The sequence below is a fragment of the Canis aureus genome, chromosome 13 (assembly GCF_053574225.1).
Source record: "Canis aureus isolate CA01 chromosome 13, VMU_Caureus_v.1.0, whole genome shotgun sequence".
In the NCBI taxonomy this organism is placed as follows: domain Eukaryota; kingdom Metazoa; phylum Chordata; class Mammalia; order Carnivora; family Canidae; genus Canis; species Canis aureus.
Genome location: NC_135623.1, coordinates 9,888,793 through 10,430,423, shown reverse-complemented (window position 1 = coordinate 10,430,423; position 541,631 = coordinate 9,888,793). Strand labels below are relative to the sequence as shown.

Here is a 541,631-nt window from a genome sequence, read left to right as displayed (position 1 = left end):
TAATGTAAATAGTTTGCATATCTATGTGTCTATCTCTATCTATCTGTCCCTGTGTGCATATATGTATATAGTGTCTATAGCTTTGAATTCCTTCCTCTATGTTTTTCCAAGCTCTTCATTGGCCAGCATGTTGGGTCTGAATTTGCCTCACAGTTCTATTAGCTATTAAGTCCACAGTTACTGCCTTCCTTTTTTTTTTTTTTTTTTTTTTTTTAAGATTTGATTGATTCGGGCAGCCCCGGTGGCGCAGCGGTTTAGCGCCGCCTGCAGCCCAGGGTTTGATCCTGGGGACCCTGGATCGAGTCCCACATCGTCGGGCTCTCTGCATGGAGTCTGCTTCTCCCTCTGCCTGTGCCTCTGCCTCTCTCTCTCTGTGTGTGTCTCTATGAATAAATAAATAAAATCATTTAAAAAAAGATTTGATTGATTCATTGGTTGACTGATTTGAGAGAGAGACAGAGAAAGGGAGAGAGGGAGGAACAGAGGGAGAAAGTAAAGCAGGCTCCATCCTGAGTACAGAGCCCATGGTGGGGCTCCATCCCAGGATCCTGAGATCATGATCTCTGCTGAAAACAAAAGTCAGATGCTTGACCCATTGAGCCACCCAGACGCCCATACAGTTATTGCCTTAATTAATCCCCTAAATCTTGTATCTCTACTGAAACTCCTCAAAGCAAACAAAGAAGTCTGATCAAACTGTGTACTTGCTGCTTCTTGGTGGTAAACTCTTGAAATTCAAGCTCCTAGATTTCCTCTTGGATTCTGCCAAAATTCTCTAAGCAATTTCTGCAATTTACTCTGCCTATATTCTTTAAGGCAGCATAATCTTGTTTTCAGACTCCCTGTAGACTCCTCTCTCCTGATCATAGACATGTGGTCTTCCAGGGAAACAGGATGAGAGTATAACGCAAGACAGGTTAGTCAATGTTTTCCCTAAGATTTTTCAAAGCAAATTTGGGAGGAAAATGCTCTTTTCCTTTCTGGAGGAAAAAAAATGTGACCATGTGAGTCTGGAATGGCTGGCAGCCACAGATCTACTACCTTCATGGTGAAGTCAGATTTATCTTCCATAGCAATTTTATCATGTATTAATAAAATTTTCTGACAGCTTGTTGATATACAATTGACATAACAAAGCCCACTCCATTTTTTAAATATTTTATTTATTTATTTGAGAGAGAGAGAGAGAGCACAAGCAGAGGGAGCAGCAGAGGGAGAGGCAGAAGCAGACTCCCCACTAAGCAGGGACCCGACAACAATGTGGGGCTCTATCCCAGGACCCTAGGATCGTGACCTGAGTTGAAGGCAGCCGCTTAACCAACTGACCAGCCAGGCTCTCCTAATTTTTTTTTTTTTTTTTAATGTAAGCTCTACGCCCAACATGAGGCTTAAACTTACAGCCCTGAGGTACATGGTCTACTGTTTGAACCAGCTGGGAAACCCCAGTCAAATTATTCATTATACAATAAGTAATATTCACTTTTTTTCCATACTCAAAGGTTCTGGGGATTAGGAAATGGGTATCTTTGGGGGGCATTACTTAGCCTACCACATAGGTTAATAATGGGACATGCCTTGTAGGGCTGTTGTAAGGATTAACTGCATTAATTCACATAAAACTTGTACATACATAGCTCTCAATTAATATTGACTGTTGTTTTTATTATTATTTATTTCTGTAATATACCTTATTGTTTTTCTAGCCATCTCATACCTTCTTATTTTGAGGAGTGGTTCCATTTGTTGGTCTCAGTGGGAGAGAGAAGAGTAACTTGTGTTATAAAAATATGAGGGAAGACAAGTATTCACCTTCCGTATCTTCTACCATATAGGTCATGGGCAATAGCCAAGGTTTGGCCAATAGATGCTCATGCCTGGGACAATGGAGTCTTGTAAAGACTCAATTTGAGATTTTTTTTTTTTTAAGATTTTATTTATTTATTCAGGAGAGACACAGAGGCAGAGACACAGGCGGAGGGAGAAGCAGGCTCCCTGTGGGGAGCCTGATATGGGACTCGATCCCAGGACCACAGGACCAGGACATGAGCCGAAGGCAGACACTCAACCACTGAGCCACCCAGGTGCCCTCAATTTGAGATTATTAAAGACTGCAGCAATGATGTCAAGATTCTGGAAGCAACCAATGTCCAGTGGTGAGAGAAATGGTCAATGCTGTCCAGCCTTTTTAAAGCTAGACTATTGGCTTTCTGTTCCTTTTCCCAGGCTGCTTCTCCAGTTTTCCCTTCTTATCTATAAGCTATATAATATCCTTCTGATAAATTCATTTTCTTCCCGAGTTAGCCATTTTTGGCACCTACTGTTGCAATGGACAACCCTGATTAATATCTAGTGGAATTCTCGCGTTCTGCTGTTTGTGACAATTAACCACGGTTATTAGACTTCCTGACAATACACCCTGTGAAGGTGAGACACTGAAGATTTGACTAGAACAATTTCATGAAGTCAAAAAATGTAAGAGATCATTGATTATTTTACCTACAGCAAGACAAGGAAAATTTTGGTTTACATTTCCCAGATCAGAGCAATTTTTTTTTCTAAAGATTTTATTTATGTATTCATGAGAGACACACGGAGAGAGGCAGAGACACAGGCAGAGGGAGAAGCAGGCTCCATGCTGGGAGCCTAATGTGGGATCAGTCTGGGATCTGGGATCAGTCTGGGAGTCTGGGATCACGCTCTGAGCGAAGGCAGACTGCTGAGCCACCCAGGCGTCCCCCCAACTTTTTTTTTTTTTTTAAGAGATCAGAGCAAATTTTAAAATTCAGAATCATCATGAAACGTGGCAGGAAAATCTTCTGCTTGTATCCAGCACTCTGGAACTGTTCAACACCTGGTTCAAAAACATACTAATTTTTCAAAAAGATTTTATTTATTTATTTTTGTTTGTTTGTTTGACAGAGAGAGGACAAGCAGGGGGAGCTCTACAGCTAATGGGAGAAGTAGGCTTCCTGCTGAGCAGGGAGCCCCAGCAACATTGTAGGGCTCAATTCCAGGATCCTGGGATTAAGATTCAAGCTGAAGGCAGACACTTAACCAACTGAGCCAACCAGGCACCCCCAAAACATACTAATTTTTAATAAGTGCTCCAAACACAACTGGATACCCACATGCAAAAAAATGAAGTTGGACCTCTAGTTCACACTATCCACAAAAATGAACTCAAAATAGATCATAGACTTAAGTATAAGAACTAAAATTATAAAACTCCTTGAAGAAAAATAGGAGTAAAATCTTTGTGACCTCGGGGTAAGCAGTGATTTCCTAGATGTGATATCGAAAGTACAACTGACGAAAGAAAAAAAACAGGTAAGTTGGGCTACCTCAAAATTTAAGTGTTTGTGTTGTACACAATACCACCAAAAAAGCAAAATGAGAGAAAATCTTTCTTTTTTTTTAAGATTTTATTTATTTACTCATGAAACAGAGAGAGAGGCAGAGACACAGGCATAGGGAGAAGCAGGGAGCCTGATACAGGACTCAATCCTGAGTCCCCAGGATCACGCCCTGGGCCAAAGGCGACACTAAACCGCTGTGCCACCCAGGCTGTCCGAGAGAAAATACTTATAAAAGGGGAGGAAAATATTTGCAAAATCACATATCTGATAAGGGACTTGTCCAGAATACATAAAGAACTCTTAGAACTCAATAATTAAAAAGACTTAAAGCGGGCAGCCCTGGTGGCACAGCAGTTTAGCACTGCCTGCAGCCCAGGGTGTGATCCTGGAGACCCGGGATCGAGTCCCACATTGGGCTCCCTGCATGGAGCTTGCTCCTCCCTCTGCCTGTGTCTCTGCCTCTCTCTCTCGCTCTGTGTCTCTCATGAATAAATAAAATAAAATCATTAAAAAATACAAAAATAAAAAGACATAAAGCTCAATCAAAAGTTGAGCAAAGAATTTGAATGGGTATTTCTCCCAAGAATATACACAAATGACCGATAAGCACATGAAAATATGTTCAACATCATGCATCACTGGTCATTAGAGAAATACAAATCAAAACCACAATGACATACCCACATGATGTTATCCTGACCTCTAGGGAGGGAAAAGAGGAAAGGACATGGGAAGGACATTGAGTTCAATCAATGATTGGTGGTCAACCAATGGCTCATGATTTAATCAATCGTGCTTATATAACAAAGCTCCAGGAAAAACTCTGGACTCTGAAGCTTGGTAGAGCTTCCTGGCTAGCAAACATTGATGTGCCAGGAGCTGATATGCCTTGATTTTGCAGGTAGAGGGCATGGAAACTCTGCATTTGAGGCCCTCCCAACTTCTGTGGCTCTTTGGCTTGTCCCGACTGGTATTATCTATGATAAAACTATAATTGTAAGTATAGAACTTTCCTGAATTATGTGAGTCATTCTACCAAAATTTCAAACCAGATGGGGGTGTGGGAACCCTCAACTTTGTAGCCAGTTGGCATAAGTGGGAGTGGCCTGGGGATGGCTGAAGTTTGGGTGGCTTCTGAAGTCAAGGCAGTTTTGTTGGGGATCATGCCTTTTAACTGTGAGTTTGTGCTAACTCCTGGTGGTCAGCCCCAGAGTTTTATTCTAGTGCACTAGTCGGTGTCAGAGTATCACCTTATTCGGCACAAGATGTAACTAAATTAAGGTTATCTGAGCCACCTGTATTATCCAGGTGAACCCTAAATTCAATCACATGTATCCTTGTAAGAGGGAGGCAGAGGGAGATTTGCCACAGGCAGAAGAAGGAAAGGGAACGTGGCCAGAGAAGCAGAGAGTAGGATGATGTAGCCACAGCTGAGAAATACTGGCAAACACCAGCAGCTGGACGAGGCGATGAACAGATTCTATCCTGGGGTATTTGGAAAGAGAAGAGCCCGGCCAATATCTTGATTCCGGATTTTGGCCCAGTGAAACTGATTTCAGACATCTGAGCTCTAGATTTATGTGAGAGTGAATTCCTGTTGTCTTAAGCCACCAAGTTTGTGGCAATTTGTTACAACAGCCATAGGAAGCCAATGTATCTCACATACAGATAGAGTCGAGGCCTAGTGGGGCACGTGGGTGGCTAAGTCGGTTAGGTGTCTGCCTTGGGCTCAGGTCATGATCTCGGAGCTCCCTGTTCAGCGTAGGGTCTGCTTCTCCCTCTCGCTCTGCCCCTCTCAGCCCTACTCCTGCTCACTCGCTCACTCTCAAATAAATAAATAAAACCTTTTTTTTTAATTTTATTTATTCATGAGATGCAGAGAGAGAGAGAGGCAGAGACACAGGCAGAGGGAGAAGCAGGCTCCATGCAGGGAGCCTGACGTGGGACTTGATCCTGGGTCTCCAGGATCAGGCCCTGGGCCAAAGGCAGGCACTAAACCACTGAGCCACCCAGGGATCCCTAAGTAAAACCTTTAAAAAAAAAAATTTGAGGCCTAGAAATTTGCCCCAAATCCTGCAACAAAGACAAATTCACATGCAGGCTATCTGGCTCCACAGCATATACTCCCAGTCGCTAGGCTGTCCTGCAACCAAAAGGAAGAAGGTTCTCACCGGTCACCACCTTGCTGTGGTTGCCACATTCACTTCTTCACTACTCCAGAGGTCTGCTCCTTGCCACCCCCCTCCTGGTGTTGGTGCCTTCATCTTTTAGGCCAAAGGAAACAAAAGCATCCCCAACTTACCACAGGAAATAGGAATTTGGTGTTCAGAACCACAGATAAGAGGCACAAGAACAGGGGCACCCGGTGGCTCAGTCAGTTGCGTGTCCAACTCTTGATATCAGCTCAGGTCTTGATTTCACGGTCATGAGTTCAAGTCCCGTGTTGGGCTTCACACTGGGCATGGAGCCTACTTAAAAAAAAAAAAAAAAAAGAAAAGGCACATGAAAGCATCCTGGGCTGTATATTCAGGCTTTGTGCAACTGAACCCTGGCTCTTTGCCATTTAGAATACTGTGCCAGCTCTAGTGCACAGACCCAACTCCAGGGGTCACCCCCTCCCCCCCATCCATAGGAGGCCATCTATTGCTTCCTACCCGAGTTGCTCCTCCATTCTCTGGACACAGTTCATCTCAGTCCTTGCCCCTGCTACTTCCTGCTGCTTCTACTGATGGCTCCTGTCCCTGTTCTCCTGTTTCCTGCTTGGTTTCTTCTTTATTCTAGATGCTGCTGCTACCTTATTGCTTCTGCTTAGAGCTTTTTCCTTCTGTGTCTCAACTACCGTTTCATGCATAGTCAGATGCCTCGAAAAGGGATATGGTGAGGTTGGTCAAGGACTATCTGATCTAGTGTCCTTATTGGTCAGAGCTCTTTCCAGGTCACTTTTTAATGATTCAATATATTTACTATATTTATAATGATTCTTGATTTTTGGCCCAGTGAAGCTGATTTCTGACATCTGACTTCTTAATATTCAATATATTCAAAAACAATTATGTAATGGTTTTTAATTTTTAAGTGTTGATATTTGCAATATGCTGGAAATCCTATCCTTTGCAATACTTAGCTTAGAATGAAAAAAATTATTATTTTTTTTAAAGATGTTATTTCTTTATTTGAGAGAGAGACAGAGAGAGCACAAGCAGGGTTAGGGGCAGAGGGATAGAGACAAGCAGACTCCCCGCTGAGTGCAGAGCCTCGATCCCAGAACCCTGAGATCACAACCTAATCCAAAGCCAGACACTTAACTGATTGAGCCACCCAGGCACCCAAGAATGAAAAAATTTAAATAACAACTAAATCTTATGCACAAGAGCACACACAATTTTTCAAAATTGTTTTAGAGGATATGTAAGCAAAACATGGTGGTTCAATGCCCAGGCTCCTTATCGGAGTCTCACAGCAAATGATGGGAAGAAAGTTCGTGGGTTGAAAAATAAAGGCAAGGTAGCTGAGTACAAGTGCCCCCATCGAAAGATACTTTCTGACTTTGTTTATTTATTTATTTATTTATTTATTTATTTATTTATTTATTTATATTTATTTTTTTATTTTTTTACTTTCTGACTTTAGTAACAGGAGCTGCACTTAGCACTGGATATGCATTCTCTCAGCTAATTCTGGTAATTCACCTGTGATTAGGTTCATTTCACAGGTGAGCAAGCCGGGTTCACAGAGACAGTGACAGGCCTAGGCTTCCACACGGAGGGCAATAACTGGGCTCGAATTTGAACCCATGTCTCCCCAGTCCCCAGATCTGTGTGGGTTTTTTTTTTTTTCTTTTCTTTAGTTTAGTTTAGTTTTTTTTTTTTTTTTTTTTCCAGATCTGTGTTTTAACCACCTCATTCTGCTATTTGCCAGAGAGAAGAGGCCTCTGCTACATCTCAGCTCTACAAGCAGCAGCCAGCGGCAGGGGTAGGCAGAGCCACCCAGCAGAGAGGAGACTCGGGGTCATCCTAGAAAGGGATGGCAAGGAGACCCAAAGCATTGCTGATACAGGCTCTGCATCTCAGCGAAGAAGCCGGGGTGTCCTCTGGTGCTCTAAGAAAAGTCACTACTCATGTCACATTGCGAGTTAGGAAGGGTGGCCTCTGCTGTCCTGTCCTGTCTTGGGGGGTGGGAGCAAACAGTTGCTACCAGATGATTAATCCCCCTTTGTTCCACGCTCCTTTGACACTCGTGGTATTTAGCTGTATCTCTTTTTTTCTCCCTGTTATTTGTCATCCTCTACCAACTTTCTATTTACTTCCCCTCAGAAATAACCCAATACAGGGGCTAAGTTCATGGTCTCTGAACCCAAACTTTTTGGATCCTGGTCCTATTCTTTACTAGATGTGTGATCTTCGAGGAATTACATAAATTCTCCATATCTTGATTTCCTTCTTAAAATCCTACCATGTAAATTTGCATACTTCCGATCCATTCTTTTTAATAGCTGCATTAAAGGTACCATGCTTTCTTCAACCTCTGCTTGAATGATGAACATGCACTTTAATCTCAGTTGTTTGGCCACTGTGAACAATGGGGCAATAAACATCCTTGTAGATAGAGTCCTGTGCTTTTCTTTTATAGGATGTCTACCCAGAAGTGAGATTTGTAGATAAAAAGGCATGTTTTTATTTTTAATAGGTGTTGCTGGAGTGCTTTCCATAAGGCTATACCAGGAGCGCCTGGTACTCCAGGATCGTGCCCTGGGCCAAAGGCAGGCACTAAACCGCTGAGCCACCCAGGGATCCCCTAAATCTTTATTTTAAAATACATAAATGTTAACCCTCTTTTCACTCTGTAGCATGTCCCCCACCCCAAATTTTTTCATTATTCGTTTAAAAGTCTTTATTTAGGGACACCTGGGTGGCTCAGTGGTTGAGCATCTGTCTTTGGCTCAGGGTGCGACCGTGGAGTCCCAGGATTGAGTCCCACATCAGGCTCTCTGCGTGGAGCCTGCTTCTCCCTCTGCCTGTGTCTCTGCCTCTCTCTCTCTCTCTCTCTGTCTCTCATGAATAAATAAATAAAATATTATTAAAAATAAAATAAAAGGCTTTATTTAGGGACACCTGGGTGGCTCGGTGATTGAATGTCTGCCTTTGGCTCAGGTCCTGATCCCGGGGTCCTGGAATCCAGTCCCACATCAGGCTCTTTGCAAGGAGCCTGCTTCTCCCTCTGCTTATGTCTCTGCCTGTGTCTCTCATGAATAAATAAATTTAATATTTTTTTTAAAAAAAGCTTTATTTAGGAGCAACCTTCTCAGGTCCCCTCCTTCTTTGGGAGCTTTGTACTATCACTCAATAAAACTTACTAGTGCTCAATAAACTTTGTTTTTCTGCCCACCAAAAAAAAAAAAAAAAGACATCATTTAGTCAAGTAGTTACTACCTTTTTTTTAAAGTAAGCTCTATACCCAACATGGGGCTTGAACTCATGACCAGAGATCAAGTGTTGCATGATTTGCACACTGAAACAGCCTGGCATCTCCTACCTTTCTTTTCTAACAGCTGAGTTTGCTGCCTTGGTCTACCTCATACCTAAACTGTACATATGGTCTCTTGCATTTTCTTTCTTTCTTTCTTTTAATGCATTTTGCATTAGGGACACCTGGGTGGCTCAACGGTTTAGTGCTGTCTTCAGCCCGGGGTGTGGTCCTGGAGACCTGGGATCGAGTCCCACATTGGGCTCCCTGCATGGAGCCTGCTTCTCCCACTGCCTGTGTCTCTGCCTCTCTCTCTCTCTGCGTGTCTCTCATGAATAAATAAAATCTTTAAAAAATAAAAAATAAAAATAAATAAATAAATAAATAAATAATATATACAGAAAAGGGGTGCCTACATGGCTCAGTTGGTTAAGCGTCTGACTCTGGATTTCAGCTCAGGTCATGATCTCAGGGTGGTGAGATTGACCCCTGCATTGGGCTCCACGCTGGGCATGGGGCCTGCTTAAGATTCTCTGTCTCTTTCTCCCTCTTTAAAAGAAATTCAAAAATAAAATATGTGCAAAGTTAAAATAGTTGCTTTTTAAAAAATGTTTTTCTCTTTAAATTATGTGACATATCCAAATTTTACTAAAATGTTTTGAGCATCTGCACTGTATACAGGTACTTTGCCAGGGAAGATATCTTTTTTTTTCCTCAGTTTTATTGATGTATGTGGCTGGCAAAAAAAAAATTTGTATATTTAGGTTATACAACACAATTTTTTAAATGTATAAGATGAGGGGCACCTGGGTGGCTTAGTTAGTTAAGCATCTAACTCTTGACTTCAGCTCAGGTCATGATCTCAGGGTCCTGAGATTGAGCTTGTGCTCAGCAGGGAGTCTGGGTCAGATTCTCCCTCTGCCTCTGCCCCTCCCTCCACTTGTGCTTCTGCCCTCTCTCTTTCTCTCAAAATAAACAAATAAAATCTTTTTTAAAAAAAGTGATGGTATATGTATAGATTTTGAAATGAGTATCACCAAAGTAATTACCACACCCATCACTTCAAGAGAACCTGGGTGGCTCAGTGGGTTAAGCCTAGGTTATGATCTCTGAGTCCTGGGATGGAGCCCTGCATGGGGCTCCCTGATAGCTGGGGAGTCTGCTTCTCCCTCTCCTTCCTCCTGCTTGTGCACTTGTGTGCACTCACTTGCTCTCTCTCACTCACTCACTGTCTCTGAAATAAATAATAAATAAAATCTTTAAGAAAAAAGTTAAGAAACACATCCATCACTTTACATAGTCACCACTGTATGTAGTGAGAACACTTAAAATCTGCTCTTTTAGCAAACTTCAAGTATATTAACGATAAACACCATGTTGCAATACATTAGATCCCCTCCTACATTTTCTTCTAAGGTTTTCATGTTTATTTTTTACATCGTACATGTAATTGTAAATATTTAAGCCATATATTGACATTGTGTAAGATAGGGGACAAATTATTTTCTTCCAGGGACCCTTGGGTGGCTCAGTCGGTTAGGCCTCCAACTCTTGATTTCAAATTGAGGTCATGATCTCAGGGTCGTGAGACTGAGCCCCATGTCGGGCTGTGCACTGGGTGTGGAGCCTTCTTGGGGTTCTCTCTCTCCCTCTTCTTGTTCCTCCCCACATGTAGTCTCTCTTAAAAAAAATTCCTTTCCGGCAGCCCCGGTGGCACAGCGGTTTAGCACCGCCTGCAGCCCAGGGTGTGATCCTAGAGACCCGGGATTGAGTCCCACATCGGGCTGCCTGCATGGAGCCTGCTTCTCCCTCTGCCTGTGTCTCTGCCCCCCACCCCCGAATAAATCAATAAATCTTTTTAAAAAAATTCCTTTCTTCCATATACAGAACCAGTTCAACAACATCTTTTACTAAAGAAACCATGTTTTCCCCTGTGACAAATGATACCATTGTCACATGCTGAACTGTCTAATACACTAAGATCTACTTTTAGATTTTTCTATTATTTTCCACTGAACTAGTCCTATGCCAACATTACGTTACTTTGATTACACCAGTTTTATGAATATTCTGACATCTGGTTAAGCAAGTGGCCCCCCCTTCACTATACTTAATTTTATGCTTTCTTTGGTTATTGTAAGGCATACATTCTTCCATGTGGATTTAAGATTATTTTACCAATACAATCCAATGTATTTCAAAAGACCTGCCTGTCAGAATTTTAACTAGAATTTCATTAAATATAAATAATTTAAAAATATTTTTTGTTTTTATTTTTATTTATTTATTTTTATTTTTTTGTTTTTATAACATTGTTACCCCAGAACAAATAACTTCCTTTTTGTCTAGCTCCAATTTTATGTTGTTCAATAAGATTTCACCATGTTCTTCGTATATGGCCCGTGATTTTATTCAATTTATTCATCTCTTTTTTGTTGTTCTTCAACTTATTTTTAAGTGTTTCAACTTATTTTTAAGTGTTTTTTTCATTATGACAAAACACATAACATGAAATTTACCACCTTAACTGATATAACACTGTATATTAATTATACTGGAATTTCAAAAATCAAACATTAAGAAACAAAAATTGTCATCTTAACCATTTTTTAAGTTTATTTATTTTTGTAATCTCTTCTTTATTTACTTTTGTAATCTCCCCACATGGGGCTCAAACTTATGATCTTGAGATCAAGAGTCACACACCCAGCCTCAACTTCACCATTTTTAAGTGCGTGGTTCAGTTTCATTAAGTTCATCTACAGGGCTGTGCAGCCATCACCACCATCCACTCCATAACATTTTCATCTTCCAAAACTGAAACTCTATACCTATTAAACAATAACTCCCCAATCTCTCCTCCCCTCCACCTCTGGCAACCACCTTTATACCTACTGTCTTTATGACCTTGACTATTCTAAGTACCTCACAAAAGTGGACTTATACAGTATTTGTCTTTCTATAACTGGTTTATTTCACTTAGCATAATATCCTCAAAGTTCATCCATGTTGTAACATATTGTAGAAATTCCTTCCTTTTCTAAAAAAATTTTTTCTTGAATTTTTTATTTTTTACTTTTTAAGAATTTCCTTGCTTTTTAAGGCTGAAAATATTTCACTGCTTGTATATACCACATTTGGCTTATCCATTCATTGGTCAGTGGACACTTGAGTTGCTTCCATGTTTTGGCTATTGTGAATAATGCTGCTACAAACATGGGTGTATAAATATCTCTTCTTTATTCTAAATAAATAAAATCTTTGAACATCTTTAAACAGGCTTCCTGTTTTTGGGGTGCCTGCGTGGCTCACTCAGTTGTGTCTGCTTTCAGCTCAGGTCATGATCAGAGGGTTCTGGGATTGAGCCCCGCGAGTCAGGCTCCCTGCTCAGTGGGGAGCCTACTTCCCCTCTCTTATTCTCCCTGTTTGTACTCTCTCATTATTTCTCTTTGTCAAACAAATGAATAAAATCTTTAAAAAAAAAAAAAAAGACCCTGTTTTCAACTCTTTGAATATACTCAAAAGTGGAATTGCTGGATCATATGGTAATTCCATGTTTAACTTTGTGACAACTACCATACTATTTTCTTCAGTGGCTACCTTATTTTACATTCTTATCAACAGCGCACAAGAGTTCCAATTTCTCTACATCCTTGCCAACTTTTGATATTTTCTATTTTTCTTATTAGCTGTCCTAATGGGTGTGAGGTGGTATCCCTTATAGTTTTGATTTGCATTTCCTTAATGATTAATGATGTTGAGCATCTTTTCATGTGATTATTGGCCATTCATATATCTTTTTTGGAGAAATGTCTATGCCAATCATTTGTCTTTTTTTTAATATTTTATTTATGTATTTGAAAGAGAGAGAGAGAGAGAGAGCATGAGTAGAAAAGAGGGGCAGAGGGAGAAGGAGAAGCAGACACTCTGCTGAGCAGGGAGCCTGACTCAGGGCTCAATCCCAGGACTCTGGGATCATGACCAGAGTCGAAGACAGATGCCCAACCAAATGAGCCACAGATGCCGTCCCTTTGCCCATTTTTGAATCAGGTTTTTGTTCTTGTTGAGTTTTAGAAATTCTCTATGCATTCTGGATATTAATCTCTTATCAGATGTATGATTTGCAAATATTTTCTCCCCTTTCGTGAGTTGCTTTTTTACTCTGTGGATAGTGTTTTTTGATGCGCAAACTTTTAAAATTTTCATGTAGTTCTTTTCTTTTGTTATCAGTGCCTTTGGTGTCATATCTAAGAAGTCATTGCCAAATTCAAGGTTATGAAGTTTTTGTTCTATATTTTCTTCTAAGAATTTTATTATTTTATGTCTTACATTTAGGTCATGAATCCATTTTGAGTTAATTTTTATAAATGGTGTTAGGTAAAGGCCCACTCTTTAGTATCCATATGCTAAAAGTGGGCAGGCATATGGATACCCACTTTTCCCAGTACCATTTGATGAAAAGATTATTCTTGCGGGACACCTGGGTGGCTCAGCAGTTGAGTGTCTGTCTGCCTTTGGCTCAGGGCAAGTTCCCCGAGTCCCAGGATCAAGTCCCACATCAGGCTTCCTGCATAGAGCCTGCTTCTCCCTCTGCCTGTGTCTCTGCCTCTCTGTGTGTCTCTCATGAATAAATAAATAAAATATTTTATAAAAAAGATTATTCTTTCCTTCTTGAATGGTCTTGGCACCCTTTTCAAAAATCATTTTTTTAAATAATTTTTATTCATTTATTCATGAGAGACACAGAGACAGGCAGAGGGAGAAGCTTTATGCCAATACCATACTGAGCTGATTACTGTAACTTTGTAGGAATATAAGTAATGCAGTAATATAAGTAGAAGTATAAGTCTTCCAGTTTTGTTCTTTTTTTAAAAAGATTTATTTATTTTCAGGAGAGAGAGACAGAGAATGAAAGCACGAGTGGGAGGGGCAGAGAGAGAGACAGAAACCCAAGCTGATTCCATGTCAAACATAGAGCCCAACACAGGGCTTGGTCCCACAACCCAGAGTTCACAACCTGAGCCCAGACAAAGAATTGGATGCTCAAAAACCACCATCAGGAGCCCTTGTTCTTTTAAAGATTGTTTTGTGTGTTTTTTTTTTTTTAAGATTTTATTTATTTATTCATGAGAGACACAGATAGAAAGGCAGAGACACAGGCAGAGGGAGAAGCAGGCTCCCTGCAGGGAGCCCGATGTGGGACTCAATCCCAGGTCTCTAGGATCATGCCCTGGGCCAAAGGCAGCGATAAACCGCTGAGCCACCCAGGCTGCCCTGTTTTGGTTTTTGGAGTCCCCTTAGAGTCCATCTGAATTTTAGGATGGGTGTTTCTTTTTTTGTTTTTTTTTTAAGATTTTATTTATTTATTTATTTATTTATTTATTTATTTATTTATTTATGAGAGACACACAGAGAGAGGCAGAAACATAGGCAGAAGGAGAAGCAGGGAGCCTGCTGCAGGACTCAACCCCAGGGTCCCGGGATCATGACCTGAGCCAAAAGCAGATGTTCAACCACTGACCTATCCAGGTGCCTTTAGGATGGGTTTTTCTATCTCAGCCAAAGAATGTTATTGGGATTTTGATAGAATTACATTTAAATTGTAGATTGTTTTGGGGTAGTATTGGTATTTTAACAATATTAAGTCTTCTAGTCTATGAACATGGAACATGTTTCCATGTATTTATGTCTTCCTTAATTTCTTTCAGCAATGTTTTGTGTAATTTGCATTGCACAAATCTTTCACCTCTTTGATTAATTCCTACTATTTTTTAAAAGATTTTTTAAAGAATAAATATTTATTTATTTGAGAGAGAGAGAATTCAGGTGTGGGGGGGAGGGACAGAGGGAAAGAGAGAGAGACTCTCAAGCAGATTCCGCACTGAACTTGGAGCTCAACATTGGGCTCAATCTCATGACCCTGAGATCATGACCTGAGCCAAAATCAAGAGTAGGGCACTTAACTAACTGAGTCACCAGGTGCCCCAATCCCTAATTATTTTATTTTTCAATGCTATGTAAATGGAATTGTTTTTGTAATTTCCTTTTCAGAAACTTCACTGTCCATGTATAAATGATTTTGTGTGTTGACTTTGTATCCTGCTATTTAGCTAAATTCATTTATTTGTTCTAACATCTTTTTTTGTAGGGTCTTTAGGTTGTTCTACATATAAGATCATATCATCAGCAAACAGAAATAATTTTATCTCTTCTTTTTCATTTTGAATGCCTTTCATTTAATTTATTTTTCTTATCTAATTGTGTTGGCTAGAACTTCTGGTACTATGTTGAACAGAGGTGGTAAAAGTGAGCATCCTTGCCTGATGCTTGATCTTGGAGGAAAAAAAATTTTTTTTAAAGATTTTATTTATTTATCCATGAGAGACAGAGAGAGAGAGAGAGAGGCAGAGACAGAAGCAGGCTCCCTGCTGGGAGCCCAATATGGGACTCCATCTGGCGACCCCTGATCATGCCCTGAGCCAAAAGCAGAGGCTCAACCACTGAGCCACCCAGGCATCCCATGAAAGAAAAATTTTATTCTTCTACTATTGGGTATGACATTTGCTGTGGGTTTGTCATATGTTCTTTTTAATATGTTGAGGTAATTTCCTTCTAATTTTGTTGAGAGTTGTTATCAGGAAAGGATGCTGAATTTTGTCAATGCTCTTCCTGCATCATTTGAGATGGTCATTTGGGTTTTTTGTTTCATTTTTTTGCTGTGGTGTATTACATTAACCAATTTTCATATGTTGAACCATCCTTGCATTCCACTTGCTCATGGGTCCTTTTATTTTTTTTTTTTTATTTTATTTTTTTTTATTTATTTATGATAGTCACAGAGAGAGAGAGAGAGGCAGAGACACAGGCAGAGGGAGAAGCAGGCTCCATGCACCGGGAGCCTGATGTGGGATTCGATCCTAGGTCTCCAGGATCGCGCCCTGGGCCAAAGGCAGGCGCCAAACCGCTGCGCCACCCAGGGATCCCGCTCATGGGTCCTTTTAATATGCTGCTGAATTCTGTTTGCTAGTGTTTCGCTGAGAATTTTTGCATCAATGTTCCTAAGAGATTTGGTGTGTTCCTAGATATTTTATAATGCTGAAAATAAAATTTTTCTTTCTTTCTTTTTTTTAAAAGATTTTATTGGGCAGCCTGGGGGGCTCAGCGGTTTAGTGCAGGCTTCGGCCCAGGGCATGATCCTGGAGACCCAGGATCGAGTCCCATGTCGGGCTCCCTGCATGGAGCCGGCTGCTCCCTCTGCCTGTGTCTCTGCCTCTGCCTCTCTCTCTCTCTCTCTCTGTGTCTCTCATGAATAAATAAATAAAATCTTTGAACATCTTTAAAAAAAAGATTTTATTTATTTATTCATGAGAGACACAGAGAGAGAGAGAGGCAGAGACATAGGCAGAGGGAGAAGCAGGATCCCTGCAGAGAACCTGATGTGGGACTCCATCCTAGGACTCCGGGATCAAACCCTGAGCCAAAGGCAGACACTCAACTGCTGAGCCACCCAGGTGTCCCAAGAAAAATTTTTTTCCATTTTCATTTGTAGTTGTTCACCTTCCTTTTTAAAAGATTTTATTTTCGGGATCCCTGGGTGGCGCAGCGGTTTGGCGCCTGCCTTTGGCCCAGGGCACGATCCTGGGGACCCGGGATCGAATCCCACGTCGGGCTCCTGGTACATGGAGCCTGCTTCTCCCTCTGCCTGTGTCTCTGCCTCTCTCTCTCTCTCTCTGTGACTATCATAAATAAATAAATAACTATTAAAAAAAAAAAAAAGATTTTATTTTCAAGTGATATCTACATACAACGTGGGGCTTGAACCCACAACCCTGACATCCAGAGTTACGCTCTACCCAACTGAGACTGCCAGGTTCCCCATGCAGCTGTTTACCTTAAGTACAGGAAAAAATTATTGCTTTTTTAAAAAATATTTTTATTTTAGAGAGAGATAACAAGAGCAAGCACAAGCAAGGGCAAAGGGCAGAGGGAGAGGGGGGAGAGAGAATCTTAAGACTCCATGCTTAGCATGAAACCCAATGTGGGACTTGATCTCATGACCCTGAAATCATGACTGAGCCAAAATCAAGAGTTAGACACCCCCACACTATTGTGTTTTTAAAAAATATTTACCTTGGGGTGCCTATGTGACTCAGTCGATGTCCAGCTCTTGATTTTGGCTCTGGTCATGATCTCAGGGATGTGAGCTCGAGCCCCTGTCAGTCTCTGGGCTGACAGCGGAGCCTGCTTGGGATTTTCTCTTTGTCTGCTCCTCCCCCCACTACACCACCCCCACTCATACTTACTTTCTGTCTCTCCAAAAATAAAATAGGGACTCCTGGGTGGCTCAGTGGTTGAGCATCTGCCTGTGGCACAGGTCGTGATCCTGGGATTGGGTCCTGTGTTGGGCTCCCTGCAGGAAGCCTGCTTCTCCCTCTGCCTATGTCTATTCCTCTCTCTGTCTCTCATGAATAAATAAAATCTTAAAAAAAATAAATTAAAATTTAAAAATATATTTATATTGTAGCCACCTGCCTTATCAAATTTTCTTAATTCTAGTAGTTTTTTTTGTCATTTTTGATATCAGCACAATTAGTATTTCATCTTTTTTAATGTTTATACAATGTCTTATCTTGTTTTAATCCCTATGATAGTAACTCCAAGGCAATATTTAATAACATCGGTCTTAAAAAAATAATAACATTGGTCTTTGTGGTCATCTCTGTCTAGTTTTAATCAAAATAGTTTGAGAATTTCACCATTTGGAATGCTACTGTCTATTGGTTAAACAGTATTTTTCATGTTTAAGTCATTTCTCTCCATTTCTTAATGTTAAATATTTTTTCTTTTCATCATTTATTTTCATTAATGTGGTTCTTATGTATTTTAGAGATCTTGAATTTGCCTGTGGCCTTAAATGACAAGGCAAGCTTGCTTTTGGCATATGATTAGAGAAAACTGTACATTCTTATTAAGAATGGCTATTGAATTTTATTAAGACCCTTTTCAGCATCTACTGATATGATCTTAAGGCTTTTCTTCTTTGATTCATGAAGTTTATGAATTATATTTCCTGATATTCTAATCGCCCTTATATGTTTGAAATAACCCAGTTAGGTCACAGTGTGTTACTTTTGTGTATTGAATTTAACTTGAAATATTTTATTTGGAATTTTTGCCTCTATTCATTAAAGGTGAGCAATAGTTCTTTTGGAACTATCTTTTTTTTTTTTTTTCTTTTGGAACTATCTTTATCAGACTTTGGTTTTAAAATTATGTCAGCTTTGGGATCCCTAGGTGGTGCAGCGGTTTGGCGCCTGCCTTTGGCCCAGGGCGCAATCCTGGAGACCCGGGATCGAATCCCACATCGGGCTCCCGGTGCATGGAGCCTGCTTCTCCCTCTGCCTGTGTCTCTGCCTCTCTCTCTCTCTCTGTGACTATCATGAATAAGTAAATAAAAAAAAAATTATGTCAGCTTCATAAAATGCATTGAGGAGTTTCCTAAATTTTGGTTGGACTAGTAGGTGAAATACCAGTGGAATCATGTGTACTTTAAAGGTTTAATAAAACTGAATTGGAAAACCATCAGGGGGATCCCTGGGTGGCGCAGCAGTTTGGCGCCTGCCTTTGGCCCTGGGCGGGATCCTGGAGACCCGGGATCGAATCCCACGTCGGGCTTCTGGTGCATGGAGCCTGCTTCTCCCTCTGCCTGTGTCTCTGCCTCTCTCTCTCTCTCTGTGTATGACTATCTTAAATAAATAAAAATTAAAAATAAAATAAAAGTAATCTCTACACCCAATGTTGGGCTCGAACTCATGACCTCATGACCCCAGGATTAAGAGTTGGACATTCTATTGACTGAGCCAGTCAGGCACCCCCTCTATCACCTTTTTATTATGTATTTCTAATTTCATTGGATTATAATTAAAGTGTGTTTTATAAACTTGCTTTTGAAAAAAATGCATTAATGTTTTCTTTGTGACACAAGTAAATGGTCTAATTTTGTAAATGATTCATGTGCATATAAAAAAAGGATATTCTCCATTCAATGGATATTAGGATCCATAAATGACTATTAAATCAAATTTGTTTAGGGGTGCCTGGGTGTCTCAGTCGGTCAAGCATCTGACTTTGGCTCTGGTCATGATTTCAGGCTTCTGGAATCAAGTCCTATGTTGGGCTCCCTGCTCAGTGGGGAGTCTACATCCCTCTGACTCTCCCCCGGCTTAAGCTCTTTCTCTCTCAAATAAATAAAATCTTTTTAAAAAATGAAAATTGTTTATTCAATTATTCAGTTCCTTTATGTTCTTGTCTATTATTCATACTATATCTGTTTATTCATAATATGGTTGTATTTCTATCAAGTTCTCTTTGCCTTTCTAATAGTTTTTTATTTTATTTTATTTTTTTAGGTGGGCTCTATGCCCAACATGGGCTTTGAACTCATGACCCAGAGACCAAGACCTGCATGCTCTACCAACTGAGCCAGCTAGTTACCCTCTAGTAGTTTGTGCTTTATATAATTAGCCGCCATGTTGTTTAATTTATAATTACTAAAAATTATTAAATTATGGTTTTTATTGTTATATCACATTATCCCACTGAATGCTTTTTCTTTAGACTCCTCCTGATATTAACATTGCTACTTCTGCCTTCTCCTTACTTAGCATTTGCTGGATTTGCCTTCCCCATTCCTTATTTTCATCTTTTATTACTGCATTTTTCTTTTCAAGATTTATTTATTTATTTGAGAGCGAGAAAAACAAAGAGAGAAAGTGTGCATGGAGGGGGTGGTGAGGAGCAGAGGGAGAGGGAGACTCTCCAGCAGACTCCACCTTGAGCACAGAGCCCTACTCAGGCCCCATCTCATGACCCTGAGATTACCACCTGAGCTGAAACCACAAGTCAGCTGCTTAATCAACCCCGCACCCAGGGGCCCCTATATCACTGCATTTTGTTTTCTTTCTTTATTTTTTAAGATTTTATTTATTTATTCATGAAAGACAGAGAGAGGCAGAGACACAGGCAGAGGGAGAAGCAGGCTCCCCACGGGGAGCCTGATGTGGGATTTGATCCCAGGACCTCAGGATAACAATCTGAGCCCAAAGCAGACGCTCAACCGCTGAGACCCCTGGCACCCCTGTCACTGCATTTTTAAATCTGATTCTTATATGCAGTACAGAGTTGGGTGCATTTTTAACTCAATCCGACAATCTTTCAGTGGAAGTTCTGTTTATTTACAATTATGGCAATTGATACCACTCAGTTCTGTCAATTGATATTATGTTTTTTATTTATTTTACTTTGCTGATTCCTTTGTTTTTATCAAATTACCATGTTACCCCTTTTTCCTTTTCTTGTTAATCTTTGAGTTCTATCATACTTTCCCATTGTATTTATGATTTCTTTTCCTTTCCCTAAGTTTATTATTGAACACAAATTTTTCTACTGTCATATAAAAAAATACCAACTATTTGCCTTTCTTCCCTCAACTCTTCCATCTCTTCCCCTAACTTAAAATGTGATATTTTAGAATACTTTTACTTTCCCATTCTCCACTCACATGAAACCTTTGGATGGATTTTACCACTTCTCTTCTGACTCCCCCCAATTCCTGGGTCTTGCTCAGATAATTTGATACTCTTTGTTTCAGGCTACTAGAATTTTCTGGGATGGCTGGCTGGTTCAGTTGGTAGAGCATGTAACTCTTTATTTTGGGAGTTTGAGCCCCACCTTGAATGTGGAGATTACTTAAGAATTTTAACAATTAAAAGAAAAAGAGGGATGCCTGGGTGGTTCAGTGGTTGAGCGTCTGCCTTTGGCTCAGGTCATGATCCTGGAGTCCTCGGATTGGGTCCCATATTGGGCTCCCCACAGGGAGCCTGCTTCTCCCTCTGCCTGTGTCTCTGCCTCTCTCTGTGTGTCTCTCATATATAAATAAAGATTAAAAAAAAGAAAAAGAAAAAGAAAAAGAAAAAGAACTCCCTTTGCAGTATGTTTCTTCAATCTCAAGATTTTTTAGCCTAAAAGAAAAAAAAAGATTTTTTAGCCTTTATATTATATAGTTGCCAATCGTTTATTAATATCTAATGGATAAATATTATATCTTTCCAGGTAGTCTATTAGTACCCAATGTTTAGACTATTCAAAAATTAATATATGTGTATATATATATATATATATATATATATACACACATTGAGAAAAATGGCTAAGAGGCTAAGAAGGGTGCCTAGCTGGCTTTGTCTGTGGAGCATGCAATGCTTGATCTTGGGGTTATAAGTTTGAGCCTCATGGTACATATAGAGATTACTTAAAATTAAAACATTTTGGGTGCCTGGGTGGTATAGTTGGTTGAGGGTCTTCCTTCAGCTCCGGTCCTGCCCCAGGGTCCCTGGGCTTCATTCTCAGTGGGGAGCTCGTACATATAGAGATTACTTAAAATTAAAACATTTTGGGTGCCTGGGTGGTATAGTTGGTTGAGGGTCTTCCTTCAGCTCCGGTCCTGCCCCAGGGTCCCTGGGCTTCATTCTCAGTGGGGAGCTTGCTTCTCCCTCTCCCTCTGCCGCTTCCCCTTCTTGTGCTTGCTGTCTCCCTCTCTCTCCCTGTGAATAAATAAAACCTTAAAAATAAAATAAAATATATTTTAAAATGGCTAAGAATTCCTAGCCTAGACCATCCCAGCTGCCTCTACTATAACTTCAATTACCATTTCTACACTAATGACTCTAGGTTTTTCTCCAGCCAGACTTGTAAATTCCAGACCCACATATTTTTTTTTAAAGATTTTATTTATTTATTCATAGAGACACACACATAGAGAGAGAGAGGCAGAGACACAGGCAGAGGGAGAAGCAGGCTCCATGCAGGGAGCCCGATGTGGGACTCGATCCCGGGTCTCCAGGATCACACCCCGGGCTGCAGGCGGCGCTAAACCGCCGTACCACCGGGGCTGCCAGACCCACAGATTTACACACACACTCCCCACTTGAGAATCTCACATGACCCTTTAAAGGGACCTCTAACTCAACATCTACAAAACTATGCATATCTTTCTCCCCAGTCTGATCCTTACCTGATAAAAATGTTCTGGGAAAATGACACTGGGAAAAAGGCATATCTGAGTTCTTAATCTCTCCCACCTCCAGGCCTAATCTTCACCAAGTTCTGTTCATTTTATCTTTTGTTTGTTTTTTTAAACTTTATTATTTTTTAAAGTTAACATCTTTTTTAGTAACCTCTACACCCAACCTGGTACTTGAACTCACATTCCCAAGATCGAGTCACATGCTCTTCTGACTGAGCCAGCCAGGCGCCTCTGTCCACTTTATCTTCCAAACTTTGCTCATGTCAGTCTGCTTCTCTCCATAGCTTGGAGATCATTGGTGACTTTACCTGTTTTAGTGGAATGGGAGGGGCAGAAATTAGACTGATGTGGGTTAATGCTTGGTGAGTAGGAAGCATGTAAAGGAGACAGCAAATATAGACAACTCCTTTGAAAACTGTAGGCAAAAAAAAAAAAAAAAGGAAAAAAAGAAAAAAGATTCTCTTAAGAAAAAAAAAAGAAAGACAAAGGTAAAAAAGTTCTTGCCAGCCAACAGGGGACTAAGTCATCAGGCTCTTACCTTTCTCATCAGTTTTTTTTTCTCTCCTGACTCTGCATTTGTGCTTTGTACCACAGCCACTTGAGACTTCCTTTGATTCTTCAAACACATTGTGGTCTTTTTTTTTTTTTTTTTTTTTATAACAAATACTGGATGCTGTCCCCTCAGATTGAGATGTTCCCAACCTGTCTTTGCTCAGTTAACACCGAACTCAAATGTCACTTCTTCAGGAGGTCTTCACTGCTCTCCCAGATCGGTTAAGATGTCTGTTGTACTCTCTCATCATCTTCTGCCCTTTTCCATACAGTCCTTGTCACAGTTTGTGATTATATATTTGTTGTTGTGATGATTTGATTAATGTCTGCCATCTCTAACACACTGGAAGCTCTAGGGGGACGGGGACCATGTCTCTCTTCATACCATAGTAGCTTCAACCGTGATAGCAGAGTGCCTGGTAGTGAGTAATGTGTGTATATGCGTGTGCGTGTGTATGGTCAACTGTCGATATGCAAAGCAATGCACACCTGTACTGTGGTAATCCCATAAGGAGACACCACAGAGTGGTGTGCAGCCTATCTGCTTTCCTCAAGGATATCTCGCTGGTTGGGCCACTGTCAACTGCAACTTATAATATAGGATATATCACCTACTTGTTTGGTTTCTGAATCATCTGAATCCACCCTCATTCAGCAATGTGGACTACCAACTTTCAGGGAGAGAAAGAACAACCTCAAAATAATTACCATTTATTCATTCGACCAATATTTATCCTATGCCTACCCCCACTGTAGTCAAGCATTGTGCTGGGATGGGGAAACACAGATGAATGAAGACTGGTTATTATTCTCAAGGAACTTATAGTTTTGATGCACAGTCAAATATGTAAACAAATTATAACTTCCTGTTTTAAAACACTATTACAAGGCACACTCAAGGTTTTAAGGGGTCATAGAGGGATCCCTGGGTGGCGCAGCGGTTTAGCGCCTGCCTTTGGCCCAGGGCGCGATCCTGGAGACCCGGGATCGAATCCCACGTCAGGCTCCTGGTGCATGGAGCCTGCTTCTCCCTCTGCCTATGTCTCTGCCTCTCTCTCTCTCTCTCTCTCTCTGTGACTACCATAAATAAATAAAAAATATTAATAAAAAAAAAAAGTTTAAAAAAAAAAAAAAAAAAAGGGGTCATAGAGAAGAGACTGATTATCTAAGCACTTAGCAAAACCCTAGCTAGAAAAAAATGCTGTTAATGATGACCCAGGGGACACACTTTTCAAACATTCTAAGCTCTAACTTTGGACCACTTTAGACCACAGAAACAATTTACACATTAGACAAGCCCCTTAAAAAACAGTCATCACTAGGTTGCTTTTATGTTCTTGGCTTTTATTGGGCATAACAAGACTTATCTATATGGATTTTGCTTTTGCATTTGTTGTTCAAATCTTCTTCATTGCTTTGTTACATCCTTCACTGGTTCCTTTTTTTTTTTTTTAAAGATTTTATTTATTTATTCATGAGAGACAGAGAGAGAGAGAGAGAGAGAGAGAGAGAGGGGCAGAGGCATAGGCAGAGGGAGAAGCAGGCTCCATGCATGGAGCCTGATGTGAGGACTCCATCCCAGGACTCCAGGATCACACCCTGAGCAAAAAGCAGGCACTGAGCCACCCAGTTGTCCCCATTCACTGGTTCCTAATAAAGTCATGTGAGCAACTACCTTTAGAATTAGAATTTTTAGCTATGAAAAAAAAAAAAGTATGGTCTGTCTCCTCTGTTGCAGTAATTCCTTTTAGATATCACATACGATGTTTTCATTTTTGCCCTGGCAGCCAGGAAGCTCAGAACTGTTTCAGATTCAGTCACAAGCATATTTAACTTTAGGGTAATTGTGATCTCTTCTTTAGTTTGGCTCTAATATTCTATTTCTAGTTTTCTAGCCCATCATAAACCTTCCTATGTCCTTGTGAAAAAGAAACGGAACAAAATAAACTCGACGTCTGGTATGTTCAGTCATCTTAGAGTTGTTTCTGCTATTTGTCAAAGATAAATACAAAAAAAAAAAAAAAAAAGAAAGAAAGAAAGAAAAAAACTTGACCTGTGTTTGGATCTTTAGAAGAGCTGGAGAAACTGGGGGAGATCCAGACAAGGCCAATAGAAAAAAGATAAAGAATGGGACTGAGGTAGTATGACCACAATTTTCAACTCAACTTTTGGGGTACTTTGGCCTGGCATATGGTGTATTAGAACAAAGTATCCGAAACTTGAACTGTGCTGGGAAACCCCAGAGCTACGTCGAAGCCAAAAGATCCCAGGAGAAATGGCCATTATTCAACGTATGTGAGCAGTTGTAGAAAGGTTTTAACCTTCTTTGGAACCCAGATTCCTTGGTGATCATTTGAAAGCGTTTGACCTGCTTCCCAGGAATCCGCAGAGTGGACCTCCTGTTATCTATGCCTCTTTCCAGAATTTATCAAAAAGCATTTCTCCTTCCTTCCTTCCTTCCTTCCTTCCTTCCTTCCTTCCTTCCTTCCTTCCTTCCTTTCCTTCCTTCCTTCCTTCCTTCCTTCCTTCCTTCCTTCCTTCCTTCCTTCCTTCCTTCCTTCCTTCCTTCTTTCTTTCAAAAAGCATTTCACAGCTGTCACGGCTGCGAAGAATTCTCATAGACCCGAAGATGCACTGAGCTGCCAGGTCGGATGCGGAGACCGGCAAATCGGTTGCCAGCTTAAGTTCTTAACACTCTGACACCATTCCAGGATGCTTTAAGCCGGGTGTGTGTGTGTGTGTGTGTGTGTGTAACTATTTTGAGGAGCAGACCCCTTTGATGAGTTGCCGGAGATCTGGACCATCCGTCCCCAGATGCACCCTCACAATTCTGCACGCAGTTCCACGCGCTTGGGGGACCCCCCTCAAAGTCCATTCTCAGATCTCAGGTTCTGCTTAAGCGCAGACTTCCGCGGACTCGGGAAGGCCCTGGAAGACCCTCAGGAACGCCCCTCTCTTCCACCTCGGGGACGAGAGCGGCCTAGATAGAAGGAGCCTTAACGGACCCCAAGGCACGACCCCTGCACCCGCGCCCGCGCCCTCGCCAGCCGGGCCTCTCGGGGCGCCCCCTCCCCCACGCCCCTGCCGCGCAGGTGCGAGGCACGCGGGGGCCTCCCCGACGCGGCGGCGCGAGGAGCTGGGGGCACGCGGGGCGGCGGGGGTGGGGGAGGATGGGACCCCGGGAGGGGCGGAGGCGGGGGTGGGGGCCTTCCCGCGGTTGCTTGGCGACCGAGCTCTCCGCCCAGACCGTTCCAATTCCTCAGCGGGGGCGGGGGAGGCACCGCGGGCCGGAGCGCGGCTGCCGGGCTGCCCAGCGCGGGCCTCTTCCGGCTTCTCCCCCTCCGCCGGGCGGTGGTCGGGGCCCGTGACGTCACAGGGGGCGGGGCCAGCGCGGCTGCCGGGTGCTGGCGGCGCCATTGGAGCCGGCTTGGCTCGCCAGCCCCGCTGAGGAGCCGGAGGTTGGGCCGCGGCTGCCTCCTCGTCTGCTCCCGGTCCCCGGCCCGGCGGCGGCATGGCGTGCGGGGCGACGTTGAAGCGGCCCATGGAGTTCGAGGCGGCGCTGCTGAGCCCCGGTTCCCCGAAGCGGCGGCGCTGCGCCCCCCTGCCGGGCCCCACTCCGGGCCTCAGGCCCCCGGACGCCGAGCCGCCGCCGCTGCTCCAGACGCAGCCCCCGCCGCCGGCTCTGCCGCAGCCCGCCCCGCCCGGCAGCGAGCGGCGCCTTCCGACCCCGGGTAACCTGCGCTGCGGGCTTGGCAGGAAGCCAGGCACGGGCATGGGGGTGGGGGTGGGGGTGGGGGTGGGGTGGGTGGGGGTGGGGCGGCTCTGGGCGCCGGGCTCCTTCACCCACAGACCCCTTCTCTAGCGCCGAGAAACGGGAACTGGGGTGCGCCGGGCCTGGACGCTTCCGGGGATGGGAGACATCCGGGGGGGCGGGGGGGCGGCCCAGTGTCGGTTTTCCGTCTTCCCGGAGCTGTGGAGACCCGCGGGGCGGGCAGCGAGGGCGAGCTGGGAGCACCCCTGGGCGCTCGGGGCCCCTGCTGCCTCCGCGGCCCGGGCCTGCACGGGGCCGCCCGGCAGACCCAGTGGGCCGTGCAAAATGGGATTCTACTCACGAACCCGGCCTGCAGGGTGGGGGCTGGCGGCGGCGGCGTCCTGGGAAGGGGCCTGAGCGCGCGCCCATCGCCGATCGCCGTTCGGCGGCGCGGCCGCGAGACCTGATTTCCCCGAGTCTTCAGGGACCGCAGGCCGTCGCAGAAGTCTCCTCTCAATCTATTTCCAAGGGGCTGGCTGGCGTTTTTTTTTTTTTTTTTTTTTTTTTTTTTATTGTATGGCTATTGTCTTGCCACCATATATGGCTCGGAACGGGCAGGTCGTTAGCCAGAATGTATTTGAGAATCCTTCCAACAGACGCACACATTCCGGAAGCAGGAATTCAGCTCTCGGTCGCAGGGACGCTTTCAAGAAGGATCACACACGTTGGTCGAGGAAAGGGGAGAGCTAGTGTGACTGCAAAGTTAGGGCGGAACTCCCCCCCCCACCACCACCACCACCATTGTGCAGGAACGGAGGGGGAAAGTGCCGCAGCGTTCATAGGTGGCGGGTTTTAAAGGGCTTCTGGAAATGGGGGAGGGTCCTCAAAAAGGGGCCTCTGCCAAGTTGTTCCATTTCTTTGTGTTTTTCTATTGCTTCAGCCTGAGGATTGCCTCAAAATCGTTCTTTCCTCAACCCTTTTCCAGTTACCTGTGTCTTTGGGGTTTATTCTCCTTTTTTCCTCTGCATATCCATAATGCAGGTTTCTGGCCCTCCTCCTCTCCCAGGGAGATTCCTGCAGTTGCCAGCCAAGCTCCCCCAGACACTGAATCTTTGTCATGTTCACCTCTTCTTTTATCCTGGCCTTCAAAGGATTTATCGGCTATGACCATATGTCTTACTTTAGTCTTTTGCACATTTTTTCCCCCCAGCTATGCTTTTGCTGCTCTTTTTTTCTCCAGATCCACCTGGGTGTGCTTGTTATCCTTGCCTTCTTCCATCATGATGTTTTCCTCTTGTATTTGCTAATCCAAATACAGTCATTTCTAAGCAAGTCTTCCATCCATTACCTGACTTAACCCTTCCTCACAAGGAACTCTGTTCTACTTTAAATTCCCTGATCACCACTTGATGTTGCAAAGCCTTATGTACTGAATGAGATAATGTTTGCAGAGGTTTTTTTTTTTTGTGTGTGTGTGTGTAAAGAGCCCTTGAAAAGCAGGGGTCAGGGGCACTGAGGTGGCCCAGTCGGTTAAGCATCCAGGTCTTCATCCCATGGTCCTGGGTTCAAGCCCCACGTTGGGCTCCACACTAAGCACGGAGCCTACCTAGAAAAAAGAAAAGAGAAGCAGGGAACAAAAATACCCACTTGAAGCGATAATTTTTCTTCTGTTCCTACAGATTCCAAGGATAGTCATAATAATCTTTCTGGATCTCTTCTGCAAAATAGAATTAATACTTATCCTATCTATCTTGATGGACTTTATGCATATGTTTTGTTTCTTTAGGACTACCCTGTAGACTAATTCTGTTGTAGTTCACATTACAGCAAATGTGTAATAAATGATTGTTGAATGTATTTGGAACCCTCAGTATTGTGGAGTGCAGAAATGGGAATTGCTGGTTTTTTTATCTTAAATTTTATTTTTTGCATAGATCATGCAAACTACTTTCTTGGTTGATAGCTACATTTTAAGCAGAGGAAAACTGCTTGAGCAAAGGCCTGAAAACCCACAAAATTAACGAAGGATAACGTAATATAACTGGGCTGTAGTGGGAGGTAGAACTGGAAACAATTTAGGGCCAAAACTTGGAAGGCATGGAATGCCATGTTGAAGAGTTTGGATTTTGGTCTGTAGCAGCTAGGGACCATTGTAGAATTTTGAGGATAGGCTTAGTCTGATATAACCCAGAAGTACAATCCCAAGTAATCATCTGCTGTTAAAAAGAAATTTGCGCTGCTTCTTTTTTTTTTTTTTTTTTTTTTGGTAAGTGGCCTTCTTGGAGAGAGAAATCAAATCTACTTCCTTATTTTTCTCCTGAGCATGCCATATTTAGATTCTTGGGCTTGCTAGTCCTTTAACTAGCCTTAAAGTTCTATCTTTCCATTTGTTCACTTCACCATACAGGAGGAGGCAGTTAGAGGTTTATCAAAGACCTTCTGTTCTCATGAGCATTGTCCTCATACTTGTCCTTTCTTGTTTCAAGTCTTTGCAGTTCCTGACATCCTTGTATTGAATCTGGCAAGTAGATGCTTGGAGAATACTACATTTTAAAGATGAAGCAAAGACTTCATAAATTCGGGGATCTTAAAATATGAACTTCCTAGCATTTTTAAGGAAAGGCTTTGCTAATCCTACATTGTTGGTGTGTTTAAGCTGGGTATTAGCAGATTTAGTTATGTGTGGAGATACTTTTGAGTTTGTGTCGATTCCTGGGCTGTGTGTACTGTCCCTTGTTTTCAAAACTTAACATTTTTAGGGGATCCCTGGGTGGCTCAGCGGTTTAGCACCTGCCTTTGGCCCAGGGTGCGATCTTGGAGTCCCGGGATCGAGTCCCACGTCAGGCTTCCGGCGTGGAGCCTGCTTCTCCCTCCTCCTGTGTCTCTGCCTCTCTCTCTCTCTCTCCCTCTATCATAAAACAAACAAACAAACAAAAAACCTTAACATTTTTATTGAAGAAGTAGGCTAAAGATCCTGAATGACTTTCCAAGGTCATAGGAGGAAGCAAAATGGCATTATTTACAGTTAAAGCCATTAAAAAAAAAAAGATATGTATACTATGGCAAAGTACACATTAAAATAATGTGAATGGGGGTGGCGATACGATTTTCTGGGTTTTGTTTTTGATAAAGGAGGCTTTATTATCTGGAAAGTGGATACATATTCTACCACAAAAATGAAAACCTTGAAAACCACATCCTTTCAGACTCTGTGTTGTCTCTAGGAATGTACTTGAGAGTGAATTTGTGTGTCCTGGACTCCCTTCAATAGCGTTAGCAAATTTGGTTTATGATTACTTTGACTCAGAGAAGTAATCTGAGTCCTATCAAGTATAGCCTCTCGGCAGGATCAGAAAGTTCTTTTCTATGCCCTGATCATCAGTTCCAGGAAATGAATCTCCAGTCTCCCCATGGTCAGTGTCCAGGAGGTGACCATATCGTGATTTCTGCTGTCCTCTACCCTAAAGATCTTGAGTCCCAAATGAGACAAGACCTTTATTTTTAGAAAGCCTCGGGTGGTCAGAAAATTACCCCAATACACTAGTTTGTGCAATTGTGCAGCTTAACATAGATCAAAAATAGCTTCCTATTAGGTGAAGGATGTGTTTTTTGTTTTGCTGTAAATTGTGCTAGTAAATGAAGACCAGATATGCAGTTTGCTTTAGGATTGTCACAGCAAAACAAGCAAGGGGAATTATCTGGAGGGTTTATATGCTAAAATAGCTGCTCTTTCATGTATTGTTGAAATAGTAGTAAGGGCACAGTGGGGTTTATAGGAGGAGTGCTTTACTCAGTGTAAGCATTTTTCTTGCTAATATCAATAACATGGGGGATGGGACAAGAAGTTTGAAGACATGACACAATAAAGTGAATGCTCAAATGTGTTTCTTTTTTTATTAGAACAAATCTTTCAGAACATAAAACAAGAATATAGTCGTTATCAGAGGTGGAGACATTTAGAAGTTGTTCTTAATCAGAGTGAAGCTTGTACTTCAGAAAGTCAGCCTCATTCCTCAGCACTCACAGCACCTAGTTCTCCAGGTAAGCAAGCATTAGTGTGGACAGACCAACCATTTAAGAGTTTCTAAATGGTACACTTATTGTGAAGAACCCTGGGTGTTATATGTAAGTGATGAGTCACTAAATTCTATGCTTGAAACTAATATTATACTGTACGTTACCTAACTGGAATTTAAATAAAAATTTGAAAAGGTTTCTGAATGGTTCTTTAAAATGATGGTTTCCTAATCCAGAATGGATTTCATCTAAAGTAATAAAATAGGTAAAATATACGCATTGTATTGCTATTCACAAATACTTTTGGAACCATAGAGTCATGAAATTGGGAAAAAACCTTAGGTTGCTTTGATTTGGCTTCCATGCACCCAGTATAGAAGTACCCTCTGTAACTAATATCTTAGCCATTATATTAGCCACATGTGGCTATTTAATTAAAATTTAATAAAATTTAACATTTAGTTTCTTGGATGCAGTAGCCAAATTTCAAGTGCTTGGTAGCCACATGTAGTTCTTGTATTAGCACAGCTATGGGACAGTTCCATCATTGCACACATTTGTGTGACAGCAGTGCTCTGTAACATTGACAGGTGGTCAGAGAGGATGTGCTCAAAAATAGAATCTCAGGGTTGGAGAGAATCTTCATGGTCACATAGTTCAGCCACCAGTCTTGCCTGCCATATCCCTGCAAATAGTCAAGAGGCCAGTGCACAAACATCTCCATTGGTGGAGAACTCTGTCCTTTATCAGTAAAGAACTTTATTTCCTCACAAAATATTCTACTTTTTAATAGTTCTGAGAGTTAAAAATTACCTTGATTAAAAATTATTGCCTTACAGAACACAGATTGTGTTGGCCAGGAGCTAGGGAGATAAGAGAATGGGGGAAAACTGCTAAATAGTAAGGGGTGTTACTTTGGAGTGGTGGAAGTATTTTGAAATTAGATAAATGTGGTGGTGCAAAATTGTGAGTATACTAAATTATACCTAATTGTTCACTTTAAAATGATTCATTTTATATGAATTTCACCTGAAATAATTAAAAAATTTTTTGACTCAAAGGTCTTGGCTCTAGGAATAGCACCCTTTAATTGTTCTTTTGTGTTCATCAGTGATAGACCTTTTAGTGGTGTTAGCAAGTCTCTCCTTAATATTATTTTTTTTTTTTTCCTTAATATTCTTTTGAGATTTTAGTATTAGAATTTTGAAGTAATAGAATATGATACGGGTACAAAGAAAAAATACATGATGACTAGGTAGAACTTTTGGTCAAGTTCATTTTTAAAGAAATTTTGTTTTGGGGCGCCTGGGTGGCTCAGTGGTTGAGCATCAGCCTTTGGCTCAGGGCGTGATCCCAGGACCCTGGGATGAGTCCCACATCCGGCTCCCCGCAGGGACCCTGCTTCTCCCTCTGCCTCTCTCTCTGTCTCTCTCATGAATAACTAAAATTCTTTAAAGAAAAAAAAGAAGAAGAAAATATGGCTAGGCCCTAACCTAGAATTAAATCAGAATGTGTATCATGGTTTTTGAATTCTACAGATAATTATGATGCACCTCAGTTAAACATAGGTTTACATAATCACCAAGGATTTGGGTAATTCTCTAAATCTACTTTCTCTAATCCAGAGTAGAGGCTTTATTTACTTTTTGTTCTTGTTCTTTACCAAATGAGTATTGAGTATGGGTTCACATTGTTATGGCATCAGAACTGTTTTTCTGTATGCAGTTCAGCTAGCACACCTGGATACACATTGTTTCTACTTCTCAATTTACCTTTTGGCCTGACTTTGTAAAATTAATGGCAGAAGTTCAGAGAATTTTGTGAAATATTCCTTGTAGAGTTGTGAAAAATGCTATTTTTCTGAGCAGTTTTTGTATCCTAGGACTGTTTGCATAAAGTTATTAACTCTGAACCTTAGAACTATAATGTATTATTTAAACTGAATTTGTCTTGGGGTGTGTGGTTGGCTCAGTAGGTAGAAACATGTGATTCTTAATCTCGGGGTTGTGAGTTTGAGTCCCACATTGGGTGTGGAGATTACTTAAAATCTTTAAAAAACAAACAAACAACTAGATTTGTCTTTTGGCCAGGTTCCTCCTGGATGAAGAAGGACCAGCCCACCTTTACCCTCCGACAAGTTGGAATAATATGTGAGCGTCTCTTAAAAGACTATGAAGATAAAATTCGGGAGGAGTATGAGCAAATCCTCAATACCAAACTAGCAGGTAGGCTGAGGCAGTGGCTGTGCCATTGATAATAGGGTTTGGTAGATAATAAGGTTCAGTCAGATGGTGACTTAGAAAAAGAGGAGGACTTCAGAGGAGGACATCGTGCAAGAAGGTTTAATGAGTTGTGAATAGTAAGTTACTCTCTGGTGATTCTAAACATTTTATTTATACATTATATGGAAGGACTTTTCATTTACATTTCTGAAACCAGATAAACCAAGCTTTTCTTCTGAGACTTTTCCATATGAATGAAGGCAGTGAGCAGTTAATTTGGGCTAACGAGTATATTCAACATGATCAGACTTCCTGATCGTAGTCACTTTTTGGATGTACGAAGTCCAGCATTCTGTGATTTGGAGATCATTAGTTTGGAAAGCATAGCTCAGGTTGGAACAAAGAGAGTTGACACAAGTAGAGCCTTTTGTGAAAGGAAGAGACCTGGACAGGAATAGATAGTAGTACCCATTTAGTGAAAGTAGACAATGTTGTGATCAGAGAGAGGGGTTTTAGGCAACAAGTTCCTGCAACGGTATTATTTTCTAATGTGGTGATCCATACCACATGATTCCTCAAATTGATAGAAAGTCTGTTCTAAATTGAGAACTATGGGCAGCCCCGGTGGTGCAGCGGTTTAGTGCTGCCTGCAGCCCGGGGCGTGATCGAGACCCAGGAGACCCTGCCTCGAGTCCCACATCAGGCTCTCTGCATGGAGCCTGCTTCTCCCTCTGCCTGTGTCTCTGCCTCTCTCTCTCTCTCTCTCTCTCTCTCTCTGTGTCTCTCTCATGAATAAATAAAATCTTAAAAAAAAATAAATTGAGAACTATTGGTTTAACTACAGTTAAATGGGTTTCTTTATAGTCGAACTTCTTTGATCCTTTAATATACTAATAGTGTGTATTAAAACAAGAAGCTCCAGTATACCATTTCCTCTATCCTGGCTCCACCCTAAAGTTGTTCTCTTGGCTCTAAGTCACTTCTCTGTTCATGGATGTCAGACTACCTTATATCTTTTGTACTGAGTTTCTCTTTAGAAGTTATTAGTTCTGTGGAACTGTTTATAATTAGGGAGTATGAAATTTTCTCCACTTTCTAGCCATCCCACTCTTTTACTCAGTGTGTCTGTTGAGATTTATAGCAAGGATAGCAATGCAGAAAAGATCTTCAAGCTTTCATGTCCTATAGAGTTCCTAAAATTTGTTGGCTTGTAGTACTGAGCAAGTCAACCCTTAGTAGGGGATGAAATAACAGCAGGGCGAGATTAGGAAAATATAATATTATAGATGATCAGTGACCAATCTAGGAGCCAGGGATTTGGCTCTGGGATCTAAGAGGAAGTAACAGATCTCAGAGCGGCTGTTATAAGGAGGGTCTGAGAGTGGATCATTTAAACTGGAAAACTAGATGTGATCCTGACACTTGATTCTTGAAAAACCAGGGGAGAATTCTGGGGATAGTATATACTGTCTTTCCCCTTACAGAACAATATGAATCTTTTGTGAAATTCACACATGATCAGATTATGCGACGATATGGGACAAGGCCAACAAGCTGTAAGTATTGCCAAGTTTTTCTTTGAATTTTCCAACTTCCAAGAGCAAGATGTTGACACTGAATACTTTGTCTCCTGAGAGCAAAAAACCCCTGTGAAGTAATGTTAGTAATAGCTAACATTAAAAAAAAAAGCATGCCCAGCATCGTGCTAAGCCTTTTAAATCCTCATGAAATTTATTTAATCTATAATAACCCTATGAGGGAGGAAGTATCGTTGGACCCATTTTACAGGTAAGGATAGTGCTTAAGGAGATTAAGTAATTTGTCCAGCTCATAAAGCTAGTGGTTCAACCAGGACTGAAACCTAAATAGTTTGACTGCAGTACCAGTTTGTTACATGGCTTTTCCTCCAGGAAAGTAGTTTCAATTATTTACGAAAGTTAGTTCCTTAGGGTAGGTTATCAAGTGTGTGGTCAGATTTCTTAATTCTAGACATCTTGGAACTACCAGTTACTCAAAGCATAAAATAATAAATAGCTGTTTAAACTGAAGCGGAGTCAAGTTTCTTAAATTCTGGGAAACCTAAGACATTTTAAGTGTTGACTTACATTCTCCACATTTATCACATTTCCCAATGGTTAATATTTTTAAAAAGCATGGCACTGTATTTTTAGTAAACTCTTATTTTTTTTTCTTAATTTATAGACGTGTCCTGAAGCTTTCTTGCATATCTGGGTACCAGGTTTGACCTCAAGAGATGGCTGCTGTACACTTTTTGCAACTGGTTTGATATCACATTTCAGCTCCAACTTTGCATCCTGAGAACACTTAAACGTTTCTGCAGGTCCATTTTATACAACTTGAAAGACCTTAAAACTTTCTGGTTGCCACAAGCATATCTTTCTTTTCTGCTCATCCAATAAACAGCTGTGCCCTACTGTGATAGATTTTCCAAACAAAAATACCTGGAGCAGCAGTTTAGTAAAATATGCCCTCAGTGGCACTCAACAAATGGAGTTTCCCCAAGCACAGTTCTGTAAGAAGTGTGTGTGAGAGTGTGTGTATATGTGTGTGTGTGTGTATTTTAAGTTATTATTTGTATTGTGCAAATTTTTTTGATCTTGGGGATTCTGGCTGTGAATTTGATGCACGACAATTATGGTTAAAAACATTCGCTTGGTCTACAGAAGATCATTAATGTTTTGTGACCATATAAGTTGTAACGGTGGATTGTTTTATGTGTAGGTATTATTGTTAAATACAGGGACTGTTTCCAGGCACAGAATATGAATCATAAGTTAGGATGGACATTAGATGTGATTATGATGACATAGCAAAGGTCTGTGGTCCTAGGTCTACAAATGCGTGGTGAGGAATTAGGACAAACTGGAGACGGGCCGTTTGACACATGGACTGCCTAGCCGTGTTGAAAAATACTTTGACTCCAAGCCTTAAAATACCCACGTGGAGTCTGTGCTCACCTCATTCACACAGAGAGCTCCCTGGACACTGAACCTCTAAAAAGAAAAAGTCTGCCCTGGAGCAGGAGCATCAGGGTTTGCTTGGGAGCACAACATAGGTGAGCAAGGGGTGGGGCCAGCCCCTGGTGGCACTGCTACTTGTGAGGAGCCACTTCGCCTTTGTATCGGTTATTAAAAACAGAATTTGGATCCTTTGGTCAGGCTCCCCCAAATTCTTTTTAAAAAGTGACCATGTTCAACTGCTTGAGCTTTGTTTTGGCAACCCCCTGCCCAAAGTTGCTTACAGACTGTTCCTCACCTTGTTTCCAAGGCTGTGGAACAGAAAGTAGCCTCTGTTTTGAGGAGGTGGAAGTTTAAGTATACATTTATTTTTTACTGTGACTTGTTCAGGACCACATTTTACAAAATGCCTTGTTTCCTTTATTATTGTTTCTGGAAAGGAAAGTTCTATTAAAATTGTTTTAGTTTGAATATAGAATAGTTTTATTAATTAGGGCTTATTTTGAAAAATTCTGAGTTTAATTCAAATGTATGCCAGTACCTTCCAAAGTAAGGTAATATTCAGAGACAGTTCTGATCAGATGGCTTAGAGAAATTTTGGAATATTCATATTCGAAGATTCCTTATTAATGAATGTCTTTGACTTAAATCTAACCAAAAACTGCAACATTATTCTTTGTACATTTTCATTATATAGTGTTAACAAGCTTAGTTGCAAACAAATAAAATACTTAAGCTATTTGTTTACCTTGCCTTCTTAATACTGTGATAATGTTTATTTATTCAAATAATTTATGTGAGGCTGCTATAACCATTTCCCTAGCAAAACATTACACTTAAGATTTATAGACTTTAAAAAGCCCATCAGTGATCTTTGATCTTTAAATAATTAAAGAATTATTTTACTTCATATTTGAAGGGCAGATTGTTTCATCTCTTCTTTTTCCAGGGTAGTCACTTGTTCCTGGAAGGAGGAGCATAGCAGTGGCTGTCATGGGAGTGGCCTTAGAGTGAGATAGGCACACCAAAACAAGGGAAGGGCAGCTGTGGGGGCCATCATGAGTCCTGAAGGATGGATCAGGAATGGGCAATGCTGCTGTACTGACATCTTGTTACAGAATAGAATCAGTGTGATGTGGGGCAAGTGTCAACCCCATTCCTACTAAATGGCTTCTGGCTGGGAGGTAGAGTAGGTTTCTATAAGGAAAATAATAGACACTCTCACTGCACCTGGTGGTGTTAGGCTATTACGATATGGTTGCCCTTTGGGGCCATAGAGTAAGTAAGACCATACCACCGGTGGCTGGGTTTTGGAATCTCCTCAAAAGGGACTAGAGATGTTTGTTTAGTGTTTTATCTAGAGAAGAGACCGTTCTTAGGACAGAAAATAGGGACCTGTAATGTAGGCCTTAGACTAGCAAAAGGAGTTTTTCCCTGGACCTTGATTCCTAGAGCTTGAACTTAGGGGCATTCCCGGGGTAGGGAAGTGTCTTTGTCCCATGGAGGTAGGTCAATGCCCAGGGAAGAAGTCAACCTACGGAGACCTATAAGAATAGGCCAGGACCTGGGGTCTTAGAACAGCCACATCTACTGACCTAGTTAAAATTTTTTTGTTTTAATAATATTTGTTTGTTATCCTCTTTTGGTAAAATCTTAAGCTTAAGGAGAATGAAAGGAGTGGGTGTTCAAGCTTAGGTCAGAGATAGATGAAGTTCCTGAGGCAGATAATTGTTAAGAGCTCCCCAAGGAGAAGAACATCAGGGAATACAAGAATTTGAGCCAACCTCTCACACGTGGTGAATCTTCTCTGCCTGCCAGGGAGGTTGGGTTGGCTGCGTAGTAGTTAAAGGAACGGCCTTTGGATGTGTGTAGCCCTAGAGTTTCGTTTGCTACGTGAGCCTTGCCAAGCTACTGAAACTTGTGAGCCATAGTTTTCTTGTCTGTAAAATGAGAGTTAATTGTATGTACATCACTGGGTTTTGTTTTCAAATGCGAGATTAAGTTCAATAGCCCATGTAAAGAAAGCACAGCCTGGGACACGAGATATGCATTTGACACTTACATGGGGGAGGGGGGGGTTCTTTACAGTGGTCCTCATTAGATCTGAAAGCCAAACATTCCTTTCTGCAGCAGCAATTCTCAACTTTCCAGTCTGAATAGCCCTTTGTTAACATCAGAATCTCACATCCTCTAATTAGAATTTGTACTTTTCAAGTGTTTGACTAAGAAAACAATAAAAGATGAATGACCGATGAATTCAGTAATGCCTTTCAGTGAATCTGTATTTTGTTATTCACCCTAGCAGGGGTCAGCAAACTAAGGCCTGGTTTTGTAAATAAAGTTATATTCAAACACTGCCACACCTGTTTGTTTGCATCTGTGGCTGGTTTCACAATCTGCAGCTCCAGAAACAGGTAGTATGGGCCATGGAATTGAAGATAACTGGCCCTTCGCACAAAAGTTTGTGAGCCCTTGGCACTGTAGCATTGATACACATTTGAAAAACTCACAGGCAAACTTGGTGCATCATGGATTGGTGGACAAATACCTTTAATTTGTCATTTCTGGGGGAGTTACACCTCAGGTTGTGGCATGATTAAAAAAAAAAAAAATCCTGTGCTTAGAAATGAAAACTGACTGTCAAAGTGAGTATCTTACAGAAAAAGCCAATGAAGTTTTCAAAGCAAGGATTCTCAAGGATGGGGACAGGAAACATGCTTGGGCAGGGGGAGGGGGTGGTTAGTATGAGTTTTATTTTTGGCATATTTAATTTTGAAATTTTAGATACAAAAGTGGGTGTTAAGAATTTCATGTTATTAGAAGATCGGTTTTTTTGTTTTGTTTTTTGAAAATCATTTGTTAAGTATTACTTTTTAAGGAACAGTGTGACTTCAGTGCTGCTGGGGTGATTGTTTCCTTGAAAATGGCTTCAGAGGTGCTATAGTCCACAGCTACAGTTAAACTGGACCTTGAATAATTTTGATACCTGAAGGAAGAAGCAAGTTTACCTACGGAAAAATCTCCACCTACTTACCCCAAATGATACCTTGAAACAGCACTTCATTATGAAGATTACCTAAATTTGCCTAAAATTTAAGCACCTGAAGTCTGGGTCTCTACTGATTGTTGCTTATAGTGTCTTGTCTCTTTATGTGCCAGGTTACTGTGAGCTGGATACTATATTTGAGCAATTGTAGGAATAAACAGGACAAGGATGAGGCATCTACCCTTAGAAAGAATTCTGGTTTCCTGTGCTGGAGATGCTACTACACCTTAGCTCAGATTGAAGGCTGGAGGTACTCTAGATCTAGATGGCACACAACCAGGTCCATGTGAAAACTGGTTTACTTGTGTTTCACTCTTATCTTGAAAGTGTAATACTTTGGAATCTCAGCTTAAAGAGTTTGTGATGGGGGTTTCCACCTTCAGCTGGCCTTAGATTTTGATTTTTGTCCCGCTCAGTCTGTGAGACTTCTGGAAAATGCACTGCAGGCATCCAGGGACTTCCAGACTGGCAAATAAATGCCTTAACAATGCAGCTTTCAGTTTGAGGTTCTCTGGGTTCCCAAACTTTGGCTCAGTAATTCCTTATCCTTTTTATGCTTTTTTTTTTAATTTTTAAATTTTTATTTATGATAGTCACAGAGAGAGAGAGAGAGAGAGAGGCAGAGACATACGCAGAGGGAGAAGCAGGCTCCGTGCACCGGGAGCCCGATGTGGGACTCGATCCCGGGTCTCCAGGATCGCGCCCTGGGCCAAAGGCAGGCGCCAAACTGCTGCGCCACCCAGGGATCCCTTTTTTATGCTTTTAAGAAAATAATTTTTCAACTGCTTTTTAGTTGACCTTAGTAATAGGCTGATCCACACTTCCTCATGCTCTATTTCTAGAAGTTCAAATCCTATGTGTTTCTGGTCTCATCAGAGAGCTTTGGTGAAGATGCTTAACCTGGCTTGGTACCCAACATGCCTCAATGTTAGTGGGAGACACGTAGGGAAAGACATGTTTATATTGGATTTGAGTATTTTCCCAATCATTCAGCAAATGTTACTGGTGTCTTCTGAGTTCTTTATTGTGGAGGGAAGAAGGTATTTGAGTTTTTAAAGCCTGACAAGCTTGTTTTATTTTTTAAAGATTTATTATTTTAGAGAGAGCGGGGGTGGCGGGCAAAGGGAGACAGGCTCTAGCCGACTCCCCAAGCAGCATGGAGCACAACACAGGGCTGGATCTCATGACCCTGAGATCATGAACCAGGCTGGAATCAAGAGTCAGAGGTTTAACCAACTGAGCCACCCAAGCGTCCCTAGCCTGACAAATTTTGTAAGTAGCCCTAGTCTGTCTTACACCCTCAGTACCTGACTTGGAACTAACATACATAAATATACTTAGGCATTGGGATCTTGACCCCTGAGATGGGGGCTCAGTCTAGTGAGGAACACAAACAGGTGAGGTAAAAGTTGCTGAGTGTTGTGTGAATGGTACAGATAATGGTCTAAGGAACAGATGGTACTTAGCAGTGGTGTTCCAGGAAGTTTTCATTTGGGGAGGCAGAGTTGGAGCAAAGTTTCAAAAGGATGAATAAGGTTCAGGCAAAAGTAGGAATTGGCGAGGCATCTGGGTGGCTCAGCAGGGTAAGTGTCTGCCTTCTGCTCAGGTCATGATCCCAGGGTCGTGGGATGGAGCCCTGAGTTGGGAAACCCTGCTCAGCAGGGAGTCTGTTTCTCCCTCCCTCAGCCCTTTCCCCTGCTCATGCTCGCTTTCTCTCAAAAATCTTTAAAAAAAAAAAGGAATTGGGGCTTGAAATGAGCAAAGGCAGGGAGGTGGAAAGTCATGGTGGTGTGTAGGGAGGACATTCTTGTTTGGCCAGAGTAGGAAATCTTGTAGATCCTGGGAAAGAGGGCCTGAAGCTAGGTAGCAGAGGCTAGATAATGAAGGGTTTTGGCTACTAGGCATTTAGCTATTAATCTGTGGGAATCTGGAGAGTTTTGGGGAAACGAATTCAGGGGTAAATACAAGAGATAAGGGCAAATACCACACCATAGAACAGATTGACCAGTTAAAGAGCCTCTTTTTTGTCTCATCAGAGATAACCAAGGCCTGTACTTTGGGAAGGATGATTAAACATGGCTCTGGCTTTGCCTGGCTAAGAAGATGCTTAAAGGATCTCTGGTCTCCTTTTCCCTCTTTACACAGACACACTTTGAAAGATCCTTTTTGTTTTGGCTTGTCTTTGCCCTTCACTTAACTAATCTAGCCCAGTTCCGCTGCTGCTGCTGCTGAGTTTTATTTGCATAGATTCTCTTTACCTGCTCTTAAAAGCACTGGTTAGTTCTTGAATGAATTACTGAGAGATTTTCCTTAAACTGTCCTCACTGCCAACTCTGTGTCATTTTTATTTTTTTTATTTTTTTTTTTCTGTGTCATTTTTAATGGTGCTCTTGCTGTTCCTCTGCGTGGAATTAAAGCTCTTCTCACTTGACAACTGTCTGCTCAAGTGGCTCTTGTCCTCCCTTGCTCTCCCTGCTCCCTCCCTAACAGGTAAGAGTTACCTGTTCATCTGATACATATTAATTGAGCACCTACTGTTTGCCAAGTACTGTTCTGAACACTAGCAGTGTATCACTGAACTGGACAAAGTTCTTGCTCATATACTTCCATTCTTATGAGGCAAGACAGGCAATCTAGCAAAACAAGTTAATCCAAGATTTAAAGGTGTTAAAAGAAAATGGTAATGAGAGTAACTAGATGCCTAAATTGGACTGTAAGGAAGACCTTTCTGAGGCATACTCTTACGCAGTTCCTTGTCTTGATATAAAGTTATATAATGCATTTATGTGTCTACATCACTCTTCCACTATACTGAGCAATTAGTAGCACCTTGAGCTATTCTCTATTCTTTTTTTTTTTTTTAAGATTTAAAAGAAAACGTAGGGATGCCTACCTGGGTGGTTCAGTGGTTGAGTGTCTGTCTACCTTTGCCTCAGGGCGTGATCCCCGGGGTCCTGGGATTGAGTCCCACATCAGGCTCCCCGCGGGGAGCTTGCCAACCCCCTGCCTATGTTTTTGCCTCTCTCTGTATGTTTCTCGTGAATAAGTAAAATCTTTAAAATAAAACTTTAAAGTCTCTACACCTAACGTGGGGCTCAAACTCACAACCCTCAGCTGAAGAGTCCATGATCCGTCCACTGAGAAAGCCAGGCCCCCCTCTATTCTTGCCTCTTAAATGAGTAAATAAATGAATTATGTGGTTACTCCCTTTTTCCGTCAGTGCACTACCTGAAACTCTTTTCCCTTAACTCTCAGATCAAATTATTTATTTTTTTAGATTATTTACTTATTTATAATAGCACAAGCAGGGGGAGTGGCAGGGAGAGGGAGAAGCAGGCTCCTCACTGAGCAGGGAGCTTGATCCCAGGACCTGGGGATCGTGACCTGAACCAAAGGCAGATGCCCCACCCTCTGAGCCTCGCAGGTGGCCCTCAGATCTGATAATTTTAACCTTCTGCAGGTTGTCTCTCTGCAGCCAGGTTAAGAGAACTGCACTCCTTATCCTAGAAAAACTCAGTCTGTGGGCAGAAATATGAAAAAACTTGCTCTGGTAAGTGTTCTGTGCATCTGGATAGAGAGATGAGGGTGTTTCCTGGGGAAGGCTACACAGCTGCCCTGGCAGATTCCCTGCAGGTAGTTTAATCACCTGACCTGTTCTCAGAAAGGCTGACTCACTAATACAGCTGTATTGGTCTATAAAACCAGACTCCACTGTGTTTTTTTCAATTTTAGGTAGGTTCTGTGCCCAACGTGGGGCCTGACCTCATGACCCTGAGATGGAGTTCCATGCCCTACTGAGCCAGCCAGGCGTCCCTCCAGTGTGTTAATTTATGAGTGCAGCAGCCTACCCCATTGGCTTTAACAGTGTGTTTTTGTCATATAATCATACCACTTGGGAAGCCTTATTAAAGTCAGAAGGAGGGGAGTTAATAATAGGGATGGAATGTTTACCAACATCAGGTTACCCCTGCCACAGTGAAGCAGGCACAGCCTTCCCACCTCAATTATGCTTCTTTAGTTCCTGATTCTTCTGCATCTTCAACTTGGTATCTCCTCCACCCCAGTCAGCACATTCTTCTTTAAATGATCACTGTAGGGATCCCTGGGTGGCTCAGCGGTTTAGCCCCTGCCTTGGGGTCCTAGGATCAAGCCTGCTTGTCCCTCTGCCTGTGTCTCTGCCTCTCTAGGATTCTCATGAATAAAAATCCTTTAAAAAAAAATGATCACTGTAGTCTCCAGTATATTCCAGGCATTGGTGCCTTTTTTTTTTTTTTTTAGTTTATTTTTTACAGTCCTCTACATCCAACGTGGGGCTGGAACTCAGGGCCCCCATGCTCCACGATGGAGCCTGCCAGGTGCTTTGGCCTTAGTCTCCATTACTTTAGGATCACTTTGCTTACTGGCTTTTTTTGGTATTCATCCTGTAGCTGGAGGCTTGAGGGGTGAGTCTTCCCTGGATGTGTTAGGGCCCTCAGGCCACCCACAGGTGTGCTCAGGTCTGCAGCAGTGGCAGCAGACGCAGGCCTGAAGATCCCCTGTGCGAAGCCATCTGGGTGGGCCTACCGGTCAGAAGGGTTAAGGCTTTTCTCAGGTTACAGCTGAGTCAGGTGTGTAAAGAGGAGGGCACCCTGGAGGTCAAGGACGGAAGTCCCGCGTGGGGAGACCGGCGGGGTCCTCTGCGAGGCCTGTGGCCACAGTCTGCGGTCACCGGGCCGTCCCCGCGCGGGACCTGGGGGCCGGGCTCTGCCGCCGCACAGCCGCAGTCCACTCGGTCTCCGCGCCTCGCTTCCCGGACACCGCATGGCAGCGCCGCCTCGCTTCTGCGTATAAAGTTCTTCCAGGTCCCTGTAAAAACCACACTTCCCAGAGGCAGAGAATCCGCGCGGAAAGGCAAAGGTTAGGGAAACGAAGGGCGTGGGAGGGCCGCGGCCACTGCCACCCAAGGTCGGGGGGCACGTCACTTGTCACGTGAAGCGCAAACGTCCGAGCGGGAGCGCGTGCTCACCATAGCAACGGCGCAGACTCAGTTCTGGAGTGGGAATTCTGGGAGTTGTAGTTTTCCAGGATTCTCGGTAGAGGAGGACCCGCCCCCGACACCCTTGTGCACCGTGTGGACACGGGGGTGTCTGCGCTGTCAAGCGGAGGGGGCCGGCGTGTCAACAGTTAACAGCATCTATAACAGAAGGCTACAGGGCTGGCGGGACTTCAAGAAAGGCCTAGGAGGGGATCCCTGGATGGCTCAGCGGTTTGGCGCCTGCCTTTGGCCCAGGGTGCGATCCTGGGGTCATGGGATCGAGTCCCACGTCGGGCTCCCGGCATGGAGCCTGCTTCTCCCTCCTCCTGTGTCTCTGCCTCTCTCTCTCTCTCTCTCTCTCTATATATATATATATATATATAGATATATACATATAGATATATATATATATCTGTATCTATCATGAATAAATAAATAAATCTTTTAAAAAAATCAGTTAAAAAAAAAAAGGCCTAGGAAAATGCCTGAGGAATTTTGGGAAGCTTTCACCAGAAAACGCTCCATAAATGGTCTGCACGGATTAGGTATCCGCCTGGGAGACAGTAGGAAGGTGGCAGCAGGCAGGTTGGGGCCATTCCAGGCAGAAGCAGCTGCTCCTACAAAGTTTGAAAGAGCAGTTCTAGATGGCCGAGAACACATGGAGGCTGAGTAAGCAATTATATCCAAAGATTTAGAAATGGGAAGAAATCAGATCATGAGGAGTCTTGAATGCCAAACCCAAGAATTTGAACCTTTTCTTGAATAGGAGAGCTTTACACAACCCTAGCAGTATGAATCACCCAGTCCTTTGTGTTGTCCCTTGTTTTGTTCATCTTTCTGTTTTATCACTTGCTCCGGCTTTTTGTGTCTTACTCCCAAGAGCTCAACAAGGGCCACGGCACATAAGAGCTCAGGAAGTGTTTTGGGTTCTTTTAGTTTGCTTTTTTAGGAAGTGTTTTTTTTTTTTTTTTTTTTTTTAAGATTTTACTTATTCATGAGAGAGAGAGAGAGGCAGAGACACAGGCAGAGGGAGAAGCAGGCTCCATGCTGGGAGCCCGACACGGACTCGATCCCGGGGCTCCAGGATCAGGCCCTGGGCTGAAGGCGGCGCTAAACCACTGAGCCACCCAGGAATACACTTCTCCCAGGAAGTGTATTTTTGAATGATCAGTTTTGAGTTTTAGAAAAGCAACTGGCAGCAATAGAGTAAGAAGGGAGGAAAGCTGGATATAAAAAGCCATCAAAGGAAATTGCTTTCCTTACCTTCAGATTCCATCCTCTATCCAAAGTTTAAAATCTGGCTCATCAACATCCATTTCCAATGTGGATTTTGTTTGGCCAGCACTTAATTTTTTTAAAAATTTTTATTTATTTATATAGTTAGAGAGAGAGAGAGGCAGAGGCATAGGCAGAGGGAGAAGCAGGCTCCATGCACTGGGAGCCCGATGTGGGATTCGATCCCGGGTCTCCAGGATCGCGCCCTGGGGCAAAGGCAGGCACTAAACCGCTGTGCCACCCAGGGATCCTGGCCAGCACTTAAAAAAAAATTAGTTACCCTGCTTTTTAAAAGTGGTAGGTTTCACATTTAAACAATAACAAAAGATTTCTGGCTTCTCTTGAAGAGCTTGGAAGATTTGACGATTTGGGGGCCCTGATCTCCATAGCTGTAGGATGGAGCTGAATAGCTGCTGCCACCTTCAGACAGGGCATACCCCCTGTACTTTGTCACATACCACACCACTCCTTCCATCAGTCAAACTGAGGCCAAATACCAATTGCTATTTATTATGGTGCTTGTTTTTATTTCCTCATAGTGAACTGTTTGGCCTTGGAGACATTTGAGTCACCCATCTTTGTACTGATCTATCCTGCCTGGTACCTGAGGAGTGATACAATTAAATCAGTATTTTAGAAACATTACTCAGTGAAAAACAGGTTGAAGTGAGGAGCTGCGGAGGCAGAAAGAAAAAATAAATAAATTAGAAACCTGTTAAAGGGATATTTGAGAGAACTTGGCCAGTAATTAAAAGATTGGAGGGCAGCCCGGTGGCTTAGCGGTTTAGTGCTGCCTTTAGCCCAGGGCCTGATCCTGGAGACCTGGGACCGAGTCCCACGTCAGGCTCCCTGCATGGAGCCTGCTTCTCACTCTGCCTCTCTGTCTCTCTCTGTGTCTCTCATGAATAAATAAATAAAATATTTAAAAAAATAAAAAAGATTGGATGATGGGCAGCCTGGGTGGCTCATTGGTTTAGTGTCGCCTTCAGTCCAGGGCCTGATCCTGGAGTCCTGAGATTGAGTCCCATGTCGGGTTCCCTGCATGGAGCCTGCTTCTCCCTCTCCCTGTGTCTCTGCCTCTCTCTCTGTGTCTCTCATGAATAAATTAAATCTTAAAAAAAAAAGATTGGATGAAAGATGAAAAGGCAAAATACAACATTCCTGCCTGAATGACTGGGAAGATGATATTACCAATTTAAACAAGAAAGTGGAAGATGTGGAAAAGGTTGGCAATCATTATCTTGCTACCCCTATTTTACAGGCAAGGGCCATTAATTACTAATTCCATAATCTTCCAGTATTCTGTTTGACATGCATTAGGTGTTTAGGAAATTCTATCTGAATTGAAACTCTGATCTCAGTTGGGAGGTTTCTGACGGGCTGCAGGGAACAGCAGGAGAATTAGAATGTTTAAAAGAAACCAGTTAAGTTGTGGGATCTTAGGAATTCTCTCCAGGGTGGGTGATCCTAGGGCTTGGAGGCAGTTCACCTGTTCTGGGGAAAAAATTACGCAAAAGTCCTGAAGCAGAGCAAGAATTTGACCATAGAAATGTTGATGGGGTGGAAACCATGTCACTCCAGGGGAAAGGGGGGAAAATCAGAGACTGGCTGGCAGGACTTTTCCAAGAATACAATGGAACAGCAAACTTTTGAGTGGAGGATTAAGCAGAGGATTTTGGACAATGAGGCTTGGAAGGCCTGACTTCTCTAAACGTTTCTGACAGCACACCTTCCCCCCCCCCCCCCCGCCCCATTATTTTGTTTTCTTTAAAGATTTATTTGACAGAGAGAGCGCCAGGGAGCAACAACAAGCAGGGCAGGAGGCAGAGGGAGAAGCAGGCCCCCCACGGAGTAGGAAGCCCAATGCCACCCAGGCGCCCCAGAGAACACATCTTTTTTTTTTATTTAAAGATTTTATTTGGGATCCCTGGGTGGCGCAGCGGTTTAGCGCCTGCCTTTGGCCCAGGGCGTGATCCTGGTAGACCCAGGATCGAATCCCACGTCGGGCTTCCGGTGCTTGGAGCCTGCTTCTCCCTCTGCCTATGTCTCTGCCTCTCTCTCTCTCTCTCTGTGACTATCATAAAAAAATAAAAAAAATTTTTTTTTAAAAATAAAGATTTTATTTATTTATGACACAGACACAGGAAGAGGGAGCAGGCTCCATGCAGGGAGCCCGACGTGGGACTCGATCCCAAGTCTCCAGGATCACGCCCTGGGCTGAAGGCGGCGCTAAACCGCTGAGCCACCAGGGCTGCTCATAGAACACATCTTTTATTTTTTTATTTTTATTTTTTAAATTAATTAATTTATTTATGATAGTCACACAGAGAGAGAGAGAGAGAGAGAGGCAGAGACATAGGCAGAGGGAGAAGCAGGCTCCATGCACCGGGAGCCCGACGTGGGATTCGATCCCGCGTCTCCAGGATCGCGCCCTGGGCCAAAGGCAGGCGCCAAACCGCTGCGCCACCCAGGGATCCCTAGAACACATCTTTTAAAGGACAATAAACTTTCAGTCCAAACCCCAAGTTAAGTCTTATTTTCTGTAAGTTACTTATAGGTACAACTGCAGTAATGTTAATGTACTTTGTAAACATTTACACCAAAAAATAGACATTAAAGGGACACCTGGCTGCCTCAGTCAGGGGAGCATTGCGACTCTTGATCTCCAGGTCTTGAGTTCGAGTCCCATGTTGGGTGCAGAATTTTTACTTAATAAAAAAATTTTTTTAATATAAGTTTAAAAAGATTAGACTAAAAATACAAGTATTTGAGTACTTTGTTCCCTCACATCCAGTGTATACCGCATACGCCACTTCCGAGGCCCTGCTGTAGCCAAGGGGAGCCCCCTGGATGTCCTGATGACTCTCTCGAATCTGCAAATCCTAGAAGCTGAGGGCAGCCCGGGTGGCTCCAACCGCCTTCGGCCCAGGGCATGACCCTGGAGACCTGGGATCCAATCCCACGTCGGGCTCCCTGCAGGGAGCCTGACTCTCTCTGTGTGTTCTCATGAAAAAATAAAATCTTAAAACAACAACAACAACAACAACAACAAAAAAAACCCTAGAAGCTGAGATATGCAGAGAACTGATTGCCTTGGAGAGCTTTCCACGTGCCAGGAACCTCCTCGGGGTTTCACACTTAAGTCATTTAACCCCCAAAGTAATGCGACGCTGTAGGTACCTACGACGGGAGAACCGAGGCCCACTGCGGTTAAGACGCTTTGTCAGGTCGCACGGAGGTGGCGCAGCCCGAGTGTCACGCCCCCAGCGGAGGTCCACGGCCAGGACCCCCACGGGCCGACGCGGAGGTGGTGAAGGCACCACTTTTTCTCTCCATGGCCTGAGCCAAGCCCCTCACCAAGCCGAGCCGCCGTGACAGCGAGGGGCACAAGGCAAAGAAGCAGCAGGAAACCCACCGAGGCCCCCAACGCAACCGTCAGCTCATCACGAATCGGTTCCAGCTCAGCCGCGCAGGCGCAGACCGAAGGGCTTGGTTTCTATGGTTTCCGGGCGCGACGGCGGGCTTCGCTGTCGCGCTGCAAGCGTCGCGCTGTTGGGCGTCCTTTGCGGCAGGCCTCGGCGCCGCTCATAGAGCCTCCGGGAGCGGCGGCCGGCGAGGCGACAAGGGCACCGCGGCGCGACGGTAGGTCGGGGCTGCGTGTGTCCGCGGGCGGCTTAGCCTGCGGAGCTCCCCTCTGAGATTCCTTTAACGAGTTTCTTCTACCTTCCCCGGGCGTCCGTTCTTCCAGGCCCGAGCTCTGAGCAGGGTTCCTGCGCCCCCGGGCCCCTGCGTCACTGAAGCCTGGAGCGCGCGCCTCCCTCGGCTCCTTGTGCCGGACTCATGCTTCGGCCTTCTGTTTCTTTTTTCTTTCTTTCTTTTTCTTTTTTGGCCTTCTGTTTCTTAATCTGAGGTTCACCCACCTCATCCTGGCTTCCGAGGCCCGGAGTGGTTGCGGCCCCGCCCGCTTCCGGCTTCTCCAGGTCTTGATCCCGGCATGCACTCTGCTCCGCGGCTACGTCTAGGTGCTCGGTGCCCCCACCCCCGCCCCCGAACCCAGGACCTCCGGCTGGAGCTCGCTGCCCACCGACCTTCCCTTGGCAGGCTCAGCCCGTCCGTCCGTCTGTCTGTCTGTCTTTATTTATTTAGTTAGTTTTCTTATTTTATTTATTTTTTATTTTTTCCAGCCCGTCTTTAAAAGGCATTTTTAAGCCTCCTGCGCCGAGTTGGTGCTTACCCTTTCGAGCTCTTACCCTTTTTTTTTTTTTAAGATTTTATTTATTTATTCATTAGAGATACACAGAGAGAGAGGCAGAGACACAGGCAGAGGGAGAAGCAAGTTCCATGCAGAGAGCCCGATGTGGGGACTCGATCCAGGGTCTCCAGGATCACACCCTGGGCTGCAGGCGGCGCTAAACCGCTGAGCCACCGGGGCTGCCCGAGCTCTTACCCTCTAGTCCTCTTGTCCGTTGGGTCCCCAGTTCCTTGTGTGTCTGTCTCCATTTCTAGTGCTTAACGTTGAAGCTGCTGCTTCCCCTCCCCCTACACACACACACACACACCATTCCAGTGCCTGTTATTATTCAGTAAACGAAGGAATCTGTAGAAAATATAAAAATTAAGTTCACGTGTAAATCTGCCCACTCGTACATGACTTTATTGACCTTTTTTTGTGCTTTCCGGTCTTCTTTTGCAATTTTTCTTTGACACTGGAGACCCTTTTTCTCATTTAATATTAAAGTGTACATCTGGGGCAGCCCCGGTGGCACAGCGGTTTAGCGCCGCCTGCAGCCCAGGGCGTGATCCTGGAGACCCTGGATCGAGTCCCACCTCAGGCTCTCTGTATGATGCCTGCTTCTCCCTCTGCCTGTGTCTCTGCCTCTCTCTCTCTCTCTCTCTCTGTCTATGAATAAATAAATAAAATCTTAAAGTGTACATCTGTATTATCTGTTTTTCCTAACGTCTAACGTATTCTCCTAGGCAGGTACCGGATTTAACTATCCGTATCCCTATTTTTGCACACTTAAGTTGTTTGAGATTCTTTTTGGGGGGGTTCTCCCTCCCCCCTCCCCAACAATTACTGAGCCCCTACCTGGTCCCTACCCTCGCAGCACTCATTGTTCAATAAGGGAGACATTCAGGTTAATAAACCATTACAGAGGCGTGCAGAGTACTCCTGTGGGAAGTTGAGATGCTGTGTGAACACAGGACGGACACGAGATTTAGGATGACATCGCAGAGGTGTCATCTGAGTTCATATGGATAGAGAAATGTAAAGAAATGTTTTTGTGCTTTTTTTTTTTTTCCTTTTCAGTTACTTCTTCAGATCTGTGTCAAAGAATTGGAATTACAAAAAAAAAAAAAAAGAATTGGAATTACTGAGTCAAAACATAAACGCTGACTTTTTATTAAGATGACCTTATAAAAAAATGACCTTATCAATACAGAGACAATTTGGGGGGGGGTGCTAAAAACACGAATGTTGTTCATCTACCATAAACTGGAGGCACCCGTGAAATGAAAAAAATTAATGAGAATATATTGGGAGATAGCATAAACTGTCTTTCTAGAGGGATACTTTTAATTAACTATCCCATTTTTCTTAGGAATTTTCTCATTTGGTTGCACTTTTATGGCATTATTTCTTTTTCTATCTTCCATTTCAGCCATGCCTTTCTTTGATGTGCAGAAAAGGCTGGGCCTAAACTTAGATCATTGGATGACAATCCAAAGTGCTGAACAGCCTCACAAGATTCCAAGTCGATGCCATGCTTTTGAAAAAGAATGGATAGAATGTGCGCATGGAATCGGTGCTACTCGTGCAGAGAAAGAGTGCAAGATAGAATTTGATGATTTCGTAGAATGTCTGCTTCGGCAGAAAACGGTGAGGAGTGATGGATACGGGAGCTGAATTATTTCCTTGCTTCACTGGGGCTGCTTTTAAGTGTTTTTAGTTGGTCATTGGCAATGGCTTGCTCAGTGCGAATTGGCCAAAGGTTGGTAGTGAAACACTTTCTCTACATAGGTAGCATGTCAAGGAAGTTAAGTGCCTTCGGATCTGAGGAGGGTCTCTTATTCCTCAGTGTTCCTCCTCATCTTCTGACCGATTTTCCTTGGCGTTGTACCCTGCTACAGCCACCGGAGTAGGAATTGCATGTGTGTGCATTCCCGTTTTTGCAGTAGGCTAAAAGCAGAAGTTACCAACCAGCTTTGGATATTTGTCTTCGAACATTTCTGAGTGAAAGTGTTTCAAATTCATTGAACCCTCATTTGAGAAGAGATTAAAACCCTGCATACTTTTACACTGAACTTGATATAACAATCTGGGTTAATTTCTACTCTGGGGAAGATAGAGGTGTTAATGAGATTGCTTTAGGTGAGCCTGACGAAAGAGGCAGGGGAAAAAGGATATTAATAGCATAATATCTACCTCTTTAAGAGTTGAATGAGTTACATAACATATAGGGCTCTATTCTCCCTTAGAGAAGAAATCTTTGGGTATGGGCTGTTATTCTGCCTATTTCTCTGCTCCAGATATAACAAATAGAAGTGTTTTCTTTTTTTCTTAAGATTTTATTTATTGATTTGAGATAGAGAGAGTGAGAGAGAGAAAGCACAAGCAAGGGGGCACAGGGAGTAGGATAAGCAAGCTCCCCACTGAGCTGGGTGCCCGGTGTGGAGTTTGATCTCAGGATCCGGGGATCCTGACCTGAGCCAAAGGCAGATGCCTAATCACCTGGGCCACCCAAGTGACCCTAGAAATGTTTTTATTCCTTCCAACTCCTTGGAGTTCAAGAAGGCAATTTAGATTTTAGTTAAATTTGGGATCCCTGGGTGGCGCAGCTGTTTGGCGCCTGCCTTTGGCCCAGGGCGCGATCCTGGAGACCCGGGATCGAATCCCACATCGGGCTCCCGGTGCATGGAGCCTGCTTCTCCCTCTGCCTGTGTCTCTGCCTCTCTCTCTCTCTCTCTCTCTCTCTCTGTAACTATCATAAATAAAAAAAATAAAAAATAAAAAATTAGATTTTAGTTAAATTTATCACAGTTATTTGTATCAAAAATTTTTAATTCCTTATCTTTTAACATCTGCTATTGGCATTTGGGTAAAGTGAAGCCAGACTTGGAAGGAATTAGGGGATATGATCTATGCAGGAATATCAATCATTAAGTGGGTGATATATTAGTATTACTGAGGGACATTGAGTGGGTCATGGTTAGCCACCTACCAGCTATTAAGTTCACAGTATGTCCCAACTTCTCTTCCTGTGGACCCTAGTTACTCATTGCTCAGATTAAGACTACTCTTCATGGAAAATTTACACCAAAGGGAGGCAGTGTGGTGAGGTGGAAAGAACATTGGATTGGGAGTTAGCAGCGCTGATTTTGTTGTTGTTCTTTTAAGATTTTATTTTAAAATAATCTGCACCCAACATGGGGCTTGAACCCACAACCTGGAGATCAAGAGCCACACGCTCCACCAACTGAGCCAGCCAGGTGCCTCTGGGAGAGCTGGGTTTTGTTTTGTTTAAAGATTTTATTTATTCATTTGTGACAGACACAGAGAGAGAGAGAGGCACAGGCAGAGGGAGGAGCAGGCTCCATGCAGGAAGCCTAACGTGGGACTCCATCCCAGGTCTCCAGGATCATACCCTGGGCTGAAGGCAGCGCTAAACTGCTGAGCCACCCGGGTTGCCTGAGAGCTGGGTTTTGACGATGGTTCTCCCACCACTGGTTTTGTGACTTTGGGCAACTCACTTCCTTTTTTTTTTTTTTTTCCTCACTTCCTTTTTTTGTCTCGATTTCTTTACCTGGAGATACTAAAGAGTTGCTCTCAGGTCACTTCCTCAGCCTGTGAATTTGTAAATAGGTCCATTACTGTTTTAGGGGTCACCCTGAATGACCAGATACTAATGCCTAGGCGAAGAAGCTAGTGAATCAGGGAATTAGAATTAAGCACTGTTCTTTTTTTTTTTTTTTTTTAATTTTTATTTATTTATGATAGTCACACATACAGAGAGAGAGAGAGAGGCAGAGACATAGGCAGAAGGAGAAGCAGGCTCCATGCACCAGGAGCCCGACGTGGGATTCGATCCCGGGTCTCCAGGATTGCGCCCTGGGCCAAAGGCAGGCGCTAAACCGTTGCGCCACCCAGGGATCCCGAATTAAGCACTGTTCTAAGTTCATAGCTTGTAATAGTGGATTTATTTCACACAATAACCCTGGGAGATGCTTTACTGGAATTTTTCCACTATGTAATTAAAAACTTGGAGCAAGACAAAAAAAATCAAGGCCATTGCCTAAGGTCATATTGTAGTGAGCAGGGGAACTGGGACTTGAACCTGACCATACTACCATCTTCAGAGCCTGTGCTTCTGTCTACAATGCTAAGAGGTGATTTGTTAGACCTCAGAGAAAGGTTTGACATTATGTGTTAGTGATAGCTCAATCATGACTAGTCCTGTGTTGGAGATTCTTTATTTTGGGGGTGGGGTGGGGGGAGAGATTCTTTAATAGAGAAATGTTTAAGGATGCAATATTTTATGTTACCTATAATGAAATTTTTAAAATGCGATCTTTTTAAAATGGCTAACGTTATTTATTATTTAGGACACCTAGAGTTTTTTTCTCCTGAAGTTATATCCTGACTGATTCTTTAAGGTTAATGGAATCTTTAAATATACTAACTCTTGGGATCCCTGGGTGGCGCAGCGGTTTGGCGCCTGCCTTTGGCCCAGGGCGCGATCCTGGAGACCCGGGATCGAATCCCACGTTGGGCTCCCGGTGCATGGAGCCTGCTTCTCCCTCTGCCTGTGTCTCTGCCTCTCTCTCTCTTTCTCTGTGTGTGTGTGACTATCATAAATAAATAAAAATTAAAAAAAAAAAAAAAGAATATACAGTAAGAAAACTGCAAAAAAAAAAAAAAAAAAAACCCTGCCCTAATAGAGCTTATATTTGGGTAAAAGGGTGTCAAAAATAACAACTTTTTTTTAAAAAGTGTTCTGTGTTGATAAGTGCAGCAGGGAAGATAAAGATAGAAAGCATGCATGTAGGAGCTGAATGGATGCTCTTTTTTTTTTTAAGATTTACTTGTTTGTTTGTTTGTTTGTTTGTTTATTAATGAGAGACAGAGAGAGAGGCAGAGACACAGGCAGAGGGGGAAGCAAGCTCCATGCAGGGAGCCCGATGCGGGACTCAATCCCGGGTCTCCAGGATCAGGCCCTGGGCTGAAGGCAGTGCCAAACCATGGAGCCACCCGGGCTGTCCTGGATGCTCTTTTAAATAGGGTTGTTGGAGAAGAACTCAGCAACAAGGAGACGTTTGAGCAGAGACTTAAAGTGGGCCATGTGGATTCGAGGGAAGAATGTTCTGGTTAGAGGAAGGAGCAAGTGCAAAGGTCCCTGCAGTGAAGCAGAGAGAATGAGAGAAAGTATTAAGACATAGATAGAATCAGAAGGAAAAAAAAAGACATGAAGTCAGAGGTAGGCCTAGTAAGTTGTTGTAAGGAAGGATTCAGCTTTTTTTCTCGGTAAAATGGGAAGGCATTGGGCTTTGGGCAGAGGAATAATGCAGTTAGGATCGAGGGTGTGTGTGTTTTTTTTCTGTGTTGCAGAATCCCGGTGAATGACAGCTTTCCTGCAATCTTGTATGGTGTGGCTTTTGTTGGTTGGGCACCAGCCAGTGTCCTACCTGAGAGGCAGAAGCAGAGCTCAGGGCCCAGTAGTGACAGGTAGCCAAGCACATATCAGGGCTTGGTTTCTGTGGTAAAGAGAACGTCATGTTAAAAAACAAAAAGAGAGAGAGAGAGAACGTCATGTTAGCTCTTTCTTCCTTCTTCATACCCAGTGATCAGTCACCAGCAGCAGTGCCAACTTTACATGGAGAGGTCAGGATGTATCAGCCATGAGATGATCTCATCTTTTAATATTTTAGATACTAGATTATTAAAGACAAGTGTGCACAGGTATGCCTCTAAAAGGTTTTTGATCTATGTTTTGTTCATGTTTATGCAAACACCTGTAATCCTGTATATAACAGGAACGTTCTAGTTACTATTTTTGAAGGAGATATTATTATATGTACTAGGAATTTGTTAAGAGCTTGGGAAGTGATTTCAAGTTGCTTTTTTAAAGGAAGATTTCATCTCAGGCCGTCTAGGATGGAAAGCTTCCATAGTTTAAAAATGAAACCAATTTTCGTTCTGTTTCTCTAGCCCTCCAGTTTCTGGTACATATTTTCCCTAGTTTAAATACTTCTCTCCTTTGACAGATGAAGCGTCTGAGTGACATCAGGAGGCAGCGGGATAAGCTAATAAAGGAAGGGAAGTACACACCTCCACCTCACCACTTGGGAAAGGAGGATCCCAGGCCCTGAGCATAGCTGCTGCTGATGGCTGGACGCTGGTTTTCATGTTCTCTCCTCCCTGCCCCGGAAAGTTCATTTACTGAAAACTTCTGTGAAAAGTGTCTAAAAATAAAGGATTGCTCTATCCTGTTTATCCTCTTTTCTCTTGGATCATACTTCTCTATAAAGAGATTGCAACCTATTTTTTAAATTTGGAAAAATGGCTTTACCGATGCCTTAAAAATTAGCATGTAGGTAATAATAAGCAGCATTTAATGACATTTACTATGTATAAAGTACTTTAAACATGTTAAGTTATTTAAGAAGTTGCAATATTCTTTACTGCTTTCATTCTGGTTTATATTCCATAAAATACAGACTTGGGCTGGGAGGGAGAGGCAGTAGAGAGAGAGGTTATGTTTACTGTAAGGTCTGTGAACATTAAGGCTAAGAAAATAGCAAGTTCAGATAGCTTAATTTTGTTTTTATTTAATTAATTTTCAGATAATTTTGAAGAAGCAATACCATTGGTTCAATTTGCTATCTTACATGTGGCATATTAGTACTTCTCTTGACATATTTAGAAATGGTGGGGGGGGATTGTTGTTTTAAGATTATATTTACTTTTTGGGAAGAGAACACAAGTGGTGGGGCAGAGGGGCGGGACAAGCAGACTCACCACTGAGCAGGGAGCCCGATGCAGGGCCCAATCCCAGGTGCCCCTACATTTGTTTGTTTTTAAGATTTTATTTGACAGCACAAGCAGGAGGAGCGGCAGGGAGAGGGTGAAGCAGGCTCCCCAGTGAGCAAGGAGCCCAATTCAGAGCTCGATCCCAGGACCCAGGAATTATGACCTGAGCTGAAGGCAGATGCTTAATTGAGCCTACCCAGGCGCTCCTAGAAATGGTTTTTAAAAGAAAGGGAAATAGGGAAGAAGGGAGGTTTGAACCTTAAAAATTAATATGTGTTGAGAATAGAATTAAGATCTCCGATATCTTTTAGAATTTTCCTAACTTTTATTTTGGTAAAATACACATAACACAAAGTTTACCATCTTAACCACTTTTTTTTTTTTTCATCTTAACCCCTTCTAAGTATACAGTTCATTGATACTAAATATATTCACATTGTACAACCATTACCACCATCCATATGGAGAACACTTTTCATCTTGCAAAACTGAAGCTCTTTAGTTCTACCTACTACTCCTCCTTTCCCCACAGCCCCTGTCAACCACTATTCTGCTTTCTTGGATTTTGGTTATTCTGCTTCACATAAGTGTATTCATACTATTTGTCTTTTTGTGGCTGGTTTATTTCACTTAGCATACTATTTTCAGGGGTCACCATGTAGCATATTGCAGACTATCTTTCCTTTTGAAGTCTGAATAATATTCCATTGTGTGTATACCACATTTTGTTTACCTGTTTATCCGTTGGTGAACATGTCAGTTGCTTCCATGTTTTAGCTTTTGTGAAGAATGCTGCTGTGAATATGGGTGTATAGATAATCTCTTTAAGACCCTGTTTTCAGTTGGTTTTAATATATACCCAGGAGTGGAATTGCTAGATTATAAGGTAATTACATTTTTAATAGTTGGAGGAACTACCATACTATTTTCCATAGTGGCTGCATCATTTTTTACATTCCCACCAACAGCACACAAGTGTTCTAGTCTCTCCATATCTTTGCCAACACTTGTTATTTTCTGGGGGGAGGGGGTGGGGGCGGGGGGGTTGTTGTTGTTAGTAGCTATCTAGTAGATAAGAGGTGGTATCTCATTGTAGGTTTTTAAATTTTTTATTTAATTATTTGAGAGAGAGATAGCACATGGTAGGCGGGGAGCAGAAAGAGAAGCAGACTCCCCACCGACCAGGAAGCCCAACTCACGGCTCCAGGACCTTGGGATCATGACCTGAGCCAAAGGCAGATACTTAACTGAGCCACCCAGAAGCCCCCTCATTGTAGTTTTGATTTTGCATTTCTGTAGTGATTAGCAATGCTGCATCTTTTCATGTGCTTATTGGTCATTTCTGTATCTTCTTTGGATAAATATTCAGGTCTTTTGCCCATTTTTTAATTGAGTTATTTTTTTGTTGCTGAGTTTTTGGAGTTCTCTTATATTTGGGATATTGATTATCAGATACATGATTTGCAAATATTTTCATTTTGGAAGTTGTCTTTTTACTCTGCCGATGATGTCTTTTGATGCACCAAATTTTAAATATTTCATCAAATCCAATTTGTTTTTCTTGCCTTTGATGTCCTATCCAAGTAATCATTTCAAATCCAGCATTGTGAAACTTTTCCCCTGTGTTTTCTTTTAAATTTTATAGTTTCAGGTCCTGGATCCATTTTGAGTTAATTTTTGTATATCTTGTTACATAAATAAAGGTCTGACTTCATTCTTTTGCATGTAGATATCCAGATTTTCCAGCATTTGTTGACTCTTTTCCTTGGTGAGTGGTCTTGAAACCCTTCTCAGAAGGCATTTGGTTATGTATGCAAGGGTTTATTTCTGGATTCAGCTCAGTACTGTCCATATTATCTGTCTTTCTGCCGCTTCCACACAGTTATGATTACTGTAGCCTTAATATGTTTTAAAATCAGGAAGTGGGAATCTTCCAGTTTTGTTCTTGTTTTTCAGGATTGTTTTGGCTCCTCGGGGTCCCTTGAGATTCTGTATGAGTTGTAGGATGGGTTTTTCTATTTTGCAAAAAATACTGGGATTTTGATAGGAATTGTATTAAATCTGTAGCTTGTAATATTGACAGCAACAATAAATCTTTGAATCTATGAGCATAGGATGTCTTTCTGTGTATTTAGGTCTTTTTTAGTTTCTTTCAGCTGTGTTATGTAATTTTCATTGTACAAGTCTTTTACCTCCTGGTAAAGTTAATTCCTAAATTTGGTGAGTTTTGTTTAATACATGCAGCTGCCAACTTAAAAAGTTTTAGGGCAGCCCGGGTGGCTCAGCAGTTTAGTGCCTGCCTTCGGCCCAGGGCGTGATCCTGGAGACCTGGGATTGAGTCCCACATTGGGCTCCCTGCATGGAGCCTGCTTCTCCCTCTCCCTGTGTCTCTGCCCCTCTCTCTCTCATGAATAAATAGATAAAAAAGAAAATTAAAAAAATATTTTTAAGTTTATTTATATTTTAATAATCTCTACACCTAAAGTGGGTTTTGAACTAATAACCTGGAGATCAAGAGTCGCATGCTCTACCAGTTGAACCAGCCAGGTACCCCTGGGTTATATTTTTTGTTTTTAATGCTACTTTAAGTGGAATTGGTATTGTGATTTCCTTTTTGTATTGTTCTTTATTAGTCTTGCAGCATTTTGAGTTAAAAATACCAGCTGAGGGGCAACCCCGGGTGGCTCCACGGTTTAGCGCTGCCTTCAGCCCAGAGCATGATCCTGGAGACCCGGAATCAAGTCTCACATCGGGCTACCCACATGGAGCCTGCTTCTCCCTCTGCCTGTGTCTCTGCCTCTCTCTCCCTGTGTGTGTGTCTCATGAATAAATAAATAAAATCTTAAAAAAAAATACCAGCTGAATATAAGAGTCTCCTCAAAAGAGAAAGTAACATTGCATTGTAGTCTCAAAATTGGAAGGAAGGGATTTGGCACTTGAGCAAGATCCTGCTTATTCTTTGTTATAGGGCAAATCTTTATCCAAGCAGCATTTTGTTAAACTACTCACTAAAAAATAAATAAATAAACAAACAAACAAACAAACTACTCACTAATCAGTCACAATGGAGAAACAAGGTGGAGTCCTTCTAGCAAAGTCCCCTGCGGTGCGTGTCCTATGTCAGATTGTTTAACTGTGCTCTGTGCTCATGAGCTTTTCTGAAATTTTTAAGTCCAAAGTGGGATTCCCATGTATATATAATTTTGGAAAATCAGACGTCAAATGGAAATGCTGGAGAGTAAAGCACAATATTAATCAAGGCTTAATGTAGGTACATGCCCTTTCATTCAAGATCTCTTCATTCCTGAGCTCTTGGTTGTAGAATGAGAGAAGACCAAATTCCATTCGATTGTATTTACCTGAAGGTAAAAAAAGAGTGACAGAGAACACTTAATTCTGTTGGAAAGCATTGCCTTCATGTCTTTACAGAATATCAAAAGCCTTCATTTCTATCAGATACCCACAAATAGCTCTGGAACAAGCAACCTTGCCTTTTGCCTCTGTATGTTTAGTCAATTCTTTCCCTGTATTGCTTTTTTGAGAACTTTAAATTTTTTTTAATGGACTTGAAAGCAAGGAGCAAGCTCCAATATCCCCGTTCTTTAAGCGGTTTGAATAAGAACAAATAGGACTGTATGATTTCTTTTTTTAATTAAGATTTTATTTATTAGCAAGCATGAGGGTGGGGAGGGGTAGAGGGAGATAGACAAGCCGACTCCCTGCTGAGGGGGTAGGCGGGATGCAGGGTTCAACCCCAGGACCCTGAGATCATGACCTGAGTCAAAGTCTGGTGCGTAAGTGGTCAAGCCACCCAGCCGCCCCAAGACTATTGGCCAACTTTGTTGGCCAAACCCAACCCAGAACTGGGTTTGGGAGGAAGGAGGGATAAAGCTGTTAGGTTCTTTGCAATTGATAATTAAACAGGACAAGTTACTTACTCTCTCTAAACACCATTATTTGTTGCCCTTAAGTCCCTTCTTTCCCTACACTCTGTTAAATGGGACTCATAACCCCTTTGGCCTGTGCTTTTTGACCCTGACTGTTGAACTCTGTACACAAGGGAAAACACTGAGAGCTTTGGTGACTATGTTTTTTATTTAATTTTTTTTGAATAGGTAATTGATGTGGTTCAAAATTCAAAAGGTATAAAAAGATAATGAAAAATCTTCCCTGGGGACACCTGGGTGGCTCTGCACTTGGTCTGCCTTTGGCTCAGGTTGTGATCCCAGGGTCCTGGGATCAAGTCCCACATCAGGGTCCCTGCAAGGAGCCTACTTCTCTCTCTGCCTGTGTCTCTGCCTCTCTGTGTGTCTCTCATGAATAAATAATTAAAATCTTAGGGATCCCTGGGTGGCGCAGCGGTTTAGCGCCTGCCTTTGGCCCAGGGCGCAATCCTGGAGACCCGGGATCGAATCCCGCATCGGGCTCCTGGTGCATGGAGCCTGCTTCTCCCTCTGCCTATGTCTCTGCCTCTCTCTCTCTCTCTCTCTCTCTCTGTGTGACTATCATAAATAAATAAAAATTAAATAAATAAATCTTAAAAAAAAGTGGGGGGGATCTCTGGGTGGCTTAGCAGTTTGGCGCCTGCCTTTGGCCCAGGGTGTGATCCTGGAGTCCCGGAATTGAGTCCTGCGTCGGGCTTCCGGCATGGAGCCTGCTTCTCCCTCTGCCTGTGTCTCCGCCTCTCTCTCTCTATCATGAATAAATAAATCTTTAAAAAAAAAAAAAAAAAAAAAAAACCTTCCCCAGACATACAGTACCCCTACCCAGAGGCAACCATATTTTGAGTATCCTAGAGATACTCTGTGCCTGTACATGCATACACTCGCTTCCTTTGCCCTTTTTAAAACAAATGGTAGCATATTATGCACGTAATTTCCACATTTTACTTTCTTCTCTTAACTGTACTTTCAAGAATCTTCCAAATCAAGCACATGGCCCAATTGGAGCCAATGAATGAGGCTTGCTTGGAATTATAGAAAGGAATGATGTTTCCTCTGGATTTAGTGCAGGGGAGGTTTAAGTGCTATAGGTGCTGTAGAAATGTTTTATTCTTGATTAAGCAACCATGTTACTAACAAATATAAAAGTATATATTGAACAGATGAAGGGTGCCTGGGTGGCTCAGCTGTTGAGCCTCTGCCTTCAGCTCAGGGTGTGATCCCGGAGTCCTGGGATCAAGTCCCACATCAGGCCTCCTGCATGGAGCCTGCTTCTCTCTCTGCCTCTATCCATGCCCCTCTTTCTCTGTCTCTCATGGATGAATAAATAAAATCTTAAAAAAAAAAAAAAAAAAGATGAAGAGGAACAGCCAATTAGAAAAACTGGTAACAAGAGCTTCCACATCAAGTCTTTTATAAAATTTGCCCTGCCCTTGGACTTTGAAGTTCTATGAGCCAATAAATTTCCTTTTCCCTAAACCAATGCCAGTTGGATTTTTGTCACTTGCAATTAAAAAAAGGCCCCACCAAAGGTAAAGTACATCAAAGTTACCTCATTTTACATCTTAGGAAACAGGTTTAGAAGAGTGAAGTAACTTAGCTGGTATCAAACATCTAAGTGTTAAAAGTAGGATTTGTGTCTAAAACTAGACTTCCACCTCTAAATAACCTTGATAGTCTTTTGCTAATATGATAAGAAAAATCTGGACAAAATAATTAATAGTTTTCCATGGTGCTAATAAAAAATGGTATATGCAGGAAATCTTGAACTGAACTCCAGAAAAATATCTAGGTAACAGAATTGATCAGCTTCCCATCTCAGGGCGGGGGGTTGGGCTCCCTAGGGAGAGGGAGGGTAGGGAGGTAGGGAGGCCTGTAGGGAGATACTGCAGGGTTAAGGGGAAATTAGCTGGGTCTGAGATGACTGTTGGGAAGGGGAAGACAGGTGGGAATCTAGAAGAACCTCCAAAGTGCCTGGTTCGACAATTCTGCTTTCACTCCTGCTGCTGTCCCCTGCATGTAAACACTGCACATTCTTGGGGGTGATTACGTTCTGGGACCAACCGTGTCAGAGTTGGCTCCAAAGGTGAACCAAGAATATCTAGAAGTGCAGCCAACTCAGATTCTTCCGAGTTCAAATTCTGACAAGATCAAAAAGACAACATCTAGGAAGATTTGGAGTTGGGTTAATCACAGATGAAATCAATTTAATTAAGCCACAATTCAGTCCTAATGCTACTCTAAGATGAATCTGAAGGATGAGTCCTTCTGATGGTTAGAGAACAGTTTCTACAAAACAAGTATTTTATTTATTCTTAATCTGTTTATTTTTTATTTTTAAAAAGATTTTATTTATTCATGAAAGAGAGAGAGAGAGGCAGAGACACAGGCAGAGGGAGAAGCAGGCTCCATGCAGGGAGCCCAATGTGTGACCCAATCCTGGACCCCAGGATCACACCCTGGGTCCACATCAGGAGCTAAACTGCTGAGCCACCCAGGGTTCCCCCTGTTTATTTTTTTTTATTGTTTCTTATACTTTCTTCTTTTTTTAAAAAAATTTTTATACATAAGAGACACAAAGAGAAAGGCAGAGACATAAGCAGAGGGAAAAGCAAGCTCCCTAGTGGGAGCCCGATGCGGGACTCGATCCCAGGACCCCAGGATCACAAACAGAGCTGAAGGCAGACACTCAACCACTGAGCCATCCAAGCTCTACTTTATTCTTTTATATACTGTATCTGAAATACACTATCAAATTGTAAGACATGCAAATTAAGTGAGTAAATGTGATCTGTAATCAAGGAGAAAAAGTGACAGAACTATTATAAATAAATTTTACGGGGTGCCAAGGTGGTTGGGTCCGTTGGGTGTCTGCTTTTGGCTCAGGTCATGATCCCAGTGTCCTGGGATTGACCCTCGCATCAGGCTCCCTGCTTGATGGGCAGCTTACTTCTCCCTCTCTACCGCATGTGCTCTCTCATGCTCTCTTCCTCTCAAATAAATATTTTAAAATAAAGTTTTATTATAAACAAATGAATATTATAGAACTGAAAAACACAATGAAGTAAATGCATTGAATGGATTTAGCAGATTGGATGCTATAAAAGAAAGAATCAGTGGATGTGAATACAGATCAGTAAAAACTGAAAGAGAAGTATCAGTTACCCATGTAATAATATGAAGCAGTCTACATATATTTGGAGTTTCAAAAGGGCAGGAGAGAATATTGCCTATGACATTCGAAAACAATCTAAAAATGTAATTAAGAGAACAATTCCACTTAACAATAGTATTGAAAAGAATAAAACACTTAGGAATAAATTTCGCAAAAGTGTAAAACTTTTAAAACTTAAAAACATTAGTGAACGAAAAGAAAGAAAATCTATAAAATGGAAAGACATCATGTTCATGGATCAGAACATACCATTGTGAGAATGGAAATACTCCCCGATTGATCTACAAATTTAACATAATCCCTGTCAGAATTCCAGCTAGCTTCTTTGTAGAAATTGACAAACTGATCTTAAAATTCATATGGAATTATAAGGAAGGGGATCCCTGGGTGGCTCAGCAGTTTAGCGCCTGGCTTCAGCCCAGGGTGTGATCCTGGAGACCCAGGATCGAGTCCCGCATCGGGCTCCCTGCATGGAGCCTGCTTCTCCCTCTGCCTGTGTCTCTGCCTTTCTCTCTCTGTGTGTCTCTCATGAATAAATAAATAAAATCTTAAAAAGAAAAAAAAAGGAATTATAAGGAAGCCAGAATAGACAAAGCAGCCATGAAAAGGAAGAACAAAGAGGAAGGCTCTCACCTACTAGTTTCAAAATTACTACAAAGCAATAGTAATCAAGATAGTGCGCTACTGGCATAAAGGTAAACGTATAGATAAGTGGAACAGAATTGAGAGTCCAGAAATAAACCCATATATCTATTGGTCAATTGATTTTTGACAATTTTTGACATTGGATAAAATTACATTTCCACAAGTCCAAGAAGATCAGCCAGTAATAGGACTATTTGAAAGAATAAAATCAACACATTTGAGAAGATAATAACAGAAGCCAGAGACTCTACTACTTTTATTATTATTTTTTTCTACTACTTTTATCACTCACAATATTCAACATATGGGAGACCTGTATACTGTAAGCAGGAAATGTGGCCCACAGTAAAGGGAAAAAGCAGTCAACAGAAACAGACCCGAAGATGATTCAGAACTTCAGTTACCAGACAAGAACTTAAAAGCACCTGTTAAAAATATGTTCATGGGGCACCTGGATGGCCCAGTGGGGTAAGGGGCTGACTCTTGATTTCAGAGTCCATGATCCACGATCCATGATCATGAGCTCCATGTTCAGCAGGGAGTCTGCTTTAGATTCTCTCCTCTCTGTCTCCTTCAGCCCCTCTCCCTCTTTCTCTCTCTGTCTCTCTCAAGTGAATAAATCTTAAGGCATCCCTGGGTGGCGCAGTGGTTTGACGCCTGCCTTTGGCCCAGGGCGCGATCCTGGAGACCTGGGATCGAATCCCACGTTGGGCTCCCAGTGCATGGAGCCTGCTTCTCCCTCTGCCTGTGTCTCTGCCTCTCTCTCTCTGTGTGACTATCATAAATAAATAAAAATTTAAAAAAAAATATGTTCATGTATATAATACATGAAGAGGTAGGGAATCTTAGAAGAGAAATGAAAACATGGAAGAAAGCAAATGAAATTTTAGAACTGAAAATTATCATATCTAAAATGAAAAATGTGGGCAGCCTGGGTGACTCAGTGGTTTAGCGCCGCCTTCAGCCCAGGGTCTGATCCTGGAGACCCGGGATCGAGTCCCACGTCATGCTACCTGCATGGAGCCTGCTTCTCCCTCTGCCTGTGTCTGTGCCTCTCTCTCTCTATGTCTCTCATGAATAAATAAATAAAATCTTACAAAATAATAATAAAATAAAATGAAAAATGCACTAGGGGTGCCTGGGTCGTTCATTTGGTTGAGCAACTGACTCTCGATTTCAGCTCAGTCACCATCTCAGGATCATGAGATCAAGCTGTGTGCTCGATGGGGCTCTGTGCTCAGTATGGAATCTGCTTGAGGTTGTCTCCCTCTCCTCTCCCCTCCCCCTCTTCTTTCTCAATGGATAAATTTTTTAACTCTTTAGTATATGTGCTGCCGAAGTGAGCACTTTTTAAAATCTTTAAAAAAATGAAAACTTCACTAGATGGGCTTAACAACAAATCAGAGACACAAGGAGAAAGGTTCAGTGACACTGAAGATCAGTCAAAGAGGTTTAATACAGAGAAAGAACAAAAAAAGCCAATAGAAGGAATCTCAAAAGTGGGTTACATGAAAGAAGTCAGACACAGGAGACTATATATACTATATGATTCCATTTACAGGGATTTCAGGAACAAAGTAATCACTGGTAATAGAAAACAAGGCAGTAATTGCCTAAGAGGGGCAATTGGATGGGGCTGGAATGGGAGTGGACATGAGAACTTTTGAGGGTGGCAGAAAGGTTCTTTATCTTGATTGTAGTGGTGATTACATGGATGTACACAGTCATCAGAACTTATAAAACTATACACTTAAGAGCTATGTATTTTACTGTATGTACAGGATTAACCTAAAATAAGGCAAGAAAACAGGAACAGAAGCAAAAAAACCCAGGTGAAATAGATAGGAAACAAGTAGCAAAGTGGTGTATTTAAACCACACCAAAAAGTTAAAAAATAAATAAATAAAAAATAAACCCCACCAGATTAATACTTAAGAAATGGTACATACATGAGTAAATGTAAAAGGTAGCTTTTCTACTTCTCTTAATATCTTTGAAAACTATAAAATGATGAGAAAAATTAAAGATAACTGGTAGGCTGCTTCTAAATGACTCCCAGTGATCACCATCCCCTGATACTCATGTCCTATGTAATCCCCATTTATGGTGTGTAAGACTTTTTTCTAACGGATAGAATATGTTAAAAGTGAAAGGATGTCACTTCTGAGATTAGGTTACAAAAGACTTATTTCCACCTTGCTGGCTCGCTCTCTCCCTCCCTCACTCTCCTCATGAAGAAGCAGGATGCCTTGGACTTTGACCCCTACCCCCATCACCCACCCAATAGCAGCGAGGTAACCCCTCGTCCATGCAGAGGAGGATTTTGGAGATGAGAAAACTGATGAGAAATGTCCCTTAAAACCTATATGTGAAAAAAAACAAACAAACAACCAAACCTATATATGAGGTCCTAGGCCACCCTAGCATGACCCAAAGGTCAAAATGAATATCATTTGTATGGCAAACATTTGGGAATTGAATTGCAGTGTGGAATGTATGCAGGTTTTCAGATGGGTCTCTGGTAGCACACAAAGGAAGCAGACCGGAATAGCACTGCAAGCACTCTGACAACTAAATTGTCTTTGGAATGACAGCTCTCAAAACTAAGCCAGCACCTGGGCACTAAACTAGTGTGACTGCTAGCTAAAAAAGATTTAAGTAGGATCCAGAGTCTCATAGCCTAATACCCAAAATGTCCAGGTTTCAATAGAAAATCATTCATCATGCCAAGAACTAGGAACTTGAATGAGAAAACAGAACCAACAGATGCCAACACAAAGATAATTCAGATGTTGGCATTGTCTGACAAAGATTTTAAAGCAGTCATCACAAAAATACTTCAGCGAGCAATTACAATCTTGAAACCAAAATCTCAGCAAGTAGAAAAATATATAAAAGAACCAATCTGAAATTATTGAGCTGAAAGTCACTGGATGGGCTCAGTATCCCAATGACAGAAGAATCAGTGACTTTGCCAGTAGTACAGTTCTAGAAGAAAAAGTAAGAGAGTGTATATATATATGATCTTAGGTTGGCAGAGATACCTCACAAAGAACACAGAAGTTACTAACCATTAAGAAACATTGGGCAGCCCGGGTGGCTCTCAGACACAGAGAGAGAGAGAGAGAGAGGCAGAGACACAGGCAGAGGGAGAAGCAGGCTCCATGCAGGGAGCCCGATGTGGGACTCGATCCTGGGACTCTGGGATCATGCCCTGAGCCACCCAGGCATCCTCCAATTTTTTTTTTTTTAATGGCAAAAGACTTGAATACATATTTCCAAAAGGAAGATGTATTCCTCCCCTCCCCTCCCCTCCCCTCCCCTCCCCTCCCCTCCCCTCCCCTCCCGTCCCGTCCCCTCTCCTCTCCTTTCCTTTCCTCTCTAAAGAGCATGTGTGGGCATGAGGGGAAGGGCAGAGGGAGAGCATCTTCAAGCAGACTCCCCCATGAGCATGGAGCCCGTCCATGGGGCTCAATCTCATGACCCATGAGATCAGGACCTGAGCTTAGCCAAGAGTCAGACACTCGCTGACTGAGCCATGTAGGTGCTCCTATTTTGCAGTTTCTTAAAGTTAAATATACATTGATCACATATGACCAAGAAGTTTCACTCTGAGATGTTTTCTCAAGATAAGTGAAAATGCACATTTAATCCAGGTTGTATTGAATGTTCATAGCAACTTTATTCAAAATAAAGTTTTTTCAAAAAAAAAAACCAAATGGCCATCAGTATAATGATTTTTTCAATTTTTATTTATTTATGATAGTCACACACAGAGAGAGAGAGAGAGAGGCAGAGACATATGCAGAGGGAGAAGCAGGCTCCACGCACCGGGAGCCCAATGTGGGATTTGATCCCGGGTCTCCAGGATCGCGCCCTGGACCAAAGGCAGGCGCCAAACCGCTGCGCCACCCAGGGATCCCGCCATCAGTATAATAAACAAATTGTGGCATATCCATATAATGAAATACTTCCCAGCAATAACAACGAATAAACTAGAAACATGCAAGCACTTGGACAAAACCTAAAGTCTTTATGTTGAGTGAGAGAAGCCAGACACAGTGTACAGTGTATGATTCCACTTACACAAAATTCTGAAAAAGACAAATGGAACCCGAATATAGGGGACATATCAGTGGTTGTGGGGAGGGAAGCGGGATGGGGGCTGACTGGGAACCAGCACAAGAAAACTTTTTGGGGTAATGGGATGGTCCATATTTTGATGGTGGTGATAAGTCACATGAGTGTTTCCAAACTAGAACTATACACTTTAAAATGTGTGCATTTTATGTATAAATTTTATCTCCATTAAGAAAAAAAAGTTCTGGTTTATTTAACTCCAAAGCTCACATTCTTGAAAGATATTGAATCTACATCCATCTCTGTATTCTCTGGTCAGAGCATTACGATTTATCAATGAAAATAAAAAGGAAAAAAAAGAAAAAGAAAAAAAGAAAAAATAAATTCCGTGGAGGGGCTTACATTTTAACTATAATTCAAGGCACAATAAAATAAATATAACTGGAGGGAAACTTTAAAAGACTGAAGAGGAGCTTGTTTCTGGATTATCTCCGACTGAGCTCTATCACCTGCGTAAGTCACTAAGCCTATCTGAGTCACTGTTTCCTGAAATGAAGATTAGACCAGTTCTGTTTTCTTCCAGGGCTCAAGTTCACTGATCCAAGAACTTCCGACTAATTTAGTGCAGGTTGCGGCGAGATCTTGGAAGGTGGGGCAGGATTTCCACTAGCAAACTTGTGAGCATGGCAGTGCAGGTAGTGTCACGTGGGCAAAGGTGTGATAGTTGGAAAGCACTGCCCTGCTCAGGGAAGAGAAAGTGCCCCATCTTCAGAGTGAAGGTTGGGGATGTATTGGGGAGTCGAGGCGGGGAAAACCTGAAAAGGTAGGTGAGGCCAGACTGGGGCCATGACTGCCAGGCTAGGAATCTCACCCAGCAGTACAGGATTCCAGAAGCATCTGGGAAAGGGGACAGCAGAAGGAAAGCAACTAGGCTCTGAATCTAGTCCTTCCCTACATGTCCGTCCCTTTCCTTGGTGCTTATGTGCAGTAAAAAAGGTCCCAGACCCTAAAGATGTCGCAGTCTTACTCAGCATCGCTGCTGTATTTGACCTACCTCCTAAATATTCTCCTAGGTCACGTGAAGGAGAACTCGAGACCGAAGCTTTGAAAAGGAATTTATTTATTTATTTATTTTTTAATTTTTATTTATTTATGATAGTCACAGAGAGAGAGAGAGAGGCAGAGACACAGACAGAGGGAGAAGCAGGCTCCATGCACCGGGAGCCCGACGTGGGATTCGATCCCGGGTCTCCAGGATCGCGCCCTGGGCCAAAGGCAGGCGCTAAACTGCTGCGCCACCCAGGGATCCCTGAAAAGGAATTTAGAACAGCTTTTCCTAGTGTGTGCTGTGCAACGGTACTTCTTTTTTTAAGATTTCATTTATTTATTCATGAGAGACACGGAGAAGCAGAGACACAGGCAGAGGGAGAAGCAGGCTCCCTGCGGGGAGCCCGAGGTGAGACTCGATCTCAGGACCCCGGGATCACGCCCTGGGCCGAAGGCAGCGGCTCAACCACTGAGCCACCCAAGTGCCCCTGCAACAGTACTGTATGCGATGGCAGTATGAACTCTTTGGGGCACTTGGAAAAGGTCAGTACAATTCAGTAAAGCTGAGTAAACCAGTTGTTGTTATTATTATTTTTTGGTTGTTGTTATTTTTAACTGCAGAACTTAGAACTTTTACTATGCTAATAGAATGTGTGAATCAGGGGATCCCTGGGAGGCTCAGTGGTTTAACGCCTGCCTTCAGCCCAGGGCGTGACCCTGGAGACCCGGGATCAAGTCCCACATCAGGTCCCTGCATGGAGCCTACTTCTCCCTCTGCCTGTGTCTCTGCTTCTCTCTCTGTCTTTCGTGAATAAATAAAATCTTAAAAAAAATAAAAAAAAAAGAATGTGTGAATCGCCAAGGAAACGATAGACTATGCAATGTTACCCAACTGTGTTTGGTGCAAGAACCCACTTCGGATGAAGCATTGCACGGGCCTAGTGTCCTACAGTACCCAGTTTGGAAAATGAAGGATTGGAAGTTTCTTATCCGGAAGGATAGAGAAGAAACTGGAACTGGACAACCGACTTTCATTTACCGGACATTATTTTTATTCAAGGCGTGACATTAGATGTGAGACCAAGTACAAGATCCTGTGTTGGGCCTTGAGGAAGAGTCCAGGATGAGAGAACATGGTCCCTACCCTCTTGGAGCTCACAGCACAGTGAGAGAGCAAATATGGATACAAGTCGTTCAGTGTAGAAAGTACTTGCTCGGTTCCATGGCGTATAATGCTCTTTTTCTTTTCTTTCTTTTTTTTTTTTAAGAATTTATTTATTTGAGAGAGAGAGTGAGAGTGAGCTCAAGCTGGGAGGAGAAGATCGAGAAGCAGGCTCCCCGTGAGCAAGGTGCCCAGTGCAGGGTTCAATCCCTGGATCCTGGGACCACACCTGAGCTGAAAGCAGAAGCTTAACTGGCTGAGCCACCCAGGTGCCCTGCCACAAGGCATATGCACATCCTGTGTGAGCCCAGGGAGGGGAGAAGGCCTTGCTGGCATGGCAGTAGATGTTGTGGGGTCGGGGCACCGGGATGCCACTGTGCCAGTCATGTTGACCCTCGAAGAACTAATAGGATTTAGACATGGAGATGCTCCACACATGCCAGAGGGTACTCGAGCTAAAGCCTCGAGGTATTTCAGAGCAACCACGCTCAGAATCTCTGGGTTCAAGCCATGGTTTTCCAGCAGAAGGGGAGAAGGGATCATCAGGTGGCCCAGTGTCTCCTGAAGCAGAGGTCTTCATCGTGAAATAGCTTCGGTGGAGTGTTCTGGTGCAACCAAGGAATGTTTAAGAACCACAGGCCCCCCCCCCCCCCAAAAAAAAGAACCACAGGGCCCAAATGTGGAGTAGCCAATGGGGAGCAAAGAGAGACCTGACAGAATAGATGAGATTGATGCGGGAAACAAGGACAGAAGAAAAATTATTAAATTGCCTTACTGGGCAGCCTGGGTGGCTCAATGGTTTAGCACCACCTTCAGCCCGGGGCCTGATCCTAGAGACCCGGGATCGAGTCCCATGTCGGGCTCCCCGCATGGAGCCTGCTTCTCCCTCTGCCTGGGTCTCTGCCTCTCTCTGTCTCTCCTGAATAAATAAATAAAATCTTTAAAAAATAATAATAATAAATTGCCTTACTGTCTAGAGCCCAGTGACAAAGCCTTGAACCAGGCAGCGTGACGTTCCTCTAGAGACTCCACCGCCTCCATGTTAATCCTTTGCTAAGGCCACAAGGCAGTCTTAGCCCGACCCCCAGGAGCTGTGAGTCTACTTTAATATATGAAAATTCCCTTGGAAACTTCCTTTGTCTCTACCCTGCAAGACACCTGTTGGCGATCATCCCCCAAGCATACGACCCACCGAAGTACATCTGAAGGGTCCTGGGAGAAGGTTTTATTAAACAGTGATAAGTGACCCTGTACCAACAATAGCCAGGCCCTCAAGGTCCTCAGAGACTTACCCTGTTCCTAACCCCCTCCCAGCTCGAAAGTATGTAAGAGGCCACTCCTCATGACCCCGGTGCAGCTCTTTCTGCCCACAGGTCATATCCCTGTACTTTGATAAAACCACCTTTTTTGCACCAAAGACGTCTCAAGAATTCTTTCTGGGCTGTTGGCTTCCAACCCTCACGTCCTTCCTACATCAAGATGAGCCATGAACATGAGTGCGGGAGTTTAGTGATACCACCGGGGAGCCCCAGTAGGCTCAGGAGCAAAGGAGTGACATGACCGGAGCTTCAGGGGACTGACCAGGTGGCCTCTGGGAGGGCAAGGAAGGCTAGAGCTCTGGATGTAGGAGCACGTGTTGGCCCGCCATCTCTGGCTTGGAGGAAGCAGGGGGAGTCGTGGCGACTGCGGAAGAGCACCGACCTGGCCTAGAGTGGGGGTAAGCACGCAGAGGAGGGGACGGGGGAGGCACGCCTGCAGGTAAAGCCCCTGCACCCCATGTGAGGGTGGCCCTGAGGTCCCTGCCTGGCGTCCGTCCCACTGTCCATCCCAGGCACCTGCAGGACTCACTTGATTCCAGTGACCATTCAGAGCGACAGTGGCACCTGTCATGTGCAGGCCATAAAGACAGCGGAAATGACGCAGGCCGTGGGTACTTATTATTAATCTACATAAAATTTAGAGGTGCCTGTCTGCCAGCCCTGGCTGGGCGGCCTGGGCTTTTTCTTCTCCTCCTCCTCTCGCTCATTATTACATGGCCAGCCCTCCTGAAAGGTCTCTTTGAGTTGAGTTTCCTCCCTGGTGGCACCAGTGCTTTTGCTTCCCGATGGGACAGAGGGCTGGGCCTGTGGCTCTGGCCAAGGAGAGTGATGCTGTCCCCGGCTGAACACATCCTTGTTGGCAACCCGGGTGGTTTCACGTTTGATCTTCCAAAGACTGACCACGTCAGGGAACCAGGGCTCCTCAGGGAGCTCATGCCCGCCGTCAGTTGTTGGGTTTTGCTTTTTTTTTTTAATTTTTAAAAAAGATTTACTTATTTATTTATTATAGACAGAGAGAGAGAGGCAGAGACACAGGAGGAGGGAGAAGCAGGCTCCACTCAATCCCGGGACCCCAGGATCGCGCCCTGGGCCAAAGGCAGGTCCTAAACCGCTGAGCCACCCAGGGGTTTTGCTTTGTCCAAATAGAGCAAAGAGGTTGTTGCTCCTCATTTCCCAGCTCTGCCGGAAGCAGTGGTGGCTGTTCCTGCGCACCGATGGCCCCTGACGTGATGCTCTGGGGACAAGGAGGGGTGAGCATGCAGGCACAGATCGGCGGCTCCCTCTTGGTTTTTCTCTCTCAGGAAGAAGCCAAGTGCACTGGATTGAAGAGAGTAAGCGGCTCATGGGACCTCGCGTCTCCGAAAGGAGTCAGTGGAATCAACAATTTGAAAAATCTCTTCCCTGAGCCCGATTCTGCCCCTCAGCTGCGCTGATAAGTTTGGACACTGACATCACAGAGCAGACCAGGTGAACAGAACCACTTGTTTGAATCTGTGATGAGAAATGGATCGTTTCTAGGCCTTTCCTTGGGCCCGCTGACACTCCCGGGGTCATCAGTCTGGCTGGAGCTCTTCCAACACAACATTCTTTGCCGTTTGAGAGCACAAAGCTGCCTCCCCTCGGGGCTTTACTCTGCAGCCACCAAGAATCCAAGGCTTTTGCTGACCTACGTGTTCCTGTGGCCCAACTGGCTCACTGGGTCGCGCTTCCGCAAGGATGGGCTGGGAGCTCAGCCTGGGTCAGGTCATGATTAGGAGCTGTCAAGAGGAAGCATGAGCTAGCTGTTTCCTGAGATGAGAGAGGAGAATTTCTTTTCTTTTTCTTTCTGTTTTTTCTAAATTAATTAACTATTATTATTATTATTATTTATTTTTTTTTTTTTTACTGTAACTGCTTAGAACAGTCTGTGCTAGAGCAGAGGGTTTTGTTTTGTGCTGGGAGAGAGAGAACATTTCCACGATGATAAAGCAGCATCCTTTAAGGATCCCACCAGTGGGATCCCCGGGTGGCTCAGCGGTTGGGCCCCCACCTTCAGCCCAGGGCGAGATCCTGGGTTCCGGGATCGGGTCCCACATGGGGCTCCCTGCGTGGAGCCTGCTTCTCCCTCTGCCTTTCTGCTTCTCTCTCTCTCTCTCTCTCTCTCTCTCTGTGTCTCTCATGAATGAATAAATAAAACCTTAAAAAAAAAAAAAAAAAAGGATCCCGCCAGTGGCTCGTTTTCTGTCTGGTGTCCCATCCAGTCTCTGTTGTGGCCAACACTTCCTGGAGATCAAACACAAGTTCTTATACGGAGGCAGCAAGTTCACTCCTACTGTAAAGTGAGAACCAGCGATACAACCCTTTCATAGGTATAAATACATTCCCTGGGAGAGGGCAGGCCCTGTGGCAAAGTCATCACGGCCACCCACTTGGCAGTGATGTCCAGCTCCAGCCGATTGTTACCAAGCAGAAGTGCAGGCCAAGATGACTTGTCTTCTAGTGGTTCGTGAGAAACCAGAAGCCTACTTTTTTTTTTTTTTTTAAGATTTTATTTAATTATTCATAGAGACAAAGAGAGAGAAAGAGGCAGAGGGAGAAGCAGGCTCCATGCAGGGAGCCCGACGTGGGACTCGATCCTGGATCTCCATGTTCAGGGCCTGGGCTGAAGGCGGCGCTAAAGCACTGAGCCACCCAGGCTGCCCAGAAGTCTACATTTTTATGAGAAATGTGTGATTTCTAAATGTTGGTCTTTTTTTTTTTTTTAAGGTTTTATTTATTTATTCAGAGAGACAGAGAGACAGAGAGAGAGGCAGAGACACAGCAGAGGGAGAAGCAGGCTCTGTGCAGGGAGCCTGATGTGGGACTCGATCCCGGGTCTCCAGGATCACACCCCAGGCTGCAGGCGGCGCTAAACCGCTGCGCCACGGGGGCTGCCCTAAATGTTGGTCTTAATTTTATTAAAGGATGTCGAACAACTTCCACTTCTGGAACGATGGAACAGACATACTTTTCCGTATTCCTCCTGCAAAGTCTAGCGAAACAGCCGGGATTAGGTTAAGGATCTTGAGATACAGTCATCCTGGATTATTTCACTGGGCCCTAAACCCAACCACACGTGTCCTGGTAAGAGATAGAAGAGAAGACACAGACTTACTGGTGAAGGCCATGTGAAGATAGAGATGGACACTGGGCTTATGCAGCCGCAAGCCAGGGAATGGGGGAAGCCGGAAGACACTGGAAGACGCAAGGGAGGACCCTCCTTTCAAGTTTTAGGATTGTGAGCATGGCCCTGCTGACACCCGGATTTAGGACTTAGAGCCTCCGGTAGGAGAGGATGAATTTCTGTCATTAGAAGCCACCACCAAGCTCTTGCTAATTTATTATCACAGCACAAGGAAATAAATATACCAGGGCATACTGTGCATCCCTGAGAGGGACCAAACCCGATACAGCTTAGATGAATCTCAAGCTGAGTGAAAAAAAGCCATCTCAAAAGGTCACATGCTGGATAATTCCATTTAATGTAACATTACTGAAAAAACAAAATTGTAGAGATGGAAGGACGCCTGGGTGGCTCAGTGGTTGAGTGTCTCTGCCTTTGGCCCAGGGCGTGACCCTGGGGTCCCAGGATTGAGTCCTGCATCAGTCTCCCTGCCTGGAGCCTGCTCCTCCCTCTGCCTGTGTCTCTGCCTCTCTCTCCCTGTGTCTTGTAAATAAATAAATAAAATCTTTAAACAAACGAATAACACAATTGTAGAGATGGAAAAGAGGTTGCTAGCTGCCAGAGGTTAGGGATGGTGGGGCAGGGGGGAGCATGACTGTAAATGGGCCACTCCAGGGAGATCTCTGTGACGATGGAACACACTGTATCTCGATTGTGGCGGTGGTTACATGAATCTAAAAGTGACAAAATGACACAGCTGTCAGGGGGCCTGGGTGGGTCAGTCGGTTAAGCGTCTGACTTGTGGTTTCTGCTCAGATTGTGATCTCAGGGGTCATCAGATCACGCCCCGCATGGGGCTCCGCACCAAGAGGGAGTCTGCTTGAGATGGTCTCCCTCTGCCCCTGCCCCCCCTCGCGTGCACACCCCCGCTCTCAAATAAATAAATCCATCTTTTAAAAAAATGACAAAGAGCTATTTACTTAGATTACCTGTTCACATTCTACAAATGTAAATGTCCTGCTCCTGATGCTGTACTACAGTCGCATGAGATGTAACTGCGGGGGGGGGGGGGGACTGAGCCAAGGGTGCGTGGAGCTTTTCTGCGCTATCGTTGCAACTTCCTGTGAATATATAATTCTCTCAAAATGAAAGATTCTGGGACCCCTGGCTGGCTCGGTGAGAGCACCATACAACTCTTGACCTCACGGTTGTGAGTTTGAGCCCCACACTGGATAGAGAGGTCACTGAAATAAACTGAAAAACAAAGGAAAAGTTTTTATTTTCAGTTAAATAGCATGAGGGAACTTTGGGGGGGATGGTCGTGTTCTACAGGCTTTGTTTGCGGTGGTGACATAGGTGGATAGAGTTCTCCAAACTTACCGAACCATTCCCTGGAGATGGCCGCATGTCACTGCATGTAGACTATACCCCGATAAAGCATCTTAGGTCCAACAATGACAGCGAAAGAGGGGGCGTCAACAAACTACGCCAGCTTTCAGCCTGAGTTTTTCTAGGCCAAATGTTGGACTATTTCATCTTTTGCCACCCAGTGCCTTCCAGATAACGTGTGTTAGTGAGCACCTGAGTACCAGGGTGGCACTGCGTCCCCAACCTCTGACAGGGCCTGTTTACCCTGTGTTGGCGAAGAGATAGAGACCCTGGGGCTTCCAGCCTAGTGGAATCACATGGATCCGCCCTTGCTTACAGGAGCCACTCTCTCCCAGTCCACGGAGCACGCGCATGGAGCCGGCCAGCCGCAGGTGATGCTCCCGCCACCCTGGACCGTAAATACTCAGGACATCCGAGAAGCAAGTCTAGAGGGAGGCGATTCTTCTTTCTATGCTTTGAATCGTGATTTCTCTTTCTAGATCCCTCTTGTCTACTAGACTGCGAGTTGGAAGGCAGAGACCTTTCTCCGTTGTTCTCTCTCCTTACGTTGAATTCAGCAGCCACTGAAGAATCCTTTGCCGTTGATGAATTGTAATATCATTTGTTCAGGGAAATACCCAGCTATGCGTGACACGCACGGGAACAAATTTGAAAGTGGACCTAGGGATCCCTGGGTGGCGCAGCGGTTTAGCGCCTGCCTTTGGCCCAGGGCGCGATCCTGGAGACCCGGGATCGAGTCCCACGTTGGCCTTCCGGTGCATGGAGCCTGCTTCTCCCTCTGCCTATGTCTCTGCCTCTCTCTCTGTGACTATCATAAATAAATAAAAATTAAAAAAAAAATAAATAAATAAATCTTAAAAAAAAAAAAAAAAGAAAGTGGACCTATTTTCTTTGCCCAAGACAGAAGGTAAAATACTTAACAGGGAAGCCTTTCCCATCCCAGGCGCCCCAATAGCTGTGTCATTTTGTCACTTTTTTTTTTTTTTACGATTTTATTTATTTATTCATGAGAGACACACAGAGAGAGAAAGAGAGAGGCAGAGACACAGGCAGAGAGAGAAGCAGGCTCCATGCAGGGAGCCCGATGGAGGACACGATCCTGGGTCTCCAGGATCATGCCCTGGGCTGAAGGTAGTGCTAAACCGCTGAGCCATCTGGGATGCCCCTATTTTGTCACTTTTAGATTCATCCCAGATCAGATCAGTGTAGCATCGAAAGAAGCCAAAGACCACTTTTAGGAATAAAGCTTAAAGAAATAGCACATGTAAATAAAAATGCACGCAGACGAATATTCATTGCATCATATTGGGATTTAACAAATTGAAAAAAAAACCCAAATAGTCAAAATGCAATAGATTATTGCATACCCCAAACGTCATACTAAACAGCCTTAAAGAAATGAGAGGCAGGGGCAGCCCGGGGGACTCAGCGGTTTAGCGCTGCCTTCAGCCCAGGGCCTGACCCTGGAGACCCGGGACCGAGTCCCACGTCGGGCTCCCTGCATGGAGCCTGCTTCTCCCTCTGCCTGTGTCTCTTCCCTCCCTCTCTCTCTCTCTCTCTCTCTCTCTCACACATGAATAAATAAATAAAAATAAAATCTTTAAAAAAATAAGGAAATGAGAGGCAGACTATGAAAAAGTTATATATTAAAAATAAAATTCAGGGGCGCCTGGATGGCTCTATCAGTTAAGCCACCAACCCTTAGTTTTGGCTCAGGTCATGATCTCAGGGTCATGAGATTGAGCCACAAGTTGGACTCTGTGCTCAATGCAGAGTCTGCTTGAGATTCTCTTTCCCTTTCCCTCTGCCCACCCCCCATCTCCCTCTCTCTCTAAAAACTAAATAAATAAATCTTTGGGGCACTTGAGTGGCTCAGTCAGTTGAGAATCGGAACTTTGGGTTTTGGCTCAGGTCACGATCTTGGGGTCATGAGATCAAACTGGAGTTGGGCTCTGTGCTCAGCAGGGAGCCTGCCTGGGGAGTTCTCTCCCACTGCCCCACCCCTCCCCCTCTCAAATGAATGAATAAATCTTTAAAAATAAAATGCAAAGCATCTGGGTGCCTGGCTGGCTTGATCGGTGGAGCAAGCAACTCTTGATCTCAGGGTGGTGAGTTTGAGTTCTGTGTTGGGTGTAGAGATTACTTAAAAATAAAATCTTTAGGGGATCCCTGGGTGGCTCAGCGGTTTGGCACCTACCTTTGGCCCAGGGCGTGATCCCGGGGTCCTGGCATTGAGCCCCACGTCGGGCTCCCTGCATGGAGCCTGCTTCTCCCTCTGCCTGTGTCTCTGCCTCTCTCTGTGTGTGTGTCTCTCATGAATAAAGAAATAGATCTTTAAAAAATGAAATTATATAAATATATATGAATTTAAGGAAAACCCTGGAAGTACATAATAGCACTAATTGCTTTTGGAATCTGAGATTAGAGACAGATTTTTATTTTTATTTTTTTTTAAGGTTTAAGGTTTAAGATCACGGTAGATGCCCAACCGCTGAGCCACCCAGGTGCCCCTGTAGTAGGTTTTTAAGAAAAGCCCTCTTAGATCCATGAAAACATACGAATTCTCACTCCTCTTAAGAGCAGTGTGAGTAAGGAGGGCGTGTGATCCAACAGCACTGGGTGCTGCACGCAACTGATGAATTACTACGCCCTGCATCTGAGACTAATGATGTACGATATGTTGGCTAATTGAATCTAAATTAAAAAAAGAGCAGCGCGAGCTGACACGGCACTGGCATTTCATTTTTCACCTGTCAGACTATCAAGGATAAAACATTTCAGTGATATTGTTTTGGCCGGAACGCAATAAGCAGATCTCAGACACTTCTGGAAGGAGTTTACATGGCTGCAACCTCAGGGGTGGGCAGCTTGAAATATCTATGAAAATTATAAGTACACACACCTTTCGACTCAGGGATTTCACCTCTAGAAATCCGTATTTCAGGTATGACATATGCATGAGCCTTGACACTTCCACCGTCTTGCAGCATTGTTTGTAACGGCAAAAGATTCGAAATCACCTAAAAGCCCCTCATTATGGTGCCAGTGAAATTAATGTTAATACATCCATATAGTGAAATTACACACAGTCGTTTATAAAGAATAAAGCATCTTTTTAAAAAAATATTTATTCATTCATGAGAGATACAGAGAAAGGGGCAGAGACACAGGCAGAGGGAGAAGCACGCTCCCTGCGGGGAGCCCGATGCGGAACTCGAACCCAGGACCCCAGGATCACGACCTGAGCCAAAGGCAGATGCTCAACCACTGAGCCACCCAGTGTCCTGAATAAAGCAGCTTTTTATGTGCTTTCCTCCGAATTGATTCTTGTGGCCGAGAAATGCAACGTCTCAATCGGTTTAGGCTGAATTTACAAGATCCCACTGAGTGGGTCAGGGAGTCCCGGACCTGTGACTTTCCTGTAACCAAGCTGCACCTTGGCCAGTTCCAGGCCCTTGCTCCCTGCTTTGCACTGCTTTGTACTCTTGCCTGATTTCATTTCTGGGTGGGTTTTAACCAGCCCTCTCAGCGGCTAGAGTTCATTCATTCATTCAGTAAATATTTATTGCACATTTTTTAAAAAAGATTTTATTTATTTGCTCATGAGAGACACAGAGAGAGAGGCAGAGACACAGGCCGAGGGAGATGCAGGCTCCCCGCGGGGAGCCCGATGGGGGACTTCATCCCAGGACCCCGGGATCACACCGCAAGCCATAGGCAGATGCTCAACCCTGAGCCACCCAGGCGTCCCTTGCACATTATTTTCCGCCCGATACTGTTCTGGGGGCCGGGCTGGGCTGGGCTGGAGCTGGGGGAGATGCAGCAGGGAGCGAACAGGCACCAGTCGTCGCCTTCATAGAACTTACATTCTCTGGCTCTCCTGGAACCAGTCTCCCCGTAGCTGAGCCCCACTCTCTGCTGCTGTCGTCCGCAGCCCATCGCCCAAATGGGAACAGATCTGCAAAGCATCAGCTCTGACACCTGACAGTGTGGCACCGAAGAACGAGGCCAGTATTTAGAGCTCACTGACTTAGGACAAATCTCTTTTTTTTTTTTTTTTTTAAGATTTTATTTATTTATTCATAGACACAGAGAGAGAGAGGCAGAGGGAGAAGCAGGCTCTATGCAGGGAGCCCGAAGAGGGGCTCGATCCCGGGTCTCCAGGATCACACCCCAGGCTGCAGGTGGTGCTAAACCGCTGCACCACCGGGGCTGCCCCCCCCCCCTTTTTTTTAAGATTTTATTTAGGACAAATCTTCCCTCCGGCGCTGTACTGGCTACGAGACCTCGCTGAAGATGCTTCTCCATCCTGAGCCCCAGTTTCCTCATCTGTAAAATGGGATGCTGGCATCACATGGCTTGTAGCCTGGTAAGGACCGATGCACTGTTACCCGGGAAGCAAGGAGCAGAAGCGTCAACACGGAGGGGTTTGCACGTGGCACATGTGTGAGTTTCGGGTGTCAGAGCCCGGAGGCTCGTGCTCAGCTGGGGAGGTAGCTAGACTGAGGCAGCATCCAGGAGCTGGGACAAGAAAATGGAAGAGAGGGGGCACCCGGGTGGTTCAGAGGTTGAGCATCTGCCTTTGGCTCAGGGCGTGACCCCGGGGTCCTGGGATTGAGTCCCGCCTCGGGCTCCCTGCAGGGATCCTGCTTCTGGCTCTGCCTGTGTCTCTGCCTCTGTGTCTCTCATGAATGAATAAATAAAATCGAAAGAAAGAAAGAAAAGAAAGAAAAGAAAGAAAGAAAGAAAGAAAGAAAGAAAGAAAGAAAGAAAGAAAGAAAAGAAAGAAAAGAAAGAAAGAAAGAAAGAAAGAAAGAAAGAAAGAAAGAAGAGAAAGAAAGAGAGAGAGAAAGAAAGAAAGAGAGAAAGAAAGAAAAAGAAAAAAGAAAAAATAGATAAATAAAAGAGAATGGAAGAGAGTAAAGGACAGGAGGCTCTGAGCAGCGGTCCCTAGCCAGAGCACAGGAGCTCAGGGCAGAAGTGGCAGGTGGTGGCAGCCCTGCCAAGGTCCTCTCTGGTCTGGGGGTCTGTGAGGGACGAGCAAAGGGAAGAGAGGGCAGCAGGACGGAGGTGGCCTGCAGGTCCTGCAGTGCAGGGGCAAAGGCACAGACGCCCAGGAAGGCTGGGGCCCGGGCAGCCGAGGCAGCCGCCACCAAGTCCCCGGACCTACCGACACCCCCGTGGCCTCCCCCAGTACAGCAGGCCCCTCTGCCCTTCGGGAGCCCCACACCCTCCGCGACTGTCCTCCCCAGCCTCTCCCTCTCTACTCCTCCTTTCACATCGGTTTTCAGGCCTGCCCAAATCTTTCCTTGCTTAAACCCAAGTGAACAAACTCCAGGTTGTTTAGGTGACCCCCCCCCCCCGCCAGCATTTCTCCTTCCCTTCACGGCCGACTCTCCATCTCCTTCCTTCCTTCCTTCCTTCCTTCCTTCCTTCCTTCCTTCCTTCCTCCCTCCCTCCCTCCCTCCCTCTTTCTTTTCTTTTCTTTTCTTTTCTTTTCTTTTCTTTTCTTTTCTTTCTTTCTTTCTTTCTTTCTTTCTTTCTTTCTTTCTTTCTTTCATTTTTTTAAAGATTTTATTTATTTATTCATGAGAGACACAGAGAAGAGAGAGATGCAGAGACACAGGCAGAGGGAGAAGCAGGCTCCATCGGGACTTGATCCTGGGACCCCAGGATCAGGCCCTGGGCTGAAGGCAGCGCTAAACCACTGAGCCACCCGGGCTGCCCTCCATCTCCTTTTCAGCTCTCTCCGGCCTGGGCCCTACCCTCGGCCTGGCCCTACCCTCGGCCTAGCCCCTACCCTCTGCCTGGCCCTACCCTCTGCCTGGCCCTACCCTTGGCCTGGGCCCTACCCTTGGCCTGGCCCCTACCCTCGGCCTGGGCCCTACTCTTGGAGGCCCACGGAGCATATTCACGCCCACCCCTGGCAACAGGGGAAGACGTGCTGTGCATCGTGGTACAGGCCCTCTTTGTCTCTGGGCCTCTGGTCTGCAAGTAGGAAACTGGAGAGAGAGAGAGCGAGCGAGCTGGCTTTCCTGTGCAGCAGAAGCGGGATTCAAGGCCCCACGCTGCTTCCCCTATAATTAGAAACAGTATAATGATAAGGAACATGTGCCCTGCATTTCATGTCACAAAGGGACCGCACATGTTCCCTGCTCAGAGCGCTTCAGTGGTTTCCTGATCCCACTTAGAATAATTCCAGACTGCTTGGGCCCGGGTCCCCCGGGTCTAGCTCCCGCCAGCCTCATCAGCATCCCGCCCACTCTCCCTCGCTCCTTCCCATGCCTGCTGGCTCTCCTCAAACACACGAACTTATTCCTGCCTCAGCACTCTTGCACTTGCTGCTTCCTTTGCCTGAAACGTTCCTCCCTCTACATCGCCCAATTTGGAAACGACCAGCCACATGTGGCTGCTCCAAATTGAGACGTGCTGTGACTGTAAAACGCACATGGGATTTTTGAGGACCTAGTTCACAAAAAAAGATGTTTAGGGGCGCCTGGGTGGCTCAGATGCTTAAGCATCTGCCTTCGGCTCAGGGATCACAACCTGATCTGAAGGCAGACGCTCAACCACTGAGCCACCCAGGCACCCAGAAATCAGGAAGTTATGCTTGGCACCTCTTCCCCCCCGCCACCTCACATTTAATTCATCCTTAAGTCCTGTTGCAGCCCCTCCCTTTTTAAGTAAACCCTACCCCCAATGTGGGGCTCAAGCTCATGACCCCAAGATCAAGAATCCGATGCTCTGACCCAGCCACACACCCCTGTTGATGTACTTTTATTTATTTATTTATTTTATAAAGATTTTATTTTAAGGTAATCTCTACACCCAATGTGGGGTTCGAACTCACAACCTCAAGATCAAGACTCACACGCTCCAGTGACTGAGCCAGCCAGGTGCCCCTATTGATGCCCTTTTAAAGGTCTTTGTTTGGGTGGCTCAGTTGATTAAATGTCTGTCTTCGGCTCAGGTCATGATTCTGGGGTGCTGGGATAGAGTCCCACGTTGGGCTTTCTGCTCAGCAGGGAGTCTGCTTCTCCCTCTACCCCTCCTCCCTGCTCACGCTCTCTCTCTAGTAAATAAATAAAATCTTTATATACATATAAAGAAAACGGTCTTTGATTCTATGCAATTCTCTCCATCTTCACTATTGTCACTCTTGTCTAGTCTTGTCAGGACAAGTTTAAATGTCTTTTCATTGGCACCCGTCAGTAGCTTTCTCACACTCAATTTACAAGTTTTCTTCTAGTCTATTCTCCTCCTAGCACCCAGAATTTTTTTTTTTTTAACACCTATTGGACTAAGTCCCTGCCCTGTTGGAAATGTTAGAATGGCTATCATCAAAAAAAAAAAAAAAAAAAGAGAGAGAGAGAGAGAGAGAGAGAGATAACAAGTGTTGGTGTGGATGTGGGGAAAAGGAAACCCTTGTGCACTGTTGGTGATGATGTAAATGGGTGCAGCCACTGTGGATAAAAGTATAGAGGTTTCTTAAAATATTAAAAATAGAATTACCGTATGATGCAGCAATCCCACTTCTGGATATATATCCAACAGAAATGAAAACAGAATCTCAGGGTACCTGGGTGGCTCAGCCAGTTAAGTGTCTGCCTTTGGCTCAGGTCATGATCTCAGGGTCCTGGGATTGAGCCCCACATCAGGCTCCCTGCTTAGCAGGGAGCCTGCTTCACCCTCTCCCCCTACTTGTGCTCTCTGTCAGATAAAGAAAATCTAAAAAAAAAAAAAAAAAGAAGAAAGAGAACAGAATCTCAAAGAGGTATCTGCACCCCTATGTTCATTGCACATTATTCACAGTAGCCAAGATATGGAAATAACCTAAGTGTCCACCAACAGATGAATGGATAAAGAAGATGTGGTATATATGTGCAACAGAATATTATTCAGCCATGTGAAAGAAGGAAGTCCTGCCATTTGAACAACATGGATGGATCTTGAGGGCATTTTGTTAAGTGAAACATGACAGAGAAAGACCAAGACTGCGTGGTATCATTTATATATGGAATTAAAAAAAAAAAAAAGTCAAAGTTACAGAAACAGAGAGTAGAAAAGTGGTTGCCAGGGGCTGGAGGGTAGGAGATACAAGGGGGAAAAAAAGTGTCCAACCTTTCAGCTCTAAGATGAATAAAGCCTGAAAAGCTAATGTAATATATGGTGACTATATTTTTTTAAAATATTTTTTATTTATTCATGAGAGAGAGAGGCAGAGACACAGGCAGAGGGAGAAGCAGGCTCCATGCAGGGAGCCCGACGTGGGACTCCATCCTGGGTCTCCAGGATCACGCCCTGAGCCAAAGGCAGGCACCAAACAGCTGAGCCACTCAGGGATCCCATATATGGTGACTATAGTTGATAAATTATATTATATACTGAAATTTACTAAGAGTAGAACTTAAATGTTCTCACCCGCCCCCCAAAATTGTGTGTTTGTGTGTGTGATGATGGATGTATTAATTCACTAGATGGTGGGAATTTTTCCACGTGGATGTGATAACCAAATCATTGTGATGTACACTTTAAATATGTTACAATTTTATTGTCAATTATACCTTAATAAAGCTAAAAAAAAAAAAAAAACACACCCAAACAACTCAACCCTCCAATGACTTCACATGGAACTTGAGAGAATCTAAAATCCAATATTCTCTGTAATTTCTCCTAACTACTTCTCAAGCCTTATTTTGGAACAACTGACCCCCTAGTGCTCTTCATACCAATTATTCTGAACTTCTTTCAATTTCTTGAGCATTAGATACTCTCCCTCCACTTCAGGTCTTTGTACATACTGATCTCTCTGCTGGTAAGTCTCTTCCTCTGCTGTTCTCACTTCAATGATCCACTCAGTCAAGCTCATTCATTCAGCAAGTGTCTATGCAAGCTACCATGTGCCAGGCACTGTAGGGATACAGCAGTGAACAGCACAGACAGCGTCCTCACTCTCCTGGAGCATGCTGGTGGGGGGACAGAAGAGAAACAGGTAGGATGCCTGGGTGGCTCAGTGGTTGAACATCTGCCTTTGGCTCAGGGCGTGATCCTGGGATTCTGGGATCAGGTCCCACATCAACCTCCCTGCAGGGAGCCTCTCCCTCTGCCTATGTCTCTGCCTCTCTGTGTGTCTCTCATGAATAAATAAATAAAATCTTAAAAAACAAAAGAAAGAAAGAAGTAAACAAATAGGCAAGATAATGACAAAGTGATAACTGTTACAAAGTAAATAAAAATGTTTAAAGGAGGTGGTTACTTTAGATGGGTAGTCAAAAAAGGCTTTTTTTAGAGGGTGAATTTTTTTCTAAATATTTTATTTATTGGGATCCCTGGGTGGCGCAGTGGTCTGGCGCCTGCCTTTGGCCCAGGGCGCGATCCTGGAGACCCGGGATCGAATCCCATGTCGGGCTCCCAGTGCATGGAGCCTGCTTCTCCCTCTGCCTGTGTCTCTGCCTCTCTCTCTCTCTGTATGACTATCGTAGATTAAAAAAAAAATCAAAAAAAATATTTTATTTATTCATGAGAGACACACAGAGAGAGGCAGAGACACAGGCAGAGGGAGAAGCAGGCTCCCTGAGAAGAACCCGATGTGGGACTCAATCCCAGGGCCCTGGGATCATGATCTGAGCTGAAGGCAGACTCTCAACTACTGAGGCACCCAGGCGTCCCTTTGAGGGTATTTTAAGCTGAGTCCTGGACAATGAAAAGGACACCAAGTATTCAACATTTTAGTTTTTTTTTTTTTTTTTTTTAATTTTAAGTAGGCCTACTCCATGCCCCACATGGGTCTTGAACTCATGACCCCAAGATCAAGAGTCCCTTGTTCTACCCACTGAGCCAGCCAGGTGTCCCAATCATGTAACATTTTAGAGAAGGGAATTCCAGGCAGCTTGGCAAAGCCCTAAGATGAGAATGAGATTAGCTTGTTAGAGCAACAGGAAGAAGGTCCGATATATTGGAATCCAGTGAGCCAGGGGTCTTGAGATGAGGTCTAAGCCAGGGCCAGATCATTATGGACCTTTATAAGGAGTTTATATTTTATTCTAAGTGCAGGTTGCAACTGCACTGTGGGGGGTGACATGACATGATTTATGGTTAAAAAGGCTCACTCTAGGCTGCTTCAAGGATTGAAGTGGGTGGGAGCAAGAGCGGAAACTGGAAGATCATTCAGAAGGCGAGTGCAGTTGTCCAGTGAATGACGGATGAAGGTGGTCACAGATGGAGGAAGTGGATGCGTTCAGCATACATTCTGGAGGTGGCTTGTCAGCTCTTCCTGATGTGGAAGACAATGAGAGAAAAATCAAGGGAAACTCCTAGATCTTTGACTTGAGTATGTGGGTAGGTAGTGGGGCCATTTTTCTGCGATGGCAGAGATGGGGAGGAGCAGTGTTGCGGCTGGTAGGGGCGGATATCAAGAGCTCCATATGGGACACTGTGAGCTTGAGATGTCTATCAGATATCCAGGGTGGGGGGATGTCAAGGAGGCAGTTGGATATGAATCTGGGGCTGGGAGGAGATACAGATGGGATACAAATGTGGATGTCGTCAGTGTCTGGTTGTGAGGAATCACCTCATGAATGGTGGGAGGGAATGTTCTAGGCAGAGCTTAGAAATCTTCATAGTCCCTCTTAGTTTGGGGATCCTGTGCTCTTTCCTCTGGATAGCTTTACTTCACACCTTCCATTGGACACCTGTCTGATTCCAAAGGGTCCAGAGGAATCGGTGGGATAGAGGATAATAGTGGAAGAAAAGGCCAGTAGGGAAGATGTAGATAGGCGACCCGAAGAGTTTCCATTTAAGCAAAGACCTAGAAAGACAAGGATGGAAGTTCTGGTAAAATTATCCGGCCTCAAGTTTCCAGGAAGTGTCCTGTGGTGTGCTTCGTCCCAGGGTGCCCTGTACTTGCCCCATCTCCACACCATCAGCTGAAGCATAATTGCCCTTTTGCTTGTCTGTCCCCCCACCCAGACTGTGAGCAGCATGAGAACAGGGGCTATGCCTGTGTGATTTGGTTCTGAACCAGCAGCACAGCACAAAGCTGGGTGCTTGGCACTGATTCCACGCTTAATTAGTATTTGCTGAATGGATAGATTTGAGAGTGAGTGTCATTCTCCTGATGTGGCTGCAAAGCTAGGGGCCTGAGCCACAGTCTGAGGCCAAGTTCAGGACTCCAAATAGTCCTAGGGAATAAGTTGTTTTGGTGCCCCTGCAAGGAGAGAACTCTGCCCAGGTGTCTGGGTGTGGGGTTCCCTACTTCCAAGGCCACCGATTTCTGTGGGGGGATTAGCAGAGGCCTTCAGTTGGCGAAATGGGGGACAGTTGAGAGAGCACTTCCCAGCCCCAGAGGACATTGTAGAAGGGAAATATTCCTAAGTGCCCCTTCTACCATCCTGCAAATCCTCAAGGACAAAGACCTGATCAGATTCCCTTCCGTGTTCCCAACACGTCGCAGAACTGTCCCCAGCACATAGTATTCCTCAATAAAAGATTGCTGAAATGAATCGAAGCCCAGTAGCCCAAGGTTACTGGCCAGCTGCCAGCTGCAGAAAGCTTGGCAAATCTTACCAGCAGCTCAATCCCAGGGTAGCACTGCTGGAGCTAGAGCCCCGGGGAGACACAGCTGACTGTCCTAGGTCCTAAGTCCAGAAGCCTCTGGAAGCTCCACCTTCTCACGGCCCACAGCATGAATAATTCAGGGCAGGATTGGTGGTCAGATTTGGGAAGGACAATGAGGTTGAGAAGAGGCAAAGCTTCCGATGCTCTCCAGTCAGAGAGGCCGGGACTGCAGGCTTCCCGGGTGGTTAGACGGCCCTGCCTCACGAGCTCTCCGCAGCTGGGCCTGTCTGTGTAGCGCCAAGCTGCAGGACACAGGTCCCAGCAGACACTCAGAGTCATACCCAGCCACCGGCACTCTGGCTACATCTTCCGCTTGGCACCCATGGTTCCCCTCTCACCCCAGAGGGGTTTTTGCACTTCTGCTTCTGCCTCAGGGTTTCTCGGCCCATCCCCACAGGAACTCTGGAACTGGGCTGCAGAATTCTCCAGGGCTGAGGCCTCTGCAGGGTCCTGGGGAGAGATGTCCCACACAGGAGCCTGCACCGCCGGCCCAGCTATGCTATAGGTTGGTTACCTTTGGGGACCTCCTGACCTTTCTCTGGAAGCCTCAAAGGTACCTGTGGTCCAACGGTTAAGAACCCTTGGCTGAATCAGAGGACTTTGGTTCTTTGCCTTGGCTTCAGACAGTAGAGAGCAGTGGTTACAGCGTGAGATTTTGGAGACAGGCCTGGGCTCTAACCCAACCCCAACACAGCTTGCTTTGTGGGCATCATCAAGTCGTTTAACCTCTCAAAGTCTCTGTTTCCTTATCCTGAAATGAGAATAAAAATACCTACGTGCAGCATACTGGGGAGGATTTAACAAGATCATATACACAAAATGCTTGGGGCATTGCCTAGCACTTAGTGGAAACTTGGTACTGGTGGTTCCTTTCCTTTATTTAACATAAGAATGCATGCAAACAGAGATCTAGAAGGTTTCGGTGGGTAGAAATCCCCCCTTCCCATCCCCACTATCCCTTCTCGAGATCAGAGCCTCACTACCCTTTGCTGGGACTATTGCAAGAGTCTTCGGCATAACCATCCACGCCCATCTTGTGCCTGTCCTTGGGTCACTGTCATTCTGCTTTCCTTCCTTTCTTGGCTGCTCATAACCATTTGATTTAGACCAAAATTTCTTGGCTTGAAGTTGAAGGGTCTGTACATTGATCCCACCCACATTTTCCTAACCTTTAAAGTGAAAAAGAACCCAGGATGTGGAGTCTGAGGACACGGATTCCAGTCCTGAATTGGCTACTTTCTTCCTAGATGACTGAGTGAATTATCTAGTCTCAGCTTTTCTACATCCAGAAATTAAAGATCATCATACTGCCTCGAGGGGGGCAGTGTGATTTCTATCCTCTATCTTTACTGTTACGTCAGTGGAGTCCATGGGCAGGGACCAGGTGCATCTTGCTTATCACTGTATTCTTAGCACGGAGCCCAGGGCCTGGCACATGCTAGATGGTCACACATGTTTGTTGAAAGAATGAGTGAACAGGATCGTGAGGACTGGCTACGGCATGACCCGGGGAAAGCACCTTGCTGGTTCTTGCTAGTCTTTGCATGGTCCCCCCAGGGGCACACCCAAATCGTAGTGTCGCTATTGGGATTACTAGTGAGTGGAGTGACTTGGGGCAGGTGCCCTCCCGTCTCCGAAGACAGCCGCTTATCTGTACTCTGACGGCACTGAAGGCATTTCTTATTTTCTGTATTACTAGGCGGAGCATGCAGAAGCAGCTCAATAAACGTTTTCTCAGTAGATGAATGAAGCCTCTTCCGGGGCTCTGAACGGGGCTGGTGCTCCCGGGGCCTGGATCCCCTCTGCCCTTTACCCCGTGGGGAAGATGGGCCTCCTCCCGGGCCCTCCTACATGCAGATCCAGGAGCCCAGCGGGGGTGCGCACGGCTTGGGCGCTCTCCGGCAGCGGGAGCGGAGGCCCCAGGAGCAGGGAGAGAATGTGGGTTTGGGGGAAGCGGGCAAAGGCGGGGCAGGCAGGGGAAGGGGCCCATCGAGCACCGGGTCCGGGCTGAGAGGCAGCCGGGCAGCCTGGGACGGCGACCCGGGGACCGGCGGTGAGGAGCTTCACGCGGGGCGGCGGGCGGCGGGCGGCGGGCGGGCCGGGGTCAGCGAGCGGCCGCTGGGGCCCGGGGCGCAGGGGCGCGGGAGCAGCGGGGGGAGGAGTTGGCCCGGGGACCCCGCGGCCGCACCCCAGGCGTTGGTGGGGAGGGAGCGGGCGGGGGGGAGGCCCCGGGCAGGGCGCGGGGCGCGGGGCGCGGGGCCGCGGCGGGAGGAGTTGGCCCGGGGACCCCGCGGCCGCACCCCAGGCGTTGGTGGGGAGGGAGCGGGGGGGGGGGAGGCCCCGGGCAGGGCGCGGGGCGCGGGGCGCAGGGCGCGGGGCCGCGGCCGGGCAGGAGCGCGCGGGGAGCGAAGGCGGCGGCCGCGGGTGGGGTGCGGGGCGGGGGGAGCGCGCAGCGGGGGGCGGGGGGCGGCGTCGGCGCCGGGGGTGGGGGAGCGGGTTGGGCGGCTGCGCCGGCTCCGCTTCAGCCGCTGCCGCTAGGGCGCGGGGGGCGGGGGGCTCGGCGCCGCGAGCTCGGCCATTGTGGGAGCCGCTCCCCTCGGCTCGCCGCGCTCCAGCCCCGGGCGCGCCCCGCCGCCTTCGCCTTCGCGCTGCCGCCGGCCGCGTCCCGGCTCCGGCTCCCAGGGTAAGGCGCGGCCGCGGGCGGGCTGACAGCGCGGGCATCGCGGCCGCCGGGCCTCGCACCTGCAGCCCCCGGGCCCGGGCGGGGTCGCCGAGCGCGCGGGGGGCGCCGCCCGGGCCCGGGGGAGGCGTGCTCTCCGGGAGGAGGGGGGCCGAGCCCTCGGGGCCGGGCCCGGCAGCTGCGGGCGGGGCCGGGGGGCCGCGGAGGGCGCTGCCGGCCCGGGTCTCCGCCGCCGGCCCCCGCGGTCGCGCATCCGCATGGCGCGGCCCCGCTCTTTGTCAGCCGCGCGCGGCGGGCACGCGGACCCACCCGGGGCTCGGGCTCGGGCTCGGGCTCGGGCTCCGGCTCGGGCTGGGGCTCGGGCTCGGGGCGCGCCCCTCCCCCGCGGCGGGCGGCGGGCGGCGGGCGGCGGGCGGCGGGCGGCGGCGGCGGGCGGGGGGCGCGTGGGCCTCGGGGGCGGGGCGGCCGCGGGCGCCGGCGGTGACTCGGGTGCCCGAGGGCGGGGGCGGGCGCCCGGAGGTCACGCAGGTGCGGGCGGGGCGCGCGGGGCGGGGGAGGGACGGTCGCGGGGAGCGGGGCCGGGACGCGCCGGCCTTTGTAGTAAATGGGCGTCTCGGGCAGGGACGCGGTTCGGGCGTGAAGCAGGTGGCCCGGGAGGAGGGGCGTTTTCCGGGCGGGGCCGACGCCGGGGGAGGAAGCGCGGCCCGAACCTCCCCCCACCTGGCGGTAAGAGGTGGGGGTGGGGGGGCGCGGGGGGCGCGCTGGGATGAAAGGCGAGGCTGCGCCCGCACCGGGGACCTTTCCTCTGCCTTCTGTGGCCGGTCCCGGCTGTCGTTCCCTGGGAACAGGGCCCCGCAGGCTCCTGGCACAGGAGGTGCCCTGGCGGCCCGTTCTGTCTGCTCCAGGCTGCTCGGAGGCTTCCCGCAACCGTTTGATGTTTCTTTTGTTATCTCTTCACATTCTGTGCTTCTGGTGGGAATCTGCCCATGGCCCGGGAGCCTGTCCCTGGCTCTTGCTGCCTCCAGGCCGAGGTTCCCAGGTTCGGGGAGGAGCAGTGCCCAGAGAGCCATGGGGTCCAGGCATTTGGGCCACCCCAGGGGCTCCGCGCAGCCCTGTGTGCAGGCATTCCCCCTACGGGAGAGTCGGCAGTCTGCTGCCCACCTGGCCCCCAGAGCCAGAGTGAGAGCTGATTAGCTGAGCAGGATTTGGGGCCTGCAGGGAGGCTGGCAGCTGAAGGCATGCACCATCCAGGCCCTGGTGAGGCCGGCGGGGTGGTGGGCCACATGTAGCAGATGGTTCTGGGAAGTGAGCTGGGCCTGGCGAGGGCTGGCTGCCCAGTCTGGCTGGTGGTGGAGTCCAGCAGGCCCCAGAGTGGTTGTGTTTTCATTCAGATCTCTCCATTAGCCGAACTGACTTTCCGTACCACCCTCCCCACCCCGTGCTGTGCCACTTATTTCCACAACAGCCCCTGGAATAAGCAAATAAACCTTTTATCTCGTGCCTATTGTATGCCCTGTGTGGGGCCAGCCAGTTTTGTACCTGCATTTCACTATGTTCTTGAGACATCGTCGCAGGTGAGATATTAGGTCCATGTTGCAGATGAGGAAACAGAGCCCCAGAGAGGCGAAATGACTTGCCCCAGAGCACACCAGTTGTAAAGTGGCCAGACCAGAGTTTATACGCGGGCTGGTCTACTTGGAGCACTTTTCCTAATAGACTGGCTGGAGATGGAATGGGAGAAATGTAAAATTTCTGTCTATTCTAGCTCATGCTTTGTTTCGTGCCTGATAGTGAGATCGTGTTTTGGCTTTTTGAAGATACTTCCCATCTGCTGCCCCATTATATCCTTACAGCATTCCTGGGAGGTGGGTCGCACAGGAATATAATAAATGCTGTTTATTAAGTGCTTATGGGACACTGCGCACTGTTCAGCGCTTTCCCGGCAGGATCTCATTCGTGCCTTGCAAACAACCCTGTGAGGTAGAGGTGCCGTCGTCATTCCCATTCTATAGGTGAGGATGCTGAGGATCAGAGTTCAAATGGCTTCCCCAGGGGAGAACTTGAATCCATGTCCTCCAATTTGTGGGACTTGAAAGCTTCAAATGTAGCAACTAACAAGAATAGTAGTTACTAGTAATAGGAGCTTTCACAGAGCATTTGCAGCTTTACTTATTTTAAAGATTTTATCTATTTTGAGAGAGACAGTTTGGAGGGGGAGGGGCACAGGGAGAGGGAGAGAGAACCTCCAGCAGATTTTCTGCTGAGTGCAGAGCCCCAATGGGGGGGCGGGGTGCAAGACACCACGACCCTGGGATCATGACCTGAGCCAAAACCAAGAGTCAATGAACTGCACCACTTAGGCGCCCTGAGAGTTTTCAGATTTATAAACACCTTCACGTAGGTTGCCTCATGGTATTTCTCTTAAGCACCGTGAATTGGTTTTGCTGTGTATTCTCATCACCCCATTTCCCAGATGAAGAAACTGAGATTCAGAGAGGTGAAGAGGTCAAGTCAGTGGCAGAACTAGGCCTAGCACCTGCTTCCCAAGTCCCTGTGTACCTTATGCGACCCCTTCGTCGGTTCACCTGCACTCCTCTCTCCTACAGATCACCTGTCCCTGGGCTCCCAGGCCCTCCCACCGCAGCTCCTGCCTGGGCAATGTCTTCCTCTGACGAAGAAACGCTCAGCGAGCGGTCCTGCCGGAGTGAGCGGTCCTGCCGGAGCGAGCGATCGTACAGGAGCGAGAGGTCAGGGAGCCTGTCCCCATGTCCCCCAGGGGACACCTTACCCTGGAACCTGCCGCTACATGAGCAGAAAAAGCGGAAGAGCCAGGACTCGGTGCTGGACCCTGCTGAGCGGGCCGTGGTCAGAGTTGCCGGTAAGAGAGGCCCGAGTGAGTGGTGGTGGGAGGCGAGGGGACAGTGGGCCAGTGTCCCCCAGCTGGCGGCCAGTAGTGGAGGGGTCCTGCTGGTGGCGGGGGGGCTCTGACAAGCCAGCTGGAATACAGTTTGGTATTATTACTGTTGGAAAGATGATGGAATAACGTTAAGGGAAAGCCAGAGGGAGTAGCATCTGCCTCTCGTCATCCCTGTGAGCTAGCAGGGGACCTGTTTCCATTTTTGCACCTTCTCTGTCTTGCCCCCACGCCATTGCCTTCATGGCTTACGTGCCATTCTTGAATCTGACTTTTTTCGCTTACTCTTATATCCAAACGATTTTCCACATTACACCTTAGGCTTTCGAATTACCATTTATAAAGGCTGTGTTAACATTTCAGGATTTTAAAAATCCTACTCGTTTTCTAGCGCCCTCCCCTTTTCGTTTCATCATGATAGATGGTGCTGCAGAGAACATCTTTATGATTAATAACACTTGACTTCTGTCGAGTTATTTCCTTGGAATAGGTCCTTGGAGAGGGCAGTTTCACTCACATAGCTTTCTGAAAATGTGGTGCGCGCATACCCTTCCTGCTGTCGAGGCCTGGGGTCGCCCACTCCCGTGGGAGTTGCCCGCTTCAGCTTTGCCAGTGGTTCGGAGCGCGGCCTAGGCAGTCAGAGGTGAGACAGGGGAGGTGCTGGAGGGAGGCCCTGCCCTGAATGGCTCTTGTCCTGTGTGAGAGCCTCTTTCCTCGGCTCAGGCTGCTTCCCCTTGCAGAGCTGCCTTGAGGAGGAGATGAGATGCGTAGGTCAAGCTCTCAGCGGAGGGCGGTGTTGCGAAGCTCTCCTTCCAGAGCTGCCTGGGTGGGTTGTGCTCAGCGTCCCTGCAACCTCCGAGCCAGAGTGCAGAGGCAAAGCCAGACAAAGCCGTGCTGGCAGCTTAGTTCGGTGACATCACCGGCCTTCTTTCCATCACCAAGGCCTGTCCTGCTCCCTCTTTTGAGTCTCTCGACCCCCTGCCCGCCTCTGCTTTGCCGCTTCGTACCTGGACCCTCCAGCCTGCCTCTGGCACTTCTCCTCCTCCAGTCTCGCCCCACCTCCATGCGACTCATGAGTATTTTGCTCCAAAATGCGAACCTGATCCTGTTTTTACTTTGGCTCTTCCTTGCCTGTGGAATGGGGCCCCTGGAATCAGGCCCCTCCTGAGGCTTCACCTTCTGTTATCTCTGCCTCTAAGCACCTTGCCATTCTGAGCTGTACCTTGAACCCCAGAGGTGTGCGGCTTGCAGGCTCAGACCTCCGTGCTTTAGCTTTCTTCTGTGCAAGGCACTGGGAAAGTACCTCCTCATCTGCCCCCCCCCCCGGCCCCCCGAGGGGTACGCAGAGCTCCCTCCTCTGCCCTCGCTCTGCTCCCGTGTTCATACTTTTCCCTCCCCTGCGTTCCCTTGTAGAGCATGGCACTTACCTCCTCAGGGAACCTGTCCCTCCCTCAGGACTGTCAGCAAGGCCTGACCGCCTCTTGCTTATGGTTTTGCCCCTAGCTACTTGCAGGGGCCTTGTGCATGTTGGAGATCAATCAGCCCTGAATGACTGAATGAATGCAGGGAGCGTTTAGAGGAGAATAGGTGACAGATTGTGCTCCAGGGACAGGCAGTGGGCTGGAGTGGAGTGCTAGGTAGGGAGAGGGTTATGTGCACTCAGGTCAGGATGGAGGGGTTTTAGCAAAGGGTCACCTTCCAAGGAGGAGACCTGGAAGGCAGGTTGGAGACCTTGCACTCCTGTGAGTGATAGGAAGCTTTTGGACAAAGGTCTTCAGTCCTTCTCAAGACCTTTGGTCTTGTCGCCTTAGCCAGTCCATGGAGTTTCACAGCTGTCTCTAGGATGCTGGAAGGGCTTTGCTTGTCTCCAGCCTGGAGGGGCCCCGACCAAGGGGTCTCAGGACCCACAAAGCTCTCGTTCTCCTGAAGGCAGCCTCCTCCTCCTTCCTTATGCCCTCTCGTCCCATCTGCCACCACATGTCCCTTTGTGATGATTTCCCCTTCCATTCTGCTCTCAGGGGTCCCACAGGATGATTTGCCTACCGTTTAACATTCCCAATCTAGACCAGAAGTGGAGTGGACTTGAGGGGGCTTCAGACCCAGGCAGAGTGCCTGAAGATGCTGCTGGGTCAACCAAGCAGAGGGTTGGCGGGCGCTGGGTTGTGTTTCCAGCATCCATGCTGATCTTCTGCACCTCTTGATGCTGCCAAATGACAGTCTTGAGGAGGGGGCTGGGCCGGTGAGGCTGAAAATGTGGAGACTGTCATGGTTAAAAATAACTTGTGTGCTGCAGTTAGGCGTGTTTCGTTAGCAGGAGAGGAGCGAGGCAGCAGAGAAGAGGCGGGACTGCTGTTTCAGGGCCTGGCTGAAAACTCGCTGTGATTTTGGAACGTGGCGGGGGCTCTTCCAGGGTTATTTAAAAGGCAGCCCGACTTCTTCGGGACTGCTTCCTGTGAGGTGCAGGAAGGGCACGCCTGGGAGGCCCCCCCCCCCCTCCGGGTGCTCTGAAGCTCTCTGAAGTTACAGCTCTCATGCTGGGAGGAAGTGAAGTCAGTCTTGCACTGGAAGCCAGCGGTGGCCCATGCAGTTTTCTCCTCCCAGGGGTCTGGGTGGGAAGCCACGCGGCGGTGTCTGAATCAGTCTCACCAAACACAGAGACCTCCCTCCTTTCCTGGCCCCATTCAGTGTCCTGGGCTTCAGAAGCCTGATGGGGGCCCCTGCTGGCCACACGTGTCACACTGGAGAGGCCTGTGAGGGCTGAGAAATCTGCTGATCTTATTCTACAAAGTCAAAACAGGTCCTAGGGGTTCCACACAGGCCGAAACCCGATTCTTCCCAGCCGCATCTTTCCCGCCAGTTTCTCTCTCTTCTTTGCCAGCCCTATTCTCAACTCTTTAAGCCTGGCCACTTTACAGGAACAATAGTCCATTAGCAAGAAAGCCTGTTTCTGTGGATCAGTGTTTTGGTTTGCATAGGATTTCCCTAGCTGAGTTAGGGAGGATGCGTGTTCGGAACTGAGCCCTCCCCCCCCCCCCCCCCAAAAAAAAAGGAGCTGAGGCTCAGAGGATTTGGACACCTGGCCTGCAGTCAGACCCAGGTAGCTACAGATCCTCTGACTCTGGGAAACACCGCTACTGCCATTTCCTTAGGCAACGTGTGGCAACCAGGCCAAGCCGAATCTTCTGCAGGTGATAATAATAAAAAGATGAGTTGGTGGTCTCCAGACTCACCTGAGAGCCCTTCTGGTCACTTCTGGGAGAGGCCTCAAGGTCCGGGCCTATAAAAAGGCAGAGACAAAGATCTCTGAAACTTTGCCTCTTTGAAGACCTCTGGCTCTCTGTTGTGGGTGAACAGCAATCATGATACCCTTCCTCGTCGTTGGGGGGACAACAAGGAATGGGAGGGACTGGGGAAGGTATTCTAGCAAGAGCACAAGCCCACAGGAGAGGACAGAAGGGGCTTGTGGGGAGCACCCCTCCCTGGTGGGGGGCGACTATGGGTGCAGGGCAGTGTCACACTGTCTCGCACCATACGATTCTAGGGGGCACCATTCATGCTTTTCATCATTGTGGATTTGTATATTTATTATGACAAGTTTCCTGCAGATGGCAGTAAAGTGTCTGGAAGAAGGGGCTGGGCTGGGTGCGGGAGGAATTCACCGTCCACTTATCAGTCCACTTATCAGTCGGGTATTCATCCCTCTAACATCACATCATCAGGGCCCTCCCTGTTCTTGGCATTCACATGCCAAGATGGCTGAGGATGTGGGCCCTTCTTCACGGAGCTCGGTGTGGTTGAAAGGATAGTGGGGAAAAAATAATTACATTCCTGTGTACGCTGGGAAAGAGGGAAGCATGGGACCCAGGGCATCCACTGGACTTGTTCCTGGGGGCCCACCAGCAGGTACTGGTGAAATCATCATCCCCAACATCTCCTCCCATGTGGCCTCCCCCAGGAAGCCTTCCCTGATCCCTCCACTCAGCAATTGTATCTCCCCCCAGCCCTTGTTTCAGTTGACCTCATATTAAAGTTCATTGTTGGGGGATCCCTGGGTGGCTCAGCGGTTTGGCACCTGCCTTTGGCCCAGGGTGCGATTCTGGAGTCCCGGGATGGAGTCCCGCGTCGGGCTCCCGGCATGGAGCCTGCTTCTCCCTCTGCCTGTGTCTCTGCCTCTCTCTTTCTCTCTATGTCTATCATGAATAAATAAATACAATCTTTAAAAAAAAAAAAAAGTTCATTGCTTCTGCCACCAGAACTGGAGTTGGCTATAGTCAGGAGTACCATCTTACCCTTCCTGGTGTTGCCCCAAGATCTCACTCTGAGATCTTCTAGATGCTTCTATGATTCTTCTAGAATCCAGAAGCCCAGTGAGGGCCACAAAATGCATGCAGCTCCAGTGCTGGTGTCCGCCCCGCTTTCAGAGCCTTTGCTCAGCTGCTGGAAGCTCTCAAGGGCTTACCTTTGGGGAGACAGCCTTTGAGAGCACATGCCTGGTCAGAGGAAGGTGCCTGCTTCTCTGCACCCATGTGTCTGGGATGGAAGCTCTGAGAAGGCGCCTGTTTGTTCATTCATTGGTTCATTCAGTAAAAAAATGAATTTAGCCCCATCTAGGTGCCAGGCACTGTGGAGAGACAAGTTGGCCTGGAGTCAGAAAACTTGGCAAATGACTTCGGTGCTTAGAGCCTCAGTTTCCTTATCTGTAAAAGGGAGATGATGGTATCTGTTTTGAGTGGTCATTGAATGAGCGTTGGAATGTGTTAGACAAACATGGGTTAAAATGCCCATTACTGCACGTAACGTGTCATTCCTTGTTCCTTCTCTGGGCCACTAGAAGAGGCAATGGAGTCTCTAGGAATGTGAGCAAGGAGGAGCTCCAGGCCTCTTACTTCTGTCCCTTTCTTTTGTTCCCACTAGGGCTTTGTCAGAGGGAAGATGGAGATGGTTTTTTTATTTCTGGCCAAGCTACGGTGAGAAGAAGGGAATGCAGGTGGGAAAGGGAGCCCTAAAAACCGTTCCACTAGGAACCCTTACTCCAGAGCCACCAGCCTTGCTCACCCCAGGCTCTTTGAACGTTGCACCTAAAGAGGCTCCTCTTCCTTCCTAGCTTCTCTACTTCTTCCTGGCCGTATCCTCAGAAGTCCCTGCTCCTGTCCTGGAGCTTGGTTTCAATAGCAGGAGAGATGATCAGGAGAGTCCCCTGAAAGTGGGGCAGAATGAATTGTAGCTACACACGCCCAGCTCAGCCCCAGCTCTTTGAAAGTGAATCTGGGTCACAGTAGCTGCAGGGGTGGAAAGTGACCACGTGGGCAGAATTTTTGTGCAGGCAGCAGAAAAGACAGCCCGGCTGTCTTTTCTCTGAGGCTCAGGGTCTTTGGGGGACCCCAGCTGGTGAAGGAAGGTGGTTGCCACATTGCAAGGTGTGGGCTTTGTGCTGTTGGTTTCCCATCATGCTTTTCTCATGACTTCCCAGGTGACATGGAGACAGGTTTAGAATGGCAGTCTGACTCATGCCTTTCTGTTCTGGAGCTGCCACAGACTGGGGTTAGGAATGCGGAAGAAGGACTGGCTCATGTGGGGGCTGCGGAAGGCTGTCATTTCTCAGTCCCACGGGGTTTGAGATGACATGCCACCAGAGGAGCTGACTGTGCAGCAGCGTCTAGGACTGTGCTTATCTTTTGCTCCGGCAGGTTTCCCCCGGGGAAGGTCTGTGAACATATATGGGGGTGAGTGTTAATAACCCACCATCACCAACGTGCTCTCCCCAGTTTGGCCAGTTGCTGCGGCTAGGGCCTGCCGTGATTTGGCCCCGGGTCTGCCTGTTGCCACCTGTCAGGTAGAAGTAGGCCAGCTTCCCGGCTCTGCCTTGGCGCTCCTGCAGGAGCAGCCTGGTGCACCTGGCTGCAATCTCTGCTTGGATTTAGGATGCTGCCGCAGAGAAGGGCTGGAAGCCCCTGTAACTCAAAACCTGATGACAAGTGGAAGTTTGTGTCCTCAGCCCTGTCCCAACCCTACCCAAGAAAATCCTTGCCTTGTATCCAGGGGAAGGTTCAGCCTGGAGCCCCAGTGGGTGTGTCCCTGGCCAGGCCTTTCCCTCTGCATTCCCTCCTTACTCATTTCCTCCTGTGCTCACTCTCCCATTCATTCACTCAAGGGCATGGGCTTTGGGAGCCAGCCGGAGTCCCAGTTCCAGTTCCATCACTTGCCAGTTGGGTGAGCCTGGGAAGTTACTAACCTCACCAAGCCTCACTTTCTCACAGTTAAAATGGGGGAGCGAGAGTGCCACCACAGAGTCTCGAGGGGTGGATTAAATGAGATAGTGGGAGTGAGGTGCTTGGCCCGATGCCTGCTTTGTAATCAGCGCTAGATACGCATTAACTATTCTCATGCATATCATACACTTGTTCACTAATTCATGAATGCGTCGATTCATTCCTTTGCTTATTCATTGATCACTCTTCCTCGTTTACCACATATTTCCAGAGCTGCTTTCTGCTACGCACTGACTGGGCTTCAGAACCCAGCTTTCTCCCTTGCAAGGCAGCCAGCATGCAGCCTCTAGCTGTGCACATCATCGCAAGCCAGAGTTATCTGGAGGTTCTGAGAGGGAAGGCCTTCCTCCGACTTCTGCCCCTGCTGATAGCTTAGTGCTATGATAACATTTGATCTGGGACTTGGAAAAGGAATAGGACTTAGCCAGGACAACGTGAAGAGAAAGGGCACGTCCCTGTTGTTTCTTTCTATTCCAGCTCTCCTCTCTTTGGCCTCAGTAGAAAGGAAGGAAGGGAAATGAAGAGAGAACAGCCAGTAGGAGTTGGGAATTAAAGAATTCAGAGGGTGATTTGGGGATTTGAACTCTGGACTCAGTCCAGGAGCCCCTGAGAACTGATGCCAGCTGGGATCCCCCTAGGAAATAATAGTTGTAAGAGCTACTGCGTATTGAGGCCTAGATGTGCACCAGGCATTTTACATATATCATTCGATCCTCCCAGAACCCTGGGAACTAGTTGCTGTTCTCCCTGTTTTATAGAAGAGAGAGGCTACAGAACTTGTCTGAGGTTGTGCGGTAAGCAAGGAGTGGAGCTGGGATTCAGCATTGCTGGAATGTGTGTGGCACACCCTGGTACACCACAGGTGCCGTGTGTCCTTTGGAGTTCATGGCCGTGGTTCAGGCTGGCCTGCCTCCAGACTCCCTGCGTTCTTCAGAAACAGTTCAAACTTATATTAAAGCTGTGGAAATAGTATAATGAACCCCCATCACCCAGATTCAAGAATGATCGATTTATGGCCAATCTTATTTCATTCATGCACCTCACTCCTGCCTCCCTGACTCCTGACACAGAGATGGAAGTTCCAGGAATCACATACTCTCACCTCCTATAGTAAATATAGTGATTTATCTGCTCAGTAGCCTTATCTGAGCCGGAATCGTCCCACTCCATCCATTTCTTTTTTTTTTTTTTAATTTATTTTTTACTGGTATTCAATTTACTAACATACAGAATAAACCCCAGTGCCCGTCACCCATTCACTCCCACCCCCCGCCCTCCTCCCCTTCTACCACCCCTAGTTCGTTTCCCAGAGTTAGCAGTCTTTACGTTCTGTCTCCCTTTCTGATATTTCCCACACATTTCTTCTCCCTTCCCTTATATTCCCTTTCACTATTATTTATATTCCCCAAATGAATGAGAACATATAATGTTTGTCCTTCTCCAATTGACTTACTTCACTCAGCCCATCCATTTCCCAGAGGCATCAGCAGAATCCCAGAGGATTCTGACCTCCCAGGGCCAGGGTCTTAGGGGTAGTGTGTCCCTTCCAGAGTTGCTTCTCTGCTCCTCTGGCCCTTCCAGCTGGAGGTTCATGCCCTACTCCTAGAACATACACAGTTAGGCGAAAGCATACCTGGTTCTCTGTTTGGAAATTTGATTTTTTGTGGATGGTGTCTGTCTGTTTTGCCTAAAACCCTTCAAGCCTATGGATCCTGGGTTTGAATCAGGACTCTGCTGGTGTAATTAAGGAAGGACCCTGACGGGATCCCTGGGTGGTGCAGTGGTTTGGCGCCTGCCTTTGGCCCAGGGTGCGATCCTGGAGCACGTTGGGCTCCCGGTGCATGGAGCCTGCTTCTCCCTCTGCCTGTGTCTCTGTCTCTCTCTCTCTCTCTCTCTGTGTGACTATCATAAATAAATAAAAATTAAAAAAAAAAAGGAAGGACCCTGACAGTGGATTTCGAGGATTCATCAGTCTTAAGAGACTGAGCTTGAGATGTGATAGGATTGAAGTCTTTAAAATCATAAAGGGGAGGAATTCTGGCCTCGTGAGAGGGGCCTGTGCCCCCCAGACTGCCCTGATGCTGGCGAGCTGTTCCATGTGAGCAGCCACCACTCTTTAGGGCCTCTCTGGGATATATGCTCACTTTCCAGGCTGCCCATCACTGGCCCGTTAGAGGTAGTATTGGGTGGGGAGATGTGCTGTCAAATGGAGGCATTGGCCACAGCTCCTAATTTGGGGAACCTCCTAATCCCCGCCCCCCACAAAGTGCAGAGTGCCTACAGCCCTGTTTCATAGGAACCAGAGGCCCTACGCAGGATGAGCGGGAAGGAAGGTTGGGTGTGGTTGATCAAGTGTGGCTACCATTCCTGTTTCCTTCAAGAGAGAAAATAAAATAGTCATAGTCCCAGAAAGCCCGGGAGACAGCAGAGGGACCAATAGCTTTTCTAGCTACTGTTGACACGTTCCGAATGCCAGGGTTGTGCTTAGCAGCTCATGTGCTTTATTTGACCTCATCGTTAAAACAACTTTCGGAGGCAGATGTGCTGCAGTAGTTGGAACCAGAAACCCGGAGAGTCCCGGAACTTGGTCAAGGTCTCCTAGCCAGGAAGGGGCCAGGCGGGGGATGGCACTAGCTCTGCCTCGGGCCGCCCACTGCCTCCCCCATTACAAGGAAGGGTAGTTTAATAATAGCTAACATCTGTGCAGCACTTCAAGGTTCACAGAGTGCCTTAACTCCCATTATGTCCACGGAGCCTGGGGAAGCCCCGGGCGGGGGAGGCATTCCACGCCCCTTCGGGACAGCTGCCTATCAGAGGTCCGGCTTCCCCCAGGAAGGACTGGAAATTCTTTGGCATTGGCTCCAGCAAGCCAGGGGAGAAGGCCTGGGGAGAGGCTGAGGTGGAGAGACTTGGCCAGTTGCTATGGTAACCCAGATGGCTGAGTAACCATTTTGAGGGTTGCTATGGTGACGGGCCGCCTGTGGCAGGGATCTTGTCTTCCTGGGTGGCTGGCACCATCCAGACCTCTGAAATGAGTGACGTTGCACCTTCTGAACAGAAGAGGGCAGCAGGATGGTGGGCAAAGCCTTCCCACCCCAGAGCTGAGTGGGGGAACTGGAGGGGAAGCTTAGTTGGGTTTTGGCTGGTGATGGAAAGGCTGGTGGGGCTGGGCCTGGAGGCAGGTGTCCTGAGACTAGAACTGGGCGATTTTCTTCCAAGATCTACCTGAAGGATAGGGCATGGGGCAGCTCCTTCGCTGTCTGACTCCACCTACTACTGGGGAATGCAGAAGGCACAGGGGACAGCTTACCCCTGCAAGGAAGAACTGCACGCGTGCACACACACGCGCACACACTTGCTACTAGCAGAGAATTTATTTATACAGCATCCATCAACACATGTAAAATAATGCAGTAGGAGCCAAGCTGAAGAAGTGCTGGGAGTAAACCTTTTAGAGGTTGGACGAGAGCACTAGCCGAAGGAGAAATACTTTTCCACTTTCCTCTTTCTTCTCTGCACCTGAAGCCCTTGGCCACAGAGTGGACACTGAATTGGATTCTCATTGTCTTGAATCACAGCTCCAGCCCACATCCCCACCCGCGGATGTCTTCAACTGAGGCATCTATGTCTTCCGCAAATATTTCTGCAACGTCTACTAGGTGCAAAGCACTGTGTTGGGTCCTATAATGGGGGAGGATGAAAGAGGTGTGTCTACCTCAAGGAACTTCTGAACCAGGACATTAAGGAGGCAGTGATGCAGACACCCATAATGCATGTGGCCGGAGCCCTAGGAATGAGAGAGAGAAAATGTGGCTGGGGTTTTGAGAAGAGTCTCTTCTACCTAGGTTGATTAAAAATGACTCTGTGTCGTTTTGGGTGAGCTTTTGAGATGGGTGGGATTTCATTAGGTGACATTGAGGAGTGGGGGACATTCCAGGCAAAGGCTCAGAGCTTGATTATAGGGGAAGACGCTGCACACGAGGGGATCTTGGGAGATTGGCTCGTAAAGGAAAGTAGATGTCAAAATATGGAGGACTTTGAATGCCAGGCACAGGTGAGGGATACTGTGAGAGACAAGCATATTTTCTTCTTAAATACTCTAGGGCAGCCCTGGTGGCTCAGCGGTTTAGCACCACCTTCAGCCCAGGGCGTGATCCTGGAGACCCGGATTGAGTCCCACATCGGGCTCCCTGCATGGAGCCTGCTTCTCCCTCTGCCTGTGTCTCTGCCTCTCTCTCTCTCCTCTCTGTGCTTCTCATAAATAAGTAAATTCTTTCAAAAAATTAAAAAATAGTACTCTAGCCTTCTAGCTAGTCAGAAGCCACAGGCAGCTGAGTGTTTTAGGATCATCTGGTTTGCTCATTCATCCGCTTAATCAAAATTTTATTGATTTATTTAAAGATTTTATTTTTTTTTAAAGATTTTATTTATTGATTGATGAGAGACACAGAGAGAGAAAGAGGCAGAGACACAGGCAGAGGGAGAAGCAGGCTCCATGCAGGGAGCCCGATGTGGGACTCAATCCCGGGTCTCCAGGATCACGCCCCTGGCTGAAGGTGGTGCTAAACCTCTGAGTCACCAGGGCTGCCCTAAAGATTTTATTTATTTATTCATGAGACACATACACACACACACACACACACACACACACACACACACACAGGTAGAGAGACAGGCAGAGGGAGAAGCAGGCTCCATTCAGGGAGCCCAACATGGGACTCGATCCTGGGTCTCCAGGATCACGCCCTAGGCTGAAGGCAAGCACTAAACTGCTGAGCCACCCGGGGTGCCCTTAGTCAAAATTTTAAAGATTTTATTTGAGAGAGAGAGAGAGAGAGAGAGAGAGAGAACAGGGGGAGGGGTAGTAGGAGAGGGAGAAGCAGACTCCCTGCTGAGCAGGGAGTCTATGTGGCACTGGATCCCAGGTCCCTGGGGTCATAACCTGAGCGCAAGGCAGCCGCTTAACCAACTGAGCCACCTAGGCACCCTTAATCAAAATTTTAAACAAATACTTAACTGAATGCCCTGCACGCTTGCCAGGTCATTTGCTAGGTGCAGGTCCTGTGGTGAAGGAGGCAGACAACAGCCCCAGTCCTCAGGGAGCTAATGGTTTAGTAAGGATGAAAGCCATGGAACTGATAGCTTCAAGTGTGATGGATATTACCAAGGGGAGTAGAGGGGGAGGGAGGATCTACTAATCCCGGAGATCAAGGCAGGCTTCTCTGCAGGAGTTTCAGCAGAGGTGTGAGTAGGTATGAGCCAGACCCAAAGAGGAGCGCAGTGAAGGGGGGAACAGGTGGGAAGGCCAGGAGGCGAGAGAGAGCACAGGTTTGAGAGGCTGAAAGAAGTTGAAAGTGGCTGGACCTTAGGGAGGGGGCACTTGAGGCGTCAGTAGGGGAGGACACTAAGGAAAAATGAGGCTTTATTTACGCGTATTACCCTCTGCCCCCACTAGATGTCCTCCTGAGTACATCCTGCCTCCTTGGCTTCCCCATTGCAGCCTCCTTAGAAATGCAACAGCAGTCTTGCCATGAGAAGCAAAAGGAAAATCATAGTCCAAAAGGAGAAAGCCTCAGAGCTGTCCTGATTGTGTGGTCTGGCTATAAATTTAGACCATTGCTTGGAAAAACCCAGAAACCTCCCCTTCATAGTCTTCCTTCTTCCCATCCCCCCACCCTCCGGCAGCTGCTTTGTTTTCTCTATCCTTCTAAAATTTTCTCTGTATAAAACAGAAACATCAGCCAAACATGTGGACTTCCCCTTTTCCATTCATTAGAAGAATTCATTACTTCAAAATCTCATGGGAGCATTTAAATGCAAATCTTGTCAAGAAAGCTACTTGAGTCTGAGAAGCCCTCCAGCCACAACCCAAACCAGAACTTTCCTCCTTGATTACCATGTTTCTTAATAGGAATCCCAACCTTTTGCCCTCACCCCCCAAAGTCCCCCAAACCTTCAACAAAGTCTGATTCCCAGAACAGATTCTCTTTCCCTTGGTGCCCTTGTCTTGCTTTACTTTTGGCAAGCCTCGGTCACAGTTCTTGAGGAACCTGCTTACAAAGTGGCACACGTAGCAGTTCCAGGAGGGGATGCAGGGACTTTTCTATTTACTGTAATGAAAACGAGGCAGATGTCTGGTGGTGAGGGTGGAGGTGTGTATGTGTGTATTTGTGTCTGGGCCTTCTTTGCCCTACTGGGATAAAATAATATAGGAAATGCAGATGACTCAGCACGGAGACAGTCAAGGTCCCCAGAGTTAGCATTTCTATATTCTCTGCTGTTTACAAAAAATGTGCTTATGCCATCAATCTTCAACTCCTTCCCCCTGCATTTTTTTCCACTACGTCTTTTATTTGTAAAATAATAAACCTCAAGCTTTATTCTTCTTAAATTGAGCTCACAAGCAGCTGACACCAAAATGTGGTGGACTAGCTTTTTTTCCGAAGCACAAAGGATTAAACTGGAAGGAAAAGAGCCTTTGTCCAAAGACCCTCTCTGTCTGCCCTCTTTTAGGCCCTTCCCTATATGATTTCCACGCCTAGAACTTGGGCAGGCCAGCAGAACTTGATGGATGATGGGAGATATGATTAAGGATTTGCTCACCCTGATTTTTTGATCATGGTAGGATGGAAACAACCAGTGCATGCCTGTTAGTGAAAAACATCATTTCTTCTTATCATTACTGTGCTGAGCATTGAACAAGCGCTTGGCTTGGCACTACCTTGCCCCAGGGGGAAGAAGCTCCTCTTTAAAAATCTTGAGAAGAGGAACTGAAATGGAAACCCAAATCCCAATTTTGCCTGCTCAGTGTCCCATGAACTCTCTCTCTTTTTTTTTTTTTAACTTGCTAATACGCTGCTATTGTGAGATCAGCCAGCTTAACTTTTTTAAACCACATCCACTGAAAAAAAATCAAGTGAACAGACTTGATGAGGCCTCTGGAGGATCGTGACCGGGTGAGGGAAAAGGGGGGGGGGGCGGCAAAAAGATCACCCGCATTTACCTGAGCTGTCCCTTCCCAGCCCGGGGCCCCAGTGCGGGTCTGTGCACCGTGAAGGGACACAGGGATGAGTGAATGGAGGGTCAGATGATCCTGGGAACTCCCTTCTCTCCACGGTCCCAAGTAAATCCCCACCCATATTCCCCGTTTCCTCCCCTCACTTTCCTATGCCCTGACAGACAGTCCTGGGCTTCCTTTTATTCCTCCCTGACTCGTTCGGGCTCCAGGATCTTTTCCTTTGTTCCAGGTCCTAACAGGTCCCCACGGTCCCCCTCGCCGACCGAAGTGTGTCCGTCGGGAGGGCTGTCCCGGCGCCACGACCCCGCGGGGTCTGCCCGCGCCCCCCGACGCCCCCCGTCTGCGGCCTCCCCTCCCCTCCCCTCCCCCGCGGCGCCCGGGATCCCGTTTCCGCCCCTCCCCCCGTCGTCGCTCGGCCTCCGGCTCCTCATCCTTGGCCTGGTTTACTTCGCGGTGCTCGGCGTGCCCTCCCGTCTCAAGTTCAGTGTCTTCCGTTTCTGGAAGAGCCTTTGTCTCGGGGGCTGCCGTGTGGCCCCCCCGCCGTCCGCGGCCGCCCGGGGTCTCGCCCCGGGTCTCGCCCGGCGCTCTCAGGGCCGTCGGCTGCCGCCCTTGCCCGGCGGGGCTCTGGGCCTCCTCCCGCGGCGGCGCAGGCCCGCTCGGTCCTCCAGCGGCGGGGGGGGGGGGCTCCCTCCTTTGTCCCGGGGGCGGGTGCAGGTCAGCGCCGCGGGGTCCCCCCCCCGCCCCGCGGCCCGCCCCACCCCGCCCCCCGCCGCCCGCAGCCCGCCGGGACCCGCGTGGGCCGCCCGGGCGGCGGGAGAGGGGCGGGAGCGGGCCGGGCCCTGCGCTCCTGACAGGAGGAGCCGCCGCCGCCGCCGCCGGGGCGGGCCGAGGGAGGAGCGGAGCGAGGGGTGGGGAGGCGGAAACGCGAGCCGGGACCGGCGGAGCGCGAGCGGCCGGGTGCGGCGGGCTGAGGAGCGGAGCGCCACTGCCAGGCCGGGCGAGGGCGAGGCGGGCGGACCGCCGACAGCCGACAGCAGGGCCGCCGCCGCCGAGCCGCACAAAGGGCCGACGCTGGGGCCGCCTCAGCCGCCGCCTCAGCCGCCGCCTCAGCCGCCGCCTCAGCCGCCGCCTCAGCCTCAGCCTCAGCGCGCGGCCCGCAGCCGGCGCCCGCCGAGGCCCGCGGAGAGCGCGGCGCGGGCGGCCATGGCCGGGTACGTGCCGGGTCAGCAGCCGGCCAACCGCAGCCAGGAGAAGGAGTTCGTGCAGGCGTACGAGGATGTGCTGGAGCGCTACAAAGGTGCGGCGGGGCCGGGGCTCGCGGGGCGGGGGCGGGGGCGGGGGCGGGGGCGGCCGGGCTCGGGCTCGGGCTCGGGCTCGGGCTCGCCCCCGCCCCGGACCTGCTGTGGCGCGGGCCGCCTTGTTGCGGAGTGGAGATAAGCCCGCGGAGACGGCGCTCTCCCCGGCGCTGGCCACACCGGCCGCCCCATTATGTGAGGGGCGCGAGCCCGGCGCTGCCGCGGGAGCCCCGGCGCGGCGGGGAGCTGCCGGGAGGAGGAGGAGGAGGAGGAGGAGGAGGAGGAGGAGGAGTCGCGCGCCTGGAGCCTCCCCGTCCGCCCCGGGCGCCCGGCTCCCCTCGCCCCCCTTTGTCTCCCCGGGTCTCCGCGCCGTCGCGGGGCGCCCGGGGTCCGGTGAGCGGGCGCCTCTGCGGGAGAGGCCTGCTGGCTTCGCGCCGGTGAGGCGGGGGGGCGGGGAGGCTCGCGGGGGTTGCAGCCCCGCGCGTCCGCGAGAAAGTTTTGACAGGCGGAGGGGCTGCGGCCTGCGGCGCCCCCGCGTGTCCCCGGCGCCCGACGTGCCCTGCGCGCGCGCTGGGGGCGCCCCCCGCCCCCCGCCCCCCACCCCGCTCTGGTCTCGAACGTCCAGCGCCGGGCTTTTGCTTTGTGTGGCAGTCGTGCCGTCCGGACCGGGCGACGTCCCCCGGCGACTCCACGGGCAGCCGTGTGACTGGGCCTCCAGCTGCTCTTCCTCGGGAGGCGAAACTTCGGCCCTTCCGACCGAGCCCTGCGTGCTTGTTTACGACCCAGTGAAGGGAAACTAATGCAGGAGCTGTAAACGCTCCCTCTTTTTCTTCTCTTGTGGCACTAGAGCGCTGCCCGGGAATGCCGCAGAAAAGGGGGAGAGACAGATGAAAGGTTAAAAGGGGACCTGCTGAGGAGGTCCGCTTGTTCCCTTCTGCACCAGCTCCTGTAAGCCGTCCAGGTTTCCCTGCCCGCAGCAAGTGTTCTTGTCACCCCCCCCCCTCCCCCGCCGCGGTCTTTCTTTTAAGAAATGTGGTTCGTTTCAGAGCACAAAGAGGTTGGACTGTGCTGCTGTGAACTTCTTTGAAAACCTGCTGCTAAAGGAGTGGTTGGTTCCCTCAAGGCCCCTTGCGGGCTTCTGAGCAACTCTGCACTCTTTAGAGGGAGGGTGGTACTCTGGGCCTGTCTTGGGCTGTGACAGCTTCAAAAACTAGCAGAATTATAACACAAGTTAGGTGAAGAAATCTCAGCGCCTCACTGGATCGTGTTGCTGGTGGCCTCCAGCTGAAAGGAAGTTGGACTCCTAGCAAATGAAACGCGGAAAGAAGGGGGGATGGGGAGTAGGGCTGGTTCCAGGGGAGGCCTCCTGTGCTCAGCCCCTCTCTCGCTGGCTCACTTAGTTTGGTTTCCTCTGAAAGACTTTGATCAGGTGTATAGGAATTTGATCCTTTCCAGGCACAGATCTCTTTCTTGAGGGGAGGAATGAGTGGAAAATGGTTGGCCAGAATAAATCAGGTTGAGCTGTTCTTGAGTTGCTGTGCAGGCTGCTCTAGGATAGGTGCAGAAGAATTTCTCTTTCCTCCACTGCATCAGTCTTACGGAAGTCAGGGTAGATTAGCATCCAGGCCTTTGTTACTTCGCTGTATGGAATTCTTGCATTTTTCCAGACTTAGAAATCCTCTGACTGCCTTTATAGGAGAACTTTTTGCCTAAGCTGGGATCAAGAGAGAGACCAGGGGTGTAGTTTGTGAGAACAAAGACAGGAATTAGTTTTGGAGAGACTTGGGGAAATAGATATTGATGATGTTCAGATGCTAGCTAGGTCTCATTGGTAGGCCACCAGATTACTTGGATCTTTCTCTCTCCGCTGCTGTTGATTTGTAGTCACCTCGTTCTACAAATGAAACAGGATTTTTGTATTCAGAAGGAGAGCTAAAGTTTTCAGCTGAATCAGCTGTCCCTGGAAAGGGGCAGAGGCTAGAAGGGAAGTGATGCATTTGCATTGTGAAGGGTGTAGAACAGTATGTATTGCAGCTGTATTAGGAATGGTTGTCAGGCATGGATTTTCCATAATTGTGCCTGGCAACCATTTCCCTGTGTGTTGGTAGTGAGCATGGTTTTGGCAGGATTAGATGATTCAGCATGGACATAAACACTCTCTCATTTCCTAAATATCCCAAAGGCTTTTTCAGAGCCTGACTTTCCAGCAAACAGGAGGTATTAGATAATAACTTTCTATCCTAATATTTCAGAGTGGATAGCAACCAGTAGAGCCAGACCACGTTTTTATTCTTTTAATCCTCCAACAAACAATTATTAAATAGCTATTACAAGTAACACAGTGTTAGGCACTGGAGATGCCAGAATAATGAATGAGATCTGGTTCCTGCCCTTGGTTATTCACATCTAGCAAAGGAAAAGGCATACCCGAACAAGTAATTATGATACGGTACGTGCTAGAACAGAGGTTATGTATAAAGGTATGTATAAAGAGATATGTATGAAGGAATGCTGTGGAAGCAAGAGGAAGGATGAGTATTTCCATTTGTGGTTCATTAGGAGATTTGACAAAGGAGGTGACCCTTGAGTGGACCTTTGGGATGAATGGAATTTTAGTCAGGTGGAGGTGGATGAGGAAGAGAGAAGACAGAAATAAATACCGCATGCAAAGGTTTGAAGGTAAAAGTGAATGGAGGGGTTTGAGGAACAGAATGTGAGTAGTTGGATATGGCTAAAGGGCCAGAGTTTTTTGGGAGCAGATGATCCTGTAGAGGACCCAGAGTCCAACTTACGGCTTTGTTCCACGGGCAGCTGGGGCGTCATTGAACGTTTAAAAAAGAAGCAACAACGACTATGTCAATTTTATTAATTCATCATAGAGGACATACCTGTCCTTTATCATGGCATAGTTGGAATACTTACATTGCTGTCTGGGGCACCCTTTTCCCTGTACCAGAATGATTATGAAGCTAGTAATCAGATGGTTTGCTTGGTATACATAGAAACAAAAGAGACGTGCATTGTTTTCAGGAATATTTCACCCAGATGATTCTGGCCAGTTGCAAAGTTTTCCTTTCAGTAGATTGAGGTCCTTGAGAACACCAAAGCAAACTGGGTCAGAGAGGCAGGAGAACCCGGATCTGATTCTTTTCCTGGGGTAGGCACAAACTCCACGGAAGTAGCAAGGCACACACAGGCATAGTTTTAGGTTTTAGAGAAGAAGTGTAAAAGGAAATACAATCTGGGCTCCTGGTAGTGGGTTAAGCAGAAGGGTAATATGTAAGTTGGTTTGTGTGGAATTAGACTTTGGTTTTTCACAAAGCCCTGAGGACTAAAGGGTCTTTACATTCCAGGCTCACCTAGGAGTGAAAAACATTCACATTTCAACGTTGGTAACATGAATTATCTGGTCCTTAAAAACCAGAGAGTTCTCACTAGGTGCCATGGGTTATGTGAACCTAGTTAGGACCGATTTTTGTTTATCATATCACGAAAAGAATTTAAAGAACTTACTGTGCAGAGAAGAGTGAAGAGTCTGCATATTACTTAACATTCAAAACTAGCAAGGCAACACAATATAGTAGAGATGAGGTTTTGGATTTCTTTAGTCTTGTGCTCCAGTCCTAGTTGTGCCATTTAACATCTCCTTTGGGTTAAAATGGGGATGGTAATACAAACTCCTGGGGATTCATGAGAACCCAACCCAAAAGAGCTACTGGCACATATTACGCCACTCATGTTTAGAAAGACTTCTATGTAGATAATACTTTATTTTTTACAAGGTAGTTTCATATTTATTATCTTATTTGATCTTTATACTATTTTGTAAGGAAGGTAATATATACATGGATAAAATTTAGGCATAGAGACTTAAATTATTGTCCAAGAGCCAGGATCCCAGATTTCTATATGAAATTTTCACATTGTATCACAGGAAGAAGTTTTAAAATCAGAGCAGTAGGGCAGCCCGGGTGGCTCAGCGGTTTAGCGCTGCCTTCAGCCCAGGGTGTGGTCCTGGAGACCTGGGATCCGAGTCCCATGTCAGGCTCCCTGCATGGAGCCTGCTTCTCCCTCTGCCTGTGTCTGTGCCTCTCTCTCTCTCTCTCTCTCTCTCTCTGTGTGTGTGATGCTCATGAATAAATAAGTTAAATCTTAAAAAAATAAATAAAATCAGAGCAGTAACTTGGGTTAAACTAGATGATTGTGAAAATACCTTAATTGTTAATATCATTGTTAGTTTTTAGCCTCTGAACTATACTCCCAACCCTTATGTGGCATACATTTCCAGATCTCTGAACTGTGGAAAATTTCTTTTCCTTTCATTTTATTATGGTATGTAAATTGTTTTGATATTTAAATCTTTTTTTTTTTTTTTTTTAATAGGCCCCACAGTGAGCCTGGAGCCCAAATTGGGGCTTGAACTCATGATCCTGAGACCAAGACCTGAGTGGAGATCAAGAGTCAGACTCTTAACCTGACTGAGCCACCCAGGTGCCACCCACCCCCCTCATATTTTTTTTAAAGTAATCTGTATACCCAAGGTGGGGCTCGAACTCAGGACCCTGAGATCAAGAGTCATGTGCTCCATCAGTTGAGCCAGCAAAGCACCTCCACTTTGAAATTTTTATGCAAAAAACAATGTAATGCAGGGCAGCCCGGGTGGCTCAGCGGTTTGGCACTGCCTTCGGCCCAGGGCCTGATCCTGGAGTCCCAGGATCGAGTCCCGCATCGGCCTCCCTGTGTGGAGCCTGCTTCTCCCTCTGCCTGTGTCTCTATGCTCTGTCTCTCTCTCTGTCTCTCGTGAATAAATAAATAAAATCTTTAAAAAACAACAACAACAATGTAATGCAAAGTGATAAAGTTTTGTTAGCACAGTGGTTAGAAAATACAGGCTGAGGCTTCAGTATTGTTTAGTTAAACAAACTAGGTGACTTTCTGAAGCAACCTCTTGGTTAAATGTAAACTCAGTTTTTAGGGTTTTTTTAGAACATAGCCCTTGGATTGGAGTGGATCGCTTCTAGACAGAGCAATAGAATGATTGCTGCTTCTGGACGTGAACACTGTTAATTCAGAAAATGAGTCAAGTCCGTCTTCTGGGAAATCACAAACTTTGGCCACATTCATACTGTTGAAATCATAAAATGTGTGCATGTGCTAACAGTGCTTATGGGAGCTGCTGCTTTCATCTTGGGCTTGCTTGGCAAGTGACATAATACGCGCCAGGGAAATGCATCAGCTGAGGCCTTATTATCCTGGTATTTCTCAGTGCCGATTTCAGGTTTTAGAGATGATGGTAGAAAGAAAGCTGTTTAGATTGCACATTCTAAGATAAAAGGTCACAAGTAAACAATGGGTTGCAAAATGAATTTGTAGCATTTTCCTCAGTGGTCTAGAAAACACCTAGGCCCTCTTTTTACTAAATAAGGTTGGCCATTTTACCTTCTGATAATTATATGTTGAGCCATGTTGTGATGAGGTTATATGGTATGCTAAAGCCTGCTTTTGCTCTTCATGGCTTTTTGTTTTTGTTTTTGTTTTTTTTTTTTTAATTTTTATTTATTTATGATAGTCACAGAGAGAGAGAGAGAGAGGCAGAGACACAGGCAGAGGGAGAAGCAGGCTCCCTGCACCGGGAGCCTGATGTGGGATTCGATCCCGGGTCTCCAGGATCGCGCCCTGGGCCAAAGGCAGGCGCCAAACCGCTGCGCCACCCAGGGATCCCGGCTTTTTGTTTTTTTAAGATTTTATTTATCCATTTATTTTAGAGAGAGAGAACTCACCAGAGGAGGGAGAGGGAGAAGGAGAGTATCCCAAGCAGACTACAGCTACATGCATAGTGTGGAGCCCGTCATGGGGCTGGATCCCATAACCCTGAGGTCATGACCTGAGCTGAAATCAAGGGTCAGCCACTCAACTGACTAAACCACCCAGGCACCCCACTCTTCATGTTTTTTTTTTTTTTTAATTTTTATTTATTTATGATAGGCACAGAGAGAGAAAGAGAGAGAGGCAGAGACATAGGCAGAGGGAGAAGCAGGCTCCATGCACCGGAAGCCCGATGTGGGATTCGATCCCGGGTCTCCAGGATCGCGCCCTGGGCCAAAGGCAGGCGCCAAACCGCTGCGCCACCCAGGGATCCCTCTTCATGGTTTTGATTGGAGTTTAAACCTCTGTTGTCTTGCTTCTACCAGGGACATTTGCTTATTTCTGGCCTGGAGGATCCCTTTCAGGCCTATTGGCTTGGTGCATAGTATCTAAGAATGTTTACTTCCACTTTTTTGGGATTACTACTTTTTTCCCTAAGGTTTGTTTGTTTGTTTATTTATTTATGAGAGAGAGAATGAATGAGTGGGATGGCCAGAGGGAGAAGGAAAGAGAAAATTTCCAGCAGACTCCACGCTGAGCATGGAGCCCAGCTTGGGGGCTTGATCTCATGACCCTGACTGAGATCATGACCTGAGCTGAAACCAAGAGTTGGATGCTCAATCAGGTGCCCCATTTTTGGTTACTTATTGTTTTTCCTTCCAGAACTTCTTAGTTCCTGGAATAAATTACAGTGAATCACTGATTCTTTGTCTCCAGCTTTTAGGGCCTTCCATTATTTGAAGGATACCTAACTGTATCAACTGTTACTGTCCCACACAGTTCTCTGCTGCATTTGGGCAGGTCTCAGTATTCCTTCCCCTTAGGTCTTTACATCTGCTCCTGTGCCTTTATGTTTTCTCTTCCTGGAATACCCTCTGTCTTTCTCTCTGATTATTCAAATATTATCTCTTTTTAAAAAAATTAAAACTAAGCATGGGACTTGTGTGTTCTGTGCAGCTTTCTCCCCTTACTCTTTCAGAAATTAACCTCTCTTTCCTTATTCTTTTTTTCTTTAAAGATTTTATTTATATGAGAGAGAGAACAAGTAGGGAGGAGGGGCAGAGGGAGAGAGAGAGAAGCAGACTCCCCACTGAGTAGGGACCCTGACGCAGGGCTTGATCCCAGGAACCAGAGATCATGGCTTGAGCCAAAGGCAGATGCTTAACTGACTGAGCCACCCAGGCACTCCTCTCCTTCCTTATTCTTACAGTGTCTACCTGACAGTCTCTTACCTCTCTTCTGTTTTGTATTATTTTTGCATTGTCTTATGTCTGTTAGAATTGTTTCCCTAATGAAGTTTTTTTTTTTTTTAATTTTTATTTATTTATGATAGTCACAGAGAGAGAGAGGCAGAGACATAGGCAGAGGGAGAAGCAGGCTCCATGCACCGAGAGCCCGATGTGGGATTCGATCCCGGGTCTCCAGGATCGCGCCCTGGGCCAAAGGCAGGCGCTAAACCGCTGCGCCACCCAGGGATCCCCCCTAATGAAGTTTTATGTGCTTACAGCATAGGGACTTTTTATACTTTTGTATGTGGTTGATTGGCAGGGAGTTTCTTTCAAGAGGGAAGAGGCAATCATATGAGCACTTTCAAGTTGTATTTTAAAATAATTTTCGGGACACCTGGGTGGCTCAGCGGTTAAGCGTCTGCCTTTGGCTCCAGGGCATGATCCTGGAGTCCCGGGATGGAGTCCCACATCGGGCTCCCTGCATGCATAGAGCCTGCTTCCTCTGCTTGTGTCTCTGCCTTGCTCTCTCTCTCTGTGTCTCCCATGAATAAGTAAATAAAATCTTTAATAAAAAACTAAGATGATTTTCTTTTCAAATTATAAAAGTAATATGTTTAATGTGGAAAATTGTAAAAAAAAAAAAGTACAGGAAAGTATATAGAATTTTAGATAATCCACTTTCCTTAGTTGTGTATGTGTATAAGGAGAGGGTGGAGAGGCAGCCCGACCAGCAGATAGATGTGCTCTGCCCGGGGCAGAATGCAGTGGTCAAGGATAGGCCCTTTTTGGTCATCTGGAGATCTGATGCCCTCAGCTCGCTCTGCTTCCATAAATCTATGCAACAGTGTTACGTCTATTCTCATTGGGCACAAGCATTTGTTTTTCTCTGTTCAGAATTTGCTTTCTTCTGCAAAAACCATGTGTCAGTCATCTAGGATGTGCCAGTGATTGGGAATGATTTGGATTGTTGCCTAGGACAAGTTAATTAACTGGTCAGTCAGTATCTTTATTTTGGGCAAGGGTTTTGCCAGCTGTACTACTGGATTCCCTCTTACCATAGCGAATTTCAATTGTGAAGTTTGTTCAGAAAGGTAAACACAATTCCTTTGTGTTGGTGAAAAGAACTTGAGCGTGCTTGAAGTGTCTTGGAGCGCAGATGGTTTCAACCCGCAGGAGCATGTTGGATTGAGACATATAGGAAAGGGTTTTTTTTTTTTTTTTGGCTCTCCTTTTTAGTCAACAACAGTAAATAAGCTCACATTGTACACTGCATATGCTAGTATATATAAACAGTGTGTTGGGGAAAGTGATAGTGGGGAGTTGGGGGGGGCACTGAAAAACATTAGAAGAGTGATATGAGGATTAGGGGTGGAGGGAGAGAAGATCCTGAATGTTAATATGAGGAACCATTAGGAAATGGACAGGATTAATGTGGTGGCTGTATAAATGATGGATGAAAATGGAGCTTTAGTCTCTAGGAGGCCACTGTTGTAATTGTATCACGAGGTTAGATTAAAGGATTTTAAAGAGGAGAGGTGTATATTTGAGAGACATTTTGGGCAGGTACAGGGGCTTTAGATACTAACATTGATAACTCTTTTTGTAGAAGATTTACTCTTGAGAAAAAGAATGAACTACCCCTTATGTCAGGGCTGTTGCCCTGCTTTGTTGTAAAACAAAGCCCTGTTTGTTCTTGTATAAAAATCTTCTTTTAAAGATTTTACTCCATTCTGAACTTGTTAGATAGAGCTGGGCATTTGGACCTGTGACTCAAAGTTGTGTTTTTGAGTCTTATTTGTTATTTTATTTTTTTAACTTTTTAAAAAATATTTTATTTAAAAAGTATTTTATTTATTCATGAGAGAGAGAGAGAGAGAGAGAGAGAGGCAGAGATACAAGCAGAGGGAGAAGCAGGTTTCCCACAAGGAGCCTGATATGGGACTCGATCCCAGATCCTGGGACAACCCTTGAGCTGAAGGCAGATGCCCAACCACTGAGCCACCTAGGTGTCCCATGAGTCTTATTTTTTAAAGGTTTATGTATTTATTTGAGAGAGAGAGAGTATGTGTGTGTGACTGAGGGGAGGGAGGGAAGGAGGGAGGGAGGGGGAGAGAGAGAGGGAGAGAGAGAGAGAAAATCCTCAAGCAGATTCCCCGCTGAGTGTGGAGTCCGTCTTGGGCCTTGATCCCATGACCCTGAGAACAGGACCTGAGCTGAAATCAAGAGTGGGATGCTTAACCGACTGAGCTACCCAGGCACCCTTGAGCTTCTCATTTGAATTAACAATGTTGAGTGCCCCAGAACACCTAATTCTACTCATTCTCTGGACAGCCTTCATTGTATATTTCCAGGAATACCTTCCAAGAATTCCCTAAGAAATCCTCTGAAATCCCTTCTAAAATCTGCAGTTATATCTTGAATGGCTAATCTCCTAGGGTGTCAGGGGGCTTGGAGGATCCATTGATTCATTTAATAAACATTTATCGAATGTGTTCTCTGAACCAGGCAGTAGGCAAAGTGCTCAAGTAACAAAGATACTGTCCTTGCATCTCTATGATCTTACGGTTTAATGGGGAAAACATATTGGTACTGACAGTTACAATCCATTGTAGGGAGTGCTTTCATAGAGATAGATGCTGGCGCTGTGGAAGTGGAGTAGCCATTACGGCCAGGGTGGAAAAGGGTCAGGGAAGGCATCCAGGAGGGAATGACTGACCTGTCACCTAAAGATTTGGGATTTTGGGCCAAAAGTTCAGGTAAAGGGCATTCAGGGAAGCATGAACAGAAGCAAGTGGATGAGAGCTTGAGGAGAGGAAATAAGTGGTATTAATAAGGTCGGAATGTAGGATGTGAGGGAAGAAGTGGATGGGTTTACAGTGTTGAGCAGCTTTATGTGTCATACTGGACTTGATCCTATGGGCTTTTGGGTGCCGTTGAAGGATTTGGGGCAGGGAAGAAAGACTATGATTGGATTTATGTTTTAGAAATATTTTCCCCCTGGCAGCAGTGTGAAGAAGGATTGCAGAGGGGGCAAGACCAGTGACAGATCAGTTAGGAGGCCGTTACAATAATTTAGGCAGGGAGTGATTAGAGTTTTAGGTGTGGAAGTACTAATACAGCCAAGTGGGCAAATCAAGAAACCAGGTTAAGGGGTAAAATCCACGTGTTTTTGATGACTAATTGAATGCCGGTATGAGAGGAGAGGGAAGCACCTAGGATGACTTGCAGGTTTCTGGCTGGGGGTTCTGTGTGGGTGGGTGATGATATCATTAACTAAAAGAGAGGGAATGTAAGAGGAGGAAGGTTATTTGTGGTGGCTTAGTGGCAGTGCTGGTGCAGGGGAAGATACTGAGTTATTTTGGTTGTATTGAAGTCAAGGTTTCTTTGGGATGCTGGGCAGAGGTGTCCAGCAGGTAGGTGGCTGTATAGAGTATGGCCCTCAGGAGATCTATGGATGAGGCACTTGTCAGCTTTTGGAATCACAGGAGTGGATACAAAGAGATTGCTGGGAGTGTGTGTACTGGAAGAAGTTTGAGACAGAAACTGGGGAACTCCAAGGGGAGAGGGGTGGTTTGGGAGCAGAGGATCCCCTGAAGGAAACTGTCCACCAAAAAGGAGTGCCTAAAGATGTAGGAGGGAGAGAAGCGAGTTCAAGAAGGAGGCTGTATTGCACAGTGTCAGATTATGAAGAGGTCAAGCAAGATAAGAACTTGAGGCTCTAGAATATAAAGATCACCTCGACTGGAGCATTTCTAGTGGAGTTTTGGGAAGTGCAGTCCTGAAGGCAGTGGGTTGGGAAATGAATAAGTGCAGAAGTGGAGTCAGTGAGTTTTGAAACCTGGACTTAGAAGACACAGAGGGGAGGAAGGCATTTGAAAGAGGGGGATGTTGGGTGGAGGGAGTTTTGTTTGTTTTTTTTTTTTAAGATTTTATTTATTTATTCATGAGACACACACACACACACACACACACACACACACAGAGAGAGAGAGAGAGAGAGAGAGAGAGAGGGAGGGAGAGAAGACAGCCAGAGACACAGGCAGAGGGAGAAGCAGGCTCCATGCAGGGAGCCCAACGCGGGACTCGATCCTGGGTCTCCAGGACCACACCCTGGGCTGAACGCGGCGCTAAACCTCTGAGCCACTGGCCTGCCCGAGTTTTGTTTATTTTGTAACGTAGGAGAGATGTAAACATGTTTAAGTGCTGTTTGCCGGGCAGCCCAGATGGCTCAGTGGTTGAGCGCTGCCTTCAGCCCAGGGCCTGATCCTGGAGACTCAGGATCGAGTCCCACGTCAGGCTCCCTGCATGCAGCCTTCTTCTCTCTCTGCCTGTCTCTACCTCTGTGTGTGTGTGTCTCTCATGAATAAATACATAAAATATTTTAAAAAAATGCTGTTTGGAAAGAGTCAGTAGAGAAAGATCTATAATAAAATTCCAGGGAGAGAATAATCCATGGGAGAATGGGTTCTGGAGTAAGAAGAGGAATGTGTCTGATGAAAAAGATTAGAAGGAAGGAAGGCAAGAATGTAGGTGGTTGGCTACAGGTGTAGGAACTTGAGGGAATTTTTCCTGATGGCTTTTACTCTGTCTTTGAAGTAGGGGGTGAAGTTATCTGCTAAGTGTAGGGGCTCTGTGTGTGTGCACGCACATGTGTCTGCACTTGCACGCATGTGCACATTCTTTCTCTCTAGCTGCAGAGGGAAGTGACCCGGGTATAGATAGAGACAGACTGCAGGATTTATCCGGGATCAGTTTTCCTGCAAAGGTTTTTTTTTTTTTTTTTTATGATTTTATTTATTTATTCATGAGAGACACAGAGAAAGGCAGAGACACAGGCAGAGGGAGAAGCAGGCTTCCTGCAGGGAGCCCGACATGGGACCCAATCTCTGGATTCCAGGATCATGCCCTGGGCCGAATGCAGATGTTCAACCGCTGAGCCACCCAGGCATCCCTCCAGCATAGGTTTGATGGAAGAATAAGTGGTACTTGTGGAATTAAGAATCCTTCCCCCCCAAAATGTAACATCTGCTTGATTATTCATTGCATTGCTCTCTGGCTGGCTTGTGTTTTGTTCCCCCAGCAAAATTGTAAACTCTTTCAGGGCAGGAACCAAATATGTAACTCTTGCATTCCTTTCTATCATTTAGTAAAATGTAGGGCAGAAATTGTTTCTTACTTTTTTCTTTTTTTAAAGATTTTATTTATTCATGAGAGATACACAGAAGCAGAGACACAGGCAGCGGGAGAAGCAGGTTCCCTCCAGGGAGCCCGATGGGGGACTCCATCCTAGGACCCCAGGACCAAGACCTGAGCCAAAGGCAGACGCTCAGCCACTGAGCCACCCAGGTGCCCCCATTCTTACATATTTTATTTCATCTGGCTTTTGTGGCCAGGGGCATCTTGACTCTTGACATAGAACCTTTTCTCACCTGTGGTCTTTAATCCTCATCTTACTATCTGATATGGAGAGTGCCAGACTCATTGGTGAGAGAAGGGAGCTTCATGATAGGCTTGGGCATAAATCTCACAGGCTAGCTTCACTTACTCTCCCAGAATAGTTGAGCCTCGAAACATTTGTGCTTTCCATGAAGGCTGCGGGATTAGTATTCCCTAGTCTATTTGGACTGGACTTGTGAAGACCAGGGTTCTTTGTAAGACTAGACAGAGTGGCTATTGTCTCCACAATATGCAGCCTCCTCCTTGTTTATTTTGGCAGGCAGGCAGTAAACGTGATGTATTTGTTCTCATGACTCAGAGTCCTCCCTGCCTTACCTTAACAGGTTCAGTATAATCACTACCTTTCAGATGGCGATAGTGTCCAACAGCATTTATCTGACCTTTATATCTGAAAAGAGTATTGGTTACCCTTTCCTTTGTCCTCTGCTTGCTTGGGTCCTTCCCTTTAGTCTAGGAAGGAGGATGTTTCCTAGTGTGTTAGGTTCAGCTCAGAAGTGGCTGAGGTCTTCTCCCTTTTGGCATACAGTCCATCCTTTGGTTGTTAACTGGCATGTTCCCCACAGCGTAGCTTGTTTTCTGCTCCTTGTTTCGTAAATTTGGACTGGGTATTGGATAAACTTGACATGAGTCACTCCAGGGAGTGGAAGGTGTGTCTCCACTAATTTGGAGAATCTTTGATCTTGTTTCAGTCTCTGGTTTGGCTTATCAGGTACAATTTCTCTCTGTGTCCTGCAAGGGGTGTGTGTGTACACTTGCGTCACCTGCCTCTGGTTTCATATATTGCAGTGAGCGGCCTACTCCAGGGGATGCTACTCTGCATGTGTGGATTCCCTCTACTGTCCTTGTCATCGCTGGCAGCAAAAATGCCTCTAAGAGCCTCTTTGAATGTAGTAGAGTGTCTAGCACTGAATAAATAGAGTTCATAAACCCTCTGTTCTGTAGTTTACAGTATACAATAAACATTGCAAATGACACAAGACAATAAGGAACGTGTAAGTAGTTTCATAAATAATGGAAGGCCACTCCTCCTTCAGCTATCATTTTCACACTAGAAGATATCCCAAAAAGAGACCTAATCCTGAGGGAAATGGGACCAACGGAGACAAGGTCATCTTCTGTTCTGACTCGGATGGCAGAGGAGCTGCCCTCTGTGGCTCCTTGGTACCAGGCACTTTTTCTATAATGTCCTTTCTTGTCATGCAGGACTTTATTGCTCTGTTATCTTTCTCTACAGCTAGAACAGGATCCTAACAGGGCCCTCACTCTCTAGCGACTGAAGTGGTAGGCAGGAGAACATCCAGAAGACTTGGGCCCTCTGCTACAATTATCTTTGTGTTATGAGGAAGTTCACCCCAGACTTACCTGCAAACACCCTCTAGCTCACAAATGAGCCATGAGCCCTGGGGTCAAGGTTGGGTTTGAAAGAAGCTGGTCTGGCTTGGTGTGGGACACCTCTACAGGGCAAGAATGTAGGACCCATCCCAGCCTCTGTTGGCTAGTTTCCCAAATGGAAAACTGAGACCAGAGTGGTTTAGTTGAGGTTTTTGAGGTTCTAACATCTCTCAGAGGACTGGCTCATTGTTTTTATTATTGTTATTGTTAATTCATATAATAACAGTATTCATATAATACTGCCTTTAAAAAAAGGATTTATTTATATTGGCGGGGTGGGGGGGGGAGAGAAAGAGCGAGGGAGCATGTGCACCTGGTGGGGGGTTGTGCAGAGGGAGAGAAGCATACTGTGCTTAGTGTGGAGCTGGTCACGGGACTCGATCCCATGACCTGGAGATCATTACCTGAGCTGAAATCAAGAATTGGATGCTCAACTGCCTGAGCCACCCAGGCACCCCAATACTGCCTTTTTAAGGAAGAATGGGGAACTCTCCGGGGCTGCAATTTCCCTCCACCCTCATTGTGGGAGAGAGGGAGCATTAGATTTTCATCTCTTAGGCTTCCTCTCTGATCATCCTTCGGGTAGCTTTTGGGAAGGGGTGAGGGGGCGGAGGCCCCAGCATAAATATGTTGTTGAGGAGGGATAAGAGGCAGTATCCAAATAGCTGTAGCACAGGTGTATGTTAGCTAGAGAAGATAGGTGTGGGGGCAGGATTCAGGGGGCTGGTAAAGGCAGAAAATATTTGGTGCCATCATTAGTTGCTTCTCTTTGCCTTTGCCTACATATGTTGTCTCAGAACAGAGCCAGAACTCCTGCATGATTTTGCTCTTCCTCCTCCTCCTTTTCTTGATTCTCTTTTTCTGACTTGTAAAGATGTATAACACCTTCAATAATAGACTTGTGAGAATATCCAAAGTTAAATGAAAGTCTCAGTAAATTGAAAAGCTAAGTGGTGATTTGATTCTGGTCTTTAAGTAAAACAAGTATTTTTCTTGCAAATCGTCATAAACCAAAAACTACCTGGTAGCTTTTCTTATTGTGTTTTTTGTTACTTAACTGTTTGTGTAGATTTGTCCGAACTCCCCAGCCTTATTGTTATCTTGTTGAAAGGATAGGTTATATTGAATGAGATGCATGTCATGAATTGAACCACTTGGCAAATGGTGGTAGTTGTTTTAATTTTTCGTATTTTCGGCAACTTCAAGCACCCTTCATGATGGGTTTTTCCGTGTGATTGTCCTACAGACATCTCAAACTTGCTGTGTCCAAAATGGGTGCCATCCTTGCCTCCAGACCTGCTTCTCTTCCAGTGTCCCCCATCTCCATGAATGCCTTCCCCACCCATCCATTCTTTCCTGCCAGAGACCTGGGCTTTTTTTTTTTTTTTTTTTTTAAGATTTTATTTATTCATGAGAGACAGAGAGAGAGAGGCAGAGACACAGGCAGAAGGAGAAGCAGGCTCCATGCAGAGAGCCTGACATGGGACTTGATCTCGGGACTCCGGAGTCACACCCTGGGCCAAAGGCATATGCTCAGCAGCTGAGCCACCCAGGCATCCTGAGACCTGGGCTTTGTGTATTCCTCCTCTCTCTCCCCCGTGCTGTCCAGGCAGCCAATCTTTTAGCAGGTCCTGTGGATTCATCTCCTCTATCTCTCTCCTCTGTCATCTCCTACAGCCTCATTGCTAAGGCCTGAGCTCAGGGCCTTATTACTGCTGTGATTCCTCCTAACAGCTTAACTCTACTTCCCCATCAATCTTTCTTTCACACTCCTACCAGAAAAACCCCACCAGACTTCAGAAGTATAAAACTGATCATGGGGATTCCTGGGTGGCTCAGCGGTTTCGCGCCTGCCTTTGGCCCAGGGCGCGATCCTGGAGTCCTGGGATCAAGTCCTGTGTCGGGCTCCCGGCGTGGGGCCTGCTTCTCCCTCTGCCTGTGTCTCTGCCTCTCTCTCTCTCTCTCTCTCTCTCTCTGTGTCTATCATAAATAAATAAAAAATAAATCTTAAAAAAAAAATAAAACTGATCATGCCTGGTGGTGCGAGTAAAAGAAGATAGGAGTGGGGTAGTATTAAGGGGGCTAATATAGACAACATATTTGTTGCTCTCATGGAGCTGCTTTCCTTTGCCTTTTGTCACATATATATATTGTCTAAGCAGACTTGGATCCCCTGCATTCATTTCTTCCTTCTCCTTTTCTTGGGTACATTTCATATTCTGATTTGTAAAGATGTATTCTGCTTGAAACCCCTACAAGAAAGACCAAGACTTAGCAAAAAGTTAAATCCCTGCTTGCTTCTCTAACTTCATTTTCCTTGCATTTTTTTTTTTTCCTTGCATTTTTTTTAAATTTTTTATTTTATTTTATTTTATTTATGATAGGCACACAGTGAGAGAGAGAGAGAGGCAGAGACACAGGCAGAGGGAGAAGCAGGCTCCATGCACTGGGAGCCCGACATGGGATTCAATCCCCGATCTCCAGGATCGCTCCCTGGGCCAAAGGCAGGCGCTAAACCGCTGTGCCACCCAGGGATCCCTTCCTTGCATTTTTCACTGTGTCAGGAAGAAGCTCTGTTCAGCTGCCTTAGCCTGCCAGGCTGGAGAATGTCCCTGTGTGTCTGTGTTTTCCCCCTTGCCTGAAATTCCTCTTTCACCTGTTAACCTTACCTGCTGGTAAATTCGACTTTACCCTTTTTTTTTTTTTTTAAAGATTTTATTTATTTATTCATGAGAAACACACACAGAGAGAGAGAGAGAGCGAGAGGCAGAGACACAGGCAGAGGGAGAAGCAGGTTCCATGCCGGGAGCCCAACGTGGGACTCGATCCCGGGTCTCCAGGATCATGCCCTGGGCTGAAGGAGGCGTAAACCACTGAGCCACCCAGACTGCCCTTGACTTTACCCCCCCTTTTTTTTTTCTTTTTTTTTTTTTCAACTTTACCCTTAAACACAGTTCAGACATTTGTTTTTGGGAAGCCTTTCTTTACCCTTTCTTCCCATGTGGTTAATCTCTCCTCCCTGCCTTAGTCCTCTGATAATGCATATCACAGTGGATTGTGGTTTGGTTGGTCTTATGATTATCTCCTCTACACACTTTAAGCTCTGGTCCTGAGCCTTAGCACAGAGCCTGGCATATAGAGGTTCTGGAGAAGTGTTTGGTGAGTGAAGACTCTGCACAGATTTTTTACAAATATTCACTGCATGAAATCAGCCTAAATAATAAATAAGAGGCTATCGCACTGGTTACTAGTAGAAAACATTCCAGGGATTCCTGTTATTGGGGTAATAATAATAATAATAATATAATTGATGATGATAATAATAATAATAATAATAATAATAATAATATTAGATTGTGAGAATGGCATGCCAGTTTTGCTCTGGAGGAATTTCAAGAAGGAAATAGAGCGGTCTCCTGGATGGTTTAATTCTTCATTTGGGGGACGCCTGGGTGGCTCAGCTGTTGAGCGGCTGCCTTCGGCTCAGGGTGTGATCCCAGGATCTGGGATTGAGTCCCATGTTGGGTTCCCTGTGTGGAGCCTGCTTCTCCCTCTTCCTGTGTCTCTGCCTCTCTATGTCTCTCGTGAATAAATAAATCTTTTTAAAAAATAATTCTTCACTTGATAGAGATAGGAAACTGAGCCAGTTGCTCTTCTGAGGACCCTTTTAGATCCCTGGCTCTCTGTCTTCTGAATGTGTGGTCAGCTTACGTCTAGGGTACAGTATGAGATGCTTCTGTGCTGAGTGCTTTGTGTATGCTAAATATATAATCTATCCCTTTTAAGAGTTGAAGGCCAGTGTGTTACAGTGGATGGAGAATTCCACCCTGCAGAATATAATACCATTCCCTTACATGATCTTCCAAGTTCCATCTCCTGAAGTTTTAGAACTATGTATGCCCCTAACCTCTATTTCTCAAACTTCCTTTCCCTTTTGGAATGTTACAATTCTACTTCACCTTACTCCCAGAACTCCTCCTTACCATCTAACATATTCTTTTTTTTTTTTTTTTCATCTAACATATTCTACTTTATTGTCTGAGTCTTCCTCTCTACTAGAATGCAGCCTCCTTTTGCAAGTAGAGATTTTTATTTGCTTATTAACTCTTGTGTTCCCAGCACCCAGAAGAATGTCTGGCATGTAGTAGATAATCAAGAAATATTTGTTGAGTGAATGAACTGGAAATGATCCACTCAGCTCACCCTTCTTATTCCTTGTAGGGGAATGAAATGAGGCATGGAAAGGGTCAATAACTGGGTCAAGGTTATATAACTAGTTAGTGCTAACCCCAGATCTCACTAGGTAAGTTGTGTTTTTTTTTTTTCATGAAATCATGCTTAATCATAGTTCCTTCATGTGATTTGATACTGACGTGCATTATGGACTTAACTGTATATCCCTATGACCAGAGTTCGAGGAACAAACTAATATGGACCAAGCCCTTCCTAAATGCTAGGTGCTTGATCTCATTTAATCATCACAAATAACATCTTACGATGGTCCAAAAACATTGGAAGATTTTACAGATGAGGAAACTAGAGCTTAAGGAACCGAAATAAGTTCCCCGGGGGTCACATACCTAGTAAGTGACTGAACTGGGTTTTGAACTCTGGCCTGATAAACTCCACTTGGCAACAGGCCCTTTTACCTTAAGGTGTTAAAAGTTTTTTGGATTTGTGGTCTGAGTTGCTTTAAGATTTTCAGGTCAGACTACTCTTGAAAATGGTCGGATTTGAACCGCTCAAGTAGAATTGCAGAAGAGAACCCCATGTAATAGTGAGGTTGTGGTATAGGAAGGAGTCTGTAGGGGTCTTGAGTAAAACCCCCACGACAGTCCCATGTTGTGGGTAGTGCTAAATACCTCTACTCAGTTATATCACATATAATTCAAGTTCAGGCTTCCTTTTTAACTCAGGCATCCAGAACCACTGTAGGAAGATGGTTATGTCACACTCTTGTGCAGTGCAGCCACTTCTGAGTGTGTTTAGTAGTGCTCTTATGCCCCCAGAGCACAAACACAGTATCTAAAATGTAGGACAGGTAAAGCATGAGAGGAGTGAACCCAATTGAAACTAGCTGTTTCTGTGGTAAGTAGGCAGACCGTAATTACCTGTGTTGCTCAGAGACCTGATCTGAGAGTGGGGGTGGGAAGAGGTCACACCCATTCTTTAGAGAAATGATGGGAGTAAATAACTTAGTTTCCATTTTACTCCAGAAGTGTTCGCTCACCATTCAGAGTGACAGTGGTGGGTGTGGACTTTTGAGTTAGCACCTTGTCACCCCAATCATCTAAGCATAAGGTTAACATTTTTCCTCCCCATTGGAAAGGTCCCCTTGGAAACACAGCCATTCATTTTTATCTCCCTGTTAGCTTCCTCTCAGGTAGCTTTGTGTAGCTTGCCTTAGGAAGAAGAGTAGGGACTGAGAGCCCATAGGGGAAAGGAAGGGATTGCCAAGGTGGCAGAGAAACAAAAGACTTAATTAGGAGGCTTCTCTGTCCTTTGGGCCTTGGGTCCTTTCATGAGCTGATTGCTGAGATGGTGGAGACCCTGGAGAAGGAGAGATTGTAATGGGTTGCAGAATAGTGTGGAGCTCGGTGGTGATGTGAGGACCATGATGTGAAGACTCTTAATTCCTCTTAATTCTGTAGGGCTGTTGGGAAAAGTAAATGAAATATTGGTGCATTTTGCAATTGATAGTGCCTTAGATTCAATGAAATTTAGTAAAGTCTGTAACATACCAGATACTGAGCCTGGCACAAAATAAAAAATAAATGTTATAACTAATAATTAAGTTAGGCAAATTTGCAGGAGTAAAGAGCCTCTCTTTTCTCTCTGAGTGTATTTGCAATTTTATGAAAGTATGGTCAGTGTGTGTATATTCTCTGGTGTTTTGCTTAGCATTATGTAATAATAATAGTTGCAGCAGCAGCAGTTAACAAATACAGCTCTTATTAATATGCCAGGCACTATTTTAAGTACTATAAAGTACTTATAAATTCATTCAGTCCATGTGAGTTATGTATTATCATCTTTATTTGCAGATCAGAAAACAGAACAAAGAGGTTGAGTTGCCCAAGATCACACAGCCAGTAAATTGCAGAGCTAAGATGTGAATTGAGGCAGTCTGATTCTAGCATCCATGCTCTCTATTTTCATGTACTGCTACAGTCATCAAATTTATGTGGTGTAATGGAAATCAGAAGACTTGGAGGTTGGTTACCTGACTCTGCCACTAGCTTCTTTGTGACCTTTCTCAAGTCACTTTACTTCTCTGGGCCCATTTCTGTACTGTAAAAATGGGAGAATTAGACAGGATTTATAAGGTCTCTTCATTGATTCATTTAGCACATAGTTATTAAAATAGAAAGTTTGGTAGAAAATCATATCTAGGGAATTGGTTCAAAGGTACTTGTTCAAGCAGGTTGGTATATTTAAGAACAGGGGGTTTGAATCTTGGCTCATCTACTATGGTGTTGGGCAACTTAACCTTTCAGACATCAATTTCTTCATTAGTAATGGGGAGAATAGTCCATACCTTGCAGGGATTGTGAAGTTCGAATAAGATAATGTAGGTCAGCACCTAGCATATGTGAGGCACACAGTGGGTAATCAATATACGTGAGTTCTCTTTCCTTCTTTCTGTTCATCCAGGGATGACTAGGGAAGCAGATATACCAGATTCAAACAAAGTAAGAGTCTCTTGGTCCTAATGTACTTTTTTCCATAATGATATTCTCACTGTTGGGAGATGAGAAATAGTAGAGAAAGAAGTGTACATATAGCCAGGTCCTGTCATTTTACAATAACCCACATTTTGATTTTTAAAAAAGATTTATTTATTTATTTGAGAGAGCACGAGCACACACACGTGAGCAGGGGCAGAGGGAGAGGGAGAAGGAGAGAAGTAGACTCCTGGCTGAGTGTGGAGTCTGACTCAGGGTAGATCTCATGACCCTGAGATCATGACCTAAGCTGAAAAATTGAGATGCTGCACCAACTGAGCCACCCAAGTGCCTCACACACGCTTTGATTTTAATTTAATATTCCTTTAAAAAATAGTTTATAATAGGATAAATACTAATTTAAAAATATTATATATTAATTTTCTGGGACTGCCATGACAAGGTATCACAAACTGGGTGGCTTAAACAACAAAAATGTATTGTCTTACAGTTCTGGAGGCCAGCAGTCTGATATCAAGGTGTCAGCAGGGTTAATTCCTTCTGAGGACTTTGAGGAAGAATCTGTTCAGTCCTCTCTCCTAGATTCTGGTAGCTTCAGAAGTTCCTTAGCTAGTAGATGGCATTTTCTCTCTCTGTTTTCATGTCATTTGTATTTCTCTGTGTCCAAATTTCCCCTTTTCTAAAACACCTGTATGATACTGGGTTGGAGTCCGTCCTAATGACCTCATTTGAGCTTGATCATTTGTAAAGGCCCTATTTCCAGATAAAGTCACATTCATAGGTACTGGGGATTAGGACTTCAACATCTCTTTGCGGGACACAATTCAACCTATAACAGAAGGTTTAGCCACTTTCTAACCTAGAGAGAGGAGCATATATGAAATTAGCTTTTGTGGGTCTCTTAAGACTTATTACTAAGATTCTATCAGTAGAGACACAGGAAGAACTCAGGTTTAACCCTGCTCCTGCTAATTCTGCTCTCAGGTTTTGGCTGCATTTAGGAAAGAGCTGAGTTGGACCTGGCTTTGTAGCTTCAATGGGTGATGTTTCACTTTTATGAGCTGAATGGATTAATAATAGTAATAGCAATAATAATAAGTGGCTCAGTTGGTTAAGTGTCTGCCTTGGCTCAGGTCATGAGCTCAGGGTCCTGGGATCAAGCCTCATGTCTGGCTCCCTGCTCAGCGGAGAGTCTGCTTCTCCCTCTCCTTCTGTTCTTCCTTCCCGCAACGCCCCCACTCCTGCTCCGCTTGTGCTCTCTCTCTCAAATAAATAAATCTTAAAAAAAGAAATAATAGTAATAATAATTGTTCCCATTAGTTGAGTTTTTACTGTGTGCCGGGGGCTGTGTAAGCACTTTATATACATTAGCCCGTTTAATTTGCAAAACGGCCCCATGAAGTAGATATTACTATCGTTTTTTTACAGAAGGGGAAAGTGGGGCTCAGCCAGTGAAATAACTTGCCCAAGGTAACACCTAGAAAACGATAGAGCAGGCATTTAAATCTAGCTCTTTGGGGACTACAGAGCTCCAGCTCTTAACCAGATCTTACAGTTTGTCTTCATTTCCTTGAATAGAACTGTCTGGCCCCAGTCTCCTTCTTTTCTCTAAAAACTCCTGGTTCTGGAAGCATGCCTACTGAAGGGGTCAGGAAAGTGACCTTTACTTGCATTCTTGTGAGTCTTATTGTTTGCGAGGGGAAGGGGGAGTGTGACATCAGCTTGCACTTTTTACCTAGTAGTTTAAGACTTGTCCAGGGGCCCTGGGCAGGTGAGCAGCCTTGCTAGTTAACTTTAAAACAAATACCATCCGAAGACAAACACAATTTGACTATGTTTATCGAACTCTGTATTATTAGTACAGAATTACACGTGCTCATTGTAACACATTTAAGCAGTACAAAGGAAAATGCAAAAGTTCTATTTTCTCATCTTGCTCTCTGCTTTGTCCCACTGGTTGGGGTAACCAGTGTTCAAGGTTTAGTCCGTATTCTCCTGGCTTTTCCCTGACCAGGCTTATTCTGGAACTGCTGCCTGCTTTTTCTCTTTTGTATTGCTCACGTCTCTTGTCTCACAGCCTTACCTCTTATTTATGTTTATTGTCATAAATCTGGCTTACTTTTGGGCCTCTGTTTGGTACTTAGGATTTATGCCATGGCCAGAGCCAACCCCTCTTCCAAAGAGCCTTTCCCCCGTCTCTCCCAGTGAAATCTACTTCTTTGTGGAGCTCAGCTCCAGTCCTGTCTTTCTCATTAATCCTTTGTAAACCATGCTAACATGAGTTTGCTCATTCTGCTTCTGAATTCCTAGCACAAACTTAAGACTGCTTATTTGCCTGTTGACAGTGTAATGCTGTGTATCGTCACTGGTATTTTATTATTTGCATTTTAACTTCTCACATATTTGCCCAATTAGATGTGCTCCTGGGCTCACAGATTATGATTTGTTCTCTCTGTTCCTCATTTTGCCTTGCACAGTGGCCTGCATTTAGCAAGTATTCACCAAAAGTTGATGCGATTAGATTTTCTTAATACTTAACACCCTTTTAAAGATTGGGTGCTCAGAGCCGGATGGCTGAGGGAACACTTAACTGATGACATCATCTTGCCTGCCTGTCAGGATGGGGCGTGTGCCACCGAGAGGAGTGACCAGGAGTGTCAGCAGATGAAATACTTGTGCAACAGGTTCTATTTCCTCCTCTAATGAATGGGATTAAGACTCCATAGTGGGGAAAAGAGATAGTAAGTGTAGGTAGGAGGAGGGCTGACAAGGGGATGGAAGGGAGGATGCTACATCATTAGACAGGGATGTGGCTTTATTAAAAATATAAATAAAAGGATGGTGTAATGCAGAGAGAAACTTCTTGGAACCAGTAGGCTGATTAGACAAACCAGCTTCTCTGGTGCAAACCAGTTATTAATTGCCATTTATTTTCTTTGCAATAAAACTGTACCACCCAGCTACTTGCTTTCTCATTAGGATGAGTCTGGAGAAAGGGCTTACTTTAGGATTAGGAAATCCAAGAGAGATGCAGGGTAGTCAGAGCAGGTTAAGAGATAGCAATATTCCTTTCTCTTACTTGTCCTATCAGCCCTATGCTTTACTGGTTTCCAGGATCCCCTTGCATTTGCTAGTAGGGTTTGCTACTGGAGTGGTGAAAGCCCTCTTGTTTCCACCCCTACCACTTCCTTTAGCCCTATCTTGTTTTCCTCCTTCACTTGATGCCCTCCTACCACACATGCTAGATTAGTCCTTTCCCATCTCTGAGGCCCAGGTGTGCAGGGGACTACCCTGCCATGAGCTGTCTAGACCTCAAATGTAATTTGTCTATCCTCTACTCTTCTGCCTTCTCCAAATAGTAGGAAGGTAGAGAAAAGGAAATGGAATGTGATTGTGTAAAGTCTGGTTTAGAGGGTAGAATGTTTTGATTGCTGGGTTTAGGGGTTGTGGGGTCTCCTAATATGAAGATCTATTCTCTTGTTTTTTTTTTTTTTTTTTTTATCTATTCTCTTGTTAATGGAAAGGCTTCACTCCATTCTTCATTCTTTTACTCTGAGTAATGTGGACCCAGAGACAGATTTATATTGAAGGGTTGCTACTGTCCCCAAATGGGAAAAGATCACTCTTTGACTTGACTTTTTTTTTTTCCTGTTATAGAATATAGCATTATCATAAGATAAGAATTAATGATTTTGGACAGACTATGACTATAGGCAAGACACTAATAATACATTTGTAATGATTGAGTTTTGGGATTTTTTTTTTTTAAGATTTTATTTATGTATTCATGAGATGCACTTTTCCTTCTGTCCAGCAGCAAAAAAGAAGAAGTTTGTGGAGATGTGCTTTTAGTTGGCATTTTAAAGACAGGCAGAGACATAGGCAGAGGGAGAAGCAGGCTCCATGCAGGGAGCCCCATGTGGGATTCGATCCCGGGACTCCAGGATCACACCCTGAGCTGAAGTCAGATGCTTAACCGCTGAGCCGCCCAGGTGTCCCATAGTTTTGGGTTTTAAAAACATCATTTTAAAGTACATTGTTTTAGGTTAGATGCCACCCTGCTTTCTTTGGGGTGATTTAGCTGCAGACTAATCTAGAGGGAATAACAATGCTAAATGACTTTGTACATTAATGAACATTGTGATGTTACTTGAGACTTGGTGGGGAGAGTTTTGGTCCACGGGAATAATGTGGGCTGTGGTGTCTACTTCTTTCTCTCCCTTCAGATAAATCCTCCCACGTGTCCCATTCTCTGGCTCTGGGAGGGATGCATGAGGTGGTGGGGGGAGATTTAATACACTCATCACATTGTTCAGGTCCTTTCCTGGGTGCGGTTCTGCAGAGCTTCCTCCAAGAGCTGACTCAAGAGTTCTCTTCCATTGTGATGGTGTTCTTGTTTTTACATGTTGTACCAATTTATAGCCTTGGCATCTCAGTTGGCATCATTTGGAGGTGTTAAGTTGGGAATGAGGAAAGTAGAAGTATTTTCAGAAGTTTCTTGAGAGAAAGGTAAAGGTCCCTTTCAGTGTCACTCCAAGTCTCCCTAGATGCTGTGGCTCGAGAGCTAAAGAAATAAAAGCATATACTCTTCTTTTTTGTTGTTAGCAATTCCTCTGAATAAGTTACTTGTTTGTCTTTCTGTCCTCTGTGAAACTGAGTATCTTGAAAGCTGGGATGGACTCTTACTCATCTTTGTGTCCCTAGTGTTTAACACAGTGCCCAACTTGAAGTGCTTATAAATGTATGTTGATTTGAATAGTGGAGGGAAGCTTTAAATGCATTGACTACAGGCAGATGCATGCCTGGCATATTGAGTTGGGAGACATTAGTAGAGAGTGGAGATGGATAAAGAAAAGAATTTTTGTGGATAGGACACATTGCCTAAGAATTTCTTGAGAAATACGTGTTTTGCAGTTTTTCTTATGTGAGAAAGCATTTAGAAGTTGTGTTAGTTCATCTGACTAGCTGATGACCTTGAGCAAGGCTTCTAGTCACTGTGACCTTTGTAGCAGGGACTATAAAGATACCTACTTGCCTTTGCCTCTCAATGGAGGGATTCAGCAAAGGGAGGGGCCCAGGATGAGATTGGGAGTGGGGAAAGAAAGCTTTGAGGCCCTTCTGGCCAGGCACGGTAGAAATACAAAGTTGTTATGATTATTGCTGTTGGCAAACAAGAAAGTCTCAGCCTCTTGTCTGGTGTGTATCAACCTCAGATTGAGTGGGTGCAGACTTGAATGTTGGGGTCACCTGTGGCTGTTGGCAAATGCCCCTGTGGTTTCTCAGAGTCCTGTGCAAGCATTACTTTCTGGCTCTTTTCCTTCTGTCCAGCAGCAAAAAGAGGAAGTTTGTGGAGATGTGCTTTTAGTTGGCATTTGAGCATGAGGTGCCTTCATTTTCCACATATAACTAGTAAATATCTAAACTGGTAAAGATCTATATAAGAAGATAGGTCAGGGTTGGACATTCTTACGTAGGGAGTGACTGAAGCCTGAAGGGAGCTAGGATTTGCACAACCTCCTGCCTTGAGAAGGGAGCAGTTGCTTCTCTGAGAAGACACTTGGGTCCTGATCAGCTGATTTCCTGTCTCTACAGGGATGTGATTCCTACCCCTTCCTTCTGGAAGAATGGATATTTTCTCATTTCCTGTTTGATAGCGTATTTTCTGAGTACCAGGAGACACTGGCTGACTACAAATCAGTTGGGGGGTGGGGTGGGAGGGTGGCTGCTTTTGTTTTCAGCAGAGTGGCTTTTGTTTGAGGAATTCAAAGCATATACACGAACCCAAGCTTCCTTGTCCCCTTGGGGGAGACACATGCCTTAAAGGGTTTGTTTTGAACCCCTTTCCCACCTGACCTGTGGTGGTGGAGCCTCATCTCTCACTTGGCTCAGAAAAGCTTGGTCCCTCATGCAGACCTCGCTATAGATTCCACTCTCTTCACATCCCCTGGTCAGCCCTTTTGGTGCCTGGGTCTACCGGGGAGCCACTGTTAGCCTCTGGTGGAAGTGACTCCACCCTTGGAGTGGAAGCTGGCAGGATGTGCCTTTGAGTCCTGACTGTCACGGGCTGGCCGGGACTCTGGCTCTCCAGATTTCCTGTCATCTGTCCTTAGGAGCCGACCCTCTAGCTTCCTTTCTGGCCGGGTGGGAGCTGGTTGTTAACAAGCAGCGCCACCTGTGGACCCGCACAGCAATTTCTGTGTTCCTAAGTGAGAGCTGCCTGTAGGTCCAGACTGGCTTGTTCCTGATCCATCTGGAGTGAGAGCAGAGGACTAGAAGACTGGGGATGAAGGCATCACGATCTACTTTGCTTGTAGGGGAGCTCTGCTTAGTGTTGGGGGAGGTGGAGTTCAATTTGCAACATACTAATTCTTAGATTTTTTTCTTTTTCTTTCTTTCTTTTTTTTTTTTTTTTTGGACCTTGGAGAAGTCCTTAGAAATTCTTACAAAATAGGACATTGCTTGGTAGGTTATAAGAAATGTCATTTTTAGGTTCTGTGGTAACACAAACAGCTTTTTCTAGTTTACCAGGGTTTTACATGGCTGGGTAATTGGTACGTTTAAAGTTCTTGGAGATCATTGGAGGTAGAACAACCTTATAAATAGAATCAGCAAGCATGTGCCTGACTTTTTTTTTTTTTAATAAATTTTTATTTATTTATGATAGTCACACACAGAGAGAGAGAGGCAGAGACACAGGCAGAGGGAGAAGCAGGCTCCATGCACCGGGAGCCCGACGTGGGATTCGATCCCGGGTCTTCAGGATCGGGCCCTGGGCCAAAGGCAGGTGCCAAACCGCTGGCGCCACCCAGGGATCCCCATGTGCCTGACTTTTAACAGTAAATTCTTCCTTTTGTTGTGGACCGTGTGCCCTTTCTCCTTGCTCCAGGGACTTTCTGGTTTGGGACTATTTTACAGTATCAGATAAATTTCTCCTTTAGGGTGGAAAGCAGCATCTTTCAGTGGAAGGGTAGTGTAGGTGTTAGAATTGTGGTTCTGCTACATACTAGCTCTGTGACCTTGGTCAGTCACTTAACTGCTCTGAGCTGTGCCTTTTCTATTTAATTAGCAGATGTTGATGATAGTAACTACCTTGCAGGGTTTTTGCAAAGGTTAAATGAATGAATGCATATGAAGCTCATTGGTTGGTACATAGTGGGTATGTATTTGGAATTTTTAGTAGAGTCGTGATAACAATTATTTTTAAAATAGTGGTAAAGTGTACATAACATAAAATTTACCTCTTTAACCATTTTTTAAATAGATGTATCTATTTGAGAGACAGAGTGGGGAGGGTGGCAGAGAGAGATGGGGAGGGAGTCCCAACTGGACTCCTTGCTAAGCACAGAGCCGGACTCGGGGCTCCATCTCATGACCCTGAGATCACGACCTGAGCCAAAACCAAGAGTCAGTCACCTAACAGAGTGAGCCACCCAGGTGGCCCCTCTTTAGCCATTTTTAAGTGTACAGTTCAGTGGCATTAAGTACGTTCAGACTGTTGTGCAGCCATTACTACCATCCATCTCCAGGACTTTGTCTTCCGAACTTAAATTCTATACCCTTTAAACAGTAACTCCTCATTCCCCCTACCCTCCAGCCCCTGGCAACCATCCTTCTACTTTCTGTCTGTATGAATTTGAATACTCTAGGTACTTCATATAAGTGGAATTGTATATTATTTGTCCTCTTGTGACTGACTTATTTCAGTTAGCATAATATCTTCAAGGTTCATCTATATTATAGTGTCAGAATTTTATTCCTTTTTTTAAAAAAAATTTTTATTTATTTATGCATGAGAGACAGAGAGAGAGAGAGGCAGAGACACAGAGGGAGAAGCAGCTTCATGCAGGGAGCCCAACATGGGACTCAATCCTGGGTTCCCAGGATCCCACCCTGGGCTGAAGGTGGTGCTAAACCGCTGAGCCACTGGGGCTGCCCAATTTTATTCCTTTTTAAGGCTGAATAATCCTTTGTACATACCACATTTTGTTCATTCATTCATCCATTGATGGACATTTGAGTTGTTAGCAATGTGATTATTTTTAATATTAATATTGTTGGGGGGCATCTGGGCATATGCCTTCAGCTCAGGTCATGATCTCCAGGTCCTGGGATTGATTCCCAATCCCGGGATCGATACCTGTGTTGGGCTCCCTGCTCAGCAGGGAGTCTGCTTCTCCCTCTCCCTTTGCCCCTGTGTGTGCATGCTCTTGCTCTTTCTCTCTCTGTCTCTCCCTTTCAAATAAATAAAATCTCAAAAAAAAAATATTGTTGGATAGATTCTCTACAGTTAGAAGTCCAAAGCTGGGGGGAAGAGGATGAAGTAAAGGAAGATAATCATTGTTTTTGTGTTGACTTCATCTCTCTGGGTTTTGGTTACAGGACCTATTTTTTTTTTTTTTTTAAAGATTTTATTTATTTATTCATGATAGTCACACAGAGAGAGACAGAGAGGCAGAGACACAGGCAGAGGGCTCCATGCACCGGGAGCCCGACGTGGGATTCGATCCCAGGTCTCCAGGATCGTGCCCCGGGCCAAAGGCAGGCGCCAAACCGCTGCGCCACCCAGGGATCCCTACAGGACCTATTTTGATAGGAGTCTGATGGATGATGGAACCCCATTTTGATAGGGGCTTGACATGATGGACCCACTGGAGCCCGTACGGAGGGTCCAAGCATGGTAGAAACCCAGGGGAGAAAGTTCCTAGTCTAATTTTTCCCAAGGATAGAGTACTTTGCAGCGCCTGTGACTTACCAGCCTTGCCTGCCTCCCTCCCTCCTTGCTCTTACTATGAATGCTATTCTTGCTGTTGGAACATATCTTAGACTTAGTTTGCATTGTTGTTGTTTTTAAAGATTTTCTTTTTTTTTTTTGTTTTAATTTTTATTTATTTATGATAGTCACACACAGAGACAGAGAGAGAGAGAGGCAGAGACACAGGCAGAGGGAGAAGCAGGCTCCATGCACCAGGAGCCCGACGTGGGATTCGATTCCGGGTCTCCAGGGTCGCGCCCTGGGCCAAAGGCAGGCGCTAAACCGCTGCGCCACCCAGGGATCCCCAAGATTTTCTTTTTAAGTAATCTCTATACCCAACTTGGGGCTTGAACTTACAACCCCAAGATCAAGAGTCACGTTCTTTTTTTTTTTTTTTTTTTTAAAGATTTTTATTTATTTATTAGAGACAGAGAGAGAGAGGCAGAGACTCAGGCAGAGGGAGAAGCAGGCTCCATGCAGGGAGCCTGATGTGGGACTTGATCCTGGGTCTCCAGGATCATGCCCTGGGCTGAAGGCGGCGCTAAACCACTAAGCCACCGGGGCTGCCCAGGAGTCACATGTTCTACCCACTGAGCCAGCCAGGCACCCGAGACTCTTAGTTTGTCTTACACAGGTCAGGGGCTGAGAGGAATTGCTGTACCATGGGTGTGATGAGCTCAATGAACGACTAGCTGTATCCAGCCTGGCTTGCCAGGGTGCAGGTTACAGGATATACACACATGTGTGTGGGTACACAGGTATATATGCACATGACTATCCACACACATACTGTTCTTGACAGTTGATACAACATAGAAGCTACATGTTCTCCTCTGGCTTCCCCTCAACCCAGCCCACCACCAGAATATACACATTGGCAACAGGGAGTTCCCAGGATGATGGGAGAGATTTTCTAGGGGATCGAGGCATAAAAAACCATAGCAGGAAGGTCTTGATAGTTTGGACAGGCACTTGAGGTTTCTAACAAAATTCTGAAGAGTGTTTGCGCCATACCAGGCCTGGGTTAGACCTCTACAAGTCCAAGAGCCCAGGCTTCTGTATTCTGTGCTTATGCTGAACGCAGGGGATGGAGGTTGAGGTTGAGAGGGAGAGACAGCCCCCTCTAAACTCCTGGATAGCTATAATGTGTACTCTTCTGTTTGCTTATAGGGGTAACGTGTGGTTCGTAATGATTTGTCTCCAGTCCTCTCTCTCTATGTGTAAGAGGACTGGAGTGTCATTGGGGTTTTTTGCTCGGCTGTATCATGGATACAGGGAAACACCCCCCTCCAAAGTTGGCCTACCTTCATATTTCCTCTTTCCAACCTCCAATGCCTAGAGACCAGTTATCTTTCAAAAGCTATTCAGGGTGATTTTATGTTGTCCACATAATATATTAATTCTATATTAAGTTAATAAAGATTACATTTAGTGTTATTCAGTATGGTTGTATAAACATACATGACTAAGGAATTACATTTGTGCTTTGTGAAGGCCACTACAGGAGAGGATCTAAAAATGAAATACAAAAATAATCTGTTTTAGAGAAACATAGGTTAAATACAAAGGACAGTAGGGGGCACTTGTATGACAGTGGAGTAGACATGCCCAAGACTCTTCAGTTTGATTTATTTTATTTTATTTTTTATTTATTTTTTATTTTTTTTCTCTTTTTCTTTTTTTTCTCCTCTTTTTTTTTTCAGTTTGATTTTTGAGCTTTAACATGTTTCTTGGAAAGTTAATGTTTTTCCCTTATGCAGTTTTCTTTTTTTTTTCCTTATGCAGTTTTCTTTATGCAAAACTGACAGTTGGATTTTAAACATAAAAATATTTGGCATATTCAACAAGTTCTGTTTGCTCTGTCGACTAAAAATGGACTTTCTTCAAATTTGTTAAATTTGGGACGCCCGGGTGGCTCAGTGGTTTGGCGTCCGCCTTCAGCCCAGGGTGTGATCCTGGAAACCTGGGATCGAGTCCCACATCGGGCTCCCTGCATGGAGCCTGCTTCTCCCTCTGCCTGTGTCTCTGCCTCTCTCTTTGTATCTCTCATTAATAAATAAAATCTTAAAAAAAATTTTTTGTTAAATTTATTTTCTTACTTTCAGGTGCTCTTTGGCAAGCAGAAATTACCAGATTAAACATTATTTCATTTAACAATATCAACATAAAAAGCTTTAAAAATTTGTCTGAAACAATCTATTAGAAGCTTCAATTTCTGTTGTCGGCACATTCTTACTACTCTATGTGTTAGCCGTCACTCAAGGATCTTATTCAAATAGTTTCTTGTACAAAAACAAAGAGTGATAACAAAGAAAAAAAAACGAACGTACTTCATATTGTGTGTGCCTAGAGGTACCAACAAACACTTGAAAAATGCCTAAGAGGTTTGAACCCTTTCCACTTGCATTTTGTAGCTGATGTTAAACGAACATAGCTTTCTCTTATTTGAATAATATTGTCAAAAGGTTCTAAAGGCCAAAACAATTAGTTGTGAGCGATCCCTCTCCCGAATTCCCTGTGAGCAACTTTGATGAGGAATAACAGTATCATTTTCAAATTGGCCTGTGCACAAACTGCATAATTATAGGTATTCCGTTTTCCATACATATGATATAGTTGGCTCTTAACCCATGAAAATGGAGGAGGGCGTGCTGAATACTTTAGACTCACAGATAAATCCTAAAACTAATTTTAACCAATTGTTCTATCATTACTGCTACTGGAATTACCAAAGATGTTTATAGGGGGAACAAATGAACAGATTTTCCCTGCCTTTGTTTATTCTTTACCTACTTTTTAAATGTTCTCACTCATTATTCTTTACGTTACAGCAAAATGAACTAGTGCCCTTCCTATATGTGCCCTGTGTTTTCCTGTTTCTGTGCCTTTGCTTAGGCTGTTTCCTCTGCCTGGATTTTATTTTCAGTTCTACATCTTATTTGTCCTTCCACATCCATCTCAAGCATCACTGGTTTTGGTGCAACATTTTCCTAATCCCTTCAGGTAGAAGTCCTATCATCTTTCTGACCTTACATAATATTATTGAAAGAAATTCACTTAAAAGGAATAGTAATCACAACTGACAACTGACATTCCTACGACCTTTTACAAAATGCTATTCATGCATATTAGCTCTTTTGAGCTTCGTGTACAGTTTTTGCCTTCTGCTTTACAGCTGAGGAAACTGAGGCTCAAGGAGGCTAAGTGACTTACCTGGGGTCACACACAGCTGGAACTGAATATAAATCTTATGACCTCAAACCCCATGTTCTTTCTACCAAACAATGCTATCTTATGATTCTTATCTCTTGCTTCTGTGTGTTACAGTTATTTATCTGGCGCACTACTTTGTGCTGTTCTTGTTCTCTGTGACCCTTATATCCCATAGCACAGAGTATTGCGTATAATAAGCCATCAGTAAACATTTGAAAGGCTGATGATAAGTCAGGGAGATGTAAGTGAATACATTTATGTAGCACAGATGCGTAATACATATTTGTAGGATTTAATTGTAAAATGGATCAAAGACCTTAGTATAAGCACTTATATGACATTTACTAAGTGCCAGATACTTTTATAAATATTTTGCATGATATTAACTCAGTTAATTCTCTGAACAACTACATGAGATAGGTACTGTTTCATTTGCATTTTATACTCGATGAAACTGAGCGACAGGAGAGCTAAGTGACTGCCCAAGGCCATACAGTTAAGAAGCAGAGAGTTGGGTTTCATGGTGACAGGTGTTCGGGCCCCAGAATCCCCCTGCACTCCTAATTGTTATGCCATTATCAGTTGTTAAGAATATTTTTACACTATTATGTTCCTTATGAACTCCTTTCTGTCTCAGGTGTGGCACAACTAGAAAAAAGCAGAAGCAGCATAGTTTGTGAATGTAGTGTAGAGCAGTGGTTCCATCAGAATCACCTGGAGGGCTTGTTCAAACAGACTGCTGGGCCCCACCCCCAGTTTCTGATTTCAGTAAGTCTGGGGCGAGGCTTGAGAATTTCTAACATGTTCCCAGGAGATGCTGCTGCTGCTGCTGCTGGTCTGGGACTACTTGCATAGAGTATGAGTTAAGAGCATGGACTCTGGAGCTAAGCTACTAGGGTTTGAATCTCAGCCCTGCCATTTACTGTGAGCCTGGGCAAGTTCTTAAGCCTTTCTGTGCTTCAGTCCTCATCTAGAAAGTGATCATATTGTTAGCACCTACATCATAGAATTCTTCGGAGATTGAATGAAATGATACATGATGGTTATTGGCTCACACTAAATATGCAGTGTTAACTACAGTAATAGTAGTAAGAGTTTACAGTCTAGTTACAAAGACTAGACTCAAATTGAATAAATAAAAAATAGTGTGAGATTAGATTATTAGTTCATGTGGTTCCTTTTTTTTTTTTTTAATGATTTTATTTATTTATTTATTCATGACAAACACACACAGAGAGAGGCAGAGACACAGGCAGAGGGAGAAGCAGGCTCCATGCAGGGAGCCTTACGTGGGACTTGATCCTGGGTTTCCAGGATCACACTCTGGGCTGAAGGCAGACGCTAAACCACTGGGCCACCGGGGCTGCCTAGTTCATGTGGTTCTGACCCTAAAGTCCTTTAGAGATGAAGTATGTGTATGTTGGGGGTGGGAGAAGCAGTGAGGGGTCAGGAGGAGGAGAGGTACATGAGATGAGATAATAGAAAGTTCTGTAATCAAAATTTGTAAAGATCGGGGTTATCAGTGGTTTTGGTTTTAAAACCAGAGAATTGAAGGAATTGAGAGAGAAAAAGGAAGCAGGAAAGAAGAAGAGAGAAAGAGGGGGAAGAGAAGGGGATGGGGGACAAGTGAGAGATGCTGGCACTATGTTTGCCAGAGATAACCCAACTCCTTTTCTCATTCCTCTTTCATAGCACTGGTAGCTGGGTTGATGGTGACTTTCCTGGCAGTTTGCTCTTTGTGGGGAACAATGGCTAAGGAAGTGGTTTGCTACTGACTTCTGAAGCTGGGCTATGCAGCCTTGATCCTCCACAGCTGATTCACATACTTTTGATTCTTGCTGAGAAAGGCAGTTGTTAGGTTTGGAAGTTTTCAGATTCCAGAGCCAGCTGGACAGCTAACCCTCTGGTAGCTATTTCCCAAACTACCAGCCCTTTGTCGCCTCATTTCCCTGGGCCCCTTCTTTTTGACTTTGAAGCAGTATCCTATATTTAGTAAGCTAGCCAGTTAGAGCTTTGAGGGGGATGTCTCTCCCGCCTTAGAATTCTGGCTGGATGGAGTATTTGGACCCAGGAACATGATGTGTCCTGTTAAAAAAACTTTAACCTCATCTTCATCATCAGCCACGTTCAAAGGTCAGCGTACAGTGCTAAGAATGTACCTCTAGCTCATGGGCAAGGAACAGTGTTTATTTTTGGGTGTCCTGAAGAAAATATTTGGTAAAGGAGTGGGGAGAAGTTCAGATAGCTCCATTTATGGTTGAGCAATGCTTGGCATTCTACAGAAGGGACCATATGGACGGTGGGGAAGAGTTTAGCATTCTGATTGTTCACCTCTTGCTCCCTCCATTCAGGGACGATTAGGGACACCTCATTAGCCATTGGAGTGGGACAAGTATTTCTTGGACTCACATGAACCTCAGCCCCATGTCTCGGGCATCTTCTGCTCTCCCAGCCTGCTGAATCACCACGTAGGAATGGCAGGAGGCAGGTTGCTGCCCGGAACACCTGGAGCGCTCTCCGCGTGATGCACTGTTGACTGCTCTTGGTCTCCGAGACACAGCTTGGGCCTCTCCAGGCCTGTTGGAGTGATAGGCTGGGTCTTAGCCCCCCCTCCAGCTTGTTCCACAAGGCGCTGACCTACTTTTCAGAGACAATTAAGTGTCTGTGAGCAAAAGAAGGCGGTGACCCAAGTGAAGGTGAACCAGAGCTGCATTAAACAAACATTTGCAGTTACTTTTTTTGTCTCACACAGCAGGGTCCATCTCAGTACAAATGGAACGGACCAGCCAGGCTGATATGGGGGCCAAATTCCAGATGCTTATCCAGATAGCCACCCTCGAAATCTCAATCCATCCATCAGTGAGCTTTAATATAAGAAATCACCTTCTGTGATCATTGACCCCTTTGTCTTTGGGTGAGAGGAGAAGGTTTGGAAGGAAGCTGGGGCTCTTAGAGTGAATCAGCGTTGTAAGCCAGCAGCCTTTTTGGTGGCAATGTCCTGGCTCACCCTTTGAGAGGATTCGAGTCTTTTTTCTAGGCTGGGCTAAGAGCCTGCATGGGAGCCTAGACGTTTAGGAAAGGAGTGAGTAGCTTGTGTAGGTTTTCCTGTCCTGTGAGACAAGGGTTAGATTCAGGCTTTACAGTGAGACGGTGTGAACTCTTTCCCACTTCAGTCCTAGATGTCACCTACCTTGTTTAGCAAAGCCCAGTCAGTCCTGCCTCTCTGTTGAATATGCTTACGCCTGTTATCCTTTAGCACTGGAAGGATCTGGTGCCCTGAGAAGGGCTGTGACTCCTGTCCTATATCTGCTGGCTCCAGGACCCTCGGGAATTTACTAAGTCAGCAATTAGGCAGTTTCTTCAACTTTTATTTTTAGCAACTCCACACACGTGACAACTTCCATAATCTCCCAGTCAATAGAAAGAAGTTATTGATAATGCACCCAGAGATCCAGATCAGATCTTCAAGTACAGGAAAGAAGAAGTTTAGGAGGACTCAGTCCTGCTATTCTCTTGTTGGAACTCTGCCTGATAGCCTTTGAGATGAAAGCCTGTCTGAAGATCTGGGTTACATCTCAGAGCATGGGTCGGAAGTCAGCATGGCATCAATGTGGATTGTGTGAATGGCTAAATGTCTAGGGGAAGAGGATTTGAGGTGACCTGAAATTGCTCCCCTCCTCCTAGAAGTCCCAGAGTCTGGTCACAAGCTCACATCTTCAGCTTCTGTTCCTTTATGCCCCTGAAACCTGGTCTCTCAGCCTCTGAATGGTGTCATTCCTTCCCCACCTCTATCCTATATGACAACACCTGTCCTGGCATTCCAAGTCTCTGGCTGCCACACCTTACTTTCCATTCCCCAAAGCTGGACCCAGGTTCATTTTCTCCATTGAGCTACCGAGTTCTGCTGCATAGCATTGTGCTGACTGAGCCTTTACAGATTTATATGCTCCAGCCGCAGTTTGACTCTGTGCCCGGCCTTGAAGCCTTTCTCTTCTCTCCTGGCTGACTCCTGCTCATTGCCCCTATAGCAGCTATCCCAAACTTTCCCATCTCCTCAGACTTGCTGCTCCACCCCTACCTGATAACTCTCAATAAGTCCTGCAGCCTTGCACCCACCATGGCTCTGCCTCTCAGCGCACCTGTGATCTTCCTGTCCTCACCGTGTACAACCTGGGTCAGAGGCAGGTCTCTGGGCATGCACATGGTTTGTATTCCCAGTCTCTCTCCACCTAGTGACTTTTTTTTTTTAGTGACTCTTTATAAATATGTTTAGATTTCCTCCATCCTAGGACAGAAATTCTTTTAAGCTGGTCTCTTCTTTGTCGTCTTTTTCTGCCCCCTCTCCCCCTTTTAAACCACTAGTCATCTTGACCCCTGTAGCCTGGCTGTGGTGACCACCATCCCAAGTGAAGCTGCCATCACTTGTAGTAACCTACTTGCAAAGTTCCCGAATCTCCTTCATTTCTCATGCTCTTTGACCTTGTCACAGCATTTGACCCTCTTTGGATCTCTTTTCCCTCCCACTCTGCCCTCTTCCTGGATGAGTTTACCTACTTTGGTGATTTCATTTATGAATGTTGTCTATGTGTATGGTGATGACTCTCACAGCAGAATCTCTAAGGACTTTTCCCTGGATTCCAACCTTGTATTTCCAAGTAGCTATGGTCCTTTTCTACTTCAGAGTTTGCAGAAATTCTATATAATATATCTGAAACCAAGCTCATCATCATCCCCCTTCTTCCCCTGACCAGCCAAACCCATTTTTCTTCTAGTGTCCCCCATCCCCAATACCAGTATCACTCTCTGCCTATTTGCCCAAGCTAGGAACTTTGGATTTGTTTTTTATTGTCTTCATTCTCCATATCTGATTGGACACTAAGTTCTGTTTGTTCTAGTTCAGAAACATCTCAACATCCATCCTTTCTCATCCATCCATCCTGGCAGGACCCACTGCCCTGTTTTAGATCCTCATGATCGTTGGCTTACTGCCATTGACTTTTGCAGGGTCCATAGTCATTGAACACCTAAAAATTTTTTTCGATACATTTTACAAAAGTACTCTCCATGGAAGTTGTACCACATGGTTGAGTTTTACATTATATCTCTTGTTGAAAATTCCAATGCTCACTGCTTTCTATTCCTTCAGAGGGTGAAGTTCAGATCTCTTAGAATGGATTTGATTCTCAGTTTTATCCCTTATTTATGCACTTTCCTATACTTTGGATGTTCTTTTTACTCCATCTGCTCACAACGTCCTTTCCTATTGTAAAGCAATCTTTCATGGCAGCTCAAAACTAACTAGCTGTTGGTGATGTTCCAGATTATTTCCCCTTGCCCCAACCAGGAAAAATGGAATTTATCACCTCATCTGAGTTCTCATGGTACTTTATACATCCCTTTGTAATAGTACTTATCTTACTTTATAGTTATCTGTTGAATCGTCTGGCTCCTTTACACCCTGAGTTTAATGAGGGCAGACTATACCTTTTTCATCTTTGTTTCTTTGGTGCCATGCGCTTGATCGAGTTGTTGAGTCATGTATACAGAGTCTGCTGTCTCCACATTTTGGAAGTCTGAAAGAGCAAAGATGCTGGTGGGTATTAGTTGTGGTAGGATCTCCTGTCCTCTTTTTATTTCACAAAGTATATGTGTTTACTATGTGGAATTATAAAATAATGAAAACTGTAAAACTAGAGTCACCTAGGGGTGCTTGGCTGGTCAGTCGGTAGAGCATGGGACTCTACAATCTCAAAATCTACAATTTACAATCTCAGGGTTGTAAATTTGAGTCCCTTGTTGGGTGTAGAGATTAATTAAAAATAATTTTAAAAAAAAGGTTTATCAGAGAGAGAGAGAGAGCATGAACAGAGGGAGAGGGAGAAGCAGATCCTCACTGAGCAGGAAGCCTGATGTGGGACTTGATCCTCAGACACTGGGATCATGACCTGAGCTGAAGGCAAATGGCCAACTAACTGACTGAGCCCTCCAGGCTCCCCTTAAAAATAAAATCTTAAAAAAAAGTTGAAGTCACCTAAAATCTCATCACTTGGATAACCACTATAAACATTTTGCTGTATTTTCTTTCAGATATTTCTTCTATGAATATATATACATGTAAATATATATTTTGCAAAATTATACTATTACTTGTTTTGTTTATGGTAAAAGTCAGTGTCAAGAAATACGTACCCAGGGCAGCCCCGGTGGCGCAGCGGTTTAGCGCCGCCTGCAGCCCAGGGCCTGATCCTGGAGACCTAGGATCGAGTCCCACGTCAGGCTCCTGCACGGAGCCTGCTTCTCCCTCCTCCAGTGTCTCTGCCTCTCTCTCTCTCTCTATGTCTATCATAAATAAATAAATATATCTTAAAAAAAAAAAAAAAGAAATACGTACCCATATGATAATTTATACTGTTGTCAATATTGCATTGCATGCGCATTGCCCTCCGAAGAAGTTGTACCATGTAGTTGAGTTTTTACACTTCCTTGAGATTTTTTCCCCTGTGGTTGTTTTTTTTGTTGTTGTTATTGAAGGTTTTACGTATTAGAATTATTTAATTAAGGCTGTGTTTTAGGAAGACTGATTTTGCACCATATGCAACATGGATTGGGTGAGAAATCCCTTCTTTGGAGGCCATTTTAGCAATTCTGGTGTGATATTACTAGGATTAGGTGGGAGAAGTGACTGTTGCGTAAAGGAGATGATGGGGGGTGGGGGACGGGGAGAACTGATAAGGACTTGATAGTGGGCCAGCTAGGTAAAGGGTGCCATTACCTGAAGTGGGAAATTAAAAGGAGGTATCAATTTGGGGAAGGAAGCTGTGGATTCCTTTTTAATAACTTGGGTTCTAGCTGTTGTGGCATGCTCAGATGGAAATGGCCCGCAGGCAATTGGCATGGCACAACAGCAGTCAGGAGAGGCAGGGCTCAGTCATCTCATTCTGCTACTTAAACCCCTCCATAATAACCTTTCCAGCATCCTCTTCCAGCTGCCTCCTCAGATCTAAGCCAGACAAGACTGTCTTCCTGGAGGGCCTCCCCTCATTGTGTCTGTCTTGTGGAATCTTACCCATTGTTTGCGACCCACCTCAGAGTCCTCCAGGAAACCTTTGATCACCCACACTGGAAATTAGTTCCTCATTTCTTAAATGCTAATGGTCATTTTTTTCCCCCTGTATCTTTTATATTGTATTTTAACCTCCCATTTGTACATGTGCATTATTTTCTTCCAAAAGATTGGAAGCTCCTCGATGTTGAGGACTGTGTCATATACTCCATTTTATCTTCCACATTATTGCTGGCACATAAGTATCCAAAAATAGTTGGTGATTTACGGAGTAAATAGAACCCACTTTAATATATTATTAATGAATTGGATTATTGTTCTCTACCTAACACCTAATAAAGTGCTAACACTATTTTATGTGCATTTTCCTACTTATTTTTCTTAAATAGGCAGATATGGGAAGTGAAGTGGAAAACAAGAGGTGTGAAATGTTTCCCCTTTCACAGCCATGTTCTTTGTTTCCTCCAAGATTCTTAAGTGTGGTATATATCCTTGCCCACTAGCTTCCAACCCCCTCCGGTCTCCCAAAATTGCAGTTGCCAAGGTCATTAATCACCTCCTAATTGCCAAATCCAATGGGAATTTTCCAGCCCTGATCTCCTGTGACCTTCTCATGTATTTGACTATGAAACACTCCGTCCTCCTTGAAAGGTTCTCCTTCCCAAACTTACTGTGACCATATCCTCTCCTGATTTCCTCCTTCATTTACAGATTTATCTTCTTTTAAATAAAGGTGCTTTCTAGGGTTTTGTCTTTGTCCCTGTATATCATTTTCTTGAGTGATCTTATTCATACCCTTAGATTCAACTGCTGGGTCAGAGCTCTCTCCTGAGCTGCGTCCATTGATCTCTGGGTATTGGAGGATTTCTTTTACATACCTTGCAGGCACCTTTTACTCAGCTCGTTCCACACTGAACCCTTCATCTTCACCCTGGCAAGCCTGCTTCTTTCTCTCCTGTCTTCTACCCAGTCACATTGAGTGAGATACTTGGGGAATCATTTGAGAATCTTCTCTCATTTGGTCCATCAGCTTACATCCACCCTACCTCAAATATGGCAGTGCTCAAATGCTGTATAATTCGACTGCGGATTACACATTCCTTCCTTTCTTTGCATCCCCAATGCTACTTTTTTGTTATGATTCTATTATTTCTCAGTATATAACTGGGATAGTGTTCTAACTGGTTCCCCTCCATTCTGTCTTGCTCCCCTTCCTTGCACAGCTGCTAGAATACACTTTCTGAAATTAAAATCTAATTATAAAAAAGTCACCCCTAAGCATAAATGCTTTCAGTGACTTCCAAAGACTTCATTGTCTTCAGAGTGAAATATGGTTTCTTTAGCATGGCATGCCAAGCTTTCATGTCCTGCCATCATTCTTCCAGGGAACAGAGTACCCTACACTGTAGCCATGTCAAACTATTTTAAGTTCCTTTACTGCATTGTGTTCTCTTGTGTTTTCTACTTTGCTTTTTCCCTCCACAGCACTCCTACCCCCATCAATCCAGTTCTTTCTGGCCCCGAAGGCGCAGTAGCACCTCCTTTGGAAAGCCTTCCCAAGGCTTCCATGTGCTGCTTTGCTTCTGTGCACCTTTACCAGCGTCGGCTGCACTGTATTGCATGTTGGTACACTTGGCTCATCTCACTGTTGAGAGGAGAGGCTCTGAGCTCCTCACCTCCATCCTTGCTGCTATACAAATTTGGCACAGGGCAGGCTTGTTGGATGTATGAATGATTTAGTGAGGAGGTATGTGGTCAGTGGCAGTGCTGGCATTAGGACTTAGAATCTCTGGTTCTTGGCTTATAGGCTTTTCATTTACTTTTTGACTAGGTTGTTCATATAATGGACTATTTAAAAAGGTGCGAAAAGATGTACAGTAAACTCTTTCTTCCACTCCAGCCAACCTTTCCACCTCCTTGAAGACAATGAATATTATCAGTTTTTTGTACCTTTCAGAGATGATACGCACACTTATTTATTCAACAAATAACTGTTGAGCATGCACTACGTGCCAGGTACTAAGCTAGGCTCTGGGGATGAATAGTGAAGAAAGCAGATAAAAATCCTTGACTTTCTGGAACCTAATTTTTTTTAAAAATTTAATTTATTTATTTGAGAAAGAGAGCAAGAGAGAGAGCGCAAGCATGAACAGGGAGAGGAGTAGACTCCTCACTGAGCAGGGAGCCTGATGTGGGAGTCTGGGATGGTCACCCGAGCCGAAGGCAGATGCTTAACCCACTGAGCCATCCAGGCACCCCTGGAACCTAAATTCTATATATTTTTATTCCCTCCTTTGTAAAAAAAAAAAAAAAAAAAAAAAAGAGAGGGAGAGAGAGAGAGAGAGAGAGAGGATAACATAAACTCTGTTTGACCTTACTTTGTTTTACTTACTATATATTAAATGAAGATTAATCCATTTTAGCTCATAAAGACCTCTTTCTTTTCCTGCTTATTATTCCATTATATGGATATACTATCATTTATTTAGCCAGTTCCCTACTGATGGATGATCTTTTGTTATTATAAAATGCTGCAAAAACCTGTTGTGTATTTGTCATTTTGCATGTGTATATAGGACATATATAAGTGTGCAGTTGCTGGGTAGTTTGATCCATGACTTTAATTTTCTTATTATGAATATTTCAAGCATGTAGACAAATCTAGAAAACACTATAGCAGATACATATGTACCCACTACTCCTTAAACAGTTGTTGACATCCTTACTGAGGGTCTGTCTGCCTATTAGGTACTTATAGCACCTCTTTAGCATCGTGATGTTGTCCCACTGAATATTATCTCAGACTTAAGATACTAAGTTTCTTAGAACTCATACCTTGCCATCCTGGAGTCATCACTATACAGTCTATCTTGGACTGTTTTTTTTTTGTTTTTTTTTGTTTTTGTTTGTTTGTTTTGTTTTTGGTAATGTAACCTCATTTTTAGGAAAAGAAAGCTTCAAAGGAAAATTCCATTATGCTATTTTTAGTGTCTAGCATTTGAGTTTCAAAAATGTTTATTTTGCCTCCTTCCTCTGCTCAAAAGCAACACAGGCCACTCCTGTTGTCTTGGAGACTTGTTTTAGTTGCTGTGGAGGAGCTCAGGTGAATTGAGCTGGTAAGCACTCCCTCTCCCCGCTCTGGGTTTGTCAGAATAACTAAATGTGGTTCTCTTTAGTGGGCGCCTTTAGCTGATATGGAGGTGCAGCTGCGTCCTCTTGAGTCCTGATGGGTTTAGTGAGAGAAGCTCTTCTGGAGCAAGAGGAAGCTGTTGATCTCTATTACACATGGATGCCTGTAGCTGTGTCAGGGTGCTTTTGTTGAAATAAATGTCCTTCCCTCCCATCTCTCTGCTGGAGGTCCATAACCTTGTTCCAGTAGTAGGTGACTCTGGTCTCTGGCCGTTTTCTTAGGTCCCCAGAATGCCCAGGGAAGCTTTTAGGTTATGATGTTATAAACATAGCAGGGAACTTTAGTCTCAGGTAGAACTAGAATCAGAGATCATGGCAGGTACAGATTGACCTTAAGGGCAGGTATTTTTGCCTTCCCTCCCAATTTTCACCTTGTTTGGTCTTGAAGTATTATAAAACCAATGTAGGGAGGAGAGAACTCCTAGGTTTCACCCATTTTTCCATGGACCATACAGCCAGAAAGAAAAGGATCAAGGAGAGAGAACTGATTTGAGAGCACGTGGCCTAAAACACAAGGCTTTTTAAAGCTTATTGCCAGGCCCCAGAGCATAAATCTGGTCCACACAAAGTAACTTTCCAAGCCTGGGGTGAGCACAGAGTGGGCACAGCTCCTTGGACCTTTGCTGCCAGGCCCACGCTTAGTTCCCTTTAAAGCCTCCCTTGGTCTTGCCATTTTAGTTCTGTCCTTCTAAGCATGAAGTCTGACTTGCTTTGTCTTCTATTCCTCAGCCCTGCAGAGGCAACTCTGGCCCTTGGGACAACTCTTTTCTTCAGATGGCAAACTCATTTTCTCTCTAGCAGACCAGAAGGACGAGGTGTAATTCAACCCCTTTCTCCATCAGACACTGCTGCCAGGGGGAGACAATGGAGAAAGTGATCTTTGTTGTTTCCTGAATAGGACCATGAACCTGGCACCTGCTTTTGTTACTGGCTTCTTAAGTCACTGGAGACATTTTTACTGTCCTCCTGGGTCAGCAGCTGCTTTGGAGTAACAGTAGCAACTGGCCTCAGAGAAAATGGATGTATTTATATGAGGAGAGTTACCTTTCATGTCCCTAAACCTCTTGTTAGGGCTAGTCTAGGGAGTGAACAGTTGGAAGTCAGCTGTGCCTTCAGTTGAACCACCTATGACCCTCACCTTCTCTGAATCTGAACAGATTGATTCCTTTTTTGTCCTGTTCTGTATCTTGTTAGACTGAGTTCTATGTTCCTAGTACCTAGGTTAGTGCCTCGTGTGTGTGGAGTTTGCAACAAATGTATGTATGGGTGAAGTCCTTAAACTGGCTCTCTAGGTTTAGCTTACCACACCCTGACATGGGGGTGCCTGGGGGAGAAGGTCTTTTATTTTTGTTTTATTTTTTAAAGATTATATTTATATAGAGAGAGGGGGCTGAGGGAGAAGGAGAAGCCGGCTGAGCTGGGAGCTCGACTTTGGGCTCAATCCCAAGACTCTGACCTGAGCTGAAGGCAGATGCTCAACTGACTGAGCCACTGGGGGCCCCAGGACCTTTGTTTTTCGAGGAAAGATTGCTTCAAAGGAATTATGGAAATTATTGATTTGTAGTAGGGTTTGGGGGGACTGTGTGAACTCCCACGCTGGATCTTTTCTCTCTTCATCAGCCTAGAACTTTCTCCTCAATTGTAATGCTCAACTGGCAGACTTGTTCTCCTATTTTAGGGTTTATATCCTGGGCCTGACTCAGGCCTTCATTCCACCTAGGTTCTGGTGACTCAGGGGAACCCACTCAGGGGCAGGGCAGGTATTCCTTTTTAACTGTCATCCTGTCATTATAGAGTGGGGAGCCCTAAGGACTACATCTATGCCCTGTCGTCTGCATTTCCTCGTCTGTCTGCATTCAGTCAAGTTCCACATCACTCGGAGGTGTCTGTGCCTTTGTATGGGCTGTTGGAGACAGCAGGGCTTTCTCCCTCTGTCAGCAGCTGGCCAGAGGGTGCCTATTGGACTGCCAGATCCTGAGCCTTTCACATTGTTCATCTTTGTCTGGAACATAGGGGAGCATCTCTCCTGCCCCCTGAGCTTTCACCTCACCGTTCGTCATGTGGGACCTATGAAGATGAAAGATGAACAGCCCCGCAAAGCATAGAGAGGTATTGGGCTAAAGTGCTTTGAAATGCTCTAATTTTGACGAAAGGTCCCTAGTCTGCAAGAATACAACTGGAGTGGAGACTGCCGTCCTCCCCTACTCTTTCCCCAAAAGCCTTAAGTCTTACGAAGCCTTCACTTCGTAATTCCAAACATCCTTGTTTTTGTTTAATTTTTATCTGATAAAATGTCATTAAACAATTTCAATGGTGAAACACACAGAGGAAATGACAAACTAGCATGTGTTGTCTTTTAAATGCACTTAGTTCGAGTGGCTATTTTAAAAGTCAGTTTTTCCTGCCGTTAGATTCCTGTTGTCTGGGCTGCTTTGCTCCTTCAGGTGGGAGGAGTCTCTGAATAGGATGTTATGGTGGCGTTAAAGCAAGAGGACCCAGCTCTGCCCTGGCTAATTGATCTTTCTTTTACATTCTTATATTCATATTGCACTATTAATTGCTTCCAGATCATGACACAGAACGGATCTTAGAGATCTGTGGTTCATTGACCCCTCTCCACTTGTAAACAGAAGTTTGTATGTAGGTGATTTATGTGCCAAGGGAAAGTATCCTTGGTTTTCATCAGATTCTCATTGGAGTTTGTACCTAAAAAGAAAAGAGTAACTAACATTTTATAGGAATTTGGGGGCTCCTGCTCACATAGCTAATTTGTGGTAAAGTTGGATCTTGATATAGACTCTGGAATCCAGGTATTTTGATTCTGCAACTCTGCAACGCAAATTCTTTGCACTGTACTCTATTATTCATTCTCTTCCTGGAATAATAAGTGGAATAATGCCAGGAAACAGACACACATGATCTGAACTGATGTTTAATGTTTGCCTTTCTCTGTCCACAGCCTTATTTCACAGATAAGGAATCCAAGGACCTGGTCTTTTGGCCTAGGTGACATCAAAGATACAGTGATTCTTACAGTAATAGGTCATAGAATCTGTTTATTTATTTATTTTTTACTGTTTTCCACTGTCTAACTTATGGTCTTCAAGCAGAAGTCCCTTTTAACCATTGAATCTTGCCTATGAAATTGTTCTTTTGAAAAAAGGAAACATGTATTGTGTCCCCCTTGACTCCTATAAATACTCAGGTCTGCACACAGTGGTTGGCTACCTTGTTAGCACTGACTAGTAGCATCAGAAGGCACAAAACCTTGGGTTGGATATTTTTATTATTTAAAAATGTTCCCCTCTCTATTATCTTAGCAGCTGTTAGTATTACTTAGCCTGATCTTTTCAAGTGGGCACAGTCTCTTTTTTCTTTGTTTTCACAGTGCTACTTATACAGTTTCTTTACTTGCATTCAACCTGCATAATTAGGAGTTTTTGTGGAACATTATGTTGGACATGCTGTGAGTTCTACCCGAATCACTGAATGGCAGCCTGCGTGGCAGGTTGCTTGGAAAACCTTCAGGACTGGGAGAGGGGTGTCTCTCTTATGAGGAGTTGTTCTGTAGAGTCTGATTCGGTTGGTTGCCTGTGGGTTTCTAGGATTCCAAGGCTTTTATGATAAGATGAGCCAGAGCACCAAAGTACAGTTCTTAGGCAGATTGCTTAGCTTATTTTCTCATATACAATTTAAAATGTACAGACACCTGGGTGGCTCAGTGGTTGGTTGCCTCCCTTCAGCCCAGGGCATGACCCTGGAGTCCCAGGATTAAGTCCTACATCGGGCTCCCTGCATGGAGCCTGCTTCTCCCTCTGCCTGTGTCTCTGCCTCTCTGTGTCTTTCATGAATAAATAAATAAAATCTTTAAAAAATAATAAAAATAAAATGTACAATTATCTTTATAAAGATATTTTGTTTTATTTATTTTAAAAAATACTTTATTTATTAGAGAGAGAGAGAGTGAGGGGGAGAGAGCACAGGCTTAGGGGAGTAGCAGAGGGAGGGGGAGAAGCAGGCTCCCCGGCAAGCATGGAACCCAATGCAGGGCTCAGTCCCAGGACCCTGAGACCATGACCCAAGCTGAAGACATACCCTTAACTGACTAAGCCACCCAGGCACCCTTTATAAAGACATTTTAGAAGATAAGTATAATGATGCAGATGAACTACTTTTTATTTTTATTTTTACTTTTTTTAAAAAAAGGATTATTTATTAGAGAGAAAGAGCACACATGTTAGTGTGTGCAAGTTGAGAGAGGGATAGGGAGAGGGAGAGAATCTTAAGCAGACTCCCCATTTAGCATGTAGCCCACGTGGGGCTTGATCTCATGACCCTGAGATCAAGACCTGAGCAGAAATTAAGAGGCAGCTGCTGAACTGCTTGAGCCATCCAGGCACTGTGCAGATGGACCACTTTGAGTTTCTTACAATGAGATGCTGTAGAAAATTCAGAGGTTTTTTTTCCTCCTCTTATTATATAAGCTGTGTAGCTTATTGTATGAGCCTATGATTATTGGGCAGGGGTCATTTTTTTGAGGCTAATGGAGTAGGAGGAAATTTGCAGTACCTTCTAACATCATTAAAGCAAACCAAAGAGATGCCTGGGTGGCTCAGTGGTGGAGCGTCTGCCTTTGGCTCAGGTCATGATCCTGGGGTCCTGGGAAAGTGTCCCACATCGGGCTCCCTGCATGGAGCCTGCTTCTCCCTCTGCCTGTGTCTCTGCCTCTCTATGTCTTTCATAAATAAATAAAATCTGAAAAAAAAAAATAAAGCAAACCAGAAACAAGTCAGCTGAGTAGAATAGTGCCCTGGAGGGGGAAACATGAGGGGGTGTCAGAACTGCATTTTCCCCCTAGTTATCTATGGAGAAGGCCCTGCCTCCCAGAATTGTGCGTTTAGCACTTAGGGAGTGGGCTTCACAGTTTCTGCTTCTGCCTTGGACTGTGTTGATCAGCAGTGTCTCGCCTGTGTGTGGCTGTGTTCCATTCTGTCAACAGGCCTGCTATAAGCAGAGCGCAGCCTCGGTTTTTTATTTTGTAAAACCTGCTCCATTGCTGTGTGATATTTGCCCAAGAGCTTCCGTTGTAGTGACATTCTTGTGGTGAGTGTGGCCCTTTAAAGGTTTCATTCTCAAATGTTAGATGAACCCCTAACTGGTGTCTTGAAAAACATTAAAGCCCCTGTCCCTAGAGTTTACACCAGAGGAGCGGTAATCCCAGTGGAGCCTGGGCTGGAGTCTAGAGAGAAGGTGGCAGATGAGGTGACAGATGATAGGCAGGGGCCTGTTGTGGTCTCCTGCCTCATTTTCACACAAAGGAGGGGCTGTCCTGTCCTGGGGAGGTATTTCCGCTTGCTGCGACAAATGAGGGAGCGCAGAGTCTGTCATGAAAATAGGCTTCTCTGGTGACGTCACTTGTAAATGTGGTCAAAGTCCAGTTCTTGGGGGCTAGGAGGCTAGAAGGCTGTGGTGGAGATCAGCCGATTGGAACGCTCTCACTTCTCAGCTGTCACTGTGCCATGCTGCCTACTTCTAGCCACTGAACCAACACAGCTGGGCAGGGGCATGAATGCCTACAAGTACCAGAAGTTCCTGGAGGGACTCAACAACCTTAGAGGTATGATGGGGCTTCTGGCTCCCTGCTTTTACCCTGGCTGAATTCGCCAGCACTTCTGTGTTGGTGTCATGTGGGGTCTTTACTTTCCATCAGTTGCCGAGGGGCTCGGAAAGAGCCCTCTTACTCCCAGCCGGCCATATGTTTGGGTGTGTTTAGGCAATGACATAGCAGGGCTAGCATTGTAAATGTGATTGTGAGTGAGTGGGAGGGGATCCTCTCAGCTGCTTCAACAGCGGTCTGTTCTCTTGCTTGAATGGGCAGTGAAGACATGTGTCCTGCTCTCCTGAGTGGAGGAGAGCTCAGGGCACTCCTGGGGCAGTGTGGGTGGAGGGCTTTTGCCATTGGGTGCTGCAGCCTCACCTAGGTGTAGCTTTTTCTTGGGCCAGGTTTTTCAGTGCCTGTGTCTACAGTGAGTCAGAGTCCCACCTGGAGAGAACAGGGAATCGGGAGTGGTTGGGGGGTGGGGGAAGGAGGAATGCAGGTGGACAGGCCAGGAAAGCCATATAAAGGGTAAGTCAGTGACTTTAAAGGAGGTAACTTTTTAATAAAATCGTATTTAAAGGGAATAGTGTCTGCTTTACATTGTTGGCTAACTGTTCACTGAACACAGATGATAAAAATGCAGACCTCTTTGGCTCTTAAGGAGAAAGGTGAATGACATCTTGCTTCTAATTTTCTAATTAATAGGTGGTTTTATTTCCGTCTGCTTAGAAAGGTGCCTAAGCCCTCCCTCTTTCATCAGCAGTCTGGATTCTGGATCCAGAGCAACCATGGTGGGGGGGGGGGGGTAGGGGCAGAGAGGTAGGGGAGATAGAGAAAGGAACAGAGTAAGTGGGTTTCTTCAGGGAGGAGAGAATGGGGGTACTCCTTGGATTCCCATCCTGCAGGATCTGTTGATATTTTCCTTTCTTCCATTATCTGTTGAAGAACTGTTTTCAAGAGAGTGTCTACATGGAGAGCTTTGTATGCTCTAAAGGGATATGCAACTCCGGGTACTGTTCTAGTAATTTTTACCTTCTCTTCCCTTTTGTCTCCCCTCACACCACATAAATATATTTTTTTCCCAGGACTCCTGGCTCCCATTTACTTTTGGGGCTCTGTAAGCTCATTGGGCATCAGGCAGGTCTTAGCAAGAATGAGTCACAGTAACTTGTTTCCCTGTCAAAGTAAGTTTTGAGAGGGCAGAAGGAGTCTGGACTTCTTCATCCAGACTCAGGGGGAGAGGTATGAGATGTGGGACAGAACCAGTGGAGCTTCTCAGCAGCTCTTCCAGTTCTTGGGCTTTATTGGGGCCTGGGTGAAGGGAGATACAGGAATGTAGCCTTGTGCCATAGAAGGAGCCCCCTTTTCACTTGACGGGATGAGCACTGGGTGTTATTCTGTATGTTGGCAAATTGAACACCAATAAAAAATAAATTTATTATTTAAAAAAAAAAAGAAGAGCCCCCTTTTCTTGCCGTATTTCCTGTCTTAGAGGGATCCTTCTATATTTCTGGGCATGATGCCCACCCAGCAGCAGGAGCCCTTTCCCTCCTCTGTTTACAAAACTCATGGAAGGATTATCAGGCTTAATTAGCTTGCATGTTCCTTCAGTAGAAGAAGAGGTTTAGAGTAGGAAGCCCAGGCCTCTCCTTAGACACTGAGCTCCTTAGTATAGATTTATTCTCTATTATCCTTGGCACTATCCTTCTGATAAAAGGCCAGAGCTTCCTGAAGATGGGCAGGTGGTAGATGGAAACTACAGATTTACTTATCTATAGAGTTGGAGAATATAACTTTTCTTTTTGGTTCTTCTTTGTGTCAGGGGTTTAGATGAGCAGTTAAACCACATGAGGATGGCCGTGGCCTAAGTGAATCAAGTTTAGCAGTGACCTAAGTAGATTACTGAGGCTTTCAAGAGACCACACCACACATAATCCTGTCCTCTGCTACGTGTGCTTCAGGACCAAGTGCAGATATGACTGGTAGGGGCACTTCTTGTTTTCCTCCCATAAAACATGCATGGAGGAAGGAGTCCTTTTTCACTTCCTAAGTAGGGGGGAGGTCACCTTGGTCCCCACTTTCTTCTAACTCTTCTGACTTCCTCAGTGGGGCCAATGGAACAAATAGGTCTTGAATTGATCCTTTCAGGGGTATAGCGGTTAGAAATTGCACCCTAGCAAGGGTTATTTCTGCTTTTGAAAGGGGTTATAGTAAAACCAGCTTGGCAATCATTTATTTTGTTAACCTACCTATAAAGTTTTTCGCTCCCTCCCTCCTTTGCTGTCTTTTCTGGGAAGGAGTGAGTAACAGTGCTAGGAATGAACCAGTAACAGACGAGGTACACCTCTCACGGGGGTGTGTCCTGTGTGGGGCTGAAATCAGAGAAGAAAAAAGACCACAGTTGCAGTGGGAGCTCACACTCTACTCTTCCCACCCCAGACACTGGGGTTATTTTGGTTCTACACTTACTGCTGTGGGCATTAAACAAGAGGATATATATACTGCTTGGTGTCTGGAATGTTGCCAGAATTCACCAGATGTTAGTTCTATCTCTTCTCTCCCCTGTCCCTCCCAGAGACTTTGAATCATGGTGAGTTCTCATTATTGCTTTAGTCCAGGATGAGCTGGGTCAAGCCACACTCTAGCTGGGGAGTTGTAGCTCTAGTCCCCCATCCACATGGTTGGCTCCTGGTCTTACTTGATCTCACTGTAGGACAGTTATGATGGTTGAGAGGGAAGATAATAGCACTAGTGATAATAGTAATGAAAGGAAGCACTCAGCAAATGTTAGTTGGGAACAAGGTCCTGTTCTAAGCACTTTACATGTATTAATCCATATAGCTCTTTAAATACTCCCATGACATAGGTAGTTTACTTTGGAAAACCCAAGGCTTGGCTGGTCTGAGAACATCTGTCCTGCTAAGGATTTCCAAGATGGCTATATTGTGTTGCTGTCCTGTACTGGGGACCATGTGCTGTGTAGGAGAATACCCACAACTGCCCATGTTGGAGCACCTTATTCCCTGTGGGAGAGCAGAGTATGGTGCTTTGAAGTGAAGACAAGAGATCTTTTTTATTTTCTTTCCCTACACTAGCCTCTTTGAGCTGTGTCCTGTTTCCAAATCCTATCTTCATTTGTATCCACTGTGTAATAGTTTTTACAGCATAAAATGTGTAAGATACAGCAGTCTATCTTGTTCATTCACCCAGAGAAAGCATCTGATTTAATCTTCCTTCTTTTCCAGAACCTGAATCTTTTTCAGGTGGGAGAGGTACCTGGAAAGAGGGCACGTAGCTGTTTTGGTTTGGTCTTTATATTAATTTCTGGAATGTTGTCATTGGCCCCCCAACCCTGGGCGGCCAGGCAGACGGTTAGATACAAACCAGTGCCTTTGTCAAACTGTCCTGTGGGCTGAGTGTCACCCTCTGTGTCCTCTGATTATAGTGAATAACTACTTCCCTTTTCCTTTTCACCTGTACCTTTGTGATTCCAGAGGAGCTGATAGAAGGAGGTCCTGGGCTCCCCTTTTTGTTTAGTTGCTTACTTTGCTTTTCTTGACATGGTTCAGCTTATAGCCATTCTTCCCATCTAGCATTGAAGGGAGCCCCGTGGGAGAACAGAGACATTGTAGAAGTCCTTAAAGTTCTGGCCCCCAATTTCCTGTGACTCTTTGGTGCTCTGATACCAGTATTGGAATACAGTGTATCCTATTGCTGAGGCTTCTGGGCTTTAATTTCTACTTCTCAGGCCTGTCAAAACCCATAGTCTTTGAGTGATTTCTGCCCAGATGGACCTCTCCTGTGGGTATAACAGGTTCAAATATTGGCCCAAGTCCTGCTCTTTGGCAGAGTCCAGGCCTGTGCTGTGGATGGGTAATTGAGGATTAATTAGGGAGGCAGAGAGGTAGTTGAAGTTGAATGATGAGAAAGTGGTTCTCTGGTCTTTGCTAAAAAAAATTTTGTTAAGTCTGTGAGATAATGACTGATTTTTAAAAACCAGTATACCGGGCAGCCCCAGTGGAGCAGCGGTTTAGTGCCACCTGTGGCCCGGGGCGTGATCCTGGAGACCCGGGATTGAGTCAGGCTCCCTGCATGGAGCCCACTTCTCCCTCTGCCTGTGTCTCTGACTCTCTCTCTCTCTGTCTCTCTCTCTCATTCTGTGTATCTCTATGAATAAATAAATTTAAAAAACCTTAAAAAAAAAAACAACCAGTATACCCACACACTTTCATCTTTCTCTTCCTTTGTATATACTGTCCTGGTGCCTTTGCCTGAAATACCATTGTCCTTCTTTCTGTCACTCTCTCTCTGGATTTTATTTATTGTTTTTTGTTAGAGAACAGGAGGAACAGAGAGAGGGACAAGCAGACCCCACGCTGAGCGCTGAACCGGATGGGAACTCGATCCCAGGACCCCAGAATCATGACCATAGCTGAAACCAAGAAGCGGAGGTTTAACCACCCCTCAGGCGTCCTGTCCTCTTTATAAACCAAACTTCCACTCACCTTTCAGTGCTCAGCCCAACCTCGCTTTCTCCCATAGTTTCCTTTTCTTTCCTTGCTGCCTCTCTCTTTCTTTTTCTTCCTTTGCATTTTGAGATAGAATTCTTTTTTCTTCGTCTGTGTTGCCATAGCACTTTCAATATACTTATTTTAGAGCATGCTTATATTTATAGATATTAACTAGTTATATTATTAAATATGTTATGTGTTAATTATTAAACATTTGTTTTTCCTCCTAGTCTTTATTTCTTGGGCAAGTTTGCTGTAACTTCTGTAAGCCTCAATATGCTCACCTGTAAATGGGGATGATAATACAATTTATCTCACAAAATGTTGTGAGGATTAAATGCAATAGTACGAGTCACATCTGGCATAGAGTTAAAGGGAAGTCTAACAGTTGCTAAAGGTGGGAACTATGACTTCCTTCTTGCATCTGTAACCGCCCAGCACATGTTAAGCATAAAAAATATTTGAAGAATTTAACTAAACTCATGTATATGTCCAAATGTCCTTCAGTAGTCACCATAGGGGGTTCTAAAAAAGCCACCCTGACATTGGTGCCTGTTGCATATTCATAAAACCCTTGTGGTTTTTCTTTTCACCAACAGACTTAATGACTTCCATGGGAAACTATAGTCATTTTATTGTCCTACTTAATTTTTGGTCAGAAAATGATACTATCTAAAATGTAGACTGTTTTGAAACATTGAATCCAATCTCAAAGAATAAAAATGGATGGCTCTTGAAAACATTGGGAAGATGGTATTGCTAGTCTGCAGGCAGTTCCACATGAGGAGTTCCTGGTACGTTTTGGGCAATGGCAACATTGAACAAGTGAACAAAGTGATGACTGACAAGGTGCACACCCAGTTTGGGTTCTTAATGCTGAGGTGTTTTTAAGTCACCTTTCTTGTTATCTTTCTTATAGCTTTATTTTGGACATCCACTTAGTTGGCCAGCCTGGAAGACTGTCCTTTATTGCCATGTCTGGGCAAGCAGGAGAAGTCCTTACACCCCGACACTTACCCTTCAGAGATTGGCCTTTTTGGGGGGAATTTTTTCTCTCTTCAATGCGGCTAATAAAGAATCTTAGAAAAAAAAACTTAGATTTTTTTTCCCTCTGCCATTAAATAGATGCATAATTTTAGCCTTGCAGAAAGCATAGAAAAATAAAACCCCCAAATCACGAAAATCCTACAATTCACATATTACTGTGTTCATATCTTATTGTTTCCATTTAATCTTTTTATACCTTTATATATATAACTTTGTGCTTTCATATATTTGTTAATTATTATGATGTAGTTCTCTTTCCCGCTGTTTATTATTTTGTGAGCATTTTTGATGCCTTTATCCATTTGTCTACAACATTTCTTCTTCTTTTTTTAAAGATTTTATTCATTTATTTGAGAGAGAGAGAGAGAGAGAGAGAGCACAAGTTGGGGGCGAGAGGGAGAAGTAGGGAGCCCAGTGCGGGACCAAGATCATGTCCTGAGCTGAAGGCAGACACTCAACCAACTGAGCCACCCAGGTGTTCCTGTCTACAACATTTCTTAACAGCTATATGGGATTTCCTCAAATGGAAGGATCATTTACTTAACATTTCCCAGTTGTGGGGCATGTACATTTCTGCAGTTTGCTGATCAACAATTTTAATTTTTTTCTGCTAGGATATGGTAATAATTATCCTCATACATAAAGTTTTCTGTGTGTTTCTGATTATCTTTTTAGGATAGAGCTCTAGAAGTGGAATTACTGGTCTTAAAATATATAATTTAAAGCTCTGGGTGTTGAATTTTAACTTTATTGCACTTTTAAAAGCTGCTGAAGTTACCTGTAACCCTTTGAATACCCCTCTGATAGCTCTGGGCCCTTTAACCTCTGAGGATAGCTGTGTCTTCAGGCTTAGTGACCAGCTGTTTCAGATATTTTACCATGCAGTTAATTGCACCATGGGACAGGTGCCAAGTGTCTCTTTCACTTAGTCAGCAGCTTGCACATGTCATCATTTCATCACTGCATTGTTTTATTCTGAAACTTTACTTGTAGCAACTCCAGGTATTTAAATGGCTTCATTGATCCTCCCAACCCTAGTACCTTTTCCACTTGTACTAAGAGATCCATCAGTGTTGATCAGCAAGCTGCAGTACCATGAATGACCTAATCATTGCTGTATAGAGATTCTGCACTGGAACCCCAGATTGGTCTGAGGTTGAGATTCTCTTTTTTCTTGCTGTTACTGAGCTAGAGTTTAGCTAGTACATCAGGCCAGCTTAACCTGATAAAATTGGTTGACAAACTACTATGTCCTTCTCCTTGCTTGTGGTAGGTGACTGCCTCTGGAAGAACTGGAGCTGGTCCTGTGTTTGTTTATTTTTATTTATTTATTTATTTATTTATTTATTTATTTATTTACTTACTTATTTAAAATATTTTATTTATTTATTTGACAGTGAGAGAAGGCACACAAACAGAGGGAGCAGGAGTGGGAGAAGCAGGCTCCCTGCTAAGCAGGGACTTGGGACTCTATCATAGGAGGCAGATGCTTAACCGTCTCAGCCACCCAGGCACCCCAGTGCTGTGTTTAAAATAAACATATTGCAGTGAAGTGCAGATTGGCTTCTGTTACTTGGGACTGACAGCCTTAGGGTAGAATTATAGACTTGATGAGAGTACAGTTTTGTTGCTGACTTGGAGTTGACATCCTGGAGCCGACATTGTGGGTTTTCTAGCTGATGATACACTGGGGTGTTTGGAAATTAGCTTGAGGACTGAGAGAAGGAAGGCACATGTGTGCGACTTTGTGTGCAGGTGGTGGGGAGGTCAGTAAAATTGCCTGTCTCTACAGCAGCCTGGATAGTGGAAAATGGCTTGAGTCACCCACAGGATTGCATCCTTCACAGTGAGAATTGTCTGCTCCTCCCATTCCCAAGGCCCTTAAGCAAACCTATCACAATGGGGTGATTCTCTGTAGCCAAGGAATCTGGGAATCTGCGTGTTTCTGGGGTGAGGCCTGTCAACATCTTTTACAGCACTAGGCACCTATTTAAACCTTTGATAAATCCTGTAGTTTTTAGATGCATGGCAGTTTTTGTACTGTTAAAGTATATCCCTTCCTTAATTGTGTGTGTGCACTGCATGTGTATTTAACTTTTTAAAAAAAATATTTTAATACTTTTAAGTAATCTGTATATCCAGTTTAGGGTTCAGACTCACAACCCGGAGATGAAGAGTTGTGTGCTCCACTGACTGCCAGGCAGATGCCCCTATATTTAGCTTTTTTTTTTTTTTTTTAAGATTTTATTTATTTATTCATAATAGACACACACACGCAGAGAGAGAGAGAGGCAGAGACACAGGCAGAGGGAGAAGCAGGCTCCGTGCAGGGAGCCTGACCTGGGACTCGATCCCGGGTCTCCAGAATCACGCCCTGGGCCGAAGGCAGGCCCGAAACCACTGAGCCACCCAGGGATCCTATATTTAGCTTTAAAAATAATTTTTATTTATTTTTTATTTTTTTATTTTTTTTAATATGTTATTTATTTATTCATGAGAGACACACAGAGAGAGAGCGAGGCAGAGACACAGGTAGAAGGAAAAGGAGGCTCCATGCAGAAGCCTGATGTGGGACTCGATCCCGGGACTCCAGGATCATGCCTTGGACCGAAGACGGGTGCTAAACCGCTGAGCCACCCAGGGATCCCCAAATAATTTTTATTTTTATGTGAGTATAGTTGACACATAATGTTAGTCTCAGGTGTACAATTTAGTGATTTGACAGATTTACACATTATGCTATGTTTACCACAAGTACAGCTACCATCAAAAATATGATCGCTGCTTCACGAATTTGCGAGTCATCCTTGTGCAGAGCTCATGCTAATTTTCTCTTGTGTTGTTCCGATTTTAGTATATGTGCTGCCCAAGTGAGCACCTTAATTGTATTTTTTTAAGACTTACTGCGTGTCACTGGCCTGGAGAGGGTTATCAATACAAGTTCACATTGGGTTTGCCTTCTATTGCCACTGGTTTTTAAAAGTAATTAATTAATTATATTTTATTTATTTATTCATGAGAGACACAGAGAGAGGCAGAGACATAGGCAGAGGGAGAAGCAGGTTCCCTGCGGGGAGCCTGCTGACTGGATCCCAGGACTCCCGGGTCATGCCCTGAGCCAAAGCAGATGCTCAACCACTGAGCCACCCAGGCGTCCCTATTGCCACGGTTTTTTTTTTTTTTTTTTTTTTAACTTTTATTTATTCATGATAGGCACACAGTGAGAGAGAGAGGCAGAGACACAGGCAGAGGGAGAAGCAGGCTCCATGCACCGGGAGCCCGACGTGGGATTCGATCCAGGATCGCGCCCTGGGCCAAAGGCAGGCGCCAAACCGCTGCGCCACCCAGGGATCCCGCCACTGGTTTTAAATGCATGGAGAATATGGGGTTCAATGGCATTATGATTAGTATTCTGGACTTTTCAAACGTGTGGGGTAGTTCTGTGTTTTTTGTTACAACAGGAGATGAGCGTTACACTATGCCTCTGTCTCAGTGACCCTATATGCTAACAAAGTATAAATTATTTTTCTCCCATCCTTGGTTTTGTGGAGTTTTTTTATTTTTATTTATTTATTTATTTATTTTTTTAGTCTTTTTTTAAAATTTTTTTTCTTTTATTTATTATTTATGATAGTCACAGAGAGAGAGAGAGAGAGAGAGAGGCAGAGACATAGGCAGAGGGAGAAGCAGGCTCCAAGCACTGGGAGCCCGATGTGGGATTCGATCCCGGGTCTCCAGGATCGCACCCTGGGCCAAAGGCAGGCGCCAAACCGCTGCGTCACCCAGGGATCCCTGTGGAGTTTTTTTAGAGTAGATATCAGTATTGAAAGGTTACGACTGGGCAGCCTGGGTGGCTCAGGGGTTTAGCACCGCCTTCAGCCTAGGGCAGGATCCTGGGGACTCTGGATCGAGTCCCATGTCAGGCTCCCTGCATGGAGCCTGCTTCTGTCTCTGCCTGTGTCTCTGCCTCTCTCGCTCTCTGTTTCTCATGAATAAATAAATAAAATCTTAAAAAAAGAAAAAGAAAAAAGATAGGTTACGACTCTTGTCTATACCATTCTGCCACAGTTTCTTTTGGCTATTTTTTCTGGAGAAACACCAGGCTGGTAGCCTAATCATATATATTTTACATTATAACAACTGTGAGGATGGTCTCTCTGAATGAATACCAGTTGCTAAACAGAATGTTTTGCTCATTGTGGAGTGGTAGGAACCTTTTAGACTCCTTGGTTTGATATATCTTGAAATCCTTTGATTTGGAAGATCACTTTTTATAATTTGTTATCAACTAACTAGTTTGCTCCCTGATAATGTGCCATGCTTCCTGTCTCTTTCTCTAGGAGTCCCCATCTTCCCCCCTCCCTCCCTCCCTCCCTCCCTCCCTTCCTTTCTTCCTTCTCTAAAGATTTTATTTAAGTAGTCTCTACACCCAGTGTGGGGCTTGAACTCACAACCCCAAGATGAAGAGTTGCCTGCTTCACTGACTGAACCAGCCAGGGGTCTCCCCCACTTCCTTCCTTTCATTGAGAACCTTCGGTATGCCAGACCCTGTACAAGCCACTGAGGGCTTGCCAGTCCTATGCATAGTCTAGTGGGGATATAGTTACCTATCTGCCTGTCAGGTGCTACCTGTAGAGATATGAACAAAGTGCTGTGAGAGCAGAGGTGAAGTGATTACTAGGGGCAGCACAGTGGGTGATGGGGAAGACTTGACAGTGGAATTGGCATTTGAGCTGAACCTTGAGATTAGCAAGGTAATAGTTTAGCAGTTTGCCAGTTCAGAAGGGAGAAGTAGTATTCTGGAAAGACAACAGATGTGCAGAGGAATAGACTCATGGATGTTTCTGTTTCCTCTGGGGAAGAATGAGAAGTGTTATAAATTAGAAAGCTGGGGAGAATGGGCAGTTGTTTAGGGTGAGAGATGAGGCTGGAATTGAAAGTTGAGTCTGTGTTCGTAAAGGGGTAAGGAATAACATAGGCAGAAGAAGGCTCTAGATATTTTCAAGGCAGAGAAATGATATAAACAATCCAGAGCTTTTTGAGAGAAGTATAACAATGGCAGCAGTGTGACAGGTCATTTATAGGAAAGTAGGGCTGTAGCTGAAGTGGAGCTGTACGTACCTGATTTTAGTTTGTCTAGGATGAGAGAAGAGAGCAGGCACATGAAATTCTTCTAAAAGCAGGTTTGGTTTTAGAAGCAAACATCAGATATTGAACTATAGTTTGAGTGGAGATCCACTTCTCCCACAGCTCAAGTTAAACCTGTTGCACAACAGTCTGTGTTTGGGTCGGTATTTCCTGGGATTGGTCAGGCGCTGCACTTCACGATGAGGCCCATGGAGTATCCTGGAGACCAGCTGCCCCAGGTGCCTGCCAGTGAGAAGAGGGAGAGAAGAAGCTCATTTAGTTCTAGGTTGGGCTTCTGGTTCTTTGAAATTCTCTGTGCTGTACTACCTGGCCCATCTTTACAGAGATCGACTTGAAGTGTGGACTTCCTTCTGTGTTGGGAGGAGGGTTGGCATTTGACACTGTTGATGACTTCGCTGCCTATTTATTTTTTTTGATTTATTTTTAAAGATTTATTTATTTATTTATGATAGACACAGAGAGAGAGAGAAAGAGGCAGAGACACAGGCAGAGGGAGAAGCAGGCTCCACGCCAGGAGCCCGACGCGGGACTCCATCCCAGAACTCCAGGATCACGCCCTGGGCCAAAGGCAGGCGCCAAACTGCTGAGCCACCCAGTGATCCCCTTTGCTGCCTATTTAAAATGTTCTCTTCTGTTATTTTCAATGAGGGCATTTCTTCGTTTTCCTTTACCCAGACTGCTGTTTGTGTGCTTTTGCTGGGTCTTTTCTTTTTTCTAACACTGTACCTCTGGCAGTTTCCTAAGGGATGAGGCAATGTGGTGAAGTTGGAGGAACATGGGCTTTGGATCTAGGCTAGTTTGGGTTAAAATCCAAGTTTCTACATTTACCAGCTGCGTGACTTGGGGCAGGTTACTCACTTTCTCTGCGCTTTCATTTTCTCATCTGTAAAATGGGGATAATAATATGTCCCACATGAAATGATGAGGATTAAATGGAGTGGCTTATGTAAAACTCCCAAAACAGTGCTGACACATAAACACACGATACAGACATAGCTGGCATTATTATGCTGCTCCTGACCTCTTTTTTCTTCTAGCCAGTTCTTTTGACTTCTGCTTTACTTTGAAATTGCAAACTCCCCCGTCTGTCTTCTGCTACTTAAAAATTTCCCAGTGTTTTCAGGTGTTACTATTTTTTATTGTGATACAAAAACGTAAAGTACCAAATCTACCCTCTTAGCAAATTTTAGATATACAGCACAGTATTGTTAGCTGTGTGCACATTTATTTGTTGTACAGTAGATCTCTGGAACTTTTTCATCTTGCGTGACTGAAACTCTATACTGGTTGAACAGCAACTCCCCCCACCGGCAACCACCACTTTACTTTCTGCTTCCATGAGTTTAATTGCTTTAAATACCTCATATAAGTGGAATCATGCAGTCTCAGCCCTTTTATGTCTAACTTATTTCACTTAGTCTAATGTCCTCAGGTTCACCTATGTTGTAGCACATGACAGGATTTCCTTTCTTAAAGGCTGAATAATATTCCATTGTATGTATAAAAAACCCTCAATTTTTTGGTCTATTTTTCAGCTGCCTGCAGAACATCTATACTTGGATATCGCCTCTAGCTCAGTGTTTTCAAAACCAAGCCTAGGCTTGGCTTTTCTCCTTGATTCCCCATTTTTGACAGTTGTGTTCACATTCTTCCAGTGTCCGAGATCAGAAACCCTGGAGACATCTCTGGCTTCTCTCCCTTCATCAACCTCCATTTTTAGTCTGTCATCAAGTCCTTTTGTTTCTTCAGAATTTCTCTTAAATTTGCCTTTTCCTCCCCACTCCGTTTGCCACGACTCTGGTCCAGTCACTCATTACCTTATGCCTGAATCACTACCACCGCCTCATATTTTGTTTCCTGTGCTTTCTGTTACCAAAAGTAGGACAGACCCTATTTAAAAAGTAATTTAAAATTATTTTTTAAATTATTTTTAAAAAGTCTAAGTAATCTCTACACCCAACATGGAGTTCGAGCCCATGACCCCAGGATCAAGAATCGCACACCCCTCCGACCAAGCCAGCCAGATGCCCCATGACAGACTGTTGTGTTCTGACCCCCTCCAACTCTTCCAGGCTCATCTCATGTAATATCCTAGAACACACTTCCCAGCAGCAGACAGACTCATCTCCTCCTAGTACCTCGAATTGCCCCATTTACTCTTTCCTGTTGCTGTGTCTTTGGCAGTTCTCTTTACCCGGGACACCCTTGTTCTTTATACTTCACTGAAACCTATCCATCTCTTCCATCCTCACTTCAGGCCTTTCTTCTCCCTGTGGACTTCTCAGATTATCATTGTTCACACTGATGTATCACTTTCCTACACTGTAGTTTTGTCTTCCTGTCAAAATTGTATGCTTTTTGAGAGGACCATTCTGTAGATATTCTAGCTCTGTGAACTCTCATGGTACTTAGTCCAAACCTAGCTAGGTTTAAGTGCTCATTGCTGAATGCTTACAAGGCATGGTGACCAAAGGCGAATCATTCATTCCTTCATTTGACAAATAGGTATGAGCACCCACTGTGTGTGCTGTGCTGGGCACTGGGATCTAGCAATAAACTGCACAGCGAGGAGACTAGTTATCTTGTACACAAGCACACAGAATATTGGTTGGTGGAGTGGATTTGAGGAAACCAGGTCAGGCTCTAAGTGAGGACAAATGACAAGACTTTTGTAAAATAGGCATAAATGAAACAATAATTTATTTAGTATCCCCAGATGTTATTAAAGATATACCAGAGAACAGGGGCAAGTCTCTTCCCTTTTAAAGAGCTTATGTTCTAACATTTAAAGGCATTTTAAAAATGAACGCTTAATGTTGAGGGAAGCCCATCTATAGGAAGTCAGCAGTGAAGGAGTTAATATGCTTGTAGGGCTCTGGGCTTTGTTGAAACAGATGGTTTCTCTGCCCTAGGGAGTGTTTTTAAGGGGGATTAGAGGACTGGGCTGTGGAGGGCCTGAGACCTCTCTCCCTCACACTGTAACACACACACCTGCTGTTCTGGTGCCTGGTGAGCAATGTAACTTGTCCCCCACTTGGTCCGTACTTATTTGCAGGCTTGCAAGTGTGGCTTTGGGGCTGGCTATATGCTCCTGGCTTTCTTATTTTCCTTTCTCAATTTTTATTTATTGTCCAGTATCGGTGAAGTCCCATTTTATTTTAACAGATGTTGGGAATTGTTCGTGTCTCCTTTTACATAATTGTTTTTTTTTTTTTTTTAAAGATTTATTTATTCAGAGAGAGCGCGAGAGAGGCAGAGACACAGGCAGAGGGAGAAGCAGGCATCATACAGAGAGCCCGATGTGGGACTCGATCCAGGGTCTCCAGGATCACACCCCGGGCTGCAGGCGGCGCTAAACCGCTGCGCCACCAGGGCTGCCCTCCTTTTACATAATTGTAATCCTGGCCTATATATGTGTTGTTGATGTGGGTTTTTAGTTGTTGTTTTTTTCCAATCCAAGTTTTGCTTTGTTTTGTTTTTGTGATAAAATACCATTAAAATTACCATTATAACTATTAAAACAATTTTTTTTCTATTTATTCATTTGAGAGAGAGAATGAGCAAGAGCAGAAATGGGAGGAGTGGGGAAAGGCAGAGAAGCATACTCTGAGCAGAGAGCCTGACCCAGGGCTCTATCTCAGGACCCTGGATAATGATCTGAGCTGAAGGCAGATGCCTAACTGACTAAGCTACCCAGGCACCCCTTATTGTAACTGTTTTAAAATGTACAGTTCAGGGGTGCCTGGGTGGCTCAGTCAGCTAAGCATCTGACTCTTGATCTCAGCTCAGGCCTCCATCTCACAGTCTTGGGAAAGAAAAGAAAGAAAGAGTACAGTTCATAGACATTACATACGTCTGCAGGGTTGTGCAACCATCAGGATTGTCTAGCCTCCAGAACCTTTTCATGACTCCAAATGGAAACCCTGTACCCATTAAGCAGTCACTCCCCACCTCCTCCCCTCCCTCAGTCCCTGGCAACCACTGATCTGCTTGCTTTCTTTCTTTCTTTCTTTCTTTCTTTCTTTCTTTCTTTCTTTCTTTCTTTTTCTTTCTTTTCTTTCAAGATTTTATTTATTTACTCATGAGAGACATACAGAGAGAGGCAGAGGCAGGCAGAGCGAGAAGGGGACTTGATCCGGGGTCTCCAGGATCACACCCCCGGTTGAAGGCGGGGCTAAACCGCTGGGCCACCAGGACTGGCCTGAATTTTCAAACTTATTTGCATACAGTTTTCTATTTTCTCCTGTAGTTTGTTTTTATTTTTTTTAATTTTTATTTATTTATGATAGTCACAGAGAGAGAGAGAGAGAGAGAGGCAGAGACACAGGCAGAAGGAGAAGCAGGCTCCATGCACCGGGAGCCCGACGTGGGATTCGATCCCGGGTCTCCAGGATCGCACCCTGGGCCAAAGGCAGGAACTAAACCACTGCGCCACCCAGGGATCCCTGGCAACCACTGGTCTGCTTTCTGACTTGCCTATTCTGGATCTTTCTTATAAATGTGGCGTTCTGTGTCTGGCTTTTTTTCACTTAACGTATACATATATATTTTCATGCCTTTTCCTGGTAACATTGTAAAGATTTTTTTTTTTTTTTTTTTTAGTATTTCCCTATAGTCATTATAAGTTAAGTTATAAAGTTGATAATGGCCTCACTTAGCCATCTCTTAATTGTTGAATGCTTGAATTGTCTCCCAAGTTGTTGCTGTATAAAAACTGCTGCAAGGGACATCTCCCTGACTATGCCCTGCCATCTTTGAGAGGACTCTATGTTGCACCCCAGCTGCAGAGGAACCATTGTCCTTGATTAGGATAGTGTGGCCTGTTATCCAACTCTGTGGGAGAACAGTCAAGTAATGAATTTTATATTGAAGGGAGCATTATACTTTGTAACAGAAGAGCTTGATCACCACCAAGGAATGGCAGGGAAAAGAAAGATTTTTTTTTTCTTCCTACTGTCTAGAATTTTCTGACACTGTCTCCACCCTCTTGGGTGTAGGAAGGAACTGATTATAGCAGTTATAGCAGTTGAAGATGAAATGTTTTATTCATTTATTCATTCAACAAAAATTTGTGTGCCTGCTATATGCCAGACATTTGAAACTTGCCAGTGGGTTGAGCCTAGCTGAGAGGACCTTTTACTCCACCTGCCTTTGATACTGCATGGAAGCAAAATGAGGACCTGCTTCCTGGGTAATCAAGAGGATTCAGAATCGTAAACCACATGGGTCCTTATTACCTCATGGTTTAACACCTCAAGGATTGGTGGATTATAGATAGAAGAAAACACCTTAATTTAGGCTGTTCATTCCCCGGGATTTCAAAGCCAGGTTGAAACTCCTCATACCTGGCTACTCTTGTTTCCTGCTGTGACAGAGACTCAGCTGCTAGGAGGTATGCCATTTGTGCCTGTGTCTTCATAGCGGTTTTGTTCATAATATCATGAGTAAGGTAACAAGGGGAGGGTGCTGTTGACTGGGAGGGTATAAAGGCTTTAGGTACTTTTATTATCATAATGCTACCGTGCTCATGCTGTGGATGCAAGTTGGAAGTATCACAGACTCAGAGTTTAGCCCAGATAGATCTGGAGTCAATGCTGCCAGGACCTTCCTGTCTTCTGGCGGACAGTCTCCCCTCCTTTTTTTCCTTATCAACCTATTTTTAAAAATAGTGTTAATTTCTCATTTCCCTGCTGGGCAAATAATGACCACTTAAGGCCATTCAGAGCCACACTATGCCTCTAAAACCCAGTGCCGAGTGGAGAAAACACTTGAAACAATCACCAGATCTTCACAGTTTACTTAAGAAAGTGCTAAAACTCTGCACTGTTGATTTGGGGTGAGAAGCATGGAGGCTAATGAGAGCACCCGGAGTTAGGCCTCATCTCTGCCTGCTTCCACTACTACTTGTTGGTTTCCTTACACTGTCAGAATTTGACCTTTACGTGTCTGTATCTTCAGATGTATTTTACATCTTCAGATGTATTTTTCTGCCTCCTGTACTGTGGAACACTCCCCTCTCAGAATGGGAGTAGGGGAGAGAGGGCTTAGACCATCAGGAGTAGTAGGATCTCTGCTCTGGTCTCTCCCTGGACCCTGGAGTTAACTGAATCGGCCTGGAGTTACTGAGGGGCCGTGTGTTTGTGTTTCAGTGGGCTGGCTTTACTGACCGAGACACAAAAGCCTAGAGCACAAGCCATTCCCACAAGCCTAACATTTTCATATTTCTTTCTCTGCCAAAGAATCTTTGGTTAGGGTTAAGAATAACTAGTCTGTCTGTGGAAATACCAAGGCCTTTTGTTTGCCAGAAGAAAAGGGCTTTTGATGAAGGCCTTCTTCTCATTTTTTTCCTTTCCTTAAGCTGTTGTGGGAAGACTTCAGAGCCTGTGAAGGTACTGTGTTTGAGGGGCTTGGGGGAAGGAACCATAGCTAAATAGAACTAGGCGAGGCTTAATCAGGTTTTACCATCCATTTTGCAGAGCTGGAAAAAAAAAGGAAACAACAAAATTTGTCCAATTTTTGGTGATTGTTTTTGCTAGCCTTTCTTTCATCCTGTCTTTTCGGAAATGCATCTAAAATAGTAGTTCCCCAAGGACCTACACTGCTGATGACCCTTGAATCGCATGCTGTCACTTGGTGTGACTACAGGCAAGTTACTTCACCTTCCTCTTTAAGCCAGAATTTCTCAGCTATTACAGAAGATTATAATGGTGCCATTTTTATAGAATGGTAATGTGAATCGAGCAAGATAATTTTGTTAAAAAGTACTTAGAATAGTGCCTGGCACAAAGTAAGTGTTCAGGAAATATTGACTGCTAGTTCTGTAAATATTGCTATTACTGCCTGTTTACTATAAATGCTGGGTTTAGCTTTATTTTCCTGATTTCAAATATTGCTTTCTAATGGTGTCAGACTTTTGTCCTTTTAGAATAAAAAAGAGATAGACCTTCCCATTGGGCATGATCTTTTTATCAATCATAGGCAAAGGGAAAGATTTATTCTCTCTGTGGATACATCTTGGAGGTTCAGTGTCTCCATAGTTGGATATCAGCAAGGATTCCATTTCATTTTGGGGAACTTCTATTAGTACTGTTTGGCAAAAACAGTTCTTATTTGTGGAGTGGGTGTGGGTCATGACTATAGGAGGTCATCTGCTTTCTAGGTCTTTGTCTGAGGGTAGTGAGATTTCTTGTGCTCTAGGAGAGCCTGAACTGAGCTATAGAGAAGAAGCCCTTGGTCTTCCAAATACACAGTAGTGAGAGAAGCAGGAAAAGGAAATTCAGTAAGGAAGGGGTCATCCTCAGGGCTGGTCTGGCCCTAGTGACTCTAGCACCAGGTCTGGAGAGTGTCATTAATGGTGCCTCTGAGCAAGTGCCCTGTCACTGCATCTCTCTGACCATCGATAAGAGACCTGCTGAACCACCCGCCCCAAGCAAGCCTCTGGGCTGTTTCATGCACTTGCCACCTCCTTACCCAAGTTGCTGGGGCTTAGGAGTGACACACAAATATAAGTCAGTTTTTTCTTTCTTGGCCTTTTCTGTATTGTCTTTAGCTTTTGAAGGATTTCCATGTCTCTCCTGTCTTCCCCTCAAGGCCAAGTCTCATCTTACATCTTGTAGGAGGCTAGATCCTAAAGTCAGCCATAAAATGAAAATCCCAAATAATCAAAATTATCTTGGAAAAATACCTTAAGTGACCCATAAATCAAAGTGTATATTGGGCAGCCTGGATGGCTCAGCGGTTTAGTGCCGCCTTCAGCCCGGGGCCTGATCCTAGAGACCCAGGATCAAGTCCCATGTCAGGCTCCCTGCATGGAGCCTGCTTCTCCCTCTGCCTGTGTCTTTGCCTCCCTCCCTCCCTCCGTCCCTCCCTCTCTCTCTCTCCGTGTGTGTCTCTCATGAATAAATAAATAAATTAAAAAAAAATAAAAGCCCCCCAAAACAAAGAAACCAAAGTGTATAAACACGGCTTTGTATGTATACCAGGACAGAGTTAGAACACCATATGAAGTAGTTGGTTTGTAAGTAGGGGGCATTTCATATGAAAAAATAAGTATTCTCAAGCACTAGAATCATATTCAGTATTCTAGGTGCCCTCAGTGTGAGAGGCACATGGGAACCGAGACTTGCTGACGTCTCAGATCCCCGTTCTCTCTCACGTTCACCCTGGTGCATAACCTTACCTTGGTGTCAGACGTTGCTGAGTGGAGGCATGAGCAGACCTCTGTGTGTGTTTAAGTTATTTCTCTCTCTGGTCAAGTCTGTACAGTTAAATGTAAGTGCGTTGTGGTTCTACATTTGCATTTTGGTTCTATCTTTTTTTGCTTTCTGTTTTTCTTATTTCTTCTGTTTTTTATGTCCTTATTTTCTTCTCCTAAACCCATTTTATAGCTCTCAGCAATTTTTCTCTTGTCCAGAATGCTGATTCATATGTTTGCCTTTTGCATTTCTTAATTATTTTCAGTGTTCAAGATTCTTTAAACAGGGCTAGGAGAGAGCAAATGGCTGGGGGTCGGAGGACACCCCTAAGAGTCTTCATTTAAATTCTGTAGTCACAGATTCCACTTTCTTCCTCTTGGGGGCCTCCACTAACTTATGATTCTTATCCCTTGCATAGAAAGCCTTTTCTTTCCTTCATTTTCTTCCTTTTTAAGGCTATTTTTCCGTAGGAAATTCCTGCTTAGGTTAGGCCTTTTAGAACTGAATTCTTGTTTTACCTACTAGGCATCACTGGTTTAGCTCTAGAGGTTTAGTTGGTTCTGGAATCAATCCCAAATTTATATATCATAAAAAAATAGATGAGGAAGACCCACCCAGAGAGGTCAAAGGACACTTTGCTCAAGTCACAGAGCTGGTTTTTGACAAGATGAAACCATGACCCGGTTTCTCTGAATCACATTGCTTGCTGTCGAAGTCTTAGAGAGGAGCAGTCCTTTGAAAGACCCTTTAACTGTTTTTACCTCCAGCCTTTTGGGGACTTATGACTTTGTTTAATTTTATTTTGGTTCCTTCCCTTAACAAGAATGCCAGACAGTGTGAACTTCAAGAGGGTTAAAATGAGTTCTGTTTCAAAGACGTATTTGAGAATTATGTGGCATCTTTTGAGATAGGCTAGAAACTTGGAGCCTGGATGGCTCAGCGGTTGAGCGTCTGCCTTTGGCTCAGGGCATGATCCTTGAGTCCCGCGTCGGGTTTCCTGCATGGAGCCTGCTTTTGCCTGTGTCTCTGCCTCTCTCTCTCTTTCTGTGTCTCTCATGAATACATAAAATCTTAAAAAGGAAAAAAAAAAAAACTTGGAGCTATGTTACGATTTCCAGGACTGGGAGTTACTGTCATTGGCCTAGAGATTTGAGGGCAGGGAGATTGATGACCATAGTAGAGTTTGTATATGGCACCACTTGGAACCCCAAAGGATAGTTGAAGTCAACAAACATTTGTTCAATTCCATTCTTTGCAAGGTTTAGAACTAGGTGTTGAATATACAAGCATAGTCATGGCTTTCAGGGGGCTCAGACAGTCCCCTGGTTCAACTTGAGGAAAGATGGTAGTGTGTATATTTGGAGAGATACCTCAGCAAGGATGTAATTTCTTTTGTCCTGATTTGGTCACAGAACTGGAGAAGATACAGTTTCTGTTCATTTGGACCTTGGAAAAATCCTAAAACACAAGGCACTGAATGCTAGGTTGGTCTCAAATAGGTTGAAGTGGGGTTTCCCTAGGGTCTCAAGGGTCAGTGGTAATTACTCAGTGAAAAGGTCAGTTGGAGAAGAATGGAGTTCTTTATACCCCTTTCTTCCTTTTTTTTTTTTTTTTAAAATTTTTATTTATTTATTTATTTATGATAGTCACAGAGAGAGAGAGAGAGAGAGGCAGAGACACAGGCAGAGGGAGAAGCAGGCTCCATGCACCAGGAGCCTGATGTGGGATTCGATCCCGGGTCTCCAGGATCGCGCCCTGGGCCAAAGGCAGGCGCCAAACCGCTGCGCCACCCAGGGATCCCCCCTTTCTTCCTTTTCTTCCTAATGTTCTTCCTTCTGGGAATTACTACTGATAAGCAGTGAAGTTAGGTAAGTTCTCATTCTTAAAAATTTTTTAAATGTTTCTTTTGAGAATTGAGGGGCTATCAGAAATAAGTAACTGATAAGAAAAATTTGTGGGGATGCCTGGGTGGCTCAGTGGTTAAGCATCTGCCTTTGGCTCAGGGTGTGATCTCGGGGTCCTGGGATCAAGCCCCACAACGGGCTCCCTGCATGGAACCTGCTTCTCCCTCTGCATGTGTCTTTGCCTCTCTCTCAGTGTCTCTCATGAATGAATAAATAAAATCTTAAAAAAAAAAAAAGATTTGTGAAAGATAGTCCCTGCTGTATATAAATCAAACAGTTATCAGGCATAGGGGAAGTCTATGTAGTCAGTACTTTCAGACATAGAGGCAGAAGGAGCTTATGGATGGGAGGGCCCTGCAGTTGTTCTGGTCACCTAGAATGAAAAACAGAAAAATTAAAATAAAATAAAAAAAAAATAAAATAAATAAAATAAAATAAAATAAAATAAAATAAAATAAAATAAAATAATAAAATAAATTTTTTTTGGGGGGCGGGGGAAACAACTTAGAACTTTCCAATAAAACAAAAACTTCAACAACCATGATTGACCTGTAGAGCCTCACAGGGTTTCTTATATGGGACTTTTCTAGATTGATAGCTAATGTACAAAGGACTATACCAGGCCCTGCTATCATCATTTTACTGTGCAAGGAGGGTACATCAGAGAAGGGTCCAGAAACCAGTCCACATGCCATTCATAACATTTTTTAAAGGATTATTTATTTATTCATAGAGACACACACACACACCAGAGAGAGAGAGAGGCAGAGACACAGGCAGAAGGAGAAGCAGGCTCTATGCAGAGAGCCTGACATGAGACTCTATCCTGGGTCTCCAGGATCACGCCCTGGGCTGCAGGCGGCACTAAACTGCTGCACCACCGGGGCTGCCCTATTCATAACATTTTTATTGCTGAGGGGGGATGGTGGTAGTGGTGGTGGTGGTCGGAACATTTGTGGGTGTAGAGCAAGGAAGGACTGCAAATCAACCCCATGCCCAGTTTGTTTGTTTCTTTTTTTAAGATTTTATTTATTCATGAGAGACACACAGAGAGAGGCAGAGACACAGGCAGAGGGTGAAATAGTTTTCCCATGGGGAGCCTGATGCAGAAGCAGACGCTCAACCACTGAGCCACCCAGACGTCCCCCATGACCAGTTTCTAATTGGTGTTGGTGATAATAACCTTTCAGAGAATCTGCTCCATAAGGTGACTTTGTGGAAGCCTCTCAGTTTTGCTCTGAGCCCTGTTTACTTTGCTATCTCTACCAGCAGCTGTAATGAATGGGAGAGTCTTGGCCTTCTCAAGTGCCCTTAGGCTGTTCCCAGTGACCCTCAAGTCTTAAGAATCATTTGGGTGAGAATAATGCTGAAATCCTGTAGCTATTTGGCTCAGAAGAAAAGCTGCACTGCCATGGTGATAAAGCTCCTAGTTGAATAAGGAAAATGCCAATTTCCAAGAATCTGGGTGGTAGTAATTTTAATCAAGTTGAGAAATGGGATCACTGAGAAGGGGATTTCCGCAGTATCTAGGCTGTTGGGGAAACAGTTATTCCCCACTGTCTTCTTTTTACAAATTTCGGGAGAGGAACATGAGGCCTCAAGGCTGTGTCCCTATCTTCAGTATGACAAGCAGTCCACAGAGGCCTGCCAGTATTCTGCATTATAGTTACACTGTAGTTTTTCCTTTTAAAAATACATTATATACTGAACATAATCTTACTGCCTCTTACTTGCTGCATATGCATTAACATCCTTCTTGAAAACTGCAAATACAAGAAATATAAAAATACATACTTTATAAGCCCTGGCTTTTGGGGAAGCCAACTTGGAAGTTCCCTTGTTTTTTTTTTTTTTTTCCCCAATCCAATTCCTTGGGAGGGATGGTAAGAACGTCTCTCTCTTTTCCTCTCTCTGTTTCACCCAAATGGGACAAATTGTTACTGGATTCAACAACATTCTTTCCCAAATGATTCTTCAGGCATGAGGGTCATTGAAATTTATTTTTAAATTCATCATCTTGGGTTGAAGGAAAGCAGTTGTCTTTACTGAATTCCCTTGTGGGCTTTCAGCTGCCCAGACACCCCCACATCTTTACTAGGCACATTCCAGCAGTCTTGAAGCCCTGGCCCTGAGGAGTGAAATTCTGGTCTGGCGTCTCACTCCTGGAATCCTATCGTGAGCCGTAGCCATGCGTGGATTAGGTGTCAGATCAAAAAGCTGAAGGAACAGGTGGCCTGTGAGCTTAATATAAAACTTCCGGCTTGGAAAAGTGGTTTTGGAGCCTCATGCTTACTGAAAGTTTCCTTCTGCTTTCTTGTTAGCTTTAGCCCTCTTTTGATGGTCTCCTTAGCTCCCTCCAGAGTATTCTAGAAGCGTGCTGGAAGCCATCAGAATATAAGTAGTTAAACTGCAGTGAACTTGGAGAATGATTAAACAGTGATTAAGTGATATTTTAACTTCTGTTTACAGAGAAGAAATGAAAATCATTAGTAAAACAAAGTTTGTAGTTTTGACTGAAATCATCTTATCTTTCTTGGCCAGGGCTGCCTGCACTTTTTCAGTTTCATTTTTAGCTACAAGGTGAACTCCCCACACACTTTACTGATGCCCATTTTTGTTTTTGGTTGTGTTTCTCTCTTTGTCCCTGTCCTCAGCCCCCTTTCTTCCCACCATCACCTCTGCTTCTCTCTCCCTCTTTCATGCTGCTTTATTGGTCTCAGAAAGCCAGGTCCACTCAGCACAGAGTGGGACTTGGCTGCTCCTCTGTGTCTTCTGTTCCTTGGAGGCCTTGGGATGAAGCAGGATAGGAGATTTGGAATATTTAGAAAACCACTGGACAGGTGGAAGAATCACCAGATAAAGAATTATAGGTGCCTGGGTTTGAGTCCCAGCTCTGCTGTTTATTAGCTGTATGATCTTAGACAAGTTACTTAATCTCTGCAAGTCTCAGTTTCCTCTTCTGTAAAATGGGGGTGATAATTCCTACTTGAAAGAGTAGGATTTAGAGAGGATTAGAGTTGTGCATGTAAAGATCATTGCCAGGCACACCCAAGAGGCATTTAATTATGTTTGAAAGCAGGAGCTTTGCTGAGTGATTGAAGAGGTCAGGGTTGATGGTAGCTAGTGGACTGCCGTTGGTTAGCTTTTTGCCTACTTAACTACATAATGTTAATTGTATAGTTCATATATTATTACATAAAGTTATACTATTCCTTGCCTTTATTTACTTTAGTAAATATAGTGGCGACCCAAAGGAGGGCTAAGTGGGCCTTTAGTGTCCCCCTGTCGCCATTCCCTCCCACTCCTGTCATCATCTCCCCTTACCCCAGCCACTCTAAATAAATATAAGTGCAAATTGATTGATTGTTATATAAATACAGCATTAGGAGTTCCTATGATCGTGTTCCCTCTTCCAACCCAATTGCTACATACAAGTCTGTTTTATTAAAAATGTCTGGTTCCCTACTGTGGTACTGATGCAAAGACTTATTTCTCCCAGAAATGATTTGTCGCTGATTTATATAAAAGAAGATGTAAAATAATTTCTGAACATTTTATTTTGTCTTATTTGAGGCATTTGTAGTAGAGAAATGGGTCATGGTTATTCTACCCTTTGTGCTTTACTAAAGTGGAATGAGCCAAGGCCAGTGGGTCCTCGCAGATCACGGGGCCTTTGCTATTCCTCTCAGCCCTAGTTAAGCTTGGCTGAGTCTCTAGGTCTTAGCAGCTGTTTTGGAAACTTGATAAAAAGCATAATGTGTTGGCAATATGAGAGATACTTTGTGGCTTTTTAATTAGTATCTTTTAGCATATTGTTTCTTTTGAGGGGGCCTTAATATCGAGTATCTCCAGGGTGCTCAGTATTTTTTTTTTTTGAGATTTTATTTATTTATTTATTTATTTATTTATTTATTTATTTATTTATTTATTTATTTATTTATTTATTTATTTGAGGTGAGGGTCGGGGGAGCAACAGAGGGAAAGGGGCAAGCAGAGCCCAGTGTGAGGCCTGATCTTAAAACCCTGAGATCAGGACCTGAGCCAAAATCAAGAGTTGGATGCTTAACAGCCTGAGGCACTCAGGCTCCCCAGTGTGCTAAGTATTTGATAGAGCATACGGAAATTTAAATATTTATGTCTCAAAGTATCAGAAAACAGTGGCTCAGATTGCATCTTACCTTATATGTTCATGACTGTAAAAATTAATATTGTTAGGATGACAGTACCCTCCAGTTGATCTACAGATTCAATGTGGTCCCCACTACAATCGCCACCTTTTTTTTTTTTAACATTTTGTTGCAGAAATTGACAAGTTGACCCTAAAATTCATATGGAAATGCAAGGGATCTATAGTAGTCAAAATAATCTTAAAAAGGAAGACTCACATTCCCAATTTGAAAACTTATTAACAAGCTACAGCAATCAAGACAGTGTGGTTCTAGCATAAGAATAGATATGTAGGGCAGCCCTGGTGGCTCAGTGGTTTAGGGCCTGATCCTGGAGATTTGGGATCGAGTCCCGCATCGGGCTCCCTGCATGGAGTCTGCTTCTCCCTCTGCCTGTGTCTCTGCCTCTCTCTCTGTGTCTCTAATAAGTAAATAAAATCTTAAAAAAAAAAAAAAAGAATAGATATGTAGATTGATGGAATAGAATTGAAAGTCCAAAATTAAACCCCTGCATTTATGATCAAATGATTTTTTAAAAGATTTTATTTATTTATTCGTGAGAGACAGAGAGAGGCGGAGATATAGAGATATAGAGAGGGAGAAGCAGGCTCCCCACGGGGAGCCCGATGTGGGACTCGATCTCAGGACCTCAGGAGCACACCCTGAGCCAAAGGCAGACGCTCAACCACTGAGCCACCCAGGCGTCCCTGATCAAATAATTTTTGACAAAGATACCAAGACAATTCGATGTAGAAGGGATGATCTTTTCAACAAATTATACTGGGGAACAACCAGATATCCAGATGCAAAAGAATGAAGTTAGACTCCTACCTGACACTATATGCAAAAGTTCAAAATGACTCACAGACCTGTGTGTAAGAGCTAAAACTCTTAGAATGTTTAGGAATAAATTTTGGCGACCTTGGATTAAGCAATGGTTTCTTGAATATGACACCAAAAGCGTAAGCAACAAAAGAAAAGAAAAAATAGGTAAATTGAACTTGATCAAAATTAAAAACTTTAGTGCTTCAAAGGACACTATTTAAAAAGTGAAGAAACACACCACAGAATGGGAGAAAATATTTACAAGTCATATATTTAATAAGAGACTTCAATGAATCTTTATATTTTAAATATAATAGTAAAAAGACAACTCAGTCAAAAATGGGCAAAAGATTTGAATAGGCATTTTTCCAGAGAAGATACACAAATGACTAATAAGCACATGAAGAGATGCTCAACATCATTAGTCATTAAGGAAATGCAAATCAAAATCATTATGAGAATACCTTTTCATACCTACTAGAATGGCTACTGTAATAGGAAAGATATGGTGAGGATGTGGAGAAATTGGGACCATCATGCCTTGCTGTTGGGAATGTAAAATGGTGCAGCTGCTTCAGAAAATAACTTAGTGGTTCCTTAAAAAGTTAAGGAGACCCAGCAATTCCACTAAGCATATATCTAAGAGAAACAAATATGTATGTCCACATAAAACTTGTACACAATTGCTCATAGCAGCATTATCCATAATAGCTCAGAAGTGGAGACAACCCAAATATCTGTCAACTGATGAGTGGATAAACAAAATGTGTCATATCCATACAATGGAATATTATTCAGCAGTTGAAAGGAATGAAGTACTAATTGATGCTAAGATGGATCGGATTAAAAAACATGCTAAGTGAAAGAAGGCTGTTAAAAAAGACCACATATGGTATGATTCCATTGTACACAATAGGCAAGTCCACAGAGACAATAAGTAGATTAGTGGTTGCTGGAGCTAGGAGAGGGTGGAATGGGACATGACTGATAATGGATATAGGGTTTCTTTGGGGGCGGGTAATGAAATGTTTTAAAATTACATAGTGGTGATGGTGAATATATTAACATCTATTGGATTGTTCACTTGAAAAGGGTGAATTGTATGGTGTGTGAACTAAATTCAATAAAACTGTTATAAAAAATTGAGGGTGATTTTGTATGTGTGAATAGCATTTTGTTGATTTGTGCTCGTCCCCTTCTTGCCACTGTGAATCTTAAAGTTAGAGCATCACTGTCTTGAGCACTGGGCAGGTTACCATTGCCCTCAAAGCCTCAAGATGAGAAATTAAGGTTTGCGATCACTTCGTGCAGGAGAAAAGTTGACGACAGGCACACTGTTTGAGGAACGAAACCTTTTAAGGGGAATGCCCTGAGGTTGAGTTGAAGGCGTTTCGAGTTTTAAGTGTGACTCTGTCCTTCCCGAGTTCTTATTTATCTTCCCAACTTCAATCACACACACCACATAGATAGTTTACGTTTTGGATCGCAGGCCTCTTTCCAGCTCCACCAAGAACCTCACTTTCATTTCTTAGATTTTTCCTCCAGGCTTTTGATCTTGGTCTGAACAGGCTTTCCTTGGAGGTGTAGAGACAGCAGCTGGAGGAGCCACTGGGGGGCGCCCTGCCCTCAGAGGACGGACAAAAAGGAATAACTTGCCAGGAAGAGGCTTAGGCCTGTGTCGGCAGGAAGAGATGACTCATTTTTCATCAAAGGCATTTCAAAGAAAATATAATGACAGGATGATGTCAGAGGAGCAGGTGGAGACAGGAACCTTGATTGAGGCTGGAGGGAGGGGTTGAATAGAACGGTTGCCTGGGCAGTCAGAACGATGGACTGGCAGAGATCACAAGAAACATCACCTGTTTTGTAGTTCCTTTCTCATGAGCTTTGGTGTAGTTCCTTTCTCATGAGTGCTGTTCATGTGCCTTTAGAGCATGTGGTCAAGTCTCTGCCTGTCTTGGGTGTACTGTGTTCATATCTGGATGAGACATCTCATGACACGCAGTGTGCTGTGTTCCTGCACCCTGTACATTAACTCTATGGCTGGCAGGGTCTATGTCTTGGAATTGAACTGCACATGCTCATGGCAGCTGGAAGTGTGGCATTTCCCTTGATATATTAGATACAGGAACTTGCCTAGATATCAGAAGGTCAAATCTCAGGGACTTTACTTTATTGCCAAAAGTACTCTGGTTCCCTCCAGTGTTTTTGTTTTGTTTTGTTTTGTTTCAGTTCCTTTCAGTGTTTGGCAAGAGCTGGATCTTTGCTCTAACCTCAGATAAATTTCTTTTTCCCCCCCTTTGAATTAGAGGCCCTCTGTGGTGTGTATGGATGAAGCTGATAAATGGGGAAACCTTACAGTCAGGAAAAAGGATAGTAAGTTTTGGTATCCCTTCATATTTCAAATCACTAAAGTTGGTTAGGTATTCAGGCTTCTATTTGTTTTATTTTATTAATTAACTAATTTATTTTTAGTAATCTCTCCACCCAACATGGGGCTTGAACTCATGACCCCCAAGATCAAGAGTCATATGTTTCACATACCCTTGCAACCCCTGCTGAGTGAACCAGGCACCCCCAGGCTTCCATTTATATTAAGATTGGAAGAGAGTGCTGGTCACTATTATTCTTTAACACTTTCCAGAGTCTGTATGATTATGAATTTGGAGGCTAAATTAGTTTTCCAAAAGTTAAAAGGATATTTATTGCTTGTATTCTGTGTCAGGATTCAGGTCTCCCAAGAAGTATCTGGGGAGAAATGGCTTAGCAATATCAATTGCTGTTTTTGTGCTTTATGAATCATTTATCTGAAAGTGGCTTGGAGGACTTCTTGGACAGAAGATATTGCCTCTCTTTAAGATATATCATAAACAAGAAAAAAAAGCCCCCCCCCCCAAAAAAAAAACCAAACCCAAATACAAAAAAACCTCAGAATTGGAAGAGAGGGAGGAAAGCTTACTATTTGGTGCTGACAATGGGCTGTTTTTGGATAATTACTACCACGTCTATTGTGGACTAAAGCTGATCTTCCGGTGAGAAGGACATGAATCAGAAGGGGCTGAATCATACCACATTTTTTAGGGAAGGGTACTGGGCTTCCCTGGACCCTATATGACAATATTCCTCCTCCCTATAACTCTCCATGAAATGACAAATCATTAGAAGAGACCTTTAGCCTGAAGTGCCAGAGGACCCAAGGGAAAATTTCTCTAGCATGGGTTCGATTTGGGAGCTCCATGAGAGTAATCTGTGATGAGCCTGTTTCAGAGAGCCTGACTCTGAATTAGAGGAGTCTGAGCAGAAGCAGCAGTCTTGACCTGGACATGTTTTCTGTACCTGCTCATGATGTATACAGATCTTCTTTCCCTTTGGTTATGAGCTAAAGTTATGACCTTTGGTTATGACCTTTAATCATAAGGTTGAACAGTGATAAGGGAGAAGTATTCTAACATACCAGTTAACTAGAATATTTATTCTAGTTAAACATAGGAAGGGAATCTATGTGGGGGCTGGGATTCCAAACATCTTTTTTATTTATTTATTTTTTAAGTGGGAGAGGAGGACTTTTAGGGCTCATTGTCCCCTATAGAATAAAATCCAAACTCATTTTGTCATTTAAGGCCTTCCATAATCCAGCTCAACTTTCTATAAAATTATTTTTATCAAAATTATATTTATTCTTTTAAAAAATATTTATATTTATTGAGAAAGAGAGAGAGTGTGCGCATGAGCACAAGCTGAGGGGAGGGGCCGAGGGAGAGGGAGAAGCAGATTCCTCACTGAATAGGGAGCCCAACTGCAGGGCTTGATCCCAGGGCCCAGAGATCATGACCTGAGCAAAAGCAGACATTTAACTGACTGGGCCACCCAAGTGCTCCAAAATTATTTTATTTTTGTTCTTGTTTTAAAAGGTCAAATGTTACAATGAGGTTTATAAAAAAATAACCTCTCCCTCCCCACTTCTGAGACATGCTTCCAAGTCATTTAACTATTTTTTAGTATTTTCCACTACATTTCTTTCTTTTTTTTTTTTTTTTTTTAAAGTAGACTCCAGCCCAACATGGGGCTTGAACTCACAACCCCAAGGTCAAGAGTTGTGTTCTCTATTGACTGAACCAGCCAGGTGCCCCTCTACTACTTTTCTTAAATATACTCATGTACTAATGCTTCTTGATTTTTCATTTTTAGACATTATCTGTTGATGACCTACCATTGAAAATTTGGATTTACTTCTTTCATCTCTGCCCTCCTCCCTCTTCCCCCTTTTCCCATTGTCACACATCACTACCATTGTGGGGTATTCTGTATTTAAGATTATTATGACTATATAAATATTTGCTTAAAGGTGAGCCATATAGTATTCTGTAATTACATTTCATTTCTTGATGGACTTTTTTCTTCATGGAATTAGTAATTGACTTATTTTATTATTTGTTTACTATTCTGTGGCCCTATCTTCATGCTCTTCCATGGAAAGCTCTTAGTATATTGTAAACATATCAAATAATCTCTCTCTTATTTATTTATTTATTTTGGATCAAATAATCTTTTAGTTCAATATTTTCTTTGGAGATATCCCCCAGGAGCTTTCTTTTCTCTAATTATGTTCTCCAACTCAGGCCTTTAGTAAAGTTGTCATCCTGAGACTTTCCTTCACCATCACACTAGGAAATTCCTTTAACTCTCTCCTGTGTTCGATCCTATGTTTCTTGGATCTCATGCTGCCATTTTTCTTGGTTCACTCCATCCAAGGATTGGGATTTATCTTAGAGTAGCTTCCGGAGAAAAAGATATATGAGAGGTAAATAGTTTCGAGACTTTGCTTACCTGAAAATGTCTTTATCTGAAAGTTAATTTTAATTTCTCTTTGAGTAAGAGTTTGAGTATAGACTTCCAGGTTGCAAATGACGTTCCATCAGAATTTTGAAGGCATTACTCCTGCCTGCCAGTGTTGCTGTTGAGAAGTCCAGTGCCATTCTGTTTTCTGACTTCTGTTTGTGACCTGTTGTTGTTTTGACAGCTATTAGGGTTTTATTTTTAACTCTAGTGTTCTAAAATATCATGATGATGTACATTTGTGAGGATCTTTTTAAATTTGCTGATTTGAGTTCTCTGTGGGTCTTTTTCATTTGAAAACACATCTTGCATTTATTAGTTCTTTGATAATTTCCTCCCTTGCATTTTCTCTTTCTGATTCTTCTGTTGGATTTTGGGCTAATTTGATGACCTCACTGAATTCCTCCCCCCCAATATTTTCTTTTTCTTTTTGTTCTAATTTATGGTAAAAACCCTCAATGATATCTTTCAACTCTTTCTTGCAATGGTTTATTTTTGCTATTGTATTTTTATTTCTAAGCATGTAAGAGATTTTCTGAGTGTTCTTTTATAATACTAGTTCTTGTTTTATGGCAATGTTGCCTTTTAGTGCTGAGGATATTAGTTACAGTGCCCCCAACCCCCTCAATGTTTTCCTTTGCTTCCAACATTGTCTCTGTTTCAAGCTCCTTTTGTTCATTTTAGTCTGTTTTTCATGTTCAAGACTCTTAAAATGTCCACTTTTCTTGGTGATCTTCATAATGTAAGACTTAACCCTTTAAAAAGCTGAATGGAAGCCTAAAAAAGCTGATCAGTGGTGTACTCTTAACAATAACCAGGTAGGGGAAGGTCTTTTTCTCCACAGAGGAATTGGCTAGTCTGCTACGGGGGCCTCGTAATCCTGGCTGCCAGAACTCTAGGGTTGCCAGTCAGCATAGGAGTCTCGGTGGAAAGGCTTGTTCATTATGTCAAATTTCACTTGATCCCCCTATTTTTAGTGAGGCACACTTCTGACCTCATGCGGGCCTGAAGACTTCAACCGGTCTTATTTGCACCCTCACCCCGCAGCTTCCTTCTGCTCCCCTCAAGCCTTCAGAGGCCCGCAGTACATCCAGTTCCCCAGCCTTTCTGGAGCCCTGCAGCACAGATTACCTGGTTTCTTACTGTTCCCCACTCTTCACAGGCACTTAGCAGAAACAGTAAGCTGAAATTGAAGTTAGTGACCATTGATCTGTCCACTCTGCTATTTTTCAAACTTTTGTTGATGTTTTTTGTTCTCCTTTTCTGTGGGTTTGTGCCATTTTTATTCCTTCACTGTCATTTTCCTGAGGTCTCAAAGAATGAACATAAATATTCATGTTAAGTCTGCCACCTATAACCTGAAGTTGGCAGAAGTGAATCTTCCCAACTTCTCACTTGCTCACTCTCTCCCAAATACACAAACCCTGTACTCTAGCTTTGCTTATATTTTCTTGTTTCTGTTTTCTTGCTCAGGCCATCTTTCCTCCTGGAATGTCTGCTCTTCTCATTTCAGACTGTTGACATCCTACTCATTCTCTTAGAGCAAGTTTATGTACCTCAATACATGGAAGCCTTTTTTAAAAAAACATTTCTCCTACTGGAAATGACCATTCCATTGACTGAACTTCTAGATTTCTTGTGTACCAAATTCTTGTGGTCTTACCACCCTCATGACACAGCATACTGCCTTATGCTATAATTATTTATACACATACCACTTCCCCAGTTAGATTGTAAGGTTTTAAAGTGTATTGTAAGACTGCTTTGTAATTTGTTGTTGTTGTTGTTGTTGTTGTCATGGGTAACAACATAGAACCTAGGCAACTAAATATTTCACAAAACCACAGTAGTTTAGGGCTAGAAAAGAATATAGAGCTCTAGAATGTCAGCTCATTTTATGAATGAATAAACAGATCCAGTGTGATTAAGTGATCCTACAGTCATATGATAAACTAGGAACAGAACTGGAACTGTCACCTCCTTCTCTAGTTCTTGAACTGCTAAATGTAGTGATAAAATCTGATATGTGCTTAATCACATATTCTCATTAATCCAGGATTAACCAAAGGGCACTTTCTGTTTCATTCTTCTTGAACATTTTTGTACATAATCTTTTTGGTCTTAGTAATTAGGAAATTTTGTCATAGGTAATTTTTTTTCTTCTTTTCTTTCTTTGTTTTGTTTTTTCGATAAATTAGGCTCTTCATTTATAGGTTTAATAAAAAAAACTGAGCTGGCTAATAGTTTTATTCCAAAGTATCAGGGACCCATGGATTATAGGTAAGAGAAAAACACAAGCAACTGTACTGAAAGTGCCTTGATTACAAGGAAATCTTCAAAAATCAGTGATATTATGCATTTGGGGTGATTCTTTTTCATTTACCAATAGAGTGCAGACCCAATTTGAATTAGTCCTAGTTAATTGGAGTTTTGCTGTTTGGTAATTCATAAGGATTATTGCTTCAAAGTTATCTTTAAGTTGTGTCGAAAATTATCTAGTTCTTGACAGGCACTTCCAGAATGTTTCAGATAAACTTCAGAAATTTAAATGCTCCAGGAATATCTACTGGAGAAAGTTAAACTACGACTATTGGGACGCCTGGGTGGCTCAGCCGATGAGCGATGAGCTGAGCTAAGAGCGTCTGCTTTGGCTTAAGGGGTGATCCGGGATCTGGGGATTGAGTCCCACATTGGGCTCCCTGTGGGGAGCCTGCTTCTCCCTCTGTCTGTGTCTCTGTCTCTCTGTGACTCTGATGAGTAAATAAAGTCTTAAAAAGAAAAAACTATAATGACTATTGTCTGTTTAAGGTTTGTTGAATATCAGCTGTGCCAGTCACTGATTAATCAAAAACGTAATACCATCCTTTTCCTTATCACCCTCCTTTGGGAACTTGAGGGTAGATGGGCAGGTATTTATACCTTTCTTTGAGATTCAGTTTTCATTAGGGTTTTGCCTTATGAATGAGGCTGATGATTGTAGACAGTTCGATACTGAGTCTGGCTTGTAATCTCCACTGAGCAAGCTATTGCTAGACAGTCTGTGGTGATGAACCATAACCAACCTCTAGGCTAGATTGGGCTCTGCCTAATATCCACGACTTTTGGTTTTATCCAAAATAGAATCTGTTGTTCTCAGATTTGAGAGAGTAAGGGTTTATTGTTCTCATTGGTGTTTCTGCCTTTGACTGTTTCTGCATTGCCACCTGGCTGCCATTAGAGGGAATTCACTGTAGCTTTGAGTCCCTGCAGAGGGCTGAGTGGAACTATCCCGGTCTCCTGGATGGAGTGTGTGTTCTCTTCCCTTAAAACTGTTACCCATATTTCCTTTTATGACTTGTTAAGTCAGAGGCAGCTGGGAGGATGCATTGGGGAAACATTACTCACTGGGCACACATAGTGGCCCTGACTGCTGGTAGGGAGTCTGGGCTGAGCTGAGAGTGAGTCAGTTTTGGAAATGGAAAAATGGTAGGGTAGTGGGGGGTAGGGATTGTATGCCAGTGACTGCTTCTTCACTGCCTGTTCTTTCCTCTATTTAAGAACTCATCACATGGGGCGCCTGGGTGGCTCATTCGGTTAAGCTCCTGCCTCTTGCTCAAGTTGTGACCCGAGATCCTGGGATTGAGCCTCACGTAGGGCACTATGTTCAGCGGAGAGCCTACTTCTACCTTTCCCTCTGCCTACTGCTCCCCCTTTCCCCCTGCTTGTTCTCTCTCTCTCTCTCAGTCAAATAAATAAAATCTTAAAAAAAAAATCTCACAAAGCTCTGAATACTGGGGACCTAGTTGGCGCAGCCAGTAAGCCAACCAACTTTGAGGTGAGAATGTTTTCATGGAAGGAGTGAACTGACTGGACCTAGCATCTCTGCCTTTTATGTCGTGTGTGTGGGTTTTGAAGCAAGCTTGAGCTTGTGTAATGAAAATGCTATGTTTGTGAATTTCACACACAGAATAAAAGCAGTCACAGAATCTCTTGGTCTTGGTTATAAAATTCAGTCTTCTGTGTCCATCTTTGTCCAGTAGGGGTCACTGGGGGTTTAAGCTTTAAATGAGAGAAGCTGCCACTAATCTTATGATAGACCAATCAGATTCCTCATCTTAAAAAAAAAAAAAAAGATTCCTTGTCTTTATTGTGACCCCTTTGTATATTGAGCACTTTTTTTTAATATTAGAGCAGAAATAAAAAATGTGAACTTTTTTTTTTTTTAAGATTTTATTTATTTATTCATGAGAGACACAGAGAAAGAGAGAGGCAGAGACACAGGCAGAGGGAGAAGCAGGCTCCATGCAGGGAGCCCGACTTGGTACTCCATCCCAGGACTCCAGGATCCCTCCCGGGACTGCAGGATCACGCCCTGGACTGAAGGTGGTGCTAAACTGCTGAGCCACATCCTAAAAATGTGAACTTGTATTAAGAATTTTGTGGATCCAATGACAACTGGATTTAAGATTTCCAGGGGCAGGGATCCCTGGGTGGCGCAGCGGTTTGGCGCCTGCCTTCGGCCCAGGGCGCGATCCTGGAGACCCGGGATCGAATCCCACGTCGGGCTCCCAGTGCATGGAGCCTGTTTCTCTCTCTGCCTGTGTCTCTGCCTCTCTCTCTCTCTCTCTGTGACTATCATAAATAAATAAAAATTAAAAAAAAAAAATTAGGGATCCCTGGGTGGCGCAGCGGTTTGGCGCCTGCCTTTGGCCCAGGGCGCGATCCTGGAGACCCGGGATCGAATCCCACATCGGGCTCCCGGTGCATGGAGCCTGCTTCTCCCTCTGCCTGTGTCTCTGCCTCTCTCTCTCTCTGTGACTATCATAAATAAATAAAAAAAATTAAAAAAAAAAAAATTAAAAAAAAAAAGATTTCCAGGGGCAATCCCAAGCTATAAAGAAAGAAATGGATGCCTATGGGGGGCCCTCTGTTAGGAATAGTCTCTGGTAATATTTGTAGTCAAAGAGTGCAAGGTAAAGCAATTTTTTTTTTTTTATAAAGCTGTAACTACTTGAAGATTCCACGATGGAAAGGAACTGAAAGGGATATGAAATATTCTTTTAATTTTTTTTAATTGCAGTACAGTTAGCATACAGTATTATATCAGTGTCAGGTGTACACCGATCATTTTAAGATGTCTAATTTTGAACATGAAAATAATACAAATTTACAAAATTAGAAAAATAAAAAATCCAATAAAAAGAAAGAAAAATATCTATCTATTGAGTATTTGAAGAACAGATTATTTCAAGCACTTAGGTGAAGCAAGAAACCAAGACTGAGGTGGAATTGGTTTTATAAATAAGACTGGAAAGAGACTTTTCAAAAAAATCAAAGGAGACTGGGGAAGAAAACTATTTATTAAGCATCTGGTGTGTACCTACCTACAACCCTGAGAAACGGGTACATTTATACACATTGTACACTTTAGGAAACTGAAGTTCAGTTTAGAAGATCAGGCCTGGTGATCTGATTCTCCTGAGAGAGAGAAGGCCTGGTGTTAGATTCTCCTGAGAAAAACCAAAATGATTCTTGTGTTGTGGATTAGGGTTCAGAGCAGGCTCTGGGGGTCCGCAGGTATAAAACTGACAAATCTTTGTCTTCAGGTGTTAAGTTTTCCCTCTTTATCATTTAGGGCTACTGCTAGGATCTAGAAAACAATCTCGCAGAGATCTAAAATTAGCTGTGTGTGTGCAAAGCTTGGTTTCCATGGATAAGTAGTTTAAGTTGGTCTCACTTACCTACCTCTTATCATCGTTGTCTGGACTCTTCTTCTGAGTCTTGAATATAACTAGCAATTATCATTCTCAAGCCTGCCTGTTTACCTTATTCTTATTGTTGAAGTCCTCACCCTTTGTCAGCCACATGCCCATTCTGCCCTCTTGCGTTCCAAGGTGTTTCTGAGAAACTAAAGTGGATCACATATTTCTTAGCCAGACCACACTAAAAGATGTTTGCCATTGAAACCATTTTTATTTGGGAAAGCATTTTAAAAATGTGTTTAGGCTGGATAGGAGTCAGATGCTAACTCTCCATCATGAATTCACTTGGAATGAGGGATATTTCTGGATAAAAATAACAATCCTTAGCAAAATTCAAGAGCAATCTCCATGGACAGAGCTTCTTTCCCTTGAATTGTCTCCATTTATTTAAGATACTGGCTACCAGAGTTTCCTGGAAAAAACTTAATAGTTAGATCTCATTATTACTTTGTGGGGGGAAATAATCAGATTCTTGAAGAGAGATTATTTACAATAATAATATGGATTTTAAGATGGACTAAATATTTTTGTCCTTTCCCTTTTTGAAGCAATGCCTTTGAAACCTTATTTGATTTATTCATTGAGTTGGCAGCTTAGAGCTGTTAAATACCACACATTTTACGTTGACTTACCTCTTAGCATTGGCCACTGAAGTTGTCTCGATACCCTGCTGGGGTATAAAAGCTTGAGTAGAGTAACAATAACAACAATAGCTAACATTAATGAGATAATTTTTAATGCTTTAAAAAAAAAAGTCAATAGTGAATGCTATCTGGTGGGCCAGATAGTGCATGTGTTTTCTCCCTTTATCCCCACTGTAACACCACGAAGAGGTGATTTTATTATTTCCATCTTACAGATGAGAAACTGAGAATGAAAAAGATTAAGTAATTCACTCAAAGACACACAGCTAGAAACTGTGAAGTCAGAATTTGAATCTAGGTTTGGCTAACAGAATGTGTTAAGTTGAGAACTCTGGGCAGAGAAAGAGGCACTTGGGTTCTAAGAATGGGTTTTCTAGGAGCACCTGGCTGGCTCGGTCATTCGAGCATGTGCCTCTTGACCTGTTGTAAGTTTCAGTCCCACATCGGCTGTAGACATTACTTAAAATAAAAATCTTTAAAAATGGTGATCCATCGTCTTCTGTCCTCCGTTTTTAAAAAAGATTTATTTATTTGAGAGAGAGAGAGAGAGAGAGAGAGTGAGAGGGGCAGACCAGGAGAGAATGAATCTCAAGCAGACTCCCTGTTGAGCACAGAGCTGGATGATGTTTGAACCCCGACCAACAACGTGAGACCCACAACCTAGAGATCACGACCTCCCCAAAACAAGAGTCAGATGTTCAATTGACTGCATCCCCTGGGTGCCCTTTCTGTTCTCCATTTAAAAAATAAAATACAGAGTGTTCTAGATGTTCTTGTGAAATTTCTGGATCAGTAAATCAATTTTTTGCCAGCTTTAAGAAAAAGCAAAATTTCTACTGTGTTCTTGGAGTCATTTTTTCCCTAAAACTCCCAAGTGGATTTAGAATTCTGGTGTTAAAAGTGGTTCAGCTTCTTTGTTAGTGTGTGTTATCTGCTGGGTCATCTAGAGGAGAATAGTGAGTTATTCCTGCTGTAAGATGGATAGTTTTCCAGGCATTTGCTCTCTCTAGTATGTTTTTGCAGTCAAATAGATGCATTCCCAAGTAATACTTATGTTTTGTGACTCTTCATGGTTTATGGGACCTTGTTTAGTTCTTTTCAGTGTATTCCATCCACCCTTATACCCTTGGCTCTCACAGTGCTCTTTTGGACTCTTCTTGTTCATTAATTAATTAATTCACTCATTACACAAATAGTTGTTTAGGGATGAGCTTTCATATAGGAGAGCAGAATTCATCTAGCTTCAAAAACTTGAGGGAGAAAGTAAAAATAAGCACACAAATAAAGTATAATATAATCTCAAGAGAGGGAGACGTTTACTTCTAACTGGGATGGAGGGAGTCACCAGGGAAAATTCTGTGGAATTGGTTTTAAGCTGGTCCATACAAATGGGATTTTGACTTGAGGGAATGAGAAGGAAATACATTCTAGAGTAAATGAGGAAAATATTGTAAAGCCGGAGATTTTTGGATTTAATTTGCTGACAGTGGGGAATTGAACGTTTATTTTTTTATTTTTATAATTTTTATTTATTTATGATAGTCACACAGAGAGAGAGAGAGGCAGAGACACAGGCAGAGGGAGAAGCAGGCTCCATGCACCGGGAGCCCGACGTGGGATTCAATCCCGGGTCTCCAGGATCGCGCCCTGGGCCAAAGGCAGGTGCCAAACTGCTGCGCCACCCAGGGATCCCGGAATTGAAAGTTTTAGAATAAAATTACAAATGGATATTTATTAAGCATTTAAGATGTACTGGTCATTACGCATGTGTCAGGGAAATTAAACTCACAGTGAATGTGGACAGGATTGGCATGTTGGAGACTGGGATTAGGCAAGTTAGAGAGATTATCAATTTATTAAGGTTTTGTGCAGTCTGCATAGTATTCAGAGGTCTTTGTGGTCAGATGTGGTTTGTATGCTGCTGCTCCAAATAATAATAATAGCCAATAATTATTTAGCACAGGTTGTTTGCCAGGCATTATCTAAGCACCATAAATATATTAACTCATTTAATACTCACTACAGCTCTATGAGACGGTTATTATTAGTAGTGTCATTTTACAGATGAGGAAATTGAGGCTGTATGAGGTTAATTAAATAATTTGCCCAAAAGTGCTAATGTGACATAAACATAGTAAAGTCTGGATTTGAACTTAAGTGATGTGACTTTAGACTGAGCTTGTAATTACCATGCTACTATAAAGCTCATGGAATCTAGGTTACTGAGCAAGAAATTTGGGAGAGTTTTCTAACATTACTATTTTCAGGGACACTTGGGTATGTAGAATATTCTTTGTAGGTATTTCTGGGCCTTTGTGTATTGATTGTTGTCAAAATCCCATATTGCTAGACATTAGAGCCAGTAGTCACAGTGTCTCCTGATTAGCTCCTGTGAAACACAAGCCCTTCTGCCTACTGGACTCATGGAAGGAGACAAATGACCAGAGCTCAGGGCCAGGCTTTGATGCCTGGATCCTGCCATTTTCAGAAGCCTGGGGTTTCCAGTGCTATTAGTCATATGCTAGTCTCTGATTTTTTTTTTTTTTTTTTTTAAGGAGAGAGAGAGAGAGAAGGTGTGTGCTCCTGCAAGTGGAGGTGGTCGGGAGGTAGAGGGAGAAGGAGAGAGAGAACTTTAAGTAGGTTCCACAACCCTGAGATCATGACCTGAGCTGAAATCAGGAGTTGGATGTTTAACCAACTGAGCCACCCAGGCACCCCCAGTCTCTACCAAATTTTTAATCTGAGGTATATTTGTTGTTTGAAAAATGCCTCCTCTTTGTAAGCATTGTTTTCCCAGATTTCAGTCTTTTAAATGAGTTTTAGTCCATATCTGCTCAAGTTAAGAGGCTTGTCCACAAGCTTTATTTTATTTTATTATTTTATTTTATTTTATTTATTTTATTTATTTTATTTTATTTTATTTTATTTTATTTTATTTTATTTTATTTTATTTTATTTATTTATTTTTATTTATTTTATGAGAGACAGAGGGGCAGAGACACAGGCAGAGGGAGAACCTGGCTCCATGCAGGGAGCCTGACGTGGGACTCGATCTCGGGTCTCCAGGATCACACCCTGGGCTGAAAGCGGCACTAAACCACTGAGCCACCCAGGCTGCCCTGTCCACAAGCTTTTTGAGACCAGGTATAACTCCATGGCAGTGTGAGTAACAGTTGTGGCGCCCCTTTTCACAGGCTTCCTTTCATCTCAGTTGCAAATGTTAGTGATTCTGAGGTGTTGCCTTGTTTTGAGATTTCTTGTGGGTAATGGTTGTGGGTGACCATCCTAAATTCTCATGAGTGAAGTAACCCTAAAGAGAGGCAGATCTAAAATCTTAATGAAGTTTAGAGTCTTGCTTTTTACAGGGCTTCTTTGGTGGTTTGGGGCCCTGCCTAATGGCTGTATGGAAGGGATATCCTGGGGGGTGCTAAATATGACTTTAAATGGCTCATTCTTTGTATAATAAATGATCTCTAAAAAAACCCCAAGTCACTCCCTCCTGCCAGCCTCTAACCACTTCCTATAAATGACAGCACACAGATCCATTTTAGTTTTGTTAAGTGAAAAATTCATTTTGTTTTCACAAAGGCAGTCCTTCTTTCTCCCTGTAGACAAACGTACATACACACAAAGGCTGGAAACATGTAGAAAAATGGTGTATCCAAGGTATAGGGTGCCATCTTATGAAGAGCAAATGGCTTTGGATACCTTTCATTGTCTTCTCTAATAATAACAGTAGGTTCAGAATGTGTCTTGACATTCGAGTGCTTTGGATTTTTTATCTAGGTATTTTTGAATGGCACAAGCATGATATGTGATTTTCTAATTAAGATAGTTTTGCAATGGCTTCTGGTAGTAGAATAAGGTAGAGAAGTGGCTTTTACTTTAGGAAATGAAAACATGGTAAAGATATTTATAAGACTGCAAAAAGACAGTTGTACAATGGTGATATAGGCAGCACTGTGCTGTTCTGTGTTGAAGTTCTTTCCTTAGAGCAGGGTGGGGCTGTGTACAAAGCCTTGTAGAGAGGAAGTATCCCAGACATATACATATCTAAGTTTAAGTTGATGTACTTAGTTTGCCAGAACATTTTAGTAAAGGAAGACAGTGTGATAAAATACATTGGTTTAAAATCAGGCAGATAAAAGTTCAGATGTCAGTTCATCTTCTTACTTTGTGACTTTGGGCAAAATAACTTGACTTTTCTGAGCCCCAGTTTCTCTTTAAAAATATTTTTTATTTATAATAAAACTTTAAAAATTTGAATATAGGTGACAAAATGTTGTGAGCCCCAAGTTCTTGATTTATAAAATATCCCCATTTATAATAATAATTAATAATGTATAATATAACATTAATGCTAATAATATTGTCAGAGTTGAATGAAGTAACAGATGTGAAAGTGTTTTCTAGTTGCCACTCAATACATGTTAGCATATCATAGTATTAGTATAGTGTATTATTATAAATGCCCTTCCAAGCAAGTACTACTTCTTTGGCTATCAAAGCTCCGGGGCTTCTCCACAGCAAGGCGTGGGTCATTATCATCATCTTTGTGTCCACCTTGTCTAGCTTTATGCTCTGTGTTTTTAAATTAAATGAATGAACAAAATGTTCTGTTTCGCAAGAGAGCCCTGCTCCAGAGGGAGCTCTGGTTTAGTCTCCCCTGGATTCCACTATCCATTTTCCTTCTGTTGCACTTATTCTTTTCAGCAAACACTAATACATTTCACATGTCAAAAGTTCTCTTGACCCTACATCACTCTCTTTGCTTTTGTTTTACAGCAAAGTTCTTGAGTATTTTTCACTTCATTGTCACTAATTTTTTCCCTCCCATTCTCTCTTTTTTACATTTAACTTTAAAAAATTATATTTGAGGTATAATTGACACATATTAGTTTCAGGTGTACAACATAATATTTGGTATTTGCATATCTTGCAAAATGATTACTGCAGTAAGTCTGGTTACCATCTGTCACCTTATATAGATACCAAAAAGTTTTTTTCCCCCCTTGTGTTGAGCACTTTTAAGATACACTCTCTTCACAGCTTTCACATATGCAACCTATTAAAAAATTTTTAACTGTAGTCGCCATGCTGTTCGTCATAGCCCTATAAATCCCATCCTCTCATGAATCACTCCAGTCAGGTCTTTTCTGGCATCAAAACTCCCCTTATTAAAGTCACTAGCAACATCCACATCCCTAAATTCAGTGGTCCATTCTTTTTTTTTTTTTTTTTTAAAGATTTTATTTATTTATTTATGAGAGACACAGAGAGAGAGAGAGAGAGAGAGAGAGAGAGAGGGGCAGAGACACAGGCAGAGGGAGAAGCAAGCTCCATGCAGGGAGCCCGATGTGGGACTTGATCCTGGGACTCAGGGTCACGCCCTGAGCCAAAGGCAGACACTAAACCGCTGAGCCATCCAGGCGTCCCTCAGTGATCCATTCTTGATCTTCATCATGACACATTAAGAGCTTTGGCAATGATTAATTACTACTTTCTTTTTTAAGATTTTATTTTTAGGTAATCTCTACACTCTACATGGACCTCAAACCTACAACCCTTAGCTCAAGAGTCACACACTCCCCCAACAGAGCTAGCCAGGTGCCCCTAATTACTTCTTCTTAAAACACTTCCCTCCCCCTGGCTTCTGGGGCATCATGATCTTTTGGTTTTCCTAATCCACTGGTTTCTCTTTTGATGGTTCTTCCTCTTCCCTATCTAATGTTGTAGGGTTTTCCACACTTAGTCCATGAACTTCATCTCCTCTCTCTCTCTTCACCCCCCAAGTGATCTCACCTGATTTTCTGGCTTTAAAACTCATCCTGGGTCTCTCCTGGAACTCTAGATTCAGATATTCAGTTGCATATTCAAAGTTCTGGTATGTCTACTAGCATTTCATATCTGCTATATCCAAAAGAGAATTTCTGCCTCCTCCTCAAAAAACCAAACCAAACCAAACCAAACCAAACCAAACCAAACCAAAACAAAAACAACTACAACCACCAGTGAGGCCCAAACCCTTTGCTTCTCCAACGGTCTTTCCCATCTCAGGAAGTAGCAGTTCTGTTCATTCAGTTTCTCAGGCCTTAACTCTTAGTGCCAAGGCTCTGTCCATGGCTCTGTCCTCACCCCATATCCAGTCTATGAGCAAATTCTGATGACTCTTCCTTTATAACTTATCCAGAATATGACCACATCTTGCCAGCTCTAACACCACACTCTGGTCCCAGCTATTGGTTCTCAGCCACCAGTTTTCACTTGCATTGTTGTAATGGCATTTTAACTAGTGGCCCTGCTCCCATTCTTGCCTCTCAATAGTCTCTTCTCAGTTTAGCAGCAAGGGGGGTTCTTTTTAAAATCATGTCACACACTCACACAAAACTTTCCAAAGGTTTCCTACTTCATTTAGAATAAAAGCCAAAGTCTTTACAAGTGGCCTATACAGATGTAGGTGATCTGATAATCTCTCTTGCTTCATCTCTTGACATTCTCCCCTTTTCTTGTGGGCTCCAATCAATATAGTTTTCCCCATGTTCCTTGAACACACCAAATCTACTTTTGCCCTTTGCACTTGCTTCTTAAAAAATTTGGCTCATCTTTTCTCTAGATAGCCATATGATTGGTTTGCTCATATTCTTTAGGTCTCTGCTTAAATGCCATCTTATTAGAGAAGCCTTCCCTGAACATCTTATATATAAAATGGGAAACTTGACCCTACTGACACTCCCCCCTTCTCCTCTTCATCTCTTTTAGTGTTCTCCATTATATTTGTCTGACAAACTGTATATGTGCTTGTTTGTGTTTACTTTCCATCTTCTCCTACTCATATATATGCCTCATGAAAGCAAGGTCTTTGTTTTGTTCACTACTACGTTCCCAGTATCTAGAACAGAACCTGAAACAGAGTAAACAGTAAATATTGGATAAATGAGATATGGGTTCGCACAAAATTATAGATGATCTGGATGCCAGATTAAAATATTCATATTGCATTTGTTCACCCATCAAGGGCCCTTTATTATCCCTTTGTTTAATAGATTATTCAAATCTAAAACACTTCCTCTTTTATTTATTTTTCTTATAGCTTTAAACAAATAAAGGAATGAACCACCTGAGTGGCTCAGTCGCTTAAGCGTCTGACTCTTTTTTTTTAATAATAAATTTATTTTTTATTGGTGTTCAATTTACCAACATACAGAATAACACCCACTGCTCATCCCGTCGAGTGCCCCCCTCAGTGCCCATCACCCATTCACCCCCACCCCCCGAGCGTCTGACTCTTGATTTCAGTTCAGGTCATGATCTTAGGGTTGTGAGATGGAACCCCATGTCCAGCTCTGCACTAGGCATTGAGCCCCCCTGCCTAAGATTCTTTCTCTCCCCCTATTCCCCCCAAATAAATAAAATAAATAGGGTAACTATGGATATTAAAACAATTTGTGTTTTTAAGGCTTATTTGTGAGAGAATACAGCATATTAACATACCATAGTATAAAAGGCACCATAGGAATAAATAAAGAACTAGTTTGTTAGTAGGAGAAGCTATAACTCTTCCCCGAGTGAAAGGTGTCACAGAGGATGTTAGATGTGCTCCTCGCTATTGGGTCTTCTGTGTTATGTTTTGTATCCACACTTCATTTTATAAAAAATCTCTTCAGAGAAAAGTAGATGACAAGAGGAACAGTGGTACAAGGAGGTCTTTGCATATTCAACTTAGGCTGTGTGAACTTCTTTCCAGGTTTTCAGTGTGTTAGGTTTATTGAAGTATATTTTATGTACAACTAAAGTCACCATTTTGGGTGTACAATCCAGTGAATTTTGATGAATGCATACAGTTTAAGGAACCATTACCACAAAAAGTTCCCTTGTGTTTTTTGTAGTTTGTTCCTTCCCTCACCCCCAGGCCTTGCCAACCAGTTACCTGCTTTCTGTCCTATGTATAGTTTTGCTTTTCTAGAATGTCATGTGGATGGAACCATACAGTATGTAGCCTTTTGTGTTTGGCTTCTTCCATGTAGCACAGTGCTCTTGAGAGTCATCCAGGCTGTGGTAGCCGTAGGTTGTTTCTTTTTTATTGCCATGTTGTAGTCCATTGTATGGACACCCTGTGATTTGTTTATTAGTCCACCAGTTCATGGATTTTGGGCTGTTTCCAGATTTTCATTATTTTGAATAAAGCTGCTCTTAGTTTACATACAGGTTTTTCTGTGAACACAGTGTTTTCACTTTTCTTGGGTAAATCCTATGAGTGATATTGCCCGATCATTTGGTATGTGTATGCATCACTCTATAAGAAATTGCCAAACCAGAGCAGTTGTGCCGATTGACACCCTCACCAGCACTGTATGAAAGTTCCAGTTGCTTCATATCCTTCCTTGCCAAGACTGGATATAATCGATCTTTTTAATTTTAGTCCTTCTAGTAGGTATGTGGTGGTAAAGTGTTTTCAGTTGCTGCTACAGCCTCCGTATCAGGTTTTCATTTGTCAGCAGGCCTTAGTTTTGTGGAAGGCATTGTTTTCTACTGTCATTGAGCAGCTATTCCCCGTATCCCCTTGGGCAGCTAGTGGTGGATTTTCCAACTCTGAAAACACTGGATTTTTTTGTCCTCCTCGTTCATCTTCATCATGCCGTGATGTCAGATCTATCTCCTGGAGCTTGCTGTGTATGTGATGCTCTGGCGCCTCTCCTCCTCCTCCTAGGCCGTGGGTGTGGAAGGGTTGTCCCGACTGGCCAGGGTACTACTCATGGACACTTAAAATACGTCCTTGTGTACTTTTAACTCCTCCCCACAAGTGATTGCCTAGTAATTCTGTGACTTTTTTCTTTTGGCTTCATCCAGAAGCCTGACATTCCAGCCTGGTGGGGAATGGAAAGTTAAGAGTGTGACGTCCTCTGACACCCCCCCCTTCTTATAGAAGGGTCTGAGGTTTGTTTGTTTAAGCTGGACAGAGGATGCCAAAGATAGAAATTTGAGTCAGCCCAGCACTAGCTTAGGCGCTCCTTTTCACTCTCCTGGTTCCTCCTTCCCCTCCCCCCTCTGGCCAGTTGTTTCCTGGGCTTTGTCTGAGAAACACTGTGCGGTGTCAGCCCCATCTAGGGCTGCCCTTCAGTCAGGGGTGAGATGGAGGAGAAGCCGCCAGGAAGTTTCTGACAACACTGTGCTGGGGGCCGCCGCCTCTGTGCTGACAGTTCGGGACAGGACAGCAGTAACCTCAGGAGAAAGGCATTTGGAGGCCTGCGCCGAGCTGTGGGCTTGTGGCTCAACTCAGGGGAGGAGGAAAGCCGGGCCTGGAAATGCCGCTCTTAGATTCATCTTATTTGCCATCAACCATCTTTATTTTGACTCACGTTCTTGGGATTGCCGGTATCCTGTACTGGAAGAGATGTGCCAGAGGCAGAGCAGGTAATGTGTGAACCCAGTTATTCTTTAAATCTACTGGGGGGCGTTTGAGGGTGGGGTAAATGACGGAGGGCTTCGCAGTGGCTTTCCTTAAAGGGCCAGTACCTCTTCTCAGCTGGGGTGCTGTGAGACTTTATGCGTGTTTGGACCTACTGAGGAAACTGGGCCACCCTGGGACTAGTTTCAGACCTGGACTCTTCCCTGTTCTGTGCAGCTGTCTGCTGGAGGGTGCTGGTTTGATGAGGTGATGTCTGGACTCCAAGCTGAGGAAAGTGGCAACTGTGCTGACTTGGGTCCTTTCTCAGAGAGTCAAGCTCTTCCTTTCCCTACTTTCTCACAATCTCAAAGTGGCTTCTGGATCTCTGTCTTTAACCAAACACATACAGTGATTCTATCACCCTTTTAGGTAGAGATAGGAGAAAACTTGTGGGATTAGAGAAGTTTCTGGATTTGGTGTATTTTTGGATAAGTAAAGACAGGAGGAAAGGCCAATGAGAGGAAGGGGTGAGTGGTGTCCCTACCAAGGTGCCTCTGTTCTCTTTGATAGATTAAAATTGTTCCTTTCCCTTCAGGCAGCAGTAGAGTTTACTTGTTTATCTAAGTCATCCTGTTCAATGCAATGAAGTTAACTATTCTTTTCCCCAGGGAGTCAGGCCCTGATTTAAAAAAAAAAAAAAAAAAAAAAAAAAAGCAGACCCTTCTTTCTCCTCGTATTTGGTATTAATTACATTATATGCCTTTGATTTCTAAAAGCCCAGTGCAGGAATCAGCCTCATGTTTAGCTAATTCTGAATCTCCATGGTTGAGGACTAATAAAGACTGGCTTCTCCTGGAGTCCACCCTCGGATCACAGTGCCTTCAGGACTGTCCTTGTGATCTGCCTACTACCTTCAAACCAAAGTATTGAGATACTTTGTGTCTTACAAGTTAAGATGGAGATTTGATGACTTATTACTTCGCTTTCTATTAAAAGTTTATGAATGCTTGACGGAATTAGAATTAGATTCAGTCATTCCTCAGTGTCCTTTCCAGTAAGTCCCAGAAAAGCTTTTGACTAAATATTCAGATCCCAGCATGTGTCTATATCAGCAAAAACAGACATTTAGAAATATGTTTAGCTTGTGTGGTGATGTGTTTAAGGAGATAGCCCAAAGTGACTTTCCTGAAATGTAAGCCTGTACTGGATCTTAGAAAGAAAGGAGCAGACAAACATGAATTATTTGGCCCTATATACTATTTCATATGCAATGAGAAAGTAATTGCCGTCTAGAAGGAGCCTGCTCCTTTCCTTTCCCTGTGCATGGTAGTAATGACATTTTTAAACCACTAATTAATATTTTAAAAGTTTATCTTCAGTATAGGATTTTCTATGATACTTAGGAGTTAGAGCCCTATCTTTCAAGTGCTTTTTTATGTTTTAGAAAATGTATTTTGTAAACATCCATAAAATGCATCGAAATAAAAAGAAAAATAAATTGTAAAAGTTTTTTATTTTTGTGAAACAACTTTGGTTCTAGTACCTAATAGTTGGGAAGGTGCCGTGTTCATTTATCTGTAAAACTGGAGCAGGGGTTTTATAATTGGAGATTACAGATACCAAAACTTCTGTAGAAGTGTTTAAGAGATTCTATACCCAGATAAATTAAAATAAAGATTTATTTTAATTTCAATTTTGAGATGTATTTTATCTATTTAAAATGTTTTTAAAAGTAACACGTATGCGGGATGCCTGGGTGGCTCAGTCGGTTAATTATCTTTGGCTCAGGTCATCCAAGCCCTGAGCCCTGAATTAGGCTCCCTGCTTAGAGGAGAGCCTGCTTCTCCCTCTCTATCACTCTCCCTACTTGTGCTCTCTCTCTGTCAAATAAATAAATAAAATCTTAAAAAAAAATAAAAGTAACACGTATGCTCTAATATACTACCTGCCAGTTGGATATCACCAAAATAAAGTTTCTCCACCATCTCTAAGTACATATTTAAACTCCTTATGAGTGTACAGTTTATTAAAAAAGTGAAATTTGTATCTTTTTATCTGGTCTTTTTTTTTTTTTTTTTTTTTAAATTGGAAATGTTTCCCTATTGCAGAACATACTAGAGAACATAGGTCCTGTGCCTGGTTAATTCTAGGTAAGGCTCAGGTGCTCGGTCCATAACAGTGAATGGGTTACACATTGCTAAGTGATGACACTATAATACTGGGCCGAGTGTGTACTAAAAGATTTTGTGCTTATTGTCCCACATTTCCAGTCATATTTACGTATTATAAAGGATGTACACAATTTTAGATGTCCAAAGTATTTGACATTGAAACAAATATTTCTGCTATTCTTTCAGGGTCTTGTATCAATTTTTTTGAATAATATCCTGAGATTACCAGGCACACTGTGAAACTATTACTGTTTGTTGCTATTTGTATGAACCAGTTTTTAAAAAAGGATTCACTCTGATAAAGTGCAACTTAGAAATAGACTGGATACCAAAGGCTATAACTGTAATTAATTAATCTCTAATTTTAATCAAAATTACTTGAGTGGTTATATCATTTAGCTTTAAAATATGCAACACAAAATTGAACCCATATAATTGATTTATACTATTAAACACTGCTTTTATTTATCTTTATTATTTATTTATTATTATTTTTTAAAGATTTTATTCATTTATTCACAAGAGCCACAGAGAGAGAGGGAGAGGGAGAGGAAGAGAGAGTATTTCCTTAGCTTAGAGGGGAGGGGAGGAGAGGGGAGGGGAGAGGGAGAGGGAGAGAGAGAGAGAGAGAGGTAGAGGGAGGCAGAGACACAGGCAGAGGGAGAAGCAGGCTCCATGCAGAAGCCCGGCATGGGACTTGATACCAGGACTCCAGGATCACATCCTGGGCCAAAGGCAGGCTCTAAACCGCTGAGCCACCCAGGGATCCTCTCTTTATTTTTTTAAAATACTGTTTTTATATGTTCTATATGTTGAGTTGCATATAAGATTTGTTTGAAAAAGTGATTGTAGAACATACAACCTAAGAACTATTTACTGTGTTGGTAACAGGGATTCTTTTTTAAACTGGAGGTTACCTCTTTTGTAACTTAGGCCCATTAGTCCCAATTCAGCCTGGCAAAGACCAAGTTCTTTCTCTTCTAGGTGTCAGGCTTGCTTAGGTTTGAAGGCTATCTTTGCCAGTCCAGACTCTTCCTTCTCCATTTACTATATATGATTCCCTAACTCCTTATTATTCCCATTGGACAGTTAAATTGATTGGTTTTGCTTTGAAAATTTGGAGGCCAGGTGTGCATATGGAGAGGTGAAGGGGGTACAGCAGAAGTGTGGGGAAGGAGTCATGGATCACTATTCCTTCATTTTCCTAGATGTTATCGGTCCATTGGTGAGTTCTGTTTATAGAACCGGAACTTAGGACCACGTTCCTAAGTCACAGTCTCTTCAGCAGTTGTAAACAAGATACAGGAAGACACAGACAGTTTGTATTGAAGTCATAAAATACTCGTAAGATAGAACTTTGCTTTCAATTAGTATTTAGATTTTTAAATAGTCTTCAAAATACCTTGCCCACACTTACATTCACATGTATTATCTTGTTATTCCAAACACTTCCTACTGTTTTAGTTTGCATCCTCATGTTTATATCTTGGGCTGTTTAAACAATCTATTTCCCCCATACTCCTTCCCACCCCCACCTGTGTTCCAGCTGTAGCCAGAGTTAACTTTCTAAAATACAGAGCTGTCTGTATCACTCTCCTGCTTAAAATCCTTCAGTGCTTCCCCTCTGCTTTTATTTTTTTTCATTTATTTTTTTTTCCCCTCTGCTTTTAAGAAGAAAGTTCAAACTTTTCAGGATGACATAAAAGTGTTTTTATGGGGCACTTGTCTGATTTGGTGGGTAGAGCATGTGACTCTTGATCTCGGGGTTGTGAATTTGAACCCCATGTTGGGTGTGGAGATAACTTTAAAAAAAAAGGTGTTTTTATGATCTCCCTGCCTATTTCACTAGTTCTATTTCCTGTCTTGGCCTTACAAACACCTAGTACTCTAGCATCATTTAAAAACTTGTAGTTCTCTACCCCAAATGCCCATATCCTCTTTTCAACTGGACTAGTTGATTCCTGTCCTTCAAGGTAAGTAGTTAGAGCCTCTGGAAAGCATTCCTACACTGAAGTAAGAGTTCCTTTTTTTGTGGGTCAGTGGCACTGTGTTAGTGCTTCTTATTCAAACTTGTATTGTCATCTTGTTCTGCTTGTCTGTCTCTCTCTCTCTCCACTAATGACAGTCTATTAGTGTGTAAGATTTTTAAGAGCAGGGACACTTACTCATCTCAGTTTCTCAAGTGTCTGAGACAAAATAGCTGTCAGTAAATGTTACTTGAACAAATAAATTGAAAGGATTAAGATAGTATTCGATATAAGCTGTAGCAGGGAACTTGTCCTATTCATTTATACCTATAGGGCTTGGCTTAGTTTGACATGTGGGCCCCAAGGTAGGTGCTTCAGTATGAATGATATAGAGCTGCCCTGTGTTTTAGTTTATTAATATCTCACATCATGATAACATAAACAGGACAAAAGCTTTATGGTTCCTTGAGAAGTACATTTTTTTTTTTTAATTTTTTTTTTTTTTTTTTTTTTTATTTATGATAGTCACACAGAGAGAGAGAGAGAGAGGCAGAGACACAGGCAGAGGGAGAAGCAGGCTCCATGCACCGGGAGCCCGACGTGGGATTCGATCCCGGGTCTCCAGGATCATGCCCTGGGCCAAAGGCAGGCGCTAAACCGCTGCGCCACCCAGGGATCCCGAGAAGTACATTTTAATTTTTGTGTGTTTACCAAAGGAAAAATGTGTCCCTTTCTATGGTCTTGTTTTTTTAATCTGCAAAATAAAAGAGTTGGACAGTCCAGTTTCTTAAGGTTCTTTCCATTTTCCAACATCCCACTAGGCAGACCGGCTATAATCCCTGGATCTGGACCGTATGAACATAGTGCAACCTAAGATTGCATCATCTATCTATCCATCATCTATCTATCTATCTATCTATCTATCTATCTATCATCTTTTCCTTCCTTCCTTCCTTTTTCCCTTTCCTTTCCTTCTTTCCTCTCCTGCATCCCCTTTATTTTTTTGCATCCCTCTCCTCTCCTCTCCTCTCCTCTCCTCTCCTCTCCTCTCCTCTCCTCTCCTCTCCTCTCCTCTCCTCTCCTCTCCTCTCCTCTCCTCTCCTCTCCTCTCCTCTCCTCTCCTCTCCCCTCCCCTCCCCTCCCCTCCCCTCCCCTCCCCTCCCCTCCCCTCCCCTCTCCTCTCCTTCTTTTTTCCCTAAATCAGCTCCATCACACCTTTGAGTCTGTTAACCTTAAGATCAGTCATAAATGCTGATACAGTACATGAATTGCTGATATCACCCCTCTAGACACTGCTATGCCTTTAGTTTTCTTGAACTTCAGTACAAGACATAGGAGTTGTCATTACATTTTGTCCTGTGAGATTTGGTGTCACCTTTTGCGATTATTATGACATTAGCTGAGCATCCTCCATTCATCTTATCTAAAAATTTGTTAGGCATGTAACAGGTACTCGATAAATTAGTAAACAGTCATATCTAATATATCTTTACTCTGATAACTAAACCATTAGCTGTTTTTGTTTGTGTGTGTGTGTGTGTGTTCTGTTTTGTTTTGTTTTGTTTTACCATTAGCTGTTTTAATCAAGGTGGAAGCCTTGCCTTTTTTCTTTCCTTAGCTATTCTTTATAGATCTGTGCAGTGTGTAGGAAGACCACTAAACTTGGTGTCAGGAGCCATGGATTCTAAGTCCTGGCTCTTCTGCTGACTACATGAGATGTTAGACAGTCACTTACTTCCTCTGCACCTCAAATTTCCCTTTGAATGAGAAGATTAAAGACTAAGGTCTCTAATTTCCTGTGGCTTCTGGCAGTGCAATCATTTGGCCTTTACTTGGATGTGACATGGAGTTGTGGTTGAGGGTCTGGATCAGACTGCCTGTGTTATCATCCTAGCTCTGCGATTGATGTCAGTCTGTCTGGGTTTGAGCTTCCTCCTCTGTAAGTGGGGTTAATAATACTGCATGGTTGTTTTGAGTTAGTTTTAAGAATACATTCTGCCCGTAGTAAGGACTATATGATTGTGGGCTTTATGTATGTATGTATTTATTTATTATTATTATTAGTAGTAGTAGTAGTAGTAGTAGTAGTAGTAATATCTACACCCAACGTGGGGCTTGAACTCATGACCCTGAGTTCAGGGGTCACATGCTTTTGCAGCTAAGCCAGCCAGGTGCTCCAAGGACTATATAATTTGTTTACTCATGATGCTTTTTCCACAAAAGGAATCATTGAGGACATAGTAATTTCCTGTATGCTGCATGGACAAAGTATAAATATTTGTCTTTACAGTTGGGAATGAAGAAATGTGAAAAAAGCCAATGTGGGAGTATGCAAAAAGTTAGTGATATATTATGAATTATTGTCTTACATTTTAGAAGGAAAGACTCTGTGTCCACTTCAGTATCCTTAACAGTAGGTGATTCTGGCATTTAAGGAAATAAATGTATAGCTTCGATTTCCTGTGCTATTGTAAGAAAGTCAGTGCTTGTAAATTCTCCAATAACTTCTAGCCGTGTATGGAAATACTGACTTGAATTTCTTCCTTTCACTCAACATTTTATTTTTTATTTTTTTCCCCATTCAACATTTTAAATACCTACAGGTAGCAGCAGATTCTCTTTTTCCTGCCCCTGACATCTCTGGACACCCAATGACCTATGACATGACTAAAAGCTGGGCAAAAAAGGGGGGATGACCTGGGTAATCACTACTCAGGTGGGTCTCCTCTGAATTAAGAGCTGACTGTCTTAATCAAGGTCTTGCTATCAGCAGTAGCTTCCCTTTTGAGGCTCAGGATCTCTTAGGAGGGAAGGCCTGCCTCCTGGCAGTCAGACTGACCTCATCCCTAAGACTCTCCACCCTAACTTCATCAGTCTGTATTGCCTTCACAGGACATAGATTCTGTTTGGATCCCAGGGGAGTGAGGAGCAGGGAGGAGGCTTTGGTTTACATTTTTCAAACCTTACCTGGTGATGATTATTTTGACTTTTAGAGACTCTGGAATTATTTAGTATTTCTAAAAATTATCTCACATTATTCATTTGGGATATGCCTTAAATCTCTAATTGGCTATAGTCAAATATTTGTTTCTTAATCTTCTGAGGAATATTCCACCACCTTAAATATCCAGCCCCCTCATGGCAGTGTAGTTATTCTGGATTAGGTCCCTGTCAGAAACAGTAGGGTGTAATAGGAAGTGTAGCTTTGGAGCTGGACAAATGGATATGTAATATTGGTCAAGTTATTTAGCCTTTAAAATTTTTTTTAATTACTTAGAAAGAGAGTGATAGAGAGCGAGCATGTGAATGGGGGAGAGGGGAGGTGTTGCTGAGGGAGAGAGAGTCCTAAACAGATGTGGAGCTCCATCTCACGACCCTGAGATCATGACCTGAGTTGAAACCAAGAGTCGGATGCTTAACCAGCTGTGCCACCCAGGCACCCTCAAGTTACTTAGCCTTTTTAAAATATTAAAAAACAGTTATGGTAGATGCTGAATTAATTTTAAGTTAGGTTATTGAGCACCTTCAAAATGTGTTAGAGACCAGGATATGAAGACCGAAGATACAAGACTCAAGAAATTTAAATCAGATCAAGGAAAAGGTTACTAAGTATGAATCAGGAGACATTTATTCCTTTTTCTTCTTTCTCCCCTATTTCTTATGCATTTCTCTTCTTAAGACAAGGTAAATTCTAGGGGGACCCTTTCTGTCCAAGACTGACTAAGAAAAGTCTAATATGAAGAACAAACTGAGTAGAGTTGTCTCAGGTTATTGGGGTGACTGGGAGCTTAGTCAAGGAGGGATAAAGTCAGCTGTGAGTCCCGTTATTAGTAAGTAGTAACAGGATTATTAGCAGTTTGTAGGTGGGAGGGCTACCTGGTAGGGAGTGAAGAAAGCTGTCAGGGTACTGAGGCAGGTCTCAGGGCTTGTTTAAATTGAGTGGCCTCTAGGCAAGCTCACGTTTACTCTTTTTCACTTGCAGTCTCTGGGGCTAATCTCTTCGAACTGGCTTTCCTGGGTGTTGCCCCTCCCTCCCTGCCTTTAGGAACAGGATTGGAAGTAGCATTAGCCTGAAGAAGTCATTCTATTTAGGGAGCTGGGGCGGAGGGCCAGTGATTAGGCCTTTATCTGCAGTGGAGCCTTTCTGAGTAGTGTGGGGCCAGGATCAGCGTGGCTCTCCTGCCTTTGACAGAGACTCAGCTTTTCTAACCCCTGGTTGGATCAGAAGTGTGAAGAAGCGATAGATGGGCTGGGCCATCCGAATGAAAAAGCCCTTCATTGTGTTCCTTCAACATTCCAGTGTCTGGTACAATTAGCCAGGACTAAGAAAACAAGTTGGACAAACAAGCAAGCCGCCTTCCACTGATGGATAAAGGGGTCCCTGGCACCGCTGAGTTAAGTGCGCTGACTGCAGAGACAGGGTGGGAGGCTCTGGGAGGAGGAAGGGGACTTGGGGATGAGGTTCCTGGCTGGATGAGTAGAAAGAATGGAGCAACAAGCAAACAGTATTTTTGAAGTTGATGAAATCTGCCCTGCTGATCTACCTGAGAGACTGGCTGGGGCAGGGCTACTCTGAGAAGTAGGTGGGGTCATTGAGGAGAGACTGTGACTCTTCCCTTTGGGCAGCTGTAAATGTGGGGAAATGAAGCTCCATTTAGAATCTGGGAGTCTGTCGGCAGTGGACAGTGTATGGGATTCACTCCGTTATAGTCTCTCCCATTGTGGGACCTTCTCAGTTGGTTAACACTTCATATGTACTTCTGCCTGAGAAGAGGCCAGCCAGAGGAGCAGTTTGTTGGGCAACGGCTGCACTGTTCCTGACTTGGCAGTAAGCCGTCCTACCTTACCAGCTCTCCTGCAGCTGTCTAAGATTTGCCAGGTCACAAACTTCGGCTCTGCAAATGGAGGGTAACCCAAAGACCAGCCTCCTCCTACCTGTTCAGGCTTACTCAGTAACTTGGCTGGACTTTTTCACATGAAGCTCCCATCTCCGTATGCTGCCTTTGGTCTGAAAACACTGAGCTGGTGCCACTTTTGAATGGGATGCTCTTTGTTTGAAGACCTGAACCCAGCTTTTGGAAGTGCTCTAGGGAGGAGCTTCCTCTCTGACCTCAAGGGGAGGAGGAGGTCATTAGGAAGTGGTGGGTGGAGCCACGTCTCTCTACTTCTGCTGTCTCTCTTTGCTCATCGAATAGCTATCTCTCTTTACCTTGAAGACTTTTTGGAGGAGCTGCAGAGGGTGCACGAACCACTAGCCGGAGGTTCTTTGGAACACCCTCCTTTTGGGTGGGGTCAGCAGACACAAGAGTGCCATGTGGCCTAGTTACCAAGATGAGCAGGAGTTCAACGCCCACCTGGTTTGCCGCATGTGCTGTATGGGTTAGTATGTGAAGTTTTTTCCTTGTCTGGGCCTGTGTATCCCAAGTAGCTCTTGCTGTCATCAACTCATAGGAATATATGGGCTTTGAAGTCTTGCAGATGTTACAACTTCTGGGCTTGTTAAAATGTGCAGGGGAAGAGACTGGGGTGCTCTACTTCCTGGGGAACTTTTTAAGCTTGTAGACTGGCAGTTAAGAGCCTGAGCTTTGGGTGTGGGACTTTTTTATAGAGACTGAATTCATGCTCACGCTTCTTTTTGCCTGTATCAGGAAACTACTTTTAAGTTATGTTGCATAGTTCTGAAAGTCCAGGGTGTATTTTTAGCAGAAGTTGGTTGGTTACGGAGTCCACCTCTGAGCAGACTGGAATGGCGGGGGGCGGGAGAGGAGGAGTCATGGCCTGGGTTTCCTCTTTCACTTATTCTCTTCTGCCAGCTGTAGGAGGTAAGAAGGCTCCAAGGTGGTCTGGGGATGGAACCTAAAAACAAATTGCAGGCTAGGGAGGAGTGTTGTACGGGCTGTGACTTAGATCTCCCTGGACAAGAGTTTATTAAAATCATGTTCTGTGACCTTGAGCAAGTGGCCCAGCCTTTTTGGCCACAGGTTTCTTTGGCTTCCAAACAGCAGGGTATGTAGACTGGTGCTGGAATGAGATATCAATTTATCAAGTTCTTGGTAAAATGAAAAAGGTAAGGAGAAGATAGTGTGCTTTTCATAAAGGGGAACTCATTTAAATAACTGTCCTTTACTCTGGAATCACTCTTCCTACTTTTCTGGTGTTAAAGTGTCCTTTATTTATGAAAGAATGGTTCTTAGGTGGTAGCTTGGTTTTAGATATCCCTACTTAGCAAAAGAAAAGGTTGACAGCTTTATGTTAGATTTTCCAATTTATTTTGGAACCTTTACTGGTTTGTAAAATTTGAGTTTGGAAGCTCCTGGATTGATCACTGACTTTGATAATCAAAGTATCTTTGATATTATACTCTCGAGTCTCCAAAGCAGAACAAAATCGTGACCCAAATAGGCAGATTTTCACTAAAATTGAAATCGTCAGCTGTTTCATCGAGAGGAGAGGGCAGAAGAAATTTCAAAAGGGGTGTAGCAGAGAGCTATGGTTCTGATCCTGTCTCATGACTGCTAGGCCAGTACTGCCAGATATTTAAGTGCTTTCTGAGAAACAAAGGTGATATTATAATATTGTTTGGGGCACACGGAGAGGCCGTGTTAGTCTGTTGTTGACATGCAGTCTAGCCTTTTATCTTTCTGGTATCATTGAGATTTCTTCCCTGAGACTTAGAGAAAAGAATCGTCTGCATCTGAAAGTGCGTGGAGATAAAGGTTCCCTTTCCTGGAATCAACGAGAAGTATAAGAAAGTTTAGAATCTTTATTGAAAGTTTTGGGGCAGGGATGGCTGGGTGGCTCAGTGGTTGAGTATTTGCCTTCAGCCCAGGGCATGATCCCAGGGTCCTGGGTTCGAGTCCTGCATCCGGCTCCCTGCGTGGAGCCTGCTTCTCCTTCTGCCTGTGTCTCTGCCTCTCTGTGTCTCTCATAAATAAATAAGTAAAAAAACAAATTAAAAAAAAGTTTTGGGGCAGAAACCTTATTCTGTCTCATCTTGCCCTGTTTAATCCCATGGAGGCATTGTGGTCTAGTGGTTAAGAGAATGGACTTTGGCATCACCCGTCTGCTTGGGGCCCCTGCTCTATACTAAATAGTTTAGATGAGCTGAGAGAATTGCTTTATCTTTCTATGCCGTGATTTCCCATTTTTTAAAGGGGGATTTAAATAGGCCCTAACTCAGAGTCGTTATGAGGAGTACATCATATTCAGGTGCTTAGCCCAGTGTAAGCTCTGCAAGTGATTTTGATGTGGCCAGTTCACAGACTGGTATTTGGGAACCATTGACCTAGTCCAAACTCCTTATATTGCAGATAAAACTCAGATTCAGAGAGGGATGCTGAGTGTTCGATAGGGTAAGCATCATAGACTAGAGGCCAACAGATCCAAGCTACAGATCTGATTCTGCCCCTGTGTCACTTTTTCCAAGTTCTTAAACCTCTTAGGGCTTAGATTTCTTCATCTCTAAGAGGATATTTTGAGAATTCTTAAACCTCTGATCTTTTCGTATCTGTGATTTAGTTTTTCTGATAACCTAATGAAACTATTGAGCTTTTCTCCCTCTTCCCTTCTCCTTGTGTGCCTGTCCAGCCATCTCTATGGCTCATTTCTTGTCACCATTCTTACTCCCATATCTAACTTCTGTCGTTTACTCTTGAATTCCCAATAGAGCAAAGAATTATCATTAATAAAGTTCTAATTTAAAAAAATAAAGTTCTAATTTGCCCGAGAAATAAACTTTAATTTGCATTGAATTTTCTAGAATTATCACCTCCTTAAACTCCCAATTCTCAATCTTCACTGAGACATTCTAAGCCTGTGCTAACACTTGGTGATAGATGCTGGTGATGAATTCTGATTACAGTGATGGTTTGCACCTCCCTTCTTACTGTCATTACACAGGACTGTATTGTATTGCCTTCTAATAATTTCATGGTGGCAGTAGGTGTGGAAGTTAAAAGTCCACGACAGACTTGGATTTGAATCTCAATTCTGCTACTTGCTAACTGGGTGACTTCGGAAAAATTATTAGTAACCTTTTTGAGCCTCAATTTGCACTATAAAATTGAGGACAAATAGTGTGTACTTGATAGAGTTGTGAGGACTGAGTCAATACAATGTAAATACAATGTCTAGGTCAGTATGTATGTATGTATGTATGTATGTATGTATGTATTTATTTATTTATTTATTGTTGTTCAATTTACTAACATACAGAATAACCCCCAGTGCCCGTCACCCATTCACTCCCACCCCCCCGCCCTCCTCCCCTTCTACCACCCCTAGTTCATTTCCCAGAGTTAGCAGTCTTTATGTTCTGTCTCCCTTTCTGATATTTCCCACACATTTCTTCTCCCTTCCCTTATATTTCCTTTCACTATTATTTATATTCCCCAAATGAATGAGAACGTATGTTTGTCCTTCTCCGACTGACTTACTTCACTCAGCCAGTCTTATATCCCAAAGTTGACTTATGTTTGTCTGAGGATGGGAATCATTTATAATGCTGGTGCAATTATATATTTTTGTTAAGCACAATTAATTGCTTGATCTGTCTCCCCCTCCCCACTTCTTCCTCCCTCCCTCCCTCCCTCCCTCCCTCCCTCCCTCCCTCCCTCCCTCCCTTCCTTCCTTCCTTCCTTCCTTCCTTCCTTCCTTCCTTCCTTTCCCTCCTTTCCCTCCTTCCCTCTTGTTATATAGCTAACATGTAATGTTACATTAGGTTCAGGCATATGATTCAGTAAGTTTATACATTCTGCTATCTCACCACAGGTGTATCTATCATCTGTCACCATACGCTATTACAATATTATTGACTATATTGCCTGTGCTGTACCTTTTATTCCCATGACTTACTCATTCCATAACTGGAAGCCTGTACCTTCAACTCCTCTTTGCCCATTTTGCCCCTCCCTGCACTCCCCTACCCGGTGGCAACCATCAGTTTTTCCTTTGTATTTACGGGTCTATTTTTTTCAGCCCATTTTCTTTGAACCTACATTAAGTGGTGCAAAGTCTCCTGGATCCAGATGTGGCAAGAAGAATTTAGGAAAGCTGTAACTGTAGATGGGACATCTGAATGGAAATCCCTGTTTCCTGCTGAAAAGCAACCTTTTAATTATCATTTGGGAATACTTCTTAGTCTGACTTTGAACATACCATCTTAACGTGTCCTTATAGGTATAACCTTGGCACATAGAGGGCTTTCAGTATATATTTGTTAAATGAGTGAGTGTTCTTGAGTACCCATTGTTGTCTTAAATGTTGAATATTTAAGGAAATTTGAAACAGGATTCTTGACTCCAAAGAGCTAAAGTTGATAAACAGGATTTACATAGAGAAGTATCTAGTAATAGGTTTTGTATGGTTGGTGCCAAGTCAACTGAATAAATGCAGGCATCTGCAGGCATATACAAGTGGCTGGCATAGCTAGAAAGAGAGAGGGGAGAAATGGGACTTTATCTGGACCTTGTAAGGAGGCTCTTAGATAACCCAAAAAGAGAGGGAGAGATATTACAGTACGGGCAACAAGGACAAGAATGTGCAAGTTATGTTGGGAAACAATGGTATCAGAATGGTTGTAGTTGAGTCATGCAGGGAAGAAAGAGCCCAAAGATAAAGTTGGAAGAGTAGATTGTAAATTTCCTCAGGTCAGAGGCCACTTCTTTATCTACTCCAACCACTTAACACACAATGAATAAAAACTAGAATTGAATTTCAAAGGGTTATAGCAAACTGTGGAAATGAAGGACCTGGACTTGGTCTTCTGGAAGCCAGTAAAGGATTTTTGAGTAGAGAGATAATATGGGCAAAGTGGTGATTTCGGAAGATTTGTTGAGATAGGCTAGTCTGCTGTACTTGCCATAGCCTCAGCTGCCAGCTGTTAGCTTCAAATTTGTAGCCTCACTTCTGACTGCTATTCTGAACTCTAGACCTAACGTTCCAACTGTCAGCAAATGAAAGTGATCAGTTACAGTTTGAAAAATGGAAGTAGATAGAATTATTCTGGGAAATTGGGAGAACTGCTCTTTATAACATTTTTCTTTTCTTTTTCTTTATTTTTTTTAAGCTATGGGTCTTTTTACCTCCTCTCAACATGCGCATAACACCCAAAGTTTTACACGCAGTTTTAGGTGGTTTATGGCACCCCTCTCCAAATGTATGGACCCATGTACGGACCTGTGGGTCCATGGATATCTTAAGAACCTGTAATACAAAATGAAGGAAAGAGGGCTAACAATGAGTAAACATTTAAGAAGAGAAGGAATAACCAAAGATGAAGGAGGAACACAAGGGTGCAATGGAGTTTCATATTCAAGAGGGAGAGTGAATTTAAAAGATGAAAGATGGGGGCGCCTGGGTGGCTCAGGCGTTGAGCAGTTGCCTTCAACTCAGGATGTGGTCCCAGAATCCCAGGATCAAGTCCCACATTGGGCTCCCCTCGAGGAGCCTACTTCTCCCTCTACCCGTGCCTCTCTCTGTGTGTCCCTCATGAATAAATAAATAAAATCTTAAAAAAAAAAAAAAGGTGAAAGAAAGGTTAGCATTGTCTTCTGAGTTGGCAGTTAGGTAGGTGACTATGGAGAAAGCAGTTTCGGTGAATTTGTGGGGCTCAAAGCTACACAGGTCACATGGGGGGAAAGAGGAGGTGAGGAAAGGGAGACAACATTGTCATCATACTTGTTCAGGAAGCCAAGGAAAAGGAAAGAGAGAAGTTAAAGATCTACAAGTTAGGGGATAATTAAGTTCCCAAAGAGAAGGGAAGAGGTGGGATCCAGATTTCAGGTGGAAGGACTTGCCTAAGTTACCAAAGGATGTCTCTGCAGATGAAAATAAAACAAAGAAAATTAGGGTATTTTTGATAGCTTGGTGGACTGTAATGGTCTTTCCTTTTTTTAAAGATTTTATTTATTCATTAATGAAAGAAAAAGAGAGAGGCAAAGACATAGGCAGAGGGAGAAGCAGGCCCCACACAGGAAGCCTGATGCGGGACTTGATCCCAGGACTCCAGGATTTTGCCCTGGGCGGAAGGCAGGCACCAAGACGCTGAGCCACCCAGGGATCCCCTGGACTGTAATGGTCTTATTAAAAGTCAGAAACAAGTATCAAATCCTTCTAATTAAGTAACCTCCCATGATTAACTGAACATCAGTATGTTTAATCTTAGAATTTCCCAGTGGGCAGTTGGGTAATTTGTTGGGTCTTCATAGCATTTGGTTGGGCCAAGTTTCTAAGAAGCATCAAAAAAGAATATGATTAAAAAAAAAAAAAAAAAGAATATGATTCTCCCCCCCTCCCCCCCTTCTTTTTGATTGACTAGAGTGTCTTTGAAAATCCTACTTCCAGCATTAGGTAGAAAGATTCTTGCTGAGCCTGGGATTAACTTAGGGATTTATGTGTGGGGAGCCAAATGTAAAATTTATTAAAAAGTTTAAAAGTCTGAGCTGTTTGGAGCATTCTGAAAGTTTAATAGTTAAGTTGTTCTTTGGCTTCTGTAATGAATTTCCTTGCTGAAATATTATGATCTTAAACCTGAGGCACTCTAGTATCCTCTTGTCTCAATGCTTAAATCAGGAAAGAGCTTGCATGTAATCGGTGGGTCTGTAACACAGGATCCTAAAAAAGAATCCTTCAGCTTTGGAGCACAGTTGTTCCATAAAATCCTTTTCTGAGGAACTTACAGCTCAGCTCTAAAGAAGGCTAGCTGGTCTTGAGAAGGGCTTGTGAAATCATGTTGCCCTTAATAATTAGGCTCGGAATAAGTACTTGACCTCTTGCCGGTGATTTGAAGGTCTGTTTTTTAGCTATTGGAAATATGACTAGTATGAGAACATCAGGTCTCCATAGCGTATTATTCTCCTGGAGGGCTTGGTAGGTGAACGGAATTACTTACGGAAATAGTAAAATGGACCGGTGTCACATCTTCAGGTCAAAAATAAAAGAGGCAGTGGACTAAAAAGAAATCCTGGGGATCCCTGGGTGGCTAAGCGGTTTAGTGCCTGCCTTTGGCCCAGGGCGTGATCCTGGAGACCCGGGATCGAGTCCTACATCGGTCTCCCTGTGATGGGGCCTGCTTCTCCCTCTGCCTGTGTCTCTGACTCTGTTTCTCTTTCTGTGTCTCTCATGGATAAATAAATAAAATCTTAAAAAAAAAAAAAAAGAAAAAGAAATCCCATGAATTCCGCCTCTTCTTCATATAGTCATACACGTAAATATATAAATATATTTGTATATACAATAAAATAAATAATAAATATCTTTATATATATATTAAGTAGGCTCCATGCCCAGCATGGTGCCCAATGTAGGGCTTGAACTCATGACTCCAAGATCAAGACCATGGATGACTTACCAACTGAGCCACCCAAGATTTCCCTGCCTCTTCTTTAAAATGTTGATTAGTTTAAAAGGAAATTTGATAACTTCCTTTTCCATCTGTGTATTATTTAACATGTCAAGACAAACATATATAACCTTTATAATAAAAGAAATTCTGAGAAGGAAAAAAAGGGTAAACTTGTGTTTCTGGAGTGAGAATTTTGTAAAAATGGAAACAGGCCATTCTTGGTTATGAAGATATTAGTGTAGTGAAGCAGAATGGCTTTGGTAGTGGTGAAAATGTTAGGGGGGCAGAACTTTTTGTTAGCTTTAATTTTATTTTCCTGTCGTGGCTGCATGTTTCAGTACAAGAGTGACACTTATTGGGTTATTGGTTTTTTTTACATATTGGACTGTTTTCCTGTAGGTGACTTGGCTCTGATTTCATTCTGTGTGTTTCATTAACCAGTCTTCTAATCATATATTGGCCAGTGAAGAAAGTTTTTGTTTTTGTTTTAGGTCATATCTTGCAGAGTGGTAGCTGTTAGCCACTTTAAGAGATACAAAAAGTAAAACATGATTTCTTAAGGAGTTAGTGATCTCATTGGTGATGTAAGAATGAGCATATTAAAAGTTCAGGACTCTATATAAGTGCTGATTGAGTGATTAGCATAGTAAGTACCATAAAAATGTGTAGGACAAAGAGACAGTTGGGACCTGGAGTTGTCAGGAAAGGCTGCCAGAGTAATTTTTCTTAATCACACATTTGATCATGTCATCTCCTATTTAAAATCTTTTGAAGCTTTCCCTTACCTTCTTCTATCAATTTCTTAGTGGTAAAGTTTGGACTCCTTAACTTGTAAGAAAGGTTGTGATTTGGCCCATGGCATCCTATCTAGTTTGAAGTCTCTCCACTACTTAATACACATCCTGTCTTTCAGGCATCCTTGATTCTGTGCACTTCTCTGAACATAAGCTCCTGGTTGTCTCCACGAATTTGCATTAGGTGAAGTTTACATGTAGTAGCTTTGTTCCTTCCTTTTAATTCTTGGCTAGCTTCTACTCCCCTTTTACCATTTAGTTAGGGTCTCTCCTCTGGAAACTTTCACTAACTGCCCATGTTTCCCTCTCTTGTTCAAGTGGCCTAACCGTTTTCTTCTGTTCTTGGGCACTCTGTGCTTAGCTCTGTTATAGTGTGTATGAAACTGCACTGAAGTTATTTCTTTTTTTTTTTTAAGTTATTTCTTTTCTCTGCTAGACTGTCATCTATTTTATTATTTTTTAAGGTAGGCTCTACACCTAACATGGGGCTTGAACTTACGATCCCAAGATCGGGAGTTGTACAATCCACCAGCTGAGCCAGCCAGGTGTCCCAAATGTCATTCTTTTAAAGATAGGGACTGTGTCATTGGTATCTATTGTCAGAGTCAAACACAGGCTCTTCCAAGTATCTAGGGCCTTAATAAAGATGTATTCAAAGAAGAAATGAGTGAATGAATGAATGAACTAGATTTTAAAGAGTAAACAGTGTTTGGGGCACTTGGGTGGCTCAGTTGGTTGGGTGTCCCAATTCTTGATTTTGGCTTGGGTCATCATCTTGGGGCCATGGGATTGGGGTCATCAGGCTGTGTGCTCCACGCAGAATCTGCTTGTCCTTCTTCCTCTGTTCCTCCCCCGTTCATGCTCTCTCTCTTTTAAAAAAAAAAAAAAATATATATATATATATATATATATATATAAAAATATATAAATAGCATTTGGAGAGAGGTAGAAAGGGAGAGAGTAGCATGCCATAAAGAGAAAATAGTGTGAGCAGCATCAGTGATTTAGAAGAGACTGCGTTTGTAAGCTGATTCTCATTCCGTCTGTAGATGACACAGGCTTGGAAGGGTTAATGAAGATGTTGGATAACTGAATCAGCCTCGAAAAAGATCAAAATATATTGGAATGACAGTGGTCAAATCTAATAAAAATCCCAGTTTTGAGTACTTGCAGGACTCTTAAGTGAAAGGTGGCCTGTACTTAAAATTCTGACAGTTCCAAATGAGAGCCAGTAGGGAGAATTTATAAGGAAGCAAATGATGACACTTTATAGAACTATTAAAGTGATACATATTGCCTTAGGAGCTAATGAATTCTCTATTAAATTTTAAGTATCAGGAATAGTATAGAGTTATGTAGGATTTGGGCAGACCTTTCAACCCTGAACAGATGATTCTTTGTTCTTGAAAGGAATCGTGTTTCAGCAGAGGATAAGAGTAGATAGCTAATTCTGATTCCCAAGTTCTGTGGTATATAGTAGGAAGAGATCGCTGTTCCTTGCAAAGCAGGAAAAAATTCAAGGCTGAAAGAAGGATGTGACATTAAGACCAGAGACAGTGAAGAGATAGCATTTACCAAGTGGCTATAAATTCAGAAATGTGAGTAGGTGGTACATTGACCTGGAAGTGGAGAGCATGCCAGCATTGTTCAGAATCGCACCTATGTGGCTCTTATGAGGCAGTCAGTTAGGAGGAACTGGGCAGGAGAGACGGAAAAACCTCACTTTGTGTGGATTACTAGTGAACTAGAGTTACTTAATTCTCTGACTTGGAGAAAAAAATGGAAGAGTTGAGCAATGGTGGTAATTCAGTTTCGCAAATTGTCATGGTGTGCTTAGTGGTAGAAGGTTAGGCAGGTGGCAGTTCCTGGGGGATTAGTGATGGCAGCTTTGAATTGCTTGACTGTGTTTTCTAGCACAGACCAGAGTAAGTTTAGATGCTCTTAATAAAAGGAATAAAATGAGAATGGAGTGATAAAGCTTGGGAATGATTAGGATGACTGCTAAGGAGAAATGTTTGGAGCAGGAAATACAGTGTGGCAGCGTGGTGGCTGAATATGAACTGGAGATAAGGTAAGGTGAGGATGACGCCAGAGGATGCATGTGGAGGTAGTAAATGCGAACCAAGTTGTTGGGAAGCTAAGGTAGATTCACCATATGTGGGGTGGGCGGCAGTGGCAGGGAGTGGTTGATGATAGTGAGGATGATTTGAACAAGATAATAGGGGGATGGCATGGGCTTCAAGTAGGTGAAAAGGAGCAAGGCCAATGGATCAGTGGTCTGGAGGTGCTCTGGGGAATTGGCAGGTGTGGGAGAAAGGGAGTCCTCTGCAGGATCGGGCCTCTGGAACAGCGGCAGTCATGCTTTTGTTAATGAGGTCCACAAAACTGAGGATGAAGGAGAGTGTGCCTACAAAGAGGAGGCTCTATAAGAAGGTGGAGGTGACGGAGATGTGCAGCGCAGGTAAACTGAGCAGCTTTCCGAGGTTGCCGAGTTGGTAATGACTGGTGAGGAAACTGGAACTAGGGGTAGAAAGTGGGGTAGGAAGGGGGTGAGAGCAGAGCACTGGTCTTGCAGATGGGTTTGTGAAGAGGGAGATGTACAAGTGGCCCAAACGCCAAGGCCGCTCTGCTTCTCCTGCGGGCGGTGTTCACAGCTTTGACTTTTTGGAGGTTGCTTTGCGGGGAAGCAGAGAATCACTCACCCACCAGGTTATGGTGCGAAGGAGACTTTGCCATGGCTGTGGGTTTTGAGGCTATGCTGCGTCTGTCTAATCTGTAAAGTAGCAAGATGGTCAGGACAGAAGATGAAGCTCAGACAGGAGAAATCTTCTCAACAACACAACATTTCTCATGGGTCTGTGGAAACCATCACCACGGTGTGTGCAGAAGCTGGGGTGTGGACAAAGCAGGGGTGTGGGAACTTATCCGGGCAGTGCTGAGCCAATGCCTTCTCTGTGTTTCCTTTACAGATGAACGGGACCGTGTTCAGAAGAAGACGTTCACCAAATGGGTGAACAAGCACCTGATGAAGGTAGGACTCCATAGATGCTGCCCTAGCCCCTTGGCTACTCTTAAGCTGGATCTCTCAGTCCTTTCTCACTGATAGTTCAGAGTGCTTGTCATGTGCCTCATGGAGATACACATGTGACTTTTTAAAAATAACTAACGTAGTCATAACAGTGTGGAAACTTGTACTGATCAGTTTCTTGGAAAGGAGAGTAATAGATGCCATTACCTCAGAAGATTGAGGGTGAGGATACCAGGGGGTGATTCCTGGACTCAAAAACACTTTGTTCCTAGCTTTATAGATTATTTTATAAGCTTCCTTCTTTCTTTTTATTTCTAGAGAAACAGGGATGGGTCAGAGAGGGGCTTTTGTTCTCCTTCTTTCTCTTTAAGTGCATAAATCTTAAATGTTTAGTTTAAGCAATTTTTACATGTGCCTATACATTATCACCACCATGCGGTTTAAGTTGCAGAACACTTCCCAGAATGGCTTGGGTTGGGGGGAGATTGTATTATTGTTTTTAAATAGAAGAGAAACCAAGGCAGAGGTATGTTAAAAGCCCTCCTGAGGACGACCAGTATGACTAATGTGACAGTCAAGATTTGCAGACAAAGTTTTTGGATATTATATAATAATCACTCAAATAATTTACATAATTTTGAGTTATATTGATTACTGCTCAGGGAAAGGTCACCAGTGACCTCTTACTTGCTATATCCAGTAGCCTAGTTTATCTTCCTCTTATTTGGTTTCTCCGTTGCATCTGATACTGTTGACTAACATTATTTCTTAAAACCCTCTTTTATGTTGGCTTCTAACACACTGCTTTTTCCTGAATTACCTCTTTCCTCTATAAATGCCTTTTTCATGCCTCTTTAAGTGGCTTTTCTTCCTCTGACTCCTCCATGTTGCTGGTCCCTAGGGTCCTAACCATACTCATTTTCTTGTTTGGTTCTCTGTACTCTTCTTTGGCAGTCTCATGTGTGTTAGTCACAGTGATCACTGGTGGTGTGGAACATAAAGAAGCACAAGTAGAAAAAGGATATGAGGTGATCTCATAGAATCTGGTGTCTGGATGCAGCTAGGCTTTATGAAAACTAAACATTATCAGGCAGCTACTCCGTCTTTTTATTGAGGCCTTGTGTTGTCTCACTTTTATTTCTTCCTACATATCTCCTACGTTAATTGCTTTTGCCATTGTTTGTGGAAACTGTGGTGGCTGTCTCTCAATGGTGACGTAAACCCCGTGGCTATAATTCTGAAGACACAAAACAAAATTCTGATTGGCTGGAATTTTCTTTCCCTCCCTGGGTCAGGTGTCCATCTATAGTTTAGTAATCTATGGCTAGGGAGATGGTTACATAAATCAGACGTGGCTCCTAGAGGCCACGTTTAGTTGGGACTGCAGGTGAGGACAGTTTTCAAAATAAAAGATATGGATGTGGGTGTAATGACAGAGCCATTTCCTATATTCTTTCCTAAGCCAAAGACAGTGCACTGGACACATTCATCTGGACATCACCCAGACAATATCCCATATCCAACACATCCTAAATTGCTGAATATTTTCATTCACATACATAATTATCCAAGTTAGGAATCTAGAATGTTTTCTACCCATCATTTCCCTTGTTACCATCTCCAGTCAGTCACTTCCAACTCAGAAAGATGCCTGCACCTCACTTCTCCATCCCCATGACTTCTGCTCTCGTCCAGGGCCTTTTCAGCTTGCCTTGATCACTTGATAGTTCCTAATAAAGTTTTCTGTAGTAACACTGATAATGCAAATAGTAGTAATAGTTTACTGAGTGCTTACCGTAAAGCTAGCATTCTGGACTAAGTCTTCTATGTGGATTATCTTGTTTACTCCTCAGTGACCTGATGTTGGAGTCTCTTTCAGTTTTCCCATTTTATCAGTGAGGAAAAGGAGGTTTAGAGAGGTTAACTTAAGGTCATACCACTAGAAAGAGGCAGAACAGAAATTTTATTTTATTTTTAAGATTTTGATTTTATTTGACAGAGCATAAGCAGGGGGAGTGGCAGGCAGAGGGAGAGGGAGATGGAGAGGGAGAAGCAGACTCCCTGCTGAGCAGGAAGCCCACTGCAGGGCTCGATCCCAGGACCCTGGGATCACGACCTGTGCCGAAGGCAGACGCTTAGCCCCCTAAGCCACCTAGGCGCCCCAGAACTGAGATTTTAGAATTCAGGTAACCTAAAGTCTAGAACCTGTGCTCTTAACATCTACAGTAATGGCCCAACTTCTGCCTACCTTTCCAGGCTCATAGTGTCGAATTCCCCTTCTACCTCAGGCACTTGCTGAACTGTGTGCCATGTTATTTTTTGACCCTGTATCTTAGCTCATCCTGTTCCCCGTGTGTGAAGCCTCCCCCAATCTCTGTTCTGTCTGCATAACCCCAATTCACTACCACCTTGTTAAATATGTAACTGAATCTCCCACATGGAATTGGCTACCCTTTCCTTTGTGCCCTCATTGTTTTCCCTGTGTGCTTTTGTTATAGCACTTGTGTACATTCTATATCTTTCTGTTTGATTTTAACTTGAAGGCAGACATTACGTCTTACTTGGTTAGTGCCAGGATAAAGAAGAAAGGCAGAGAGACAGGGAGAGAAAATTGCTATTCCCTTTTAATTTCTTCAATATGTCCCATTTGCCTCTAGTTCGGCGACACAGAACTCTGTCATGATGCACAGTCCTTAACAACCTGCCTCCAAGCTGCCCAGCTTCATTTGCAGGCATTCTCCCCTGTGTAGCCGGAGCTGTGGCCACAGGAGATAAGTCACTGCTCTCTAAACACAGTGTGCTTTCACACCTCTTTGCTTCTTCATCTCTCTCTCCCTAGAAGGCACGTCCCAATCTCCTCTGCCTGGCCATCACCCACTTATCCTTCAAGGTCCATGTCCAGTATCACCTTCCTGAGAATCTGACCTCCAGTCCTCAGCCTAAATTAATCTCAACTCTATCTCTGTTCCACAGCGCTTTGAAGTGATGGCTTGTGTGTTCACACATTGATCTCCCCCCATCAGTGTGCTCACTGAGTGCTCAGACTGTATATGTACTGCTTTCTCTGCCACATACTACACTGCAGATGTAAGAGATACAGTGCAGTGCATCTCTTGCCTTGAGTAAATAATATTTTAATATTTTAATAGTATTTTATACCTTACAGACCACATTCTTACCTGGCTTGATTCTGATGATAATTCTGAAGGCAGTAAAGGTATTTTATCTTGTCTGTTTTCACAATGAAGGAAAGTGAGAATTAGAAGGGCATAAAGTGACTTTCCCAAGATCATATAGCTAGTGAAAGTGGGACCTAGGGACCATTCATGAGTCTTCTAACCAAAATCATATGCTCTTTCTACTAAATATGCCCCCAACTTACTCTTTTGTGCCTCATCACTAACAATTGAAAGAACTGAATTTATCCTGACTCAGGCTTGTCTCCTAAACTTTGTAGTTGAATACAAATGCCCTGGCTCTCTGCTGTTGCCGGTTGGACCTCTGCCTCAGTGCTGCGTGATGACAGGAGGCCCAGGGAGGGAGAAATGAGATGAACACAGCAGAGCATTGTTAGAAATTGGAGGCCAGCCAGAGCCTTACTTCAGTCCCTGGCTATTTTTCCTCTCTCCTTGGACCCCCAACCCTATAAGTTCCAATGGCATTTTCTCATCTTGGGATATTTCAGAGAGAGAGAGAGAGAGATTCACTGCTAATCAGAATCCTTGCTCCATGCTGTCATTCTTGAAACTTTGGGCTGAGAACTACAGATCAAGATTTGTTTTTTGTAATTCAGGCATCCCTTGCTCTGCTCCCCAAGTATACCCGGAATAATGTGGCCGTTGGCAAGTAGATGGTTATAAGATCAAAGCAACCAAGTCTCCAAGTTGTGGATTTAGTTGACCTAGGATCTCTTGGATCCCCAGCTATCTCTGTGGGAAACTGTTGTGGAATCAACAATTCTTTATTAGTTAAGAATACTGTTGGTCCAATCTTAAAAGAGGTTTGTTAAGGTTGTTAGCATCTGTAATTATAAATAAGCTAATTTAGAATGCAAACCTACAAACCCAAGAGTTCTGGGCATATGCTAGAACTGTCAAAAAGAAAAATCTAGGGGTACCTGGGTGGCTCAGTCAGTTAAGCATCTGCCTTCCACTCGGGTCATGATCGGCTCAGGTCATGATCCCGAGTTGGGCTCCCTGCTCAGCGGAGAGTCTGCTTCTCTCTCTCCCTCTGCCACTCCCCCTGCTTGTGCTCCAACCCCCCTTTCATGAATAAATAAAATATCAAAAAAAAAAAATCTGGAGGGGTACCTGGCTGTCTCAATCAGTGGAATGTGTGACTCTTGATCTCAGGGTTGTAAGTTTAGATATTACTAAAAAATATAAGAGAATAAAATGTTAAAAAAGAGAAAGCAAGAAAAAAGAAAAATCAGAGTTTTATTACTAAAAAAAATTTTTTTTAAAGTAGGCTCCATGCCCTACTTGGGGCTTGGACTCATAACCACAAGATCAAGAGTTCCATGTTCTACTAACTAAGCCAGGCAGGCACCCTGAAAAATCTAGAGTTTTAAATGAGGTTTTATGTAAGTTATTTATGCTGTGTCTCAAGGTCCTGGTAGCTGATAAAACTTATGCCCCCAGAGAGAACTCCCAGGAAGGATGAGAGAACTGAGCGCATGAGCTCCTAAGGAAGAGAAATGCTTTCTCCGATTAGTTCTTTTTTTTTTTTTTTAAACATTTTATTTATTTATTCATGAGCAAGAGACAGACAGGCTGGCAGGCAGAGGAAGAAGCAGGCTCCATGCAGGGAGCCCGACGTGGGACCCCATCCTGGGTCTCCAGGATCAGGTCCTGGGCTGAAAGGCGGTGCTAAACCGCTAAGCCACCTGGGCTGCCCCTCTCTGATCAGTTCTTGGTGACTTCAGAAGTTATAGCTAGAAGGGAAAGGCCGATATTAGCCTCACAGATGGAACAGTTCTTTCCCTTTTTATTCATGTATGCAATCTAGTAGCTATTGGCCTTCCTCGAATTTCAGTGAAGAATTCCAGTATACCAATAAAACTTTTCCAACTCTGAATTTTTACTCCAACATTCTCAACTTCTTTGTGTGAGGCTGTCTAATTGGACACTAGGTTGTAGATAGCTGTGGTGATTCTAGGCACCCTTGTTGTGCGGTAGCCATGAGACAACTCACGGAAGCATGGCGTGGACTTTTACACGCCTTTGCTTATTCGCATCTGTGTGGACAATCAAAAGGAGACTGGCGGAAGAGTTTCATTGAAGAGATTGACAGAGCAGTGCACTTGAGACACAGAGGGGAGGAGCACTGCCAGTGTGGCCACATGTTGGTGATTCAGGAACCATCTCTGCCCAGACCTGTGTTTTCAGGACCTGATTTCATTCCAAACACATCTCAACCCCCACTTGAAGTTTTGGTCCTACATTTGGATTGAATTTTCTACTCCTACACCTAAGTGCCTTGCCTGCCTGTTAGATGAAGCTACCTTATGTGGATTTTAGAATCGTAGTCATCTTCAGAGAACCTTTGTGAATCAGGTGTGGCTGGTGCCACTCACTGTTAGATTCCTCAAAGCTTAAGGAATTCTCCAAACAGAGAGATAATAGAATTCTTATCAGTAAAGAGCCTCACACTCTGCTCCCCTCTCCCTCTACTTACCCCAACAGGTTTCCAGCCTCTACTCATTCCCTGCATGTTCTTTCACAAGCAAAAAGTCTGGGACAACTGCAATCTGTTTTTAAGCCTTAGCATTTAGGCTTTTCCTTGAGGATAAATTTGGCCATTGAATCAACATGGGATCCCCCTCTTGCAGTTTAGAAATCACAAATTCAGAAACCCATTTAAAGTAACCAGGCTCACTCTAGTTTACCCTGTACCTTTTATAAGTATAGAGGAAAGTAAATAACAGACTCTTCAAAGCTTTCTCTTCTGACCTCTTTATTGTTCTTCAACATAGTTTGGGTCAAGGAAATTGAGCTGCTTGTGTTTCTTTTAAGTCTTAGAGGAAAGCTTTCCTTTGGTTTTCTGCAGGTATCAGAATACCATGTGACAGTCCTTGGTTCTTTTTGGAAGAGGGGGAGGTCCTCTTAGTATGTCCTTTCTGCCTGTCAGGCATCATGAAGCCTTGTAAAGGGAAAGAGCACTGAACTCAGACTCCGGAGACAGTGAGGGGACACTTCCCAGCTCAGTGATCTTTCACAGGTTACTTAACTTCTCCAGGCAACACTCTTCTCATCTGGCAGCTGAGAGTGTTAAAATCCCTTTGGGCCAGATTCTGATTCTAAGTACTTAAGTACCAGTTTATTCCCTTGCTAAAGCCACTCAGAAGCTGGGGGGAGCCATTTGTTTTTCTCTAAGTTCACATTAATCTTTTTTTTTTTTTTTTTTTTAAGTAGCTATACACCCAACATGGGACTTGAACTCACGACCCCAAGATCAAGAGTCACATGCTCTACTGACTGAGCCCGCCAGGCGCCCATAACTTCAAGTTAATTTTTAAAGAACTGGCAGAGCAGAGCTTTCCTTGGCTTATTAATGCCCAGGAGTTGGGGAGGATTGGTCTGGGTGGACTTGATCCCTCAAAAGTTAGTCATTTATTAATTATTAAAAGTAGCTTTTTTTTTTGAGATTTAATGCACATATCCTACAAGTTTCCCATTTAAAGTATATGGTGGCTTATAGTATATTCAGAGTTGTGCAACCATCACCACGATCCATTCTAGAACATCTTATCCCCAAAGGAAACCCTGTACTGTTCAGTCTCTCCCTCAACGCCCACCCGCATACCTTTCCCCAGCCCCAGACAACCACTAATCTACTTTCTGATTCTATAGATTTGCCTATTCTAGATATCGTTTATAAATGGAATCATATAATAAATGACCCTTTTCTTTGTAACTGGCCTCTTTTTTTTTTTTTTTTTCCTAAAGATTTTATTTATTCATTCATAAGAGACACAGAGCGAGAGAGGGCCAGAGACATAGGCAGAGGGAGAAGCAGGCTCCATGCAGGGAGCCTGATGCGGGACTTGACCCCGGGACTCCAGGATTGCGCCCTGGGCTGAAGGCAGGCACTAAACCACTGAGCCACCCAGGGATCCCTGTAACTGGCTTCTTTCACGTAGCATATTGTTTTCAAAGTTCATCTACATTATAGCAAATACCAGTATTTAATTGCCAGATAATATTCCATTGTATGGATGTCCCACATTTTGTTTGTCCATTTATCAATTGATAGACATTTGAGTTATTTTCACTTTTTGGCTATTATTATGGATAGTAAATACTATGAACATCCATTCATATATACATATTTTTCCTGGACATACATTTTCAGTTGTCTTGGGTATACATCTGGGAGTGGAATCACTGGGTCTTATGGCAACTTGTGTTCAGCCTTTTGAGGAACCATCAGACTGTTTTCCAAAGCAGCTGCACCATTTTACATTCTTACCAGCAATGTATGAGGGTTCCAGTCTCTCAATATCCTCATCAACAGTTGTAATCTTTTTGATTATAGTCCTCCTGTTGGATGGGGAGGATAGTTTTGATTACATTTTCCTCCTGACTTGGTAGTGATACTGAGCATCTTTTCATGAATTTGTTAGCCATTTGCATATATTCTTTGGAGACATTCACTAACGTTGACAGTGATTTTCACAGGGAGTGCAAACAGGCAAAGACCTAGGTAGTTGAAGTTCAGTCATCTTTTTGTTGACAGAATAACATGAGTCTTTGTTGAAGAGAAACATATATTGATGATTTCTGAGCAGTCTTAGCTTCGCCTGGCTGCCTCTAAAACATCTGATGCTTGGTGTACTGGACTTTTTCTTGTCTTTCCTCTCCCAGTTTTATTGAGACAGAAATGACATACATCATTGTATAAGTGTAATGTGTACAGTGCATTGGTTTGAGTTACATATATTATGAAATGATAAGCAGTAAGTTTAGTTAGCATCCATTGTGTCATATGGATATGATCAAAAAAGGAAGCAAAAAAATTACTTTCCCCTTGTGATGGCAACTCTTAGGATTTATTTTATTTTATTTTTATTTATTTATATATTTTATTTTTTTTTAACTCTTAGGATTTCATATGTATCATACGCAGTGTTAACTCAGAATTTTTTATTTTTTAGCTATTGGATTTTTTCTTAAGAGATTTGTGGAAAATTTTAGAGGCAATTTAGTGTGTGCAGAAGAGGGTAAAGACTTTGGAATGGGACAGACCTGGACTTTATTGGCCTGGCCATTTACCAGCAGATTTTATTGACCTGGCCATTTACTAGTATGTGATCTTGGGATGTGAATTGAGCCCTCCAAATCTCATCTCTGTATCTAAAAATTTTCTGACATAGAAGCACTAGTAAGTATTAGCTAGTACTTTATCCTTCTCTAGGCAGAGATATATCCAGTATGCTTCAGAAATAGATTGTTCTCTGTTACTGAAAATTCTCCAGGGAAAAAAACACTCCTCTCCTTGCCCCCATTACTTCCTTCTGTATCTCTCTTATATAGTTTTTCATAGTTATTTAGTCCTAATCAGACAAAGACTGAGAGACATAATAAACTAGTCTCGCTAAATTTCTTGTAAGGTGGTTGAATTTTGCTGTTCTCAGGTATAAAACAACTGGGATTTTTAGAAGGAGATGTTGAGTCCTCGATGTGAGATTAACTTTATATTTCAAAGTACTACTTTTTCCTTTTCAGTACTCTGTGGTATTTAGTGTCCTGTTGATAATATGATCTCACTTGGTCCTCATTCCTACTATAATTTATTTAAATAATTTTTTAGTGCCCATTCCTGATTTTAATGCCCTATGCTCAGGTCTTATCTATCAAAAGTAAGTTGCTCATTGTTATCACTTCTCTTTTTAACCCTTAATATTAAGTATTTAATATATTCTCTGTTTATTTTTTTAACCTACCATTCATATGTAATCTGAGTTCTGTTTTACCACTCTTTAGAAAGTGAGTCTCACAAAAAACACCATTATTTGTAAAAAGACTAAAAAACCCTTTCTTGGTCCTCATGCTTGTCCTGGAGCATTTGATACTGGTGATCATCCATTCCCTCCTTGATTACCCTTTCTTGTTTTTTTTCCCTACCTCTCACTGCCTTTTTTCCACCCCCTATCCTTTGTTGATTGCTTTTCCATCTCCTGCTTTCTAATTTTGGCTATCCCCACAGGCTTAGTCCTTAGCACTCTGCTCTTCTTTCTTGCCCCAAGCCCTAACGGCCAGCATTTCCCATGTCTTTAGCTAGCACCTCCACGCATATGACTTCTAAACTTAAGTTCTCAGCTGACTCAAATTGAATTCTGGTATTTTCAGCTGCTTCCAGAACATTACTGTTTGTAGCTCCTTTGCTGCTGTTTTAAATTCAGTATATTTAAAATTGAACTTTTCAGGGTCACTGACTGGCTCAGTTGGTAGAGTGTACAGCTTTTGATCTTGGGTTGTGAGTTCAAGCCCCACATTGGGTGTAGAGATTACTTAAAAATAAAATCTTAAAAAAATTAAATTAAAAAAACTGAATTTAAAAAAAGATTTTATTTATTCATTTATTCATGAGAGACACACAGAGAGAGGCAGAAACATAGGCAGAGGGAGAAGCAGGCTCCCTCCTGGGAGCTGGATGTGGGACTCCATCCCAGGACCCCGGGATCATGACTGGAGCTGAAGGCAGATGCTCAACCCCTGAGCCACCCAGGCACCCAAAATTGAACTTTTCAAATCCACTTTCTTCCCAACCCTCACGACCTGCTTGTTTCTGTTGTGCAAGTTTGAAATCTTAGACCCATTTGAGGGAGAGCTCTTAAAATCTTGGAGCCAGGTTACATGGGCTCACAAGAGCTGAATACTAATTCTATGCTGATTGCTAAGCATAGCCATTATGAAAAATTAAATTATATAAACTTACAATTAAATTATATTTAAAATAAATGCAATAAATGCTCAAAACACATCACCTCGTAATTATTTTACTACATGTTAATATTGTCTATGCTCTTGAGGTTAATTATGTCTGTTGTATCTCTGATGAAAAAGTATATAGTGGTGTGCTGTTGTACATTTCTTCCCAACATTGCGTTTAGTGGTATTATATTAGTGGCTGGAATTTGGTCATGGTGGGAGTATGTACATCATGGAAATCAACAGATGCTACAAGTCTGAGCTAGATGTGTTATTTTGTTTAGACTTGAAGTAGTGGAGAAATTGTTAATATTGCAAATTAAAATAAAAAGTGTTATATCTATATTCATATTATGAATAGCACAAAAATATTAAAGAAATATTCCTTCAGTGTTTGAAAGCTATTAACCAATTCATTATGAACCATTTTCTCCAACTGGTGATAATCTACCCATCACCTTCTTAATCCTTCACTCACACAGGTACAAGCACTCATACCTTGCATATTTCTACCTCTGTACCTTATGTGCTGTGGTTTTATGATCTTTTGTCTTCTGTCTAAACATTTTCTAATCTTTCCAGGGGTGCCTGGGTAGCTCCGTTGGTTGAGTGTTCAACTTTTGATTTTGGCTCAGATCTTGATCTCAGGGTCATGTGATTGAGCCCTGCTTTAGTCTCTGCACTCAGCACGAAGTTGGCTTGAGATGCTCTCCTTCTTCTGTGCCTCCCCCAGCTCTCTGTCTCTCTCAAATAGATAGATAAAATCTTAACCCCACCCCCGTCCTTCTAGTTCGTCCTCTTCCAGAAAGTATCACCAGCTATTTCCAGCCTTTATCTTTTTTTTTTTTTTTAAAGTAATCTCTACACTCAATGTGGGGCTTGAACTCACATCAAAATCAAGTCACATGCTTTACCCATTGAACAGACAGCCCCCATAGCCATGATCTTTTCTGACTCTCATTCTGTTTGGAATGTTAGAATATTATAATTGGAAATGACTGTAGTACAGTTTTCCACTCAAATGTGGAAATCCTAGTATCCCAGGCTCTGCTTGAAAATTTCAGTGACTAGAAACCCACTGCTTCTGGAAGTAGCCCTTTTTATTGTCTAGAGAACTATTTATGTTGGAAATGAATCTTCTTCCTTATTATACTTGCCACTAGTCTTCTGATTCTGTGTTGTGTCACTCAGTGAAGTTGTCACTGGACTTGGAACGAACCAGAAAACCTACTGCCACTTCCTGCAGCTGTGTGACGTTAACTTCTCAAAGTCTCAGTTCCTTCTGAGGATACATAAATAAACGTCACAGGGCAGTTGTTTGGATTAAATAAATAAAATGAGACTCTGACTGATTATAAAGCACAGTAGTTAATGGCAAAGACTAACTTCAGAAAAGACCAAACTGAGGCCAGTTTTTCCACTTGTGACCTTGGGCAAGTTACTCAACTTCTCTTTCCCTTGTTTCTAAATGTGTAAAATAGAAGTACTACCTACTTTGTCAGTGTCAGAGAGAGCTGAGATAATGTGTACAGCATTCAGCATGGTGTTTGACATTAACCACAGATTTTCCCAAAGTGAGATGTTTTCCCACGGTTTCAAGTTATAAAATTGCAATTGTTATTTTCACAAGGAAAATCACCCTCAAAAGTTTTTTTATTTCTTTTGAGAGAGAATAAACACAAGCAAGAAGGGCAGAGGCAGAGGGAGAGACAGAGCATCTCAAGCAGACTCTATGCTGAGTGTGGAGCCCAACCCAGGGCTCAATCTCCCAATCCTGAGATCATGACCTGAACTAAAATCAAGAGTTGGACACTTGACTGTGCCATCCAGAAGCCCCTAAATGGATAAATCTTTTTTTTTTTGAAAGAAATATTTGGTAGGAGAGGAGTTAACATGTAGATACATCCCATGAAACACTGGGTACCTAGCATTTTTGTTCCCTTCGCTCTCTGGAAGGCTTTTCTTTTCTTTTCTTTTCTTTTCTTTTCTTTTCTTTTCTTTTCTTTTCTTTTCTTTTCTTTTTTTCTTTTCTAAGTTTTTATTAATTTAAATAATCTCTACACCCAATTAGGGCTCAAACTCACAACTTTGAGATCAAGAGTTATATGCTCTTCCGGCTGAGCCAGCCATGCTCCCCCTGAAGGCTTTTCTGATTCTGACTGGACTCATCTGTCATTGGCCATTATATCACATTTTGGTCCAGAATAATTCTTGAGGGTTTTAGGATGATTGACTCACCATCTCCTTGTCCAGACTTTTTAGAACATTGTTTACAGTTGGTTAGAGTATGTAATAGATCTGGCTTTACATCACACATACATTTCTGTTAAGTGTTACCATTTCATATATATTGTACTGCAAACTGAAAATTCCTGAATTTTATTATTGTTTGCTGTTTCAAATTCTTTTTTATTTTATTTTATTTTATTTTATTTTATTTTATTTTATTTTATTTTATTATTTATTTTAGATTTTATTTACTTATTCATGAGAGACACACACAGAGAGAGAGGCAGAGACACAGGCAGAAGGAGAAGCAGGCTCCATGCAGAGAGTCCGATGTGGGACTCGATCCCAGGTCTCCAGGATCACACCCTGGGCTGCAGGCGGTGCTAAACTGCTCCGCCACTGGGGCTGCCAGTGAGAATATTCTTTAATATTTAAAAGAATATTTATTCTTTAATCTTTGTTTACCTAGAACCAGAAATTCTCGTGTAGATAATAAAATAATTCAAGATCAAATAAAAATCAATCTGTTTCACTCTTACACACAGGTCCGTAAACACATCAATGATCTTTATGAAGATCTGCGGGATGGCCACAACCTGATCTCTCTGCTGGAGGTCCTCTCGGGCATCAAACTGGTGAGCTTCTCCCTTTTTCTCATGAGTGACCTCACAAATGCATCCCTGCTAATGACCTGCTGGTCCATCTTGTTGAGTGCCAGGACGGTGGCCACCACTGCCTGCTTTCTGTTATGATAGAGGAAGAAGTAGAGATATTATTGGTGGACTTTGTTTCTAACTCAGACTGAGTTTTAAAATGATGTAATTTTATCTTAATGTGAATTGATGTATCATATTATTTCTTGATGGAATTAGGTATCAGTTTTATTCCCCTCATATCTGCATTTTTTTCCTCCTTACTTGTTCTTTATCTGTTTGTAGAGATAGTATTTAGGAACAGTAGATTTCACATTTAAGAGCTATTTTCAGAGCTATTTAGAGTTATTTTCAGGGTTATGTAGAGATATTTTTTCCAGTTCACCTCATACTCTTCCTTCTTTGATTCACCGAGTCTTACAGGTTTGGAAAGTACTCAAGTAAAAAAAAAAAAAAAAAAAAAGGAAGTACTACAGTTAGTATCTGAGCACAGCCCAAGTTCCTTGGATAATTAAATATGCCTGCCTCCTCCCAAATGTGTTAAACATTGCTTGTGGGAAACACCTACATAACCGAAGGCAAATCCTGCCCAGGCTTCTTGGCTTGTCGGATGATAGTTCTTATATTTGCTTTGAGGAATCAAAATAACCCCACTCGTTGACTCTTTGTTCGTATATTTGAGCCTAATGGAAGCAGGTGATCCTCTGCAGTTTGTGTTCTGCCTCTAGTGTCATAGATAACATATTTTTCATTTAGAAAAGTCCAGGTCTGAATACTGGAAACATCTCTGGGAAGAGAAAGAACTGAAGCCCAGCCCACTCACTGCCTTTGGTGAATTCTTAGTCATTGTTTGTTGTGTTTCAAGAAGGGAATTTGTCACATTAAATTTCGCTCCTTAAGTAATATTCAATTTCTTCAAGGATTGAAGCTTGGCTTCCCATGGCCTTTTTGTCTTGGTTTCACATCTTTTTTGTCTTATGATAGAATTACTTTTATAAATAAAAATTTGTGTTTTTTTAAAAGATTTTATTTATTATTGAGAGACACACAAAGAGAAGTAGAGACACAGGCAGAAGGAGAAGCAGGCTCCCTGCAAGGAGCCCAGTGTGGGACTTGATCCTGGATTCTGGGCATCCCAACTTTTATAAAATTTTTAATTTTAAAATTGACACTTTTTATTAGCACAGCCACTACTGGTGAATTCCAGTCCTTATCTGGCCTTCATTTATAAATCTGATAAGTAATCAAAATGTCACTTTCACATTGCTGGACTTTATTCTTCAGCACTCACAAAGTTACAATTTGGGCATATCTGATGAACTCATAGTGATTTTCTATTGAAAATGATATTTTTGGGTGACATTGCTTCCAAACAGGTTGAAAACACTCTGATCTAATTTCTTTGCCTAGCTTTTGAAAACCTGGAGGTTGTTTATATTTATGGAGATATTCATAAGATATCATCTTTTCACTGAGAACCGTCCAAATTTCTCTTTCATGTTTATTCTCACAATCTCTTTCTCCTTTAGTTGACTCACAAAAACAGAGGGTAGACGGCCATCGAGAATTAAAGATGTGTGTCTCTCTCTTTTTTTTTTAAAAAAGATTTTATTTATTTATTCATAGAGATGCAGAGAGAGAGAGAGAGAGAGAGAGAGAGGCAGAGACACAGGCAGAGGGAGAAGCAGGCTCCATGCAGAGAGCCTGACGTGGGACTCGATCCAGGGTCTCTAGGATCACGCCCTGGGCTGCAGGCGGCGCTAAACCGCTGCACCACTGGGGCTGCCCTCTTTTTTTTTTTTTTTTAAAGATTTTATTTCATTTATTGGGGGGTGGGGAGAAAGAGCAGGAGAGAGAGGAGAAGAGCAGAGGAACAGGGAGAGAAGGGACAAGTAGACTCCCCACTGGGTGCAGAGACTGAGGAGGGACTCGATCCCAGCACCTTGAGATCGTGACCTGAGCCCTGAGCTGAAATCAAGAGACAGATGCTTAACCGACTGAGCCACACAGGCGCCCTGAAGATGTGTTGCAACATAAGTGTTCAGTATAACCGTGTGATATGGTCTTGATTTGGTTTTGCATGTTTTGGGAGGTGGGAGGGTATTTTCATATTTATTTTCACTTTTCTTTTTAAATGTTGCATTCAATTCCTTTTCATCTTTGTGTTGTGAATTTTCTGTTACTCTCTCATATCTTTGTGTTGGTTGGTGGCCAAAGGAGCCAGCAGGGCTGAAGACCCTCCGCCTCGTGAGCATGCCCTCCTGGCGCCATACAAACAGCGAGGAGCAGGAGGAGGAAGATGATGATGATGTCGTAGGTCCTTCTGGGATCCCAGCTGGCACTGCAGGGCCATCAGAGAGTCTGAGGTTCTCAAGGTCTCCAAGTAGCTCAGTTACCAACTGCCTTCTTCCCTCTGCCTCTGGGAATTTGGGTCCCAAAGAAAGTGGTTAAAACTAATTGTGCCTCTTGCCACTGTTAGATGATCCTAGAGTGAGGATTGTTTTGCTTATCTGAGAGTGGTTGGCACAAGAAGAATAATGGTGTTTGGAGGTGTCACGTGCCTCTGTGACCTGGAGACCCATACTGTTCTGCTGGCCTTGCTGTGTTTTCTGAGTCTGGATTGCAGAGCTGTGGAAAGTTTAGTTGAAGGCATGACAGTTAATTGCTCATGGTTCCACACTTGAGACTAACTCTCACCCTCTCTGCACTTCTACCCTTCAGGTTCTCACCACACAACATGTCATTTGTTTTCAAAGCAGCCTGTTGTTTGCAAACCACTCACTGCATGGAGATACTCTGCCTTGGTCAATAATATCTCTAGTTGCTGTAGAGGACAGTGATTTTTAACTTGCATGCTCTTTGTGGTGGGGAGTAGCAAGGAGTAAAGATAAGAGTGTGTAAGAAGGGCATTTCCTGTTTGCAGGCCCTAAATTATAGCCCATAACCTTTCTCCAGAAACAGAGATTAGGCAATATCCCTATTTCCTGTCCTCTTAAAGTCATTTTTTACCTTTTCAATATCCCTGCCCATTGCCGTAGATTCTTCAGTTTCATAGGCTCTGTCGTCCTTAAAGCCATGTTAGCTGAGATGACTGATAAAGAGGTTCTTGCTAGAAAGATTTTTCCTAAATCTTTGATGTAAGAAGTTATCCTGTTGCCCAGAGAGGCCTTAACATCTCTGTAAATTATCCTCATGTGTGAGTGTTGTTTAGAAATATTGGGGGCTCCCAGAGAGATGCTACTACCCATATCTTTACACGTGTTGGGTTACTTTTTGTGCAGTTCAACCTGGGGCAATGTTCCCTCTGTGCAGGCACCCACCACAGAACTACCTTATTATTCATCAGCCTTTAATTAGTGTACCACTTTGACATTTACAAATGAATTGGGTGTATATAATCTAGCAAGAATGTTGTCTCAGGCCCAATTTTAGTAAAATAAAAACAGCATTGGAAAATGAGCAGGAGAAAAGGCGCCAGAGGTAGATAGCCATCCCTGCATGTTCTCACTGGGCAAATGGATTCTAAACACTTTCGGAGGGATAACAGGGGAACTTTGGACAGGGCAGCAGAGGTACCAGAGGATGGATATGGCTTGTAAGACATCCAGGACTGAGCAACTAGTGGGAAATACCTTTATTTGGAGTATCACTGTTGAACAGCCCTACATCACATCACCAAGACTTTCATTGCTCTTGTTATCTCATACTGATGTAAAAGGTGGCTTTCCTAAACAGACACCTATCTGTCCGGAAAATAGGTTTCTTCCTGATTTTTGTCTCTCGTTTTTTATTTTTTAACTTGTTTATTGAGCATATATAACTCATTCCCTGGTTTAAAATTGGCTGCCTCTGACTTCTTTTGCCAGGTTTTTAATAAGGTTGCCTTTATTACGGCACAATATGCAGTTAGGACTTTCCACCTTCCCTTAAAATAGCATTTAACTGTGATTTCAGGAGCCATACAGCCAGTCTTTGTTCCCATTACCTGCACATCTGTATTATGGCTACAGAAGAACCTGTAGAGAAGCTTCGGCATTGGTTCAGCATTATAGTCAAAACACACTGTGTGTTCACTGGAGGCACAATGGTAAACAAGCATTTTGCAGGCCTCAGCATGGCGAGACACACAGGTCCTGCCACTAAAGGGTGCTTTATATGATGCTCCCATGGCTGGCTTCCACCATCAGGGATTCTTTGTGGTCTTTTAGTCCCTGAAATGAAAAAAGACTGGGGTCTGCATGGGTAGATTGGTGCAGCTAAAATTAACAACTCTTTTTGTTTGTCTGCAGCCCCGGGAGAAGGGCAGGATGCGTTTTCACAGGCTGCAGAATGTGCAGATCGCCCTGGACTTCCTAAAGCAGCGACAGGTAGGACGATTCCATGCTTTCTCTGCTCTGCCAGGGACTGTTGGCGTTGAGTCCCTCCATGGGGGGTTCTCAATGCTCCTCATGGGCCCCTGGTAATTGCTGCATTTGACTGGCCAAGTCTGAGTCTTATTTGCTAGTGAGCAATTGCATTATGTTTGGACAAATCATTTGGTAGTCCTTGCATAGAATCTGTGGCTTTCCTCAATGGGACGGTGTTAACAGAGAAGAGCAGGACACTAAAGATCAAACCTTATGGGGATGTCTGGGTGGCTCCGCAGTGAGCCTTCAGCTCAGGGCGTGATCCCGGGGTCCTGGGATCAAGTTCCGCATCTGGTTCCCTACAGGGAGTCTGCTTCTCCCTTTGCCTATGTCTCTGCCTCTCTCACTGTGTCTCTCATGAATAAATAAATAAAACCTTTAAAAAAAAAAAAAGATGAAACATTATGGACTCACTTTAGGTGGAGGTCAAAAGGAAGATGGGAAATTAAATTGGCAAAGAAGATAGAAAAAAAGTACATTGTCCAGGAAGAGGGAAAGCCAGAAGGCTACATGATCCTGAAAAGTAGAGGAGGGGCTGGTCGGGATTGCCGTTGTGCTGGAGCCACGTCAGACCCGAGGGAAAGATCTGAGCCATCAAGCATTGTTGACTTAAGAGAATGGTAGGAATAGAACAGAAAAGCAGATGTAGTGTTAGTGGGCCTGGATATAGGAGGGGAAGAAAGAAGTTTCCCACATGTTTTTGGACATAGGAGGAGAAGCCAGTGAAAAGAAGCAGACAGAAATGAGAGTAAGAAGGAGTCCTGAGTGATAAAATGTTAGCACTGGGAGATGCCATAGAGAGGTACCAGCTGAGTTTCTGCATCTCCTAGATAACGAAACTGGGATCTGAACAGATGAAATGACCTGCCCCAGAGCGCACAAGCTGGAGTGAGCTGGGACTTTGACCTGGGTCTCTTGCACTGGGATTCAGTAATCCTGCCACCACCTGTGCTGTTTCTCCCCCTTTTCCCCACTTCCTGTTGGAAGAAACGAAGTCCAGGGATTGGGGATGAGATTCTGAACACAGCTGGCATGGTTATCTCTGAAAAAGAAAAGGAAAATGCCCCTCTCTTTAAGATACAGGAAGAAGGAAGGAGGGAGAGATAAAGATGCAGGGGTAGTATGTGGTGGAAAGGTAGATGGATGAGGGTGTCCAAGAGTCTGTCTGCTGAGAGCCAGCTGTGTGGAAGAGATAGGTCTGGCTGCGGGTGCTAGGCAGTAGCTCGGGCCAAGCTGACATTGAATGGTATGCATGTTTTTAGAATTAGTTCATTTTTGTCACTTTTATCAGTAGTTCTCATTAACTTGGGAAATTCTTTCTCTGTGCTCCCAGAGCAGTTTACTCCCAATATAAAATCTACTACTTTATTATTTCTCTGTTTGCTGTCATGTTATGTAGGCCCTGTGAGGACCAGGAACAGGATCTACTTAACATTTTTATCTTCATCACCTGTCATAATGAATAGCCCATAACTGACACTTAATAAATATTTGTTGAAATAAATTGACAAATGAAAAGTGGTGGGAGGATTAGTGACAGTGTTTAGGGTACAGGAGAAAGCAAGATTGGAAATGTCTGTGTGTAGAGCTGGAGGGAACCTCGGGGTTCTTTTTTTTGAACCTCGGGGTTCTTAATAGCCAAGGTCGATTGAGAAGAATTGAATAGCTACAAGTCTAAATAAGAACTGACGGTAGATTTGATTACTATGATCAAAGGAGAGAATGTGTGTGTGCAGATCAGAATGGTGGATGCAGAGAAGGGCGAGGTGAACTCTGGGACAGCTCTTGGTAATGGGAAGATCCAAGTTGTAGTTGTATAGGTATCCAAATTGTAGAGTAAAAGTAAAAGTCCTCAGAATGGAGAAGGCACATGAATTGTGCAGATAGGGTAATATTTGGGTCCCTGAGATGAGTGCTAAGGTCGCTAGTTTTAGGAGTTCAGTGCTAAATCGGGTTTGGAGAGGTTGGAAGGTAGTTTGCCAAGGTAGATTTCAGGATGAAAGAGGAAGCTGTTGGATGTGGGACTGAGAAACCTGGACTTGGCTGATCCTGCATCCGACCGGAAGTGGGGAGAAAGGGGACCCATCTGTGGGTCAGTGATTAGTGATTAGAAAACGGTATTCTCAGTCTAGAAGGGCAGCTTTTCCTACCCTCAGTATATAGAAGAGCAGATGGAGATACTGGTGCCTTAATCTGTTCAGGTTGCCATAACAAAAATACTATCCACTAGGTGGCCTATAAGCAGCAGAAATGTATTTCTCACAGTTCTGGAGACTGGGAAGTCCAAGAGCAAGGCACTACTGGCAGATTCAGTGTCTGGCAAGGGCCTATTTTCTGGTTCATAGTCTGCAGTCTTCTGGCTATGTTCTCACCTGGCTGAAGGACGAGGGAGCTCTCTGGGGTCTCTTTTACAGGGGCACCATTCCTACTCAGGATGGCTTCACCCTCATGACTTAATCATCTCCCAAGGCCCCACCTCCAAATACCATCACATTGAGTGTTATGATTTAACATAATGAATTTGGAAGGGACACAAGCAGTTAGCCTGTATCAGGACACAGTAGGGGAGAAGTGACGCTTGTTTGAGGTCACTGGAATTCTCTAGAGACATGCAGATTTCAGTTCAGTTGAAGAGATAAAGGCAGAGAAAACAATTGAACAGGAGCTCCGTGTAGGTAGGACAGAAGAGGCTTGCTGAGCTGGTTTTCCAGGTATCCTCAGTTTTAGCACTGAAAGTCCCACATCCCAGGAAATCTCTGCTTCCAGCACATGGGACGGTTGCTGCCCTAGCAGGGGATAGGGCCCGTGTGTCTATGCACTTTGTGTTGTTGGAATGCAATCTTCTAAGTAAACGCAGATGCTACTGGAGGCATGGCCAGGTGTGGATATCTTCAACAGAGGAGGGAAAATGGAGGTGGGAGCAGGCCAAAGACTGGCAAGGAAGGAGAGCTTGGGGAAAAAAGAAACAAAGTCAGGGCTGTGATGACTTAATAAAAAAGCAAGTCAGGATACCATGTGCTTATGGGGTTGCCTCACTGATGGGAATGCAAATTGGTGCAATCGTGCTGGAAAATAGTTGGCAATTTCTTTAAAGCAGAACATACACCGTATGACCCAGCAGTCCCACGCCTGCACATTTACCCTGTAGAAATGAAAGCATATGCTCATGAACCTAGGAGCTTTATTCATTATTGTCCCAAACTGAAAACAACCGGAATGTTCTTCAGTGGATGAATGGGTAAACACAGTGTTGTCTGTTGATACAAGGGAATACTACCCAGCAACAAAAAGGAGCAAACTACTGGTATATGTGACAGTGTGGATGGAGATCTCAAGGGCATTATGCTGACTGGGAAAAAAAAAAAAGCCATTATCAAAGTCTTACTTATTCATACAACATTCTAGAACAAGTAAAACTGAGAACGGATCAGGGGTTGGCTGGAATTAGTGGTAGGGCCAGAGTGTGGACTACAGAGGGGCAGTGTAACATCACCTTTCTTGGGATGACATAACTGTTCTGTTTCCTATAGTATAATTACCCACATCTCTATAGATGTGAAAACTCATAGAACTGTGTGTGCATGTGCACACAGTTTAATTGTATACAATGATGAAAATCTATAAAAATTAAATCAGAAAGTCCCCAGAGCTCTGAGATCAGCTTCTGTTTCTTTTCCAGGTGAAACTAGTGAATATTCGCAATGATGACATCACGGATGGCAACCCCAAGCTGACCCTGGGCCTGATCTGGACCATTATTTTGCACTTCCAGGTAGGGCCTGTGAAGTTTGGGGCCACTGTTGCTTGGCTTGAACATTACCTAGAAAGAACTAGAAGCTGTATGGACATCCATGGGCTGAGCCCCTAGCCTTCCTTCTCTGTGTGTGGGAGTGGCTTGGGGACAGAGTAGTCTAAACCCAGGACTTCCTGCTCATTTGCATGCTAAAATGGGATTTTTTCATTTGTCTGGTCTGCGTGCTGGCAGTCGGGTAAGAAGTCTGCTCTGCTGAGTCAAAACTGGCTCTGTGGGGACTCAGAGTGTATGAAAGGTTTGATGCTTTAGGAGGGTGGAGTGAAGGCTTATAATCCTGCTTTGATGTAGACTTTTCCTCATCTCTAATGATCTTAAAACAAGCCAGGTTAATTATAGCACTGCCTTAGTCAGTTTGGGCTTCAATAGAGAAATACAGGCACACCTTAGAGATACTGCAGGTTTGCTTCTAGACCACCACAGGAAAGCACCACAAGTCAGATGAAATTTTTGGTTTCCCAGTGCATATATGTCATGTTTACACTATACTATATAGTCCATAAGTGTGCATTAGCATCAAATCTTTAAAAAAGTATGCAGATCTTAATTAAAAAATACTTTATTGCTAAAAAACTCACCCTCTGAGTTTTCAGTGAGTCATAATCACTGATTGCACATCACCATAACAGATATAATGAAAAATTTTGAACTGTTGGGAGAATTACCAAAATGGGACACAGACACGAGGTGAACAAATGCTGTTGGAAACACGGCACCGACAGACCTGATCGACGCAGGGTTGCCCCAGACCTCAGAGTGCAATAACGTGAAGTGCAATGAAGTGAGGTGCACGTATGTCATGGACCAGGTGGCTTAGCCAACAAACACTTTCTTCTTGTTGTTCTGGAGGCTGGAAGTCTGAGATGAGGGTGCAGCATGTGCAGATTCTTGGTGCAGGCACTGTTCCTGGTTATCTCCTCACAGGAGCTTGCACGCAGAGAAAGAGATCTCCTGTCTCTTCATCCTTTCATAAGGGCCTTCATCCCATTATGGGGGCTCTGTCCTCATCACCTCATCTAAACCTAATTACCTCCCGAAGGCCCCCCCACCTCCAAATATGTTACACTGTGGGTTAGGGCTTCAACACAAATTTTGAGGGGACATGAAACATTCGGTCAGTAGCAAGCACCTCAGAGGCCGGGTTTGTATATATGTACTTGTAAGCGCAAGCTTGTCGCTTCCATCCACTTGAGAGCAGTGACATCTTGGTAGTGTTCACATGGTCACACTGCCTTCCTCCTCCTGCACTTTCCTGAGAAAGCAAATCCTTTTCAAGTCTGGACTGCTGTTGGAAAAGTACAGCCTTATTTTTATGGAAAGACGATCTTGAATCATTTTAGCCCAGCCGAACAAAGCTGTTTCTCAGACAGCTGTCATACACAATTGCTGTTTATGAAGCAGACAGATTAGAGGGAGCACTTCTGGAGCCGGTAAGAAAAAGGCTAGTATAGATAACTCAGGGCTCTGGCTCCAGGGGCTGAAGCGGCAGTGGTGTCCTAGTTGGGGCACTAGTGCCACCTGCTGGGTAAAAGCAGAGCAGCAGGTGTCCCAGAATTCCTAATCACCTGAGAAAATTCTGGGTTTTGGACTTATTTCTTGAGGCTCTGGTTTGGAGGCACTGCTGACAGTCTGGAAAGTGTGGAAGTAACATGCATTTTTGTGCAACCACGGGGTGTCTTCAGGCATGTATTGGATATAGGGATAACTAGGAGCATGAACTTGGCAAGTCTGCCTTAGCAGGGTGGGAACAAGAACTTTGTTGAGCTTTCATGGAGGACTAGGGTTACCCCCCAGAGGACCCTTATAAGCCCAGGAGGAGAATTTTTTTGCTTTGTTCTTGTTTTTTTTTGTTGTTGTTGTTTTTTGTTTTTAGAGAAACTGTTTTGGTTGTTTATATTTTTGGTGCAGACTTGTCCTGTGAGTGCCCAGTCAGTGTTGGTCTCATAGGGATGAGGTGGGAGGTCTCTATCCACTATGTCTCTATTTACCCTGACTGCAACTCAAACTCTTTTTAAAAGGAAGACTCGTGTCCCAAGGAATAAGAACTGAATTGGTTAATCAACACTTTGCTGAGGACTGAGGAGATGGGGTAATGGAACTCTTCTTTTCCTGAACATCTCCATCAGGAAAAAGCTTACTCTCTCTTTCTTTAAAAATTCCTTACAGAAACTTTTAAACATTTATGAAAGTAGAGAATATAATATGAAGAACTATGATGTACCCATCACCTAGCTCAATAATTCTTAGCTCTTGGCCAGTATTATTTTACCTGTATGCTAATGCACTCCTCAAACCCCAGTAGGTTATCTTGAAAGAAATCTGAAACTTCATGTAACTTCTGTACATATGTCAGTGTGTATCTCTGAAAGATAAGAATTCTTAGTTTAAGCAAACTATTATAACACTATAAATTGAGTAATTTCTTAAAATCATAAAATATCTGGTGTTCAGATTTCCCCAATTACCTCATTAAAAAAAAAGTCGATATCTTTGAATCAGAATCCCAACAAAGTCTGCATATTGCATTACATCCTCCCCTCCACCCCCTCCTTCATCCCCTGCCCCCGCCTGGCCACCTTGCAGTTCATTGAGAAAATCAAGTCTTTTGTCCTTACAGGTTTATAAAGATGCTGATAGCATGTCTCGGGTGTCTCTTGGAACAATATCCTCCATCCCTTTGTTGTCTTGCTTTAAACTGGTGGTTTAGATCTAGACCTGAGGCTCGGTCCCATTCGGGTTCCTTTCTGGGGGATGTGGAGGGCAGGGATGGTTGAGTTGCATACTCCTATTGCTGCTTGTCAGGAGGCGCAATGGGTTCAGCTGTCATCAGCCCGATCCATCAGTTCCCTATTAGCTGTTCACCGAATAGTAGTTAGTTGTTCACCTAACTACCGATTATGTTGCTAGTTCCACTATTCCATTAGAAGTTATAGAATGGTACTACTCCAGTTCTTTCATTCCATCTTCATTATTTAGCTGGAGTGCTTCTGTAAAGAATTTCACCTCATCAATCACCCTGAGAGGTCACACCTATAGACAAAGGGCGATGACAAGATCAATGCTCCCTTCTTTCCCTCTATTTATCAGTTTTCAGTATAACTAGTTGGTTCCCTAATATTCTCCAAAGATGACAAATGAAAGTTTCTTTCTTCTTTTTTTTCTTAGTATCACTTATAACTTATGGGTTTTTAACAGACTTAAATGTATTGCAATAAAATGCAACTATCATTCTTCTTACTACTCAAATAGCTTCATCTTTGACCAATGAGAGCTTCCTAAAGTTGACTCAGTCCTTTGGCATGACTCCCATAGTCCTTTTTGATAAATCTCTTTTCTTTCTTTGTGATGGGATGTTCCAGACTTTTTTTGTGTATTTCCTGTCCAAGGCTTGAAATTAGCAATTTCTCCAAGGAACTCTCATTCTTTATTGGCCACAATCTGAATGCTACTGGGTTAGTCACTTTTTCTGTGGACAGAGCTCGCCAATATGTGTATTTTTCTCTTTTAAAAAATCATGACTTTATACTGACATGTCTGAATCAAAACTTAAATTACAGTTTTTTTAAGTTTATTTATTTTTTAGTAATCTTTATACACCTCACATGGGGCTCGAACTTATGACTTTGAGATCAAGAGTCACATGCTCTTCCAACTGAGCCAGCCAGGTGCCCCCAAATTACAGAGTTTTGTTTAACTTATTTTTACTCTATATCTCTTTTACTCATTCTGAAAAATCTTGATCCTAACAACAGTAGCTTATTACTTCTTCCCTTTTCCAGACACACACAGACCCATAGATATCTATATATAGTCACATGTGTATATTACATGTAATGTATTTGAACCAAAACAACAATCTCAGTGTTATTATTAACAATATGATTACTGGTTTCTTTGCAGTTTTCTTTGTCCTTTGTGTATATCTCCTAAGGATGTACAAATAATTATAATTTAAAGTCATTTGAGGGCAGCCCTGGTGGCTCAGCGGTTTAGCGCCTGCCTTCGGCCCAGGGCCTGATCCTGGGGTCCTGGGATCGAGTCCCACATCGGGCTCTCTGCATGCAGCCTGCTTCTCCCTCTGCCTATGTCTCTGCCTCTCTCTCTCTCTCTCTCTCTCTCTCTCTGTGTGTGTGTCTTTCATGAGTAAATATATAAAATCTTAAAAAGAAAAAAAATCATTTGAAAAAAATTTGTTTTGTGACACCGTTAATTCAATGCACAACTAGGCTCATTTGTTTTTTATTTGCCTCCACATTTTTAGGGATTGCCTTTTCCCCCTTTTAGTTTTATTTCACATTATATAGACCATCTATGTTGTTCCAAATGGACATTTTAAAAGTAAACATGAGATGAAGTCTAGCTTCTATACCTGTTCCTTCCATCCTATTTCTTCCCCTTCCATATTAGTTTGTTAACCATTTTCTAAAAAAATATTTATTTATTCATGAAAGACAGAGAGAGGCAGAGACAGAGACAGAGGGAGAAGCAGGCCCCATGCCAGGAGCCCTATGTGGGACTCGATCCTGTGTCTCCAGGATCACGCCCTGGGCTGAAGGTGGCACTAAACTGCTGAGCCACCCAGGGATCCCCAGTTTGTTAACCATTTTAAAACCCCTTTTTGGTTGCCATTCTGTTGTTTGTTTATTTTAGGAAAATATGTTCCTTTTAAAAAATGACTTTCTTGAGGTATAATTTACATACCATAAAAATTGACCCATATTCATTATACAATTCAATGATGTTTACAGGTTTTACAGCCATCACTATAACCCACATGTTAGAACATTTTCCCCATACCAGTAACACCCTTCCTGCCTGCTTACCATCATCCTCCATTCTCCTCCCCAGCTTCAGGCAACCACCAACCTATTTCCGGTCTCTATAGATTTCCCTGTCCTGGACATTTCACATAAATGGGATTATGGAATATGTGCCCTTTTGTGTCTGGCCTCTTTTACTTAGGATTAAATTTTTGAGGTTCATCTCTGCTGTAGCATGTGTCAGTATTTTATTCCTTTTTATTGCTGCGTACTCATCTGTGGCATAGATACACCATATATTTTGTTTATCTTTTCAGCAGTTGATGGACTCTTGGGTTGTTTTCATATTTTGGCTATTACAAATAATGTTTATGAATATTTATGAATATTTGAGTACCAGTCTTTGTGCGGATGTATGTATTTATTTATTATTTTTTATTTATTTAATTAATTAATTTATTTTTATTTCCCTTGGATATATACTTTGGAGAGTATCTGTGAGGACTCTCATTTCTCCACATCCTTGTCAAGGTTTGTTATTGTCTGTCTTTTGATGATAGCCATCATAGTAAGTGTGAAATGATATCTTGTAGTTTTAGTTTACAGGAAAATGTATTCTTTAACTGAATTTCACAAACATTTACAGAGGACCATCTATGAGCAGGGTCCTAGGTAGAGTCCCTGAGAGATATAAAGTGAACTAGACACAGACTCAGTCCAAGTTCACCTAAATGATTCGGGGAAATGAGAAGAGCTGCATCATAAAATAACTTGACGGAGGTTTAAAGAAGCAGGAAGGTATGAGGCAGGGAGATGGAGCATAGGATGTACTCGATAATTAACAGTTATTGGTAGCAACTTGTGATAATTATTAACACCTTGTATTTCCCATAGCTTTGACTTAGCTCACTGTACTCTGCCCTGTTACCAATTTCACTAGAAGATAAAATACTTCTGGCTGCATCTGTCTTCTGCACGCACGTTAGCTACCTGCTTTTCTCCGTTTGCTATTTCAGCATAGCTGAATGACTATTTTGTCTTTTTCGTAGGGGGAAGCTCTGCTGCCAGAGTATCTTCTCAGAGGCAACTAACTATGAATTCCAACTACTTTTCTTTGCTGTTCTTGATGACTTGGTGTTTGTCTATATTAGCTAAATGTTTGGGAGTGTGAGGAAGGGTTCCCTGCTTGGAAAGCTTTTGGTTGGCTGACAAAGGGTTATATAGGGCCTCCACTGTCCTTGTCTTGCTTCAGAGAGAGTGTGACATGTCTCTTGCTAGTTATGGATTATGCTGTTTTCTAGTCTTTTGTTATTGAGTATCCGTTAGCTGTTCTTACCGATGACACCAAAACTATGTAAAGCCAAATAGAAATGTAGAATAGAGCTATCAAATGCTAGGGGATCAGTAAAATAATCATTATAATCTCTATGGTCGGTGCTAATGAAACATTTCTTTTTTTAATGTTTTTTTTTTTTAATTTTTATTTATTTATGATAGTCACAGAGAGAGAGAGAGAGAGAGAGGCAGAGACATAGGCAGAGGGAGAAGCAGGCTCCATGCACCAAGAGCCCAACGTGGGATTCGATCCCGGGTCTCCAGGATCGCGCCCTGGGCCAAAGGCAGGCACTAAACCTCTGAGCCACCCAGGGATCCCTAATGAAACATTTCTAATACAACCGACTTTCTTGCTCCCTCTGACCCCCCTGGGTAAATACTGTCCTGAGGTTGATGTAGATCATTCCCATATATTCTTCTGTACCTTTATGACAGATGAGGGATTCATAAACACCATGTACTGTTTTTTTTTTTTTTAAAGATTTTTTAATTTATTTATTCATGATAGTCACAGAGAGAGAGAGGCAGAGACATAGGCAGAGGGAAAAGTAGGCTCCATGCAGGGAGCCCGATGTGGGATTCGATCCGGGGTCTCCAGGATCACGCCCTGGGCCAAAGGCAGGCGCCAAACCGCTGCGCCACCCAGGGATCCCCCATGTACTGTTTTTATAGTTGACACAGGTCCTATCTTCTATATACTCTTTCTTTTTTAAACTAAACTTTGTTTTTGAAGTCTATTGTGTTGATAAAAGAGGATCTGATTTGTTCATCTTAACTAATTTATGTGGACTATACTGTGAGTGGAGCCCCTTGCAGCTGTGTGACACAGCTGCTATTTGCAGTTTATTTCTTACCAGTATGAAGAAGGCATTCATTGCTACAGTGAACATCTGTGTACATGTGTCCTTATGCATATAGGAAAGTGGGTTTTTGTTGTTGTTTTTTGTTTTTGTGTTTTTTGGGTAGATACCTGGACTGGAGTTGCTGCGTTATACGCTTTATTTTGGCAGATTACTATCAGAAGCAGCGTGTGACACAGTGTTGTGTTGGATAACACCTACTTCTATTTGAATGTTTATGTGTTGTCCGGATCCCTGTAGTTGGATGCCAACTTAATAATGGATTTTTTCTCTTTTGTTCTCTTCTTTGCCTGGCTTAGAACAGGTGCTTAATAAATATTTGTTAAATGAATGAATATTTTATAAATTTGATCTTCTCAAAGCTGTGGGGTGGTTAAACTAGATAAATAGACTGTGATGGCCATTTTCCAGTGCTCATTGTTCAGATGAGCAACTGAAACAGTCCAACTGACATTTTTGGGTTACACTTTCAGATCCAAATAATAGGGTTTCTTGTCTCTTGATTCTGTCCAAACTTGTTTTAATGTTAGGATTTATAGTTTTTCTAAAAATAAATTCTTCAAAATCAGAATCTGACAAAATTAGCTTTCCAACTCTCAAATGTTTATTAGATGCTAGGGTACATCTATCACTCTGAAATTAAAAAAAAATTCAGAGTTAAGGTGAAGAGTGGTTCTAGCTGCTTAGATGCGAAATTTACATTTTTGTGCACTTTGTGGCACTTGGTACTTGACATATAGATGAGGCACCATTCATGTTTGTGGAATGAATGAATGAGCTCGTTCACTCTGGCTGTATCCATGGGAGAACTGTGGGCAGTAAACAGTTAACTAAAAAAAGCTAGAGCAGAAGACCTGCAGAATGTCTGTGTCCTAGTCACCCCTGGTCGGCTGCTTTCCCAGAAGGCTGTGTGTTCAGAGTGCAGGCGAGATGAGAAAAAGGTCCAGGGGGAGGTCTTGGTGATCAGAGTTAACTTACTTAGTGGAATAGTGGAAGCAGAGCCCGTGTGAAGTCAAACAAGACTCAGGGTGCCTGGCTGGCTCAGTCTGTGGAACGAGTGACTCTTGATCCCGGGGTTGTAAACTCGAGCCTCATGTTGGGTATAGAGATTGCTTAAAAATAAAAGAAAAAACAAGCAAGGGGGAAGAAAAAAGCACCTAAACTTTGGACCCTAGAACAGATCTACTTTCCTAAAAGCCTAATCAAGAAAGAGTATATTAGGATCCTAGTGGTGGTGGTGGTTGAGTGTCTTCTGTCTTGTAGCTTAATAAATAACAAATGGGAAGCAAAGGGATTTACTATAGACTGGGCACTGAGCCTAGGACTATTTGTAGGGGTTGTCTCATCAGCCCTCTCGCGCCCCCTTACGCAGGATGTAGGATCCACATTTTACAGGTAAGGAAACTGCACCACCCAAGCAAGTTAGGTAGTTACTTAGCTATGAAGTTCCTGGAGCTGGGAATTGGCACCTATGCCTACATTACAGAAAGCTCTGCTCCTTCCTTAGGCCAGTTTTCCTCTGGAGCAGAAAGAAATGAAGGCCTGATTTGTCCAACATACGTAAGAAGTTTAAAAAAGAAAAGGCTCATAGAAATAAATATGCTAGACTTTGTCAGGCCTCTGTGTCAGCAGCCGGCAGACTAAGCAGCTGTCTTTCTTGCCCTGGAGTCGAGCGGTTTCAGGAATTTGATTTGCTTGTATTTCACGAATAAAATTCAAGCTTGGGCCTTTGGATGCGCATCTAGGAAGTTCTATAGTTGTAGTTCTCTTTATTGGAGGAGCGAAGGGCTGGTGCCTGCCTATAGAATTATGATGTCAGGGTTATTGTGCTGATTAAATGATTTCCTGTAGTCTGAGTGAGTTTCTTTCCCATGCTGGTCTCCTTGTTTGGTTTCTTGCTATGGTTTATGACCAACATAAGATGATGCTGCGGCTTTGCACTCAGCTGTAGGAGAAGGCCTGGGGAGAAACACTTACCTCAGTGGAGGCAAGGTGGGTGCAGGGGCTCAGGAGCAGTTGTGAAGGAGCTGTTGCTTTAGGATCTCTTGCTGCTTTCCTTATGTGGAGGCCATTTCTCAGGACTCCAGGAGAGGCGGGCAGGACTTACACAGAGCCAGGCTGTGGGGTCTGGATCCTGTTGGCGTAGAATAAACAGTGGCAGTCGGGAAAAAGCACATACAACCTCTTCCCACTCCATCCAGAGCCCCTTGGGTTGGGGTCTTGTGTCATCTGTCAGACACTGTACTAAAGACTGAGGTGAGTGAATCCCATTGATGTAACGGGGATTTTTGAATCCAACTTCTAAGACTTGAGTTCAGACTTCCTGCCCCACTGCAACTTGATAAAAACCACCTGGGCCTCATTTTAGCAACTTCCTCTCTTACTCCCAACAGCTAGTGTTCTCTGTTTGAGCCCTTGGTCCATGTGAGTCTAGTTGACAATTCAGAACAGTGGGTACCTTCCTGTTTTACCTAACTGAGGACACACCTGTCCCTGCCACAGTTAGAACACAGTGTAACATGAGGTTGAAATTAAAAGTCTTAAATAGGAGTTTGCCTACAGGCTTCACCAGTTACCAGCCGGGTAGCCCCGAGCAAACCTACCGAAAAGAGCAGTTTTGACCGATAATGGTTACCGTCAGAATTAAATGAGGTAAAGCATAGCTTAGCACAGTGCTTGGCACCTAACAAATGCTGGGGAGAAAAATGTCAGCCAGAGACATTACTGCTGAGCACCTGTGTCAACTCTTGTGCAGCAGAGATGGAGCTTCTCTGTTGTATTTGGAAGCTATATCCTTTTTCATGGAGCTTCCTTACACAATACTCAACCCATTTCTGAGTGTCCCCTCTTTGTCATTGGCTAACAGAATTGACGGATCTATCTGTTGTCTTTCTTCTGTCTCTCTCTGGGAAGGCAAGGAAGAGGGCAATAAATACTCTATGAAGCTAGATCTTTAAAGTCTGCGCCTTAACTGTGAGGAGGAGGCTCAGATTATATTTTGTTTAGAATAATCTTATTATTCTGACCAGAAAAATTTGAACATGTACCTGCATGGCTTGATATTTCCTTTTGGACATCCTGGAACAACAATTGAAATCTCTTTCCATTCACAGTCTGGGGGTGGCAATAATGGCAGCGTCTCCAGCCCTGGTTCTTCTTGGCCTTTCCCTGCCCGGCTGGTAGCAGCAGGCTGGTTTGCTTGTTCTTCCTCCTCCTCGCCTCTTCCTCCTCCTCCTCCTCTTCCCCCCCCCCCCCCCCCCCCCCCCCCCCCCGCCTCATGTACCCTTCTTCCGTGGCCTTCCCGCTTTCCCCTCCCTTTCCCCTTTACTCTTACATCCCACCCCCTTCTCCCCACCCTCCGGAGGTTTTCCCCTCCCCTGGTTTCTAGCTCCTTTTTGCTTTCTGTTTGTGTTTCTGAGGGCAGTGCTCCAATTACCTCATATTTGGAGAGAGGAAGCAGCAGCCAATCCGGTTTCTGTCTGCTTTTAGGTCAAGTGATTTCTGAACTGCAGTGAGATGCTTTGAATTTGTCTTGTTGCAGCTCTGAGCCTGTAAGATGGCTGTCTGAATCGGCAGCGGCTGAGAGAGACAGAGAGGCGGGGAGGGAGGGAGAAAGAATTGGAGGGATTGCCGGCATAGTGCGTGTTTTTCAATGTGCATCGAATCCGATGAAGCCAAGGTTGGGATTTCTCTGGGATACCAGGACCGGCTTAGCTGCGTTTTTGATGAGATTAGGAGAGGAAGGCGATGGGAAATTCACTGGGCTGTGTTAAAGAGCCGAAAGATTCACTAGCTATTCCTGAGAAGGCTCCCATATCTCCTAAGAAAAGGCTTCGGTTTAAAAGGAAGTGGAGGGGGAAGAAAACCCCTACTCCAGAGGTGTCTCATGAGGAAGAACCCTCGGAAGGAACCAGAGTCATCGAAGAGACAGAAACCCAACTGAAGTTAACAGTGAGTCTCCAAAAGGAAGAAGGGGCAGGAGGGGTAGAGCATCCCCCCGCAGACGTTTCGCTGCCTCGGGACTCGGCCCCCAGCTCAGGGGTGGGTGATCAGGGGATGATCGTGCAGGTGAAGGAGAGATTCCAGGGGGAGATCCAGACTGCTCACCTTTTGTTAGAGAATGAGTCATCAGTTGCCGGAGGGGTCTGGGATTCCCTGGAAGAAGGGATGACTGTCATCGCTCACCTGCTTGATAACCCAGCAGAAAGGAACTGTGAGAAGTCAGTGAGCCAACTGGTGGAATTTCCGAGGACAGCATCCTGCAGCAGCAGGGCTGTGCTGCTGCCTTTGCAAGGAGAGGCTGCAGTGGGGAAAGGGGGGACTCGGTTTGGACATCGGAGCAGCACTTTCCCCAGAACAGACCACCCCACCACCAACGCAGAGACTCAAAACCACCATTCAGAGGGCTGGTGTCGGGGGGCAGGAACCATGGCTATTTGCAGCACCCCTCACACAGGCTCCTGGATTGCAGAACCTTCTGTTCCTTCATCCCTGCTGGACCAGTCAAGAGGCCACAGATACACAGAACCCCCCAGCGTGGGCCGAGTCCCCCCCCAGGGTCCCAGACTGCCTACTTCTCAGAGTGATTTATCCATCAGCGGCAGGACTGTGAGCATTTTGCCCTCCTCCTCTGGTTATGGCAGTGATGGGCCACATTTACGTGGGGCTCAACCTAGAGACACAGAACCTGAAAAGACCTCTACATCCTTCTCGGAGGAGGATGGCACCCTTTCTTTGGAGGCAAGTCATGCCCCATTGTGGGGTCTGGAAGAGGTGGGTGGGCTACGTTCACATTTGGATTCCTGGCCCTCAAACTTATTAAAGTGGAGTGTGCTAAGTGGCGAGGATCTTGGTGCTTCTTTGCAAGCTTACCTGCATCACGTACCAGGAGTTAGTGACTGGGTTTGGCAAACGGAGTCTGTTTAAGGTCTGCCCCTTGATGCTTGAAACCAAGTCTTTTGTTGTCTTTAGGGAATCCCTGATTCCAGGTAACCACGCAGCATAATTACTCGAGCTATCTGGTGGGGTTATCTTTCAACGTGCCGTGCTAGGTACCACTTAACTTTCTCAGGCAGGTCTGTTTATCAGCTTCCCTGCTACAGGAAGTTGTGGTGTAGTAGAAAGGATGAGAGGAGGCCTGGCTGCACCTGCTAAGTGAGTGTGGGAGGCGTGGAGGGTGTTGAAGGCATTCGGGGAGAGATGGCTCTCACCGACGTGATTGTTCTTCCCTGGAGAGTGATGTTCCTAGGAGCTGATTTAATCCTGCTCCTGTGGGGATGCTGCTAATGACAACACCCATCCGATATTCATACAGGTGGAGAGGGCCAATCTTCCTTTGGTTCCTAACTCCAGCATTAGAGGAGAAGCGCACAGAATTATCTGGAGATTGCTCCAGGGAGGGGAGTTAGGGTAGTTTAAAGGTTCAAGGCTAGAAAAAGTTTGTGTTCTTGTTGGACTTTTGTTTGTGAGGTATATATTGAGGCATAGGTGGCTGTGGTGATGATGGTGGGTGCTGTGAATGCTTTCAGGGTCAAGGAGGAAGTAGACATTCAAGAGATCTACTCACTGAGAGGGGAAGAAGACCCAGCAAGACACTGGGTGGCACAGGGTCTGGATGTAAGCATGTGATTGTGTGGGTGACTGAAGTTATAATTCACCAATGATTGAAAAACTTGGGGATCCCTGGATGGCTCAGCGGTTTAGCGCCTGCCTTCAGCCTGGGGCGTGATCCTGGAGTCCCGGGATCGAGTCCCACGCCAGGCTTCCTGCATGGAGCCTGCTTCTCCCTCTGCCTGTGTTTCTGCCTCTCTCTCTCTCTCTCTGTCTCTCATGAATAAATAAATAAAATCTTTAAAAAAAGAAAAAAGAAAAACTTTTGTTGGCATGTCAGCTTCTGCCCCAGAAGAAATAAAAGCTTTAGGATCAGCAGCAAATGGTGGGAGATGAAGGAGGGCATTTCCTTGCTAAGGCTGTGGCCAGCTGCCCTGGTGTCTGCAAAGCCAGGATGTAGCCTACATAGTGATGCCCTGCTTACCAGCCAACAGCATGAGGCTGAGTAGAGACACAATCTCTTATGCTTGATCTGTGTTTAAAATGTTCTCTTTGGGGATGAATTGCTCCATGGATAGGCTCATGTCAGTGCCCTTTGATATTACAGAGTTTAGAGACTCTCAACAGCTGGAGGGAAGTGTGGCCATTGAAAATACTCATTATATGGTTGGGCAAGGCCTCCACCAGTAGACTTTTCCATATAAAAATGTGTGTTGGGGGCAGGGAGGAAGGGAGAGAGAGAAGATAGGAAGGAAAGCAATGGAGGCTGCTAGGGTGGAGTGTACGAGTATTTGAGCTCTTACCTTTGTGTGTGTGGAATGGATACAGAGCAGTTTTGCTGAGCTGATTGCTCTTTTGGTACCTTTGGCATGAAAGTTGAAGTTCGGAGGCACCATAATGTTTTCGGAAACATGCTTTTAAGTAAGTGTAAGATTTTTAGAAAGTTTGGAGTGTAAAATTTGAAGGAACTCCTAGTGGAAATCAATTCTAGGTAACAGACCATAGGGGACCAGGCACTTTTAGTCTGGGGTCTCCACTCTGAGAAGGGAAAGATCTGAATAACCCTGGGCAGAGTCTCAAGGAAAAGATTGGTGGGAGAAACATATTGGACCATGATCTGTAGTTCAGCAGTATTGGCAGCAGGGTGATTCTTTGGCTGTTCAGTTTGTGAGTTAAATTGGTGTGTGGTGTTTTCTGGGCATCCCATCCCTTTTACCCTTTCAGAGCAGACATAGCCGGACCACTCAGTTACAGCCCAGGCTGAAAACCTCAGTGACAGAGTGTCTGCTCAGATGACTGATACATCTCCGAGGGTCCATGTCCGTCGTGTTAAGCAGGAACACAGATTGATCATCTTGTATCACAGATAAGGACTAACTTCTCAAGATTAAGTGTGAAGTCCCTTCAGAATGCAAGTCCTTTAGGCCAGGAGGCATGAAATCCTCACTGGCTTTCACAGGAACTGTCTTAAGGGAGCTGCTCCCTTAGCAGCAGGCTGTTCCCAGGCCTTGAGGACAGCAGTGGCCAGGGAGACAGAGGTGGTATGTCCTGACGCCACAGACCTTCTGTAAGATGTGGGTGGAGACTCCAGGCAAGAGAACATCAGACAGGAGAGTGTGAGAGCCCAGGGAGGACACAGGGGTCAGAAGAGCAGCTGCTGGTCATACTCCAGCTCCTTCCTAAAGAGGAGACAGTTGGCAGTTCCACGGAGTTGATTTTCTTGGTTTGCTTTTTTGTGCTTGTTTTGTTTTAAATATGTCAGAGTAGTAACCCTCCTCGGGAAAGGGTCTGTCCTTGGCATAACTCAGGCTGCATCATCTTTCCTGTTGATCCACCCAGGGCATATTGATGGCCATGGGACCAGGCTGTGGCTGGATGAACTTCGCCATGGGTTCCGTTTCTTTTTGGGATAGAGAGAAATGAATGGGAACTGATTCTGATTCTTGCTGAGTGTGGGTATTAGATAAGTGAAGACAAAAGGTCTCCTTTCCTATTCACCTGTGATAGTTGATCCTTCCCTTGTCAGGAAATAGTTAATGCAGAAATAGGATGACAGGGACCAGCTAACAAAAAATGGTTTTCAGAATGCTAAGTGGCCTAGGATTTGGAGCTGAGCGGGAGTGTCAGGCACAGACCTTCTCTCAGGAGGACTCCCTACCCCCAGCTGCCATCGATATACATGATGCCTGGCTTACTGGAACAAGGAAAATTACTGAAAATCCCTTCCCCCCTCCCTGTCTTGGCTCCCATGCCAGTCTCCTGTCCACACTGTTGGCGGGTTCTGTCAAATGAAGAATCTGGCTGTATACCAGTGTCCTTGCCACAAAACTTTAGAGTCCCTACAATGAATAGTAAGATAACACTGGAGGCTAGAAGTGATGAGAGGGAAATTGGTTGGTATATTAGTTTCTGGGCTCAGCCTTTTTAGTTTACAAGTATCCCTTTCCCATTTCTCCTCTTTAATTACAGGGAGTTATTTTACTAATATTGGCTTTGTATTGCAAGAAGAAAGCAAAATTAACCAGATCATCCTATTAGAAGAATGTAGCAGTTAAAGTCAAGTGTTTTGTATAAGAAAGGACTTCCTTCTTTTTCAAAAATTATTACTAAAGAATCATCATGAATTTTAGATATAACATGGTGGTATGGTTATGTTAAAAAGAGTCCTCCTGATTTAGGGACGCCTGGTTGGCTCAGTTAGTAGAGCATGTGACTCCCTATCTCAGGGTTGTAAGTTCAAGTCTCATGTTGGGTATAGAGATTACTTAAAAATTAAAAAAAGAAAAAGCACCTTTCTTATTGGGGTGCCTCACTGACTCAATTGATAGAGTGAATGACTCTTGATCTTGGGGTTCCAAGTTTGAGCCCCATATTGGGAATAGAGAGTACTTAAAAATAAAATCTTTTTTTAAGGGAAAAAACAGTCATGTTTCAGAGATGCTTACTGAAGTGTTTATGGAAGAAATGCCATGGGTGTGGGTTTGCTTCATAATAATAGGGGAGGGTGAAGTGGGAAGAGGGTAGATGAAACAAGATTAGCCTTGAGTTGAAATGGCTGAAACTGGGTGATGAGTACCTAGGAGTTCAATACAGTATTTAGTTTCTTTTTGCATGCATTTGAAATTTTCCATTTCAAATGGAAAGTTAAGAAAAATAGTGGTAATTATTGTATAATACGTATTCTGAAAAAGGATGTAATACTGTACAAGTAAGGCGGTTAAGAGTGTGGAGCCAGATTGGCAGTTTGAATTCCATCTCTACTACTTGCTAGCAGTGACCTTGGGGCAAGTTACTTAACTTCTCTGTGATAGTTTCCTTATTTGTAAATTGAGGATAAGAGTAGAATATACTTTGTAGAGTTGTGAGAATTTTATGTATTAGCTCAATCAATGCTAGTTATTAGTATTATTTAAAAAGTCCCTACCAGGGATCCCTGGGTGGCGCAGCGGTTTGGCGCCTGCCTTTGGCCCAGGGTACGATCCTGGAGACCCCGGATCGAGTCCCACGTCGGGCTCCCGGTGTATGGAGCCTGCTTCTCCCTCTGCCTATGTCTCTGCCTCTCTCTCTCTCTCTCTCTGACTATCATAAATAAATAAAAATTAAAAAAAATAAAAAATAAAAAGTCCCTACCAAATAAGAAAAAGGTAAACACCCTCATAGAAAAATAAGGGGAAAACCCAGGAATAAGAAATTCACACAAAAGGCGGCCCAGTTGCCTCATATTCAGGTCTTTCTCTCTAGTAATCAAAGATGTGAATATCAAAACCAGTTAGCAATTTATTCCCATTAGAAAATAAAGTCTGAAAATCCCAAGTGCAGATGAGGGTATAGAGTGATGGAAAATCTCTTTGCACCCTGTGTGTGGAGGTATAAAATAGAACTGATATTCGGAGAGCAGCATACCAATATTTAATAGAATTGAAGGATCCCGATATTTTATGACCTAAGATTTCCTTCAAAAGCCCTCCAAGACTCTGAATTTGAATGCTGAAAGGAACACCCCTTGACCATTACCTAACTCAGATGTTGGTAATAAACGCAGCTGTCGTTAGAGCCCTCTAACTAGCCAAGCATGTTGTGAACGACTGCACCGGGCCCTCACCTGCTCCTCAGGTGGAAGTTTTCAGTCCGATGCCCTCTCTGTCATGGCATGAGTTCATCTAGAAACTTCAGGACATGAGAATCAACTATTTGCTCACTACTTCTAGTCCCATTCTCTGAGACTTATCTAAACTTACAAGGTCCAAACTTCACAGCCTAATCTTCCAACCCTCTATAATCTATCTAATCTTCTCTCCTGTGTCAATTTTCCTCTTGAACCTACCTATCTTAATGGATCAACCCCTCAATTGTCTATTCCAGTTTCAACTTATTTCAACTTCTAGTCTTTGTTTACATCTACTTTCTACCTATAATTCTTACCTTCTTTCTCTTTGTCTATTCTATATCCTTTAAGGATAAGTTTAAATCATACTTTTTTTTTTTTAATCACTCTAACCCATACTAACTTTTCATTCTGCTGAGATCCTCTGCTGGATATCACTATTAGTAAATAGTATTATGGTTGCTTTTTTGGGGCCTTCAGCATAACCTACCACATATGGTACATACAAGAAAAGAGGGATCCCCTTTGTATTTGACCTTTTATAAAGTTTTTCTTGTTATTGGGCTCCCAGTGAAATTACAGTCAGTTCATGAAAAATGATGAATGAATTTGTGTCACCATCTGGCTAGTTCAGTCGATATCAACTTTTATAGAGATCAACCCACATAATTGGTTAAACAAAAAAGAGAGACAAAGAAACCTAAGACAGTTTTAGTTATATTGTTTCTGAGAATATAAGCATCCTAATTTGAAGTGTTGAATGTATTGTGTATAAGTCTTAATCACATTAGAAGTTTAAAAAAATAATTCACATCACTTATAAAAACACACACAGCAAGTGTTCATATTATAGAAATCATAAATAAATACCAATAGGATGAATGAATGGGGAAAAAAACCCTAATCCAGTGTTATACAACTGTATTCCTGTGACTGGGGATAAAATTTCCAGTAGCAACATGGATCCAGAAAGGTACCATTGTGTCTCAGAAATCTTAATAAGAAATAAAGACAATGTTTTCTAGACTATTCACTCAAAAAGTAGTTTATTTTTTTTAAGTAGCTTTATTGATGAAAAAACATTGATGCCAAAGATGCATGTAAAGAGTTTGAATAACATGGTTTTATGAAATGTAAAAGTAGAAAATACATTAATTTGAATTTTAAAAAATTTTATTTAAATTCCAGTTAGTTATCATACAATATAATATTAGTTTTGAGTGTATCATACAGTAATTCAACGCTTCATATAACACCTGTGTTCATCACAGCAAGTGACATTAATTCTAAATTAATGCATTAGATACACTGCTTAATTTTAAATATGTATATATACATAAATAACCTTCTAAAAGTTTATATATTCAAGAGGACCAGAGAGCTTCCCTTTCTCCGTTCCTCTCTCCCATCCATCTATTATCATTTGGGAAAATTGGGAAAGGCCTTATATTTGGGATAGTCTTATTTTAGCCAGATAGGGTGGCCATCACCTAAATTCTTTGAAGACAAGCATGTCTATTTTTTTTATTTCCCTCTTTTCACCTGGATAACTTCTATTTATATCTTGAAACTGAGCATAAATGTCATCCCAGAGAGGTTCCTTGGCATTGCTAGTCTGGATTGCTTGCTTACCTCTGTCCCATCATTCACCCCTCTCCTCTGTGAGGCATACTGCTAAATTGCTTGGGCTTGAGGCCTGAGGTTGTGCTTTTTATCTTGAGAAACCAAGAACTTAAACATAGCTTCTAGAATATAGTGGTTGTCAAGGAACAACAGAATAAATAATTGGTGTTAGACTTTTTTTTTTTTTAAGATTTTATTTTCTTAAAGTAATCTCTACCCCTGACATGGGGCTCAAACTCACAATCTTGAGATCAGGAGTCCCATGCTCTAATGAGTGAGCCAGCCAGGAGCCCCAGTGTTTGACCTTTTTATTTTGAAATACCAAGAACTTAACCACAGTTCCTAGAATATAGTGGTTGTCAAAGAAGTAACAGAATGAACAAATGGTGTTTGACTTTGTTCTTCTCCGTGGTATCTGGAATACTGTTAAGCACAGATGATGTTGTTCAATAAATACTTATTGAATTATTAGGAACACACTAAGTTTCTAGATATACCTCGGAGAAGGAATTAATCAAGGTTTGGGAAATGTGGGTTGAAAGACAATTCAGGTAGACATGCATAGTCTCTGGGATGGTGTTGAGGCTGTCCTCCTCTCCAGATGGCTTCTTCTTAAACATTCAGATGAGATGGGTTGCATGGATGGTACAGTCATTTGGGTGTCTGACTCTTGGTTTCAGCTCAGGTCATGATCTCAAGGTTGTGGGATCAAGCCCCCTGTCAGGCTACACACCCAGGTGGAGAGTCTGTTAAAGTTTCTCTCTGCCTCTTCCTTCCCTGGCTTGCTTGGGCTTGCTCACTCTTTCTCAGATAAATACATACATACATACATACATACATACATTAAGTAAGTAAGTAAGTAAGTAATAAAAAAATAAAATAAAATGATAAAATAAAATAAAATAAAATAAAACCCAGATAAGGGAGAAAGCTCCTTGACGCTGAAGCCAGGATTCTGCATTTGGGAGATTAAGTTAAAGCTTCTGTTTAGCCCCAAGGACAGCACTGTGCACTCCATGTGGGAGCATTCCATGAAGAGATGGACAAAAGCCCAATTTAATTACTGAGATGGTTGTGATGATAATCCCATTTTTCTCATCCAGTTCACAGTCTAGGAAGGGCCCTAATCCAAATAGAGTATTTTTCCTTTCCCTGAGGGATCCAGACATTTCCCTGTCTCATTATAGCTGTGTAGGGAATCTGAAGTAAAGCTGTTCATTGAACTATTTTTGGTGCAATATACAAGATACTATGATTGGCAGATAGGATGCCACCCAAGATTGACTGTAGTTGTATTGGACATACAATACTAATTAATCAAATGTAATTTTTTTGAATAAAGAACCCAGATACTCAAATTTTTTCTTGTTTATTCAAATTCTATTCCTTTTCACTTCAGCATATCCTGTTCCTGACCGTGTTTTGCTTTAATATGTATGTGAAATGGCTGCAGTGGAAGTGCTAGGATCTGTCAGTGGTGGGTGGTATATAGCCACTGAAATAAGCATCTCAAAGTGTTGTTAAGGAGAAGCAATAGAATTGGTAGTAGGGAGGGACTGTTTTCATTGGAGTCACAGGATGATGGCTTGGGTACCATGATCCATTGTTTTGGGCCCTCCATTTTGCAACTATGTACATTCCTTTTTAAGCATACTTGGAGTTGACTGGGTTTTAGGGGATTGACTTACAGTGATCATACTTGCTAGAGATTAACTGATATAAATTAATTAATTTATAATATGAGTTGTAACTGCCAAGTGGTACAGTATTAGACCACTCAGTGTATCTTGTTGCTTTAAGATATCTGTATCGTGAGCAAATACTAATCTAAAGGTTGTTAGGTGAACATGGATTCAGAGCAAAGACACGGTGGGTAGAATGGATAGGTTTGTAGGGTGATCTCACTAACTGGAATCATCAAAGTTTGGCAGCCTGATTTCTCCTGTAGAAATGCACTTATCAAGGGGATGAGAGTCCTGGAATCTACTAGTTAGACCACCATTTTGCCATTACAGTCTTGGCGGCATCATGCATTGATTTCCCCTTTCTAGACTCCATGCAGACTACCCATACTCTTGTTCCCTTAGTCTTTCTTCAGACACCTTAGTGATATTTAGTTGTCTTCAGCTTTCCTAATAGAGTATTAAAGTTCCTGGCCCTGTGTTTTTCTGAATTTAGAATATCTTCACCTGATATTTAATCTTATCTACTAGGACTTGAGTTTATAAATTTAACATTCAAAGACTGGGAAGTGACCTATTGTTGATTGCCCCCTTGTACTGATCACCAGGGAGGCTACTCCTTTCACAGTGCCACACCTGATGGAGATAGCTGAGAGACAGGTGTTCTACTAACATGCCTGTGCCTTCCCTGCCCAAAACACCTGGCCCCAAAATTGTGCTGGGCATGCTGTTTTCTTATGATGGGAAAGAAATGCACATACCCTAGGCATATTACCTATATCACTTTATTTCATCCTTATAATGACACTATGAGAAAGTTATTTTCTATTTTAAATATGGGGAAGATAGAGACAGCCTGAATGGCTCAGCGGTTTAGTGCCTCCTTCAGCCCAGGGCGTAATCCTAGAGACCCGGGATCGAGTCCCACATCGGGCTTCCTGCATGGAACTTGCTTCCCCCTCTGCCTATGTCTCTGCCTATCTCTCTCTCTCTCTCTCTCTGTGTGTGTGTGTGTCTCTCATGAATAAATAAATAAAATCTTTAAAAAAAATATGGAAAAAAAAATATGGGGAAGATAGGGTGCAAAAAGCTTAAGTAATTTGCCTGAGGTTACATTCCTGCTAAGTACCTCCTCTCAAATGCATGTCTCTCTGACTCAAAGGCTTAGTTATTAGTTACTCTGTCTTATTGAGAAAGGTTATTTTGTAGCTCTCATTATAAAAGTAAAATATGTTCATTATTTAAAGTCTGAAGAAAGGTAAAAAGAAAATTATCCATAGTCCCACTCCAGGAGAGACAACCATTGTTGATGTTAGTTCAAATTTGTTTGGTTATACTACACACTGTTTTGAATTTACTAATAAGTAAGTTTGCAGAGTTCTAGGTGGGCCTTACCCCAAAATATGTTCGTTTATCTTATTTTTTTACATTTGTTTATTGTTTTATTTTTAAACTAAGTGATTATATTAAGCATGTAAATATCCAGCATATGACCAGCACAATACTAGGTGTGTGGGTGATATATGGAAGCACTGTGATCGCTGAGTCTCAGAGTTAGAGGTTGTTTCTTCTACAATATCCCCACTTCTGCTTGAACACACCATGTTGAGGAACTCTCCCTCATAGGGGCTGCCTGGAATTTTAGATAGTTCTGACTATGAAGATGTGGTACTGGCTCCTCAGGAAACCTATAGTCTAGGGGAGATAAGATAAAATGTATGAAATAAAAGCCAATAATTAAAGATAACATTTAATATTATGTGGGAGTAAGAGTTGAAGGAAGAGCCATCATCCATGCAAGGAAGAGCACACATAGCCCTGTGTTTGGACTAGGTCTTTACTATATAATCTTGTTGGTTATCACAGCAATCCCGAGACGGTCCTAAAACCTTGTCTCAGGTATTATTCCCACTTTATAGATGTTATGACTGAGGTGTTATGAGCTTACAGTTGGTGAAGTTGATGAAGTTGACATTTAAGCCCAGGTCTGCATGGAACCAAAGGCATGGATTTCCTTCTGTACCACAGAATCTTCTCTCTAAAGTAGTTCCTTTGCTAGATTTGGCAGTTTCATAAAATAAAGTTTTTTTCTTGTAAAAATGAACACATATAAAAAAAATTGGAAAATATAAACATCACCTCTAATGCTACCATTTAGAGATACCTGTGATGACTGGTTTCGTGTCTTTCTCTCTTGTACTTACCCTTATTTACTCTCATGTACACATGTGCATTTACCACATGCCCTCTGCATATGTATGTGTATTTATATACATATGACTATATACTTAGGTAGTCAGTATATCTTTTATACAAACCACTATCATTGTATATTATTTTGTATTCTTTTTCTTTTCATGAAATATGGTGATCATTTTCCCGTATCCTTAATATTGGGACAGATATATAAAAGGTAAAATACTTTTTTAACTCCTACAAAGACATCTACCATGTGTACGTGCTCTTAATTTGTAACCAATCAATCCTTTATTAGAGTTGAAGCTCTACAGTTTTTACTGTAATGTTTATCATATTTTGATAAGCATTCTGGTATAAACTTTTTTGTGTGTGTATCTCTGATGGTTTCCTATTGTGTATGTGTATTTTAAGACTTTTGATTCAAAAACTGCCATCTGGAGGAGTTCTGTCGTGTGGACTCTCTCTCACCTGTGTGGTGTGTGAGAATTGGGGTTGGGTGTTCTCTCCAGTACTGAACAGTGTCATTACAAAAAACTCTCCCTGTTCTTGATAGGTGAAAAATGACCTCTTTTGGGGTTTTAACTTGCATCCCTTTGACAACCAAAGAGAATGAATGTGTGTTGCAGTTGTTATCTCAAGCTCTGCCAACCTTGGATCTCCTAAGAGCCATGTGTATGAAGAAGAGAAGGCCCGAAGGCTTCATCTTATTTATACTAAAGTGCTCTGTGTCCGATTTGTTGACAGATCTCTGACATCTACATTAGTGGAGAGTCAGGGGACATGTCAGCCAAGGAGAAGCTGCTCTTGTGGACCCAGAAGGTGACAGCTGGCTACACAGGGATCAAATGTACCAACTTTTCCTCTTGCTGGAGTGATGGGAAGATGTTCAATGCACTTATTCACCGATACAGGTAAATGCAGTAGAAGTTCACTGTTCCTAGAGGGGCTTCTCACCTTGCTTGAAATGAGTTATAATGCTGTTTTTCCCCTCAACCAAGAATCAAGACTCTGGTTCATGTTACTCATTTAGAAAAGGAATATATAAGGCAGCCCAGGTGGCTCAGCGGTTTAGAGCTGCCTTTGGCCCAGGGTATGATCCTGGAGACCTGGGATCGAGTCCCATGTCGGGCTCCCTGCATGGAGCCTGCTTCTCCCTCTGCCTGTGTCTTTGCCTCTTTCTGTCTCTCTCTGTGTCTCTCATGAATGAATGAATGAATGAATATTTAAAAAATAAAAAATGAATATATATTGAACCTCTACTGTTCTAGCACTGGGTACAAATAACAGTAAACAAAATAGCTTTTGTTTACTGGAAAGCTCTTGCTTTCCCAGAGCTTATTTGTTTGTTAGGCAACAAACACATAAATACATGGTGTTATATGACGGGGAGTACAATGGAGGAGTAGAAAGTGATGGGGTTTGTTATATTTTGGACAGGGTAGCTGGAGATTGACTCTTTGACTAGGGTATTGGAGCAGAGCTGTAAAGGAACAAGCCATGCAGGCCTTCTAGGGTCAGAGTACTTCACTGGGAGGAAACAGCAAGTGCAGAGGGCCTGAAGTGGGGCTTACTTGTAGAGGATGAGGAACAGCAGGTGGCTAGAGTGAGAGGAGTGAGGAAGATAGGAATTATGATGACAAAAATAAAAATGCTTGCACTCTTAGTGGTCATAAACACATCCCAATTTTCACTTTCTACTAGGTTATGATTCCAGTGAAATCCAGTCTACTTGCTGTCTGTGTTTAGAGTGAGCGAGCACTGAGTTCCTGGCATGTAATTAAAAATGGAGTTAGTGCTTTTCTAAACCTCTTGCTTTCTGTCTAACACAATCAGTATAGTCCAGTTCTGGGTGCTTCTGAGAGGTTTACTTTGTGTGAACGCATATGTAATGTGTAGATGGTGGCCTTTCATTTGCCTTGGTGGACTTTTACAGACCTGATCTGGTGGATATGGAGAGGGTACAAATCCAAAGTAACCGTGAGAATTTGGAGCAGGCTTTTGAAGTGGCAGAAAGACTGGGGGTCACCCGCTTACTGGATGCAGAAGGTGAGACCTGGCCAGAGTTGAGTATGTTTGGCTTATATTCATTGTCCTTCTCCTGGCAGCTTCCTCTGTTCTGACTAAGAGATTTCTCACCCTGTTTCTCTCAGATGTGGATGTGCCATCTCCAGATGAAAAGTCTGTGATCACTTATGTGTCTTCAATTTATGATGCCTTCCCTAAAGTCCCTGAGGGTGGAGAGGGGATCAGTGCTACGGTAAATGAACACTTTCCCAAAATGCCTTCTGACTTTGATATGTTTGGGTGGAAGTATTAATTAGACCTTATTTTTCAAACACTCACTGTATGCAGAGCACTTTTATACATAGCAAATTGAATCCACAACATCTTTATACATGGTCATTGTCTTTGGTCCCCAGAAATGAGTCTAGATGCTCCTAATTTTATAGCATCCAGCATAGACTATTCTAGTGCCAGAAAATTGAATCCCATCTTGAGAGCCCTTGAGGAGCCCTGAAACTGGACTAAAAGCATTAAGCTGAGCAGCTGTGTAGGCAATTAGAAGAAGGGGGTTTTATGTGGTTGGGGGTAGCCTAAGCTGCTGTCTTCTGTGCTTGTTTTGTATACTGCTAATCAGAAGGTGTATGATATCTACCTTTTGGCAATAGGAAGTAGACTCCAGGTGGCAAGAATACCAAAGCCGAGTGGACTCCCTTATTCCTTGGATCAAACAGCATACATTACTGATGTCCGATAAATCTTTCCCCCAGAACCCTGTTGAACTAAAGGTAAGGTCATGGACTTAAATTGTTTTTTATAAAATTCATTCCTGGGATTAAGTCTCAGAGCTTTTGCTGCTGGCTCCTGAGTGAGGTGGCATAAAAGGTGGGTCAGGTTGCTTATATCCATCTATTCATTTACCAAATGTTAATTTTTTAGGCACTTTATAACCAATATATACACTTCAAAGAAACAGAAATTCTGGCCAAGGAGAGAGAAAAAGGAAGAATTGAGGAATTATATAAATTATTAGAGGTAAGGAAGCTTATCCTTTGCTGATTCTTAGGGTGTGCCTGGTTTGCCTTATTGTTATTTCTTTATCAGACTGCCTGCATCCTCTTCCCAACCTGGAAGGATAACAATAGTCTCAGGGTGACAAACAAGCCTCACTTTTGGTCTCGTCTTGAAAATTTGTGGTAAAGGGGCAGGCAGTATCAACCACCTGTATTTTTAAAGCAGGCTTTTGAAAAATGGCATGCGTTTTTTTCAGAAATATGAGTTTTGTGAATGAGCTTTCTGTTTTTCAAAAGGAAGTAGTTCTTTCACTAAGATGGAAAGACTCTTCCATCCACATTTTGATTCCTAGAGAATTTGAAGCTGTTGATTTGGGCATTGGGCCTTTCTAGAAGGGGGTTATTGAGAGGACAGGAGGATTTATGGAAAACATAGAAGAAATGGAAAGATTTAGAACACGCAGTAGTCCCTATATTTTGGAGGTGGTTTCTCTCACCTCAAGGTGAGCTACTGCTAAATATTCAGGTTCCTCTTATTGGACAATGGAAGTAACTGCAGGTGGCGGGATGAAGAAGCTAGAAGTGAGGTAGTGAGAACGTGTAAAACTGGGCCTGAGGGTCTGTGTTTTTGGACTAAATCAGTGTCTCTGGGTTTTTTTTAGGTGTGGATTGAATTTGGCCGAATTAAACTGCCTCAAGGTTACCACCCAAATGACGTGGAGGAAGAGTGGGGAAAGCTCATCATTGAGATGTTGGAGCGAGAGAAGTCGCTTCGCCCAGCTGTGGAGAGGTGGGCCCAGGGCCTGAAGGTGACCTGATGCTACCTTCCCACTTTGAGCCTGGCATGTGACTATGATGTTTGTCTTATTGTAGGCTGGAATTGCTGCTACAGATTGCAAACAAAATCCAGAATGGTGCTTTGAACTGTGAAGAGAAGCTGACACTAGCTAAGAATACACTGCAGGCTGTGAGTGCTGTGTCTGCTCATGTCACATGTTCTCCCCTTCTCACTCTCTGCTCTCATGGTCCAGATTACTGATTGGGAAATCCAGCTGTGTCACTTCATCACTCCTGGATGTGCAGTGACCCCCCCTAGCTCCTTGAGTCCTTGTGGGTGGGGCCACTGGCTTTCTCCCACTTCCATTACTCCCTTTCTCTCTCTCTCTCAGGACGCTGCTCACCTGGAATCAGGACAGCCGGTTCAGTGCGAGTCAGATGTCATCATGTACATTCAGGAATGTGAAGGTCTCATCAGGCAGCTGCAGGTGGACCTCCAGATCCTACGGGATGAGAATTACTACCAGCTAGAAGAGCTGGCTTTTAGGTGAGGAACATGGGATTCAGACAGAGGGCTTGCTTACTACTGAGGCTCACAGATGGAGAGTCAGGCTCTGAATCTTGTAATCTGGGTCGGAGGTCAGCATCTTGGTGGGGTTACTAGGGGTATTTGGTGCAGGCAAGTTCTCATGGTGGAGGACAACTTCCCCTTACTGCAGACTCTGTAGTACCTGTAGTACTATAGGAATTCCTAATCATTGTAGTACCTTATAATACCCACACATATTTCAGAGTGACCTGCAGGGATACAGTACCACATCTGGGTTAGAGCTGCTGGTGAGCCAATGCATTATTGTATAGAGAAGAATACCAAGCCCCATAAAGGGGAAGAGGATCATCTAAGTCATGTAATTGGTACAGAGCCGAGACTTAGACTCACATCTTTTGACCCCTTATCCATTGTTCATTCTATTATACTATCCAAAAGTTAATAAACAGAAACTAGTTTGCCTCCTTCCAATTAATACTGCAATTTGGCATTTGCCTCATGAACGATGAAGATACTAATACCTCCTTATGTTCATATAACACTTCTTCTTTTTCAAAACACTTTTTCCTGATATGATCTCATTTTTATTTTTACCTCATCCTTATCAAATGGATAAGGAATATTTTATCTTAAAAAGTGCATTACAGGGGTTTGGGTTGGCCCAGTCGGTGGAACCTGTGACCTTTGATCTTAGGGTTGTGAGTTCAAGCCCCACGTTGGACATGGAGCCCACTTAAAAAAAGAAAAGTAGGTTACAGATTTAAATCTCTTCCTTTTTTCTCTTCTTACATTTCAGGGTTATGCGCCTGCAGGATGAGCTGGTCACCTTGCGTCTAGAGTGCACAAACTTGTATCGAAAGGGCCATTTCACTTCACTTGAATTGGCTCCACCCTCTACTTTAACCACTACTCATCTTAAGGCAGAACCCTTGACCAAGGGAACCCATTCTTCCTCTACCTCCTGGTTCCGAAAGCCCATGACTCGGGCTGAACTTGTGTCTATCTCCTCCTCTGAAGATGAAGGCAATCTTCGATTTGTGTATGAACTACTGTCTTGGGTAGAAGAAATGCAGGTGGGTGTATGTTCCAAGTACTTAAGCAGTGTATTCAGGTTTTTTTTTTTAATTTATTTTTTATTGGTGTTCAATTTACCAACATACAGAATAACCCCCAGTGCCCGTCACCCATTCACTCCCACCCCCCGCCCTCCTCCCCTTCTACCACCCTTAGTTCATTTCCCAGAGTTAGCAGTCTTTACGTTCTGTCTCCCTTTCTGATATTTCCCACACATTTCTTCTCCCTTCCCTTATATTCCCTTTCACTGTTATTTATATTCCCCAAATGAATGAGAACATATAATGTTTGTCCTTCTCCGATTGACTTACTTCACTCAGCATAATACCCTCCAGTTCCATCCACGTTGAAGCAAATGGTGGGTATTTGTCATTTCTAATAGCTGAATAATATTCCATTGTATACATAAACCACATCTTTTTTATCCACTCATCTTTCGATGGACACCGAGGCTCCTTCCACAGCTTGGCTATTGTGGCCATTGCTGCTATAAACATTGGGGTGCAGGTGTCCCTGCGTTTCATTGCATCTGTATCTTTGGGGTAAATCCCCAACAGTGCAATTGCTGGGTCGTAGGGCAGGTCTATTTTTAACTCTTTGAGGAACTTCCACACAGTTTTCCAGAGTGGCTGCACCGGTATTCAGGTTTTACTGGATCCGGCAACTTGTCCTAAGGGTGCTAGGTTGCTCTGTGCTCCTTGTGTAAACTCTTAATTGTTGACTCAAGCCCCCTTCACAAATGTTAAACGGGTGGGGTCAGCTCAAATCCTCAGAAATCCCACACCCAATAGCATAGGCTTTTCTGATTTGAAGTTCTATGGGAATCCATTCCCTTTAGCTAACCATGCTCAAAGTGGGTGGAGCTCATGGGAGAGAGTGTAGTCTGTAAATCTTAGTCACCTTTTCAGAAATTTCCTCATTGACAGAGGAGCTTATTCTTGACTCTTTGTTGTTGGTCTTACCTCTTCAGTTTAAGCAAGGTTGCTGTGTTTCACAAATCTTAGGGGTACTGTTTGCATGTTTTCTAGGTTAGTGGTTCAATTTGATATTGTCCTTATCCTTCTAATCCTTTTGTTTTCTCTTTTTAAGATTTTATTTATTTATTTGAGAGAGAGCATGAGCAGGAGAGAAGCAGAGGGAGAGGGAGAAGCAGACTCCCCACTGAGTAGAGCCCAATGTGGGGCTTGGTCCTAGGACCCCAAGATTATGACCTGAGCTAAAGTCAGACACTTAATAGACTGAGCCACCCAGGTGCCCCATCCTTTTGTTTTCTATTAAATTCTTCCCCATGAAAAAAAAATAAATTCTTCCCCATGTACCAATAAATAAAAACATCCAAGAGAAGCTATTTGTAAATTATCTACCATTGATCAATAGTTGATGCCATGAATGAAGTTTAACATTTTCAGATACTTCTTATATCCATTCTGATTGTGAAATGAAGGGGCTCCATAAAGGAAAATGCCTAAACTATAAAGTTAATCTTCAGCCTGTGGAAACACCTTTCTGGTTGGTAAATTCAGGAATGTATCCCAAAATGCACCAACAGAAGGCTGCTCTTGCTGCAGTAGCTGGTGGGGTCTAGTCTCCAGCCCCTTGGGGGTGACAATGGCATGTTTTCCTATGAGAGGCCATGATGGAGGTGGCTTAGGTCTCCTTTTGCCCAGTCTTCTACCTTCAACCCCCTTGCCCAACATCAATTCTGAAATTTTTCCGTGTTTGCCAATTCAGTCAATTATGTACATATTTTTCCTTTTCCAGATGAAACTAGAACGAGCAGAATGGGGCAATGACCTGCCTAGTGTGGAGTTACAGCTGGAAACACAGCAGCACATCCACACTAGTGTGGAAGAACTGGGCTCAAGTGTCAAAGAGGCCAGGCTGTATGAGGTACGTGCTATTCTGAATCCATTATGAGAAGGTGCAGTGGGGCAGGGCGGGTAATGGAATAGTGTGCATGGTGCAGCTATTTCCGAGGAGAAGTGGGTTCTGCGGGCATCTGGGTGGCTCAGTCAGTTCAGCATCCAACTCTTGATTTCAGCTCAGGTCTTGATCTCAGGGTTGTAAGTTCAAGCCCTGTTTTGGGTTCCATGCTGGGCATGGAGCCTACTTAAAAAAAAAAATAAAAGGCAAGTAGGGGGCTCTGGAAAAGAATGATAACATGAGCAGCACTTTACAAACAAATTCCCTTTCCACATGAAATGTCTCTTTTGCTCTTTGAAATACCCTTATGAGCAAGGTATTTTTATTAACCTCTTTTTACTAAAAAAAGAATAGTGATATAGAAAGCTAAAGTCAAAATCAGTATGTAGTGGGTGCAGTTTCCAAACACAGGCCCTCTCCCCTAAAACTTTCTGCTCTTTCCACTTCACCTCCTGCCTGCAAGGGAGAGCTGATACAGGGAAACTTCTTCAGTCTCTCCCTCCCTCATTCTGTCTTCCCCATTTGTAATTTTAACTTTCCTCTTCAAAAAAGCAATCGAGTAGTTTGGGTATCATTAGGCATAAGTTTTGCTAGAAACCTCCCAGAGTTACTGGAAGTATCAGATCAGTCAGCTGTATTCACCCCACTGAATTGTCCCTCACCCAGTGCTGCCCCAGGCTTTAAAACCTGACCCAGAGATTTGTTATCTCAACTAACCAGTTCTTATCTGTGTGCAGACATAGTTGAAACCATATTGTACATATAGTTCGCTTACTTTTTCTCTAATGTATCTATTTCATTCCTTTCTTATCAGGGAAAAATGTCCCAAAATTTTCATACCAGTTATGTCGAAACTCTTGGAAAGCTGGAGACACAATATTGTAAACTGAAGGTGAGTTTTGGCTCTTTTATTTTCTTCATGGACAATACAGTTCTTTCCAAACAACTGTCTTCACTAATTCAGAAAGTTTATATGGTTCAGCCCTGTTTTGGTTTTCTGTTTATTAGGTTATACCACTTACTTTGTAATTGTTCATATGTATTACGGCATTTTCTGTTTTCTTAGTGGATCAGAAACTACTGCCCCAGAATGGTTTAATTAAGTAGAAACTGCCCTAGTTTCCATGTTTTACCCAGGAGTGGCTGTATGTGTCTTGAGACACCAAAACTAAAAGTTCGAGATTAGTAGGAAGGAGACTCCTCTTCTATGTCTTCTTTGTTCCTGTCTTTTGAGATTGTCCAGGGTAGGACAGGTCTAGGATCATCCTTTATTCAGGGAGCCCCACAAAAGCCTGATGAGTTCTAACTTCTTGCTAGGATTGACCAGGGCTCTGGGAGTCCTGTACCAAACTTGTACTAAATTTGAGTTCAGGTAGGCACACCCAGTGATGAAAAATCAAGGCCAAATTTATTTCTTGGGTTATTCTTTGCTTTGATGCCACATGTGCTGTCTTTTACATGGGAAATCCTGGGAATCTAACTTTGTAATCCTTGCTTTGTCTAGGAAACTTCTAGCTTCCGGATGAGGCACCTCCAGAGCCTGCATAAATTTGTCTCCAGAGCTACAGCTGAGTTGATCTGGTTGAATGAGAAGGAGGAGGAGGAACTAGCATATGATTGGAGTGACAACAATCCCAACATCTCAGCCAAGAGAAATTATTTCTCTGTAAGTCTAGCACAACAGACCTGTCATATTTATGTAATAGCAGAAGGAGATAGGCTAGTCTATTGAGAACTTGGATTTCTGGATTTGCATTCTGCTTAGGTAGAAATAGGCACCTCCCTATTTAAATGGATCTGCATGTGAGAAGAATACATGGAGAGATGGGAACCTGAGCCCTGGAATGAATTTACGTAGACTGCATTTAGAAAGGAAGTGTCTTGGAGCACCTGGGTGCCTCAGTCAGTTTAAGTGTCTGCCTTTGGCTTAGGTCATGATCCCAGGGTCCCTCTGCTTAGTGGGAGTCTGTTTCTCCCTCTCCCCTCCCCCTGCTCCTTCTCTCTCTCTCTCTCACTCTCTCTCTCTCACACACACACACACACCCTTGCTCTTAAATAAATTTTTTAAAAAGGCAGCGTCTTGGACAAAGAATATCAATCTGCAAGTTGAATCATTTCAGAATAGCTTTGTGTTTAAGATGATAGGCTTTGCAGTGAAAGAGACCTAGGTTCAAACTCTTACTCCTCTGCTTAACTGGCTTTTTGACCCTTAGCAAGTTATTTAATCTCGGTGGACCTCTCTGTAAAATGGGATAGTAGTACTACTTCAAAGGATTGTGTAAAAGATTGACTAACTAATAAAGGCAAAGCACTTAGTTTGGAGCTTAGAAATTGTTTAACTGAGGTATACTCTTGGCTTCTCACAAATTCTGAATTCTCTTAAATCCATTTAATAATTTTTTGGTCAGAATTCTTCATTTGTAGAACGGGAAAGAAAATTCGGTATTGGACAATGGTATAATACTTTTTATTCTTTTTTTTCAGTGAATATAGGTAGGGTCATTTTGTTGCTAAGTGCGGCTTTTTAAGGATTTTATAAATTTTATGCAAATAAGCAGCTTTTTTTTTTAAGATGTATTTATTTATTCATGAGAGACACAGAGAGAGAGAGAGAGGCAGAGACACAGGCAGAGGGAGAAGCAGGCTCCATGCAGGGAGCTCGATGTGGGATTCGATCCAGGATTCCAGGATCACACCCTGGACTGAACGTGGCGCTAAACCGCTGAGCTACTGGGGCTGCCCAGCTTTTTTTTTTTAATTAACACTTACTTTAGATACTTTTTAATTCCATTAGGGTTTAGAAAATATAAACTTCTCCTGGTTGGAGAATGGTAATATGATTCTTCTGTAGTAAAGGAGAAGGAATAGATGCTAGAAGACAGAAAACAGTCTGTCTGAGAATGGGAAGTAGGCTATGGTAAAGATAAAAAGAAAGTGCGTAGGAAGAAGGGATCGGATCTGACAGCAGGGATCAGTACCCAGCTTCATAGAAGAGCAAGCCTCTAAATAGGGTCCCATACTGTTAACAGCATGTATAGTCAGTGGAGGGCACTGCAGGCTAATGAAACAGTCTGAGCAAAGCCGGCCAGTCAGTGATTGGGATCTTGGGGTATGTCAGGTACTGTGTTAGGCCAACGGGGACATGAACCAGCTGCTCCTGCCAAGTCACCTCCTTCCTCTGCCTTCAGTGCTCATCCAATGTTCCCCTGCTTCCTTAGGTCTGGCCTAGGTCCCATATCCTTTGTGAATCATTCTCTAGTAATTCTAGCGTTTTTGCTCTTCTCTGAAACCCTCTGGCATGTGCTGTTTACTCCTCTGATTTTGGCACCAACCCCATGTTGTAGGCTCCTTTAAAGTCAGGCAAGGAACACAGCCTTTTCTTTCTTGCTCCTCCCCCTTTAATAGCATTTATTGCATATAATGGAATTCAATTTTCAGGAGTTGACAATGCAGCTGGAGGAGAAACAGGATGTGTTTCGGTCTCTACAAGATACAGCAGAGCTGCTGTCACTTGAGAACCACCCAGCCAAGCAGACTGTGGAGGTATGTGACTTGAGAATGTGTGGGGGTCAAGTGCTCAGAGGTTGTCATTAGAGAGGCATTAAATCTGAGACTTTGTTCTGCTGAAACACCTGGAGGAGGAAGTGTCAGTGATCATTCGTCTTGGATCCTCTCTCTTCATCCCAGCCCGCAAAAGAGTACAGACAAAAGAGAATATGATAAGATACTAGAAGAGCTATTGACTCCTATGAACCATATTTTTTCAAATAAGCATCCAGGCAGATCCTGGTGTGGTGCCTTTGCCCAGAGTAGAGAGAGAGTAGAGGAATCTGGGAGAGATTTATATAGTCCAGGTTTTGCTGATCATTTACAGCTGACTCTTGAACAACCTGGGTTTGAACTGTCTGGGCCCACTTATATGCGGATTTAAAAAAAAAAAAAATTCTGTATAGTACTGTAAATGTATTTTCTCTTAATGGTTTTTTTAGTAACATTGTCTTTGCTGTAGCTTACTTTCTAGCAAATATATACAGTATATGATATATATAACACACAAAATAGGTGCTTATGGACTGTTTATGTTCTAGGTAAGGCTTCCAGACAGACTATTAGTAGTTAAGTTTCTGGGGAGTCGAGTCATGTGTGGATTTCCAGCGGTACAGGGATTCGGCACCCCTAACCCCTCCATTGTTCGAGGGTTAGTTGTAGTTGGAACTGAGCGTGGAAGAGGCCTTTTTTCTATGTAACTGCATTGGATGAAAGGCAAGCCTCTTTCTGATGGCCAGTGCTCAGCAGGTGCCCATCGGGGATCCCCGTGTATCTTCTGTTGGCCTGTCGTTGGCAGAGGTGTGCTTAGAAGAGAGCATTGCACACATATATGTTGTTAAGCCCTGCCCTTCTGTGTGTGTGCTTGGCTGCTGCAGGCTTACAGCGCTGCCGCCCAGTCCCAGCTGCAGTGGATGAAGCAGCTGTGCTTGTGTGTCGAGCAGCATGTGAAAGAGAATACTGCTTACTTTCAGGTATGTGGACTTTGTGTCTGTGTGCACATTGTGTGCATGATGAGTGCGTGATTATCAGAGAGGGTGAAGGAAGACCCTTTCCATTCAGGTATGTATCTGTGTGTGCGTGCACGAGAGCCTGTGCATGGAAGAGGTGGGCTGAAAAACAAGTCTGTATCAGTTAACCTATACTGTGTGAGCCACCACCCTAAAGCACAGCTGTTCAAAGCAGCAGTCCTTGAGTTAGCTTTTGATTCTGTGAGTTGGTAATTTGGGTTAGGCCAGCTGAAATGAGAAAAGATGATTTTCTCACCAGCTTCTGGAGGGCTGCAGGCAGCTGGCAGGCAGGCTGGGGGCTGGCTGGTCACAAATAGCATCACTTCCGTGTCAGACAGTTGGGTTGGGTGGTGGGGTACAAGTCTGTATACAAGTCTCTAGCATCTAATAGGCTGTCCTAGGTTTCTTCACAGAGTAGCTGTGTTCCACACGTGGCCAGAGAGAGCAAGACCTGGTGCATAAGCCCATTTTTCTGCTGTCACATTTATTAATGTGTCTTTGGCCAAAGCAAGACATGTGCTCAAAGCCAGGTTCAAAGGGAGAAGAAGACCCTCTCTCTTGATGGGAGAAGCTGTAAAATATCAGGACCATTTTTCTTCAGTCTATCACAATGTCGAGAATATACTCCTTGTTTTCAACAAGGAGGGTGGCAGAAGGAAAGAAGCTGTTAACCTCTGTTTGGGTTTGCCCTACATTAAATAATCTTTCTGATCATTTTGTAACCTTGTCAGTGGATTGGAACACTTGACCCTTCAGCCTCTAAGCTCTTCATGACATTTACCTCATAGCCAGGTGTCATCACTTGAAGTGTTTCTGAGGAGGGGAAGCTGACTGACTTTCCTAGAGAGTGCCTTAAGGTCTGTGGGTGTCATCACGGATATTTCCCGGATGTGGCATTTTCAGCCCCATTTCTACTCCTGTGGACCTTCTAATGACGTATCACTAATCCAGGAGAGTAATCAGTTCTGCTCAGTTCAGCACAAGACGATTGCTCAATCGGTTAACATCCATGTGCTGTGATGAGTTGAGCATGAGGTACCCCTCCTATCCCCACAGTTCTTCAGTGATGCGCGGGACCTGGAGTCATTCTTGAGGAACCTCCAAGACTCCATCAAACGAAAATATTCCTGTGACCACAACACCAGCTTATCTCGCCTTGAGGACCTGCTCCAGGACTCCATGGTGGGTGTTGCCTCAGCAGGGTGATTACCTCTGAGAAACAGAGTAAACCATCCCAGCTGCTGCTGTTTATATCCTTGAAAGCTCTGGGGCAATGGGTCAATACTATACAGTTTGGCTCACATTCAAATAGAGTTTAACCCCAGTTTTGCTCTTTTTTCTTTTTCTTCTTTTCTTTCCTTAAAGAAGTTGCTAATTAGATTCCTTTGGGTATGCTGTTGCAGTAATGGCCTAGTCCTCTCCCCTTGAGCCAGTTAGTGCTCAGCATACTTTCTTTGCATTGTTCTTATTTTAATTCAATAGTTGGGATAAAAGATGTGGTGTAGAGCATGAAAATATGGAGTTGAAGGGGATTAGGTGACATCAAAATCTTTTTTACTCTCTCATGCAAAATGAATTAAAACCAAACCAAACCAGTGAATTAGACCTGAGCCAAATTTTTCCTCGTTGGTCATTTTGGTAAAATTAGATATTAGAATATCAATTTAACTAAGGGTGACATTAATATCTTGTTTAGATATAATGCAATATTTGTCCAGTTAATGTAGCTATATGAACTTAAAAAAATTTTGGCATCCAGTGTTTAATCCAATCAATTTTATATTCATTTTCTCCAGTGAATTATTCTTTCAAGAGTGCCAGTAATAAAATCAGAGCAGGATAGTTTACATGTATTGAATGTATATTACACAGAGTTGGCAAGACAAGGCTCCAGCTACATGCCAAATTAAGATAGAATAGTATGTAATAGGGAAATTATTTTTTCTATATGAGAAGCAGGGGGCTCTCACTTCAGTAGAAAATGATAAGAGAACCAGAAAAACCCAAAATGTCATTTTTTTCATAAATGAGACTTGAGTATTTATGAACATTAGTTGATTATTTATTGATTTGTTTTTACATTTTCAGATGTTATTAACCTGTGAATGGGTTCACATTCAGTGTTTCACCTGGGCAAATAATCTGTTAATTTAATTAACTTGGAATGAAGGATAAAAACCTGACGTTTTAGATGTTGTCTCTAGAATGTCTCTCTTGGAGGTACTTCAAATATGAAGGAGGAATATAATAATCCTTGGCTATTATCTCCTCCCTTCCACAGAGTACCTTCCTGTCTTAGGGTAACTCCTCTGCAATTGTTGTCATATCTTCTCTTCTCGAGGGTCGCTGCTCTGTTCCCTCCTCTCCAGGTCAGGGGCATCGGGTTGGCGGCGTCATCTGGGCATGAAGTCACCTGGGTCTGCTCCTCAGCTTTTCCTCAGCTTGTCCGTCAGGTTCGGGAGCATCTGTCATGGCTTCTGGTTCTTTTCAGAACTTTTACCACGCTGAGCACTTGGTCTCTGGAACTTGAGATGTTTGGCTGTGGGTTAGACAGAAATTTACATCTTTATTGCAAGGAAACGGAAATGGGTAGACCAGCTCTCAAATATGGAACAGTGTGGCTGTCTCCCTGATATATTCCATTCCTCTTTCTTAACTAATAAGTTAAAGTTGTATTTCTTCCAATCATGCTCCCGGGGACAGGCACAGGTAGTTTATTTAAGCATTTCTTTTTCTTTACTTGCATATTCTTAATTCTTTAATGGCATTTCTTAACATTATTAACTCTTTACTCTCATCACATCTACTTCCATCCTAAGAAAGCCCTCTTCTAAGGACTTTATACCTCAAAATGGGCTTGACACATCCTGGTGATACATGAAAGTTACCTTTTACTCTCTAACACAATTGGTAGTAGATTGCTACCAATTTTGTGGACAAGAAGTTATTAGTTTTTAAGATAATGGGGTTTGCAGAGACTTGAGAGCTTGAATTTTGCATGATACTTCTTTCAAACTAGTCAAATTTACGTAACTGTGGCACAGCAAGACACTAAAATGTAAATCCTACATTTGTCATGATGTCTTCACCAACAGCACCAGTTTATAAATTGTTGGTGGAAGAGCTAAGATCTTTCTCTACAAAGTTTGACTCAATTTAAGAAAGTGAAATTTAATAGTGGAGCTTGGGAGGTATAATTATTTAAAAATTTCTTAAAGAGCACAATTCTGGCTTCTCCTAAGCAGAAGGCAAGAACTGGCTTCTACCAGTAAGAAACTGAATAATAATAATAGCAACAGCAATGTTGTTATTATTCTTAAACTTCCACGCTTTCTGAACCTTATTTGGGGAAATCCCATGTTAGCTGTGTTTATTTGTATTTGGCAGTTGGCAGTTCTTTTTCGTTTTATGTTTTTATTATTTTTTGCATGTGGCTTCATGATTCATTGAAAAGGGCACAGGGAGAAAGCTGAGCAATATGAGTACAAAAGCACAAAAGCACTTGGTAGAAAACAGAAATATCCTCTCCTTGTTTCTTTTTTATCTTTGTATTTCTAAGATGGCTCCACCATGGATCCCTACTTAATTGAGAAATGACATTCTCTGAGGGAGTGGAGCACTCAGTTTTCTTTGTTGGCTCGGTCACCCTGAGTGGCAGCATTAATGTTTCTTTGTGTTTCTTTTCACTTCTTAGGATGAAAAGGAGCAGCTTATACAGTCCAAGAGTTCCGTTGCCAGTCTTGTTGGGAGATCAAAAACCATTGTTCAACTCAAGCCACGCAGTCCTGACCACGTGCTGAAGAGTACCATTTCTGTAAAGGCCATCTGCGACTATCGGCAGATAGAGGTGAGGAAGTGGAAGGGGTACCTCTGGCTCCAGAGGGAAGTAAGGGGAGACGCCAAACCTTCAGTTAGGCTTATGATAGGGAGAGGTCCAATCGTTTTGTATTTTATTTTATTTTATTTTATTTTATTTTATTTTATTTTATTTTATTTTATTTTATTTTATTTTATTTTGCCCTCTGAAAGAGGTGGAGGCGCAGCTTGTTTTGTTTTTTAAATTAGAAACTTAACCATTCTTAAAAAAAAAAAAAAAAAAAAAAAGGCCCAGACTCTACTGCCTTGACCTGCTCCCTGTCTCAGGGATTGGCATCATCATCCACCCTATTTCCTTAGTGATGTCAGAAATGGTACTTTGTAACACCTGAGCAACACCTTTGGCTTTTCCCCTCTTATCCCTTACAGTTAGTAGGACTACTAAATCAATACCAACCTGTAAACAAATATCCCCTAGATGTACTTTTCTCTGACCATGCAGCACTACCCTAAGTTAGACCAGCCATTTCTCCCAGTTGGATCATGGCATTAGCTTGCTCCATTCAATGCATTCTTTATCTTTCCACCAGATGATATTTTTTTTTTTTTCTTACGATTCATTCATTTATTTTAGAGAGACATGGCGTGAGTGGGGTTAGGGGCAGAGGAAGAGGAAGAGAGAGAGAATCCTCAAGCAGACTCCCTGCTCAGCTCAGAGCCCAAAGCAAGTCTCAGTCGCAAGACCCCAAGATCATGTCCTGAGCCAAAATCAATAGTCAGTTGCCCAACTGACCAAGCCACCCAGGCGCCCCCTAGCATGCTCTCTAAAAAAGTCATTCCCCTGCTTACATCCTATAACAATTCCCCAATTCTATTTAGAAAGTCTAAGTTCCTTAATGTGGCTTCAAGTTCCCAAATAGTCTTCCTTTACCTCTCTAGGCAAGACTGGGTCATGTCCCTTTTATGCATTCCCTGGTAAATTGCATTTTTCACACAGTATTGTAACACTGTGCCCCACCAGAATATGTGGGATATAGACCACATTTGTCAGTTTACCATTTTACCATTCTTACGTCCAGTGGCCCAGCAAAATTCCAGGCACATATTAGGCTCAGTTAATGTTTGTAATGCAAAGAAATGAACTTCTCTGGCACTTTTCTGTGTCTTCAGTGTTTCTGTCTATAAAATATGGATGGTAATGTTGGTTATTTCCCAAGAGAAAGAATTGATGATTCCAGAATGCTTAAACCTTTTCAGGGATTTGACTGGGATGACAAGAAGGGTGGAAGAGGAAGTATCACAAAAGCAAAGTTGCAATTATTTGTGTCCCTTTTTTACCTTTGTAGACACAGAGAGATTGCTCTTGGAGGTCTTAAGACAATCTCCTTATAATTTTCATATACTGAGTTACTTACTTGACATGTAATGAACATTTAACAAACACTTGCTTCCTTGACTTATTTGATGTCACAACCTTTCCTGTATTGTGTATTTATAAGATTATCTTTTTATCAAAATCAGGGACCCTCATTAAGTGATGGCAAATCTCAAAAATGTTTTTTTTTTTTTTCTTAAGAATTTCATAGCCGTGGAATCAGGCACCCTATCATAGTGAGTTGTTGGTTTATCCATTAGCAAAAACTTGTGAGTTTGTCTCTCCAGATCACCATTTGCAAGAATGATGAGTGCGTGTTGGAAGATAATTCTCAGCGGACCAAGTGGAAAGTGATCAGCCCCACAGGGAATGAGGCAATGGTGCCATCGGTCTGTTTCCTCATCCCCTCACCCAATAAGGATGCCATTGAGATGGCCAGCAGGTAACTTTGCTCAGCTACCATTCTGTACTGCAACCTGTGCTGCTTGGCCTTGAGTGAACTTGAGGGAGGGATGAATCTGCATTCGTGTTCTTAAACAGAGCAACCAAATTTTAAAGTTTCTTCTGGGAAAGACCTCCTAGATACCGAGTCTTGCACTGGCAGCTACATTGTTGGTTTTCAGTAAATGCTTACGTTCAATTAAGATATATTCAGTGTTCATTCTTGATTATAAACAGTTCACTCTCAGAAGATTGATTTTTTTTTTAATTTTTATTTATTTATGATAGTTACAGAGAGAGAGAGAGAGGCAGAGACACAGGCAGAGGGAGAAGCAGGCTCCATGCACCGGGAGCCCGATGTGGGATTCGATCCCGGGTCTCCAGAATCGCGCCCTGGGCCAAAGGCAGGCGCCAAACCGCTGCACCACCCAGGGATCCCAGAAGATTGATTTTTGTAGTTAATTTTATATTCTGCATTTTATTAACATAATATACAAACATATTTTTAAAAGCTGAATTACACCACGAAGCTTGTAATAAAAGTTAGCAGTTACCTCCCCCACTCCAGAGTTCTGCTTTCCAGAGTCTGCTATTTTCAACTATAGATTTTGACATCATTGAAATTTTAGTGGAATTTTTGGAGAAAAAGAAGATAAACTAGTGGGTTTAATAAGGTCACATATTTAACTGAAGTAGTGGCTTCTAGTTTTCCATACTTTTTTTTATATCTCATATTCCTCAACTTGAAGGAATTCAAGGTATGTGTGTGTTGAATATGTCTGTGTATTTGTGAGTCTGGAGGGCGTCAAGAAGTTAAGATTGAATGAAGCATGGATACCTTAGAAAAAAATTTTCTCCAGTCCTTCATAATGTAGTCTTGTTTTTTATTTTTAACATGCCAGTTGACTTTTTAAGTTGCTTTTAACTTTCAAACATCTTAGCAGTTTTGTGACTATATGGACCATAGCAATACCCCCTCCCCCTTTAAGATTTTATCTATCTATTCATGAGAAACACAGAGATGCAAAGACATAGGCAGAGGGAGAAGCAGGCTCCCTGCAGGGAGGCCTGATGTAGAACTTGATCTCAGGACCCCGGGATCATGCCCTGAGCCAAAGGTAGACAGACAACCACTGAGCCACCCAGGTGCCCAATAATGCACTTTTTAAGCATTGATATTGTCATTTTTCAATGATTCTAGATGGCGTTATTTATTTCTACTTTTCTCTATTTCTTCTCTTCATGGGTATATCTTCTAACTTCTCATGGTTGTATTGTATATAGGTCACATTTATAAGACTGCTGATATCAGAGACATAATACAGTAATAAATCCAGATTGTTTGAATATCTCAATTACTTTTGCTCTAAAGGTTACCTTGTTAAAGTATTTGATCCCTGCCTTTCTCTGCTCAGCATATAAACCCAGTTCTGCTAAGGCAATCACATTTTTTCCCTTGGAAGGTCTCTAATGTGGAGCTCAAATTTAGAAAAGCTACAGCCAGGTTCTCTGTTATTTTTAGGGTGGAGCAGTCTTATCAAAAAGTGATGGCCCTTTGGCATCAGCTACATGTTAACACCAAAAGCCTTATCTCCTGGAACTATCTGAGGAGGGACCTTGACCTTGTAAAGACCTGGAACCTGGAAAAGGTAATTGTGAAAGCCTTACCTCCAGCTCATATGCTGTTGGCAAACTTTGTTCAGAAGGAACTTTTTTTCATTGCTGTGACACTCCCACCATCCCAAAGATGTAAAGTGGAGTTGGGAATAGTATTTCAGGATTAGGGGGTCCTAGATACTAAAAACAGCAGCCTGAGTGTTTAAGGAAATTCCTCATGGAAATGAATAACATCTTTAGTCTTCTTGGCCAACCAAAGGTTGTAGGCTTCTTCTCACTCTGCAGGACAAGCAGCTCTTGTGTAAGTGTGTATGTAGTAGAGCAATAATGGTGAATTAACTATTATAAAGGGTTCTGTTCAAGAGGGCACAATGGGTGCTTTTGAGGTGCTGATAATATTGTTCCTTGATCCGAATGCTGACTACACAGATAAGTTCTATTTCTGAAAAATCAACATGTTTGCAATTATGATGTGCGCACCTGATTTGTATATATGTTAAATATAAAAAGAAGTAGATAAAGTATTATGTTCCCATTCTATTGAAATTTCTTCCATTTTTTCCCCTGCTTTCTCTTTAGCTTCGATCCTCTGGGCCAGGGGAGTGTCACCAGGTTATGAAGAACCTCCAAGCCCACTATGAAGACTTTCTGCAGGATAGCCGTGACTCTCTGCTCTTCTCAGTAGCTGATCGTTTGCGCTTAGAAGAGGAGGTGGAGGCTTGTAAAACCCATTTCCAGCACCTGATGAAGTCCATAGAAAATGGTATGTGCTTTGGGAAGAGGGAGAGTAATGGTGATTGAGAGCCTTGAAGGGTACTGCTAGACCCTTCATGTAGACTAGAAAGCACCACCTTTTTACTGTTTGTTTGAGTGGCTAAAAAGTTGAGATAGGGAAACACTTAGAGATGAATTCTCAAAATCTGGTCATGGATGAAGAGGCCATATTTCAGTCATTATTGCTAATCAACCAATCACATTTTCTTGTGGAAATAACATAGTTAGATCCTTAAAGATGAGTATACAATGCAGGGAATTAGGACCAGGTAGAAGGTTCCCCCCACAGAAGGCCTTAATTTCATTTGTGGAGTATCAGGTCTGCTGTATCAGGTCTGAAGGTGAATCTGTTGTTTTCAGGTTTGTTGACCTCTGTTGTGGTGCTTAATGGTAACCTGTGTTTGTGCATTCACAGAGGACAAAGAGGAAACTGTGGCTAAGATGTACATTTCAGAGCTGAAGAATATCCGACTACGCCTAGAGGAGTGTGAACAGCGGCTAGTCAAACGAATTCAGTCTCCAGCCAGTTCTAGGACTGACAAAGATGCCCGGCAGGACAATGCATTAAGGATTGCAGAGCAAGAGGTAAGCCTGGAGAACAAGGTGGGTGCCAGCTGCAGTGTAAGTGCTTTCAGAGTAAATTGGATGGCAAGACAATATGGAGCTGAAGAAATAAGGCAGTAGACTCATGGCCCTCCTACTCGAGAATTCTTCCCTGCAGCCTATAAATGCCTTTTATCTATGGCAAAGCATGATTTCAGCTCCCAGTGTGTTGCTGAATGTTGATTAGTTTTCTACAGTTGGGAAGGCAAACAGATTGGCAAATTGTTCCAGCACTGCATTTGGGCTACATATTTTAAGACTGCTTAGTAGAGATGCTACTATCTGCTCTATCCCTTCTGTGCATGTGTCACTTTTTATGACATGGTTACCATCAGCCATAGGATGCAAAAAATATTAAGGACTCATTCTATTCTAGGCTCTGATGCACACTTTTAGCAAGTTAATTCTCATTCTTAGTTTCCTTCCTTATAAAATGGTGGTAATACATGAGTCCAAACTGTATCACTTAACTTCCAAAAAACTTTGGATGTATACATATAATGGGTTTCTTGAAAAAGTGAAATGCCATCAAAATGTAGGGGAGTATTTTTGTTTTTGTTTTTGTTTTTTTGTTTTGTTTTTAGGGGAGTATTTTCGAAGTAAAAGCAAATATTTTGGCCTTGTACTCCACGTGTAGAGACTAAGACAAAGTCCTTAGAAATTTAGAGTAGGAGAGAGCTCTGTGACGAATAGTAGATTTGATCTGGGAACTTAAAGGAATGGAAAGGATTGACTAAATATGAGGAATAATTTTTCTTACCTTTCTCAATTATTCCTAAGTGTGAAGAAGAGGATGAGAGGGCAGCATAATTCCATTGGCCAAGATGGATCTAAATACCCAAATGAGGCATATCATATAAACCTGTAATTTTCATATTGAAACTTTTTAGTTTTCTGTAGTCATCAGAAATCTGTCTCAGAAATCTGTCTCATCAGAAATCTGTCTTAGAAATGTTAGAATCTAACATTCTAAGAAATGTTAATATTCCTCTTCTAAAGGGCCTTTCTTTTTAAATTAACTTTTTATTTTGAAGTACTTTCAGTATATGGAAAAATTTTTCTTCTCCTATAGCCTTCACCTAGATCCGACAAAGGTTGACATTTTTTTCTCTTTGCTTTATTATTTTTTTCTACATATGTACATCATAATAATTTTTTCTTGAGAGTAAGTTCTGTATGTGATGCTCCTTTATCCCTAAATACTTTAGCGTGCATTTCCAAAAATGAAGGGTGGTCTCTTTCTTTTTTAAAAGATTTATTTACTTACTTATTTGAGAGAAAGAGAGAGAACTTGCGTGCTCGAGCTAGGGGGAGGGACAGAGGGGAGAGAGAGAGAGAGAGAGAGAGAGAGAGAGAGAGAGAGAGAGAGAATGAATCTCAAGTAGAGTCCCCCACAGAGTGTGGAGCTTTATGTGGAGCTCAATATCACAACCGGGAGATCATGACCTGAGCCGAAATCAGGAGTCATTTAACTGAATCACCCAGGCGCCCCAAGGGTAATCTCTTATGTAACCGAGGACAATGATTAAAATCAGGAAATGAACATTGATATAATGCTGTTACCCAAGACTTTATTAAAATTTCATCAGTTGACCTAATAATACCTTTTTTGAGTATGGTTCCCCACCAACACACACCAAAGGATATTTTTAGTACACAATTTAGTCCAGTACTTACCACACATTGCGTTTAGTTTCTGTGCCTCTTTAAATTTCCTTAACCTGAAACATTTTCTCAATTTTTCATTATATTTTATGCTTCTACATCTGTGAAGGGTACAAGTCATTTATTTTGTAGAGTGTTCCTTTATTAATATTTATCTGAGGCTTCTCCATGATTAGATATAGGTTACATGTTTTTGGCAGAATACCACAGGAATGATTTTGTGTCCTCAGCATGTTAGATAATCAGGATGCATGTAATGTTCTGTTCATTTGTCCCATTACTGGTAATAACTCATACCACTTGTTGCTCTTTTCCCCTTTGTAATTACTAAGCATATTGTGGAGAGATACTTTGAGACTATGTAAATATCCTGTCTTCTATCACACTTTCACCAACTAGTTTTAGCATCTCCTGTTGATTCTTGACTGAATTAACTGGTATGACTGTTGCCAAAAGGTGATTTTTAAATTCTGTTATTCCTTTTACAGTTTAAAATTTCTATTCTATTTCAAAATGGAAGAGCTTGCTTCCCTCCCTCCTTTCTTTATGTCAGTATGGACTTTAGATTCTTTTTTTTTTTTTTAAGATTTTATTTATTTATTCTTGAGAGAGAGAGAGAGAGGCAGAGACATAGGCAGAAGGAGAAGCAGGCTCCATGCAGGGAGGCTGATGTGGGACTCAATCCCAGGACTCTGGGATCATGCCCTGAGCCAAAGGCAGGCACTCAACTGCTGAGCCACCCAGGCGTCCCTGGACTTTGGATTCTTATGTTATGTAAGGTTGTAAGTTGTTATTGTCTTTATTTTGATGTTCAGAATTTCCCAAATTTAGCTATTGGGAGCCCCTTCAAGTGTCATCTTTATCATTTTAACATGTCCCCACCATTTTTTGAGTGCTTTCTTATTTCTCAACAAGATATTCCAAGCCCATCTTGCCTTTGCCAGCCCCACCCATGTAATCAGCCATTTCTCCAAGGAGTCCTGCTTTCTTTAGGTGGAGAATACTATTTGGAAACCAAGATCTGGGTGCTGGGTGTGCTCATTATTGTTGGCATGTCATTGTTTCTAGGCCTGCTCAGCCGACAGAACTAGAAAAGTACATACTTATAACACACATGTGTACACACATCCAAAAACACACCTATGTTATGCAAACATTTCTATACATTTCTACATGTGTGTATATGTATGTGTAATTATGTTCATAGGAATGTGTCACAAAGGTGAAATACTGATAGCAGTATATTTATCCAGCTCTGTCTCTTTCTCACGTGTGTGCACACATGCACACACACACACAGACACACAGACATAACTATGAATTTATACGCAGCTGTCTTCATTTGGTTCCAAACCAGTACCACAGGGTTCATTCTAACCTTCTTTTCATATTTGTAACTCCCTTCCCCAAGACTGAAAAACCTACTTTGTATTACCTGCAGTAAATTTACTTACCGCTCAGTTTTAGCATATAGAGATAAGCAGTTTGAGAATTGCTGACTCATGGTATTCAAAAGAAGACAAACCTACCAAATGGGGTTCAACATTTATTTATGATTCTTTTTGTCTTTAGCCTATAGTCCAAATACTGTGTTTAAGAAATACTTGTATGTTCTTCCTGTCTTCCCCCTTTGGTGCTGTTCTGTAGTTTATTCAACTACTCTTTTATATGTGAGCATTTAGGCTGTTTACAGTATTTGCTATTATAAACAAGAACTTTGGGATGCCTGGGTGGCTCAGCAGTTGAGTGTCTGCCTTTGGCTCAAGATGTGATCCCGGGTCCAGAGATCGAGTCCCATATTGGGCTCTCTGTGAGGAGCCTGCTGCTCCCTCTGTCTATGTCTCTGCCTCTCTATGTCTCAAATAAATAAATGAATGAATGAATGAATGAATGAATGAATAAATAAATAAATAAATAAAATCTTTAAAAAAATTTAAAAGTAAACAAGAACTTCTTTCTAACTTCATTGTTCCATTCTATCTCCATCTTTGTTGTGTATGTTGTTCCTAACAGCGCACCCAAGAGGATTTGCAGCAACTGAGGTCAGAGTTTGATGCCATTTCCATGAAATGCAATAGCTTTCTTCATCAGTCTCCATCTGGTTCGAGTGTCCCAACTCTGCGCTCAGAACTCAATCTGCTGGTAGAGAAAATGGACCATGTGTATGGTCTCTCCACTGTCTATCTGAATAAGTGAGTAAGCTGAGGATTTGGATCCAAAAGGCAATATTTTCACTAGGATGAGAAGGGAGAGTGCCTGGATTGTTTCATGAATAATCCAGAGAGGACGCATATCTTGAACAGCATGTACTCATGAAAAGAGACCTTGTCTTTAGTTCCAGGCAACATGGGATTCATGGGATGCAGTGAACAAATGTGAGTGATACAGAGGGGGAGTTGGATTTGCAGTATTAGGACTATTTCATACCTCATTTCTGTTTGATTAGATACCTCTGGGGGCGGGGAAGGAATACTAAAGAATAAAAATTTTTTTGTTGTTGTTAAACTAAGTATAGTCTTTGAAGGCTTTCCCCCTATCCACCATGACCTTGAGGGGTCACAAATCTTAGACTCTTCATAGTGGTGAGTGTGTTTCTGGCCTCATGCTGTTTTTCCCAAGAGTTCACTACATGTGTGCATGTCCCAGAATCACCAAGAACTTTATTTTGAATTGGCTTAAATTGGCAACACATATATCATAGTTTCCTGTTTTTATGAAACCCTGACATCATCTAGTAATGGGAAAACCGACTTTTAGCAGTTACATTTTGTGAACCTCTCTATTACACTCTAAGTCTGTGACTCCGCTCTTAAAACTGTGTGTATTAACGAAGGTGATTTTACCCTCATAGGCTAAAGACAATCGATGTTATAGTGCGTAGCATCCAGGATGCTGAACTCTTGGTCAAAGGTTATGAAATCAAGCTGAGTCAAGAAGAAGCAGTACCAGCAGATCTCTCAGCTCTGGAGTCCCATCGGTCTACCTTACGGGTTGGTTGCTCTGAGTTTTACAGGAGCTTGACTTAACGTGTCCATTGCTTTGGTTGGCAGAGAACAAATTTTAGATGTCATGACAGTGATTTAAATTTGCATTTGAACTAGGTGGACTATCATATCTAATATATTTTAATATGGATTCAAAGAAGTTGGGACTGAGAAGTATATCTGGCTGGAAAGGGAAAATAAAGGGCTATACCTTTCTATTTATTTTCTCCCTTTTGTCCCCAGTAAAATCATATCTAAATCAGATATAATCAATGGCTATACTGTTAAATTTGTAAATCATTTAGCTATTATCTCCTTGATTCTCACAAAATTGTGAATGGATAGGGAAGAGATTTTCATCTCCGATTCACAGATGAGCAGACTGAGATTCAGATTGGCTAAACAACTTATCTTGGTTTCATAGCTTGTAAGTGGGAGAGCCAGGTTCCAAACACTAGTTCTTTGCACACTCCTCTGTACCCACCTGTCCTTGGCCTTCCCATGTGCATGAACGCTATGAAGGTGTTTCTAGCACAAACATTCTAGGGTCTAGCTTGTGAATTCCAAATATAATGTGGAGTCAGCTATAGACAATGGCCTTGTTTTCCACCTTAGTCTGAATCCTTTTTAGCATGAAACATATTTAACCTGTTGCTGTACTTGTGTTTATATAGCACTGGCTTAGTGACGTGAAGGACAAGAATTCAGTGTTTTCAGTCCTGGATGAGGAAATTGCCAAGGCTAAGGTAGTGGCAGAGCAGCTGAGTCGTCTGACCCCAGAGCGAAACCTGGATTTGGAGCGCTATCAGGAAAAAGGTTCCCAGCTGCAGGAACGTTGGCATCGGGTTATTGTTCAGCTGGAGACCCGGTGAGTGGTGGCCTCCCCCTTTTTTTCCTTCCTTTTCAGGGACTAGGTTTTAAACAGAAATTGAATTATATCTATATGTTCCTTATTTAAAGGTAGGAAGTGATAGAGAAGGGTACAAATTGAATGACAGTATGCCCTCTAGATAAGAGAAATGATAGAAAATTGGGACCACCAACCCCAAAGCAGATCTGAGGCTTGCTTTTAAGTCAGCAGTGATGGTTCTGTTAGGAATGCTTCTCCTGTACCAGTTTTTACCTAGTAAAGCCATGATGACAATGAATCGAACTATGAGCCATTTTTCATAGTGAAGTTTTGCAGAATTTCTTGCTTTTCCTTTCATTTGCTAGTCAGTGGTTTTTATATTTGTAACTTGAAGTCCTTCTTCTGATGTCTGATTTGAATAGGAAAGATAAAAAATGACCTTTCTGAGGCTAGGCAAATATAGAAGGTTGCCTATATATAGTTGCCTATATATGAGTTGCTAGAACTCATAAGTTTGGATTGATTATCTATAACTGAATTACTATCCCAAGTCTAGTTAGACTAACAAAAGTGATATAAGAAACTTGTTACTGAAATTAATAGAAAATCATTACTATTTTCACCCACCTTTTGCAAAGAAATTATAGCACCTCCTCAGTCCTAATTGGGGTACTCTGTCATCAGGAAACAGAAGGTATAGTCAGCACTGCCTTACTGGCAACCCTGGTGATCCTTGGTAAGTAAAAATTTGATAAGGATCATCATGGGATGCCAGGCTCCAAGGCAGTATCCAGGGCTAGCATATACAACTGGTTTCTATTCCTTTTACCCCACAGGGTACTGGGTACAAGCATAGTTTTCAGCATTGCACTGCTGTTCTACCAAAATAAAGATGTATCCTCTGTGATCAAGCCCAACTGGAGGAAAGGGCTGAGAAAGAATGGCTCCATTTATTTTATTGTTTGTACCCAGGTATCTGATGGCAGTTTCTTTCCCTTTGCTCCTCCAGCCAATCTGAGCTAGAAAGTATCCAGGAAGTTCTTGGAGATTATAGAGCCTGTCATGGAACTCTCATCAGATGGATTGAGGAGACCACTGCCCAGCAGGAAATGATGAAGCCAGGCCAGGCAGAGGATAGCAGAGTGCTGTCCCAGCAGCTCAGCCAACAGACGGTGGGTGTAGCACTCTTGTGGTAATAGTTGGCTGGAGGGGGGTGGGGGTAGGTGAGAGGGGAGTGGGGAGGGTTTAGTTCATCATAAAAGAAGATGATAAACTAGCTATTAAGCTTCCCCCAAGTGGTAGGACATTCTGAGCCTCTTCTTCAAGCAGAATGATTTCAAGATGATGCTGGTTTTGGCTTTGCATTTAGGCCAGAAAGACTTGTAAGGTCCTTTCCAGTTCTGAGTTGTAGTGACCATCTATTATAACCATAGATGGACAAATTAAAATTGTCTTTCTTCATTTTGTTTATTTTTTTTTCTTTTTCTTTTTTTTTCATTTTGTTTCTTGATACTGCTTTTGATCTTACTAGGATTGGAATCTGAGGCATTAAAACTGGGAAAGATGTGAATGGACAAAAATTGTTTGAAGTTTTCACTTGTTAGTATTTGGGGGATTTTTTTTTTTTTTTTTTAGCTTGTTTTGATTAGCATTATAGTTTAGAGTATGAAATCTGGTATTGGATTGCTTAGATTCCAGTCCTGGCTCACTCACTCACTATGAGACCTTGACCAAATTACTTAGCCTCTCAGTATTCTACTTCCTCGTCAATAAAATGGATCTAGTCCATTATTTGCTCAACCTACCTCACTCATAAGGTTATTGTTGTCAGGGTTCAATGAAGTGACACATGTAAAATATGCAGAACAGTGGTTTCTGAAGTGTGGACTCCATACTAGTAGCATCAGCATCACCTGGGAGCATTAAGAAATGCAAGTTCTCAGACCTACCCAAACCAACCAAGTCAGAAACTCCGGAGGTGTGGGGCCCAGCGATCTGTATTTTATTGAGCCTCATAGGTGATTCTGATGTAGCTAAGATTTGGAAACTGCCTTAGAGCATAGTAAATGCTCGGCTGTTTTGATGACAATAGGGAGAAAGATAATGTTGTGATACTTTGTTTTCTAGGATCTGTTTGCAGAAATCGAGAAGAATCAGACAAAGCTGGACCAATGTCAAAAATTTTCCCAGCAATACTCCACTATTGTAAAGGTAACTCTACATATCCCCAGAGGAACATAAATGATCTCCAGCGTAGGAAGATCTTCCTCGTCACTGTAGGTTTTGTTTCTAGACAAATAAGCACTTCTACTAGAGGCTGGCCCCATCCTCCAATTAATGCAGATGTGTACTCTTCATGGCCCTACATATGGGAATGCTCAGAGTGGTACCAGACATCAGCCCTGATTCAAGGAGTTACCCCTTTGGGTGATTCATAGGTTTTTAAAATTTGCCATGTCAGAATGTTTTGGATTTCTTCTCAAATATAATTCTCATTGTCTTGCCTATTTCAGGAAATCATGTCCTATTTTCCTACTTGCTGAAGCAAAAAACCCGAGAGTCATCCTTACCTCTTCTCCTTGCCTAAACTTTATGTTCAGTCTGTGAACAACATGTCTCCATCTTCCAGTATATCACTGACCTATCTTTCGTTACCCACCCACCTGCCCCTCCATTTCTCTGCTTTGCATCTAAGTAAGGAATCTTCCTTAGACTATTCTAATAACCTCTGAGCTGACCTTTTGCTTTTACTCCTGCCCCACAGACTATTGTCCCACACAGTAGCCAGGTTCACCTTTTTAGAACGTACTAGGTGTCACTGAATCACAGATGTCACCAATTATAAACCATACTGTTATTTTATACACTACCAAGAAAGAGGAAACTCTGCCAATTATGCAAATACCATTTGACTGTAAAACTTATTCTAGTTTTAGAGATACTAAAATATGGGGGAAATGTGTACCTTACAACAGCTGAAATATGGTAAATTGGATCATGTCACTCTTCCTGCTAAAAACTGTCCAAAATTTCATATCCTACTCATAATAAAATCCTAAAGCTATATATGGCTTTATGAGGCCCTGCATAATCTGGTCCCCCCTCCCTATTTCTCTGATAACATCTTTAAATAAAAATGACCTGAGATTATTATATATTTATTATGTTCCTTCCCATGAGAATTTAAGTTCCAAGGGAACAAGGTGTTTTTTTTTTTTTTTTTAAGATTTATTTATTTATTCAGGGGGGGCGGCTGGGCAGAGCAGAGACACAGACAGAGGGAGAAGCAGGCTCCATGCAGGAAGCCTGACGTGGGACTCGATCCCGGGTCTCCAGGAACATGCCCTAGGCTGCAGGCAGCGCGAAACCGCTGCACCACCAGGGCTGCCCGAACAAGGTTTTTTCTAACTTGTTCTCCACTCTATGTATAGCACTCAGAACAATGACAGGTACATAGTAGATGCTCAACAAATATTTTTTGAATGAATACATTTCTTTAGTTAATAACAGAAGACTTGATAACACGAAGAATTAATTAATTAATTAATTGTTTATTTTACATGAAGAATTTAGTCCAAATCCTAGCTTCACCATTTTCCAGGCTAAAGACTTTGAGCAACTGTCTTAGCCTCTCAGGGTATCTATTGCTCTGTCTACAAAATGGGAACAGTAACTACCTCACTGAATGATTATAAAGATTATGTGAGATAATGTATACATAGGACATTTCCTCAAGCTTAAAATACATTTAGTAAACGGTAGCATCTTCTTTGATTAGTAGTACCGTTTTATTACATCTATTGTTTTTTAAATTTTTTTAAATTTTATATTTTTAAAGATTCCATTTATTTATTTGAGAGAGGGAACGAAGGAGAGAGAAAGCACGAGCAGGGAGAGGGGCAAATGGAGAGGGAGAAGCAGACTCCCTTGCTGAGCAACAGGAAGGAGCCCAAGGCGGGGCTCCATCCCAGGACTGTGGGATCATGACCTGAGCCAAAAGTAGACACTTAACCAACTGAGCCACCCAGGCGCCCCACTACTACTGTTTTTTTTATAGACTACTTAAGGAACTCATTGTGTGTTTTCCTTCTGCCTAGAGTTTTCTAAGTAGACAACAGAAAACAAGACATTCTAGGCAAAAGGAACTGCATAATCAAAGGCACAGAAGAATGGAAATATAACGACTGTATGAGGAAATAGCAAAAATGCTGGCATAACTAGAAAGTGTATGGTACATAAGAAGCAGTGACTATGAAAAAGAAGGGGAGGTTGAGTTCAGTCTATGAAAGACTATGTCCAATTCTCTTCACTTTACCTTCTGTTCTTATTTCTTACCATGAGATGTTAGAACCAGGAACATCAGGATCATTTTGGAGCTTGTCAGAAATACAGAATCTTCAGCCTGCCAAATCAGAATCTCAATTTCAATAAGATCCCTAGATGATTTGTGTACATGTTGATATTTGAGAAGCTCTAATCTTTGTAAAGCTTTCAAACAGAGGAATGAAGTGGTCATCTTTGTGTTTTAGAAAAGTTATTCCGGTGGCAGGATAGAAAATAAATTGTGAAGAGAGCACAGTAGGAGAGTAGTAATAGGCTCTTGTGCCCATCCATGAGATATGAAGAGGGTCTGGCCAGTGGCAACACTCAGAATTGCAGAGGGAGTGTCAGCATAGTACAGGGACAAGAGAAGAGCATTGGTTTAGGATTACTCTGTGTCTCACCCACTGAGTAATCAGGGGAACTCACTTCCTGTCTCTGAGCTTCAGTTTCCCAGTGGATGAGATGAAAAGGATGGTCAGCAAACAAACTGCAAACTCAAGACTCACCAAACTGTGACCCACAGGCTAAACTGAGCCTGGATATCTGTTTTTGCATGGCCCATGAGAAATGGCTAAAAAAATTTTTTGAAGGAAGAATAGTACTTTATGACACATGAAAATTCTATGAACTTCAACTTTTAGTGTCCATACATACATGACATTTTATCATAACACAGCACACCCTTTCATTTACTGATTGTCTACAGCTTCTTTTAATTACAATGGCAGAGTTGATCAGCTATGACAGATCATATGGGCTGATAGTTTCCATCTGGCCCTTTAGGGGAAAAGTTTGCTAACCACTGGTTTAAATGATCACCAAAATGCTTCCAGCAATGAAATGCTATGATTTTGTTGTATGAATTATGTGAGCTGTAAAGCCCTATGTAAATGTAGTGAAATTTCTTCCTCCCCAAGGACTATGAATTGCAACTGATGACATACAAGGCCTTTGTGGAATCACAGCAGAAATCCCCTGGCAAGCGCCGTCGAATGCTTTCCTCCTCAGATGCCATCACGCAAGAGGTGAAAGGGTGGGGAAAGGACATGCCACTATTTTCCCTTAAGGAAAGATTTGTTGTCAGGGCCCTGACAGTTTGATTTAGAGCTTATCTTTCTGTTGAGCATGTGATTTCATGAAAACTTCCTCTTATTTTCAACTATTTAAATATACCTTTCTGGCAGATAATTTATCTAAACTGTTTTTGTTTTTTTTTTTGAACCATAGTTCATGGACTTAAGGACTCGCTATACAGCACTGGTGACCTTAACCACTCAGCATGTAAAATATATCAGTGATGCACTCCGGCGACTGGAGGAGGAAGAGGTGAGGACAGTTGGGTCCTAAATCATTTTGAAAATAGAATTAAAAATCCTGTGTCTCATCTATCAAAATTTAAATTTACAGCCAATTCTCATTATTCACAGTAGTCATGTTCTGTGACATTACTATGCATACTACATTAGGGAATACTGGACTCTTGCACTTAGTGGGAAATACAGGGTTAGATTCCTGTAAGCCTCTGGTCACACCTTTTAGAGCACAAATAATATATAATCTTGTTTTACGTGTGTTTTTGTGTAAAAACACTTTATTTAATATATACTGTTGATTCAGGCCAAGTGCACTATAACTCACACCTGAATGAAGTTTATTTAATATACATTTTCTCTGTAAGGCCCATCATAGCCTTCATTGCTTAGGAACACAAGACACTTCAGAACTATGCTTGGGTCCCTTTTAAATGGCAAAATCTCTGTGACTATCATAAATTCTGTGACTATCATAAATAAATAAAAAAAAATTAAAAAAAAAAAAAAGGGATCCCTGGGTGGCGCAGCGGTTTAGCGCCTGCCTTTGGCCCAGGGCGCGATCCTGGAGTCCCGGGATCGAATCCCACGTCGGGCTTCCGGTGTATGGAGCCTGCTTCTCCCTCTGCCTGTGTCTCTGCCTCTCTCTCTCTCTCTCTCTCTCTCTCTCTCTCTCTGACTATCATAAATAAATAAAAAATATTTAAAAAAATAAATAAATGGCAAAATCACCAACAAAAATTGTGGGAAAAAATGGCACTAAATAGATTGTGAAAAGGACACTTGTTGAGAGCTGTATCAGAGCTGAAACAAGAAGATAGAGTGTCCCCTTGTTCTATCTCAGCTGGGAATGTTGAGTATATCTGAGAATGTGCTTATGGCACAGGTATTGATTTTGGGGTTAAAAATAAAATATAGTGAGTACACAAATTCACAAATAGGGAATTTGTGAATAATGAGGATTAACTATCTTATGTCCAACACTCCCACCTCTAAGTATCTTCATTATAGAAATATTGTGTGAAAAAAGGAGATGTGAGCAAAGATCCTTAATAAAGTATAATCTGTTAAAGGGAAATATTGGAAACATTCAAATTCTGTATAATGGAATGCTATGAAACTGTTAAAAAAATGTAATAGGTTTATTATATATTGTATTCTTATTATAAGATAAAGTGTTAAGAATTTCATGAGGAAAATACATTTATAACGCTATACTGTATTTCTCGAAAAAAATTGATGTGTAAGTAGAGCTGGGCAATTCAAACCCATGCTGTTCAAAGGTCAGCTGTACACTAAATTTCTGTGAAATGAGATTAAAGGGACATATATTACACATTTCAGATTATTTGCATTTGTTATAATGTGTATGGAATCTTTTTGTAATTCTAAAAAACTGTGTCTTTCCAAAGGAAGTTTCTGCATGTTCACCCACTTGTATAAAAGAACTATTGTTGGAAATATTAACTTACATCAATTTTTGTCTATGTGAATTAGCAAAAAACTTCTTTATGTCAATAACTACCTCATTTAATCTCTGTAGACTTCACTCTCTTTACCTATAAATCTAGCAATCATGAAAATAAGGTGTTATATGTAAAGGATTTTTAAAAATCAGTAAATAATTATTGAACGTCCTTCATATATTAAAAAAATGTGCTTTTTTAAGGAAAGGTGCCAACTTAGATAAGATGAATTTAGCTACTAGTATCACACAGTTTTACACCTGTGAACAATGCTCTGGCTGGGTAAATTATATTTATCTTGGGGTTATTTTAGCTTCCTACTGACTTAGGTGACTTTCGTGTCTCTATTTTAGGAAATCAGATGTTAGGCCAGTTTAATAAGACATTGACCAAGATACTGATTTTCTAATTCCTATTTTAGAAAGTTGTTGAAGAGGAAAAACAGGAGCATGTGGAGAAAGTTAAAGAACTTTTGGGCTGGGTGTCTACCCTAGCAAGGAATACACAAAGCAAAGCTACCTCATCCCAGACCAAAGAATCAACAGACATTGAAAAAGCTATTTTAGATCAGCAGGTGAGTAGAAGATCTGTCTGTCTCTTGTTGGGTAGAATAATATATAATAACACATTAGGTGGGAATAAAACAAAGCACATATGGGCCACCCCAGGAATGATTATCTCAACAAATGTTAACTGCCAGGACTTAAAGAAACTTAAGAAATCATCTTATTTGTACTTCTACCTTCTTAATCAACTTTCGTTAGTTCATTGGTAATAATAATCTGAACTGGACAGCCCTGGTGGCTCAGCGGTTTAGCGCCACCTTCAGCTCAGGGCGTGATCCTGGAGACCTGGGATCACGTCCCATGTCGGGCTCCCTGCATGGAGCTTGCTTCTCCCTCTGCCTGTGTCTCTGCCTCTCTCTCTCTCTCTCTCTCTGTCATCCATGAATAAAGAAATAAAATATTTTAAAAAATAATAATAATAATTGAACTAAGGATTTTCCCTAGGATTTTTTTAAGCATTATTTCAAATAATTTTGATCCTTTAATTTCTTGGGTTCTGAAGCTATACTCTTATTTCTGTCATGTAGGTTCTGGCAGAGGAGCTGACAACCAAGAGGGAACAAGTCTCTGAGGCAATTAAAACATCCCAGATCTTCTTGGCCAAGCATGGTCATAAGTGAGTATTAGATGAGAGATTATGGCACATCTAGGGGACTGAATCTATCTGACTAAAATTTAGGATTATGGTGAGATTTCAGGCTGGAGAGTTCAGGGCTTTAAGAGCCAGATTATGAAAAGCCTTATAGTTCATGAGAAGAATTAACATTTTACCTTATTGGCTATGGGGAGAAGCCTTATACTTGATTGGATTTTGTTGATGAAGGTTTCTAGGACAGTTTTACAGAGAGTAGATTAACATAGGCCGGAGTGGAGGCCTGAGAGACCAGTAAAGAGGCTGTTGTGATGATACAGGTGAGAAATGATGAAGGTAGAGAAGGGCACAGGTTCAAAAGATACTAAAGATGATGAATTTACAGTGTTAGTGACAAATGAAAATTGTCAACTATAACTTCCAAGTTTCTGGCTTAGGCCCCTGAGTGTATGGTGATGCCACTAATGAAGATAGAGAATACAAAAGCAGGTGTGGATTGAGGGAGAAGAAGGCAGCTTTGGTTTTAGATATTATGAATGTGAGCTCAGAGGGCATCAGAGTGGAAATACTTAGCATGTATTAGGAAGTACCTAATACATTAATTTATGCCTTACGTAGTTCCACTAAAGTTGTCCAATGGGTAACTGTGTTTGTAAATTTAGGATTAATGAGAGAAATCTAATGTGATATAGATCTGAGTCATCAGCATAGTAGAAAGAAAGCATGAGTGGATTACCTTACAAGGGTTCAAGGGCTTCCTGGTTGGTGCTCCTCAGCCTGTAAAGGAAGTTTTACACAAGCATGGGGAAAACTATGAGTGATACCTTAGAACCCAAGAGAGAACAGAATTCTAGAAAAAAAGAAAGTGGTCAAAAGTCAAGAAAGATTGAGACTTGAGAAGTTTCTGAATTGGGCAAGTTGGTGACTGGTATAAAGTGAGGGCATGATGTCAGATTGAGTTTGGTCTGGAGTAGGGAGCACAGGAGGGGAAGAAGGTAGTGATGGGAAAAAGAGACTACTCTTTCAAGAAGCCTGGCCATAGGAAAGGACAAATAATACAGTATACAATGAAAGTAGAATATATAATCAAGAAAGACTTGTTTTGGGGCTCCTTAACTAACTCAGTTAATCATCTGACTCTTGATCTCAACTGAGGTCTTGATCTCAGGATTGAGTTCAAGCCCCTCATTGGGCTCTGCAAGGGTGTGGAATCCTCTTTAAAAAAAAAAAAATGACTTGTTTTCTTAAAAGATCAGAGAGATGTACCTGTGTTTATGGCCTGGATCTCAAGGACCAAAAGGGAGAAAGAGATTGAAGTAATCCAAAAGAGGTTCTGGAACATGCAGGAAAGGATAAAATTCATTAATGAGTGGAAAGTACAACCCTAGACTAGAGTTGAGACAACTTTTCCTCTGAGGTTTGAGGAAAAGGAGATTAGGAAAGGTGTGGATGAAGGTATATATGCCAGAAGTAAAGACAAAAGGTGAGAGAATTCATGCACAGTGGTCTGTCTGCATTTTCTCCTTGAAATAGGCAGGGTGGTTATTTGCTGTGAGTTATGGGAGCTGAGGGCAAGGGAATTAGGATTGACTGGGGCCTCTGAGAAGGGTTGTCAAGAAGCTCTGAGATCTAGTAGAGTCTGGGAACCAGTAGGATCCCCTCCACAGGGACCCCCAACACACACATACGATGTACTTCCCCTGTAGGCAGGAGTAGAGAAGTCCGGTGGTTCAGTTGATCTGGGCAGGAGTTTCATAAGTTAGCAAGGATAGAGTTCAAGGATAATAGCAGGGACCTGATTGTGCTGATGGACTGTGGGGTTTGAACTCTAAAAAGAAGATGTGAAGATCATAGAGAGGACTGATAGATTAAGAAAAAATGGGGAGTGGAGGTAAGGAAGGCTTTGGAAATCTCAGTAAAGTGATGGATAGTTGTAATATGTATCACAGGATTCATTCTCAGAAACAGTATTGAATGAGATAAAGAAGTCTTAAAAAAAAAAAAAAAAAGTCATGAAATTCACCAGATTCAAGATCATGGTCACCTCTAGGGAGAACGGTAAAAGAATGGGGTTGGTGACACATGTACATTGGACTTTGGATATATCTGTAATATCTTATTTCTATGGAAAAGATCTAAAATTGGGGCACTTGGTTGGCTCAGTTGGTTGAGAGTCCAACTCTTGGTTTTGGCTCAGGGTCATCAGACAGAGCCCTGCCTCAGGTTCCATGATTAGCAGTGGGTCTGGTCTGCTTGAGATTCTCCCTCTCCCTCTGCCCACCCCCCTACTCTCTCTCAAATAAATAAATCTTTTTTAAAATAAGAAAAAGATCTAAAGCAAATCTGGTATAATGTCAAAATTTAGTAAAACTGGATAGTTGAGTAGTAGGTAAATAAGACTTCATTTATTTTCTCTTTTGTTTGTTTAAAATATTTTATTTTGAAATGAGAAATGGCATAAGAGTAAAGAAAGACAACTGGAAAGGTAGGGTTATAATCAGAAGTTATTATCAGATAGTAGATTCTTGAAGCTTAAAAGTTTAGAATTAGAATAATTTTAGATGATGGCAAGATCTGAGTTTGCTATGTGTGGATTCAATTAAAGTGGAGTATAGGCTCTTTGGATTGGAGACCTCACCAAGAATCATGACTTGATTTGAGATAAATAGGAATATGAGCTAGATGAATATGGAAGAGTGATCAGATCATCCATAGTTAACAGTGACAAAGAAGAATACCATCCAAGGTGGAGAAGTCATGATTTTTTTTTTTTAATTTTTTTATTTATTTACGATAGTCACACAGAGATAGAGAGAGAGAGGCAGAGACATAGGCAGAGGGAGAAGCAGGCTCCATGCACCGGAAGCCCGATGTGGGATTTGATCCCGGGTCTCCAGGATCGCGCCCTGGGCCAAAGGCAGGCACTAAACCACTGCGCCACCCACGGATCCCGAAGTCATGATTTTGAAGCAAAAGATAAAAATTTCTCTCTGAAAGAGCTTCAATGCTTCATCTTCCAGGCTCTCAGAAAAAGAGAAGGAACAAATATCTGAGCAATTGAATGCCCTGAATAAGACTTACCATGACCTTTGTGATGGTTCAGCAAACCAGCTTCAGCAACTTCAGAGCCAGTTGGCCCAGCAGACAGAACAAAAGGTACTTTTACTTTCTTTCTCCAAATGGGAAGGGTACCTTTTGAATGGTATGAAAGCAGCTTTGCTGTTTGAGAATCGTGTTCACTAGCTTTCCATGACCAATGTGACTTAATTTTTAACCTCACCATAGCAGCCATTTGTCTTGTGTTTCTTTACTGGGGTTCCATGATGTATTGGTCAGTCAAGAATACTAGAAGGCACTCATGACCAACGCTGTAGATCCTGGTTCACCGTTTCTGTTGTCTGCCATTTTGTGGCAGACCACAGTTGAGAACATAAATCCTATATTATATGTGATCACAGGGCAGTGGGATTATTCCTTATTGGCATTGTGTCCCAGAAGTTGATAGCCAGGAGTTCTGAATATTGGGAAGAAAAAGGCATGTCCTCTTCCCCCATACTTTTTTTCATATCTACTAAATGAATGAGAAATGTTCATTTTCCAAGCAAACTGGTAGATTAGCTGCACTGACTGAGACGCTGGTTCCCCTTACCCATAGTCATCCCATCATGTGACTTCTTTACCAGTTCCCACTCATATTCACTTCCTGGACCATATGAAATTGTCAAATTCCTCCTGGTTGTCCTGAGTTCTTCCTGGATACTTGTGTGTATATGTAAACTTACCATATTATATACATGTGTCTCTGGGATATATATGTGTGTTTGCCTGCTTATTTCCTATGTTGTGAAGCAATGGCCATCCTGTGTGGGGCAGGTCAAAATTTAATGTCTTGTGGTTAATCAGATTTGGTCTAGATGATGCTCAAAATGATATTCACACAAAACATGCTTTGACTCTGGTCCTTGGATATGAAATTGGTACATCGGGAGCTAGAGTTGTAAAGACCACAAGACAGAACCAGCCATGATTTATTTGAGAGTAGATTTCCAAAAAGAACGTGCTGATTTAGCATTCTCTGTGTCAGGTGGCCCACTTCTTAGTGGCTTATTGCTTCACCATATAAGGGAGTATGTGAAAAGTTTTAACAATTGCTTGCTGAGAACACCCAGTTCTCATTTTGAAAGGTTAAAAAGGGGGAGAAAACAAAAGGAAAGACAAGCTGCTGAGCACCACTACATTGAGCATGATGTGTCCCCGTTATTGTTTGTGCGTTTCATGTGAAGTATTGTTCCAATTAACTGACATCCTTGCTTACAAGTTTCACTAACCCTTTGGAGTTTAAGCACAAATGCACAAAAGGGAAAAGAGGACGACCTGTTTGGGGTTCTTTTTTGCAAAAAAAAAAAAAAAAACAAAAACAAAAAACAGTCGCATGCTGGACGCTAACCCCAAGCTTACACTGTGTGTGCGATGCGGCTGAGCTGCTCCGTAAGGCTCTCTCTCTGTCTGCCCGAGGCGTGCTGCGACTCTGGTAAGTAGAAGCCTTTTACGTTTCCCTTCCTACTCTCCCTCTGTCTTGCTGTGCTTGTTTAGGTCAGAATTCCCATGTTTGGTGGGACTGAACTGGATTTTTCTGGATTACTTCCCAGCTCAGTGCTTCTTGCCTGTCCTTCAATTAAGAGAATACTGGAAGGAACAGCTTGTAGTCTTTTCTCTGTCTAGCAATTGGCTGGACTCCAGGTCTGTCTTCAATATCAGCATCTGTGGGACTCTAGGAATCTCATAGAAGAAATTAGAAGTTCTCAAAAGAGTCTTTTTCCTTTGTCATCATATCTGCTTCTGAATAGTCTTGTCCTGGATTTTGTTAAATAAAGAGATTATTCATGTATCTCAAAGTGTCATATTCCAGTACGATTTTCCCTTCAGTCTCTGTAGAACTGATACCTGGTAGGTTCTTAGAACTTGGTAGGTTCTTAGTACAAGTTGAACTACTTTCTAGGTCAGAACACAGAAGGGGGATGGGGAACAACACATAATATTTTAAGTAGTGTGCAAAATTCTGTTGTTCTATTATTTAAACAAATATAGTGAGAAAGGGGATGTGAACCAAACGTCTCCTCTCATTTGCTCTGAATTCTTTGTCTCTTAGAGCATGTGACTAACTGAATTTGAAATCCTTGGTGCATGTCTTCAAAATTGAGGGGCACATAGGTTGAGGATTTTAAGGATTTCCTTACTATTTACCAATTTATTTATTAATTCAGCAAATGTTTATTGAACTGCCGCAACTGTTACTAGACACTGAATGGGTGAAGTACCTGCTTTTGCAGAGCTTACTCTGACTGAGACAGAATAAAATGCATTATTTAGGAGGCAGGGAAGTGACTGGCAGTTGCTTCAACAACATCCTCCATGGATAAGCTCAAGAAGTAAATAAGGATCAGAAAGTAATACTGACTCAAGAGGGACAGACAAAATCATTTATAGAAAATAAAGATAATGAACATGAACAAGGAGAGGTAGAAAGTTGACAATAATAGAAGTATTTTAAATGGCAAAACACTTGAATGATTTAATTTCAGAATACCATCATTCTGTGATTAAAGGCTTCAAAAAAGGAATTCTTTTAGGAGCTCTTTTTAGGGTTTTTTTTGCAAGGGTCACTTCGGCGATATGTAAGATTTGCCTTATTTCCTAGACATGGGACATTATAACTCCTGTGTATGATGCAGCTCAACTGTATCATCTATCCTTCATGCTCTTCTGGATCTGATGGTGGAGGCAGTAGTAATAGCACAAGACTTAGATTCAGAACTTGATTTGATTCTGAACTCACTTGTATTGTGATCTTAGACAAGTTATCTAATAACCTTGCAGTGCCTCATTTTCTTATCTGCAAACTAAAGATTAAAATAATTGCTTTCATAGGATTGTTGTGAGGATTAAATATCTGCCTTCAGTAAATTTATTAAGTGCCCAAAAAGCAGTATCTGGAAGCATGGTACTTGTAACTGCCTGTGATAGCCTGGACCAGAAGGAAAGTTGCTAGTGGTTCCAGACGCAAAAGTTCCCAGTCTGTTCCTTCCTTGACTTGCTACTTCCAGTTCCCAGAACTAATTTAACTCAGGGTCGTTGCCTTGGGAGGTGCTGGCAATGGCCACCAACTATGACTGCCCCAATTGTAAAGCAGCTGCTTGAGTACTACACACTAGGCTGTTTACAGAGATGCACACCTGTTGTATGGCTACTGGCCTGCTTGAATCTTTCTTCTAATCCTGTGGGCTAGTCCTGCCAAACTCATTATTAGCAGGGAAGTACTATTTCAAGAGTCTTCTGCGTGGGTTGTAACATTGAGAAGTTGTTATATAGAGTTGACTTCTCACTTCTGGGGAACTGGTGTATTTCTAGAGGAACCTTTGTGTGGTGAGTCTTAGAAGTAGTTGATCTTTCACTTTCACTGCTTGCTACTTTGTAGAGCTTGTCACTCAGATATGCTTAATGCTACCCATCAGTCAAGTAATCTGTGATTTTCTGGCCATGTTCAACATTCTGTGGTTTTGACAAATTCTGTTTTAGTATTAATGCGGTCAGGCTTTAGAGTGTTTCCTACACATTGGGGCTCATCCCAGGTTGGGTTCTTCTTGTGGTCAGAATTTGATAAACTGTTGTTCTTTAAATGAATCCTTTAAGCAGTTGGGCTTCTCTGATTCAGTTTTCTTTTTCATTTTTTTTTTTTTTTTTTAGGGTTGCAGAGCAATTGCTGGGGTGATTGACCTAGGCACAGTGGAGATATTTCCCATCTTCAAAGCCATGCAAAAGGGCCTCATTGACCAAGACACAGGCCTTGTGCTCCTGGAATCCCAGGTTATCATGTCTGGCCTCATTGCCCCTGAGACCAGTGAGAAGCTCTCTCTGGAGGAGGGTCTAGCCAGAAACCTCATTAATCCCCCGATGTACCAGCAGTTCCAAGAGCTACAGGATGTCCTGTCCTTAATAAGCAGGCTTACTGAGAGCAAAGGCCTTCTTTCTGTGGTGGAAGCAATTGAGAAGAAAATAATCAGTGAGAGAGTTGGGCTGAAAGTTTTAGAAGCTCACCTGGCAGCTGGAGGTTTCCATCTCTCCCCTAATAAGAGCTGCATTAACCTAGAAGAGGCTTTTCACCAAGGCCTCATCTCTGCAAGGCTTCACTCAGTGTTAGAGTCTTCCCTGAAATCATCCAAGAATTTGATAGACCCCAACACAGCTGAGAAAGTCAGTTTGCTGGATCTGATGCAGAGATGTATTGTTCACCAGGACTCAGGGTTGAAACTGCTGCCTGTCAAGCAATTGGCAGGGGGAATGGTGAGCTTGAAATCAGGCCGGAAGGTTAGCATCTTCCGTGCAGTTCAGGAAGGCCTAATAGATAGGCAGGTCACTGTCCGGCTGCTGGAAGCTCAGCTTTTTGCTGGTGGCATAGTAGATCCAAGAACAGGACACAGACTTACCGTGGAAGAGGCTGTAAGACATAATTTGATTGACCAAGACATGGCCTGTGCTCTTCTCATAAGGCAGCTTCAGACAGGAGGCATCATAGACACAGTCACTGGGCATAGGCTGACCATAGATGAAGCCGTGAACAATGATCTAGTAGCTGCTAAGATTGCCCTTGTGATTCTGGAGTCCCTTTGGTCGTTCATGGGGTTGCTGTGGCCTGAATCTGGAGAGATCCTCCCAATCACAGATGGCTTGGAACAAGGTCTTGTGTCTACTGAACTAGCTCATAAAATCCTTAGTGGCCGACAGCATATTAAAGCTCTGTTTCTACCAGCAAGCACAGAGGTTTGGTCCTGGAAAAAAGTAGTAGAAGATGGTATGTTGGACAAAGATCTTGTTGATAACTTAAGATCAGTTTGCATACCTGATGTGATGCCCCACATGCAATTAGCAGATTCTTCAGAACGAAGCAAATTGAACATTAATCCTGGAGCAGGAGGTCTGCCACGCAGCCAGAGCCAGACAGAGGGCATGGTAAGCCCGAGTGAAAAGCTGTTGTTTCAGCTGATGACTCACAGCTATATCAATGTGAGGGATGGACAGAGGCTGCTCCTGTTAGACAACAAACTGATAGAGACACTGACAGCAAGAGATGAACATCAGGCAGGTCCTCCAGAAATGTTTGAAGTTGGACATCAGAGACTAGAAACTCCTGAGGGATTACAAGAATCGATAAATGTCAAAACCACAGAAACTTTCTGTGATGGGCTGAGTAGGCAGCCACGTGAGTTCCAGGCTTCCTTTCAGAATGAAGAATATCCTAATCAGGCAGATTGTGCTGAAGCAAAGGGCAAAACGACCACTGTAGAAATTGAAGCTTCCCCAATAGAGAACTTTCAAAGAGACCTATTTGTGGGGGAACAAAAAGTAAGAAATCCAAATGTTGGTACTTTGATGGTCTTAGATAAAGGCAAATCAGAGTTAAAAAGACAATTGCTAGATACCAAAAAGGAAGAACTAATAGGAATGTCTACCAGAGAAAATGTTAGCAGGAGATTTCTCCATATAGTACCCACTGAGGAAGCTGAAGATGTGACCTTGGCGGCAGGCAGAGATCCTTTTTCTGTTGAGAAACTGAATGAAGAATGGCAGACTCCCGGAAAGACTTCCTTTCTGTGTCGGACAGAACAAGCAAACACACTTGACATTGAAATTCCAGGTGAAAGTGAAAGGCCACTCCTAAAACCCCAAAGCAAGAAGTCACAATTTCAGAGGAAAAAAATGCTAAATTTAGAATCAAAACTAGAGTCTGAAAATAACATGAATATTCCTACTCTAGACAAAAAGAAAAACTTAAGTAAAACATTTTCAGGTAGAGATGACCATAAACAAAATCCAGAAGGACATGACATTGTAGGTGGTAGTATGATGACATTAGAAAAGACAGATGCAGAAGATAATGATCATGAACCCTCTCTGTTATGCAGTCATCCTTCAGAAATGCTCCAGGAAGCTACCTTAAATACATTATCTGCACAATTACTAGATAGTGGTATCATTCACGAAAACACAGGTCAGAAGCTCTTACTAAATGAAGCAATAGCCCGAGGTATCGTGCCCAGTCACACTGCTGTGAAACTTATGGGAAAACTGAACATGTTTCGGGGCTTTTTTGACTCTCAGACCTGCGAGTCTCTGACCACTGAAGAAGTCATTGATGAAGGTCTTATGGATGAGAAACTGTTACATAATGTCCTCATGGCAGAGAAAGCTATTAGTGGAGTCTTAGACCCCCGTACCCGCACACTCTGCTCTGTGAAGGAAGCAGTTGCATTTGGACTTCTTGACACACAAACAGCCTCCAGAATTTTAGAGGGGCAGGTGGTGACTGGTGGAATTGTTGACCTGAAACGAGGCAAAAAGGTTTCGGTGACTTTGGCCTCAAATCTTGGCTTGGTGGACTGTGCTGACCAGACAGAGCTTATAAATCTGGAGAAAGCTTCCAAAGGCAGAGATGCTGAGAAAGCAGTGAGGGAGAGATTTATTAGCTTACAAATGGAGACAACTGGAATCGTGGACCCTGAGAGCAAAGCTCCTTTAACAATCATGCAGTCCATTGACAGAGGACTTCTGGAGAGAGAGGAGGCTATTCGGTTGTTGACAAAGCAGGTGGTAGATGGAGGTATCATTCACCATATATCTGGGATGAGACTTTCTGTTGATAATGCCTTTGAACATGGCATCATTGATGAAGATTTAGCTAAGCAACTCAAAAAAGCTGAGAACTTAAGCGTCTGTCAGTTTTTTCATCCTGAAACGAAGGAAACTCTTTCCCTTCTGGAAGCCATAAAATTAGATCTTGTTACCCCAGACTTGAAAAGAGAAATCCAAGAAATTCAGGCTTTGACTGGAAGCTTTGTGGATCTCATTTCTAGCCAGAGATTGACCTTGGCAGAAGCTGAAAAAGAAGGACTGTTAAGTAATAAAGCAATATTGTCTTCAGGAATGGTGCATGGGATTGTAGATCCTGAGAATTGCAGAATAGTTCCTTATTCAGAATTAGTAAAGAAATGTAAGATTGATATTGAATCTGGTCAGAGATATCTAGAAGTAATTCCCTTCTCAGGCATTAAAGATGAGGCTAGTGACAAAGTGCTAACACTGTCTCAAGCAACTCAGCTTGGAAAAGTGGACTTTTTATCTACACTGAAGGTTCTGGAAGCTCAGGCAAATACTGGGGGAATCATAGATACTGCCACAGGGAAAAGACTGACTTTAGCATCAGCTTTGGAAAAGGAATTAGTGGATGAAAACATGGTCAGAATTATTGCGTCTCGTCAGGTAGTAAATGGAGGAATTGTTGACATATTTAATGATCAGAGAGTGACTCTAAAGGAAGCTGTTGAGAAAAGACTTATAAGTCCTGAGCTGGCAACTATGATCCAGATAGATACTTTAGAGTCCTGTGATCACAGGGCTCAGATTGAAAAGCAAGATGGAATTGAAGTATGTGAAATAGAAAAGGAATTTCTAAGAAAGGAAATGTTAATTGATTGCAATCAGACTGCTGGAATGAATAATGGTAAAGGAGCAAGTGAGAAATTATTTCAGATTGGAAGTCAGTCTGCACAAGGAAAGGTTAAAGCAAGAGTTTCTGACAGGGGGCAGGCCAAAAAGAGCAGAGATATTTCATTAAAGGAATTAGAATGCAAGGCTCAAGATAAAAGGAGAGCTTCTCCAGATGCTGAAGAATCTGTCAGTATCATAGTTCCTGGTCATCATAAAGGTACACCATTGGGCCAAGGTTTGGTGACACACTCTCACTCGGAAGTTTGTAATTTTAAACTCAAAGAGGTGGCTAGTGATGACATGGAAAAAAACACAAATGAAGAGCAGGAAAACATGGGGGCCCACAGAGAAATTACTTCTCTTATGAAACATTCTATATCAGGTCCAGTTCCTAAAGAAATAGTAGAAAACCAGGAAAGAATTATTTCAGAAGTACAAGAATCAGATTATGAAACTTCAGGCAAATTGCCGAGTGAGCAGAAACCAATGAATACCAGCGAGAAAAGTAAGAGGGGGAAGAGGAAGATGATAATAGAAGAAAGTGTCAAAACATGCAAACCAATTCTTTCTGAAGAAAAGTTGAATCAAGAAACCACCATTAGAGCTGACCAGGGATCCAATGTAGAGAGTCCACCTGTGGAAATAACCATAAATGAAAAAGGAGAAGAAGCTGGTAGAAAGCTGGGATTTTCTATAATTTGTAAAACTCAAAACTCTTCCCCAGTGATACCCAAAGGGATTTCTGTAAATCAGGATGCTTTAACATTCTCCAAATCTTATCAGGTCAGTGAAGGAGAAGCAAAAAATCTAAGCCTCTCCTTAATCTTAAAACAAGAAGAAAATTTATCCCAAATTACTGGTGGGGCCCAGAGTGAACCATCCTCTTCTACGATCCCAAGACCTGAAGGATTACATTACCAGGAATCAGTTAGAAAGGCTCAAGTTGCAGGCAGATCCCAAATTTCTGAAACAAACAAGCCTTTCCAAGGAACCATCAGACTGGAGACCAACTCTTTTCAAGATTCTTGTGTTACTTTTAAGACCAAAGAAACCAAAGATCTGATTTGCTCCTCTGATGGATGTAAAGAAAGGTCATACCAGGAGCTACCTTTTGACTCAACAAGAACTCTTAAGTTAGAAGAAACTACAGTTTCTACAGTAGACCCAAAAGAAATCAATTATCTGGAATTCTCAGACAGAAAGGACTTTCATCATCAGGACAACAGAAGTGATGGTGAAATTTGTGGAGTTCTTGCATCTAACATAGTAACAACTCAGGAAATGACGGGAGAGAAATTTCTAGAAAGGTCAAACTCTACAGTTACAGGTGTAGAAGCAGCATCTTTTGAAGGCATAGCTCAGGGTGTTCCCAGAGTCTTAGTGTCCCTTCTTCCAGAGAAACTGTTCAAAGATGTGTCTCAAAAAGAGAGTTCAGGGCAACAAGATGCCACCATTAGTCCCACTATTCCAGAGACCAGTGAAGAAAAGCCAATACCACACGTACACCCTACATTGAAGATGGCTGAGAAGACACCACTGGAAAAGCTCAGAGAAAGCCCTGGTGGTGAACAGACTCCCTTCACGACTACAGCTGGGGGAAGGGGAAATGAAGGTGTAAACCTAGAGCCCTCCAGAACAACTAAAGTAAGTTTCCCATTTGGCGTGTTTGTATACATATTTTTTAAGATCTAACTAGTTTAATGCTAAAACTCTTGACTGGATATTGAGTTTACAGTATGTACAATTGTGTGCATACACACAGTTTCGGGAGACTAGAGGGTTCTCTAAGGTATAACTTAGTTTACTACCTTCTGTTTGTTACACTGTTGTTAGAAAATTAGGTAGAATGTCTTTCTGAAACGTGCAAGGTTTTTAAATTAGAAAATAGCATTGGAGCTAGTATGAACTACTAGAGTGATGCTACCTGTGGTTGGAATAGCTTTTGGAAGTTTTGCGGTGCTTATGGATTGGTAATCATGAGCCTCTCCGGGAAAGTTAATAAAATCACTTTTTTTTTTGGACTATTGATTTGGGACAACATAGACACAGTAACATGTTTCATTTCATTCCACCTGTGTGTAGTAAAAATTTCTATTTGTCAATAAGACCTGGCCTACTTTTAAAGGCAGAATTAAAGGAGAATGTCTAATCTGAGTGAGTTTTCTTTTTGCTTCCACAGAATGTATTTAACCGGCAACTCTGTCTAGAACATGATGAGAAGCTGGTATCCTACCTCTCTCTATTACGAGACATCGAAATGAGAACCAAACAGATTCAACCTCTTGACCGAAACGTGGCAGAGCTACAGGATCTGCTGTGTCAGGCCAAGGTGGGTTCCCAGAGACTTCCTGCAGGCCCACCAGCTTGGAGGAAACAGAGACTATTTAAGGAAGAAAAACATGTTCAGGGGCATCTGGGTGCCGCAGTTAGTTAAGCCATCTGACTCTTGATCTCAGCTCAGGTCTTGATCTTGAGGTTGTGAGTTCAAGCCCCATGTTGGGATATACCCTGGGCATGGAGCCTACCTAAAAAAAAGAAAAATTATTAAAAAGAAAAGAAAGAAAGGAAATACCACCATTTAAAGGACAAAAAAAAAGAAATATATTTGAAAAACTAGAAATCTCTGAAGAACATCAGGACACACTGGTGTCACCAAAACCAAAGCAGAAGAGACTCAAGGGGGGAGTTACAGCGGGAGTAAATCCAATAGGGAGACTGAGTGAGGGCTGAAAGGGGGATTTAGTGCCGAGAGTCAGTGGTAACCTTAATAAGAACAGTTTCAGTGGAATTGTAGGTTATAAACACAGTTGCAGTGAAAATGAATGGGAGGTTGGAAGATCGGAGCAATGAATTGTAAATCATTCTTTCCAGAAGCTTGGTGGTGCAGGCAAGGAGAGAGGTAAGATACTAGCTGGAGGAGATGCATTCATTGAAAGAGGAATATTTTCAGTGGATTTTGGGGCCAATAAGGAGGAACCAATAGAAAAGGAAAACTTGAAGTTTGGGGAGAGAAGAAATGATAATGGATGGCATGAGGTTCCCAAGGACATAAAATCAGACAGCTTGAGGGGGAGGAAGAGGAGCCCTTTCCGACAACCGAGATTAAGACTTGTCACCAGATTGGAGTCACATTGAGAACAGCCTGTAGAAGTTAAGTAGTCTCTCAATATCCAATACCCTACGGCCTTGGGTAGGGCGGCTGAAGGGCAGGTGAGGATGATGCCCAGAACCGCCATAGCATATTTCTGGCTTCTTTGCCGAGGATCAGAATATCATAGACTGGTTGAGTGGGAAGGCTGAGTTGGGATATTTTTATATTTTTATATTTTTTGGTTCTGCCCCCTTGGAATTTGGAGTAGAAGAATTCCTTTTTTTTTTTTTTTTCAATGTTTTATTTATTTATTTGAGAGTGAGACTACACACGGGGGGTGGGGGACAGAGCAGGAGAGAGAGAGAGAGAGCAGATAGTAGGGAAGCCAATGTAGGGCTCGATCCCTGGACCCTGAAATCATGACCTGAGCCGAAGTCAGACACGCTTAACTGACTGAACCACCCAGGTGCCCCAGAAGAGTCGTTCTTTTGTTTGACTTGTTTTGTGTCATATTGGATATAGTGTAATGACACTCTTAAAGAGGCAGCAGGTTGTAGTGGAAAGTGCATTAGATTGAATCAGGAAACCTGAATCCCAGTCCTGGCTCCACTGCTGAAGTGGGTGACCTCAGACTAAAATAAAATAAAATTAAAAATAACATTTTCGAATGCTGAGGCATCTCTTCTATAAATCTGGAATAATATCTATTCTGCCTACCTCAAGAATTAGTGATGGTAAGAACCAAACAAACAATCGAACATACATAAAAACATAAGTTGAAAAGCAGCTGTAGGCATGGGGTGATAGAATATTGTTTGCAGCTGACTCCTTTATTTATTTATTTATTTATTTATTCATTCATTCATTCATTCATTCATTCGTTCATGAGAGACACAGAAAGAGGCAGAGACACAGGCAGAGGGAGAAGCAGGCTCCATGCAGGGAGCCCGACATGGGACTCGATCCTGGGTCTCCAGGATCACGCCCTGGGCTGCAGGCAGCACTAAACTGCTGCGCCACCAGGGCTGCCCATTGCAGCTGATTCCTAACTAGCAAGAGTTCTGATCTTGATTTGAAGGTAACTCCACTTTATCCTCTCAGGTATTAGACAGGGAGCTAAAAGATCTGTCCACTTTGGTGAATCAGGAATTAGAGTGTGTGAATCAGATTATCATCAGCCAGCCTCAAGAAGTCCCTGCTCAACTGTTGAAGGCTCTAGAGAAAGATGCCAAGAATCTTCAGAAGTCCCTCAGCTCTGTGAGTGACACCTGGAGTTCCAGACTACTACACCTCCAGAGTGCCATGGAAGTAAAAAAGGTTGCTTCTTGTTTTTATTCACAAAGGCTCACACAAAGTCTGGGAAGGCTTGAAGATTTTCATAATCTAATTTGCCATTTATTTCTTAGGCTAAAGTGTTAAGTCAGCATGAACAGCTAGAAGGCAGACTTCAAGATCTGAGAATCTGGGTTGGCGATACCAATCTTCTTCTGAACAGCAAGGAATATAACGATGAAACCGACACTGACAGCCTGAGACACTGTCTCCAGCAGTATGAGGTAGGCTCTCTACCCATCCTCAAGTGCATTTTTATTGTCCTTGGTGTTACATCAATTTTATTTTCCTGCGAGGCAAACCAGTATCTATACCTGTCTTTCTAAGAAAGACTGATTTTGGGCAGCCTGGGTGGCTCAGCAGTTTAGCACCACCTTCAGCCCAGGGCGAGATCCAGGAGACGTGGAGATCCCACGTCAGGCTTCCTGCTCCTCCCAGGAGCCTGCTTCTCCCTCTGCCTGTGTCTCTGCCTCTTTCTCTCTCTCGCTTTCTCTGTGTCTCTCGTGAATAAATAAATAAAATCTTTAAGAAAAAAAAAAGACCGATTTTTCCATTTTATTTTATTTTTTATTTTTCCATTTTAGAAATAAAGTCTGCTGTGTTTAGTTTTTTAGGTTATCATGCCCTTGGAGCTTTGGTGATTATGGTTATTTCTCCTTTTAGCTATTCTCTGACAGAGAGTCTGCATAAAGGCCTATTATTATAACTTCATCTTGTCTTTATAGCTGAGCACCTAGTATCCATCCTTTGTTTCTAATTTTACACATGCCAATTTCAGGAGACTTTGTTGATCCATGATTGAGAGCATGGCTTGGCAAACTTTCTGTAAAGGGCCAGATAGTAAATATTTTAGGCCTTGCAGGTCATACACAAATGGACCATTTTTGTAGCTGCCAGTTACCTTTGCTTTGAAACATGAAAGCAGCTATAGATAGTACATAAATGAATGTTCATGGATGTGTTATAATAAAACTTTATTTACAAAAACAAGTGGCAGGCTGATTTGGCTTAGGGACTGTTGATTGCCAACCCCTGATCTAGAGAGAGGCTATTCTTCTTTCTTCTTTCTTCTTTCTTCTTCTTCTTCTTTCTTTCTTCCCTTTTCTTCTTCTTAAGCTTTAAATTAATTGATTCTTTTTATAAGTCAGTGAGAAAAGAATAAACTGTGAGATACTCACTTTTTTTTTCCCCTCCCAACATTGTTCTTTGTTTTGGTTATACTTAAGATAATATCAGACATTACTCACACTGGTTAATCTACCTCCTGCTATAGATAGTACACTCCTTAAATTCCTTCTAAAATCAGAGTAGAACTGAAGATGTCCTCTCCTTCTGTTCTATCCTGTACTTTTCCCCCCACCTTAAGAGGAAGCAGACACGGTTTGTTCATGGTCAGGCTTCTTGTATACCACCCATCCCTTTTTGTCTTGAAAGAGTTGACCTGCCATCTTCGTTCATGCCTTTTCCTCCAAATCTGTCGTTAGGCAAGTGAATTGCAGACTTGATCTGTTCACTAACAGAGTATTTAAAAAAAAAAAGCAAGAGTGAAAAAAATTTCTGTGATGTAGCATATGATATAAAAACAGAGCATGTCATACATACACGGTTTCCTCCCCTAGTTATTTTTTTTTCTCCCCTAGTTATGAATGCCCTTATGGGAAGACAGCCACAGTCCAAGCCTTGTTTCCTCCCTCCCTCCCTCCCTCTCTCTCTCTCTTTCTCTCTCTCTCTCTTTCTTTCTTTCTTTCTTTCTTTTCTTCTTTTTTTTTAAGATTGATTTATTTATTCATGAGAGACAAAGGCAGAGACATAGGCAGAGAGAGAAGCAGGCTCCCTGCAGGGAGCCCTATGTTGAACTCAATCCTGGGTCTCCAGAAACATGCCCGGAGCCAAAGGCAGATAAGTCTTGTTTTCCTAATGACAGTTTCCCAAGTCCATTAGTCACAGATGAAGAAAGACACTTAGCTTGATGATAAATACCCAAGAAGACCTTTCAGTCAGCTCTGCAGGATTGCTGACCATCTCAGTTTCAAAGCGATAGAGATGTAGATATCTTAATTGTTTTTGTTGTATCCAATGTTACATAGCTGATGATCTCTAAATGGTTATGGGAAAGTTGCGTGCTTTTAATTGTCTGAAAACAGATAAAGTCTAGTGCTTAGGTGGGTATGTATATATAACTATTATGTAAGAAAGTCTGACTGGAATCTTTTCACCCTTAAATTGTATAAGCAACATTATTTACTCTAAAAGTCACATCTTAGTGAACTACAAATAAGTGAAATACTTCCCCACTTCTGGCCTACCAGTAACTCACTGCTGGACAAAACCAAATATTTGAACCTAAGAAAACACAATTAAGCAGATCCATCTCAGACCTTAAAAGTTTACTGCATTTGGAGATCAGGGTCCAGTAAAGTAGACCAAATGGTAATATATGAAGAGTTTGGAGAGACCAGAAGTGAGAGAGCTTTCCTGTGCTGGTTTGGCTCTAGAAATGATCAATATCCATAAAAATACAGCAAATTAACCCCTCTTTATTTATGTTGACTGTTTGATTAAAGCCAACAGCTTCTGCTTTAATAGAGAATTAGAAGGTTTTTATTTTATTTATTTATTTATTTATTTATTTATTTATTTATTTATTTATTTTCATTTCCTTACTTAGGATTTGAAGCAGCCCATGGCTGAAAGGAAATCTCAGCTAGATGCTCTTGCTTTTGATATTCAGTTCTTTATCTCTGAGCATGCCCAGGACATGTCCCCTCAGCAGAACCGGCAGATGCTGAGGCTTCTGAATGAACTGCAGGGGTCCTTCCAGGACCTGGTGGAGCAGACTGCAGCTCGGATGGATGCCTTGCAGGGCCATTTTCAACAAATGGAGCAGGCAGCCTGGGTCAAGGTCAGACTGAACCAGCGGCTGGGCTCACTTTGTTTCTTGGGGTATCTTCTCTATCCTTGAGATTTCTTGCCAGACTCCATTTGTCATGATTCTAGACCAATTTCTGAAATTTCATGTCTTCCAGGCCAGTTTGGTTCTGGTCTAGGAGGCAGCTATTATGGCTATGTTTTTGGTTTTATGTGTGTGTGTGTGTGTTTGTGAGAGAGAGAGAATGTGTGTGTTTATGTGTGTATGCATGTGCAAGTATTTTCCTTTTAGTGAGACTCGACCCTCACTGTGTCTCATCGAATCTGACTTCCAAATGAAAGTCACATCCCTCGCCCTTATTTCTCCTCGTTTCTCCCTCAGCATTCTTTTGAGGGCTATTAGGAACAGTAAGGTACCCTGAGCTCTTGAGAAGAATGGTTCTGAAATGAGTTTTATTCCGGGGCTTTTCACATGATGAACAGTAATATTCTTTGACCGCCTTCTAATAGCCGACAACGAAATTTTTATCAGAGTTCTGTTAATTTTTTAGTACTTTTAAAATCATTATTAGTTTCTAGCACCTTTCTTCACACTGTGATGCCCAGTGCTCATTCAATTATGGAAGACAGTGTGTTGAACCCAGTGTTAACATTTTGAAAACAGGGCAGCCTGGGTGGCTCAGTGGTTTAGCGCTGTCTTCAGCCCAGGGCATGATCCTGGAGACCTGGGATCAAGTCCCATGTTGAGCTCACTGCATGGAACCTGCTTCTCCCTCTTGCCTGTGTCTCTCATGAATAAATAAATAAAATCTTTAAAAAAAATTAACCAAAACATTTTGAAAACAAACTGTCGTATCATCATCCATCACAATCCTCTTCTTACAGAACTCAACATAATTTTATTAGTGGTAACATCATAACCTAAGAATACCAAGAATGATGCTTAGGCCATTTTTGCTGTAAGTTGGAGTTCAACAAGATGATATGAGAATGTCATTATCACCAGCCATCTGTCTCAGAGTCGGCTTTATTAAATATTGTGCAGAGTCGAATGAAGCTTTTGAGTTAGGCTTAGTGGAAATTAAGTTGGTCAACTCCATGTACCCCCATTACTGCTTGTTGTTCCAACTGTATTGAAATTGAAATAAAATACTGAGGATCCCTGGGTGGCGCAGAGGTTTGGCGCCTGCCTTTGGCCCAGGGCGCGATCCTGGAGACTGCAGATCGAATCCCACATCGGGCTCCCTGCATGGAGCCTGCTTCTCCCTCTGCCTGTGTCTCTGCCTCTCTCTCTCTCTCTCTCTCTAGCATAAATAAATAAAAAAAAAAAAAAAAAGAAAGAAATAAAATACTGATGAAACCCTTTGGGTTACTTTCCAAATCTGAAAATTTGCAATGTCCTCACCTGGGAATGTATATAATGTGTTGTAGTTTGTGGATAATTAATGAAATAGCATTGGTCTCAGCCACTTTAAGGCACAGCCCAGATCCAGGGTAGGCCCCTGAGCTGCAGCAGGTGGTAGAGCTGCATGTGAACACTCTCTGAGCACATAATTATTCCACAATGTTTATTAACCTTGTTATTGTCAGAAATGCTCTGCTTCTCTCTATATTTGCCCTGAATGCATGTGTATGTCTGTGTGTTAACTTGTTTGCTTTGCTTTTTTCAGATTCAGTCTGCACACATCCTAACCCATGAAGATCCTGTTTTACAGCTGAAGAGCTCTTAGGAGTTCTCTTCCAGAGCCCTTCTATTTGTCCTAAAGAGGGGGAGAGAGGGCCAATTTGAGCACCTGTTTGTAAGTGCAGGTGACTAACACACCCATCAGAAGGTAGAACTGATGGACAGTGGTTCTAGAAGGATGGTCAGGAGAAAAACATCATGCTCAATGGCTCAATTAGGTGCTTCAGTATCATGCAGCTGAGATGAGATTTGGAGAAAGGATCAGGCACAGAAACATATTCTCTCCCTCCCCGTGGGCCTGGCTTTTCTCTTTGATACCAATTGTAGACACCTGAAGGACTAAACCAGTTGCCATTCTTGGGCAGTTTCCTTCTCAAAATAGCCAAGCCCCTCATGCCTGGCATAGAATCATTCTATTTAATGGGTATCTGCATTTGTGAGACATTTGATTTATAAAATCAGCTCAATTATTAAGAAGCTCGATTAGCTTATGAATTATCCAGATTCTTGATTTTTTTCCTCCTAATCCAGTCCTTCTAATTTTCTGTATTTTAACTTAGTATGCAGCATATCTTCTAGTTCTGGTGGAGGAATTGATCATAACCACCAATTTATTATTATCACTGTTATCACTTATGGATTTGGAGCATCTGGACTCTGTTCCATTTCCAGGGCTAATAACAGCAGTCTGGCAAAGGAACTCCCACCCCAAACCTGGGAGCATTCTCATCTGAAATTACCCCTGAATATAATCCAAACTATTGACCCAGATCAACAGACAATCCAAATGAGGGGAGCTTTCTGAATATGACTTCTGTGCTTTTTCCTGTTCTAGTCTCTCACCAACTCTTCCATCCTTAAGATATAACCTTTCTGTTTTACGTTTCAGAGAGTTATTTTGTATTTGTAAAATAAGAATTATTAACCATCTCTTGGCCCCTTTGCATTTTAATTAGACCCTGCAGAAACAACAAAATACCTGTCACCAGAAACTGGAGGATCTTTGCAATTGGCTAGGACAGGCAGAAAGCACATTGGCAGGCCACCAAGATAGAGCCACCCAGCAGGATCTCTCTACTTTGCAGAAGCACCAGAGTGACTTGAAGGTCAGTATGAGTTAATCTACTTTTCTCATTCCTTCAGCAAATCTTTATAAAGGCTTACTATGTGCCAGGCACAGTGCTTCGTGCTGGCAACATAACAGTAAACATCCTTGTTCTCAGAGTCTTAGAGTCTAGTGGGAGAGACAAACATTACACAGATAAGCACAAAAATGAGCATGTAATTTTTAACTGTTATATGTATAGGGGCACCTGGGTGGCTCAGTTGGTTAAGCAGCTGACTCTCAATTCAGTCTCAGGTCATGATCTCAGGGTCGTGAGATCCAGCTCCGTGTTGGGCTCCCAGCACAGCAGGGAGTCAGCTTCAGGATTCTCTCTCTCCCTCTGCCCCTCGCTCTGCTCACTTGCTCACGTGTGTGCACTCTCTTTCTCTTGATCAAATAAATCTTTAACTCTTATATGTATAAAGGAAAGGTTACCCAAGAATATTTAGCAGTCAGGCTCAATCTTGTTTAGGATGTTCGAAAAGATTACTTTGAAGAAGTGTCATTTAAACTGAAAATGAAGAGCATGTAGGGGTTAATGCATGAAGGGGTGGAGGAAGGAGGAGAATATTCCAGTCAGAGGCCTGAGCATCCATCTTGAGGTAGGGATAAGATCAAGTACAACATATTCAAGAACTGAAAGAAAGCTAATTTGGTTGGATTGCAAGAAACAGAAGGAAGGTTAGTGAATGATAAGATGGGACCCATCATACTGGGCCTCCTGGGCTGCATTAAAGATAAGGAGTGGTGGGCACCTGGCTGGCGCAGTTAGTGGAACATGTGACTCTTGATCTTAGAGTTACAAGTTCCAGCCTCATGCTGGGTATAGAGTTAAGTTAGGAAAGGAGAGGAGAGGAGAGGAGAGGGAAAAAGGAAAAAGGAAAAAGGAAAGGAAGGAGGAAGGAAGGAAGGAAGGAAGGAAGGAGAAAGAAAGGAAAGAAAAGAAAGAAAGAAAGAAAGAAAGAAAGAAAGAAAGAAAGAAAGAAAAAGAATAAGGAGTGATAACCAAGAGTATAAAGGACCAACCAAGGCTTGACTCAGCTAGAATCCTATTGTCAGCTCCTCTGTATAGAAGAATGATCTCTTTGGGGATAACTCATTACAAAATAAGCATCATGTTTGTGGGCAATCTCCTTTCTATCTTCATTAAATATTTACTTAGAAATTTAAATTTTGCTTAGGAGATGAAGTATTAGAAAATTTCTTAAGTAACATAATATCTTAGAAGTTTTTATTTGTGTTGGTTTAGGCCTAAACCGTAAGCAGATTATAGTCAGGGACACGTTTGGTGCAGGTGTTCCATCTGTGTGCTTTGGCAGTCTTAGAAGAAGTAACATTGAAATCTCTGTGTTCATGTGTTAGGATTTACAGGATGACATTCAGAATCGGGCCGCCTCGTTTGCCAGTGTTGTCAAAGACATCGAAGGGTTTCTGGAAGAGAACCGGGCCAAGCTGAGCCCCCACGAGTTGACAGCACTCCAGGAGAGGCTTCATCAGGCCAAGGAGCAGTATGAGGCTCTCCAGGAACGGACGCGGGTGGCCCAGAAGGAGCTGGAGGAAGTTGTGACCTCAGCCGTACAGCAGGAGACTGCAAAGGTAACTCAACAGCTTTCATACTTGGTATTTTTCCAAAAAGAAAATGTTGGTACCTGGCAAATAAAAGGTAATGCAGGGAAACTGCCTTGTAGAGAGCATAGAATCATGAAAAGGGGCTAGTTAGGGAGCTAGTCTGTGAGTCAGTATTAATTTTGGTAAGAAACATCCTATCCTGAAGGACTTTAAGTCAGGAATAGTTGGTAGGAAGTTCATTTCACTACCCCCATCCTCCAAAGAAAAAGTATGTATGTATGTATTTTATTTATTTTAAGATTTTATTTATTTATTCCTGAGAGACACACACACAGAGAGGCAGAGACACAGGCAGAGGGAGAAGCAGGCTCCATGCAGGGAGCCTGACATGGGACTCCATCCCAGGTCTCCAGGATCAGGCTCTGGGCTGAAGGTGGCGCTAAACCGCTGAGCACCTGGGCTGCCCAGAAAAAGTATTTCTTGCTGTATGTGTACCCAGTACTCTAATTGAAAAATCTTGGAAAGAACTTAGTGAAGAAGGGTAATACCCTGGGGAGGGAAAAGCAAATGACATATTTCAAACATGAGTCTAGATTGATAATCCAAGAGCACAAGGGGGAAATATCTGCAGTGTCTTAGTGTTCCACACACTATCCCCAGGCCACTCCTGTAGATCCATGCAACTGTGGCACTGGGATAAACCTAGAAGGTAAAGTCTCAAATGGTTTTCTGCACCTCACTTGCACTGGGAGATTAAATTATGGCCGTGGACTCTGACCCAAATGGGGGAGGTAGAAAATGTGAAAAAGTGAAAAAAGTTACCTGAAGGAGAATTCTGAAATACATAAAGTTTTATCACCTGGCATAACCTGTTTTAAAAATTACAATACTTGGGGCATCTGGGTGACTCAGAGGTCTGCCTTTGGCTCAGGGAGTAATCTCGGAATCTGAGGATCAAGTCCTACATCAGGCTTCTTGTAGGGAGCCTGCTTCTCCCTCTGCCTGCATCTCTGTCTCTCTGTGTTTCTCATGAATGAATAAATAAAAACTTAAAAAAAATTAATTACAATACTTGAACAGTCAGAACTCGAGAGGCAAGTTTTAGAACTCAGTACTCTGGCAGAAAAAAGGATGGGAAAAGCCTGTGTTTCCCTTAGGGAAAGACAGCTGGTAATCAAGTGTGACTGCTGTTTCTGACCCGGCCAAGCCAGGGCATCACTTCTGCACACCTACAAAGGATCCCATGATCCTTTGCTGGGCTGCCAGGACTAAATCATCTCTTAAAGCCCCTTTAAATCTTGAGTTTTGCCACCCCCACCCCTCCCACACACTTTTCTTTTTGAGCAGTGAAATATAGACAAAATCTAGAAATGTTTTAGAAGATGCTTGGGTGTTTTTATGCATGTAAAGACTGTTTCTACAGTCTTAAAATTTTTCTTCTTTAGCATCAAAGTCTCACCTTTTTCCTTAACCTTTCCTTGTATATCTGAGTATCTAAGACCTTCTTACTAGACTCTTTCTGTGGCTTTCAGAGTAAAGCAGCAAAAGAGCTGGCAGAGAACAGGAGTAAGATTGATGTTCTCCTGGATTGGGTGACTGCAGTGGAATCCTCCGGAGGACAGATGGAGCAGCTGTCAGGAGCTGACCTGAGGAAAAGAGCCTTTGATACCACTGATGGCCACCAGGGGGCAAGCCAGGCCCCAAAAGAACTAGACCAGCAATGTGAGAAGATGAAGGTGAGAATGTTAGCTTGTCCTCACTATGCTGGAGGGCCTCTCTGCTGCCCTGGGCAAGTCACCATAACCTCCTGGCCCCTATATCCAGTAAGCACAGTGAGTGCTTCTCGGTTCATGCCCTCTTTGATACCTCAGTGTCTTTGACACTATTGAAATACTCTGTCCTTTGGTTTCCAAAGTGCTACTCTGCCCTCGTAATCCTTTTTCCTTTCCTCTGGCCAGTTCGTGAGATGCCGATGTGCTTCCAAGTGGCAGCCCTAGCCTCTTCTCATCTTTCAGAATATACTTCCCTTGGGTAGTTTTATCCACTTATGGCACTTCAGTTATTGCTTGTACTAGCGAATTCCATGTGTGAGTCTCCCTCCTAAATCCCCATGCAGAGCATCAAACTAGTACATAAATCCATGCTGTTTTCCTCATCTAGGTAGTTGCATAAACAGTATGGATAGATAAGGCAAGAACACTGACTGATCTCCCACTGTTGTCTATTAGACTCAGGAAGAACATTTTATGTTATTATTTTTTTTATTATGTTATTTTTAAAATCTATTTGAGAGAGAGCTTGCACGTGAGCAGGGGGAGGGGCAAAGAGAGAGGGAGAAAGAATCTCTCGCAGACTCCCTGCTGAGCATGGAGTCCAATGTAGGGCTCAATCCCACGACCCTGAGATCATGACCTGAGCCAAAATCAAGAGTCAGATGCTTAACTGACCCACTCAGGCACCCCAACACCCAGGAAAAACATTTTAAAAAACAAAACAACCACAACTCCCTAAAATAACTTACATTCCATTGAAATAGAAAAAAAGTCCATGTGTAAGCACATAAACATAGCACATACAAATAAAAAACACAAATTACCTATGCTGCAGAAATATATTTTAACTCCCACTAGAATACAAATTGTTTATTTAATGAATTAATTTTCCAATAACTTTCCCAGTTGGGATAGTCTTCATGGATATGTAAGTGACATATTTCACAGGTAAATATTTGTAATTTTTACATTGTCATATGTTTGGCTTATCCACCTCACTCTCTCCTTCCATTAATGTGGGTAGTTATTAGCTGGCCATTTGTGCCTTCTCTTAGACTTAGGATATTTTAGTGAAGAAAGCCAGATTCTAGTCTCAGTTTTTCCCTTAACTGTCTACATAACCTTAGTCAAGACACGTAACATCTTTTTGATATCACTTACCCTATCTTTAGTATAGATATTATTTGCTTACATTACAGACTATGCTCCAAATCAGTTGATATATTACATGTGAAGTCTCTTTGAAAACCATAAGATCCTATATGTGTCAGTTCAGCTGGAACTAGCATATGGCATAATGCTTGGAGAGTGAGAGAGATTGGTGATTTTTGAACAGCTAGAAAAGTGGCCTATGGAGATCACTCTCCACTTCTAGCCATAGACATAACTGAATTTCTGTGGTATCCCTTCTGATTGTCCTGTGTTTGGGGGAATTTTTTGCCAGGCCCGTCACCAAGAATTGCTGTCTCAGCAGCAAAATTTCATCCTGGCCACCCAGTCAGCTCAGGCCTTTCTGGACCAGCATGGCCACAACCTCACACCTGAGGAACGCCAGGTGCTACAGGACAAGCTAGGAGAGCTGAAGGGGCAGTATGCAGCTTCCCTGGCCCGGTCGGAGGCAGAGCTGAAGCAGGTGCAGACACTACGGGACGAGCTGCAGAAGTTTCTGCAGGACCATCAAGAGTTTGAGAACTGGCTGGAACGGTCTGAGAGGGAACTGGAGAACATGCACAGGGGAGTCAGCAGCCCTGAAACCCTTCCCTCCCTGCTAAAGCGGCAGGGGAGCTTCTCAGAGGATGTGATTTCCCACAAAGGAGACTTGCGATTTGTGACTATCTCAGGACAGAAAGTCTTGGACACAGAAAACAGTTTTGAGGAAGGCAGAGAACCATCAGCCACTGGAAATTTAGTGAAGGGCAAGCTGAAGGATGCAACAGAAAGATACACTGCTCTCCATTCAAAGGTACCAAGAGGGCCCTGATAGCCTCTGGGGGAATGATTGTAGGAGCCATCCTGCAACTGCGGGCGGTTTCTGGGGCTCGGGATAAGAATCTTAAGACACAGTGAGTGAGCTGAATTCTGTATTGACCACAGGCAGAGTGTCTTCATGAGCTCTGCAAAAAATGCAAAAGGGGGAGGCCCATGGGCTTGTTAGTGTCTGATCCCAGTAGTATTTGGATATGTCTTGCTCTGGTAGGGAAGGTGGAGGTGCTCGCCTTCCTGAATCCTGACCAGCAGACATAGGCTCCCGGGAGAGATAGTACAGGGGAAATGGAAACCCTGTACACAGTCTTATTCCTGGACAGAGCATCTAGGGTACATCCTTACCTACCTCCCTACCAACTCCTCTTAGCTCTGGAACTGTAGAATCTAGTCAGTTCCTCTTACCTGTCTCATGCATTTTGGCAACATCTCTAACCCAGCCACAAGGAACACTGTCTGTACCTCCCAGTCCCTCCCTTAACCTGTAACCTGATGTGTACTTCTTTGGCAGCTTGTCATCCAATTCACCCCATCTTCGCAGGTATATAATAAAGTTGGCATGAATAGTATGGATCAAACAACAAGGCTCCACTTGTAGAAGATGGTTGCTACTCATCTGTCCCTAGAAGCCTCAGCACTACCCTTCAGTTTAATTAGAGTGAGATACCTATAACAAAGCCAGGCTTTTCTTTGGACTGTGCTTGGGAAGCCGCTGCCTTTAGCCTGACCTTGCATAAGCCTACTCTCCCTTTTTCCTCTGACACAGTGTACACGTTTGGGCTCTCACCTGAACATGCTCCTAGGCCAGTACCAGCAGTTCCAGAGCAGTGCCGACAGCCTGCAGACCTGGATGCAGGCTTGTGAGGCCAATGTGGAGAAGCTCCTTTCAGATACTATTGCCTCAGACCCTGGGGTCCTACAACAGCAGCTTGCAACAACAAAGGTAAGCAGGGACATAGGCTATTCTATTGCATAGGGTAGAGTACCCCAAAATAAAGCAGATACTCACATAGCTTAAAGGCAGTGATTGGGATGCCTGGGACAAGATCTGATTCCGAAACACTTATTTCTAACATCTGTGGGTATGGATAAATAGAAGTATTCTTTGTAGCTCTAGTAACATTATGCTAAGTAGATTTTGGTTCCTAGAACCAGCTTTGATTACTCAGAGATTTTACTCTTGGCCTTTTTCATGCACAAGCAGCAGTTGCAGGAGGAATTAGCTGAGCACCAAGTACCTGTAGAAAAACTCCAAAAAGTAGCTCATGACCTCATGGAAATTGAAGGAGAGCCAGCCCCAGATCGCAAGCATGTTCAAGAAACTACAGGTATGAAGCAGCAATAACAAGGACGCACCCTTAATTCTTAGTGTGTACCACTATTCTGTAACACGTCATACTATATCGTACAGATATCTGTGGTGCTGGCTAGGGGTTGAGGATACAAACCGCAAGAGCTCACCTTCTAATGAACTTTGTTCTTGCACCATTGAAGGCCTTTGCAATCTGATTTCAACCTTTTTCCCCCACGCATTCTGCCTTGTAGCCACACCTACATCTTTCCTTTCTCAAGTAAACTAGTTATTATTTCTTCGTTACTTTACCCCTGAAGTTTTCCCTATGGCTTAGCTGCTAACGTTTATTGACTGCCTAGCATGTGTGATAAAATCTTGCTCCAGCTTCTAGATGTACCTGAGATGTTACTTCCTTTGTAAAATCCTGACCACCACCTCCAACCCTCAAAAGAAATAAAAGATAAGAAATAATCATTCTTCTTTCAGGCTCCTCTAGTACATTACTCTTAGCATCAATATAGCACTTAGGATTTTATTTTTATGCTTAGTTGTGATGTGCCCTTTTCTGCCTATGCTTGCTTTTACAGTCTGAAGTTTGTAGAAGCCAGGGACTTACCTTAATTTCTTCAGTCCTCAGCACCCAGCACAATTTCTGGCACTTAGTAGGTGCTAAATAAATAATGCTTTGTGAAATTGGCTCAAGTACCAATGCATTTTAAGCTTATTCCTTCTATTTGCCTTCATGTCTGTTGTTATTATCATTAGCACGTGTGACTTAAATGCATTGTTTTTAAAAGCACAACAAAAATACTCTTCACTCTTCTCGTGGCCTTGATTTTCCAGATTCCATACTCCGCCATTTCCAGAGCCTCTCCAGTAGCCTGGCTGAGCGCTCTGCTCTGCTGCAGAAGGCCATTGCCCAGTCTCAGAGTGTCCAGGAAAGCCTGGACAGCTTGTTGCAGTCCATTGGGGAAGTTGAACAAAACCTGGAGGAGGAGCAGGTGGCATCACTGTCATTGGGAGTCATCCAGGAAGCCCTGGCCACTAACATGGTGAGACCTATGCCCCAAGGGTTAGCAGAGATGGTGTATTTGCTGTGTTCCAGAATTACATCATTTTGAAAAAGTATCAGGAGAAGACTTTATTTCTATGAATCTTATAATAAGATTAGAGATGATGACGAATCCATGTAAAGATATTTCTACCCAATTTCCAAACCATTGTTAAGCTTGAGGAAAAGTATCACTGCACAATCATTAATGGAATGGGGTGGATTAAGGGGATGGGATATTTGGTATCCCAGAGGCTCGATGCAATCCAGCCTTCCTTGAGGAGGTTAGCATGTACTTATTAGAAGTTTCTTAGTTCATGGCTCAGATATCCTGGAATAAGTGAGCCAGGAGCTGACAGACACAATTTTTGGTGACAGAAATTGAAGCAGGACATTGCTCGGCAAAAAAGCAGCTTGGAGGCCACCCGTGAGATGGTGACACGATTCATGGAGACAGCAGACAGCTCCACAGCTGCAGTGCTGCAGGGCAAACTGGCAGAGGTGAGCCAGCGCTTTGAACAGCTCTGTCTACAGCAGCAAGAAAAGGAGAGCTCCCTAAAGAAGCTTCTGCCCCAGGCAGAGATGTTTGAACATCTCTCTGATAAGCTGCAGCAGTTCATGGAAAACAAAAGCCGGATGCTAGCCTCTGGAAATCAGCCAGATCAAGATATTGCACATTTCTTCCAGCAGATCCAGGTGAGAATCTATCTGCCACATTGGCAGAACAAAGAGAAAAGAAGGGCAAGGAGGGGACCAACATTCAGTGAGTCCATAGTATGTCAGTCAGCGTACTAGAAACTCTACCTGCATTATCTTAAAGAATTATCACACCCAGGGGCACCTGGGTGGCTCAGTTGGTTAAGCATCTGCCTTCGGCTAAGGTCATGATCCTGGGGTCCTGGGATCAAGCCCTGCATCAGGCTCCCTGCTCAGCGAGGAGTCTGCTTCTCCTTCTCTCTCTCCCTCTGCCCCTCCTCCTGCTTGTGTGCATGTTCTCTCTCAAGTAAATAATTAAAATCTTTAAAAAAAAAAAAAAAAAAAGAATTACCACAACCACTGTGTAAACTGGATATTGTTTGTCCTTTTTTTTTTTTTTTTTTTTTAAGATTTTGTTTATTTATTCATGAGACACACAGAGCGAGAGGCCGAGAAACAGGCAGAGGGAAAAGCAAGCTCCTTACAGGGAACTCAATGTGGGACTCCATCCCCAGACCCTGGCTCCGGGATCACACCCTGAGCCAAAGGCAGATAGATGCTCAACCACTGGCCACCCAGACATCCCAGTTTGTCCATTTTTTGAAAACACAGATTTATTTTTCACTCATTCTGCATGTTCAACCCAGATCAGCTGGGCTACTTAGGTCATCATGGTCACTCAGGGATTCAAGTCAATGGGAGCTTCATTCTGCCCTACCTTCATGACTACTGCTGCAGCAGGGAGAGGGCATATCAAATCCATTTTCATTTCGTTAGTTAAAGCAACTTTCACACCTGGCTTTCAAGGAAGCAGAGAGATGTATTCCTACCATATACCCAGTAGGCGCAGAGTTAGAAATATCTGAAGAGTCTTACAAACCACAGATCTAGATATGTATGCAGGAGTAGGATTGCTAGGTCATAGTATATGCATATATTTAATTTGACCAAAAAGTGGCCATCTTGGCTCCAGAATGGCTGCAGGTGCCCCCACATTGCCACCTATAGTATCTCAACATTTCTGTATCCCTATATTGATGCATTGAGGTTATCTGACTCTAACTTTTTCCATATTGAAGTAGGGTCTTATGGTCCTCTTCGGTTTGCTGTCCTTTTTGGGTTTTGCTTTGAATAATTTCAAACTTACAGAAAAGTAGAAGGAATGGCACAATAAACACCAGGATCCTTTTCACCTAGATCCCAGTCTGTCAGAATTGCACCATTTTGCATTCCCACCAGCAGTGCACATGGAAGTACCTGTTCCCCTACAGCCTCACCAGGGGAATGTGTTGTCAGCATTCAAGTTTCTGTTAATCTGATTGATAAAACATGATATTTCAGTGTGGCTTTAATTTTTATTTCTTCTCTGATGAAATTGAGTATATTTTTATACACATAAGGGACATTTATTATAAACTCTTGGTTCATAGCCTTTTACTGTTTTCTGTCAGAACTTTGTTTTTTGGGTTTTTTTCCCCCCTTCTTTCAACTTACAAGAGTTCTATATTAGGGAGATTAGTTCTTTATATGTAATATGTTGAAAATCTTTTTTCACAGTTTGTCCTTTGTCCTTGCTTATAGTGTTTTGGGCCATGTAAAAGGTTTTTAAATTTTTACACAGTAGATTTTATTACTTCTTATTGAACACGTCTTTTTGGTCATGATTTGAAAGCCTTTTGCCACACCCACACTTGAATTCACCCATGCGTGCTTCTAGAACTTGAATGGTTTTTTTCTTTTATTCTTTCTTTTACATTTGAATCTTTTAACATTTTAAGTTCATTCTGGGATACAGTGCACAATATGAATCCATGTTTATCTTTTCTGAAGTCTATCTAGTTGTTCCCAGTATCATTTCTTTGAAAACTCCTTTTCTCCAGTGATTTGAGAAGTCCTCTTTATCAGATACACAATGTCCATGTGGACTCAGATCTATTTCTGGATTTTCTATTCTTTGCTGTTCTATCTGTTCACGAATCATAGCATACTATTTTTTATTCTAGAGACTTCATGGTGTGTTTTACTATCTAGGAGGGCTAGTCTTCACTTTCTCCCTCCCTGCCACCCTTCCTTCCTCCCTCCCTCCCTCCCTCCCTCCCTCCCTCCCTCCCTCCCTCTCCTTCCTTCCTTCCTTCATATTTCTTTTTCTTTTTTTTTTTTTTTAAGATTTTATTTATTTATTCATGAGAGACACAGAGAGAGAAGCAGGCCTCCCACAAGGAGCCCGTTACAGGACTCGATCCTGGATCCCAGGATCGCGCCCTGAGCCAAAGGCAGATGCTCAACCACTGAGCCACCCAGGTGTCTCCCAGGGTTTTTCATACATTAATTTTTCTGTGTGAACTTTAAAGTCAACTTTATTAGCCATAGGGGGAAAATATTGGTTATTTTATTGGATCACATTGAATTTATTTATTCACGTGTGCATATACACACACATACATACACATATCTTTATGGATGTCTTTCCATTTACTGAGGTCTGCTTCTGTGTCTGTCAGAAATATCTTAATGTTTTATTCATAAGGGTTTTGTATGTTTCTTGTTAGTTGGTTCTTAAAATTGTACCTTTTATGCTGCTATTATAAATGAAGTTTTCATTCTTGATTTTTATATATTGGTTTTATATCCTGCCACCTTATTGGATTACTTCATTGTTTGATTAATTGTATTATTGATTCTCTCGGGTTTTACAAGTATACTTTCATATAATCTGCAAATATGCTTTTACCTCCTCTTTTCTACTTTGTGTATGCCACAGATTGTTTTCTCTTACCTAATTGCGTTGGCTAATATCTTGAATACAGTGTTAAATAATAGTGAAGAGAGTATGTTTGCTATGTTTTACAGAAGAGATAAGCTATGGAAACTTAGGGAAATTTAATAGCTTGAGATTGCAAACCTAGTAAGTAGCAAAGCCATGATTGATTTTCTGGAGTCTTTTTGACTCCAGAAACCTCCATTCTTTTCATTCTGTCATGCTGCCTCCCAAGTCTTTGAACATTTGTTTAAAGGAGACAAGACTTATTTTCAATTCTTAGCCACTCTCAGATGGATTGGAAAAATCCTCCCTATTTATTGCTTTGATCTAGCAGTTGACCCAGCAAGCATGCCACTTTTCTTATTCCCTTTTTCCACAGATTAGGGGGAACTTGCCCCAGATTTAATGTAGATATCTTTTTTTTTTTTTGAGTATATTTGTTTATAATGATAAGAGTATTTAGTACATTTCCCATTTTGCTTGACAGGAGCTCAATTCGGAAATGGAAGATCAACAGGAGAACCTCGAGACTCTTGAGAATCTAGTCACTGAACTGGGCTCCTGTGGCTTTGCCCTGGACCTATCCCAGCATCAGGACAGGGTACAGAACCTCAGAAAGGACTTCACAGAGTTACAGAAGACAGTTAAAGAAAGGTGAGTTTTCATATGTGTTGGTCAATTTGGAGAGCTAAGTTTTTTCTTGCTGTTAAATGATTTTCTCTTCCTCCTTCAGTAGAAAAGATGGCATCAAAAAGTCTGCTATTTTAGGAGATTGGAAAATGCCTCTTTGAGGCAAAGCTGTCCAGTGTACTCAGTGCTTAGTGGTTTTCTAATACTAAATAATGAATTACCTTTCGCTAATGGGGCTATTTCCCTCTGCGCAATCAAAAGCCTGGGTCACCTGGACCAAACAATAAATTTGGGGCAGCAAGTAGGATTGTGGCAGGATTTTGAAATAAAGAGAAAAATTGGAGGAGACTTGGCAGGCGTAATTTTTTTTTTAAGATTTTATTTATTTATTTATTCATTAGAGACACACAGAGACACAGGCAGAGGGAGAAGCAGGCTCCATGCAGGGAGCCCTATGTGGGACTCAATCCTGGGTTTCCAGGATCACACCCTGGACTGAAGGCAGTGTTAAACCGCTGAGCCACCCGGGCTGCCCTGTAGGCGTAATTAATGGTTATATTGGCTCTGGCTCTCTCTCTGCTTGATTTGACCACATTTAAGTTGTTGTTTTGGAAGAGTGTCTGGATTCTTCTTTCAAGCTTAACATGGGAATATTTGACAGGAGTGGCTGATCTCATATTATCCGCTGTTGAAAAGCCATGATTCCATTCAAAAACCTCATGTGGATTTGTTTAGGAGCTTGAGAAGACTTCTCTTGGTTTAGCCATATATATAATCTTGATTTTGCAGGTGACTGCCTTATGGAAAGTAAGCTTGTTTAAGCAGTGTTGCTTAAGACAACACTGTCAGCCTCAGGTTATTTTGTGGAGAGAAGGGGGACAGAGGTCAGGAAGGCTTGTTCTTCCTCTATGCTGCGGGGCGGGGCTGTTTAGCTGGAGGAAGAACCAGGTTCTCTGCCTAAAAGAGCTTAAAGTCTGATAGATGTGGCCACTTCCAAAACTTAATTTTGAAATTGAATTCTCCTTTGTCCTTGGCTTGTTTTACCCATTTGTGTGCTTGACCTAACTTCTGTGAACCTCTAATACAATGTCTTCCTTGCTAAGGGGATTAGCATTTGAATTAGGCCTTGAAAAAGTCAGCTACCTAAAAAGTGACAGAGCTGGATTTGGGATCCAAAGCCTACATTCTTTCCATTGTATCATTGCACCTAAATAGCAGGCTCCTTTTAGTTTCTCTCACTTTCACTTTAGCCTGGAGTAAGATTGAAGACTCCTCTCCCCAGAAATGTCCAAACAAGGGCAACAGATTCCTTAGTTTGATGCTCTCCTACATTTGTATGTCGTGGTTTAGCCAAAGCTGCAGTGAAAAAAGTTATGGGAAGGAAAGGCCCTGTGAGGAAAAGAGGCCTAGAGTCCCCAAATGAGTATAGTTTTAGTTCAGGTTGACTTCCTTACAAAGCTTGGTCTGGCAAGTAACAGAATGTCTTCGTTGACAGAGAGGAAGATGCATCATCTTGTCAGGAGCAATTGGATGAATTTCGGAAGCTGGTTAGGACCTTGCAGAAATGGCTGAAGGAAACTGAAGGGAATCTTCCACCTACAGAGACTTTCATGAGTACTAAAGAGCTGGAAAAGCAGATTGAACACCTGAAGGTAGGTGAACAAAAGGAGCTCCAGGAACCAGGTTAGACAACAGTTTGGAAGCTTATGTGGACTGAGCTTCAACTGGTGGGACAAGTCCAAGTTATCCTTCTGCATCAGAATAGAAATCCCTCCATTTTCTTCATGTGATTCCCACCTACCCCTACCCAAGTATTGAGCACCAAAATGTCTCCTATTTCAAAACCAAAATCAAAAAGTAACCTGGGAATAACATCTATAAAGTTTCAGCTATTTCTCAGATGCCTCTCGTGCCAAGGGGGGTTAGAAAAAAGATAGTCATTATAGTCCTGTCCTTGAGAAGTTTATACTCTCACTGTGTGTTTGAGAATTAGTTATCCGTGAGCAAGTGACCAGATATATGATCAGGAGATTAAGGAAAGATCACCACCTCTACAGCTAAAAAAGGAAAAGTTAGAATCAGATAGTTGGAAGGTACCTTCCAGAGTAGGATCAATATTTCTCCCATCCCCTGCAGGATCTCTTTTTTGATTCAGTCATTCAGCCTCTACTTGCATCTTTAACACATCTCTTCCTTTTGTTGAAATCAAGCTGTATCTACCTCCAACTAGTTCTCATGCATTCTCCTTATTTGCTTAGTAAAGCAGGATTTACCAGATGACAGGGAAGAGTTTGGTGATTTCACAGGGAGAGTGCCCAGAACATTTGGTGTAGGGAATCCCCTAGGGCAGAGGCTTCCTGATTTCTTAGTTCACAGTGCCCTTATTATTTCAATAAATTTTTCATGGTACCTCAGGGCCAAAAAAAAGAAGAAAGGAAAAAAAGAAAAACCTAAAAAGCCTCACATGCTACACGTGGTATGTAGTTAGGTCTAAACTTTCATAGTAGTCGTTCACATGGTGTCCAATAGATGTCACTGTATTTCCCTCAAAAATTTAAAATATCCTGTGAGTTGATGCATGATTTGGGAACTATGGCTCTTTGGAATCTAGAGTGATTGATAAAGGAATTGACAGCTGTGAATTGACAAGGCTCAGTTTGCAGTTAGGCAGCAAGAACTTGCTGTATATAGTCATGGCTCTGTCTTTCTCTGCTGCTGGGCAGCTTAAAGTCAAAAGCAAACTAAGTTGATTGTCAGGGAAATTCAGTGTGGAGGAAGGGACTCAAGGCTAAGAAGGTGTCCCTGCTTTGGAAGAAGTAGAAATCTACTTTTGTGGTGGGGATCCAGCTAGAGAAAACATGACCTAGTTAGAGCAGGGTGCCTTTGTTTCTTAATGGTTTTCTTTGGTAGTTAGAGCTCTGGCTTCAAGCCCAATATAAAGTTCCCTTGAAAATGCAAAGTGTAGCCTATGATTTTATGTATTTTTCTACATTTCAATATCTAGCTCCTCATTTTACCGCCCATTTGTCATTTCCTTTTTATTCTTTACACACATGCTGTTCCCTTTTACTACCTTTTGTTTTCACTAAAAGGTTTCGCCATCAAGGCAGAGTTAGATGTGTCTCCTCCGTGCTCTGAGTTTACTGTCTGTATTTTTGTAGTAACATTTATTACATTATAATGCAGTTGATAATCTGAGCTCTTGGTTTTAGGAACTGTATCATAATCCTATTTTGTATCCCCAGTGTTAGGCATGATGTCTGGCCTATAGTAATGCTCAATAAATAATTGATGAATAAATGAGATGATCCTGAATATTCTAGGATGTCATTCTCCTGTATCATGGCTGGTTAAACCAAGATCTTCAAGTGACTAAATATATGAGGATGATCACTTAATGCTTATCAAAACTTTAGGGAGGAAATATAGAATAGGTGTCCTTACTGATGAGGAGAATACCCCTAGATGTTAACATTTAGCTGTTCTGTCAACAGGGTCTTCTAGATGACTGGGCAAGTAAGGGAAGTTTGGTGGAAGAAATCAATTGCAAAGGCACTTCTTTAGAAAATCTCATCATGGAGATCACAGCACCTGATTCCCAAGCCAAGACAGGTGAGTACAGGCTTTTAAAAATGTAGTGAGTAAACAACATTCTTCACTTTGGCCTTTGGTCTTTGGTTATGACCCCTTAATTAATAAAAGTCAGAATCAGCATTGAGTATGAGAACAAATGGCAATGGTCCACAAAGCCGTCTTCCCCTTCAAACTGACCTGTCTCCCATTTGTTATATGACATTGCTCCATTTTGCAGAACTTCTTCCTGTGATGGGAAAGAGTAAAGGGACTAGTTTGCCTAAATGAACAGAGAAGAATTAAAATAGGATTCTGTTGCTTTCTTTTAAACATTTGCATGAATGGCTATTCATCATCTTTAAATTGGAGTCAGCCCTTGAAAGTTTAAGCATGATATCTTGAGAGAGAATAGGTATTCAGGAGTTGGTGTCGGTCTACCAAGGACAGCCACACTTCTTGGAAGGAGATACAAAGATTGTGCCCAGATATGTGAATAATCCCTGGCTGCAGATTAAGTCTTCCAAACAAAATCCATATGAGCTCACAGTCACTTTCTGGTTTTAAATTGGGATCTCAGAGGTTTTATTGCCAGACTGTGTTAGTGCACTCCTACAATCACTTAAATCATAAGAGAAAAGTTTATTTTTTTCTCCTGAGAACAGTCACTTTTCTGTCAAAGCTTAAAGATCTCTTGGAATTACCCAGAAATGACATTTCAGGGAATTGGTGTTTCTTATATTGCAATACATAAAACCCCTTAAGTTCAGGGACTTATTGGTGTGTGACTACATCAGGAGTCAGCAAGCTCTTTCTATAAAGGGCCATGTATTAAATACTTTATAGGCTTGTGAGCCACATGGTCTCTGTCATACTATACATCTCTACCGTGGTGACACAAAACAGTCATAGATGATATACAAGTGAACGGATGTGGCTGTGTTCAAATAAAACTTTATAAACAGAAATAGGCAGAGGGCCAGATTTCTATAGTTTTTTTATTTCTAGAGTAGATCCGTGGTTTTTCAAATATTTTAAAACACTAAAATCTTTTTTAAAAAAATCTCAAATAAAGCTCTACTACATAAAACAGATACAAATGATACTTTGTTGGCATAAATTTCCCTGATAAGTGGATTTTAGTATTTTATCTATTATAAAATCAGTGAGGATATTGAGAATATCTACAGGAATATAAAGATTTGACAAAGGATTTTTGGATGACAGCTTTATAATCGGATTTATTTCTCCATTTTGTTTAGTTACATCATATTCAGAAAATACAGGTTACACAGATAAGTAGTTGTAAAGGATAACAAATGTCTTTAAAAGTTCACTTTACAGTCCACCTGTGTCAGAAAGAATTGTCAAAGTCTTGGAAATGGACAACATAGAAGTATTAGGTGTCCTTTCAATGAAGTGTTGGACATTGTCTGATAGGCTTTTGGAAATTATTTGGTCCTGAGTGTATACCTTTAACTGAATTTTTGTTTATTGAACTATTGTAGAATTTTGTATGATAAAAGTTGACTTGTAGTTAATTGATAGTAATGCAAATGATACTTGTCCATAGCAATTCAAGTAAATTTTGCCCCACAGGAAAGACAATCTCAAGTATTAACTTTAACCACTTTCTAACCACTTTCCCATTAATTGCTCATTTATTCATGTCCTCAAGAGTCATGGGGTAGAACAGGTGAAGGGAGGGGACCAGTGGGGGGGGGGGGCACAGTAGCTGAAGATGTCACCCACTATGTAAGTGATGCAGCCTAAATTCAAACACAAATACACTTGATTCAAGGTGGAAAAAAAAAGTTCACTTTAGAGTCTCAGAACACTCCTCGGTTAAACTGATCTAGGAGCTTGAAAGTGATGTAATAAGGAATTCTTGTTTCAAAGTTTAAAACACCAAGAATTTTAATGAAGGATCACCTTCTTTTCTTAAACATAGAAAACACCTAAAACTGGCATTGAGGACAACAGTTAGCCTGTAACCTGACATCACCATGACCTGGCATGTTAAGAATTCTGTTACCACCTGGTTCTGCCCTAATGAGAGCCTGCTCTGAGCACCTTAGCCTTTTTTGTCATTTTCTTTAATATAGTAACCACATGCTGCAAATGTTTTTCTTTGTACAAGTGGACATGTGTAAAGTGCTAACGAAGAGCTATGGCTTTTCCAATCAGTCACACTCAAAAAGTGACACTTTTAAATGTCAGCAATGGATGTATGGGAGCTACTTCATTCTATCCCCAAAGCAGCATTAATTGGTTGTATCGAATGGTTTAGGTGTGGTGTTCAACATAACTGAACACGCATGTTTTATTGCCATTTCTAAGTAGTTACAAATATATTCTGAAAATTAAATTTAAACCAAACATTTATAGAGTCCCTAAAGCACCTCCTTAGGTGCTTTGAAAGTCACTAGCCTGAGTGCTCTCAAAGTTATCTTCTTCCTCTGAAAAATCATGAATATTGCAGTTTTTAACATTCGTGTAGCTCTTGTTTCATAAAGTGCTTACGGTATACAGTACCTCATTACCTCTCTCAGGTAACCTCATGAGAGCTGACAAGATAGCTAGTATTATCTTTATATCCTGGAGAAGAAACTGAGGTCTGTCTGCAGATTAAGGCTCACATACCGAGTTAGTGACAGTCTTAGCCAGGACCACCTTCTCCTAATTACTAGTCCAGTTTCTTTTTTGGTCATCACCCTACTCCAATGGAATATGATCTTTTTGTTTGATCCATTTTTTCATTGAAAATACAATAATGTTGGGGTGCCTAGTAATTTGTTCGGTTAAGCATCCAACTCTTGATCTTAGCTCAGGTCTTGATCTCAGGGTCCTGAGTTCAGGCCTCGAGTTGGGCTTCACACTGGGGGTGGAGTCTACTTAAGGAAAAAAAGAACAGGGAGGGAGGGAGGAAGGAAGGAAGGAAGGAAGGAAAGAAATGTTAACATTTAAAAGTTTCACAATTACTATCTTTTAATATAACCTTAATGTAAAACATTTTTCTATGAAATCAGTGTGCATGAGAGTTTAATCTCTTCTTGTAATGTAATATTATATCATGAATATTCTTTATATTTCTGTATAATTTCTATAATTACATGATCTGATTTTTATTTAACTTGGGACACTCCTGAAATACAAAGAATCAACCGGAGAAGAATATAGGTAAAATCATGGTAATTAGAAACAGAACCAAAGGCCCAAAGCAGAATTTATGGGAATATTTACGAGCCAGATTTATTGGTGCTCAGTATTTCCATTTTCTGGTAGGGAAGGAAAGCAGAAAGTCACAGAAGAATAGACAGAGAATCTTCCTTTTGAAGTAATATAAGAAGGACTCGTCTTAATGTCTTTATTAAAAGAATACTGCTTTTTATGTACTCAATTACATTTACTGTTCATTTTTATTATGTTGAAGGACATTGATGTTAACATTGAGCCTTTTGGCTTTATTGTAAATCCTCATTCTAAAGTGTGGCAGACAGCACAGATATTCTAAAGACTTAATTATTTTACCAATACTTGCTTCACAAAGTTATGACAGGATCCAAAGAATTCAAGTTGGAGATCAAGGAAGGAAGTAAATTCGAGTTTTCCTAAAGAAAGGGTTAAGAATCACTACTGCTAAGAACCCAAAACACCCAAGTGATGCTTGGTTGCCTGGCAGCTAAAATGATTTGTCTCTTTCCATGAGTATGTTGTCCTGTGCTGTGTTAACCTCCTGATACCTGAGCTTAAAGTGAGTGCCAGAGAACAAATTCAGTGCCTGTATGTATTCCTAACACGTTTGTCTTGCCCTGCTTGTCTCCCTGTCCTTCTGCTCAGGTTCCATACTGCCCTCTGTAGGAAGCTCTGTAGGCAGTGTAAACGGATACCACACCTGCAAAGGTGAGAATGCCATCTCACAGTGCCTCTTTGTTGGATGTGTTAGAATAGTGTTCACGTTGGCATCTGTGTATGTTTCTGTATGTGTGAAGGAACTGCTGCCAGGATGGGTATGAGGGTAAAAATCTGGGGGAGAAGCCACTGTTGATGCTTCTTTGCTGGCTTGGTAAAGGCTAAACGGGTTGGCAGCCAGGGAGATAAAAGTACTAGGAAATAAATTGGACCGCTAGATAAGACCAGTAAGGAAAGACCTTGCAGAAAATACATGTGAATCTTTTGAGTCATAGAGAAGCCACTTTAGAGGCAGTCTGTTCTAACCCTTAGCCTCCCATCCCCATGGTTTCTCTGTTATTTGGAGAAGAGGGAACAGAAGAATGCCCCAGATCCTTCACTCCCTTCACTCCTGCAATTCCCAAGTTTATTTAGCATTTTATACATCTATGTAGCTAATGTCAAAATCCGAAAGCCAGATTAATGAAAGCTCTTTTGCTTTGTATATATATCAACAAGGACTTCTATGTGATTTACCAGGAACAGACTCTCTAGTTCACTAGAAGGAGTAGGAGAGACACTTAATCCTGATGAGTAATTTAGCACGAGGAACCCTTGGGGAGGCTTGGAGAGCTATTCCCGATCTGATTTTTGTTTCTATGATACTAGATCTGACGGAGATCCAGTGTGACATGTCAGATGTAAACTTGAAATATGAGAAACTGGGGGGAGTGCTTCAGGAACGCCAGGAAAGCCTTCAGGCTGTCCTCAGCAGAATGCAGGAAGTTCAGAAGGAGGCAGGCTCAGTGTTGCAGTGGCTGGAATCAAAAGAGGAAGTCCTCAAAGCCATGGATGCCTCTTCATCTCCAACCAAGCCAGAAACAGTGAGAGCCCAAGCTGAATCTAACAAGGTACTGTGTTTACATTAGCTGCATCCCAAACACTAAGAGGAAGGGGCTGTTGTACCAGTGTTCCTGCCTAAGCCCAGGACTCAGCCACACACTCATGCTTGAGGAGCCCTTTCAAATGAAGACTATGCCTAAAGTCTCCTAGAGAAATTTCTTACCTATGAAATGAGAAATTATTATAAATAATACTCAGAAATAAAACCGGGCACACCTGGATGGTTCAGCTGGAAGAGCATGCAACTCTTGATCTTGGGGTCATGAGTTCGAGCCCCACATTGGATATAGAGATTACTTAAATAAAACTTAAAAAAAAAAAAAAAAAGATCTGTTTACAGAAAGAGAATATCCCTCCTCTGAAATATCAGCTCACTGAGAGTGGGATCTTGTTTCCCATATGATGCTTTAAGTCAAACCATTGTCATCAAAGCCTCTTTCCAACTCTTGGGGGATTTCAGTATAGCTGTGATTACAGTTCATTCTTAAGGTTGACATGACAAGGAAGAATAGCAGGAGGAATAAGATCATATAGAAAATCATATAAAAACTTTTTTTTGCCAAAATTTTTTCTATTCTAACTGGACATACCATGCCATCTTCTCCAGCTACATAAATGTTCTTGACATCACCATCATCGTCATCATTGTGTATGGGGATTAGTAATTCCTTCTTATTGGGTTCTACCGATACGTTGTACATGAAAAAATTTAGATCCTGCCACTTAGATTTTCATTTTAAAGTAAAAATTGAAGCAAAAATGTTGTGTCTTAAAATCATGAAACAAGTCACTAATAGAATCAGAAGTGGAGCCTGTAATTGCAGGCCAGTCTTCCGGTACTTTCCTCTACACACATAGCTTTGTTTCCTGTGCAGAAATCTCGTGGCATCCCTGATATTCTCTCTCCTAGGCCTTCCTGGCTGAATTGGAACAGAATTCTCCAAAAATCCAAAAAGTAAAGGAAGCCCTGGCTGGATTACTGATGACATATCCCAACTCACAAGAAGCAGAAAGCTGGAAGGAAATGCAAGAGGAACTCAGTAAGTTATCAGAGGAATGTTGCAAATTCACTAAATTGCTTATCGTCAAAGCAAAATATCCTATAAAGCAGGACTTATTTTTAATTTTCGTAAGCAGTCAAGAGGAATAGGGTTAGAGAGTGAGTCTGATTAATGAAAAAAATCTAGAGATTCCGCTCAAAAGTGTCAGAAGTTTGGCTTTTATGGGCAAGTCAGTCTGACAATCTGCTATGGGGATGCTATGGAGAATATTGGGGATGAAAATGAAAAATAGGAAATAATCTATTCACTGGAAGGATTAGATGAATTATTCTGCATTCATATTGACCTAAATATAAATGATATAGGTGAATGTTTATTGGCCTGAAAAAAACATTGGCATGAAAGATGTTTTTATAATTTAGTAAGAGTTTAAAAACAGTCATAAAATATTATTAGACATGCATGCGTGTGTGTGTTGTGTGTGTGTGTGTGTGTGTGTGTAGTTCTGTGCAGTTTCATTATCACCACCACCACAATCAAGTACAGAACTGTGCTACTTTAGTTAAAATTAAATAAAGATTATTTTTAACTTAAAATTTTTTAACTAATTCTGGGGTCATTTCCTGTGGTATATTAGGAACATAACTTAGGGATCAGGCCAGTGGCTGGTGAGAGTAAAGGAACACATTCTCTCATTTGCCTTCCACAGATTCCCGATGGGAAAGGGCCACCGAAGTGACCATGGCCCGGCAAAGGCAGCTGGAGGAATCCGCAAGTCATCTGGCCAGCTTCCAGGCTGCAGAATCCCAGCTCCGACCCTGGCTGATGGAGAAGGAACTGATGATGGGGGTGCTGGGGCCCCTTTCTATTGACCCCAACATGCTGACTGCACAAAAGCAGCAGGTCCAGGTGAGCCACAAAGCTTATGCTCTCAGCAAAGAAATTGGAGTCACACATACCTGGATTTGTTTTTTTGTTTTTTGTTTTTTGTTTTTTTAATTTATTTATTTATGATAGTCACAGAGAGAGAGAGAGAGGCAGAGACACAGGCAGAGGGAGAAGCAGGCTCCATGCACCGGGAGCCCGACGTGGGATTCGATCCCGGGTCTCCAGGATCGCGCCCTGGGCCAAAGGCAGGTGCCAAACCGCTGCGCCACCCAGGGATCCCCATACCTGGATTTGAATGCTGCTGTCAGCAAGTAGATTTCAAATGACCCTGGACAAGTCACTTAACCTTCTAGGGTTCTGTTTCCTCGGCATAAATAAGGTGTTTGTAAGGGTTTTATCACAGTGCCTGTCAAATAGTAAATAGCCAATAACTATAATATTAATATCATTAACAGAGGTAGTAAGATGAATGGTTGTGAGAATGGGGAATTTCTGACTACTTTGTAGAATCATATTTTACTTTTAATCCCCCATTGTAGTGATATAACTTAATGTAGTATCTTTTATCTGCTGATGTCACTTAAAGATTTTCTATTGCTCAAACCTCAAGAAAAAAATTTTTTTTTTTTTTTTTTTTTTTTTTTTTTTTTTAAAGAAAAATTGATCTAGGGAATCCCTGGGTGGCGCAGCGGTTTGGCGCCTGCCCCGGGGCGCGATCCTGGAGTCCCGGGATCGAATCCCGTGTCGGGCTCCCTGCATGGAGCCTGCTTCTCCCTCTGCCTGTGTCTCTGCCTCTCTGTCTCTCTCTGTGGGACTATCATGAATAAATAAATAAAATCTTTAAAAAAAAAAAAAAAAAAAAGAAAATGAAATGTTTAAAAAAAATTGATCTAAGTGCCTACTGTCATAGAAATCTAGGTTGGTCAAAGTATGTCATTTCTGATGAATTTCTGCTGAGAACCTTTTCTTCTTCCTCCACCTCTTTTTTTTTTTCTTTTTTTTTTGGTAAGCACTGTAGTATCTTGTTCTACAAACTCTTCCAAAATACTTTCAGACTTGTTCCATTTCTTCTCACCATCCACCAGGTTTCCTAAATTAAGACCTAAGAGTGGGTTTTAAAGGAACCCTTTCTTTTAGCCCCTGCATATAATTATCAAGTCCTATTTGGTTCACTTACAAATATTTTTCTATTCCAGTGGTTTTCAGACTCTTTGGTCTCAAAACATTTTCATGCTCTTAAAAATTATTGAGGACCCCAGGGGCACCTGGGTAGCTCAGTTGGGTAAGCGTCCGACTCATGATTTTTGGCTCAGATATTAAACTCAGCGTCGTGAAATCAAGCCCCACATTGGGCTCTGTGCTTAGCACAAAGCTGCTTGAGATTCTCTTTCTTCCTTTCCCTCTGCATCTCTGTTTCTCTCTCTCTCTGAAGTAAACACATTTTTTTAAAAAAAGTTATTGAGGACCCCAAAGAGCTTATGTTTATTGATACCTATTAATATTTGCTGTATTAAGACTGAGAGGTTGCTTGGTTTAATTGGTTGAGTGTCTGACTCTTGATCTCAGCTTGGGTATTGATTCCAGGGTTGTGAGTTCAGGCTCCATACTGGGTATGGAGCCTACTTAAAAACAAAAACAGAAAAACAATGAGGAGTTTTAAAAATATATATTTATTAATTAATTTAAAAATCACATTGGTAAAACTAACATTAACATAAGTTACATATTTATTTTTTATTAAAAAATAACATTTTCCAAACATAGTAACTTATTTTTTTTAATTTTTTTAAAGATTTTTAAAAATTTATTTATGAGAGACACATAGAGAGAGGCAGAGACACAGGCAGAGGGAAAAGCAGACTCCCTGCGGGGAGCCCGATGTGGGACTTGATCCTGGAACTCCAGGATCACGACCTGAGCTGAAGGCAAACTCTCAACCACTAAGCCACCCAGGCGCCCCCAAACACAGAAACTTTAATAAGAGTAGTATTGTTTTATGAGTTTGCAAACCTCTTTGATGTCTGACTTAATAGGATATTCTCATACGTTTTCATATCTGCTTCTGTACTCAGTCTATTGCAATACTAGATGTCATGTAGCCTCTGGAAAACTCCACTGAACATTCATGAGAGAAAAATTATAAAAGGCAAATAATCTTAGTATTATTATGAAAATAGTTTGACCTCATGGACCCTCTGAAAGGGCCTAGAGACTCCTGAGGATCCCTGGAGCATGCTTTGAGAACTACTGTTTAATTCTTCTCCATTCTAAATGCTCCTCCCTTAGGTAGGTTTGATCTTAGGGCTATACCATTGCAACAGCCTCCCAATGGGCTGCTTTGTATAGTGCATCCTCCACACAATTATCAAATTATCTCTGTAACTCATGCATCTGAATACATGAAAATGCTTTGCTGGCTCTTGGCTGATGATTGAACAAAGTCCAAGTACCTGGCTGGTGTCAGATCGAAGGCTTTCCACAGTCTCATCCCAGTGTGTCTTGCCAGCCTCATTCCCCACTCTCCTCCCATATACCCAGGTTTCTGCTCGCACCAGGTAATGCATCCTTTTCTTGAACACACCATGCTCCTACCATTCCATGCCCTTGCTAATCCCTAGGCGTCTGCCTGAAATGCCCCTCCTCAGTCTGTCTGCTTATTGGGAGATATCCTTTGTTGTGTCCTCTGTGAAGCCTTTCCTTACTTGCCTCATCCACTTTGTCATCCTCCCACAGAATTAATCATCCCTACTTTTTGCTTTCACAGTGCCATGTTCACATCGGTGTTTATCATTCGTCCTTTTTTTTACATTCTGTATTAGTTTATCGTTTATACATCTGTAACTCCTTAAAGTCATGTCTTTCTTACTTATGTACAGTGTGAGTGATGAATACTTTCCATAAATTTTCTTATTTAATCCTTAAGACAGCCAAGATAAGTACTTTTTATCCTCATTTTATAAATGAGGAAGCTGAGATTTGGAGAACTTTAAAAACTCACCTAAGGTTATTTATACAGTTTGTGAGTGATAGAGTCAGGATTTGAATCCAAGCAGTCCAACTCCAGAGCCTGTAACCCTAACTGCTTTGCTGAGTGAAATAGTGGCTAGAAAAGTGTAAAAAGACATGCTACATGCTTTAAAGAAGCTCATTGTCTAATTGTGCTGTGTTGTAATATATAGATTGTATGTGCTGTTGGAATTCCAAGAAAGCAACTAAGAAAGACAGAAGTATAGAGAGTTGAAATGGCAAGCCCAGCCAGGATTATAGCTAGCTCTGGGACCCAGGGTTCCAGGCTTGCAGTTCAGAGGCCTGGGTTTTATCTGGCAAAGCTGATGAGTGCCAATCCAGAAAACAAGGCCAACCTTAGTAACTGATATTGAAACAGAGTAGGACAAATAAGGAAAAGAAATAGAATAGGCACAATCAATGGCCCTTTCAGAACAAATTTTTATTAAGTGGTTGTTAAAAGTGATAGTGTTATTTTCCCAGTAGCCCAGTCCTTGGAGTTTTCTGGTTTATTTTCAAAAGGAGTTGGCACTACTTGGCACAATCCAAAATCAGTTTTTGTTTTGACATTCTTTTTAGATCTGTCTTTTCTCTCTAAGCATCTTGATGTCATTTCTATTACAGTTTATGCTGAAGGAATTTGAAGCCCGCAGGCAACAGCACGAGCAGCTGAATGAGGCAGCTCAGGGCATCCTAACAGGCCCTGGAGATGTTTTGCCATCCACCAGCCAAGTACAGAAAGAACTTCAGAGCATCAATCAGAAGTGGATTGAGCTGACTGACAAACTCAATTCCCGTTCCAGCCAAATTGACCAAGCTATTGTCAAAAGCACCCAGTACCAAGAATTGCTCCAGGACTTATCAGAGAAGGTCAAGGCAGTTGGACAGAGACTAAGTGGCCAGTCAGCCATCAGCACCCAACCTGAGGCTGTAAAGCAGCAACTGGAGGAGACCAGTGAGATTCGATCTGATGTGGAGCAGTTGGATCATGAGATTCAGGAGGCACAGACACTTTGCGATGAGCTCTCAGTACTCATTGGGGAGCAGTACCTCAAGGATGAGCTGAAGAAGCGTTTGGAGACAGTTGCCCTACCTCTCCAAGGTTTAGAAGACCTTGCAGGTAAGTTAGGGTGAGGAACACACTGCTGATGTTAGTGGCAAGCCAGAAGATGGGCTTCGTGATAGTCCCAAGTATCTAGTGTGACCTGTAAGCAGCTTTTGGACTCAGACTAGTGTCACCCTAGCCCTTTGTCCAGCTACAGTGAGAACCGATGTGGTTATCAGATGTTGACTGAGTGTTAACAGTACTTGGAGCTTTATGTAGCTTAATCCCAGAGATAAAAGCACTCATCCTAATTTTGTCAGCAGGTAGACGTTCATGCTCTTAGATGTATTTATAGGTGGAGTTACACATATACTTTCACTCACCCTCATTTATACCACACACACACATATACCATATTATAGAATTAGATGTTTATGATGGCCTGTACAAGAAGAATTTTGTCATCAATTTATTGCCTTCCTCTAGAAACTTTCATGGCTTTTTACCAACTAAAGTAAAAGTTTACTTGTTACTTAGACCATCTTATAAGGTTGGTATAAGGATTAAGTAAGATCTAGTATATGAAGGAAACTAGCTTTGTGCTGCTTTTATGGAAGGCCCTCGGGTGACATTAGTTTCCATCCCCTAAGATGAGACCATATACTCGCAGCAAACATGTTAATGCCCAGTTCAGATTTGATTGGTTTAAATTTGATTTTCTCATTTCAGCTGATCGCATGAACAGACTCCAGGCAGCTCTTGCCAGCACCCAGCAGTTCCAGCAAATGTTTGATGAGTTAAGAACCTGGTTGGATGACAAACAAAGCCAGCAAGCGAAAAACTACCCAATTTCTGCAAAATTGGAGCGGCTGCAGTCTCAGCTACAGGAGAATGAAGAGTTTCAGAAGAGCCTTAATCAACACAGTGGTTCCTATGAGGTGATTGTAGCTGAAGGAGAATCTTTGCTTCTTACTGTACCTCCTGGAGAAGAGAAAAAGACTTTACAAAACCAGTTGGTTGAGCTCAAAAGCCACTGGGAAGAGCTTAGTAAAAAAACTGCAGACAGACAATCCAGGCTCAAGGACTGTATGCAAAAAGCTCAGAAATATCAGTGGCATGTTCAAGACCTCGTGCCATGGATAGAAGATTGTAAGGCCAAGATGTCTGACTTGCAGGTCACCCTGGATCCAGTGCAGCTAGAGTCCAGCCTCCTGAGATCAAAGGCTATGCTGAGTGAGGTGGAAAAGCGCCGCTCCCTGCTAGAAATACTGAACGGTGCTGCTGACATTCTGATCAATTCCTCTGAAACAGATGAAGATGATATCCGGGATGAGAAGGCTGGGATCAACCAGAACATGGATTCCATTACAGAAGAACTACAGGCCAAAACAGGGTCTCTCGAAGAAATGACTCAGAGACTCAAGGAGTTCCAGGAAAGCTTTAAAAATATTGAAAAGAAAGTCGAAGGGGCCAAACACCAACTTGAGATCTTTGATGCTCTAGGCTCCCAAGCCTGTAGCAACAAGAACTTGGAGAAGCTAAGAGCTCAGCAGGAAGTGCTGCAGACTCTGGAGCCCCAGGTAGACTATCTGAGGAACTTCACTCAGGGCCTGGTGGAAGATGCCCCAGATGGATCTGATGCTTCCCAACTTCTTCGTCAAGCCGAGGTCACCCAGCAAGAGTTCCTGGAAGTGAAGCAAAGAGTGAACAGTGGTTGCATGACGATGGAAAACAAGCTGGAAGGGATTGGCCAGTTTCACTGCCGCGTCCGAGAGATGTTCTCTCAGCTGGCGGACCTGGACGATGAGCTTGATGGCATGGGTGCCATCGGCAGAGACACCGATAGCCTCCAGTCCCAAATCGAGGACGTACGGCTATTCCTCAACAAAATCCAAGCCCTCAGATTAGATATAGAGGCCTCTGAAGCAGAGTGTCGGCAGATGCTGGAGGAAGAGGGGACTCTGGATTTGTTAGGTCTTAAGAGGGAGCTTGAAGCCCTGAACAAACAGTGTGGTAAACTGACAGAGAGGAGCAGAGCTCGCCAGGAGCAGCTGGAACTGACTCTGGGCCGCGTAGAGGATTTCTACAGGAAGCTGAAAGCCCTCAATGACATGACCATGGCAGCAGAGGAGGGGGAGGCCCTCCAGTGGGTCGTGGGGACCGAAGTGGATCTCATCAACCAACAGTTAGCAGATTTTAAAGTAAGTCTTGCCCTTGTTTTTTCATCTTTTGCCATCTAATAGGTATTTCTTTTCATGTAGCTTGGAAACCTGGTGTATATACATCTTAACTTCTGCCCTTGAGGCTGCTATGCTCACTTCCAACCCTGTCAAAGCACACTATCTGAAGACTAAACAGTCTCTTGGATTCTGGGCAACTGGTTTGAACATTTTTCTATCGTAATTTATTTCAGTGTTGATAACCAACTAAGGATATAGAAAGAAATGTCCAAATGTTACTGCTTACTCTGAGAATCTCCTCTTGTGATTTGTAACAGCAGAGAGAGTTTTTCCAGGTCCCTGTTTTTCAACTGAGGTGTAAGAAGTCATAAGATAAACAAGGGTCATCTTCCTAAAGTGTTGGCTTTCTTTTTCTCATACTTCAGGGGAAAGTTACTGATGTATTATGAAATAAAATAAAAATTCTCATGAGTTATTAAGATAAAATGTGACACTTTAAAGAAATTTCCCACTTAACAGCAGGCGGTGCCTAAGACTACACCCCAGACCCCCAGGAGTACAAGTACTTGGCCTGTAGGAGAGTTTGAAAAGCACTGCCCTAACTGCAAAAATGTTTTAATTCTTTGCCTGAGTCAGAATTTCCAGTCCGGTGATTTTGTGAGTCCAAATTAAAACAACAGGGGAAGACGGGAGGAGTTGACTTGAAAATGTGATTTTGCCAGGTTAGGGGCTTGGAACTCTCAGGACTTCCTGTTGGGTCATGGCTCTCAGGATGGGAGCCTTTCATCCTGCGTTTCTTTTGTTGTCGATGCCAAAAAGGGCCTCAGCCCACTGCTGGAGGCCCCTCGGCTGCTTTTTCCTTCTTGGTGCATGGAGTAGATGTGGAAAGGCTACTTCCAGCACTGTTTCCAGCACTGGTGTTAATTATTCCCACGTACCAGTCATACTCCTGCCGTCAGAGTTCATTTGTTCTCTAAGGCCCCTGCCTGTCAGGATTCTTTTGAGTACAGATACGGATGGAGAGGTGGTGACACCAGGTCAGAGTCCCACGGTCCTGAGGAAAGTTACAAGATCCACATGCAGACAGGTAGGTGGCTATTTCAGGAAGGCCTTCTGCTTAGGGGATTTTTTTTTTTTTTAAGATTTTATTTATTTATTCATGAGAGATACACACAGAGAGGCAGAGACACAGGCAGAGGGAGAAGCAGGCTCCATGCAGTAAGCCCGATGCGGGACTCGATCCCAGGACCCTGGGATCATGCCCTGAGCCAAAGGCAGACTCTCAACTGCTGAGCCACCCAGGCATCCCTGCTTAGGGGATGTTCAGCTCTGAAGCGGGACATTGGGTGAAGACCCCCTAACAGTGTTTGGAGATGCTGTATCTGGGAGCAGCAAATCATCATTTTGGGGATTCTTGAGGCCCCATATAAGGAGAGGGTAGGAAGGGAAAATTCAGACCCATGAGCCCACATGTTTTCCTCTAAGAAACTCCCACACCTCCATTGCAGTGGTGGGGCGGCCTTTCTTGTTTCATCATGTGTGGCGTTCTGGCCTCTTCCACTGTAAGTGCCTCAAAGGAGAAACTGTCTTCTACAGGCTCTGGGTTACCTAGAATTAACTGTCTAACCAACTAAATGAATGACTTAGAAAACTGAAGCCGATCTCTTTGGGCTTTGATATTTTGTTTTATCAAACTAGAATCTGATTTACATGGGAATTATTTGGGGTTTTTTTGTTTTTTATTTTTATTTACTTATTTATTCATGACAGACATAGAGAGAGAGAGAGGCAGAGACACAGGCAGAGGGAGAAGCAGGCCCGATGCAGGGAGCCCGAAGCGGGACTTGATCCCGGGACTCCAGGATCGCGCCCTGGGCCAAAGGCAGGTGCTTAACCGCTGAGCCACCCAGGGATCCCCTACATGGGAATTATTTTAAATATTATTTGCCTAATCTTCTAAACACTATGTTGTGCCTATGTTTTTCTTTATAAGTATGGTTTAACATTATTAAAAAGATGGTACTGTTCTCTCTGATGGTGATATCCTCAAGGATATTAGAGACATTCAGGGCTGCTTTGTATTGAATATTCTTAAGTGACTATGCAGTTTGATTTGGGTACTGAGGTTCTTGTCTAGTGCCTCTCAAGTGTGTGTGCAGTTTCTGTTCTTCACCCTTCCCCAGGCAGCAGGTATTCTTTCCTACCGCGGTTACTTCTCACAGCCTTTAGCAGTCTGTCCCTTGCTTCTCATCTTCAGTGAGCTAGAAAATGAAGTAAACAAGCCTGTTAAAATTGCATTAAATACAAGCTAGACTATAAAAAAGAGTCCATAGGCAGGCACACAGAGTGTTTGGATCTGAGGACAACTAATCATTTCCTTTTCATTTCATCCTTCATTGCTAGAAACATTCTGAATTTTGATGCAGCTGAAAGATTTTCAGAAATTACTGGACAGTCCCGTATTTTATTTGTAGCCTAGTATGTAACCTAAAACTACTCAAAGTTCGGTCACTGCATAGTTGTTTGTTATATCATACTTGTTTCACTGGTTTCCAAAACTCAGCCTCTCACTACCATACCCTGGATGTGGAGGGTGGGACCAGACACTGATGAGCTGGCCACCTGCAGAGTATGCTTCTCTGCAGGGCACTGGTGTGGAAATGCAAGACTGGAAGAAAGGAGAAAGAGGGTGGTGGAGTTGTGTTCCCTGTGTGTGTCCTCAAGTTGGGGGTGCAAGTCAGAAGCCTGGTTCCACAGGTCCGCCTTATAAAGTCAAAGTCTTCGGGTAGAGTTTTGCTTCCTCCCAGCATTTGGTTAGGAGGGGAGGAGCACACTCCTGGCTCAGCTCCCACTGAGCTCATGGGAAGTGAAAACAATGGGAGGGGGAAAAGCTCTGTGTGTGTCAGTTCCACAGTCCTCTGGAGGCTGAGTGAAAGGAAGGTCTTTTTGGGCCCATCCTGAGGACTGAGTCATTTTCGTGGTTTGGGTGTTGAGTTCCGGGTGAATGTGCTCTGCATCCAGCAACGGATTCATCTCTCCTCACTAAAGCAGCAGACCAGATGCATAAAGCATGACTCTGCTGTCAGATTCAGAGGAAAAGCCAGAGGTGTGTTTGGTTAAGCTCTGCCTTTGCTCAAGACATGATCTTGGGGTCCTGGGATCGAGCCCCCAGACCCACTGGGAATCCCTGCTCAGCTGGGAGTCTGCTTGTTGCTTCTCCCCTCCTCCCACTCGTGTGTGCACTCACACTCACTCTCCCTCTCTCTCTCTCAAATAAATCATTTTTAAAAATAAGGAAAAACCAGAGGTGAAGATGAACATTATAGAACAGCATTAGCTTTAAGATTTCAGCTCTTTTTTTTTAATGGGATCACACTCTCAGCACAGAATCTGCTGAAGAGAGAAGGATGTGAGTCTATAGACAGAAGCGTGGGCTCTGCTCTGACATGGCTAACTCCACTGCGGATGGCAGAATAGACGGATGAGTCAGGCCTGGGGACTACCCCGGACTTACTTCAGCCTCTGCGCAGTAGTGCTGAGAAATGCGTGGAGAGGCAGCTTATGGGAAAAGTTATTTCCTCCTTAAATGACATGAAAACCTGAAAGTCATTATTCCTTGGAAAGGCTTTTCTGTCAATTGCTTCTGAATAAATTATAGAATATGGTCAGCTAGGGTGGCAGGCACTGAGGGGGGCACTTGATGGGATGAGCACTGGGTGTTATTCTGCATGTTGGCAAATTGAACACCAATAAAAAAATAAATTTATTAAAAATAATAATAAAAAATAAAAAAAGAAATCAGTGGGAAAAAAAAAAAAGAATATGGTCAGCTAGTGGGGATCTATCAAGTGGGAAGAGAGTCCACTCCCACTCTAAATAGGCAAAGACCTCAAACCTTCCAGAGTTAGGCACTTTACTGGGTTCAGCCATTCCAGGAATCTCAAATGAGAATATTGAGCATATTTTCAGAAGACTGGAAGGAAAAGACTGGCTAATCTCTTCAGGAAATTTTGTTTTCCTGAACAAGAGAGTCCCATGATTATTGAAGAAAAGGAATTGTATGTGCATAACAGGACACTAACAAGAAAGGAGGGACCTTTATTTCACTGAAACTTAAGCCAAAGAAATCTGTTAACTCTGATGATAACAAGAGGCTTTTCCTCATTTTGAAATTCCCTGTGCTAGTTTTATAGTCAGGAATTGGGATCATTCTGAGTCTCAGACCAGCCCTTTCCTGTACACACACACATACCCCTGCCCAAGAACCACAGTGGCTTCTCAGTGAGAAAGTAGGTGGTGATTTAGGCATCAAGAGCAATATCAAGAAACCTGGATGCCCTTCGCACTCTGAATTTCATGTATATTTATATTTACTGCATATTCGGGCCAGGCCTCAGACTCAGCACTGTACCACTCAGTGACAAGAAAGAGTAAGTGGGAAAAAATGGAGACCTTTTTAAGGTCTGTAGGTTTCTCACAAAGGTTCACTTCACCTAATGATGCATTGGAAGCACCCAAGCCTGTTGGTCTTTTCCTTCCTTACCTTTGAGGCTGGACTGACTTGAGGCTGGACCGTTCTCAGTTCTAAATCTGGCCAAACAGAGCCCCGGGTCGGGGATTGTGCATGCTTGCAGCCTTTGTCTGGAGACTCAGTATCCCACCATAAGAGCAGAACAAGAAAGCCCAGTAAACCTCTTCATTTGATCCCCACCCCCCAGCTTCATAGAAGGCGAGTTTAGGCTTCCCTTTGAGCACATGTGAAAACCCTTAGAAGACAGGGCCTGACGTGAAGCTGAAAGGCTGCCAATTTGCACAAAGATACTTTCCTTCCTTTCAAACAATTACAAAGACAGTATCAGCCCATCTATGGTTTTGCCAGTTAGATTCACTAGAGAATAGAGCAAATGAGATCAGCATTATCTACCTGCCCTTGGAGAGAAAGGAAACCACACTTGGTATGACCTGTCTATCACCTAGAGGTTTCAGTATCTCTAGCTCTACAACAGCAAGGTAAGCTGAGTAGGCACCCCTTGCCCTGCCTCATGCTGACCCTTAGCCTGTCTTGGTTTTGCCTTACCCTCTCTCCCACCCACCCTCTCTTTTTTTTAAGATTTTATTTATTTATTCATGAGAGAGAGAGAGAGAGAGAGAGAGAGAGAGAGAATAAGGCAGAGACACAGGCAGAGGGAGAAGCAGGCTCCATGCAGGGAGCCTGACATGGGATCTCCAGGATAATGCCCTGGGCTGAAGTAGGCGCTAAACTGCTGAGACACCCAGGCTGCTCTCTTTTTCCCTCCCTCCCTCCCTCCCTCCCTTCCTTCCTTCTTTCCTTCCTTCCTTCCTTCCTTCCACAAGGCTACCCCAATAGGAACTACTAGAGTGGGCAGCCCCAGTGGCTCAGCGGTTTAGCGTCACCTTCAGCCCGGGGCAGGATCCTGGAGATCCAGGATCGAGTCCCACGTCGGGTTCCCTGCATGGAGCCTGCTTCTCCCTCAGCCTGTGTCTCTGCCTCTCTCTGTCTCTCATGAATAAATAAATACGGGCACTGGGGGTTATTCTGTATGTTAGTAAATTGAACACCAATAAAAAATAAATTAAAAAAAAAAAAAAAGGAACTACTAGAGTCCAGGGAAGTGAAGAGAATGCCCTAGAACAAGGTTTCTCTGCCTCGGCGTTCTTGACATTTGGGGCTGGATAATTCTTTGTTGTGGGGGGCTATTCTGTCCGTAGCAGCATCCCTGATCTCTACCCACTAGATGCCAGTAGCAACCCTTCCCCAGTGTGACAACCAAAAACGTCTGTCTAGACATTGCCAAAGTCCCCTCAAAGGCAAAAATCTTTCTCCGTTGAGAACCACTGCTTTAGAAGAAAATTGCCACCTACATGTGGGAAATTTAGAATTCAGCTGGAAAAGGTGCTGGTTGATTAAGTTAAATATTTATGTACCAGACGCCCTCTCATAATCTGATTAAGACTGTGTGGTAGCAGCAACTCTCTTTAAGTCAGCCTTCTTTTAGGCCAGGCCCCGGATTCTTGATTTTTGTTGGTACTAATCCATGTCTGGTTTAAAATTTCCTAGGCACTTTTCCTGGCGTCAGCAGTTTATTTTTTGTAGAGCTGTTGATGCAGGTGTTTGGTTGATGATGCATTTCTAAAGAGAAGAGGAACTTCCTGTGTGGAAATACTTCAGGAAGCTTCCTTGTTCCCTGCCTCTAAGGGGAGACTGCGGTCTGTCAGTTGCTCTCCTCGGCCCAGAAATTCACAGTTTGGCTGCTGATATTTATAACCCTTCAGAGACCACTCCCCCCGAACCCCCCACCCAAAGAATCCCAGTGCTCTGTAATAATCCTCTCCACCCCCACTGTAGCAACTGGGTGGGGAGAAGGTGAAGAAGGTGCCTTTAAGACTTTAGGTTTGCTTCCTGTTGAACTTTTTCCAGCCCCATTTTACAGTATCCCCATTAGTATTTTAAATATCAGCATCACAAAGCAAAATCCCAAGATTACAGCCATTACATCATCTTAAAGGAGCCTCATGCCTTAGTGAAGGTAGTAAAACCAAATGGAAGATTGTCCAGGAAGCGTTGATGGATTTCACACACACACACACACACACACACACACACACACACACACAACCTCTGTCTGGAAGTTTTGATAGCAAGGGAAGATTTTAAAGCAACAAAAGAAAGGACTGAGCAGTTTGAGTTTACTGAAATTCTTCATGTATCATGTCGGCACGTAGCATTTGCAACTAAGGTTCACCATGTGATTTTGTATACAAAGGAAGAAAAACATGTTTCCAGAAAAACTAGAATTTACCCCATGCAGAACTTACATTCATTGTTTGATTAGTGAACACGGTTGAGATAAGCACAGACTTGCAAAACAGGACTGTTTCTTGTGTCTGGAAATGAATGGTAAACAGTTTTAAGCCTTACCCTAGTCCTCAGTCTTAGCTTCAGAAAAATCGTAGGCACTTTCTAGCTAGCTGGCCCACGAGCCATAGCATAAGCAGGAAGCCTCTAGGAAGTGTGATGAGTTGCCCTGAAGGGCACTTTATTGTCAGGGTTGGTTGGTTCACCAAGAATGAAATGCGTCCCACAGGGAGTCATTTCAGGTCACTGCACCAAATCCTAGCTGCACCAAAGGGTTGTCTCCTGCCAAACAGATTCTTCCCAAGTCTCAGCTGTCCTGGTTGGGAAAACCTAGCTATGGGAAGAATGTGCTCCCTCCCTACCTTCCTTAATACTTTGCCACTACCACTACCAAGTGCTTTTCATTTTTTTTTTTTTTTAAGATTTATTTATTTATTTATTTATTTATTTATTTATTTATTTATGAGAGAGAGAGAGAGAGAGAGAGAGAGAGAGAGGCAGAGACACAGGCAGAGGGAGAAGTAGGCTCCATACTGGGAGCCCGATTCGGGACTGGATCCCAGGGCTCCAGGATCGTGCCCTGGGCCAAAACAGGCACCATACTGCTGAGCCACCCAGGGATTTCCCCCCACCAAGTGCTTTTCAAATACCAGTCTCTGGTCTTGGTTATCGAAGATTAATGGGGTACACTTATTCCTAAGGCCTTTACACACTGTTTTCCTACTAACAGCACTGTGATTTGAGATGTGGAGCTTTCAGAACCTTGGCCAATCAGGCATAAGAGTACATGCTACATGGTAGTGGTCTATGGATCCCTTGGTGGGGGTTAGGAGCAGGGGGCTCCTTACTCCTTCCAGTCCACCCTTTCTGAGCCCTTGCTCTGTGCCAGACCTTGTGGTGGGACAGTGTGTTATGGGAAGCAGGCATGAGGGAGTGCAGTGGCAGTGATGTGTGGTGGCGAGTACAGTGAGAGCCACCTAAGTCTAAGTGAGCTCTGACCCTAACCCCCCATCAACCAGACATTGAAAATTCCAGTTGCAGACAAGGGAACTGCGATTTGAAGGTGTTATAGCATCTTGTTGAAACCATACAGCAAGTGACCGTTAGAGTCGGGATTGGAAAGGTTTGTTTAGCCTCAAAGGCTATGCTTGACTAATAGTTCTTAACTGGGGGGCAGTTTTGCCCCCTAGGGGATATTAGGCAATATCCAGAGACATTTTTGATTGTCACAACTGGAGAGGCTGCTACTAGCATCTAGTGGGTGCTGTTAAACATCCTTTAATACAGAGGAGAGCCTCTCTGTACACAGAATTATTCAGCCCACTTCTGAATAAGGTGGGAGTTTGATGGTTTTTTCCCCCTCTTCAGATGCCATGACAAGTAAAAGTTAACCGACAAAAGAATTCCACTGCCTGGCAAAGCTTCATGGTTTTCCTCTCTTTTAAAAAAAAAAAAATTAGTTAAGAAATAGTGTTAGTGGGGCAGCCCCGGTGGCTCAGCGGTTTAGCACCACCTTCAGTCCATGGCGTGATCCTGGAGGCCTAGGGTCGAGTCCCATATCAGGCTCCTTGCATGGATCCTGCTCCTCCCTCTGCCTGTGTCTCAGCCTCTCTCTCTCTGTGTATGTCTCTCATGAATAAATAAATAAAATCTTAAAAAAAAATAGTGTTCTAAGAGTGACTTATTCAGATCTGTTGGATAAAGTCAGGATCCTGGTGAACTAATTTGAGTCAATGGCTAAGGAATTCTCTTAATGCTTGACCAGTCCCCACCCCACCCTGCCACAAGGCTCCTGCTGTGGAAATCAATCAGCTGTGTATCTCAAGCTGCTTCCTGTAGGGTGTGTTATGGAATGGCATCAGGCCCTGCACCAGCTGGGAGTCCTGATCTCAGTGTGATTTTATCAGACTGTCTCTTTTGAGCCTTGCTGTTTGGAACAAAGGATCCTCTGTCAGGAATGAAGAGAGCTCCTCTGATTGGACAGCAAGCGTGTACGCACATGGTTCCCACGGAAAAAAAACAGACAAATTATGTGGTAGCCTTCTAGAACTTGGGCCTCCTAGGTGCTTTTTTCCCTTAGCTTCTATCTTTATTCACCTTTCTTTCTGTGAGTGCTTACCCTTCACCCAGATCAGTGTAGGAGCCATCTAATCTGATAAGTCAACTGATGGCATCCTTCAGAACTGGTCTATATCTGTGCTTCTAGTCTTTTCCTTCTCTGGCCTTGGAAACTACATATTTGATCCCCGCTTATTAGTCTTATTTCCTATACAGACCATCTACTACATCTACTCATCCCAAACACTCCTTATACATTTTGCCTATTTCTACCCAAACCTAAAGCCTTAGTTCAAGTCCCATTGTCTCCACAAAGCCTCTTTGGTCTACCTAGCTCACTACTTCTTCTGTTCTTTTTTTTTTTTTTTAAATATTTATTTATTTATTTGTTTGTTTGTTTATTTATTTATTTATTTATTTATTTATGATGGGGGGGGCCAGAGACACAGGCAGAGGGAGAAGCAGGCTCCATGCACGGGGAGCCTGATGTGGGATTCTATCCCGGGTCTCCAGGATCGCGCCCTGGGCCAAAGGCAGGCACCAAACCGCTGCGCCATCCAGGGATCCCCACCTTTGGAGTTTTTATGAGAGTTAAGAGATGTAGATGAAAGCAGTAGGCATATATTAAGTGCTCAATAAATGATAATTTTTATTTTTTTAAAATGTATCCAGGCATACAAATTGGAATATTGTTAAATCTTTTGAATAAAAAAATTATGCCCTTTGTGCCTAGAGATAATTATTCTCCAGAAGATTTGCTCTAAGGCCCAGTACCCGATTAGATTAGCTCATTCTCTTCATGGAAAAATGGCAATTATGAGGATAAAGTAAAGTTAGTTCAGTGGCAGCAGTGAAACAAGTGGATGGACAAACAGCTTTCCTGAGCAAGTTTATGAGGAACAAGTATAGAGCTGGTTTCTAACCTTAGAGTAGCAGTACATAGTGTAGTTCATGACTTGTAACACAACTTTAAATAGACTTTATGTACTTGTATATACATATACATATTTGCTTACTTATTCATTAACTTGTTAATTTATTCATTTATATCAAAATCCCACAGCCAGCATGTTTTTCTAAGACCATTTTGACCTTGGCTTATGTGCTCTACAAATCAGTGTTATTTTCATATCATTAACCAGAATTAACCAGAAGCCATTACTAGCTCAGTGACTTCCCCAGTAACTCAGAGTTACCCATCAGATAGCTTTAATGATCTCAGGGTCCTTGGCCTAATTAGCTTTTAACATAGACCATGTTATCTTCCCCTGTTGCCATACAATAGCAACTACCAAGTCAGCATCTTTGGGAGAGACACTTCTTAATATTAATCAAACTTTTAACTAAAGCATGGAGGAATGAGGAGAAAAGGTATCAGCTTAGTAGCTTCAGAGGAAAGCAGCTTAAAAAAACACAGATATAATTAATCTCTCTGCCAAGCATACATACCGGATCCAGATAGTTTTATAGAAAAGCTTTAATTCTTCAGCTTCAGCAGACATGTTTTTTTTTTTAGCAGACATGTTTTTAATGTTCAATTAGATGTATGTATGAGTCAAGGGAAGAAGATGCTAAGTATTCAAAGAAATTGAACTTCTCTGAGGCCTCCTCCAGCTTGAATTTATTGCATCTAACTAAATGACCCATTTAATATCTCTGTCATCTTGCAGTTGATTCCCAAAGGAAAAGCTCTGATGGGGGTTCAGTTCTTTACATTCAAACCTAAATTGGTTGGTTGTTGATCAATGGTAAGAATTGCTTTAGTAACAAAATGAAACAGACAGTCTTCATAAATCTCTTCCCTCTGACTTATTTATCCTACCTCCTTTTCTAATATTAGAGAAAGGACCCCTATAGCAAGATTTCTTGGCAACTCACTCCAAGGGCCTGTTTTATAAAAATAGCTGAGCAATTTCGTGTAGTTGTTAACGTGCAAAAGTTGTGAAGTCCTGCAAACCTGGAGCGGGAAGACTGCTCTCAGTCCCAAATGAAAGCCTACATGGTCACCTACTCCGGAAAGTCTTTCCTGGACCTGCGGGCCCGAGCAGACCCCCTTGACTGATACTCTCCCAGTACCATTTGCTATCCTTTCTGAGTACTCCTTGCAAGTGAATTAAAGTGAAGGTCTGCCACTCCTACCGGAACATAGGCTCCTGACCACATGTTGCTCATCCCTCTCCCTTGGTTCCTGGCATAATTTAGAGCACATAGTAGACTCCAGTAAATACTGAACCAATTGAAAAGAATCAAGGCTACATCTTATGAAATTACTTGCCTTAAGAGGCCAAAAAGGAACCCAAAGGACAAAGAAGTGCTGGCTAAAAAGACAGAATCAGAATAGCGCTGTGTTGTGGAAGCCAAGGAACAGAGTCTCAGGAAGAAGGGGGGATCAGTACTTTCTCACCACTGCTTATCCTTAACCCCCTAATGTGATCCTAACCCCTATCACTGCACTGAAACTGTTGTCTTGCAAATATTCACTCATGTCCTAGTTGCCAAGTCTAGTGGCCTTGTCTAACTCATAGTCCTCCTCATCTGTTACGCAGCATTTAACATCATAGCTTCTTTCTTAAAACCCTCCTGTGCATTTACTTTCCTGACATTGTATTCTCCCCATTCTTTTCTCTGGCTGCTATTCTGGTTTCTTTTTTGGTTTGTCCTCCTACTTCCCAAATATGTGGTTCTAAAATTCTGAACATCTATCCTCTTCCCTTTTCTCTCCACAGTTAACCCCTGGATGTCCACCTCCTCACTCTTCTCTGGAGGAAGGCTTCCAAACCTGTATCTCTATCCCAAACCTCAGTCTTTTGTGTGAGGGACACTTTCTGGACAACCTGAGTTGCCTTTGAGTACTTCACACTCAGTATCCTCTAAATTGAATGTTAACTTCTTCAAATAGTTTCTTCCTCTCTGCTACTGTTTTATAGGACAATTATGCTCCCAGGAATTTAAGAGTAATGCTACAGCATTCTTTTAAGTTTATTTTCCCCTTAACCTCTACTTTCTATCTGTTCAGTTGTGAAGTCCAAGTATTCAGTCTCTCTGATTTCTTTCACAGCTCCCTTCCTCATTTCCATGAGTTCAGGCTTTTGTTACCTTTTGACTGAACTGCAAAGTCCTTCTGATTGCTCCACCTTCAATCTCTGCCCAGCTACAGCTTATTCTGTATATACACCAATGTAGTATCATCAGACATAAGCTCAAGTCTTAAGAACCTGGATTATCAAATAGCTATGCTACTTTGGACAAGTAAGTTTACCACCTCAAGCTAATTTAAGAATTTGGATTTTTAAAATGAGATCGTGTATATTAAATGGCAGTTTAATGAGCACCCAGTCCCAAATTCTTAAGAAACTTTCCACAGACCACTTAGTAACTCTCATGAGCTGCTGAGAAGTTGAAATAAGTAAATCTCAATGTCATAATGGTTTTCTGAATAAAGCACAAATTCGTGCTTGGCATTCAAGGGCTTTGGTGAACTGGCCTTGAGTGCTTACCATTCTGACCTCTCATTTTTCCCTTTCATACAGCCTGTACTTAAGCCATGCTTACTTTGAATTTGCTTCTTTAGGATCCTTGCCTCGAGCCTTTCGCTTAGAAATCTTGTCTTCACCATCTCTGCATATCCACATCCTAGGGAGTAAATGTGATTCCCTCCATAAAGCCTTCCATGATTCCCCCTGCCTTCCTTCCCTATGTTCTTCTGTCCAGTCTTTTCTAATTCGCAGAGCCCCATGCTTTTGTCATTACTATCTTGGTGAGTGGCTAAAAGAGGGATTAATACACTGTCTTTTAGAAAGTCCGTAAGCAGGAAAGGGCTTACAGGGGTCATGAGAGTTCCTGCAGAGCGTGTGGAAAGTTTTCTCATGGGTTTGGAAATACATGCGAGCTCACAGAGCATCAAAATCCTCAGTATCCCATTTAAAACAAATTTCATATCATGTTGTATTGCCTAATGAGCCACTCTGTAGCCATCTTTATATAATAAAAACACCTTAAGATGGTAGTTACTGATGCCCAACAGGTACAGACTAATACTGTGGAGTTTCCACTTGCCACTAAATAAGTGCTTGTAAAGTCTAGCAAGCCTAAGATGAAAGGCATTTTGTAGATTTAAAATGTGCAAGATGTAACGAGTTCTCTAAAACAGTCTCTAATCAGAACTAATCTTCTGAGAGAGAGGGGTGCATGAAACGGCATTAAACAATCTGAGGAAGTATGGATCTGGGGTCTCCAGATTGTCCTAGGGGGCTTGTGGTTTAAGGCTGGAGCAAAGGCAAAATGCTGGGTTCAAAACTTGGAGAGGGAGCTGTGTTAGGGTGTGAGGAGACTCCACCCAGCTGTCTTTAATTAAGAAGACAGCAGGAAGGGCCAGGATTGTTCTTTCTTCTAAGTTCACTGAAAGAAAATCCAACACCAAATTTCGTTCTTAGGAATTTCAAAATAAGTACAGAATTCTTTGAACTCTGTAATCAACTAACTGGAAACTAATTTGAAATTTGGCTTCAGCCCTTATATTTGTGGTTACAGGGAGTGGGGGAAGCATCCAAAGAGGTTCTTTGGAGCTCCCTGTACTTGTCTTTTAAAAAGTTTACACACAGCATGTGAAATGAACAGATGCTTTTTTTGTTGGAGCTATCAGGGTAACAAGAGGCTGAAAGCTATATCAGGTATTTATTTCAGTCACTGAGATGGCTATTGGCAGAGTTCCACATACCAAAACTAAAGAGAAACTCATGAACAGATTAAAAAGAAAATAAGATATAAAAGAAAGAGCCCTGTGCTTCCTCTCCTGATTTCTTCTTAAACACATACTGATGATAAAAAAAGAGCAGTGCACTCACCACTCTCTGGCTTCTTTTTTGTGGTGGGGGAAAGAATTGGGCAACTTTATGTAATCCTTTCTATAAGACTGTAACTTTGGGGAAAGATTTCTCTATAATAATCTCTTAACACTTTTAGTCAGAGTATAACTTAAGTTAATAAATACTTCGAATTTTAACTTCAGAGTTGTTAAAATGCTCTGCTTATTTATATTATAATGAGCATTCGGTGAGAGTAGTGACAATAAGGTAGATAGCTAGGTGTGGGGAGGGATTAAGAAGGCTGAATTGGTTGGCACCTGACTTGGTGAGGAAACAGGAAAGGAATTTCTGGCCATGAAGTTTGTGATTCCACATCAAGATCATTCTTTATAATGGAATAACCACCCACCCTAGTTGAGAGCCAGAATTCCTCAGATTCTTCCAACCAGAGGGGCCCTGGCACACTAAACAGTCTGTTATGATATCTGAACACTTAAGTGAGTGTAGTTGGCCAGGAGACTTGCTAGTGAAATTGATCTTGCCTTCCCTGGGTTTTTCCAGTTGTGCTGAATAATTAAAGGAAATTAAGACCCAGATTTCCTGAAATGTTAAGTATCAGATCTGTAAGCTGATCATACCTTAGGATCACAGTGTGTCAGAGTTAGAAGGGACTTTAAAATTCATCCTGAACAAACTGATAGAGGATTTGTTTCCCCAAATCATTGCCAAATGATTCCTTGAATTTCTGCTCAAACACCTCCAGGGTCAGGGAAATCATCCCTTTAGGGGACACTCTATTATTTGAATAGCTGTGAGAAAGCTTTTTGTTGGTTCCAAATCTGCCCTTGGATCTTAGTGTGCCAGCTTAAGGAGACATCCAGAACAAACCTCCTTCCTCCCACATCCCAGCCCTTCAGATCCGTCACGTTGATTGCATTGCCTGGAACCTTCTCTAGGTCAAGCATTCTTGGTTCTTTCTACTGTTTGTTCCTCAGGGGACAAGGTTTCTAGTGTCTTGTAGTATAGCACTAGGAAGACTCAGGATTTTGGGGTGGCTTCTTTAAAACTTCTAGAACTAAAGAATAAGTTAGAAAGGCTGTCAAGATACAGTCCAGCCCAACCCCTCCCAGCAGTTTCCAGATGGGGAGATAGTCTTTTGGATTTGAGAGGGCAGAATTGATCACAGCTTCTTTTGAAGTTAGAAATGAAGTGTGACGTATTTTGCCAGTAAGTGGTCTTTTTTAAGTTGCCTTTTTTTTTTTTTTTTTTTTTTTTTTTTGGTAGATGCACTCCTAACATGGGGTTTGAACTCACAGCCCTGAGATCGAGAGTGGCATGCATGCTCTACCACCCCAGCCAGGCGGGCGCCCCTTTAGTTGCTTAATTCTGATCACAGGCTTCAGCCCACACCTCATTTTGCCAGGGACCTCTCTGGCTCTCTAAGTTAAGCCGAAGGCTCAGCTCAGGGGTTCACTGCCAGATACTCCATATGCCAACTATTGGCTTCACTCACTGTTTGTGTAAAGGACAGAAATAACTTTTCCATAAGTTTTACCATCTATATTGACCACATGGTTCAAAAGAGAGGCAGAAATTGTTAGTAGACTTTGTTGCTTTTCCTTCACAAAATTAGAAAATGACCATCACAAGGGGAGCAGAGTGTTGCGCTCCTTCAGAAATGCAGCTGCTCCTGTGGGCAGTTTCCTGGTTGCCCGTTTTACTTTCCCGGTTTAACAGTCACCAGGTGATTGGATGGCGTTTCCAAAAGCCAAAAATCTGTGCACAGGATTGTGGGCCACCTTTCTCTCGTATTTTCCGTTTTGAGACTTGAAATACAGACGCATGCTTTTGAGCCGGCCCCAGGGAGGCTCGGGTTTCCTTGGATGTGCGCTGCAATAAAGCAGCCCAGGTGTTAGGGCGTGGGTCTCTGCAGCCGGCGTCTCCACCGCCCCGCACCCCTTCCTCCGGCCTTGCCACCTCTCCCGTCTGGGGGCAGAGAAATTTCTGGTGGGAGGATGGACGGGAGAAGGGAAAGAGAGAAGGTGCCCAGAGTTCATCCAGTACCTTGGCCTCTGGCCGTTAACAGGACGCCTTCGGACCCCGGGAAAGTGCCGCGTTTAAGGCTAGCGTGTTCTTGGGCCCGGCGGGGGCGCGCCAAAGGTGACATTGGAGGGACCGGGGCAGCCTTCGGCGGTGGAGCTGGAGCCGAGCACCACGCGCGCGGCCCGCCGCAGCCGCCGCGACCCCGCCGGCAGAGGGGCCCCGGGCGGCCGTGGGGGAGGCGGGGGGCGCCCCTCTGGGTTCGCCCGCCCTTGGGCTGGGCTCGGAGCCCGGCGGGTCGGGAAGCGGCGGGGGCGGCAGGGGGTCGGGCCGGCGGGGGAGGGCGGGGCTTTCCTTTGTCAGGGGATTTGCGCGGCGCGGCCGGGCCTCGCGCGGGGACCGCCCCCCTCCGCTCGCCCTCCCGGGGGCGGGGCTCTCCCCGGTGCCCCGGGGCGCGGTGGGCGTGGGCTCGCGGAGCCGAGCGGCTGGCGCCGGGCTCCCTGGCCCCGAACCGCGCCGAAGCGCCGCCCCCGCCGCCTCGGCCTCCAATCCTCTCCGCCGCCCCCTCCCTGGCGGCTCGGGTCGCTCCTCTTCCCTGCCCCCGCCGCGGCTCCGCCTCCGTCCTCCTCCCCTCGGCCCTCCGCGTCGCGCCCCCGGGCTTCCAGGGGGGCTGCCCGGGCGGGGCGGCGCGGCGCGGCGGCGCGGGGAAGGGGGAGCAGAGCCGCCCGCCGGCCCAGCACTTGCGGCGAGCGGCGGGCGAGCGGGCCGCTCCGTGCGAGGGAGGAGGGCTCGCCCCCGCCCGGCCCGAGCGGAGCCTTTTGTTCCCAGCCAGAAGTTTGCATGCCGGGACCGTGACAGCTGCGGGCGGGGAGGACGGCGGGGCCGCGGGGCCGGCGGTGGCGGAGAATAGAGGCGTCTGCTTGACATGCAGCCCACGGCGCGGCGGCTGCGGGCCGGGGACTGGCGGCGGCGGGGGAGGCGGCGCCCACAGCACGCGGGACTCAGCTGCCGGAGGGACAAACTAACTTCCTGAGCGCGGGACTGGAGGCCGGCGCGGCCCGGAGCCACCTGCCAGCCTGCGGTGAGGCATCCCTGGCCCTCGGGGTGCGCGGCACGGCGCGGGGGAGTGGGCCGCGCCGAGAGAGCCCTGGGACCGGCCCTCGGCCGCGGCTGCAGCCTGCCGGCCTCTCCAAGGCCCGGCGCCCGGCTCCGCTCGCCTTGTTCTGCGGCCACAGCGCTGGGCTGTTCTGGGAGCCACAACAATGCCATGATGTTTTGGAGACAGGAAGCCCCAAGCTGGCCCCGAATGAAGGACTTCCTGTGTTTAAAGTTGCAGGAATATCCGCCGACCAGCCCAGTTCAAATGCAAACACCCGAACTAGGGAGGACGGATGGCTAATTCAGACCAGCTGGACTCTCCAGGACTGGAACTGAGGATAAAATGAAAGGAATTCTTAGGAGCTTGGGCCATACTTGAAGACTGGGGAGGCTGTGCCATTGTTATTAAAGGACACAATTGGTATAAAGCTTCTTTCCAACTCTGGGTGAGAAGTGAGTGGAACTAGATACTAAGACTTGTCAATATCAGATGTTTTGTTTGTTTTGTTTTTACTGACTGAACTAGAGCTGTGCTCTTAAAAGACCCACAAAAGAAGCCATACAAGGAATTATTTTGTTTGTTGACTAGATTATACCACTTAACTGGCTGCAGCTATGAGGCTGTTAGCCTGTGAGGAAAAAGCTATTTCTCTTAGAGCTTTTCCCAGAATGACTTCAGAGTTGGACTTGCAGGCCTTTCTGGAGGGCAGATCCTATTGGTGGTTCCGGGTTGTGAACATGTAAAAGGATTTTTAACCTATGGAGAATGCATTTTTGGGTAACCGGTGAAAAACTTTTAAAAGGTTGATGTTTCATCTTGACTGAAAAAGTATGGGTAAGCCACTCAGCAGGCCGGACTGTTTAAGGCAGAACCCCACCTGCCTGGGGAAAGGAGAGGAAGAGGATGGCTATATAGAGGATTGTTATGTTCCACAGCGATCTATATATGATACAATGAGGATAAATGAACAAATTGACCAGGGGTCAAAGCTTAATCAGACATCAAAAAGCACCATGGAAAAGATGGAAGGAAGTACTATATCCAGTAATGGTACGTTAGGAGCAGCATCTAACGTTTTTGAATCTAGAGCACCAGAAGGCAAAAAGCTGGATGAGAGAATAATATTTGATGCACTAAAGTTAAGCAGCGATGTGCAGAAGTCAGCACCCGTGCCACCCAGAAGGCGACCAAATGCAGAACGCAAAGACAACATTAACAGGAGATCATGGAAGTCCTTCATGCCACCCAATTTCCCAGAATTTGCAGAAAGGATAGAAGCTTCTCTCAGCGAGGTTTCAGAAGCTGGTATTTCAAACCCTTCCCTGCAAGAGAAGAAGGAATCCAATTCTGCATTAACAGAGAGTTCTGGTCATTTGGACCACAGGGAGCCTCAGTCAGAGTCTGTGACTCTGGAACATGTGTCTAAATCCATAGATGTTCCAGAAGGGCAGGATGTGAAAAATTTAAGTGGAGAGTGCCAAGATTTCAGATTGCAGCCGCACAGTGAGCGCTCTCCCCATGAATTCCAGCCTTTAGAATCAGAAGCAGCAGCAGCAAGTGGTAACACAGATGTAATGCAGGAACACAGATTCTCAAGTGCAACCTGGCCCAGAGCCATGAAAAGTTTAGCTAAGGGAGGCTTCAGCGAGAAGCAGCACCCCCTTGGGGACACAGCCTGCACTGTGGAAATGCCACCTCTCTCCCCTTGCCTGAGTGAAGAGCTGTTGGATCCAGAATTGCATGTTCTCATAACTCCCAGCCTGAGAGAGAAAACAGAGTCTGAGCTCAAGTTTGAGGAGGATGAGCGATGGATCATGATGGAGGCTGAGGAGGAGTGGGAGGAAGAGAAACTGTCAGAGAGAGGAAAGATTTTTCTAATGGCAGATGAGAAAAAGAACAGCCTGGCAGATATTTTTGAAGAAAGAGAACAAGCAAACGCTGTAGCAGTGGCAGAGGATGGCGTCGACTGCTCGGCCGCTGTCTTGAGAACTTTTGACGACCTAACTCTTGGTCACATTTGTTGCTCTGATGGCCTACAGTCAGCTAAGAACCATTTGGCTTCTGTTCTCGACGATGCACCTCTTGATTACAGCTCTGTACTCACAGGTGAGAGTGCTGTAGGTGAGCTGACAAACAGAACTGCTCAGGGGCTGGAGGGTCTCGTTTCCGACTTAGAATGTACTGTTGGTCCTATTGATTCAGAACAGCTCTCCGACACAGATTCAGTGCAGATGTTTCTTGAACTTGAAAAGGAGTGTTTATGTGAAGAAGGAATAACTCCTCTAGTTGAGCTAGAGAATCAAGCCTCTTCTGAAGGGCTGGCCCCATCCCAGGATGCAGAAAATGCACTTGTAATTGGTCATGTTCCAGGGGCTGCCTTAGAAGAGGAACACATAGGCCTTTTAAATGTAAGGGTGAAAGACTCTGATACTGGATTGCATTGTGAATATTTTAATGCCCTGGATTCTTCTCAGGTGCCTAATGCTATGGAACTTACAGTCCACTCTGATTCCATGAGAGACACTTCCACTGTTAGTGAGGAGGAGCGTGAAAAAGTGCCTTCTAGCGCTGAGACTGCAGGGGAATTTAAGTTCACACACCCAGCTGATCTGGAGTCACTGGGCCTAGGAGGACTGCCCAATACTGATCACAGGGCTTCCCAGGAAGAAGACTTATCAGGCTTTGTAGCTGAGCTGGCCAAAGAAAATGGCAGTTTGTCCCAGGTGGACTGCAGTCACTCTGAGGGGAATGTTGGGGAGTGTGTTGAGAGGGTCCCCCTCAGTCGTGCTTTTAGCTATGAACTAACAGATGTTACCTCAGGACCTGAAGTAGAGGTGTTCTCATATGATTCACATTTACTAACAGATGAAATGCATTTGGAAAGTGAGAAAGGAGCTATTAATCAAGAAAATAACAGTCTGACTTCCTTGGGGAACGTGGACCCTTGTGAATTGTCTAAAGAGAAGATCTGCGATGAGGATGGTGGGGGGCAAGAGCTGGGTTATGAAGCCAAGCTTTTGGAGGACCAAGCCCTAGCACATCTTCACAGAGCCTCACCAGAGCAGATCTTCCGGGATCTCCAGAGCAAATCCGCAGAGTCAGGTTTCCTGAATCTGCCCCAGCTGGTTGGAGGACTGAGACATAGCAGAGATGGAGTAGAAACTGTAAATGATACAAAGCCCAAGCTGAATGTGGCATCATCAGAGAGCGGGGAGACAGAAATGAGAGATTCAGAATTGTTGCTGAGTATCTTTGTGGAGGAACAAGTTACCAAGGCTAGTAGTACTGAACCAGTTTTGGAGGGATGGATAACCATCCCCCAGAAGCCTGCCCCAACTGCTGCAGTGCCCACTACAGAAGATGTCCTAGATGCTGCAGTGCTCGTCCCAGAGGAGGATGCCCCAGTTGCTGTGGTGCCTGCCCCGGAGGGAATGGCTGTAACTGCTACAGTGCCTTTCCCAGCAGCAGACGTACTAGTGGCTTCAGTGGCCACCATAGAAGCACATGTCCCAGTTGCTTCAGTGGTCACCATAGAGAAGGATGTCCTAGCTGCTGCTCCAGCTGTTGCAGTGTCTGCCTATGAGGGGACTGCTCCAGTTGCTGCAGTGGCCATGACCGAGGAGGATGCACCAACTGTTGCAGAGCCCTCCCCAGGAGGGACTGCTCCAGCTGCTGCAGTGCCCACCACAAGGGATGACATCCCAGAGGGATCTGTCAGCCCAGCTGCTGCAGTGCCCACTCCAGGTGAGCCTGTTACCCCAGCTGCTGCGGTGCTCACCCTGGAGGAGTCTATGATCCCAGCTGCTGTAGTGCTCACCCTGGAGGAGTCTGCGATCCCAGCTGCTGCAGTGCTCACCCTGGAGGAGTCTGTGATCTCAGCTGCTGCAGTGCCCACCCTAGAGGAGTCTGCAGCCCCAGCTGCTGCAGAGCCTACCCTGGAGGAACCTGCAGCACCAGCTGCTGCAGTGCCCACCCTAGAGGAGCCTGTTATCCCAGCTGCCACAGTGCCCACCCTGGAGGAGCCTGTTAGCCCAGCTGTTGCAGTGCCCACCCTAGAGGAGCCTGTTAGCCCAGATGCCGCAGTGCCCACCCTGGAGGAGCCTATTAGCCCAGCTGCTGCAGTGCCCACCCTAGAGGAGCCTGTTAGCCCAGCTGCTGCAGTGCCCACCCTGGAGGAGCCTGTTAACCCAGCTGCTGCAGTGTCCACCCCAGAGGAGCCTATTAGCCCAACTGCTGCAGTGCCCTCCCCAGAGGAGCCTGCAGCCTTAGCTGCTGCAGTGCCCACCTCGGAGGAGCCTGCAGCCCAAGCTGCTTCAGTGCCCACCCTGGAGGAGCCTCCTACCCTAGTTGATAGAATGTCCATCCTGGCGGAGCCTGCAGCCCCAGCTGCTGCAGTGTCTGCTATGGAAGAAGTGTTCCCTACTGGTGTACCCTTCCTGGGAGATTTTGCCCACACTGATTCAGTGCCTGTCTCAGAAGAAGGAACTCCTGTTCTAGAGGAGGCTTCCCCTGCTAGAATATGGATCAAGGAGGACCTTGATTCCCCAGGATTTGGAATAAAAGAGGTGGCTGGCACAGTACTGCATGGGAAAGTACCCCTGGCTGCAACTGATGGATTAAATTCAAATGAGGTAATTGTTGCTCATTTTGTTGGGAAAGGATCTGGGGAGTAAAGTGAGATTTGCAAGCTCTCCGAGTTAATGATTATAAAGGGCACAGCTAGTCCTTTGGTTCTCTTTGGGGCCCTGGCTTTTCTGGTCCTTCTATTGCATTTATGGGGGAAATAGGTCTTACTTTGATTTAGTGAAAAACTTGACAATTCGTACTCTTGTTTTTTTTTATTCAGTGATAAGCCAAGGCCAAGGAAAACAGGATTGTAAACCGTCATTGGTTTACATTTTGGAAAAGATTATTTGCAGGAAAGGGTGATTCTGCTTTTGAAAATGGCAGGAAGCATGTTCTGTCCTAAATCAAGTGGCTGCTCTTTAATCGGCGATGTCAGCAGTGAGGTTGGAGCTGGAGTATGAGCTTCGGAGAGAGAACTGGGATACTTAGCACTTGGCAAGTTAGTTTGATGTCCTGAGTCTCCAGCTGGATTATTTATTAAGGCAGAACCTTGTGAGGATAATGAGATAACCCATGGGAAACACACGTATGTAAGATTTCAATCACTGTCAGTATCCTCCCCCTTACTCTTCCACAGATCTGTGTTGGTTAGTTGAAAGAATTCACCAGAACAGGTTGGGTGAAAGCAATATCTGGAAGTATGAATAATTGCTTTTTAATACAAATATATGTTTCTTAAAGCCAGGATAAGGTGTAATAGTGTTTACAAAAAGAAGTATTTTAGCCGTCTTGTCAAAAGTTGTGTCCTGAAGCAAGTCATTTACTTTTTTTCCTGGACCTCTTGTTTCCTAATCCATAAAATAAGGGAATTGGGCCAAGTGTCCTGAGGTTCTGAGATTCTTAATGTTAGAGAACAGAATGTGTTAGGAAACTGATGGGAACACTGTTCACACATCCTTGAGCGCTCCTAGTCAAAGACATTTAAGATTGGCTGCTTTCACTGTCCCAGTGTCATTTGGTCAGTGGTAGAGAATGAAGGAGGTAGAAGTTTCGTCTAATCTAATGCAATCGGGGATTATGGAGTACAGAGGTGGTTTTGAGTTTATACCATCCAAAATAGTGCCTTCCTTGTAGTAGGTATTCACTGTTGACTGATGGACCGAATGTCAGTCTCCTGAATATTATTCACTGTGGTTGCTGCAAGAAAGATGGGTTTCATATCCACCCCATGGCAGAGCCTTTCCAGGCAGCCTTGTTGCTAGAGCACCAATTAAATCAAAAAGTTATTTTGATTGCAGGCCACTAGCTGACAACTTTGCTACAGATTCATTTAGTTTAGTGGTTGGTGGTGGTGTCACCTTGGGCTTCTCCAAATATTTTGTAATATAGCATCCCATCAAGCTATAATGCATCACCTTTCAGACTGCTGCATTGATTCCATTTTCTGAATTTTACTGAATTTGAGAGTGACATCGGGATCCCAGTAACCTGTCCAAAGTCACGGGCATTCTTGATTATACAGAATATTTTTAGTATAAAGTCTACAGCAATAATCCATGAAATACAGGGATTAAGTTTGTAAGGAGCTGGTCAAAACTGTATAAAGGAAAAACTCAGAGGAACCCTTAATATCAGTCTCAGATCTCTGTTTCCTCATCTACAAATGAGTAGATGGGACTAGGTAATTTTTGAGGATCCCTTCAGTTGCAAGAGGTAAACATTTTATGAAATATTGCCTGATACAAATGGGAGGAGAAGGCAGTGGTGGGTTGCAAGCAAGGTTGGTCCATCATCTTTGAAGTATGGTTACTTTATGGAATATCTGGAAGCAAGCAGATGCCTGCATTTGTGTACAAAAGAAGAAATCTAAGCTCTCACCCCAGCCAGGACATTAACCAATAAGAATGTAGAGAGGCTATTCTGAATATACTTAATGAAACAAAACAAATATCATTATAGAAGTGACACAAGTATACAAATTTTGCAAAACTGGTGAAATATTATTGAGAGAAAAAGTTTTTCCAAGATGAGAGATGTATGGATTTCATGTCTTCCCAAAGGGTTCCTAGGGGCAACTGATCCTGTCATTTTAATACATAAACACTTAGAACTCGGCAAGTGATCACACTCAAAATGTGGTTTAGATTCTGTGTGTGTGTATACACAAATGCACACATGACTAAGATATGAATTTTGTAATAGCATTAACGAGAGATTGGTAGAAGAAGCAAAATGCTAGAACTTGTTTCCTCTCTCTTTAGTGGGACCCTAGGCCCACTGAGAGCAATCTGTGGCTATTTAAACCCTCTTCTCTTTTGCAGACTTCCTTAGTCTTATTTCCAGACAGATGTTAAATGGAAGACAAAAAATCTTTTATATAAAATTAGGGATTCTATAAAATTCAGAATTGTCAGGGAGGTCTTTTAAAGAAAAAATTGCAAGCCCCACAATCTTAGCTCAGTGTTTGAACACTCAACTGATCAGAACTTTCCTAATTTGTCTTCTCTAATACCATTTCTATACAAGTATTCATTCATTCACGGGACAAATACTTATTGCATACCTACTCTGTGCCAGGTATCAGGGCTCCCGCAGTGAATAGGATGGGCATAGTCCTTGCCCTTGTGGAACTTATACTGTATTATCAGGGCTGGCAGATATTAACCAAAAAGGACACAAATATATGGGAGTGCCTGGCTGGCTCAGTCAGAAGAGCATGTGACCTTTTTTTTTTTTTTTTTTTTTTTTAAGATTTACTTACTTATTTTGGAGGAAATGAGAATCTCAAGCAGACTCCCATGCTGACCACAGAGCCCCACACCGAGCTCAATCCCACAACCATGAGATCACGACTTGAGCCGAAACTAAGAGTCAGATGTTCCAACTGATTACACCACATAGGCGCTCCAGAAGAGCTTGTGACCTCAGGGTCATGGGTTTGAGCCCCACATTGGGTGTAGAGATTACTAAAATAAATAATAAACTAACTTTAAAAATAAGACACAAGTATATAGCTGCAAATCACAGCAAATATTTTGAATAAAAAATAAAGGCTTGGGATCCCTGGGTGGCGCAGCGGTTTGGCGCTTGCCTTTGGCCCGGGGCACGATCCTGGAGACCGGGGATCGAATCCCACGTCGGGCTCCCGGTGCATGGAGCCTGCTTCTCCCTCTGCCTGTGTCTCTGCCTCTCTCTCTCTCTCTGATGACTATCATAAGTAAATAAAAATTTAAAAAAAAATAAATAAATAAAGGCTTAAATAAATAAGAGGGATATTTAATTGTGTCAGGTAAAGGATGGTGGAAGTTACTTAGAGAGTCAGAGGGAAGAATACCCCAGGCAGAGGAAATGGAAGGTGGGAAGAGCTTGGGATCTTAGGACTCAAAGAAGGCCATGTGGTTAGCCCATAGTGAGTGAGGTTCTGGAAGAGGGCCCTGAAGTAAATCAGGAAAGGTAGGAAGAGGCCAGATGATGCAGGGACTAAGACATTTTCAAAAGAATCTATACTTTAAAAGCCATGATAAACTATTGAAGGATTTTAAGTAGGGGAGTGAGACGATTTATTTACAATTTTTAAAACATTACTCTCAGCTTAAAGATAGAGAAAACCAGTCTACATGGGCAGTACACATTCTCACCATTGGTTGGGATTTATGAATTTCACATCTATTTGGTCTTATCCTTTATTTGTTTAAGGATGATTGGCATGAAATACAAAAAACACTGAATGGTTTGAAAAAACAAACCAGGGATCCCTGGGTGGCTCAGCGGTTTAGCGCCGGCCTTTCGCCCAGGGTGTGATCCTGGAGACCTGGGATTGAGTCCCACATCAGACTCCCTGAATGGAACCTGCTTCTTCCTCTGCCTGTGTCTCTGACGCGCTCTCTCTCTCTCTCTCTCTCTCTCATGAATAAATAAATAAAATCTTTAAAAAAAAAAAAAAAGGAAAAGAAAAAAAACAAAAGAATCACGCTGTCTGCTGTGTGTGGAGTGCATTATAGGGGATCAAGGATAGTAGAGAGGCCTGCTAGGTTACTGCAGTTGTCTGGATGGCTTGGACTAGCGAGATGTCAGTGGATTTAAAGGCAGTTGATTGGATTCAAGATATATTTTGGAAGTAGAATCAACAAGACCTGACAATGGCTTCTATGTCAGGAGGGAGGGAGAAAGAAAAGGGAGTTATCAAGTTTGGCTTCTAGGTCCTAGTTTGTACAACTGAGCAGATGGAAGCAGTAGTAAATTGGTGATTTAGGGAAGAACAGATTTGGGAGAAGAGGAAAATAGGAAGTACTATTCAATTTTGGAATGGTTAGGTTCTTGAGGTACCAATGATTCATTTGTATGGCAATATTAAAGTATTTGGATTTATGGATATACATATAAATTTTAGCCGTAAGCATCATAGTTAATATTTAAAGCCATGGGAGTAGATGGAATTGCCAAGAAGAGAGCATAGAACATCCTCCCCTGATCTTCACCCCCCAAAGATGAACCTTTGGAGGTCTAGGAGAGAAGGAGGAAGAGAACAAAGGAGATAAAAAATGGATCAGGCGAGATGAAAACTGGGAGAATGTGGTATTACCAAAGATAAGTGTTTTAAGAAGTTCTTTGGGAAATTTTCTGTTTTATGTCCCAGTTGCATCTTACACTCTTACAATAATTTTTACTAGTGTTCTGCTCTGGGAAATGTCTGCCAGCTCTGGTTGGTTAATAACATGGCACAGCCCCATTGAAATACTGAGGAGTAGGAATTTTAATGCATCTAAAAGCACTGATTTTGCAGAACAGCTTTATTTGGGAGTTGAGAGAAGGGAGCAAGTGTTTTCAAATGCACTTTCTATAACATTCTGTTCACTTGTGTTCAAAATAAATATTTAGATAGTATTTATTTTGAAGTACTTTCATAGATTTTCAGACTTCTGGAAAAAAGATGAAATACCCATTCCCTGTCAACTTAATCCATAGAGTAGAGATTGAGAAATGAAAGAAGAAATCTCTAATGCTTCTATAGAAGATGTTCATTGACAAAGTAAATGCAAATTTTTTTAAAAAAGAATTGGCTCTATATTATGAAAGAGATTACTAGGCTATTTAAATATATTTTACTTTTCTATGTCATTTATATCACTACCCAGTAGAGCCTCTTGCCAACATGGAGATATTCTCTCTATCTGTACTGCCCAGTACAGTAGGCACTTAGCCACAGGTGGCTGTTGACCACATGAAATGTGTCAGCGTGGGTGAGGAACTGAATTTTTAGTGAAATGGCCTCATATTGGATGCACAAAAGGAATTTATTTATTTTTAAGATTTTATTTATTTATGATAGAGAGAGAGAGGGGCAGAGATACAGGCAGAGGGAGAGGCAGGCTCCATGCAGGGAGCCCGACGTGGGACTCGATCCCGGGGCTCCAGGATCGCGCCCTGGGCCAAAAGCAGGCGCTAAACTGTTGAGCCACCCAGGGATCCCCTATTTATTTATTTTTAATATTTCATTTATTTATTCATGAAAGACACAGGAGAGAGAGAGGCAGAGACACAAGCAGAGGGAGAAGCAGGCTCCATGCAGGAAGCCCGATGTGGGACTCGGATTATACCCTGGGCCAAAGGCAGGCGCTAAACCATGGAGCCCCTTAGGGATTCCCCACAAAAGGAATTTAAATGTCATAGTAGGAGACAAGATTTGCTTACTGGATAAAAGGGACTCTTCGGTGTGGACTTGACATCTTCCCTCCTTACCTTTGGCTTTCTTTCTTAGCCTTTCCAACCCCCCACACCCCACCACCACCACCATTTTGTTGCACTCAAGCAACTTAAAACACAGGAGTTGGTTTTTTCCCTTTTGCTTTGATTTTTCCCCAAAGAAAACATCTTTAGTAGAAAATGGAATCATAGCACTTGCTTTTTCTGGGAATCATGTTGTTGGGGAAACAGTAATTTTTAGCTGAACCGCCTTGTAGTGTTGCCTAACAAAATATGGTGTAATCAAATTATAGTATAAAATGAAGCTCACTGGTAATTACCTTTGTAACCTTCCTTTTTTTAGTGTTCCCTAGGGCTTTTCCTCCCTGATGACTCACTTATCCAGCCATAGCCCATTCTTTCAAGAATCATTTTCCTAATCCAAGTGTGATCTGTAGTCTCATATGGGCCAAAATTAATCTTAACCCAAACTTATATTTTTCTTTTATATTTTTGTTCTCTTCCATTTTCTGTCATTCTTTGGCTTTAATCAACTCACCTGTATCACTGAAACTGAAGGGACAATTTATGGGAGAAAAAAGAGTGGAAATAGATCCAGAATGGATCTATAAAATGTATGGAACGTGGCTGATTTTATACTCTTATAATTGAGGAAACTCTGATCTTAGAGACAATTATTTATTTCATTCTTTTCCTTAATACCATTTGAGTGTCAAAGTATTATTTTCTTCTCTTTGTTTCCTTTTAGAAACTTCTAAATCATAATAGAGCTTATTAGCTGCAGTAAAAAGAAACACACTTTTTTGGTTACAGTCCTTCACATTGTTTTAAAATTCCATTGTTTAATGATAAACATTGATATGCAGTATTATAGTTTTTAAAATACTTTATGTATATCTGCATTTCAGAGTATGTGTCTGAAGTTGGTAAGGGCATTTCCCAGTATTAGTGACACATTTCCCTTTGTAATCTCAGGAATACTGCTCCAAAATTATTAGCGGTGTGTGGTCTGTGGCTCTGGTACAGAATGGACTTAAATGATCACAGGGGAATTAAGCTATGAGGTTGGCGTTTTTCACAACATTAATAATGTTTTTGGCTAATTGAGTTATTAGCCCTACTCAAAGAAGAGCATCGCATGTATCGGTGGTCAGTTAAAAACTATTCCCCAAGGTATTTTTAATCTCCAATACTGGTCATTTGGTATTATTCTTCCCTTTTAGGATTGATATACATCACACTTTTATGATACCTTGAGGCTGATGCTTCTCTGTTGTCTATAGCTTTTTGCATTAAAAATTAAGCAAGCAGAAACCAACCAACCAACCATGAATCATTGGGTTAAAGACCTAAGTAGTGCCATAACTCTCTATAATTACTTGTCCATAGGAGGATCTATTGAAATATGAAATCACGTTTTTTCCTTGATAGTTTCCTGTACAAATGGCTTGTTTTCTCTTTTTATTCCTGCTGCTCCTTTGTTAAATCTGAAATCTCCCAAGAATGACCAGTCATTGTGTGGTATAAAGGGTCTGAATGCTGCCTTTAGATTAAATCTTGCCTTGCAATTATCTAGATGTTTCAGAAAGAACAGGTGGATCCCCTTCAAATGAAGCTACAGCAGGTGAATGGACTCGGCCAGGGGTTGATTCAGAGTGCTGGAAAAAACTGTGACGTGCAGGGTTTGGAACATGACATGGAAGAGATCAATGCTCGATGGAACACACTGAACAAAAAGGTGAGTGACCAGGGGGTAGCTAGTGCCCCAGGAATGGATAACTTAGAAAAGACATATCTCAATCTGAGGTTTCCCTGCAATCTGAATGCAAACATAAATTTAGCAGTTGTAATCTCTAGTTACAAAAGGGACGTCAGTGATTTTAAAAGCTCCCTCCTTTCTCATAATGAGCCTCTGCATCTATGATACAGGTCGCACAAAGGATTGCGCAACTGCAGGAGGCTTTGTTGCATTGTGGGAAGTTTCAAGATGCCTTGGAACCGTTGCTCAGCTGGTTGGCAGACACTGAGGAACTCATAGCCAATCAGAAACCTCCATCTGCTGAGTATAAAGTGGTGAAAGCACAGATCCAAGAACAGAAGGTAAGCGAGAATGTTGGGACAGTGAACTGGAACAGCCGTAGGGAGTGGCAGACAACACATGTGTTTAGAGTTCAGGAGCATATTCCGGAGTTTTAGGAGACTCCTGACCTAGTTTGTATGATCATGAAAAGAAAGGTGGAAGCTGATTTCAGCCTCCTTTTGAATCTACCAGCTGCCTGTGGCACGTATTAGACCGAACAATTGTATTCGTTTGTGTCCCGCTTCGGTGTTTCATACACAGCTCTATCTTACGAGGTTTTTGGTGTTTTCAGGGTCAGCAATGGTCTGAATAAGGTTGTATATCATGTATAAGGTTCCGTCTATATTTTTTGTTGGTTTAATTCCCATTTCAGCTCATTTTCCTCCTGGTTCAAAGTAAGTTCCCTGTTAGTCACATAATGACCATCACTCCTTCATCTAAAGACTGTGTATCTAAAGTCAGTGTATGAGAAGTTTACGTGGGTGGTAGGAGCTATTCCATAGCCCATGCTTTTGCCTCAGGACGGGGGAAAAAGCCACCATTATTTGATTCACTTTAGGATTTGGTGGGGTGGGGTTTGGGGATCTTTTGTTTATTTGTATTTTCTTTCTCTGAATTCAGATTTTAAAGTGACCTTGTGTTACTGCTTTTCATTCTCCTTAAACATTATGTGTACTAGTTGCTCCAGCGGCTCCTCGATGATCGAAAGGCCACAGTAGATATGCTTCAAGCAGAAGGAGGTAGAATAGCCCAGTCAGCTGAGCTGGCTGATAGAGAGAAAATCACTGGTCAGTTGGAAGGTCTTGAAAGTAGATGGACTGGACTGCTCAGCAAGGCAGCAGCCAGGTAAGGCCGAAGAGGTTTGGAGGAATGGGTCAGAGAAGGTTTCTTTTGTTCAGTTTTTGACTTCCTATTGTTAGGGTGCTCTAAAAGGTCCTGGGTGAGTCATAGAGCACTCTAGAAGGTGTATAATGGCTTCTGTCTTAAAGAGGAATAAGTTTTTGGAGATGATCCTCATAATCACAGTCACTCTCAGGAAGTAAGCCTCAGCTACTCCATGAATTTCTGAGAACTGGAAGACTCCTTGCTCTGTGTTGTTTTTCTGCTGAGATATAATCATGGTTCCAAACCGACAGACACCAACGCCTGCAATCCAGCCAAGTTATTTTCTGAGTTTTTGAGACAGATTTTTTCCTCTTCATATTTATAAATAATACTTTTGATACTTGGAATTGAAATCTATCATATTTTTTTTCTGATAGCTTATTCCAATATTAGATGTTTTTACATCCCAGAGCTAGTCTGTGATTCTGTTAAATATATGGACATTTAAGGGATGCATAAGTAGTCTTCAGTAAGTGGCCAAAAGATAGGCAGTATGCTTTTCTCCTCCGAGGAAGTACTTTCTCCTTCCATAGCTATACCCTAGCATTGCCTGAATGTCTTTTGCCTTCTATTGTTTGCAGCTTATTTGTTTTTTAAAGATTTTACTTATTTTTCTGACACAGAGAATGTAAGCAGGGGGAGTAGCAGAGGGATAGGGAGGAGCAGGGAGCTCAATGCAGGGTTTGATCCCAGGACCCTAGAATCATGACCTGAGCTGAAGCCCAGTTTAAATGACTGAGCCACCCAGGCATCCCATACTGTCCCCAATTTTAAAAATAAATGCTAGCTAGTTAGAAATCCATATGAGAGTAGTATAGGCAATCATTTATGATTGTATGCTTTCAGTTTTCTAGGTAGCCACTGTCAGTTGTCAGCTATCTAGCTTTTCAGGCTCCTTATTTCCACTGGCCTGTGATGTGCTTAATTCTGAGTTGCAAAGTATTGTTCCATATTAGAGGGAGAAACAAAAATGAGAGAACTCACCTTATTTTTATTTCCAGATTGCACTACTTTTTTCCTTCTCTTTGTCCATTTCCATTAATAGCGCCATTTGCAGTTATCTAGGCTTCAAACCTTAACCTCATTTTTAGCCTTTTTCCCGTGCTCTTTTATGTCCTATGTCTATTAGGATGCTAAATTCTATTTTACTTCTGTAATGTCTTCCCGATTCATCCATTTCTCTAATTCCCGCTCACCTACCTCAGTTCCTGACTTGCACTAGTCCACTTGAAGTAGCTCACCTGAGGTAGCTAGTTCCCTAACTCATTGTTCCATTGCTGCTTACCCTCCAGCTTCCCTTTTGCCTTGCTCAGAAATTTAATGACTCCCTATTGCTTATGAAATAAAATCTAAACTCTTTAACCCAACACTGGAAGCCCTCAGCTTTTGGCCCTAATCTACATTTCTTAGTTTCTGCTCTTCTTCTCACTCCTTATGTTGTAGGTAAAGTACACCATATTCTTCAGTATCTTCTGTCACTTTGTAATTCCATGTCTTTACTGACAATATTGCCTCCTCCATGAAATACCTGTGTTTACTTCTTCCTGCGAAGTTTTTCTTTGTTCCCTCCCCTTCCTCTTAACTACTGTAATTCTTTATTTGTATCTTTATTTTATTTTATGTACTTTTGCATGCGTGCTTTTTTCCTCTCGAATGAGTGAATGATTATATATAAAATGATTTATATATAAAATATAATTTGTCCAGGACACACAGCATAGGACCCAGCACAGGTCCTGTTTAGTAAAGGTTTGTTGAACTAAAGTGCGTCATATACTTCCAGGCCTTTTAAATGACATAGCATTTAGTCTTTTCTTAATGATTCAGAGACATAATTGTGGCCTTTTATTATTAATCTGTGTGTTAACAGAGGTCTGTGGAGGTTTTTCTTTTTCCTATCAGGCTTCCTCTCCCCTTTGTAATTTGCTGCTTTTAATATACAGGATAGTTGAAATCTAAGCTTAGTATGAATGTTACATTAAATAAGATTCCAAGTGAGCTCTGAAGTCTATAGTTCTTTTGACTGCCACGTGTGTTGGTAAATTCAGCTATTCCGAGGTCATTTTTTTTTTTTTTTTTCTTTTTTGCCTTAGATCTGGATTCAAAGTTATGTTCTGGTGCTTGAAATCACTAGAACCAGGGAGATGGTGGAGTTGTAGTTCATAGTCTGCCTTTGCTCCTCACATGCTCATTTCTCTGAACTCACAAGTGAAGGTAGCAATGACAGGGAGAGAAATGAAAACTGATTATTTATTTTGACTCCTTTAAACTTTATTTTGGTCTCATGTTTAGATGATACATGTGCTACATCCCATAGGAGAAAGAGTATTAGAAAGTCTGATTCTAATCCTCATTGCACTCTTAACACTCACTGGGTGAAATGGACAGATCTTTTTTTAAGCCTTCAGGGTCAGTTTTCTCTTTTGTAATAATGGAATATGCTTTGGACCCAAGTCCAAAACATTTCCAGACACACCCTCCTCCCCCCTACCTTACAGGGTTATGACAATCAAAATAAGGCAATGCTTATGGGAAGCCTTTAAAACCACAGAGTGCTATGTATATGTGTTCTGTTTACTATTGATGCTTAAAATGTACCTGGTAGAGATTGATCTTTCACTGAATATAATACTATTATCAGTCGTTATGTAAATTTTTGCCTGAGCAGTTTGTTCTGTATATTTGTGTAGGCAAAAACAGCTGGAAGATATCCTGGTTCTGGCCAAACAATTCCATGAGACAGCTGAGCCTATTTCTGACTTCTTATCTGTCACAGAGAAAAAGCTTGCTAACTCAGAACCTGTTGGCACTCAGACTGCCAAAATACAGCAGCAGATCATCCGGCACAAGGTAGGGAGAGGCTGTTGGTAAGTGAAAACATAGCACTGCAGTCAGAAATCCTAGAAATTAACTGCCAGTAACAGTTGAGAAGATATGTTTGGCGAGATGGGGGGAAGGTGATTTTTAAAAGTTGAATTTGAAATATGGTCAAATTATCCATTAGAATAATCACATCCTTGAAGGAAAAACAGCAATAGACTAATAGGCTACCATCAGGAAAAAACAAGCTTTTGTTCTCACTTTTAATATTATTTTTGCCTTTCAGTAGGTGAGCTTTTTATATTATTTAATTTATTATATCATTTCTTATTCATTGTTTCATGTTTACTTTTCATTTATTCTGTTTCTGTTACTCGTTTTTTCCATCTGGATTTCTAGGCTCTGGAGGAAGAAATAGAAAGCCATGCAACAGATGTGCACCAGGCAGTCAAAATTGGGCAGTCCCTCTCCTCCCTGACATGCTCTGCAGAACAGGGTGTGCTGTCAGAAAAGCTAGACTCCTTGCAGGCCCGATACAGTGAGATTCAAGACCGGGGCACTCGGAAAGCAGCCCTGCTTGAACAGGCACTGTCTAACGCTAGACTGTTCGGGGAGGATGAGGTGGAGGTGCTCAACTGGCTGGCTGAGGTTGAGGACAAGCTCAGTTCAGTGTTCGTAAAGGATTACAGACAGGATGTCCTGCAGAAACAGCATGCTGATCACCTGGTATTCATGTTTTCCATTTTTATTGGTCATGTTACTAAGTTGTTTTGTCATTTTGATTCATGTTTCTCTTCATTTCTTTTTCTTAATTCCAAACATTTCAACTTAATTTTATACATAAAGCACAGAGTTATAGACTTGTTGCTAGGGACTAACCTATTCTTAGATGAGTCCATGGAAATACTTGTACTTACCAGACTGAATCAATAACTATAGAAGATGATCCAGAGTACAGTCAGGGACCATCTCGATTCCAACTCATGTTTTACATCATTAGGTAAATGTATCACTCAGTTTCCATCTGCAGTTGTTTTGTCATTGTTGTTGTTTTAAATAACCCAAGATTCTTCTACTTTGTTGACTTCAAATACTGAGAATTTTTAAGCAGGGTCCTGATCGAGGTCATCCTGTTCTTACTGACTTTCTTTTGAACTTTCTGAGTCTTGGTTTTGGACATAGTAGACATTTCTGCTGCATTCTATTTCTGCCTTTCTTGAGCTCGGGTTTGGTACCAGTAGATTGGTAAAACCGATTTGATCCTAAATCTCTTCTTAGCCAATACAAGGGAGAACTTGCCTATAAGTATCAGATTTAATTATTTTGAGTAATTAATGAAGTAACCAAAGAGATAAGGAATCAAATATCTGATGTGTAAACTGACCTGGTATTTGTCTCCTTACTTTAAACGTGGTCTCACCTTTCTTCCCCTTTGTCATGCCATAGCTTTAAGATTAATGCTATTCTTCCCTTTCAGGCTTTAAATGAAGAAATCATTAATAGAAAGAAGAATGTAGATCAAGCTATTAAAAATGGTCAGGCTCTTCTAAAACAAACCACAGGTACTTTGAAAAGTATATCTCTTAGCAGCTCTACAGTCATGCAATCACATATCCCTGAAATAAGCATCTTGCACTAGCCACTTTTCTTTGTATATAGGAGAAGCTTAGTGTTCACTGGTTGTATTACCATGTGCTTCTAGAGACTGGCAGCCTAGAGTCCTATTTTCTGCTAAATCTTTTGAAAACTAAAAGACCTTGTCTCACATTTGGTTGTAGATGGTGGCTCCCCCTGCCCTCTAGTGTGTCCAAGGCCAGCATCATGGAATGGTGCTGGGAACATCTAGAAACACCTGCAATTGAGTTCAGATCTTAATAGACTCAGAAGTGGCTTCTTTTATTAATTAGAAGTATTATTTCCCACCTCCCTTTGTGTGGGATAGTAGGTGAAATTGCTGCCATAGGGAGAGAGCATCTATCTGTAAGATTTAAGCTCTGACTTAAAGAAAGGGGGATTAAAGAGACTTCCTCATCCCCAGAAGGAGACTCCTTCATTTTCTCTGAAATATAAATAATTGTATGCTGTTCCCCACAGGTGAAGAGGTATTGCTTATCCAAGAGAAACTGGATGGAATAAAGACTCGCTATGCAGACATCACGGTCACCAGCTCCAAGGCCCTCAGAACTTTAGAGCAAGCCCGGCAACTGGCCACCAAGTTCCAGTCTACTTACGAGGAACTGACCGGGTGGCTAAGGGAGGTGGAGGAGGAGCTGGCAGCCAGTGGAGGACAGTCTCCCACAGGGGAGCAGATACCCCAGTTTCAGCAAAGACAGAAGGTAAGCTGTCATTTTTTTTTCCCCAAGGGAAAAAAAGGTTTTTTTTCCTCTTAAAATCCTGAAGTTCGGGCAGCCCAGATGGCTCAGCGGTTTAGCGCTGCCTTCAGCCCATGGCGTGATCCTGGAGACCCGGGATCAAGTCCCACATTGGGCTTCCTGCATGGAGTCTGCTTCTCCCTCCCTCTGCCTGTGTCTCTGCCTCTCTGCCTCTCTCTCTCTCTCTCTCTTTCTCTCTTTCTCTCTCTCTCATGAATAAATAAAATCTTAAAAAAAAAATCCTGAAGTTCAAATTTTTAAGTTTCATCACCAACTCTCTCTACCTTAAAAAAAGTTCTGCCTTGTTTCTTGTTTACTTATGGACAATAAGATTTAATATAAAGGCAGACTTACATAAGACCACTTGATATGGTCTGAAGGGGAAAAAAAGATTGAATCACAGGTCCCTGGGAAGTTTGCTTCACAGGTAACATTTTAAAATGTACTTCTGTAACTCATTCTCTAGAGAGTGTTTCATGATTATATTTGACTCTCCTGCAGGATCTAGTGCAGTTCTAGATATGCAGAAATCCTTTGTAGGTACTTACCAAGTTAAATGTGGTTAAAGAATTATTTTATTACTTTTGAAGTAAGGAGGAAAAAAAAAAAAGGCACTAATTATTTTACCCAGAGCCAGTCTGGCCCAAGAAGTGTTGCAGACAGTTCTAAGCAGCAGCTAAGCCTACAGTCAGGCTGTGGAATGATTGAAAAATCTGAGACAAGGAAAAAAAAATAATTGGAGGAAGGAGGTCAAAGCCCTGCTGGGATGTGTGGTAGAGATAGCACTTTCCACCCAGCACAGCTGCTAATGTGCTTAATTTAGCAAGGAATGGCCTGAAAACTTTTTTTCCCTCCTTAGGAATTAAAGAAGGAGGTCATGGAGCACAGGCTGGTGTTGGACACAGTGAATGAAGTTAGCCGTGCTCTCTTAGAGCTGGTGCCCTGGAGAGCCAGAGAAGGGCTGGATAAACTTGTATCTGATGCCAACGAACAGTACAAGTTGGTCAGTGACACTGTAGGACAAAGGGTGGATGAAATTGATGCTGCTATTCAGAGATCACAACAGGTAATGTTTATAGACAACTCTGCATTAATATTTTAGGCAGCCAGGGGTGTGTGTATAAAGTACAAAACTATGACCCACATAAATACCAGCTCAGGAATAGGAATGATGAGATTAAGCTAAATCTGATGCAACAAATTATTTCAGTGATGGGAAGTGATTGGGTAAAGGTATGTGAGGATGGATCTTAGTTTGACCCAAAATATCTGACCTTTTTTTGAGAAGACAGGAATTTGTGGTAGAGTCTGTGCAAGCCCTCTTCTCAGCTATTGCCCCATTAAGATTTTGATAGAAGTAGATAATATCTAGGACCAAAAGGTCCAAATGCATCCCAGTCTTACTTTGACATAATCAACTGTTTTAGCATTAGGTGGTAGAAGAGGGGAAGGAACCAAGAACTATAATTACTATCAAATATGCTAACCAAAATAGCAGAGCCATCCAAAATAGAACCTTGCCAGTAAACACAGGTGTCATATTTCCCTTGATATTTTTTCCTTCCTGCTTTCTGGAAAAGTCATTTGCTTTCCTTTGTAGCTGGATATGCACCTATTAATGTGTCATGGTGCAAAGTAAATATAACATGACTTCTTGGGTTCATAGTGATAAGCAAAATCTTTGTGAACCATGTAGAAGTTTGCTCTGACTTCAAGTGCATCCCCAACGTGTCTTTATTGATATCCCTAATCTTGGCCAGATATTTAAGATATCAAGTATGATTAAGAAATCAATCATACTTGAAGGAGCTTATTTTCCTCTTTAAAAATATACTAGTGTAGGTTGGTAAAGTTGAAGAGAAAAAAAATTAGGAGACCCTCATTAAACTGCAGTCACATAGAACATGTTATTCATTTTTCTTTGTTTCTGCATGAGCCTTTAAAAGTTGGGTGTTCTCCTGGGTTTTTAGGCTTCTTCGGCTGAGCAAGTACTTCCAAGTTAATTTGACTTAACTGCCTGCTGCCATGTTTAACCATATATTTAATCATGTAACTAAAACTACTGTTCGGTGTATGGGTAGGAAAAGAACTGGCAGAAAGAGCACAGTCTCATAAAAGCATTGTGATTAGAAGTATATTTTTAAGAGTGTCAAGTTCCATTGTTGTTTCTAGCTCTAGGACCACTAATGGGGTTTCGTAACTTCTTTTTAAAGAAGTTGAAATAGTATCAACTCATATTTGTTGAAGTATAATCCATTCCAAATTGTCTGCATCTTGATTTATGATTTTATGAAATTCTCCCATTTTGACTTTACTTTGTAGATAGAAACCATACTAGTGAAAATCCAGACCTTTCTGTGTTGAAGAAATTATAATTCTAAGGACGAGGACCTTTGTTATACGTAACTTATTCATTTTCCTTTAATAAATCTATTAGTATGAGCAAGCTGCTGATGCAGAACTAGCTTGGGTTGCTGAAACAAAACGAAAGCTGATGGCCTTGGGTCCAATTCGCCTGGAACAGGACCAGACCACAGCTCAGCTGCAGGTACAGAAGGTAAGTGTAACACTGATGTATCCACTGTGCCCTGAGCTAGTAGAATCTTTACCAACTTAGAGCACCATAGAGTTTCTGACTATCCCAGGTGGAATAATGCAATTTGATGATGATGGATATATATTAAAAATATTTGTTAAGATGAGGAAGAGATTTTTGGCTTTGTGAAAAGGGAGCAATAGGTTCATTAATTTAGTAAAGAATAGTTAGCAGTTTTCTGGATGATTTTTAGGAGAGATGATACTTTTGTAAGCTAGTAAAAGATAAGCACTGAAGATGTAGGGATAGGCAGAGTGTCAGACTTCATAGAATAGTTTTGATGTGGCTTTATCAGAGCAAGGAGTAAGGAGTTTTTCATAGATTGTGTCTAACATTTCGGTAACACGGCTTGGTGTCCTTTTACTTCATGACCTAACTCTAGTTCACTTTCAAAGGCTTTCTCCATTGACATCATTCGACACAAAGATTCAATGGATGAACTCTTCAGTCATCGTGGTGAAATCTTTGGCACGTGTGGGGAGGAGCAAAAAGCTGTATTACAGGTGAATTGCATTTATTTATTCACTGTGTTTCTCTTGTCTTGACCATGGTGAATCAGTACAATTGTGAAATGATAAAGAAGATTTTTCCCCCCACTATTACTGGTAATGGTATTAAAGTGCAGCTTGGGGCAGCCCAGGTGGGGCAGCCCAGGTGGCGCAGTGGTTTAGCACCGCCTGCAGCCCAGGGCGTGATCCTGGAGACCCTGGATCGAGTCCCACGTCAGGCTCTCTGCATGGAGCCTGCTTCTCAACCTCTGCCTGTGTCTCTGCCTCTCTCTCTCTCTCTCTTTCCATCTCTATGAATAAATAAATAAAATCTTTAAAGTGCAGCTTGATGTTCTGGGGGATTCACACCCTAACTCTTTGTGCTCAAATATCCAAACAGTCCTACTGTATGATGGGAAATACAGTACAAATCTGTTTTCTGTATAATAGAGGAATTGCTTCTTATCTTCAGTCCATAAGGATCTTCAAGTTACCTTTCAAAATATCTATGATAGATTTTTTTCAGAACCATATGCAGATATTCTTTCTTCGGGTCATTTTATTTTACTTTATTTTATTTTATCTATCTATCTATCTATCTATCTATCTATCTATCTATCTATCTATCTATCTATCTTCAGGTCCTTTTAAATGATCGTACCCATTTCTAAAGGGATTGGCCAAGAGAGTTGGTTTTGTTTTGTTTTTTGTAGACCAGTTTTGTTTGTTTATATAAAGGTTATGGTTAACCACTGTTTCCTCAGAAATATTCACAAATTGAGCTACTCTCTTTAAACCTATGAAGCATAAGTGTTGGGTTTGTGGAGACATTTTTATCAGAAGAGTCAAGTAAAATTTGATGGCCAAAGGGTCCATCACGGGCCCTGAGATGTTCTGTCTTGAACTGATTTGTTGTAATAATGCTGTATCTGAAGTTATGTGTCATCATTAAAAGGTTAATGCTGTGTTCTGCTTTCTTTGACTGTCTTTGAAACTACTTTCATGTGTTAAAAAGGCTAGAAGCAACGCATGTATATAATAGGAAAAAATAGAAAATTTGGGTAAGTATAAGGAAAATATATCGATCACTTTTTGCCCAGTTAATACGTTTCTGCATTAAAGACTAAAATTCTTTAGTTTTTAATGTATATGCATCTACATTTTTCCTTAAAAAAAAAAGGTTCATAATAGTAATAAATTTTATACTTTGTTGTTCATAGGAAAAGACAGAGTCTCTAATACAGCAATATGAAGCCATTAGTCTGCTCAATTCAGAGCGTTACACCCGCCTCGAGCGGGCTCAGGTCTTGGTGAACCAGTTTTGGGAAACTTACGAGGAGCTCAGCCCCTGGATTGAGGAAACCCGGGCACTGATAGCACAGTTACCTCCTCCAGCCATTGATCATGAGCAGCTCAGGCAGCAACAAGAGGAAATGAGGGTAAGGAGCATGCTGGCTTTTATTTCATTGCAGAATTGAACGTGGGCTCCACGATTTATTTTAAAACAAGATATTTATTAGTGCCTACCAGGTGTAAGTTCGGTGTTATGAAGCTATTTTTTAATCAGCTAGAATTTCTTTGCACAATACAAACACATAACTGAATTATTTCCCTTGTCCTCAATACAAATGCATTCAAGTAGAGGAGCATGGAGATGTCAGAGATCTGGTGCTGCAGAAGTAAAGAACTAAGTAAACATCAGGGAATTTTTCATCTTTCCAGCTACAGCATTGTGTTGTGAGATGTGGGGTGTGGTTGGTTGGGTTTTTGCATTTGGTTAGACCCTAGCTGGAGTGAGATCTGTGAAGAAAGGCAGAGAGCATTATGTTTCTTTAATTTGTGGTTGATGGTTTGCGCTTATTCTTTTCTCTGTGTTCCTATATGTCGAAGGATATAAACTGGACGGAACCGGCAGTAGAGTCCAGGAGTGGTTGGATTACTATAAATGTGTGATTTATGCCTTGTCCTGCTTCGTGTCTGTCATTTGGGGGAGGGAGTCAGACAATTAGCCATGTAAATTTTAATAGAGTACACTAATATTTATATGTACAGAGGAGGGAAATTAAACTTGTATCAGTGGGGAGGGATGGGGGTAGTGAGAGAGTATGTGTCTGGGAGGGTTCCCAAGTGATGGGGTATCTGATGGCTTTTGAAAATTAAGAGAATTAAGTAGCATTAGAACCTAAGACTTAGGTGGGGTTTTTTTCTTTCATAAATGGTGAGATGCTGGGATTTGCTGGTTTTTAACAATTCAGTTTGTTCCTCTCAAAGTTGATACGAGTTCTGATCAAAGTATTTAGGCAAACTGGTATAAAAGCCTTCACTTTATTTTTTTGCATAGCAACTCAGGGAATCCATTGCCGAGCACAAACCCCATATTGATAAGCTGCTAAAGATAGGCCCACAACTAAAGGAGTTAAACCCAGAGGAGGGGGAAATGGTGGAGGAAAAATACCAGAAAGCAGAAAACCTGTATGCTCAAATAAAAGAGGAGGTGCGCCAGCGGGCACTGGCTCTGGACGAGGCTGTTTCCCAGTCGGCTCAGGTATGTGTGTATGTCTTCAACTGTCCTGTATTCTAAGCAGGAGGTCTCTGTATCAGGTGTGCCCTTGCGGTCTTGAATGTCTAGACCAAGTGATGGTGATAGATCATCAATAGACCAGGAACTTTTGCCTCTCTACATTTTTTTAATCAAGGGAACATTGATATACTGACACGGGGAGGGTGGGTGGTAAACTCATCTTGGCTACTATATTCTGTCTGTGGACAGTTTCCTTGAAAACTTTATATTGTGATGAGTCTTTAGCAGGGATGATTCTGAATGAATTCACCTTGAAGCAACAAATGTGTCATGTCAGATTCCTATTTGGCTTATTACTTTTGAAATTTAGAGGACAACACATTAGCTTTCTTACTCAAGAGGCCACCAGCTAGCCCCTGGTTCAGAGAAAGATGCTTGCGTAGGGAGAAGTAAGAGCCAAAGAGACACCTAAACCACCAGCAGTGGAGTTTAAAGCATGTAACTACATACTTTTCAACTAATATATTACTGTTAGTGGTATTTTTGTCATGTCTGGGTATTTTATTCCTATGTTTAGTCTCAATATTCTTGGTTAATATTTGTACTTACTCAAGTTTTTCCCCCCACCTTCCGTCCCATCTCTCACTCACATTGTGGAATGTGTTACTTTGTGTTGTTGCTGCCTGCTCCTGTCTTCCCCACATCGTCACATTTCATTGTTGTGTTGACCGCGCCCACCATTACAGATTGCAGAGGTAAGGTGCCCACCCCCACTGGGATAAGGGGGTTCTTATGAAGCTGAGAATTGAGAGAGTTTACCTAGAAGGAAATGTCCTTAACTGTAGTGAAATAAGTTTTATTAGTGTAGTTTATTATGGCAGTCTTACTTGGGGTGAAACCTAGAAGTGAGGGAGTGGTGGGGAGTGATTTTGTTGAGGAAGACCCATGTGTCTTTCACATAAGACGCTTAGAGGTGATAAGCCTTATTCCAGTGAATCCAGAGTTGGATTTAGAGAGCTTTTTAAGGAGGCAGGCTTATCTGCATTGCCCGCTTTTCCCCCTTCACTGCTTCAGATTATAAATGAAAATTTTATGATTATAGTCTTGTTATTCAAAGTACCAGAAAAGTGGGAAGGTAAATTGTTCTTTGAGAATAAAGATAAAAAAAAAAAAACAAAAAAAAAAACAAAAAAAAAAAAAAAAGAGAATAAAGATAGATTTGACCTTCCTTAATTACCTTTCATCGTGCCAGCATTTTCTCTTCTCACTATTACATATGGTGGGTTATTAAGCTGCATGCCATGTTACTTTTAATCTTCAAATCATGTGGCATATTGAGTTCCCATTCATTTACACAGTTGGTGGAGGGCCTCTAACTTGTTGGTCTAATCTGTTTGCATGCAACTGTCATCTGAGATGTTGACACACTGACACTCACCAGTTTCATGGTCTTGTCCCTTGTCACACTAGTTGGAAAGGGGGGGAGTATTGTGACGGCACTAATGACTTGAATTGACTTTTGGCATATTAATATCTTTTTTTGTTTGGAAAATAAACATTTAATTTCTTTTTTTGATCGGCCAGCACTGGTATGCTATGCCCAAAACAGTTTCTTAGGCAAACCTAACGCTTGACAGCCATCGGGCTAGGCCGAATGCAAGTTATCCTAAGCAGTAGTAGATTATACCCTAGCTTTATTCCCTAACATTTCCCCTAGAAGTGAGATGAAGTATTGCTGTGATGGCTAACGGTCCAACATCTGTTTAGTTCCATGATAAAATTGAGCCCATGTTGGAGACTCTGGAGAATCTCTCCTCTCGCCTGCGTATGCCACCGCTGATTCCTGCTGAGGTAGACAAGATCAGAGAGTGCATCAGTGACAATAAGAGTGCTGCTGTGGAGCTGGAAAAGCTGCAACCTGCCTTTGAGGCCCTGAAGCGCCGTGGAGAAGAGCTCATTGGGCGATCTCAGGGAGCTGACAAGGATCTGGCTGCAAAAGGTACCTAATCTAATGTGTCTAATTTATTATTTTTTTAAAGTAGGCTCCAGGGCCAAGATGGGGCTTGAACTCAGGATCCTGAGATCCAAGACCTGAGCTGAGATCAAGAGTCATATGCTTAACCTACAGAGCCACCCAGGTGCCCCTGAATCAAATTAATATTTAAAGAAAATCAGTAGAATAAATTTTAGGCTGTGGTTACTCCAGCACACCACCAGATATATTTCACTGAATGTGAAGGCAGTTCTCAAGTAATGAGTATTCCACAAAGCCATTTGGAAGTCATTTAGAATTCAGAACACATCTCCACATTGAAACAAGATTACAATTGGTAGTTAGATTCCCAGGCCAGGAAACAAATGTTCTTTTAACCCCTAATATGAGTAAGCTGCAGTATCCATAGGAGGTGGAACATAACCAGCTTTTGTAACACTTTATATGTGAAACGTTGCGAGTTCAACACAACGCTGGAAACAGAGTACTCATCTCAGCCCCTTTATAAGTTAGGTCTTTTGTTTTTTTAAAGATTGTATTTATTTATTTCAGAGAAAGGGGTGGGGATCCCAAGCAGACGGCCTGCTGAGCACAGAGTCCAACATGGGGCTCCATCTCAACAACCCTGAGGTCATGACCTGAGCCGAAATCAAGAGTCGGACACTCAACCTACAGAACCACCCAGGCTCCCCTCGATCTTTACATCTTAGCAGTACCTTTAGGTTAGATGATAACTCATTTCCACGTTACCTCGGTGGTCTCTTTCTGAGAGACCAGCATAAGTGGAAAATACAGATGTCAAAATAATAAGGCAAAGATAAAAAACTATCCTTCAGTTTAAATTTATAGAGCTTTTTCAAGGATAAGAACTAGGCAAAATTTCTGATAAAGCAGATTCACGTACTTAAGAGAGTCTCATTCATATCTATTCTTTATTCCCTTAGAAATCCAGGACAAATTGGATCAAATGGTATTCTTCTGGGAGGACATCAAAGCTCGGGCCGAAGAGCGAGAAATTAAGTTCCTTGATGTCCTTGAACTCGCAGAGAAGTTCTGGTATGACATGGCTGCTCTCCTGACCACTGTCAGAGACACCCAGGACATCGTCCATGACTTGGAAAGCCCAGGCATCGACCCGTCTATAATCAAACAGCAGGTGGAAGCTGCTGAGGTGAGACAGAAATGAAGCCCCGTCTCTTGTGTGTCTGTCCTGTAGAAAAATCACTTTTATCCCAGCACTAACTGCTTTCCTGGGCCTAGTGCCTTGAAAGGTGAGTGGTGGTGGTGGTGGCGGTGATGGTGGTGGTAGTGTCTATTTAATAGGACTTTTTTCCACTTGAAGAAATAATATGCTTATTATAGTAGAGATTGCATCCTTTTTCCTATATACAAGTTTTACCGCTTATACGGACTCACACAACCTCCACAATTATTATATAGGACAGTCTCATCACTCAAAAGTAATTCTCCCATCAGTTTTAAATTCAATACAAATTAGTAGAATGTGCTTCTGATTTTAGTCCTCTCTAGTGTACATTATTTCCCAAGTAAATTTCTTTTTTAGTTTTGTTTTGTTTTTCAAGTAAATTTCTTCATTGTAGAAAAAGAGCAGATAAAAAGAAAATAAATTCAGGATTCATCATCATCCAGAGCTAACTAATGGTTACTTTGACATACCTTTTTCTAGTCTTTTTGGAGAGCCTATTACTAACTATATTTTTTGCCTCATTTTGTCTCTTTTGTATAAGCCGTAGTCTGGCTTGGTATTTTGTCTTGCTTTTATTTCAGCCCTTCTTCCCTCTCCCTGTCCCTGTCATTGCCAGTACATGAACCAGTTTTTAGGATCTGGCACGGAACTGACTTTCTCCAAGATTATATAGCCTATCATTTCTATGATGTTAGTCTCTCAGCTTTTGCTCTTTTTTTTTGAAGATTTTATTTATTCATGAGATACACAGAGACAGAGACACAGGCAGAGAGAAAGAGGCTCCATGCAGGGAGCCCAATGTGGGGCTTGATCCCAGGACTCCATGATCACAGCCTGGGCCGAAGGCAGACGCTCAACCCCTGAGCCACCCAGGCGTCCCAGTCTCTGAGCTCTTAAATGGGAAATACCATATTATTTTGTCTTATTGATATACTCCCCTATGATAGATTTCTTTTTTCTTTTCTTTTAAGATTTTATTTATTTGAGAGAGAGAGAAAGAAAAAGCGTGAGCAGGAGGGGGAGAAAATCTGAGGCAGACTCCACAGAGTCCGACAAGGGGCTCAATCCCACAATCCCCGTGATAGATTTTTGGCTGTAGATTATAATCTCTTGGAGGCTGGAAAGATAAACCTTTGGTAAATTGTTGAAGCCCACTAGACCTTTCCGAAACTATTTTATATATATTGTTAAATAGAGAAATACCTTTCACACATCTATATTGTGTGTGTGAGAAAGAGAAATGAACTGAGCCTGAAGTTTCACTGTTTAGGTAAGTGAAATCTTAAGGACATTGAAAGGCTTTTGTGAAATTGACAGTTCTGTTCAACATCTGCTATTGATGGGGATATAAATTACATTTGCAAAGTTTGGGAAGTTCTGTTCTACTTTCTGTTTTGGCTTATGTTCTGTTCATTTACATGTAGACTATTAAGGAAGAGACAGATGGTCTGCATGAGGAATTGGAGTTTATTCGAATCCTTGGAGCAGATTTGATTTTTGCCTGTGGAGAAACGGAGAAGCCCGAAGTGAAGAAGAGCATTGATGAGGTGTGGAAAAATGGAGATGGTATTCAGATGAAACATGAGTGGACTCACACCAAAGACTAGTATTAACTAGAGTCTGTTTTTTCCCCTAGCTGAATAATGCCTGGGAGAGCTTAAACAAAACCTGGAAAGAGAGGCTAGAAAAGCTTGAGGATGCCATGCAAGCCGCTGTACAGTATCAGGACACTCTTCAGGTGAGAGGCCCCAGGGCGACCACCGCAGAATCAAGGTGCTGTGTTCTTTTTGTCCCGTTCTGAATCCAGCACCAGAGAGGTCACCCACTTTTACAGGACTGGAGCATTCTCAGACCTAAGACAGGGCTGTTTCAGTATTTCTAGCCGAAGTTTCCCATTCCTACTGAGAAAAGTAATGATCTCCAAATTTCTCCTCTTCTTGCCATGTTTTTCATCATCATATTTATCCTCAGGGTGGCTATGCAGAGAAGCTGGCCGTACTCTGTAAGTCCTTGCTTGCCAGAGGCTCCAAACCCAGGTTACCTGGAAACAGCTTGGCACACGACTTTGAACACATCCTGAGCTTGCTAGGTGGCTGTGACAAATACTAACTTTTATTCACATTTAGTTTCTCCAGACTGTAGTATACTTTGGACATTATCCTAATAACACTGGCTCTGTCCTTAAATCTCCATATTATTGGAATAAAGCTCATTTTCCCTTATGTCTACCCCCCACCTACAAATGCAAACAGCACAAGGTACTTTGATTTTTGTCTGCTTACATCCCCAGAGATAATGCTAAATCTCTCCCAACAGCTGGTGGGTTTGGATTTTTTTGGTTTTTGACTATTTGTTTGTATTTTTATTTTAGGCTATGTTTGACTGGCTAGATAACACTGTGATTAAGCTCTGCACCATGCCCCCTGTTGGCACCGACCTCAACACTGTTAAAGATCAGTTAAATGAAATGAAGGTTTGTAACCAGATATGGCTTTTGAAGAAAAGTTGCTTTTTCATTTTTAAAGACTTGGTTTGGTGTTAACATGAAGTATGTCTCTGGTAGGAGTTCAAAGTGGAAGTTTACCAACAGCAAATTGAGATGGAAAAGCTCAACCACCAGGGTGAACTGATGTTAAAGAAGGCTATGGATGAGACAGACAGAGACATTATCCGAGAACCATTGACAGAACTCAAGCACCTCTGGGAGAACCTGGGTGAAAAAATTGCCCACAGACAGGTGAGGCAGATGGCAGGATCTGTCAGTGGACAACTAGCTACTGTTTTCTAATCTCCTGACAAATGTTCCTTCTATATCTTTTTCTGAATAGCACAAACTAGAAGGTGCCCTCCTGGCCCTTGGCCAGTTCCAGCATGCCTTAGAGGAACTGATGAGCTGGCTGACTCACACTGAAGAATTGTTAGATGCTCAGAGACCAGTAAGCGGAGACCCAAAAGTCATTGAAGTTGAACTCGCAAAGCACCACGTAAGTGCTCTCAATTTTCATCTCTAGGCCTGTCGGTTTGAGACCAAATATTGTCACCAGAAGCCTTCGGATACTGTGTGCACTGTAGAGAACCAGGCCTGATGATATCCGTGGAAATAAATTGTGTCATTCGACATTTTTTAGGTTCTAAAAAATGATGTTTTAGCCCATCAAGCCACAGTGGAAACCGTCAACAAAGCTGGCAACGAGCTGCTTGAATCTAGTGCTGGAGACGACGCCAGCAGCCTAAGGAGCCGCTTGGAAACCATGAACCAGTGCTGGGAGTCCGTGTTACAAAAAACAGAAGAGAGGGAGCAGCAGCTTCAGTTGACACTGCAGCAGGTATGCATGTTGTCCAGGCTAGGTAGGTGGGGCTGTGCCTGTCATAGCACTTGGAATGCCTAAGTCCGTCAGAGGAAAGCAGTTTGCAGCAGAATCCCCTCCACCTCCAACACTATGTCTTAAGAGGAAGGTCAGTTCCATGCTGGAACTTGTCTGGAAAGTATCACTTTTGATTGAGTGGTTTTTCATGGATTTGTAGCCTAGTCTCTTTCTTTATGATTCAAAGTTAGTAAGTCTTTGCTATGGCAAACCTTGCTCACAGATTCAGTTATTTCTTGCATCAAGTCAGTAGCCCCCCACTATCCATATACAGTAGTACCTTAATCAATTCATCAAGTTGTATCAGGCATCAGTGATAGGTTACAGTGAAGTCCAAAGGATTCTGTTTTCTAGAAATAAATAGCTATTGACCCCATGTTAATCCAGCAACAGAACAACCCTGAGAACAGCTCAGAATTCCTCCCTCAGGATAGGTTCCTCATATAGTCATTTAGGAAGTTTAGTTTTGAAGCTGAGAATTGACTACTAACCTTGCTGATATGTCTTTTCTCAAAGGCCCAGGGTTTCCACAGTGAAATTGAAGATTTCCTCTTGGAACTGACTAGAATGGAGACCCAACTTTCTGCATCTAAGCCCACAGGAGGGCTTCCTGAAACTGCTAGGGAACAGCTTGATACACACATGGTAATAGACGTTTCTTGAAGTTGAACATAACCCCCTATTCAGCAGCTCCTTACTGAATTCACAGACCTGTACATATCTGGGAGTCTGCAAAGTACTGGTTTTTACCGACAGTACAGTACAATCTTATTAAGGATTGCTGCTTTTACATGGGCTTTAATACCCCCTACTTACAAGCAGCAGTGATGACGGAGAAGCTTGACTGGAAATACATTGGTTAGCTTGTAAATTGAGTTGGTCAGTTGATTGGCACAAGAGTATTGATTTGAAGGTAAGAGCATCAAGAAGACAAATGCATAACACAAATTTGTCTCTACTTAAGAGTCTTTGGTGGGGGGGGTAGGGAAATCATATCTTTAGAAAGGGGCTGAGAACAAAAGCCCACATAATTTCTAGGCAAATGTTTCAGGAAAAGAAATAAATTATTGAGGTCTATTTTTGTGATCTCTGATCCTTAAAAAAAATTTCTTCTTTACTTGATAACAAAATTATTTTAATTTTAATGAAGAATGGTGGGATTCATTGCTCAGTAGTTGAACTGAATCCAAAAAAAAAAGGGTTTTAATCAAGAATGAGACCTTCTTGGACTTTTCCAACTGTGCTCATAAATCTGTGTGTGGGTGTCTCTCAAGGAATTGGCATCACCAGTTTCTTTCTTGCCTTTTTTTTTTTTTTTGCAGGAACTCTATTCCCAGCTCAAAGCCAAGGAAGAGACTTATAATCAATTGCTTGACAAGGGCAGGCTCATGCTTCTAAGCCGTGATGACTCTGGGTCTGGCTCAAAGACAGAACAGAGTGTAGCTCTCTTGGAACAGAAGTGGCATGTGGTCAGCAGTAAGATGGAAGAAAGAAAGGTATCACCACAAAATACAGTGTGTGATTACTAGGCTTGAGTAGTTTGCTTGGCGATTGCACGTAATTACCTTCTAGTTTCTGTAAGGATTTTTCAAAGACCAGTATATGGTACCAGAAGTTGCAGAACTGGATCCTCAGGATCACTTTTGTGCTAATCAAGCTATTTTATTATTCATTCTTTTTCTGCCTTTACCAGTTACGACATTACTGGCTGTTACTGCTCAGTGATGATCTTATAGCTCATATTAATCACAGATTTGTGTTCCTACTGAAAAACAAGGTTATATTGGGGTCACTGTCTTAGGATCGGGAGGGTTGGAACAGAGTATGTAGGAAGTTGGGCTAATATTCTCCACGAGGAATTTGTACTCTAGTATAAATGCAATATGTAAAGAATTTTACTAAAATTCAAGACACAGGCAAATTATGTGACTTCTTCCCACTCTTTTGCACAAATCAAATTCTCTTCAAAAGAAAAGTGACCAGGAATCAAGGCCTCAAAACATTGTTTTTTATGAAAACCAAGTTTCAGAGTATCACTCAGCACAGAGTTTCTGTACGGGGCAGATCAAATGTAAAATATGTGTTCACATTTATTGGCCACACCCATTCAATAGTTATTAAACCTGGATGTACCAGACACTATGCTGCTAGGTGTATAGTGGAAGCAAAGTTATGGACCCTTATCATTGTGAAAATTTAAGAGCAGAAGGACATAACAAATATTCACCCATCTAAATGAGCATTTTGAGAGAAGCATTAGTTTCTTAGAATTCTTTTAATGGGGCAGCCCTGGTGGCTCAGTGGTTTAGGGCCACCTTCAGCCCAGGGCGTGATCCTGGAGACCCGGGATCAAGTCCCACATCGGGCTCCCTGCATGGAGCCTGCTTCTCCCTCTGCCTGTGTCTCTGTCTCTCTCTCTGTGTATCTCTCATAAATAAAAAATAAAATAAATAAATAAATAAATACCCTGGATGTTCTAAGATCACATTTAAAAAAAAAAAAAAAAAAAGAATTCTTTTAATGTGGGGTCTAGATATATGAAGAGTGACTAGAGGAGCTGAGTGTAAATCTTTGTTCTAATTTTTAGACTATCATCTGTAATTCCTGCATAACACAGAACTAAGACTAACAGAAGAAACTGAGGCAGATTCTGGCTCATAATTAAGAATTTTCTATGGGATCCCTGGGTGGCGCAGCGGTTTAGCGCCTGCCTTTGGCCCAGGGCGCGATCCTGGAGACCCGGGATCGAATCCCACGTCGGGCTCCCGGTGCATGGAGCCTGCTTCTCCCTCTGCCTGTGTCTCTGCCTCTCTCTCTCACTGCGTGCCTATCATTAAAAAAAAAAAAAAAAAAAAAAAATCATTACTAAACATTAAAGCTCAGCCAGGGACAAAGCTATGCCGCTTTAAAAAAAAAAAAAAAAAAAAGAATTTTCTAGAAAGTTTTCCCATCAGTGGAGCAGGTTGCCTCAAGGTTTCCATCACTGGTGGAACGGGTCAGACAAGCACCAGGGTATCAAGAACAGTTATTTCTGATTTTGTAAGAACATTACATTTCAGTATCACTAATCATTTATTAAACGTGTGTGGTGCTATATTAAAGAAAATATAGGGGCAGCCCGGGTGGCTCAGCGGTTTAGCGCCGCCTTCAGCCCAGGGCCTGAACCTGGAGACCTGGTCGAGTCCTATGTCCGGCTCCCTGCATGGAGCGTGCTTCTCCCTCTGCCTATGTCTCTGCCTGTGTGTGTGTGTGTCTCATGAGTAAATAAAATCTTAAAAAATAGATATATCGATAGATAGATAGATAGATAAAATGATGTGGAGAGATTTCCTGTCATCTAGGAACTTATATTAATTTCCAAGCATTTCTATGATAAATTTGAGGGAGATTTTCTTTTTCCTCTTGATTTGTTTAGACTGGGTCCTTATTTTTGTGACATTTATTATAGTATTTTTCTAGGTTACAAAAGTAACCTGAAAACACAAAGAAAAACTTCTACAGTGTGACTCAGTTAACAACAGTTAACATTTGTAGTATACATCTTGGGTTTCTTTCTATGAATATTTTAGGTATATTCATTTTTAATAACCTGTCATCATTCCATATGCCTGCCTGGTAGATGGACCAGGGGACAGAGGACGTCACCTAGGTGTGTGGGTAGAGCTTATCTCTGAGGCTGGAGGTTAGAGACTCTAGAATTGGAGTGTGTCCTTGGGCAGTGGCACATGCCCCCAAATGAGCCATTGTTTTTGCCATTCTGATTTAGATCAAAGTATCTAAAAATTTATATCTAGTGTTGTCAGGTTTTTGCTTAGAATATTATTGGGGATCCCTGGGTGGCGCAGCGGTTTGGCGCCTGCCTTTGGCCCAGGGCGCGATCCTGGAGACCCCGGATCGAATCCCACATCGGGCTCCCTGCATGGAGCCTGCTTCTCCCTCTGCCTATGTCTCTGCCTCTCTCTCTCTCTGTGACTATCATGAATAAATAAATAAAATCTTTAAAAAAAAAAAAAAAAAAAAAAAAAGAATATTATGGCTTTTATTACCTTTTCTTTTTGTAGCTTAAAAATGAGTTTCAGGGGCTCCTACCTGGTTTAGTCAGTGGAGCATGGGACTTTTTTTTTTTTTTTTTTAAGATTTTATTTATTTGAGAGAGACTGCGTATATACAAGTGAGGAGGGGCACAGAGAGAAGGAGAAACAGACTCCCCACTCAGCAGGAAGCCTGATGCAAGTCTTGATGCCAGAACCCTAAGATCATGACCTGAGCCACAGGCAAACGCTTAACCCACTGAGCCACCCAGGTGCCCCAGGAGCTTGCGACTCTTGATCTCAGGGTTGTGAGTTCAAGCCCTGCATTGGCCCCAGAGCTTACTTAAAAAATAAAAGTTAAAAAAAATAATAATAAGCTTCAGCCTCACACATTTTCAGGTGCCATATTTTCTGAAAACACATTTAAACAGAGAGTGCTGCATGAATATAATCTTTACAGTAAAGTGCTTTTCATTTAGTTGTTTTTACACCCCAAAAGTACAGCAAAGGGAAGTGATGCTTTGCCCCAAACAGGTTACAGACCTTGCAGCTGTCACCACGGAAGGATCTGTTCACTTACATTTACTGAATAGTTTCATCCCTGTTCTTTAATGTCCCAGGAAGTGGGGAATGGCAGAGAAAGCAACATAGCTGCAAGTTGTCCTCGTTCCCTTTCATACATAGTTGTTTTAGTTTCAGACACTAAATTGCCCCCTTTTTTGTAAACAAGGCATGTTTGGTGGTTCATTAAATGAGGCTTCCTTTTTAGAGGTCATTTCATTTGGTGTACAATTCACGCCTTTGTCCCTGAAGCTACAATTCCTGAATTTGGCACTTTTTCTTTTTGTGTGTGTGTTTTAATTAAAATTCAGTCAAAGCTGGAAGAGGCTCTCAACCTGGCAACAGAATTCCAGAATTCCCTGCAAGAGTTTATCAACTGGCTCACTCTAGCAGAGCAGAATCTCAACATCGCCTCTCCTCCCAGCCTGATTCTAAACACTGTCCTTTCCCAGATAGAGGAGCACAAGGTAACTCTGATGTTATGGTGTTGCTTTCCCTTTGAGAGGACTAGTTAAAAGAGTAACTCCTCCATCTTATTTTTAGTTTTAAGAAGAGCAATATTTTCCCCTCAGGTATTTGCTAATGAAGTCAATGCTCATCGAGATCAGATCATTGAACTGGATCAAACTGGAAATCAGTTAAAGTTTCTTAGCCAAAAACAGGACGTTGTTCTGATCAAGAATTTGCTGGTCAGCGTCCAGTCTCGATGGGAGAAGGTTGTCCAGCGGTCTATTGAAAGAGGGAGATCTCTGGATGATGCTAGGAAGCGGGCAAAACAAGTGAGTTATGAAAGAAAGATCTTAATTTATTGAACAACCCTTGGGCTGCATGTGTGGCAGCTCTGAATAATTTGCATTAAAGTATAGTTTGCATATTCATTCCTGTTATAAGTTACTTTTTATATGATTATAGTTCCATGAAGCTTGGAAAAAACTGATTGACTGGCTAGAAGATGCAGAGAGTCACCTGGACTCGGAGCTGGAGATATCCAATGACCCAGACAAAATTAAACTCCAGCTCTCTAAGCATAAGGTAAAGTAGTTCGTGGCTCTTCAGTCCTGATCTTGGTGTTCACTGAAGATTGCTAAAAATGGAGGTCAGAGCTAGTCAAAAGAAAATCGGGTGAGGAAACCAGCATTCCATTTTATATCTAGGCCATGTCTAACCATAAGAGTCGTTCATTTAAGTAACAATACAAGCAAAGTGATTGAGGCAGTTACCAATAAAAACCACAGACTTTTAGAAATTGCCATGCCCTACTGTGTGTGGTATAAACAAAAATTTAGAAATTTCTTAAGGATAAGCTATTGTTAGTTCAAGAGGTAGTGACTTTCATACTCTGATTCCCAACCCAAATACTGAAAATTTTTCTTTGTTCCAAATCAAAATGTCATCTGACTTTTAGCATCAGTTTTTTCTTTCCCTTTTGGAAACAGGAGTTTCAGAAAACTCTTGGCGGTAAACAACCTGTGTATGATACCACAATTCGAACTGGCAGGGCCCTGAAAGAGAAGACTTTGCTTCCTGATGACACTCAGAAACTTGACAATTTACTAGGAGAAGTCAGAGATAAATGGGATACTGTTTGTGGCAAGTCTGTGGAGAGGTGAGTATGAATATTTGCTTCGTGTATCATCCCCAAATTGACGAAGACCAATATTAGATTCCATAAAATGGCAATAAAGGTAATGCACCAATAACAGGTTTTATAGCATCTCGATACTTCTAGTTCATTGAATCAGAGTTATGAAATAAGTTGAATAGTAAAATATTAAAATTCTCATTTTAAGCTTCAATCTTACTGTATCAGAGAGAGGCCCATAAACTCAACCCCACAGCCACAGAAGTTTAGTAACTCCAAATATTTGTCAGTGACCAGTTTGTGATCCTAAAGCCGTCTCCATGAGCACTCTCACTCTGTGTCAGCGAGCAAAACCTCCGCACACATCACCTCATATAACCGTCATAATGCCTGACCTTTACTGGGTGGTTACTACTGAGCATGTGCCAGACAGAGGCTACTAGTCATTTAATCCTTGTAACAACCACTGAGGGGAAATACTGTTATTCCATTTTCCAGAAAAATGATCCTGGGATTTGAAGCTGTTCGATTTGGTTCTATAAGTTGTTCTTTTTTCCACTTGTACCCATTCTGCTATGCTAAGAATTACGATATCTTTGTATTATTTGTACTTCTATTTTTTGGATGAAGTGACTGAGGTTCCAAGAGGTAAAGAGAAAGCCCAGGATCATGCAACTGGCATAGAGCTAGGAGTTGAACTCCTGACTGAGACCATGACCAAAACCATCATCCTCTACCTGAGTGGTATAAGGTGATTAACACAGACCTTGGATCATTAGGGTGTATCCATGCGGACTCTTAGGGTGCTAGGAGGGCAGCTGTACCTATCTCCTATGCTACACTTACTCCATTCTAGAGAGATTTGATTAAAAATGTCTAAGCAAAAAAACAAACAAAAAAAATGTCTAAGCATGTCTCTTAGTTACTTTTTACTCTATCTTAAACCAGTCTGGCATGGAGGGCCCTCTGTCTGTAGAGTTCTAGCAGTATTCCATTCAGCAGTCAGAATTGTGAGCCAGCCAAAGAAAAGGGATCTCTAAACACAGTGAGGTTTGTGTGCTTTTCTCAGGCAGCACAAGTTGGAGGAGGCCCTGCTGTTTTCGGGCCAGTTCATGGATGCTTTGCAAGCCTTGGTCGACTGGCTGTACAAGGTGGAGCCGCAGCTGGCCGAGGACCAGCCCGTGCATGGGGACCTCGACCTTGTCATGAACCTCATGGATGCCCATAAGGTGAGGGGCAGGAGCTACGCTGCATGGAGGCAGAGCCATTGGGTCGGTCCCCTGCCTCTGCCGGCCTTCTGCTTGTGCTCACCATCCAGGAAATCTGAATGAGCCTGTGTCTGCTCATCAGACCAGAGAGACCACTCCTTGCTCTGTGTGCTTAAACTGTTACTGGGGTTCCGTGTCTGCCACCAAGATTTGACCAAATTCCTTTGATTCAGATTTGGCAATGTGTATATTTTATCTTGGGGTTCCCCCCTTTCTGTTTGTTCTGTCCGTTGAGTCACACAATGAATTTAAATTCAGGAGCACCTCAAGATACCCATTTCCACTGACTCCTAAAATGAAAATGAGTTCTATTCTTTAGCTGCTTTTGACCCAAGCAAGCCCAGCACCATTCACAATAATATCAGTGTATAACCTACACCTGTCATGTTCACCTCCTTAAGGTCCTCTTGTTTTAGCAAAAGCATTCAGCTTTACTTGAAATTACATCAAACTCTTATGCACATGGCCGATATGTTCTTACTTCCACAATTCTGGAGATTCTGTTCTAACATCATTCATATTTTATGTTAGGAAACGGGGACTCCAGCTAAGCAACTTACCCAAGGCCATGCCACTCATCTTTAGAGCCACTTCTTCTGGTGGTTCTTTCTTTTCTTTTTTTTTTTTTTTTTTAATAATTTTTTTTTTTTTTCTGATAGTCACACAGAGAGAGAGAGAGGGAGGGAGGCAGAGACACAGGCAGAGGGAGAAGCAGGCTCCATGCACCGGGAGCCCGACGTGGGATTCGATCCCGGGTCTCCAGGATCGCGCCCTGGGCCAAAGGCAGGCGCCAAACCGCTGCGCCACCCAGGGATCCCCTGGTGGTTCTTTCTTAAACATTGTCCTGCCTCCCTCTGCATAAAAGACATGTGACTGGAACTTACTGAGGAGAGCGCAACTAAGCAATGACTTTTCTCTCGGGTTTTGCTTCCTGGGTTCAGGAAGCAAACTAATTTCTCTGTTTTTCTGTTCTAGGTTTTCCAGAAGGAACTGGGAAAGCGAACAGGCACCGTTCAGGTACTGAAGCGGTCAGGCCGAGAGCTGATTGAGAACAGTCGCGATGACACCACGTGGGTGAAAGGACAGCTCCAGGAACTGAGCACTCGCTGGGACACTGTGTGTAAACTCTCTGTCTCCAAACAAAGCCGACTGGAGCAGGCCTTAAAACAGGTCAGAGACTTTTGTGGGGGCAACCTGTGGGGGAGGATCTGAGCAGATTCATTCTTGTTTCTTTATCAGGATCAGTTCCAACCAGTCTCAAAATGAACATAAGGTCAAACATTGATATTCTGAAAGTTCTACAAGATTTTAATGTTCATTTGTATTAGAGAAAAAACTGAATTCAATTGGTTTTCAAACGTCCACAAGTGAAAGATAACTTTTATGGGGCCTTGATAGGATCATCAGCACTTGTGATGCACTGAGTTCAGGTGCAGCCCTTTCCGTGGTGCACCCCAGTGCTCAGGGCCTTGGCTGCAGAGAGGTTCAATCTGCTCTGCTTGGTTCTTGCAGGCGGAAGAGTTTCGGGATACCGTCCACATGCTATTGGAGTGGCTCTCTGAAGCAGAGCAAACGCTCCGCTTTCGGGGAGCACTTCCCGATGACACGGAGGCCTTACAGTCTCTCATTGACACCCATAAGGTAATCCAGCCCCAGTGTGCAATAACCCACGCCACCACAGGGTGAGGGCTGCCTGCCCAGCTCTAAAGGAGAGCAGCTTTTGCTTGGGAATTTCCGACTTTATATGTAAAAGACTGGAACTGGAATGGGCCCAGCTTTTACTGGTTTAGCAAGAATGAGAGTCATTCCTACTTTTTCCAAAAGTAACGCATGTTGGTTGTAAACAAGTGAAACAGCATGGTATCATATAAAGAACAATGTGGACTCTAGAACCATCACCCGCACACGCGGCTTGGTTTGGCTTTCCTTATGTTACCAGCTTCGGGCCCTGAGCCTCCTACCAAGCTGCAGCATAGGATGCAGTATCTGAGGCCACAATCTGTCCTAATAAGATGGGAAATATTTCCTTTTTTAATTTTTGTGTTACCCACCAAGAGATTTTAATCTTGATTTTGTCATATGGTATTCTGTTGCTGGTATTTTTAAAATATTTAGTATTTTATAGTTGTCATTTGTCCAAGACAATATTGTTTGTTTATTCACATGGAAGTGAATTAAAACAGGATTTCTTAAAGAGAGAAATGAACCCAGATATTAGGACGAGGATCATGCCCAGCCTGGAAAGGGAGTGCCCCTCATCCTTGTCATCTGTAGCAGAAACAGTCCATTTTGTGTAACCCTATACTTCTGACATCTTTTAGAACTGGAAAGAAAGTACCAGAGACACCAGGATGCAGGCTTGTAGGGGCCTGTGTGAACACACACAGAGGAAAAAAAAATACATAGAAATCTTCTCCATTCCCCCTCCCCACAGTGTAAACTAACAGTGCTGCTGAGTAGGTTTCCTCAGTTTTTGTTTTCAAACCTTTTTTGTTTAGGAGTTCATGAAGAAAGTGGAAGAAAAGCGAGCGGATGTTAGCACAGCGGTAGCAATGGGAGAGGCCATCCTGGCTGTCTGCCACCCCGATTGCATCACCACCATCAAGCACTGGATCACCATCATCCGGGCTCGGTTTGAGGAGGTGAGTTCCCGGTTTGAGAGGAAGGTGGCACACACCCCATACAGTGAGTTTATAGGAAGAAAATGCTACTGAGCTTTCTCCACCCACCGCCCCTGCTCCCCCCCCCCCCATAAGGAATCTCACTCACTATGAATGCCTCAATAAGAATTAAGGTAGTGTTTTAGTAATGACTGTTTTCTTGGCAATGAGCTGCAGTCTGGAAGAATACTGCTGGCATAGTGATGTGGTAATTGATAAAGTCCAGCAGACTCAGTTCTATATTTTTCCCTCCTTCCAGAGAAGTCCTGTGTTTAATAGGATGTACGTTCTAGATTTGCCTCCAGGGGGTGCTGATTCCAGCTCTGTCACTGGAGTAAAAGTGAGGCCTCTTGAGTGGTCTTCCTCCTAAAGGCCATTAGTAGGATCAGACGACAAAATGGACTTTGGAGACAAAGGAGGTGCTCAACTGAGAGAGGCGATGGTTTCTGTCTCCCCAGGTCCTGACCTGGGCTCAGCAGCACCAGCAGCGTCTCGAAACAGCCCTGTCAGAACTGGTGGCTAATGCTGAGCTCTTGGAAGAACTTCTGGCATGGATCCAGTGGGCTGAGACCACCCTCATTCAGCGGGACCAGGAGCCGATCCCTCAGAACATTGACCGAGTGAAAGCCCTTATTGCCGAGCATCAGGTAGCCTAGCTGTGTCGTGTGGCTGCAGGTGTTCCCTGCGTGGCTCTGGAGCCCGTTTCCTTTGCCCTGTGTATTTTTGGTTTTTAATGGCTGCTTATGTTTATGCACACAGACTTAGCAGCTGAAAACAAGCTGTTTTCGTGGGGCATGAGTCTGGGCACGAGTCAGCTGGCTTCTCCCCTTAGTCTTACTGGGCCAAAATCAAGGTGCTGCAGATCTCACCCAGGCTCTCTCAGGTTGTTGGGAGAATCTGACTCCTTGTGGTTGTGGGACCTGGGGCTCTGTTTTCTTGCTGGCCATCACCCAGGAGTCTGTTAGCTCCAAGAGGCCACCTCAGGTCTCAGCCACCCAGCACACTCACAGTGTGGCAACGTCAGTCTTCACCAGCAGGAGAGGCTTTCCAGTTTGCTCAGATCTTATACGGTAAAATACAATCAAGGGAGTGAGTCTCCCCTTCTTTCCACGGGTGTGACCCACCCTCAAGGGAAGGGATTATACAGAGCATGGACACCAGCAGTGGGAATCCTGTGGGCCATCTTGGAAGTCTGCCTGCCACATCCTATTCCTCTGCGCCAAGGTTTCACACCTGGGTGCAGAAAGATCTCTTGCATGAGCCCAGAGATGAGCCGAGATAGCACATCAAGCTAAGCAGAATGAAGGAAAGCTCAGTTGAGCTGTCTCCATAATGTCTCCTTGGGAAGCAAAGATGGTTTGTTTTTTTCAAAGATGGTTTTTAACCATGATCATTACACTGAATGCAAGCATGGATCTTGCTTAGTTATACTGCGGGCGTACAGTCTTTAGTGACTGTAGATAATCAGCCTCACCATTGAGAACCCCCTGTACTTCCAGTCAAGGTTGCCTGCATTGAAACCTTCTCTCCTGACTGAGAGATTATCTTCTTATTCAAGGCCACCCCTCTCCTTTCGGTGATCCCCTCGTTTCCTGTGTCTTCAAGCTGTCCCATTCTGTTTGCTCACTCTTCCAAGTCTTCTAGACGTGTCCTTTCCACTCTGTGTTCCCTTCCAGTTACCCTCATTGTTCCCTTCCTCTTCTTTCAAACAAGTCTGTTGTCCGTCTCCCGCACCCTCCCCCGTCTTTTCTCCTTGTTTCCCACTCCCTCCCCAGGCCCCTGTGGTTTGGCTCCCATCCCCATCAGACCACTAATACTGTCCCAGTCACATCCCACTGGCTAAATCCAGCCCATGCTTCCAGTCTTTGTCTTATTTGACATGTAACAGAGTTGCCTCTTCCTTCTGAAAACTCTTCTTTTGACTTCTGTCCTTTCGTCTTGTTTTTCTCCCACCTCTCTGATTGTTCCTTCTCAGTCTTAGCTGATTCCTCTTCCTCTCTCCACTTGTTAGTGTTGTGTTTGCTGAAATTGCATTCTTTTTTTTTTTTTTTTAATTTTATTTATTCATGAGAGACACACAGAGACAGTAATGTGGGACTCGCAGGGAGCCCGATGTGGGACTCGATCCAAGGATCCCGGGATCAGGACCTGAGCCAAAGGCAGCCACTCAACCGCTGAGCCACCCAGGCGTCCCTGAAATTGCATTCTTGACCCTCTTCTCACAGTGCTGATGTCTTACCTAGTCCAACAACTTCAGCCACCACCTAGAATCCAAAATTTTCACATCTCTTTCAGTAGCACTGTCTCCCTGAAGTCTAGACCTATGGCAAATCAGAGGCAGCACAGAAACTCCACTTTATCTGTGCCGACCCCACCCTCCCTTCCAGGCCTGCTGCCTGGAATGTGTGATGCATCTGGGATGCCTGCCTTTCCTATGCCCCCTATGTCTAACCAACCTCCGGGTTCTAGCTGTCCTACTTCCAGGATACCTCTTGGTTCTGTCTCTCCTGCCGTGGCTCAGGCCTTCCCCATGTTTTGCCTCAGTTACTGCAGTGGTTTCCTGACTCATCCCCCACTATGTTCTTCCTTCTACACTGAAGCCAGAACCATAGCTCTAAAATAAGGATCTTATCAGGTCTCTTCTCTGGATCAAAATCGTTCAGTTGCCCACCATTGCTCTCCAAATAAAATCCCAATACCTTAGCCTAACACAAAGCCTTAATGGATCTTTCTCCTACCTACCCCTCCTGCTGCTCTTCGAATTGCATCTTGGGCTCGGCCAGCAATCCTCAGAGCCCTAGCTCACTACACTGTCAAGCTCCCTGGATCTCTGTGCCATGCCTTCTCCTGGGACTGCCTCCCACCCAGTCTTTGGTCCAGTTCTTCCTCCTTCACTACTCCACTCAGGCCCCAGTCTCCAGGCAGCTGTCCTTGGAACCCTGGTCTGCCTTTGGAATCCTGGGTGGCATTCATTGCACTGACTTCCTGGTTTTCCTCACTCAGCTGTGAGCTCCTTGGAATCAGAAGCCCTGTTTGATCCCTTCAGGTTTCTAACACCTGATGAAGTGCCTTGCTTAACTGTTTTTCTTAAAAGGTGTGAGACAGTGTTCAAAGGCATCTGTTCTGTCATGAGCTTGGGCTTTGTAAGAAGTTGCCTGATTCTTAGTCCAAGAAAACACTTAACTCTGTTCCCTGTTGTTTGTGTTTGGCAGACATTTATGGAGGAGATGACTCGCAAACAGCCTGACGTAGACCGGGTCACGAAGACATACAAAAGGAAAAATATAGAGCCTGCTCACACACCTTTCATCGAGAAATCTCGCAGTGGCAGCAGTATGTTTCTAGCCTCCTGTGTTAGGGTGTTTCATTCCTGTTATTTGAAGATGAGCACTTTCCAAATCCCTGTCAAAAAACTTCTTTTGGGGGTGCCTGGCTGGCTCAGTCAGTAGAGCTTGCAGCCCTTAATCTCAGAGTTGTAAATTCAAGCCCCGTGTTGGTTGTGGACCCTACTTCAAAACAAAAACCTTCTTTTCGGTTTTCAAAAACTATATTGGATTTGAACTAAAATATTTTTTTTAAACTCACTTTTATTACACGGACACATAGTAAAACTATATTCCATTTTCTTGGGCTTGCATAAAATTTTGAAGTGGTCAAGCAGATTGTTTTGCAGTGGCCTTTCTATTGTTTTGGTCATCAGCTAGCTGTTTACATTTGGTTTGCACTAATTTAATTATGACATTAAATCAGCTCTTGTAGAGCCATTGCTGTTCTGGTTGAGTTGACATTTCCTCAGTTTGCTAAGGACAAAATGAATTGAAGATAAGAGATGAATACCAGTTGGCTGGGAGGAGGAGCAGTATTTTGACATTAGTATGCTGAATACCTAAATATTATCACATCCCATGTTTCTTTTCACATTTACTGCTTGGATACCATTTTAAAGGTGTCCTGAGTTAACACATATGGCACTTTCTCTTTGTGAAGTGACAAAACCAGCTTTTCTAATCTCGTAGTTATTTTTCTTTTTAGGGAAGTCCTTGAGTCAGCCCACACCACCTCCTATGCCAATCCTTTCACAGTCCGAAGCAAAAAACCCACGGATCAACCAGCTCTCTGCCCGCTGGCAGCAGGTGTGGCTGTTAGCACTGGAGCGACAGCGGAAGCTGAATGACGCCTTGGATCGACTCGAAGAGGTGAGGCCCTCTTATTATGACCTGTGCGTCTTGACCTACTTCTCTAGAAGTAGAAACAGACCAGGGTGAGCCAGTACTTTATCCCTCAGGCCCCCTAGGAGAAAAGCACAAGGGCAAGGAGACCGCTTACAACAGGGTAGGCCATAGCACCTAGTTGTGGAAAGCAAGCAGACAACCAGCCAGTGTATTTGAGGGTCTGGCCTGTGACCCGACCCTCCTTAGCACCTGGCTGTGGTCAAAAGTCCAGAGCATGACTTGGCAAAGTTACCTCCCAAGCACATAGCTAATCATAGTAATGGCCATTATTGGGCCCTCTATGTAAAGATATAAGCTACACAATTATGAAATAATTATGTAATATTTATGGCCTTGGTATTCCACTAGTTTTTACTAAGAATGAAATCAAATTCTACTTTGAAGTATCATTAACCAACCTAAAAAATATAGTACTACCCTTCCTAGTTTCTAAAACAAACCTCTAATACCTTTTATATTTTTTTCATTTGTGCGTATCAAAGCAGCTATGCCCGGAAGTGAGTGTTCTGTGTTTTTTGTTGTTATCTCTGTAGGTCAGTTGAGTTTTAAGCATTTTTGGGTTTTGGCTTTTTCTTTTTTTTCCCTATTCCTTCCAACTTTGGAGTTTGAAAGACCAGGGGGAAAACTGCTACGCTATCTCAGTCATCCTGAGTCTCTCTCACTAACATAGTCCAAGTGGCTAAACATCGCCTTGCCCACTGCACAGGCCTGCTGTTGTCTGCCAGAGTCACATACTTCACATGCAAGTCAGATGGGCACTTTGCCCCCTCTGGTGCCATTCCAAAGAAACATGCTTGCGTGCAGGGTTGGATCCTTAATGCTTCCAGCCAGAACTCAAGTTATCTCATCTCAGAAAATGATGGGAAACATGAGCCTTCCAACACAGGCCTGTGTGATCATAGTTCTTTTCAAAATCACATCAGTGAGGAGTGCTCAGGACTTCTCTTCTGGGATAGAATCCATTCCCTTACGTCTAAGAAGGTGGTCCTTTGAAAAAGTGCAAAGGGAAAGCAAGGCTGGCTCTACCCATTCTTGTTCTGCGTGCTCCGTATTTTCCATGGTGGTCGTTCAGTTACTGCTTCTCTCACTGCTTCATTACACCACAGCTCATGTAAATAATCACGGCTTTAAGTGAAGGATCCAGATTGTGCCTTCACCAAAGAGGCAACACATGGATATCATTGTTGGTGCCCTCCAGAAGGCCTGCATGGCTTTACTGAATGTCTGAAAGTTTTGGTATGCTCTGGGCACACTTGAGGGCCAAAACAATAAGTCTTGTTGACACCTACGATTTCTGTCTAGTTGAAGGAATTTGCCAACTTTGACTTTGATGTCTGGAGGAAAAAGTATATGCGATGGATGAATCACAAAAAATCTCGGGTGATGGATTTCTTCCGGCGAATTGACAAGGACCAGGATGGGAAGATAACGCGTCAGGAATTTATTGATGGCATTCTGGCATCCAGTGAGTTCACTCATAGTTCCAAACATGGATCACACCTAGATTCCTTGCACTTGGTGGAAGCCCATGATATTCTGGTTAAATAGTCTTTCTGAAATCAAAGCAATAGTCTTTTCTTCTTCTTTTTTTTTTTTTTTAGGATTTATTTTTTATTTATTTATGAGAGACATAGAGAGGCAGAGACACAGGCAGAGGGAGAAGCAGGCTCCATGCCAGGAGCCCGATGCGGGACTCGATCCCGGGACTCCAGGATCGCGCCCTGGGCCAAAGGCAGGCGCGAAACCGCTGAGCCACCCAGGGATCCCCCAAAGCAATAGTCTTAAAGGAGAAGTAATGTAATTGCTTATTACTAAAATTGGTCCATCATTTTGATGGAAAGAAGAACCTCATTTTGCTGGGAATTAAGCAAAACAGGTCTTTGGCAAGTAAAACATGTTTGAAGTATAGATTAAGGAACCAAACTTTATGAATGATGAAGTTCTAAGTAAAATGTTTAAAAAAATAAAGTTTTCATAATAGTTTCTGACATCTGTATAGCAGCTTAAAAAATACATGATCTCATTTATTTTTAGCAGGAAAAATAATTGAGGCATAAAGTAGTTAAGTGAATTGCCAGGATCACAAAGCACATCTCACAGCTGTGCTGCTTTACATGAGTGGCCAGGGAAGGCCTGTCTGCAGAGCTGATATTTGAGGGAAGAGTTAGAGGCCAAGGGAATAGCAGGTACAAAGCACTTAGGTGGGCACAGGCTTGGCATGTTCTAGGAATTGAAGATGGTTGGGGCATCATGACCTGGGGGAGTGGTGAGAGGTGAAGTTGGAAGGATCAGCAGCAGCCAGTTCTGGCAGGGCCTGGGAGAGTTAGCATATCTGACCTCTTATTCTAGAGGCAGTGGGACAATAGGAGACCACCAGAGGTTTTCACCTGAGAGATCTGATCTACATTTTAATAAATCATCCAGGCTGCTGTAAATATTCACAATTCCTTTGGGAAGCAGTTTGTTAAGAACCTTTAACCTTAATTGTTAAGGCAATTATCTAAACATAGGGAAAACTGCAACCACTCCACATTGTCACTATTCTGAAATCATCGAAGTATCCAGCGATAGAGTGGATAAGTACATGCTTAGGGTGGATGGTAGGTCTATGGGTAGTTGTAATTTTACATCTTTTGGTATATCTGAAATACTGTTTTATTTATTTATTTATTTGTTTGTTTGCTTGTTTATTTATTTATTTTTAATTGCATGGGGAAGGAGGGAGTCTAAAGCAAAAACACCAAAAAACTTAACAGTGAGTGGTCTTTAGGTACTGTATCTTTGGGTATTAAAAAAAAAAATCTTTATAACATTACGTCTTCTAAACAGGCATGTATTACTTTTCAGAAAAAAAGCAAGATATAGATATTTCTACTTTCAAGAAGTTTTTGTATACCCTCCAACAACCCAAGTAAGCCCTTTAGTTAATGTTCCAAATACAATTACTTTTCTCCAGAATTCCCTACCACCAAGTTGGAGATGACTGCTGTCGCTGACATTTTTGACCGAGATGGAGATGGCTACATTGATTACTATGAATTCGTGGCTGCTCTCCATCCCAACAAGGATGCTTATCGCCCAACAACCGACGCAGATAAAATTGAAGATGAGGTATGGGAAATTACTGTTTTGTTTTGTTTTTTGAAATTACTGTTTTTTGAGCATACTTTTGACTGTAGTGGTTGGGCGTAGTGGCCGTATCAGCACCATGACTTATCTGTTAGAAGAGTATTATCTGGAGTCCCATTTGGGGATCCCTACTTGGAGGATGACACCGCGGAAGATCTCTGACTGTTGAGCTCTCTCTCTCAGTCTAGATGACTTCTTACTCAAATGAGTCACATCTATATGGTTCCTCCAGAGTTCACAAACCACACTCATCCTGGTTCATAGGCACCATGTTACTTAGAAAGGACTCTTCTCTCAATCCTGGGCATCCCACATCAGCATTTAAGGGGTAAAATGTGAAGTACTGCTTGAGTTGGTGTGTGTACCAACCAAGCTTTCTGCCTAGTTAAGGACTTTTTCACACTGGAAATTGCACCCATCACCTTGAAAATAGCAAATTCATTAGTAACACTTGGAGATCCCAGGATCTGTTGATCCTATAAAGGGAGAGATTAGCAGGGTATGTCTTGGGTACGGCCCAGAACACCCCAGACTGACTTCTGGAGACGCAAAGGTTCCTGGGTTGAAATTTATAAGTCTATTCATAATTTGCTTTATTTGATTTTATTTTGATGCATAATAGCACATTTCTCTGAAGGAACTTGGAAGTAAATGTGTAATGTATTAATTTGGAGTAAAGAATAAATGCACATATCAAAAGCCTAATATACTTCAAAGAGATGTAATGAATAGCTTTCTGCTTACATGTAAAAATTTTTGTTTCTCTGAAGAGAAAATCTTGTTTTATCCTTCACACTTTTCTTTTTTGTTGTTTACAACCAATAGGTCACAAGACAAGTGGCTCAGTGCAAATGTGCAAAAAGGTTTCAGGTGGAGCAGATTGGAGAGAATAAATACCGGGTAAGGAAGAGAAAACCGGTCCTTTGTGGTGGTGATGGTGGTGGTTCTTCCTATGTGGCCCTTATAGGTGAAAGCAACCTGATACACAGCAGACCAGATGATCCCACCTTCCCACTACCAGTGCTTGGAGGAGCAGACCAGAGCCAGTGGAACTTAAGATGTAGTCACTGTCTGGCCCTCATGTCTGTAGATTCCAAATGTCAGGTGTCCTGTTAGGCTAAGCTTAGTGCCCTACATAGTTCCATCTGAAAAATAGTGCCATATTTAGCTAGTAGTAGCTTGTCCTTGAGTTCCAATATTGGAGACATATCAAAGTCCTCTCTTTTGCTGACCAAAGTCTTTAGGGAAATGGTGACAACTGTGCCAATTATCTGAAAACGAACCCATACCTCCCAGAGTGCTGGTCATTGTGAGCCTGAGTGGCTCCCAGGGCAGAGAGGGCTGGAGGAACTCTGTCAAGGTCCCAAGGGATACCCTGTCTGCTCTGAGCTGAGCTACAAACAGCCAAGATGCACCAAGGGGACACCAGGCTCAGTAGTCTTCCCTGGAAAGCTATGCTATGGACATAATTCAACCACGAATTATGCTGTGTTTTAGCTTCTTTTAAGACTAAGGTTAAGGCATAGAAGGAATCTGAAACAGCACTTCAAAAAATATTCAGCAGTGTATCTGGATTCTCTAAAGTCCTAAGGAAAACCTAGGATTGGTAAAGAGAGCTCAGATTGTACAAGGAAGTTGTACAAGTTAGAAACAGGAAAATCCAGGTTCCATTAGTACATCAAAATGTCTTCAAAGTACACCAAAACCACCCTGGCCTGCTCATAGCTGGGGAGTGTTGGGTGAGTCTGCCTTGGATCCAGCCCAGGGCATTTAGTTAATAAAACTAAGCAATCTTGTGCTTGCTTGTTGCTTTTTATTTTCTTGTTTGTGTGTGTGTGTTTTTTAAATTGCGAGAGAAATGAATTAACAAAAGCAATCGGTAGAGTGGAAGAGTTAGGTCTTATTAATTTGTAAAACCACACCCCTGTGGCAGGAGCTCTCGAAGAATATGCTTGAAGACTGGTAACGTGATTGCATGATTTTCATTCCTTAGTGTTAATTTGACAAAATGTTCTCTGTTTTTTTTTCTTCCATTTCCTTCGTCCTTTACTCTTTTTGTTTGTAGTTCTTCCTCGGCAATCAGGTACAGTGTGCCTTGCAATATCCTTCTTGGTGGAAATGGTCTGTGTAGCTCATGCTGCCTGTTCTTTGCTGTGGGGAGAGGACACAATCTGAAGCATGCCTGGGTCACATCTGGTTGTCTTACCAAGTGGAGAAACTACTAACAGAGCTAATCTTGTAAAGCTGTCACAGCAGCAGCAGCGGGATAGAAGAGTGTGTATGTGTGTTTTTAAAAAGATGAAATTTTCTATTTGAACTTAGATTGGCTGAAGACAATCTCCCTTTGGGGGACTTTGAACTTAATGGTATCAATCCATCCCACTTCTAAAAAGAACCTGGTCTCTTACTTCTGTGCTAGAAGTCAGAATACCAACAGCACAGTTCTGATTTATACACGAGTCTTTTGACAGTTAACATGAATTCTATAGCATACACGAAATCAAAAAGTCTTGTGGGGTACTTAAGTACTCAATCTGTTCAAATACCTCATGTACTTGTATTTATATCATATTTTATAATTATAAGGTGCCTCAGAACCACAATGTAATAATCATGATTTGGTCATAGCCTGAAGTTTGCTGATTATGTCCAGCCAGCCAAAAATCTAAGGGATCAAATTAGACTTACAAGAAGAGATTGAATGCTTTTGACTCCACTTGGTAATTCTAACCTAATAGATCTTTTTGAGGGCTCTGGGGTCCTGTGTCTTCAAATGGAAGGAAGTTGCATGGGTAAAGTCTGTCTTGGGATGTGAAATCAGAAACATTAACAGTTGATTTGAGGCCCTCAATCAATGTTAAGTTCCAGGCACTGCAATAATCCTTCACTCTAGTAATATTCTGGGCCAGTGGGCAGAACAGAGGATAGAAAAAGACAAAAGACAAGAACAGCCAAACTGGTTTAAAATATCATTGCATCAGTATGCCAAGGCATACCTCAAAGCTGTGCCTGTTTCCTAATAACTGCATGTGGGGCCCAGGGGTCCTCTGAAGTGGCACCTGCATCCTCGTCCGCCACTCCACTGACTGGCAGAGGGCCAGACGAGTTAGTTCCAATGTTGGAACAGAATCATGAAGTCCATTTTGTGCACGAGGCACCTGAGACCTGAAGGCGCCCATGCTGACACTAGCGTCAGAGCCCTGGACACCATAAGGGAATTTCCAGTTAAGGAAACCAAAGTCCCTGGTCCCCCAAGACATTTCTGGGGTCAGTGCCTCACTGATGGCCCACCTCTGTCGGATTTGCACAGTCCCTCTCTAGTATTAGAGCTGCCGTGGCCCCTTCTCCCATTCGTCACTCTGGCTGCTGGCTTGGCTTACACCTCCTTTTCCCTACAGCAGAAACAAGTTAGAATCCTTCAGAAAGAGCCTTAGTAAGAAGTTAAGGAGAAAAAAAGAATGAGTTAAGTGGAGTAATCCTAAAAGCTGACATAAACTACAGGACACAGTAACATAAGGGTAAAGTACTTCTTGGAGTCGTGTCCTGATGCACTGGGGAGGATGTAGAGGCCCTTATTTCCTCCCTCTTCTCACTGATCCAGAGAGAACCCTGGCTAGTGACTCAGGCTGTCACTGTTCTTGGAGGGGCCCTGAGGGGCCAAAGGGGCAGCTTCCTTCCCGGGACAGGACGTTTATTCCCTCACATCTTTGGGCACCCACTCCAGTGCTCTTCATACTACACCATGCTGTTGCTGTGATCACCCTGTATAAAATCTTAACAGCAGTGGGAGATAAGAGATGTAGGACTATTTTCATTTTCTAAGTAAAGGATTGGGGGAGGGGGCTGGTGTTATTTTCAGTTACCTTGCTGCCTATATAAATAGTGCACTTGAGCCAATGCAGGGTAATACAGAGAATTAACCATAGACACACTAATTTTGAGGGAGTTGGTTATGTGTCCTTCTTAAATATCTTTTCTGGCATTTTCAATTTTTGTGCCTTGTTTCAAAGTTATGGTTCTCCTTTATAACTTTAGAAATCTTAATGAACTACTAAGTCCATTTACTCCTCCCCAACTGCAATATTCTCCTTGAATTAAATAATTTTAGGAATGCTACTTTTCCAACCAAATGTTTGATTTTGTATTCTGGGATCTCCACATGATTCCCTTTTGTTGCCTCTTGACCTTATTTTAGGGAGGGTAATTTATGCAATAGGAAACTCCAGATGTGAACAGGGCTGAGAAGTAGGGATGTTAAGGAAAAAGGAAAAAATAAATATCAGAAAGTCATGCTTGTCTTAATATCCCAAAATGATTGTTGAATACTATTTATAATCAGCATTGTAGATTAAATTTTAATTTTTTCAACTAAATTTTAGTCTAAATGCCATAGTCATTTGCTCAGCTGAAGAAACTTTTCTGCTTGGTGACATCACAATTAGAGAATACCAAGGGCTTATTTCTGAAAACCTTGTGTGGAAAATCAAATTTCCTTCTAAGCTTTTAATAATAATGATGCTTGCAAGGGTTTAAGACTTGAAATAGTATTTGCTGTTCTCCATTTACCTTTTGAGCACACTGTATTCAGAAGTTCACATCTACCTTTTATGAAAGCTAATGTAACAATTGTACTACTAGGTTTTAATTTGGGCAGAATATTTAAAAGAATTAAGGTGAGCTAACATTTGTCCTCTGCCCTCCCCACTTTGGTGCAGGGGCAGGGGCGTGACCACCAAAAGTTAATTTTGTCCCAGTGGAAAGACTATTGACACTGGTCTTTACCTCAATATCCCAGCTTTTACATATTTTAAATTCTTTTTTGAAAAAATGTATAAGTTGGGGAGTTAAAATTCTTCCCAAACTGTCAGATGTCATTTGTCTTGTCTGAATACAGTCTGCTCTGGGAAGAAGGCCTTGGCCTGCTTTAAGGCACACTTGCTCATCACTCTCCCTTGGACCCGCAGTTCGGGGACTCCCAGCAGCTGCGGCTGGTCCGCATCCTGCGCAGCACCGTGATGGTCCGAGTTGGTGGAGGATGGATGGCCCTGGATGAATTTTTAGTGAAAAATGACCCCTGCCGAGGTAAGGAACCTTCCTGAGCATGAATTGCGCCCTTGCCACTGACCTTTCATGCTTTCACAAAGTGTCAGTAGTGGCTCCGTTTGGGTTTTATTGTGTTAAGCTGCCTAGATAGTGCTCTGCCAGCACAGATTAGAACTTGGGGGTGCCTGAGTCGACCAGGAAGAGAAAGCAGGAGAGCTTGATGCTGTAGAGGGAGACAGGTTTAGAGGGATATAGTAACAAGAGTTAGGATGTATTGGTGTCTTCAAATGTTTCAGGTTGAAAGGTGTTCAGTTAACAGTAGCCTGGAAAGGAGCCTAATGAAGCCTTTGAGGTTCCTGGTTAGTGTGCTCCAGGAACACAGTGTCCCTCTGCTTGTAACTCCTATGTCAGAAACTCGGGGAGGGTGTTGGGCCCGTCCCATGCAGGGAAGGACGGTGGGGGGGGATCTCCCTTGGCTGGGAGAGGGGATAAAGAATATCTAGCAGTGAGCCCAGACGCTTCTAAGATAGTTGATCACCGAAGCAAGATGGTGCTAAACATAAAAGGGCAGGCATGCCAGCCCAAAGGCAGAAGAAGAGAGGGAATTGAATATGAAGACTGGCAACTACAGCTACAGGTATGTGAGGGCTGCTGCAAGGCAAGGTGGTCAAGTTCTGGTGGCTAAATCCTCTTCGACTGCGTCCTTTCCTTTTTCCTGTTAGCCAAGCTGCATGTGGGTTCATAGGAGGTTCCCCCACTGTCTGCCAGTTTGTCTTTCTTGACCAGTTTCTGCGTTTCCTGCTGTCTGTTTCTTTGTGTTTCTTTCTTTTTTTTTTTTTATTCTAGTTCACCATCCTGGGAGTAAAATAAAGCGCTCTGATTCCAGCTCTTCGATTTCCAGTCAGTCTCCCATAGGTTGGCTTTTAAGCTTTGTCCCCCTTACCCACACCCCAGCCTGTTGAGAATGGCTTTGCTTCTTCACCTGTAGCACCTCTTGGCTCTGTGGGATCTGCTGCCTTTATGAATGCTTTGAAATAGCCAGGCCATAGCTTTTCTATTACAGGTGACAGCATAGAACGCTTCTGTTGGAACCATACTGGTGGAATTCGTCAGAGTTTCTATGTATGTAACAAATACTTAGATAGCTTTTTAGGCATCACAGGCTGTTACAAGCAATTTATGAATAAGAACACATTTACACTTCTGCGAGGTATAGATTCTGGCATTGCCTCCATTTTACAGAATAGGAGATAAAGCATAGAAAAGTTCAACTACCTACCTGAGACAGACAACTCATAAATAGCAGAGATAGGATTCCAATCCAAGACAGTGTGGCTCTAAAGTATGTGCTCCTGATCAAGGTGCCATGTGTCTCCGAGGCTGACATATGTGCCACACCCCTTTCTGTGTGTGGACTGCTGGTTCAGCCACCATAATTAAGTTGGTAAGGCATATTTATAAACCTAGCAGAAATGTTTACAGTACAGTTATATAACTTCTTTGGAAGTGATTTATAGTCCTATTTTGAAGTGTTTAGAGCTAAAGGGTGCGGTTCGCATATGAATTCAGATCTGCTCATGAATAGCTTCTATTTTGAATGTCATTCTGCATTTACTCCAGTACACAAGAGTAATTTTCATTAGTTTATAATAGTAAATTTTAAAAGCACCTGTTCTGATCAAAACTTGAAAGGGTTTAATCAGTTTTAGAAGTTACTGTATTGCAAACTAATTTCCTTGATATAAGTCTTCTTCTACTGTTTTACATCAGAAACAGGAACAATAGATAAGATTTTAACCATAACTCAGTAAAACAACATTATTTCTTTGCAAATTTATTAGTAAGGTTTTATTTTTTTCTGTCCTGTATGATTGGACTAAACAAATAAACAGAAGAGATACTGCATGTGACATTTTGGAATCTGGATGCCTGTTTGCTGCCTGCTGTACTTGCTCTATTTACAGTAACTTTATGCTGATGGCCAAGGGGAACACTGCTTGCTTTGTCCTTATGTTAAAAGCTAAAAACTGGAACCCCCAGAAAGTTTGGGAGGGCCATCTAGTAACCTATTTTCTATGGAACATAGTAGCCTTTCCGGCAGCCCTGGGAGCAAACAAGGTAAGGCTTGCCTCTGTGCCCTCCTAGCACTCAGCAATCCTCTTGATTGCCCTAATGGCAAAGTCCAGTACTTCCCAGCAGTCTTAGATATCATACCTCTACCAGTGACAGGATGAGTATTTCTAATCAAGTAAGTTGTGCTAGGAGTTGAACCTTTAAGGGCTGGGGCAGAGCTAAGAAGTGACTGGGGAGGGCGTGAACATCACAAAAAGAAAGGTTCCCTGAAGCTATCTAGGATTCTGAGACGATTCATGTGGCTTCTAGAAGCACCACTTGGGGTAGATTCTGTATTCGTTTATATTGCATTTCCTTGGCTCTCTGGACCATAGAGAACATAATCAATGACAGTATAATCTGACATGCACAATCATTTGTTGCCTCCTTCCACATGGCTATTTAAAAAGGTGAGAGGTAGCTCAAACTGCACATTGCTCTAGCCACATGCGTAAAGTGAAAATATTCAACTCAGTAGGTTCGTGACACTGCCAAAATTGGAGATTTCAGTTTATGAATCCATCCATGGCAAAGGAGATCATGATGTTTTGGATGTTGATGAAAATAATGCCTAAGGAATAGGTCTACCTTTACCTGAGCGTAGTTTTTGAGCGTTAGACAAATTAGTTTTCCCAAATAAGTGAAGATCTAGAAAACTTCCATTTATGAAGATTTGAAAGACTATCTGGCTGAGAACTGATTCTTTTTCTTTTTTCTTATGGTAAAATACACATAAAAGTTACCATCTTAACCATTTTGAAGTGTTCAGTTAAGTGGTTGTGCTACCATCACACATCCACGGAGCTCTTTTCATCTTGTAAAATAGAAACTCTGTGCCCATTAAACAGTGGCTTAGAACTCAGTTGTAACTAGGTGTCCTGTTCCAGCCAACATCACTGTGGCCAACCTGAGTCCCTTAGAAAATGGTGGCCTCTGGTGTTGAAAAACTGAAATGGTTGCCTTCAGAGCCTGGCCTCTAAGATGTGATCCTCAAAAAATCATGGCCAAATGCTTTTGAAAGACACTGGGTTAAGGTTTCTTTACTGTAGGATGTCCCAGAGCTTACAAAATGCTGATTGCATCGGGGCTCTCCCAAAAGGGGAAAGTGTTTCTACAAAAAGAACTCTTTATGTAGGAACCCCCTCAGAAACCTTAGTTTGGGAAACTGCTATAAAAAGTGGAAAACGATGGCAGGATTTGGGGCCATTCAGAGTTCTCAGGTTTTTATTTAGAAATTCCATTTTGGGGGATCCCTGGGTGGCTCAGCGGTTTGGCACCTGCCTTCGGCCCAGGGCATGATCCTGGAGTCCCAGGATCAAGTCCCACATCGGGCTCCCTGCATGGAGCCTGCTTTTCCCTTTGCCTGTGTCTCTGCCTCTCTATGTCTCTCATGAATGAATAAATAAAATCTTTTAAAAAAAATTCCATTTTTGGGGATGGGATGAGAAATGAGACCAGTTAGAAGCCTGTTACAGCCATCCAGGGTGGAGGAGATGCTCCATGAATCACATAAGGGTAAGGGGGTACAGGAGGTGTAGAAATACACTGAGGGTTCGAGAAGCTTTAGAAGATACAATCGGTAGAAAAAACTCTAACTCTAGAACTCCTGTTATCGGGAGGAAGGGACCTGTGTTGATTTCCCAGTTTCTGGCTCTGATCATGTCTAATCAGTTGTTGGTTATAAGATTCTGACATGTAGGCACGGGTCTACAGGGGGGATACATTTGGAATCAGGCATGACTGTATGACAGCAATGAAGTCAGATGGGTGAACTTATCACCACATGGTTCAAAGTCTAAAAGAACAGGACTGCAGACAGAGGAACATCAATGTCTAAGAATGGGCAGGAAGGAGGAGAAGCAGGAAACCAGGTGTCCTGGGAGTCCAGGGAAGAGAGTGTTTCAAGAAGAGAACAGTTATGCCCCCATGTGCAAATTACAGCAGCAGAGAGGTATATTTACTTGTCAAATCACTAGATTTTTACCTGTACATATAAGTATGTGCACACATACTCTTAATAATACAGAGAGCATTAGCAAAAGTGAAGTAAATTCAGTATACTACGTTATTTTGGACACTGTTCATTGGTATAAAATTTGGGGGATCAGTTGATAAATATCAGACATCTTGTGTGCATCCTTTTTTCCCAGAAAATCCACTTACAGAAATTTATTTTAAGGAAATCATCGCTGATATGCATAAAAACCTTTTTTTTTTTTTTTTAAGATTTATTTATTTATTTATTTATGATAGACACAGAGAGAGAGAGATTGAGAGGCAGAGACACAGGAGGAGGGAGAAGCAGGCTCCATGCCAGGAGCCCGATGTGGGACTCGATCCCAGGACTCCAGGATTGCACCCTGGGCCAAAGGCAGGTGCTAAACCGCTGAGCCACCCAGGGATCCCCTGCATAAAAACCTTTTACAAGTAGTTTGTCACAGCATCGTATGTCCCTTAGGTTGTCAGATTAAGGAATTTTTACTCTTTGTACTTTTCCATATATTTCAACCTTTGTACAGTTCAAAGTTACCAGTAAGAACTTGCCAGAGTGATTTAGGTAGTGTAGTGGGGATGGGAGCCTGAGTAGGGTGGGGAATGGGCAGAGAACTGGTGGTGTAGGTGAGACTAAGAAGAGCTGGGGCTGGGATAGAGAGCCCAGGTGGGAGCTGTCACTTCCAGTCCCAGCCCGTCCTTGGTTCTCCTCGACCTCAACCTCCGCCTCTGTGAGTGCTTTAGTTCCTTTGTCTGTGACTGACAGGTGCCCTACTGCACGTGATCACACTATAAATGGTGCAGTACATGGGGAATGTGATGTCAGTATGTCATTTTAAATGCCGTGGCCCTCATCTGAGATGGCATTTCAGAGTCTTCCTCTTGTATCACTCTGTTGTTGTTTGGGAGAGTTGGTGCAGCGGTAAACTGTTAAATGTTTACTAGGTTTAAACCACATGTCTGAAGTTTTGTATGGCTCAGGGTCACAGGCAGTTCTCAGCTGAGCCATGATTTCCATTCATCACTGTTAACTTAGCGCTTTTCCTGTGTGCCCACTGTTAGCCTGGACACGTTAGCAAACACAACACGTAAGTCCTGAATCCAGTTACTAGTGACGGAAAGTATTACTGAAAGTACCTGTGTTAGGGCTGAAGGAAATTCTCTTGGAGTATCATTAGTGTAGACACAGAAGAAAGCACTGACGTCCAGAAACTGGATGAGTAGAGAATCCAGGGCCAAGGAATGAGCCTTGAGGGGTGCACTCTGTTGGGGCCTGAGGAGGAAGGAAACAGCTTAGCGTTCACAGACTATATCATTTGGGATCAGCCTGAGGAAACTGAGGCCCGGAGCGGGAAGACCTGGTTGGTAGCTGAGCCTGGATTGTCACTCAGGTTGTGATATCCACATCAGCCCTTTTAACCTGATCCTTGGGTATGTTATGTCAGCATAGTATACTGAGAAGAATTTGATTTAGGAATTTGGAACAACACTGCGTGGACGGACACCTGTGCAACCTGATTTAAAATCTGAGTCTACCAAGAGTACTCAGCTAGCTCCCTTGAGGACATGCAGGGTTGGGCAGAAGCGGGGGTAGGCACAGAAACCCCAGACCTGCTGAAGTCGTGGTTCTTCGCCAGAGCAAGAAAAATCTTACATAGAAAAGGATGACAAACATTTTGTATATAATGATTCCCTTTTCCCAAGTTTCACCAGCAATCCTGCATGTTCAGGTCTATCTAGCATGGTCTAAAAAGTAAACAATGTAGGATGGATGAGGAGGTAGGAACTTATTGCAGAAGAACACCTTTTGGTGAGAGGTAATCTAAGGACATATTCCAGAGGAATGGTTTCTTTTAAATTTGTAGTGTCTTTCACATATAACATTTATGCTGGCCATCCTTAGAATCTTCTGACCAAATCCAGATTTTAAGTTCTGGTCTCCCAGCTCCAGAAAGCCATGGGACAACACCTATTGCCTTCAGAGCAGTTTCCAGATTGCTTCCACCCCAACATTCCTCCCACTTTCCATTGTCCCTTCAGCGTCTTGTTGCTTTCAGTTTTTGACTTAACCGTTTCTCACTGGCAAGGTTTGTGCATGGTCTTGATCTTTCTCTCTCTCCTCCCACATGTTTACTTCTCAATGATTTTATTCTGATCTTTTGACTATACTGAGCTCCTGGACCCCTTCCCTTAGGATTATTGTGAACTGAACTCAAATAGAAAGAAGAGTCTGGATAATGTTGATTTTGGTGATCTGTTTTTCTCCACTAATTAGTTACCATGTATCCTGCAAAACCTGAGCAAAAAGTACACATGTACTATGAGAGAGAAAAGAGGGGTTTTGATTTACGGTGAGAAGTTTGTGCACTGCTGCATCGGCTTTCTGTGACTGGTTACGGTGTGCTTACCCCAGTGGATGGTGGGAGGGCATTCTGTATATAAAGTTCTTTATCATGGCAAACCAAGGGGCCGATGAGTTCCTTGTCAGCCATGGGTAAGAGTCATGACAGACTGACATCATGAATTTACCTCGACTTCAATAGAATCCACAGATGGCACTAAACCTATCCAGCTGTTATCATGGGGTCAAGCAGCTGTGTGACCATCGAAGATACGCTTTTTTTTTTTTTTTTTTTTTAAGATTAACTGACATTGCATGTTGTGTGTTTGTTCTTGTTTAGCACGAGGTAGAACCAATATCGAACTTAGAGAGAAATTCATCCTACCTGAGGGAGCATCCCAGGGAATGACTCCTTTCCGATCGCGGGGTCGAAGGTCCAAACCATCTTCCCGGGCTGCTTCCCCTACCCGCTCCAGCTCCAGTGCTAGTCAGAGCAACCACAGCTGTACGTCCATGCCGTCGTCTCCAGCCACCCCAGCCAGTGGAACCAAGGTACGCACCGACCTCTCTTCGTGGCCTTCTTCCTGTATTTTCAGATGGTTGTTGTTGAGCATAGCCTCTGAACACCTCCAGCGAGGAGAGGAACGTGAGGACCTACAGACCAAGCTTTACTTAGACCAGCCTTTCTAGGCCCCATTAGAAAACAGGACCTTTAAGACATTTATTAAAATATGAACTCAGGTCGTTAAGTCAGAAACCCTTTTTTTCCACTATTTCACATCCAGAGTTACTAATTTTGGAAATCCAGGCGTTATCTGTGCAGCTGAAGCTAACGGATACACTTTGTTGGTTTTGATGAGTTACTTATGAGGAATGCTGTTGCCTTTCTGCCTGGTCCCTTGTATCCTGTTGAACTGATGCACGTTTTGTTTTGTTTTCTGTTTCTTTAAAATTCAGTGTCTTCTATTTATTTTTTCGTGTTCCCAGTTTGCTTCCTTTCTGTTCCATTTTCAATTGTTCCCATCCTTCCCTTTGGATTTCCGTTTCGCAGACTCCACTTCAGTCCTCTCGCTGTTATGACAAACCCTGGTTGGTAAACAGTAAAGCGGGCACCCCTGTCAGGGACAGCCATTATCCTGACTTCCAGCTGCCCAGCCCCGAGGTAGAGTATGGTTTTGCTGACTAAGGGCACAGTCAAGACGAGGCCCTCGCTAATGCCTGGACCTTGATCAGCTACTCTTCCTGACACGAGTCCATGCTCTTTTTCCATCTCTGATGCTTGCTCTCACAGCTGATTCGTCTAGCCAAGTGTTTTTCAGGGGTTTCTAACTCGGGCTCACCAAAATTGGAGATGAATAAGAGATGCCTAAAACCGGATTGTTTAACAACTTGCTGACAGTCTTTAAAACGATATGTTTTCCAGGGTGATAAACAGTGGTCATTCCTGGTGATCTGTTGTTTATGGATATTACTAAAATTCAGGCCTCTTGGAGTCTCCAAACATGAGATACACAGACGAGTTATGAACACTTGAAATTCAACTGTGGTGCATGTTCAGCAGTGTTCTATCTTTGCTTAGAACAGAAGAGTGGCTGGCGTCCCCTGCCCTGAGCCACATCCCCAGGGTGGTTGGTATCGCCAGATTGGTCTGAGGCATGGGTGCTGCCTACTTCAGCCAAGCCCAGTATCAGTGGACACTGCTCTGAGGCTCCGATTTTAACTTCTGAATTTCTTGGCCTAGTCACTCAGGTGTCTGAAGCCTTGATCCAGATACACTCCCTGGCAGTTAAGCATGTTGGAGTGCAGCCATTAAGATGCCCATAACATTTTTGGAAGAGCAGCATTTCAGACACAAAACATGGGCCAGTGGCTTGTCTGAAAATATGCATTCTAGCTCCAGCTGGGACATACTGATTCTTGTGCCTCAAAAGATAGCATTGCCTTCAATCATGCAAAGCTTCAGCCCGAGAAATCGGGAAATGTAGGAAGCCAATGCGTGTGACTGGGCTGCTGCTTTGGGATTCATCCGCTCCAAGCTAAACCTCCAGTTCAGAAATCTGTCTGGTTTAGAACATGATCTGGGGACCCACTTCCACCAAAACCCCAAGATTCAACCTGCTTATCTTGCTCTTCTTCTTCTTTAATGGCTCCAGTTTCATGAAAGTCTCAAAAGTTCCAAAATTTTAAATGCTTTAATTATGAAGTACAAAACACCCACAGGATTCTAATAGACCAGCCTTTTTGTTTTGTTCATTTCGAGGTTTCATCTTTCCTTACCTGTGGGTGTTGCACAGGCTGCGCCCTGACATGGACTCCCGGCCCAGAGTCTCGGGGCTGTGGTCCTCCCGGTGGCAGCACTCACAAGCGGTAGCTTCTGAAACTGGTGCTCTTCCTCCGGTGTGGGCCAGGAGGCTTTGTGCGTGAATGTTAATCACTTTCTGCCGCTTCTGCTTTTCCTTTCTAAATTAAAGAAGTACAGGAAACACAGTGAAATAGGTTGCTTTACTCTTTGCATTTGTATGAACATCTTAAAGGTCCTGGAAAACAGTTTACACAGTTGATATCAAAAAAAGATTAGAACAGCATCTTGGGATATGGGTATTTAGAACAGACTTAAAATATTCTTTCTCCAAATTAAGTCTGCTACTATTTAAAAATAAAATACACTCAAAAGGGAAATGTTGCTCCTCCCGGTAGCAGTAATAACATGTATCTCCTTCCATTCGGAAATAATTTTTCCATTAGGAAGTGCTTCTACACAGGATTTATTCATTCAGCCCCTCCTCTGTGCCAGACACTCCCTTAGGTGCTGAGGATGGGACAGCGAACAAAACAAAGTCCCTGTTCTTACAGAGCTTACACTTGAGCAGGCAAGACCTCAGAACGAGGGTAGCTGGCCTCTGTCGGGTGCTGACACTCGCTGTGCCAAAACCTGAAGCAGGGGAGAAGATGAGGTAGTACTTGAGTACTAAGGCAGGACCTCTCTGATAGGCCACTCCAGCGACGTGGCCTGAAGGAAAGAAGGGAGTGGGCTGTGCAGATAAGATACAGGATGGGGGGAACAGGGAGGAGGCGGCCAGGATTCCCGGTGGGCTGAACAGAGGGAGTGTGGTTATCTGCATTTTTTCCAGGGAGGAAAACAGACAGAAAAATCTTGGCTTGACTGAAGTTCCTACATGCATCTCGTAAGAGAGGTTGGAGTGATCTTTGCATCTCCATACTAAATATTTAGGGCTAGAAACCCATCTTTCAAATTTTTAACCTCATCACTTTGACACTTGGAATTATTTGGATTTTTTTTTCCATTTCTTGTAGATTTGTCAGTAACATAGAATTTGTCAGTAAATTTCTAGTTAGAAGTTTAGAAGACATTGTGAAATTTTAAATTGGAACATAAGCCTCTTAAGGGGTAAAATTATTAAAATACGTGACCTAGGACACTTTCAAAATACATCTTTGTTTTCCTGGACTTTTAATTTGCTTTTCAATCGATTAGATATAAGGAGGCTTAAGTAGACCTTTTAAAATTGAATTTCAAAAATTATACCTAGTAAATATGACCTTTTTAAACTTTTTTTTTTTTTTTTTTTTTTTTTTTAAGGTTATTCCATCAACAGGCAGCAAATTGAAACGACCAACACCAACTTTTCACTCTAGTCGAACATCCCTTGCTGGTGATACTAGCAATAGCTCTTCCCCAGCCTCCACAGGTGCCAAAACGAATCGGGCAGGTAAGTACCTGCCCCCGTCGCATGTGCATGCGCGTTGGGGTGAAGAGGAGGGGGCTTGGCCAGGCTGAGAATTGGGAAACTACAGCCTCTGGGCAATACTTCCCTGCTCTTCACAGAGCAAATAATGAGAGCAGCACATAGGTGTGATGTCCAGAGAGGCCCGTAGACTTTCTGCTGTTCTTTCTTTCCCTCCTGCTGCTATAGCTACTAACTGCAGCCATGACTTCTAAGAGTAGATACTTCCACGGCGAAAGCCAGGCCCCCTGTTCTTGATCAGAAATGATCACATTTGAGAGAATGTAAAAGGGAGGAGTGGCTTCCTGAAGTGGGCCTTCCTCAATGTTGGGACTGGCAGTTTGCTAGTAATTTTTGCAACACACTCTATTTATCATAGCTGCTGGCAAGCTGAGAAAGTCAGGGGAAGATCACATCTGTTCACCCGTTGATGTTCCTCATGGGAGCCTAGGAATTGGCCTCCTTTCTGGCACTCTTTTTGCCTGTCCTCGACCCCTACTCCCTCTAGCAGGCTCTCTCTGTGCCCAGGTGACTGAGCAGCCCTGCTTGGCACCATTCTGTGGGCACAAGAGGTCACTGAGCTGCTGAGCGAAGTTTCTAATCCTCGGGAGGCAAGCTTCTCACAGAGGCAGGAAAGGTTTCAAGCCACTGCTGTGTAGATGAGATACAAGTGGTCCAGAAAGGCTCTGATTTGCCCAGGGTCACACAGCATATCGGGTGGTATTAGAATCAGAGCCCTGACCTCTGGTCACTTGTTCTTGCTGCCCCGCCATGTTGTCTCTATTAAGTCTGCTGCTTTATTCTCGAATTCCAGACCCTAAAAAGTCAGCCAGTCGCCCTGGGAGTCGGGCCGGTAGTCGGGCCGGGAGTCGGGCCAGTAGCCGGCGAGGAAGCGATGCCTCTGACTTTGACCTTTTAGAGACACAGTCTGCTTGTTCAGACACTTCGGAGAGCAGTGCCGCAGGGGGCCAGGGCAACTCCAGGAGAGGGCTAAACAAGCCTTCCAAAATCCCGACCATGTCTAAGAAGACCACCACTGCCTCCCCCAGGACTCCGGGTCCCAAGCGATAACACTGTACAAGCACCCCCAAGCCTCTATCCACTTTGAAGCCTGCTCCGTACATTGGGTGTATATTTATTCTGAACAGGAGAAGTTATATTGTTAAAAGTGTAAAAGAATAATTGTGTTATGAAGCTGCCTTATTTTTTTTTTTCTTTTTGTAAGTTACTATTTTCATGTGAATATTTATGTAGATAAAATTTGCCTCCTGGTAACCCTGTAATGGATGGGGCCCAGAAATGAAATATTTGAAAAAAACAAAAACAAAAAAAAAAAAACAAGTGAGAAGGTCAAGATGAGAATGTGTATTAAAAAAAAAAAAGCCTCTAAATAGGGTTTCTGCGCGGTGCAGGGTTGTAAACCTGCTTTATCTTTTAGGATTATTCCTAAATGCATCTTCTTTATAAACTCGACTTGCTGTCTCAGCAAGATAAATTATATTAAAAAAAATAATAAGAATCCTGCAGTGTTTAAGGAACTCTTTTTTTGTAAATCACAGACACCTCAACTAGCAAGAACTGAGGGGAGGGCACTTCTAATTGCTTTTTCCAATGTTTTTAATGCTGTGTGATTTTAGCTGAAGAGAGGGAACCTCCTCTAGGTAATGTTTGCACATGATCAGCAAAAGGAGTTCATTGCAATACTTTAAATACTGTCTCAGTACTGGGTGTTTAAAGGACAAATAGCTGCTAGAATTCAGGGGTAAATGACTGTTGAGAAGACTTCAGAACATTGGGGTTTTTAAGAGTCCTGGTTTGTAACTTCCTATCCAGCCCTGCCACCAATAACTCCTGTGCTCACCAGGACCCAGGCCCTTGGCAAGGGGAGACTCCTTGGTGGCACTGTGAATTACAGATTTGTTTATCTGCATTTTTGCTATTTATTTAAATGGTCGATCAACTTCCCACAAACTGAGGAATGAATTCCACAAGCCTATTCTGAAAATATGGACATAAACACTTGCTCGTCCTTTAAAGGAGTTCACCAGCACACCTGTTAACAAGTCCCGTTTGCTTCCGTCTTTTTTTGTGAGTAATAAAGTCAACTGACCAAGTGACCATGAAGAGGGGCTATCTGGGGCTCCTGTTTTTTAGCTGCTGTTCTTCAGCTCCGACCATGTTGCTGTGTGATTATCTCAATTGGTTTTAATTGAGGCAGAAACTGAAGCTCTACCAATGAACTGTTTAAAAAAAGACACACTTTTGTATTAAAATTGCTTGCAGTAACAAATTCGTATTTCCTGATTTTCTTCTCAACTATTACCTTATATATAACATATTACCCTGGGTATGATTGTGTTTTGGGTACTTAAATGCATTATTCAAATCAAAATATCTTGGTGGATAAATTATGGAGCTCACTAGTAGATTTTTTTTTTCTCGTTTCATCCTTTTTAATTTTAACAAAGCAACAAAAATAATCAGGCTATTGTTAATGTAAATCTGTAGGGTATCTGCTTCACTTAGGTGATTACACAAATAGCAATATATAAGATTTCTGTACTAGAAACCACAAAGATCCCAGGTTTCAGAGAATGGGGCCAATTTCCCACAGTAGGCTGGTTAAATGACAGAATTTCAAAAGTGAAAGCAAAAGTTGGTCATCAAATCTGGCTCTTCTTTGCAGATGGAGACACAGCAATGGGAAAGTGGGAGAGAGGGTTATTTGCCTGAGATCACAGAATTAATAAATGGCAAAAATGGACCTTAAAGCAAATCACTGATTCCCTATTGAAGTCTGGCATTTCTGTTTCCTCCAGACCCTAGTCGGCTTTATAGTAATTAGAACATCCAAATACTAAGTAACTCTAACAGCAGGAATTAGGCTAGGAGTAACAAGAGAACCTGAGGTGTAGGTAAGAGGGGTTCAAACTCTGGCCACCTGTGTTTCTGATCATTAGGCCATACTCCTCAGCTCATCAGGATTGAGTGAGATGGATACATGTTTGCCAAAGCTATTGGAACCTGACTATCCAGATTAAAAGAAATGCAGCTTGATGTACTGACTCTGAAGAAAGTGCTTACTCTAGTCCTCCTGGGATTAGATAACTTCAAACTGCCAGAACTGTGCAGGATAGTGTTTTCACCCAAATTTGCTTCTCTAGGCTTCCTGGCAGCAGAAGCATACTTCAAACTGCTTGACCTCCTCCATCCTTTCAGATTCTGGACTGTGATCACTTTTTTTTAAACCAAGTAATTCAGGTTTTCCATTTGCAACAAAGCTCAGCTAGTGGAATCTTCACAAAGTTTATTTTCCATTCAACAAATTACCTACATGTAAGGCCATATAGAGAATATAGGGATGACAGAAAAAAAAAGCTTAAAATTACACTTCTGGGATACTAGTGCTAAACGTGTGATACTAATTTGGTGTTTGCTGGGTAGAGATGCATGAGTCCCTGGGGTTTTGAATGATACAGTAACAACAGCTAACATTTACTGACTGCTTGCCATAGGCCAGTGACTGCTAAATGCTCTCTATCCAGCCCCACCATCGTGACCCCATTCACAGATGAGAAACAGTCTGAGAGGTTCAGAAACAGCCCAAAGTCACACCACGACGGGCGCAGCTGGGGAAAGCCCTTGTTTGATACTACATTCTCCAAGAAACCACCTCAGTTCCTGAAGATTCCACTCATGTCCCCACCCCCATATCCCAGCTCCTTGTTCTCTGCCCTTCCAGGCAGTTTGCAGGCCTGGGGTCTTGGAACACAGCCTTGGTTCCGCCTTCTGTAGAGACTATGTTCACCTGGCTATTACCCTTATTTGGGGGTGTTGATCCACTGGGGGACAGGGACTGGTCAGCTTCATCTCTGGTGGAGCATGAAGAAGCAGCCCATGGTGGTTGCTATTGAACTGAGTTGTGGAGTAACACCCTTCGGAATGGCTCAAACCTGATGTTTAGGTTTATGGGAATGTGAGGCCCATTATTATTTTTAAAAAGTTTTATGTATTTATTCATGAGAGAGAGAAGCAGAGACCTAGGCGGAGGGAGAAGCAGGCTCCCTGCAGGGAGCCCTTTACAGAACTCCATCCCAGGACCCCGGGGGATCACGACCTGAGCCAAAGGCAGATGCTCAACCACTGAGCCACCCAGGTGCCCCAAGATCCATTATTTAAAGAATACCACTGTCTCCGCTAACCCTATATTGAAATAAATGATTTCTGTTCTAAGTATGAGCCCTGCACTGGGCTGCTGACAGTCTAGCTGGGAGCCCAGTGTTGCACCATACACAACCGGAGGGTTACAGGCTAGACCTGAGGCCCCCGATGATGTGGTGTGGACTCCACGGGGAGCGCCGAGGGATGCCCAGAGGACAGTGAAGAGGACCTGAGATTGAGACCCTGAACGAGCCTGACACGGGGATGCCCCCTTGACTCTGCCCCTGCCTCTGTCCGCAGTCACCAAGCCCTGGGGATGCAGCCTCCTCAACCGCTTTCTCCTCTGCCCTCCACCCTGTCACCAAAACGGATCATTGTCCCCCCCCCTCCCCTGCCCCATTGTACCTGCCTCCGCTGTGGGCGCTGGCTCTAATCTTGTCCCTCCAATCCACACTCGCCCCTGCAGCAGACTCTGCCTTGGGCACTTTCGGTGGCTAAGCTGCAACATCCTTAAGAGGCTTGTAAGCAGCGTGGGAATGCGCCCGTTGGATAAAAGGCAGACTGAGCCCGAGCCTAAGGCACCAACAAATGATTGTTTATGTACAGTAGCCTTTAGCTTCCACGCCCACTGTGGGGCTTGAACTCAGAGTCCCATGCTCCACTGAGCGAGCCAGCCAAGCAGCCCAGTTTCAGTATTTTTTAAAAGTTCGAAGCGATCATGGGGAAATCTTAATTTTTGGTGGACTTCTTAATGTATTTTGAAGTTTAATACTGAATCCACACTGGGGCCCCATAACCCTCTGTCGTCCAGGGCCCTCCTCTAGTCTCCCTGCGAGGCCCTTGGACCCATCCTTGGCCAGCCCCTCGGCCTCAGCCTCAGCCTCAGCCTCGCCGTTTGCTGGCTCTCTGGGCTCCACTGAACAGCTCACCTGCGAGCGCCCACCTGCCCAAGCCCAGCTCCGCTGTCGTGTGACAGGGAGAGTCCCTTAACCTCTGCGTGCCTCAGCGTCCTCGTCTGTTAAAAAGGGGGTGAAATGGCATCAAGGCGGTGTGCGCTAGCATTAAAGAAGCGAGGCAGAGCACTGCCGGCACATGCCAAGTGCCAAGTGGTGCCTGCACTATGCTCCCCGGAGTCGCTGTTCCCTCTGCCTGGAGCACTCTTCTCCCCCTGCCTGCCCTTTGCTGTCACCCCGGGCCCAGTCCTTCAGCCTTCCCAGCGCAGTCGAGGGGTCACTTCCTCCCACGTGAGTTAGCGCAGCGAGGGAGCGCCCCGGAAGAGCAGAGCGTGCAGAGGGGGCTGAGGCGACGGGGGCTTCCGTGCAGAGCTGCTCTCGCGGGCCGCCAGGGCCCTGACCACGGGGCGAGCAAAGCCCGTCCCAGGCGCTCTGCAGGGCGCGTCTCCCACGCCCGCTGGATCGGCCCTGGGGCCCGCAGGGCGCGGGCACAGCGCGGGGTGTGGGGCGCCCGCCTGGGGCACCGGCCGCGAGCACGGGGAGCCAGGAGGGGGCGCGCGGGGAGCAGAGGCTGAGCAGGGGTCGCGCAAGGAGAAGCGCCCACCGCGCGTGCAAGGCGACGGCGGGGAGGGCCCGGGTGCCAGCGAGGAGGTGCGGAGGCGGCCGCGGGCAGAGGAAGCGCCGCACCTCCGGGCGCGGCGGGCACCTGCGGGGCCCTGTACCTCCGCACCCGCCCGAGGCGTTTCGGGTCCCCAGCGACGGTCTGCGCACCGGGCGGGGCTGCGGGTCCCTGCGCGGGCGGGGCGGGGCGGGGCGGGGCGGAGACTCCGGGTCCCCGGGGGTCCCGGGCCGGGACCTCGCGCTCGCCCGACGGCGCCACCAGCGGCCGGAGAGGAGCCCAGCGCGGCGCAGACGCCCCGACGGCGGGCAGGGGCCCCTCGGCCCCTCGCCCCCTCGCCCCGCTCGGCCCCTCGGCCCGCTCGGCCCCTCGGCCCCTCGGCCCGCTCGGCCCCTCGCCCCCTCGCCCCCTCGCCCCCTCGCCCCCTCGCCCCTCGCCCCCTCGCCCGGGCGGAGCAGCAGCCTCCCGGCGTCGCGGCCTCGGCCCCGCCCCCGCCCCCGCCCCGCGCCCCCATTGGTCGGGGCCGGAGGGGGCGGGGCCGGGGCGGGGCCGAGGCGGCGCGCGGGCCCCACGGGCGGCGGGGGCGGGGCGCGCGGCGCAGACGGCGGGTCCCGCTGCGGAGGCGCCGCTCGGTCCGCGCCGCTCGGCCCCGACGGGCGCTCGCCGCCGCCTCCGCCGCCGCCCCCGCCCCCGCCGCCCCGCGGGCCTCGGCGGAGCCTTTGCCGGCGCGGCGGCCGCACGCGCGTGGGCCCCGGGGGAGCGCTCGCCTGCCGCGGGGCGGCGGCCCCGGCAGGTGCGGCGCGGGGGGCGCGCGGGGACAGCGCCGCGGCCGCCCGCCAGCCCCCCCCGCGGCGCCGGCCCCGCGCTCGCCCGCCGCCCGCCGTCGGGGCGGCCCCGGCTCGGCTCCCGCCCGGCCGCGGGGCGGATGCGCGCCCGCTGAGGCCCGCCCGGCCCGCCCGGCCCGCCATGGCCGCGCGCCCCGGGCCGCTGTGGCTCGTGGGCCTGGCGCTGTGCGCGCTGAGCGGCGGCGGCCCCGGCCCGCGCCCCCCGGCCGGCTGCCCGGCCCGCCGCCTGGGCCCGCGCGAGCGCCGCGACATGCAGCGCGAGATCCTGGCGGTGCTCGGGCTGCCCGGGCGGCCCCGGCCCCGCGCCCCGCCCGCCGCCGCCCGGCTGCCGGCGTCGGCGCCGCTCTTCATGCTGGGCCTGTACCGCGCCATGGCCCGCGACGACCACGAGGACGGCGGCCCCCCCGCGCGGCGCCCGGGCCGCGCCGACCTGGTCATGAGCTTCGTCAACGTGGGTGAGTGCGGCGGCCGGGCCCGGGCGGCGGGGCCGGGGCGGTGCAGGGCTGTGGCCTCGGGCGTGGGCCCCGCGGCGGCGGCGCGACCGGGAGCGCTGGGGCGCGCGTCCATCCGCCCGCAGCCGCGCAGCCGCCCGGGGTCGGAGTCCTCTCCTGCGGGCGGGCGGCGGGGCCCGCGGGGATGCGGCGCGGCGCGGCGCTAAGGGCGGGGCCGGGCCGGGGCCGGGCCGGGGCCGGGCCGGGGCCGAAGGTGAGCGCGGGAGGGAGCTGCCCGGGAGCCCGGGAGCCCGGGAGCCCAGACGCCGAGCCGCCCCGGGGCCGGCCGGAGCCCCCGCTCCAGCTCCTGGGGAGGGCGTGGCTGGCGGGCAGCGGGCGGGAAGGGCGACTCGGAGCTCGGCCGTGCGGTCGCCTGGGCCCAGCCCGCAGCCGGCTCGGCGCGCTGCCGTCCAGACCAGTGAGGACCGGCCGGCGGGCCCTCCCGGCTGCCCGCTCGGAGCCCAGCCTGTGCTCCGCACTAGTTCTCTTCAAGTCCCGGGGCCGTTTGTGGGGAGAGGACGCCGACGTCTTGGGTGACTGCACACACGCTCTTGAACCTGCAGCCACCACCGTCCCCTCTCCGCTCTGCACCTGTCCGCGGCCAGAGAGGGCCGGGGGTCTGGGGGTTCAGGGACCCCAGCGCGGCCTGAGGTGGGGACGGACCCTCGCCAAGGCCACCAGCATCCCTTCACCGGCAGCGTCACCCTTAACCCTCCGCACAGCCTGGGAGCAGACGTGCCATCGTGCCCGTCTCCCCGATGAGGACACAGGCTGAGCGAGGCGCGTCACGCCCAGGATCGCGCAGCCTGGCGGTGGCCCAGCCAGGACAGGCGGGCGTGTCGGCCCGACACCCAGCCCTCCAGGCGGGGACATTTCTACTGTCAGGAGGGCACACTTGCAGGGTGGAGAGAGCTTCCAGGGAGGCTGAGGCAGAGAAACCCAGGGGATGGAGCAGCAGCACGTTTTGTGGGGTCTTCAGCCATTTGCTTCCTCTACTAGGGCAGGCAGAGGGCTCGGCCAAGGGGACCTCTGTCCCCACAGCCCAGAGGGTGGCCGAGGGGGGAGTGAGCAGCAGGAAGTGGCTGCTAACCTCTGCTGAGAGCCGGGTGCCAGGCACAGGACTTGGGTCGGGGGTTCTGAACGCCACCTTCCTGGTGAAGGGCAGGGTGGGGGCTCAGGACAAAAGAGACCATGTGTGGAACTGAGGCTAGAGCCCTGTCCTCTGGACTAGCTGACCTGCGGCTCAGAACCAAGAGGGTTGTGGGTACTGTCACCCTGACACCGTCCCTAAGGGAAACGTCCACTAGAGTGAGTCACCGCCCGGCCAGTGTCCTGCTTCCTTCCCAGCATCCCCTGGTGAAGGCGTGCACAGCCTCGGTGGGAGCTGTCGTCCGAATCAAGCAGCACCCGGAGCTCACGCAGATCGGCCTCCTCTCCTGCCTCTGCTGGGTGGCCTCCAGCAAGTCCCTTGCCCTCTTGGAGCCCCAGATCCCTCCCTGTGAAATGGGGCTGCTTGAGATCAGTGCGTCCACAGGTTACCGTGTGATTGGTTGATGGATGGGAGGAGCAGAACATCAGCCCTGTCATAGGTGCACCTGCGCCTGGTCCCTGCTGCCCCCCGTCCCTCCCCACTGCTGCCCAGCCTTGGGGGGATGTGCTGGGAATGTCCGAGGCTTCTTATGTGCAACCGAGATGGGTTTTAAAAGCCAACCCAAAGGTGTCTCTACCTATTTTTAGAATACAAACTAGCGCTTGAAGTTCTGTAGCCGGAAAAGTCCACGTTCCATCCATGTGGTAACATGTAAGCTGTTGTGCCAGCCCCCTTTTCATGGGCTCCGAGAGGTAAAGTGGCCAGCCCAGGGCCACACAGCACGTCCATGACATCATCCGGGGCTGTGGATTCCAGATGCCGGCTTCTTCCCACGCCGTCTGTGCGTGTTTCATTAAGATCTAGGGCCTCTGACGCTGTGGGACTAACAAGCAGATCTTTGTTCCGTGGAGGCCCAGGCTGTGGGCGGGCCCAGCAGCTGTCAGAAGGGCCTTCTTTATTCTGATGTACTAATTGCACTAGTAGAACTCTTGCAGTTTGAGTGGTTTTACCTGGTAATTACCTAGGCTGTTGGGCTGGGATGGGGGGAGGGGTTAGACACCTGGCAGGATTCTTTCCTTGTTTGGAGGCCCAGGCCCCAGGCCCTTGAACCACCGAGCCTGATGGCAGAGTCACCGTGGTATCGGCGCCCACGCCCGGGCTCCCATACCTGGGCCTCCAGCTCCACCTCTCCTGTGGGCCTCATGTGGCTCCTGAGAAGCCAGACCTGATGTCTGCCGGGCCCCTGAGCATCCACGGCAGCCTGTGGGACCCAGAGGCCAGGGACCTGTCACAAGCAGATGCTTTAGGAAGCCGCGTCGTGGCTGATGGTGTCTCTCTAGGGAGGCCGGGGCTATGGTCAGAGCTGGGGCCCCTGGCGGCCTGTAAGTCAGTCTCAGACTGTACACCCTTGGCTCCCCTTGGTCAGGACACGGTCATGGGGGCGGATACCCACGTGGAGCAGTCCGGGTCTGTCCTGGGTGTCCTGGGTGCTCAGGGAGAGGAGAGCTCCGAGCTGGGAGGCAGCGCCCAGGTTCTGGTATCACCTGGGCCCATCACTGATTCCTTCCTGTCCCGAGTCACCTCCCTTCCCTCCCTGAGCCTCTGTTTTCTCGTCCAGTCCAGCGATGGTGCCGGAAAACCGGGGGCCTCCCATCGCTGACCCCGTGGCCCTGTTTCGGAGGCAGCTCCTCATGGCACCACCCTGTCCCCTGGGCGGGAGCGTGGGTCTGACTGGAGCATGGCCCAGCCCGCGGGGAGGGAGGAATGAGGCAGGAAGGACCGACTCTGCAAGTCTCTCCTGGTCCTTCTCCACCTGAGGCAGAGGAGCAGCAGCTGCCGTGTTCTAGGTAGAGAAACTGAGGCACAGACGGCCCTCCAGGCAGAGGTCCAGCCAGAGATGCATGGAGCCGTCTTCACTGTTGTCCCGACCCTTCTCTGACCAGACTTATTCCCGAGCCTCAGGCGGCGAGGACGGGGGAGTTGACCTGAGGTGTTGGATTTGGGGGCGGCAGGGCTGAGTGGGAGCGAGGGACCTGGCCCACGTCCTCCTCAGTCCTGTGACCTTGAAGGGGCAATGCTTGGTGTCCACGAGCCCCCGGGTCACTTTCTTTGGTTCTTTACCAACGAATTCTTTCATTTTTATGAATTCACTCAGCAGATAGTCCTGTGGCACCTGCTCCGTGCCAGGCACAGTTTTAGTTCCTGGGATGTGACGGTGCACCTAACAAAGTCCCTGCCCTGGGGGAGCTGGCCTTCTGGGGGGAGCGGATAATAAATACATAAGCCACAAAGATGGTCATCAAGTGGTCTAGATGGTGACACTCCCCATCTGGAAACCAGGAGCAAATGGACAATGGTGGGGGGGGGGCAGACGGACCTGGGAGGGGGGTTCTGACCTGGATCAGAATCTGCATCTTGGTGCCACCACCTGCTGCGCGTGTGATCTGGGCTTTCCAGTCCACCTGTGGGAGCCTCAGTTCCTTCCTCTGTAACATGCAGGCCCTCGTCGTACCCACCCTGCAGGGCTGTTCAGGGACCAGGTGAGATGGCGCCTGTGAGGACCACACGCCCAGGGCCCTCAGGTCTGTCCCTTCATTTGCATCACAGTTTTGGTCACAACTTTGTTTTGAAAAGAGGAGAGTGAGAGGAGTTGGGTGATTTTCCCAAGGCCACCCAGCAGGTGATCGCTGTGTTCTCTGCTCTTCTCCTCTAGAGAAGCTGCCTCTCCACCCAGGGGGAGGCCTGGCCCACCACTAGGTGTGTTAGTGTCGCCCAATTGGACTGTCTTGAATATATGTTGTAAACTGAGAATTCTATTTAAAGAGTCTTCATTGTTTGGTAGTTACAAAAATGCATGCTCAGTTTACCTCGTTCAGACCACATAGAAACATGTGACATGGGTGCCCCTGGGGATCCTCCCGCCCCTCAGCCCATCGCCTTCAGGCAGCCACTTCTGATTCCTGTCACAGTGCATTCATGTCACTTGTCTTTGAGCTTCCTACACCTAGGATCATACAATATGTGCTCTTATATCTAGTCTTTCATTCAACATAATTTTTTTTTGAGAATCATGTTTGTTATTGTATCTGTAGTTCTTTTTTAAGTGTTTTGTTTGTTTGTTTTAGTAATCTCCACACCCAGTGTGGGGCTTGAATTTCACAACCCTGAGATCCAAGTGTCAGATGCTCTTCTGACTGAGCTGGCCACTGAACAGGCACCCACATAGTTCTTCTTCTTTTTTTTTTTTTTTTAAGATTTTATTTATTCATGAGAGACACAGAGAGGGAGCGAGAGAGTCAGAGAGACAGGCAGAGGGAGAAACAGGCTCCATGCAGGGAGCCCGATGTGGGACTCGATCCCGGGACTCCAGGATCAGGCCCTGGGCCGAAGGTGGTGCTAAACCGCTGAGCCACCCGGGCTGCCCAGTAGTTCATTTTTTTATAATTGAGTTATATTGCATTCCACAAGTATGCACATTTATTGGTTTTTATTCATGGACATTTGCATTGTTTCTAGTTAAGGGTTATGAATAACAGGGCCCTGAACATGCACACATATTGTAGCTGTACTAAACCTGCATTTTAATCCTGACTGTGCCACTAGGGAGCTGTGAGATGGTACACAAGAGCTTTTTAAAGTCTTGGAACCTCATTTCCTCCCCTTTAAGACCAGGTGACGGGAATCCCTGGGTGGCTCAACAATTTAGCACCTGCCTTTGGCCTAAGGTGTGATCCTGGAGTCCTGGGATCGAGTCCCACGTCAGGCTCCCGGCATGGGGCGTGCTTCTTCCTCCTCTTGTGTCTCTGCCTCTCTCTTTCTCTCTTTATATCTATCATGAATGAATGAATGAATGAATGAATGAATGAATAAATAAATAAATAAATAAATAAATCTTTAGAAAAAGAAAAAAAGACCAGGTGACTAAGGCCTCACTCCCAGTGTTGTGTGAAACTGGGTGAAATGTCAGTGAGGCTAGCTGCGTGGCAGGTGTGCAGGGCAGATCGGCAAGGTTAAGGGAGGAGGAACACGGCAGGAGGCAGGGGCTGAGAGCAGGGGCAGGAGCCTGGGTGGGCAGGAGTTGGGTGGGCCAGAGCAGGGCTGCCCTCCCTGTCTTTGTGGAGGCCGACCATGGGTGCAGCATCTCCCGGGACCTCCAGTCCTCCCAGGGTCCTGCCTGGAGGAAGGTGGCTTCAGCAGGCATTCTGGGAGGGGGTGGGCATTGACAGGAGAACCTCATTGACAGGTGACCCCCCCCATCCCAATATCGACCCCTAGAGGGAATCTAGGGCCACTCGTTTTACATCATCTTTAAATCTGAGAGAATGTGCCCGCCCCTGCCCACTGAGGGGGGCCCCTCCAGCGGTGAGGCCCGGGGCAAGGAGGTACACCCAGTCCACCTCCTCATGGGAACCCATTCCCCAAGGGAGAGAGGGCTGTGTCACTGTGACCACATCTTTCTGGAAAACTCCCACAGTTCGGTCCTCTCCCCGGGTTTGCACCAGGGAATTGTATCCTTGCTCAGTCTCCTTGGATCTATTTCTGGCCTTGAGAGACTTGATGTGGCCGAGTGTGCGGGTGTTCCCTTTTAATTTGGGGTCTAAAGCCATCTGAGGCCTGGACGGCGATCACGCGTGCGGAGCCATTTATGGAACGGCTTTTGAGAAAGTCAGTAATGAAAAGTGACTAAAAATACGTTAGAAATGCAGCCCTGGCCTCTGGGCAGCACTGAGATTTGTGGGTGGGAGGAAGCGGACCTGGTTCAGATGCAGACCTGGTGGGTGATCAGTTCTGCAGCTCGTCCATGGGCCTGCACCGGCCACGGAGGCCTGGGGGTTGATCCAGGTTGAAGGGGGCCCCTCAGCCCTGTCACTCGCAGGATGAGCCAGACGGACCCACGCCTCTGCCTCTGGGAGCCTGGGGAGCCTGCCCTCTGCCTCGGCAGCCCAGCCGGGCCGGGAACGGGGGCCGGTCCCACAGCAAAGTGGAAACACGGGTGGCCTCTGATGGAGACACACTGTGGCATGGAAGCCATTCCCAGGCCAGCAGGCTGCCCCGTGTCCTGGGGAGCGCGGCAGACACGTCCCCCTCTGGGCCCCCAGGGCACAAGGAGCTCGGGAAGGTCCACTGAGAGCCTCCTGTCTCCGGCCCACGTTGTGCGGTCAGAAGATTCTGTTCTCTTAACAGCCACTACGGGCTAAAATAAGAGGATGACTTTTTGAAGTGTTACTTTTTGGTCAAAAACAAGACAGATTTAGATCATCCAGATACCTTTCAATTTTGTCCAAGTCACAAAAATATCTGAAGCCGTTATTGGTGTTGGGCTGGTGGACTTAGGGTGCGGCATCTGGAGATCTTTCCCGAGTGGCAGGCGCAGATCCTCAGAGGAAGAAAGGCAGGATGTAGTTGGCGGCGTGGTGGTCAAAGACATCTCTGCACACGGCATCCTGACCCGCCTAGAGTCCTAGGATCCTTTATTTCCTGGAGTTTCAGTAATGGAGAAAGTAAACTAACTGCTTCCCCACATGGAACTTTGAGAATAAGGTACCTTTGGGAAACAGTGGTCACATCATCTGTCCCTGATAGTGGGCCCATGCCCTGCCAACCCCAGGTGTCTCGATGGAGCTGGCTGTCAAGAGCCTCTGTTGGCTGCTAAAAACCCCAGGTGGCTTCCAACCCACCTCTCAGGGTCATGGACTACCGTAACATCAACAACTGTTGAGTTTTATCAGATTCTTCCCAGGTCACAGAGCCTCTTTGAATCCCTGGACAGCAGCTTAATCAGAGTCCATTAATATCACTAGGAATAATACTAACGTGTTGTCCAATTTGATAAGCACAGACGTGGACATCACTTCCATATTTCAGCTAATAGAAAAACATCAGATAAACTGAAGTTGAAAGGCATGCCACAAAATAACTGGCCAACACTCTTTAAAAATGTCAATGTTAGGGATCCCTGGGTGGCACAGCAGTTTGGCACCTGCCTTTGGCCCAGGGCGCGATCCTGGAGACCCGGGATCGAATCCCACGTCGGGCTCCCGGTGCATGGAGCCTGCTTCTCCCTCTGCCTGTGTCTCTGCCTCTCTCTCTCTCTCTCTGTGTGTGACTATCATAAATAAATAAAAATTTTTTTAAAATGTCAATGTTAGAGGGCGGCGCCTGGGTGGCTCAGTCGTTAGGCATCTGACTCTTGATCTCAGCTCAGGTCTTGATGTCAGGGTTGTAAGTTCAAGTCCCACACTGGGCAGGGAGCCTACTTGTAGTAAAATAAATAAATAAAAGTGTCAGTGTCATGAAAGAAAAGGAAAGACCTAGCAATTGTTACAGATCGGAGGAGACACAGGGTGCCTTACAACTAAATGCGATGTGGGACCCTCCCTGGACTGAAGTCAGGAACATTCAAGAAATGAATAGTGGAAAACCTGGCAAAATTCTAGAAATTTAATAGCATTGTATCAATACCAGTTTTGTGGTTTTGAAGTTACTCTATGGTTTGATTATATATGGTATTATCATTAGGGGAGGCTGGGTAACAAGCATAGGGGCACTCTCTGGACTATTCTTGCAAAGAAGAGTTCTGTCTAAATCTAAATCGCCTAAAATTATTTCAAAATAAAGTTAAAAGCACAAAATGACTCACACGTACCCTCCCTGCATTATCCCCAGTCCCGCCCCTCCCTTGACCTCCTTCATAGCTGCTTCCCCTTGTTTGATACCTGACTTCCCCATGCACCGTAAACTCCATAACGTCCCTGGGGCTGGGGGGCCACTCCGTGTCCTCAGCTGTGTTCTCACCCGTGCCTCCATCATGACCTGCCTACAAGGAGCACTGCATTCAAATGTGTATGAGTAAACAAACTAATTTTCCTGGATGTAACAAGGAAAAATGAATGCTAAAAAAAAAAAAAAAATGTTTTTAGAAAGCCTGCTGAGCATATATAATCAGGATCTTTTCCCACGTGCCCAAAGGTGAAATTATGGGAACACCGCCCCGCTCCAGATTACGAATCCTTGGCCCAGATATTGAAGATGGGGGGAATAATTCACTACCGAGAAATCTTCCTCCAGGCATCAGTGGTCCCCCACAGGGCTACCACAGAGGATTCCCGGCAGGACATATCTCAGAAGGCCGGGATCCAGAACATACCAGGCAGGGAGTACCCATTACTCCTTCATCCTGGCCAAATCTACCGCAGGCTGGGAAATGAACTTCCCAGCCCCACAAGTGGTAGCAAAATAATTTACTGGGAAAACCCAAGAAATCACATTGTACGGACCTTGGCCTTTCCCATAAATTCCCTCTGCAGACCATCAGCAATAGCGGGGGCGGAGGGTGGGGAGTAGCAACAGGCCACTTCCAACTGGATTTTTATGCTGTTCTTTCAACATCAGATGGTGGAAGTCTGCCCTGATGTGGTAGAAGCAGCCCAGACGGGAGTCAGGACCCCTGGGTTCCATCTCTGTATGTATAGAAAAGGGGAAGGGGACTGTGTGTGACGATCTGTGTCCTTGGGGCTCTGATGTTCTGGAATCTTCAGTGCTTTCGTAAAGGGTCACTATCTGCTTTGTGCCTGAGCCAGAACGGCCTCGGTGGTGATTCTGAAGGGCTACTCTCTGAGCCTGGGCATCTTTGGGAGATTCCAGACCTTGGGGAAGTGCAAGCTCGGCAGGAGGGTGCACCAGGAGGGAAATGCTCCTGTGAAATATGGTAGAAGCATTTCTGGACCAGAACCAAGTACCTACTATGGTAGCAACCATGGCCTTTTGCGGTTCCACTTGACCCTGTATCAAATGGCCATTCTGCAGATGTGGATACTGAGGCCCAGAGGATCAAGTGCCTGGACACAGGGGTCAGGAGGTGAATAGGAGGGAGCTTGAGACCATCCAAATGCCTTTCACTTGAATTAATGTATTTTTATGTTACAGAACCTTCCATTCCATACTCGTATTTGGAAAAAGAAAATTGAAAGTCTCCCTTTTCTCCCCCATGGCTCTCGAGATTCACACATGAAGGAACTCCTGGTACTGGCAGGATGTTGTCACTTTGATACAGGGATGAAGTGAGGAGATCAGGGGCCAGCACCCCTTCCCCACTCCTGTGGAAGTTCCTACCTACTTGATAGCGCCTGCCCCTCCCAAAGCCCTTTCAGGGCCCTTTGTGGAAAGACTGCTAGTATCCCCACTAGATGAAGAGCGTGAAGCCAGGGAAAGTACCTGGTCACCGGTAGGGTCAGAAGCCCCAGCTACAGGCCAGAGCACCTATACTTCTCAACCATCTGATAGTGGGCGAGAGCAGGGGCTGCCCATCCAGCAACTACTGTAGGGGCAAATCCAGATCCTAATAGCCACTGCTCCTCAACACCAGCTTATTCTGGGGCACCTGGGGGGTTCAGTCAGTTAAGTATATTAAGACGCTAGACTTCAGCTCAGGTCATGATCTCAGGGTTGCAAGATCGAGCGTGGAGCCTGCTTAGGATGTCCTTTCCCTCTGCTCTCCCCACAAAAAAAAAAAAAAAAAAAAAATAGGGCAGCCAGGGTGGCTCAGTGGTTTAGCGCCGCCTTCAGCCCAGGGCCTGACCCTGGAGACCCAGGATCAAGTCCCACGTCGGGCCCCCTACATGGAGCCTGCTTCTCCCTCTCCCTGTGTCTCTGCTGCTCGCTTGCACATGCACGCTCTCTCTCTCATTAATAAATAAATAAATCTTTTAAAAATAAAAAAATTAAAACTTTTACTAAATGCACAGAAGCAACTGCTAGAAAACTGGGCATATGCACTATCCAGCAGAGAGACGGGGCGCTCCCCTTTGGCCAGTTAGTCATGTCCAATGTATTGCTGCATCCCAGCAACTTTATCAGCTTCTGATGAAAGCATGACTTCCTGAGACTGTCCCTCCTCCCAGTGCTCGTCTGGGACAGCCAGGGTGGCAGTCTCCTGGCTGAACTGCTGGCCGGTTCATCAGTTTCACAAACCCACAGGGTGGAAGCTTGGAACTGGGTACCCCAGGCTCCCTTGACCCAGCGCATGTGGGCCCCCGGGTCAGCCAGGGAGGGAGGCCGCAGAGCGCGGTCCCCCTGTGGAGCTGGCAGGCTCAGGGTCGTTCTCTCAGTCCCCAGATCCAGCAGGATGTCAGCGTCGGGCCTGCAGACCGAGCTTGCCCGGGGTTCGGGGACCCGCCTGTCAGCCCCCAGCCCGGGGAGCAGGTCCCTGCTGGCTGCTCTGGGAGGAGTCGGGAGGCCGCCCCCCAGCCACCCTCCTTCACTCTCTGTGCCACACCCTGTCACGGTCTATGGCCTCCACCTGTGTGGTCCTACACATCTGGGAGCCTCACAGCCAGGTGACAGAGGTGCTCCGTGTGGACCCTGAGTCCACAAAATGTCACCAAAGCTCTGCAAGTGTGGGTGTGAGCGTGTCTGTAGGGCGGAGGGGACACGTGTGTCCATATTCGTGGCACACGTCCTCGGTGAGGGTCCAGAGCCCTGCCCTCCACACTCTCTGGGCAGGCCCGCGTGGGAGGACCCGGATCCCACCCTGGGTCACACTGCCCCCTGGGCAGCCTGGCTCCCGGGTGGGCACGTGCTGCGCGCCCCCACCCTGTCAGAGGCTGGACGTCCCGTTCCTTCTGCTCCCAGGGCCGGGAGCCCATCTCCTCCTGTCATCGTGTGTGTCACGGTGACACTGGCCCGCCCTGCCCAGCTGCCTGCCTGTCCATCCCTGGACCCGGTCCCCACCGCGAGGCCGGGAAGTGCTCCCACATCCGCCTCCACCACCAGCCTGGTGACTTGTGGTCACTGAGCCCAGTAGCCAGAGAGAGTTTTTAAAAAGACTCACAGACATGTAATTAAAATCTCAGCGTCGGGGTTGGGGAAGGTGCTGGGCGGCTCCCGCCCCTGCCTTCCGGAAACACAGATTTGTGGCCTTTGAAAGTGACAGGAGGCTAAAGTAAGACGCTGCTAAATATACTGTCCTGGGCATTTCCGGGCAGCGGGGACATGTGGGCTTCAGTCGCCCCCCAGCCTCCTGTCCAGACACGCCAGCCCGGCCACCGGGCCCGCCTCGGCCCCCTCCAGCCTGTGCCTCACCTTCCCCTCCTCATCTGTCTTCCACTCCCCTGCCTCCCAACCCACGTCGCGCCCCTGCTGCCCAGAACCCTGAACCCCACTGGCCAGAGGCACAGCCCGGGCCCCTAGGCCGGAATGCCAGCCCTCGGAGCCAGAGCACAGCCAGGCTCACCGCCCAGCCCCACCGCTGATCTGCGGGCGCCCCCACACCCACACCTGCGCCCACCAGGTCCCCTCTGCCTGGAATACCATCCCGCCACCTGCTCCACCCGACACGACTCTGTCCCGTCCTTCAAGGCCAGGGCAGGTGGCAGCTCCCCTGGGAAGCCTGCTCAGATCCCACCACGTCAGGGGACCGTCCAGCCTCCCCAGGACCTGACCAAGTGTCCCCAGGGGCGGTCGCTCATCCCTTGCTCGTCCTTGCTCCTGCCAAGTCTCCCCCTGGCCCTCCTTCCTCCTCTGCATTCTCCCCAGGCAGGACCTCCATCCTTTGGCCCTTTGCTGTGTCTCAAGGCTGTTGTTTGCCCTGCCTGTGCCGTCTGTGCCTCAGCCCTGTGTTCAGGCTGGCCCTTCCTTCTGCGGTGTCCTCCTCCCGGGACGCTGTGGCCCATGTGCCGTCACCCCACGGGGCCCAGCCCCAGTGTCAGCTGCAAACGCTCCCCTCCCCAGGCTCCCATGCACACACACTGGCCTCAGAAATGCACTCGGTTCTGTGCCTGCTCCTCTTCCCTGAAGAGGGATGTGGCCTCTGTTCATCCTGGGGTCCCAGAGCCAGCGGGGATGGGGCGGGGCCGGCTGGGTTTGGGGTTGGGGTCCAGAGGCGGAGGCTGCTCTTGCGGCACCACTGTGTGTGGGGCCCTGTGCAGAGCCGTCTCAGCCCCAGGAGGCAGGGCCTGGGAGCAGGCCCCCCTGCAGAGGAGGAGGGAGCCGTCCCCACCCAGGCCGCCAGGCCCCCGGTGCCCTCCCGGCTCTGCCCAGAACACAGGTGACCCGCAGCCCTGCTCTGTCTTGCAGTGGAGCGTGACCGCACCCTGGGCCACCAGGAGCCCCACTGGAAGGAGTTCCACTTTGACCTGACCCAGATCCCGGAGGGGGAGGCGGTCACGGCCGCTGAGTTCCGGATTTACAAGCTGGCCAGCACCCACCTGCTCAACAGGACTCTGCACGTCAGCACGTTCGAGGTGGTCAGGGAGCAGTCCAACAGGTGCCTACCCTGCACCCGCCTCCCGATGAGCCTCTGTGGGTGTGTCTGGCCTGGCCGTGGAGGGGACGTTCCCCAGAGGACGGAGGGGAGCTTCCCGGGGGACACACCCTCAGAGACAGAAGGACACGTGGCCGGAGGCCTCGCGTCACCACGGGGAGAGGCCCAGCATTGGTCCTGCTGCAAATCCCTCCACTGCTGTCCTGGCTGTGGGACCGTGGGCTGGTCACTCAGCTCCTGAGCCTCAGTTTCCACGTCCCTACTGGGCACAGCAACACCTTCCCACAGTAGATACGGTGAGATGAGGCAGGCGAGGGGCCCAGCCCGAGCCAGGCAGGGTCGGTGCCCCACGAGTGGGCCCCAGGGTGGGGGCTGGAAACAAAAGCAGCTGTGCCGGCCCTCAGTTAATTGTTTTTTCGTGTCCACAGGGAGTCTGACTTGTTCTTTTTGGATCTTCAGACGCTCCGAGCTGGGGACGAGGGCTGGCTGGTGTTGGACGTGACAGCAGCCAGTGGCCGCTGGTTGTTGGGCCGGAACAAGGACCTGGGGCTCCGCCTCTATGTGGAAACGGAAGATGGTAAGGCTCAGGCCCGGGCAGCAGACCTCCTCCTGGGGGCTCCTCCGACGCTGCTGGCGGGAGGCGGCTGCGGCCCCTACCCCCCGCATCTGGCCCCAGAGGCCTGGCCCTTCTCAGCCCGGTGGCTGGGTGATAATCCCCTACCCCCTCTGGGGCCTCAGCGGGGCACAGAGGGTGAGGTTCCCACAGCGGAGGCCCCCACCACCACGGTCTCCCTCCTCTCCTTTTGCAGAACCATTTGAGTTGCTAAGAGAGAGTCCATGTTGTCCCTACCACGAGCGAGCGGCGTGAGCAGTGGGGAGTGTCCGTAGCGGCAGGGCCTCAGGGAAGGGATCACACCCTCAGACTCGGATCAGAGGGGCCTGGCTTTAAGTCCCAGCGCTGCAGCGCTCTCCCCCGGTGACCTCGGCAGGATGCTTCCCTGCCCAGTCTGTTTCCTCCTCTGTAGAACGAGGTTTCACGCCTGCGCTCATTCCCCAGCTAGCCAGGGAGAGCCTCCTTCGTGGGCAGCCGTGCAGAGGGAGAGGCCGAAGGCGGGCGCAGGATGGGCGTTTCTGGGCCACACACGGGGCTGCCGTGGCTGGAGCGGGCGGTCAGGGCGAGGTGGGGCAGGAGACTGACCGCTGGCGGGGCACACTGAGTGCGGGTGACGCGGGGCCCGGTGTTGGAGCCTTGACAGCTCGCTGTATTCCATAGCAGCGGAGGATGACAGGATCTGATTCCGGTTTTTAGAAAAGAGGCCTCTGAGACAGCCCCTCGAGGAGGGGTCCCTCCACCCCCGTAGGACTCCGCTTAGTGACTCGCTTCCCCGAAGTCCAGGAGGGCCGGGGTGGGGAAGTAGGTCCCAGAGGAGAAAGCTGACCGCAGGACCGCAGCAGGTGATCAACGCTCACAGGAATGTCACGTCCATCCTGTGTCCCCTTGACATGATGGCATGAGAAGGGCCCTCATCTCCTGGTCTTCCTCCCAAACCCAGAACCCCCTCTCACTGTGAGAGAGACGTCAGACAAACCAAGTTGCGGGACACACTACAGAACGTCTGACAAGTATTTCGCAACGTGTCGAGGTCATCACATACAGAGACGATCTGAGATACTGTAACAACCCACGGGGCCTGAGCAGTGGTAACAAGTGGATGGGACCCTGGAGGAGAAGAGGACATTGAGGAAGACGGATGAGGTCCGAACCCGTTGTGTTTAGCACAGCATCAGACAGCAACATCGGTTCATTAGTCGTGACAAATGCACCACGCAGACAAATGCCAACATTTCCCGGGGAAACTGGCTCTGGGCACCTGGGACTCTGCAGGGTCTTCGAAGTTTCTCTGTAAACGTCAGCTGTTGTAGACCACATGTATGCGACAGGCCCCGCCCCCGACATCAGCAGGGGGAGTAATCTGTGCGGGACAAGAGCCAAGTCAGACGCCCTGAGCCACACGTGTGCGGCGGGAGCAGACAGGGGCTTGTGGGCAGCAGCAGAAATGGAGAAAAGCGGGTGGAGGAGGAATCGGGGAAAGTGTGGATCCAGCCAGGGGCCGTTTTAATCGAATCTTTTTTCTCCTGCCTGAGTAACAGTAGAGGAAGGGCAGGCTTGAGGGAGCAAACCAAGAGTGCTCTTTGGGTGATGTTATTGAGAGCCCTGGGGGACGTCAGATGGACCGTCATCCAGGACGGGTGAGTGCTGGAGGCACCCGTGTGGGAAGCGCTGACGTCTACGTGGGTTGAGAGCCATGGGCCTGGAGCAGGGCCTGGGAAGGGGATGGCCATGGAGAAGGAAGGGGACCGCCCAGAGCCCTGGGGCCTCTCACATGGAGAGAGCTGCCGAGGAGGGACCACATGACGCGTCTCCCATCCCACAGGGAGGTGGGCTGAAGAGGGCGGTCTTCCCACCAACCCCCAGACCCAGGGTCTGTCTCCCCTCAGTGACCTGTCGGGGCCTCCACAGGCACCACTCCCTCCCTGTGGGGCTGCAGGGTCCAGGGTCTGGGTCCCGCGTGCCTGGAAGCACGTGGCTTCCGGAGCCCTCTGAGCATGAGGGGCTGGGACATGGGGGGAACCTGGTCCCGTGTCACTGCCCTGCCTGCCCTCCCTGCTCCTTGATGGGTGGTGGCGGTCTGTCCCTGACCTGGACCCGAGCCCGGAGGTGGAGCCCACGATGGCAGCCTTCTGGAGGCCCGTGGTGGCCCTGGGGTGCTGTGTCCCCGCCGGCCGCTTGGGGCCTGCGCTGGCCAAGACCAAGGGCGCCGTGTGCAGCCTGGTCACCAGCGATGATTCTCCTACACGGATCCCGCGGAGCTGGTGAGAGACACGAACCACAGGGCCAGGACCATGGTCGGCGGCTTAGGGCTCTGCAGGATTCCAGAACCTGTCAAGGCGCTGCTCAAGACGCGGGTCAGGGACTTGTGCATGGTCAGCAGCGACGTGGGGTGGACGACTTCGGGCCGGGCCTCTTACTGGGACCGAGCAGATCACCCGCAGCATCTGCTGCTACGTGGGGGAGAACTCGCTGTGCCAGAGCCAGTCCCTGTCGGGCGAGCGGGAGCTGGAGCTGCCAGCCCAGGGCTCCCTGGCCGAGCGCATCCGTGCGGGGGTGGTGGGTGCTGGGGTGCCCGCGTTCCACACGGCCTCCGGGACTGTGGTGCAGGAGGAGGCCCCCCACATCAGGTACGCGCCCTTCGGCAGCATCTCGATCACGGGCCAGCCCCGAGAGGTGAGGGAGTGTCACGGGAGCCACTGTCCTCTGCAGCGAGCCATCGCGGCCGGTTCTGCGGGCAGAAGGGTGGAAGGCCAACCCTGCAGGAAGCATCATGTTGGGAAGAAGCGCCAGGAATTCCACCGTGTCCATGTGCAAAGCTGCAGAAACCTCAGTGGTGGAGGTGGAAGAAATCGTGGGTATGGGGACGTTTGCCCCGGAAGCCATCCACGTTCCTAACGTTTATGTGGACCCAGAACACGGGGGGGAATATGAGAAAGGCAGTGAGCGGTGAAGCTGCAGACGGAGGAGGGTGAAGAGGCCGAGTCTGTCGGTGACCCCCAGGCCTGAATCCAACACGGGCAGCTCCGGAATTTGAGGAGGCGCGCACGCCGGTTTGGGCGTAGGAATCCCCCTCTGGCCAGCAGCTGCGTCAGCCTGGCTTGGACTGTCCTCTGCACGGGGACGGTCCTGGGCTTGGGTCCGTCTCCATTCAAAGATGAGGTGGGTGCAGATCCCGTCGCTGTGGGCAAGCGGACAGTCCGTGTTTTCCCTGGGGGCTGTTTTTCTCCAGCGATGACTGGTTTGCCATGATTCGAGGGGACACGTCCACCTCAGTGTCCCAGGAGCCACGTGGGATTCCTGGCGACTGGACGATACCTGGAAAGAAGGTGAGAGCATGGGGGTGCCGTGGATTTGGTGTCCACTCTCAGGACCGGAGTGGTGGCCCCGTGGACCACTGCACCAAGGACAGCGAACCCCAAGTCTGGGACAGGTGCACCTGCCACCGCCCGGGATGCGCCGTGTGGACCTGCTCACCGCCGGGAGGGCCGGGTGCGACGTGCACTGGACGTCCTGATGCTGATCGAGCTCTGGGACGACCTGACGGTGGACGAGGCAGCGGGCGGCCCCCCGCGTGTCACCACCTCGGACCCTCGCGGCACTGGCAGCCTCGCCCGGGAAGGAAGCCCTGCTCACAGAGGGCGCGTCTCGTCTGAGCCCGTTGGGGTTTCACCCAGAGGAGGTGAGCACAGCTGTGGGGCCAGGTGGCCCGAGCGGTGCTCCGGCGTCTCAGACTTGCTACCGCCGCACAGACTCTTCTCTCACGAGGGCTGTGGCTTCAGTTAAAAGCAAGGGGAGAGCGCAGCCGTTTGTCCTGTATGTTCTGTGGCTCCTGAGGAGGACTTGCTGGTCCCGGGGCCCCCCGCGGCCTTCCTCCCTGTGATACTCCATGAAGTTCCCCGCAGCTCGGAGGAGCCCGCAGCAAGGCTTTCTGGGAAGGGCCTTCCCTGGCGACTGGGCCCCGAGATGTGGGGGGTGATGAGGAAGGAGCCCTTCCCCCCCACGCCCAGGGCCCCACTTTGCCAGCGCCGTGAAAAATGCACAAGCGTCAACGTGCATCGTGAGCAGGGGGTGCTGTCGGCGTGAGCTCGTCTTCCCGCGGCCCCTCTGACTTTTCCTCTGGGGCCTTTCATCTCGCTGCCAAATTCTGTTTCCCGGTAGCCTCCCCTCTTCCTCCCTGCTCGTTCTCCTCACGGCTAAATAGATGTCTCTGGAAGGACAGCGAGGCTGTGGAGCTGGGCCGGAGCCCGCGGGGTGCAGGGACAGGGCGGGGAGCGAGGTGCCTCCGTGGATGAACAGTCCAGCCTGTGCTGTCAGAGGCGGCGGCCGGTGGTAGGAGGGCTTCTAGAAGCAACCCTAGGCCCCTTCCGGGAGTTCTCATGTCCAGTCACGGGCGTCCTGTGTCACCCCGGGCACTCAGACCCCTGTGTCTGTCCTGGAGCGCTACACCTGCTGCTGTGCTGCTCCCTTAGAACCAGGAGAGGCTGTGGTGGCTTCATCCCGAACCCGCAGACTCACAGACCTAAGGGAACAGTGAGTTCATCTGCAGGCGTGTGTGCGTGCAAATGTGTGTGTGTGTGATGATGAGACCACAGCCTGGCGTGGAGCGCGGCACCCTCCCTCACGTCGCTGTGAGGCGCACACAGCCCTCAGGAGCATGTGGGCCAGGCCTGGGGAGTCTCGCGGGTGAAGGAAGGCCTGTGAGCGGCCTCCCTGGGGCCTCACCCCGAGGGGAGGCAGCCCCTGGAATGGAGGGGGGCCCTGCGCCCTGATGGGGCCGCCTGGGGGCGGGATGGATGGTGGGGCACCGTCTGGGGCGTCCGGGGAGGGGACCTGACGGTTGTCCAGCCGCCCCGTGGGGCAGGCCGGGCTTCCCGGGCGGCGCCGGCTAGAGGAGAGTAGGGCGCTGGAAGGGAGGAGGAGGGATGAGCCCCTTGTCCCCCCGTGACGGAGAATCCTAAGCAGAGGGACAGAAGCGGACCTGGGCCAGGGCTGGGACCATCCAGCTCTCAGCCCGGCACCCTGAGGGTCCCTCAGCGAGGCCCCCGGGTCACCCCCCCCCCCCCCCCCGCAGGCTGAGGTGGGCCGGAGAGTGCGGAAGGGCCTGCGCCCAGAGCAGGGGCCGCGATCCGGCAGGATTCATCCCGAGTGGAGCCTCTAACGGGTCCAGCGCACCTGTTTGTGGCGGTGAGGTCAGAGGTCAGTGTCCGGGTTGACTGGTTGTTGGAGCATCTTGGCCCGAGGACTCGGCCCGAAGCTCGGCCGTCTAGGGGCTCCCGTCGCCAGCAGAGCAGGACCGCGGTGGGGCGGGCGATGCCTTGACCTGCGCTGTGTCACGGCGAGTCGCGGGAGGGCCGCCGATGGCACAACGTGTGTGCTTGTGCGTGTGCACGTCTGCGTACTGTGTGCTCAACGCGTGTGTTTCTCTGCATACGTGGGGGGGGTCAGGGTGGCCACCCCGAGGTGACGTGTCCCCGGAATGGAGCCGTTGGCTCTGCGTTACACGAAACATAAAATGGACTTAGTGTTCAGCTCCTGTCGTTTAACTAAATTCCTCAGGAAGAGAAAATGAAGGGGCCTGTGGCCACTCGTCTTTATCGCGAAAGCCAGCACGTACCCCACGTGCCTGGAGTGGAGCTAATATCCAAATATTATGTATATTTTCTCAAAGGAGTTTTATAGGCTTGAAATGCTCAGAGTGGAGACATCTTAACTGCAGTGACCATGTTTGGGTGAAAAAGTTGGAAAAAATGGAGACTATTACGGTGACTGTTGTGTAAAGCTTTGATTGACATGAAAACATTCCAGAAAAATGAAAATGCCAAAAAAAAAAATGAAAATGCCGAGTTGGAGTGGGGAGAGATTTCCGAGTGGTATTTTTCCTCCGAGGCCACTTTGCATTGCTGTTGTGTCACTTTGACAATTAAGAACCCAGGAGGCGAGTGGCCCAGTCGGTGGAGCGGCCAACTCTTGGGTTTGGCTCAGCTCGTGGTCTCAGGGTCCTGGGCCCGCGCCCCGCACAGCCCTGCGCCAGCGGGGAGTCTGCTTGAGAGGCTCCGTCCCTCTCCGCCTGCCCTTCCCCCCGCAAATAAATAAAAGATCTTTAAAAAGTCAGGAGGACATTTGGAAAGACAAGGGGCCCAGGGAGTCTTACTGGTGGAGGGGACGTTCCCAGGGTCGTGAGTGTTTCTCACGGCATCCTCGTCTCTAAGCAGCTACGGGATCAAATCCCATTTTCCCGGGTGTCCCTCTTCCTAGCCCGAGGCCCCCGTGTCCCTGCCCACAGCCTTTCCTCTCTTGTGACCCACAGACCTGGGGTTAACCCTGTAAGTGAGTAAGGACTGGGGTCAGACCGACGTGGGCTGGACCCCGGCCCTGGGCCTCTGGCCAGATGTCTGTGCCCCGCTGCCCTGTGTCCCGCCTATGGGCCTCAGGGGACACTCAGCGCCCTGCTCTTGGCCGTGCCAGGCAGAGCAAGCCGTGGCTCCCACCTGGCGGCCGCCCCAGTCCCCTGGGTCACAGATCCATCGATCCCCCGAAAGCCTCGGGGCCCTCGGACGGAGGTGGGACCCGGGGTGCTGTGCGCCCCTGGCAGCCTGGCTCTGAGGCTTCCTGGGAAGCACGTGGTCCAGGGACGGTGGAGAGGCCTGAGGTCACCAGTGGGAGGAGCTCGAACGTGTAGAGGGTTCACCGGTGTCACAAACAGGGACCCTGTGGTGGCGAGGCCCCTCCGCCCCGTGCCCCTGGGACCGTGTCCTCCGGGTGGGGACACCGTGCAGGCCGTGGTGGAGGGTCCCCGCCGTCCCCGTGCGCCCCCCGCCCGCGAGTGACCGCCTCTCTCCTCTCTCCGTCCCAGGGCGCAGCGTGGATCCTGGCCTGGCCGGTCTGCTGGGGCGACGGGCGCCGCGCTCCAAGCAGCCTTTCCTGGTCACTTTTTTCAGGGCGAGCCCCGGTCCCGTCCGCGCCCCTCGGGCAGCGAGGCCCCTGAAGAGGAGGCCGCCGAAGAAAAGCAACGAGCTGCCGCACCCGAACCGCCTCCCAGGGATCTTCGGTGAGGTCCGGGGCGGGCCTGGGCCGGGCCGAGGACGAGGACGGCGGCGGGGACCGAACCCTCGGGGCCTCAGTGGCGTCAAGCCTGTGGTCACCCTCCAATGCTTGTCTGACACCTGCTTACCTCGTGGGCCCCGAGGACCGGCCACCGGCCTCCGTCCCCGCCTCCCAGGGGTGCCTTCTCTGCCCTCCCCTGGCACCAGGGCTTTTTCCAGAAGTCTCCCTTAGCTTCAGGTGCCCCTTCCTCCAGGCACTGGTGGCTCTCAGGTCCCCCCTGGGTCCCCCGAGGATCCACAGTTGTGTGTCCCACCAGGCTGAGCCGCTCAGGATCAGGGATGGGCCTGCCCTGCCCCTGCCCTCCTGCCCCCTTCCCTCCACGGAGGGTCACCCTTTGGCCTCCAGGAGCCCCTCCATCGGGTGGAATGGGTGTGGCGGGAGAGGTGGGGTGAGGTCAGGAGGGGTCTCTGCAGAAAAGCAGGAGCCACCTGTGGCCCAGGGTCCCCTGGCTGTTTACGGGAGCATCGCGGGGCCGCAGTCGGAAGTCAGGGGAGGCTCTGAGCAAGTGCAGGGTTGCCCTGCAGCGATCGGGAGCCACCTGGAGCCGGCGAAGGCTCTCGAGCTGGGTCATGGCACCAGCACCGCTGCAGGATGGGCTTCAGGACACCAGGGCATTGGTTTCACTTCATTCATTTATTCAACAAATGTGCCCGGTAGGGTGTCCCCGCCCTGGGAGCTCCCTGTGGTGGCTGCCCGGAGCAGGAACCCCAGGAAAGCCCCTGCTTCTGTCCCTGCAGATGACGTTCATGGCACCGATGGCCGGCAGGTGTGCCGGCGGCACGAGCTCTACGTCAGCTTCCAGGACCTGGGCTGGCTGGTTAGTTCCGATTCGCCTCCTTTGCTTAAATGACCGTCCCCACCCGAAGATCCTAAGTGTGCCCCCGGGGGGAGGTCCCATTACGGTGACTTTAATTTTCTTGTGCGTTAGGTTCTGATGTGTTTTCTGAAGGGAGAATGTCTTAGTGTGAGGAGGTGCTTTGGGGTAAACCCGGGAAACGGGGACAGTCTGAATCCTCAGCCATGACACGTCAGCTCTGCAACAGGGAAACAGAGGCTGGGGCTGCAGCTGCAGGAGGCGTGGGCACCGGGGGACAGGGCTGTGCCCGCCCCCTGCCGGGCCTGCTGGTGGTGCCTCCTGGGGGAGCCTGCCTGGAGGGAGCCGAGGGTCGGCAGCCTGGCCTGGGGCTGCGGGAGGGGAAGGGGCGGCCCCGAGTCATGCCGCGCCGGGTGCTAGATTCGGGGCTCAGGAGGGGGCATCCGCTGGGACTCACCTCTCCCATTACCCCCCAGGATTGGGTCATCGCCCCCCAGGGCTACTCAGCCTATTACTGTGAGGGCGAGTGCTCCTTCCCGCTGGACTCGTGCATGAACGCCACCAACCACGCCATCCTGCAGTCCCTGGTCAGTACCGCGTCCGTCCTGCCCGGACCCACGGGGCGGGGGCTCGCAGCGCCGGGTGGGTGGCAGCCCCGGGTGTCGGGGAGGCTCTGTGCACAGGAGCTTCCCTGCGTGCACGAGCAGTTCCGGGCTCACGCCTGTTCAGGAGCCAGTGCCTGGGTGGCCGAGCTGTGTGTGCACCTGCACCCGCACACACCCGACTTACCCTGACTGCTGGCGCGCCCCCACCTCTGTGCGCTACACACGCGACTTACACGACCTGCTCTCTTGTGGTCAGACGCACGGCACACACAGCAGACGTGCGTCCCGCCTGGGTCCCTGTGTGCTCTGAGCACACGCACCACCGTGTCGCCGGCGTGCTCAGCCTCCTGTGGCACAGACGTACGCGGGGTGAGCGACGGGCGTGTGCATTGGGCCTCCCGCCGCATGTGTACGGGGCCGGGTGACGGGTGCCCCGCTGAGCTGCTGGGCCTCGGCCCCTTCTGTTACCTCCCCGTCGGCTCTTTGTCCTGCTCCTTTGGCGCTTGGTGTTTCCCACAGGTGCTGTGGCTCCCGTGCTGGGGGCGGGGGGCGGGGGGGGGCAGCCTCAGAGCTGGAAGATCGCCCCTGGGAGGGGTTGTCGCTGCCGCTTGTCGCTCCGGGTTTTCCCACCGCTTTGCAGCGTAGCTTGAAATCTGGGATCGTCAGACTTCCAGTTTCGTTTTTCTCTTTCACGATGCTTTGGCTCCTAGGGCGGTTTTGTGGTTCCATATAAATTCTGGGATTGTTCTCGTTCTGTCACAAGTGCTCCGGGTGTAATGATAGGGATTGCGTTAGGCCGCGTCTACCCTGGGAGGCGCGGCGGCTCTAACAGTACCGCTTGTCTCAGCCACTGAGCCTGGGGATCTGCCCGTTTGTGTCATCTCCACTTTCTTTCATGATTGTTTTATAGTTTTCGGAGTATTGGTCTTTCACCTCCTTGGTTAAGTTTAGTCTTTGGTGTTTTATTATTTTTGCTGCAACTGTAAATGGGTGTAAACTGGTGTAAACTGTAAAAGAAACTCTGTTTTCTTATTTTCTCTTTCCGCTGCTTCTATTTAGTGTATACAAATCCCACATTTCTGTATTTTGATTTTGTAGCCTGTGACATTACTGGATTCATTTATCAATTCTAGCAGGTTTTTGGGTGGCGTCTCTAACGTTTTCTACATATAGTATCATGTTATCTGCAAACAGTGAAAATGTTTCTTCTTTCTTACTGATCTGGTTGCCTTTGTTTCCCTTTTTCTTGTCTGATTGCTGTGGTTATGACTTCCGGTGTTAGGTCGAATAAAAGTAGCGCAGGGGCATCCTTCCCTTGTTCCTGACCTTACGAAAATCTCTGGTTTTCAGCATTGAGTATGATGTTCACTCTGGGTTTTTCATATAAGGCTTTTATTTTTGAGGTTATGTTCCCTCTAAACCTACTTTCCTGAGTTGTTTTTTTTTTTTTTTTTTTCATGAATGGATGTTGTACTTTGTCAAATGTGTTTTCTGCAACTTTTGAAACGGTTATATGGTTTTGGTTCTTTCTCTTATTCACGTATCAGATTGACTTATTTGTAATTATTGAACAACCATTGCATCCCAGGAATAAATCCCACTTGATCATCGTGAATAATTTTTTAATGTATTGTTGGATTCAGTTTGCTAGTATTTCGTTGAGGACTTTGCATGTGTATTCATCAGCAATGTTGGCCTCAGTTCTCTTTACTTGCAGTGTCTTTAGCTATGGTATCGGTGCGATGCTGGCCTTGTAGAATGAATTGGGAAGTTTTCCTTCCACTCTTGTTTTAGGAACAGTTTGAGAATAGGTGTAACTCCTTTTTTTAATGTTTGGTAGAATTCGCCTGTGAAGCCACCCGGTCCTGGACTTTGTTTCTTGGGAGCTTTTGATACTGATTTCATTTCTTTGCTGGTAATTGATCTGTTCAAATTTTCTTTCTTCCCTCTTCTAGTTTTGGTAGATTATGTTTCTAGGAATGTATTCATTTCTTGTTGCCCAGTTTGCTGCCGTATAATTTTCATAATACTCTTCTATTATAATCTTTTATATTTCTTTTTTTTTAATTTTTATTTATTTATGATAGTCACACACAGAAAGAGAGAGAGAGAGGCAGAGACACAGGCAGAGGGAGAAGCAGGCCCCATGCACCGGGAGCCCGACGTGGGATTCGATCCCGGGTCTCCAGGATCGCGCCCTGGGCCAAAGGCAGGCGCCAAACCGCTGCGCCACCCAGGGATCCCGATCTTTTATATTTCTGCAGTGCTATTTCTCCTCTTCACTTCTGATTTTGAGTCCTCTCTCTCTCGCTCTTTTTTTTTTTTTTTTTGAGCCTGACTAAATGTTCACCAATTTTATTGATCTTTTCAAAGAACTAGTTCCTGGTTTCCTGATTTCATCGATGCTCTATTATTGGTTTTGTTTTTTAAGTAATCTCTGCACCCAAAATGGAGTTCAAACTCATGACCCCAGGATCAAGAGTCCCATGTTCCACCAACTGAGCCATCCAGGTGCCTTGGTCTCTTTTTTTATTTTTTGTTTCTGTTTCATTTATTTCTGTTCTCATCTTTATTATTTCTGTCCTCCTGCTGATTGTTCTTTTTCTAACTCCTTTAGCTGTGAGATAAGGTTATTTGAGATTTTTTTGCTTTTTGAGGTAGGCCTGTGTTGCTATAAAATTCCTTCTTTGGACAGCTTTTGCTGCATCCCAAGGATTTGGGACAATTGTGCTTTCATTTTCATTAGTTTTTTTTCCATATATTTTTAAATTTTACTCTTTGATTTCTTGGTTGACCTATTCATTTTTTGATAGCATGTTATTTAACCTCCATGTATTCGTGCTCTTTCCAGACTCTTTCTTGTGTTGGGTTTCTAGTTCTGTAATATTATGGTTAGAAAAGATGCATGGTATGACTTTAATCTTTTGTAATTTATTGAAACTAGTTTTGTGGACTCATATGTGATCTGTTCTGGAAGGTGTTCCATATGCACTTGTAAAGTGTATATTCTTTTTTTTTTTTTAATGATTTTATTCATTTATTCATGAGAGATACACAGAGAGAGGCAGAGACACAGGCAGAGGGAGAAGCAGGCTCCATGCAGGGAGCCCGATGTGGGCCTCAATCCTGGGACTCCAGGATCATGCTCTGGGCCCAAGTCAGGTGCCAAACCACCGAGCCACCCAGGGATCCCATAAAGTGTATATTCTTACGATGGAATGTTCTGAATATATGTTAAAATCATCTGGTCAGATGTGTCATTCAAAGACACTGTTTTCTTGTTGATTTTGTTTGCACGATCTATCTGTTGATGTAACTAGGGTGTTAAAGTCCCCTGTTATTACTGTATTACTGTCAGTTTACTACGTGTTTGTTATTACTGTTTTATGTATATGAGTGCTCCCATGTTGGGTGTATAAATATTTACGATTGTTAGAGCTTCTTGTTGGATTGTTCCCTTTATGATTATATAGTGTCATTCTCTGTCTCTTGTGGTCTTTAAAGTCTGTTTTGTCCCATGTCCTGGCTTCATTATCGTGTCTGTCTGCACGGTAAATGTTTCTCCACCCTTTCACCTTCAGTCTGCAGGTGTCTCACCATCTGAAATGGGTGTGTTACGTGGGCAGCGTATAGATGGGTCTTTTTTTGTTTTGTATCTGTTCTATTACCCAGTGTTTTTGATTGGGGCATTTAGTCCGTTTACATTCAAAGTAATTATTGATAGGGACGTACATGTTGCCATTTTGTTTTATTTGCCATTCCATTGTGGTTGTTTTTGTATGTCTTCTGTTCCTTTCCTCCCTTGCTCTCTACTCTCATGTCTAGTGCAGACTTTTTTTAGTAATATATGTGGCTACCTTGCCCTTTCATTTTTGCACACCTATTCCTGGCTTTTGATTTGTGGTTACCGTTGGGTTTGTACCTAACATTTTCTGCTTAGAGCAGTCTATATTAAGTTGATGGTTGTTTAAGATGAACCCATTCTTTACTCTTCTCCCCCCACCTCATCATTTAGGTATATGGTGTCGTGCTTTACATCCTTTTATTTTGTGAGTCCTTTGGCTGATTTTTATAAACATACTTATTTTTACTGCTGTTGTGCTTCCTACTAGTCTTAATCTTACTTATGATCTTTTCTTTCCACTAGAAAAATCTCCTTTAACACTTCTTGTAGGGCTGATTAGTGGTCATGAATTCCTTTAACTTTTGTTTTCTGGGAAGTACTTTATCTGTCCTTCTATTCTGAGTGGTAGCCTTGTTGGACAGAGTTGTCCTGGCTACAGCTTTTTTCCTTTCAGCACTTTGAATATATCATGCCACTCCCTTCTGGCCTGCAGTGTTTCTGCTGAAAACTCAGCTGATTGCCTTCTAGGGTTCCCCTGTATGTGCTGTTGGGTGTTTTTTTGTTTTGTTTTGTTTTGTTTTGTAAATCCCCTCTTGGTGCTTTAAACATTCTCTGTAGCACTCCTTTTTGCCATTTTGATTACTGTGTGTCTTGGAGCAGATCTCCTTGGGTTGATCTGGTTCCAGGATCTACCTCTTAAATCTGGATTTCTGTTTCCTTCCTCCTATTTCTTCAGCTGTTATTTCCTCAAATAAATATTCTGCCCCTTTTCTCTCTCTTCTCATTCTGGGATCCCTGTGATGAGGATGTTAAATGCTTGATGGTGTTGCTGAGTTCCTTAAATCTATTCTCATTCTGCATAATTTTCCCCTCTCTCATCTGGTGATCTTGATTACTTTCCTTTTTTTTTTTTTTTAAGATATTTATTTATTTATTTATTTATTTATTTATTTATGAGAGACACAGAGAGAACAGCAGAGACATAGGCAGAAGGAGAAGCGGGCTCCCTACAGGGAACCTGATGTGGGATTTGATCCTGGACCCCGGGATAATGACCTGAGCCAAAGGCAGATGCTCAATCACTGAGCCACCCAGGTGCCCCCCTGATTACTTTCCATTACTCTGTCTTCCAGGTCACTGATTTGTTCTCTGATTCCTCCAGCCTACTCTTTATTCTATCGTGTGTGTGTGTGTTAAGATTTATTTATTTGACAGAGAGATGAAGAGCATGAGGGGGACAGAGGGAGAGAATCTCCAGCAGACTGCACACCAAGCAGGAGTCCGATGCAGGACTCGATCCCATGACTCACCTGAGCCAAAACTAGAATCAGACACTTAAGCCCCTGAGCTACCCAGGCACCGCTCCAGTGTGTTTTAAATCGCATTTATGGTGTTCCTCATCTCTGACTGGTCGTTTTTTTTCTCTTTAAGGGTCTCACTGACATCCTCCACTCTTTTCACATACGGTATCATTGTGGTCATTCCTTTAAAATCTCTAGCAGGTATATTGCTGACGTTTCTCTTAGGTGTCTTGCTGTGATTGTGTCTTGTTCTTTCATCTGGAATGTACTGTCTCCTGATTCTAACTCTCCATGTCTGTCTCTGTGTGTGAGGAAGGTCAGCTACGTCTCCGGCTCTTAAAGGCAGCGGCCTCCTGAAGCCGAGGTCCTGTAGTGCCCTGCAGCGGTGCCCCCGTTCACCGGAACCAGTCTTCAGGGGCGTCTCCTCTGTGTGTGTATAGTCGTCCTTCCCTCTCCCCAGGGCAGGAGTCCCAAGGAGCCCTGGTGGGGCTGCTTGCTGCTGCTGGGCTAGCGTGCCACCTCGAAGGGGCTCAGCCCACCGTGTAGTGGGGGGGGTGGGCGCGCAGTGTTTGCAGGTGTGTGCGCTGGTCCCCTGCTGGAGGGCAGCCGCTGCTGCAGGGCCCGAGCCGGGGGCGTGGCCGGAGCAGCTTGGGGGGTGGGGAGTTGCTCGGGGAGCTGCTGGCAGCAAGGCCTGCGGGAGGGGCCCCTGGAGGGGGGCAGGGCTGCAGGGAGGGGTGGAGAGGTGGGCGGGGCCTCGGGGGTGCTGGTTCCCACGGGGTGCTGGGGGGCTGGGGGGGAAGGCTCCTCGGCCCCTGGGTGCCCTGGGGTCTCTGGGCTGTGCTCTGGGAGGGTGAGCAGCTCCCGACTCAGGTGGGGCCCCAGGCGGGGTGGCTACTCCCGCCACCCCCCTCCCCTGCCCAGCCAGGCTGCTGCTGGCCCACGGGCCGCTGGAAGTGCTCAGGTCCTAAGGACCCCGAAATCCAGCCCCTCTGGGTTTCTTCAACACTGGCCGCCAGGGGCTGTGCCTTCCCAGGGCTCCTGGTGAGGGTCCGCCCCCTCCGCCCCCTTCTGGGCCCTTCTCTCTGCCTTGGGCCGTGGAGTCGAGTCTGTGCGTCCCTCACCCTCGGGGGTGCCCGGCTGTGTGCGGGGACCAGGAGCTCTGGGGGGCGTCTGCTACCAACGCGGCACCCCAAGGCTTACGTGTTACTGACTCGGGGTGGACACCTCCTAGAAGGTGGACCTGGACTCCTAACTCCTGTGTCCCCAAGCCTGTCTGGGAGCTCCAGGGGCGAGGAGACGCAGCACCGCGGGGGCTTTGGCTCGGTGGTAACCACCTTCCCACGTCAGGCGGGGCCTGCCCCCTCCCGCCCCCCAGGAGCCGCCTTCTGCCCGGAGCTCAGTGGGATGAGGAGCTCAGTGGGATGAGGCACGTGAGCCCCAGCTGCCCTTTACGCACCTGCTTCCTGCTCCTCCAGGGGCTCAAGGGCGTGCGGCCCGAGGGGCCCCTGCAGCTCCCAAGTCCGGCTGGCTGGCTGGGTGGGCTCGGGCGGCAGGTGACGTCGGGGGTCAGGGGCCGCTCACGGGGCCCTTGGGTCCCGCCTGAAGGGCCAGGTGGGTGGACTTAATCCCTTGTCCAGGGACAAGCAGGTGCAAAGTGCCACCGCCTGCCTTGCTCTCTGGAAGTGCTGCTCTGGCTGCAGCGCAGAAGGACGGGGCGGGGCGGGGCAGGCAGGGTGCCAGCGGGGGGCTGCGGTGGCCACCGCCAGGGTGTGGGGTACAGGGCAGAGGCAGGGCGGCCCTCGGGAGGGGCAGGGAGTGGGGCACCTGGGGTCTGCAGGTGAGCCCGTTGGGCTGGAGGGCTGTACTGACCCCGAGGTCCTGGGTGCCGACTGGAATATTCCCCGTGTCCCCTTCCCTCCCCACGGAGTCCGTGAGAGCAGGGACCAGGTTGGGACATCCTCTGTGCCCCGATCCCGGTGGGGCTGGCGCGAGGCCTGTGTCCTGGATACGCTGGTGTGGGGAACGAGCAGAGAGCCGTTGTACCCCCTTGGCAGGGGCGTGACTTGTACCCAGAGCGGCCCAGCCAGTGACAGACCCTGTGACCTGCTCCCCCAGGGCCCACACCAAGCTAAGTGGGCTGGCACCACGGCCTCCACAGCCCCTGGTCTGGGCCCAGATGGGACAAAGGCCTGTCTTTCTGTCCGTCATCTGCGGGGAGTCTCAGGCCGTGCCCGGCGGCGCCCGACGTCCCCCCAGCCCCAGCTCAGGAGCGGCCCTCGCAGGTTTCCAGCCCACAGAGCCCCGCGGCTGCTGCAGGGGGGCCGTGTCCCCTGGTTTCTGTCCCGTGGGCCTACGGACACCAAGCCCAGCCATGGCGCGTGGAGGTGGGGACGTTGGGGGCAGTGGCAGCCGCGTCCCCGCCAGGCTGGGCCTCCGCGAGGCTGCCGGGCCCCGAGCAACCAGCGTCCTTCCGCAGGCAGCTCCACGCTGGGCCTACGGGGCCAAGACCGGGCCGGGGGGGGGGGGGGGCGGGGGCCAGGCTGCCGGTGGGCCCCCCACCAGACGGCTTCGTCCGGGTCCCGCTCGGCGCCCCTGCCAGGGCTGGAGGCCGGGGCTGCGGGGAGGCCCCCTCACACGTGCAGCCTCCCCCCCAGGCCCCCTGCATGTGGCCCCTGCCCGGCCGCTGGCGCTGCAGCCCGTCCTCTCGGTGCAGCGCGTTATTTTTTTCGGAGGCTGAAAGGCCACTGCCCTGGGCTCGTTCCTGGCAGCAGGGCCGGGGCGGGGGGGGCAAGAGGTCAGTGCGCTGGGCCCAGGTCCCACCGCCCCGCGCGGAGCCTTGTGCCACCCCCGGGTCCCGGGCCTCAGTCCTGGTCTGTCCAGGACAGTCGTGGCCTTAGAGGTGGGCTCCAGGGTGGGAAGCGCTTTGCGGGAGAAGCGCGTTGCACACCCCAGGGGCGGGCCTAGGCTGCTGGGCCGTCTCCAGGCCTGTGACCATCACCAGCTCGCACGTGGGAGGGAGACAGACCACGAACGGCTAAGGGGGGGGCACATCACAGAGGCACAGAGGGGGGCATGGAGGGCACCTGGAGGGGCACCGTGTGCTGGGCTGTCCCATCTGAGGGGAGCCGGCCGGGGCCCAGGGGGTGCCCTGAGGGCAGTGGGGCGGGGAAGGGGCGACGGGGACAGGGTGGGGCACGTCTCCACATCAGCACCCGCCTCGGCTGCAGGTGGGGAGGGCGCAGGGGGTGGGGGCTCGGGGAAGCCCCGTGTTCATGCCTCTGCCTGCCGCCCCGTCTGGCCAGGTGCACCTGATGAAGCCGGATGCGGTCCCCAAGGCATGCTGTGCCCCCACCAAGCTGAGCGCCACCTCCGTGCTCTACTACGACAGCAGCAACAACGTCATCCTGCGCAAGCACCGCAACATGGTGGTCAGGGCGTGCGGCTGCCACTGAGGCGCTGCCCCCCTCTCCTGCAGGCAGGAAACACTCACAAGCCACCATTGCTCGGGGAGGGGGTGCGGGGAGGGCGGGGAGGGCCACATATGCCTGCCGGGGTGCCCTGCCCCAGCCCTGGGGTTCTGGTAGACTGGCCGGCCCAGCCTCACAGGCCTGAAGGATGCAGCACTGCTGCCCACGCGGTGCCGCTTTGACGTCCCGCCTTAGGACGTGTCCTTGGCCATCCCCAGCCTGCGCTGCAGGTGACCCCGGCCCGAGGGTGACCAGCTGGGCTCTGAGCAGGGCTCCTGCCCTCAGCACAGCGAGTACTGGGCTCCTAACGTGGCACATTCGTTGGCCACCCACCAGGCCACTGCAGCACCTACTTGCCTTCCCTCCTTGGGGAAGAGGCGTAAGCACCCCCCACCCCACAAACAACCTTGGGGCACCCAGTTCCCGCCAGCTTCTCCACCCTGAGAGACGCCACTCTTAGAGCCAAGGCAGTGGTTGCGGCAGCCCCAACCGGCGCCATCAGTACCCGGCCCGGTGTGCCTCCCACTGACCCCAGATGGGCCCTCGGAACCATCAGCACATGACCCCACACACCCACCGGCCGCTCAGAGTTAAGATGAAGCCCGTTTCTCGGGGCCCCTGCAGGCTGGGCAGGGGGAGCTGCGGGGGAGTCCCCAGAGGTAGAATAGGCCGCTGCTGCCGTGCCCCACTGTGCCCAGGAGCCCAGACCTGCGAGAGAGCAGCCCGTGTCCCAGGGCGCAACAGGCAGTAATTAGGGGCCCGGGCAGGGCGCTCCCTGAAACTGCTGCTCTCTTCAGAGCCGCAGCCAAGCCTGGACCGCCCACCAGGCCCAGCAGAGGTGGGAGCACCGTGCCCCGGGGCGCATCCCCAGTCACCCTGCCCCCCGAGGAGGGGACCCGGGTGTGGAGGCCGGGCCCTGTTGGGGGACAGCCAGTGCCGAGGATCGCAGAGGGTGGGCCCGGACTGGGTGCAGGGGGCCTGGACCGTGGCCTGGCAGCGACCCGAGCGCAGTGCGCCCAGACTCTGGAGACCTGGGTTCTGTCTGGTTCCCCCGCAGCCTCTGACCCGTGTGCTGCCCGACGAGTCCTTCTCGGGGTCAAGCTTCGGTCTCCCCTGCTCCCGGCAGAGCCGACACCCAGCCCGGGTGCCCAGCTGCCGCTTCGGGACCTTAGTGACCAGCGGTTGCCTCCCAACACCAAGGGCAGCGAAGGCCTGGGAACCTCTGACCTGCACTTGGGCTCTTGGACGCCCAGCGTGTAGCCTGCACGCTGGGGCTGGGGGCCCTGCCCGGTGTGCCCTGGGGTGCGTGAGGATGGCCATCTGGATCCCCTGCCGCACCGTAGCTGACTTCTGGAGCCCGCGGCCGTGCAGGTGACCACCAGACCGAACCCCAACCGAGAAGGCCGCGGCATCAGCGCAGGGACAGCCCACTCATTCCTGTGGCTCACCTGCCGCCCAGGTTGCGGTCAAGGCGGGGGCGCAGGGGTTGGCCTCAGAGGAACAGCCACGTAGGGGCGCTGACCAGGCATCGCCCCATGTGCCCTTCACCTGAGGCCCCGCCGGCCCACCGGGCCTTCCGTCCGTGAGTCGCTGTGGAGGACGGTGGGTAACGTGCTTCAAGAAACACCCGAAATGCCACAGGACCAGGGGCTGTGGGTCGGGGAGCAGACCCGGCCTGGACTCTCGGCTCTGTGGCTGGTTCCAGTGACGTAGGAGGTCCCCGCAGGTTGGAGGGCTTTCCTCGGGGCGTTGGCTCTGTCCTGGCGAGGCCGCTGGGGTCAACGGGTGTTGCTTTACGGGAATGTGCCCATCTGGGCCTCCCCGGCGGCCTTGCACTCGAGGCCACTCCTCCCAGAGCACATCCAGCAGGTGCCTCTGTGTTGGAACCGACACTGGTCCCGCCTCGGCTGAGGTGGGCCTGGTGCACTCCCGGCCCAGGGACCTCGGGTGACACGGGGCACGCCCCTGCCGGGGCTGCTGTGTCCCCACACCGTCCCCAGGCCTCCGGAATGCTGAGCTGGAGCTCTGCGGACGGTGTCTTCTCACCCAGAGCTGCGAGTCCATTTGGCCCTAAAAAAAAAAAAAAAAACTTTTCCTCACTGAGAATATCAGGGGTGTGGGCACCAGGGAAATTTTTTGAAAATAAAAAGTATCATATAAATACACACAGTCCCAGCACAGAGCTCAGCATCCCCCGTACCTCCTTCTGGTCTCCTCACGCACACGTCTGTCTCCAGGTAGACATTACGGGTAGTTTACAGGGTAGGATCGTGCTCTGCACGCTGCTTGGTGATCTGATTTACTCAACCTGATATATTTTGAAAATGTGTTATTAAATCTTTGAAAGCACGACTTGTGCCATTCCATCTGTGAGCCGCACCCTGGTTCTGTCCCCGTTCCTTCCCTGCAGCCAGGCATGGGGTCCCCGGCCCAGCGGAGGTAGGCAACAGGTGCTCGGTCGTCAGCCCGGATATCGGGACCTGTCCACTCCCCCGAGGCTTGGTCACCACCCCGGGAGGGTTGGGGTGGCCCCGTGACAGATTCTGGGGAGGCTCTTACACTTCACACCCGCCACCCCAGGGCTCCTGGTCCCCGGCTTCCCAGCCAGTATGCCCAGCCCACCCACCTGGGGCAGCCACGGAACCACAGCGACAAACTGTGTTCCCTCCATGGACGTCCTGTTCTCCTTCCTGGGGCTCAGGCCAGCCCATGCCCCTCCCCACGTCATCCCTAGAGCCAGCCTGTCGAGTACCCCGCACACCTCTTCTCCCCCGGCTGCCACGCCAGCCATGGCCTCACCACTGCCAGTCCCCACACCGTGACGAGGCCCCCGAAGGCAGAGACCAAGGTTGGCCAGGGATGCTCGGGACCTGCCGGGGTCACAGGCTTGCTCCCCTCCCCTCCTGGCTCAACCCTACCTCAACCCAAAACAAGAAGCCGCCGCACCCAATGGCTGGAGTGTAGACCCTGATCAGAGCCACTGGCAGACAGTAGGTGAGCCAGTGGCCGCCCGGGAGTCGTTTCTGGTGACTGATGGCTTCTGGGGCTCGGCCTCCACACACGGGACATGCCGAAGGGTGAGCGGCAGCAAAGCCTCAAACTGGCAAAGACTTGGACTTGCTCTAGGTCTAGGGGAGGGTGGGGAGGGGGCAGGAACCATCTGTGCCTCAGTCTCCCCAGCACCAAGCGCAGGGCCCCACAGGACTCTACCAACCACTGGTGCAGTGACCGAATAACAGGGTGCCCATCCGACTCTGGACCAGGTGTGAGGGCAGGACGGAGGCAGGGACAGCAGGATGGAGGCACCTGCACCAGCTCGGCCTCTGCAGCCCTGCGGCCGCCTGACAAGGGTGCATACTCAGGGTCTTGGCCCGGCCGGGAGGCACACAGCAGCGCGGTGCTCTGCTCTGTCGCAGGAGGAGGTCCAGGCACAGCCGCAACCTTTGTAAACACCTGGACCTGGCTGACAGGCAGCAGGACAAGAACTAGGATTTATTTTAGCAGAAGCGACATCCGGGAGCCACACGGGTGGGCCCAGGAGCAGCCGCAGCAGCAGAGGCTGCCCCGGGGAGAGAGCCAGAGGAAGCCCGGGCCGCCTCGGCACAAGAGCTGCTCCAAGCAGACCCCAGGAGCCGGGACACAAGCCCTGCTTGCCCAGAGGGGGCCGATGCCCTGAGACGGGGTGACCAATCCGGGACGCAGGGCGGTGCAGACACGGGGCGTGCAGACTCACACGTACTCCCCGCAGTCGGCGATGATCACCTTCTGCTTCGGCTTCCCGTCCTTGCTGTCTTGGGGGGACAGATGGGGGCAGAAACCGGGGAGGGTGGAGGGTGATGGGTGGCTTGGGGCCCCTCCCCACGTGCCCCCCACTCTCCCCTGAGTGGAGCAGCGCCCCCCCCCCAGCTCCCCCATGGGGTCATGCATCTGGAGCTGGGCAGCCCCCCACCTCGATCTGCCGCAGGACATCCAGGCCTTCCATGACCTCCCCGAACACCACGTGCTTGCCATTTAGCCAATCCGTCTTGTCACACGTCAGGAAGAACTGGGAGCTGTTGGTGTTGGGGCCGGAGTTGGCCATGGAGAACAGGCCTGGGGCGAGAAGGGGTGGCTCAGCCCATACCCCAGGGCCCGGCCCTCAGAGGGACATCTGTGTCCACTTGCGTGGACAGCCCTTCAGGCAGCTCAGGCCCAAGAGGATACCGTGTGGACGCCTCATTTTCCGCTCAGGTGAAGTCAATGAAGTTGTGAGCAGAGTCGTTTAAACTACTTTAGATTGGTTTAGCCTTTCATTCATTCATTCATTCATTCATTCATTCATTCATTCATTCATTCATTCAATACTGTCTACTTCATAGCCAGGCTCCTCCTGGTAAGCCCTGGGGACACTGGCCCCAGCCCTGGTGTAGTCACACTCTAGTCACTCAAAAGATAAATGTGGATTCATCTCAGGGACACAAGGCTGGTTTAACATCCAAAAAGCAATATGACGTAGCACATTAACAGAATCAAGTACAAAAAAACACAGAATCATCTCGATAGAATGAAAAAGGCATCTTACAAAACCCAACAGCTTTTTCGTGATACTCAACTAGGAAGAGAACCTCCTCAGTCTGATAAAGAGCCCCTACAAAAGTCCCCACATGGTGAAGACTAGGGATTTTTGCCCGAAGCTCAGGAATAAGACCAAGACATCTGCCCTCACTGCTTCTATTTGACATTGTACTAGAGGTTCTAGTCAGGGCAAATTGCAAAAAAAAAAAAAAAAAAAAAAAAAAAGTGAAATTCGCTGACATGATCTCGTTATACACAAAATCCTAAGGAATCTATTGGAAAACTATAGGACTAATAAACTCAGCAAAGTTGCAGAATATAAGATCAATACACAAAAATCAACTTCTCTCTAGACTGGAGCAATGAACAATCTGAAAATGAAATCAAGAGGGGAGGCTCAGTCAGCTGGGCATCCGCCTTCGGCTTGGGTCATGATCTCAGAGTCCTGGGATCAAGCCCTGCATCTGGCTCCCTGCTCAGCGAGCATCAGCTTCTCCTCTTGTTCCCTCTCCTCATGCTTGTTTCCTCAGTCTCTGTCAAAGAAATAAATAAAATCTTAAAAAAAAAAAAAAAAGAATCAAGAAAACAATTTCATTGACAATAACATCAAAAGAATAAAATACTTAGGAATAAATTTAAAAAGTAGAAGCTTATACTTTGATAAATATAAAATATTACTGAAAGAAATTAAAGACCTAAACAAATGGAAAGAAAGCCATGTTCATGGGTTGGAAAACTTAATTCTGTTAAGATCACGACACTTCCCAAACTCATCTACAGATTCAGCGCAATCTCCATCAAAATCCCAGCTGGCTTTTTTTTTTGCAGAAGTTGAAAACGTATTCCCAAAATTCATATGGAAATGCTAGAGACCTAGAGCAGCCAAAACAATCTGGAAAAAAAAAAAAAAAAAAAAAACTGGAAGATCCACACTTGTCAAATTCAAAATGTACCATGGAGCTGGCATAGGAAAGATTTACAGATCAATGAGGCAGAGTAGAAAGGCCAGAAATAAACCCTTATATCTATGGTCAATTGATTTTCAACAGAGATGCCAAGACAAGGAAAAGAACAGCCTTTTCAACAAATGCCTGGGACAATTGGACATCCACAAAGGAAGGAAATTAAACCTCTTTTCTCCTACTATACACAAAAATTAATTCAAAATGGGTCAGAGCCCTATTTAAGAGTGAAGCCATAAAACTTAAAATACAAGAATAAATCTTCATGACCTTAGTTTAGGCAGAGCCTTCTTAGTTATGACATCAAAAACACACTGATGGAAGAAAAATATTGGACTTCAACAGAATTAAAACTTTTCTGCTTCAAAGCAAACCATAAAGAAAGTGAAAAGACAACCCACAGAATGGCCAGAAACACTCGCAAATGATGTATCTGATAAGAGATCTATACCTAGAATATTGAAAGAACTCTTGCAATTCAATAATAAAAAGACAACTCCATTAAAAAATGGGTAAAGGGGGGATCCCTGGGTGGCTCAGCAGTTTGGCGCATGCCTTTGGCCCAGGGCATGACTCTGGAGTCCCGGGATCGAGTCCCATATCAGGCTGCCTGCATGGAGCCTGCTTCTCCCTCTGCCTGTGTCCCTGCCACCACCCCCACCCCCCGTGTCTCTCATGAATAAATTAATAAAATCTTTAAAAAAAAAATGGGTAAAGGATCTGAATGGACATTTTCCCAAAGAAGATACACAAATGGTCAATAAACACATGAAAAGATACTCAATATCATTAGCCATCAGGGAATTGCAAATCAAAACCACAATGGGTGGGGCACCTGGGTGGCTCCATCAGTTGGGTGCCTCACTCTTGATTTTGGTTCAGGGCATGATCTCAGGGTTGTGGGGTCGAGCCCCACATCAGGCTCCATGCTGGGTGTAGAGTGGGCTTAGGGTTCTCTCTCCCCCTCTCTGTTTGCCCCTCCCTGCTTGCTTGCTCGCTCTCCCTCTCTCTCTCAAAAATCAAAACAAAAACAAAAACCACAATGAGATCACACTTCACTCCACTAGGAAAATAGAGGATGTTAAAGAGATCGCGAGGGCAGCCCGGTGACAGAGCGGTTTGGCGCCGCCTGCAGCCCAGGGTGTGATCCTGGAGACCCAGGATCGAGTCCCATGTTGAGCTCCCTGTGTGGAGCCTGCTTCTCCCTCTGCCTCTTTCTCTATGAATTAAAAATATATATAAATGAACGAATGAAGGAATGAAGGAAGGAAGGATGGAAGACAATGACCAGCGATGGGAAATACAGAGAAACCAGAACCCTCACAGGCTCCTGATGGGAATACAAAATGGCACAGCCTCTAGAAAAGTCTGACGGTTCCTCAGAATACTGAAACATGGTTATCACAGGCCCCAGCCATACCAAGTGTAGGTGTGCACCCAGGAGAAGTGAAAATATAGGTCCACACAAACACTTCTACATGAATGTTATAGCCACATTAGTCTAATACCTGAAAAGCATAGATGCCACAAATGTCCACCAACTTGTGAATGGATGAATTGCGAATATTCACTGGCAGTGAAAGAGAATTAAGTACTGTTAGTGTGGACAGCCCAGGGGAGGGGGTGTGGCTCAGCGGTTCAGCGCCTCCTTCAGCCCAGGGCATGATCCTGAGGTCCCGGGATCGAGTCCCCGCGTTGGGCTCCCTGCATGGAGCCTGCTTCTCCCTCTGCCTGTGTCTCCGCCTCTGTGTGTCTGTCTCATGAATAAATAAAATCTTTAAAAAATAAAAATAAAGCTGTTAAAAAAAAAATCCCACTACAGAAGAGCACAGCTTAGCGGCACAGACATTTGCTCAGTCAGTGGAAGCATATCCCACAGTCACGTGTGGGCATGTCTCTGTCTCTCTCTCTTTCTCTCTCTCACACACACACACCCCCAGAGGTAACAGGACCATGTAAGATTCTGGAGGAGGTAACACCTGAGCTTAAAAAGCCCAGGTCTGGCAGGGCTGAGGGGTAGCACAGGCTGTGTGCTGGTGGTGTAAATGCCAAAGCCTGGGGCCTGCGTGCTGCCCTCGGCAGGGCCATGGCCCGGCTGCACCCTCGGTGCTGGTGGTGATGGGAGCGGTGGGAGTGGTCGGGGTGGTGGGGTGATGGGAATGTTGGTGATAGGGGCGCTGGGGGTGATGGGGGTGATGGTCGGGATGATGGAGATGATGCGGGTGATGGGGGTCAGGCGATCGGCGTGATGGGAATGTTGGTGATGGGGGAGGTCGGCGTGGTGGGGTGATGGTGGTCAGGTGACGGGGGCGGTGGGGGCGCCTGCCGCAGTACAAACCAGCCGGGTGAATGTCAGCCTCAACTACCCCAATACTCAGTCACACCTTCTAGAATCCCGCAGAGATCAGGGAAGCCTGGGTGTCGCCCCCCCGAAGTGGCTACTAACCGGGAGGCCGACAGAGCAGGAGGCACTTCGGGGCCGGCACCTGCGGAATCCGGGCGCCCCGCAGATGCTGGAGGAACCTCCCAGGAAAGGCGACCTCACGACCGGGGCAGGGGCGGGTGTGGGGGGCTGTGCTGGGGGCTGTGCTGGGGGGGGCTCTCGGCCTTCCCCGCGGATTCGACGTCGACGACGACGAGGTGGGAGCAGGGAGACGAGCACGAGCCCCGCTGCCAGAGACGGACTGGAGTCCGGGGACAGGACGGGGCACTGAGCAGGGGGGGGTGGGGGGGGAGCAGGGCCCGGAGGGAAGCCCCAGGGGGAGCCCAGCACCGAGGCGGATTGGCCTGCGGGCGGGGAGGCCGGGAGGCGCGGGCGCTTGGACGGGCCGCCGCTGCCCCCTGGAGGCGGCTGGAGACCTCAAGGTGCAGTCTCGCCGTCGGGACTGCTGGGGTCCCGGGGCTGCCGGGGAGGGGCAGCGCCCGCTTTAGTGTGAAGGGAGCAGGGACCCAGACGCCCCGCAGCGCCCCCGTAACAAGAATCCCCCCGTTGTTAAAGGAGGCCCCTCGCCCAGCCTGGAGCCCAACAGGGGGCTTGAGCTCTCTACCCTGAGATCAAGGCCTGAGCGGAAATCAGGGGTTCGCGCTTCATGGACTGACACCCCCATCCCACCCCAACCCCGCGCCCTAAGAAACAATTATTCTTCACTCTCTCAGACTTTCCAATGCCCTGAGAAAGTCACGTAGCACAGAAAAATCTGTTCATAATGATCTCAGCTAAGAATCTAACTCCATTTTACACATAAATCCAAAGACTCCTGGGGGCCCCTGGGTGACTCAGTCGGTTAAGCACCCAAGTCTTGATTTCAGCTGGGGTCATGACCTCAGGGTCCCAGGATGGAGCCTCCTGTTGGGCTCCAAACTCAGCAGAGTCTGCTTAAGATTCTCTCTCCTTATGCCCCTACCCACCTCCCTCTCTAAAATAAATCTTTTTAAAAATCCAAAAACTTATTTTCTGCGTTGAATTTTTCCAGAAATAGACCTACCACATAAACTGAGGGAACAGTGAAGTTTTCCTTTTGTTCAGAATTCTACCAAGGGATTTTCACTGTTTCATAAAATGTTACCGTGATCCTGGCAACAAAACACACCTGTAGCAGTCGGCACTGCAGTTAGGGCTAACGGTGGCTTGGGGCAGAAGGGCCTGTTAAAGTATTTCACATACTTGGTTGTGGCCAAGCATTTAAATACCAAAATACATACTATTTTATTGTAAATCACTTTCATTCTTTCATATTATAATTATGACATAACACTATTCTTTAAAAACACTATATGATGGGGCGCCTGGGTGGCTCAGAGGCTGAGCGGCTGCTTTGGCTTGAGTTGTGATCCCGGGGTCCCCCTGCAGGGAGCCTGCTTCTCCCTCTGCCTGTGTCTCTGCCTCTCTGTGTGTGTCTCATGAATAAATAAGTAAAATCTTAACAAAAAAAAAAAAAAAAGAAAAAGAAAAACTATGTGATGGAAAGATATGTGAGCTAGGATTTTCATTTCCACTTAAAGAATCAGGTCTAAGAGGGAGGCACTGGGCTAACAGATTCAGAACCATGAAGGGAAGAGGGAGGGAAGAGGGGCAAAGCAAGGGTTGAGCTCTGGGTCCCTGCAACACTTCACAGGTGGGGGGAGGAGGGGCGGGGAAAGAGGAGATCAAGGTGCAGCAGCAGCCGAGGAGAATGGGAGTGGTGGGTGAGGCGGATGGCAGTGGACACCTGGGGAAGCCACTTCCATCCCCTTCAAAACCAACACCCTTACTCTCTCACCTCCCAGGAGCGTGAGACACTCACAGACCCTGGAGAAGTTCCATGCCAGATGTCCTCAGTGGAAGGGAGCCGCTCACCCCTCCTAGGCCTCAGCCAGAACTCACGCCCAGGCCCCAGGCCTCAGTATGGAACAAGCCAGGGGCCCCAAGCCTGGCGCCCTGGGACCAGCTGAGGCCTGTGTGACTGCACCGCGGCTCAACTCCACTCTGCACAATCTGCTCCCCTTGCTCCCTTGCAAGAGCTGTCCCCGAGATTACCCCCTGACAAACTTTCCACAGGTGACCCTCCAGGAGTCTGCTTCCCAGAAAAATTTGACCTAAAACAGCCCAAAAGTGAAAAACAATCTAGTGGTGGTAACATATCCATGTTTTTCAGAGATATAATAAAAGCCAAATCATCACCTGAAAGAAATGAATGTTGCCTTTGGCAGGCAGAAAAATTGATGTTGGGAGAGGGGTGGGGAGCAGAACATCACGTTGTAACAAACGTCACAGAAGGATTTTCTTGAAACTATGTGCAATTATGACTTCGTAAACCCCCCCACCCCGAAAAAAAAGAGGATTATGGATAAAAAAACAATCATTATGAATAATCAAGAAAATAGGAAACACACAATACCTGTGAATGGTAGTCACCTCGAAGGCAAGGCATGAGCTGGAGGTAGTGAGGAGAAAATAAATGTTAGCTTTTAATTTAGAGCTCTAAAAATAGTCACCTTCCAGTGGAGAAAGCTGGCAGCCCTCTCCTCAAGCAAGTGACCTAAGTTGACCTCACGAATGCTAGAAGTGTCGTCGTGCGCTTCCTCACACGAGGTGTTCCTACCAGAACGTTCACGTGGGGAAGCACCAGGCAGAGACTAAGAAACCCCCTGCAGAGCAGGCCTGTTCTCTTCAAATCCCCAAGATCAAGAAAGACACCAAGACTCTGTTCCAAACAGAGGGAGGCTACAGACTCGACCGTGCCCATGCAGCGGGAGTCCTCGCCAGGGAAGGACCATGACAGTCCCCAGAAAGGGCGATGCTAGGGAAGTGCTGAAACTTGAACTCGGCCCAAAGATCAGGAAATAGCGTGCAGACTTCAGCGGGCGTGCTGTGATCACGTAAGGAAGCAGTCTTGTTCTTAGCAAATACATGCTTAACTATTTAGGGGTCAAGAGGCACGATGTCTTCAACTTCCTCTCAATTGGCACAGCCGGGGTGGGAGTGGGATGGGGGGGAGGAAGAAATATATCCGAGTATGTAAATTAAATGGAAAAGTGAAAAAAAAAAAATGGAAAAGTGTATAGAGGGCAAAAAAGTAACGTAGTGAGTGGATAAAGCATATGTAAGAGATCCTCGTACTATCCCTACAGAATATTCCAAGCATCTGTGTGTCTGCAAAATATCAAAACAAACTACAAAAAAAAAAATACAATTTATAACTTGTAACTATCTTTCTAATGGTCCTAAGCCTTCAAGAATGCCTGCGCAGGCTCATGTGACAAGAGGCTGGGGTCCCAGATGCCTCAGAAGGGCTCAGATAAAAGGTGTTGAAGTCTCAAGATTCCAGGCAGCTTCCTCCCCAGCCGGCTCCACCACCAGCCTCGGGCCAGAGTCCTGCTCACCTGCTGTCACGGCAACAACGTCTAAACGCAGCAGCATCTGGATGCGGCTGGCCGGCTTGTTCCTGATCTTGATGTCCATGTACACCTGAGGATTTGACTGGGCCTTTTTGGCAGCGGGCTCTCCCTGGGCGCAGAAATCATTAGTTTGGAGAGCACTCTGACTCCCCAGGTAGGAGAGCGAGCATTTTTTTTTTTAAGTTTTATTTTTATTTAAGTGACCTCTACACCCAACATGGGGCTTGAACTCCCAACGCCGAGATCGAGAGTTGCAGGCTCTACTAACGGAGCCTCCAGGCGGCCCAGGAGACCGAGTTCTCTGAACACACACCAAGGACCCAAATGCAGCAAGCGGGCTGTGGCAGGTGCTGATGGGGAAGGCCCTGGGCCGTGGAAGGGCAGGCGGAAGGCAGAGGCCAGGGCCCTGGTCCCCGGCCCGACCCCCGGTGACAGGAACCCCCAGCACCGGCTACCTTGAGCCCCATTCCACAGGCTCAGGACCTCATCACACTCGCCCTGAGATGCACCAGCACACTGCACCCTGGACTACGGTCACACAACCACACCCTGGCCTGCAGTGTGCAGCTCTCCACACCTGCAGACCCCAGTTCAGAGACATCTGGTGGCTTAGTCGGTTAAGCGTCTGCCTTCGGCTCAGGTCATGATCCCACGTCCTGGGATAGAGCCCCGTGTCAGGCTCCCTGCTCAATAGGCAGTCTGCTTCTCCCTCTCCCTTTGCTGTTCCCCATGCTTATATGCTCTGTCAAATAAATAAGATTAAAAAAAACAAAAACAAAAACCAACAACCAACCCCAGTTCAAGCCCACCCACCTTACTCATGTCACAGGGACCCATAACCTTCTCCATCTATGCCACCCCCTACAGATTCATAGCCGGGCTGCAGTGAAAGCAGAAATAGCTGCCTTCTGACTCAGGCCAAGTGCCCAGAAGACAGTGAGGGGGTCGGGCCTTGCTTTGTGCTCCACGCAGACTAGGGTGACTAGCTGATACATTCAGGACAAACCCATTTGTTTGCTAAAGAAAACTACTGTCTCTGACCTACCTGTGGTGTGGATTAATTGGTCAATGTGTGCACGCTGAGCTTTCAGGCCAAGTGCTGGAGATGTTAAGTAAGGTCCCTGAGGAGCTGGCGATCCAGCGGCAAAGGTGGGGGAGGGGAGGAGGGAGGTCGGCCACCAATGCGAGAGGCACACGGACCCCAGTGGCAGGCACACAGCCTTCGTTCCAATCTTGGCTCCACCCTTCTGAGCCGCATGATGTTGGACAGGTTACTTGATTGCCCGGTGCTCAGTTTTGTCACCTCGAGTTGGAGACAGTTATTAGTACTTAGCTCAAAGGATTATTGTTAGGATTCAATATTTGTAAAGCACTTAGAGTCAGCAACATGTAAACATTTTTAAATAAATAATGTCAAAATAATGCCATAAAATGCCAGGACTGAGGTTGCCACAGGAACCCAGAGGCCACAAAAGCCCAGAAGGGACCCTTATCTCACTTCACTGGAGGAGTCAGAAAAGTTCCCTGCAGAAGGCAGCAGCTGAGCTCAGCTATAAAAGCTGAGTAGGAGTTAGCGAGAGAAAGTCAGTTGGAAAGGGAATTTAGGCCAAGGGACTGCATGTGTGAAAACACAGAGATTTATACCTACAAACTTTATTCTAGAATGCAAACTAGGGATACAGTGTGGAGAGATGAGTGGGGTCCAAACATGGAAAGCCCCTCTGTCCCCCACTACAGATGAGGCACCCCTAGGCTGCTTGAGGAGAGCCACGTGGTCAACTCTGTGCCTTAGAAAGCTCCCTCTGGCTGCTCGGGATAGGAGGAAGCAGGTCTGGAGCAGGGAGACCAGCTATTTGTAGGAGAGACGACAGAGGCTACGCCAGGCTACTGTGGCGGAAGCAATCAGGAGAGCAGAGATTCAAGCAGATGTAAAGTAGAACACTGCAGGATATGGCAATGCAGTAGGTGTGGGTTGTGATGAGGACCGGAGAGGTCATGAAAGTCCCTGGGTTGGGTGACTGTGGAAGATGGCAAAGTTCATTAAGATCGGGTCCTCAGGATGACCAGAGCGGAAGGAGAGAGGAAATCCACTTGGGACGTGCTATGTTGATTTATGGTGCCTGGAAGACATGCAGGCAGGAACACATGAAATTCAGGAGACAGGTCAAGGCTGGCCCCCTAGAGATCCGGAAGTCAGCACAAGGCTGAGTGGCTGTGATAAGCTCAGACACTGGGCAAGTGGCCGAAACTGCAAGGACAGCGTGCAGAGACGAGCCAAGGGCTAAGGGAGGAACTCAGAGAAACACTGTTGCTCTAAAGGTGGACAGACGAGCAGCTTGGCTAACCCCAGAAGCAACGTGACTGTGGGGTATGGAGAAGCAGGAGAAAGTGCTGGCACCTGGGTCCATCTGAGGGGCTGGGGCTCCCCAGAATCAGGCCAGGAATAGGAAGAGTGTGAGCCTGATACCAAAGTCTTCACAGTGATAGTGCAGGAAAGGTCAGGAGGATGCGGGATGCCAGCGAGGGGGCGTCCTCACTGTTCCTTCACATCTCAGACCCCCACCTAGTTTGAGCAATCTCAAGTTGGGACCCAAGCATGCTGGAGGATACTTCTCATCTCAAGCCCCACACGGATAGAGAAGCAGGCTTCTCCGTTCACCTCACCCATCGCCACCCACATCTAAGTGCCCTGTGGGGAAAGTACCAGCCCCTCCTGGGGAAGCGCAGGCCTTCGATCTCACCCCCTGGGTTTCCACTTTGGGAGGCTCCATTCCTTCCTCCTCTTTATTCTTTTCAAAGAGTCTTCCCAGAAATCTTCACCAGTAATCATCTGACCACACTGAAAGGCAGAGAATTGAACAAATGCTAAGAAATTCAAGCTACCGGCCACCTGCCCCGACTGTACTTAGTTCTTTGCGGCTGTCAGCCACGTGGACGCCCCATGGGGCTCTCACAGGCAGAAGTTGTCTCTGAGGACAAGGGACGCTGCCACTGGGAAACGTTAGGCCTTCAGGTCCAGCTCTTGGCAGACACAGATGGCAAAAACAGAGGAGGACCAAGCCGAGCCAAAAGGGAAGTCCCAGCCACTGTCGGGGCTGGACAGGCCCAGTCTGCGTCTACGGCCCAGAGCAAGACTTTATGGGGACAGTGGCTCTAGCTTTGTGGAGAATCTCAAACTCTCTTTCCACAGAGGTGCTGCACTCTCTTCCCCACTCTACAGCTAACTGTGAACACTACTGCAGAAGTGAGACAGGGATAAAAAAGCAACAGAGGCCAAAGTTGAGGATGTGATGAGGCATCTGCGGTGCCCCCACTCACCTGGTCTGGATGAGCCTCCCTCAGTTCTCACTGGGTTGGCTAAACGGACACGAACTGTCCGCCCAAAGAGTTCAGAGCCATCCTGCAATACAACTTAGCTGCTTAAACCTCATTTAGGTTAAAAAAAAGATTTTTACTTCTAAGAAGTCTGAGCCCACACCCCCCAATAGCAAGCTAAGCACAAAGCTAATCATCAAATGTCCCTGAGCCACTGCACACTTCTTTCAACACCAACAGGAAATTCTGTGCTGGCATGATCTTCGGATCTGAGCTCAGAACTCTGAAATAATAAGTATAAATGCAGTGACCGTGTATTGAGTCCACTTTAAAAAATCAAGACCAACACTAAATGAGAGAGAGAGAGTATTGCTGGCTGGTGGGACCATGTTTGCTGAAAAAGTAATAAAGGACTATTTTATTATCCAAGAATAACTGATCTAGCGAAAGGGAAGTAGATTTTTTTAAAAAGGCTTCTTTGGGACCTTTTCATGAAAACTAAAAAAATATGAAAGACGATTTCTTAATTTAGTAAGATATAGGTTATAATTATAGCTATGCTCTTGTTCTTAGAAACAGATGGCCAAAATACTAATTTTACTGCTAGCAATTAAGAAAAAAAAATTGAACCATAGCACGAAATATCCTTATTTCACATTTAGTCATAAAGATCATAAGGAAAAAAAAAAAGATTGATCACGAAGATTTAAAAAGAAAAGTGGCGGGGGGGGGGGCGCGGAGTGGAAACAAATTTAAGAGTTCTGTTGCAGGCAAAATGATGGCCCCCTCAAAGATGTTCACATCCCATTCCCCAGAACCTATGAATATGAAGAATTACACAGCAAGAAGGAAGGAAAGTTGCAGATGGAATTAAGGTCGCTGGTCTGCTGACCTTAAAATAAAGATGTCGTACTGGATTATTCAGATGTGCCCAGTGTAATCACAAGGGTCCTCTAAATGTGCAGAGGGTAGGAGAGTCGGGTTCAGAATGATACCGTGTGAGAAAGACTCACCTGGCCATGGCTGGCTTGAAGATAGAAGGGATCGGAAGCCAAGGAATGAGGTCAATCTCTAGGAGTTGGAAAACACAAAGAAACAGACTCTCCCTTAGAGCCTCCACGAGGAATGGAGCCTTGCTCACACAGCGAGAACCCACTTTGGACTTCTGACCTCTAGAGCTGCAAGATAACGCATTTGTGGTGTTTTTTAAAGCCACTGACTTGGGGGCACCTGGATGGGTCAGTGGTTGAGCATCTTCCTTCAGCCCAGGGCGTGACCCCAGGGTCCCAGGATCAAGTCCCACATCAGGCTCCCTGCATGGAGCCTGCTTCTCCCTCTGCCTGTGTCTCTGCCTCTCTCTGTCTCTGCATCTCTCATGAATAAAATAAAATCTTTAAAAATAATAAGAAATAAAGCCACTGACTTGGTGGTCATTTGTTACAGCAGCAGTAGGAATTTAAATCGTTTTCTTTTGAAGCCTATCAATCCTTGCAGGTTTTCTCTGGTTTAACTTCACACAAGTGCCAGTTTGCAATGGCTCAAAAGTCTGCACTTTGTTGACAAGAGCCGACCACAGCAGTTTTCCATGATTGCTTTCACACGCGTCATGAAACCCTGCCTCTTATGCCAGATTCAGTTTTACCTTGCAATCCATTTACACTCTATTTGTGGTACGCTGCCCTAGACTAGAGGCTGGCAAACTTTCCATCAAAGGCTAGACAGTAAATATTTTTTTGTGGGTCATACACAGTCTCTGCTGCATATTCTCCCCCCACCCCCGCCACCCATTAAACATATAAAAAATGATTCAGCTCACAGACCATACAAAAGTAGGCCGCAGGCTGGATGTGGCCTGTAGTCCGAAGCTGGCTGACCCCTAACATAGATACAAAAATGTCGGAGAGACACTGGCTGACAAAGATGATTGGCATTTATGCAAACATTCACTGGGAAGACGTTCGGGGTAAGAACTCGTTTTATAAGTAGCCAGTTCACCATGAATACTTTTCAAATAATGACAACTTTTGCTTCCTGGATAACTCTGCAAGTCTGGAAACTGGAAACACAATATGCACCTGAGGGTCCCACGTGCTATAAATAAAGCAGCATCAAACAGCTTTAGTAAAAAAAAAAAAAAAAAAAGCAGTCTCAGCCAGACCACGTTGTCGATTGCTGCTGCAGCTTCCTGCTAAGAGAATATGGGAGTTCATGCTTGCAGTCCCACTCTTCCTGTGGTGGCACTCAAATGAAAGCTCAGTAGCACAAGCACAGGAGAAAAAGACATTTTGCCTTCCTACCCACCTCGACTATACGCATCTAACAAAGGGCACGTAGTAACTGCTTGTGAGAGCTGGTGATGCAAGGATATGTGCTCAGGTTATGGGAATAGAATACACACAGGAAATAGGAACTAGCAACGCCAGGCCCCGGAAGGCTTGGGGCTCTCAGGATCTGTCTTCCATGTTCTGACTTCATGAGGGGAACCATGAGCCGGGCCTGGTGGGCCTTCCTTCAACCAGAACTTCCTGTCCCTTGGCAACTGTCACCCATCAAACCGGGGTTTTGGGGATTGAATAGTGTCCCCCAAAATTTCATGCCTACCCAAATTTAAGAACGTGACCCTATTTAGAAATAGGGTCTTGGGATCCCTCGGTGGCGCAGCAGTTTGGTGCCTGCCTTTGGCCCAGGGCACGATCCTGGAGACTTGGGATCGAATCCCACGTCGGGCACCCGATGCATGGAGCCTGCTTCTCCCTCTGCCTGTGTCTGCCTCTCTCTCTCTCTCTCTGTGTGACTATCATAAATAAATAAAAATTAAAAAAAAAAAAAGAAAAAAAAAAAAAAAAGAAATAGGGTCTTTGCAGACATAATTAGTCAAGATGAGGTCATACTGGATTACACTGGGCCTTAAGTCCCGTGACTGGAATCCTTTTTTTTTTTAAAGATTTTATTTTTATTTAATTTTTAAAGATTTATTTATTTATCATTTATTTATTTATTTATGAATGATAGACATAGAGAGAGGCAGAGACATAGGCAGAGGGAGAAGCAGGCTCCATGCCGGTAGCCTGACGCAGGACTCGATACCGGGACCCCAGGATCGCGCCCCGGGGCCAAAAGCAGACGCTAAACTGCTGGGCCACCCAGGGATCCCCAAATTTTATTTATTTATTCATGAGAGACACACAGAGAGAGACAGAGGCAGAGACACAGGCAGGGGAGAAGCAGGCTCCATGCAAGGAGCCTGAAGCGGGACTCGATCCCGGGTCTCCAGGATCCGACTGGGCTGAAGGCAGGTGCCAAACTGCTTAGCCACCCAGGGATCCCCACCATGACTGGAATCCTTAAAAGTAGAGGAGACACATGCAGGGAACAAGGCCATATGAAAACAGGACAAAGAGGGGGCTGATGCAGTTACAGGCCAGAGAATGCCAAGGATTGCCAGGAGCCAGGAAGAGCTGGGAGGAAAGGATTCTTCCCTAGGGCCTTCAGAGGGAGCATGGACCTGCCATGTTCTTGATTTAGGACTTCTAGCCTCCAGAGCTAGAAGAGCTACGGGAATGAATTTCTGTGGTGCTAAGCCACCGAGTTTGTGGTGATTTGTTAGGGCAGCCCCAGGAATCCACTGCATCTATCCAAATGGAGAATAGCACCTTTGGTACCCGACGACAATAGTGACACTTGTCAAGGGTGGCTCAGTCAGTTAAGCATCTGCCTTCAGCTCATGATCCTGGGGTCCTTGGAATGAGCACCCAAGTCAGGCTCCCTGCCTCTCCTCCCTGGTTATGCACTCTCTCACTATCTCTGTTTGCTATTTCGGTCTCTAATAAAATCTTTAAAAAAAAAAAAAAAAAAAAAAAGGCAACACTAGTCAAATACTAAACAAGGAAAATTTCTTACATCTGCCAACTCAAATACAATAAAAGCAAATCCTCGGTGCTTTTCTACAATAGCAGAAGTAGGTCACCAGTGTGTGAGCAATAGTTAGAGACCATATCCAGATGCCCTTTAAAGAATGAAAATCTAATTTTTAGAGGCTTCCACTTTGTCACTTTGTTTTAAATAAACATAACTAAACAATGAAGTGAATTTTTAAACTTTGTAGTATCCAAGTCTACCACCACAGAATCTAAGCCTTAAGTTACTTTCCGAGCATGTGAATAACTTTTGTTTATAAGACTTACGAAGAGTAGACAACGTTGTTTATCAATTATTCACTCCAACTGAGTACCAGATGAGTACAGAGCACTGACCCCACTGAGTTAGGTGACTCATAGGGAAGGCAGCCTGGTGCTTGTCCTCAGGAAAACACGTTAGCTGGCAGGGAGCGAGAAAAACAGGAGGTAATAATTTTTAGAATTCAGGGATAGTAGAGGCCCCAAGAGCCAGTCTTCCTGTTTTATTTAAGAAACGAAGCACTGGGGCAGCCTGGGTGGCTCAGCGGTTTAGCGCCGCCTTCAGCCCAGGGTGTGATTCTGGGGACCCAGGATCAAGCCCCATGTCAGGCTCCCTGCATGGGGCCTGTATCTCTGCCCCTCTCTCTCTTTCTGTGTCTCTCATGAAAAAATAAATAAAATCGGAAATAGACTAATAAAAAACCTCAAATAAATAAATAAAATCTTTAAAAAAAAAACACACACACACACACAAAAATGAAAGAAACGAAGCACTAGGGCAGCCCGGGGGGAACTCTGTGGTTTAGGTTTAGCACTGCCTTCGGCCCAGGGCGTGATCCCTGGATCCTGGGATCGAGTTCCGCGTCAGCCTCCCTGCATGGAGCCTGCTTCTCCATCTGCCTGTGTCTCTGCCCCCACCCCATCTCTCTTTCTGTGTCTCCCATGAATAAATAAATAAAATCATCTTATAAAAAAAAAAGTCTGTTCAAAAAAAAAGAAAAGAAGGATCAGAGAGTTTAAGTATCACCCTGGAGTCAGTGGCACAGCTGGGTTTAAAACTCCTATCTTGGAGAATAACAACCAAGGATCAAATAGAAACGTGCCCTGTAACTGTGAAACCAATTTCAGGGAAACTCCCCTCCCCGCCCCCATCAGCAGAGGCCAAGGCTCCCACTGTTGCAGCTGAGCTGTGGGGCTGCCCTCTGCTATTTAAAAGCACAGCTGCCAATTGGGAGGTCTGGTCAGCAGGTGTGGTGGGGGGACAGCTATCCAGCAGGTGGTGTGAAACAACAGGCAGACCTTTCAACGTTTTTCTAAACTATCTTCCTGCTGAATCTTGCTACAAAGTTTTTATGTTAAATGATCAGAAATCAAAGGCCCCAAATGGTTCCAATGTGGAGAAAGCCTTTCCTCAAATCCAACAAACCTTCAATCTCAATGTCAGCCCATAGTCACAGCACCATCCTGGACCTGTTGTCCTCAGAACGTTCCTCTTCCATCACCAAGATCATAGCCCTGTTGACCTAGAGGGACATCCTGCTGAACTTCATTACACACCAACCATCCCCAGAACGCATAGGACTTCAAATTCTTGAGTTCTTTTCCTTACGTTAGGAATCTGAAAAAGAGACATTGAAAGGTCTCACCTGTTTCGCCGGAGGGAATTAAGTGTCTGCGATGCGGGCAGCCCGGGTGGCTCAGCAGTTTAGCGCCGCCTTCGGCCGGGAGCTGATCCTGGAGACCGGGAATCGAGTCCCACGTCGGGCTCCCTGTGTGGAGCCTGCTTCTCCGCCTCCCTCTCTCTGTGTCTCTCATGAATAAATAAAAAAAAAATCTTAAAAAAAAAAAGTGCGATGTCCCCGGAAAGGAATAAAAGCAGCACGAGGCGGGATGCCTGGGGGGCTTCGCGGTGGAGCATCTCCCCGCGTCTGCCTTCGTTCTTTGGCCCAGGGCGTGATCCCGGGATGGAGTCCCACATCGGGCTCCCTGCATGGAGCCTGCTTCTCCCTCTGGGTCTCTCATTTACAAATAAACAAAAATCTTAAAAAAAAAAATAAATAAATAAAAGGCAGCATGAGGAACTTTGTCCTCCACCTCCTCTCCCAGCCCACCTGCAAACACCAAGTGCCCTCTGAACCAATGCCCTCCACGCCGTTGGTACAAGCTGCTGCAACACCCAGCAAAAGAGCAACAGGGAAGGGCAGAAGGAATCCTTCATGCTGTGGGTGTGCAAAACGCCTCGTGCGGGCCGCCCCGCCCCATCCCCCCGTCAGGCCTCCGTCCACCATCCGGTTGCTGGGATACCTTCCCTGCTTCCACGCCTCTATACAGTCACTGGAATGAATCCAAGAGTGCAAATCGGATCACATCACTCTCCTGCTCCATATTCTCCCGAAGCCCGCTAATGCCCCCCGACAGAGTCCAAATTCCTCCGCTCGGCAGGCGAGGCCCCCCGCGCTCCCTGGACGCAAACGCTTCGCTCCCCGACGTCAGGCTGCTTCAGCCCTCTGCGGGCTTGCTGCTCTCCTCGCAGGCAACAGCCTCACTCCTGATGTTGCAAACCCAGCTCGGGGCTCCGTGCCTCGGGGAGGTTTGCCCTGCCCTGCCCTCCCCTCCCGCCCCCCGTCCCCCCCTCCTCAGCGCTCGCTCCCGGAACCCTGCGCCCGACCCCCATCGACCCCGTCCATCACACGCAGGCAGCGCGGCGCTCACCAGCCCCTGCAGGAAGGATGCTTCCAGAACTCCCCCGCGAGCCTGTGAACTCCTTCCTCTAAGGCGCCGGGGCCGCGGGAGTTTGCAATGCGGCCCCGAGTCACAAGAACAGCTCTCACCAACCCACCGAGACCGGGGTCCGGGGGGAAGGGGTTCTGGGCAGCGCCAGGCCCAGCAAGGCCCTCAGGTGGCGGGTGCCGTTCACAGGCTGGGAGAGCAGAGCCACCAGAGACCCCCCCTGCCTCGCCTCAACGGAGCCCCCACCTGCCTCCACAACGCACGGCGCGGCCTCGGCGGCAGCCATCTTGCCCCCAGGCGCTTCCGCCGGAAGCTGTAGCGCAGGCCCCGCCCCGACCCTGCCCCCTCGCCGCTGCGCCCCGCGCGGTGCACCTGTAGCGGAGGGGCAGGTGGATCCGGGGCTGGGGACACAGGCACATAGGTAGCTGCATTAACCGCCCAAGGCGGGGGACGCGGGAATCCACTTCGAGACTGGAGCTTTGTTTTATTTCTATTTATTTTAACATCAGTGTGATTAATATAATTAACGTTAGGTGTACTTGTTTCAGGTGTACAATATAGCGGGATTCGGGATTCCACACGCTGCTCTGGGCTCACGATAAATGTAATCCCCATGCCCCCCACCCACCTCCCCTCTAGTAACCGCAGGTTTGTTCTCTGTATTGGAGTCTGTGTTTTGGTTTGCTTTTTTCTTTGTTCCTGTTCTTAAATCCCACGTGAATGAAATATGGTGGGTCTTTCCCTGGCTTATTTTGCTTAGCATTACACTCTTTACCTCTATCCATCCATGTTGTTGCAAGTGGCAAGATTTCATTTTTATGGCTGAAGGATACTCGTGTGTGTGTGTGTACACTTCTTTATGCATTCGCTCATCTGAGAGCACTTGGGCTGCTCCCATAGTTTGGCTATTGTAAATAATGCTGCAATAAACATAGGGACGACACGTATCCCTTTTAATTAGTATTTCCCTGTTCTTTAGGTAAATACCCAATAGTGTGATTACTGGATTATAGGGTAGTTCTATTTGTATTTTCTGAGGGAACTTCATACTGTTTTTCATAGTGGCTGCACCAGTTTTCATTACCACTCACAGCACACCAGGGTCCCTAGTTTTCCAGATCCTTGACCATGTGTGTTGATTTTAGCCATTTTGACAGGTGTTAAGTGCTATCTTATTTTTTTGATTTGCATTTCCCTAATGAGTGATGGGTGAGCATTTTCTCATGTCTGTTGGCCATTCCTTGGAGAAATCTGTTCACATCTGCTGCCCATGTTTTAGATTATGTGGGTTGTTTTTTTTTTTTTTTTTTTTTAAGATGTAATTACTTGTGAGACAGAGAGGCAGAGACATAGACAAAGGGAGAAGCAGGCACCTGATGTAGGACCTGATCCCAGGAACCCGGGATCATGACCCGAGCTGAAGGAAGAGGCTCAACCACTGAACCCCCGAGGTGCCCCTGGTTTGTTTTTTGAGTAGGCTCTCTGTCCAAATATGGGGCACAAACTCACGACTCTGAGACCAAGATTTGCACATTCTACCGACGGAGCTAGCCAGATGTGCTGAGTTATGAAAGTTCTTTATACATTGGATACTAACCCTTTATTGGATGTGACAATTATCTTCTCCCATTCAGCAGGTTGTCCTAGTTTTGTTTCCTTTGCTGTGCAAATCAGACTTTTATTTAAGGGGAGACCAAACATTTTTTAAAAATGGGGAGCCTGTGAAGGAGGAAAGATTTATTCCATATTCCCAGGAAAATAACCCCCTGGGTAAGGCCCCAAGGAAGGACAGCCTGCCAAGTTTCAAGGGAGATAAAAAGTCGTGTTGTTCCTGGAGGATGGGGAAAGCAAGACTGGTTAAAACCTTGGCCAGGTGAGGGTCCTTCTGAAGACTAAAGGAAAACCACACTTAGGACTCCAGCATTGTTTGCCGTTGCCACTCCCACCTAGCCCCCAAGCCTTTGCCCACTGCCAGAAGAAACCTTAGTTACACAATCAACTGACTGCAGAAGAGGAGACCCACAAACCCTGCTAACACATCCAAGGAGGGAGGGGCTGGGTTCCGCCTATCTCACCGTACATCCTTCAGACATGTGCCAACCTCACCCTCCACTCGATTCTCCTGTGCCAGATGCCAGGTCTGCAATGATCAGACTCCTATCTCCTATAAGTTAAATGAGGGTCCATCCTAAAGGTCCTCCCACGACAGAATGCAATGGGACAGCTCCACATACCTTGCTGACCCAGAATAGTGTGTTTATAACCATCAGGAAAGGATAAGCTTTACAGAACTTCACTGGAGTCTAAATACATCCTAAAATTACTTCCAGTGAAAACTGAACTTATTAACAGAATAGAACTGGTCTGCTTGAAACAGGACAGGCAGTTTTATGGAGATTTTTTTCTTTATTGAGAAACTTAAGACTTGGGTACATCAAATAAAACCAATTTCTGGGGGAAAAAATCAAAACCCACAATAGAAAAAAAAAGTTAACACTGTCTGGGCCAAAGCAGAACCCAGAGAATATATTCTTTAAATTGAAAAATTCTAGGTGCTTCATAATTGACCTTTTGATACAAAATGACCTATTAAATTTCCAATTTGTGGTTCCTGGTGTTGAGGTCCATAGGACACGCTAGAAATCTTCAAACCTTGAGCTGAATTCCAGGAGGGGTTATTTGGCTTTTGAATCCTGAAAAGAAAAGCACCAGCATAAATAAAAACTTTAGAGATGCACTGAAATCTCTGGCTTTTAAAAGGAAGTACTGCAGAGAGCAGTGCGTATGGACATTTGGCAGGATCCCCAGCCTCTACCCACTAGATACCAGTGACCGATCTCCAGTTGACAACCAAAATTAGGTCTCTGTTGGCAAATGTCCTGTGAGGGGGCACCCCTGGCTGAGAAGCACCCACTCTGAGGCTAGCTAGGTCCCATAAAGCCCCGGGCCCTTCCTGGCCACCCTGTACTCAAAGCTACCATTCTCTTTGTTTAAATTCCAAATGAAGGGTCTGGGCCCTTACCACGTGTCCTTTTCCCTGGCTTCTGCCTGTGGTTCATCTGGTTCTCTCCTCCCTCCATCAGAAGGCACCCACCAGTCCTTGTCAGAGGTCCCAGATAAGCTTCACTCACCCCCGCCCCTGCAGACGGGGGGGCCACAGGCCCCAGGGTCAGAAGTCAACTAGAACACATCCTGTAACTGTTGTCAGGTGTGTCTGCCTGTCCCACTCCGACACCAGGGCTTGTGTGCCTTGTGTTCCCAGAGCCAAGCCATGGCTGCACAGACAGCTGACCTCACCAACCTCAAGCCAAACCAAGAAGTACATAGAAATGAGGCTGTGGGATCTGATTACGACACCACCTTGTGTATCTGTCATTACTCTAAACCAAAAAGGTCTTTCTTGAGAAAGATCTAACCAGGTGCTCCTTCTGGAGAAAACCCAGGTGATAGCCTGCCCAAAAGTTATCAGGTTATGATGGCAAAAAACATGGCTCTCTATATGCGCTGCCCCTCATCTTTTAGAAAGATAGTCACAAGTCAAAGCCACTGCAGAAAACAAAAACAGCCAAACATACGGTTTTTCCTTGTCTAAGAGGTAGCAGCAGCAACAGCGCCCACCTTCTGGGCAGCTTCTTTCTTGGCATGATGAGCCTGTAGAACCGCCACAGCTTCATCCACCTGTGAGGAATCTCCAGGTGGTTAGTGACATTGGACGAGAGGTCCTCGGCCCCTCCCAGGTGCCCGGGCCCAGCAGTGGTGTCTCCTGGTGCAGCCCGCTTGCTTTTTCTAATTTCCACCCTACAGTAGCCCTCACATCACAGGTGAGGAGACGGTCAGGAGATGGCCGATCCTCTCTCCGCCACACCCAGTGCTGAGGCCACCCCTTGTCGTCCCAGCTGGAGCAAGCAAAAGCTGCAGCATCTCAGGGCCAGCTCACCTTGGAGCGGAGAGACTCAGGGGACTCCAGCATGTGCAGCAGCTCAGAGTTGTCGATCTCCAGCAGCATGCCTGTGATTTTTCCAGCCAGGTTTGAATGCATGGTTTGGATGAGTGGGAACAAACGTTCTCCTGGGGGAAGATGTTTAATTGAAAACTGGTTGAATCCCAGTGCGGAATGGGTGCTGGTGTTCAGGTCAACACCAGGCTCTGGCCTCCTCTTCTGCAAATACGTGGGTCACTCACCCAGCATCTGCTTCTGCTCCTGGGGGGGTGCTGCAGCCAGCATGGAGGCGGTCAGGGGCTCCTGCCCCTGTACATGGACGGCAGGCTGGGGGGCCTAGGAACCAGGAGAGGCAGCAGGTTAGCAACAAGGAAAGGATACTTGATGGTCCTCCGTCCGGCCAATCTGAAAGCCTACTAATGTGACAGAGATGAAGGTGGCTGTCCTTGCTGCCAAGGAACTAACTGTAAGCTTGGGGGATGAGGGTGCTACATGGGCAAGAGTGGTACAGGCATGAACACAAAACCAAATACAATAAAAACAGCATGCTATTAGGAGAGAAAGGGAAATGAGTAAGAAAATAAACCTACAAGGCTCAGCAATCATCAAATTTGTACCCAGTGTTTTTATTCTATCAAATGCTTGAGGACTGTCAACATGCATGGCCAAGGCCAGTCACAGCCCTAAAATTACAAGTAAGGCTCTGAAAGTACAAATGACTTCACACGAGCAATGTTCTGAGGCATCTCTTACTTAGAGTGTGAAGCAGGAGCAAGCAAGCTCAGAGGCCACAAGGCAGTGTGGCTCCTTTAAGCAAATTACTGCTGGGCTCTGGGACCAGTCCCCCGACCCCGACCCACGATCTCTGAAGCTGAACTTCTCATCTGTCACACGAAGCTGTTTCCTGCCTTCATGTCCCAATCTTGCCGAGCAGCTAAGGATCAACTTGGCAGTGGACGTAAGAAGCTCAACAAGCTAAGCAAGCACACACAGGTTGCTTTTAAAAAAAAAAAAAAAAAAAAAAAGAGGGCAGAAACACCAGCTGTTTCTGCCGGGGCATTCCTGAGTGGACTATTACAAGAGAAGAATACTTTCCAGCCCTTTCTCTCCCAGTACAGAGAGCCCCTCAAAGGCAGTGTCATCACAGAAAACACAGCACCCTGACACGGAGCAGGCATTTATACCTGTTGGAGGAATCAAAGCAAGGCATCTTTTCAACCAAGAGCAAACACGGGAAATCCTTTTAGCATTCTTTTTGGCAGGCCTCACCTGCAAAGGCTGGATGGCGGGGTGAGGGCTGCGGACACTGGAGGCATATTTGTAAGGTGCGACAGCCCGAGGGGCAGCAGCGGCGACAGCAGCACGAGGTGCTAAGGTCTGCACGGCTGTGGGCACACCTTTGGAGAAGAACAAGCAAAATTAAAGCTCATCAGTCTGAGCAAAGGCCCGTCAATCCCATCTTTCCCCATTCCGTGTGCATCCAATACCACCTCCAGACTGGCAGCCGTCAGTCAGCCCTTGCTGGGCGGCGCCAGCCCCACCAAAGTCCATAGCCAAGCGGTCCGGGCACTCAGACCCTACAACAGACCAGCAAATGCACATCAGTGTCGGCGCAGATGTCCAACTGGCCACGTCCCACGGAAGGAGCACTTCCAAAGCATATTCACGCAACACATCGCACACAGGGCCGCTGCCGCTCCTTTCAAGGAGCAGCCAACAGAGAGCACACAACTCTTTCCGCCTCTTGGAATACAGGACATATTCTGTGAAGAACAGTTTCCTTCCATCTCCCAACCCCGCCCAAAAGAAGAGGCTGCCTCCGTAGTCATCCAGCTAACAAGCTTCTATAATTAACCTCTTTTCACGTGAGTCCAATGAGCAAAAAATCTTAAGTCACCGACACTCCTAGAACTCCCGTTGTTTCTCTGCTCAAGTGCCAACCAGAGCACACGGCTAAGATTATGGAACCAGAACTGGAACATGAGCCCAACAAACTGACCAACCCTGGGCAGAGCCTAGCCAACCTGACTCCCTCATCCCCAGGCCACACTCAAGGCCAGTTTGCTCACCGACTCTCTGAGCAGTAGTAGGGAGGCCACGAGAGGCCGGAGCATTACCAGTTGGAGCCAGATGGCGAAGAGCTGGACGAGGCCCAGACTGGCGTATAGCACTTGGCATTCCTTGGAAGCCTGGTGAAGACAAAAATTGTGCATCACCTATGAAGCATGGGGACTGGAGCCTCGGCTGCGCCTCAGAGGGGGTGGGGAGACCAGGACAGGCATACCCCGGGTGATCAAATCACGTTCCCCACCACCTACCTTGAGGTCTCCCACCTTGCTGCCAGCGTGGATTTGGCCTCATCTGTGCTAACTGGTTAGGGGTGTAGTATGGAGGTCTTCCCTGAGCCTGCAGGAAAGAGCATCCAGGCCCTTTTATTTGAAGGACCTTATGTCACAGGAGAGAAGTAGCTCATCTCATCTCACTGCCAGGCCCGAGACTAATTATTCGAGCAGAAGCTCTCTCAATCCTCAAAGGCCCCAGGGAGGGAAGGCAGGTTACTGGGGATTCTTTCATTCTAACTCACTACTGCCTGCAAGTAAGTGAGAGAGAATGAATAGATCTTCATTTTCATGGGTCCTCTGACAATCTGAACTCCAAGATCCAGGCTCCCCCCGCCCCCCCCCCCCCCCCCGCCCCCAACCACCACAGGCTACAGGAACAGCCATCAGGGGGCAGGTTCCAAAGATCCCTGAGCACAAGCAGACCCACCTGTGGAACTGCTGGCACAAAGTAACCACCAGCTGCAGGCTGGAACTGATTTAAGATGGCATTGGCAGGGAGCGCTCTCATTCCAGCCACCCGCTGCATATACTGGTTGGTCAGATGAGCTTTTCTCTCTTCCTTCCTCTGCGCCAAGGCGACATACAGTGGCTTGGAGCCCACGATGCGTCCATTCATCTCAGTGACTGCTTTGGTCGCCTCTTCAGGAGATGAGAAGCAGACAAAGCCAAACCCTTTGCTTCTCCCATCCTCCAACATTACCTACAAAGGGACCGGCTACTTAAGGAAAAGATGTTCTATGTTAGGGGACAGCTATTAAGAGCCAAAAAACCTGGTTTCTGCCGCAATAGTTCCAAAGTCTAGGGCAAGGGTACTCCAGACCAAGTCACAACTTCTAAGGACAGGGCCTAGGCACTTTCTTTGTTAGATCCCCAGGTGATCTCAAGTTTCTAAACACTATGATATGGCTAATGGGTAAACCCGGAACCCAAAAGCTGTTTCTTGGTATCCACGAGAGATCTGAACAGTGTTCAGCTGTTTACCTATAGATCTCATCTGAACCAAGACCTTGGTGAACAAAACTTTTACCATCTCTTAGCAGAGTTAGGACATGTTTTTGAAATACCACATGTGGGTAGCAGGAGTTACAAAACCAATGACTGCCACCATTAATTCGACGGGAATTAACAGCAGAAAGAGGACCAGCTAGGAGAGACAGCTGGATTCTAGGCCCAGTTCAGCCAATTCCTGAGTTGTGTGATCTTTTTTTCAAAAAAAAAAATCTGAGTCCATGCGCACATGGGAGTAGGTATGGGCACGGTTATGGGGGCGGTGGGCAGAGGGAGAGGGAGAGAATCTTAAAAGCAGGCTCTACACTCCGCTCAGAGCCCACACATAAGGTTTGATCTCAAGACCCTGAAATCATGACCTGAGCCAAAATCAAGATGCTTAATCAACGGAGCCACCTAGGCGCCCATATGCTATATGATCTTAATAAACACTTGCCCTCTCTGAGCCTCAATGGCCATGGTATCCCCTAAAGCAAATTGCCACAAAGCCACAGGTTCCCACATACAGCTCGTCTTTTAGATAGTCCTTTTCCTTATCTGAAAAGGTGACTTTGTGGCTTTCCCCTGGCCTATCTCCTTGGAAACATTGGTAGCAACAGGACATTGTGCGTTTGGCCCCATTTTGTGTCTAGCTTGGTGCCTCGACAGCCTCCTGACATGGAAGGATGTGTATCAACGCAACAGCTCTCTACCAGTGAGGTGGGCCAAAGTACGTATGAAAACACAGCACCCTCATCTTGAACATGGGGCCTGGGAAACTTAAAGACACAGCTCTTTTGTTCTCTTCCTACAAATGCCAACCCGAACATTGTGCTGATAAGCAAGGAGAGCATCATTCCTCACACTGAGGAAGGCCAGTCAAGGAGGTGATAAGAGGGAAGGGGCGAGGAAACAAGGAACTCCGATAGGGTGGCCTCTGATCAACTTCCTGCTACAACTAATGCTCCTTTTGTGACATTCTCAGGTTGTGTAGGACTTAAGGTTCGGGCCAACGCATGGTCACCAAGTCTTAACCAGCCCACTCGGCCTCCATTCTCTTCCATGGCAAGACTCTGATATGTGCTATAGCTCTAGGGTACAGCAACAGTGTCTGCATCGGGCTAGGACCCCAGAATTCCACACATCATCACTTCCCAACACATCCCCCACAGACCAAGGCCATGCGGCCGATATTCCTCACGTAACCAGTGTTCTCAAGCTCAAGGACTTCAATTCCTTATCTTTAGAAGGGGACTCAGCCAAGCTCACCCTGCTGCATCAGTTGATAGGATTATCAGAGAAAACCAAGCAAATAATGCACATTGCAAAACGTGCAAGAGCCATCTTTCCACTCCCTTTCCTTGCCTTTTGTTCCCTAAGGCCAGGATGGAAGTTCCTAACCCTGGCTCCCAAGTCCTCAGAGTACCTTTGTCCACGACAAGGTGTGGCAGAGTCGTAGAGACAGGCCCCAAGACAAATGGAAAACAACCTGTCTGGATTTCCTCTGCTTGTACTGTTGCACCGTCTGTCCCCACACCAGCACAGAGCAGCAAAGAATGGGAAAGATTCAGGTGCTTAGGGGTGGGCAGGAGGGGCTGCTCAGATTCACCCCACACCTCCATGCCTGGGGGACAGCGCAGTGTTCAGTGTTCACCTAACCGGAGCACATGCCTAGATGTGTAATGAAGGCCAGGAGGAATTTGCCAGATAAACATAGTATCTATTCTCCAAAATGAACACAATTTAGATTCTACTCCTTCAATGAAACAAATGCCAATAAACCTCTAAAAAATGGTCATTTCTACTTTTGATCCCAGATCTCAGAATAAAATACCTTTGCACTGGTGATTGATCCAAAAGGAGAAAACTCTTTCCTTAACTTCTCATCATCAATGGTGTCATCCAAGTTCTTAATGTAGAGATTCACCCCCTGAAGCAGAAGGATCACTGTTAACGCAGGTCTGTACCGCCCAGATGCCCCAAGACACAGGTTCTTAAAATGCGGTCCCCTAGACCAGCGGCAGCCCCCTCCTCGGGTACTTCTTAGAAAAGCAGATTCTCGGGATAAAACCCCAATCCACTGAATCAGAAATTGGTGGTGGGGGGGGGGGGGGGGGGAGTCTTGAAGCCATGTTTTCCCAAGCCCCACAGGGGATTCTGGTGCAGGCTCAGGGTTGAGACTCCCGCCGCAGACTGACAAGACCCATAGGCTTGGCCTTCTGCACAGCTGCTCTGGCCGACCACCGGCCCCCGCAGGCCTCTTGCCACCACTTCCACAAATGGCAATCATTTAAGAACACACTGAAGCTTCCGGAATGAGTCTCTAAATGAGTAAGTCCATCTTCTGCCCTTGTTCTAAAACTGCTGTTCTATCTGGTAGGCATTTCCTTTTAAACCTGAGGATCTTGGGATCCCTGGGTGGCGCAGCGGTTTAGCGCCTGCCTTTGGCCCAGGGTGCGATCCTGGAGACCCGGGATCGAATCCCACGTCGGGCTCCTGGTGCATGGAGCCTGCTTCTCCCTCTGCCTGTGTCTCTGCCTCTCTCTCTCTCTCTCTCTCTCTGTGACTACCATAAATAAATAAAAATTTAAAAAAATAAAATAAAATAAAATAAAATAAACCTGAGGATCTTGGGAGAAAGGAGAGGAAGAGACAGATCCCTAGGCCCAAAGAGAAAGCCTGCCAGTGTTTGCTAGGAAAGCCCTGGACAGGAGGCTGGGCCAGGACCACCTCTCACCTGATACCGACTAATTCTCTCTTGTTTCAACTGTTCAAATTTCCGCTTTAACTCCGCCTGCCGCTCCACTTTCTTCTGTGCACGGCCTACAAAAATGACTTTCCCACTGATTTCTTTTCCATTCATCTCTTCCACAGCCTAAAGAGGAAACACAGGTCTTAAAATCCCCACGTACAGGCAGGGGCCTTGCTCTGGGGGCCTAATGTCCCACCAAATATTCAGAGAGAAGGAACTCTTTCCTACAGGGCTAAGAACTAATCTCATTCCATCTCTGAAGTCAGCTGAGCAAATCCAAACTTCCTCATGAGTAAAATGGGGTTACTACTTAAATGGGTTATTGGTCCAGAGGATACAGAAAAAAATGGTAATTTTATAAATACAGGCACGGCAGACATGAGCCGAAGCTGCTAATCTGGCTGTCACTAAGTCTCTCAGGCTCTCCTGTGGGGAGTGAGTGATGGACACCGCGAGCCCAGCATCACGCTTTGCCTAGAAGCAGCTGCTGCTACCGTCAGCACGTCAGCACTCCTGGGGCCTGAGTCCCCTCGCTATGAAGGGGAGCAAACACCCATCCTGTTCTTTCAACCTACAGTGCTGAACAGCAGAGGGGACAGGAAGGTGCCAAGTGCTTTGGGAACGTAAAGGTGGGTTACCATGCAAAATCCCTCAGGCCAGAACTACATCACTACGAATGCTTGGGCAATGCCAGCTCCATTCTACTGTGTGCCAGCCAGGCCCTGCCCACACTCGGGGGCCATTTCCTGCAAATGGTTCCCCAACCCCTGTGGTACTCTCACCTTATTGGCATCCTCGTGCTTTTCGTAACTCACAAAGCCAAAGCCTTTGGATTTCCCACTGGGATCTCTCATCACCTTGACACTTAGGGTCTTACCTATTACCAAAGGACAGAACTATTAGTAACACCATCTCTGTTACAGCTCAAGGAGAGAAAGCTTCTCTAGGAGCCCAAATGAAGCCAACTCTTGCTAAACCCAGACGGGCTCTACAAAGAGGCGCTGTGCCTGGCTTTCTACTTCTGACCAAACTACTGAGACGGCCCTGGGGCTGGCTGGGAATGAGGTAGGATGAAACCAAGTGTCTATTTCTATCTAACCTGTGATCCTGCCACACATAGTAGTTTATTTCCGGACCTAGGCGCCCTCACCTCTTAAACAACTAAGATATAGGACTTCTAGGTCTGGTGCATTGAGGAAGGGGGCACATGAGGCAGAGAAGCCCAACTTACCAAACTGGCTAAAGAGCTCTTTCAGACTCTCATCATCCACCTCTTCCCCAAAGTTTTTGATATAGACATTGGTGAACTCTTTGGCTTTGGCTCCAAGCTCAGCTTCCCGCTCTTTTCGAGACTTGAATCTGCCCACAAACCTAAAAAGAAACCATGGAGAACAGTGAACACCCAGAGGAACAAATCATGATTTCCAGGGGCTCAGAGGAATATAGGTTAAAGGCTGACAGGAGAGGTTAAAATACACGAGTCCCCATCCAACCACCGAGAGCAAGCTCAGAGATGTCCCAACTCCCCAGCAGAAAGAGAGAGGCAGGACTGTCCTACAAGGACCAGCCCCAGGACTCCTGGCTCAGACCAGGGCTACTCCTACCACATCACACTGCCTTCGTGAAGAAACCTGATGACCATGTTTTTAAAACGTTCATTTCTGTGCATCTATGTAAATGCATAGAAAATGTCTGGAAGGATACAAACCAAACTGTTAACAGTGGTTAGTGCTAGGGGGTGAGACTGCTAGAGTGAACTATGAGGTAGCCTTGGCTTTGGCACGTGACTCATCCAGGTATGGTTTATATTCAGTGGGAAAATGTATCCATACGCTGAAAATCTTCAGATCTCTTTTCAGTGGTACCTCTGGAAGACCTGACCACTGGCCACGTACACACATTATCAGTGCAATCCATCCCCTGGTCTGTTCAAGACAACAAGGTGCCCCACAAAGAACAGACATGATTTTTGCTTGTTATAGCCAAGACTTATGGTCCCTTCTCTCCCTGCATGGCTTAGCTAGGATCCACCCCGCCCCTCATTCTGCAATAACCACACCAGAGCGACAAGGTCTATTATGAACAGTGTCTTCTGCCATCAGATGAGATTTTTTTCATTATAACCAAATTAAGTATTACTGTAGAGCCAGCCTTCTAGAAGGCCACCGAGTTATAAGTTAGCCAAGTGGAGATCTGGGGACAATTTGGCATCAACCCCTAGCAAATGACCCTATAGACAGACCTGAGTCACGGTAAGGCCACGGTCATATGGCTAGTACACAGCTCCTGGTCAGTCCAGGGCCCTCTCCACTCTGCCGCTGGCCAAGACCCCTGATCAAAGAGGGCTCAGAGCTGCCATCCAGCAAGCCCCAGTTTGCCGGTGCTCACAAAACCCACGGACAGATGATGCTTTTAAGGGAGAGGCGGCAGGCAGGCCATGGCTTGGGCAGGAAGCCCACCTTGGCGAGTCAAAAGGGCTGCCACGGCTCGGGCAGGGAGACTCACCAGCCCTGGAGTGGAGAGGTAGGAGCAGGCCACACTTGGGCCGAGAGAACCAGTAGCCGCCTTGTGTGTGCCAGTTAATACCGAGGTGGGGCCACGGCTGGCTCATGCGATGGCTGTTGCTCCGGACTGGGACACTCACACTTTGCGGTCATTGAGGAGCATGCCGTTCATCTTCTCGATGGCCTTGTCAGCAGCCTCTTGGGTCTCGAAGTGGACAAAGGCATAACCCTTAGAGCCGTTCTCATCACACACCACCTGTCGAAGACAAAGCAGACCACTTTAGCACCGCAGGCATCTCCAGAGATTTAAGAACCACATGGTCATCTACTGTCTACTCAGAGTTTCCTGCGTCTAAGAGGCCCCGAAGCCCATCCACGGTCCAAAGAGAGGAGACTACTGCAGGTAAAGTTTTCCGGACACTTGAGAGCACCACCAGGCACCTAGTGATGTTCCATTTATAAGTGGCAGCCACTATTAGGCTGCTTCTATTTCCAATGTTTTATTTCATTAAAAGACATTGAGGTTTAGGAGCAAAGCCACCGTGCTGCAGAGAGAGAGACCATTTTCCAAGCCTGCAGCAGAACTGCAGTCTAGCGTGGAGTCAGACATGTAAACAACCACCACGCCAGTTGTACAAAATTCTCCACATAAACAGGTGCACGGAGAAGGAAGAGGATGAATTTATGCTTCTGAAATGACTAAGTACAGCTGCCTGGAGACCAGAGGCACTGCTCTGGTTCTCCCCCCAGAAAAGAGAAACCCTTTGATGCCCTCCAAAGGTAGGAAACAGGAAGGATATTTTAGGCAGAGGGAAGAATAAACAAAGACCCAAAAGCACCTGCTGGTCCCACTGGGCTGTGGCACAAGATTATGAACAGGGAACTTTTAGGCTTCAGAGCCATTTCCAGCATTTCGAAAAGGACCATATCCTATCGCCCAATTCCAAGCCTTTTCCCCCTTTGCTATTTTTTGTTTGTTTGTTTTTCATGAGTCCATAATGCTTACCTTACAAGACAGAATGTTTCCAAAAGCAGAAAAAGTATCATAAAGTGCCTTGTTATCTATAGATTTGTCCAGATTCTTGATGAAGACATTTCCCACACCAGATTTTCTCAAAGAGGGATCCCTCTGAGACCACATGATACGGATTGGCTTTCCCTTAATCACATCAAAGTTCATGGTATCCAAGGCCCGCTCAGCTACAAGAGAGAAACACGTTTCAGTCAAGGATATAAAACGTCACCTCATGTAGATGATTACCACCAGCCCAGGAACAGATGACTCTAGGACTTTTCAAGGTAATCACTCTGATAAAAGGCAACGCTATTAAAATCAAAGGGAATCAGATCCCTCTAGCCTGTGTTGCCACAGGAGGTTAGATGTTCTGGGCAAGGGCTCCAGGAGCCCTCTGGGCCTGCACCCTTGGTGGGGAAGGGGGTTGGGCAAAATCGTCTGAATGGCCTTCTGGCACCAAGATCAAATCCTCACGCCGCACACTTGACTTAAACTGTATTAGTTATGAAGACTTCGCTGCTTACCACCCATCGTGACGTAGGTGGGAGATGGGACACTAGCTACTTCATAAAGTGAGCGAACTTACGTCCAGGATGGCTAAGCCACAAAGCTAAACTAGAGATTAAGAAACTAATCTAGACGTTCTGACTATTTTTCAGTAAGGTATTGCGTCTAATTACCAACTAGCTGCCATTCAGTCTACAACCCCTCTGAGAAACAAATGACAGGACAAAACCTAGGAGCAACTCACCAGGGAAAAATGTGCTATCCCTGAATTCAGTCTAGTTTCTTAGATTTCTGAGAACAGAAATGGATTCAAAAAGCCTCAAAATGATAGACACTAATGGTCACACGTGGAAACATTATTTTTATTATCAGGATGATAAGGATGAAACCACATCTTTCTGCCTAAGCACACAGTGCAGTTAGTTCCGCACGCAGTGGTTTCCAGGCCTTCTGAAGTCTTAATCTGACTTCTGTGGAAGTCTTAATATGAGTTCTCTTAATCTGAATTCAGTTCTCCATCCAGTGCCCTGGGACGCTTCCTTAGCTGCCCGACCAATCCACGTGTGTACCACTCATCACTTCAAGGACCAGAAGCTCCGACGGACCATCACCTGTCAGCAGGAATGCTTCTCTTACCAGGAGGAACAAGTTCCCAGAGCTGGGGGCCACTTTTCCTGATGTGATGACCAGCCTCCCTCCACAATGTCCTCCGTGAGGGGATGGGGTGGGGGTTCTCCTGTCCCAAGTTACCACCTCACTTAAGACAGAGGCCAAATTCCTTAATTCCACCCCTCCACAAGCTCCGCTGTCCAGTTAGCCAAGGGAGGATCTCCTTTTCACTCATTTCCAACCACCTTTCCCACCTTCTGGGGTGGGTTCGTGGGGTATGGAGTTGGTGGCAGGAGGTCAGGGAAAGCAGAGACCGTGTCAATCCAACTCGGGAAAAGTCCAGGGACAGAGTGGTCACTTGCGATGGTTGCCTGCGACCCACAGCCTGGATGGGACCCCGGTGTCTCGCTAATTAGCAGCGAAGGAGCCATTTCACTAGGGCTCCTCGTGTCTTTCCACACAGCGCTGCAGAAGGCGAGTCAGCTTAGCCTAACAAATCTGGCTGCACTTATTTATAGCAGGGAGAGGTCCTGCACAGGCATGTGCTGGCAGGCGCACTGACCAACAGCTTCTGCTACTATCACTAAGTGACAGGACTTTTGTTCAGAAAGTGTCAAAAAGGCAGGCAACAGCCAATGTACCCACTACTCCCACGCCCCCTCCCCCCGCCCAGGCCATACTGGGCCACCTTGGTGCCCTCTGGCCAGACACAGCTCGCAGCATGCAGAGTTGATGGTAGCAGCGCCTTGTGTCTCTCAACAAGTCCGACTCTCTGGTCTCAGCTGCGGCCTGGGCAAGTGACATTCTCTGTGCCTCACGGACACTGAACGAAGTGTGGACAAAAATAGGGACCCAGAGATCCTTTGCCACAGAATGGCTGGTTTCTCCCCGTAATGGTCTCTACAGTTGTTCCCTTTAATCTGAAGTCACGTGCAGTCCCTGATTAGGTTTCCTCGGGCCTGGCTCGGCCGCGCCTGCAGCATACCTCTCCCTGCTTCCCGGCAGCGAGGGCCCCGGTGTGGGCTAGCAGGCCCCACTGAGCCTCCAGCCTTCGGGGGTTCCCCTTCCCTCTCTGGAGTCCCAATTTCTTTGCAGGGGATGAAGGAAAAGTGTTCTGACAGGGGTAAAGCTCTGTCCACAGGTGAGGCCGTAATCCCCAGCAGCCTGGCCCGTTCCCACATGGTGTTTCCCCCAGACTACCCCAAGGGGGTATCCCTTCTTCTCCACTGCCCGGGGCTTCGTCCAGAGGGTAAGGGGCTCCTCCACCCCAGGAGTTGGCCTGGCACATGCAGTGCCAGTGGTGCCAACACAAGTCCCCACTCAAGCAAAACGAACAGGATCCTTCCCACTGCCTCCCACTTGCCCTGAAAGACCCCTTACCAGTACAAAAGCAAAGAGGCTCAGTCTGGGGTGGAGGGAGGGGAGGGGAGGGGAGCAGCAGCTTTAGAATCCAAAAATTTTTTTACAGGAATTGTTGTTTCCATTGTTCTGCCTTTTTTGGAAGGTCTGTGGAGGGGCACCGACCGACCGGTGCTCACTGACCAGGGTCCCGCCGAAGCAGGACCACGTACGCGATGGGGGTTGACAGGGACTTTCTCCAAATCCCATTTTCCGCTCTCCTTGAGTTCCGACCCCACCGCCACCACTGATTAGCCCAAGGTCACCCAGTTAGCAAGTGGTGGAAGAAGCAAGATTGGAACTCCCTGTCACCTGATGCCAGGATCCTCATTCTGAACCCCGGCATCCTGTGTGTGTCCCCTGCCCCCTCCGTGGGGTAGTCTCCCAGGGCTCCCTAGGATCCCACGATTCTGTGGATGGAGCATCTTATCTACTCACCGTCCGCCGGCTGCTGGAAGTTGACGTAGGCATAGCCCAGGGAGCGGCGGGTGATCATATCGCGGCAGACCCGGATGGACAGCACAGGCCCCGCAGGACTGAACTTTTCATACAGCATGGCCTCGGTGACGTCCGAGTGCAGGTCACCCACGTAGAGGGAGGCCATGGGGTAGCTGCTGGCCGCAGCGTTCATCTCCCCAGCCCCCACCACCCCGAGCCCCGCCAGGAGAACTTCTTATAGGGACCACACAGGACAAAAGGGGCTCTTCTCGGAGCCGTGGCCCGCGCCGCGGCTCACAGGTGGCAGAGGGAAGCTTAGGGACGCCGGGGCAGGCTCGGGGAGCCGCAGGACCGGAAGGAGGAGTTCAGGGACAGCTCGTTCGAGACTGCAAAACCGCAGACAAAAGGCTCTCAAAAAACAATATGGCCCTCCCTGGGAGTTTGTTAATTTGCAGGCTGTCCAAAAAAAAAAAAAAAAAAGCTAATAATAGTAACGTATTAAAACGGGGACTCCGCTCCGAATTATTAAGAAAAAAAAATTTCTCCAAGAGAATTTTTGGAGAAAAATGCTCCAAGAGGGCAACCCGATGGTGCCCACGGCGGGCCTCCGGGACACGCGTTTCTCTATAAATATAGGCCTCGGGCTCCCGGCGGTTTAAGATTACAGCAGCCAGGAGAGGGAAACCGAATCTCGGGCGGCGCCGACTCGGCAAGCCCCGCGGGCCGGGCGCGCAGCCGCCTCCCACGCCGGGCCGGCGAAGGGCAGCGCGGACACGTGGTGCGCCCCGGGCCGGCGCGCGGGGGGCGAGGGCGAGGGCGAGGGCGGCGGGCGCGGGGCTGCCACGCGGCGCGGGGGCGGCCGGGGCGGAGGCGCGTGGGCGCGGGCGGGCGGCTCACCACCGGACCGACGGGCGCGGGCAGGCCGGAAGCGTGCGCGAGTGACTTCCCCGCGGCTGCTGAGGAGGATGCGCTTTTTCGTTCTCTCTCTCTCGCTTTTTTTTTTTTTTTAAGATTTTAAAGCGTTTTCGGGTTTTGGTTTTTGTTGTTTCTTTCTTTTCTTTTCCTTTTTCTTTTTTTTTTTTTTTTAATCTTTTCCTGTTTTTCCTTCAGGCTGCGGGGCCTGAAGGCGGCGAAGGCGGCGGCGACCCGGGGCGGAGAGAGGCGGCCGGGGGAGCCACCGCTCCATTTATACCCGCCCGCCCCGGGCGCTGCTGGTCGAAGGGCGCCTCGCGACCTGGGCGCAGTCGTGCCCGCCCACTCGGCCCCGGGGGCCCGAGGCGGGGCGGCCACGCGAGAGCGACCCGGCGCGGCCGCGCGGCGCCACAGCGACCCCTGGCGCGCGGAGGACCGCTCGGCTGGGGTCCGGAGGAGACCCCGGGGCGCCCCCGCCCCGCCCCGCCCCTCCCCGCGGACTGCGCACCGCCGCGTCCTCCGCCACCGGAGCGCGCCTTTATTTAACCCACCCGCGGGCTCCGCGCTTGGAAACCATGTGTTGCTCATTGTAAAATAAAGACGACATAAAACAGCTTCTGCAGGGAGTGGCTCAGCGTGTCAGTGGACGCTAACGCAGAAGACACTCGCGACTTTCCGGAATTCTAGGACGCGGAGTTAGAGTCCCCCCCCCCCCCCCGCCACGCCACCCCCCGCCACCCCCCGCCACCCCGAGCAAGCGGACAGCCGCATCTGCAGTAGCATCCGCGGGCGACGGCATTCAATGCTGGAAAAGCTCGAAAAGAACGAAATGCTGTCGTCCTTCTGTTTACATGGTGGTAGCGTGCCTGGAAATTCCGTTGACAGGGGAGCAAAAATATTTCTGGTGTGTGTGGGGGGGGTGGAGGTGGAGGGGATGAAGAGGTACAGACCTCCAGTGATGAAATAAGTCACCGGGATGGAAAGTACTCCCTGGGAGTTTGTAATTTGCAGGCTGCCCTGGTCTAGAAGCTCCAAATATCAAAAAGGAAAATGGTAATAATAATAACGTATTAAAACGGGGACTCCCCTCCGAATTTTATATGTATAATAAAAAATATATTTTATGTATATATTTTTTAAGATTTTATTTATTTATTCATCAAAGACACAGAGGAGAGAGAGAGGCAGGCTCCATGCAGGGAGCCTGATGTAGGACTTGAACCCAGGACTCCAGGGTCACACCCTGGGCTGAAGGTATGCACTAAACCACTGAGCCACCCAGGGATTCCCTACCCTCTGAATTATAAAGAAAGTAGTCAATATAGTCAATAATATTGTAAGAACTTTGTACAGTGACAGAGGGTAACTACACCTACTGTGGTGTGAGCATTTCCTAACATATAGCGCACGTAACTGTTGAAGCACTAGGTTGTGCATCTGAAACATGTATGTCAACTATACCTCAGTAAAGATTTTAAAAATAAAAAATAAATGGAAAATAGTTTGTTTCTACAAAAAAAAAAAAAGAAGAAGAAGAAGCCATCAGTGTGTAGGCTTCAACAGTTATGAAAACTTTGTTCAACTACCTAAGGATCCAACAGGTCATTTGAAAGTCATGTGGTATATGGGACAAGTCTTCATTATGTGGGCCTGTCTCTACGTGTTGCAAGATATACAGCATCCCTTCTTCCGTAAATGCCAGGAGTCACCCTCCTCATCATCGTGACACACACAAATCCAGAAATTACCAAAAGACACCCCGGACACTCCCATTGAAAATCACTGTGAGTAAAGGAATGAAGAAACACACATATTTATAGATTAGTTTTTTCAAAGAAGTAGTTAATTGGGGCTCATTCTGTGCCAATGCCAGAGAGAAGTGCTAGAGGATACCATGGCAGACAAGGTGGAGAAGTCCCTCTCAGCCTCAGGCAGTGTATAGTCCAGCTGGTATGTTGCATCAAGAAACACCTTTATGGAATATTCCTTCTGTGGATAGATCCCCTCCTCGGGGAAGCCTTCCCAGACTACCCTGTGGCCTAAAGTAGCCTGCCAACACTGTTTATCGTTACCATCTTGTTTTCTTGTTTTCAAGGCTCTTATTAACAACCTAAAATCACCTTGCTCAAACGTGTGTTTACGCCTTAGGTATCTGTCTTTTCCTCCCCGTATATAAGCTTCATGAAAGCAGGGACGTAGAACAGTGCCTAACATGGCATACTCTAAATGTTCAATAAATATGTGTTAAGTAAACAAATGAATACTAGGCACCCATGAGCAAAGCCCACACAATCCCTGTCCTCACGCAGCTGTCTAGTTGGAGGTGGGGGAGCGCAGGGGGGGTTGCTAACTGTATGACCTCGAGCAAGCAAGTTCATAATTGACTTCCTTTTTTTTTTTAAGATTTATTTATTTATTCAGAGAGAGGAAAAGAGAGGCACAGACACAGGCAGAGAGAAAAGCAGGCTCCATGCAGGGAGCCCAAACGTGGGACTTGATCCCAGGTCTCCAGGATCACACCCCGGGCTGCAGGCGGCGCTAAACCGCTGCGCCACCGGACCTGCCCTCATATCTGACTTCCAATCTGTAAGCAAACTAATAAAGGTACTCACTTAGTAGGAGTTTTGTAAGAATAAGCTAATTCACATAACACACGTGAGTCACTGCTGTAAACGTTAATTGCGATTATTCTCAAGCTACACTGAGAAGAGAAGGGAGTTACCCACAGGAAGGCAGGGAGAACAGCATGTGTAAAGTTCCTGAGGGGGAGTGGGCCAGAGCTGAGCCTGCAGGACTGGGCACAGTGGGTGGTGGAAAAGACCTCCTGCGCTTGGAGACTTGAAACACTTTGGACTTTATCCTGAGATCAAAGGGTAGGACTGAAGGATTTTAACAGAGAAGTGCCTTGGCTTAAATTACTCTTTTTAAAAAGATTATATTTATTTATTGGAGAGAGTGTGAGCTGGGGGTGGGGGACAGGGGCAGAGGGAGAGGGTGAAGCAGGCTCTCTGCTGAGTAGGGAGCCCGACTTGGGGCTTGATCCCAGGACCCTAGGACCATGCCCTGAGCTGAAGGCAGTCTCTCAACTCACTGAGCCACCCAATTTGGGTGCCCCCCAAATTGCATTTTTAAAAACACCTCTCTGGCCACACAAAGGAAAAGGATTAGAGGGTGGGGACAGGGAGACCTGGAAGTGATCGCCACTGAGGTAGTGGCTGTGGAGATGGAGGAACTGACATGATTTATAAAAAAAAAAAATTAGTGTGATTTGTGATTAATTAGTTATGGGAAGCGAAAGGACAGGCATCGCAGATGGTTGCCAAGGCTCTGGGAAATCAAAAAAATTAGGATTCCCTACATCTAAACACAGGGCTATCACTTAATTCGTCGTAGGGGGAGAGATATACAAAGTCACTGGAAAAAGCCACCTGGACTCCAGGCCTGCAAAATTCAAACAGAACTTGATCTGAGTTAAAAGCAGGCTGGGAAGAGGCTGCACAAATTACCAGGCCAGTCAACCTGCTGAATGGGAGAAGATATTTGCAACTAATATATCTGATAAGGGGTTAATATCCAAAATATCCAAAGACTTAGACCACTCAACACCAAAAACAAAACAAAACAAAAAAACCAAATGATCTGATTAAAAAGGGACAGAAGACTTATACAGACATTTTTCAAAAAAAGACCTCCAGATGGCCAACAGACACATGGAAAGGTGCCCAACATCACTCATCATCAGGGAAATGCAAGTTAAAACTGCAATGAGATGTTGCCTCACACCTGTTAGAGTGGTTAGAATCAAAAAGACAAGAAATAACAAGTGTTGGTGAGGGTTTGAAGAAAAAGGAACCTCAATGCACTGGTGGTGGGAATGAATGTACATTGGTGTGCAGCCCCTGTGGAAAACAGTATGGTTCCTCAAAAAATTAAAAATAAGTTCAGTAAAAAAAAAAAATTAAAAATAGGAAAACCAAATGATCCAGTAATTCCCCTACTGTGAATTTACCCAAAGAAAATGAAAATACTAATTCAAAAAGACATATGCACCCCTATGTTTATCATAGTATTATTTACCATAGCCAAAATGTGGAAGCAACCCAGGTGTCCCTTGACAGATGAAGAGATAAAGAAGATGTGTCTATATATACATATATTTATAAAATGGACTATATATATATATATATATATATATATATATATATATAATGGACTATTCTCAGCCAGAAAAAAGAACGAGATCTTGCCATTTAGGATAACATGGATGGACCAAGAGGGTATTATACTAAGTGAAGTAAGTCGGACAGAGAAAGACAAATATCACATGAATTCACTTATATGTGGAATCTGAAAAACAGAACAAACAAATAAATAAACAAAAAGTAGAAACAGACCCATAAATACAGAGAACAAACTGACAGTTGCCAGAGGGGAGGGAGGTGGGCGGTTGGGCAAAGTGGGTGAAAGGGAGTGGGAGACCCGGGCTTCCAGCTCTGGAATGAACGAGTCACAGGGTACAGCACAGGGAATATAGTCAATGGTGTTATGACAGCATTCTGGTAGATGGTACCAGATGGTAGTGATGCTTGTGGTGAGCGTAGCACGAGGTGCAGACTTGTTGTATCACTGTGTTGTCCACCTGAATCTAATGTCACATCGTGTATCAACTATACTTCAACTCAAAATAAAACAAACCAACAAAAACTTACTAGGCCAGTGATCTAGAAGGAAGCCAGAGCATATGACTTCAAATCTGCCTTCGCTGAAGTGGGAAGGAATGCAGCTGTTCCCTCCCCCCCACACACACCCCCACTGGGGCAGGCGCTACTCTTTACTTGGTCTGTACTGGATAGATGGTATAATGGGTCAAGAGAAAGAGTGTGTCTGGGGTTGGGAAGAGGAAGGAGGACAAACGTCAAAGCACAGAGATGGACACAGGTGTAGGTCTCTGCGGCTGAGGATTTTGCAGTATAGCTGAAATATAAAAGCTTTGCCTTCCTGATTTATTCATTTGTCATTCAACAAACTTTTTTTTTTTAAATCTTTTTTTTTTAATTTTTTATTTATTTATGATAGGCACACAGTGAGAGAGAGAGAGGCAGAGACACAGGCAGAGGGAGAAGCAGGCTCCATGCACCGGGAGCCCGATGTGGGATTCAATCCCGGGTCTCCAGGATCGCGCCCTGGGCCAAAGGCAGGCGCCAAACCGCTGCGCCACCCAGGGATCCCTCATTCAACAAACTTTATGAGGCATTCCTCAGAGCCAGGCTCTCTCTGCTCTGGGTCGTGCTGGGGACAGAACTAGGAAGGAAACATTCACAAACCAACCTGTCCTTCTTGGGGACAGAGATAAAGAACAAGTAAGTGTGTGCATGCGTGTGTGTGTGTGTGTGTGTGTGTGTGTTAAACTTGTGAAAAAGTGCTTTGAATCTAGAGACTTTTTGAAGGTAAGAACAGGGAAACCCAGCCCCATCCTCTCAGCAGGAGGCCGACTCTACCTACAAAAGCTCCCTTCCCTATAAGCAACAATGGTTCTGCCCCTCAGGAAGGAAGAACTTTCCTTGTGCACAGACAGGGTCTTTGAGATCTTAGAGGTTTGGTTCAGACACCAAGACAAGCCGCGACCTCTGGACAGCGGTTGTCACACCTCTCGGCCTCCCCATCTGTGTGATGGGATCCGTAAGCCCTTTAATGAAGAAGGGCCTAGTATCTGACCACCGCAGAAAAGATAGTTTTCCTTTCCCGTCCTCCCCACATTGAGAGCTGGGAATCGGCATGACCCCTTGCTGGCCTTTCTGGTTAGCCAGAAAATGCCAAGAAGAAACCACCATTGACTGACTGAGCACTGACTATGTGTAAGGCATCATCTTCAACCCTCAAACCAGGACGAAAAGGGTATGGCATGGCCAAAGACCAGGGTGTAAAAAGCTGGAACTGACCTGAAAAAAGCCATCATCTGTGGAGGTCAAGGGTATAAATGCGGAGATTCATAACTGCTGTCTTCCTGTTCAGGGCCCCAGGTTGGATGCCCACAAAGATGGACAAGATGTTATCCTTCTTTTCCTGGAAATGGTCACAATCCTGTGGGCACAAACCGACTTCCGGATCAATTATTACAACCCCATGCCTCTGGAGTTATGTGCCACCAACAGGAGCCCCAGGCACTAAGCAAGTGATTATCTATACCGAGGCTGAAGGTCAAGGAAGGCTCCTTGGAGGAGGTGGAAATGGAGCTGGGCCTTTCAAGGAAAATAGTATTTTGGAAGGCAAAAGCGGAATGGAGGCAAGGAGAACATTCTACACACACTTCAGAGATGTTCAGAGATGGACAGGCCATCTATTAGCTTGGATAAGTCACTTCACATTCCTGGGTTTCAGTCTCCTCTTTGTAGAACAGAAGTGATATAATATATGTAAATGTTCACACAGTGCCAGGTATAAAATAAGCACTCGGCAGACAGTGGGTTATACAACACTGTGTTATGACAGTATGACATTTTCAAGGTTCCTGTGAGTGGCCCAATGAGGCTAGAGCTTAGGGGGGTGTGTGTGTGTGTTTGCGTGTGTGCGTGCGTGCGTGCAGTGAGGAAAGAAACTGCAAAGTCGAGTTGAGAGTTTGCAGGGGTCCTTGAACGCCACTCTAGAATGTGGCATTTCCCAGAAGTAATTGACCCAATGCTATGACTTGGGAATAATGACATTAACAGCTAACACTGCACAGCTTCCTACATGCCAGGCGCTGTTCCAAGCCCTGTACGGTAACTGGCCAAGATCACAAAGCTGGCAAGAGTGGGTTGAGACTCGAGTTTTTCTTGCTCGAAATCGCATGCTGTCAAAAATAATTCTAATAACAGTGAAAACTACCATTTACCGAGACTTACACATACCATTTTGATCAAGCCTCACGATAGTCATGGAAAGTTGGGGCTCTCACAGATTACTGAGCTGAGGCTCCCGAGGTTGGGATGTTCGTGGCCTTACCACTGGTAGCTGATAGAAAACTGGGAGCCATGGAAGCTAGACTCCCAACTCCTTCAAAAGAACCTACTGTTGGGTAGGGGGCTACTTGATTGACAGCTATTGCCCCTTTGGCTCCTCCATCATGTTCAAGCAGAGGCCACAGCCAATGATGAGCATGTGAGGTACATACGAGTGCCAGCCTTTTCCCATCTGGCATTGGGCTCTATGAGTGGATATCCTCGGCTCATGGACTCCCTATCTGCCTGGTCAAGATTTCCTCAAAACTGCTTTGCAGTCTGGGGGTGCCTGGGTGGCCCATTGGGTTGGGTGTCCCACTCTTGATTTCGGCTCGGCTTGTGATCTCGGGGCTGTGAGATTGAGCCCTTTGTCAGGTTCCATGCTGAGCATGGGACCTGCTTAAGATTCTCTTGCTCTCCCTCTCCCCTTCCTCCCCACCCTGCCTGCTTGCTCTCTCTCTCTCTCTCAAAAACCAAACCAAACCAAATTGTGCTGCAGTCTGAAGCTCTTCGTTTCCACTCATCTAGCAGGTGTCAGTCTTAAGTCACGGTCTGTAGGCCCTCCATAACTACTGCTCCCATCCCTCTCATAGTTCACAGGCATTTCCCCAATAAATGGCTCATACACCTAATCCTATCTTGGCATCTGCTTCTTGGAGGACCCAAACTAAAACATCAACCATGTACTCTCAACAATCCTGCCTCTTGCAGCTGGCCCTCAAGGTTGACAAATCAGTTCATAGCCACAAATTCATTTCACGATGACAGAAAGCATTTTCAGTAACCCAGTGTCTGAACATGTGGGAGCCTGTCATGATAGCCTGGTGGCCATAAGCAGGAAGAGCGGCACCCAGGAGGGATGGGGATGTACCTGCTGCCCCAGGTTGCTCTGCAAGCTGGCAGCTTGGCTTCCTGATCCATGATCTGGTTCTGACACAGAAATAGACTCAGGGAAAAGAGGAGGCTTCAACAGGCTCCACTCAGTGATGGATCAAACCATCTCTCAAAAATAGCCACCCACCTTGCTCTAATTCATACTTCCTATGCTGACTTCTCACTTGAGATTTGTTGTCTGGAAAGAACTCACTCACCAGGAGAAGGTGACTTTGGCAGCCAGTAGAGTCAAAGCCACATGGATACCTTCTATGAGAAAAAGTCCCAAATTCCCTGACCTTTAGGTGGGAACCTTCTATGTTGCTCAATATTGTTTGGGAGCTTCTTAGGAAAGCAGTATTTCAGGTCCCACCCTCACCTGCTGAATTAGGATCCCAATAACATTTGAGAAGCTCCGTTCTATTGTGCTCTGCCCCTCCCTGCTCCTTGGTGATTGTGATATCCATGCAAGGCAATATTATTCAGCAATTAAAAAAAAAAAAAAAAAAAGGACTAGCACATGCTGCAAAATAAATCAACCTTGAAAACATCATGCTAAGTGAAAGAAGTTAGTTACAAAAGATAGCAAGCACACTGTAGGATTCCATTTACATAAAATGTGCAGGAGGGGCAAATCCATAGGGATGGAAAATAGGATGATGGTTCCTAGGAGTTGGGGTGGGGAAAGGCGGAGGGAAATGGGGAGTGACTAATGATGGGTAGGGGGTTTCATCTGGGGAAGATCAAAACGTTCTGAAATTGGTTGTGATGATAGCTGTATGACTCTGTGAACATACTATGAACAATTGAATCATGTGCTGGAGATGGGTAGGTTGTATGGTTTGTGAATTACATCTCCGCGAAGCTAGTATATGTGTAAGAGAGGGTCTGGCTCACAGAATTGTTGTGAAGACTCAATAAAACCACATGTGTAAAGCTAGAGTAGCCACCGTGGAGCAGACACAGACCCTGCCCTTCAGTAGCTCACAGTTTATTGAAAGAAATGACAAAGGCATAAGAAACAATACATCCAAAAATGAATGAACAGTGATTTCTGAATGAAGCAACAGATAACCTATTTGGCAGACCATAAGAGAGAGAAGTAACTTGCCTCCCCATCCATCCATCCATCCATCCATCCATCCATCCATCCATCCACCCATCCATTTATCCTTCTGTTGATGCACGCAATAATTACCTGGCACCTATCATAGGTAGGTCATCCACCCACCCATCCATCCATCCACCCGTCCATCCACCTGTCCATTCATCCACCAGCCAGCCAAACAGCCAGCCATCCCTCTGTCCACCCAATAATTACTTGACACCTATTATATGCTGGATACGGGGAGCTGAGATGAATTGCATGGGAGACAGGCATGCAAACAAATAGGTTCCATTGCAGCATGACAAATGCCTTGGAGGGGATGCAGCCTGAGTCCAAGGGAAGGGATGGTAAATTAACTGCAAAGGCCAGAAAGGGTCTCTCCAAAAGTAGATATCCGGGTCCTTCTCTTTTTCCTAATATAACTCATTTTCTCTTTCAAGCTAAAAGGCAATCCTTGCCGACTGAAACAAGCCAAACTCTAAGAAAGAGAAGAAAGATTGCTACCCTTAAAAAGAAAACTGTCAGTTATTTTACCAGCAAAAAAAAGGGGGGGAGGGGCTTATTCAGAAATAACAGAAAATTGCTATTTTGAACTCTTGAAAAACAGCAAATGCAGGGAGAGGTTTTCTGTGAACTCCCCTTATCTGTCAAAAGACAGACTCTCCAAAAGGACTCATGGTAAGCAGTCCTCTCCCGTGGAATTTTGTCACCCAAGGAGGACTGACTCTTATCACGGAAGAAGAGACTATAAGTCAACACCACACCCAGACAAACTTTGTCATAAGGGATTGTATCTCTCATCCATTCTTCATCTTTCCTAAAACTCATTTGTTCTCCCCTAAGAGACCTATATCCTCCTTTCCTTTCCCCTATCAAAATGGGTATTTAAACCTGAATTCGAAGCAAACTCAGAGAGTCACTTGTGTTTTCCTGAGTATCTGCCCTGTATGCCCAAGGTATACACGGTAACAAACCCAAATTTTCCCCTTGTTAATCTGCCTGTTTATAGCAGGGGTCTCGGACAAGAACTCAGAAGAGTAGGGAGAAAATTATTTTGCCTCTCCCCCAAAAGCGGTGGAGGGTGAGGGGAAATAAAAGACACTTCCAGGTTTCTAGTGCAGGCTACTGGATAGATGGCAATGGCCCTGTGAAAGATGGGGACAGAGAGGGGAACGTCCTGGGATGAGCTGGGAGTACAAGCCCAGGTGGCCCTCAGAAGAGAGGTGGCAGGCTGATATTTGTCACCTGGACCAATGCAATAGCTCTTTCGTGCCTACCTGCTTTAGCTCTCGGTGACTTCCAGTCCACTTTTCACACAGCAGCAGGAATAGACCTTTGAAAATCCTTTCCCCTGTGTAAAAACCCTTTAAGGTTTCTCACTGCTGTTAAAATAACATCTAGACAGAGGGCACCTGGCTGGCTCAGTCAGGAGAGTGTGTGACTCTTGATCTTGGGGTTGTGAGTTTGAGTCCCACGTAGCGCATGGAGCCTACTTAAAAAGAATAAACAAATAATTTTCAAAAATAAATTTTTAGCCTCTTTACTGTGGCTTCAAGGCCCCGTACAAGCTCACTAATGCCTTTCTCTCCAATCCCGTGCCACTTTATGCCCTGCCTCCCCTGTTCCAGCCCCACTGCCCTTCTTTCTAGTCCTTGAACTCTTCTCATATCAGGGCCTTTGCACTTGCCCTCAGCTCTGCTCCACTGGGCAGGCTCTTCCCCCAGTGCCCCACTGGTGCCCCACTGCCTGGCTCATTCTCACTGTTTCGGTGCCCCCTGAAGTATCACCTCCCACCTAAGGCCTTTCATGACCATCCTACCTAAGGCAGCACTGCGGCAACTTTGCCCACTCCCGTCAGAGTCATCACATTGGCTGTCCTTCTGATGAAGGACAGTTGGAAGAAAGGCAGGCAGGGACAAGAGGCACCGGCCCTAAGAGGAAACCACCCTTAAAAAGGATTTTACACCACCCTGGAAGGAGCCCCCCTTCCTTTCCCTTGTGATAGATAGATGACAGAAAGCTGATTGAATGACAGGTGCAGGGAGGGTTCATCAGATTAACAGCCCTCCAACAAGCCCATAAGAACCCCCTAGATTTAGAAATTCCGATGGCAACCTCCTTGGGCAACCCCCATCAGGAGCTTTGTAACTATTACTTTACTGTCGCTCAATAAGCTTTGCTTTGCTGCCCACCACTCTTCGTCTGGTCTACCCCCCTCGTTCTTCGACGTGGTGTGACCAAGAATAGCAGGTCCCAAAGGAGGAAGAAACCCTGTAACAATTCTAGCCTGCCCATCTTACCAGACCGTAAACTGCGCCAAGTCAAGGGCCCACGTGTGTCCTGCTCACCATCGCCTGGCACAACGTCTGCCTCAGTCAGAGTAGGTGTGCCGTACATTTAGTTTGAATGAACAAATGGCCATATGTTTGTGAGCCATCAACATGCGTATGACAGAAGGAGTTGGTGGAGGGGGGAAGAGAGAACATCAAAACCCCAGGGAAGGCCCACATGGTAGGGACAGTGAGGAAGACTGAGCAGTACCTGGACAGGTGGAAACAGTGACAGCGATGCTGGCTGGCTGGCATCTGTAAATCCATCCAGACAGGCTTTGTAAGACAAGGATGACTAGAGGCGTTCACTCCTGAAGGAGATGAGCCCATAGGAGAGACAAGATCCCAGAGGGGGTGAAGAATCAGGAGACAGGGTCCCCAAGGAATGAGGAAGGGGTGGAGGACTTAGGCTGGGCTAGAGGACTGTGGTTCCCTCCATTGTCCCTCCTCAGGAGGAGAGGAAAGGGTTCCAAGGCAGTGTCTCCAGGCTCATCCTGAATTACTCCTCCCCGGCTTCTTCCATATACTCCAGCCACACTGGCCCTTTCACCCTGTAGGACCTTTGCATTAGCTGGGGCCTCTAGAGGACTCACTTTCCCTGGCTGGCACCTTTCTCATTCACCAGGTCTCAGCTCAATCGTCTCCCCCTTCCTCAGTGGTGCCTCTTTGATCCCCTTTCATTGCACTCTGCTTAATACCTTCCCAGAATGCATGAAAGGCTAGAATGTATTTGCATCTATGGGGACAGGGGCCTGGTAGGTCTTATTCATGCTTATGTCTTCAGTTCCTAGCCCCCAATAGGTGCTCACCACCCTTCCTACTCACCCAGCTGCCGGAACCAGAAAGACCCAGACATAGTGCGTTGCTCCTCTCACCCCATTCCCCCACCACGTCCAGCCAATTGGGAAATCCTAGATCCCGACCCCAGACTGACCCAGCTCTACCTTCCATGCCAGCTGGTCTCAGCTTGGGTCTCCTCTCCACCCCCTTCTGCTCTGTATAGCAGCCAGAGTTATCTTGCTAAAGTGCCAATCCCGACCCGCCACTCCCCTGCTCCATTCATCCCTTCAGCATCTGGTCATTGCTTTCAGAACCAATTTCCGATGTCTTGACAAGGGCCTCCCAAACTGTCTGGCCTCTGCTCCTCCTGCCCTCCTTACACATGGGTGCTCCTTCTGACCGCGCCGGGATGCTGGTGGGGGTGGTCTTGCTCACCATGCCATCCCAGCTGTTTAGCCCAGGATAGCACCTGGAGCAGCCCTCCTCCCCAGCTCCCTTAACCAAAAGTTGATGGAACTGGAGGAGCAGAAGGCAGTTTTGCAGGAGTTGTAAAAGTGGAGAGGTTTTGTTGTTTTGCAGAATGGGGAGTAATGGTTTGGAAGCAGCAACAGAGAAGGCCACTTCTGGGAGGAGGTGGGAGTGTGGGCAGACAGGTCCTCAGGGAAGCAATGCCAGAGGAAGTCAAGTTCTCCAGGATGTACAAGGTTTGGGAGTGAGCCAGGCCCTGGAGGTGGGTCCAGGGGTGAAGGGTGCAGACTTTGGGTCCTATAGGTTTACAAGCCATCAACATACAGGTGATAGAAACCATATAATCCACTTAGTTCCTGAACCCCAGGCAGAGCAGTGAGTCGTGGGAGACCTTATTGTCAGATTGGAGACCGCAGGGCCTGATTGGATGTGACCCAGAAGTCCCAACTGCGGTCAGCCTGAACTGGCTGGTGAAGCTGGGCTCTCACGGGTGCTTTGGACACACTGTCCAAATTCCCAGCAGTGCTGGCGCTGATACTGAGGTAGGAGGATCACAGAAGAATCCACTTATCTGGGGAGGCCTTGAATCAGCACTGGGATATAAAAGAAAGGAGATTTGGGTTTGGGTGGAGGGCAGGGCTTGTGTGGGCGCTGTCGGGAAGGCCAAGTCACCCCTCCCCACAGATCCCCCAGCTCGCCCCGAATGCTGGCAACAGCCTCCGCATCTGTCTCTCTCCCCGGCTCCCTGACATCTCTTCTGCACGCAGCAGCTAGAATCATTTTTCAAAAATGTAAATGAGACCGTGTCACTGGCTTCACACAGCTGAAATCCTGTTACAGGCTCCCCGGGACTCTTGAGACAGGAACTGGTCATGGTATTTTCCAAACTGCAGGGGTAAGGGAGATGATTTTAGGTGGGACGTGGAGGAATGTAACCAATTTTTTTTTAAGCTTCAGCTGTGGATTAGAAAAAATGTAAGTGGTATGTCGAACCTTTGATTTGATGAGGATTCTTGCTCAGGGTAAGGATACAAAGGGAGCCAATTGAAAGACAATGTTGAAGGAAATAGTACAAATGGAGGCTCATGAACAAGGTACTTGAATGATAGAGGCCCCTTCTTGGTCTCATCTGGGCCTCCCTGGCTCTTGCTGTATGGCCTGCAAGTCCTTGAAGATGTCACCCACTAGTCCACTAGGAATGTTCTGGATGTTCTCCCCAGGCCCAATCCTCCCCCCACCCACTCCACGCCCCCTCATCCCTCGTCCTTGGGATCTACTGCAACATCACTCACTGGTGGGGGTTTTCTTGCGGTCGGGGGCATATCTCACAGGCCCTGCTACTTGCCCTTCACAGCACTTCTGCAGTTTGTGAAGGTCTATTTTGTGTCTGGATTAAATCCACAGCTCCCACGAAAATGCAAACTTCTTGAAGCTGGGCTGTGTCGTGCTCGCCATGGTGTGCCCGGCACCTACCATAGCAACAGCCACGTATGAAGCACTCATTTGAATGAATGAATAAATGAATGAGCAAATGAATGAGCCAGGGACTTGATCTAGAGACTCCTGATTGTTTTTTTTTTAATTTATTTAATTCTTTATTTATTCATGAGAGATGCAGAGAGAAACAGAGAGAGAGGCAGACACACAGGTAGAGGGAGAAGCAGGCTTCACACAGGGAGCCTGATGCGGGACTCGATCCCGGGACTCCAGGATTGCACCCTGGGCTGAAGGCAGGCTCCAAACTGCTGAGCCACCCAGGGATCCCCAAGGCTCCTGATTGTTGACACTACCCACTGTGTGGCTGCCTCGGTGGAATTAGGAATCGCACTGGCACAAGCCTTTGAACGTCCCACCTTTTCATTTTGCACCAGGCTTCACAAATTATACAGTTGGTCCCGAGCAGAGGAATTCAGGAAATTAGGAAGTGTGGATAATGGGGGTGAGATATGGCAGGGGGCATTGACTTCTTCCAGAACATGGCTGTGAAAGAAGGATGGATGGGGTTGTAGCCTCTCGCTCTTTCTCGATCTGGTCCAGGCTCTGCCCTGGAATCAGGGAGACCAGATCTGGGCCCTCTTCCAGAGCAGCCGCAGGATTGATGTGCAGGTGGGGTCAGGGGCTTCTACCCCAAGTTTCCAAGTGCTTCCAGCCACTGTTCTCTGACCTTGAGCTTGGCTTTTTGCTCCAGCCTCCCCCCACCCCTCATTGTTTGCTTTTCTCAGACACCTCAGATCTCTGATGCCAGACCTCTGCTACAGAAAGGTTTAAGTCCAATATATATACATATTGTTTGTTTTTTAATTCTTTTTTTAAATAGTATTTTATTATTTTTTAAGATTTTATTTATTTATTTATTTATTTATTTATTTATTTATTTATTCATGAGAGACACAGAGAGAGAGGGAGAGGCAGAGACACAGGCAGAGGGAGAAGCAGGCTCCATGCAGGAAGCCCGACGTGGGACTCGATCCTGGGTCTCCAGGATCATGCCCTGGGCTGAAGGCAGCGCTAAACCGCTGAGCCACCCAGGGATCCCATAGTTTTTTAATTCTTAAATTTTTTTTTTTTTTTGAGCCTGGAGAATAATGTAGCAAGCACCCATGTGCTCATCACCCAGAATAATCAACTGTTAACATTCTTGTACCAGATACATTTTTTATGTAAAATAAAGAGGACACCACAGATAAAGCTGAAGGCCTCTTTGTACCGCTCCTGGGTTCAATTCCTCCCCCTCCCTTGATTCCCAGGAACTGCTGTTATTATTAATCTGATTTGTATTCTTCTAATCTAGTTCTATGAACAAAACAGTGTGTTCCTAGTAGCATTATTTGTAATGGCCAAAATGTGGAAACAACAACAAAATGTGGAAACAACAATCGGCTCATCAGCCGATGAACAGATCAACAAAATGTGATGTATCCACATAATGGAATATTACTAAGCAATAAAAAGAAATTTGGACGGGCACCTGGGTGGCTTAGTGGTTGAGGGATCCTGGGGTCCTGGGATTGAGTCCCACATCAGGGTCCCTGCATGGAGCCTGATTCTCCCTCTGCCTGTGTCTCTGCCTCTCCCTCTCTCTCTGTGTCTCTCGTGAATAAATAAATAAAATCCTAAAAGAAATTTTGGATGGCCACTACATGCTAACTTGGATCAGCCATATAAAGAAAAAAAAACATTATAAAGAAATATATCAGACACAAAAGGCTATATGTTATAGGATTCCATATCCACAGAGTAGGCAAATCCACAGAGACAGAAATGAGATTTGTAGGTGCCAAAGTTGTCGCTAGGTGGGGAAGAAGGAGAAGTAATACGTGGCTGCCCAGTAGGCATGACGCTCCGTTTTTGGGTGATAAACATGTTCTGGAATTAGATGGTGGCGATGGATGCTCTGTAAATATAATAAAAACCACTGGAAAAGGGGGTGCCTGGTTGGCTCAGCCAGAAAAGCATACACCTCTTGATCTCAGGGTCATGGGTCAAGCCCCACAGTAGGTGTAGAGATTATTTCAAAATAAATAAAACTTAAAAAAAAAAAGCCACACTGAAATGTGCATTTCAAAATGGCTAAAATACAAATTTTGTTATGTGAACTTTATCTCAATAATAAAAACCAGAATGTGATTTTTAAATATTTTCCTAAATTCTCCCATACTGTGGATTATTTCCACACCTTGTTGACTCACTCAACATTATACTGATACGTGTAGGTCTGTCTGGTTCATTTATTTTGCTGCTCAGTTGTTTTTTATTTCTTATTTTTTCCTACCAGTGGACATTACAGTTGATGCAATTTTTCTCTCCTAGAAGTGCTGCCGTGAACAGACTTAACAATGTCTCCTGGGGCACATTTGGGAGAATTTCTCTAGGGATATATAATTGCTGGACTATGGGGAATACAAATTTTCAAAATATTGTCAAATTGTTCTCTAAGTGGTGGTGTCGATTACACTCCCATCAGCAGCCTGTGACTTTCTGGGAGTCCCTACGCCTGAAGCCTATTATTATCAGACTTTGATTTTACCTACCTGAAGGCTGTGCTGTCTCAATTTACAGTGGTACTCCTTTTATTTCCAGTTATATTTTTTCATTTCTTTTTCCTTTTTCCTCCTTTTTTTCCTTCCGTCCACTTCCCCCTTCCTTCCTTCCTTCTCTTCCTTTCATGGTATTTTCCAGGCTCTTTGGACCTTTACACTTCCATATGGGTCTAGAATGAGTTTGTCCAGACCATAAAAAACTGTTTTGAATAGTTTTGAAATCATTGATTTATTTGTAAGTTACCTTGCATCATTACCTTATTGAACCCATCCATGAGCAGATTATACATTTCCATTTATTTAGGTCTTCCTTTACTTCTTAAAATAGACTTTTTAAAAAAGATTTTATTTACTTATTCATGAGAGACACACAGAGAGAGAGAGAGAGAGAGAGAGAGAGAGGCAGAGGGAGAAGAGGTTCCCCACAAGGAGCCCTATGTGAGACTCAATCCTGGATCATGCCCTGAGCAGAAGGTAGACGCTCAACCGCGGAGCCACCCAGGCGTCCCTAGACTTTCTTTTTTTTTTTTTTTTTTTTAAGATTTATTTATTTACTTATTTATGATAGACAGAGAGAGAGAAAGAGAGAGAGAGAGAGGCAGAGGAAGGAGGAGGGAGAAGCAGGCTGCATGCCAGGAGCCTGTTGTGGGACTGGATCCTGGGACTCCAGGATCGCGCCCTGGGCCAAAGGCAGGTGCTAAACCGCTGAACCAGCCAGGGATCCCCTAGACTTTATTTTTTTTAAAGATTTTATTTATTTACTCATAGGCACACACAGAGAGAGAGAGAGAGAGGCAGAGACACAGACAGAGGGAGAAGCAGGCTCCAGGCAGGGAGCCCGACGCGGGACTCGATCCCGGGACTCCAGGATCATACCCCAGGCTGCAGGTGGCGCCAAACCGCTGCGCCACCGGGGCTGCCCTAGACTTTATTTTCTAAAGCAGTTTTAGGCTCATGGCAAAATTGAGCAGAAAGTACAGAACTCCCATATACTTCTTGCTTCCCACACCCATAGCTTCTCCACTGTCCATGTCACCTGCATCTGCACATCCCACACCAGGGCACTACATTTGTTATACCTGATGATCCTATATTGACACATCATTGTCACCCGAAGTCCATAATTTACATTAGGGTTCACTCTTGGTGTTGTAAATCTTCTGTATTTTTTTAAAGATTTTATTTATTTATTCATGGGAGACACAGAGAGGCAGAGACACAGGCAGAGGGAGAAGCTCCCTGCAGGGAGCCGAATGTGGGACTCGATCCCAGGACCCCAGGATCAAGACCTGAGCCAAAGGCAGATGCTCAACCATTGAACCATCCAGGCATCCCAATCTTCTGTTTTTTTTTTAAAAGATTTATTTTTATTTATTTATGATAGAGAGAGAGAGAGAGAGAGATTTATTTTTATTTATTTATGATAGAGAGAGAGAGAGAGGCAGAGACACAGGCAGAGGGAGAAGCAGGCTCCATGCCGGGAGCCCGATGCGGGACTCGATTCCGGGTCTCCAGGATCGCGCCCTGGGCCAAAGGCAGGCGCGAAACCGCTGAGCCACCCAGGGATTCCCAATCTTCTGGATTTTGACAAATGTACGATCCAGGGATTCCCAATCTTCTGGATTTTGACAAATGTTACGATGGCATATATCCACCATTATAGTATCATGAGGAATAATTTCACTGCAGTTAAAATGTCTATGCTCTGTGTATCCCTGTCCTCTCTTCTCCCACAACCCCTGCGACCACTGATCTTCTATCATAGTTTTGTCTTTTCCAGAATGTCCTATAGTTGGGAATCATACAGCATGTAGCCTTTTCACATTGCCTTCTTTCACTTAGTGATATGCATTGAAGTTTCCTCCATGTCTTTTTGTGGCTTGAGAGCTTAATTTTTTTAAGAACTCAATAGTATCGGGGATCCCTGGGTGGCGCAGCGGTTTAGCGCCTGCCTTTGGCCCAGGGCGTGGTCCTGGAGACCCGGGATCGAATCCCACATCGGGCTCCCGGTGCATGGAGCCTGCTTCTCCCTCTGCCTATGTCTCTGCCCCTCTCTCTCTCTCTGTGACTATCATAAAAAAAAAAAAAAAGAACTCAATAGTATCCCATTGTCTGGATGTGCCACAATTTTCCATTCATCTACCAAAGGAGATCCTGGTTTGTTTCCAGTTTGGGCAATTATAAACAAAGCTACTATAAATATCTGTGTGCAGGTTTTGGCACAGACATAAAATTTCAGCTCATTGGGGTAAGTGTCAAGAAGCATGATTGCTGGGGCGCCTGGGTGCTTCAGTTGTTAAGCGGCTTCCTTGAGCTCAGGTCATGATGCCAGGTTCTGGAATTGAGCCCTGTATTGGGCTCCCTGCTCAGTGAGGAGTCTGCTTCTCTTGCTCCCTATGCTGCCCACCCCCCACACTTGTGCTCTCTGGTTCTCTCTGTCAAATAAATAAATAAAATCTAAAAAAAAAAAAAAGAAGAAGCAGCATGATCGCTGAATTGTATGGTAAGAATATGTTTAGGTTTGGATTCCTTTACATAAAAAAAAGTCGTATAATTTTCTGAGAAAACATCTAGCAATTTTTTGTTATATATATTCCTAGGTCTTTTAAAATTTTTGTTGCTATTGGCATCCTTCTGATTATGTTTTGTTTCCTGTTGCTAAATCCAATAAGCATTCAATAAGAATGCTACTGATTTATGTAGGATCAGCTAGTATTCAGCAATTCTAGTAAATATTCTTATAATTTAGTATTAAACTAAATACTTTGAATGTAGATTAATTTATTTTCTAAATATAAAATAAATCGTATTCAGGTAAGGATGAGGTTAACTCTTCCTATTTCTTAAGCTTTAATTTTTTTTACTATTAGCTAGAAATGCCAGTAAACTTGTGAATAGAGAGCATTCTAATTTTTTTATGGGAATGCTAGAATTTCACCCTAAACTATGATGCCTAGACATTTGGCAAATACCCTTATCAAGTTGATGTATTACCCTACTCATCTTAATTTTCTAAGATTAAGAAAAAATGTGTTTAATTTCATCAAATGATTTTTGCACACTTATTAAAGGGATCATACACTTCTATTCTTTTAATGTATTAAGGTTCCGAATATGGGAATTGTTTTCTTGGTGTTAAACAATCCTTGCATTTTTGGCTAAACTCTGTTCTATACTTCTATAAAATATGGATTCCATTTTATTTTTTAGGATATTGCATCTATAATAATAACTAAGCTTGCTCTATAATGTTCTCACTTTGGATTGTCTTTGCCTGAGCTTGATGTCAAGACTATACTAGTATTAGAAAAATGAGTTAGGTGGCTTTCCCTTTTTTCCACCGTCTAAAACAATGTGCATAAAACAGGGTGTATGATCCAGGATTCCGAAGAGAAATAGAATAGAATGTATGTGCATATTTAAACAAACACAGACACATAGGCAGAGAGAGGGAGAAACTTATTAGAAAGAATTGGCTCATACTTACATAGACTGAAAAGTCCCAAGATCTGTGTCAGCAAGCTCAAGACCCCGGAGAGCTGATGTGTGTGTGGTTCCACCCTGAGTCTGAAGGTCTGAAGACCTGGGAGCCAGAAGAACTGATGGTGTAAGTATTAGTCCCAAAGACAGCAGGCTTGAGACCCAGAAAGATGTGATGCTTCTGTTTGAGTCAGAAAGCCAGAAAAGATTAGTGTGCCAGCCCACAGAGCAGCAGGCCAATTCTTTCTTACTCAGTCTTTTTTTGGGTTCAGGTCTTCAACTAATCGGATGAGGCTCACCCACAACATACAGGGCAATTTGTTTATCTGGTCAACCAATTCCTTTTTTATTTTTTACCTTATAGCTGTATATCAATCCAAGATTGATGTTGCCATCAGAACAACGTTTGCACGAAGACCCTTCACCAGATCAGAAATAATTGCTACTCTAATTTATTTACCATTCCATGTGTGGCAGGCAATCAGGTATCATACATGTCATCTCACTGGTCAACAAATTCCAATGTTAAAATCATCCAAAAAATACTCTGAGAGACATACCCAGTATAACATCTGACCGAATATCTGGGCACCCCATGGCCCAATCCAGTTGACACATGAAATCAACCATCATATGGAGAGAATGTGTTCTTTGAAGGTGTGGAAAACGCAACTCTAACCTCCTGAGCCTGTTAACCTTTTTACTGTGTTTGTTTGGGTCGGGAGGTTGGGTAACTTACTTTTCATGAGGATCATTTCTTTGGAACCATTCTGCCCTATGTGGGCTAGTCTTTACTGTGTCCCTTGACGAAGCCTGATTTGTCACTTGGTCCCCAAAAGACTAATAGGATCCAAGAGACAAAAGAAACCAAGAACAATGGCTATTTATTTTTTTAGAAACTACTGGTTTTGGGGCTATTCCTATTTAGGCATTTTGTATTTAGCATAGCAGTTACTAAGGTGTTTTTTTGTTTTGTTTTGTTTTGTTTTTTTTTAATGAAAGTGTTCTTTTTAACTAACCACGAGAGGGCAGTAATGGATCGAGAACGGGTACATGATAATAAAACCACTGACATTAGGTAGATAAAAAGATCCATGTTTCCTTTTCTGTTTGCAAGGACCTGAGACTTCAGGAAACTAAGAAACTTGTCTGAATCATATATTCCGATATATATAGAAAATCTGGAATTTTAACTTAGCTCTGACTCCAAAATTCATTGTTTCTGGGATGGGCACAGTAAATAATGACTCTTACGTCCTTCATATTTTCATTCCTTTCAGAGCAAGATAGTAGAGTGGCTAAGAGTTCAGTCTTAGGAGTCAGATGCTCTGGATTAAAATTCTGTGTGTTCCATCACATATTAGCACTGTGAGGGTGCTTCCTCATGTCTGTGGGGATATTAGGATTGAAGTCATAAAACTTGCAAAAATGAAATGAGATGAACACAAGAAGTGTTTAAAACAGCGCCTGGCACTTAGTAAGTACTTAATGAATTTGAGCTACTGTTATTAATAACTTAACCAATATTTATTTATTTATTTTTTAGATCTTATTTATTTACTCATGAGAGACACACAGAGAGAGGCAGAAACACAAGCAGAGGGAGAAGCAGGCTCTATGCAGGGAACCCGATGCAGGACTCGAACCAGGACCCCGGGATCACAACCTGAGCCCAAAGCAGATGCTCAGCCACTGAGCCACCCAGGTGTCCCTGAACCAATATTTATTAAATGACTCCTGTTCTGATGCCACCAGTGGAGGTACTCAGGATGGAGCAACTGGCACCCCTCCTTCCTGCAGCTTACATTCTAGGGAGGGAAATCCACAATTAGCAAAACTTTAAAACTTTTCTATTTTTTCAGCATGAGCCATGAAGGTGGTCAAAAATAGACTGTGGAAGGGGTGAGGGTAAGAAGCACCAGGCCTAGAGGGGCCTTAAAATTGAAAATGGGATGTCAGCGTCACCAAGTGACATCCAGCCAAGCCCACGGGGGGTGAGGGGGAACTTCTGGCTGTCCAGGTGCACACCCGGAAGCAGAACCTTGGCAGAGGGAGGAGGAGGGGTGAAGGCCCTGAGGCAGGACGAGGCCTGCCTCCTAGGAACCCCAAGAGAGGCCGCCTGGTGTTAGCTTTACCGTCAACGTGGCTAGGCCATGGTGCCCAGGGCTCTGGTCCCCGTCGCTGTGGCTCTGAAGGCACTTCTTGGAGGGGACGGATGTTTCCATCGCAGACTCTGAGCGACGCGGGCCGCCCTCCAGGCCCCGGGGCCGGGCCACAGCTGAAGGCCTTGGGAGCAGAGACTGAAGTCCCCGAGGAGGAAGGAAATCCTGCCCCCGGGGCAGCCCGGAGCCGCCGCTTGACCTCTCCGCTCCCAGCCCCAAGGCCCAGCAGCACCTGCCGGATTCCCAGGCCGCCCGCAGGTTGGGACTCGCTGCCTCCGCACCTGAGCCGCGGCGCCAGGAAACCTGCCTCCGCGCGACGGCAGCAGCGGCTTGGTCCTGCTTCTCTGCAACAGTCCGGACCGCGGGCTGGAGGGGGGGGGGTGCAGGAGGGAGGGGCCCGGGCCCCGGTGGGCGTGGGCGGGAGCCGAGGGTGCGGGGCCTCGCAGCCCGGGGAGGCAGGGGAGTCGGAGCGGGTGCTGGGGGGGGGGGCCTGGGGGCGCTCACGTGACCTGCGTGTGCGAGGCCGCTCTGGCTGCCGCGAGGACCAGGGCGGAGCAGGGGGCGCAGAGGAGGCCACGGCGGGCCGGGCCGGGCGCATCCACCTGCCGGCCGGGACGGGGCACGGGCGAGGGGACAGGTGCGCGGATTCTGGGAGTGGGGTGACGACGCGGCCGCGCCCACGGGGTCTGCTGACGGACTGGGTGCCGCTGCGAGGGCGGAGGGGTGCGGGGCGCCCTCGGGGCGCAGAGCCGGGCAGAAGGACAGAGCCGGCCTTTGCTGAGACCAGGAGGGTCGAGGGCCACGTGCACAGGCCTGGTTTTCTCTCCAGAGCTGGCTCTAGTTAGTCCGGGGAAAGGCCACGGGTTTTAGCTCCTGTGCCAGACCCTGTTAGGTTTGGGGGGGGGGGTGTGGGCGGCTGCTGTCTTAACAAGAGGGAAGGGATGCAGCAATTGATGAGCCGTGTCCACTCTGGGGACAGGATCCGACAGTGGCCACCGTGTGCCAAATATTTGTCATTCCTCATCCACCTGCACATACATGCTCATGGGTCTTTACTTAAAAGTGCCTGTGGCAGCAGCGCGGGTCACCCAGCCAGCTTCCCAAGACTCTCTGGACTTGTGGGATGCTTTCACTCCTGCCTGAGCCCAACGGGAGAGCCCCCAAAGCCAACACCTGTCAGCGTTTCACGCACTGCACCAGCTAGATAAAGAGGGCCTCTCAGCAGCCCTTTGGATCAGAGGTTCAACTACACAGAATTTGAAGCCCTGGTGAGGCCCTGATGGGCAACCACAGCCCACTGTTGTCTTCCTGAGTGGGCGGCTGACCTCCACCCACTGGGAAGTCTGTGGGGGGTTTTTTGGTTTGTTTGTTTGATTGGTTTTTTAGCTGGAACATATCTTTCAATCTCAGGAAGGCAATAATTAATGAACCTCTGCTACCTGATTGAAACTTTCTTCCCTAGATGGCCCCTGATGTGAGCACACACGGTAACCCAAGGCAGATTTAGAGTGAAGTATAGAGAACACTAACCCAAGAACTAAAACTTTAGCATTACTCTGTTTAAAGAAGAAATCTATGTACATTAAGTTTATATATATATATATATATATATATATATATATATATATATATACTTATCAAAGAACCTGAGCTTTCCTATATTTACAGGTTGGGTTTATTAGATTTATAAGAATGATCCACATCCTCAGGAAAGTTTTGTTTGTATCAGATAAGTGAGGTACCGAAAAGGAAACAAATTCTATTCATCTATAAACGCGTTTTAAAATATTTGAAGACACAGCTTTGTTAGAGGCCCATTTGGAACATTTGCTAAAACCCGTTAGATCCTCAAGATTTCTTAGCTGAGTTTTATTTTTTTTTTATTTATTTATGATAGTCATACAGAGAGAGAGAGAGAGAGAGAGGCAGAGACAGAGGCAGAGGGAGAAGCAGGCTCCATGCACAGGGAGCCCGACGTGGGATTCGATCCCGGGTCTCCAGGATCGCGCCCTGGGCCAAAGGCAGGTGCCAAACCGCTGCGCCACCCAGGGATCCCTCTTAGCTGAGTTTTAAAGATTAAGAGAGAACTAGTGTTTTGATTTAATCATTTTAACGATAGAAACGAATTGCGGGCACTAAAACTTCGGAATAGCCTTTCTGTGTTCCAAAACCACTCTCAGGGCGCCCGGGTGGCTCGGTTGGTTGAACTTCTGACTCTTGGTTTCAGCTCGAATCATGATCTCAGGGTTGTGAGATCGAGCCCCATATCGGGCTCTGCACTCAGCAGATTCTCTACCTTTCTCTCTGCCCCTCCCCCACACTCACTCTCAAATAAATAAATAAGTCTTTTTTTTTTTTTTATGATAGTCACACAGAGAGAGAGAGAGGCAGAGACATAGGCAGAGGGAGAAGCAGGCTCCATGCATCAGGAGCCCGACGTGGGATTCGATCACGGGTCTCCAGGATCGCGCCCTGGGCCAAAGGCAGGCGCTAAACCACTGCGCCACCCAGGGTTCCAATAAATAAGTCTTAAAAAAAAAAACCTCACCCTCAAGAAACCACCCAAATGACCATCAACAGATGGATGGATCAACAAACTGCATATGGCCATGCAGTGGAATACTACTCAGCAGTGAAAAGGGGAGGCGCAACTTATTCCCAGAACTCGAAAGATCTCTAAACCATTATGCAAAGTGAAGGAAGCCAGATTCCAACAGAGAGCAGATCAATGTTTGCCAGGGGTTGGGGTAGCACAAGGCGATTGATTGCCAAGGAATGGGAGGGAACTTATTAGGTGACAGACAGGTGTATTCTATATCACAATTATGATGACTGAGTGTGTACATTGTCAGGACGCATCACATTGTACATTTAAAATTGATGAACTTCATTGCATGTAAATGAGACCTTGATATTGTTGCTTTTTAGAAAATAATACTGTTCTCGGGGCACCTGAGTGGCTCAGTGGTTGTGCGTCTGCCTTGGGCTGAGGTCATGATGATCTTGGGGTCCTGGGCTCGAGTCCCGCATTGGGCTTCTCCCTCTGCCTGTATCTCTGCCTCTCTTTCTCTCTGTGTCTCTCCTGAAAAAATAAATAAAATCTTAAAAAAAAAAAAGAAAAGAAAAGCATATATTCTCAAGGTCACCAAAACCTCCATGTTCAACATGAGAAATAAAGCAGGATCACCTTCTGAGAATGGACCGGGAAAGGGAGCGGGTGGGGAGGAGAGAGCCAAGTAGTCATGTGGTTATTGGTGGAGAAGCAGAATGGGCTCCCGTTTGAAATTTCTCATTATGAATAAATCAGACCCATGACTTTTCTAGTCAATTGAATGACACTTTTCCAGCCAGGTTAGAACAGGCTAGAAGCAGGTTGTAACCAAGATTCAGGTTTTGCCTGGTATATTATCTACTGTTGTGTAACAATTACCACAAGCCGAGTGTGTTAACACACATTCATTACCTGACAGTTTCTGTGGGTCAGGAGGCCTCGCACGGCTTGGATGGGTCCTCTGCTCATGGTCTCACAAGATAGTGATCCTGGTGCTGGCCAGGCTCATCTGGAGGCTTGGCTGGGGGAACATTCACTCAGACTCATGTGGGTCATTGGTGGAATTCACCCCCTCGTGGGACCATGGCTTTTTGCCAGCTGCCAGTGGAAGCCTGCCCCTGAGGCCCCTCAGGATTCTCTAGAGGAGCTGGTTTTGGTGGATGGTAGGTTCTGTGGGAGAGGGCAGTTGAGGTGGTGTGAAGGTGATCACTGGAACTGGGGAGGTCTACATGGGCTCCCTGCTCCCACCCTTGTCCCCTCTCTGTCTACTCTCCACACCGGGCTTCCTCATATATATGCCAGATCATGAGTCTCCTGGACACTTAACCCTCCCATGCCTTCCTGCCTCACTCAGAGTAAAATCCAGCATCCTCTCATGGCCTGTCCCCCACCCCTCTCAGACTTTCTCTCCTGCCACTCTCCCCCTGCTGTCTACACCCCTGCTACACTGGGCTGTGGGACTAGCCCTTGACCCTCCCTGCCTAGAACACCCTCCGCCCTGATAGTTGCATGGCTCCCCACCCTCCCCTCTCCCCTTCCCTCCTTCCTCCCTCTAGTGTCAGTTCAGACTGCTACCTCAGGCCTGTCTACCCTGTGTAAAAGAGCACCTTTCCACCTCACTCTCTGTTCCTTTATCCACCTTATCCTCCTTCCCCATCAAGCATCCTGTGTATTTATGTGTTTGTCTAGGCGTTGGTCATCTGTCTCCCTCTGTGAATCTGGGGCTTTGTTTTATTTACTGCTGTATCCCAGCACCGAGATGAGCACGTGGCCAGCACTCTCTCTACGTGCTGTTAAGAAGGTAGAGCTGCTTTTTATGTCCTGAGGGGTGGCTGAGTTGACACTGATGGGTCTGAGGCCAAAGCCTTGGAGTGTAAGCCAGGAGTCATTGTGGAGGCCTGGGTACCTCCCCCCACCCCCGCTTCTGATGTGTAGAAGGGGGGAACACGGAAGATGTAGCACTTGGCAGTTAAGAGCCCTGCCACCAATACTTCCAGCTGTGTTACGCTGGGCCAGTTACTCAATCTCTCTGAGCTTCTGTTTCTTCACCTGTGGAATGGAGATAATAGAAACAAAACCTAAACTGGGGAGTTGTGCAGGTGAACTCAGCCCCCACATGTAAAGCACTGGGTATCAGGCTTGCACGTGCAAGCACTCATCATGGTTGGATTATGTTAGGGGACTTCTGTGCGCCCGCTTATGATCCATGACTCTCTACTACTGTCCAAACAAGCTTTGCCATTTACTGTTTTTCTGATTGGGGGCAAATTATTTTACCTGAAACATGACTAGGTTTCTCATCTGTATGACAGAGATAATAACTCCTGTCCTGGCTCCCCTGACCGAACTGTCGAGAGGCATGAGTGAGGTAATGCCTTTGAAGGCGCTTGAAATGCAATGTGCTCCGTATGGAACATTCTTACTTTTCCTTCTCGTTGATGGATTCCTTTTAGGGTTGCTGGAGTTGTTCATTATTTTGCAGGGGCTCCAACAGAGCATCTGGGTGCCTGGGCTAGAGTGCTACATGCTGGATTTCTTTGAGCAGAGCTGGCAATCCAGGTCTTGCCCCAAGGACTGAGCCAACCCTGACTTTAAAATGGCCCTTGGAAAAAATAAAAAATAAAAAAATAAAATAAAATAAAATAAAATAAAATAAAATAAAATAAAATAAAATAAAATAAAATAAAATAAAATAAAAAAATAAAATAAAATAAAATAAATAAAATAGCCCTTGGGCTCAGGGCAGCATGGGTTGGCCAGCCAGCTTCCTGGGATTCGTGGGCTGAATGACACTCTTGCTTCTTTCTACTCAGACATCAAGTAAAAAAAAAAAAAGAAAAGTCCTGAGAGTTGGCTGTCAAGCAATTCATGAGGCCATCTCAGCAGCCCTACTCATGAGACTCAATTTCCACAAACAGGATCCACAGCTCTGGGAGGCCTGGCCTTTCACCAGAGCTCCAGACAGTGGGAAGAGAAGCAAGCAGGACAGCCAGTCCGGATCAGGGAAGCTGCCAACATCAGTCAGTGCCTCCTCCCCAGTGAGGAGCCAGGTTGGTGGCTCCTGTGTGGCACACAGTCCCTCCAGGTGATGCTGATCACTGGTCAGCCGGGGCCCACTGGTAACAAGCCCTTCTACTCTTCCACTGTTTTCTAGGGGAGTTCTCCGGAGCCCTGGGCCCAGCACACACACAATTCCATTTGAGGGTATCTAACCTACCTTGTGGAATCAGAGAATGGTGGATGGAGTATCTATACCTGGTTCTTTAAACTCAGAGTAAATTGACCTCCAGATCATGCGCATGGCAGTCAGTAGCTTCCAATGGCCCTGATTCTTTTTTGTTTTTCCAAAGGTTTTATTTATTTATTTGAAAGAGAGAGAGAACATAAGCAGGGAGAGTGGCAGAGGGAGAGGAAGAAGTAGGCTCCGCACTAAGCAGGGATCCCAAAGTGGGGCTCAATCTTAGGACCCTGAGTTCATGACCTGAATGGAAGGCAGATGCTAAACCAACTCAGCCACTCAGGTGCCCACCCCGCCCCCCCATGCCCCTTATTCTCCAGCCTGGGAGGTAAGGTCCAGGTGATAGAGACTGCCTGTCAGCATCCAATCAGCCCTATTGCAGAAAACAGGGCTAAAATGCATTTCCCAGCCTCCTTTGCAGTTTGATGTGGCCAACCGTCAAAGTTCTCACCAACAGAAAGTAGATGGACATACACATGCTACTACTCCTGGGTCTAGGTTTTGAGACTGGTCATGCCTATACCAGGCTCTTGTTCCCTTCCTCCTGGCTTGAACCCATGGAGACCTAGCTTCAACTGTGTAGGCATAGTGCCCTAGGGAATGGTGGGGAATCAAGATGGAAGGAATCTGGGTTCTAGAATGTCTGCATTGAGCAGAGCTTCTGGTTCCCTTGGAATATTCACCAGGCAGTTACACAAGAAATAAATAAGCTTCTATCGTCTTTCATCCACTGAGTTATTGCTGGGCCTCTTTGTTACAGCCTCCAATCCTTACTCTCACTAGCACAGGGGAGAAAAGCCTGGTGGGGTGAAGGCTTCCCAGGCTAACATAATAGTCCACCCCCCAGCCCTTAAGGCCGATCACTGAATGTTTGGCTCTGTAACAGGAGGCAGCTTGGGAAGGGAGCAGTGTGCTATACCGGTGAAGGTGAACTAGATAGCTCTTCCTTTTCATTTTGACTAGAACATTGATTCGTATTATAAATTTTGGGGACTTTCACTAACAAATTGAGTCTCAATTTCCTCTTCTGCAAAATGAGGATAATAAGAGTACTTACTCCCAGGGCTCCAGGGGGAGATTCTATGAGGTAATGTAAGTCAAGAGCTCAGACATGTTTACTGTTATTAATGGAATCAGCTGATAACCAAGTGTGATTTTTCCTACCTTCTTTCCCCAGGAAGAAGGGGAGAAAACTAATATCTTGAAAAAAAAAAACTAATAACTTTCCACAAAGTTAAAAAATACTCAATGGCTCTTGAATGCATTGCAAAACCTAAAGCTTTCTGCACAAATGTTTCTTATGCATCTACCATGGGCCAGAGACTAGGAGGGGGCTGGAGGACAGAGACACCCTTGTGGAAATTAATTTTTGCTTTGCTTCTCAGAAAGTAGAAGTCCTTTTCAGGCTCACAAACTGGAGTCCAATTCACCTACTGAATGGAAATTTATGTCGACTAGGAAAGAAATCCCAAGTCTTCTTCACACCTCCTTATGGGATGTCTGGGCCCTGGTGCACACAGGTTGGATCATCATCTCTGGGACCTGGGTGCTGATGTTTGTAAAAAGCATCTAAGTGTTTCCAATGAATAGGTAGACTTGAGTCTGGAAACTCCTTTTCCTAGTCACTACCCCAAGCAAGACTTGACTTTCTTAAATGGGTCTGACCTTGGTATTTACCTTGGCATTCACCTGGCAAAACCTTCCATGGCTTCCATTGCCTGTAAGCTCAATAAAGCCCAATCTCCGCATGGCACCCACAGGTTTTCCCCATTTGGGATCTGGTCTCTTTCCATTAACAATGCTAATGGCTATCATTGACCGAGTGTTTCACATGACCCAAGCCCTGGGCTGAGTGAGGGCTTTACGTGGGCTGTCCCATTTGAGTTCTTTAGGGTACAGGGTCTTAGCTTAGTTGTCTCATCTGTAAAATGATAACATTCCAGGAAAAGCATTACCACTGTGCCTGATACATAGTTACCCTTCAGTTAATAGCATTACTGTGCCATCCCTAGGTTGTGGATGAAGAAGTTTAGGTTTAGGGGTGTTAGATAACTTGCCCCAGACCACAACCCTGATAAGTGACAGAGGTGCAGGCTGAACCCAGGAAGTCTGGCTTCAGTGCTCAGGCTAGCCCACCTCCCCTTTGTCGCTGGAGGCCTCTGCTCAACCCAGAACCAACTCATGCCCTGTGACATCTCCAGGCCTTTGCACAGATGTTCCCTGTGCCGGTAGATTGCCCCCTCTGGTCTTCCTTCAGGAAGACTTCCTCCCAGCTGTTCCTACCCCTGTGGCCACGCTGGGCAGAAGCAGACATCCCCTCTGTGTCCCCTCAGCCTCCTCAACAGGCCCCACTCCATTCTCACCTCACCAAACTGTCACTAGACAAAGGGCGCAGGGCCTCAGGGCGCCAGTGTCCTCATCACCTCTGCCCCACCATGCGTGGCACAGAGCAGACCTCTGCAAATGTTTGTTAGATTTACTGCAAGCCAAATCCATCAGGGCAAGAGTGAACAATACCTGCTGGCAGGGACGCCTGCTTGCTCTCAGCTGCCAGTGTATGCTTTGGCCAGAACTCCTCACCATTTGCCAGAACTTCCAGTCCCTTGGCCCTGTCTCACACTTTGCTCTCCAGCCTCGCCCCCAAAGTCAGCCAGTGGGGGGGTTCACCTCTAGAAGGCCTGCACCACCCAGCAGCTTGAGTCTGGAAGATTCCTCACCTCCCCAGTTCATTTATTCAACAAATATTTATTGAACACCAACTTAGAGCCAGGTACTGTGCTTGGCACTGGGCACAGGTGGAAAGTAAACCACACATGGTCTCTGGCCTCACAGGGCTTATATGCTGGTGTGGGAGACAGTTGGCCAAGAAGTAAACAAACGGGATGTGCAATGGCAAGTGCCTTATGGGGGGAAAGAATAAGGGACTTTGGGAACAGATGAACTAACTATTCAAGCACAGTAGTCAAGGAAGCCTTCTCTGAGGAGGCGAGTTTAAGCCGAGACTTGAGGGTAAAGAGCTCAACCATGCAAAAGGTAGAAGAAGGGCATCTGGGCAAGGGAACAGTGTATGCCAAGTCCTGGGGGTGGGAACAGGTTGGAATGTTGAGGAAGTGAAGGAAAGCCAGGGTGGCAGAAGCACAGAGGACAAGATTGGAATTGGCTGGAAGTCAGGTTGGGACCAGAAGAGGAAGAGCTTGGATTTTTTAAATCTTGGCATAATAGGGTAATAGAGGAAGGGTTTATTTGGAATAATAGGGTAATGCAGAGGAAGGGTAATGAAAAAGGGTTCTCATAACAGAGTTGATGTGATATGATGGGTCTGTCTAAAGTGCTCCCTGGTTGTCTTGAGAACTGAGTGACGAAGCAAGAGGGAAGCAAGGTGACTTTGTGGAGGGCAGTGATCTGGGGGCAGGGGCAGTGGCCAGACCACGGTGATAGGCGTGGGTTCAGAGAGAAGTGGATGGACTCCAGAGATATTAAGAAGTAGAATCTTCCAGAGGTTTTTAGAAGAACTAAAACAATTTTATTGGATGCCTGCTACAGCCCCAGAAAGGGGGTAGGAGTCAGGGACACCAGAAAGGCTTGGGAATAGAAACAAAGGATACATAAGTCCTCAACCACGAAAACAAATACATCATCACCCCCCACCCCCAACCCCCACCACCATCTCTTGGGGAGAGTGAACCCAAGATCAACTCAGATGCTGGTCCATTTCCACCTCGTTCAGTGGGGGTCAACAGATTCTTCTGGAATTGGGTCCTAGAAACATGGATATGGGTTTCCCATATTCTCAGCCTGTGAAGTTGCCAAACTGGTCAGGCTCTGCTTCGTGCCACCTCCTCTGCCAACCCCTGGGAGCCTGCTGACTTGCCCTGCCCTCCCTGTCCGCCTCCCCCAGGAGCACTCGTGGCCGGGGACCCACTCCCTGAAATGATGCCCTCTCTCCCCCCTGCTGCACATCTCAGATGCCTCCGGGAGGACAGAAATCTGATCGAACAAACACTGTGCAAAGGATACGCTAGCTCTTCATGCCTCCTGGAGGAATTTGCCTTTTCAAAAGAGATTTCGGGGTCATTTAAGTGATCTCTGCCTTCTGCCCCATTTCTCCAAAAAGGGCCCTTTCCCCCTAGGGTTTTCGCAAACTCTATTTCTGAGCCCAAGGACCTCCTCCTCAATTTAGTCTCCGGGGAGCATAGTTTCATCAAAGGGCGGGGCTGAAAGCACCTTCCCAGGGGTGACATTCGAAAGAAGTATTTAATAACCAGCGCGAATAAGCACCGAGGAATTGCCAGCTGGAGGATGCCACGGCCTCGGGTGGGCCCGGTGGTCATCAATCAGCACGGGGTCCCGGGGGAAGCCACACAGGGTGGGGGGGCCCTTAGAGGTGCTCAAGGGAAGCAGATATTTGCCAACAAGCACAAAAGTGGTTCTACATTTTAACAACTGGTCTGGCAACACTGGCCCAGCTGAACGTCAGTCCCGGGTCTGCCCCAATCTCGTCCAGTCTCCGCTGTCCCACTGGGAATGGTTGCCAGGCCACCATTTGTTCCCTCCGCTAGAGGAGAAGCGGCCAGGGCCCGGGTCACGAAACGGCCTCCGAGTGGAGCCGGCTGCGTGGCATCCTGGGGGAACAGGATCTCAGGCCCTTGACCCACCATGTGACCTTGAAGGGCCGAGAGCCGCCTCTGACTGTCCTTCCTCTCGCCCCTCCTCGTGGTTATTTTTGTCCAGCCGGACAGCCCTTGGCTGTCCCACAGTCTAGGCTCTGTAAGCCGGATGGAAACCAGGCAGCACAGACGTCTGGGGCTGAGTCCCAAGGGGGCTCCTCTCGGGGCGCCATCACATGGGAACCTGACCCTCCGCGCCGTGCACCCAAACAGGGACCGTGCATCTGGAGGATGGTGATGGTGCGAGAGGCAGGGAGCTGGGTTCTCTGCTCAATCCTGGCTCTTGTCTGGGAGCACCGTCCCAGGCCCAGTGGTTAAGGACGCCCTGTGTTAGAGCCTAATTGCTGCCCGGAAACCTCCCGTCTCTATGCAGGGAACTGTGGGTCAGCTGGAGGGTAGGTGTCTGCAGTGAGGAAGATGCCCGAGCAGGCCCTCCTGGGCCCCTAACCCCGGGCCTTGGGTGTGGTGCACAGCGGGGGCCTGTCCTGTGGTTCGCTGCCATGGGGTGGGCAGGGGCAGACGGGGTTCCCCAGAGACTGCTCTGAGGCCCCTGCTCGGTTGCTGTCTCCGGAAGTGAGGCAGACACTAGGTTCAGGCCCTGGGGGCCTGGGAAGGCTGCACCAATCACTGCCCAGGCTGGGTTCTGAGCTCTCCAGGCAAGCAGCCTGCCTGAAGCCCTGTTCCCAGACCTTAGGTTCATGCCTGCTGCCCCCCATGTGCAGGGGCAGGAGAGAGTCTGGGCAAAGCTTGTGGGGGCTCTCCTAGGACTTATTTGTCCCAGGTAAGGAATGAGACCAGGCCTCAGAGATCGGAAGAGCTCCAGGAGAGCTGGGTCGACAAGCCGGGCCGGGCAACCAGGAGGGGAGATGGGCCGAGGCGGAAGGGGCCTCTGATGGGTGAGGAAGATGCCTTCACAGATAGGTGAGCCAGGCCAGGGAGCAGGGCAGGAGACAGCACTTGTTTTTAGAGCTCCTGGATGAAGAACCCTCCTCACGCCTGGGGAGAAACCAGCTCAGAAAGCCCCGATTTCAGTGATTTCGGAGACCCAGGAGGGGCAGAGCACTCCTGGCCTCCCAGCTGCCCCTGGGGAAGAGGGCCTGGCGGCAGGAACGGCCACATAAGTGGGGGACCCCACGATGCCAGGGGGCACGGGGGAAGAAGATCGTAGGAGGGGTGCCACGTGGCTGCTCCTGGCAGCCCTGATGCTGGGTGCCACGGGCAGGGGGGCAGCTGGCCTCTCCAGGGGGCGGGCCCTCCGCGTGGAAGATGCCCCTCGACTGGGCAGCAAATTCCTCCGGGCTGGCAGGACAGCGCCCGCGGCTCTGCGCACAGGAGGGGTTCGGAGCGCTGGGATGGGGTAAGCCAGAGAGGAGGCGCTGGGGAGGATGGGACCGGGCACTCTTCCCAGGATGGTGAGCTGGTTGCTCGGGGCTGACAGCCCAGGACAGCTATGGAAGAAGGACCAGGGCCAGGCAGGGAAGGCCAGGGGGCCAGTGGGTGTGGGAGCAGGCTCCATCTCGGCTGCGTAGCTGTTGAGGTGTGAGAGAAGACGAATCCGGACGGGGTCTGCACGGCTGCTCGGCCCTTCCAGGACCCCCAGGTACCTGATGACCTCGGTGAGGCACTCCCGAAAACCGATGCTCCGGAAGTCCACCGCCAGGGCCCGGGCATCAAAGAATCCTGCAAAGCGAGGCGTGATGAGGGCCTGCCAGGTGGGGGGCAAGTGCTGATCCTGGGGTCACACCCATGTGGCCTTGGGCATGCCACCCACCTCACCTCTCTGAGCCCCAGTCTCCACATCTGTAAACTGGGAATAGTGACCCCTACCTGGGCTAGAGGGGGTGTGTAGTGAGGATCAAATGAATTCCCTGAACTCCGAGGCGTGATCAAATCTAGAGTACCGTTTTCATCGAAATTCATGATCAACACAGAGAAAAACTTGGCGACCAAGATGTCATTTAAGCGGACGCTTGCCAGGTGTGAAAGGCCTGTGCCTGCGGAAGTGTAGAGCAACCCTGCCTGCTGGCGGGGGTGGATGCTGGGAGGTGGCGGCTTCAGCCATCAGAATCATCAGAGCCGGGGCTCTCCTCAGAGAAGGCGACACAGTGTCACATTGAAGCCTGAGGTCTCTGGAGGCCAGGAGAGCTGAGTTCAAATCCCAGCCCTGCCACCTAACCAGCTGCCCAACCGTGGACACATCTCGAAGCCTCAATTTCCTTGACTGTCAGATGGGCATATGGTAATGATGGTTGCACCAGGGCGGTGAGAGTGAGATTGAAGGCAACGGTGCCCAGAAATAGTCCATGAACTCAAGGTTAGCCATCATTTACCCCTGACCCTTGAACAACATGGGGGCTGGGGGCACCGATCCTCCCCCAGCGCAATTGAAAACCGAGGAAATTTTTGACTCCTCCCCAAAAAACTAGTAGTTAGAACCACCAGAGATCACTTTTTACTGTGATAGCGATTTACTGGGGAGACAAAGGGCTCAGGGGGAGACGAGGAGGGCCACACGGCGTCTTAAGCAGATACTCGCAGCACCCGAGCTCACCCCAATAGCATCAGGAGGGGGCTAGGAAATTATCACTGTAGTACAGTAGGTATAGACTATGGTTAACTTTAGGCCGTTAGGATTAGACTGCATCTCTCCATTTACACTTCTCTCCACTGCAAATGGCACCACGTGTGTTCTGTAAGTGTTTGTGTGAGGAAGTTTTGATACAGTGATATCGATGTGGGACTTGATCCCGGATCCTGGGATCACACCCTGAGCCGAAGGCAGATACCCAACTGCTGAGCCACCCAGGCATCCCAGCAATTTTTTTTCAAATAGTTGCAAATCTCCAAAAATGTTTCCACTTAGGTCAAAAACTGCGTGTAAGCAGACTGGCACTATTCAAATCTGTGTTGTTCAAGGGTCAACCGCATACCACTGGTGTGGCTCCTGTTGGCATCTGAGTTTGTCTGTTAGCCTGAGGGCAGTCAGGAAAGCAGGACCCCACTTTGGTCCCCAGCTGCCGCCATCAGGCTGGGCTCCTCAGTTTGGTGTCAGTGAGGTCTGACCTGATGGATTGTCCACCGAGGTATTTCGTTCTTGCTGCCTTTCCACCTGCCCCTCTCCAAAACCACCTTTTGTGCAAAGACAGAATAGGGGGCACCTGGGTGGCTCAGTGGTTGAGTGTCTGCCTTTGGCTCAGGTCCTGATCCTGGGGTCCTGGGATTGAGTCCCAAATTGGGCTCCCCACAGGAAGCCCACTTCTCCCTCTGCCGGTGTCTCTGCCTCTCTCTGTGTGTCTCGCATGAATAAATAAATAAAATCTTAAAAAAATAAAAAAGACAGAACAGCCTCCATGAGCACTGGCCTCATGACTCTGGCAGCAAATATCTGGTCCCTGGTTCATGGCTGAAGCTCCCACAGAGGGACAGGCAAGGCCTCACTCTGCTGAATACTTAGCTATGCGACTTGGAATAAATCCCTTCAGTTTTTGCGTTTGCTATTCTTTTCCAATAAACGTTTTCTGAGTTCCTAGGAAGTACTCAATTTGCATGATCTGATAATTCTCAGGAAAATAATCCTATCATTATTCCCATTTCAGAGATGAGAACCCTGAGGCATAGAGAAGTTAAATCATTTGTCAAAGGCCACAAAGCTAGCAAGTAATAGAACCAAATCCACAATTCATGGGATTCGAATCAATTCAATTCAGGATTCTAACCCAAAGCCGGTGCTCTAAGCCACAGGCCTGTCCTCCCGTTAGCTCTTGGCAAGAGAAGGGTGATGCCAACAACCCCCAGCCTCGAGATTCTTGTCAGAATCAGATGAGATAACATTGGTGGAAGCACTTTGAAACTATAAAATGCTGGCCAAAACATTAGTCACTATTTTTCTTTGAACCGGATAACCGTATATGTAGTTGGAAAGATCTCTCCCGCTGGTTGATTAGAATCAGAAGTTTTCACTGTTGGCC

At 45.0% G+C, this 541,631-nt stretch overlaps 7 protein-coding genes, 3 long non-coding RNA genes and 2 other non-coding genes across 45 annotated transcripts in view; 4 read left to right on the top strand and 8 right to left on the bottom strand.

The window, feature by feature from the left end:
• Nucleotides 1–25,856: 25,856 nt before the first annotated feature.
• On the top strand, nt 25,857–37,683 carry AKIRIN1 (akirin 1). 2 transcript variants are annotated; one of them, XM_077844671.1, is made up of 5 exons: nt 25,857–26,219; nt 30,107–30,247; nt 32,314–32,448; nt 33,930–34,001; nt 34,648–37,683. In XM_077844671.1, the coding sequence occupies exons 1-5, from the start codon at nt 25,967–25,969 to the stop codon at nt 34,656–34,658; spliced, it is 612 nt and encodes a 203-aa protein (XP_077700797.1). In that variant the 5' UTR covers nt 25,857–25,966; the 3' UTR covers nt 34,659–37,683. The 2 variants fall into 2 exon arrangements, with proteins under 2 accessions (XP_077700797.1, XP_077700798.1); XM_077844672.1 differs by having other exon boundaries at nt 25,859–26,186; nt 34,648–36,184.
• Nucleotides 32,315–42,596, bottom strand: LOC144281832 (uncharacterized). Its single transcript, XR_013350215.1, has 2 exons — nt 42,469–42,596; nt 32,315–32,889 (listed from the first exon to the last, which is right to left on the bottom strand). It is a non-coding gene; the product is annotated as an uncharacterized LOC144281832 (long non-coding RNA).
• A 5,644-nt stretch (nt 42,597–48,240) lies between these two features.
• On the top strand, nt 48,241–55,250 carry NDUFS5 (NADH:ubiquinone oxidoreductase subunit S5). The gene is made up of 3 exons (XM_077844670.1): nt 48,241–48,400; nt 50,422–50,639; nt 55,022–55,250. Exons 2-3 carry the CDS (start codon nt 50,424–50,426, stop codon nt 55,124–55,126), a joined length of 321 nt encoding a protein of 106 aa, XP_077700796.1. The 5' UTR covers nt 48,241–48,400; nt 50,422–50,423; the 3' UTR covers nt 55,127–55,250.
• Nucleotides 55,251–85,236: 29,986 nt separating this feature from the next.
• Nucleotides 85,237–89,334, bottom strand: LOC144281828 (uncharacterized). 2 transcript variants are annotated; one of them, XR_013350214.1, is made up of 4 exons: nt 87,861–89,334; nt 87,253–87,753; nt 86,258–86,494; nt 85,237–85,960 (listed from the first exon to the last, which is right to left on the bottom strand). It is a non-coding gene; the product is annotated as an uncharacterized LOC144281828 (long non-coding RNA). The 2 variants fall into 2 exon arrangements; XR_013350213.1 differs by lacking the exon at nt 87,253–87,753 and having other exon boundaries at nt 85,244–85,960; nt 87,861–89,316.
• Nucleotides 89,335–92,626: 3,292 nt separating this feature from the next.
• On the top strand, nt 92,627–431,374 carry MACF1 (microtubule actin crosslinking factor 1). 23 transcript variants are annotated; one of them, XM_077844648.1, is made up of 101 exons: nt 92,627–92,861; nt 222,571–222,632; nt 235,336–235,425; nt 237,661–237,756; nt 239,733–239,810; nt 243,529–243,621; nt 266,519–266,685; nt 267,708–267,820; nt 267,925–268,031; nt 268,444–268,563; nt 268,715–268,810; nt 269,451–269,578; nt 269,662–269,755; nt 269,958–270,112; nt 270,912–271,188; nt 272,951–273,079; nt 273,927–274,004; nt 274,617–274,778; nt 276,551–276,655; nt 277,537–277,632; nt 278,725–278,850; nt 281,363–281,515; nt 283,147–283,301; nt 284,823–284,949; nt 285,497–285,680; nt 286,107–286,276; nt 289,973–290,151; nt 290,811–290,949; nt 291,618–291,811; nt 292,803–292,965; nt 293,921–294,004; nt 297,034–297,141; nt 297,344–297,442; nt 299,314–299,466; nt 299,986–300,074; nt 303,071–303,206; nt 306,795–312,236; nt 312,772–312,921; nt 314,785–315,000; nt 315,090–315,239; nt 317,684–317,917; nt 320,524–320,673; nt 322,035–322,268; nt 323,774–323,977; nt 325,458–325,976; nt 326,763–326,939; nt 327,201–327,324; nt 328,134–328,342; nt 328,720–329,037; nt 332,286–332,452; nt 333,924–334,080; nt 335,923–336,040; nt 339,839–339,901; nt 340,559–340,800; nt 341,703–341,832; nt 342,503–342,702; nt 346,312–346,807; nt 347,462–348,933; nt 377,637–377,798; nt 377,990–378,160; nt 378,820–378,986; nt 381,716–381,875; nt 382,245–382,571; nt 383,323–383,407; nt 383,940–384,181; nt 385,077–385,283; nt 386,655–386,774; nt 387,209–387,316; nt 388,522–388,740; nt 389,643–389,846; nt 391,590–391,821; nt 392,760–392,986; nt 394,447–394,569; nt 394,659–394,760; nt 395,394–395,495; nt 395,586–395,759; nt 395,851–396,006; nt 396,151–396,348; nt 396,904–397,032; nt 397,710–397,883; nt 401,291–401,446; nt 401,552–401,758; nt 401,892–402,011; nt 402,416–402,585; nt 403,631–403,790; nt 404,805–404,999; nt 405,342–405,470; nt 406,328–406,471; nt 406,948–407,136; nt 409,702–409,822; nt 410,522–410,685; nt 412,024–412,186; nt 413,678–413,832; nt 414,676–414,750; nt 415,916–415,933; nt 418,815–418,932; nt 419,740–419,808; nt 425,679–425,890; nt 426,390–426,500; nt 428,940–429,069; nt 429,899–431,374. In XM_077844648.1, the coding sequence occupies exons 1-101, from the start codon at nt 92,642–92,644 to the stop codon at nt 430,153–430,155; spliced, it is 22,749 nt and encodes a 7,582-aa protein (XP_077700774.1). In that variant the 5' UTR covers nt 92,627–92,641; the 3' UTR covers nt 430,156–431,374. The 23 variants fall into 23 exon arrangements, with proteins under 23 accessions (XP_077700774.1, XP_077700775.1, XP_077700772.1 ...); XM_077844649.1 differs by having other exon boundaries at nt 278,725–278,856; nt 419,740–419,793; XM_077844646.1 differs by having other exon boundaries at nt 278,725–278,856.
• LOC144282782 (U6 spliceosomal RNA) lies at nt 164,253–164,360 on the bottom strand. Its single transcript, XR_013351224.1, has one exon. It is a non-coding gene; the product is annotated as a U6 spliceosomal RNA (small nuclear RNA).
• Nucleotides 238,836–253,868, bottom strand: LOC144281827 (uncharacterized). 2 transcript variants are annotated; one of them, XR_013350211.1, is made up of 6 exons: nt 253,663–253,868; nt 252,593–252,749; nt 246,276–246,690; nt 245,930–246,022; nt 242,222–242,798; nt 238,836–239,654 (listed from the first exon to the last, which is right to left on the bottom strand). It is a non-coding gene; the product is annotated as an uncharacterized LOC144281827 (long non-coding RNA). The 2 variants fall into 2 exon arrangements; XR_013350212.1 differs by lacking the exons at nt 238,836–239,654; nt 242,222–242,798; nt 245,930–246,022; nt 246,276–246,690 and adding an exon at nt 251,197–251,727.
• A 4,409-nt stretch (nt 431,375–435,783) lies between the features above and the next one.
• LOC144281824 (bone morphogenetic protein 8B) lies at nt 435,784–468,600 on the top strand. The gene is made up of 7 exons (XM_077844644.1): nt 435,784–436,117; nt 448,317–448,506; nt 448,932–449,080; nt 455,970–456,164; nt 456,958–457,037; nt 457,511–457,621; nt 466,087–468,600. The coding sequence occupies exons 1-7, from the start codon at nt 435,784–435,786 to the stop codon at nt 466,234–466,236; spliced, it is 1,209 nt and encodes a 402-aa protein (XP_077700770.1). The 3' UTR covers nt 466,237–468,600.
• LOC144281825 (uncharacterized) lies at nt 465,426–487,887 on the bottom strand. Of its 2 annotated transcripts, none has more exons than XM_077844645.1 (13): nt 487,568–487,887; nt 486,282–486,473; nt 485,144–485,276; nt 481,973–482,137; nt 480,963–481,044; nt 480,386–480,483; nt 478,690–478,947; nt 478,222–478,386; nt 470,201–470,343; nt 469,985–470,042; nt 468,452–468,559; nt 467,700–468,321; nt 465,426–466,959 (listed from the first exon to the last, which is right to left on the bottom strand). In XM_077844645.1, exons 12-13 carry the CDS (start codon nt 468,313–468,315, stop codon nt 466,601–466,603), a joined length of 975 nt encoding a protein of 324 aa, XP_077700771.1. In that variant the 5' UTR covers nt 468,316–468,321; nt 468,452–468,559; nt 469,985–470,042; nt 470,201–470,343; nt 478,222–478,386; nt 478,690–478,947; nt 480,386–480,483; nt 480,963–481,044; nt 481,973–482,137; nt 485,144–485,276; nt 486,282–486,473; nt 487,568–487,887; the 3' UTR covers nt 465,426–466,600. The 2 variants fall into 2 exon arrangements, 1 of the variants encoding a protein (XP_077700771.1); XR_013350207.1 differs by having other exon boundaries at nt 465,437–466,188.
• Nucleotides 487,888–489,971: 2,084 nt separating this feature from the next.
• Nucleotides 489,972–504,862, bottom strand: PABPC4 (poly(A) binding protein cytoplasmic 4). 8 transcript variants are annotated; one of them, XM_077844636.1, is made up of 16 exons: nt 504,078–504,862; nt 501,117–501,310; nt 500,251–500,366; nt 498,838–498,977; nt 498,389–498,483; nt 497,592–497,729; nt 496,689–496,784; nt 494,295–494,567; nt 493,844–493,931; nt 493,595–493,714; nt 493,016–493,102; nt 492,795–492,922; nt 491,768–491,861; nt 491,523–491,653; nt 491,204–491,263; nt 489,972–490,278 (listed from the first exon to the last, which is right to left on the bottom strand). In XM_077844636.1, the coding sequence occupies exons 1-16, from the start codon at nt 504,268–504,270 to the stop codon at nt 490,261–490,263; spliced, it is 1,971 nt and encodes a 656-aa protein (XP_077700762.1). In that variant the 5' UTR covers nt 504,271–504,862; the 3' UTR covers nt 489,972–490,260. The 8 variants fall into 8 exon arrangements, with proteins under 8 accessions (XP_077700762.1, XP_077700763.1, XP_077700765.1 ...); XM_077844637.1 differs by having other exon boundaries at nt 491,161–491,263; nt 493,859–493,931; XM_077844639.1 differs by having other exon boundaries at nt 491,161–491,263; nt 493,643–493,714; nt 493,859–493,931.
• Nucleotides 496,295–496,429, bottom strand: LOC144282737 (small nucleolar RNA SNORA55). Its single transcript, XR_013351197.1, has one exon. It is a non-coding gene; the product is annotated as a small nucleolar RNA SNORA55 (small nucleolar RNA).
• Nucleotides 504,863–536,496: 31,634 nt separating the features above from the next.
• The window catches only part of HEYL (hes related family bHLH transcription factor with YRPW motif like), a 14,543-nt gene continuing 9,408 nt past the window's right edge, over nt 536,497–541,631 (bottom strand). The window contains exon 5 of the mRNA XM_077844634.1: nt 536,497–539,343. Within this exon, the coding sequence (XP_077700760.1) occupies nt 538,676–539,343 (668 nt within the window). The 3' untranslated portion in view covers nt 536,497–538,675. The remainder of the gene's footprint in view (nt 539,344–541,631) is intronic.

Bases quoted from the DNA above. Each gene is read 5' to 3' on its own strand.
- AKIRIN1 (XM_077844671.1), top strand. From the start codon at position 25,967: ATGGCGTGCGGGGCGACGTTGAAGCGGCCCATGGAGTTCGAGGCGGCG. The intron at 30,248-32,313 runs GTAAGCAAGCAT...TCTTTTGGCCAG, and splicing joins CACAGCACCTAGTTCTCCAG to GTTCCTCCTGGATGAAGAAG. The intron at 32,449-33,929 runs GTAGGCTGAGGC...TTCCCCTTACAG, and splicing joins CCTCAATACCAAACTAGCAG to AACAATATGAATCTTTTGTG.
- NDUFS5 (XM_077844670.1), top strand. From the start codon at position 50,424: ATGCCTTTCTTTGATGTGCAGAAAAGGCTGGGCCTAAACTTAGATCAT. The intron at 50,640-55,021 runs GTGAGGAGTGAT...CTCCTTTGACAG, and splicing joins GTCTGCTTCGGCAGAAAACG to ATGAAGCGTCTGAGTGACAT.
- MACF1 (XM_077844646.1), top strand. From the start codon at position 92,642: ATGTCTTCCTCTGACGAAGAAACGCTCAGCGAGCGGTCCTGCCGGAGT. The intron at 237,757-239,732 runs GTAGGTCCTTCT...GTTTGTCTGCAG, and splicing joins AGGAAGATGATGATGATGTC to CCCCGGGAGAAGGGCAGGAT. The intron at 297,142-297,343 runs GTGAAAGGGTGG...TTTGAACCATAG, and splicing joins CAGATGCCATCACGCAAGAG to TTCATGGACTTAAGGACTCG.
- LOC144281824 (XM_077844644.1), top strand. From the start codon at position 435,784: ATGGCCGCGCGCCCCGGGCCGCTGTGGCTCGTGGGCCTGGCGCTGTGC. The intron at 448,507-448,931 runs GTGCCTACCCTG...TCGTGTCCACAG, and splicing joins GTCAGGGAGCAGTCCAACAG to GGAGTCTGACTTGTTCTTTT. The intron at 457,038-457,510 runs GTTAGTTCCGAT...ATTACCCCCCAG, and splicing joins TCCAGGACCTGGGCTGGCTG to GATTGGGTCATCGCCCCCCA.
- LOC144281825 (XM_077844645.1), bottom strand. From the start codon at position 468,315: ATGGACTCGCAGCTCTGGGTGAGAAGACACCGTCCGCAGAGCTCCAGC. The intron at 466,960-467,699 runs GTGAGCCACAGG...GCTCTCTCGCAG, and splicing joins GACCGCAACCTGGGCGGCAG to GTCTGGGCTCCTGGGCACAG.
- PABPC4 (XM_077844635.1), bottom strand. From the start codon at position 504,270: ATGAACGCTGCGGCCAGCAGCTACCCCATGGCCTCCCTCTACGTGGGT. The intron at 498,978-500,250 runs GTGAGTGTCCCA...GTTTCTTTTTAG, and splicing joins CTCCTCAATGACCGCAAAGT to GTTTGTGGGCAGATTCAAGT. The intron at 491,654-491,767 runs GTGAGTGACCCA...ATCTTCCCCCAG, and splicing joins GGAGCAGAAGCAGATGCTGG to GAGAACGTTTGTTCCCACTC.